Genomic DNA, 487,587 nt, shown 5'->3' with positions numbered 1-487,587 from the left:
GTCAGTGACTTTACCTGCGCTGCCTCAGTGCTGTAAGCAAACATTCATTCACTCATTATCTGTAACCTCTTATCCAGTTCAGGGTCGCGGTGGGTCCAGAGCCTACCTGGAATCATTGGGCGCAAGGCCGGAACACACCCTGGAGGGGGCGCCAGTCCTTCACAGGGCTGTAAGCAAACATATTGAGCATATATACAATTTAAAATATGCTATGACAATTCCCAACATAATAAATGACAGAAAAACTCAGTAACTGTGCATGAATATGTTCATTAAAATGAATTAAATCACTGCTTTTAGAGGAAAATCATATTAACCGCAGCATCTAGGACAGTGAAAGGGACAATCAATCAAAGCTAACATTCAGAAAATTGCAGCAGTCAAGTAGTAGAAGTACAAAGAAATGGCTGATTGGAAAAGATTTCATATCACTGCAAAATACAGTTATAAAAACTGTATAAAAAAAAAAAAAAACACCTGCAAAACAATGATTGACATTATTTTCAAAAGCAGGCATTGTTAGTGTAGTGATTCTCTGTTCTCACTGTTCTCTCTTTTCGGGAGAAAAACCAGATTTAAAATTGGACCATTGTTGAATTCCAATATTAGGCTAAAGCTAAAAAATTAGGGTATCACAGAGGAAGACATACAGGATGTTACACAGAATACGACCAAAACATGTAGACACCACTAGCCCAATGCTTGCTGCAGTTTAAGTCTAGATTGCGTAACATTTGCTGTGAGGATTTGTTTACATTCACAAAGTAGTGAGATATTGACGGTGGATGATTAGATCAGATATGAAATGATGCTGACTCACTCTAAAGAATGCAGTCTCATTGGCCATTGTACACACCCAGCACTGTAAATAGTGACTGAAGGCTCATATGCAGCTGCTCCAGAGCATTTCATCCTATTGTCAAAATATTTCTGTCAAGATTATACAAACTGTGTATAAATGGCTAACAACGAGGGCAGCTTAAAGTAGCGTAAGTCGCTCATTAGAAGATGTGTCCACAATCTCTATGTTTAATTAATTCATTGAATCTAAATCATTGAATTCCTAGGATATATTTTCTCAGAAATATTTTAGGGTCAGCTGACCCAATTTTGTATCACTGAATAGTGTCGTAGTTACACAGCTCAAGGGACCTGGAGGTTGTGGGTTCAAGTTCCGCTCTGGTTGACTGTCTGTGAGGTGTTCTCCCTGTGTCCGCACGGGTTTCCTCCGGGGTGTGTGTGTGTGTGTCTGTCACCCTGTGAAGGTCTGGCGCCCCCTCCAGGGTGTATTCTTGTGCCCAATGATTCCAGGTAGGCTCTGGACCCACCGTGACCCTGAACTGGATAAGCGCTTACAGATAATGAATGAATGAATGTACAACAAAGTAACTTCAACATTTTCATAAGATGTAAATGGATTAATTCAACACGGACAACAAAAGTTCTGACAGTATAGTTTTATTTCATGTTGTCCACATGGTCACAGTTATAGATTTTACATCAACAGGGTCTTGTAATCTACTTAGAAACAGAATGCATATTAAAATGAAAAATTCTCCTCTCCTGGCCCAGGAATTATAAAATAGGCTGCATTGTGTGTATGTAGGCATGTTTTTGTTTGTGTCTGTGTGCAGAGGGTAGAATGCAGATTGTTTCTGGACAAACATGAGAAATGTCTGAAAATCATATAACAGTCGGCTTGTAATAGCTACAGAAGAGGATGCAAAGTCAAATCAAATGCATTTGTAGCAGAAGCATGTTAATGATTCTCGTTAAAGGAGAGTACAGGAATGCACTTTGTAATAATGGATGAGAATAATTACTAATAAAGTACAGAATATTTACAAATGTTGTTTAACCCCGCCCCCATCTGATCCCTTTTTAAATCTACTTTTAAATTCCTTGAGATATGCTCTTAAGCTGTTTGTTTCAGTTCACACTGTTATTTGTCATATGTACAACTGTTCATAAGACACACATACACAGGTGTGATGAGGTTTTTTTTTTTGTACTTTTTACAATGGGTAAACAAGTAGAATACATGCTGAACTGCAGCAAAACGGCATAAAAACCTAAAAGCAAGCAGAAGTCCTAAAAAAGGAAAACAAACATAACACAAACAAAATAAAAAATAAACCATAAGTACATTTCTTACGTTTAATTCAGCTCACAGTTCAAACCAGAGGTGACAGGAATCAACTGCATGCAGCTCTTTATTGGTGGCAGACTGAAACACCCTGTAACTGTACAAAACTGGACTCAAAATTAAATTTCAGAAACAGAACTACCATAAAACGCTGAAGGGAAACAAACAAATCAAAATGTACAGAGACACTTGCTTTATGTATTTTGTTCTTCTCTTATTCTCCAGAATGAATGAATTTCTTAGCTTTGAATGTTGGAGGTATAATCTGTTGTATCATTATCCTCATGTTTACTGTGACATTGCTATTTTGACAAATCTGTACATAAACAAAAAAGTGTGCAAACTCTGAAACTAACCCACATCCGAGAAGGTCAGCTCCGGTAACAATATTAATAATAATATTAATAATAACAGAGTTGTTTGTGCTTTGCTTAAATCACTTCTGATGATCTCTATTGATCTTAATGTAGAATAGAACAAGAGAACTTCTGTACAGTAGTCGACAAGCATGGTCTGATTTCAAGCCAAAAAACACACAATTTGTACTTTGCTCTACATCTGATTTTCTATTCCTGTCGTCTAACTGAATATCTTCTGGAACAAAATGTGACAGACACATGCTCTGGATGTCCAGATCAACAGAGTCGCATGATGGGAATTCTACATTTTTAATGTGTATCTTCACTTAAATTTCAACAACAGTCAACTGTAACACTGATAATAATAATATTAATTCTGGGAATATACAATATTTAGAGAATATCCTTACAATATAATGTTACATGCAAGAGTACTTGTAGTTTGATACTCCTCACTGCAAGTCGCTGGAACAGAGAGACGGACAAAAGAAAATAAAATCTATGGGGAGATCCACAGTGACTGGAGGTGCCAGGAATTAAAGACAAGGGCAATAATAATAATAAAAAAAAAGACCAGCTACTAGTTTGCAACTGTTCATTTACAAAACTGAAATATATTGCACATGTAATTTGTACAAAAAGAAGAACAATAAACAAAACAAAGAAACAAACAACAACGAAAGAAAACATAATAGGACACAAAAAAAAGCAAAGCAAATTTCTTCACTGCTGATATTGGTCTCAGATAGATCAATAAATTCAAACCATAATTACTGTACATGAACAAATACTTACAAAATGACAAGTGCTATTCAAAACTTCAGTATCCAAGCTAAAAAGTCCAGTTAGTCCAATCAGACTAACCCTGAACGCTTCCATTTTACTATACACAGCACACACAGTAAAGAAAAGGTAGAAAAAGTCAACAAAGTGAAGATATGTTTGGAAAAAAAAATACAGTTAAAGACTCTCTGTTCTTTATTTATTTTTTTTCTCTACAGTGAAAAAGCACACATTTCCACCTCTGCCAAGTGTCACTCCAATCATTCGTTAGTTAACTGTGTTTGTGAGCAAGTGAAAGGCATTTGTAAGAAGAAAAAATAAACAAATAAAGAAAAACAAATCCACAATCTGTAGCAGATCTCTTTGAATCAGTGCTGCCTGCAGAAATGCTGAGAACAGCACATACACACACTAAACGGGACACACTCACTCAGCCCGCTGAGAAAAAGCAAAAAGCAAAACAAAAAGATTCTGAAGCAACTGTCGAAATGTGTGGAGGGGAAAAGAAGGAAAAGAAAAGAAAAAAAAATTCTATGACCTCTGTGTTATTTCCAAAATAGCCTTCTCCACCAAATCACCTCTACCATAAACATCTCTAAATGTACAGTTTATTTCATAATGTTTTTATTTGTCTCTAAAAAAATAGTTAAAAAAATAAAACCGTGGTGCGTTAGTGGCCAGGACTGACCAGTCAAAGCCTGAGGAGGATTTGATCGTTAGCTCAGAGATAAGCTAGTCACCCCTAAACTTTTGTTTTGTTCCTCCTGATTGATTTACGGTAAGCAGATTTCTAATCGGTGCAATAAACACAGTTCTGCCGGACTGGAAGATTCCGTATTGTGCATTCCTGAATCTTCCAGAGTTTCAAAAGGCAACCAGAGAAAATTCCAAGTCATTCACTTGCCCACCTACTCAAACGCACTGGAGTTTTATTAAGGAGTCTAGGTCATTCTACTTCAAGAGTATAATACTGAGATTTGTAGCTGACACCTCTGATGCATTTTGTTCTATAACAATAATATTAACTGTTGATGATATTATTATTAATATTATTAATATTATTATTATTATTTTACAAAATACTATATGCACGACATACACAAAGCATTTTTTGACTAACTCTGTTACTGCTTTTTTAACAATTGGCACATTAAAGACCGCTAACTATATCACAGAGAATCATGGTCTACAGCTACATTAAGTACTTGAACACTTCTGTGACCGACTTCATGACTAACCTGTTGTTAACCATGATGTTTCAACCACGTCATCTCAAGGCATCTACCAAGACTTTTCTTTTCTGAAAATTAGTGTAAAGCAGGATATTTCATAATGCTTCCTAAGCAATTAAGTATAATATAAAACAGTAGCCATGGTCTTTGTGCATGCTTTTTTCTTCTGTGTTGGGTTTCGCTGAGGGTTTGGACACATCCCAATGTTACATGTCCACAAATGTATGGATCAAATTGTGGGAAGAGGGAAAGAAAAAAAAAGCTGCTTTGCCTGAAGTGTACAGCTCGAGCAGTGACTGATCAATGGACAGTGTGGAGATAAGAGGTGGAGGTGGAAACCCAAAACCCACAGGGAGGGTCTAGCAGCCCTCTAAAATGCCTGGAAGAGAAGGACAGTGCTAGTGCTAATGCTACACAGTGTGCCTCTTTTCATCTCTCTTTTGGTTTATGTCCCAGAGGAGAGAGGCTCTGAATGAAAATGAAAACATTGCCTTTGTGTTTAGTTCTCATTCCCTGGTCGGTTCCATCCACACAGTCTATTGCAAAAAAAAAATTACAATCTTTTACATGCCAGCTAGACAAGAAGTCCACCAAAGTTGCCTTCATGCTGCTCTCAGTTCCATAGAGACCAAATATAATGTCCACGGGGTACTACAGAATCCCATAAAGACCCTTAGAGAATGATTAAAATCCCACATGGAATCTCTCATGGAATCCCACAGATACTCATAGATGCCCACAGAATCCCTTAGATTCCCAAAGAATTCTACAGAACCCCCATCTCATAGAATCCCATAGAAATCCATAGAATTTCAGACCCAGAAAATCTGGTAGATCCACAGAATCCCTAAGAGACTCATTGATTCCCACAACATCCCATGGAGACCCAAAGAATCCTATAAAGTCCCACAGAATCCCAGAGTGTCTACAGAATCAAACTGAGTCCAAGAAATGTTTGCCTCACACCACTGTGCTGATGCCGCTGTGTTTAGGCTTTGCGCTGCTTGAAGTAGGTGCAGGAGGCGGAGCTTGGGCATGGTGTAGCTGGGCATGCTGGGAGTGGGTGCCATGGGCATGTGGCCCGTGCGAGTGGCCTGATGGTGGGTGGTACTGCATGTGTGCCGGGGGGTGGTAGTGGTGATGGTGGTGGTATGGAGGCGGGTTCTGTTGCATGTGGCAGAACTGGGCATGGTGCGGGTGGATCTGAGCCTGAGTCTCTGTGATGTTCTCGCGAGCCGTGTGGTGCAGGTTGGAAGGGTGGGGTGTGTGGGAGATGAGGGTGGGGTGGGATGGGTGGGGGGGCTGTGGGGGCAGTGAGGGTGATTTGCCTCGTTTGGTACCAAAGAGTGACCCCAATAGAGAGGAGGATGAGCTGGGAATGGACTGCTGGCGGGACGGACAGTCTCGGCTGGATGCGGCCCGGCGCCTCATGTGGGGGCTGCTAATGATGGAGCCCTGTGTAGGAGGGAGAGACAGAGTTACATCACACCAGGGAATAACACTGACATAACTGGAATTCAATGTGTATCACTAGACCGGAGCTAAATACACAACTCAACCTGGAGGGGCAATGCACATTTACTCAAATTTTACTCATTAAACAAATAGTAAGGACAAATATTAAACCCATATTTTAAAATTAACAAAATCACACGCATACTACACGAGCTAGTCCATTTTCCAGATCACAACCCAGCTGAGAATAAGCTTCCATTCCATTACTTGTTTGCTACACTGTCAGAAAAACTGACACAGTGGTGGTACCTTCAATGCCCTGTAACTTTAACTGTACCTGTAATTGTAACATAACTGAATCTTATTCTATGACAAGTGTATAAGTGTGTTGATTTCATAAACTCCATTTCAGCTCCAGGACTTATATTATGTTTTTTATTTTACACAGTTCCATAATGAAAGATTACAAATATTCACCTCTCCTTCTGGAAAAGAGAATTTAATGTACTTTTAGGGAAAATTGCAAGACTATAAAACCACTATTATACTTTTAAAGGTACATTTACATTGTGTGGACCTTTAATGAAAATAATGTACCTCTACTGTGACATTTTTTCCCGAGTGTGTACATTACCCTTGCAGGTCTGAAACAAATGACTCTCAATATAATCTGACGCAGGTGTATATCGAATAAGGCATACATTTGCGCCAAGTTTATTTTCTACAAAGCCTCCATTACTTCTTAGCTGCATTGGCTTCACAGTTTAAATGTGAAAATGGTAGAATCTACATTTAGATAACAATTTGTTAAACCGTGCCTTTAAGAGCTTGAAAATGATCTGATGTGATGATTTAGGTAATGCACTAAATTGTTGAGTGCTTTGGCCCTCCAGGTCTTTGGACAACAAAACTGCAGCTCCAAGTCTTTGGAGTGTAGGTTATATATAAAAGTGACAAAGTTATAAACACATTCAGATTTTATTATGTTACTAGATATGGTCTTATATTCTGTGTCCAAAATAATGCAGACATCTTTTTTTTCTATCTTTCCGCTGTATTCAAGGTTGTAAACAGAGTTTGTTTGCCTTTGATGTAATAACAGCCTCTACTCATTCGGGAAGAGTACATTAGATATTAAATTCTGATCATCAGTGTTGGCTAGCATCTGGATTAAAAACGGCAGCCCTAAGATATCCCTAAGGTGCTTTATCATATTTGACATTAATGAAAAAATTTATAATTGTACTTAATAATTAGTTTACAAATAAATATGTCTTGTGTAAACAATGCTTGGGCAAGTCTGTTAGCTAGCCCTAGTTCTATGTTTCTGACACATACAGATTAGGCTGCAAAATATAGCAAAATATTAATTTCTAGATAGCAACCGCCAACATGTTGTGAATGGCAAGCATCAAACCATAGACTCATACGGCCATAGTGCAGCTGGTGTGAACAGATACACTAACTTTGGCCAGCATTTTTGCATAATATGGGCTTTAGGCTTAGATGCAGCTGCTCCATCTTATGTTATGGACAATGAAAGCCTTCTGTAACATTCAATTAAACCTATAAACAAATTAAGAGGCCTACGAAATTTTGGACACAGCTTATCACTACTGCATTTCTGAGAAAAATCTTTCCCCAGATAAAAGATTCATTACTCATTACACATTTAGGGCTCTATTTTTGTGGTCACAGTGCAATTGCAGAAATAAGGCATTGGACTGCAGCACAGACATGTGAGACAGAAATTTTGCTTGCTATTTTCATGACTGACGGCACAGAGCAACACAATTAAAATATCTGTTCGTTATGTGGAAACTTATCATTATCAAAATGGCAATGTAACCTTTACACTGAATTTAAATTTCCCACCCATTCTAATTCTATAATTTCATTTACACTTGCAATTTCGCAGACTTTTATTGACATTTTATTTACACAGAGATTTCAATGTTTTATTATTAACTTTATTTAAATGAAAATGTATTTCCCAATTTGAATGAACGTGTGTCATCCGATCATGCAACAACTGTGTCAAAATGATGAAATGTTATTCACCTAATATGCACTTGCTCTCAGTCACAATGCGTTTTTTAAACACTAGAAAGATGGCAAAATTCAGCTCCTCTTCACTTTTCAATAACATTATCAGGCCCTACTGCACTCAGTCTGTGTTAAAATGCTTGGGAAAATGCAAACCCAGCCAAATGCACTAAATGTGTCTATGCCCTAGATAAATAATCAAATGCGGCATTATGCAGATTTAAAGTCCAGCACAGCCACGAAATTAGAGCCCTTGTAGCAATTAAAGTAAAGCATAACAAAATAAAACAGCAATGAATTGCAAAGTAATTGCAATAAAACATTAATGTAACATTTTAATTGCTGCAGAGCATCACATTTCAATACATCATACTGAACAAAATTCATGCATCACCATATTAGCACATCTGGGTTATCTGTAAACCAGTTATCAGCATCATGGACTAGAACAGAGTGGATAATGGACAGCCATGCATACCATGCAAAAGCCCAAACAGGCAAAAAAAAAAAAAAAAAGGCATTTTTATACTTAAAGTATTTCAAATGAAAATAAGACACATTTTTAATGTTTGAGATATTACTAATAGTGCTTATTATAAAACTTTACCTCCAAGCTTCAGATTACTCAGTCCTAATTAATGACAGATGAACTACCCCTGTATTTAATAATGCTGTGCGCTTAGCATTTTGAATGAGAAGAGGAACTTTGGGCTGGAGAGGACAAGGTGGATAGAGTTAAGCTTGGAAAGAAAATGGAGGCATTATTTCCTTTTAAAATCGAAACAAATCAGTGTTCAATTGCACCACTGCTACAAGTGAACCATGTGAGTTAAACCTGTAACAAAGAAATACTCAAATAATAAATAAATTAGTAGTACACATTAGTAGTATCATGCCAGCTAAAGTAAATGCTTCAAGATAACAGGAGTAATGAATAACCAGAGGGAGAATCCCGATACCATAATCCAACACAAAATACATTGGGAAAGTAGCTCATGCAGTGAATCCAAGTCTATCACCACAAACACAGATCATTAAAAAAAAAAAAAAACAATTGGAGGCAATGGTTCAGCCAAAAAATATATATCTATTTGGTCTCATCCAAAGTAGGGTTGGTATCTAGTGTCTTGACACTAAAGCTGGAGTGCTAATGTAGCAAAAAACAAGCACAGGGAAAACACACTCAAAGCTGTTAAGTAAATTCAGAAAGACGAATTTATTAGTTGTTCATGACCATTTTTATAGAAAATATTATTCAGCGAAGATGGCACTGTATTTTAATAACTTTACAATGCTATACATTATAAGGGAGGACACTAGCACATGGTAGCTATATGCTATGTTTTCTTTAGCTATTAGCAACTGTATCTGTAGCCTTGAAGCTACACTGTAAAACAAACAAAAATGAAAAGCTTTAGATTCTTATCATTAAGTTAGATTTTTGACCAAACCATTGCTTCAAAAAAAAAAAAAATTACTACAAAAACCCAAGACAAAGAGAGGAAGGTATTTTGTACACATCAGGATTTTAACATTTACCCGGCCAATTTTAAGCCATAAAAAATGTGCAACAGGAACGTACTTCTACCGAACAACCACGAAACAAATGTTATCCAGCTAAATGAAAAATCCTTCTTTGTAAAATACCCTCCTTTTCACATTACAATGTGTGTGCTGCTAGGAAGAGCGGCGAGCGGCGGTCTGATTGACATGATGCACCCTACGGTACAGTACTTACGTCCATATTGCTGTCTAGTGATCCCGCACTGCTGCGGCGGCCACGCTTGCCTGAGCGGGACATGCGATAGATCAAAGCAATGCTCAAAAATGTTTAAAAAATACCAAAGTTTGATAAACACAGCAACATACTGCTTGCCTGCCTACAGAGGGCACTAATGAGGGGACTGAGGTATATTACAAGCTGCTAATACTCAGAATAACAGGTGTACAATATGTGGAAGATGGTTGTCGCTACCAGATTTGTATCGGTGCCCGATTTGGACTGCGCATGCGCAGAACATCATGCTTGCGTACGCTTTACTGATAGCTCTGATATTTTACTAATTTTTTCTTTGACTATAATTGTAAAGAGACACAGCCCGCTTTGGTTGAACGGCATGTGTGTCCCATATTGTTATTCATAAGGTTTTGTTTAAAAAGAAGACTACCTCAACACAGATAGTAAATAACTCATTTGTAAATAAACATGCTTTGCAAGTACTCCAGATGTTTAAAACTCCAAAAGACAGTGAGGAAATTCTAACTCATGTTTGTGTGTGTTAAAAGTTACTCACTCTTGAATATAAAGCTCTTCTTTGCGTTGGAAATCAGTCTCTTTGCTGCTATAAACTATATGGGTGAAGGTCAGTGCATGCGTCATCCAAATCGAGCAGGTTGCACAAATCGAGTAGCGACAAGGGTAATTGGGGAGGTGTAGATGGACAGAGGTTTAATGGGCTGTAGTAGAAAAAAGTATCCTATTAGTGCTTTCTAGTACTCTTCTAACGTAGCATAAATTAAGGGCAACTGCTACATTCTGCCACCTAATGGGAGCTTTTAGAATGATGTCAGACTTATCTTACCTAACAGTAATACAGTATATGTAGCTAAAAAGAAAAAAAGGGCAAATAAAGACACATAAAACGTTATTGTAACTGTTCTTCATATAAATGGACTAGAACATTTTGATCTAGACCTGTCAATACTCCACCCACAAACAGTGTTTTGTAGACAGTGTTGCAAGGATAAAATTTATTGAACATTCTTAAAACTCCTCTTTAAGCTAGAGAAGCTGTAGTTCACAATGCAGCACCTCAAGTCATATGTCACTGAAAATGAAATTTATGTGATAAATGTTAGATCAGATTTAGTTACCTTTATTATCGATAACAAAGTTTGTCTCTCTGAAATACACAAAGCAACTCTTAAACAACACAATCTTTCTTTTTTTTTAATACGTGACAACCCAAAAACACAAAAATTGTGTTTGTATCACAAAGTGTTTGTGAGAGGTTCATTATAATTGCATATAAATAACATCAAGTAAAGCAATCAAGCCCTACAAGAAAATTAGTCATGCTCCATGTTCCTACAATACCTCTAATTAGTTATTGTCTTAAGCAAGCTACTGTAATGCATGAGCTGGAAGCTGACATTAATAAGACATTAATAGGAACATAGTAGTCCTTAGTATGCAAAGGGGGCTTACTGTCCCTACCTTAATTAGTAAATCTTTACTTTGTGTTTTTTCATGTATGTTTGAAAAGCCAATTTCTCCCCTATTCTCAGTCTAGCACTCTGGCAGCATAGCTATATATTGTGTTCAGGCTGCGCAAATAGAAAAGCCTCTGCTAGTGCTAATTCACACTTTCCTGTTTCTCCTGAGCAGTGATTATCATTCCAGCATGCATCTACAAAGGTTAAGACTGGCTGCAGAGAAGGGAATCACTGAAATGGAGATCCATCTGGAGACCCAGACAACAGCAGTGTTACAGTCTGTAAGTTTACGGCATTATGTGGCTTTAAATTCGCATCTACTTGCATTACTGTTTTGTGATATATGTATAATATTATACATCTATAATGTGCAATAACATTTGTGGCATGTTTGATATGTTACCATTTGTAACATTCCATATGTTCATTTCATAGTTAATCAATGAAAGATTTTGCATCATTGTTCTACTTGAAATTTTTGAATCCACTGGATTGTAGCGAACAAGCAGGTAGAATTCCTAGTAATCCAGTCACCCTCACTTTAAGGTTTAGACAAGTTCCCACAACACCAACAAGTAGTAAGTTTTCACCATAACATGTTATATAAAAACATAATAACAGTTAATAATGAAGTTACCTACTCCGCCTGATTTGATAATGTTAGCTGTGTATAGTAGAGTGGGTCGTTTGAGCTTCATGACATCCTTTTGGATGCTCACCTGAAGTTTCAGTTAAAGCACTGAATTATAAAGCTTAGCAGTTTTTAAATAATAAGTATCAATATTTAACGATATTGGTTGTTTTGATAAGTGTACTGTAATCACAAAATGTAAGTAAAACCTTCATATCTCTACTCTACATGCTCATATTATAAACGGTAGATTTAGGATAGCTGCTTGCTCTGTGGGTCTACAGCTAGATGATACAGACTTAGATTGTGGCAGTGTCATGGAGTTAGCAAATGCTTCGGATGATACTATAAGCACTGCTACAGGTCCACATACTGGACAGGATTTTGGACACTAATCAGAGACAAGTACTGAGTTTAAAAATGCCCCTTGCCAGTGGCAATGGTCAAGATACTATTCAGATGAGGTGTGCAGTTGGGATTATCTTTAGCAAGACAAATAACAGTAGTACAGTAGTAATTATACAATAAATTACTACACAGAAACATTAAAAAAATGCATTCTTCAATATTATACTATTTAAATATCACTGAGAAACACCTTCCCTCTGTGTGTAATAGGCAGTTAATATTATACACTCTAGAGTGTCCTTGATAATATTTTTACACACCATACGTTGTCACTGATATATGGATGTTATAGACATATTCCCATCTCTCTATCAACACATTGTTACTGGAAACCTGACCTGTAAAAATGCAAGGAGAGTTAAATAAAGACAAAAAAGTAATGGAAACTGTTGATCTCACCTGCATCTGAAAGGTCTCTAAGTGAGCTGCTGAGGGCACTTCTCTTCAGGCCCTCTCCCACAGCGTAGCTGTCGTCCAGGCTTCCACGGCTCAGGTTTCCGTTTCCTGCGTCTTTCTTTAGCCCTGAACTCTGAGAGATGCTGGGGCGGACCACACCTTTCTGCTTCTCCAACTCCGCTGTACACAGAAACACACACACACATACATTTCAAAATGCAGTAGTGTTTATATGGTTTACCTTGGAATTCATTTGTCATATCAACACTTAATAACAATGTATTTAAATATAATTTTTAAAAATACATCTTTCACAAATTGCTGTACATTTCTGTAGCTTTTCTTTGAGGGATGCTCTTGTTTAATACCAAGTCTCGTTACTGATCTGATGCCAATGAACCTAATCATTTTTTTAAGCATTATAAACCTTACGAGTTTTCTGCAGCACTTGAGCCAACTTTGTTTTTAAATTTGTTGCTGATATTAAATTCAAAATAGTAGATAATTTTAAAAAATTCATAAAACACTTTTCAGTTAAAAAGAAGAGGAAAATTATTTGCACATCATTGCATTACGGGGACATTCAATAATCCAGTTGTTGCTCTACATACATTTCTAAACACAGTTTTTTTATACTTGTAGAGTATCCTTATGTCCATCTGACTAAAAAGCTAAAACAGTGTTCTTAGTACTGAATTAAGTAATTAATCACCATTTTATAATTAAATGTCACTATAAAAAAGGCACAAATCTTACTCTATTAGAACAATACATCTGGGCCTAATTTATAATTAGCTAACAGAAAAGCCTGTAAAAACATGCAGTGGACCAAGACACATGCTAAAGGCATTAAAACTGCACACAGCTGCTAAAAGAAGAAAAGTGTGGGGGGAAAACTTGAGTTCAGGAGTTCACATCGTTCAAGTGTGTCTGGAGAGGACTGAATAATGAGGTAATGAAAGAGGTGAAAAAAAAACCTGAAAAAGAGCCTTACATTCAATCCTGTACTTCTCCATCTCCTGCACCTCGGCAATGGATTCCCGCAGGTCATCTGTGAATTTCTTGCGGTCCTGTGGGTTTGGAGCGTTGAAGTTGATCAGAACTTTGATGTCGGCTCCTGGGATGGCTGAAGTGAGCCGCACACCATTGGGGTAATCTGGAAAAGTGTCGGGATAAGTTTAGACCTTGTGCACAATCCTCTGAGATCCAGACCATTTTTGAAATATGATTTTTGCAACACTTTATATCAAGGGCATTTTTGAATATCGCTGTCCATATGAGCATACAAAAGAAATGGGAAAACACTAGTATAACTGCCCTGTAGGTGGTAAAACAAAGAGAAAATAGGAATCAAGAACCTGAATACACTATGCTTTCAGAAATACAGTGCAATCTGCAGTAAAATGTATTTAATGAATATTTTAAGGCATTACAGGTTGCTATATAAGACCCACTGTTGTTGGCTTAAGTGCAGTTTAACAAGACACTGCAGTACAATTAACAAACAAATATACTATGAAATTATTCATGTTTAAAATAAAAAAAAACTCTTGTAATAAAAAAAGCATGTAACACAATCTTTAATGTGGTAAATTTATATTTGCCAAATTTCTGTTAGTCAAGTGATGTTCATATAATATCACCATAATATAAACTACATGAAAAACAGCAAGGAAGTGAGAAGCTGGCCAGCATGACTTACACTGATTCTCGAAGAGCAGCACCTGCATGCCGTAGAGTGAGAAGGACTGCCTGAAGCTGTACGTCACAGAGTTCTTCTTCTTTTGGAAAATCTTTGTGACCTGAATCAGAAACGTGAAAGACACTTCAGGAGACCATTTGATGCTGCATGTCCCTTTGGAAATGAATCTCCACATTACAGCATTACAGAGCTCAACTAACTCCATCCACATTCACTTCATACTGTATATAAGCTTTTGGAAATTCTGAGTAAGGGAGTGTGACAAGCACTGGAATATCATTAACATGAACCAAAATAAAACTCAATTGTTAAACAGAATGTACTATATATATATATATATATATATATATATATATATATATATATATATATATGTTGGCCTCTGTTTAAAATGTACATAATGATTACAGACACTATCATTTTAGACCTGTTAAATCTGTCTACAATATTTCTTAACATAGCATGTTTTTGTCACCACTGGCTGCTTTTGATACACTATTTTAATAGGCCAGTTTCACATTTCCTTGAATTCATCCCAATTGTTGTTGCTTATATCAGGCAGTGGGCACATTACAAATAACTTCATAACAGAGCAGAACATTCAGAACTGGTCATATCTACAGCCTGTCTATACTAATGAGGCAGCACAGATAAAAACAGCACAGATAGCCTCACTTACCACCAGGAGGTCATTGAAAAGGAATATTTCTCTCTGATGGAGGCCGAGTTTTTGAGGCTTGTTTGGGTCGGGAACCTCAAACAGCCTGCAGTAACACACCAGTCTTCGGTGGGGTAGAGAAAGAACCTGCAGGATAAAAGACAATGCTTATTAAATTTGGAAAAAAACATGCACACATTTTTAAGATTCCAGTTACACCGGAAGGTGTACTGATTCACTATGACTGTGTCTCTAGGTAGTGTCTCTACAGAGTGTCTATAAAATAATCCCACATATATATCTCTATATGTATATCTCTTTTAGCTTAGGTCTCTGTAGCTTTTAAAGTCTGTGCTTATTTATACACTTACTGTATCTACCTGTGTTTTACTATGTTACCGGCTCCTCCAGGAACAACAAAGCAACCATCCATCCATTCATCCATCTACTTAATGCAAGCAACAACAATTAAAAAGTGTAAACAGGAAAAACTAAAACAGATACATACACATCCAAGGCCATGGTGGAGTGAGCCAATCTGAAAAGTAAACAAAACACAGAGAGGTCAGAAAGCAATAATAGAAAGAGTTGTAGGAAAAGGTCAGAGAGGTGAAATAACTGATCTTTGCTATTTTCCTGTGTTGAGATGTTGTATTCTTATAATATTAAGAAAGTTCAGCATGAAGCTAAATATAAGTAAATAGCTGTTGTAAAATATAAGTAAATGCTATACATTATACTGACAACCTGTGGCCTGGATGCTATGCTAAACTCATTTTAAACATGCATAAAGTGGGGAGGAGCGACCCACCCCATGGAGTATAAACTGAAAATTATTTGATTTTTCATACCACGTTAGTTTTTCACGTTAGTTACAGAAAAAAGATGAAAAATCTTTTGGATTGATCCTTTAAATAAATGAATATGAAAGTTTTCACTAATCAAGAAAATACAAGAAGTGTCTTTAAACTTTGGACATCTCTCTCTCTCTCTTTTTCCAGAGTTGGGCTGTAATCTAATCTAATGAGGAGAAATGCTGTTGTGCTTTGCTCAGGCACCAGGAAGCCTAAGTTTGACTGAGTCTAATGACTGTAGTGATGGCCACTGAAGGCAGGTGGCCTCAGTGTGGTCCCTCCATCTTAGCTCAGCAGGAGATCTGCATTAGTGTCTCCTCAGAGGCCCCATGGTGTTAAAGGCAAAAGCCCATGAGGGACTGGGCTGCGTGTCAGTGCAAGTCATGTGTGCACTTTCCATTAAGGCTTAAATGGTAATTATTACTGTCCCCAAGCCCATGGTGGCTGAAGATGAACTGCATGGCAGATGCTGGCAGAGGTAATGGAATTAGTGTGACGTTAAAACCCTTTCCTGAGAGGACAGCAGATAGAGGGAGCAAGAGGCTAGTACCAATAAATAGGGATTTAATCTCAACTTTAAAGGCACTGTCTATATGAAAGCATGGATTGCACCACATTTATTATAAATGTATTTTTGTCCTGTCATAAATATAATATACATAAATATACAAATGTATATCAATGCTTTAATTTAATAAAATTTAAACACCAAAAAATTAAACAAAGCATCAGGAGTACAAAAGAATTCACTTGTCAAAGTAAGCACTTTTCAAATGATCAATTTCTAACTACTAAGATTGTGTTGTGTCTGGAAGGTCAATAAAGAAGATTAGAAAAAAAGTAATGTATCTGGCAATTGTCAATAAATAGACCACTGTAGTCATTTTAAAGCTAAGGCCAGCTTTTAAAAGCCTCTACATCTGAGAAGCCATGATTCAAACCTACATTTTTACACACCATGTAATGATCAATCTGGTACAATTCCACATATGTTTGATTTGGGGAAGATCAGTCACACTTTTTTCCCTCATGTCTGAATATTTTAGGCAGACTTACCCTAAAGACAATTAATTGAACAACTAATGTGCTCTTTTCATAGCTACTATTGTGAGAAACAGAATGAACAAAGCTCCTAACAAAACATTATCTAAGACTGAACACATTTCTAGGTGGACAAGTTAGTTAGGCTTAAAACATTCCTACATTTTTATTTTGTCTTGCTTCTCTCACATTTCTGCTTTGTCCCTTTTACTCCCTTGAATACCTTGGAGGCATCGTCTGGTCATAATTACTGCTGAATTCTATTTAATAACAAATTGAATTTATTAAAGGCATAAACTGAGCACATGTTCACATTATATATTAAATAATTATCTAACTGGATTGGGCACGAAAAGCTAACACCCCTCCATATGTTTGGTGTTCCTGAAACAGAACAGTAATTCAGTGCAAGTTAGCCTAGTTATTAGCAGCCTTAATCAACTGGGGATAACATATTCTAACAAGAGCAATGTAGCCTAGAAACACTACGTTCAAAAATGATCAATAATAACTGCTGGCAAATGCTCATGGCAGATGACTCTACAGTGGAAAAAAAATAAGGTACTGCTGGTTCTTGTGTATTTTATGAAATTTTTTAAAACCCTTTAACATTTAAACTTTAAACTTTTCTCTAAGTTTTCTTAGCAGCACAAAATTTCATATTAAAACAGTATCATGAATGCTGGATTCACTAAAATAGATTATACGAGGGAACATAACTCACCACTAACATTAGAAGGTGACTTGAGTGCAAAGTTTATTCCTGTATGTCTATTTTCTTGTTTAAAACACCACTTAGTGACTAAAAAAAAAAGTTAAAATCTAAGCACTAAAATATAGTCTACAACAATGCACTCGGACTGCTTCCCCCGCAACCCGGACCCGGATAAGCGGTGGAAAATGGATGGATGGATGCATACAACAATGTTTGAAAGCATTTCAAAAACTCTTAGCAAACATTACTACAAACTTGATGCGAATTACCTACCCTTAAAGACTTTAAAAAACAATATTAAAACATTAAACTACCTCTTGTCCAATAGACAAGTACAAGGCTAAGGTTGCACATTAGGAAAGATAGTGTGCAGGTGTTTTTTAGGCAAAAATGATCCCCACAAGCCATGACTGACAACTCAGTCCGGTTCCACAATGGCAAAGAAAAGGAAGAGCTTTCAGTAGATCAGGACTGATCTCAGTGGCTTTGCTGGCCCCTCTGGACAAGCTAATCCTATTTACTACTGCAGAGAGCATCAAGCAAAGTCATGTGGCCTGTCATTCCAAGGACCACACACACATTCACACACTGTCAAAGAGCATGAAGGTCTTATAATGGCAGGTTGTATATCTGTCCCACAGAGTCATTAGAAGAAGAGATAAAACTTCTTTGACAGCGCCATGGAGTAGTGGGATCAATCCCTGCCTCATATGACTATCTGTGTAGTGTGTTTTCTCTGGGTTTATGTGGGTTTCCTCCAGACACTCTGGTATTCTCCCACAAACCAAAACCGCTTGTGGATCATAGGTGTGTGTGGGAGTGAATGTGTGAGTATGTGTGTTTCCCCGTGATGGACGTGCACAGTCCAGGGTGTGTTCCTGCCTTCCACCCAATGCTTCTGGCTTCAGACCCACTGCCACACTTCAACAGGATGAATCGGTTACAGAATATGAAGGTATGAATGAAGAAAGCTTCTCTGACTTAGAGTCTTACAGACTCTTTGTATTTAAATAATGCTGCCCATCAGTCTATTAGGACTAACAGTAACGTATGAGACCTGTATGACTGTTTTGTATAGCAGAAATATATTTGTAATGTTTGAATAAAGATGTCAACAAAGAGATAGAGGGATTTTAAAAAACAATTGTAAACAAATGTTTATCACTACAAAACATTATTATTGGAATTGCCAGGTTAATGTAATGAACGGCTAATTGAGTCTTTTTCTTATTTACCTGAACCCATGATGAATTGTTAAATTCATAATTAAAACAACTGTTGAAATTTTATTGGTTATTGTAAGAAACTATGAAAATAACATATAATACCACTTATTAAGAATTTGGAGATCTATGCAAACTGAAAATAACACTTTCCTCTGGTTTTCAAACCCAGCCCTTACTGTAAATGGACTGAGCAAACTAAATGGAGCATAACCAAAGGAGGAAAAAATACAGCTGTGATAATAATAATAAAAGAAACTAATACAACTTTGAAGTTAGTTCCTCATTTTGCCAGATACCAAATTAAATGGTGCAGCTTTTAAATTGTAAAATCCTTTGTGTAATCCTCATTCACATTCAATTTTACATTAAATGGACTGGAATTTGTCTTCACGTTTGGTTCACAGTTACAGATAGCAGTATGCTGAAAACATATCAATTTCCATTACTTCTTAGCTTTATTACCCTCCTAGCTCCATCAACATAAAGAAGCAAATGTCCTGGCCAATTGAATACATCTGGGATGAGTAGGAAACTGTAAATTTGAGTTTAAATGATGGATCCAGATGGATGATCTCACTCACCGGCTTCTTCCCAACGATGAGTTTCTCCACTTTCTGTACTTGGGACACGTGGTCCTCATTAGTCCTGAGCTCCCGCTTCCTGATCCGCTCATAAATACCAACAAGCATCTCACGAGGGATGTCCTCTCCATCGTCGACACCTACAAACACATACAAGAACACACACAATGTATTCAGCAATCATTTTTCCAGAAAGGAAATAATGCCACACACAAAACTTATATAATGAAAATCTGAAGTAGACAGTGTGTTAATAGCTCCTTTGATAATTGATATTATAAAGTTTAAATAGCTTAACAATACCTGCTAAGCTCAAATGTGAAAATGTGGTAATTAGATTTGCCCACCCCATCCAAAAACCAAAAATGAAAACAAACAAACAAACAAACAAAAAAAAAAGCCCACAATCTTCCACTCTCATGAGAAATATCTGTAGCTGTACATTGTAGCTGTTGGGACAGACTTTTTACAGAGATTTTTTCAGGACATTTAAAAAAATTTTTTTTAAAAGGAAATACTTATTTCTGTTATATTCTTTATTCTGTAATATAACAATGAATTACAATACTAAAATAAATCTTTAGTGTATGTATGCATTAAAAACAAAGTTTTTGCATTAAAACCAAGTTGCACATCGCCACAGCAATGAATGTGGCTGTGTTTCTTTACTGTTCAGGTATAACTTGTAAAACCGCTTTCCAGGACTTATTCATTCCATTTGTAGCACCTTCATGAGATTCAGTTAGGGTTAATTAAATTTTCAGCTCTTTTGCAGCATCACAGTTATCTCTAAAGGAGAAATAATTGCTTTTATAGATTGTTTGATAACTGATTAAACCCGTACCTCTTAGATTCTTCACAAAGTCTTCCAGCTTCATCTTCCTCTCTGGTTTTACATTGGGGCTGTACATGTCTGTGTTTAGAAGGATGATTGCAAAGGCCAGGATGAAAATGGTGTCTGGGTTTCGAAACTGTCGGACCACTCCAGGGTTACAGATACAGTATCGCTGGCTGGAAAGACAGGCACAGATAGTTTGGCAATAGATCAAATTAATCAAATGTGCCTAGTAACAGCAGCTAAACATGCAAAACATGTTAAGTGTTTGAAGTTTGCTTCATTACATTTCAAATGGGTAGCTAATATGTAATAAAAATATATGTATAAACCCCATTTTTCCTACATATGGGATTTTTGTAAAATTCAGTGAAAACGAGACTCTGAAATGTTCGTCCTCTAAACTTTGACTGTGACATTCAAGTCCTCAGATGGAGCTGGATAAAAAGGCATAACGCTGCAATAAATATAGCCCCTAGTGCTCAGAAGTAATTCAGAATAATGCTGCTATCTAAGCAGTCAGCTGCTTTACCAAAAAACGCAACAAGGTATTCTATTGCTCCATATATCAATTCAATGAAAAAAAAAAAACTCTTCACCATCTCAAATGCTGTGATCATTTTTTAAAAATTATTATTATTTTTTTTTAAGTACAGGATGCATCAAGTACTAACAGATCTGGCATCTGTGTGAGGGTACCGTTGATGTGAATATGTGTACTGGGATTTTAGAGAAACATATGCTGCCAATCCAGGTGACTGATTTTGCTGCTAGGTCCATATGTATTTTGTAAAGAAAATTCCATACCTCATATTTTATGTGCTATAACAATGTAGCCTCATAGATACATTATGTGTGCTTGAGTTAAGTAGCTGATGTCTTGTGTCAAGCAAAAATGGGCAAATATTGCACTTGCACACATTCAAAAATGTATATACTTAGTTAGTAATTGATTAAAAAGTGCAGTTAGTGATAGTGATAGTGATAATATGCCCCTATCCTAGTTTTTTTTTTGCATGTTTCCATGTTTTTTGCGTTGCAGGTATCAATTTCTAATTTTTTTATGCTTAAAACATACTATTAAGTTAGTCCAAGCATGTCAAACTGGGTTCATTCCGTGCCAAAGTAATGCAGAGATTAAGGTTTACCCTCGTCTAACGCTCTGGATTCAGTCCATAAAGGCTATGAAGATGATGAGTTAAATCAGGTGTGTTAGTGAGGCACTGCACTGAAGTCTGCAGTGCATTGACCTGTGAGGACGGGAGCCTAACATGTGTGAGAAATATGTCTTTGTACTTCTGTCAAACATAGGTACAAGAAAATTCACAAATCATATGATCTTTTATTGCACCACATCTAAAACAAAAACTAATGTTTCTGGAAACAGGGTTATACATCAATTAACATGATGCAAAATGCATGAGTAAAACATACAACTCTTCATATCTTATGGAGTCATGTAGTAATCTCACAAACTATTATGTCTTTTCCAGCAATAACAATGTTAGGAACCAATACCAGGCTTTAAAATGGCTGCTACTCTTGTGAATAGCAATGTGAGATAATTGTGTGCATTCTAATAATATAATGAAATATGCCAAAAATGACACAAGAGGGTCTGAGGCAAATGTGTAATAGACCATGCATAATGCTAACTGCAAACTTTCTATTACTTGTTAGTTCCATTAGACTCCAGGGTGATTTTAGGAAATTCAGAAACCAAAATCACCATGGTCAAAATATGGGGAATAGGGCCGTGCCATATCATATTGATGCGATAATATCGTCGTAATTTTTAAAACAATAAAAGAAAATCTATATTGTGATAACGTAACGACATCATGCAGGTACCCATAATATGGCATAATTTACATGAATTATTTAGGCACATTCACAAGTACAGTGGAAGTGGCTCTGAGATGGAGAAATTTGCTCTAAAATATGGGGAATGTGGAGGTGGTTTGGTTACAAAATATCTGACGTACAATAAATGGTATTATGTAAAAAATAAATGTAAGTAAATATAATTAATATTAATATAACATTTATTTTATTTCAATACTGTGTTTTTGAAATTAATAAAAAGTATTTTTCAGTATTTTGTCATATCACCAAGAATACCGTTATTGCAAAAATACCCTGAAATATCGTGATATTATTTCAGGGCCACATCGCCCACCCCTAATGGGGAAACTAATGTGGGCTGTTTCTTAATTTGTTTTACAATGTGCATGGGGTTGAAATGTGGTAATTGTTGTTGCACTTAAGGCTTGTGTTCACTTAGCACTAAATTCCCATACTTAGAAAACTGAACAGACATACGCAGGAAGTATATGTGCTTAGCCTTTGGCTATAACAGTATTTATGGACATGTGCAATGCAGCAGGTACACAATCTTTCATTTGGTGCAATTCAAGGCTGCAAGGAATGCTGGGACACTCACTGAGGCGAAACATTCTACTATTAGAACAGATCGAAGCACATTCTGTGTGAGCCAGAAAAACGAGCCATGCTTTAGTGTGAGGGGAAATTTAATGAGTGCAAATCGACAAAAACAAGTCAGAAAAGCCCTTTGCCCCCAAATCTCCAAAATGGATGCTTGTCAGAAAACAGAGATTAGGAGCAAGCCTCTTTAAAATGTGCCACAACTTTTTTTTTTTTGCCTTTTACTTCTGCTAGCAGAAACTTGAACTGAATTGAATTGCTTTCTGAGATTGCAGGGATGGGAAATTTATTTATTTATTTTCTTACCTGTAAGCTTCGATCAGTCGCTCCACCTTCTGCGCTTCTCCCTGCACCCGAATATGAGCTTGGAACTTTCTCAAGGCTTCATCCAGCTCCATACTGGAAAAATCCATCTCATCTACCACACAGCTGTTCAGAGAAAAAAAATAAAAATAACACACACACACGTATATATAAATACCAGAAATTAAGGGCTTGTAACATATGCTCATCATAATGTTAAAAATGTTAAAATATAATTTATATTAAGAGATATTTAATTCATATTTAAAGTGAAAAAAGAAACATTTTACTACATTAAGGTAACAATAGTTGACAGTGATAAATCATACAAATAATGTTCAAATAATGATAAATCATTTCTAAATGATTTGTGGTGGTCTTCAGTGACTCAGCTTGTATATTTCTTTCTTTTGTGATGCATTTATTTTTAGAAGTAAGAGGCTATTATATACAACACTGTTATGTTAAATAATCCACGGAGAATGGGGGGGGGTATATTCATATGAAGGATTATTTAATCATTAAAGGGCACACTACAGAAGGTTAAGAAATCTGAGGATTTAATTGATTTAATTGGTCAGAAATCTAGAAAAGGTTTCCATACTTTCAAAATTTTCTTAAGATTGTCAAATATATTTTTGAGATATACTTGAGTCTGTAAATGTTTGACATATTTCCAACTTTAGAGAGCCACATTTTAAAAGTAGGTGGGCTATGTGACTCCATAACCATAAAATGATCTTGCCAGTTTGTAAATACTGGCAGACAGCTACAATCATCCAGAAGGCTGTAGGCTGTTTGCAGAACGCTCTACACCTCGAAAAATATATAATTCGGACCACTGGACTGAATCAATACTCACTTAAACCTCCCTCTGTCTTATTAAAAAGTGTGGGGCTTTCTGTCGGACTCCAAATCCCACCAGCTACACAGACAGCACTAATTCACAATTATCTGCTATAGAAGATACCATACATCACAAGTCAAGATGTACTAATTTGGTGCCTTTAAATACTGTTAAACAAGTTCAGATACTGCCTGTGCCCTGTTGGGCTGTAGAAAAACACCAGTGAAGGAGGAAGATGAGCTGAAAACTGTAGACTGTACTGAAATCTAATGCAGTAGCTGTCAACTTTCCTCCTTAACCCAGATGTGATAGAACACCCAAGACATTGCTTGCTGACTAAAGTTCCCTTAGTTTCAGATGTAACAGGTCTAACAAGCAATATAGAAAATTATACACTAGCAATGTGTGTCTCAAACTGTCTCCCTCTATCTTGTGATGAAGGTTTGCACCTGTTTCCTACAAACTACGGAAAGCACCACTGCATCTTTTCACACCCACGAATATAATGTCCCTGGACGGCTCAACACAGTGTGAGAAGAGTATTAACTGATAAATGTTACATCAGTTTACAGATGCTGGTGTTCAGGAGCATGACACCTATTCACACAAGAGAAGAATGGCCATTCTATCCATTCAGACAGTCATAAAAGTCAGTTATACTCTCCTGGGCTCCAGGTCACATTGTTGGTAATCTCCAAATAATAAGCCCATGTGTGGATTCCTGCATCACTCACTATGGTACAATTTTAGAATGAGACTACACCTATAAAGGATTATACATGGTTTAAAATATCTTTTTTAATGGTTATTCAACATTAAAACTGTCGACATTAAGCCAGTCAACTTCATCACATACTTCTTAATATGTTTAACCATTTTACCAACAAGTTTAATGAATTATCTATGAACAGCCCTTTTAGATATTAATGATAGCGTGGTGCACATCAACATATGAAATGAATAAATTCTCATTCTCAGATCACAGCATATTCTTTACTTTGACACTTTAATTTGGACATTGTGGTACTTTCTTTTGTGTTACAAATTTTAACAACGCTCTTTAAGGTGTTTATAACCTAATTAATAACCATTTCATAAACAGCTCTTAACCCATATATAAACCTTTATAAGTGAATTCTTATATTAAAGTGGTAACCTCACTTTAAATATCATCACCGTCTAATGAAAATATGTATCTTCAAAGTTAAAAAATGTTATTCTATTGGTCCATTCATTAGGACATTTTCACGAAATGAAGAGGGATAGCTCTTCAAATGATTTAGTAAACTAAACATCAATAAACATGGAGATATATGTTTTTCTTGGAACAGCAATGACATGTATTATCCACTTCAAATATGTATTGGCTAACTGACTACATTAGGGGTAATTGTAAAATTAGGAGAAAGCACTAAGAATATAACTTGGTTTGACTTGGTGTGATGCCCTGCCCTGTTTAAGTGTTCAATTCTAAACCTAATCCAAAAATGATAATGCTGCATCTCTAATGTTGCAGAGATTTTAAATCCACACGTACAGAGTTTGGATGTTGGCAGTCAGTCAGTCTCCCAAACATGGTGGAGACATTTCTTCTGCTTATTTCTAGTACTTCAAGTGAAAAACATAATTGCAATACAGCGTCCCAAAATGAAAGAGGATCATAATGAATTTTTCATGATATTCCATCTGGAACACTTGTTTATTTGGATAACCCTGAACACAGAGATGGAATTGTATTTATCTGGATTTTGATGTATGAATAAAACATGCCTGGCTGAAAATGCTCAGTGCCCATGGCAGCCACTGAGACTAGAGAAGAGATCTTTTGATTGCCACAATATTAGTTAAAATACTCTTTTATTTACTGATGCAGCAGTGTGATTTGCTGAGGAACTGTACACATAGTCTTTTAGTGCCTTTTACATGCATACTGTTTTGTCAGTAAGTTAATTAAATAATAACCAGATGTTTTTTTGGTAGTTAAACACACACAGGCCTGATGCTTATAATGTTAATATGTATCATTCACTGCATAACGGATGTATTTAAATTTGCATCCTCTAAGCATCATAGGAAATATCCTCTTCTTTTCCAACTTAAGACAAATATCTCACAATGTGATTACATGTAACTCAAATGTTGAAAATACAACATGTGAGGTTTCCTTTGAACAATATAGTGCTGATAATGAAGTGTAATGTATAATTTGTTTTTACATTATTCATATTACATCTCATTTGTTTGACACTGATTTTGATTATTGTGTATCTTTGTTTTCCTGTTAAAAAATACAAAAGGAAAACTTCTTAAACCACACTAAAATTCTGATAAGGCCCAACCAAATATTGGGTTTTATTCATAAGTTTTTATCCCTTTTTACAATTGCCATGTAGCAAAAAACTACAATGAATGATATAATGAGTAATTATTGTTTTCTTTCTTTAGTAGAACACAAGCGTATTAAGTCTGAGACTCATACAGTCTTATATTATATTTCATTTACAGTTTATTATTATATTTTATTACATCAAGATTTATTGTGCATATATGAAATATTCAACTATCTAAGTGGGGAACTGCTGTAACAGAACTACCCAGAGAGAGAAAGAACAACAGAGTTCTTGTGGACTCCGGCTTTAATGTGTCTGAGGCATCATTGGGTTTCAACCAACAATGTTCCTATGACAGGGCCAGTGTTTAGACCAGTATGACACTAGTGGGGCTCCCTAATGTTTCATATTTTTGAGTTTACATGTCAGGTTTAGCTGTGTTGGTCAGATCCAGGCTTGAGGTCTCATTTCATTCTGTCTTAATTTCCGTGTGTGTATGTTTTATGTTTTAAGAGCGGACTTACTCCAGGACATCCCTGTTGAACTGTTTCTGTCTGTTGCCCAGAAATTCACCAATCATCTGCCGGCTTAGCCCCTTCCTCTGCAGCAAGAAGTGAGCCACGCCCACTGGAGTGTCTGGGACAAATCCCCGCTCAATCAGGTACTGGATACCTTTCTCTGGCTTTCTGTGAAAACACAATCAAAACATAACCTTTGTTGCTATACTTCATTTAACTTAATTAATAAAAATAATTGAATTATTGCAAACAGACGTGTTTACAGTTTGTCACTGTGATGTCAAAATGACTTTTTCTCTTGAACAGCTGTGAAACAAATATATAAAAAAATATATTTGTGTAACAAATTTAATAAAAAATAAAAATGCCAAATTGTCAAAAAACCTTTTCATTTTGGTCAGTTCTGCCTCTGCAACTCTTCAACATTCTTATAGGGGCTTATGTATGATGTGTCTCTGTACTGAAATACAAGTACATATCACATAACGCAAATTAGCAAGCCGGTGTTCCCACCCCAGATGATACCCTCTTTGTGGCTCACTCATTCTGAAGGATAGGTACATGTTTACTTCTATTTTTTTTTCCCAAACTACATTGCTCTCCTTGGGTGGGCATTTCTGTGTCATTATGGAAATTAAACAAACCACACAACAGAGTCTACAGTGCCCCTTTGCAGTGGCCCCTCACTTCAGAGCATTTTTCAAAGTTCAACTAGAGGTGGAATTTGCTGAAGCTAGGCAGCGTTACCCTTTAAGAGGAAAAGGAATAATATTCTCATCTTTGACAGGTAATTAATTGTATTTCTGCTGAACACTGTGTATCCTAAAATCTTAACATATTGGAAAGGGCTGCAATTTGTTGGATCACAAAGTTCAATTGTGATCAATAACAGAAATATACAAATTGAACCATGCAGCCCTTGTTTACGGGGTATGCTAACAGTGCATCTTTGCATGCAGGCAAAGAAATGTGTGCCAGAGCTGCTCTTAGACTCATGAAAGTGACCCACGCTTCTGTCTGTGCTTAGCAAACATGATTAAAAGGAACTTAATGGCACAAGACAGAGAGCAATCAAATCCACAGTCTTCTAAGATTAAAGGCCTGCCGCTTTAAACAAAGCTTCAGAGTCCCAGACATCCAGACAAACACAACCACTTGCACCTTTTTCGTTTTTTTTGTTATTTCATGTATGTCAGATCATACAGAACTGTGGAAAAAATTAAGACCACCCTTCATTTATTTTATCTTCACTCAGAATGGCTATAAAGTATTTTCATTGTCAGGAAAAATACTAAAAATTGTAAAGTATTTAACATTATATATATATATATAATCTGAATGTGTCAGGATTTATGAATATAAATTTTTTGAACATGTAAAATATAATAATATATAACTAATCTGGTCCTGAAAATGGTCCTGAATATGTGCACACACACACACGTCACAAGCTCATAATCATTTCACACTAAGCAGTTATGCAAAGAGTAAGAAATGCAAATTCGTTTCAATCACTTCAGAATTAACATTAGCATTCTTACAAATGATCTTTTACCCGTTGCATGTGGTTAAAAGGCCAGCTTCTTTACACAATGTTTACTTGAATATTTTATTATAATTAATATTATTATTTATTTATTTAATATGATTTTTTTAACAACACTGAAGGAGATAGTCAGCTTGTGGATGGTTTCTGTTCATTGGTATTTGTTGTCATTTGGAAACTTAACCTGGTGTAATTTACACTAAATTAACTAAGTGTGTTTGTTTTATTTTCACAGCTGTCATTACAGGCCTAATTGATGTTAAATTTCTGTAGGATAGAAAAGCAATCACACATTGCACATACGCCCTTCACTGTGTACAGCAATAAATTAATTAAATCAAAATATAAACCAATTGTATATATAGCTATATAATACATATATCTATCATATGCACTTTTTGTCCCCAATAGTTTGGGGATCTTAGTGGTTCTCCACCAACCATACACAGTGCCAATAGAATGGGAAAGCATGTATTTGCTTCCTCCAAGACATGCAAAGCCAACCCATCTCTTTTGTTCTGTCATTAATGTAACACCATTTAGTGAATTAACACAGCAGATGAGAATGCAAACTGCCCAGATCTGTCACATCATCTGACAGACGCCTGTGCTAGCTAGCACCATAACCAGAGAGATGATTGGGGAGGAGGGTCCTCCTACGCTGCAGAGCCAGCTGTGCCTTCTAGGATTCCCAGCTTGAGTGATCTCCTGATGGCAGGGCTAAAACTCAGTTAAGAGAGCTCAAATGCACTGCTTCTGACAAGAAAAAGGTAATCTCTCTCCAGGCTCAACTCAAACCAAGAAAAAAAAACATCATAATTAATCAAAGCGTATTACTTCAGTTGTTTAATACATATGAAATCTCATGAATGAATTCAACCAAGTCTAATTCTAAGCATCTCTCTATTTAACCCCACCCTCTTCACCCCCTTCACCTACTTGTTGAACAGGTTTAGACCAATTCGGTAGTGCCTCTTGCGGATGATGTCGTTGCTGAAGGCTGGCGAGTCCCAGCTGTTCCTGGTCTCTTTGTGATAGGTCTGTTTGCTAAGTGTCTGCTCGCGAAGGCTGTCCCTGGAAGATGACTCTGAGCTGCAGTTAATGGTGTCATTTGAGTTGGAGGTGCTGTTGATGCTGTCGTTGTCTCCGTCTGAAAAATCAGACTCTGACTTGCTCTGCCTGTTGGCTGCTGTGCCGTTGATGGCCAGGTGGCTTTCTAGCTGCCTTGATCGATGACGGGGACCTTCTTCGTCTCTTGAAGGACCACGGATTGGAAGAGCATGAGAAGTGGCATGTTTTGGACTTCCTTGTTGACTACTTATGCCTCTTTCATAAGCATTTTGTCTTTTGAGGGAGCTACGATCAGAACGGTCGCTCAGTTCTACTGAGCTGTCACTAGGGGGCTCTATGGTCAACAATGGAAGGTGGTCCACCCTCAATCGTTGTTCTTGACACTCTAAAGAAGGTGTACTTCGACAGCTAGTGTCTGTGTCCCCCTTATCGTCCTTGTGGGCTTGGGCCCAATAGTCCTGGGATGAATTTAGGGATCGCAGTCTGAGGTCAGATTCAGTACTAGACGGCCTGTCCCCAGGCTGGGAAAGAGGAAGAGGAGGTGAAAGTTCTTCTTCATCAATGTAAAGTGTCACATCACTATAGGAGGCAGTCATTTCATCCAATTTGCGATGATCCCCGCTACTATGCGAAGGTTTGACCTGGTAGGAGGTCACGACCTCTCGTTCAAGATCACGATCACGCTGATTCTGTTCAGCTTGACTTTCGTCTCCATGCAAGCTGCGACAGTTCAAAGCATCATCTATTGACTCTGCCAAAGACTTAACCTGTCTGGAAAAGGCATCCTCCAGCTCTGTAATGGCGTCTGTAAAATCACTCTGGGATGTAGGTGACTTCATATTAGCTGGAACCATCTCGCCACATTCAGACTGGACCAAGGATCCGAGTTTAGAGCCATCGTCTGTTACTGAAACCTGCTTGCCTTCAAAGTAGGAGCTGTGGACTTTCTCAGGTCCTTCAAAGGAAAACTGCATTCTCATATTGGACAGGACGATACGCCTGGACATGCGGTTCTCCGACATAGAGCTCCGAAGGCGCTCAAAGTTTTTGTTCATTTGGTATTGGCGAAAAGCTGTCTGGATGGTGCGGGCAGCATGCCGGGTTATGAAACGCCCCCCATACTTACGCTCCAGCATCTCCACCTGTAAAACATACACAAAAAAAACAAAACAAAAAACAACACAACTACGGTTAGAACATTTCTGAGATTCAAAATGTAGTTAATATTGTGAAACGTGCCGAGAAAAGCATGCAGAGAAAGCTTCATAGAAATGGCTTAAAGACATGGTGAATTCCATTGATAAAATCAATAAAACAAAACAACAAGATGGAGAATACATTTTAAAGGCACTGTAAGCAAGGTTTTTTTTAAGAACATTCACCTTGATTATTTGAATTAAGGTGAGTTGATTGTTGATTGTTTTTGGTTGGTGTACCAGCACAACACACACTAACAAACCACTACCACATCAGTGTCACTGCAGCGCTGAGAATGATTCACCACCCAAATCATACCAGCTCTGTGGGGGTCCTGACCATTGGAGAAGAATGTGTAATGGGGCAAACTAAGCATGCAGAGCAACAGATGGCCTGTCTGTAATCGTTGAATTACAAAGTACTTTTGCATGGTCAGTGCAGTTGAGAGAATGTAGAAGTGTCCTTTAAAGGTACTCTGTCCTACACTGCTGATATTTTGGAGCACCTCCAGTTCCTAAGGCTGCAGAAAAGGCAGGACTAATCCCATTGCCCTGCTCTTTGTAACCTCACTCACACTTGTAACACTCTGAATGACTGTCTCAGCTGGTTCTGAATGAGTGTATACATACACTGTGTGTGTATATTTCCTCAGGCTCTCGGAGCTGAGGGACACTAGTCTGGGGCTCCACATTATGACAGGAAGCACACTGAATTTTGACTGAATTTTGTCTGTGAATCCCATTTCACCCCTTAGCCCTACCCCTCCCCTTTGATGTTGTTTAGAGGGGTAGGGCCAATGGGGAGGTCTATGTACCCCTTGAAACAGATTCTTCAATGGCACTCTTCAATCAAATGGCTATGAATGTGTTGTGAATCAGTGGCAAGATAGCGGCGCAAGCGACCAAAGAAAGCCACAAATGTCAGCATTTCTTCTTTAAAAAATTATGATAACAATTGTATGATCTTAGTTTAATTGATTTTCAGTAAATTACATCCATTTACTTCATGACAAGCATAAAATATCACTAGTATTTTGCTGATGTCCAGTTCCACATTTAAGGTGGAACTGGATGTTTCAAACAGAAAGCTGTTGAATTAGCAGCTGAATTCAGCTTCATATCACAGTGTGTTAGGATTGGGTGATAATATATGATTGTGGAATTCTTTTAAAGGCTTATGACGCCATAAATTTAATTACTTTATAGTCCAGAAGCACTCTTCTGATATCGCTGTAGATCAGCAGCAGAGAACCGCTGAAACACTTCTCTTCATGTTCTGATGATGTATCAGGCACTTGAAGTGTTGTTCCAGTTCGTAGGAGAAGATTTTAACCACTACACCTTGTAACTCTTTTCCAAGGGGCAAAATGGAACAGGGGTGAAATTAAGAAATGGGATTCACCCTGTGGTGAATAATGGAGGAAGACAAAAGAAATACTTGCTTGACAGCACAGCAGTGAACCCATAAGCTCAATTTACAACAATGAGCACATAAAAATCTGCTGTGCTTTATGAAATTGTTTAGCAAAATATCTAAGTAAAAAATGAATGAAAGCTAATCTGTAGAAGCCATTTAAAAAACATCATACAACAATCCATCACAGTAATCCTCAGCCAACACAGCAGCAAAAAACTGGCATCCATAGATCAAATCCTGCTGACCTGTTTGTCCTGGAGGTCAGTGGAGAGCTCATAGCTTTCAGAGAGCGATCGTGAGCGTTTGATGGCCTCCTCCTCGGCCTGTTTGCGGAGGATAGACTGTGAGTGCTGAAGTTTTGGCCGGCGCGGTCGAGGCCGGACCTCGTGTGTGTAGAGTGGCTCAAAACGCTCAGAGCCAAGGAGAGAGCTGCGGGTCACTGGCAATCGAGCGTATTCACTGCTGTCCAAAGACACTGCAGCTGCTTCAGCACCAGCAGCTTCACCCTCCACACTACAGAAACAGAAAGTGAGAAAAGAGAAAGAGAGTGAATACTCAGAGGCCAATATTTTACATTTTTTCATTATATTTGTAGCCTGAATTCCACTTTTAACATTCCTGTGGATGTATGTTGCCAAAAACATTTTATTCTTACCATCCATTACACTTCCCAGTCTCTTAAAATTAATGTGTCTGCTTTTAAGTCTGACATGTCTAATAATGTCTTTAGTCTAATAAAAAACAAAAAAGAATAAAGAAACCGGTAGAAATGAAGTAGCATCTCTGTCTCCATGTATGGACTGTGCTTATTTTATATGTAATTTATGCATTTTTAACATATAGCATATTAACATTGTACTTTTTAAAATTATGAAACATTCTATGTTTCTGTTATAGGGTACGTAAAACAGCATATCACATGTACATTTTTAGAGGTACTGTACAAAATTTGCAAACCCTCTGTTTCTCAGTTTCAAACAATAAAATTCAAAGCTCACTGAAACTCCTGCATTATTCATACATGCTAACAAAGCTGAACTTGGACCCCTGTGTAGAAGAATAAAGCCTTGTGGCCTTTAGAGTAACACACCCTGGCAGGAATGGAGGAAAAAGGAAGAAGTGAATGAATATAAAACGCCACTGAAATCCACTTCAAACCAAAGATCATTCATAGTGAAAGTGCCCAATGGCTGTTATGCATTTGATTAAAACCACTGCTGTTTACAATGCATGACCAAAAGCTGCTGAAATCACAGATAGCTTTCACATTACTCATGCCACTTGGCCCACGTGGAAAACTGGACATTAATTAGCTTTGATTCACACTTGTACACTCACACTGCAGTGATTCTGCAGCCAGACAGCTAAACAGCAATGACATACCACATAGTGCCCCACACATACAAGAGTAGACAAAACAAGTCCTACCTGCAGCATTACCAATCACATTCCATTGCTTAAGGGCAAAATATTTAAGTGCCACTATATTAAAATGTAAACACACACCCCCACCACCTACACATCCTCCACACCTTCTGCACTGCTTGGAGTGCAGAGGGTCAAAGTACAGTAGTGTGAAAAAGTTTTAAGGCAATGCTATTTAAAGCTATTCCTTCTCAGGTGTTAGCATTTGCAATAATTGCTGTTATATAATAACATATGGGTTGTGTTGATATCCACTCATTATATTACATTTGGAAACAACAAAGTGCATTTTGGGGCTTTGAAAATAACGTTCAGTTTAATATTTGTTTAAACCAGCTAGCATAAGCTAACAATGTCTGAAATCTACAGGTTAAAGTATACATTAGCATGTACTGGACACCATGTAAACAGTCTTAGATATAAAATTACATTTTATGGGGACGAATTTTACTTGTTTCTCCTGTTTTTGGAACTAATAACAACTACTGCCCAGAACTTTCCCAAGTGTAACAGGACCTCTGCACTGTACATATTAACATGTCACTACAGCAATGCCTCAGGGCTTTTAGGATCTTGGCAGCTTATTTATTACTTTATTTCTTATAAAGTGACAATATGACAGCCATACTGACATGCCTGTCAGGTTAGAAATACCACGATCTGTCACACTGCATCTGTTTAGATTTTTTGCAAACACTTGTAACATGCTGATCTCAAAACAGCACATTTTGCTTTTTGGACTGCTGTTTAAACTACAGAAAGGAAATAATTGTCATTACTACCGGTACACATATTTACACAAACAAACACACACAATGGTTCTCTAGTCATTCTTCTCTGAGGGAAAGCTTTTAGGGTCCTATTTAAACAAAACTAGCCTCAACCATATTTCAAATTTTTGTTTTAAGGCTCTCAAGCCGAACCCAGCAGACATTTTATAGCGTGCTGAATATCAGGCATATGTGTGTCAAGTAGCAGAATAGAAAAAAAGTAGAAAAATATCGTTATCACAATAAATTTAATCAGCTCTGCCTTTTGTCTGTTATCTTCAATTCACTAAAACCTGCTATTGTCAGTATTTCCAGATAACTGAAGAACTACTAGTTCTATTGAAAAGAAATTTAGAGGTCAATGTGTGGCCTAGCTCTTAGAAGTGTTATAGCATTGATGGATAATCATGCTGACAGTCTAAAAGAGAATACCTATGCCAATTTAATGCACTTAAGCTTAAATAAATGTTGTAAGTAATTTAAACATCATGAGTTATGAGACAATACTGGTTTGTGTGTATTCTAACTGATCAAACCTTGGAAAATGTGTATACAACCAAGCAGCTAAGTACGCAGACTTCTTCTACAAACATTTGTGAAAGAATGGGTCACTCTTGGGAGGTCAGTGAATTTCAGCGTGATGCTGTGATAGGATGCCACCTGTGCAATAAGTCCAGTCATGAAATTTCCTTGCTACTAAACATTCCACAGAGAACTGTCAGTAGTATTATAACAAAGTGGAAGCAATTGGGAATGACAGCAACTCGGCCATGAAGTGGTAGATAACGTAAAATGACAGAGCAGGGTCAGTGGATGCTGAGGTGAATACAGACCTCCAAACTTCATGTAGCTTTATCAAAGCTCAGAAAATAAAAATATTGTGATACAATATGTATCGTGTACTACAAAGACGCCTTTCAATGTTATTTATATTATTTATACTTTTGCTGTATCTTCCACCTCTAATATCAGTATTATTTTATAAAAGCTCTTTAAACTTCCATAATATTATACAATAATAGACTAGAAGTGCTGCTTGCTGTGTGTAATTGCGCATTACACAAACAGTGAGGACAAAAAGGAATGCAGAAAATTTCCATATCTCAGCTTGGAATGACTCAGCGCTTCACAGATGGATATTTGATGCCTTCATGGCAATGGTGAAATGAGGTTTTCATTTAGGTTTGCCATTTTCTCATTCATCAGGATGCTACTTTTATTCAAAGTGAGACAAACATGTTGTTCGGTGTCTGGCCTGTAGACCATGATGAATGATGCTGTCTGAAAATGTCCCAAATACTACAGCAGTGCCACTGATGTGTGTCACTGGGAAGCACAAGTTGAGGTTATCCCTCAGAAGATGCAGTTATATTTGCTGATTCACTGCTATACGTTAATACTATAATAATTATCATTATGTCTCATTCATAGCTCAACAAAAAAAAGAAAGAAAAAAAATACACACACATTTGTTAAAAAATGACAATAATGTGTATATTAAGCTAGTTAAATGAAAAGGCACTAAATACATAATTCTGGAAACAACTTAGTATTTCTGATATCCATTCAATATGTTTGGGTTAATCAATACTACCGTTAATGAGACTAGGTGTGTTGCTGGTGGAATTGGGCAAACCCATATAATGGCTAGAGCTGCAGTGAGGGGAGAATAAAAACAGCACTTCTAACTTGTACTGATAACACATTATAATTCCTTTATTTTATTTAAATGATTTATTTGTACTTTATTTGTATATATTCTAAGGTTTCACAAGAACATTCGTTCATTCATTTTCTGTAACTACTTATCCAGTTCAGAGTTGTGGTGGGTCCGGAGCCTACCCAGAATTACTGCATGCACGTCAGGAACACACCCTGGAGGGGGTGTCAGTCCTTCATTGGGTGGGGCACACTCACACCTCTGGACACTTTTAAGTTGCCAATCCACCTACCAATGTGTATTTTTGGACCGTGGGAGGAAACTGGATCACCTGGAGGAAACCCACGCGGACACAGGAAGAACACACCAAACTCTTTACAGACAATGGGACTCGACCCACCAACCCCAGGTACCTGAAGCTGTGTGACTGCGAGACTACCTGCTCCGCCACTGTGCCACCCCCTTCACAAGAACAATACCAGACAAATAATAATAATAATAATAATAATAATAATAACAATAATACTAATAATTCTTGGTTACAATTTTGTAAGCACTGCATTTTTTAAAAATTTATTTATATTTTTTATTTGATTAAAATAAAAATCATTGTTCCCTTTAACCCAGTGGTTATCAGCCCTGGTCCTGGTGGGCTTCTGCCCTGCATGCTGTAGTTTTTTCCTCACTCCCCCACACCCACTTCAACTTCAGAAGGTGGTGTTAATTAGCTCATTAATTGAAACAGGTGTATTCCAAGCAGAGGAATCTCCAAAATGCAAAGGGCAGCGGCCCACCAGGACCTGGATTAAGAACAACTGCTTTAATGACACCCATTCCAAAGTTTTATTGTGTTTTAACAAGCCAAAAGCACTCCCTGGCCATGTCCATGGCTACAGCTTTCATGGCTGTATGTTCTCTTTATTGCTTTTTTGTTTTCCTTTGTACATATTCTTATGTTTTATATAATTGAAAGTAAAAACACATACTGTAAACAGCTCCATAACACCATCTGAAAGGTGTACTGTTTCTTACTCTACAACGAAACACACTTCCTGCCCTGATAAACAGTTTTATACAATTGCTTTGGTTTGTGTAAAACATTTGTTCTGTAATACAAATATCCTTTTGTTCTGTGAAGTTACAGATGGAGTCTCAGTGATTTCTGAAACTTTGAGACTGGTTTGAGATGATCAGGAACGTCCAAACAGTTGGAATTATGTCCTGGAAATTATTATTATCATCATTCTTTCTTTCTTTCTTATATATATTTTTTTTACCACCTCTAGGTTTAAAATTTCTGTAATCTTTATCTTGGGTTTACGTCACATGGAGAGAAATAAGCTCACTATTTGACACCCTGGCTTTTATTTTAACTTCTTTGGACAATGTTATTTCATGGTATAATAAGTAGCAAATTGAATGTAATGACTCCAAAAAGGTACCTTTAATAGCGCTGAACAGTGCACTTTCAAATCTGAATGCTGCTGCTTAAAAGACTAATATGAATAAAATCTATCTAATAAAAGCACATAAGTGGAACCAATAAAAATCAATTAGAACCTGACACATCAGCACATTTTGCAGTAATATTCCCTTATGAGCTATACTATTTACAATTGTGTGGGTTTTTGCTCCAATTTTATAGGACTATAAATCAATCATTTCTAATATCCCTTTAAACAGTCTGTTTTTGTTATGGTCTCTTTAAAAGATATATGCAAGTGATCTCCGTTCTAAAGGGCAGCTCTGTGTAAAGCTCATTTAAAAAGCAGTTTGAGTTAAAATATACCTTATAATTTCAGAATGATTTGGGATGGAACTGGGCTAGGACGAACAGGATGAAATACTCAAAACAAGTAGACTGTGCAGTTTACTTTCCACACACAAACTGTGTGGACTGATCACACCATGCATTAACGTATGAAAGATATGACATATGAATTAAAAATGTTTGTATACAGACTGGAAAATTCCTTAAAACATTCATTGATTTGGAATATAAACTGCACATGCTGCTTTAACAGAAAGCTGTTTATGAAGGAGGTGACTTTTAGGACGGCTTTTTATGGGCTGATCTGAGAGGTTTAGTAAAGCCTGAGCTTAGCTCATAATTACCTGTCAAGCTGAGGTGCAGATGGTGAGTCTAATGAGGTGAAATAATGAGAGGTCATTTGCATTTTGCTCCCTAAATCATATCTCACATTAATATTGCTTACTTTTCAGTCTTCCTAATGTTTCCTAGAGCTGTAAAGCTTTTCCTATCAGTATCAGATAAAGCTCTGTTATGTTTCTGGTTTGTATTTATAAAAACAGGCATGTCTAACATTGTGTTTACATGGTAAAGAGATTCTTTCTAAGTATTAAGCTTTTTATAATAGACATCATCTGACAAAAATAGGCCATGTGAATGAAAATGGAGCAAAAACAAAATGTCAGGAAAACCTGTAAATTATCTAAAACTTGGAGACAATTAGCAAAATTCCATTAAATTATTCTCTTTGTTTAGAAGCTATGCTAAATTGTACCAGGAATGTAGTCTACGGCTAAGAAAGGGCAGGCAGACGCAACAAAAACAGAGCTAGCCATGCTATCAAACAATCCTCTAATAATGAGGTATTTACAAACGTATGAAAGCCAGAACAATAATTATATTCTGCATTAAAATGTTCACATATGACATGGTCATTCTGGTTGATTATGGTACCCTACTGGAATCATAGCAGACAACATGTCCTGTACTGTAATGTTTGGTTCCATCAAATAAACAAAGAAACAAACACTTAAACAATGCACTACAAAGAAACAATTTGAATTGTTGTGGCAGCAAAGAAAAAGACCCAATGAATTTCTAATAATTTCTTTAGTCGAATAGCAGGTTTTTTAAATACACACTGTCAGGAAAAAAGGTAGGCTAATGTGTTGGTACATTATCACTAAAGATACAAAAAAAATGTTTGGTATTTTTTTTTTGCCACCAGGTACCACAGTTGATTTAAAGCCCACTTGTGTTCTTAAAACTACATTACACTCACTTCTCCAGAAGGAGAGGTGAAAATATGTTTGGTTTATTACAGAACTGTGTAAAATATGATAATAAAACATGATAATAATAATTCATCGTCTTTCAGATTAAATGAAGTACAGTCTTAAAAATATAGGTGCTACAAAAGATTATTTGAGCAATGCCACAGAAGGACCACTTTTGGTTCCATAAAGGACCATTTTTGTTTAAGAAATGAATGTGTGAAAAACCTTTTAAAGGTTTAAAAATCCATCACTCTGTTTTAAGGTTCTGTACCCATTTAAACATATCAGCAAAAATGGTTCTTTGTGGAAGCAGTGGTTCTTCTGTGGCATTACTCAAAGAACCTTTTGTAGCATCTGTATTTTTAAGAGTGTATATGAAATCACCCACTGAAATTTACAATTAATATAGGATATGGTACAGTTATGTTCACTAACTAAAAGTACTGAATATGTTCCCTTCAGGGTACCACCACATTGACATCTAAGAGTGCTGTAGTAACAGGAGTAGTTGCAACCCTACATTCATATTTAGCATTAATCGCAAGTCAGGTGTATCACTAAAATATTTATCACAATTTGTTTTTGTGTGTCCCCCCTGTGTCCATGTGTGTTTCCTCCGGTTTCCACAGTCCAAAAACACATGTTGGTAGGTGAATTGGAGACTCAAAAGTGTGAGTGAATGTGTGTGTGTGCGCGTCACCCTGCGAAGGACTGGCGCCCCCTCCAGGGTGTGTTCCCACCTTGTGCCCAGTGATTCCGAGTAGGCTGTGGACCAACCGCAACCCTGAACTGGATAAGCGGTTACAGATAATGAATGAATGAATTATAGCACAGTGATGCAGTAGAAAAAAGGACATCTGCCAGCAGAAACGTCATCAGGTTTTCTGACATTTACTTTCGACAGGGTCAAATAGGGACACTTCATATTAGTCTGCCAGGAGAAAGCTGAAAGCTAGGAGTTGTCTCTGCTGTGTTCACAGCCGTCCTGACAATACCTACAATTCATCATCAGTTTACAGCTTGTGTCACTGCTTCAAAGAGAAATGACACTCAAGCTCCAGTGGGACTACAACTGGGCACTATAGCTGTCAAGAGGTTGAAAAACAAGTTTTCAAAATAATAAAAAATATAATAAGGTAAAATAATTATGCTGTTTAAATCTTAGCTTTTTCTTTGTATAAGCTATAAAATTAGCACCTGACAACATCTAAACATAGCTATACTACTAAAAAAAACATAGCAATATTTATTAATGCTAATAGTGGTTTGTTATCTGTGATATCAGCAATAAACATTGTCACTTTTAAAATCCTAGTTTTATATCTTGTCTAATAACAAAAGGTACTAATCATATCACTAACATCATCAGGCTAGCTTTTTTGCTAATGCATATAGTTTGCATTAAGTACGACCTACAGAAATTAAGCTCTCTTCCATTAGTTTTTAGGTAGAATTACAAGCTTCCTACTTCCAAGCTAAGTCACTTGCAGGATCTTCTCTTTGTCAGCACTCATCAGCACTCATGCCTTTCAGATGCTTAAACCAACTTTAGGTTGAAAGATGTTCAATATTATTGGTTTCCGGCTGTCTATTTGACCAGTCAACTTTAATGTTGTAACAGCTGCTGTTACTATTTGTTCTACTTTGATAGCTTTTCTGTACCACCAACTACATAAAAATATGGTGTAGGAAACCTATGATTTCTTTTATCTGCTTATAGCAGCTTTATGCTTAAAGAAGTCCTAAATTGGAGTATGCTGGCAGTATTAGTATATGAGCGGATTACAAATTTAGATCAGAACACTGAGCAGTTTGGGCTAATGGAGAAGAAGCAAAGAGTATTTGGCAAAAGAAAGTAAAACTGTCCAAGTAACAGATGGTCTAATTCATGTAGAACCTCATGTGTGTCCATATGAGAGTATACACACACACATATGTATAAATAGACGCTGCTCAAACACATTGATGTTCAGATATGTTCCATATGGCCTTTCATTTTAATGTGTCTACTTGTGCATATGGGATTCCAGCTCATTGCATACACTGTTCAAGAAAATCCTGGAATGACAATTACCAGTAGATCCTTTATACGCTGCTTTATGTGGTGAACCTTTCATCATCATCATCATTTTTTCTGCTTAATCCATTTCAGGGTTGTGGTTGGTGAACCTTTCGTTAACAATATGTGCTTCAGATATGTAACTTTAACATAAACATAGCAATAAAACTTGTACTGAAACTTTGTAAACAATTTTGATAATTAAATGCAACCAATAGACTTTCTACTGAAAGACCGAAAGTTTCAAGAACCAACAAACCTTCAAGACTCTACTAACATGCCATGTGATCAAATCTATCTCTACAATTACAAACAAACTGACAGTATAGTAAACAAAAGCGTAGATGTGAGGGTTATCTAATATTCTTTTTATCTGTGAACAGAGCACTGAAAATATACTTCAAAATATCAAGAAACGAAAGTTCATTCATTCTTTCATTGTCTGTAAATGCTTATCCAGGGTTGCAGTGGATCTGGAGCCTACTCGAAATCACTGGGCTCAAGGCAGGAACACACCCTGGAGAGTGCGTCAGTCCTTCAAAGGGCGAGAAATTAAAGTTGCTTATATACATAAGTTACATATCTTCACTGTCCAAAGAAAAATGCTTCTCTGTGTTTGTGGATGTTTAGTTTAGTACCTCATTTAAACACAGCGGCTCTCCTTCACATTGTGTGAACATTATGAATGAATGAACCAATAGAAATGCTCCAAAATGACTCTAAATAAATCTATAAAATATTTTACATGGACTTCCACTGAAAGTTAAGGGTTTTTCCTACTCCTGCAAAGTTACTATTTGTACAATAAACCATTGTATTGTGTAAGGAACTTTTTATAATATACTTTTTTGTATAATTTTTAGGTTTGTGGTGTATATGAACACACAAAATTTTGTGGTAGATTTTTTTTTTTTTTTTTTTACAAAATCAGAATCTTGGTAACTTACTCTTGTTTACAAAATAAATACATATTTGCAGATTTTTTTGGTCACTTCTGATCACATCTGTAGTAAAATAGAACGTTTTAATAAGTACAACCACTTAATATATAATTAAATATATTTAAATTAAGAAAATGAATATTAATAAAACATTTATTTTGTTGCAATACTGTGTTCTTGTTCTTTTACAGTGTTTTATCATATAACTAAGAATATGGTTATCACAAATTATTGTGATATTATCTTAGGGCCTTATCGCCCACCACTAGTAAATATTATTTTATCAGTTAAAGCCCATCATTGTACACTGTGTTACACTGAATAAATCCAAACTGCGGTGCTTATAGAGAAGACTTTGACACAGCCTCAAACTAAGTGGTCTTCACCCTGAAAACCAGAAACAGATAATAGACTGCATCTCCCTTACAGAGCTCAATGCTACTAATTAGCTTTAACACATTTGAAAAGTGGGTGGCTCTTAGCCACTAATGAACTGTACGGGATCCTAACGGAAGATGCACCTTCAGACTATTACGAGCACATATTCTATTTTTTCTCGTAAATTTTAGACACCAAATTATGGTATGATATTTGAATCTGTGGGACGCACTCTGAGAATCAGGATACACACTGAAAATCCAGTATATGGGTGAAAATGTATTTACAAATGCAAATGTGAATTTGATAACAGACGATTTCCTAATAAAGATACACAAGTTATGTTTAAAAATACAAAGGATGACAATTTGACAGCAGTAATGATAGTAACATTCTGCATGTTATGCTCATCCCTAAACAGTTAAATCACTTTCTCTTGAACCTGTCATAGAACAATACCTCAGGCACCAGTCAGCATATCAGCTTCTGTGTTATTGATTTTAGGAGCATTAAACTTATGAGATGTTCAGTTCCCCCTCACTGTGAACAATCCTGAATTCAGAACTTGACATACTGAACCTCTGAGGTTCATCTAGAATGGAAGATTTCACATCATACCAATTTTCACCATTTAATTGTTAAGAAACTGCTCTCGTGCTCTGTCTCTTTCTAACACACACACACCCCAAATGCTCCTCAGCCACTGTGAAGTTCATTGCCATTCACTGAAAACTTACCAGTTGTCCAGCTCCAGCTCCAGCAGAGACTGGGTCCTGTCTGATGTGCACTGCAGACACCACATGTTGCTCTTTTAGATTTGTTATAGTTTTTATCTTTATACACACCAGCATCGCTCTGGCAGGAGGAAGCTCCTCATTGGGCAATTAAAAGAAAAAAACAAAACAAAACAAAAGCCACTGTTTGTCCAGATACTGCTGCCTGTACGGCCGCTAAATCTGTCCTTTCCTTCTCCCTCTCTACCCGGCTCTGCAGATGGGGCGAGTGGGAGAGAAGGGGAGGGAATTCCTCCTTCCGGAAAACTAATTACTGAGAGAGATGGCGGGAATATAAACGAGTCTGGACCAAAGAAGGAGGATTTGGCCTGGAGTTAGGGAGGGAGAGAGAGAGAGAGAAAAGTAAAATGAAAAGACGAGAATGTGGGAAGACAAAAACAGAAAAAAGACAAAGAAACAAAAATGAACAGAATGACAAAGACAGAAAGGGAAAGAAAATACATCTAAGAGATAGAGGAAAGTGTTAGGGAAAGTAAAAGAGAAAGAGTGAAAGAAAAAAGAAAGAAAGTAGGAAGAGTGAAAAAAATAAACAAAAGAAAGAAAAAGAAAAAAGGAAAGAAAATAGATCTAAGAAGAATAGAGGAAAAAAGACAAAGGAAAGAAAGAAAGAATATACTTCTAAGAGAGGAATGAAATTGGTAAAATGAATGAGAGAGAAAAAGTGTGAAAGAAAAGAGGTATAGTGACAGAGAAATATGCTAAGGACTATGATTGAGTATCTGAAAGTCTACAGGCTGCTGTTGTCAATGTCCAAATATAACGGCAAATGGTGGGTAAAGAGCAGAGGGAAGCCCCTCAGCAAAGGAAGTGCGCTAATAATAGCAAGAGTGAGATGGATACAGTGTTGGAGGAATGGAGAGAGTTGAAGAAGACTTCCTCTCTCTAGTTTTCATTCTTCCTCTCTTCCTAACTCACTCATTCTGTCTCTTCCCCCCTCTCCTTTCTCTTCTCTGTCCCCCTTCCTTTCCCTCTCTGGGAGGCTTCAGCTGCTGTTCTTGGGGGCCAGGCTAAAGCCTTGGTTGTAACTTGAGCTCGGTGTATATATATACTCATGTGTGTGTGTGTGTATTCTTGTGTGTGTGTGTGTGTGTATGTTCTTCAGGCAGAAGCCAAATATGGACGTCACCTCCTCTCTCTTTTTACAGCTCTGCTTTATACCACTATCAAGCCCTTCAATACAAACTATTTGCTGTAGAAATGAATATAAAAATCAACTCTAAAAACGTCAACGCTTCAAAAGAAACAGCCAGCTGCTTAAAAAAAAAAGTTATAAAGACATCTTTTTCCCAACACTCAAGAAAATCTAAACTAAGAAAAAACTGCCATCTTTTTAAAGCAATGCTGCACTCGGTCATAAAAACGGCTAAAAACACACCCAGCTGTATTTATAACTAAGGCTCTGAATAACATCTCTATAATCAGTCCTGTTTCTGCCTCCCATTTCCTCACACAAGGCACCGCTTTACGCATTTCCCCTGCTGACATCATTACCCAAACAATGGGCGTGGCTTGAGAAGAGTGCAGATGATATCAGGCTGAACAGAGTGTACAGTTTTTCAGACTGAAATCATACAGTGATCTCAGAATTACAGCTAAGAAAAGCTGTCCAGAACACTCCATTTCGACGATGTGGGAAAGACTGCCTAGTTGTCTTAGTGATTTTCATCATTTCAGTTTACCAAGAACAGGCATTCCACTGAATTTTTAAATTTTTAGACTGATTTTCTGCATAGTCTGATGGCTAAAAGTTTAACAGTTTCATTAAGAGTGATATGATATGAAAAATATAGAGCCAGCATTGTTCACAGAGGAGGAGATAGGAAACAAAGGTTTACTGCCTCATAGAAAGCTGTTACACAAAAGATCAGGAATAAGTTTCCAATAGTTTTCTCACACACCATACATTAACATCACCTTCTTGTTTCTACACTCAGGGTCTATTCTCTCAGCTGCCACAGGAGCAGGAGTTTTAGGCTGTAGTTAATCTGTTGCACTGTATACATTGTTTGCCCCTTTTTACCATAGTCGGGCACACAGTAGATATGTTATATATATATATATATATATATATATATATATATATATATATATATATATATATATATATATATATATAAAATGTGTGTGTGTGTTCAATTTGTGTCGTCACTGTCCAATTAAAAACATGCTCCAAAATAACTTTCCATAATTTTATTTTTTTACACTGACTTCCATTGAGAGTTAAGAAGTTTTTTTCCTCCTCCTGTGAAGTTACTATTTTGGGAGATACATGGTTTTACATCTGACTGGTTTCCAAACTAACATAAAGGAAGATAAAATAAATGTTAGTTTCATGACGTGAAAAACAGACGGCTACATCTAAAGAGTGCTCAATTTAAAATGATAAGTTAAGGAAAACTGACAATGAAAACATCTAATACGCAACTCTGTTGTATTATAAAAACACATTTCAGTGAGCGGTGCAGCTCTTCTGTAATGGCGGCTGTGCCCTGTCCCGTCGCTGCATGCTTAACTTCATGTTAGACAGAGAGGTGATGGTGTTCTGTAATTAGAGAGAGAGCTTTAAGCTGCTCCCCAGAGAGCAGCCTCTCATTTCCTCCTTTCCTCTGGAGCTCATGCTCCCTGAAGACAGATGAGAATGGCTCAGGGAAATAAGAGACAGGACAAGTGACCCAACATCTGTCAGTTGGCAGTTGGGAGGCTGGTTACAGTGACACAAAATGGGTAAAGCACTCTAAGATTTTATAGCAATGTATTGAAATGACAAACTTGCACTCTACAGTTTACATTAAAGTTTGCTTCATAATTAGTAAATTCAGCTATATTGGTGCTCCCTATTATGGACACAGATGTGATGGAACAATGTGGGAAAATTTAAGGTTACCATGCTGAATGTTTAATGTAGACTAGAAGTGTATAAATCATACTCTAATATGAAGTAGTCACATTGGACTCTTTTCCCCTGCGGGGCTGACCAGTTCGGACCATGGAGAGTAACTGTTCCCATGGCTCCCACACAGACACGGTTTAGCACCAAAAGTTTGGCTAACCGTGCTCAGGGCCATCGAACTGTTCTGTGGGAGGATCCGCTGATTGGCTCTTTAAATAATGAAAAAGAAAAAATGTGCTATTATTTGTCAATATGTACAACGAAATGTGTCTTCCACATTTAACCCATCCCCCTGGTAAGCACCTTCATTTTGGCACCTTTAATCATGTTGTAAAACAAACAAAAAAACAAAGAAAAAAAACAAAACCTAGCATAATTATTACAAGACGCTATGCATTTCCTGCTCCTTAAAAAAAAACCCAAAAAAAACAAGCCAACGAGTTTGCAACAGCGCGTAATGGCCTCGAATTGCTCGGCCTCGCAGTGGAAAAGAGGCCATTGTGTTCTCTGGAGTGATGGAGCAGAATCCAGTACCATTGGGATGGGTTGAAGTGGCTTTTGTTATTCAGAACATGACCTAAGACATGTTCTGGTGACAGAATGCCATCCTCAGAACAGTGGAGATTATTACTGTACAGATAAACCTAAAGTCTTTATTTATTCAAACATCCACAGAATGTAGATGGTTGCTCACAGGACAAATGATGATTATTTGCATTTTGTAACCAATATATATCACAAATTGCATGTGTTCTTCCTCTGTGGGAACTGCCTTAAGTTATACTGCCACAAATAACATAACAAAACAACAATAAATGAACTTAGAGTCAATGAACTGAAATGACTCAGAGTCAAGGACATTTAAAAAAAAAAATTGAGTGAGAAATATGAGATCAGTATGGCTTTCCCATTTCCAAAGAACTGCCTTTAAAGCTATGAAAATCTCGCAGGTTAACCGTGGGTGTGTTAAAATCCCGTAAGTCGTAGGGTACTTCAAGTTCATACTTGACTGTGATTACAAAGGCAGCGTAAGTGTCTGTGTTACTGTGGTTTATGTAAATCATTACCAGTTTCATAAAACCGCTGAATCACCTTTCCTGTCACTAACCCGGAAACTGGAGTTAAGAAAGACAAATTGGATTTCTAGCAGTCCAAATACCCATTACACTTCACTGTGGCTTTCAAAAACAGAGGCACCGTGACTTATTGCTTTTTTTAATCTACCTGACAGAGTTCATTACCAAAGTCCTCAAATCTTCTAAAGTTAAAGGCTTGTGGTGCAATAAAGACTTTCCAGCATGTCAAAATGAGGTTTCTGACTGAGCTGCATGAACAATTTATATTATACACTCAGCTGAGGCCAGCTGATAAAGTTAGTTGATCACTGGGACCAAACTCTCAGATGGCCTGGAGTTCAGACACAAGGTTAGTTACTACTTTCTCTACTGGGACAGGGGGCAAAAATGAGTGAAACATTGATTCATTCCCTAAATCAATCAAACCTTCTAGGGTATTTTAAAGAACTGCCATATAGAAACACTACTTAGTATTTATACCTTAAAATTACAGCTTCAAAATCATTCTGATGTTGTGCTGTCCTGTAATAAGGAGAAATTAGCCTCTGTCATTGCTACTCTGGGCTCAGCACTGAAGAAATTGCACTATGTAATCTGTGGAGGAGGGCAGAAAACCAGACGCCAGGGGGAGGGGGGGGGGGCATGCCAGTACATTGCAGGGCGACACACACACACACACACTCTCACATCTGTCAACACTTTTGAGTCACCAATTCACCTACCAACGTGTGTTTTTGGACTGTGGGAGGAAACCGGAGCACCCAGAGGAAACCCACACAGACACAGGGAGAACACACCACACTCCTCACAAACTGTCACCCGGAGACTAATTTTAAGGACACGCTGAAGACATTTAAAGGCAACTTTCATGATTTGCATTGGAAACTTGTCTATGTGTTTATGAAGCCCCAGTCTCTAAAATGGGTTTAAAAAAAAAAAAAAAAACTAAGTGTATGTTAGGCTTTCTCTCTGTGCAAACCAAGAATAGGATATTGCTCTATTCCTCCTTCATAGATGGGTAATGTTGACTCATTTCTGCAAGTCATTATGTTTATGCAAATTTTTGTTTTAAACAAACTCATGCTTGCTGCAGCTGAACACACTGTAAATAAAACCAGATTGATTTCCATATAATTAAAAACAACCCTGTGTGTGACTGAATGACTCGCATTAAAAATTAAAATGCTAATGCATGCTTCTTAAACATATTTACCTTCTTTGAGAACAGCACCTGTTTTCGGGGCTCTAAAAGCCACCTCTCACTTTCAATCATGCTATCCCCAACAGCTGCTACTTATCAGGTCTCACAACACTTCTGTGACAGTGGCGTCTGGGCCGAGAGACTGCAGGCAGCCTTGTGTAGACCTCAGGGAGGCCTTGGTGCCAAAATGTCTGATGCTTCACTACTGTCCTAAGCACGCCTCATCCTGCCCTCTAAAACAGGACTGCAATGATTAATCAACAAATTAAACATGCACACTTTTATCCACCAGATGACTTAGAAATAAAAGCTATATATGGTATTTTATAATGTTCATAATGATGCATGCATTACTTCTGACAGACTGCAGTACACTACAGGAAGTGTAGGGGGCGATGTGGCTTTAATGTTTCTTGCTCTAAAGTTATTTGTTACAGTGATACATATCTTATGGCAGGGCAAAGTGAGAGGAACCTGCAACAGGCAAATGTTTTAATGCCAGATTATTTATAATAGTCAAGAGCTGACAAAGTTGATGTGCATGATGTTAATCAAAAAACACATTTTATAAAAATCTGAGGATGTTTCCTCACCATGTGCTGCTCTCCAGTCAGTTTGTGTACTCAAAACCGGTCTAATGTGTTTACAAAGCCACAGCGTCTGTAAATGGGGGAAAAAAAAACAAAGCGTCTCAGTCCGGTATGCTAGGCTTTGTCTCCCTCTGTCTGCTGACAGAACAAACGTCACCTGGAGAATTTAAGTTGAAAAAATAGACCTCCAAATGTTGAAAAGCATGAACCGAGATAAGCTCTATTCTCGCTCATTAATTGGGCAATATTTTTGCTGTTTCAGATTGCCTAATGTGGAAATGTTTCAAAATTCGGGAGACGGATAAATGCATTAAAACATTAATTCATTCATTCCTTATCTATAGCCGCTTATGCAGTTCAGGGTCGCGGTGGTTCCAGAGCCTACCTGGAATCATTGGCCGCAAAGCCGGAATACACCAATCGAGGGGGGCGCCAGTCCTTCACAGGGCAACACACACATATTCACTCACACTTTTTTTTTTTTCAATCCACCTACCAACTGTGTTTTATAGACCGTGGGAGGAAACCAGAGCACCTGGAAGAAACCCACCCAGACACAGGGAGAACACACCAAACTCCTTACAGACAGTCACCCGGAGTGGGACTCCCTGGAGCTGCGTGACTACAACACTACTGCTACCTTTTATAGCATTAAAACTATGCTATAACTAAACAGCTTGAGTTTCTGTGGGAATTTTGTGGGATTCTGTGGGAAAAACATTGAATAAAATGGTGCAGACAAGTCACACTTCAGCCATGTACAAAAATGTATATATTCATTCATTCATCCATTATCTGTAACCGCTTATCCAATTCAGGGTCGCGGTGGGTCCAGAGCCTACCTGGAATCATTGGGCGCAAGGCGGGAATACACCCTGGAGGGGGCGCCAGTCCTTCACAGGGCAACACACACACACACATTCACATTCACTCACACCTACGGACACATTTGAGTCACCAATCCACCTGCAACGTGTGTTTTCGGACTGTGGGAGGAAACCCGAGCACCCGGAGGAAACCCACGCGGACACGGGGAGAACACACCAACTCCTCACAGACAGTCACCTGGAGCGGGAATCGAACCCACAACCTCCAGGTCCCTGGAGCTGTGTGACTTTTTTTTTTTTTACCAAAACATACACTATAAGAACATAAACCACCAACAATGTTTCCGCACAATCATAGACGTCCCCTTTAATTATCACAGAAAATCATTAGCTGCAAGCCATTTGAACTCTACAAGCACTCTAATGCTCATAAGGCAGGTTCAGCACACCCCTTCACCTAGAAAAGTTTGGATCCAGACTCTTTTTACTCCCCACTGAGCTGGAAAAAAATGTAAATGTCTGAAGTGTCTGGGGTGAAATGTGAATGAAATCACGGAGTGAGGTCATCGGGACATCTTAATCTCTGATTTCTGCAGAGTCTGCTGGAAGCCCTTGCAAGAGCCTGCTGTTGAAATGGTCAGACAATTACATAGTTACAGTGTTCTGCAATAGCGCTTAGCCTTCAGACACTCTGAAAGCATCAATGTACACTGTGTGGCCAAAATTTGCAGACACCGCAAATTTAATTAATTACAAGGATTACATGATTACACATGTTAACACACGTAGGAATTTAAGGCAGTAATTTTTAATAATGGCAACTGTCCAACTATTTGTCATTGTACAATGTACAACAAAATGTGTCTTCTGTATTTAACCCACCTATGGCACTGAACACACACAGTAATGCATTAGGGGCAGTAAATACCAGAGCAGTGGGCAGCATGCCTACTCAAGCACGTGGATTTAGGAAGGAGGACAGTGCTGCTAGCCATGGGAAACAAACCAATGCCCTTCCAATTCTAAGCCCTCTCCTCTATCACTTTTTTCCATTAATTTTTATTATATTTTAACATTAACACTGGCCACAAATGTCCTCCATATTACACACTTTTTTTGCAGAGCCTTGTGGCATATTAGCAGTTAAACTTAGTGATGTATACGCAAAAGTATGTACTGTTGAGTTAAGAAGGTACAATATAATTAATCATGATTAAAGGCAGCATCTATAATTCTGGAGAACTGCTGCTCTCTCTGGTTTGTTTATTTTAAGGAGCTGTAAGACGTTTAAGGTGGAAGGGTATGTTTGCAGAAAAGATGTTTTTATGTAGCTGAAGTGTAATCTTTGATTTCCCACAGAAACTCATTTACAACTTAAGTTGTTTAATTTTATAGCACCTTTATTGTGTGTTTGCTTTCATGCTATTACTGGTCTCCTGAATTTGGAGACAGCTCCATAAGTCAATATTACCCATGTATAGAGCAATATCCTCATATCAATTCATGCTTTTCATGGTTTGGAGGTCTCTTCGTTGTCTAAACAACTACAGATGCAAAGAAAGCCTGGCATATTGGTCCAATACACTTGGTTTTGTTTAAATCATTTACTGACACTTGGGTTTTGTAAACACGTTAGACCCATTTACAGCATGCAAACAGACTGGAGAGCTAGCAAATGTAGAGGATATATTAATTAATTAATTAATTAATTAATTAATTAATTAATTAATCAATCATCTTTTCTGCTTGTCCATTTCAGGGTCGCGGTTGAGGACATATCCTCTGGATTTTATTAAATGTGTTTTTAGATTAAAATCATTGCCTTTAATCAAGAGTAAGAGGAGTTTAACAAAGTACTTGTACCAACAAACCTGATGTGAAAAGAACTCCACTCTCTTTAAACCTAAAAACTTACATCTGGAGATTCATAATTACATGGACTTTCATGAGCCGCACCAACCCATAGGTGGGTAAATGGGACACAGCCATACTGCTGTTTTTGCTTTAATTATATACCCTAAGAAGGGTGTAGTGAACAAGAAAAAGTTTTCAAACATGGGTTTGATATGTGAAAGGGGTTATTCATCATTACTTAAAACTTCCTAATGTTCTTTCCACACCAGCTGCCACACACTCGGCCTAAAACTCACACGCAACACAATAAACAAACCCAGCACAACATTAAACCCCAAAAGAGGCAATAAATGGTCAGTGGCGGAGCCACCAAGGACCTCTGTGGTAAACCCCAGCTCCTCCCGGACCATGCTTTCTCTAAAACCATTGGCTGATGCAAAAAATATAGACAGGTATTTCAGACATTTGATTGGCTGGTGCAAAAAATTATTGACAGCAGCTTCTCCTACTTACTGCCCGTGTGTCCTCCAGGCTGCAGTCATACATACCTGAAAACTTTTAATATGTGTCCACAAACATTTAGCCTTGATCAAGAGGGTAACTCCAACCCCCAGGTTCAACTCCTATGTTCCTTTGAAGTGAAACCAGCACGAGAGGGAGAGGCTGGCCGAAGACACTGGCGTCTGCAGCCATCACCCACACTGTAGTCTAAATGGCTGCAGAACAATAACAGCAATTACAAATAGCACAAAATGTTTGTAATTGCCACCCTAAAGAATTCTGAGTGGGTTTACAATACACCTCAGCCCTCTTGTGTGTGTCTGTGTAATTACACAGGCTTCTAATACACTGGTTAACCACCACTGCTACGCTACACACATTCAAAACATGTTGGCATATTTTTCTATGGAGCTGGCTGCATACAATTGACCTGCATTCAAAACAAAACTGTCTTTCTGATAAGTGTTAGCACTGCTCCCTGTGCTTCCCAGATTGATGCCCAAGATGCATTTAACAAGCTGGAGCTGGAGCAATAAAACCTCTTGTTAACTCTAGCACTGCTTCAGTTGTTATCAGCAAATACCTTTTGTTCCCTCGCTACAAAATGTCCATAAATAATGAGTAAAAGAGTGCACTGCTACTTTATTGAAGTCATAAATGCTTATACCCATCATCCAACATTCCTCACCAAAGACTGGTGGATAATATGCTGGCTATGCTAATTAGCACAAGTCTACACTCAGGCCTGTGCACTGGAGGCTCAGGATGTCCAAATTCTAGCATCAAAAAATGTAACACACTGTTTAACAACTGTGTAGTTGCAATTAATCTTTGAGCTGCACCTGTATTTAAGAGTGCCACAGATGTAGTTGTTTCCAGAAAACTGTTGTTCTTAAAGCAAAACAAGCTTCCACCTCGGGATTGTTTTCTTTCAAAAGCTCTGCAGCTTTTAAGGTGGAATGATGTGTTTGAGTAAGAAGCAGACTGCACCTCATTTGTGGCTGAAGTGTAACTTGTCTGTAAATTTTTATTCACTTTTAGAATTACCACAGAAACTCATTTGTAACTCGAGCTGTTTAATTTTGTAGCACTTTCCGTATGTGTTTACTTTCATGGTCAAATTAATTAAAGTCATACATCTCAAACAGCAAAAATTAGTCAATAATTGCTACTATGAAACTGGAATAGAACAACACCCTCCACCCTTTTCATACTTTTCTATATTCAGAGGTCTCTCCACAACCCAATTGCCTCCAGATATGGTTTTTCGAGGTGTGGCCCAGCCAGAGACACACAAAGAGACGTTTTGGACTGAGATGCCTAATCTCTTTCCCATTTACCCAGCCACTGTTACGTACAAAGAACAGAGCTTTTTCCAGCACATAAAAAGATGAGAGAGCTAGCTGAATCTTATAAAAAAGAAATTGGATTCAAATCAGGAGCATCACATTTATAGAATTTGTTTTTAATAATAAAACTATACTAATTGAGTACTTATCACTCCATATTGCCATTTGCTTAATTGTTGTTCATAATATCTGCATTGTGCAATGTGACACATCCCTAAAGAGATTACCAATGTTTAATTCCTGGGATTTCCAGGACTCATCTGTTATAAGTCAGATTTACAAATGGGATTTCTTCAGTCAGTAGATCCACTGTCATAAAAATTGCCATTCTGGTGGTACCCACAGATTCCATTCTGTACCTTTAATTAGGGAACTTATGTCCTATTATTTTACACAGTTCTATAAATATGCAACTCTCCTTCTGAAGAAGAGAATGTAATGTATCATTAGAGAAAATAACTGTATGTTAAAAGGTACATTTACACTGTTTGTACCTTCACAGACCAATAATGTATCTCTACCATGATTTCTTGTCCTGAGAGTGTGCTGCACCAAACAGGGGAGAGGGTGGGGGGCATTCAATTGCTTTAAAGCTTGTAAATGCTGAGTTAACACACTAGGTTCATTCCTGCAGTGAGGCTCAGCTAAGCCAAGTTGAATATGATCTTAAAGAAAGGCCAAATGATTACTATTATATGTGCTGACCCATAGGTCACATGAGAGGCTGCCTTTTTGCCCTTCCGACCATACAAGTCTCCTGGGGTCAATCTGGGCACAAGCCTGCCCAGAGCACAACAAAGCCATTTCAACACTGTCTTGATTCAAAGTCACATCATGTTTAAAGTGTCTGGAGAAGAATTTAATTTATTCTTGTGGACAGAGAGCTGACTCGTGGCCGTGTCCCCTGGCTTGGTTCCTGGCTTACCCCCAGCATTTATACTAGCTATGAGGATAAGTGAAGTGGCCGAGCTTAATGCTTGCATTTGGCTTCAAACCAACAGGCCTAATCCCCAAGCAGCAGGCTCCCGGCCACGTGTTCCAAGCAGTGCAGGGGATTAAAGCCCACAAACCACTGCAGTCCAGCACACACATATCAAACTATCAGTCCCATTTCAGATTCCAGAATTACCCAGAGTGCACATAAAGATCTGCATAGAAGAAAGAGGTTATTTTATTTATTATTATTTTTTTTTTAAGAGACAACCTCAGAACAAAAAGGAAACCACATGGCCTAAAGACAACATATAAGCCTTTATACACATAATAGCTTGTTTCCCATGCGCAGTCTTTAAGTAATCTTTTAGACCTTCAGTAGACAGTTTTTGACCGCTGGCTTGAGATTTCTGGGTGCTGAAATATTCAGTATTACTGGGGTGTATATTTCCTTCAGGATCAATAAGTATTATCTTAATTACAGCAATACGTTTGTATCAGCACATCGTCCACTTAGAAGCAACTACAATGCCCCAAACAAACTAACAAAAATTATTTCTGTCCACCACTTTTGAAAATGTGTCATTCTTGTGGCCATAAAAATAAAGTCTAAATATTGCAAAAGCAATTGGTTTTCTGCTGTAAATCTTTCAGAGTTAGAGTAGACTATTGCAGCACTTTGTAAACATGTCAAAAAAGCATCCAGCGATTTGTAGCTTATCTTGCCCAGGCTCAGGCCAACAGCTCTCCACAGCTCTATGAACTGTCAGAGTCTGTGCCATCTGACTGATGCTGGGTATTGACCATCAGCCTAAACACACTGCAGGAGCTCATCAGCCACCGATGGGCAAACACACCAGGCTGGAAACACTCAAAGCAGGAGGTTGGACCCAGTGTAAGTTGGCAATTACTGCAGTCCACATTGAAGCCGAGCAAACATCTCTTTTATCAACTACATTTTACTCATGTAAACTTAGGGTCTTGGTACTGCAGTATGTTTTCCCTTCTCAGACCCACTTTCTTCAACCAAGGGTGGATTACTGAGCAGGCCAGTGAGAGTTCCCTTTGACAAGTTGGCCTTTGGGGGCCTCAGATCAATGTGTATCCACTGAATATGTTCAAATGTCTAAATGTATGGAATGTTAACTGTTTTTAAAAATATATATTTATTAGAACTGTGAAGTTTTGTTATTGTTATGTAGCCCATAATAGTCCACAGTGACATGTGTCACAGACACCTTTATAAGGTTCCTGGAAAGATCCCTTCACAGATTATGTACAGACATGTACTGAACGTCCTGGACGATGTCACATGACAGGTTTGTGAGTTTGTGTAGGTGTGAGCTCACTTTCAGAATGATGCTGCGCTTGGTTAGTACATAAACACCATAGACATGCTTATTTTAAAAGCACATTTTAGTTTCTAAAAGGTGTGTTCCAACTTTAACAACTGAAATACATTAGTAACCTGTCTAATTTTACATATGACCCACTCTGAGCCCATTTCAAGATGTTGAAATACAAGTTCCAAAATGGTTATGGTTACATTTCATTGGGATTATAGAATGTGGCAAGAAATGTGCAAAAAAAATGTTCCCTATTGTTTCTTTGGTCTGTTGTATAGTTCTCATAATTTGGCTTCATGTTGAATTGGGTCTGGACTCTGATGGGTTAACTGGGATGGCATGAAAGAAAGAAAGAAAGAAAGACAACTTATTTGATTTTAAAAAAACTTCTTGAAATGAATTCTAATGATTTTTTAAGAAGTAAAAAAAATTTTTAAAAAATGTATTTTATTTGGCCAATAACAAATGACACAAAAATACGAAAGTCTGCTTTGGGCCCAAAATATGTAGAACTGGGTTGAAGTATGTCAAGTTTAGCTGTGTTCATAGCAGTAACCATCTCCCACTGGTCGTTTAACTATGCTTAATGGTTTGATATGTAATTAATATGTTCTGAATCTCCTTCAACCCAAGGAGCTGATAAGGCTAGGACTTGTGACTGACAGCTGATAAGAAAAATTCTAATCACTCGCTCCTGTTTGTTTTTGTTTGTTTGAGCTGCTGCTGCTGTAACTCATTACTGAAAAAGACAGGAAGTATGCAAACGTCTCGTGCAGGCCTAACACTCAGCATTTTAACTGACCATGACTCAGACTAGCCCCCTCTCTCGGACATATTTATTTCCCATGAAGATTTCAATGGCTACTGTGCAGATATCTGCCTTACATCTCTAGGGAATGTTTAAGAGGTTGTCAAATGCCTCCAATAACAGAAAACAAATGGCAATAGCAAGCAGAAAGTTAGCACTGTAGCTAAAGCACAGAGGCACTAGTGGTCTACAAACCCCTCTCATTCTCTGTTGTTTGTCAGGACCTGAGAGGAAATGAAGACTTTAATATATCTCCTTCATCTAGATGTCTCACAGGTTTGGCCTCAAGCAAATCAGACTATTTGACAGCTCCGGCACAAACACGCTAACACTAGTGAACGTGCTCAGACATAAGCAGGCTCCAGACGGCCAATGTGACCGTGGAGATCCAATCTAAATAAACACAGAGACGAGGACTTGCCTCAGTTATCTGCCCGTCTGCTTCCTCTCACAACGCAGGGACAGAAAGGCGCCATCTAGAGGCTCGTCTGAATGGAAGGCTCGAGAACTGGCAGGAATCGCTGCATGAGGCTGGGACAGCACCCAGCTGTCTGATATATGATCCACAGTCAGTCATTATTTTAGCAAGACACACAGAAAGAGAAGGAGGATGATATGTGTATGCTGAGTGCTGTTGGGAAGGGACCCATAGGCATGGGACTGATGGGAATTTGGTTCTGATATAAAACCTGATGTCATTGGCACTGATAATAAGTTATAAAAAGTTCTAATTAATTAATGTCAAGCGGCAAAATGTAACCTTTTTATGCTGATGTCATCTGTCTTTGTTCACAAATACCAGTATAGTTATTAATAATTTAAATCAAGGAAGTATACATAAACAGCCTTAGTTTATCAAAGCTGAACAGATATTGGCTAACATTTAAATAAGTCTTGCAATATACAAAAATACACTCCCTCTTTATGTTGTGAATGAGATTGATTGGACGTTTTTCATTCACTCGATGTCTGTAAGCTGGAGTCATTGTCCAGTTCAGGATCGCAGTGGGTCCAGAGTGTAACTGGAATCACTGGGTGCAAGGAAGGGGCGTCAGTCCTTCGCAGGGCGACAGACACTTGCACATTCCATCACACCTATGGACACTTTTGAGTAGCCAATCCACCAACCAACGTGTGTTTTTGAACTGTGGGAGGAAACCGAAGCACCCAGAGGAAACCCACACAGACACGGGGATTATACACCAAACTCCTTACAGACAGTCACCCGGAGCGGGGCTTGAACCCACAACCCCAGGACCCAGGAGCTGCATGCCACATGTATTTATTTTTATTTATTTATTTATTATTATTATTTTTTTAAACTTACACACTGTTCTCCTTCTTTTTTACTGTTTGTGAAGCACTAATGTGGCCTGTCATGATTTGTTAGCCTATAGTGATCACATGATACCACATATTCTTCCTGACAACAATATTGAATCTTTCAGTATCATTCCACACTAAGCCAATATTTCTACTACATTTTAAATGGAGCTTTTTTTTTTTAAATCATAATTTTTATCATCACTTACAGATACGCACCTTAATTCCAAATTCCCAGACCCTTTTCCAAATGTTACATAGAAAAGTTTCTGCAGTGCTGAGCTTAAAATAGCAATTACAGAGGCTTTTTTTCTTCCTATCACAGATCAGTGCAGCATCACAATGAGTTTGAAGCTGTAAGTTTAAAGTGTTCCTTTAAGATAAAATAGCTACAACATTAAAACACTCCATTATTCCATTGGAAGAATTACAGACATGGCATCTCACAGTGTAAGTGCTATGTTGGCTTTGATTTACTAAAAAATTAATCAAAACCATCCAACTCTCACCAGGAACTGGGATTCAGAACATGAGAGGAAAAACACTGATTAGAGAACTCATACATATCACTGTGATAATAACAAAAATAATATTGTGAATAACAACACCCTGGTTTGAACCTGCTGAGTTCTGTCTTTTCTCAGTGAGACTAGGTTGTGTGTGAGACGTAGAAGTGATATATATCTGATTCCCTCTTCTTAAGACTTCAAGGTCGTTTTATTAACCAATACCAAAAGTGATTGGAATCTTTCTCTTTTCATGCAGGAGGAAATACAACCTGAGTAATCTCAGGAATATCCTATTCACAGCAGGCAGACGGGTCACTTTCAGGGAACTATTTGCAACAAAATCAGGAAGAAAATCTCAGGCTTATGCTTAATAAACTCCGTCAGAAAGGCAAACAGCCAACCACAGAGTTCACAAAGCTATTTGGGCTCATCTGTCATGGTGCTCCAACTCAGGCTTAAATGGTACAATCTCATTAAAAAGAAGATGGACAAAAAGAGACAAGACTGTGATCTCAAATGTGCATTTGTCTTTTAAAGCAATGACCACATGCTTTTTACCAAACTGATATTTGGATCTTGATACCTCTTTCCCACCCCAACGAACAGAGTATTTTAATGAGCAATAAAGCACAGAATCGAAGAGCAATAATATAATCAATAGTTTATAAAAACAAGTTGAACCCACCTTTTTCAAGCTGTTAAAGCACTTCCAAAAGCCTCTCCTAAAACCTGCTTCATTTAGAACTCCATGAGAGAGGTATTAAAGTCACTGATCCTTGGCCTGTCTATATGATGCTCAGTCTGCTCCATAGCCACTGCTTCAGTCCTACTCCTCCTCTTTTCACACTTTTGCACCGTGGCATGAGTGGACACACTGCGACTATTATTCCACCTCAGCCAAGGGCACTGTTTGCCTTGGCAGGTGGCATAAAGGCTACCTTTCTGCTGCTGGCACTTCCGTGTAGTTTCCAGAGCACCTCAGAACACAGAGAGTGCAATGACAGGGAAGTCTACAGAGGTTTGTGTGTTTGTGTGTGTCAGATTATGTTCCAGGAAGGGAGTGGTGACTGTACCAGCTGACAGATTTCTGAACTTCAGGCTAATTGTAGAAGCCAGATGAACTCTAAACTTGGTTTCATAATGACTCTGTGCACCTCCCAGGTGCACCTCCTAATATTAGAAATATTAGGTAACCCAGATTTAGCAATATTACTTCTGATAACACAAAACAGCAAATCACACTGAAATTCCTGACAAATAATAAGAAAGCATGCACATTCCACCATAACATTATGGCCACCTCTTTGTTTCTACACCCACTGTCCATTCAGGAGCGCATTCAATGAGCACTGCACAGTTTATTTACCCGCTTTCACTCTGTTCTTCAATGGTCAGGAACCCCAGAGAACCACCACAGAGCAGGAATCATTTTGTGCTGCAGCTTACTCTTTTCCTCTGATAGCTCTCTGGTTCTTGAACTGGTTCCATTCCGCAATATGGCTCACATTTCCACCAGTTTTGATGGGAAACATCCAAATTATGTTCAATGTGCGGCGCAAAAAGGAACTGACCCGTGTGTCCTAGCTACATATCCCTCAGTGGAAGTACATTTTAACCAGGGTAACATTGTTCCAAGCATCAAAATGAGAACCTCACCATAGTGGTAAATCATCTTAATATTTAGTGCAGCTATGTGCTGTCATTTTTTTTTTTTTTTTTTGTTTCTTGTTATTTATATCAAGACTACAAGGGCAATGAGCATTATACACATACGGCAGAAGTCTGATTAGGGAAATATATGACTGTGTGCCCTCATACAGAGACACTTCATTAGTTCCAGGGAGACATAAAGAACTCTAGATAATGAAATATAAAACTTACGAGGCAGGGTTGTTGGATGTTGATGAGACACCAGTTATACATATCAGACATTATCTGAAGTTATCGGAACCTCCTTTGGCCTGAGGAATTGGAATCATTTTTATTAATCTTCATTCAAGGAGACAAGACAACAATTTTTCATAAAGGCATTCTTCATCTTGAAGTAAAGGAGACCTTTAAGGCCATCCATTCTGGAACAATTGAAAGCTTCATAATGAGCAGTGGATCAAAAGAAAATTTAACATGTGGCAGTTTTCAAACTGAGACCTTTGTCTTGGTCTCAAGGCACAAGCCAAAGCCATTTTCTTTCAGCACACAAGAATGCCATATGAAATATAAAGAGACTCTGAAATATTTTCAGCATGAACGCGCCAACATATCTCCTGAACAGAATGAGTTCAGATACAGATTCATTCAGAAGACCTTTTCACGAGTTACATTTTCATTACTGTGTAGGCAAACAACAGGTGCGAGACCTTGCGTGATCGAGCATGCAGGGAATTTTTATGTTGCATCATTTCATGTGTCAGGGCAGATGTCATCAGACAGGTGGAAAGGAAAAAACACTGAACAGTCAAAAAGGTTCAACACTAGGAAAGTGGAATGATGTCATTAATCACTAAGAAAAAATGGTGCTATTTAACTCTTTTTAAGACCCTCTTTGTCTTAGTTTGTTTGTCTCGGCACAGCTAAAACAATATGAAATGAAGAACTGAAATGGAACTGTGGACAAAGTTGTACGAGGAAATAAACTGAGCTGAACTGAAATGATTACTACTTCAACATTTTCAATGAAGCACTAATATACCAAAAATGTAATTAACAACAAGAAACTCAAAATCAAAGACCTCTTTTCCACTGCAGGGAGCATTGCAGCCTTCATTCGCATTTATTCACAAAGTGTAATGTTAGTCTGTGCTGATTTGCGCACACAAAAAAACTCACAGTTCTCTATTTATGTAGCATGCTAACTCACATAATAATTATGAGATGTCATGCAGTTCCTGCACCTGATTTAGCAATGGAAAAAGGAACCATAACCAGGCCAATAGGTCAGCAACTGCACGGAACGGCTTTAAGAACCACTCTGCCCTGGGATGTTAAAGAGGCCTGTGATATTAGCCCCTCCCCAGAATGGATTCTGAGTGCCAAGTCAACTATTTGAAAGGAGTTTGGAAATACCATTTGATGCACTTTTGAGTTTTAAGGCACCACACAATCCCTGACCATAAGGCCTTACACATTCAGCTCAGGCAGCTAAAGAATTGAAATTTCAAGGTCAGTGCAGTGCAAAGTAATAGAAATTTGTCTCCATTCAGTTCATGAATATCAAGAGAGTTTCATCTGGGCTTGCCATGCTCTTTCAGTGCTGCTTTACATGGTAAGAAATAAAAGCATTATTGGAATCCAGTGTTAAACACAACATTGACATCAAACTCTGAGGTCATCTATGAATTTAACTGATTATAAATGACACAAAATACATTCAGCTGTGAAAAGAGGCTTGACATTAATTCATTCATGAAAACCAGCTGAATCTTGGTGGAACAAATCAACTTATGCTTGCTTATCATCAGCAACACAATTTCCTCTCACGTTTCTGGTGATTAAACAATGTGCAAAGAGAGCGGCAGCATGCTCAAATCTTAAGCACTATACACTGTGTCCAACAGCTTGTAGACTTTCCTTATACATAAAAGTTTGTCTTCAGTTGCGCTGACAGAGATGGAGCATTTTCCTTTTTATATGTCCTAGAGTTTTTTTTTCTTACTGTGTCCAAATGTTTGTAGACTTTCCTTATACAGATGTCAAGTTGTGCATAGACAGCTTGGATATATTTTCTACTAGAGAAACATTAAATGAAACGGAACCTTTTGTCCTTAAGCCTGAGTTTTTTATAAAGGGGTTACAAAGCCTTCCAGCTTTTGGGCTCTGCTGCAATGATAACCTTTAGGGTGAGTTAGATTATGTTCCAACATTAAGTAAAAGTCACCCAAATCCAACTTGTGTCTTTATATATGGCATAGATATAACATTTGTGTGGCTGTGTGTACAGCAAACATCACACTGACTTTTTGTGGATGGATTTGTGCCACTTTCATATGTGGTATCAGATGTGGATAATAGAACTATAAGACTCATTTATTCTGCGCTCAACCCTTAATGTTCTTGTAGCTGTATAGTTATGGTTAGGCCATCAAATCGTCACAGAAAGTTCCAAAACTGTATTATAAACCTTCCTTGAATAGTAGGCTGTAAAGTTGAAACAGCTACTAATTACCCTATTAATACCCTGAGAGCACATTCATAAGAGGGTGTCTGCAAAATTGTGGCCATAAAATGTAAATTTTCTGGTCTTTTCTGGTAAATGAGGCAGCTCTGGCAGCATTGTCAGCTCTTATCTAACATACATCTGACTGCATCCTCATAAAATGTAATGGCTTGAAATAAACAGAATCCATCTGAAGCAGCGCTTAGCAACACACAATGAAATCTGTTAACAAGTGTCAATAAAGACAACATGTTTTTGCTGTAAACTGAAAAACAATTTGCTCATGTGAACTTGCCACAGTGATCTTGGGCTGAATTTTTAATTACACTCATTTCTGTAGCCCATATGGGAGATGTCAGTGCTAAACTTTACAAGGTGAGGTGTGTTTTGCACATACCAGCGCACACACACTTCACATTATGCTATTCAGCCAAAGCTGTTTTTTTTGTTCTTTCAAAATGTAAACCTAACTTTCCCTTCATAAATCCTGTACAAGCATAAAGTATGACAGAACCCAACTGACTACAGTTAATCCAATCAGGATCGATATTAGAAGAGATTCTGAATGACAGAGGGCTTACAAAGTGAACATTCAGAAGCATATTAACTCGTATAACAGTACGTAAGACTGCAGAAGACTTGTTGGCATGTTAGACATTTGTGGTTTTTTTTTTCTTTTCTACACAGGTTTTATTTAACAGTGAAGCAGCATGCAGGAAAACATGTTTCAGTGGTTACCAAGCTTAGTGCTAAAGCTAGATACAGTCAGCACCAGAGCAACATTACTTCAGAAGCCCCTGGACTCCCAGCATTGTAATTTTAATAAGAGAAGAAGATACAAATAAACTGAAGTGCAATGAATCATAGTATAATTTCAAAAAAAAAAAAAAAAAAAAAAAAAAAATAATACAAAAAAAATGACTGGCGCCTTGCTTGTGATTGCTAAGTGATTAGAAACAATGAATGAATGAAAAATAAATAATAAAAAAAAATAAATTTCCAACACCTTTGTTAGAAATGTATTTCCTTTTTTTTTTTTCTTTTTTTTTTTAAAGCTAACCTCTAGTGCAGCTAGAAGAGTTTGAGATGAATTCTGACCCACAGTCTTCACAGCAAAAACCTGTCAACATATTCTAAACCAAGCTTCTAGCTAAAAATATGCCCATGTGTTAAAGGCACTAACTCAACAGACGATGCTAGTTCACTTCCTTTTTCTAAGCCCACTGATGTGGGCTTTTTGTGGAAGCATTAATATTTTTGCTGCTTGGAGTCAAACTGTTAGTCTACCATTAGCCCAACCCCACAGGAGATTTAATCCTCAAACTTTAGCTTTGAACTTCACAGAAAGGGCCGAAGGTTACAGCTTGATCTTTTTCCCTGGATTTAAACAAGTGGAGTCCATGTTTTGAGGTTTGAAGTGTGGTGCTGAATACTTGATTACAGAAAAACTAATCAATTAATATGTACAGTCTTAATTAATACACTATGTTTGTGGACATATATTCTGGACATTTCTTGTCATTTCGTGTTCTACTTTTTGTGAGGAGACTTTAAACGAGATGCAGGGAAATACATCCAAATCCTCACACAAAATTAGCCATGAGAGCACTAATGAGTTTGAGAAATTATGTGGATTTTATTTAATTTTTTATTTTGGTAAGATGCTGTTTCCACAATGGGTGCAGGTCAAAGTAACTGATTTCACCAATACATTTTCAAATTTCAGCTTATTGTGAACTTATTCTTCTTAGTCAGGCTTAACCCTAAGAGAGTGAAAGTCTTGAAATAAATCAGTTTCAGCAAATCCTTCCAATTTTCCTGTTAAATACAAACCCGATTAAAGGTACTTAGTTTAAACATGTTACTCACACAAGCAGCGACCTGCCGTGCTTGAAAATAAAGGAATGGTTACCAAGGAAGTTTACATTTCCCCTCCAACGGGGTGTGACACACTGATGATAAAACGTGCTAAAACATTCTTCCCAGAAAAGGGTTTATGCAATGTTGCGTGCACAAAAATGCCTTGATCACTGAGAACACCCTGTGGTACAGTTAAGTGGGAAGTCAAGCAAAAAAGAATAAGTTAATTACACACTGTGCTGGGAGTGTGTTAATATTTTCATTAGCTGTGCTACTGTACTGAAGGCTGAGAGCAATATCTGTACATGGTATTTTGGTGGCTGTGAGAAATAAGACGTTACATGCTAATTTTGATATTTGTGGTTTCATAAGATTAAAAAAATTGGGCTGATGCCATACATAATTTCTCTTCTGCAAATGATCTGCCCTCCAGTCTGTTTCAAAAAAGAAAAGAAAATAGCCTAATCACTTAATGACCACAATGCTTTAGCAAAATTATGGCTCTGCACAACTGTATGCACAACAGTTATTACACATAACATTAACTTTGTGCATGTTATTTCATCCTGTATATTCACCCTGACTTACCATAGTGCGATAATTGGATAGGGAGGACTAGCACACACTCCCTCTGAGACAAGTCAACTGCCCAATTCTGTTTTGTTAGCTAACAGAAGTATGCCTTGACTAGCTTTGTGCTGAGAGTTACTGGAGAGAAGAATGCCCACCCTATTCATCCAGAAAGAGCAAGCCCCATTTATGCACTGTGATAAATGGACAGTGAACTCACAATTTCCTGAGGACAATTAGACCAATGCTGAGACATTGTGCCACTCAGGAACTCCAAAGTTGAAGAATAGTCTTAGTTTTTTTTTTTTTTAGTCTTAGTAATAAAAGTGTGCCTCCACATTTAACGTATCCATTCAATTCATTTCAATTTTCTTTATGGAATGATTTTTACAACTTATTTTCTCACAAAGCAGCTTTACAGTGAGTAAACAAGTGTAAAACTGGTGAAGAAAAACTCCAGATTATAAGGAATAAACTTTGAGAGCCACTAAGAAGCCCTTTGATCAACATCACAGCAAAACAGACGAAGAGTAGGGCCGTATATAAACAGAGAGCTGAATAAATGGAGAACTGTAGTTGTGTGTGTGTGTATATATATATATATATATATATATATATATATATTGGGGATAGTGAGAAGCAGAATAACAGCAAACAGTTCTAGTCTTATCAGTCTCAAAAACCCAGTCTCATCAGTAAGCTGCTGCTGTGAATCCAAGTACACGTAACAGAGAAAACACACACACACACACACCCACCCACACTTGGGTCAGTGAGCACACACACTTGGAGTGGCATGCAGTGCCCTGGGAACAATTTGGGGTTAGATGCCTTTCTCAAGGGTACCCCAGTCTTGAATGTTGAGGGAGGAGAAATTGCTGTTCCTAAACTCCCACAGCCCACTATTTTTCTGCCGGTTGAGAAGATCAAACTGGTGACCCCTCAGCCCCAAGCCCACGTCTCTACCTTTGGGGCACAGCTGCCCTACATTATGTTTTTACGTGACTCAGACTGGCAACAGATTTTTTTGTTTTTTGGTTTAAATTTGTAATACCTCTTTAAATGATACATGTAACAAACATTATTTGAGACAAATACCCAAATAATACAATATAAGAAATCGTATTAATCAACCAATACGACAAATAAGACACAATAAACGCAAAAAATACATTCAGGATTCAACTGCTGGCACTTTCCACCCTTCCATGTAATCTCCCAGTTCTGAAGGATTACAGCTGAACAGAAAGGAATGCACTGTTGGCCAAAACGTGCATGTAATGTCAACAGGCGCATGAGATTGGGAGAAAAGATCAGGCCTGGTTGCTGTTTGAAGACTGTGACATTTGAAGGGTGCCTGCTGAAGGTCATCCATCTCATTCTGTAACACTCTGCCGTGCTAAAGCGCTGGAGCGCTCTCAGTGCGTCACAACACATCAGTTTGACACAGTCTGAAAATTTCAGCAATTAGAGGCTGACCATTGTGATGGGTCATTACTGTGTTCATTTTTATACAGTGTATACAGAGCATTTTCTGTATAGAATTTGAGGAGTGATTACAGAGAGGAGTTTGGTGTGTTTTCCCTGGACACTTTTGAGTCGCCAATCCACCTACCAACGTGTTTTTCATGCGAGGAAACCGGAGCACCCATAGGAAACCCACGCGGACATGGGGAGAACACACCAAACTCCTCACAGACAGTCACCCGGAGCGGGACTTGAACCCATAACCTCCAGGTCCCTGGAGCTGTGTGACTGCGACAGTGATTGGAATTGCTTAGATTTTGAGAAGCATAAAATGCAACCAACTTTTAAGACTGGGATTCAGGATTGTTGCCTTGAAACAAACATTCACATACACGAGCGCGCACACACACACACCCACACATTTTTTTTCACTTCTGCTGAAAGGCAGCCGGATGGTGACTAGTCCTCTACTCATCAATCCCAAACAAGCCCTAATCATCCTCCTGCTTGTTTTCATGGCAAACACAAGGCTGGAATTTCTCCCTTAGGCATTAACTGTGGTAAAGCATAAGCGTTTAAATATTAAAAAAGCAACAAATAAACTGCAACAGCACTCAAAATTACCCATAAACACGTCTGAAGCAGCACTAAACAACAAAGTAATACAAGAAATTAAGTCTTATTTAAGGTCACAGCAAATACAGTGAAAATGCTGTGTATGTAGTCATTGTATGAAGAAGATAATCGGTACCACTTTAGATTAAGATTACACTTATAAACATTTATAGATATAATAGTTTTAAATTAGATTGTAAATACTAAATATTTCAGGGTAAAATATAAACACAGACCTAAGAAAGTCATTTCACATGTTAATTTCATAAAATTGTTAAACTTATTAACAAATATGAGCTGACAGGGTTCATATCGACTGATGAAGACATTCTCAGAAAAAAGGTACATTATTGGTCACTAAAAGTACAAACAGTGTTTAAAAGTCCAGCTGTGTTCCCTAAAGGTACATTACATTCTCTTTTCCAGAAGGAGAGGTGAATATTTAATGAATTTTTTATTATAGAGCTATGTCAAATATAATAATAATATAAGTCCTGGAGATGAAATGGAGTGTATGAAATCAGCACATCCTTAAAATCTTCAATTATTATAGAATAAGGTCCTATTATGTTCCCAAATTAATGGTCCAAATATTTACCCTTGAGAGTACCACCACAGAGACAGCAAATAGTACCACCACAGTGACAAATTAACAGTGTAAGGTCAGTATCCGGAGAGATCTGAGGTTTAACAGTGCAGCGTAGAAGGATGTGGGTTCACTATTTGGCAAACAACATGTCACCATTGGCCTTTCTATCTATGTGTATAACTGATTATAAATGACTACATATGCATTAACAACATTAATAAGAATAATATATTTTTATACATAATAATAAAAATATATTTTTAAGCATTTTTAAATGTGTAGTTTTATTGTAAAAAGCTATCATTCAATTTGTTTAATAAAAAAAATTTAGACATTTTTGTTTACAACCTGAGTTCTGCAACTGAACTTCTTGCCCATTCTTCCCGTAAAAATAGACTTAAGCTGCTCAACACTCTGTGCTTGTCGTCATCTGATTCTCCTCTTCACATTGTGCCATACATTTTCAATAGGCAACAGATCTGGATGCAGGCACATGCAATCAATGTTTACAAAGTCATGCTGTGGTAACTTGTGCAAAATGAAGCCTGGAATTGTCCTGCTGAATACGCCATTTGTCATTCCAAAATACCAATATAAGCCTCCACATCAAATGGAAACTTATGCAGATCATCCACGTGAGGGCAATGGTGCATCCTGGTGTAATCACAGATAGTGGTATCTGACTTTGGGCCCAGAGAACTCCCCAGCATTTCTGTGTAAAATTGATATGTCTTTCTCTTTGTATAATCCAGTTTCAGGTCGATTTTCTTGATTCAGCTGCAGACCGTGTTAACCATGTTTTTCAGAACATTCGGACATCAGATTTCTAAAAACTTTTTACTCTCATTTTGATTGAATTGCAAGCATCACATTCTATTTTTTAATTAACATATATTTTTTGTTGCCCCCTGCAGGGTGTATTCCTGCCTTGCGCCCAATGATTCTAGGTAGGCTCTGGACCCACTGCGACCCTGAATTGGATAAGCGGTTACATATACAGATAATGAATATTTTTGTTGTGGGGGACTGCAATTCTCTTTTTTTATAAAAAGAGTTTTTGATTGCAATCGTAAAGGTCGTCTTTAAATAAAGGTTCAAGAGAATTATCAACTTACAGATACAGGTTTTTAATGACATTTTACTATATGGACTTTTCTGGAACTGGATTTGTCTATACATTGAAGCAGAATAAGTATTCAGTTGACAATAAGACAATACGTTTAATACTAGCCACACCAAACAAGTTAAAGTGATAGCACACACATTTTCCTCTTATTAGAAGTGTACTCGATCAGACAAAACATGTTTTGTTTTTAGTTTTGCAATGATGCTAAGACACATATGTAGCTAATAAGTAAATGAAGCTTATAGTACGAGTCAAATGTTTTGACACGCCCACTCAGAGGGTTTCCTTTGTTTTGAGCCATTTTCCACATATTGTGAACGTACAGGACCAGTCAAAACTTTGGACATTTTCTCATTCAATGGTTTATCTTTGTTTTTTTATTTTCTACATTGTAAATTAATATGGTAGACATTAAAACTACAACGGAACACATATAGAATTATTTAGAAAACCAAAAAGTATTAAACAAACCTGAATATGTTTTATATTTAGATTCTTCAAAGTAGTCATGTTTTGCTTTGATGACAGCTTTGCACACTCTGCGTTCTCTCAATCAGCTTCATGAGGTCGTCACCTGGAATTGTATTCAGTGAACAGCTGTGGCCTCGTCAAGAATTAATCTGTAGAACTGCTCGCCTTCTTAATGTGTTTTGAGACCGTAAATTGGGTTGTGCAGAGGTGGAGCTGGTACACAGTTCTATACAGTGAAAAGCCCTATTCCACCAATGACTAATGAGAAGATGTCTCCAAACTTCTGATGGGTATTGTATATGCCTACTTTTAAAAAACTGACAAAACCATAGACAATGTTCAGGATTCATTACATGCTGCTAAATCATTTATTGAGTCTAACGTTACCATACTCATTGTCAAGAATTGGCTGGAGGAGTAAAAACCCCTCAGCACTGGGCTGTAGAGCAATTAACCTGTATTTTCTGGAGTGATGTTGTTTCATCCAAAAGCTTTGGGACAATGTAGAATAGCTTTGGGGAGCCAGAACTAATTATCCACCATCAGTACTATCTGTACCAGACCACACTAATGTTTATGTAATCAAATCATCACACCAATGCTGTAAAATGTAGTCTATAGACTTCCTAGAAGTGTAGATGCTTCTACTACAGCAAAGGAGTGACACACTGCACATTAATACCCTCATTTCAGCAGAAATGTTGAGCTATATTGTGTGCCTCTAAAAAATTATATGTAGGTGAATACCTCTGTACAATTACAGTTCGTCATATCAGTACACATGACTCGGCACATTTCAGAAGAGCTTCTAAGCTCCAGTCCTACGTTTCCAAAGCAGTGACTCACTAGAGCCTAGAATATTAACTAAAAAAGACAGTGCTGCAGTCTCTCTTCAGCTGAAAAAAGCAAAAGCTTATTCAAATGCACCACCATGAGTCACTCTGAACTCATCCCAACAATTAGAGGCATTAAAAAATGAAATGTTTGTTTTCTGCTGCAAGGAGACAAATGAACTGGCATGGGATCCATGCTACTTAGTGAATACAGCACATATTGGCTTGGTTATGTTTTAATTGCTTTTAAATCTAAAGCTAATGTGAATGGTGTCTCTTTCATAATAACAAGTGATGCATTATTTTTAATTCCATTTGAAAGCATCAACAAATTACAGAATGCTACAGCATGTCGTACGCACTGGATCACAAATCTACTTATTTTAATGCTGTAATGATATGCTTTGAGACGGATATTGCTTTGTATGTATATCAATATTAGCATCACAATAATTTAATAGGAAAAACACCGTTATGGCTCAGGTGAGGACTACCTAGACTAAACAGGAACAGAACATTAGAGAAATACAGTTTTTTTCTGATCATGGAAGATCCTATAACGGCATTACTCTTGGCTACACAGGTGACAAACCCAGACATTGATCCAAGTTCTATGCCGAGATTTTACAATGGTGAGCCAGTATTACACTATAACTAATCGGGTGCATTAGCAGTTGAAGCAATAGCAGCATACAAGCAAGCCATTTTAAAATCCAGGCCTGGAACCTGGATCAATTCTCAATGGTGTTTGGACTTGTTCTAGTAACATGTGGTCCTGGAGCTTCAAACCATTTACCGATCCTTATACTATTCTAAGTAGTCATCCAGGGTTAGAGGTGTGCAATATAATGATACATTATGATGTGTGCTTCGTCTAAATGTTTATACACTTTAGACCTATTTGACATTGATCGTGTTGATCTCTGTGTCAAGTGGTGCTGCTCCAGGGTACTCGTTTTATTTCATGCTTTTTTAATGGAGGTTACCCAAACTGGGTTCACAACTAAACATATGTCCACAATCACAGCACCATAAATATCTGAATTTACTAACAGCCCTTTTACACCAATGAGGAACCTCTGTTCCTTTTCACAAGCCTTAGAACAGTTTGGCATGTTTCTACCAATATAAATTGGCTTCTGAAGCAGAAAGATTACTTTCCATCTGGAACCAGAAAAGAGAAGGTCCTTCACAGTGAACCGTGTTGACATCTGTGGGCGTGTCGCGCTAATGAAGCTTCAGAAAGAGCACAGAGCCTCAAATGAAGTGTTACAGTGGGGCTGGGCAGTGGCAATTGCAGCATGTTTTTGATGTGTGCTAGGTAAATGATTAGAGAACTGGATGGGTCTGTGTAAGATTTTGATTTGAAATAGGAAAATGCAAAATGGGGAATAACCCATTATCTGCTTTCTGATCTGGAAACTCTTTAACCAGAAGTACTGCAATACTGGATCGATGCGTGGAGCGGATAGAGCAAGCCTCTCTTCCGCTTCTCTGCTCTAAGATTCAATTTAATATGTAGTCCTCATATAGGGGACATACCAGATATTCAACTGTTAAGAACAGATACTAAACATGATCTTAGCCAACAGGCAGAGAAGCATTTGAAGTGTTTGTGTCTGGGTGAAGTTAGACTGGGTCCTGAAATATCTGTGATGAGTCATGCTGGGTCAGATAACTTGGGGGATGCGTGCCTCAGACTGCAGCACTGAGGGAGTCTGGTATTTTAGGCCAGTTTGGGTTGGTAGGGGTGTGTTTCTGCACACAAACACCCAGGGCACACTCAGCGAGACCAAAGGGGAAATGACTCAGTGATGAATGATGCCAGTGTTCAGACTTTCCTCAGGTGTCCATTTTAGGTTTAGAACAAGAGTACAGTTTCATGACAACAGCAACAAAAATACTCAACAAATATTAGCTAATGAGGGGAATGAGGAGAATATTTTAAGCGCAATCGGCCCTACTTATTACGAAGTTATGCTGCAATGAATGAATAAAACATACTTAGATCTATTTTTCTTGGAACACATTTGTTAGAAAACTTCAGGTTTGTGGTTCTAATTTTCCATTAGGGTCAAAATGTTTTGGGAGATCATAAAAAATAAAAATATATATTTTTAGCCAAACACTATATATTTTGCGACACACTTTTAAAATGTTAATGTGGCTTTAAGTTATGGGTTTATCTCGCACCATTCAAAGAGATGAGAGTCTGGTCATGTGTAAATGGAAGTTACTGTCTGGTTGGCAATGGCAAGACAGCCATCTGTCAGGATCACACTGAGAGCATAAAATTTATAGGACATTTTTTAAATGTAAAAGACACTTGATGTCATGATCATCAACACTGTATTACTATGTAACAGTGCACATTGGAATTCTGTATATAGCGATAGACACTCGATGAATAAATAAATAATTAATAGGCTCCTGTAGGAACAATAGGAGGTTGAGGTAACAACGTGGAAGCACTAATTACATATTACATCCTACACATAGCAAACATTAATAATAAGACATTATCTTCATGCCCTATAGGACGCTTGTAATAAAACCTTGCCAGCACTTTGATAACAAAAGTAATCTTAAACCTCAAGAGTGGCTCTCCTGGTTCATAAGCACAGAGGATTTGATTATTGCTGCATTATCTGATAGCAAGCAGCTTAATGCTGCGTAATCTTCCCCTAAAAAACTGAAAATCCCTCCCCCCCAAGGACACAGCGGAGCCAAAACAGCAGAGCACATCACAGAAACAGAGAACCCAGCATGCAGGGAACCTGAGGCTAAAAAAACAGTGGCAGGCCAGGACGGGATATACTCAGATCAACATTGATATTAAATAGAATGATGCCATTTCAACGTTAACCCCTTAAATTCATGCTTAGTGTTCAATTATCAATCTTATGACTTATTCTGCTGCTACCATATTATTATTACAGAATCAAGCTCCACCCACATGTCCCTTCATAGCAACGGTTGCTAGGTTAGACAAACTTTACCCAATATTAATACAATCTATTCTTCCTAATGTCAAACTGTAGCTAACAAATCAGTTTCTTGTCACAAAAGCATCCTTTTAGAGTATGTTAGGTGTGTCCATGAAAGGTTTTACTTTTAATACATATCAGCTGTAGTTTTCATATTATAATCAATGTAACACTTGAATGTTGGTCAGCTCTCAGTTCTAAATTTAATCAGGGAAATTAATGAAAGAAACTCACTAAAAAGAATGGTATTTTTGCGAGAGTTCCATTAAGTTTGGGCCAACTTTGGGGAACATCTGCTATGAAGCAGTGCATGTGTGGGTACAACACGGGTAGGTCAGTTGATGAGGAGCTAAGAGTTTAAGAGGTTAATCTGTTTTATTTGAGTTGATCAAAGCCTTGTCCAATTTATGAACAAGTGAAATTGCACTGGCGTCTGGTTACATGGAATAACCAGAGCAAAAAGCCCACAGATCAATGTGCTGCTATATCAAGAGACGCAGAGTGCAATCTCAGCATTGTATGTAGAACACAAACATGGAAAGGAAGATGGTTTAGATTTGTGCGCAGGCCACTTCGGCTGCATTTACTGAAGTTCAGCATAACCTCTCTTCCGCTTAGTAACTGAACAGCATCAGCATGACATCAGTGAGAGCGAGAGAGAGCGAGAGAGCTCTCTAAACCCAGGTAAAGTAAGAAGAAAGAGAGGAATGAGGCAGAGAGAGAGAGAGAGAGAGAGAGAGAGAGACAGAATGACAGCCGTATGCCCTCACATCTGCTGCAGTGTCAGATACCTGCAGAGACTCTGAAACGCAAACACCACACACACACCCACACCCCTACCTCTCGTGCTATGTTCATGCCGGCCGGCATAGCGAACAGAAAGTTCCAGACTTCTCTTCCTCAGATAGACGGACAAACAGAATTCACAGTGTAACTCTCACATGCGGGAAACGAGGAAAACAGATTAAGCCAGAGTCAGTGCGTTCAGCAGCTGCAGTCTGGAGCTGTGTGCTTCACCCAGGATAGTGGCACTGCACTGGACTAAACACGCCCCTCCACTCATTCTCCATCTTTGCACTCCTCTCTCCCTCCCTCGCTCTCTGAAATCCTTTCTCGTCCGCTGATGAAGCTCATGCCTGACTGCACCCAGTGCTGCAAGGTCAGAGTGTGGATGAGAGAGACACATGCACACACACGCAGAGAGAGAGAGAGAGAGAGAGAGAGAGAGAGAGAGAGAAGAGAGACTAGAGGGAGGGAGAGAGAGGAGTGTAGGAAACAATAAATAAAAAACAGATTGATAAGAGGAAGAATGACAGAGAGAAACAACAAAAAGGAAAGCAAAAGAAGGAGAAAGACAGGTAGACAGCAAAAGAGAAAAAAATTTTCTAAAAGAACTAGACACCAGACAGAGAGAGAGAGAGGGTATAGACTAGAGGAAACAATGACAGTATCAGAGTTGAAATAGACAGAAGGACAGACCGAAACAGTAAGAAGGAAAGGACAAAAGACATAGGTTGAAACAAAAATAGACAATGTGAGTTATAGAGAGAGAGAGAGAATGCAAGTGTGAAATACAACAAGGAAAGAGAATTTAAAAAAATAAGACAATGAATTTAAAGAACAATGTGACCCCCTAGAAAGAATAATCAAGACAGAGAGTGACAGACGGGACAGAGGAGAGAAGAGTGAAAGTGGGAGAACAAAGGAGAGTGTGTGAGAACAGAGGGAAGCAGAGAGAAGAAAGAGAATGTAAGAGTGCATTAAATTCTCTGAGTGGAGCTCCTGCACAGTTGAATTAGTTCACAGCACAAAGCCTGGAATAACACAGGCAGGAAAAAACCCCGCACAACAAAGTTCCAACTAACTCTGCTCTCTGGAAATTGAAGACAGCAAGCAGGCTGCCATTTGAGGTTCAAGTTCATTTGTAATGAGTGGGTCTCATCTGCTAGTGGCCACTGACTACATAGGCAGCTGTCTAAGTTGTCAGCATTCCAACACTCCCCCCCAGCCTTAAAAGAGATGTTAATGAGATAAACTGGTGTGATGATGTTTTTACTCCCCTCCACTCTCACAGTCACCTCGGCAAGCAAAGTTCCCTCAGAGTTCAGCGCATGGATCCTGCTCCTGTGCTTTTAGCACATTTTAATACATTTCACTCTGAGGAAAGAGACAAAGTCAGTAGTCGGCAGTCAAATACAGGTAATGTCTGTGTCACAAAGCTCCAGGGTCCTGGGTTGTGGGTTCAAGCCCCGCTCTGGGTGTCTGTGTGGATTTTGGTGTGTTCTCCCTGTGTCTGCATGGGTTTCCTCCGGGTGGTCGGGTTTCCTTGCACGGTCCAAAAACACACGTAATTAGGTGGATTGGTGACTCAAAAGTGTCCCTAGGTGTGAGTGTGTGAGTGAATGAGTGAGCGTGTGTCGCACGGCAAAGGACTGCTGCACCCTCCAGAAAGTGTTCGCGCCCAGTGATTCCGGACCCATCGTGACGTTGAACTGAATAAGTGTCCTAATTGTGACCTACACACTAATACTGTAGAATCTGTACTAACCCTAAGAGTGTGTGTTCAGCAGGCTAATACACAAAATATTAACATACTACTTACTTACTAACAGAAAGTGAAGTAGCGCACAGTGTAGGTCATAATAAACGCTTTCTGCAATAACAAAAAAAGAGGATGATCCTTTCCCCTGCCTGCTGTAACTGGGCTTTCTTTGATAGCTCTCACTCTGTAGTGTGTGTGTGTGTGTGTGTGTATGTGTGTGGAATTAGCAGTAATAGGATTGGGGGCTGATTGTTGTTTCGGCAGGTGGTGTCCTCGATTAGCTCACGTTTACATTTACTTTCAAAAATATACACAGTGCTGAAGCTTTCAGAATCCAAAATGGCACCTAGGAGTGTGTGTATGTGTGTGTGTATCTATAGCAAACCCACATTTGTGTAATGTTGGAGATTTCCTTCACTACCATTATCCTTGATCTGAAAATTCAAATATACAATGAAGCATGAGATGTTTAATAACTTAAATTAGCTTCTTCGTGGAAATGTCATGGAAAATATACTTTAGAAATCAGCAAAGTTAAAATGGTGAAATAATGTTTTTTGAAAATGACACTGGCCAATGAAACTTGTGGCCCAAACTACAGATGTGTGGCCAGAAATTTGGAAACATATTTATCACTGCCATTCAATTATCACAACACGCTTTTTACCAAAACACATTCAAATGACGGTTTTTCAGCCAGACTGAAACTGATAATGTACAATCCCACAGACCAGCCTCCATCTTCATAAGGTTTGGATAAATTCTCTCTGTGACTGTAATCATAGATCTAAATATTTTGCTTCCTGAAGGAGCAAGTCCTGTTAATGAGTTTGGAATATCAGCCTGTAACATCAGAATCTTGTGACATGCTCGACAGAATGTCATGTATTTCTCAGAGTCATACTTCAGCCATTAATTCCTTCTTCTGCTGAGGTGACTGTGAGGAGTTTGGTGTGCTCTCCCCGTGTCTGTGTGGGTTTCCTCTGGGTGCTCTGGTATCCTCCCACGGTCCAAAAACACACATTGGTAGGTGGATTGGCAACTCAAAAAAATCCAATTACACACTGGCGCCGCTCCAGGGTGTGTTCCTGCCTTGTGCCCAGTGATTACAGGTAGGTTTTGGACCCACCGCGGTTACAGACAATGAATGAATGACTTCTGGAGGGCCTGGGCCAAACAAGACCCATGGAGGGTGCTCTATTTGAATTCACTCCATCCCCTGTAAAGTTGGGAACAGTACAAGTTTTTGTGGTATTTAATGCATATTTCGTGTGTGTGTGTTTTGTGTTAGGGCTGGATGGTGTTTATTGATATGTTTGATGAGTTTATTCATGCTCTTTAAAGGGTGTGAAGGGCTGGATGGTGCTCACATTGCTCTCTACTCTACAATGATACACCTACAGCACCAGGCCCATGGTTCAAGAACTGCAGTATCAGGACTACATTTGTAGGACAATGTGTTAAAATTAAACTTTATATTTCAGAATTTCACACACCAAATATGTCTTGAGTGATTGATTAAATTTCTGTAAACATGAATATTTGCTCATAATTCTGAATGAAGCACAATAATAAACAGACAAAAATAATTTGACGGCCAGTAATCCAGGCCTTAGAGTTGTGGTGTCCCAAAACGTCCTTTGCACTACAAATCTAGCACAATCTTTGCAGTAAGTGATGTCATTCAATAAACAAACAAACAAAAAATGACCCAATAAAATGAGGTAGGTACAATCCATTCAAGATCAGCCATCTGTTCCAGGGATGTTTCATTACGGAAGACCAAGCCATAAAGGGAATTCCACTGGTGAGTTCATGATTCTGATTTACTGCAGTCAGTCTAATAAAAAAAAACAATCAACGCAGCACAGAAAATGTGTGAAAAGCCCTAAATATATGGCCTCCTCATGGGACACACACACATACAAACAAGGTGCAGCTGGATTTGAATGGAGGAGCTCCTAAAAGACTCCTCAATCTGCGCACAGCTGTGCTCCCCACACTTGCTTTCTCATCCTCTGCTGAGAGTGCACTGACACAGTGTTTTTATGTCTCGCCAAGATGTGGGGTCATATATATACACCTGTGTATATACACATCTCTGTTGATCTCACATATCAACCATAATGAAAACCACCTTGTTGCTGCACTCACTCTCCCATCTCTCAGCTCCAGAAGCACTTTGTAGCTCTACAATTACACACTGATGTCCTTCTGCTGCTCTTGATACTTTATTGGGCCCAATTTCATCCTGTTCTTCAATGGTCAGGACGCTCAGAGGATTCCAAAAGAGCAGGTATGATGTGGGTGGTGGATCATTCTCAGTGCTGCAGTGACACTGACATGATGGCGGTGTGTTAGTGTGTGCTGGATCAGACACAGCAGTGCTGCTGGAGTTTAACCCCTCACAGTCACAGCTGGACTGAGAATAGACAACAAGCAACCAACACACACTGTACAGCGACAGACTTTACATCTCCAAGGTGGAGATATATACAGGAGAATGTAGACAGTGTGGACAAGGCATTCTATGTGGGCAGGTGAGGGATTAAGGTCATCGTTATCAGGGCTCAGGAAATCAGGCCTTAGATCAGTAGTTTGGGGCAGGGGGTTTGTGTTTGTGTGTGTTTGAGAGAGAGAGAGAGAGAGGAAACTAATGAGGATAAAGAAACTCTGGCTTTAATCTGCTGAGAACTGTACAGATTGTGACATGCCCAGTCCTGCCGACAGTGACCAATTCAAGGTTTCCTTATTTAGAAAATAGAAAGTGCACTGTAATGGAACAATCTGAAGGTGGCATTTCAAATGAATATACAACTTAATACTCAAAGTATGCAACAGTTTTTCAAATGTAAAACGAATCTGTCCTTTTTGTTTTTAATGTGTCTATTCAATAAAGCTGTGTAAAAAGCACCTGCATTCACTTTCAGGCTTTTAATCTCCATTTATAAATCAAATCAGGGTGAAAATCACAACCAAACTGAACTGTTGTGAGGTCAGAGACATACACTCCTGGCACAGTCAACAGTGTCTGCATTAAAACAGAGGACAGCTGTATAACAAATTACTGCAGCAAATGTTCAGGCAGAGCACTACATAGTGCAGAACATGCACATTCTAATCTGACAAATCCTCCTATAATATGTCCATATACCACTATCTATATACTGTGCATTTTTGTTAAATCTCATAAAAATGCCTATTTTTTTTATTATTCACTCAGATTAAATACATCCAGAGGGCCTTGACATCCTGTAAGAATTTCAAATAAATTGTAAAGATTCACACTGTAATTCAGAGTGGCTCAGTGAAATGTGCAGTTCTATTTAGGAAAAAGATACAGATAAGAACCAGACGTCTGAGCGTTTACTGCTTTTAAAATTTCCCTCAAGTAAATGCATTATATAAAAATGGGTATGAATGCATCCTGGTTTTATGATCGTGCTGACATTTTTTTTGAGAAATATACAGTACTGTGCAAAAGTTGTAGGCACCAGAGGCTATGAGATGTAAAAAGCTATTTTTCTGAGCAGTACGTGTTTATTTGCTAAAAACAAACAAACAACAAATAATGCCCAACATTAGAATAAAACCAAATTACATTATTCCAGTGAGTGTGATACTCTGTGTGTGAATGTGTTGGTTTAACTTTTTCCAAATCTCTCCTCGTGGAGTCTGTATTATTTGAGGTTATCATCCAATACCTAGTTTTAGCGGTTAATAAATAATGATTATAAATAATGCATGCTTTTGATTGAACAAATTCATGCAATCAAAAAATATTGTTCTTCAAACTCACTCACATCTTTTATGTTTTATTTGTTTTATATATATATATATTTTGTATTTACTGTGATTATATATAACTTTATACAAGCACCACGCTTACTGAGAAGGCATTAGTATAAATATATATATAAAATTATTTTAGGTGCCTAAGACTTCTGCAGAGTACTGTATTTTCATAAAAACATGCCGGACTTTTTAAGGCAAACTATTTCTAATAGTTTTCCTGTTTTAATACATAAGCACTATTTTTTTTTACATTTTTTTTACATTTCATGTCAAATCTTTGTCTTACTGGAATTCTGTGAAGCTGCTTTGTGACAACATCAGTTGTAAAAAGCACTATACAAATAAATTTGATTTGATTCATCATTGATATTACACAATAAGACGTAGGTTCAGTTGTGGTCAAGAATGAGTGTCACAGAATGGGCCTGTGGAGGCTCAGATTGCTCTGCTCTGGGCTTGTTTATGATTACGGAGTGGCTTCAGGCCTCAGAGGAGCATCCATATTATGGCTACACACAGGCCATATAAAACAAACTCCACTCATACATACTCCAACAGTGCTGCTGCCTCTTGGCTTACAGGTGACTTGTGGCTGATGTGTGTGTGTGTGTGTGTGTGTGTGCGTGTGTGTGTGTGTGTATGTGTGTGTTTGAGTCTCTCTTTGGGGCATCATACTGAGAAATTACAGTCCCATGCACTCCATCACACACACACACACACACACACACACACACACACACACACACACACACACACACACACTAAAGACAGAGGGAAGATTGAGGGGAGTATCTAGTCATAGGTGTTCCAACACTAAACCATCAGAAAGCAATTTCTGTAATACTGAGTATGTGTTGTGATTTAAAAAATAAAAAATAAAATAAAATAAAAAAAGGCTTAACAATAGATTGTGGAACACTTGTGTGGCTCTGACAGCCACAAGGACATTAGTAAGGACAGGTCGCGTTAGATGAGTAGTTCTGGATCAGTGGAAGTCATCCTAAAGGTGATCTCTCTCCAGAAAGTCTACACAGTCCTAGAAAATCTAGCCCCACTGCGTCACAGATCAGTGCTGGGGATATTTATACCCCTCTAGCCATTGGCATTGAGCATGGTGACCTTAGCCTCAAAGCAACCCCCTCAGCGCCCCTCTTCCTGCAATCCTGATCTATATCAACCAGACCCAGAGTCTCTATCTCTTGAAATCCTGTTACACAGCGCAATCCTGTCATGAAGTATTCACCAGCACTGTCAGAGTAAATCGAGTTTGTCCTAATGTCATGTTCTGTACGTTCGCTTTTCCAGCGTGATGCAGATTTATTTCCCAATCTGCTTATGACGATGGTCACACTTGGAAAAACAAAAGGGCTGGTTGGTGATTAAGAAAATCTCTCACCCTTAGTTTCTTTCATCCCATTAGAGTTCCTGCCCTGTGTCTAAGACCTCTGTCTCTGGACACTCTCTTGAGCAGAGGTCATCAAATCAGATTTTATAGCTATAGAAATGTTAGAACAGTGATTGTTTTATACCTTTTCAATTATTATTATTATTATTATTTTAGGGATTTATAGTACCAGTCAAATGTTTGGACACATCTTCTCATTAGTCATTGGTGGAATAGGGCTTTTCACTGTATAGAACTGTGTACCAGCCCCACCTCTGCACAACCCAAGTTACAGTCTCAAAACACATTAAGAAGGCGAGCAGTTCTACAGATTAATTCTTGACGAGGCCACAGCTGTTCACTGAAAACAATTCCAGGGGACGACCTCATGAAGCTGATTGAGAGAACACAGAGTGTGCAAAGCTGTCATCAAAGCAAAAGGGGGCTACTTTGAAGAATCTAAAGTATAAAATGTATTTCGGTTTGGTTAACAGTTTTTGGTTTAATACATAATTCCATATGTGTTTCTTCATAGTTTTAATGTCTTCCATATTCATTTACATTGTAGATAAAAAAACAAAAAACAAAGAAAAACCATTGAATGAGAAGATGTCTGGTACATCCACATGAGGATAATGGCACAAAACAAAGGAAAACCTTCCTGAGTGGGTGTGCCCAAACATTTGACTGGCACTGTATATGTATTTGAAGTCTTTGAAACATTCTGTGTGGTATGTTATACTCAACTCCAGTTTGAAATATTCTTTCAAATAATGAGCAGATTGTTTGTCACCCAATAAAACTGACAGACCAGAAGTCATAAAATCCGGACACTTGATCCAATATACAACACTGCAATTAAATTCTGATTTCCACTTGCTCTCGTCTGCTTCCACTGACCACTTGGAAGTGAGGAAGAGGCAAGGAGGAGCGAGTTTCAATCCGAACAAACTCACGAACACCAACATGCATCCCACTAGCTGATTTCAAATCAACAAAAAGGTTAAGATTTCAATGTGTGACCACAAGAGCTGAACATTAACTGAGTATTTGTTTCAATGTTTATGACCTAACCATAGTGTGGAATGTATGTAAAATATATCTTGTAACAATGTATTACATGTTTTTGATATTTTAAACATTGTGAAGCAATTTTTTTGTTTTTCCTTACAATTATAAACTGCTTTGTTCAACATTTTTTTGCTGTTGCTATGAAAATTGTGTCACATTGCAATGCATTCTGGGCAAGTTCTGATTCTGAAGTGGATATAAGTGTTGACTTGTTCCCTCGCCCCTCACAGGGCTCATGTAACACACTTCACTTCAGTTCATACAGTAATAGAACTGCCTTTAAGATGCCGTCAAGAATTACCCCAAGGGAAAGTGGTGAGGCAAAGTGTGCAAGGGCAAGTTTAAACCGGAACTGAAACAACACAGGTTATAACTGCAACTGCTAATGCACCAGCTGGCCATTGTAAAATCCCGGTCTGGAACATGGATCAAGTGTCCAGATTTAATGATCATTTTTATTGGGTGTCAAACAATCTGCTGATTATTTTGAAAATTACTTGAGGCAAAAACCAAACTGGAGTTAAGATTAACGAACCACAAAGATATGTTCAAAGACTTCAAATACATATAGATCCCTAAAAAAGTAATTTACAACACGTAGTGTCGCTTTCAAACAGCTTCAAGGTCCTGGGGTTGTGGGTTCTGCGAGGAGTTTGGTGTGTTCTCCCCGTGTCCATGTGGGTTTCCTCCCACGGTTTAATAACACGTTGGTAGCTGGACTGGTGACTCAAAAGTGCCCCTAGGTGTGAGTGTGTGTTAACCTGTGAAGGACTGGCACCCCCTCCAGGGGTGTGCCCAGTGGTTCCGGGTAGGCTCCGGACCCACCAGCAACCCTGAACTGTCGGTTACCGACAATGAATTAATGAATGAATAAAGTAATTATCGTTCTTCCAACCTTTGTTGTGAAATTAAAGGTTTTAATAGATTTTCATTAGTAGAAAGATATATTAACAGATTCTAAAAATGTGTTCCTCTACTCCTCTGTGCAGGCCATTTGATTATATTCAATAACTATAAACCATTGCAACCATAACACCACTGCAATTGATCTCAAAGGTATTAAATGGTTCTTTATCACTCCAGAGAACACTCTCAATGTTTCATATGTCAATGCTGGGGGGGATTTATACTCCTCTAGACTATGCTTGGTGTTGAGGATGGTGACCTTCTCCAGAATGCCCCCTTTGAATTTTTATTCAATTCTTTTCTATATTGTATAAATTTTGTGCCAGTGTCCACAATGAGTGCCTTTTAAAGTAGCCGAATTAAATCATTCCAAGGGAAATCTACAAAGTTGTTTACAAATTCTTTTTGTGTGTGTCCCTCAGAATCAACGAGTCTTAATAAGTAAACTGCTATGACCAAGCCAGCTTTCAACTAATCCCTATGCATTTAGTAAGAAGAGAATCTGATGAATGCTGAAGTAGTCATTCATTAGCTACATAATGAGAAAAAACACCAGATTCAAAGTGGAAGTTGAAAGTAATCGGATAACCCTGTCAGAAATAACTGACCATATCTGCCTGTTTATACAGCAGTGAGTTAGAACCTACAGTATTTATCCAGTAGGGGGAGCTCTCACACAATTTAGACACAGTAAAAAAAAAAAAACAACAACAAAGCATGAGAAAGCATATAGGACAGATTAAAGCAAGGCATCTGTACAGTGGGAGCCAGGACCTTTAAAAAATAAGTTAAAATTATAAAATTTCTAACAACAAATATGTTTCACAACATACATCCAAATCAAATCCACAAAGATTCACTAGTCCTCTTTTCCTGTCCCATGTTTGGCTTTTCTATCATCCAGGATATCTTTGCCACCTTTATCGCTGTTCTACAGCACGCTCCATGTAATTTGCTTTAATGTATGCTGCTGTTATAGCTGCAGTGGCAAAACCTTGCCTCAACCAATTAATGCAATGCAGGAGTCAGAGCGAGCATTCTGACTGGCTGAGGCCACTCAGGGGAACTCATTACAGAAAGCTATAGTGGAGAAAAAACCTTGCTGGCAAAACTTCTGACATGAGTTTGATCACTGCGCCAGAGCAGGTCCACAAAGCCAAGAGAGCCATTCCTACTCATCCTGGAATGCCTACAGTCCCATAATGATATTTTAACACAAACACACACACCCACACACAAAAGTGTATTGGAAGTTCGAAACCAATTAAGCTCCATTAAAATCTTAAAATCTGTTATTTATATCCATTACAAAATCCCTTTTTTCATTTGACTTACATATTATATACACAATATATAGACTATAGTATCATTTCATGATATACTTAGATCACTGAGGTCACCTGTGTTAGCAAAAGGTGATAAGATCTATAGTAGTAAGATCTGCAGTGTCTATACTAGGGCTGCACAATATAAACTATATGGACAAAAATATTGGGACACCTACAAATTACACCAGCAAGAGATTTGATGACATCCCATTTGAAATCCATAAGCATTAATATGGATTTGGTCTCTCCTTTGTAGATGCGTTCTTCCACTCTTATGGGAAGGCTTTCTATGGGATTTTGGGAGTGTGTCTGTGGGAATTTTTGATCCCTCCTCCAGAAGAGCATTCGTGAGGTCAGACACTGATGATAAATGGGAAGATCTGAAAAAAACAAATTCACCCATGGACCTTGCTTTGTGCACAGGAGCACAATCAGGCTGGAACAGAAAAGGGCATTTGCCAAACTGTTTTGTCTTAGTGTGCTGACATATTAAGAGTGAATTCCCTTCACTGGAAATAAGTGGCCAAAGCCAACCCCTGAAAAACTACAGCATAGCATTAGCCCTCCTCTACCAGACTTTACTGCTGGCACAATTCAGCCAGGCCGGTAACATTCTCCATCTGACACTTTGCTTTATTCTTGGTGACGTCAAGTTTATAAGCAGCAGCTTGGCAATTGAAATCCATCTGAAGAAGCTCCCAACACAGTTTTTGTACTGATATGAATGCCAGAGGAGTTTTGTAAGTCTGCAGTAACTGGGTCAACGAAGCATTGGTGACATTGTGTGCCTCAGCACTCGGCAAGCCAGCTCCATAGTTTTACATGGTCTGCCACATTGTGGCTGACTTGCTGTGGTTCCTAAATGCTTTTAAATTTTTAATAATACCACTCACAGTTGATTGTGGAATATCTAGGAGGAAAGAAACTTTTGTTGTGGCATCCTGTTACAGAACAATGCTCAGATTCAGTGAGCTCAAGGCAGACTGCATGGCTAGGTTCTTTAATTAACGAATCCATGGCAAGGAGGTGGATTGATCGTGATGATTCGGGCCTATAATACAGATAACACAGAAGGCTGTATGTTTTTGTTTTTTTTTTCTTACTTTTTCTGTGAATACTTTTGACCAGTCACTCCTCATAGCTTCAGATTTATCAAAACATTAACTAATAAAGGAAAAATGTTTTATGGTTAAAAAAAAACTCTTTTCTTTTGCCACCGGTGATCTATAGCAGAGTAACGAGGCTCTCACACAGCATTCACCTGCACCCCACAATGCATTTCAGCTTCACTAGCCGCTACCATATGCTGTGTGTATGGTGTTTGAGTGAGTGTGTTTACTCTGTGCCATGCAGCAAAGGCAGGATTTAATGACTGTTTACAAGCTGCTGTCTCCCCCCTCCCCACAAACACACCCCTGGTAACCCCTCTCCCTCTCTAGCTCTCTCTCACTCTTTCTCTCTCACACACACACACGCACACGCACACGCACACGCACACACACGCACGCACACGCACACGCACGCACGCACACGCACGCACACACAGACACACACACAGAGCTGTCAAAGCCTTGCCCCAGTGCTTGTGTGATATCTAGGGGATTCTCAGCTGGGAACAGACCCTCAGGGGAATGGAGTAGAAGCATTCAAGTCATCCTCAAATCAGAATATTTTGCATGATTATTCATGCCCCTGGTCATAATTCATCATACCATTTAAAAGAGAAAAAAATACATATTAATGTAATCATTAATCAAAATGAGTTTTGATGACTCGTAAACCGTAAACATTTTTTTTATATTACTTTTGGTTACATCAGCATAGATCTTTGGGCAGAGAAAAATAATATTAATCAATAACATTCTTTACCTCTCACTAAAACATACTCATCTGTTTCACTCAGATAAAAAGAACACAAAAGTCAAAATGTGGAAAATTTCAAGCTTCAACATGGTTCTGCAGAGTTGGGAACAATTCTAAATATAAAAAAATATATATATTTGCTAAATATGTAAATGTACATGAGGGTTAGGATTTGTGCTCTAAGGTAAACAAGACACATCCGATTTGATTTGGCAATATATATTATTTCAGTACTTTTCACAGATATTTAAGTTTTTAACCATGTTAAAATATCCATGTTGTGGTTTTAAACACTAGATAGTGGACATATGACAAGCGAAAACAGCAGTCGTAAAGGCCACAGCTGAACATTTCTGCTTTAATTCTGCAGACTTCGGCAAAAGACATTAATAATTAATCCTATATGAGCTATTACCCTGGTTGACATTCTGTTATTTTGTGTGTATTGTCTCTTATACTTGTGTTTTACCATCCATTCGGACACGGAATTCCATTGTTTTGAACAATGACAATAAAGGCATACACTGACTTCCAAAGACGATATGAAATGTATCAATTCAGACAGCCAGGGTTTCTTACATCATAAATAAAAGACCCAATCCCATTAACATGTTTTGTGTGAGCAATTAACATAACACCATTGAGAAAAAGAGAGAGGAAACAGATGTGTTCTGTTGTCGGTTGCAAAGTTAAAAAAGAAGAAGCGGTGAGTGTTTCCCTGAGTTATGGCACAAAGCAGAGCAGACCTCGAGGAGTTTCGGTGAATTGTGAAAACTGACAACTTGTCATAGAGTCCCTGTCTTCAGCTGTGTGATGTTGTAGTGTTGACATTTCCCTTAGAGGCTGGACAGTTCCTCATAAGTGTAAAACTTGCTCCTCTCTGCAGTGAAGGGCTACTTATCTGAGAGTGACCAAGTGCAGGAGAGAGCTACAGGGGCAGCAAGGCAAGAGCAAGAGCGGAGTACTGCATTCATGGTTGACGGTAAGACCCTGCAGTTTTTCAGCTTGGAGAAGCACCAGTGCCCTGAGCATCTTGCGCAGAGGCTCTGGTGGCATCACAGAACAGCGAAGAGGTAAGCAAGGGAAACATCAGTGGAAATATTCCCTGGACTGTGCTTGATGATCTGTGTGAATGACTCAGGAGTTTTTGGTTTAAATAATAGCTAGTAAACTCAAGCTGCAGCGTTAGGTGGTGAGAGAGGCGGAGTCCAATCTACATATTCATAGATTCATTTGTGATTACTTCACATCCTACACAGTAGGGCTGTGCCATACCGTATCATTCTCAATAATAGTGTCATAATTTTTAAAACGATTTTAAAAAATCAATATCGTGATATCATGATATTGTAACATGTTTACCTAACAACGTCATGCAATTAGCCATAATATGGCATATATTCTTTATATGAATCGTTTAGGCACGGTGAAGTACGTTGGAAAGTGTCTCTGAATGATTGAAATTTGTAATAAAATAAAACTTTTTAAATAAATAAAAACATTAATATAATTATATAATTATAAATAATTTTTGTTGTTGTTGCAATAATGTGTTCTTGAAATGAATAAAAGTATTTTTCATTGTTTCATCATATCGCCAAGGATTTCGTTATCTTGAAATTACAATTATACATTACACACAAACAAGCAGACAAAAGAAGGCTTTAAATGTGTACACCTAATAAAATCAGACTAAACGTCATATATCTTCACATCAAGTATGGACTTTTCCAAGTCAGGGCTTTACCAGTGAACTATATGGCTGTTTTTCATAAAGACTTTGACTTTTCCTGTAAACTGGTACAACATTTGGCAATACAACCCCTTCCAGACTAAGATCTAGTGGGTAGACACTAATGGGAGATTTAATCTTTCACATGTTCACTGTTATTAAAGCAAATTTACACCAGTTTTCCATTATCCCAAATGAAGATTAGTGTATTTTTCTCATTCATTTCACAAACAGTGACGGATGTTCTCTTTTATAAGTTCTCTGTTCGAGTTTACTGTTGGCACATTGCTAATTGGTGATGAAAACCTTACATTTTGAAGCTGTAACACTGGAGTGAAGACAGATGGATCAGGATGTATGCGGCTATTCCTCAAGTGGCCATAATCTCCAGAGGGTGACATTATGACAGCAGCTTTGTAGCTGTAGTATTAAAGCTAAAAAAGCAAACTATGAACACAGAAACTCAACGACAAGAGGGAGAGGGGAAAAACTGCATATTTGATATTTTTCTACTCTAAACTATGCAGAGTACAGCTTTGGCTGTATTCCATATGTTATGTACAAAGCTGAAGGCAGGCAGTGGACTTGAACAGCAGCCAAAGTGACTCAAAAAAAAAAAAAAAAAGTCTGTTGTGTTTGCCTCATGATGAGCATAACATCCTCACAGTAAGACATGCACGGTCAGCAAAGCAAAGACAAAGCACTTTATCAGGCTTTCTGTAAGGCTGCCTGCCAGCTGTTTGACGTGATGCATTTCAAGGCCTTTTTTATTACTTTATATTATTTATTTATATATTCCTCAAACCGCATGACATTCCGGAGCATATCAAATGTTTCCAGACTCCTGTGTTCTCAATTATGCTTACAATGACAGATGGAAAAAAACACAAAATCCCACTTAAAATGGGGAAAAACGTACTCACTGTACTTGCTTTCATTCTTGTGCTTTCGTTTTGGGGCTTTCTAAAAAAAAATGTAAGAGGGAATGAGATGGTTAAAAGAAGCTTCAAATGACAATTGTCTTCATTTGAACACTTCCCTTTGGCCCAAAAGCCTTTGTTCTCTGTTTTTTTCTGCAGCAGTTTGAGAAAGATCCGCTCAGGACGGGAGATTAGGAGTTGACTGATGGCGTGTGTGAGAGCAGTTGTGCACTTTTAAAACTCTTTAAAAAACGAGCACGTTTAGGCGAGAGAAAACAGCTCAGCGACGATGTTACGCCCACTACCACTTCCTGTCTATTTTATGCATTATCTCCTTGGCACCCATTATCGGCCCACATGAATGAATAATCCGCAATGAATATCTAATGCCTCCATTCTCTGCAAAGGCTTCGCTCCATTCATCATTCACTCCGAGTACAGAGTGTGTTGGAGGCTCAGTATGGAGATGCACTTTCATCAACACACTACATGCCCTCCTCACTGAGCAAATGGGTACACAGCGTGTACACCCAGAACACATTAGCTTTCACACGCACATGCTCAGAAATCTAACTCTGTGGCCTACTGCTATTGATGTGTGTCAATCAATTTGTATAATATAACAGCACTATTGTAGAATAATATTCCAGGTTTCCTCACATGACAGGTTACCCTCAGTTTGACTAGATATAAAACAACAATTTTGCTTCTATTGATTTTTTTGTTTTGGGAACAAAAATGTTTGTGTTGAAAGCACAGAGATGTAACAACTACATCAAATGTTTCTGATATCTTGTCATTATAGGAACAATTATATTAACATTATTTACATTTAATTCAAGTCATTTTAAGCCTCAAATCAAATTAATCAACCCATCGGACTCATTTTTATTTTACATATTTTTATTTTTGATATTAAAAAAAACAACAACCCAAAACCACCATATTTAAACAGTGTCAAAACTTCATTACAAATGGACTAACGGAAGAAATGCTAGGTAAAACAAAGAAAATAAGACCCCACTCCCCTCCCCCCCATGGGTCTCATTAACACAGAACACATTTTAAACCTGCTTTTCATCAAAGGGTAAGGCAGATGGGTGTTTGGGGATGCTGCTGGGTGTGAAAGCATCATATGATTTCACCCTCCAAAGCAGCAGAGGGGAGGGGGACCAGCACCAACACCACCTGGGCCTCATCCAAATGGTCTATAAATCCCCCACCCCCATTTACACCCCCCTCCTCCCATCCACTCCATAAGTAACCAACACTCAGAACTGCTGAGCACGGCAGGACAAAAGAATGCTGAGGCTGCAAATAATTATTTCTATTGATTAATCTATTGACTGCTGCTTAAATTATCGTCATAATCGAACTATTACCCCTTCTTCAGTCTTTCAGTAAAACATCAATAATCATTAACATAAAAAATATTTATTATATAAAAATACTATGCAATTAATATTATGGCAGCTATGGTTTCCTTTTATTTGATGCGATATTCTGTCTAATTTTCAATCATTTACAGGATGAAAATGACTTCACATCTTGCTGCAGAAAATTCACTAATTATTGTATAAAAATAAATTGTTTTCTGTTTCTGTGTTTGAGCAACTATTTGCAAAATCACAATTGTTCGACTCCTCCATTTCATTTAAATTAAATTATATGCTGTCTTATTATTCTTCAAAAACATTGTCTTGTGCTATTGTTTACTGTATTTGTCATTGTTAAATGTGGATTTATACTAAAATAATGAAACTGTTTTATGTTTAGAAGAATACATTCATTCATTCGTTGTCTGTACCTGCTTTTCCATTTCAGGGTCATGGTGGGTCCGAAGCCTGTGCAAGGCAGGAACACACCCTGGAGAGGGCACCAGTCCTTCACAGGGCAACACACACACACACACACACACACACACAATTTCACTCACACACATGGACACTTTTGAGTCACCAATCCACATACCAACATGTGTTTATGGACCACGGGAGGAAACAGAAGCACCTGGAGGAAACCCACTCAGACACAGGGAGAACACACCAAACTCCTCAAAAACAGTCACCCGGAGTGGGACTTGAACCCACAACCTCCAGGCGAGGAACTTAAAAAAAAATAATAATAATAATAATAATATGCAAGGTATATTTTGTAGAGATTAAGACTGCTAGACACATTACAATTTTAACAATTAAGGCATGGTGGCAAAGCACTTATGGAGACATTCCTTTTCATGTGATCAGTCTTTCTTTATAGCAACTCACAATCAAATAATAACAAAAAATTCCACATTTTATTATTTGAAGTTGACTTCTATAGTTCTGCATTGAAACTATTAAGCTAATGTCGACAGTTAAAGAAAGTTTACATAGTAAAGTAAAAACAATGCTTGGGCTTAATGATATTACGATTATTTATCCATACAATATAATTCTGTCTATCTTTTATAGATAACAGTATGTCATACAGTTTCAGAAAGAACTAACTTGTATAGGTCATCATGCCCTTTGCCTAGAGGGGTAATAATAATAATAATAATAAACTACCGGTATTGGCTTGTGGGACAATAGAAGCACATTCTGTAATGTTTGGTGAATTAAACATATTTCTGTGAGTAAGTGCCGTTCAAAACATCAGACACCAAACATTTCCAAGCTACATTTGGGATAGGAAAAGTGTAAATTAGACGGGCCAAACCTTGACTTTGACCACAGCTGGGAGAAGACTGAGAAAAAGAATGGAAGGGATCCGTCTTGGTACGAGTGCAACAATACGTCTACCCCTGCCACTGCTGGAATTTTCTACATTCTCCATTAAAATCTCCTCATCTCTCTTCCCTCTCTCCATTTCTCCAGGATAATTATGCTCATGGCTCTGAAGAACTGGCCCTTTTTAAAACAGGCAGGAATTGTAAATGAGTGTGGATTGATTGGGCTCTGTGCAGAGTAATTGATCTCTCTTTCTTCTGTTAGCCCTGTGTCTCTCTGTTCCACTCATGAATATTAAACACAGTGATAGGAGGATGAAAGCTGCTAAAGTTTGGCAGCTTATAGATAGAGACAGGGAGGGAGGGAGGGCAGCATGGAGGGTGTGGGGCAAGAGAGAGAGAGTGGGGCATAGAGTGACAGAATGAGATGTGGAAGAGGAAGAGCAAGAAAAAAAAGAAAATAGGCGAATATCTATTCATACCACAAATTAATTAAATCCAAAATGTTCAAGTCTTTATGAAAGTATCATTTAGGTATCCTGTGTATTAAAAGGTGGAATAGAATGGAAAATCAAATACCGTATTTAATTCAGCACTGCTGAAAAAGCAGAGTTTGAAACATGGTGCTGACATACACCTTGAACCTCAAGGGTTTTTTTTTTTTTATTCCTTGCATTTTGCTTCACTCTGTTCATCAAGTGGTATGTAGTGTTTTAAGGGGGTTTTGGGTGAAATGTGGTGTTTTTAAGGTGGAATAGATATGCTGTGTATGCTGTTTGTTATTATTTGCTACAGTCATATAACGGTGCTTGTTTCATATAGGTTCATTTGAGCCCGAGCCTTGCTAGAATTTGTATTCAACATAAATGTGTGTCCATTTCTTGCTTTCTGTGTCCTAAATCTGTCAGTGGATCTTTCTGAGAAGCTTTCAGAAAAATGCTCAGCACAACAAATTCAGTCCCGGCATCAAAGCCTTTGCTTGCCTAAATTAATCCAGTGAAGATAACAAAAAGAGATGGTTGATAAGACATAACACATGAAGACACATATATGATACAAGATCCCCAGAGAGTAATGATATTACTGGCACTACTGACAACACACAATCTCTGTGTCTGAAACTGTGCACTATTTTAGGCTTCTGCCACTTTGTAGTAGTGTCCGAAAACATAGTAAACCATATTCAGCATGCTCAAACAATCCCACAGTGCACTGAAACATCCTAAGTACATTAGTGGATAGCAGATACCCATAATCCATTTCGCTACTTGGTAAAAACCTGCACGAGATTGTGTCCGAAATCATTCACTATGCTCCTGAATTCTGTTCCCTATTAAAGTGCAATATATAGTGAGTAATGTAGGGAATAGTGAATAGGAAGCCAATTTCAACACTGCGTACACAAATATATGTCATCACCTCTTATAAGTGGTGATCTGTATACAGACGTTTAAATGGCACAAGGCTGAAGGGGACAGAGCACCTATTAATATCCATAATTTTAGAATTTATTTTGGATGATGTTTTCACAAATTTTTGGCCATAATTTATGCATAAACATTAACAGATAAAAAAAATTCAAGCTACAAGATGTCTACTGCGACTTTTTGTTTTTTGTTCTCCTTTGCAATGTACATTTGTCCAATTTATAATCAGCTGTATGCTATCTGGGCTTATGCAAGGACTCTCATAAGGACGGCGTGTTCTATCACTGTGGAGTTTTAAAGACAAACCCTGCCCCTCTCTTCAGGGAGTGTTCAAATTCTTCTAATGTATTTCATATGGAAATCAAAAATACCAAATTTCTGCTTTTCTGACACAGGTCTGCAGCATCCTGAAGCTTTAATGACCCCACACATGGTGAGCCGCCATTACTCCTGCACCAAGAACAGTAAAGAGCGACACAGTGAAAATAAACATCCTAGAAATGTATTTTCATGTCACTTTCCATTTACCTATAGGACATTAACAATTATAATTAGGGGTTTACCCTAATATTCGGCTATTCGATATTTGTTAGTTGGGTTTCGGATATTAATTTTTTGTTGCCCCCCCTTTTGCCTCAGTGTAAACTGGCCATAAAGGCAAAGCTCCACTCCACCAATTTTCAGGCTTTCCAGTGCTAAAAATATCCCTCAGTTCTGCTCCCAGAAACCACCCACATTTGGTCTTGTCATCATAGAACACTTGTACAAATTAACCTAAAAGACCAGCATAGTTCATTTAGTCAACTTTGCTACCTCAAATTTGACCATCTCCATGAAGCTCTGGAGCCCTCATAAAAGCTAGTGAATGAGGAAAGCAGCCTTGAAATTTGGATTTACTGAATGACCTTTTGAGAATGACAAATATTCCCGTCCTCAGGATATTCGAATATAACGCTCCAAAACCCTGAAAATGGTTTACATTACATACATGACATGTATATGTATTACTTTTCTCTTCTGCCGAATTTGAAAACTACCACCTGAAATAAACATGTTAAATGGACCAAGAGAAATTTTCCCAAAAATGAAATCTTGTTATATTAACTTCTGTCTACTTTAAAGTTGCATTTTTTGGTGATACTATGCTTTGTTGTACCAGTGAAAACATATTGGTACAATTTCTAACCTAAAACTTACTAAACTTTAAAAATTATTTATATTATTATTTATATGTACTAACAAACACACAAATATCTGCAGATGATCCTGTTGCAACACTACAGCCTTTCTGGTTGGAATGAACTGGGTTAAGTGACAACTCCTTCATTAACCACACTGTGGGCTTTTTGTGGTCATTCTGTTGATGCAGGACATCCAGATGGCCAACTGCCTGCTTAGACCCACAGCATGTCTCAGTCTTCCTCATGTTGGACACACGTGATGTTTCCTTGTCTTTTTCCAGGAAAGTTCACAGAAGTCTAAAGGTCTTAGGATTGTCTATAGGTGAGCGATATGACAATGTGTTATGACTTTTGGGATAAATTATATAACAATATGCTTTTCCAAGTCCCCCACTGCAGGCGCAACACTTTATAAGTCAAAAAATTAGGGACCAACATTTTGTCGTAAATTGTGGGCATTAATAATAGGTATGTTGCCTGGATTTACTCTTCTGGGAAAGTTTTACAAAGATCACCTTAAAACAGCTGAATTCACTAAAGTCATGCGATAGTGGAATCTACACCACAATAATCCAGAGCCATTAGAGATCCAGGTCTGTCCTCGTGAATAGAGGGTGTAACTGTTGAAAAATTCAGTGGAATTTTATTTTATTTGGACCAGCCAAAGAACAAATAAACTGCCAAATAGTTCCTGCTGAGTGTCATTAATTCCTCTCAGCACATTTTAATATGGGAAAATACTTGGCTGTATACTTTCTAAAAGCTTCCACTTGACTTGCCTCTCTGTTGCTCCTGGCTATTTTACAAGTTTAATGATGTTTATAATGCTTACATAATGGCATGTGACTGCATTGTTAGTGGAGTAAGTCTCTGTTGATAAAGCCTTTATTTGCTGGTAGTCCTTCACTGTTGCTGTCCACTGCAAGAGAAATGGCAGCTTGTAATCTCAATAAATTTCTTGTATGGCTATAAAATGGTTACGCTTGACATACATGCCATATAAAAGAGATGACACCCCCTTACCAGAAAATAGCACAGAGTAATTCGAGTCACTGGGACATCCCTTTTGGGAGAATAACAATCTTTTTAATAATAATTCACAGTCAGTGGTCCTCTGAAAAGAAATGGATAAGAATCAGATGGCTGGTGGCAATGTTGGAAAATAATTAGCGATGGGTCAATCCACATTTTTTTTTCAGACCAGATTCTGATGAAACAGCTCCTTTTACTTTAATATCATAAATATGGTTGTTGGGTTTGTGTTTAGGGTTACATCCTGAGGCTGAACTAGACCACAAACAGTTTTAATTGGAAGAGCAAAATATATACACAGCATGCATTGAATTTAAATGCATTCCAAAGGGCTTTCTTTATATTACACTTCTATAGCATTCTCTCCTGTAGCATTCTCCTGCACATCAACTATAACATACAAATGGCAAGTGTTAAAATCATAAAAAGTAATGTTAGTAACAATAAAACCATAAGGTTAACACCAAACACAATGATCCTGTTGTTGTAATATCAGTGCTGTGTATTTTCTGGATTACAGATTATACCAGGCCTTTTTGTCTGCATTTTCCACAAAAAAATATCAAACAAACAAACAAAAACAACAGCAGCATTTTAATAAATATCCACAATTATACGAGAACAAAAAACAGGTGAAATACATTTTCTTCTTTTTATTTAATTTAAAATTTTTTGAACAGTGCAAGATTCTGAATGTCGATTGCAGCTGAAGATGAAAATTTTTACTAATTTAAACAGTTTTCAAAGCAATGTATCCACGTTTACAGGGGCTCAAAGGCTAAAGTCGCCATGGGTTCATGGTAAGCTGTGGAATGGAATATGGATCAGTGATGTGTACGTTATTTTGTTATGGCTGCTTCATTAAGCAGTGCAAGCTGTTGACTGGAATTGGGCTGATTAATTGGGTTGGACCACTCCATCTGATATCTGAGCCTATGAATGACACCAATATCGGATCAGATACTGTTATAGGATCAGATCAGGCCCATCTCTAAAAATAAAAGCCATTGTGTTTAAAGGATCACTGGTTAAATCTACCACAGGTAAGCCACCTTAGGAAAGTCTTTAGGGACCACCGGCATCTTAAGCATTGCATGTAGAGATGGCCAGATCTAAAGGTAACTCTTACGGCACAAGGTTATGTAGCTGTGGCTGATGAATCTGGCGTCCCAACCAAAATGGCTGTTCCTCAAGGTCAAATAAGGAAAGATGTGCCCTAACATGAGGCAGTCAATGACCTGTGAGGTCACTGTGGCCATCAATTTTGGATGACCACTCCATAAATAATGGAGAACCAGGTGGTCAGGTATGGCCTGGGCCTTTATCTAGCCAAGAACAGAGAGGCCAAAAGAGGTCAGCACATTTAGCAATAAAGGTAATGACATAGTCTGAGACAAAGTTGGTGAAATCCAGACCTTAGATATACCTGTATACCTGGCCAGTCACAAGCTTTAGCAGTTGCATTTATGGTGTCATACGTGCTGGTTACTTATAATTCCTGGCCTGGAACCTGGATCCAAGGTCCGAATTTAAAGACTTCTGGATTAGCATAGCTTCCCTCACATTAAGCTGACAGTAAGCTGCATTTAATATATAGGCATACATTCATGTCAAAGACATTTTTGTCTCTTTTGCAGCACATTTCCAGAACATATATCTGACCTTAAATCAGAATGGTGTGAAACTGAAAGAAGGTCTAAAAGATGAGGGGGAATAAAAGTAACGAACAAGCTGGATGGAGAGTTGCATTCCCAAACTGTACATTGCTTTGGAAAGACTGGCTACACACATTAAACCACTTGGTCAGAACTACCAAAATTAAGTGAATAACAGTCCCAGGAACAGTGTCTGAAAAACAACAACAATTAAAAAGAAAGTAGAAAAAATATATAGAAATCCATTAATCCAGCCACAGAATGAGTTAAAGGGAACCTCTACGATTGTGGGGAACTGCAGTTCTCTCTGTTTTGTTTATGTTCAGAAGCTCCATATTTTGTAAGGTGGAAGATAAGTTTGAGGCGAAAAACGACTCTATGTGACTGAAGTTGAACTTAAGTTTTTATTCACAGTTTGAAGCACCAATGAAACTCTTCTGTAACTGGAACTATTTAGTTATATAGCACTCTGTGTTTACTTTAATGCAGTTTGTGCTCTCTTGAATTTAGAGTGCATTCCTACCTAAATAATCTGAAACAGAAAAAAATAAGTCACTACCCACCTATTGAGCAGGAATAAAGCAACATCCTAATCTCTTTTCATGATTTTCAATGTTTGGGGGTCTCAGTGGCATTTTTCTGCCATAAGCAGAAAGAGAGGAAACCTAGCGTGTCTGACTGAGCCACTTTGTTTTATTTTTTACTCATTTACAGACACCAGGGCTTCATAAACATATAAGAACAGTTTCCAGTATGTAAACATATTGGACAGCTGGCAAATGGTCAGGAAACATCTGACGAGTTTTATAAATAGTGTTTTTTGTTTTTTTTATTACAATCGTAAATGTTGCTGTAAGTCATAAAACAGATGCATCGTATGATTCAGGAATAACCACGGAAAACTGGCAAACAATTACCACCATCATCAAGACAGTTCCATTTTTCTGCTGTTCCTGTTGATGCGTCATACCTCCACAAAATGGAACATACAATGAAATGATATCCAATTATTTTGTGTAAACAGACACCATGTTCTGAAATATTCATAGTGGCTAATTACAATACGGGTCCCAGTGTCTGTGGGACAAGCAAAGGAAAGGCGATATCCGACCTGACATACAAAACTTTGATGAAGCTTGTGTTAGGGATAATACCATGGAAAAAACAATAACAGACAGAGAGAACTGCATAAATCCTTGTCTTTCAATTAAAAAAATAATAATTTAAAGACATATATCTCCAAAGTCTGTTGTCATTTACAAACAACATCAAGATCTAATCTTGTGATAAAAAGAACTGCCTGAAATAAGTGAAATAAGGAGGACGGTGGCATTTCAAGATTGTGGCAAAGCTCCATCTCAATCAGTTTCCTAGAGTTTCTCTGGAGAAATTCCACACAGCTGCTGGTAGCAATGATTGAAAGCCTGGTCTGAGCAAGCAAGCAATCTTTTCCACAGAGTCAAACAAACATTCATATAATTGGGTGCAAATGACCAGGATGTTCTAAAAATAACCTGTTCCCTTACATAACCTCTTCCGAAATTACACAGTGTCCCCCCATCCAGCTGAGAGACAGCAAATAAATACGAACGCCTTACTCACCACGGTGGAATCACTTGTCCATCTGGATGACTGCTCTATTCCCACATATGCTGCTCTTTGCACACTGCAATGTAATCAACCCAAGCCCATCAAAAAGCCTAATTTAAGACCAGTTTATTTTCTTAGAAATCATTAAAATAATCACAGCTGATATTCTTCAGAGATATCGAGAACATTGTCCACAACTGTTAAAGTTTCCAGCTGCTGTCTGCTATATGTCTGCTTCCAGATCCCAAGCTCAGGATAGCCAGTCCCTCTAGGATTTGATTGGATACTGCAACTTGTGCAAGTCAGGAAGATTCCACTGTAAAAATGCAGGCCAACCTCAGGAGTCCATTCAAAGGGTTTGGAAAACATCAGAACAGAAGCACCTCTAGTGACGCACAGGAGTCAGCCAGTCGGCCCGATGGAAATCACAGGATATCTGGGAGATACGTTAAGTCATCCAATGAGACCACGCTCAGAAAAGAATAGTTTCCTTTCCATACTGTGTGAGAAAGAGAGAAAGAAAGACAGCAAGCAGAGCAAGACAAGCAGGGCAGCTCCAGGCTGAAGCGAAATCTGCACACAGTAAATTAATCATACCTTGTGCTCCCACAGCCCTGCTCCTTTCAGTGGCTGGATCGGGTTGCTTGGCCTCTACTCTTACAAGGCAGCTCTTTTTAAAGAGCCTGGAGTATCCAGGGGCAAGAGCTCCTGAAAACCCATTTCTTTCAGCGACTATCAAAGGCCGCACGGCTCTTAACAAAAGACAAGTGGCCTTTAAAGGCTGAAATTTACTGCAGATAGCTTAGGAGAAGCAGGAGAGGCATTCCCACAAGCTGGCCTGGTTTTGAGCCTCGGAGGATCCAGCGGATCCCTCTTCCCTCGTGAAACGAGAGAGACGGAGAATGGGCAGTCAAAGGCCGGCAGCAGAAAAGCATGGGTGTGAAACAGGAGAAACTTGAGCAATGGCTGGAGCTGAGAATGACTCGTGCCCTCAGGAATGCCTCACACACACAGGATCTAGCGGCATGCGTCTGAGAGCAGAAACAGTGCTGTTGCTGCTGCTTCAGGGAATGCTATAATCAAAGGAGCAGTCAGTCGGCCTAAACAAACACTCAGTGAGCAGTTAACATGGACCTCACTGTCACAGGGCTGTACACGTACTTAACCACACACTGCTGGCTTCAGCTAAACTCTTACAGACTTGCAGAAAAGACACTTAGAGATGGCACAATAGTGCTGTTTGTTGCGAGTATCAGCGATGATGGTATGAGATTATTTAGATATTTATGATTTTATATGATTGCTGATACTGTAACATAACTTATGGCTAGGTTTTCTGCCAGTGCCAAATGAGGCTTTAGTGAGACTTTTCCAGTCATATTATAGAAGCAAATGTAGTTTTAATTGTCGTGCCCAGGGAAGTCTCATCACTGGTGTGCACAGCACTCTTTTTAGGTGGAAAGAACAGAGAACAGCTTTCAGCAGAGTAGGGCGAGGGTGGGAGGAATGGGAATTCACACTGGGAGGGGACACAGCGTACGCAGCCAGAATCACACCCCACTGCCGAGAAAAATATTATTCAATTAAAAAAAATAAAATAAATTGTTGTCACAAATTAATTTTCAAGAATGAAGCAGGAGGCACGGTGGCACAGCAGGTAGTGTTGTGTGAGCAGTTTGGTGTGTAATCCCCGTGTCCACGTGTGGGTTTCCTCCGGGTGCTCCGGTTTCCTCCCACGGTTCAAAAACTCACGTTGGTAGGTTGATTGGTGACTCAGAAGTGTCCGTAGGTGTGAGTGTGTGAGTGAAGGTGTGTTGCTATTAGATAGACTCGTGCCCCTTCCAGGGTGTATTCCTTCTTTGCGCCCAATGATTCCAGGTAGGCTCCGGACCCTGAACTGGATAAGTGGTTACAGACAACGAATGAATGAGTGTTTAAAAAAAAATGTCATCAAAAAATAAAAACATCAAGAAGCCTAGGGTCGCTTTTAATATTTGCCATTCAAAACGACTGCTATGCAATGAATTACATTTACATTTCTGTGAAGGAGAAATTACATTTCAGCCTACATTTCTTCAGTTTGTGTCAATGGCAAAAAATGTAAACAATGTTTCAGCACAAGGCATCACACTAAATATTTTATCAAATACAAAAGTATGGGTTTGAAATCACATTTCTTTTGTTAATCATGATTAAAATGAAAAGGTTTTTACAAATAATTTACAAGTTTCATTTGCTAATATTTAAAGCAAAAGGACTGTTTGTGCAGTTTAAAAAAGGTTAAAAATAGGTGGGTTAACATAAAAACCTTGTGATCTCCATGTTACAGCCCATGGTCTCACCTTTCTGCAAAGCCAAGCAAAAGCGTATGCCCATGCTAGATGAGTGCGTCTTAAAAAAATATGTGCAACTTTTGGGCTAAAAGAGACAAACCACCAAAAAATGCTTTAAAAAAAATTGGAATCCCTTTTAGGGATAGGCAGAATTCATATATTTTATATTGCCATACCGTCTCAAAACATTAACACGGCATACGATACTACTGTGGAGTTTGGAGAGGGGCGGCTGTATGAGCCTCATGAGTAAAGGGTTTTTGGCGCTGTGCAGTTCAGCTCAGCACAGGCCGACTGTGTACACAGACACACGGGTTGGCAATTTATTAAAAAAACAACAACAACAACAGTTTCTGAGAGAGAGCAAATTTCAGAGATAAAGCCTCACACCTGTGAGCACAAAGTTGAGTGAAGGGTCTTTGAGTATTTTGTCTTTTTTCAGCTTCATTCTTTCTCTTTGAACCCAAACTTATCGCTAAACTCACAACTACGGTGGGCTACTTGGCTTGTGTTTTTCCCGCACCCGTTTTCAGTGTGTAACGTCAGCAGTCAGTCTTAAATGCACAAGAATTAACCTTTGGCCTTGTACTTAAACACACAGAACAGAAATTTGAAACACCACACACGTCTTAAACACCGCCCTCACTTTAAGATACCATTCACCAAAGATACAATACCACCAAATGGTTCTAAAGTTAACATGTTCATACCTTCATATTTAGAACCCTTATAAGAATAATTCTTTTACATTATTGGTATGAAAGTAAAGTAGAGTGTCCCAGTAGAATTAAATACCATGTTAAAAATATGAATTGAAGGAACACTTGGTTGGATTTTGTATTTTTGCTCATGGGCTCACCCTATAGTTGCAGAGTCAAACTCATCTCAATAAAGCATCTCCCTGATTTTGAAGCTGTACATTTAAAGTTACAGACACTACCTAATGTTTATAATCATGATGACATCTGAGACTTAAACCAGAGTTTCAAATTTGTGCATTTAAGAGTTTTTGTGAGTATGTGTTTCCATTTGTATAAAGAGAAAAAATATGAAGAGGAAAAAATAATAATAAATATGTAACTGGCACAAGAACTTTGGCTGGCTGTGTGGGGATGGGACGTGGATGGAAAATGTCTGAAAGGGAGCAGTTATACAAGATACTTCACATGCAACTGATGCAGACAGGATGTCAGGAAAGTAAGCAGTACCAGAAAAGCTGGAAAAAAATCCTACTGAAACTCTGGGCAGTGAATTACAAGGCTTAGGATTTATGAGTGGAGAATAGCTACGCTGCTGAGTGTAGTGGCTTGACTCAGAGCCTTTAGCCACTAATTTCTACCCTCGCCTGGTGGAAGTGGCCAGGATAGCTGCACAATTAATGCCATGACTCCACTCTTACTCAAGCTCATGTGGGAACGTGTCCAGATTTTTGAAGAGCCCTTTAAACAAATAATTACTACAATTACTGACTGTCTGCAACTGCACATGTATCGTCAAAACACAGTCAAAACAAATGCATTTCTATGCATCTGAACAAATTTATTCACTCACTCTGCATTTTGTGACTTTTTTGTTTTGGTAATTAACTCGACAGTGAGGGGTTCATAATACATTTATAATAAGAAAGTGATTAAAAGTCCACAATACACATGAAAGAATGCAAACATTCTTCTCATCTTCTCCATGTCTTAAGCCAGTTTTGCAGCAATAGATTTAAACATTTGATATCAGAAATCTCTTCTCCTCAAACAAATCTTACCAATGTTAGAAAGCACAACAGATTGAGGACACCAAGTGAGACTTCAGAGAATAAGCTGAGAAAACGTGAAGCAATCAGGAATATTATTTCCAAATATTATAATATTATACAAAAGAAGCCCTGTCACGCCCCCCCCCCCCCACACACACACACACACACACACAAGTCCTACCTTATTGTACGAACAGAAAGGCAATACTTCCACATCAGGCTCAGCATGGCCAGGACACTTCTGACCTGGCTGCCCTGGATAAGTCTTCAACAAGTTGAAAATATCTCGATCCAAAAGCACAAGAAAAACATGAAGGCTGGAGGAGTCTATGAAGTGAGTGGATGAGTGTATGCTGTTTAGTCAAGCGTCTCCACCCCTAGCATCCAGACAAGCCTCTCCTTCCCTTCTTTCTTCACTTGACCACAAACTTTGTCCCACACTTGAGAACCCCCCCAAGGAGAATGAGGAAAAGAGAGAGAGAAATGACTAATACACCCCCCCGCCACCAACAACCCCAGTTCAAGTTACTGCAGTTGTTGCTGGTGATGAACATCGTGTTTGCTTTGCTCTAGATTTGCAGCCAAACCAAACTGTTCCCTTCTGGGAGGAGAATTTCTAGCAGGGCTCAGGGATTACCAATTAAGGCTAGCCGCCAAAAGGTCTACTACTGAACTTGCACAAGCCAAGCTTTACATCTAAATGGACAGAGATAGACTGCATTTATTTCGATACGGAGGCAGCTTTAATGCTTGATAAATTCAGACTAGTGTAACTAACTACAAAGCCTCTTCCATATGAATGTTGGGCATAGAGTATGGTCCACCTCCCACATATCTGGTAAGTGGGGATCATTTGGCAGTAAATTTGCAATGAAAAATAGGCGAGATGAATCTGTTCAGAGTTCACTGATCATCAGCAGGACAGGGCTAGAGTTTATTAGGCTCAGCTGCAAAGGTGGTGCTTTATTACTGTACTGTATTACTTTTTTACTTGTTTGTAGTTTACTTCTCTCACTTACTACGTCTTACTTTTACTCACTAAATTTTAAAAGAAAAACTGTAGATTTCCCACCTTACTTTTTCCAGTGAGAGTGGTTCCTTCACTTGTAATTCTCTATTTATGCATTTTTTTAATCAGTCATTTTAATTCATACACCTAATGAAGCGCAAAATGTAACATGTGATTGGTTACTTTTGTGTCTTACAGTCCCCAGCAGTGAGCACATGCCTAAAGGGTAAATATGTGTAAGTGTGTGTGTGAATATAAATGTGCATAAATGCATGTGAGTGTGTTTAAGGGTGTTTCTCATTCCCAAACTACATCACGTCAAAACAGGCAGCAGAAAAAGTTAATGAAAATGTTCACATCTGAAGAGAACACTAACACAGCTATCATTACAATCACTCATTTTATCAGCCTGTCTGATCTCCCTTTTCTCATTGATTTTATTTCTGTCCTTCATCTGATAACGCTCTCCCAGGTGAAGTCTGAAGAACTTTTAACACCTTCACCAAGTACAAGATTCAGTAACTTTTATGTTGTTGTATGGTTTTGCTGTTCAGAAAATATTTTCTGTGAGTATTGATGGAAATCTATAGTGCTCAGAGGCTAAACAAGGTCCGCAGCAGTGCTCAAACTCCTATTTTATCCAATACTAGGCAAGCTCTGCCTGTTAAATCAGAGAGATTTGCATCCAGACAGGATTTAAATTATAAGACGATTATCAGTTAAAAGCAGGGAGCGATTCAGCCAATAATTTTCCTGGAGGATGTTGGGGGAAAAACATAGACATTGGCGATTCAGATGTTAAAGAGAGAATTACCCCAGAACCCCACCAACAATTAATAAAATATAATATTTTTACTAGATTACCAGTACTCATACTTAAGTCAGTGTGTAATTGTTTACTTCCTCAGCCTCTGCTTAACTGTCAGTATAGTACAGTAAAAAGACTGAGAATAATATGTGGATAGTTTTTAGACAAAACTTTATCCTACCCATCAGATTCTGAGCCGGTTGTGTGTTTAGTTTCAGCTCTTTTGTTCTCTTCTGTCCATGTGCTTGTGTTTTTATTGTTTTTGGTGCTCGTCTTAGTTGTCATATCTCTGCTGCTCTGCTCTGCCTGTTCTCCACCCTCATACATTCCCACTGTGCCTGATATTCCCCAACTGTTTGTAATGTATTCTTCTTCATATGAAAGTCTGACGTTTGCTCTGTGTCTTACTCACCCCCTGGCATTTATCTAAACTTCTCATATTGACAAACATAACACAACACTATTGATTTAAAGGACTGATTTAAATCTTATTAGTTTCAAGTTTCTTGCAGTGTTGAAACCAAACCAGAAACAATAGAGGCTTTATTCTCCCTATTACAAGTCCAAATATTTTAACAATATTTGTAATAAAAATTTATAACATGTTTTTGTTTTGGAAACTGCTTTTTCCTTAAAAAAGATTAACAATGTACTAAGAATCAAGAGTGGTCTCAAACTTCCGAACAATATTGTTCTTTCCCTCAAACTTCCATGTCACAGAGGAACATTTCATAAGTGGAATGAGTAGTTTGTGCTAAACGGCTTCAGCCACATATTCCACTTAGAAAATCTTTCCCCTGAACTCTGGTCACTTTTTCCAGCGTTTTTTCATCTTTACAGTACAGCCGTTCTCATCTGCTTGGGCAGCTTAATTTCCTTTGTGTTTAGGGGTGGTTTGGCAGGCAACTGTGTCCAAAAACAAGGCCAAGAATGACACGTCTCCCTATGGAGCAAGAGGCTGAGAGTGTTCCGAGTTCACCACCTCAGATATAGCACATGCCTTCACTCAATCAGGTCTAATAATGAAATCAGTTCCATGATGGATCTGTAATGTGGAAATGTTGACTAGTGTGTTAGGGTGCGACACGGTCCACAATCAGTTTGGGGAATGTGTTTAAAAGACACTCCCTCTACAAGTCTGAGGTCATCTTCAAAAAACAGATCCACGAGTAGAAATTGGTTATCCTCAAACTGCAAATTAAAACCATACCGTACACACACAAGATAAAAAACAAAGGGAAACACAAAGAGAAGCCAAAGGAGCGGGAGAAAAGCAACGAACACCCACTTGAGTTTGAAGGGTGAAACACTGCATGTGAGAAATTAATGAACAGAAATGAAAGAAGAAAATTAAATGAAGGAGGTGTATGAGGAGGAAAATATTGGAAAGAACATGTGACCAAGGGAAAGCAATATTGGACAGTGCTGCAGGGGAACCTCTTTTTTTTCCCCCACTCACTTTCTATAAAGCGCTATTGAAGTTTTGGAGAAACTTCAAACAATGTTCCTATCCCCTGTGATGCCTTTAATGTTTCATCATGTTGCTTGTGAAGAGGAATTATAGCTGGAGGCAAAATTCGGAAACTGAACACCCTCCAAAAACAGGGATAGCGAAGAGTGTTTCATCACAAGGACACATTCCAGCATGTTAGAAAAAAGAAAGAAACATAAATAAATAAATAAATAAATAAGGTGGACATAAAACGTATTACAGATTTAACTAAACAACACGGCAATTTCCAGTAAGATGTTCAGTTTGAAGCATCTGTAAGACGTACAAAGACAAACAAATATCAGAGAACATCTCCCATTAAAATGTCAGGTCTTCACAAATATACACATCATTGCTAAGTACACACTTCATTCGTTCATTCATTCATTGTCTGTATCCGTTTATCCAGTGCACTCTGGAGGGGCGCCAGTCCTTTAGAGGGCGACACACTCACACATTCAATGCACACACTACATTCATTCACTCATTCATTGCCTTTAACTGCTTATCCAATTCAGGGTCACAGTGGGTCTGGAGCCTACCCGGAATCATTGAGTGCAAGGCAGGAATACACCCTGGAGGGGGCGCCAGTCCTTCACAGGGCAAAACACACGCACATTCACTCACAACTACTGACAATTTTGAGTTGCCAATCCACCTGCCAGCTTGTGTTTTTGGACTGTGGGAGGAAACCAGAGCACACGGAGGAAACCCATGTGGACACAAGGAGATCACAACAAACTCCTCACAGACAGTCATCCAGAACGGGACTCGAACCCACAACCTCCAGGTCCCTGGATCTGTGAGACTGCGTCACTACCTGCTGCACCACCGTGCTGCCTATCTTAGGACGTCCACACTTATTTGTGTTCAGAAATGTGTGTGTGTGTGTGTGTGTGTGTTTGTGTGTAGGGTGCACACTAAACCACAACAACAACTACGACTGGCTGGCGTAATTCACGACTGTCATCAAAAACACTTAAACACTTAACACTCCTAACCATTCGCTGCTCTCTAGTCTGTTTGTACTCGAAACAAGCTTAATGTATTTACAAAGCCTGTGCCTGTAAATGACCAGAAAAATAAACTCAGGATCGGTCCAGTATGCTAGTCTCTCTATCCCTCTCCCTCTCTCTCTGCATATGGCAGAAGCAACTAGAGCTTTAGACAGTGGAGAGAACTCCGAACTTTGAAAAGCACAAAATGAAATGAGGATACTGCTCTATTCCTTTTTCAAAGGTGGGTTATATAGAATTTTTGCTTTTTGGGATCACTTAAGGTGGAAGTCTCCAAACTAACTGCATTAGCGAAAGTGCTACAAAACTAAACAGTTTGAGTTACACTTCAGCCATGTACAAACAACACTTGTTTTTCTCCTCAAACACACCATTCCACCTTAAACAATTGCAGAGCGTTCCCTTTAGGCATGTTTTCTGGGCTACTCAACAACATTAAATAAAACAGTCAAGGTGTGCCAGTATTGTATTATTAACAAGGCTGCAATTGGCTAGGAGTCACTCTTTTTCACAAAACATCCGAGGGCCAAAATTAGTTGGAAGGGCAAAATTGGGGTTAAAAGCAGGCTAAAAATGGCAGAGTTGTGAACCAGGATTTAGTTGACTAAGGATGTTGTGTTTGAACATGCAAACATCCATGAAATATGTCATTTCAATATGTACATTTAACACATCTGTGGCAGTGAACACACACACACACACTAGTGCACTAGAGGTAGTGTGCATGCACACACACACTTACACACACACACACACAAACCTGGAGTAGCAGGTAGTCATCCCAACTGCTTAGTAGTTAGGGGTTTGGTGCCTTGCTCAAGGACACCCCCAGCTGTGAGTGTGGGACTGAAGGAGGACACAGGTTTGCTCCTTCACTACCCACCCGACCCCAATCTTCCAGCTGGTCATATTGAATATTCTATTAATGAAGTAATTCAATTATTTGAAATTATTATATTTTTACACTGAAGAGGCTCCCAACTGCATGTTTTTAGGGCATAAACAGCTAACCCTATTTCACTGGATTTACTGCAGCACAGTCAGAAATACCAAACCTAAATATAAACTACAGTACTTCATGGAAATACTGTTCAAAACAATATCAAACAGCTCAGTCATAAAACAGTCTGCAACAGTCCTGTTGCTAAAACTTTAAATAACAAGAAGCTTAAGAAAAGCATTTGACGACCTATTTTGCAGATTCTCATTTTTGTACCAGCTCCTGATGCAGGTCATATGCGACATGAAGGAAAGGTTGGGCCCATTCACGGACTACGAAAACCCCTATTCTTGTAGACAGTATTCACTGTCTCTGAAGCAAATAGACCATCTATATTTAACCTTTTTTGCTAACATTGTACAACAGATGTGACACTTTATAAGGGCTGTGCTGTGACATATTGTATCGTTTGCAATAATATCATCATAATTTGTAAAACAATTAAAAAAAGTCAGTAAAATATCGTGAAATTATTTTAGGGCCATATCGCCCCCACCCCTACACTTTATTCTGTGGAAAAATAGGCAGTGGAAAAAACTGGCAGAATCAACAGCTTTTTTTTTCCATTCACATTTGTCTGGAACACACTCCTCAGCACTGACACATCCAGCAAAAATACAAACACAGACACACAAACACACACAGAAATAGAGTCCTTGTTCCTCACACACATTAACATTCAACCCACTGACAGACAGATTCACACACACAGTTCTCTTTCATAAACTTCCAACTGTGAACAGTTTGACAATGTTCCAGTTTACGACCACAGCCTGTAAACCACACACACACACACACACACACACACAAACAGATTACACACACAAAATCACACATTTCAAAACCTCTTAGAAAAGACTGCAAGTGCTTAACCTCACTTAAAATTAGATGTAAAATTTGGACACCCAAGGACGCTTTATCAACTACACAGAACACCATTCCAAACAACACCAATCCACACACACACATACACTGTTGAGAAGCAGCAACCAAATGGGCACAGCGTACTCTCAACCAGGAACAACCGTCTGCATCGGGCACTAGGGATTCACCCAGGATAGAGCACCAATCCATATCTGGGCATACACACATTCCCTCATTGACTCTCACATGTACAGACATTCATTCACTCACACCAGGACATTTATTAGAGAAGCCAATTCACCTAATCTCAAGTTTTTGGACTGTGGGAGGAAACCCTGGAAGAAAACCACACAGACACAGGGAGAACACAGAAACTCCACCCAGATGGGACTAAAAGCCAAGATCCCAGCACTGGGAAGCAAATTTACAAACTTCAGCCCGATGAAAGTACACTTTTAAATAAACATTCTCCACTTGGAATAACGCTAGAGAGCAATGTTGCTATGTTGCTTATTTGTTCATATTAATAGAAGTGGCCTAGCCAAAGTATGAAAATTCCCTAGTGTTTGAACATAAAAGTATATTTGATGTTTTTTGTAACACATTCTATTAAAATAAATGTACTACAACAGGTGGGGGCTAAAAAGCTGTTAGATATAAGTGCATCATATGCCTCGTGATGCCAGAGGGTGCTTACTTCCCTTTACTTTTTTTTTGTCCCACACATACACATTACTGCGTGTGCTGCTTAAAATATGTGACCCAGGAATGCCACAATACTACAAAGAAACCTTAGACAAACAAACAAATCACATTCAGTTTCTACAGAAGTAAAACATTATTCCTTGAACTGTAAGTCCAAGCCAAGAACATTTTAGAAACCTTAACCTAACACTACAGTCAGGATATTTCTGATGTGGTTAATTCCAGACCAACAGTGTGCATGTGTGTAAGCATATGCATGACTAGTCAGCAATTGTATGCATCCCAGACAATTCTACGCTTGAAATCAAAGCAATTAACACATTCATGAATATTCAGATTTAAACAGATTTCTTACACTCATGTGCAGACATGTCCAGCAGTGGTGGAATATTCAAACACAAGAGTGTAAACTTCTAAACAATTCACTTCAATCATGATTCACACATATTCAATATTCAACGCAACATGATTTCTCAAACTTCAACTTCAATTCCTTACTTTGGTACTACAGTTGATTAAAAAAAACTGCCCAACAGTTTCAACTGATAATATAAGTGTGGTTTTATTAATAACATTCAAATATACAAATGTAATGCTCAATATTTAGGAATCAGAACATCAGAACATATAAAACCTTATATGTACATAACGGATTAAAAAAAAACATACAAACTGAGTATTTAGAAGTGAAAATCCACAAAAGATTTTTTGTTTATATGTTCGGGACTAGTCAGAGTATTTTATTTGGGCCATTGAATATTAAATATTCATTCATTCATTGTCTGTAACCACTTCTCCAATTCAGGGTTGCTGTGGGTGCGAAGCCTAGCTGGAATCAGTAGGTGCAAGGTGGGTACACACCCTTGACTGGAGCCCCCGGAGGAAACCCACGCAGACAAGGGGAGAACACAACAAACTCCTCACAGACTGTCACCCAGAGTGGGACTTGAACCCACAAACCCAGGACCTGGGAGCTGTGTGACTGCGATGCTACCTGCTGCGCCAACATGCCGCCATATTGAATATTGCTAGATAACTTGACAGACAGACAAACAAGGCAAAAACACAGCAAACAATCCATTTGTCCAACAGACGCTAAAATTAACTTTTAAATTCAGTTCCAGTTGCGGAGCCTGGCTTTCATTTTATTTTATTTATTTTCTTATTTTTGGGATCTGTTCTTGTTGGTAGAATCACTTTCAAATGATGGTATTTTACACCCCTAAAACACATTGACCTCAGAGCTCGCTCTCTTTCTCTCCCTCTCTGCAATCTGTCTTTTGGACTTCAAAAAGCTGAGAGATGCCTACTTAAGCAGCCAAGGGGAATATAAATGACCTGCTTGGCTCATTTACAGACGGAAGCGATTTTGTGTTTGTCCCCGTCTCTGTGTGCCGCTTACATTAAGTGTGAAATGGGCTCGAAGTGGTCCCCGCCCCTTTATAACAGAGCCTCTCAACAGCGTATTTAATAGCCGCTGGTATATGCACACTTATTATGCATGCGGAAGAGAAGGGGGGGGGGGGGGGGGAGAGGGACCACCCCAATCTCTATGCAATTATTCTTCAGGAAATACTATGTAGTTATTACTGTACTGCAACATCTGAGAGGAGACTTCTCATGTTGAAAATTGCAAGGGGATCGGTGTGGAACACAGCAGTCACTAGTGCTGAATAAGACCAATAAATTGTGTGAGAACTCGAGAGCTCTGAGAGCTTCTAAGAAGAGATTCAAACATTCACTAGTTTACCTCAAAGGTACATAGTCAAGATATCCAGCTTTAGCTCAGTATTTGTTAACCTTACTCTCAGGTATTTAAATGAGGAACAAACAAATATGTAAATGATGTATCATTTGTATCATGAGTGGCAGGGAAACAAGGTGTGAAACTTTGCCAAACCAAGCTGTTTTTGTATTTTTTTTTAAATGAAATTAAAATTTTTACATTTAATGTCATTTATTGAACATTTATTTAATGTATATTTATTGAATTCATGTACAGTCTAAAGAAATCTTAATTAGGGCTGTGGTGTGTCTAGGGGCTACCCGGAGAGAGGCACCACAGACACATACACCCACACCTAGGGGCAATTTCACACAGCCAACTGAGCTACCAGCACATTTTTCTGGATGGTGGGATTAAACTAGAGCACCCGGAGGAAATCCAGACAGTTACAGGGAGAACCCACTAAAATCCTCGCAGTCACATGGCAGCAACTGAACTCAGGGGACCTGGAGGTGTGTGGCATGCCACACCCAAAAGAAAATTCTATATGTATGTATGTATGAATGTATGAATGAATGAATGAAAATAAATTAATAGCCTTCTAATACTAGTTCACAAAAAAAATTTAAATAAATAAAATAATGAAAGAAAAATTAAATACAAATATTTGACTACAATATATTGAAAAAACTAATGTAGCAGTATGGGTTGTGTGTGTGGGTGTGTGTAAGGGTGGAGGGGAGGGGCGATGTAGGATGGTCACTCTTTGACCAAGACAACAGATTTTAATATAAATAAATAAATACACAAATTTCTTTCATATTTTCCATAAAATGTAAACAATTTATAAATAACTGTTTAACAAATTCATCCCTAGATTTCTGGCCCTTACCACAGCTACTCTAGCCTTGCAGACAGATAACGCCATGCAATGCTGTCAACCCAGCCAAAGCTGAAAGAGGGATTAAACTTTGAAAAACAGAGGTTAAAGAAATAATGAAAATGGGAGTGAACAAATAAGAAAATAGAAAAAATTTTGAAAATTAGAGTTTGTGCCTTGCTTCTCACTGGTGGCTAGAGTGAGCTGTGGGCTCATTATTATTCAATACGTGGTACTTGTTCCTTGTGATATTTTGACCAAAGCATATCACAGACATTTCATTAAGGCCCCAGGAAGTTTGTTTTAACTTGTGGAAAGACATTTTAAAATGACATATACAAAAATTAAAAGAATCCAAGAGCAGTGAGTATGCCGCACTGTTTTGACTGTCCTCGAACAAGGTGGGCTTTTCTTCAATCAAAGTGTATTTTTCTCCCAGGAAATGTTTTCTCGTTTGCAAAAGCATTGTTCGTTACCTGATGTGGTTTTTCCTCAAACTAAATTATTTTCTCTATTTGTGAATTTTGAATTGGATCCGACGCCATAGATCAGACTACTGCTCTTTAATAAACACTCCAAAGGGCAGAACTTCCCAGCCGTTATCGTGTAACGGAAACTGTCTTGACAAAGATGTACAACACTGCAAACGCATATCAAGAGCTTGCTGCATCTCATGTTTCTAATTTATAGATAGATACTTTATTTATCTAATTATTGGAAGTGTAACGTGGGGAAATGCTAAATAAAAGTTGTGAAGAACTAGCGCCCACTCCAGGGTGTATTCCTGCCTTGCACCCAATGATTCCAGGTAGGCTCTGGACCCACTACAACCCTGAACTGGATAAGCGGTTACATATAATGAATGAATGAATGAATGAAATACAGGGGTCAGACAATGAAACTGATACCTGGTTTTAGACCACAATAATTTATTAGTATGTTGTTGGGCCTCCTTTTGCAGCCAATACAGTGTCAATTCGTCTTGGGAATGACATATACAAGTCCTGCACAGTGGTCAGAGGGATTTTAAGCCATTCTTCTTGCAGGATAGTGGCCAGGTCTCTACGTGATGCTGGTGGAGGAAAACGTTTCCTTACTCACTCCTCCAAAACACCCCAAAGTGCCTCAATAATATTTAGATCTGGTGACTGTTCAGGCCATGGGAGATGTTCAACTTCACTTTCATGTTCATCAAACCAATCTTTCACCAGTCTTGCTGTGTGTATTGGTGCATTGTCATCCTGATACATGGCACCACCTTCAGGAAACAATGTTTGAACCATTGGATGCACATGGCCTTACTGGTGCAATATGATTCTTAATGAAGATTGGCCACCAGGCTGCTCCAATTTAACCATGAAACCTCCCACACTAAAATGACAGGTGTTTCAGTTTCATTGTCTAACCCCTGTATGTTTTAATTAATAACTATAAAATTACACAATGCTCCTGATTGCTTAATTCTAAGTAAGTATCGGTATCAGTAAGCACAAAAATACACATACTTGTACTCGTACTCGGTTGGAAAAAAATGGTATTTATGCCTCCCTAGTAAATATGTCTCCTTTAAAAATTTCTCCAAGAATCACTCAAGAACTTTCATATTTGACCCTGTTAAACCTGGGCATTAACTCAGTTGAGTCAGGAGCTTTACAGCAGGACAAAAAAATTGTGCCATACAAAGACCCATTTAAAAAAGCCAAGATCCAATGCCCTAAGCCAGTAGTTCTCAAACTTTTTAGACCATGTACCAAAACCTCCAAGTACCATCTATGGGTCTTATCACAGAAATACTTAGTTCAGGTCCGGGAGGCACAGCGCTTGTAGTGTTACACAGTGTTTTAGGACTCTAATGATGCGAATATTGGCTACGTTTTCCTTCAGCTGCTTTCTTCTATTGTGTTTTCACATGAACAGAATTCTCGCTTTCCCTCTGTATTTTTGCCTCTAGATTTTGCTCTTTTCGATTCAGAAGTATTTCAGAAGTGTGTTCTCATGTTTGGTCTCTGCTTTATCCCCCTCACTTCAGCTTTGCCCTATTTGCTATAAAGTCCAAAAGGCTCACATAGAGTCTCTAGCCTTTGCTTATGACCAGAAAGTAAGTAGCTGAAACTGTGGGCTTTCTTTACATGGATAATGCAAAATACTGGCTGATCTCGTTCCCTTGGAAAAAAAGTAGGGGAATGTTTTTTTAAATTTTATTATGAAAACTTTGAAATATCTTGTAATTATTATTAGATATTTAGTTATTAATTCCTCAACTATTAAGTACATTTTTGGAAATAATCTCGCATACCACCTCTTGCTGCTTCATGTATCACCAGTGGTATTCGAACCACAGTTTGAGAACCACTGCTCTAAGCAACAGAGATTCATATAATACACCAAGGGTAAAAGCATTTTAGTTCACCCTGAATTACTGGTTTACCACAGACTTCCTGAGCCTCTTTATTCCTTGAACTGAGCATTTTAGTGTTTGTTAGCATTCAACACACTTGACTAAAATGCCAGCTATTAACAAGACCCTTCAGATAGAAAGACAGACAAATACTTTATTGATCCTGAAGGAAATGTGCATGGTGGTGCAAGGTTAAACATGCAAATCTGCAGTGAAGTAGCTATGACCAATCCTTGAAAAAATCTGTTGAAGGTACAGATAAGTCTGCTGGACAAAACAGAATGACATTTCTGAATGTAGCTTTGTTAAATAACATTATAAAGAGACACACTATTTCTGATATTTCATGGCTGCACAGTAATTAATATCAGTCAGGTTTATTGCACAAGCAATGTATTGATCATGCCCTTCTAAATAGCATGTCATGGAAAAGCCCTATAAAAAACAGGCAGGTTCATATCCAAGCTTATATTAATATTACTATTCTTCTCAGAAATAAGTGAGTTTAATTTCGCACATTATAAAGGACCAGATCAATAAGTGAGACAGAGCACACGTGTGCACACACTCCGGCTGACCTCACAGCAAACCAAAGGACCTGACTGAAGCCCCTGAACACAATAGAGACGCGCCAAAAACAATGCTAACTCATGCTCAGCCACAGGAACATTACAGAACCTGACCTCAGAAAGCTCAAATACAGACCTCCAAATTTCACAGTCTGTCAGGTGATCTGGGATCAGTTTCTTGGGTCTGATTGCTTGGGCAGTGAAAAGTGTTTCAGATTATAGGCCCTTCAGCCTACTGTGTTTTGGTGTATTTAATGTTGATGATGGTAAAATAGCACTTTACATGAAAAGCGGTATAATGCTACTTTTCCATCTCTGTATTTAACCTTAGGTCAAGACTCAATTTTGCAATTACCATTTAAGCTTGTACTACACACTTTAAGTGTATTATGTTTCTTATGTTGGTAGTCCATCCCCACAAGCAGAAAACAACAAACTGATTCTTGTCAAAATGAAGACCCTTTTCTTACCTTTTGTAGAAGCCGCTGAGGGGTTGGAGGCACAGAAACTGCCAGTAATCCAAACAAAATGCCTTAAACTTCAACATCTTCAGCAAAGAGAAGGGACTGTAGTTTAGCAACTTAACCTAGCACACCATGGCATACTCTGCACATGTAAACATGCACCATCACCTCAAGCTGCTTCCTACACTAATGGTGTTCTGGTAGGTATAACAATAAATGAAGCATATTAAGATACAGCAGCCATACTCCAGAGTATACTCTGGAGTTAATAAAGAACATATCCTCTTCAAAAATATCTATTTAAAACATTCTTTCCTAAAACTCCAAGAATGAACAGAAGAAAAAAAGCCAAGATCTTCTTCATTCCTTTCTTCTCCAAGCTCCTGAAAGCTGAATTATGGCTCAATCCCATTGTCCCTTGGAGCCTGGATGACACAGTCCTGCTTCATTGTGCTTCTCCAAGGCCAAGAAAAGCCCCAAAGACCCCCACCCCAGTACTACCCCCGTATTAATTATTCTGCATCTGATGGTGCACACCCTTTTGTGGCCATGTGGACTCTGAGCGGAGCTAATCAGAAGAAGCACATGGTGCTCAGCAGGGACAGTCCAAAGGACCCCTCTCTGAAAACACTGATGCAGGTGCCCATGGCAACCAAATCCCTCCTCAGCCTAAAAACCTAAAAGGCCACCTCTGATTGGTTCAACAATAAGTGGGAGGGGCCAGGGAGAAATAAACATGGTTTTAATTATATACTACTTTATCAGTCTAGAAGTAAAACAAATTGAATATTTTGTGTATAATACAGATTCAAAAGCCATATTTATAAGTACAGGAAACATATTATTATTATCATTATTATTATTATTATTATTAGTAATAGTAGTAGTAGTAGTAATATTGTCATTATTATCTGAAAATGATGAGAACTTAGGGTCCTGTAAGTAAGAACCTGTAAGTAGGCAGTTACTCTTAAATAGCACAGGTTGAATACTGTACAGTAACATGAATAATTTAAAATGCAAATGAAATGAAAAAAATCCAAGCTTTTAAATTAAATTTAATACTAACTGAAATTAGAAATGTACTAAATGATATCACTTGAAATGATACGGCTTGATATCACTTGAAAACATCACATCCCACTACAGCAAAAAAAGCGGACGCAGAAAGCTATTAGATGCTAATGCAGATATATATATATATATATATATATATATATATATATATATATTCTCATTCATTATCTGTAACCGCTTATCCAATTCAGGGTCGCGGTGGGTCCAGAGCCTACCTGGAATCATTGGGCGCAAGGCAGGAATACATCCTGGAGAGGGTGCCAGTCCTTCACAGGGCAACACAGACACACTCACATCTACGGACACTTTTGAGTCGCCAATCCACCTACCAATGTGTGTTTTTGGACTGTGGGAGGAAACCGGATGATCATACATATACTGTCAGCAACTGACAAGATAAACTATTTTTTATATTTTGCTATTATTTGTTATTTTTGTTTAAGATGAAAGGAAATTAATATTATCTGTCCATAAAGGCATGTGTTTGTCTGTCCCAAGTGTCCTCCTTTTTGGAAACCAAAATATGGTCACCCTACCCAGTGTTTAAAGTAAAATTTACTTAGAAGGTATAACTCTATTAGATAAAATGTTGAAATAGCACTTGTCTACTAATTTTTGGCAATATAGTGTGTGTGTCTGCTAATTGCTATGCTAGACACTACAGTGTCTCTCTTCTCTCTGCTCCCTCTCACGCCCTCACACACATTCAAAGGCTTCTAACACAAGCCATACACAGTCAGTGTAACAGTGGCAGAGAGCTGGCTGTTGGTAAAAAAAAAAAAGCAAAGAATGCTTTGTGTGAATGGACACAGTGAGAATGTGCTGCACAAAAGATGCTGAGATTCCAAAAGATTCGACAAAGACATGGCGCACAAACTGAGCTGGAAAATAAAACCTTTTAAAAGTATTCATGAAAACTAAAATTAAAATATATGGTGGAAATTGCATATAAAAAAATTAATCAGTTTCTTTCCTCATTACTTTGCAAACTGCCAAACTAATCTGAGTGAGAGTTTTAATAATTTTTAGTGAGATACCTAGTGTTCTTTTCAATTTTTTCATTGCCTCTCCACCCACTAACTACATCTTCCCTAAAACATGATACTAACAAGCTGGGAGGGAGAAGGCTAGCATATGCTTCCTCCAAGACATGGGAAGTCAGCCCCCGTTTCATTTTGAAGTGATACAACGTCAAAGTTCAACATGCTAGGAGGAGAACATTAACTGTACTACACTAACAATGACCTTGTCTTCTAATATGTAATAAAACATTACAAAAGTTAAAGTAATAAGTGTGTACACTGTTGTGTTGGTCTCTGTGATACTGATCTAGCTACAATATGAACATTAGTTTAAAACAAATTACAATTTTTTAGAGTGCTGTGAACATTTGACCAATCATGGCTCCCTCAGTGAGGCTGTGGGTGAATTGATGAATCAAATCATTTAGGTAACCCAATAAAATAAAATTATTTGCTCAAACATAGCATTTTTATCATATTGCATGGCATATTTCAACTATAATATGCAGCGATAAGATCTCAGTGTTGATATTTTGCCCATATAGGCAAAACACTGACCTTTTGCAGTATAAGCAGTGAAATAACCAGCTCGAAATGAACTTAAATACCTTATTTCCTCTTATTAAGTCACTCTGCCTTTTTAAAACCTGGTTACTTACAGGATGTTTAGATTTCCTCATGATCTATATGTTTTGGGGTCCTTTAGCTACAACCTTGCTTTGTAACATGCACTTAACTCATCAGAGTAACAAAGCCTAATACATTCCCCAAACAGACGGAGGGCAGTAATTTCACTTTAAACCACCCACACTCAGTCGTTCTGCAATTTTATATATGAAGGGTTTCCATTTTATTGTCCGCTAACTAGTTTAGAGCCCATAAACATGCTAGCTTTAGCATGGCCACACATGTTCCTATTGGTTTGTTAATGATGCTCTGGAAATAAGTCTTTTGTGTTGAAGGAGTGAAAGCAGTTGGGAGAGGGGGGGGGTGTATTTAGGGGGTGACAGGGGGCAGGAAAATGAAAGACTGAACAGACGAACAGACACTGCTGCCAGAAGAGGCCACATCCATCCATCATCTGGCCACAGCATCCATCCTTTCCACTAGCCAAGATGAAGAGATGGCTCAGAATTTGAAATCACACTGCTTTACACTCGGGACACCCAAATGTTTCAGAAAAAAGAATTTATGAAGAAAGAAAATAAAGAAGAATTTAACATGTATGGGACAGAACATTAGTGTGTGTGTGTGTGTGTGGGGGGGGGGGGGGCACACGAGAAACAATACAAGAAAAAATAGAGACGAGAAAGAGAGGTAAAAATGTGTGTGAAAGTAGAGGAAAGAAATGAGAGATGGAGTAAAAGAGAGAACGATTAACAGAAACAGATAAAATATTGAGAGAAAACAAGAGCATGGAGTGAGGGGGAAAAGAAAGAGGCAAAAGGAGAAAGAGACAAAAAGCACTTCTAGGAAAAGACCTAGGCTCATCTGCAGTGTGCTAAATATAACAAGCTTATTCCAACAGAGGCTTAAAGGATATCTTTGAAGATTTAAAAAAAAAAAAAACAAACTCAGTGACCATTTTGAAGCAAATGGTTTCCTTTGTGTTCGGTGTGATTTTTTTTCTCCCTTTGTTTTGCTTGGGTTTTACCCAATTATTTATTTTGCTTTAAATAATAGCTTCTGTCTAAATCTTCCCAATTATATGACACACTGAAGAGTCTAGAAAAGATTAGTCAAACAAGAGAGGCTAGTCAAACTTTTTCACACTACTCATATGAAAACAGTGACAGATAAATGCAGGCTACACAATCAATGGCTGCTAGTGCTATGTTTAATAATGCTATGTCCTTCTACCCGTATTTATAGAAAAAAGTGTATCATACAGTGTCAGAAATCAAGGAACTGTAGTAAAGCTCTGTAACTCAACATTTGAGACACATATTTGTCATTTGTGTGATGCTAATTCAATTCAAATGCTTGATAGCTACATTAACCTTACATTAGCTACAGTGGAAAAACATTATTAAACAAAATAAAAATAATAATAAAAAAAGCTAAACACTAAACTGTTGGACAGACAGTCTGTATTCAGGGTAAATAGGAAGACTGGGCTATCCCTCTAGGTTTAAAATTACTTTTGTCTTCACTTTAACAAAGCCTCGCTGGTCTGCTACCAAGACTAGCATTTAGCCTTACAGCCACTTGAACACCAGGTGCTAATTCTTAAGATCCAGCTGGGCGTTGGGTCCCAGTGAAGGAGCTCCATGCCTAATAAGCGCTAACAGTAGCAGATAGAGATGGAAGTGGGGAAACACACACACACACACACACACACACACACACACACACACACACACACACACACACAAGCTCCTTCTCCACCCATATTACCTTCCAGGGACATCTAAATCAATGCCTTTGAGACACAAATGAAGCTTTCACCATACTCAAACAGCATGACCTGAAAGAGCCTCATGGGAAATGGAATAATATTTGAAATTCACAGAGAAGCATTAATTAAAGGCCACATATTAAATGTACGGGTTAATTTGAAAAGCAATGTCTGTTTGAAGATGTTATCATCAGACACTGTTAAAATGCCCTAGCCTCCTGCACATGGAATAAAGAAAATTAAAAATCATCCCTTCTAGCAAAGTAACTCTCAAATCTCCATCTTTGAGCACTTACGCAATCGAAATGAAGGATCAAATAAGCCACTCTGATAGAGATGGCACCGATGTTTCAAAATCCTATCTGGCATAAAGTGGACCAAATATTGAATGCATTTTTAGTCCAGTGTATCCTAGTATAGTATCTATATCAAATCTAACATCAAATATTACAGAATTGGTCCTGGTACAGGGCTTTCTGAGCAAATTGCTTAAAAATTTTCAGAAAGTAAAAAGGTAATATTCAACGTTCACGGTAAGGGCTTCGGCAATATGACGAGCTGTATGTCAAAATATATTTTCTGAGCATTATGAGAACTTTTGAGGTTTGCTGAGTGTTTTCTTAACACTGAAGGTAGCCTAAAAGTTAAAAGCATATAGTTAGACCCGAGAGCATTTAAAAACAAAAATAACCAGTGTATCACAGCTAAATTAAAAAAAAATAACTAAACAGATTACAGACAAATATCAGGTAATTTTATTTTATATAATTTAGATTTTTGCTCCTATTACTAAAATAGTTTTGCAAACAGTTGCTGCCTAATTCCTTAGCAAGTTCAGGATGACAACATGTTTTAAGGCCCAGACTAAGCTTTAAATCTGAGATTCAAAATCTGACAATTACAGGGTGTATCCTTGTCTTGAAATCAATTCAACAACTGCAGGCTAAATTGGCCTCTCTAGAGCTGTCATTACAATGAGAGCAGGTGTTCAGGTATAAAGGATATGGGCTTATGAATAACTATGAGACATAATGGCTGGTAAAAATATCTTAGTATGTATCATAAGGAAAAATGATGGTTTATTACAGTGAAAGAATATCATAAACATTAGAGGTTAGCACTAAAAGGGTCATTTATCCCGCTGACTGAGACACAAGCACTTATTATAATAGCTTTACTATTTGTGAATGTCAGGGCCTAAGATGATGGTGAAATATCATGTTATTGTAGATATATATTATATTATAATAACAAAACGCTTACCTTGGATATTTAAAGACATATAAGACATAAAAGGCATAAAATCCCATGCACAATGTCATACTGGCTTATTACACACTTTTATTGAATATATTAAAATACTCAGATTCAAATTAGATTCACAAGCAAGTAATTTTACAATTACTTTCATGGTTAATAAAATTTAAACAAGGTCAAACAATACAGATGCACTTAAGAATAATGCATAGCTTTCAAAAGAAGACCTTTCACTCGACTCACTGGTAGGAGGTTTTATCTCTAAATGTGTGATTTGACCCTCAGTTTGCTAGAAAATCATTTGCTGTGGTGGGCTAAACCACAGCCTGTTAGCTGGCCAACTGCTCTTTTAAACAGTGTAGAACCGTATTATTTCACTTATTATTATCTAACATTTCTGTATTTCCAGCACTAGTCTGCGAAATTTGCTCTCTCTCAGAAACAGGTTTTTATCATCAAAATGCGTGTCAGTGAACTGCACAGCACAAACACTCATAAAACCCTGTACTCGACACAGCCTGAGTGCTGTACACTACAACCCAGCCCAAAGCCACATGACTGTACATATAAATATAGAATAGTAAAGATAAAATATAAGGATGTAATTTTTTTTCTATAACATTTACCCAGTGACCTAGATAGCCATATAAAATTATTTCCCTATTTAAAAAAAAAAAAAAAAAAAAGAACTCAGCCATTAAAATATGATAGAGTGTAGAACAACGTAGAAAATATAAACCAAGCGAGCAAGTCATGACACGACCCAGGATTAAAAAAAAAATAAATAAAATAAATAAATAAATAAATAATAAATAAAAATCACACCATATTGCCATTAGAATAAAGCAGGTGGTCTGGTGACACTAATTCACTCATTCATTCATTGTCTGTAACTGATTATCCAGTTCAGGGTCGGGGTGTGTCCGGAGCCTACCCAGAATCACTGGGTGCAAGGCCCTGGAGGGGGCGCCAGTCCGTCACAGATACACACACACATTCACAAACTCAAAGACACTCAAAGAAAAAAAAAAAAAAAAAAGACATTAAGCCTTAGAAATTGTAGTAGCCTGAACAAAGGCATGTCATTTTTTAAATATTCATTATTTCACACTGAAACTAGCAGAAAATTCCTGTGGAACACAATTCCTTGTGTTTACAAACAGACATCTAGATTTCTTTTACAGGTGATATTAGTGATTTTAAGCCAATACATTTTGCATATATTTCAGAGTGTTTCCTGGCCGATTTCTACCTCCATGTTCAGACTGTGCACTGGAAAAAGCTCAGGTGTTTGTACATAGCCTTGACTCAGTATATGGGGAAAAAACAGTTAATCCGAAATGGCTCAGACTTTCCCTTGCAAACACAGCCGAGAAACGATGTTTGGATGATCGAGAGATGGCCCACCTTTGAAAAGCATTTAAGGGGTTGAGGATGATGCATTTCAGCTCCGTGTGTAATACTGACTTATTTTTGCTCTTTCAGGTGGAACAGACTTCGATCGCTAATCTTCCATGAAGGTAAATGCATAGCAAAATTGCTACAAATCTAAACAGCTCAATTTACAAATTAGTTTCTGTGGTAATTTAAATAGTAATTAAAAACTTCAGACAAGTTCAATTTCAATCATGAACAAGGCATAATCAGTTTCGTACTCAAACATACCATTCCATCTCAAAAGATGCAGAGCTTCTGAATGAACACAAAGACGAGTTTATATACCATTTTAACTGCTTGATATTATACTAATTATATATTAAATATGCGTTTAATCCACTGGAACAAGACTGTCAGTAGAAAAATGTACTAATATCTACACATGCACTACTCCAAGTTGCACATTGTCTGGACTCCAAATTTATTACCAGCCATTTCTCTGACTGCCACACTATGTTGGCTGCCAAAAATGGCTGTGTTAATATCCTATCAGGTTTTTTTCCTCCTAATACCTCCCAGCGAAGAGGCAGCAGGCCTGTGCAGATGCGGCCTGGTGATAAAACAATCCTGAGTGTTATCAGCACCTCTATGGCCAGGCTTTGGGGGGTTGGCAATAAGCGTTAAACAGAGCCAGGCGTCACTCTGAGCACGATGGGCCCATTTAAAAGCCCCCGTGAGGTGGCCGCCACCTCAGTTGGGGCAGATGGGCGTGTAATTGGAGTTACTGGCGGGGCACAGGGGGCCAGATGGGGTCACAGCTGGAATGATGAGCCAAAGTCGAGTGGCCTGGGGCCTCTCCATCAGCACTGAGTGATGGCTATAGGTTTGAAAAGCTCCATCTAGCCTGATATAGTTCAATAAATCTTCTTTTGCTTCCCAGCTGTCCACAGTCCAGCAGCCCTGGGCAGGTTAGACAGGAAGCCATGAAGTCTAATGGCTCTAAAAACGCTGATATGTTAAGTGAAGATGTTACAGATTATCACAATCACTCAGACCACAGGCCAGGGACTAAAGTGGAGGATTGAGAGTGCCCTATACAAGGCATGATCATTAAAACTTTATAAGGATGATATGTCAAGTCAGCTCAATGTCAATGTACATTGCTTTTTTCACCTTTCCATTAATGAATAATAGTTGGGTTTTCATCCAAAACATTTGCAAATGTTACGCGCCATAAAGAAATATAGGAAGAATTAAATGCAAAAATGAGTCATGATTCCATCCACTGATGTATAGTTCTAAATGGATTTATATCAAAAACACTGCATATAAAATAAAATTTGATTTTATATTTATTTGCTGGGGTGTCTATGTCTTTTCTGTAGTAGCTGGTTCTTAAAGTTTTGATGGAAAATAAAATGCCATGTGGAGTTTTGCACAGGGCTCTGCATGTACATTATTCTACACATGCACTAAAATGCATGGGTGGTATAAAAGCGCAGTGATCCTAAAGCCCAAAAAATAATTAATATTTCCCACCTATGGAGCAGGAACAGAGCAATATACATGTCTCAGTTCATGCTTTTCCACATTTGGAGGTCTCACAGTTGCCTAAAAACCTTAATGGCATTGCTTTACTGTGAGCAGAGAGAGAAAGCCTAGCATACCAGACCGAGACCCTTTTCTTTTTTTATCCATTTACAGAGAGTAGGGCTTTGTTTAAAAAAAACAAACAAAAAAAAAAAAAACACACACACACACACACAAACAGACTGGAGAGCAGCAAATGGTGAGGAAACATCCTTGGAAGTTTATAAAAAAAATGTAAATCCTTAATGTCACCTTTAAGCATTGACAACATTCACAATATGTCCCAAAAGTCATCATAATGCCTATCAAAAATTATTAGTCTAAATTCTATGGACAAAATAAATAAACAAATACAAATGTAGTAAATAATAAGCTTCTTCAGCACATGGATTTATATGCGGTTGTTCTGCTGTTTGCTCAAAGAGAAACCACCCTGCCTTTTTGAGAACGCTTTTCCAGGCTTTTCCCTGATGATCCTTATCAGAGCACTGTTCTTCATCCTCCTAGCAGTTTCTCATGTTTCCAAGTGGGTGAAAAAGACACATTGCCTTAGAGCTGTGCTCCCCCTAGTGGATATGAATCAATGCCCAATTCTCCCCTTCAAACCTCATTCACTTCATTTGCATCCTTCATCATCCCTATACAGCTCAAAGCCAAAACACTGATGCCTTATATGATAGCAGTATAAGCCTATAAACAGTACAGTGAGAGCATTAAAGCAGGCCTATGGCTGCACACTACAGATAACAGCAGGACTCAAAATTAGATTAAAAATATATATAATAAATTTGGAATTTATTAATAATTAACTAACTGCAGCATTCTTGCTCATGCTCATATAAATGTAAGTAAAAGTCAACTGTAAATAAATGGACAATAATATTTGAAAGCTAAAAATGTATGTGGTGTGATGCTGCTAAAATAACTTGTGGTAACCTGCATATCTGTTGAAATGAATGGTATTAATAAGTATTCAGTAAATAAAATGAAATAGCAAAAGTAGGTCAATATTAGCCATATATGGAGCATAAATAAAGCAATATCCTCATCACTTTTCATGATTTTCAATGTTTGGAGGGCTCTGAGCAGAGAGAGGGCAAGCTTAGCAAGTCTGGCATGTCTGAGAGAGCCACTTTGTTTTTTCAGTTGTTTACTGACACTAGGGCTTTGACAAATACATTACACCCATTTCCACAGCACAAAAGACTGAAGAGATAGAAAATGGTGAGGAATCTTCTGAATTGTATAAAAAGTTGTTGTTTTTTTTGACAGTATGATATTGTTATATGCGTTTTTATTTGTCCTTGTTGATATCAGTGCAAATCAATATCACAATTACTTGTACATATTACGATTAATTAACGATTTTTTTTTACCCTCCTATTTTAGTGAAGAGGCTTGTACTGTAAATACGCTCCAGTGTTATAGCTGGGATATTTATTCTAATGTTGCTGGGAGCTTGTTCCTCTCTTGTTTTTTGAGTACCGTTTATATTTATTTTCATTCAAATACAATGGTACTGACTAAGAATTGATAAAAGTATTATAACAAGTGAAATGGAACTCAAAAGCTAATAAAAACCTGTCAACTTCTTTATGATGGTTGACACCTTCTGGAATATGCATTCTTATTTACATGTCAGTTGTCATTAAGGGCTTATATAATCATATATGTCATGTAACCTTTAAAACAGACCCTACAGTAGAATGTTGTACAAAAATATCTCACTTTCAAATCCCTGCTGCTACTGTTTTTAGCAATATGCTATGTTAGCCTCGTAGCTCCAGTTACTTAATTAATAAACAAACAAACTTCGGACATCAAACATGTCTTTGTTGATCCTTTGTATTTAGGTGGGGCGAATGTGTGTAAATTAGACCCATCTTTTTTTCTTTTCTTTTTTTTATGTGTACAGTGTGCATTTACTTACATTTACTATTGAAGAGAATTCCTTTTGGTCTTTCTCAAGCTCAAAGCTCTTGTAGGATTTCAAAAAGGAAGGCTATAGCTTTGTTCTAATTCCATACTGAGGACCATTAACGATGTGCAGAACATAAGAATATGGCTGATTTTTTTTACCTTTGCATTATAATGAAGCAGAGGAGTATGGAGAAAGTCAGAGCTAATGGTGAGATGTAGCATTGGAGGCATACAGGACTAACTTTTAGATGAGCTTTCACTGCAGAGATGAAACAGAGGCTCAACCTTTGCTTTGAAAGGTCCCTGTGTTGCTGGTGAATGAAACGATTCCTGAAAAAGATGAAAAGGTGAATGAAATGTCAGCAGTCACCAGCTGCTTTCGCTGCTGATCTGTTTACCGCCGAGTTGAGTCGCAAGCAGGCAATCAGCGCCGTTCAAAACAAAGCTGCAGACTCATTTTAGACCTTTGTGAAGAAGAAAAAATCTGATTTCACCCCCATTACACGAGTGTGTGTTTTTCTTATATAAGCTTCTGATTAGAAGACTCACACTGAGGCTCGGGTCTACTAGGCCTGCATGATATGAACAGCAAACTATTTTTATAATATTACCCAACTGAGTGTGCAATAGACCTCACAACATATTTAAACCAACACTAGAAGGTCTATATTATGGCATGAGTGTTCAAATCCACACTACTACTAATCTAATACTAATTAGATTCTCCAGGCCAGACTCCTAACAGCATTTGCACATGTCTGTAACATATTTGGGTAGCATGATGGTGCAACAGGTAGTGTCGCATTCACACAGCTCCAGGGATCTGGGGTTGAGGTTTCGAGTCCCGTCCCAGGTGACTGTCTGAGGAGTTTGGTGCGTTCTCCCTGTGTCTGTGTGGGTTTCTCCAGGTGAAAACGTGTGTGTCTGGTTTCATCCCACAGTTCAAAAACACATGTTGGTAGGTTGATTGGTGACTCAAAAAGTGCCTATAGGTGTGAATGTGTGTCACCCTGTGAAGGCCTGGCCCCGCCTTGCGCCCAGTCGTTCCAGGTAGGCTCTGGACCCACCACGACTATGAATGAATGAATGAATGTAACATGATTAAATTGTAAGTCACTCTGGAAAAGCTCATCTGCCAAATGCATGTATTTAAATGCAATACCCTCTCTACAGAATGACTGTCTGTTTATATTCTATATATTTTATATGGGGAAAGGCCTTCCAACTTTATTAGTCAAGCATTGACTTAAAAACATTAAAACATTTAATTTCTTGTTAATTAATCGCTACTCTTGTTTTTTACCCTTATCTTTAAAATGTTATTGCTTCAGAAATTTTAATTAATTTTAACTTTTTTTCTACTACTTTCAGTAAATACTCAATCTTGGTGTATTTTGACAACAAATTATTCAAGCATTCTAATAGCAAAAGCATCACCAGTTAACACTACCTTTTTAATCCAGAAAAAACCCCAAAAAACATTCATTCATTCATTGTCTATAAGCTCTTATGAAGTTCAGGGTCATGGCAGGTCTGGAGCATACCTGGAATCACAGGGCACAAGCTGGAAACATACCCTGGAGAGGGCACAAGCTGGAAACATACCCTGGAGGGGGCACAAGTCCTTCACATGGCGACACACTCACACACACATACCTATGGACACTTTTAAGCCACCAATTCCATAACAACGTGTGTTTTTGGACCATGGAAGCAAAACCGAGCACCCAGAGGAAACCCACGCGGACACAGGGAGAACACACCAAACTCCTCACAGACAGTCACCAGGAGAAGGGCCCAAACCCACAACCCCAGCCCCAGGACACTAGAGCTGTGTGAGAGAGACACTACTTGCAGCACCTCTGTGCCGCCCAATCAACAAACAACCTTAATTATGTATAGTCTAGTCACACTGGAGACTGGAGATGAAAACACAGTGCAACACAGCTGGGAGAAAGCGACTAAAGGCACCACTGGGAAATTATTACTGGCCAATCTGGATTGCATGACACCCATTATAAATTCATTAGGCTGTTAGGAATATTTAAACGTGTTTTGCCAACCATATCTTGAAGATCATACAGATGTAGTGTAGAAAGGCATGAAGCATGGTCCAGCCAAAAGCCCTGTGCATTAAATATTAAAAACAGGTGCTTGAATATTTCATCGCCATCTATTTATAATTATTTAATAAGATCAAGGGCACCTTTTGACAGACGGGCTTCAGAAAGATTTGACATGGTGACTTCAGATCCAATCTGAATGCATGACTCCAGGTTATTACAATCCTATAATTTTATATATATTTTTTCTATTATACTTACACATTTAAAAGTCTGATTTGAATACAAATCACAGCACATGCTCCAATTCCAGTTTCATTCATTTATTCATACCATCATTATTTGAAAGTGCTTTATCCTATTCAGGATCGCTGTGCTTTTGGAGTCACTTGGCACAAGGCAGGAACACACACTGGGCATGACGCCAGTCTACTGCATGGCATCACACACTCACATGTGTGTGTATGTTTGGCCAGCAGGCTGGTGTATAACTCTCCTTATAGCAGAGCGCTGCACAATGCCACCTTATATTAGCATCACTGAGGGGAATATACAAAAAGCAGTCACACTAAAAATGCTCTATTTTTGATATGCCATAATAATATAAGAATCTCTTCACATAATACACTCCTCATCAAAATTTTAAGACCCGTTAAAAAATTGCATTTTGCACTACTGGATCTTAAGAAGGTTCTAAGCAGAGCTTCACAAAGCTAGAAGAAGAAATGGGAGCAAAAGACGAAAGATTTTGAACAGGCAGTATTTTTATAACCAACTATTTAACTGAAAAAGGCTGTTCATCAGCTGATCCAAAAATCTAAATAACCCTCAAATCAGAAATCAAAGTGTCAAGAAAAGGACTCATTAATGAGTAGCTCCACCATTCCTGTTGATGACCTGTTCTCAATCAGATTTAAATCAGAGGAACACACAGGATGGTCCAAAAGAGTGACGTTGAAAAAACCGAGTTATTACCACAGAGGCGAGGGCCTAGGGAGATGTTGCCTACTGCAACATCTCCACCTTTCAATGTCCCATGTTTTGTGCTCCCTTGCAAAGTCCAAACGGGCAATTTTGTGGCATTGAAGGAGATGTGGACATTTGGTGCTTTTCCACTGCATGGAACCTACATGACTCTACTCGACTCGGCACGGCTCTTTTTGCTTTTCCACTGGCCAGATCTGGTACCTGGTACTGGGTAAGTTTTCAATTCCAGCTCGGTCCGGGTTCCAACCTTGCTGAGTAGGTACTAAATGGTAACGTGTAAACCCTGCAGAGCGCTGACTGGCCAGAGAGACCTCTCTCACAACTGAATGTAGAGCTCATTCAAATCCAGCACAAACTCGCGACTTGAAAAATCTTGAAAAGTTAGAGCAGTTTCCAGTTTTTATTTTTTTATCGGACTCACAATGGCAGCTCGTAACTTTACCTCAAGGTGTTTTGAAGAGGTTAATATGCTCTTTGGGCCGATGGCCTGCGAAAATTTCCAGGGAAAGCCAAACGTGCAACAAGTAAAACTGATCTGTGAGAACTGGGGTGCGGCGCCATGCTTAGTCCAATAAACAAAAACAACACGCAAATACACAATGAGTAAACAGCACCTAACTTTACCGCCATTGTTGTCAGCGATTCCTGTTAGAGACTGGGTTTTGCGACGTCACTGGCTCCATTTCCCAGATGAGCAGTGCCAGTGGAAAAGAATGCGTGCTGAGCCGAGTTGTATGTCCAGACTCATGAGGTGGAAAAGCACCATTTGAAGACGTTTTTTGTTTCTGAAGCCCTTCCCTCGCATGATGGTTATTGAGCTGCAGTCAGCACCAGTAATGGCCTTAATTTGAGTTGGAGTGTATATATCTTGGCCTGTTTTACTGAAAAAAATTGCAGACACCAAACAAGCCTATATCAACTACGTTTGTGGAAATCCATGTAATTTTTTTCTTTTTTAACCGATACAGATATACCTTCTGCCTGATGGCTGACTCTTGAAAAAACAACAAAATACAGATGTATATTTATAAATAAGGAATTGTGCAAAATATTAATATGCATGAAAACACTAAAATAACCATTATGTGCATTTTTACTATATGTCCGCTGTCCAGTGAAAAACATGCATCCCTACTATATTAACTACAGGAGAAGAAAATAAAGCTTCTTAATTCATTCATTATCTGTAACCGCTAATCCAGGGTCGCGGTGGGTCCAGAGCCTACCTGGAATCATTGGGTGCAAGGCAGGAATACACCCTGGAGGGGGCGCCAGTCCTTCACAGGGCAACACACATATACACACACACCTACGGACACTTTTGAGTTGCCAGTCCACCTACCATCGTGTGTTTTTGGACTGTGGGAGGAAACCGGAGCATTTGGAGGAATCCCACGTGAACACGGGTAGAACACACCAACTCCTCACAGACAGTCACCCGGAGCGGGAATCGAACTCACAACCTCCAGGCCCCTGGAGATGTGTGACTGCAACACTACCTGCTGCTCCACCGTGCCCTCTTAAATTTCAATGAATATCAATGTAAAAATTTTTTATTCCAAACAATTTTGGAGCAGTGTGTGAATGTATGAGTGTGTGTTGCTCTGCGAAGGACTGGCTCTCCCTCCAGGGTGTGTTACCACCTCATGCCCTGTGATTCCGTGTAGGCTCCGGACCCACCGTGACCCTGAACTGGATAAGCAGTTACAGACGATGAATGAATGAATGAGTTTTGGAGCATTTCTATAGATCCCGTCATCATGCAACTTTCACACAACATGAAGGACACCTGCCATGTTCAAATGATGTAGTAAATAGAAATGAACCAAAATGGATATCCATGCTCTTCATTAGACAGTGACAATATGCAATATTTTTCATTTTACTAACCATTGTGTATAATTTTCACCATGTGCAATATTAAATAGTTTTATTGTTAAATATATTTTAGGCTCAATATACTTATTTCACTATTATTCTACACCTTCCTATTATTTAACCCCCTCCCCCCCGCTTAAACTGCTGTGTTTTTACATAAACCTATTACATGCAACAGAGCAGTCTTCTCTGGAGTGAAGGACCAACAATATTCAACACTGTTGAGGCGATCTGGATTCTCATCTGTGATTCAAAACGAATCATCCAGCATCTATAACTGCCTCATTGATGTTCTTGTGGTTGAAGGACATCCTTAATTGACATGATAAAGATACACATGTGTAATATCACTCTGCCCTAGTGGAGAGTGGAGGGAGAGGCTGGGAAGGGAGAGTGAGAGTGATTAGTCATGGGCTTCTCCTGAGGAATAAATAACGTGTGACCAGAGTGACCTTGGGAGGCTGTCACATGACTCGGCTGACTGTCTCAATCCCCTCGCCCTCCCTTCTCTCCTCCCCAAGCCGTAATGCAGCGGGAGACACATAGCTACCCAGTGGCTGAGGAACAGATGGGAGTGGAGGGCCAATCTTATGCAACCACACAGCTGCGGCTTAGGACACGACATACTGTTTTTTTGTTTGTTTGTTTGTTTATTTTTTTCATATCACAAACTGAAATTAAGGGAAATGCAAACAAAGTATGTTTTAGGATCTGAAATGTAAACCAGTCCCTGATGTTTCTTCTTGGGTCCAATATTCAAGTACCTGTGCTGGGATAAAGTTCTGCCATAAATTACCACAAGATATAGCATGCTTATTAACACTTACTTAGTCTAGGGTTATTGCTGTTGCTTCTTTTCACATAGAGAAATCAGACAACGCCTATGCATTATCCTATATATTTATTTGACTCACATACACAGCACAAGAGTTTTGGCACTTAAGCCTTCCTCAGCACACTCACAGTATGCCTTATATATATTTAATCAAAACTAGGGATGCACCGATACCACTTATTCCCTTCCGCTACCTATACTATATCTATTTATATCTTAACTAGAAGATAGGTGCTTAAAAATCCAGATATTGTATTGCTATACATACAGATATTATTTTGTTAAAGCAGTGTTCTGCAATAATATATAATAAGCTTGAATGAACAACATTTAATTCTTTATTAACAGCACATTAAAATATTTAAAATTTTAGGGCCATGAAAAAAGACATTTTTCCCCAATTCAGTAACAAGTACAAGTAGAAAGACATGGCCTAGCCTGACTGAACAGTTTTTTATTTTATTAGCGGATTTTTGTCACGACCGTGAAATGCACTTTCTAAGGACTGCTGCTGACCTGTGTTAGCGTGCTTCTCTGTGGTTGCTTGAACGAAGTAAGTGTTCTTTGGCATGCTTTAAAATGTGGTTGCACTACACCACCTAATATTATTTAAATATGTTGGCCTCAAAATCGCATTTCAGACCAGTCGCGGTATATCAAGCGTTTTTTCAACCAGACTTTGGACGTAGTTGCGTAATGTAATGTAAACTCTCCACCAACTCAAGGCTGAACGACTCCCCAAATAACTAGTATTACCTGTAGGAGAACATAGTGTGCTTCAAAACAAGCGGTTACAGCCTTTATTCCAACTGTATACTAATTTTTCACTCCACCTTAAATGACGCAACTCTGTGGTGAGCGCACGCTAAGGCTACCACTGTTTCTGAACCATTTAAGGTGGAACGGTGCCACAACTATGTGCTATTCTACTAATTTCCAACTCCCACTGCAGTGCGTAGAGACCACGCTGACTGAGTGTTCTCAACCATGACCCAAATACATTTTTATGTTTTTCTTCTTTGTGGATCTACACAAATAGAAGCACAAACAATAAGCGCAGCAAGTTGTAAGGCCGTGTTGACCTGTGTCTCCAAGGAAACGTAAGTTGCGTGTTTGGTGGAGAGATAGGGGCTGTGTAGTGTGTTATCCCCAATCATGTAGTGTGTGCGACATTTTTCCCGTCTCCTTAAAAATCGAATAACAGTTGTGTAGTGTGAAATAACCAGCCATTTTATAATCCTTCCCAACTTTAAATTCGAGCTGCATCTAGCGGTGCGCATGCGCGTCAGTATCTGCTTCATGGGGTGTGTCCCGAAAAATGCACTGTGTATTAGCTATATGTAGGGAATAGTGAGTAGTGGGCCATTTCCAACACACTTATGGTAACGGTGGTCTCTGTAGCTGATACGATACTGTGTTTAACTTCCAGTATCGGTACCGATACGGCACGTGTATCGGTGCAATACTAATTAAAACTCAAATGATATAAATTATTTTAATTTTAATTTAATTTTTTAATAATTTTTTTTAATAACAAAAATTATTTAATTTGTAGTTTAATTATTTCCTAAGTAGTTTAACAAGCTGTGATTATGTTATGTATTTTGTGATACATTTACATTTACTCTTTTGCATGGTAAGCACGTGGCATATTTTGAGTGGAAAGAAAAATGTAGATACAAACACGTCTACTCCACTAAGACAAATATACATTATGACCTTTTTAAAAATGTAATATTTTCTACAATAATTCTGGGTTCTAATGTTAGCCAATAGTAGGAGTGAATAACATGTGCAAGGTATGACATCACAATATTGTCACAATACACAAATTGTGTTGTCTGAAATTCGGGAAGTTGGTACAGCCCTAGTACTGCAACATTTACATAATACCATATAAACTATGCATACAATGATTTTTTAAGGATATTCTTTATAATCAACCATACAGATGGTCAGTATTCAGTACTGAAGGTAATCACGAAATACAAATAAAAGCTTGTGATGCTATATTTAATAATGTATCTTCATCCTTAACCAACAGTGCTCATTCCTACTGATGCTAAACCTTATAAAGAATGTTTTTCTTACTGTCAGTGCTATGGTGAGCAGACCTGATACATTGCTATTGAGTGTACATACAATTTAGTTGAACATGATGAAATTGTCAATGGCACACAATGCAAATGCATCACTGCTGTGGGACCGTATATAACGTGGCTGCACGATACGAAAGTAATTCTACATTGTTACTATATTTATATATATTAAGATTAAAAGTGAAAACTGCAATTTCCACAGGTTATACAACAACAACAAAGTCTGGAGCAAAGGGAGGATCACTGTGGAGCGAATGCATGGACAGAGACTAGCTACAAGACTTAATAAGCTTAGCAGTGGAGTGCTGGAGAATTTAGCTCTGTGTGTCAGAAGTAAGAAGAGCCGGAGCAGAATCACTGGTGCTGTCTCCAGTCTAACAGCAGCAGAGCTCTAAGGAAAAAGCTGTCTTATCCGGTTTCCAGAAATAGCAGGTGTGACATCATCAGCACTACGTAAGGAAAAAATAAATAAATAAAGACCACTCCAGTTTGAATGCATGAGGCATGCCTTTGCGTCTTATCCCCAGCTTAAAGAGAAGAGAAAACATTGGAGACATGCAGCACACGTCCAGCCTCTCACTGCAAGTGAATTAAACCATGCAGCAAGCCACAATGAGAAATTATCCCATAAATACATACACTCAGAAACAAACCACAACCGCCATGTGAATCCACTCAGCACAACAATGACAACTGCATTTGAAGCAACATAATTCCCATGGGATTCAATAATACAAAACAAACAGAAGGCTGTTACAAATGTACATGAGCCCAGTCAGTATTGAGTTTAAAACACAAAACAACTCATTCGCTCTTTGATCACTCAACATCCCTATGTTAAAATACCAAAGTGATATTGACTACAGACCTGAAAGGATCATGTTTCTAATGACTTCCTATTGATTTTAGCTGACATCCAAATCCTAAACACACACACACACAGTATAGAAGTATAACCGTTATATTACTCACTAGTGGTACAGTCTGTATGCCATTGCGGAGCTGTAGCGTTGTATGTGTTAAGCGCGGGAAAGCAGAGTGACGGAGTTTCAGTCTAGAGCATGCTGCTCGCTCACACACCAACACGCGCGCGCGCACACACGCACACACACACACACACACACACACACACCTTCACTCACAAGCTAACAGGCTCCGCTAGCTCATTCAAGCTTAACCTAAAAGGGTGGGGCTTCCTAAGTGTGACAGGGTCTGAATAAATCTCATCTCTCTTGCCACTTTAGACAGACAGTCAGGCATATACAGAGCTACATACAGAGCAGAAACAACAGAAGTGGACAATCCCTGCTAATATATTGCTAAATCATAATTTGAAACAATTGTGCAAAAATGCTATGATTATATAATATAATGCACTTATCTGGATGAACCACTTCAACTTTATAATTCAGGTTTAGTCTGAAAACAGCTTATAATTATTTCTTCTGAAATCAAGGGTCTTCATATGTAAACGGAGCCCTTTAATGCAGTAACAGTCATTAAGGTTTCAAGGAAGGAGGAGCACATTAAAACAGGTTAATTCACTATTTATAAGGCACATATACAAACTTGTGGGTAATTGGTGTAAAAAGGGGCTGCACGAAGGGATACTTGTGTAGACCCTTGTGCTTACGCAGACATCAGCTTCAAGAGTCCAGAGACCTGATTGGTGCGCTGGTAGCTATGGTAACAGGCGGTTTGAGAAACAGGTCCTGTCACTCTGAATATGACGTTGTGAAATGAAAACTGAAATATTCTGTTTGAATAAATATGCAACCCACTGTGCTCTATAAGAGCTGAGTCTCCTTCGGTGATAAAACATGGGGTGATAAAACTCATGGTTATCACAAATAAGGTTGATTTCATTATATTCCAATAAACAAAAGTATGCTATTGAGAGAATTCCTAGTTTGTAATTAACCTATATCTGTTAAAAGGACCACTGACGTGGGTGGATTTAACTCATCTACATTTTGTTTACCTGTATGAATTACCCCAGAAACTCATCTGTAACTCGAGTAGTTTCATTTGTAGCACTTTCTGTTTCTGTTTACTTTCATGTAGTTAGCGGACAGCCAATCCACCTTAAGTAATCCAAAACAGAAAAAAAATAGTCAGTATTACCTGCCTTTGGAGAGGAAAACAAAGCAATATCCTCATATTAATACTTTTCAATGCTTGGAGGTCTGTCCAAATGTTGGTTCTCTGCCATGAGCAGAGAGAGAAAGTCTAGCGTACCGGACTGTGACACTTGGTTTTTTTATTTGTTGTGACACTTGGGTTTTGTAAACGTATTAGACTGGTTTCCAGTGCACAAAAAGCCTGGGCAGCTAGCAAATGGCGAGGAAACAGCCTCCGAATATTTAAAGTGTTTTTTTTTTTTATTAAAATCAAGAGCATTGCCTTTAAGATGGTGGTGATGTCCATCTGTTAACATAGGTTAGTTAAGATAAGGCTAAAATGTCCATGTTAGCAATCTGAGCTAACACTAACGTATTTATTATAGAGATTCACACAATGTTGTTAAAATTCCAGCTAATTGGTTGCTCCACTTGGCAGACACTTTAGTAAAGACTTAGGGGGGGAAGACCTAAATCTAAGAGCCACCGCCACAATAACGCAAATATAAACAAGGCATTGCTAATACATACGCTATATTAAAGTATGTATATGAAAGTATGTGTAACTCCAATGGACCACAGACTGGAAATATATTGTGAGTGAAATTGGATGGTATATAACTCTGTTTTTGTTTATAGTTTATGGTTGAGCAGTTAGTATGCTAACTGCACCAAAATGGAGGGCTTTTTTGTTACCAAAACAGTCACGTTTATTTCACAAGACAACGCAAACTGCTATTTTCTGTTGTGACAGGGATGAAAAAAGACAGACTAACAATGTGCTGTCACTTCAGAGAATTCACTTTTTCCCCTCTGTTACCTACTAAAGAGCTAATGAACTATTGTGCAAACAGATAAAGCAGGTAAAGGGTTTAATTATATTTGGGAGGTTGGCAGATGGTGCTCGACTCAAGTGAGTGATTTTGGCAAATGCACAGTAATAAGGCTTTCCAGAACAGAGGCACAATTTATTATGGAGTTGATCAGTTGGGAATACAGATAAAAGATGAAATAATAACTGAGGTTAAAAGATTCAATAAGGAAAGGTACTTAATGGCCATACGTTAGTCATTTGAAATCATGAATGGAGGCATTTAAAGGCCATGCAATGAATATTTAAACTTGGAAAAGCAGGATCTTTGTCTACGAACAATATTATTCTAAGCTTAAAAGTGAACCTGGATGTAGATTTACGCATTATGCAGCTGGCTGAAAAACTGGATTCTCTTTCTGCTGAAGTATTTCCAGACTACCAAAGTATGATTAGCACACTGTGTAGTTTAGAGTGCTGCTTTCTTTGCTCTCCGCCAATATCGTTGCTACAGTTTTTACCCCTCTTTCCAACTAGTTGACAGCTTCCACAGCGGCCTAGTCGATTAGTCTATGCCACCCCTGCTGTCAACAAACAGGGTAACATAGTGGACCATGATAGCAAGTGATTTGGGCCCAAACAAAACATTGATTATTTTAGCATCAAGATAAAGAAACTAGAACACATCTGTATTTTAATATCAGTAAACAATTAAGCTTAGTGTGTACTCCTCGTGTCTGCGTGGGTTTCCTCCGGGTGCTCCGGTTTCCTCCCACAGTCCAAAAATACATGCTGGTAGGTGGATTCGCGACTCAATAGCGTCCATAGGTCTGAGTGTGTGAGTGAGTGTGTGTGTTGCACTGTGAAGGACTGGCGCCCCCACCAGGGTGTATTCCTGCCTTGCACCCAATTATTCCAGGTAGGCTCTGGACCCAACGTGACCCTGAAATGGATACGCGGTTACAGATAATGAATGAATAAATGAATTAACCACAGCAGAGGCTTAACTAACTACTAACTACACTTAATTAACTACACCGTAGAGGCTTTGTGGAGTTGTGCACTTTAGGACAGAAAACCATGCAGATACAAAACAGGCACCGGCACGTAACACAAGCATACAAATGAACATCCGTGAACGGAAAAACATCCCTGAGTCTGAGCACCATGAGTGGACATAACAGCTTTTGCCAATGGACAAGCACCCCTCGCTCTGCATACACTTATGCGGCCCAGTGAGTGCAGGGCTGTGAGGAGTACAAGCCCAACACTCCCCACTCCCCAATCGCTTAACATGCCCATCTGTCAAGTGGGCTTTTGAGATTTTAAGTTGGGGATTGATGCTGATTTCTGTGCTCCTTGATAAGCGAGCATGTTCAGCAACCACACACGCAGGGAGGACTGAGTCCCTCGGGGCCGCATCAGCACAGGAGAAGCCAAAATGCTCCCAGGCAAGGAAGCCTCCCACCGACAGCAGATAACTCTGTTTGCGCACCTGTAACATACATGCCCAAGCCTTGAGAAAAATCTAATGTTACATGGAAGTTTTATAAGGATTTTGTGAGGGTGGAGTGGTGGCACTGGAACCAGTACCTCATTGATACAGAGAGTGGATTATATATTTTTATGGCAATATTGCTCTTTGAAACACTGATATTATCTGCCATGTGCCAATATGCATCCATTTTTTTTTTAGTTAATGCTGTCATAGTCAGATCTGCCGGAGTCATTAGCCACACTCTGGAAATTTTCATATTTTCTACTTTACAAACACAAAACAGTTCAAAACTAATTCCATCCCTTTACATCTTTCCGAGTAAACGACTGCCCACCTGTCTGTCTGGACACTGATGGATGACTGTCGAGATCCTCCTCCACGCTTCAGACCAGCTGCCCACGCTCCAGCAACCACCAAGTGCCTTGAAGCTGTCCCTACACTGAAGTTCTCATGGACTACTAACTATCATCACCAGTAGATTGACCAGAGGAGGATGGGTCACCCCTTGTGAGCCTTGGTTCCTTCCAAGGTTTCTTCCTCAGCTGGGGGAGTTTTTCCTTGCCACTGTCGCCCCTGGCTTGCTCACTTGAGGGTTTTACATTTGTCTTTACATTTCATGTCAAATCTTGTCTTACTGGAATTCTGTGAAGCTGCTTTGTGACAACATCAGTTGTGAAAAGCGCTATATAAATAAATTTGATTTGATTTGATTTGATAATCAGTCTTAACCAAACTTATATTGTGTGAGCATCCTGACCAATAACAAGGGCAGAGGAATGTTTCTGTATGTTTTTTTTAATGAATCAAGGTCAAGTTGCTAATTTCATTTAATATGACTGAAGATCAATAAAAAAAAAGCATTACAGGATGCCCCAAGTTCACAGTTTAGCAAGAAATAACTGCAAGCCACAAATTCATACATTTCATATTGACAGACAGTAGACACAAACCAAAAAAACCCAGCCAATAGCATCCTGTGGGTAGCATCCAGTTACCACTGAGAACTAGAGGATAACAAACACAAAGAGGACAGCAATAATTTAATTGCTATGACTTTGCACCCACAAGACGGATCAAAATAGGTGTGTGGACAGAGTGAAAGCAGTGTTTAAAAACTCACAGCACTGCTGTGTCTGCTCCACATATACCAACGCAACGAAACAACACACTGCCACCACATCAATGTCACTGCAATGCTTAATGAACATATATATATATATATATATATATGAGTAGAAATTGAGAGGGGAAGGGAAAAAAAACCCAAAACAAAACAAATGCTCTTGTTAGTGAGTCTGGGTGGCCAAGCTACTGTCAGAGCCTCCTGAGCATTCTGAGTGTGAATGTGTACATAAAGACGAGAGAGAGGAGGGAGCCATCAGTCACTCAGCATAGCTCTAAAGAAGCTGTCAAAGAGACTGGCAGGGGTGAGTTGGATTTTAAATTCAACAGAACACACACGAGCCAAGAGAAACGCACACATGCACACTCACACAAACACAGGCCTGAATATTTGCTGTGCATCAGCAGTATAGCAGTGCTGAGTGCCCTTCTATTCCAAGTCTCAAAAGCAAAAGCCAGTGAAGCCTCACAGCTGGAGCCACAAAATAACAGCTTCTAAGATGTTGCACCAGTTTTGACAAACGGCTTTATATTATTTTTCCCCTCACAAGTACACATGCGCATACACACACACTATTTGGATTTGACATAAAATATCATATAAGACCAAATGATAATTGAATCATTACACAATTCATGATTATATTCACAACCCACATTTCTCCTAGATACAGGTAACAATTTCTTCTCCAGATAAACAGCCTCCCTATAACTGCAGAGATAGGGAAGTACTTCACTGACTGCTTAACCTTCCCCTTTCCCAATCCTACTATCTGTACTACACCCACCCTGTGCATGTGCTCTAGACCTCCACCAAAACAACCACTTTAACATGACTCGAATTTACAGTATCCATCAGAACCTGATACTTCAGGGTTTTAGAGGTGCACAGCTCCATATATTCATCATACAAATATCCAAGTTCCACAGTCATCTCTCTCCTCCTTCCTTCTTCAATCAAAAACATATGAGGAGTATTCTCCTTCAGGTTCTACATTAACCATTTCATGTACGTGAATTACCAATAGATGGAAACTTGTCTAAGAAAATAAATAGTTTTTCAAGGGCTAGGCAACCATTCATTATATGTGCTACAGATTCAGCCTCTTGATTACCATGCAATAAGCGATAGGGTTGATGATGAAATGGGCACGCAGACACTCTCATTCACAATGCTCAACAACCATACATCTATGTCCCACTGACAGAGTGAAACAGACAGGAATGGAATGGAGATAATTATTAAATGTACTACAAGTAGCACAAGGTCGTAATAGCCCTACAGACAATCAACAGATTCAAAATCAGCATTTAAAATACATACAATACATTTTTGCCAGAGAAAAGAAGGGGAAAAACCTTCATACCTTCAAAAATGTAACTTTACAGGTGAAGTGAAAATGCTTTATCTCTGAAAGTCCTGTAGAATTTTGTACCATTTCTATTGACGTATTTGTTGTGAAATTTAACCCAATGAAAAAAAGCAGCTGGGGATTTCAAATCATTCATTAATTGTCTGTAACCTCTTGTCCAGTTCAGTGTCGCGGTTAGTCTGGAGCCTACTCGGAACCATTGGGCGCAAGGCAGGAACTCACCCTGGAGGGGGCGCCAGTCCTGCATGGGGTGACACACACTAACACATTCACTCACACCTATGAACACTTCTGAGTCACCAATTCACCTACCAGTGTGTTTTTGGACTGTGGGAGGAAACTGCAGCACGCGGAGGAAACTCATGCGGACACTGGGAGAACACACCAAACTCCTCACAGACTATCACCTGGAGTGGCACTTGAACCCTCGACCTGCAGGTCCCTACCTGCTGCGCCACTGTGCTGTCCGATTTCAATTCACCAGCGTTAAATCAACACTATTAGTGTTCAGTTAACACAGTGTTGACGAGTGTTACTTTTTACGCTCACACTAATAGTTAACACTGGTGAATCTGCTGTGAAAACAAACAAACAAAACTTTTATAAGGTGTTCTCATCCTGAGTTACTTACACAACCAATTGATCAATGACAAAACGGTGATGTGTTCATTTACTTTTGTTGAACTACTTGAATACACTGAAGATCACATATCTGAATGTGTGAATGGTCAGGGTGATCACAGCACAAAGTAAAATGATTTTGATTTGTTAGGACACCTCAATATTTTCATCTATAATACTGCCAAACAGACTCACACACACACACACACACACACACACACACACACACACACACACACACACACTCATCTAGCTCACTAAAAGCTGCAGTTAGAGTCAGTTTCAGCCTCACCTCATCCTGAACCACACTAAACACATTAATAATACACAGCCTCTAAAATCCAGCTAGGGAGATGTGAAGTAGAATCAAGAAATGATAAAAAAAAATACAGTTAATTCAATTAATTAAATTCAATTTAATGTAAAATTGAATTAATTGTGTCAATCACTGCAGCGAAATCTGTCAGAATGAGAGAGAGAGTGTCAGAGAGTGAGAGCAAGTATGAGAGAGAGAGAAAGAGAGAGAGTCAGAGAGTGAGAGAAAGTATGAGAGAGAGAGAGTCAGAGTGTGTGCAAGAGAGAGAAGCACAGAGAGAGGTGAGAGTGAGAGAGAGAGTGTCAGAGAGTGTGTGTGAGAGAGAGAGAACGAGAGAGAGCCGAGTCTAAGCAGAAATGATATAGAATATGTGAGACAGCCTGAGGAATACTTGCTAAAGTGTACGTTGGTAATCAGTGTCTCCATGTACACTGTCTCCCTCCTCTGGATGTATGCCACTATGTGCTGCTGAAGCTTCACTCTCACTAACAGCATTAAAAACGTGATCAGATCAATTAAACAGAACAGAAATGATCATAAACGTGATATTCCAGGTAATAGACCTGGGTGATGCTACCAATAATATCATGATCACAAATGAAGGCATTTCTTACACATGTACATATCAAAATATTATTTTTAGATTATACCTCAATGTAAAGCAAATGCAGAGGGGTCCAGCAGAAAGTAGTTTATTGTTAAAGCTGATTTTCACCTTAATTTGGACTAACTGAAACTGAATGCACCCACTGCGAACACAATCACTGTAGAACAGACCGATAGAATAGGTTGACCTGGGGCAGGTGTACATAACCTATGACCACCAGGCTCGAAATGTATAAAAACACCCAGTCACTGGGAAGTGGAGCAGTGGAACTGTGTTCTCTGGAGTGACTGAGCAAAATCGAGTAAGTTTGAGATGAGTTGGAAAGGGTGTATCCTGAACTAATCATCAACCATCAGCATCTGACCTCACTAATGTGTGTATGGTTGAATCCTCACAGTAACGTTAAAACCTCCATTGTACAGCTTTTCCAGATAAGTGGAGGTGAGTGAGAGAGCACAAAATAAAACCACACTTTCATACTATTAAATGTCCACAAACTTTTGACCAGCGGCCCGGCCACACTGCTTTTATCATAGAATCGGAGTCCCTTCTCCGTGGTGAGAAGGGAGTTAAAGCTGGCCAGTAGGGGGCAGTGTATTTACACAACATGCTATTTAGCACCTTCAGAATCCTCCTGCTGGGAAGTTGATGAACAAATCAGCAAATGTGTCCAGATGATCAATTTAGACCATATTTCACATTTAGCAAAGAGGAAAGCAGAGAATGAAAAGATAAAAGGTTGAGAAAAAAAACTCAGTTTGGTGTTGGACCATTTTAGTCTCAGCAGGGAACTGCATTAATAGAAAAAACATGGGATTTGTACAAAGCCCAAAAATTCTTCTGTAATTTTTAGTTATGTTATAATAGAAAGTATTATACTTGAGTAGCACCCTGTAGTGAACTACAGTAACAGGGCCCAAATACAGTAGCATGCGAGGGTTTGTGCCCCAAAACCAATCAATGGTGGTTGATTTTCTTAGCAAATAATCCACAAAATGGATGACACAAAACTATGATTGTGAGATGCAGCTCTAAGCTTTGCATCTTTTAAGGTGGAATGCTGTGTCTGAAGGGAATAACGATTGTTGTTTGTACGTAGCTGAAGTGTAGCTTGTCTGTAAGGTTTTATTCACTGTTTGAATTACCACAGAGACTCATTTGTAAATCAAGTTGTTTAGTTTTTAGCATGTTCACTAATACAGTTAAATGCCTCCCAAATCTGGAGACATTTCCACCTTATGTGATCTGAAACAGCAGAAATATGTCAATATTACCCACCTATGGAGCAGGAATAGAGCAATATCCTCATTTTGGATCACGCTTTTCAACATTTGGAGTCTCTCCATTGTCTGAAAATACTCCAGATTCCTCTGCCATGAACAGAGAGAGAGAGGGAGAGAGTACCAGACCAATACACTTTTTATATATATATTTTTTTACCTGTTTACAGACACTGGGGCTAATGTGAACACATTATACTGATTTCCAGTGCAGACCAACTGGAGAGCAGCAAATGGTAAAGGAAACATCCTCAGAATTTTATAAAAAGTGTTTTTTGAGGCAGCTAGTGTCATACAGCTCCAGGAACCTGGAGGTTGTGGGTTCGAGTCCCGCTCCGAATGACCGCTCCTCCCACAGTCCATAAACACACGTTGGTAGGTGGACTGGATACTTAAAGTGTGCATAGGCGTGAATGTGTGAGTGAAAGGGTGTGTTCCCACCTTGCAAATGACTTTGAAATAAGTCAGAGTGGCATTTTAATCTTGAATTTATCAGTACCTGGCCTCGCTGGGAAATATTCCAACATTTATAAAGCCTTGAACAGAAATGGAACATAATATATATATATATACACACACACACACACACACGTTTACATTTAAATGATACGCTAAACCATTAACGTATACATCAATTTTATCATTTTATATTAACACACATTATAAGTGTGTTAATTTTAATACATATTTTATACGACACACTGTGTCAAAATCCAATAAGCACATGTGTATGGTTAATAACATGCCTGATTTCTGAGTGTCTAGCACCTGCTTCCCTTCCCTAGAGACTGAAAGAAATATGGCCTGAGAGTCATGAAAGAGTGAAGGGTAGAAAAACGGCTGCATTTTGCTGCATTTCATCTAGACGAGTCTGGCAGCGAGTTTCTGAAGCTGTCTGTCTGTGCCAGCTGGAACACTCTGGAGACTGAAAGCTGTGTACAGTAGGAGGAAACAGGAGAATCTTTTGGCAAAGAGAGAAACGTTTCTTATGTTTAAAGATGCTTTTGAAAGCTGTATGTCTGCAACATCTTCCTATTAAGGGAGCAGCTATATTTAAAACATAATAACAAGAATAATAGAATGTATACAATTGGTCTCAACACTGAGCTCTAAGCAACATAGCAATAAAATGAATGAAACCATAATTCAGTCTTTTTAGAGCCTAGTTTTATATTAGCGGTTATATCAAGCAAAGAAAACAGCGTCACTACTGCTGAGTTCAGAAGGTAGATTACATTTTATTTATGCTGAAATGTTTTTTTTTTTAATGTATTAAAGATCACAACTAACTCCCTCGCACACACACCCTACTCCTGTTTAGTCTCCTATTTTTGAGCCATGAGCTGCACTGTAGCTTTATTTCTCCATTAAAGCTTCTGTGTGGTTTCCTCTCGCCAGTTTGTCATACATATCACACTACACTTTTATTTCCCTCCCAAAAATACAAGTACTAGCATTTTAACTTCATTGTTCTGATTATGTTTTTTTAATATTTTATTTTAATAAAAATATATATTTTTTGTATCATGTTGATCTTACATTGATTCTTTATTTTATTTTTACATAAACATTATTAAAAGCTTCAGTCTTACGAAAGAAAAATATGGATTCTTAAAGGTATAACCTGAGGTTCCTTCCTGAATGAGACATTAAACCCTAGCCTACAGCCTGGAGGGCAGCAAGCTTAATTCCTTTAGCATTGTAGTTCCACTGCAAAACTACAGAACACACAAAAGTGTGTGTGTGTGTGTGTGTGTATATATACATCCCCAGACTAATTCTTTAAACAGAGTTGCTGGCCGAAAGTAGCAATGTGATGATCCCTAACTGAACATTATAATCAGTTAGGGACTGAAGAAAATCACCACCACATATGTCCTGACTACACCAGCAAAAATCCCAGTGCATGACTGATCTGTATTCCAGTGCAGCTCTGACTGCTGCTACCCATTTGATAAAAGAACCAATGGAATAAGGCATTATATTATAACAGTTTCATCCTGTACCTGCCAATGATATCATCCCACAACATGGATAAGTCAAGGATAAAAAATGTCTCCCTACACAAAAAAAGCTTATTGTTGCCACCTGTGGAACATACCCTCAAAAGATTTAAATAGGTCTTTCACTTTCCCAAAGACAAAGGTCATATCTGTAGATTTTCTTATCGTTTCTCTGTTCAGTGATGTGTGTTTGTGTGTGTCCATGTCTGTGTGTGTTATGTTTGCTGGTGATGGCCCTAACCTCTCAAATCACCATGGCTACACAAGGCCATGCCCAAGGTTCAGTCAAAAACACTGACACCAGAACCTGCTAAAAATATCCACAATTCATCTCTCTCTCTCTCACACACACACACCGCCACAATGGATGTATTAACACAAACACAGATGAAAGTTTTTTCTCAACATTGCACACCAGCATACGCTGGTTCGCTGAAACGAGAAGAGTTTTATGCAAAAGGTTAGTGAGATTCATATAGAGCCCAAAAAACAATGTATAATAAAAAAATCAACAACAACAAAACTAGACATTTCAATATAGGGCAGAGTATTAGAGAAGTCAAAATACTGATAAATATATTGGAATATGAGAGAGAGAGAGAGAGAGAGAGAGAGAGAGAGACTGTCCACACTGTATTGGTGTGCAGCTCTTTACTACAGCATCATCCAGCAGTGGCGTCTCCTTGGAAACAGAGGTTTGAGTGGTGTGTGCGTGTGTGTGCGTGCGCGCATGTGTGTGTGTGTTTATGATTGTTCCCGTAGCACTGGCTGGGGAGAGCATCCGCGGGAGCTGACAGAGCACATATGCCTGACACACATACACACACACTCTAACATGCTTGACTTGCTCTCTCACGCACTTGTTCATTCTTTTCTCTAGCAGAGACAGAGAAACATGTGAAGTCAGCTGGGGCACAGACTCTCACAGTGTACGTGCAGTGTGTGTGTGTGTGTGTGTGTGTGTGTGTGTGAGGGTTGAGGGTGTATCTGTCATTGCTCTGGACTGAACATACACTATGCACTGTTAGCTCACTTTCTGCAAGACTGGTTATGATGTTATGCCATTCTAACACCATCTTACTTCCACACCCGTCTCTCCCTGTTCTCAGATTCAAAATGTGTGTTGTAATAAAGAAACTCTGTTATGGCGATTAAAGAATGCCTAATTCTAATAGTCAGAATAGTGAAAAGCGACATTCTTAAGGCACCAAATATGTAGCAGGGCATCTCTACATTAGGGCCCCACAGTTATATCTGGCCCCACTGTGGGTGTTATCCTGTGTCCACTGATGAAGGACTTGAGGATAACCAACACGACCTGTGCACCGAACGATGAGCTACTGTCTCTGACTTTACATCCACGAGGTGGACCAATGACGCAGGAGTGTCTCACAGAGTGGACAGTATGTGGACACAGGGTTTAAAAGCTCCAGTAGCACTTCTGTGTCTGATCCACTTGTACAGTATCCACAGACTTTAGGACTGCCAACAAAATTAACCTTAAAAAACAGGAGAAAAAAAAGTTATTATTTACAGTGTTTTCATTTATGTCTTTTTCTCGTCTGTTAAAGCTCTAAGCACTAAGGTCTGTAAAAAGGTCTTTCAAGTGGTGTGCAATTCACTTTTCTGTTTGATGATAAAGGTCACCCAGAACTGCTCTTATTTTTCTTTCTTACATCTATCCTCACATTTCCCTACTTCCACATCCCTCCATGTTCCTTCAGCCTGACTTTTCTCTCGAGGAAAGGTCAGAAGAACAAGGTCAGTGGAATAAAAAAGAAAGAAAAACACCAGATTTCTAAGGCTGTGTAAATTAAATTTTATATCAAATATTTGACCGTACATTTTTTTACATACCAAAATCTATGTCCTTGTCAGAGAACATTGCTGACTGACAACAGAATCCTTTTAATGCCTGCTTTTCTCCTTCAAAACGTGAACTTCTGGTGACATAAACAAAAGGAAGAGCAGTTGCCATTACTGTATTCCATGCAGCCGTCACTGGTTTTACAGGAAAACGGTAATAAACAGAACGAGATTTATTGTGATTATGTGAAAAACTCATTACATATTTTAAAAAATAAAAACAAAGCATACACACATTCATGTTTTTACTTGCACCTGGAGACAAACTGCAAGCATTCCCTGTGTGCGCAAAAAAGCCACAAACAAATCACAAACATATACAAGGACCCTGAAAAGGCTGTAATAAATCACCTGGCTGTCACACGCACTGTTCACATAAGAGCATGAAGCTGGAAATATGTCCAGCAAACAAATACATCTGAATTTACAGTAAGAAGCTGTAAGGCTGTGTTTTTGTGCTCTTGCTGACCTTAGATTAAGTCCGGCGCACTCAGTCTTGACCTTGTGGCTGAATTCATTTCACACTGTACTGGATTACCCTATCACAAACCTTTTAGCCACAACCCATGACCAATGACTGACCTTTACACACACACACACACACAAAGGTAGAGGGTGCACAATTGCTGCTTTAGCAGCACAAAGATTTGGTGTCAAGGTTTGGTCTCATACTATATACAAAGCAATTCTAAGGAGAAGTAGATACATGTCCATGCAATGTCATAGCACTAAACTGACATGCCTTTTAAAGCTAAAAGCATGATTGGGCCAGATGCATCCACTAACACCTGTGGACTAATATATTCTTATGGATTTTATGGATTCTAGGATTATGTAAGCACTAAGCTTACTAACTGGAAATCACAAACTATCACTGTCCATTTATCTCAAAACAAGTAACTTTAAAGCAAAATAAAACTCTTAAATTATAATGTAAGTCAAAGTAAAAAGGTTTTATTCAGAATAATTCTGGGGCATTTCTATTGGTCCATTTATCATGAATTTTTCAGGACAGCTGCTGTGTTCAAATGATGTAGTAAACTAAACTTCCATAAACATGGAGATACTTGATTTTCTTTGGAAAATGACCATTATTTTTTCACTGAAGTGTCATTGTGATGCTTCACTGAACTGTAACAGGGAGAATTAACCCTCTGTCATTGTTCTACTGGGCCCCAACCACCCCAACATCACCCTCCTTGATTTCAGGATGGTGCTGCAAAAATTAATTACACTCTGCAACTGTAGGGGGAGCCTAGGAACAATACTCTAATATGCACAATAAAAAGTTTACAAAAGTTGTTGTTTTTAGCATGTATGCTTTCAATTTAGCCATTTTACTGTAACTCTTTCTGTAACAAGGCCTGCTACTGTTTCCAATTTGTAACAACTTACTGATGCACAGGTTAGGCTAGCACTTTTATGCACACTTTGTGACATAAATAAGTCTTGCAGAAGGCCTAGAGTGAGATTTTGCTCATAAAATCATTTTAGAGTGTTATAAATGGTTTAAATGTAAGGTCTGTGCCAAACCCCAGTGAGCAGCTTAAGTAGGCTGTGACTCCATAGGCAGCTGTTTATGTCGGCAGCCTTCTAATGGTCGTCTGTCTTCATGAGGCAGATTATTGAGACTGTAGAGAGCAATTGTGTCATGGAGTGTTCCCACCTACCGCACGCGACCTGTGTTTACTTCACCTCAGCAGCTAGCGTCGCCTCTATCTTTCAGTGCGATATATTCTGCTGTTCCTGTTTTTATCATGATTTTAGTTATATTTGCTGTGAGTGAAGAGCGTAATAGATGGGAGTTGTGCTTGCATTGCATCATGGGATTGCCTTCATGGCTAAGCAATGGTTCAAACGCTGCCTTAAAGTTCAGCTAGATTAAGGTACCTCAGTAGGCAGAATAATAAGGTATCTAAGAATTGGGACAGCCTAGGTGTCGGGTGCGCACAAACTATGGCGAAAAATACTAGCTCACAAAGTTTTGGGACAGATCCCATATAATTTCCAAATCAATAATACATTTCCAGAAACTACATTTCTTCTAGCCAGTTGTCAGAGATCAGAATAAGTGTTCTGACCTCAGGGTAAATGACTGCCCAATGTTTTGAAGCTGTTGATTTCATGTGTAACAGCACGTTCAAGGTGGATATTAAGAAAAATGGGGAAACAATGAAGGAAAAAGTTTTTAATCCCATCATTACTCTTTCAGTCTTTTCACTACATGACCTTCACCGAATGACTGACTAAATCTGAGTGTATGTGGCTTGCTCATCTATTAGTAACACTAATATATATAATAATCACAGCACGAGATTTCAAAACTATGAGCATGCTTTAGATTTCTAAATATACTGTAAATATTAGGGCTAAATATTGATAAAAGAAAATATTACAATCTTCTTCTCTGTCTATTTATACTGTACAATAACATCAATCAGATGCCACAGCAATCAGAAAAGGCAGAAGTCCAAAAAAAAAAGCATATTCCTTTATTTGCAAGGACATGGAGGACCATCCTTTCCACCTAAACACTCAGCATGATGCTGGCCAATGTAGACATTTGGTTAGCTAACACAATCCAGCAGTTAGACCCATAATATACTGTTCTCCGCCAAGCATGTTATGATCGAAGATTTTTTGAAGTTGTCTTGTGTGTTACAAATTTTAAACAGTCAGGCGTCAAAACTTTGCTTTTATGAGTATCATACACTGATCAACACCTGGAGTGCAGACTATGTACTGTATATGTATAATAGTTGTATATATATTTATATATATCAACACGCACTAGTAGAAGCAAAGGAAAATGCCATGATTACACACACATACACACATTTTACAGGCATCTGGAGGGGTGTTTTCATTGTACCACTGGGGGCTATTTCTAAGAGTATCTGAACAATCCCAGATGATGGAGGAATAGACAACATCCAAAGCTAGAAGGCCATAAATATTGAGGGGATTGCTCCAGCTGCTTAACACCAATTACTGAGAAATCAAGCCTGCAGCCACAACATACACACCCACACCATTGTTTGGGGGGGATGCACTGGGCTTCTATAAAATCAGTACAGAATTTGGGGAGGGGGCTTCCGTGAGTTCCTATTCAAGTCCATACAATTAAAGCCTTAATTATGATCTAATTGCTTTAGCTACGCTAAGAATGCTGGGCTTCTGCAGAATGAGATGCCGCTGGCTATGAGCCCTAATGAATTATGTTACAATTAAAGCTGAAGTTAACGATTATTTCCATAATCGAATACTCAATCAACATTTATTTGATTATGCCTAGTATGCCCTGTACAATTCCTCTGTCTTCCAAGAGATTTATATTATAGTTAAAAAAAAATAAAAAATAAATAAATAAATAAATAAAAAAACAGAAGCCATGTAGCTCCCTATACTTCTTTTTAGAGTTCACTGCAGTCTGTCAGAAATAACTCATTCATTTTCTGTAACCATTTCATCCTGTTCATCCATGGTCTCTCTCTCTCTCTCTCTCTCTCTCTCTCTCTCTATCTCTATCTCACACACACACACCCCAACAGACGCTCAATTGGCTAATCCATCCACCCTACCAGCCAGCAGGGGAAAGTTAGGAACATTCTAAGGGCCTGGCACTGACATGGGGCCCTTTGAAGCCTATTAATATTAATAGCCTATAAATAGTTGTGGGGTGGCATCTTTCATGGGTACCAAGATTTCTAGCGGCACCCCTGCTGCTGCTGCTGCTGCCAGCATGTATTTTTGGACTGTGGGAGAAAAATGGAGCACCTGAAGAAAACCCATGCAGACACAGGAAGAACACACCTCACCAAACTCCTCACAGACAGTGATGCAAGGTGCAGTTTGAACCCACAACCCCAGGGTCCTGGAGCGGTGTGTCAGACCCACTAACTGTTGTGTCACCACAGCGTGCCCTGTCAGTATTGTGGGTATTATATGAATATTATAGAGCATACTCTATGGTCAGAAACTTGTAAATAACTCATGAAAGAATATAGTTACATTAAAAGCACACCCTTGTTTTTCTTGTGAAATTCCCAATAAGTTTGATGTGTCACATGACCCTCTTCCCATTGAAAAAACAAAAGTTGGATCCAAAATGGCTGAATTCAAAATTCCCACCATGGTCACCACGTATCTTGAAAAGTTTTCCCCCTCCCATATACTAATGTGCCACAAACAGGAAGTTAATATCACCAACCATCCCCATTTTATTAAGGTGTATCCATATAAATGACCCATCCTGTATTTATTTTCGCATAAAAAAGTGATATATATATATATATATATATATATATATATATATGTATATATATATATAAGAAAACCAAAAACTTGGGATGTATTTGTTTGTGAATAGTGAAACATATGTGACTTGTGTTTAATTTGTGGATTAACATTTACGCATTTGTAAAGTATTTTGAGACTAATCTCTCTCCATACTGGAATTGCTAATTATATTATTTCTGAATCATTTATGAAATTTTGGACATGAGCTTCTTTTACTGCCACCAAAAAGGCAACCCCTGAGAGAAACCTGACCAATCAATAACGTTTCTGGTCATATCTAGTTTTTGTGATGACGTTTTGTTGTGAAAAGTGTTTTTTACATACATGTGACTGAGTACATTGTACAATGGCAAATAATTACACATTATTTATAGCGATTACTTTTACCTGAAAATGTCAGCTTCAAAATCACTATGCTACTTCGACACACAGTTGTTTACATTGCATTTAATTTGTTACTATAACAACCAACTGTATATTACAGTGGGAAAAATGGCAGTTAAAACAACACTACGTAGTAGTTTTACCTTAATATTACAGCTTCAAAGTTATTGTGACGTTTCACTGACGTGTTGTTAAACTGTGTTGTTATTGTTACAGAGCTGACCCTGAGAATAAGGTCATCTCTCCAAAACCCACAAAATCACTACATCATGATTAGTGGTCTGTGAGTGTTGTAAAGAAAGACCCTGAAGTACATGGCGCGCACACACACACACACAGAGAGAGAGAGAGAGAGAGAGAGAGAGAGAAACAACTCAGTAAGAGACTGAATGAGAGGAGAGAATGAAATAATGGAGAGAGTTCATCCTTCTGTTTTAGTTGCAGTGCTTCAGGCTTGCTGTGTTATGTAAGTGTGCAATAAACAGGCCAAGTTCTACAATGCCACAGTCACTCCCCAGTCAGTAACAGGCATCCTAATGAGTGACCAGTACTTACATGAGAAGGAATTAATCCTTCTATGAACTCACGAGGGGTCAGGCAGAAAACGGGAATCAGAAAAGTATGTTTCTAGGAGTTATTACTAGGAGTGTATAAATTCGTAAGCATATCATTCAGTTCAACTCAAATATCTGCTTCAAAGTTAATTCATAGATTTGACAAAAGCATAATTCTTTCATAAGAGAAACCCCCGATCCCGTGCCGTGAGACACTTGGTGTCCACTGTTACGCTAATGAGTAAAATAATTTCAGATTTGATATTGATAGATTCAGAGTTCTGTTGTTCATCACCATTTATAAAAATGAAGAGTGCAGATGCGGTTCCGGACTCTTCAAATTATATAAAACAACAAAATAAAACCTCAAATCCTTCTTTATATAATTTTTACTTTATTTAACTTTGCTTTCATATTATTATATGTGCCAAAAATCAAACCATAATGCCTCCACTCTCACCCCTAAATAATGCACTCACTCCCTCCGTTCGCAATGCCATTCTGAAACAGGTGGTGCAAGCCGATTCAATATTATACTCTACATCTGCATGCAGCTAAAATACACACAGTCCCAAACACTAAAAAATATCACATAAATAGACTTTCTAAACAGGTAAATGCGGCATGGGCCAATTTTACTCGGCAGCCAGAGAGCTGGCACAGACAGCCCGGGCCCATTCGTTATTTTACCTGGCAGCTGGGGCAAAGGCAAACGTTTCAAATTTTATTTGTTAATTTATTTTTAAATAATAGATCATAATTAGATTAATCTATCTCATATGAGTGATATAATATTGTTCACGATTAATACCGGTATGGTTTTTAATTCGATAAGACTTCTGCCATAGTGCGATATTATGACGTAAGCGCGAGCTTTTATTTGCTATATCGAGTATGCTGGGGAGAGTACATTTAAAACATTGCACAAATGTTTTTCTGTCGCGCGCACCACCAACGCATGCGCATGCACGCTCGCACACACACACACACACATACCACGCACTCCTGCCATTGTTTGTGTATGCCGCTGGAGCACTTCGCAGCACATTTATCATAACCCTGACTTGTTTGAGACACACTGCTCTCCCTCAAGGCTTCGGCATTCTTCCTGCTGGTTTGCCTGGCTTCTGCGAAAAATATGACGTAATTTAGGAGAAAACGAACAACTGCATACGTCGTGCGGAGGCTTTGTTTACCATGTCGTGCACACTAAAGCTGTTTACCATGTCGTGTCACAACACAAATACACGACTGAGGAGCAATTCTCAGAGCATCAACAGTAGAGGAGAGTACGCGACATGCAAAACGAAACCGCAGAAAGTATGCGACCTCACAAAAATCGCGAGGCCTTCAGCCGGAAGGAGGAGCAGATACTCAACAGCTCCTAAACAGAGAAAGCGCTTATTGTCATCACATTATTTACCCAATCAGCAACCAGAGTTACCTGTCCATCATTTACTGCTGCAGCCAGTGGAGTCAGAGTCCCGCCTACGGGGGGTTTGTTGTTTTTTTTGCGGCGCTGAGAGCAACAGGTCACTGCATAAAGAGAAATACTATTTTTGCACCGTGTCTTGAAGATACTACATTTAATTTCACCACATCTGTGAAGGTAATAAAACAGTTATATGATGCAGCATGTTCTTTTTGGTGTTAAAAATATAAACATATTTTGACATTATATTTTGTTATGCTTTCATAATATCATATCGTATATTGCTATTTCTTTTAGGCATATTGATATATGAGTTTTTGGTCATATCACCCAGTTTAAAAGAATTTAGTGACAAAGTATTAAAAGCCAATAACAGAGAAATGTAAGATTTTGTGATGTTCTGTTTCATCATCTGGAGGACAGTAATCAAGTTGTGAGGTCACAGATTAACACCCCTAGCTTTTACTGCATTGTCCAGCTGCCACATAAAAAGATTGGACACTGAGATGTATTATAGGAAATGGTCATATAACAGAGAAAAGATTAAACTAACAAAGAGGAAAGAGGACAGTGGTGAATGAACTGGGGTAAGAGTGAGTGAGAGAAAGAGAATAAACGAAAAGCAGGGCAGGAGGAGATGTGTAAGGGAGCAGAAAAAATGTGTTTATGCATATGTATGTAAAAGTAAAATAAGAGAACAAAGACACAGTAGAGAAAAAGAAATTGAGGGAGAGAGAAATAGAGATTGCAAGAGAGAGAGAGAGAGAGAGAGAGAGTCATTAGACAAAGTAGAGGGATAGGGTTATTATAGAAGGCTATAATGCTGCTATATCTAAGTAGCTGCAGACTGTTCATAGGAGCAGGAACATTCAAACACACTCCTTACAGGTCAAGGGTCACTCCTGCACTGGTCATTAGGCTAATGGAGAGAGGGCTGACCAAACTCCTGAAAGCTCTACTTCCTTTAATCCACCACGTGTGCAGGCATGGTAAATTGCGGCAGTGTCAGAAAATAACAGGCACTCACAATAAAGCCCAAGGCGGACTAATGGTGGACCACCAGGATGTGTGGTAGTGTTTGTGTGTTTGTTTGCATATATTTTCAAGAGAAAAATATCATACATTTGAGGAAAAACCTGAGAAAGACAACACTAAAACAGGTTTTTACAAAACTGAAATGGCAGAAACATAACCTTTAGTTTCCAACCTATAGATTAAGCTTTCTTTTAGTAAATAATTTTGCATACAAGTCCTTAAATTACATGTGAATTAGGAATTTGTATCTTTTTTTTTGTAATATTCAGAGTTGCTCTTACACTAGATACTGGAAAACTGCTGTGAGTATTTGATTTTAAATGACTGGTCCTCGATCACAAAAGCCACTTAAATGTATCCCTAAGGTAATTCTTTGAGCCCCTTCACTGCAGAAAATACAGGTCCCCATGTTGAGCTACCATTCATATGACAACCTTCCTTCCCAATCCTTATTTGAAACATTTCTGGTTTTACTGTACACAACACCGTCATTCAGAAAGTGTCCTAAAAGGGCTTTCATCTCCTCCTGTGGGATATTTTTATTAGCCTTAGGACAGCAGTGTCTGGAGCCCTGCCCTGTGTGTGTCATTCACTTGAGTCACAGCTTTCATCATAAAGCACAAATCTGGCCGAGTAGTGGCACGTGTGATATGTACAAAGGATGCGATTTGTCAGTGAGTTTCTTGGACCGCTAAAGCTGTACTGTAATGGCTAGACAAGTTACATAATTTACAATAAAAAACAAATAAACAGTTATTCCTTTATAGGCCCAGGTCTCGCTAGAACAGTGTCTGGGTCGAGACCTGGACCAGGGCCTGCCTATAAGTGACCCTTGTTCTAGACGATGCATGGCACTAGGCAATGTGACTTTAGGCATATGCCTATATGTGGGTGTAGGTGTCCAGTGGGTGTACCTCAAATTTGCTGATTCTTTTAGAAGTGGTGTCAAAAAAAAAAAAAAAAAAAAAAAGAACCTGTATATAAAAACCACACCCTTACTACACTGTTACTATATCCTGGCATTATATAAAAACATGTGTATGTGAGTATTTGGGGAGAGGAAGGTTATATGAGCCCCTCATGCTTTTACTGTAATGGCAAGCAATTTACTCTCAGCCATAGAACAGCACTGCTGTCACATTAGTCACAGAACGTAAGCCACAATAACAAGGCTCAAAGCTTCCTTAGCAGCGGGTGGTGTGGCCAAATTTTAAACACAATAAAGAAAAGCTGAAGGGTGAAAGAATACAGCGATAAGATAATAAGCTGCAGATGAGTACAGAAGCATGCAAGTCTTAAAACAGACTGACTTTGATGACAGTGCTTATATACATGATGCTTTCAAAAACGGAAAGCTAACGATTAACATTGTAACTCTAATCATATTTGATCATTTATTCTCTAATTTATTTGGAACAAAAACAAATTTTATTTCCAAGCGTAAAAAAAGAAAAAAAATCAAGATTTTGTAGAAGACAACTGTTTTCTTTGTCAGAATCTGCATCAACAGATCACAGCCCAGTGAGTTTGTGTTTATGATAATACAGGTTTACACAATTAAACTCAAAATACATCAACAATTATGATGAGTTTGTGGCAGAAATTAAAAGGCAAGGGTTAGGGTTACAGAAAAAATGTAAATCAGGCACAAAATAACATTGGTGCAACTGTATTAATCTCATGTTTTGCACTCAGTTAATAAATCAGAGTCTCCTAAACTGACCACATGTCAATAAAAAGGCAGAGGGTGACCTCAGTCAGGTATGTGGAATTCCATAAATAGTAACAAACTGCTGTGAAATAAATTGCTATAAAATGAGGCTGAAAAACAAGCTAGCTGCAATGTGAGAAAGTCCAGATATCTCACTGCTTTCTCATGACAGCTCCACCTATTTCCCATCAGCTGGCCATGGAGAGTAACAGGTGGCCAAGTGTGACCTACTGTTCCCCAACACACACAAGAAGAAACACATTTAGTATGAGCGATTCTCTTCATAATGAAGATTTCTTAGGTATCCCACCCAGCTGCCAGCTGTCCAGAAATTTCTAGTCTTACGGTGACAGGAACATTGATATAAATTCTTATATATGGTATATTACAGATGTTAATGCTGTGAAATACAGACAAAATAACATTATGTGACATATTAAAATTAGTGTACAAGGATTGTGTGTACAAGCAAAAGTTTGCAGGTACCCTTTATAATCAGTAAACTCCATTATGTGAAATGGGCACCCACAGACATTCATTTCCACACAGATTTTGCACTATGTAACTTCTGGAGTAGGGTCGGAGGCCACCCTGTAAACTCCCCCCTCTTTATTGATTTCAGTACAGTGCTGTAAACAAAAATTACACTAGGCAGGAGCCCCATGAGCAAAAATCCTAAATCTTACCTAGTGTTATTTGAACACCAGTATCTAAGACTACGCTCAAATTACCAAGTGATTTATGTCAGATTTTTTGCCCTAATGTGACTCAAATGTGATCTTCTTATGGCTGTGTGGATTTTGTTAAATCAAATTTGAGTCACTCTTATATGTGGTCCTAGATCGGATACATATCCAATTTGTGATCATGTGACCTGAATGCGTACAGGCCAGATCGGATTTCATGCTTTTTTTTTTTGCCTGTACACATGTGCCTAGAGCTTTCGCCTCAGCCTGCATCGGCAGTGCAGTAAAAAAAACAAAAAAAACAATGAAGGAGAGTCTAGAGCTGCATCCCAAATAGCGCAAAACTCCTTACATAGCGCAGAACATAAAGCAAACTGCTACACCCAGACAATGCACTAGTTTGACTGGAAGATGTGAAACTTATAGATGATTATAAACTGATTTGTTATTTGACATGCACTCTGTGAGTGTAGAAACAATCATTCTATGGATTTTTCCCCTCCTTCTTGTCCTGTATTACTGAATGTTTTTCCAGTTTTAAAATACTGAGTAGTTTTGTTGTTGGTGAAGGATTTCATGTGCATGTCTCACGTGATGTAAATGTATCAATGTGCACATGCATGCCATTTAGAGACAGAGGGATTTTGTTCACATTAAAAGCAAATACAGTTCACTTACATTTATGAATATGAACATTTAAGAGAGTCAAATCCAATCTGAGCAAAAAAATGGGAATGGATAAATGAGGTCTAACGTCTATGTGTGTAATGTCTAATGACAATGTAACCTAATGCTGTATTTTGCTGAATGCAATCAAATCCTCACAGCAACCATCATCCAGTGTAAAACCTTCTCAGAAGAGTTAAGCACTATTACAACTCCAATTTCAGAATAAATGAGGTGTCTTGCAGATAGAGTAGAATAGTTGTAAACAGGGAAGGAGAATGTCATCAGCCACTAAAATCTGCAGCTGGAAATTGGCTTACAGGGTCAAAGGCTCTTTTGAAGCTTATTTTTATATTAAATTAGGGTCATATTAATGTTATTTTGAATGCACCCTTGCCTTGGGGTACATTATTATAAAGGAGTTGATGAAGCCTTTGCTAGCGTCAGTGTCGACTGTCAATTATTTGTAGTAGTGTTGACTATATTGTGCATATTTTAAAAGCTCCATTCAAACAGCATATCAGTTTGAAAGGAGCATAAAATTTACTCAACATGAATAAATCAGCCTGGACCCAAACATTGAACCCACCTCAATGTGACGTTCTAGAAGCACGTATGGCAGTTATTAAAAATGCATTTTGGTAGAGACACTCAGCACTGTGCTAGCAGCTCCCGTTGGCAATGTAGAAAATTTGCGAATTAGCCCAGCGTTTTGATAAATTACTTTATGCTAAATTCAGAGCAGGGAAATTGCAGTAAAGAAATTACAGAAGAGCAACAACAGCAGCAGTAGCAAAGGGTGTGATCAGACACGGCTGCATCAATAAAGCATACTAGCTGACAGTTAGCATTTACACAGAAAAGACCAGAGCCTGAAGCTCATAACACCCTTGGCAAAATGGCCTCAAGCTGGAGGAAATGGCCACAGAGTGGACTGAAGATTGATATGGGCTTCATCATTCAGCGGCCTACCTTTACAAAGCGCTTTAGTAAACAGACTGCCTTCATCACTTCATATTCATACATAAAGAGGAAGGAAAAAACACCCAATCCTTTGAAAAGTCCATTAAGACAATCAATAGTCATTCCCCTCAAAGCATGAAAAGAAGCAGATGCCGAAAAAGCAGAGTAGAGAGACATTAATAAAAGGATCCGATCAATGATACTTCGCTATCACTTTTGGTCAGGTAGCATCTTGTGCTAATGATGGTGTGAAAGAAGGACCAAAAAAAAAAAAAAAACCATTTATCCAAAATAACATCTCATCTGACACTGTTGCTCCATTAATGAGTGAAAACTGAAAACGGATGGTATGGAACTGTGAGAGGAAAATTTCAGTGTCCACTATATAAAAACATAAAAAAATACCTATACAAACCCCATTTCCAGAAAAGTGGGTGTGCTGTTCAAGAAGTGAATTAAAACAGAATGTAATACGCATATAATTTAAACCCTTTATCTAACTGAAACTCTACAAAGACAGTATTTAAAATGTTGAAAATGATTATGATTATTTATATATTTATGAAAAAATGTTTGCCCATTTTTAATTAGATGTCAGCAACACATTCCAAAAAGTTGTAATGTGTAATGTTACAAAAATCAAGTCTTTCAGAAGAAAAGATGGAGAAAGTTCAGCACTCTGTGAAAGACTGTTGGCAAATATTGAAACAATTAAAGGATAATGTTTCTCAACTTAAAATAGAAACGATCCTGGGGATTTCATTCATTATATGTAACTGCTTATTCAGTTCAGGGTCATGGTGGGTCTGGAGCCTACCCGGAATCACTGTGCGCAAGGCAGTAACACACCCTGGAGGTGGCGCTAGTGAACCAGACACACACACCAGACACACCCGCTGCGCAACCGTGCAGTTTTGCTGCTTGTACCCAGTGATCATCTACACTACATAATATTATTAAAAGATTCAGAAAACCCAAAGAAGGTCATGTAACAAGTTCCAAAAGCAATAGTGAATGACTGTAATATCCAGGTGGTCATGTGGTGGTCATTAATACCATACACGATTATGTAGTGAAAAATACTGCACTGGCTCAGAAACACTTCCCAAAAGCCAGCATCTGTTATTACATGGGAGTTCGTTAGTGCAGTTAATACTGAATGAACATGAAGAAGATCATGAAGAAAATTCTGTGACACAGTCGAGTTTAAATACATTTTTATTTCACAAAAAAAAAAAAAAAAGCGTCTAACAAGCTCCTAATAAGCTTGGAGAGAGCTTAGCCAATTCTATTCTTCTCTCTCCCTCAGCCCTAAGATCTTTCGTTTATATAGGTTGGTTGTTTTTGTGAAACTAAGGTAAACATATAGCCCTTTTTACGTAATCGTATCTTTCTTAGACTGAGAGAGAGGCCCATCTTCCATCTTCTAGTGCAGGGGTGTCAAACTCATTTTCACAGAGGGCCACATCAGCATAATGGTTGCCCTCAAAGGGCCAGATGTAACTGTAAGACAGTATAAATGTAACTAAATGTAACCAAATGTAATGTAGAATAAATCTAAGTACTCCTTAATGTTAAATAACTCTGAATGTATTACTTATTCAACTTATAAATATTTGCATAGATGTAAAAATGTTTGCTTGTTGCTCTGTTAACATAAATCCTGTTAATTTGTCAGGTTAAGAAACTCATATTACTCCATTAATCAACAATCAAACTATTCAAGGGAATAAAGAAAAATATCAAACACAAGTTATGACGTTCAGTATACACTGCTTCAAAACAAACATAAAATAATGCACCCTCTGAAAAAGACTTAGACACACAAGGGATTTCTTCAGCTACAATAAAGCTAGCTTTCACAGCTGCATCGTTTTGGGCCGTAGCTCTTGTGAACATATTCTGTTGCGATTGCAGTTTGCCTTTTAATTTTTGTACAATTTGTTGCTTTCCTTGAAGGCTAACTTTGGCATACTTAGCTCCGTTTGGTATCAAAGTGCCGATGTAAATTGTACTCCTTGACAACTGCCACCATCTCATAACACAAAAGACATACCGGTTTCTTCCATCGGCATCAATTTTTATTTTCCTGTACATTTTGGGATCAATATTTGTAGCTATTTCTTAATTCCACTTGTTGAAAAAATCACATCGAATAGGATACACTGTAATCTAGTGGTGGAATGCTGTCACTTGGCGGGCAACATAATCGGCATGCATTGTGGGAAATGTAGTTTAAGGTCAGTGCATGCTTTAGAATTAATGGCGGAATAATTAATAATTAAGTCTAAAAGTGTGCTTTGACCATAAACTCCATTTCCCACAATTCATGTCAATTATGTTACCCGTGAAGCGACGGCATTAAGCCACGAGGTTGCAGTCAGTCAGATCTTTTAAGGACTTGCAGGCCACATCAAAATGACACGGCAGGCCTTGAGTTTGACACGTGTTCTAGTGAGTCCTGGACCTTTGGACTAGGGACCCCTAAAACAGAAACCATATGGAGTTTTACACACATGCAAACTTGGAGTCAGTGCTTCAAGAGCCACCACACACAGATGTTTCCCGGACATGGGCTACGACTGTCACATTCCTTGTGTCAAGCCACTCATGACCCAGAGACAACGCCAGAAGCATTTTACCCGGGCCAAGGAGAAAAAGGACTGGACTGTTGCTTAGTGTCCAAAGTATTGTTTTCAGATGAAAGTAAATTTTGCATTTCCTTTTGTAAATCAAGGTCCTAGTGTCTGGGGGAAGAGTGGAGAGGCACACAATCCAAGCTGCCTGAGTCGAGTGTGGAGTTTTCACAATCTGTGATGGTTTGGGGAGCCATGTCATCTGCTGGTGTTGGTCCACTGTGTTATATCAAGTACAAAGTCAGTCTACCAGGACATTTTAGAGCACTTCATGCTTCCCTCTGTTGACAAGCTTTATGGAGATGCCGCATTCATTTTCCAGCAGGACTTGGCACCAGTCCACACTACCAAAAGTACCAATACCTGGTTTAATAACCACAGTATCACTGTGCTTGATTGGCTAGCAACCTCGCCTGACCTAAACCCCATAGAGAATCTATGGGGTATTGTCAACAGGAAGAGGAGAAACACCAGACCCAACAATACAAAGGAGCTGAGGGCTGCTATCAAAACCACTGGGCTTCCACAACACCTCAGCAGTGCCACAGGCTGATCGCCTCCATGCCATGGAGCACTGATGCAGGAATTCATGCAAAAGGAGTCCAGACCAAGTACTGAGTGCATATACTGTACCTACTTTTCAGTAGGCCAAAAGTTTTGTATAAAAAAAAATTCATGGAAATTGGTCTTCCATAATATTCTAATTTTCTGAGATAATGATTTTTGGGCTTTCATTGGCTGTAAGCCACTGATTGAAACTGATCACTCAGTTTGTAATGAACCTATGAGTTTCACTCTTTGAATTGAATAACTCAAATTCAAAAATAAATCAAATTCTCGACTGCATATCATCACTGTCTAAATAAAAACATGTATCATGAAAATAATAACTTTACAGGGAAGGGAAAAACCTTTGAGATTTTCAATGGAAGTCAATGATTATATTCAGATTATTCAGATTTTGGAGCTATTCTATTGGTCCATTCATCATGAAATCTTTACACTGTGTGAAGGACAGCTGCTGTGTTCAAATGATGTACTAAACTAAACTAAAAAAATCAACAAAAATGGAGATACATTTTTTCCTTTGGACATAGATGAAAGCAATGTCACACAACATTGCTGTTATTCAGCATAACAGAACTTCCTATTGTGTGACTTTAATATACACTATATAAAGGTGCTACAAAGGGTTATTTGAGCGATACCATAGAACCACCACTTTTGATTCCATGAAGAACCATGTTGGTTTAATATGTATGAGTGTGAAGAACCTTTTAAAAAGGTTTAAAAATCCATTGGTTCATTTAAACGTATGGAACCAAAAGTGGTTCTTCTATGGAATCGCTCAAAGAACCCAATGTATCTCCTTTATTTTTAAGAGTGTACATTGTAGAATTTGACCACATACACTAGCAGATTAAAAAAGCTTTTTCAGTAGTGCAATCGCATGAATGAACTTGCACAGCCCATGAACTGTATAGCAGTTTGGTTGCTAAACATGCACACTGAGTACAAACAAAGCCATCAAATTTTAAACCTACAAAACTGTTGACATCACAGCAGTAAAAGCAAACTGCCCAAGCCTAAGGACCAGTCTCTTTCTAGCTTTGGGTTGACTGCCTATAAATACTTCAGCCTACATCTGAAGGACAGAAACTGTGTGAGTGTGGCAGACAAAAACAGGTGTCTGGCAGAGGCCAGTCCAGACTGAGACTCGGCCCATTCCTGTGAGTAGGGAAATGGCACCCAGAGCCGGGGGCAAAATCCAATAGAGTGCTGGACCACACTCAAAACTGCTATGAAGTAAATCACCATGACCAGGCCAGGCTACAAAATCGATCCTCCAGTGCTTTTTAAAGCTAACTATAACACCTCAAAACATCATAAGGAATACTAAGAGAGACACATAATGATTTTTACATGTATTTACACACAAAAGACACAAAAACCATGAACGGGTGTGGAAAAGTGTGAAAAAAATGCATAGAATGCTATGCTGATTGCTGCACAGAGTAACATCTTTTGGTGAAGGCAGTGTGATGGTGTGAGGCAACATCTCCCTCACTGGAAAAACGAGGCTTGTTATCACTGGAGGCAATCTCAATGCAGATAGATATCGAGATGAAATTCTGTAACCAGTGGCAATTCCATATCTCCAGAGTCTGGGACCAAACTCTATCCTCCAAGATGACAATGCTTGCCCCCACAGAGCAGGGTTTATCAGACACCACCTACAGAATTTGGGAGTGGAGAGGATGGATTGGCCTGCCAGCTCCTGACCTCATCCATTCCACCAAACGAGCCAATGGCAGAATAAGCTGTTTGGCATTGGCAGGGAGGATTTGGCTAATTTTTCATGGGCGCAACCCACATGCAGAACTCTACTGCTCATCCCACAAATGCATGTTCTTTGTAAATGTGGCACCATTTAAAAGGGACATTAAGAGGCTTTCCAACAGTTTCTAAGATTTATTTATTGTTACAACAAAGAAATAATCTACCAAACACAAATTTATTTCTTTTCTATCTTGTGTAGAAAATGAGTAGCATTATTTTAAATGCATCCTATATTACTACATTCATTTTACAATTAGCTTTTGTTCATTAACATTCTGTAAATACCACCAGATACCAAAATCACAGTTTATGTATCACAGTTAATGTATAATGCACATATGTCCTGCCAAATACATTTGAATAGAAACTCATATTTTCAAATGCACTTCATTATATGCTAACTGCTAAGGCTACAATGCTTCAAGCACTTTCTTTTGATAGACTATGCTTCAAGAACTCCACACACAATCAGCCAGGCCTGATAGTTCATCAATTTCCAACCAAGCACATGTCATATCAAGTATGAATGCAGGATATTTGAAAAGGAGAAGATGCTAATCCTACTGTAAATTTCTATGTTAATGCCTGGAGCTGGCACTCAAAGCTGTAATATAATCCGGATACATGACTGTTCTGTTATTTTTTCTATCTTTCAAATCTAAAACAAAAAGCTAAATCACCAAAAATAAACAGTGTGTCCAATCAAAAAACAGCAAACAAACATAAACACATAAGAAGTAATTATTGACTAAATATGAATGGATACAGTGTAAAGAAGTATTGCTTTTCATTAATATACTTAAATAAAAAAAAGGAAAGTAAGAGAAGTTCAAACACATCTATGCTTTTCCCAAGTACACCTACTTAAATTTGTGTAACTAAAATTAAAAAAAAAAATAAATAAAAAAGTGTAACTAGTTTTCCACCTCAGCACAAGACCAGAGACACATCCCTGCTTTAGTAGATAAATTACTTAAATCCTCTCACTGACACTGCACTGTAGGCCTTTGTTGCAAATGACAAAATGAAATGCCTAAAGAGTTGATTAAACTATAATTTTAAATAAATTATATAAACATTGATTCTCTCAGCGCAGCCATGAAACAAACCCCTGTAGATGGAACTGTGACTCCATTGGCAGCAGCACTAAATGATGGACAGTTAACTCTGGCTGCTGATTGGCTTAATAAAAGTGACAACCAGTGAGAAGCACATTCTCTGTTCAGAAGGCATGGAGTATCCTCCACTCCCTCCAGCTGAGGGAGAGCAGCGTGTGTCAAACATGGTCTTAAAAGTCTCACATTAAAAATAATGGGATAAAGCACGTCCCGTATGGGTCCAAAACACCACATGGCATTTAGGTTCAAAACATTGGATGGTTGGCGACTCTAATCACATGCCCTCACGCTCCAGCTCCGAATCTGGGTCAAAAAGAAGTGTGTCCGCTACGGTGAACAATCAGTAGCCAGCCAGTGTTGCCAAGTCATCAGTAAGGACAGTAACTTTGGGCTGTCTTAAAACTCGGTACAAGTAGGTAAATGATGTAATCCTCTAATTTGCATATTTGTCAATTTGTGATAAAAGAAAGGAATAACATCATGGCGGAGACAAAAAGTTAGTAAAAAAAAAACACCCTAAATAGGCTTAGAACTACAAATTAACTTTCTTATATTGATTCTTGTTTTTTTTGTCATTGATATAGGCCATCACTTCTCAAAATATCTTAATGATTTCAGTGCTTTATTTATTTATTTTAGTATTGTTATTTATTATCTGTTTTATTCTTTTATTTTTTTTAATTTAAGTTTTCTAAAATTTGGCTCCCAGAAAGAGTAGGTCATCTGATTGATCTTGTGTGAGTCAAATGCAGCGATAGTGTCACACTGAAGATACACTTACATCCCGCTCTGTAAGCCAGGGTGGGATTTTCGACAGCTTTGGTCATGCGCGATTCATTTTCAGCTTGGGCACGGAATGGAGAGGTTGTGTGTCTCCTCTCTGCTCTGACTGCAGCTACAGGGAGACTGACCGTCTGAGAGTGCTTTGGGATGGGGGAGGGGCTCATAGAAGCACAGGACAGTAAATGCAGAATGATATGTGCTTTCACGTCCGATTCTCAGAGTCTCCAATAACACCGGAAAAGTCTCTAGATTTGTTGCTAGTCAATTAAAAAAAAAAAAAAAAAAAAAGGGTCTCTCTCTCTCTCTCTCTCTATATATATATATATATATATATAGTCAGATCACAATAACATTATAGAGTCAGATCACAATAACATTTACAAAGCGTGCTGCAGGAAGAGGAAGGAGTGTGAGCTTACCACCTATCGGAAACGGAGGGTCGGACTTAAGTTCAAGCTCAATAAAGCGGATACAGATCAGTAAATTAATGCTGTGATCGGCTCTGATACAGATCTCTGAGATTGCATCATCCCTAAACCAGACTATATACAAAAACCTCATAACCATCTAGCTACATTCCACACACACTTCTGATTTTGCATCAGACCAATGGAATGGGATCACACATTGTTATTTCGAGCTCTATACTTTTGGGAAGGGAAATCCATCCAAGAGAGCAATGGCAAACAGCGTGAGAAGCAGTATTTGAAATGCTAATACAGGCATAATGCTAATTTATTCCATAAAGTGCTTACAGAAACACAGTGCAGCAAAATACTATGTTTAATGGAACCCCCAGATCGATGATGCATTTTTGCATTAAGTACTGAGAGCTGTATCTGCCCTCTCACACCTCAGGATTAGGTATATTTCTTTACTGACTACACTGTGTGGTGTAGCAAAGGGAAAAAATGCTGTTTCAGAAGAGGAAATGGCTTTTGGCAGGCTAATCATTCAGTCCACTCATCGATCTCTGCTATAAATAATCATCATTTACTGCTGAAATGTGAGCTGCCAGTTCCTGGTCAGCACTCTGGAATGAGCATTGTGTTTCCTTTCAGTTCAAGGGCCTGGAATACAGGCTTCATTATATAATGAACTGAAAATGCTAGAGACATTGATTAATCAGTGGCAGCGTTCTTGGACTTAGCCACGTAGAGTTGACTACTTGCTACAACGTTTGGGCCTAATTGTTAGTCTTATATTGGCCTTGGTAATATTGATAACACAAAAAGGTTGCAGTATAAAAGCGAGCATCTAACCAATCATATTGTGTGCTGTCAGTATGCTGACTAATCAAAATCTGAGGTGATGGTTCCTGTAGGTTTATTGATGACTCAATGTATTTTTTAAATCCAAAAAAATCAGTTTCTTGGGGCATTTTTATAACGGCAACTTTTAGTTAGAATACATTTAGAATAAAAATAGAATTTTCACCCTTGAGGCAGTTAATCTGGGCAGGTGATCTCACTCTGATGCAGACCAAAACAGATTTTAACAGGATAATGTAGCAGATAGTGCTGTGTCATTTTGTAGTTCAACCACTAGTGTGTAGACAAGACCTGGGTCTAAACTGATTTTGTCTAAAGGAAAAATGAATGACCGGGTTTCACATCCGATTACAAAACAATATGCATTAATAAGAAGTGGCCATTCTGTGAGATTGTGCGATCTGTGACCGAGATGATGTTACTCCTAGACTCTGGAACACCACAATAACAGCACTTACATTTGACAAGGGCAGGTCTGGCAGAAAAGACTTTCACAAATTAACTTGCAGCAGTGGTGCTATCTTTTGGTAATATCATGTTTGGAGCCACTGAGCCCTTCAGTAAGACCCATTTTACTGCCAGTGTTTGACTATTGGAGTTTGCCTGGCCATGTACATCATTTTATTCACCTATTAGCATTGAGCAAGGTTGGAACACCTTATGACATAGCAGCAAAAATTAAAATGTGGTATTTATGCTAAATACAGTGATAATATGAATGTGACTGTTTGTACATGTGATGTTTGAAATGATGGTAAAATGTAGCATGATTATTTTAAAAACTTCAGAAATGTTTAATTAAAAAAATAAGTAAAATAAATTAAAACAAATAAAACTAATATTACAAACTTAAATAACCTATTTTTTTTCTATAAAATCATGTACCAACTAGTACTTAAGTATGAGTATTTGCAAGGCGGAATCGGCAAGGCAGTCACACAGCTCCAGGAACCTGGAGGTTGTGGGTTCGAGTCCCGCTCCGGGCGACTGTCTGTGACGAGTTTGGTGAGTTCTCCCTGTGTTCACATGGGTTCCTCCCACCTCCAGGTGGTCTGGTTTCCTCCCACGTCCAAAAACATACGTTGGCAGGTGGATTGGCGACTCAAAATTGTCCGTAGGTGTGAATGTGTGTGTGTTGCCCTGTGAAGGACTGGCACCCCCTCCAGGGTGTATTCCCGCCTTGCGCCCAATGATTCCAGGTAGGCTCTGGACGCACCGCAACCCTGAACTGGATAACTGTTACAGATAATGAATGAACGAATGATTCGAACTGTCCAGCAAATTCAATCATACTCTTCAGGAGTGGGAATCAATTCTTTTAACCAGAAAGTTTAAAAGAATCGTCTCAGGAAGCTATGAATATTAACTTAAAGATTATTAGATATGGAGATGTATCAATTTATTCACAGGGAGTTGATCATGTTGGATGTCTTATCTGTTGTACAGCAGACTTGTCTCTTTTTTCCCCTCCTCCTGTAAGCACCATGCTGCTATTGCTACTTTCACATGTGCCATGTCCTCAGTGTGTGCAAGCACTGGGTTTTCAGCTCAAAGTCCTTATTGATGGAATGGGGTTTATTCCTCAACTTGGTTGTACTCACTTCATCTCACACGGATGATGTCTGTGATTGGCTGGTTTTCACTGTACGTGCAGCATGTGTGTGACCTAAGTTGCTGTAAATAGCTTTAAAGGAGAACTGTATTGCAGCCTTTTTTATGTATGATGTGTGGTCATACCACAGTACAGACCCTTAAAGAGCATACAATTCAGAATTAGTAAAAATATGTATACTGATAAATACATGTAAACATTCCTGAACATTTACATTATAGCCTCATTCATCAATTCTGATTTTTTTTTTTGCTCAGATCTTAGATTTCTTGACTGCTCACCTTCATAAATGCAAGTGGCCTGTATCTGTCTGTTATGTGAACAAATCTGTCCTGGAAACTGCACGCATGCACACACTGATAGGTGTATGCATGTCACCTCCTTCACCAACAACAGAAACATCATATTATGGAGAAAAATTATGGTTGTAAAATGGGAGAAAATGAATTTGTTTGTAGATCATGTGTGTATTGCAGGACAGAAAATAGCTTATTGACTGTATGTGAATCCAAAAAATTGATTTTACTGCTACACCAAGAGATAAGCTCAGTTTCAAATGTCTCCCTACACCCTATGTAAAGAACACTAAGTAAAATAACAATTTCTGCATTCACAAAGTGTGCTGTATTTCGAAATATAAAACTTCTAGTCAACGTAGTGCCCTGTCTGTGTTTAGATTTATAGTTGGAACTGCAATATGTAAGGTGTATAATGCTATGTGGGACACGAGTGCACTAGCAATTGTACTGTGGTAGTGTCGTTTTTCCCATAAAATGAAACAGTGTTCCTTATTTTGGTATGCTGGTGACTACCAAATTAGAACATGGTGTGAGAGGTCCATTTCAGAGCATCTGGTTTCCGGTTCCACATATGAAGAAAACTCTTGCCTTTTGAGGAAGGACAAAAAACATCTTTCAGCTTCCAGTTGAGCTGGAATCAAAATCAATTAGGTTCTTCCCTCTATAAGACTTTTCCTCTTTCTTTCCATTGCTGAGCTCAAAGTATAGATGCAGGGATTAACAGCGTCACAAAGAGATGCTCTATTTCATGGGAATTAACCACTAAAAATCAGGGGATGATTGGGTGAATAGCTTCTTCACTCTAAACATAAAAGAGTTTCATCATGACTTCTCTTCATTGGGACACCAAGGTATTTCAGCACAATCAACTTTTGAATATGTGACCTTATGTTACAGTGCCTGGAATTCCACCCTTTCCCTAATTGTATAAACATAATTCTAATGTAGAAAATCCAGAATATACAGTTGGAATAAACTGAATATGTCTCCTTTATATTATATCTAATATTGAGAAATCAAAGCGGTATGGATTAATACAATAAAAAAAAGGAAAAATCTGAAAAATTTAGTCAATACAAAAGAAGATACACTATTTTAATGTGATGTCAATAGAGAATAGAAATGTCCATAGTATCAAAAATTACAGAATGTTTGTGTTGAATTCAGCATGCAGTTTGGATTACGCTAACCGCTAGAATATTAGCCACAATTTGTTTTTAGGTATATTATTCATAATTCCAGTATGAAGCTGGTTAAGTCCAAGTGATTAACTACATAAGGTGGAATTGGAGGGGTGTTGTGTAAACTTTCCACTGAACTAATGTTGAGTTCCAGTGGAAGGCTAATCACGACATTGTTAAGTTTTTGTTCAACATCAGTGAGTAGACACATACCAAACTAAAATGGATGCCTAAGGCCAAAACCTGCCAACAAATTTTCAAATAACGCTTTGGCTTTGCTTAGGAAAGCAATGTAAATCTGCTGTAAATCATCTGCCTCCTTTACAGTTCAGTACAAAAATGACCAGCTGTGGGCTCTGTCTGAAATTTAAGCTAGTGTTAGTACATAAAAGAGAAATACATTTCTCTCTCTCTGTCTCTTTTTCTACATTCTCCTCCCAAACTTGTCTCCTTATTTAAGCATGTCAGAAGTGGTCTTTGAAATCTGGCCCAAAAATTACATTCCTGCTATGATGTCTCTGTGATTCGCAGGCTTTCTGAAAATTGCATGTTTCTGCAGAAAGCCTAAAATCATAGTCCACAGCTCTGTGGTCAACCCGGCCAAACAACAATATAGCCAAAATCTTTCTAAAAGTGATGCGAAAAAGCAGGAAAGTATATATCATGCAAATGTGTATACTTTCATATTCAGTCAGTTACATTAAACTGAGAAATTGGAGTGGCCATTAGGACAATTTACTGTTATCACTACTAAACTGTGATACGCCACCATAAATCTTTAGCCTTACACTGAAGTGTTGTCAGTCTTGCAGTCCATGTATATCCTCCCTCAGTAATGAGCTCAGCTAGTAAAAAAAATCATCATGTTCTTTAGATAAGGCCATTGTATGTTCATTTCTTAATAGTGATGCACGATTATATCAGAATTATATCAATATCAACAGAAAAATAGTTTTTTAAAAGATTATCAGCATTGGCTCCATTGTGTTTTTTTTTATTTTGCCGATATTTTACTGATTACCATAATTACTGGCACGTTTATTGGAGATTTAAGTTGGAAGACAACTGGGCAACATTTTTTTTATTTTGTTTTCTTTTAAGAACAGAAGACTGATAAATGGGAAAAAAATCTTTCTCTATTTTATAAATTATACATCTACATTTGTATTGACTTCGTCAGATATGCATACAGACCATGTATAATATTGGATGTCAACATCGGCCCAGAGTTCCCATATTGGTGCAAGCCTCTTTCTCAAGGTTACAGGAGAGCTTGTTTCTTCCAAAATGAAGGATATTAATAAGGAGTTAGTTCCCTTTTGCTGCAAACACGGAAAATGATCAGTTGGAGCTCAATCACACTAGAGAACTTTGTTCCAATGTTCCACACTACAATGTCTAAAGCCCCAGTCACACTGGCCTTTTGCAATTTACTTCTCTTCGCAAAATGAATATGGCTGCAAGCGAGGACATAAGTCAGTGCTGTAAACCGTCCTCCATTTTGTTTCACTGTTTCGTATCTGAAGAGCGCTGGTATTCTAGTAGCAGTGGTGAAAATAAGGCATGCTCAGAGAAGAGTTTTGCTAGCTCTCCTTTTACCATTACCCTAGCTTTGTGTTGTATGTTGTAATTTGCGTGCAAGTATTGTAAAATATCTCCAGTTTTGAAATGACAGCCGTCAGTGCCGCTCTGTATGGCCAACAGCCCAGACGAGACAGCCCAGACAGTACAGAGGTCACAGAGCCGGAGCAGCAGTTCTATAGGTCGGGATGTGAATTTGCATGTCAAAGCTCACATAAGTTGATTCTGATGTGAATCTTCACAGGCAAAACATATTCATTTAGAAAATTCACATGTGAATATGAACATGAATGGAATTTCTCATGCAAAAAATCCCAAACACAAACTCATGACCATTCTATTTTATTTGGGCAGTGTTCTTCTATGGAAATTACACAGGTTCTTTTGTGTTTTTGAACACCCGTGTCAGCAATAGGTGTGCTTTAAAATTACTTGAACTGACTACATTGAATGTTTTGAATACTTCTGGATATTCAGTATAGCATGCACAAGTCAAAATACATTTTTAAATAATAATAATCATGAGCCAAAATTACTTTATATGCCCTTAGCTCCCAATAATACAATATACTACTGAAAAAATCCAACAATCCAACCTTGCAGTATATACCTGGGCTGTACTTCAGTCCTCAACTACCAGTTGTTTTTGCCTGTCCATTCCTCCTCCCATCAGTACGTAGGGAGTTAATTACCTGCCGGTAGGACTGTAGTCCCTGCTGACAGGAGGAGTATGTGTATGTGTGTGTACGCTGTTCCACAGTCTATGTGCGTGCCGCCTCAGTGATGAATGAGAGCTACTTTCCCACTTAGCCGCTCATCATCAGGCCACCCGCCCCACACAGACACACATCAGGCTGCTCTAAAACGGACCAAACGGCACATACACATTCCTTCTTTAAAAACAAATATGATGTAAATCTTGTTAGGTTTTAATATGCACCCTCCCCAGTCCACATATATTTTCCTATTAGTATTTTATTGTGTTCTTCTTACTCTCTTCTAAGTAACTTCAATTTTCAAGTTTTATTTTGTTTTAGAATTCTACCAGTGGTGTTGTCTTGTGAATGCTTATCTTAACGTACAGCACCTTGGTCAACTAAAATTATTTTAAGAGTATTTTAAAAATAAAAATGTAAATACTTATAAACTGTTTAGTATTAAGAATGGCACCTTTATAGATTCATACTCAGTGGTATTTCCAAACAAGTGTTCAAATAATGAATGTTATGATGAAGGAGCTAACTAAATCAGTTAAAATATCCAAATGAGGTTCAAATGATGAGCTGCATATTAACAAACAATCTGATGACCTAAAAAGCTTACTGTAGTAACAAAAATCTTTATTCTTTCCTTATTTCAGAAACATGAACTATGCGATTGCACTTAAATACATGTAGAGGTGATCTGTGAGCTACACAGAATTCAGAGAGATCACTTCATTCCACACTGAAAGTGATGACACTTGATGATGCATACACACTTCTCTGACATAGTTCATTCTCATTGTCCAGTCCTTGACAGAGGAATGTGAAGGCCACTTGGAAGGGGGGAGTAGATGCCCTCCCCCTCCCAATCATTGTCACACTTATCACAGCCACGTATAGGTCACACTAACCAAGAGCTAACCATGAATTTAGAGACCTACAGGAGCTGCACTGATTTTACCTCAGGAGAGTTTACGTTTGTGGAGACAAGTCCTATGATTGTATTCATTCATTCATTGTGTCCGGAGCCTACCCGGAATCATTGAGCCCAAGGTAGGAACACACCCTGGAGGGGGTGCCAGTCCTTTACAGTGCAACACACACACACGCATGCACACTCACATTCACACCTATGGACACTTTTGAGCCGCCAATCCACCTACCAACATGTGTTTTTTTTTTTTTTTTTACTGTGGGAGGAAACCGGAACACCCGGAGGAAACCCACACGGACACAGGGAGAACACACACAGACAGTTACCCCGAGTGGGGCTCGAACCCACAACCTCCAGGTCCCTGGAGCTGTGTGACTACGATACTGTGCCACTGTATTATTGGCTGAAACCAGAGATTCACATTAACAGTATTCCCACTCCAAACCATTCCACACTACTAGAATAACACAAATCTGTTAATGCACTATAGTTACTGAGTGTGACTTGTGGAGTAACAAAAGTAATAAAATATAAAACATCAAAATTCCAAATAAGGAAACAAATACAAACAATAAATGATCATTGACTATTTAAATTATTACAATTATTAGGCCCTATTGAATAAATTATGGAACAACTTAAGACTGTTCGGATGGCCATGATGATCGTGATCTACCTTCTTCCAATCTAGAATCACTTATCTTCTTTAACTTTTATCTTCTATTTCTTGTGAAGATGTTGGTGCACAACGACCACCTCATTTCTACTTTGAGTCCTAAAACTGCCTCCATGAAGGAAGCAGATAATGCTCAGAACCCCAGCACAATTTCTCAAAGAGGGGTTTTTTTAATTTTTAAATTTTGTAATCCTGCTCTAGCTAGAATAGGTCCCACTCTCACTCGCTCCTGCCAAAAATCAGCAGATGTAGAAATCTCGGCACAGTCCCGCCTGTGGTCCCACATACTTCACAAATAAATCACTTTCTTTTAATAATTAGTGGATATGAGGCCACATTAATGCTATTGCTTTTATTGCATTTATTGTTAACCTACTGAAATAAATCCTGTTTATTTGACTTTTGTAATAAACAAATCAAAAATTTAAATATAGGAAATGTTTATTTCAGTGGGCTATGCTTTGCTGCATACAACATAGTAAAAAGTAAATAGTCTCTAAACATACAATTACATATAAAAAGTTTCAGCAGCCCAAATTAGCCAGATTACAAATACAGCCTTTCTCCATTTACTAGAATACTGTAAGTAAACATCCAGCACAATTCAACAAATACTTTTTCATAAATCAGTATACAAACTGGATTCCAAAAAAGTTGGGACACTAAACAAATTGTGAATAAAAACTGAATGCAATGATGTGGAGATGGCAAATGTCAATATTTTATTTGTAATAGAACATAGATGACAGATCAAAAGTTTAATCTGAGTAAATGTAACATTTTAAAGGGAAAATATGTTGATTCAAAATTTCACAGTGTCAACAAATCCCAAAAAAGTTGGGACAAGTAGCAATAAGTGGCTGTAAAAAGGAAATTGAGCATATAACGAACAGCTGGAAGACCAATTAACACTAATTAGGTCAATTGACAACATGATTGGGTATAAAAAGAGCTTCTCAGAGTGTCAGTAACTCTCTGAAGCCAAGATGGTAAGAGGATCACCAATTCCACCATTGTTGCGCAGAAAGATAGTGCAGAAATACCAGAATGGTGTTACCCAGCGTAAAATAGCAAAGACTTTGAAGTTATCATCATCAACCGTGCATAACATCATCAAAAGTTTCAGAGAATCTGGAACAATTGCTGTGCGTAAGGGTCAAGGCCGTAAAACTCTACTGGATGCTCGTGATCTCCGGGCCCTTAAACGTCACTGCACCTCAAACAGGAATGCCACTGTCAAGAAAATAACAGAATGGGCTCAGGAATACTTCCAGAAAGCATTGTCAGTGAACACAATCCACCGTGCCATCTGCCGTTGCCAGCTAAAACTCTACAGTGCAAAGAGGAAGCCATTTCTAAGCAAGCTCCACAAGCTCAGACATTTGCACTGGGCCAGGGGTCTTTTAAAATGGAGGGTGGCAAAATAGAAGACTGTTCTGTGGTCAGATGAGTCATGATTTGAAGTCCTTTATGGAACACTGGGACGCCATGTCATCCGGACCAGAGAAGACAAGGATAACCCAAGTTGCTATCAACGCTTCGTTCAGAAGCCGGCATCACTGATGGTATGGGGTTGCATGAGTGCTTGTGGCATGGGCAGCTTGCATGTCTGGAAAGGCACCATTAATGCAGAGAACTATGTTCAGGTTCTAGAACAACATATGCTCCCATCTAGACATCATCTCTTTCAGGGAAGACCCTGCATTTTTCAACAAGATAATGCCAGACCACATTCTGCAGCAATCACAACATCATGGCTACGTAGGAGAAGGATCCGGGTACTGAAATGGCCAGCCTGCAGTCCAGATCTTTCACCTGTAGAGAACATTTGGCGCATCATAAAGAGGAAGGTGCGACAAAGGCCCAAGACGATTGAACAGTTAGAGGCCTGTATTAGACATGAATGGGAGAGCATTCCTATTTCTAAACTTGAGAAACTGGTCTCCTTTGTCCCCAGACGTCTGTTGAGTGTTGTAAGAAGAAGAGGGGATGCCACACAGTGGTAAAAAAAGGCCTTGTCCCAACTTTTTTGGGATTTGTTGACGCCATGAAATTTTGAAACAACATATTTTTCCCTTAAAATGATACATTCTCTCAGTTTAAACTTTTGATCTGTGATTTGTGTTCTATTCTGAATAAAATATTAGATGTTGGCACCTCCACATCATTGCATTCAGCTTTTATTCACAATTTGTTTAGTGTCCCAACTTTTTTGGAATCCGGTTTGTATTTAATAAATATTTAACATGGCCTATAAAAGTTTGCCAAATGATTCCTGTTTGTTTTTTCCTGCATTTTTTTCTCTGCAAATTCAACAACAATATAACACCCAACTAGTTTGTTAATCAAGTGACAGCTTGCTTCATGAGTTTGGCACTTTTCTTACTGATTATTTAGTTGTTATGCATTATGTTAATTATGCATTAATTATTGAGTGATTATTATTTTTATATAGGCTACAGACTATTCTTCAATTTGTGGGATATTTTTACATGTATTTGTTGTCCTGCTCCCGTACTCACTAGATTGGTTAAACACAATTCACAAACATTGAAAGGTACCCCATGCTGCAATATGCAACTGTGACGGGACACATGCGTCACACAGTCACACAATCTCTTCTCATACTACAGCAAGCCCAAGAAATGGTCTGAATTCTCACATAAATCTAAACCAACTGCAGCAAAAACGACAATAATACCTGCAGACATCTAATGGGTAAAGAATAGTTCTCATTAAATATTATCTTATGGTCATTAATGTAGTGGATGTTGGTCATACACCCCGACACATATATATATAATTTTATAATTTGTTTTATAGCCTTGACCTTATTCAAACTCCTCCAACCTCTGATATTTGACTTAATGATATTAATTAAGATTTATAATTGGTTTAAGCAATTAAAACATTAATAATTAGTTTGAGAATGAATAATAATCATGCTAAATGAGTTCTTCAGGATTTTCAGAAATTCTAATGAATAAATTGCAAACACTGTGACTTCAAATAATGAGAGTTTTATTAATAAAAAGAAGATATTTAGTTAACATAGCACAACCTTGTAATCTCACGGTGTCCGGCAGGGGGAACTGATTTTGACCTTAAGGTGAGCTAGGCACTTCTAACTTGTGACTAAGGTTACTAACTAAGGTTTAATTAATACAGAATTTATCAAGAACTTAATTCGGTGTTCAGCTCTGGAAGTGCATAAGTTTAGCTTACTTTTCGTCGGGTTTTTACCACTCGTTTGGATGCAGAGGCTCTTTGGAATCCTGGGAATGGAGGCGTCTCACTTAGTCTCGCGGTTTTTACCGCAGAAGCGTCCAGGCTGGTTTAGCGTGGAGGTCTTTCTTGTTGATTGAGTTGTCTCGGGCGTACCCGGAGGGTGATGACGCAGGCGGCAGGATCCTCTCTTCGGCCTTCGGTCCGGAGTGGGAGAGTCCAAAATATGGACGTTTAGACGAAAGTTCGCTGGTTGCTGCAGCTCCAGAACTGAAAAACCGCTTCAATAAACTCACTTATTCTAAGACTCTATGGTACCTCGGCAGTGTTTCCTTATTCTGGCCACGAATAAGTTCCCCTGCTTCGATTAGTCGTGAGATTAAACTTAGGTAGGTAATAAACATAAACAAGATTAAAAGAAAAGAAAGATATTCAAATTATTCGACTTATTAGTTAAACTTCATACTCTTAGCTAATTTCGAGACGTCTCTCGTAAGCTTTTCTGAAGTCTCTGAGAGGGTTCCTTTGTTTCGTTGTCGGCGTGGAAGAGACAGCGTTTCTTTGTTGTTTAAGGTTTCTCGAATCTCCTCGTGGTCCTCTCCTTTTTTAGTGGTCCGTTACTTTGTAGAGTCCTCGCGACTCTTCAAACTTCGAACTCCTTGTCTGTCTTGCTGTTTGTCCTTTTCAAGGCTGGCGCGGTCGCGCCCTAATGGGAGGCGTCCTCTTTCTGATTGGACGCGAGTCCAGACTCACGTGACTCTCGTGAGGGAGAGAGAGAGAGAGAGAGTAGGAGGAGGGGGTTTTGACTCTGTGATTCATACATAAGGAATATGAGTTTCTCGTATCAAAATTCTTATACCTGTTATCAACCTATAACAATGAGTACATTGGACTATTAATATCAGACATTTACATAAGGTCCCATCTTGAGTACATTGTTCACGTCCAATTCGTGATGATACGCTGAAAAATAAAACATTAATCCATTTTCTCTCATTCAGAGACAAAACTGATCTTTGTAATAGAAACAATCGGCATTATACATCATTTCATTAGAAGGTAGGCATTCATCTGAGGGTACAGAAAGTGACATTCATACGTTCGTTTATACACAAATAACTCAGAGATCGACTATTTTCGCTATTGTCTTGCGGCGACTCCGAGCGAGGTGTAGTTCCGCCAGTGTCCATTTGGTGTCGTTGTTAATCCGTGTTTCAGCTGTTGGTTCACGGGAGTTCACTCGAGGTCACTTTGGTTTGAACATCTGTTGATCTCCGTGAAAGATAAGGATTAGACATTTAGGTGCCATTGTCATAAAAACGGGCCGTAAAAGCTCTCTTCTTTGTTTGAGGTTCCTGTCTCTTTAAGTTAGTTATCTCGACAGTTCCTGTTAGTTAAAAGAGAGAAGGGGGGTGTTGGGGCCATGTGTTACTTAAAAGGGTTCTTTTGATGTCTTTAGATTGGTTGTGTGTGTGGGGGCTGCTATGTTGCAGACGAAAAGTCTTCTGCAGACTGGAAAAGTTTTAATTCAAAACTTTTCATTTCTTGATTGTCCGATATTCATATTTGGCTCATACTCCACTACATTCCCCCCTTTCTTTTCAGTTTTATGGTTCGTCAGGGATCATGGAGCTGAAAAGAACTTTTGCTGTGGAGGAAGGTGAGGTCAGCAAGCATATTCAAACACATTTCCAGAGCTGATGTATTCCTATTAGTGTATGGGTGTATATGGAATGTGTATGTTTGCATGCTGAAGGGATCCTAATTATTTAGGGGTAGGTTTTGTTCGAACGCAACCTCGAGAGCTGATTCTTCGACATGGCCTTCGGCTTCATATCTAAAACTTGGGGGTTCACCTCTCTGGGCTCTTTTATGTCTAATGAATTTGACCATTTTATTAGACCAAGTTTCTAACCTGCTCTGGAGGGCTCGAGTGCGTTTGAAATAGAACCAAGCTATACCAAAGGTCAAAAGATATCCTAATCCTACCAGGGTAACTAGTAAGGTGTCCGGGGTGGACCATGCATAGGTGACAGGCTGAACTGGCCATAGGGGTTGAGACGATAGTTCTCTAAGAGTGTTATCTATGGGGGTGAGGTCAATGACTTGGGTTCCCTCATATTCTAGGCGAGTTAGTGTTTTAGTATCTAGCTCGATGGTGTGTTTGGAGAAGAACTCTGAGATTTCTACGTCGCTCTCATATTGGTCAGGGTTTAGGTGATACAGGGCCAGGTCTCCTACATGTAAGATTGCGTTTACGGGGACGTCTACCCAGAAGGTTTGGCTAGGAAGGAGTACCCTTTCTGAGGTGTCATGTTGATCATAGGTTAGTAGGGCCTCTCTAAAGGGGGTGTTAACCAACCAACGATTTCCAACAATTTCAGCTTGAGTACTGGTTACCAAACGTCGGGGCGTGACGACTACCGGGCATTGAGTATTACTCATCATAGGCTTAAGGCCACAGATCCCATTTGCGCTGTCACGAATGAAAGGTTTGCTAGGGCACAAGTAGTGAATGTCTTTAGTGAGTGTGCACATAAGCAAATTGGGTACCAGATATAGGTCAGGGTTATCGTCTTGGTATGCTACAAGAGATGTTGTTTTCACACGAACGTAGGCAGAATCTTGCCAGAAACCAACGTTGACAACATCTTTCAAACGGTATATGTTTTCAGGCGCCATTATGGGAAGGTTAATAATGAATGCTAATTCTCGGTCTTGAGGATTAACATAAATTGGGATGGCGCTACCTAAGGTATAGGCTAGGTGGGCCTGGAGATCAGTAACTACTTCTCGAGTTGCTGTGGATAAAATCTCCTGTACTAAGGATAGGGGCACCAGGTAAGGAGGGATTCTCCCCATGGCTAGGCTATCTACAGAGGAGCTGATTTCTTGTAGCATATCAGACAATAACATATTCACAAGCTGGATGTGGGCAAGGTCAAGTTGTACTACTGAAAGCATGGAGTTAACCGTCTGGAGCGTTTTGTTCAAAGCGACACTGTGAGCGTTGAGCACTACGACGGTGCCACGTAGGGTTTGCCCAATGGTTTGCAGGTGCTGCTGCTGTTTGTCTAATTGGGTTTTAATGTTCGGAATTTCAGCTTGTAATTCCCCTACTTGACGTTTGACAGTGGCTATATTGACGGCATTGACGGCGGACGTTCCGAGACTCAGTAGTGATCCCACAGTTGCAGCTGCCATTAACAATCCGCCTATGAAGCGTTTAGGTCGTTTATTAAAACCATTTAGTTCTGATTGCGTTACGGTAAACTTTTGTAACTGGCGGAGCATGTGAGTTACGTCGGCTTCAGCATGGCTGATAGCTTCCTCAGTCCATCTAACTCCATTCCGGCCAGTCTGCAGCGTGGTTATCGGTAGGTTTTTGCTACACGCTTCGGCGGGATTCAACCGTACAAATACTCTCTGGGTATGGAGGCGGCAATTAGTGATTAGCAGTCCCGGCTGGTCTTTCAGTATTATTCCTGAGTCAGGACCTGGTTCAATCACTTCAGGGAGCACAGCGGTTCCTAGGGAGCCGACGATCAGGAGAATGAGCAGCGGGGCCATCCTACCGGAAGAGATGCTCATGGTTAGATTTAGGGTATTTACGGCGAGTCGTTTAGATAAATTATAAGAAATTTTCACGATACCCCCCTTTTTGATAAAAATTTCCTAGGGTAAGCACTCTACAATAATTGACGATGAGGGACTAGGGTCTTGCACCCTGAGTGTCCTCAGTCTGGTTAGAAGCTCGTTGCCTGCTAAAGAGTGAGAGAAAAAGGGGAAAGGGATAGGAGAACTAAGGTGTGAGTAGAAGGTTATAGTTGTTTGTTAACTAACACCCTTCCTGCCTTTGGTTCTGTCGTTTATGATCTAACACAAGCGTTAGTATCCCCTACAAGTCCCATGGGGGTTGTGTGTGGTCGGATTTGGTTGCGGTGGACCCATTTGAATTCGGTACTGCCCCGAGCTTTGTTTATTTTGATCCTGTAAACAACGGGGGACAGTTTGTCCGTTATCTTATAGGGACCGGACCATCGGGGTAGGAATTTGCGGGCCAAATTCCCCCCTGTTTTTTGCGACCTTCCAACAGGTTGGACAAAGATGTAGTACCATACCTTGTCCCCTATTTGGAGTTCGTCGTGGGATGCTTTGTGATCATAGTACGCTTTGCGACCTTCTGCACTTCTTTCCAGTTTCTGCTGGGCAAAGGCGAAAGTAGCTTTGAGGTGTTTCTGCAGGTCCTCCATATACTGATGAGTGGTGTAGGCTACGGCTATGCTAGCTTCACCTGGCTGATATAACAGATGTAGAGGCAGAGTCATTTGTCTCCCTGTCATCAACTCAAAGGGTGAGACCCCGACCGCGTCGTGTGGGGTCGCCCGTATGGCCATCAGTACGAGGGGGAGTTTGACATCCCAGTCTCGTTGGTTTGCTGCTACGTACTTTTTCAGTATGCTAACAACAGTTCGGTTGGCTCGCTCTACCTGACCTGAGCTTTGAGGATGGTAGCTAATGTGAAGGCTGGCTTTTACTCCTAAGAGTTGCCAGAGCTGCTGCATGACCTCAGCTGTGAAATGTGTCCCTCTGTCAGAGTCGACACGGCTGGGTAGGCCAAACCGTGAGAAGACATGGTTCATCAGTAAGTATGCAGTGGTTAGTGCTGTGTCATTCGGTGCGGGGAGGCATTCTACCCATTTAGTGAATGCACACGTGACTGTGAGGAAGTACTTGTTACCTCTTACTGTTCGAGTGAGTGGTCCAACCCAGTCTATCTGGAGGTTTGACCAAGGGAAGGATACTCCTTTCTTTTGCAAGGGGGCTCTATGAAGAGGATTCGAGGGTTGAAATTGGCAACATACCAGACAGCCTTTAATGTAGTCAGCCACATCTTTTACCATGTGGGGCCAATATGCCACCTGCCTGAGCGCATGGTGTGTTGCTTTGACCCCTTTGTGTCCCGCAGATGGGGAGTCATGGGCGTGCATCAGCATCACCCCCCTGTGGCACTGAGGAACCACGAACGTAGGTGAAGTGTGCGAGTCAGTGGCATGAACTAGCAAGCCTTTGACGACTTGGAGGGACGCTTTGGCGCCGTATAGGTCTTTAAGGCCTGGTATGGTGTCAAGGTCTTGTGCTGCGATGGGATTAGTAGATGGGTCAGAGACATGGCTAAGCATTTTAGAAATGGATGGGTCTCGAGCTTGGAGAGTAACTAAGTCAGCGTCCGAAAAAGCAGGGTTAATAGAGACAATGGTAGTTTTGGCATTGTCGGGCGACGCCTTTGTTACAGTTCGAGACCGTGTGACAGCTAGGACTTCGATGTCGGGTGGGTTTGGAAAAAGGGAGGGATCGAATGTCCACGATGTGCCTTCGCGGGCCCCTTGCTTGGCTAAGCTATCTGCTTGATCATTGAATTCTTTGTCATCTCCCGGGACTCGGGAGTGACCCTTCACTTTCTTCCAGTAGATCTGCAGGTCATGTGTGTCTACCAAGTGTTCGCATGCCGCGAAAAGCTCTTTGTGTTTAACTGGCTTTTTGTTTGACGTGGTGTAGTTGTTGGTTTTCCACAGTCTCAAGTGGCATGTGAAGCTTAGGCGCGCGTAGTTGGAGTCTGTGCAGATCACCAACGTTTTTATGCTTTTCTGGACTGCAGACTGGATTGTGATAAGAATTCCTGCTATTTCAGCATATTGGGAGGACTGAGCACCCAATTTGAAACTTAGGGGTTCGTGAGGCCATCCGTTTATTCCGATAATACCCACCCCTGCCATCAGGGTGTGTTCTCGGCGGAACGAACAACCATCTACATACGCAGTGACAAGGTCTTTGCATGTGTTAGGATCGAAATAGTGGTGGTTAGCCACGGTGGGTAAGAGGGTTTCTGGAGTTTGTGGCACTTGGGAAGGAATGTTTCCTTCGCATCGCCTGCAGGAAGCAAGGCCTGTGCCTAGGGGGCTCTTGTAGTTTTGCGCGTAACGCACCTCTAAGTCAAAGCTTTGGAGAGCCATTAGCCATGATGCTACTCGAGCGTTAGTTACTACACCCTCTCGAATTCGTTGGCTGTTTAGGAAAGTGACTGGTTGATGATGAGTTTCAACAATCACCTTCTGACCACCTAGGTAGTTGGAGAAATGTTTGACTGCCCACACTGTTGCTAGTAGTGCTTTTTCGCAGTCACTGTATTTGTTTTCGGCAGCCAGCATAGTTTTACTAGCATAGGCTATGACACGTTTGTCTCTATCGTGTAATTGATACAGACCGGAGCTGAGACAGTGGTTCGAGAACCCTACTTCTAGGTATAATTATTTGCTACTGTCAGGATAGGCAAGGCATAGAGCCGTGCACAGTTTCGATTTTAGTGCCTGCATGGCGTGTTCCTGGGCTTCGCCCCAGGTGAACGGAGTGTCCTTTTTCAGGAGGTCATTAAGTGGACGAGCTAGGTCCGCATAGTTCTCTATGAATTGTCGTGAGTAGTTGCATACTCCTAAGAAACTGCGGAGTTCCTTAAGATTGGTGGGTGCTGCGAGGTTTGTTACCCCTTGCACTCGACTCACTTGTGGTTCAACACCATCAGTGCTTACGAGCAGACCGACGTAATTCACCTTTGTTCTGCACCACTGACATTTGGAGAGTGATATTTTCGCACCTGCTGTTGTAAGCTGGTCAAGAACATGATCAATCTCGTCAATGTGTGCCTGTAGGGAGTGGTTACGCATGAGTATGTCGTCCACATATATGAGGGTGCCTCGCTCGCGGGCATCAGGGCATGCTTTGTTTAAGAAAATATTAAACTCCGCGGGTGAGTTGGCATATCCAAAAGGGCACCTAGTGAATGTGTACTGTCGGTTTGCGAAAGTGAAAGCGAGCTTGTGTTGGTCTTCTGCTTGCACCGGGATGGTCCAGAAGCCAGAGGCTACATCGATGGTGGAAAAGTATTTAGCGTTTCGGACCGAGGGAAGCTCTTGCTCCAATTGTGTCATCGGCCATCGAGACAAGGGAACCTGTTTATTTAGTTTCCGATAGTCGATGGTTAAGCGCCATTTACCATTTGGTTTTATGACGGGCCATAATGGTGCCGAGTACGTGCTGTTACAGGGTCGAATTATGCCCTTTTCCAGCAAGTCATCAATGATTTCTTGTACCGGTTCATAGGATGCCAACGGAATTTTGTATTGGCGGACAAACGTGGGTGGTGCTCCCGGACGAGTGGGAATACGTACTGAATGAATGTCAGTGAGACCACAGTCCGTTGAATCTTTGGAAAAAGATTTTTGATATTTAAGGAGCACTTCACAGAGTTTCTCACATTCTTCTTTGCTTTGGAGGGCGTCGGCCTCCTTTAGAACTTGTTCGACTTGGATACGAAATTCGGAGTCAGATAGTTCTTTCGAAGTACGCGGATTTGAAGTGTTTTCTCCCGCTTCGGGAAGAAGAGATGGTTCCCGGGAGGATTCCGGGGATGAATCTATGGAAAGGACCGTGATCGTCATTTGACTGTCGTCAGCGAGATCTATCCTGCAAATGGCGTCGTTACTCATGTCCAGAGCTGAGAAGAGAGCAACAGCTCGTGTCGGATGAGTGTAGAACACCTTTGATTCTGCATGATCAAGAAGCAGGGATTCAGGCATTGGTCCTATGATCGGAATTCGCAACTCGAAGTCATGGAATTTCGTACTGACTAACCAACCCAGAGGAGATGAGTGAGGGATCGTCAAGGGTTGAGTGGTTTCGTTCCGTACGAATAGATAGGTGGATCTTGCTCGCGTCTCCACCAAAGGTGTGGCTTCGAGGGTGAGGCCTAGTTCGAAGAACTGAGGTGACGGTTGGAAAAGTGCATGCGCGTGGCTTAAGTGTTGGCCAGGTCGCATGACTAAGCGGATGGGTACATTTGCTGCGTTCGCAGGTACCACAAGTGAACCTTGGTTAGTGACCTGACATACCTCGGGAATAGTTTGTCCTGAGCCTAGGTTGCTGAGATCGGAGGACCAGGTTTCCGTTGAAACATCAGTCAAAGACCACAGTACACTATTGAGGGTGTCTACGTGGACGTCGAGGCGCACCAAGAAGTCACTACCAATGTAAACGTCGTGCGGCAAGTTAGGGACGACTAAGAAATAATGGGTGATTACCCTTTTGTTCCACTGGACGGTTAAAGCGCAAATTCCATCAGTGGGTGACATTGCTTTTGATGCCAGGTTAAGAGGAAAGCGACAAGGACTGCTCACCAAAGGAATATTTGGTTGAGTGAGGCGCAGAGTGTTAAAGAGGGTTTGGCTTATGGCGGACTGGTCGGCCCATAGAGCCAGAACTGCATTGTCTACACGATAGTCCTGCATTGTGAGACCATTCACGATGGGAAGGCCTGGAGCGTCTGTTGTGGACGGCTGTGTGAAAGTGCACAGGAATGTGTTCCGTTGTTCTAACATGGCACTAGGGGGCCAGGGAGAGACTGCTGTCTCTGGTGTGGCTGCCATGGGCTCAGTTTCCTCTTCCTCGAAGTGAGGGATCTGACTTGGTGGATCTCCTATTGATTCAGGCTGGATTTCGAGGCGGCAACACTGAGCTTCCCGGTGGTGTGGGGTGCAGATGGGTAAAGGCTCACGCACTTGTGCCCAGATCTTTGACCTTTTGAAGTCAATCAGTGGTTCGAAGCGATTAAGGAGATCTTTGCCGATGAGGAAGGGAATTGTTTCGAGAGGAGACACATGGACTGGATGCACTAAAGTCATTGGTCCAATGGCTAAGTGTATTAGTGCCATAGATTGGATAGTGAGGCCTGCATGTGAATACGGCTGAATTTTAAGAGAACAGTTTTGGAGCTGTATCTCGCGATTTTCACGCCGCGCAATGGCTCGAACCTGGTGGAACAAGGCGGAAGACATGAGCGTGACATCTGATGCAGTGTCCAATAGGGCCTCATGTACTAGCCTTCTTTCCACAATGGTGGACAAGTAGAATTTGCGTGCAACCCCTTTCTCAGTTAAGTGTCCCATGAATTGTCGGACGGGTGTGTCGCCTTCAATGACTGAAGGGTCATTTGGCGTTAAACCTTCTTTACCGTCTAACTGAACAACTAAAACAGCACTGGAGGGTGGTTGCGAGTCACCCCCCTGTATCATCGGGTTTTCAGTGTTTGTTTGGGTCACGAGGAGATTGCACGGTGCGCTGCAAGACGGAGCTTCGCTTGTCACTTCTCCTACATAACTTTCTAACATTTCTGGGGTGTTAGAGGATGGCTTTGGGTTAGACCGCGAAGAGGTGATAGAAAGAACGTCAGGTTTTTTCTTTTTCTCTTTGCCAATCATTGCAAGCATTCGGCGGATGTCCTCTAACTCCTTAGAGCTGAGTTCCGTGCCTTTAAGCTTGTCTCTAGCGTGATTTCCTTTATTTTGATACCAGTATTTCTCTTTCTTTTCTCTATAGGAATCAGAAAGCTGGTTAGGAGCTGTTCGCTCATATCCCTTATGGGGATGTGATGGTTTTCCACGGCCCGCACCGCGGTTTTCTACAGGGTAATAGTCACGACCATACCCAGCCCTGTCCCGAGGGTTCCAGAAATCTTTGTCGTGATTTCTGTCTGGCCTGCGAGGAGGGTAGCGCTTGTATTGGCGTGAGGGCGGATGAGGTTTCGGGCCCTCACTGGTCCACGGAGTGGAGGAAGGGTCCAGGGCGGATCTTTGTGGATCGGCCTGGGTGGCACCTTCTAACTCTAAATGTGGGGAACTGGAGTCGACATTGAAGACTTGGGGTGTTTCGGACCGCCTGTTGGGAATTTGTTGGGTTTTGAGGAAACCTCTGAGTGCTAAATCACGCAGCTGCCTGCTAGACAGGGTGCGAGGGCAAGCTGAGACTCCCAACTGGTGACTGGTGTGGGGATGGAGGTTTTGGATAAATAGTGATTTGAAATTTAACTCTTCCTCCATTCCGGAGTCATTTCTAGGTCCGAAGTACGCCTGTCTGAGTCGATTATAATATTGCTGAGGGGATTCCTGGCGTTGCTGTTTTATGTTCAAAGCAGCGGCCAGTCCGGTCTGTGACAGGTGATTGGAGAATTCTTCCTCCAATGCTTGGCACAGCACATCATATCGCGCTTTTACATAGTCTGGCTGACGTTCAATGAAGTTACTGACGTCTCGGTTGGAGGTCAGTTTAATCACATATAGTCTGTCATCTATGGTGATCCCGGGGAACCTTTGGAGGTAGAAGTCAATATCTTTTAGGTAGGAAAAGATATCATTAGAACCGTCAGGTTTGGGATCAAAGCGGGTTATATTACGCGCGATTTTATCTAGGTCCTTGTATGAGGGACCATGAGAGGGTAAAGGTTGAGGGGACCAGACACTGGGTTGCAGTGCTCTGGGTCTAGCAGGGCGTTGTAAGGGACGACTGACAGGAGACACAGGGGAAGGGGAAATACCCGTTGATACCAGAGGAGGTGCTGCAGCAGCTCTAAAGGTTACGGTCCCTGAGTCTGGTTCCTGATCCTCGCTATCTTCCTGCTGGCCTTGTCTTTCTGTAGCGGCACTAGGTGGCACATCGGGTGTGACCTGGGGCAGCGTGTTCCCTTCAGCTATTTCGCTTTGAAGTCGACTTAGCTCTGCCTCTACCTTTGCCTGCTGTCGCCTTGATACCTCAAGCTCACGTTCGCTGGCTCTGAGCTGTACTACAGCGAGGAGGGCTATCTGACCTAATGCCTCAGTTAGGGGCTTGCCCTTGAGGATGTCGGTTAAGTGGTTCTCTATCCACTTAGCCACCATGTGGTCACGATGCGCCTGTGAGGTTTTCTGCACAGTTTCTGCGAGTCCCGGCATCACATCACTGGTGATGCTGGTCAGAACAGAGAATGCCTCATCCCACAAACCTTCTATATATACTTCCGAGGAAGAAGTCCCTTCTGCCATGTTAGCTGTGTTTTAACCGCGAGGTGTAACTTACTTCTATTTAGTTAGGATTAATTCCGCTAATCCCTTTTCTTAACTAAATCTGAACTAAATTCACCTGTATCGAGTGCTCTAAGAGTAACTGCTAGTATGTATGGTGTTAGAGTTCACTTGTGAATCTCTAAGGGAAGTCTGTTAGTAGAAGAGGGTGGAGTGAAAGTTGCTATGCGCGAGTGAATAAAAGAAGAGAGAAAGAGAAAAAAAATTTTTTTTTTTTTTTTCAATAATTAAAATTATTAAAAATTTTGAATTAAAGAATTGTCGAAAAATTTGGATGAAGGAATTTTAATATTAAGTGAGTTTTATTATTAGATATAATTTCCAATTAAGGAATTATGAAAGTAAAAGAATTTCCCGAATTAAAGAATTATCAAGAATAGCGAGATTAAAAGACTCTCTCTTTTAACTGCGTTTGTGATCTGGTATCAAGTTAAAGTGTCAATCTCTAATTACTGCACACTGTCTGCTGTAGTTGTATCAACTTATTATGCTTCCAAGCCTTTACTTGTAATTATTCAGATGTGCAGAGTTTAGAGACAGCCACTAGAGCTGTGATACCAGGTCTTATCAGTGTGAACTGGTCGACAATTTCAATTGCGATAGCAAGTTTTCTCCACCAGAGGGTACTGAAGGTAAGTCTGAATGGCAACAGCGAGCTTCAGTATTTAAGTTGAACTTAAATTGTAATACCAGACTAGGACACCAGAGGGCGACAAGCAAGTTACAATGCAATAGCAGCAATGGACACCAGTCGGCGCTGGTGAGAGTCCCAATAGACACGGTACCAGCAGATACACTAACACAAATGGGAATTTCCACTGTAGCGGGAAGTTTCAACACTAGAGGGTGTTATCAGATTAAAATCTAAAATGGAATAAAGATTTTAAACGCTCAGATACTCTATAAAAAAATAAAAATTAAAATTTTAAAAGGGGAACAGAGATTTTACACTAAGGTATTTTAAAAGAATTTCATCTGTAATGACAACTTTTAAACACCAGAGGGCTGCTAAACACTTATGTTGTCTCGGCGGACAACCTCCCAACCACTAGAGGGTGTACGGGAATCAAACGTCAAGGGTAGCACCACTTGACCACAAGGAGGAGCAAGGGAGGACACGCTTCAATAGACGCTAGTTATGAAGTATTTTTCCCTGCAATTACGCACTTATACCACAAGAGGGAATTTGTCTTCCTCTGTTTTGGGGGCGTTTTGAATTTCCCTCCTTAGTTTCAGCTCCGCCCCTTAAAAGGGGTTCGTTCCTTTCTGAATACGCGTTCAGTTTAACTGGAACAGCTGACAAGAGCAGATAGCTCCTCACACAAGCCGTATTTTCGGCTGTCTAATAACCTCCCAATCGCCTAGCGCGCGATCTCGTTATTAACGCTGGTAGCGACCCAGTTTAAAACGAACGGGGGTATTCGGTTCGGTGGTCTCTCGCCGGGATTCGCGGCCAAGGGGTCGAACCGAAGGCAAAGTCTTAAAAGCGGAGTTTCGCGCTATTTAGACGTGCCTAAGGCCTCAATTTAATGCATGCAAAATGGCGCAGAGCCGCGCTCTTTCAAAAACAACCAAGCTTATTTTCTAACCGGTATATATCACAGAACAGTTTTTCAGCAGTAACAAACACAACACGAAATTACCCACATCAGGCTTTGAATCTCAATCGTTATTCATCAACACACACAGTGGAAAGTATTTCATAAACCCAAGCTGATATTCAGTGTTTTGCAGTTTGCTCATTAAAAAGCCTTTTTCCTGCCCCACGTTGGGCGCCAATAAAATATATATATTTTATATGTAGTGGATGTTGGTCATACACCCCGACACATATATATATAATTTTATAATTTGTTTTATAGCCTTGACCTTATTCAAACTCCTCCAACCTCTGATATTTGACTTAATGATATTAATTAAGATTTATAATTGGTTTAAGCAATTAAAACATTAATAATTAGTTTGAGAATGAATAATAATCATGCTAAATGAGTTCTTCAGGATTTTCAGAAATTCTAATGAATAAATTGCAAACACTGTGACTTCAAATAATGAGAGTTTTATTAATAAAAAGAAGATATTTAGTTAACATAGCACAACCTTGTAATCTCACGGTGTCCGGCAGGGGGAACTGATTTTGACCTTAAGGTGAGCTAGGCACTTCTAACTTGTGACTAAGGTTACTAACTAAGGTTTAATTAATACAGAATTTATCAAGAACTTAATTCGGTGTTCAGCTCTGGAAGTGCATAAGTTTAGCTTACTTTTCGTCGGGTTTTTACCACTCGTTTGGATGCAGAGGCTCTTTGGAATCCTGGGAATGGAGGCGTCTCACTTAGTCTCGCGGTTTTTACCGCAGAAGCGTCCAGGCTGGTTTAGCGTGGAGGTCTTTCTTGTTGATTGAGTTGTCTCGGGCGTACCCGGAGGGTGATGACGCAGGCGGCAGGATCCTCTCTTCGGCCTTCGGTCCGGAGTGGGAGAGTCCAAAATATGGACGTTTAGACGAAAGTTCGCTGGTTGCTGCAGCTCCAGAACTGAAAAACCGCTTCAATAAACTCACTTATTCTAAGACTCTATGGTACCTCGGCAGTGTTTCCTTATTCTGGCCACGAATAAGTTCCCCTGCTTCGATTAGTCGTGAGATTAAACTTAGGTAGGTAATAAACATAAACAAGATTAAAAGAAAAGAAAGATATTCAAATTATTCGACTTATTAGTTAAACTTCATACTCTTAGCTAATTTCGAGACGTCTCTCGTAAGCTTTTCTGAAGTCTCTGAGAGGGTTCCTTTGTTTCGTTGTCGGCGTGGAAGAGACAGCGTTTCTTTGTTGTTTAAGGTTTCTCAAATCTCCTCGTGGTCCTCTCCTTTTTTAGTGGTCCGTTACTTTGTAGAGTCCTCGCGACTCTTCAAACTTCGAACTCCTTGTCTGTCTTGCTGTTTGTCCTTTTCAAGGCTGGCGCGGTCGCGCCCTAATGGGAGGCGTCCTCTTTCTGATTGGACGCGAGTCCAGACTCACGTGACTCTCGTGAGGGAGAGAGAGAGAGAGAGAGTAGGAGGAGGGGGTTTTGACTCTGTGATTCATACATAAGGAATATGAGTTTCTCGTATCAAAATTCTTATACCTGTTATCAACCTATAACAATGAGTACATTGGACTATTAATATCAGACATTTACATAAGGTCCCATCTTGAGTACATTGTTCACGTCCAATTCGTGATGATACGCTGAAAAATAGAACATTAATCCATTTTCTCTCATTCAGAGACAAAACTGATCTTTGTAATAGAAACAATCGGCATTATACATCATTTCATTAGAAGGTAGGCATTCATCTGAGGGTACAGAAAGTGACATTCATACGTTCGTTTATACACAAATAACTCAGAGATCGACTATTTTCGCTATTGTCTTGCGGCGACTCCGAGCGAGGTGTAGTTCCGCCAGTGTCCATTTGGTGTCGTTGTTAATCCGTGTTTCAGCTGTTGGTTCACGGGAGTTCACTCGAGGTCACTTTGGTTTGAACATCTGTTGATCTCCGTGAAAGATAAGGATTAGACATTTAGGTGCCATTGTCATAAAAACGGGCCGTAAAAGCTCTCTTCTTTGTTTGAGGTTCCTGTCTCTTTAAGTTAGTTATCTCGACAGTTCCTGTTAGTTAAAAGAGAGAAGGGGGGTGTTGGGGCCATGTGTTACTTAAAAGGGTTCTTTTGATGTCTTTAGATTGGTTGTGTGTGTGGGGGCTGCTATGTTGCAGACGAAAAGTCTTCTGCAGACTGGAAAAGTTTTAATTCAAAACTTTTCATTTCTTGATTGTCCGATATTCATATTTGGCTCATACTCCACTACATTAAGATATAAATCTGTGCGGTGTGTTGTAACAAGTTTAAAGCTTTGGTAAGGGAGAGAGCAATGCAATTGTACAGCATTTGCAGCTATTAGCAGCATCCCACAGCACCTTTTACTAAAGAATGCCTCAAGAACGCCTCAATAAAGCCTCAATAATAAAAGAACAACAAAAACAACAGAACAACAAACAATAACTCCTCCGGTGCAGAGATGAAATCAGGTCCATCATAATGAGCATCGGCATATGGGAAAGAAAATAGGAGAAAAAGCGCACACAGACCCGAGGTAACCATGAGGCTTAATCGTGCAGCCCTAATACGATTTCCACAGAGGCAGCGCAGAAAAAAGGAACAGTGAGATTGAAAAGGGGATGGGGATGGTCAAAATACGTAAACATAAAAGAGTGAGCGCTAAAACATGAGGCAGTGACAGGTTGAATGATCACACTGAGCTGAGACTGGGGAAGAGTGGAGGCTTCAGAAACACAGTGTGTCAAAGCCATGTGTACGAGAGTGTGTGCCCAGAGGATTAAAACACCTTATGCTTCACATACACAAGCAAACACACACCTGGCAGCTACTGCAACCCAATGCACTGATGACAAAATAGACTGATTAAAAAAAATGATAGAGGTGAGAAGATTAATGTTCATTAATACTAAATGATTAATACCACACCTATTTTGTTTGATAGTATTAATCAAATTAATTAATTAATTAATTAATTAATTAATTAATTAATTTTTGGTTTTTTTATTGTTTTGAAGGGGTTCAACCTGAAGCCCAGCTGTTCTGAAATTTGGTCGGAATCTGGGAGTGGTTTCTAAACTTGTGATTGTGTCTAGGAAGAAAATAAAAGCTGAAGCTTCTGGAGAGAAAATTAGAAAGAGAACAGTAAAATAAACGACTTCTTCTGACTAACCCTAAGAACTAGTACTAGTAGTAATGGCAGTCGTAAAATAACACCATTATGTCTAGTCAGGAACACATTGTTAGCTTTTAAGTTTGTTTATTTGACAATAACAGAAAAAAGTAGTAAAACAACTGGAGCCCCAACAACAACAAAACCATTAAGCTGACAGTGTTATATCATCACAATTGCTTTCACTATTTATTCATTATTCATTTGTTTATTACTCTTACATGAATGCATTCCAGCAAACCAGGCAGTTAATATTCCATGCAGACTATAGAAAGAATGCATGTTTATAAACAAATAATTATATTCAGTTTTTAAATACAGCGCTACTGGTACAACCTCAGAGGATAATGTGTATCCAGATATAAGCTACATTGTCAATGACACCTGCTCATGCTTATTCAGAAATTAAGGATATTAAGGCTTGTCTCTCTGTTAATGTAAAATATAATAATAATTGGCAACATGGTAGCGTTGAAGGTAGTTTCTCTGTCACACAGCTTCAGGAACCTGGGCTTGTGTGTTCTCCCCTTGTCCACATGGGTTTCCTCCGGGTTGGTAGGTGGATTGATTGTGTGAGTGTGTGTGTGTGTGTGTGTGTCACCCTGCAAAAAACTGGCACCTCCTCAAGGGTGTGCTCCCGCCTTGCGCCCAGTGATTCGGGGTAGGCTCCGGACCCACCATGACCCTGAACTGGATAAGTGCTTACAGACAATGAATGAATGAATGAATGAATGAATAACAATAATAATTAGAGATGCATGAATATCGATACTGGCATTGGGTATCTGCCCGATACAGTGTTCATTTACTCATACCCGTAATCGCGAACGAGACTCCAATAGCAACATCCGATACCTTGTGGCTAGTGCACCATTGCTGTGCTAATGAGCAGACAACTCAAAATATCAGCGATCTGGAATTATTTCACAATTTGTGATGGCAACCCAAGCAAACTTGACTGCAAGGGGGAACCCGAGAGCAGTGAGTATGCCAACGCACTTTTTGACTGTCCTTGAACAAGGTGGGCTTTTCTTTACTCAAAGTGTATTTTCCTCCAAGAAATGTTATTCGTTTGCAAGAACACTGTTTCCAGACTTGATTTTTCCTCAAACAAAAGTACAAAAATACATACTTGTACTCGTACCTGTTTGGAAAAAAAGGCGTGTATGCATCCCTAATACTAATAATAATAACAACAATAATAGTAATAATAATAATAATAATAATAACAACAATAATAATAATAATAATAATAATGGGGTGGATATAGGCTGAAATCAGATTTTCTTGAATTAAAATACTACAATAATTTTTACTTAGATTTTTTGCTTTATTTGTCTAAAGTCATACATTGTAAAATCTACACTGTAATGTAATGTAAATGAGAGACCTCAGATATACCCCAAATTGAAATAAATGTGAATATAATTTAATCAATGCTTGTATCTGCAAGGTGGAGCAGGTGCAAATTAAATTTGATAAATTGCCTAATAAAAATATACAAGTGTATGAGAGCAAGAATACAGAATATAACATTCCCTACAACACATCTGTGCACGATCATAAAGCATGTGATAAACAGTTGTTAAAAAAAGAAAAAGAAAGAAAGAAACTCATTTTTTTGCAAGGGTTGACTTTGTAATTTATCTTAAGCTCTGCCCTCTAATACACTAACGCCTGATTCTACAGGGATTTTTTTCCCCCAAGCCCAAGCACTGCTATTGATCTAAAGGCCCCTGAGTAGAATCCTGATAAGCTAAAATGTGGTTGTAATTAAGAAATGCTCATTGAAGTCTGCAGGTTTCAACTCGCATGCTAATGGAAGACTTGGGGGATGTCTGTATTAACAGTGGTCTTAACTTCAACTTCATGCTGTGCTGCTTAACCCTACCAAGCCTCACGTCATTAGTGATACATTCAGAGACATTGTCTCCCATAACTCATTAAGACTTACCCTAGAGTAGCCTGTCTTTGTGCATGTCCACGTTTTCTCTGAGCGTTGTGCGTTCTCCAGTGTTTTCCAGCATTATGAAAAAGGCTCATTGTTGCTTTTATTGTTGTAGGCACTGTTGTGATTTCTTGCGTGCACATTCAGCGCCAAATATACATTGGAAAAATGACTGTCTTACATTTTCATGTCAAATTGTGTACTGATATTATGTGAAACTAAAGTAGTGTGGTGCATTTCTAAACATCATTTTTATTATTTAACATTTTCATTTGGATAACGGAATCTTTTGTGGGATAAATTGACAAGTATGAAGCTTCAGTAATGTAGCTAATAAGCTAGAAGTACAGCTAGCAGCTGGCTTTTAACCTAGTTACAGCCAAAATGCCTGTGCTACATCTCTGAAAACATGCATCTTTGAAAACATGATAGACCTTTGCATTTCCTATCAGCATAAAGCATAATATAATAAAGTTATTATTAAATCAACACTGAGAAATTGTCAGAAAAAAATAAAACGAATAAATGATATGATGCAGCTTTCTATTTCAGCTATTTTCATTAATGCTACGTTCAAATTATAAGTCTCAATCAATTTTTTTTTTGGGGTACCTATGCCCTGTGTAGTGTACACTACAGGTCCTTAGAAAAATGGCTTCTACACCCAAGTACTGCGCAGTATGTCTAAAAAAAAAGCTCCTTTTCTAACTTTCAGTGCATTATTCTGGATCAGAAGCCATAGTATCATCCCTCACACTGTGCTCTACATAGGAAGCACAGAGTTATCTGAGACACAGTGTGCAGGTCGTTGTTGCTGGATGATGACAACAGCATCAAGCTCATGCTTACAAGCAAAAAGGCATATGAAAAAAATCTGATTCTAGTCACTTCTGCCTGGTAACATGAACATAGCCTTTTGTCAAGTCTTGCTTCATTGAGAAACCTCTCTCACTTGAACATAGTGGGATTGCTCAAAATGGCAGCAGACAAGATGCACACAATTACTTTTATCGTTTTTAAACGTAACATTTTTTTCTTCATGAGCTGATCTCAAAGATCTAAGACATTTTCTATGTACACAGAAGGCCTTTTTGTCTCAAATATTGTTCATAAATTTGGTTAAATCTGTGTTAGTGAGCACTTCTCCTTTGCCGAGATAATCCAACCACCTCATATGTGTGGCATATCAAGATGCTGATTAGACAGCATGATTATGGCACAGGTGTGCCGCAGGCTGGCCACAATAAAAGGTAATTCCAAAATGTGCAGTTTTATCACACAGCACAATGCCACAGATGTCTCAGGTTAAGAGGGGGGGTGTAATTGACATGCTGACTGCAGGAATGTCCACCAGAGCTGTTGCCCATGAATTGAATATTCATTTCTCTACCATAAGCGTTTCAGAGAATTTGGAAGTACTGGCCTCACAACTGCAGACCACATTTAATCACACCAGCCCAGGACCTCCACATCTAGCATCTTCACCTCCAAGATTGTCTGAGACCAGCCACCCAGACAGCTGCATTTGCATAACCAAATCATTTCTGCACAAACTGTCAGCAACCATCTCAGGGAAGCTCATCTGCACGCTCGTTGTCTTCATTAGGGTCTCCACCCGAATTGAGTGGGCAAATGCTCACATTCAATGTTGTATGGTACGTTGGAAAGGTGTTCTCTTCACGGATGAATCCCTGTTTTCACTGTACAGGGCAGATGACAGACATGGCGTCATGTGGGTGAGCGATTTGCTGATGTCAACATTGTGAATCGAGTGGCCCATGGTGGAGGTGTGGTTATGGTGTGGGCAGGCGTATGTTATGGACAACGAACACAGGTGTATTATAGTGATGGCATGTTAAATGCACAGAGATACTCTGACAAGATCCTGAAGCCCATTATTATGCCATTCATCCACGGCCATCACCTCGTTTTGCAATATGATAATGCACGGCCCCATGTGGTAAGGATCTGTACATAACTCCTGGAAACAGAAAACACCCAGTTCTTGAATGGCCAACATACTTATACATACTCAGCTTACTCATACATTGAGAGCATGTTTGCAAAGTTCTGGATCGGCGTATAAACCAGCATGTTCCAGTTCCTGACAATATCCATCAAATTCTTACAGTCATTGAAGAGGAGAGGACCAACATTCCACAGGCCACAATCAACAATCTGATCAACTCTTATGCGAAGATATGTTGCACTGTGTGAAGCAAATGGTGGTCACACCAGATACTGACTGGTTTTCTGACCCCCCTGGACACTCCCAATACAGTAAAAGTAAACCGCCCATTTTAGAGTGGCCTTTTACTGTGGCCTGCCTAAGGCACACCTGTGCATCATATTGTCTATTAAGCATCTATATATGCCACACCTGTGAGGTGGATTGATTATCTTGGCAAAGGAGAAGTACTCATTAACAGATTTAGAGTAATTTGTGAACAATATTTGAGAGAAATATTAAGAGAAAAAAGCCTTTTGTGCACATAGAAAAAGACTTTGAAGACCTTTGAGGTCAGCTCATGAACAATGGGAGCAAAAACAAAAAGTGTCACATTTAACATATATATATTATTGTTTATTATAAAAACATCAAAATTATCCTTTAATATGCTAATTAAAGCCCAATATAACTGACAAAGAATATTACGTTCACACTTTGTGTGCGTGTGTTTCAATATTAGCCAGTGAATGAGGCTCAAAGAACAAGCCTCTAGTGTGTTCATCGCTCATCTAGGCTAGCTTTCCTTCATCTACTCGTTAGCTTCTCACTACAGCTTTTCCTGGTCCTTCATCCCTCGCTTTATCCCTTATGAGCCTCAACCAAAGCCTTTTCTCCGTGAACAAGGATTGCCATTTATAAAGCCTCATCTAGATGATTGAGTGGAATTCCTGTGGGTCCAGCAGTCCCATCTGTGCTTAAGTTCAAAGCCTTCTGTGCTGCCAGCTCCTGTGGTCAAAAATTATTAGCGTGCAGATAGAGAGCTAGCGTAGTCAGTAGCACTTAGCAAAATCCATGTTTTAACTGTGTCATCTCTTAAGCTAATTAAAATTAACAAACAAGGCTAACAACTGAGGTAATTAAGGAGATGCTACACTAGCATCCTAACATAGAAACAAAGCTTTAAAATTCCTAGTCTAAAGAAAGACCTGGTTCCCATTGCTCTGTTATAACTTGCTGTGCTTCATCTTAGCAATGCCATAATGCAACTCCTGCAAGACAAAAACAGGTAAAATGTTTCTGTATGTGCTAGCCTTCATTTCCCTTCTTGTTAGCATCTTGGGATTGCACATTTGAGGGAAATGGTGGCCCAGTTAGCTGGTGGAGTTAGCAATGACTAAAATTTGGAAAATATACTGGATAAAAAATAAATAATATAGATAAGCAACAAACTAATGACTCAAAAGCAAATTAATTCTTGACAGGTTATGAGAAGTTTACAGAATATATAGGTCGTCTATCAAGCAAAGACAACAAGTTGTCACCCAAAAAGTAATATTCAGGGAACTTGATTGTAAGTCCCTCCATCCCTCATTCCCAGTTAGGAACTGTACCATAAAGGGCACAATTTCCCACATATTAACTCACATATAGGGAGTGCTCCACAAGGGCAAGTAATTGTGCTTTGCATCAGTATCACTGTGGCCTTTGTTTTAACAAATTAAGATGTTGTTCGGGGTGGCACGGTGGCGCAGCAGGTAGTGTCGCAGTCACACAGCTCCAGGGGCCTGGAGGTTGTGGGTTCGATTCCCGCTCCGGGTGACTGTCTGTGAGGAGTTGGTGTGTTCTCCCTGTGTCCGCGTGGGTTTCCTCCCACAGTCCAAAAACACACGTTGGTAGGTGGATTGGCGACTCAAAAGTGTCCGAGTGAATGTGTGTGTCTGTGTTGCCCTGTGAAGGACTGGCGCCCCCTCCAGGGTGTATTCCCGCCTCACGCCCAATGATTCCAGGTAGGCTCTGGACCCACCGTGACCCTGAACAGGATAAGTGGTTACAGATAATGAATGAAATGAAAAAAGATGTTGTTTGGCTAAATAATGTCTTTCTTGTAAAATAGGCTAAGTGCAATAGTAGATTAATACCCAAATGGCTATGTGCGAGAACACTCTGCATTAAATATTCAGTAAAAATAAATAAATAAATAAATAAATAAATAGTTTCTAATGCAGCTATATAGGGATGAGGTTTGCTTGTCCAACCAGCCTTTGAGCTATTATGTGGCTCCATGGGGAAGAAAGTTTTGCCTCCCAGTCTCAGAGGAAAACGGAACCTCCTTTCCCTCTTCTTCACAGCTGGAAAGAGCCAGTGCTTTTCCTCATTTTCCATACCACTGCTTCTAGAAACTGAAGAAATTTCAGTGCAATCTCTACACTGCAGTGACACACAGATAAACATAAAGCAGATCCACAATTACTAAGTGTGTAACTGTTCATTTATAATTGGCAGTAGCAAATATGTCTGGGATGGTGTGTTCTCCCCGTGTTCATGTGGGTTTCCTTCAGGCACTCTGGTTTCCTCCCACGGTCCCAAAAAACACATTGGTAGGTGGATTGGTTACTCAAAAGTGTCCATGTGAGTGAATGTCACCCTGCATAAGACTGGCGCCCCCTTCAGGGTGTGATCCTGCCTTGCACCCAGTGGTTTTGGGTAGGCTCCAGACCCACCACAGCCCTGAACTTAGCAGCCTTGAAATAAGCAATTACAGAAAATAAACGAATGTTTCTATAAGCGGAGAAGCAGTTTTCTCATTAAATGTGATCCACTGAGCCCTTACAAAAAAACAAAACAAAAAACATATCAGCCATTTGCCCTTTTAATAGCACAGCTTGTGCAGTCTTGGCAGTGGAGATAAAATAATTCTCAGCATAATCACATTTTATTTTAATATATAGGGAACCAAACATCATTTCAGACTAAATAGGTATAAATGAATGAATGAATGAATTATTTAATTAAATAAAAATAAAATCATATATTGTTGTTCATTGCAAGGGCTCAACTTATCAAAGCAAGAGGATGGTGTCCGGCTAAAGACAGAGTATGAATTTAAACATACACTCCACACTGTCCTTTCAAACTATGAAAAAACTGAGCAAATTACCAACAATTACTACCACACTGTTTGGATTAAAGCCATCTAGCTACAAAAATATTTTCCCAAATTTTGCTAGATTTATAAGTGTTTTTAATAAGCACTATGGCATGTCTCATTCAACATGTTTTCTGCTTTCTCACAATTTTAGCCTTGAAGAAATTGCTTTTATTCAATATTAAGTGAATGTAGCCCCCCAGTCAATTATTATACAGCATCACTGAAAGCAAAAGTGCTATAACTGAACTGGACAAAAATGCTTCCACACAAGGCAGGACCTACTGAAGCTCTGACAAAGCTTAGGTCCAAACAGATAGTTTTGATAACAGAAGAGTTCACGCTTGCAGCAGCTTTGAGGTGCTAGCGTCTACAGTGAACAGAAGCGAACAGTAAACCATTCCATTTACCCAAAAGATGCTGACTTCCATTTGCGACAGGGGTAGCTTCTCCGACTGGGAGGTGTGATAAAGTCGCCTTGGTTATCTGTGACTTCAGGCGGCAAAGAAGCATGCCGTCTTAGAAAGAGGAAAGAAAGAGAGAGAGAGACATGTTCAGCTTACAAGACGTTCTTTCTTAGCATGGTTACGCTTCAAATAAAGAGGGTAACTAGATTTCAGTATATTAACATCACTTGAGAGAGACTGGATGGAGTTCAGCATTAGAAATAGGGTGGCGCTGGATTAGAATGATGGCAATATAGTTTAGGAGAGCGGTCTGTCGGTGATGTGAGGAAATGCAGAAGAATAGTGCAGGTGAAAAGAAAGAATAAAGAGCAGACAGAGCCTGTAGATCTTGTTTACCTCCTTTCACCCCCAAAAGGACCACCACTTGCATTATTCAGCTGCGCTGCAGTGACATTGATGTGGTGGTGGTATTGTAAGTTTGTGTTATACAGGTATGAGTGGATCAGTCAGAGCAGCCATCAGCGTCACTGCTAACCAAAATCATTTGAACATGGAAAATGTGATCCTTAATCAGTAGCATTTGACACAATTCATCAATTCATTATGATGCTATTGTATGGCAATTACTACTCTCCGGCATGACAAAGTGTGTATGACAATTCCTGCTCTTCTGCTTGACACAGACATTCAATTACGCACATGTTGTTTGTACGATCTCCACCGAAAAATATGAAACGGAGACATCCAATTTGGAGCAACTGAACAAGAGTCTAAAATTACCATGCTCAGTGCTGAAGACAAGTTAGGAGAGTACAGTCCAAAGGCACAGGGCTGTAGAGAAGCAGAAATGCATTCTCTGAAATCCCTCAAACTTTTCATTCTGCTGCTGTTCAAGAGCATTGCAAATGTATTAGCCTCAAGACAATATTTTACTGCAAGAACAGAAAGTACAACCAATATTATAGGAACAATTTTTATACGCAATACTTCATCTATCATTTTTAATCACAAAATATTGTAAGTACATGATTTTCTTCCAAATTATGTGTGTCATAACCATCACTGCTGACTGGGGTATCAGAAATCTAAGGATCACTCATTACACAGCCACTCATTATGTTCAACCTACTGAAAAATCACTGTTAATGGAAGCTGGACCTTCAGACTTTGCAGAATTACAATTGGTCTCATCTGTCTGTTCACTCACAAGAGGAAAAAGGGAGGGAGGGAGATGGAGAGAGAGGAAGAGATAAAGCAAACGGATGGCAGAGCAGACAGATGGGAGGTAGCAGTACATGCTCAGATAAGAGCCGCTTTTGATGAGCAAAACCTGTAGAAATGACAGACAGAAGCAGGTCAGGCAGTCAGAGAGAGAGTGGAAAGGTAATACCGGATAGATTTGACAACTCCTCTGTGGTACTGGATGGTTGGGGGAAAACAATTGGCGGCAAATTAACACCATCTCTGGTTCTATATAGCTTTTAGGTCCACCTTAATGATTCTCTCGCTGTGTGTGTACAAGCTACCAGGTTTACCAAAAAGATAGGGGTATCCATTAGTGCACAGTGAGTGCACACAGTGTTAAAAACTCTAGCAGCACTGCTGTGTCTGATCCAGTCATACAAGTGCAGCACACACCAACATAAAATGGACAATGACTGCTCAATGTAGGTGTTCGTGATCCATTGATCTTTCAATGTGTGTGTGTGTATGTGTGTTTGTGTGTGTCTGTATGTGTTTGTGTTTCCCCTTGACCCTGTTCATCAAATGGTCAGGACCCCTATAGACTATTGTGGTGTGATAATGTGTTTTGTGCTGGTACGGGTGAATCAGAAATAGCAGTGCTGCTAGAGTGTTCAATCACTAGAGAATAGTTCACCAACCAAAACCATCCAGCCAAGAGTGTTGGCTGTGTACTGTGACCATTGATGAAGGACTAGAAACTGTGCAGCTTGTTCTCTAAATTTCTTGGACGACTTAATGTACTAAAACAATGAGTTAGGGTGACCAAAGCATTCTCACTTACTACTGCTCATAGGTAACAGGAACTACACAAACTAAGGAATTGTGACTTCATTCTCTGCTCAAGATGCATTTACTCCACTATATATTTACACAGAAGTTAGCTGTTTGGTGCTAAATTAATGTTAAAAATATCACAAATATCATCACCATTAAGCATGAAAATGTAGAATAATAAGCTCTTATTGTAGTGTTAATCTGACTGTGTGTTGTGATATTAATTTGAATCTCTGATCTCAGGGAGATATGTTTGATAATTTGATACATTTTTATTTAATTCTGAAATGTTTTATCTATTTATGTGTCATGAATAAATCCAAGAAGACAGGTTTAATCAACAATTGGTCTAAATTATTGTAACAGTGAAGCTGTACTTGTAAATAAAAATCGTGCCTGCTCTTTGCTCAGTGTAGAGTTCATGCTGGGTCTGTTTTATGAATGATTCATTTTACATGCAGCACTGCTTTTATTTTTGACATTATAATTATCAGTCTAATCTGATTTGATATTACTTATGTTGAGTGAAGCAATTATTTATCCAATCCATATTTATGTCTCCCAAATTACATGTACAATTTAATTTATTGTTTATACAGTTGTTGGGCCCTCCTTGTTCTTGCAAGGATGTTGATTATGAACCCATATTGTCCATAATTTATTTGTATAGCTCCAATTCTGGAAACCCTATTTCCTTATTTTATATTCCTTACATAAGTACATCCAGTTATATCTTTTGAAAGATGAATAAACTGGAGCAGATGCCGTGGGCCGACTATTAACACCATTGCCTCACAGTTTTGATCACAGAAGAATCATGTTTGCATAAATGGTGTTTAATATTCAAACAGCAAATTAGAAGCAAAAACGACACCTAACAGTATTTCAGATCTTATACGTGAAGAGCTAATTATTTTTTTTAAATAAGATTTCATATTTAATTAAATAGCTGATAACTTAATTGCTGCCTGTCACATACTACTCATGTCAAAACACTGAATTTAAAAATGTACTGAGAGCAAAAATATACATGACCAAACTATATTCAGTTTTAGGGCCACATTTAATCTGTTTCCTTCCCTTAACTTAGTATACACCACATCTTCTACAACCAAAACTACACACAGGACTATACTGACAAAGGTTTGTAGACTCTCACTCCTCACAGAGCCATATTTTATGGATCAGTGCTTTTGTAAAAGGTTATGCAAGCTGTAGGATCTTACCACTAGTAAAATATTGCTGTAATGAATTCTCTCTGGTATAAAATTCCAGCCTCATGACAACAAAATGCCAACATGTAAAGGTTCTGGTGGACCACTGCTGTAGCATAATAGATATTAAATGTGAACTACAATTAATAATTGCCAGGTAAGTGTAACTTTGCATTCTAAACCCATTATGATTTTTACCTGACTGCTATTAAGGAAATTTAATGGAAGTGTCTAGTTGGGTTATTGTCTGCAGAGTTAGACCTCCTGCTTCATCAGTCTCTGGGAAAGATTCACAGAAGCAAGGACAATTTTAAAGAGAGCAGTAAAATGTTATAGTGCACCATTTCTGTTGCATCTGGACACTGAATTGCTTGCTGTAAAAGCACTGTTTGATGACAGAATAATAAAAGATTCCTAGCTTAAACGAACAGCTTTTGATTAACTTAAGCTTTGGATACTGGTTTCTGCAGAAAATTAATTTAACTATTTTTAATACATTTTAAAGCCAATGTGAAACGTGCAAATTCTTTTCTGAGCTCAATATAGTGTTGTTTATTAATAAATGCATTTTTACATTTTTGCTTGGGTTTCTTTAGTGTCAATGTTAGAAATGGAAATGATGTACAATCAGCTATTAAAATTGGCTCATGTCTACACTATTATATGTTAAAGCATCATCTTAGAATTCAATAACACAAATGTATTTTAGTCAGTTTATGACCTTATTTAAAATCAAATCATTCTGAACTAACAAAACGATGAAGAAATCATCAGGTGTTGGTAATTTAAAACTCACAGATTTTCTTCTGACTATTGAGTAGTTTCATTTTTAAAAAATTGGAAAAATTAAGCTTGTTATCAGTTTTAAGCTCTAAACAGCCTACTTACTGTAGCATGCAGTAAGTAATCAGAAATATGACTTTGGGATTGCAGAAAGAAATAAAGTCATATTAAACCCAAACAAACACACCACCAACATGGGAGAGAGAAATTAAATGCTTACATGAGAAAAATGTAAAGCTAGCGACTGCCTCTTTACTAACTGCAGCTAAAGTATTGTCAATGGACAGTTCAACATTCTGGACGTGGATGCCAACAGCCACCTACGCCGGCCAGAAAGAGCCAGGTCAAGTGTGCTCTCTTGGATTTCCGGTCTTGGATGGGTGAGGCATCACCAGAGATTGAACTGGCAATCTCCTTTTGATAGGGCCAACTGTTAGACTGTTGCACAACTCTAAAGCCAATCGCCTGAACTCTTTAACACATTTACATATTCCATATCTACTTCAGGATAATTCTGTTCACTTCAGAGTTGAATGTATGCAGAATCCAAATGAGCCGTTTCAGAGTTTTCCACTGTCTATCAAAGCCTCTCACTCTATTATCCACACAAAATTCCTTTAATTGAGAACACAGAACTCATATTTATTCCAAATCTCCCTTTAATTCAAGGATCATAGCGCGAGACCAATGGCAGAAGCTAATTGATAAAAATCCCAATGCACACTTCTCCTTATGCGTTTCCCAAGCTGAATTATTCATCGGCGAATGCTAATGTTTCCCTATTCAGTAACTCAGTGTCAAGCACTTTGTGATTTGAATTATTTAGATTTTAGAGGTTTGAATTTATATCAAGCTTTGAGACTGTCGTGACATATTTCATCATCTATTATGCTACTTGCTGATTAGCATCATGCTAACTTTCACCATAAACAGAGCTCCACAGAACGTGTAATGGGATATAAAGCACCATTTAGTTGACAAAGCCTAACCACTCTGAGCATAAACCGGCTGTTTTTAACCAACTCTGTTGTCCAATGATAACCCACAATGCAGTGGGGGTTAAGTACTACTGAGCAGCGCTATAAGCCTCATGTTATCGTCCCTGAGCACATTCTCGAGTTACATAACCACAATTGCCACACAGCTTCACTCTCAGAGTTCAAAAATATTTCAAAAGGATTGGCAAGCACTCCACAAACCTAAGATTAGCAGCTTCAAGGACTAATTGAGGCTAGAAATGGCTCTAGCAGCTTCCGAAAAGGGGAACTGTAAAGCAGACATTTATCAAGAGTTAGTCCTAGTGTCAACTCTTGCAATCAGCCACAATATACTACCCAATCTCATTTGGGGAGGGGGAGGGCTGATAAATAAATAAAAAATAAATAAATAAATAAGTTCACCTTCAGCCTTTAACAGCACCATCCTGGAAGGTGAAACACATGAAGTGGACAGAGAAACTGATTAAGTAAACAGTCACTGAAAAAAGCACTGCGAGCCTCACTAGCACACAGCCCTTAATCCAGCCGGACGATTGCTTTTGCCCCATTCCTTTAAATGCTCCTTCCTTTAAATCTGCCGCAGGTGATTTCTTTTGAAGTTGGCCCACCTTCCCCAGCCCCCAGACAACAGTTCAAGCCCTTGGTCAACAGGGGTGAATGACCCAGAATGCTGCTGGTAAATTCTCATTAGCTTTGGGTCCCTGCTTCCATCAGCCAGCATTGATTTATGGAACCTTTCCAGTAATGGTGCTCCATAGCTCAGGAAGAAAAAGTGCCCCCAAAATAATAACTATAATACTTTAAAGACAAAGAAAAAAAGAAAAACCCTGTCATTATTTTCTGCAGCTGTTGCTGGTCTTATTGATCACATGGCACTGGGTTGTGACTTAGAAATGGCTCACATCCATGCCATGAAATATCTTTTCTCCAGTAAAACCAGTGCATTATTCTAGCAGACATTCCATTAAATCCATTTTAATCTTCATAGATCTTCACTGGTTGAATTGGATTTTGAGTGCTGAACACTCATAACTGAAGTGTGGGCAAATCTTTTTAAAAGCAAGTTAAAGGCAAATTTAATGCTTTAAGACCTACACTGTTAGAAAAATTGTCACTGTGGTGGTACCCTCAAGAGTATATATTCTGTACCTTTAAATAGGGAACGTAATTGCACCTGATTCTATTATAATTGTAAATTTAAAAATGATTCATTATGTTCTTTTATTTTACACAGTTAAATAATGAAAGCTTACAACTATTCAACTCCTTCTGGAGAAGAGAATGTAGTGCACTTTTAGGGAACAAAACCTGACTTTAAAACTACTGTTGCACCCTTAAAGGTACATTTACACCAGGGGTAATTAATAAAAATCCATTAAGTTTCAGTTAGAGAAAATTCTCTCGAGCCAAGGTCTGGAACATAATGTATAACCTGCATTATGATCAGCGCCATATCCTGAATATTGAAGTACCCTTGTAGATATAGCAACATTTTGTGTAGTTAACGGAATTTCAAATCAAATTACATTTTCATTTCCATTTCAATATATTTTAAGAATTATAAAAAAAATATAAATAATAAATACTATAAGTAAAATGTCCTTTTTTCATTTCAAGTAAAATTTACAAATCAAACAACGGAAAAAAAAGCATATGTAAATAAAGTCCCTAATGACTTGTAGTTGCTGTTGACTGCTTTACATAACCAGCAATCATATTGCTGAATGGTGGGATTTTTCCGTTAACAGCAAGATGATTGGCTATTTATGCTGGTGGGCGGGACTTTATCCATTAACAGCAAGCTGATTGGCTCTTTTTGCTGAAGGAGGGGGAATCCATGATCAGTGTTATGAGAATTTCAACCCGTGATCGTTCCCTTATTTTTAAAGTTTCTGGTTTTACCTCACACAACGCTGTCGTCCTGAAAGTGTCCCAAAAGAGCTTTTACACGTAGTCACACGAGTTACAGGAGTCACAGCACTCATCATAATGCACAGATCTGATTAGCTGACGGCCTCACATGTGATATGTAGAAACGCATGGGATTCGTCTGGTAATTCCCTGGACCGTAATTAATAGAAGACTCACATCACTTGCATTTAAAACAAACACGGATAAAAATTAAACAGCACTCTAAAATCAATGTATTATCAGTTATAGGTCCAGGTCTGGATAGAACAGCGTCTGGGTCTGGACTCGGACCGTGGCCGCCATTTTGTGACAACAGATTTACAGAGTTTCTACCATTAATGTAATAATGCAGCTCTACCATACCTTTTTATCTACATTTCCACTGTGTCACTTAAGCTTGTTGGTCATTAACAAGAATGTTGAAGGTTGTAGTTGGATTTATTTGAGAAGAACAAAATATAACCTAGCTGAAGATTTGGATTATTTGTGACAAAACATAAAATTTGAACACATGAGCATCATTACCTTCATTACATGCATCAATAATCTTACCAATCTTGTCTTGAATGAGTTCAACTGTAAAAATATACTCCTCCTATAAATATAAAGAAATGAGTCTGAGGAATATTATCCATGATGTAATACACAGAAAGCAAAAGTCACAAACATTCTGGTTGCATAAATAAACTAACAGTTTTGTTTTTTGGCTGGCTTTGGCCACTACTGGGTTAGATGTATCCAAAGAAAACACACCTTTAGAAGAGTTACCAAAAGTCACAGCATATACTGCTATAAAATTTAGACAAAACCACAGCACATAGGTCTGAATGTCACTGCTGTTACACCAATGTCAACAGCACTGAAATATTTACATGACTGCATACCACTGCTGGTCACATACAGTTGCTGATTACACAGAATAAACCCGTGGATGAAGCTAAAGCATTGTGACGGAGCTGCTGGTTAAACATGCAGAGCTTTGGTTCTGATCACAGAGCCAAGCAGCTCTGCTTCACTGCACATCAGCTGTCCATCAGCTCACAGTGGTGCAGCTTCAGAGGGGGCTGCTGTGACAGACAGGAGCCAACCCACACACCACACACACAAAACCCCTGACACATGGTTGCAGAGCTGCTTCAGAAGTATTTGTACAGCAACAGAGGGTGAATAGGCGCATATATTCCCTCAAAGAAAAGAAGAAGCATGATAATTGGACACAGTGCTACAAGGCCATCTGAACTATTCACACACTGCCCTAAATGCAGTCTTTAAGCAGCAAGTTTGTTCAAGCTTTAGTAGACATAAAAAATGCACTGCTTTTGTGGTGAAACTGTCTAAAACCTGGCTTAATCATCAGGAGGTTGTCTCTAGGTGTGCAGAATGGCCCTCCTCCCCCACCATCACTTAGTTAGGGTTCTACTCAAACCATGTTCAGCTTCAAAAGACTTTTTTGTTTCAAGGAGTGGTGGTGTCTGGCTCCAGGTGTCTCTTCGGGAACAAGTACTATCTTCAACCTCTAAACCATTACAAAAAATTGGGGAGAAGAATATAAAAAAGATATTTTTAAGACTTATCAGAAACTGTAAAACTCAAATTTGGCTCTAAAATATGTCATGTTATGTATTTCAAAATACATTTAATAAATGTATATTTATCTATAGTGTACTGCAGTCTAATTCATGAATGCCTTATCTCCTAACTTTACAGAAAGTTTGCCAGAAACTAAAAGGTTTCTGTTTCTATTTGCTTTTCCATGTTGCTGTCTAGGCAGCATATTGCACTTTTGGTTGAATATCAGTACATAATAACAAGTATGACAGGGGAAATACGTTGCCTGAAATCTCTAGAGTATCTTGTTGCAGTAGCTATCGCAGTGTCAAAATAAAAAAAAGACATTGTCCAAGTAAATGGACAAACAATGTAAATGTTCCCTAAAAGGAACAGCAAAGTTCTGTTGTATACATTAAATGAGTTTTCAAGGTACACTGCATTCACTTTCCCAGGAAAGGTACATAGTTTTACCTTGACATAACATCTTTAACTTCTTTAACTTAGGAAAAACAAAGTATAAGAAAGTTTAAATAGCATATATTGCTTTTATATTTTATTACTAAATTTAAAATGCAAATTCTTGAAGGCCTCAGTGACCGTGCTTGTACACAAAGCGCAGTGGTGCTTTTGCAATGCATGGTAACAAAATGGCTCTACTCAGATTTTTGCTGTTACTTTAAGTAAATTTCATACCTGGTGCCTGGAACTGAGGACGTTTTAGCACCTGCTCACACATGGTTACAAGCGAGCAAAGTTGGGACCAAACGTGACCTGTAAATCTTGGAGTGCGCTGATTGGTGAGACAGATTTGTCAACCATGATGAAATGCAGACATCCAGGATAGACTGACCATTTGTAAAATCTCCAAGCTATAGTAGAGAATACATTTGGTTCTCCAGTGAGAGCTGGACAGTGCAACAATGGATGACAAAACTCTACTGACCTGTCTGAACTAATGCACTGAGCTGTGTTCAGTCCCAAACAACAACTAATGAATACAGAATTAGTAAACGTCGCAAAACATTACTGCTGCCGTTGTTGTAGTTTCCACAGCTTGCAGTTACCATTAGATATGGCGTTTTGTGATGTTACCAGCTACATTTCAGGGGAAACAGGCCTCTAGACAAAAAATTTGATTAAGGAGCCAATGGCTCCTAAATAAAATAATACAAAGCACCAATAGCTTGTTTTTTTAAGGAGCCAAATATAATATGATAGATGAGGGTGAGACTTGATTTCACAACAGTGCTGTAAGCATGAATTACATTCAGCAACAGGTAGGGGGAGCTTAGGAGACAAAAAAGCCCATACTTACATTGTATTCCTTTAATTGATTATTTTACTCACAAATTAATATTTGTGTTCCAAATTGCTACCATTTTAGTCACAGTCTAGGGCCCTGGGTTAGCTGTGGTAATGGAAAAGTTACCAGGGACCAGGTCCCAAAAAGTGTGTAGAACGAAGCCAAGCCAAGTAGGTAGCCAGTGGAAAGCATTATAAAAGTGGTATTGACTACAATGTTAGTCAGTCTAGCCAATTTACAAATGATACACTTTCTGCATCAGTCAGATATTCAACCCTAAAAACCTCAATTACATGACCTATAACCAGACCTGGTCTCCAGTCTGACATTTCACACACAAAGAATAAACTGGATTAAACATGCGCTAAAATAGGCTCCATTGGTGAATTATGACATTTGGAAGGTGTTCTTATCAAGAGAGGCTTGTTCCTGTCATGTTACATTGGGAGGCTGATGGCATGTTCAAAGACTGTACTGTAACATGAACTGTAATCAAACTCTTATATATGGAAGGCAGCAACATTACCCTCTGCATTATACAGAAAACATCTAAATGCAGTTATCTAAACAAAAGCTGAGCCTCCTACTATTTCCCACTAGATTGAAAGGGCTTTCTGTGTTTGGGCTTATTTAGTTGGGTAAAAGTGCATCAGGAGGAAGCTCACTATAAAGCTTTGCTTACTCCACTCTTGTTAATTATCTTGGAGGTCATTGAATAAGGACACTATCATTCCAGTGTTTATACTTAACCCAGTAATCTTAAACCAGTAATTGTGGTCCTGTAATGCATCTGCATAGGAAAAGCACCATTAAAGATATAAGGAAAAATAAACAAACTTAATTAAGCTAATGGCTGGAGAGTGCTCCATGTTATAAATGTATACAATCCATTTAATGAATTCTACTCTTTAAAATGTGTCACTCTTCATGCCTAGAGAGACCAGACTGGTCAGTTTTGGAGCTCACGGTGCATCAGTAGTTTTCCTGTATGTGTGTTCTGTCTATGATCAGCATAGCCTCAGGGGAAAGCTTATTTATAGAGACTGTTAGTAAGTTCAATGGTGCTCAATAATTAATGACGCTGGGGCCTGCCTCTGTAATAAGGCCAGCCTGAGACTATGGCAATTTACCGCATGTTACTGAAGCTTTACAATACGAAAGCTGCCAAGGCAAGTAGTTAAAAAGGAGACAAAAAAAATGAGAAAAGACACATGGGTGCACAGGCATACACACATTTGCTTTCAGATCTTGTCAGGACATAGGATCATTTATAGTCTCATGCAAACTCTGAATATCCTTTTAGTATGCATTTTATGCCAGAATACATTAATGTACAGGTAGAATATAATACATTATATATATATATATATACACACACACAAAAACAAGAAAAGTGAGAAATTTCTAGACATTTTATAATTTTATTTCCAGATTTCTCTTTAATTGCCTTTTGTAACATAATGGAAATTAATAAAACTAAATGTATTTAAAAGTGAATAAGGTTCTAACTAAGCCAAAACAAAAACACAGACTACAGTTCCACACAGAAACCCTTCTTCTCTGTGAAGTGAAAGAGGAGATTAAAATTAAATGAGGCTCGATCACATTTTACCACTGAGAGACTTTCATTTCTGCTTCTGGTTCAGCACAATCTGCAACTCAGCAAACTGATACTGCAGACTTCATATTGAATATACTCAGAACACCAAATAACCTGGTTAAGTCAAACATTCCCAAAATGCTCTTTCCAAACATACACACAGCAATAAATGCACACAGCCAGTGGTGTTCCCCACTTAACCTTAGTGCTTGGTGAATACAGAACACAGAGTCAGCAAACATTCGCACCACCATGAGCTGACAGGATTTAACAGAGCCAGATCAATATGTGTGTGTGAGAGAGAGAAATAAACATCAAGAAAGAATTAACAAGGGAAAAGAAGAGAGAAACAGAGTGGTAGAATAAATGAGATACAGGGGAAAGAGGATAAAAGAGAAAGGAGAAAAAAAGAGAAAATTCAGCCAAAAGGAAAACAGTAAGAGGTAAATGAGAAGGAGAAAGTCATGTGAGAGCAACACACACAACAACAACAACAAATTAATGTTTACTGTATAGTGTGTGTAATTGCAGATACATGCTGACACATGAACTCTAAGAAGGGCATTAGGGCAGAAAGTTTCAGCAGATTTATACTGAAATCACAATTTGAAAGAACCAATGTTTTAATTATAATCTACAATATTGGAGCTCCTGAGCCACATTCTTGATGTGTGTGCTTGTTTCTAAACCAAGAACTAGGCATAGGAATTCTGAGAGTTCTGGGAGTACAGTCAATCAGCTAACTTAAATGTTTATATGAGCAATAAAGGCCATGAATAAAGGGGAAAAAAGCCCAATAATAATATAATAAAGTGTTATATAGATTCATTTGACAAATCAGAGGCTGCTAGTCACAAAGGCAAAAATTAACTTTGTAATTGACACACCTCACAGCCATCTCTCAGAGCTCTGCCTAAAACTGAAAAAACTCAAATAAAAGACGTTAAAACAGACAGACGTGAGACCAGCCGACCACTTCACTCTGCGCTGCTACAAATGCAATGCCACTGAAGAGCTTAAAGAAAAAAAAAACCTTAATAATCATACCTTACAATTACAGCTTCAAAATCACTACTGACATCTATTATGGAGAACAGAGCCTCTGTCATTGCAACTCTGAGCTCAGCACTGCAGACACTGTACTGTGCAACTTTTAGAGAAGGGTACAAAACCACCCCATCCCTCTCCCTCCCCATTGATTTCAACACAGTTCTGTGAAATGGAATTCCACTAGGTAAGTCCCAGAAGCAAAGAAAAAAATCCAGATCTTACACAGTGTTCCTTTAAAGCAGCAAGGAATGCAAACTGTCCAGAACGGTCACATCAGCCAAGACACATTCTGTCTAGTTATCACCATGAGCAGGGACATGAGGGGAGAGGAGAGTCTGTAGGTTTTTTTTGCCTGTAGGTTATAATCTAGGGCAGCCTCTCAGGGCATTTTTTCTAAAGTGCACAACATGCATGGTTTCGGTTGAGGCTTAAATCAATTATAAATACGTATTAACGAAAACAGGTAATCATTTTATATATTGCACCAACATAATAAGTGACAACTCAGTAAAACCTGCCACCACCCCATATGAATGACTACAGAGCCCAGTGATCATCAAAGTAAAAAGAAACAATCAACAAACTGCATTAAAGGCGACATTCACAATTTTAATGAAATTGTTTTTTATAAAATTCTGAGGATCTTTCCTCAATATTTAATGCTCTCCAGTCTGTTTGCATGCTTAAAACTGTGTTTTCGAATCCCCAGGGTCTATAAATATATACACATTCCTATGCTCTATTCCTGCACCATATATTGACTTCAATGTTTAATAATTTAATGTGCAATTATTTGTCATTATACAACATCCGCATTTAATCCATCTGTGGCAGTGAACACTAGGGGCTGTGAAAACACACCCAGAGCAAGGGAGCAATCATGGGTTCACCTCAGCCATGGATTGAGGGAGGAGGACAGTGCTGTTAGATCACCCCCACAGACCCAATTTTCCTGCTGGTCGTGGGAATCGAACCAAAGACCTTTCAGTTACTGAAAGTGCTACAAAACCAAACTACTCATTACAATTGTGTTTCTGTGGTAATTCAAACTGTGGTTAAATTTTACAGACAAGTTAAACTTACAAATGTCTTGGTGTTTTTTTTAACCGATAATTAGCACCTTGGAGTAGCCGATACTGATAACCAATTATTTGATCTTTTTTAATTAAAGCAAATTCTCATTGGATTAAAGCAAATTATTGTTATCACAGGACAAGCATTTTCTTCAGTATTTGTACATTTCTGTACTTTTTAATTTTTTCCTTTATGTTTATTTGGTGTAGTTCATTTAAACTTTGATCAAAGATTTACTGCTGGTTCCGCATGAATGGTTTCTAGAGGGGCACTACTTAGTGCAGCACCAAGTTTGTTTTGGAGAGCAAGGGAGAGTGTGTGTTTGAGCAAGTGTTTGTAATGGTTTATCATAATATTTAAGTAATAAATTAAGATGCTGAATGACTATGTCCATTTCCAGGTGTTTAATATAAGGGCTCCTGCACTGTGGTGTTTGAGAGTTAAATGCCATTTTAAATGGCACATTTTCCTATACTGAATTGCATTCTGTAATGAACATATAAACAATATGAACATTGCAGAACATTAAAGATTGTGAATAAACGCCACACAAACGTGATTCATATTCAATTATAATCAGTACGGTCAATAACAAATCCACTTGGTTAGTCATTACAGAAAACTCTGAATCTGAGCTGTAATTTTTGAAAATGTCACCAGAGCAAAGAAATACTAAATCATAAGGAGTCACATACATCACTGTGGTCCAGGTGTGCTTCAAGTTGTAAAAACAGGCACATTTTGACGTGTTAAAATATTGAGAATGTCACCAAGGTTTAGATTTTATGTGACTGAGGAAATATGATTTGCACACTTTTTTAAGGTGTCAACAATGAGCTATGATTTTTCATCAAGCATTTGTTCTCTTTTACAGAGAGGTAAGTCTGGCCCACGCTACTTCCATTCGTTATTTTATAACACTCTAAAAAAACACAAACCCAAACTCAAGAGCTTGCAACTTGACAGCCCTGAAGAAAACAACCATTTTTTTTTATTGCATTTTACATTTACAAAACCCTGACAAACCAATTTTTCTTTTTTTCTATTCTGGAAAGCTTAATGATGCCTATAGTAGGAAGAACTAACGTTTTCAATTTGGTGTTATTGACGTTTTAAATTTGCATAAGCCTGACCCATTTAAAACAGAGTTTCAAAAATAAAATGTCCAAGGACTAAGTAATACCACCTTGAAAAGTAAAGCTGTGCACACAGATCTGTTGTTAGGACAGCATGTCCTCATGTTTCAGAAGCACAACACACACATACCCACACACACAATTTGGCCAACTAAGCATTTACAGCATAATGTCCTCCATAACAGTTCTTTTCTCAAAAGGTTTAACTTGTCCCTTAAAATCCTCATCAAATCCCAAACTACTGAAGATGAATTAAAACAGAGGTGGGAATAAAACTAATATGTGGCTTAAACAGCCAACTTTCATTTATCACATTTCACTTCAAAGCCTGAGTGAAGGGGGCTTAAAGTGGAGATAAAGATATGGGGAGATTTGCATCTATAAGCCTAGGCACACCACACGATAGTGATTTCATTTAAGGAAAAATGATCAAGTTCATGCTACATTCTGAAAAGACTTCAGAGAAATGTCTCTTTCTAAAAGCAAGAGAACAGTCAGCAGGGTTTCTGTACACTGATTTTCTCAGAGTTATAGGAGGAGAAAATCACAATACAGTCAGCCCTGCTTTGGAGAGACTGGGCCAGGCATTCAGTTGGCAGTAGCCTCTGCACCAGTGTTCTCCATGTATGCATGTAAAGGGGTTTTCATCTATGTAACACTGTCTCATTTTTGTTATTGTTGCTGTTGTTGTATGTTTGTTACAGTCATACCCTTGTGCTGCTTGTCAGAAATGTCAAAGTTGTAGCCTAGGAAGTTCAAAATATCTGATAGATGGTGACATGCAACGAAAGCATAATTCATCAAGGCCAGCCACAATTAAAGATTAATAAATAAATGTAGAATCCTTATTCTCAGCAGAATAATAAAGGATAATGAAGGACAGTTACACTTGCAAACACTTTTCTAGACACCTGAAGCTCTTCACATCTCTTGGGACATTAAAGGGTCACCTCAACCACCCCCAATCTACAGCATGCAACTGGATGATGTCAGCAGTCAACATGACCCAGTATTCTCACCACATAAGCTATGTGCTAGCGAGGAGACCATTTTTTGAAGATGGGGATAATTAGGAGGCCACAGTGGCAGACTTAGCTAAGACATCAAGATAACACCAAAGGGGATTTTATGACCTCTGACACCCAGGAAGTTTTATGACCTCACAGAGTCAGGGCCTCAGTTTTATGTCTCAACTGAAGGACAGCAAATGAAGATGTGATTTTGTATATATATATTTTTTCCCCCTTAACAAGAGACTAAATGAGTTTTAAAAATAGCAATTCTATCTAAGTGGACAGAAGCACTGTGCAGTGCCAAGAATTCACATTATTATTTATTAATAATTATTATTATCATTATTTACCATGGATCAGAACTGTATCCTCCACCTTTTCACCTCATGAACTTACTCCCTAGCCACTCTCACTAATCCAAATCTATCATTCTGCAGTCACATAATTACACTGGTACAATGCTGACAATTGTTGATTGTTTTTTAGCTTAAATGTTGCTACATGAGATTCATTTCAACTTAATGCAAAAGCTCCTTATTCACCTTCCTAATATGAAACTTTGGGCAACCCTCTGCTCTGTTACAGTTTCCCACTCCAAACACTATGTATTTCACAGGCTGATGAAATCTCAGTTCAACAAAAAAACCTTTTGTGTTCGAGAAGGGCAACCTTAGTACTCCCATTCCCCCACTAAGGGGAACGGTTTTCGTTGAACTGGATGCATGGAGAGCCTGAGGAATAACCCAGGATATGTGAAACAAAAGAGTAATCCATCAAAATCATAAAAAATGATTAAATAAAAATAATAATATGAAAAATAAATAAATAAATAAATCCATTATCAACATAAAATCATTCAGCGCCAAATTTAAACCACCAGATGGCTCTGCTATCAGACTTTTATTAACATCACCTTTATGTGAATGTTCCTGTCATTTGTGGGCGCCCACTCATACGAAATTTCCTCTCAGATATTAACAGGGACTTTGCCCCAAACAGTGGACATGGTTACTGCAGCAATTTGGGAAAGAGTGGAACTGTGATCTATGGAGTGATGAGATGTGTAGTGATGTGTTAAGTTGCAGTGATATTTGTGATCACAAGTTAATCATCCAATATCCAGTATCTGATATCGCTAATGGGCCCTTGGATGAATGCTATCAAATCCTCATAGACATGTTGCGAGTGTCTTCTGAATCCTTCTCCGAATATTAGTGGCTTTTACTGTAGTTAAGCAAGGAAAAACACCCTAAGTTTACTCTTCATTTTAGAACGGCAGATAAGCCACTGTTGAAATAGTTGGCAAATATCCTGGTGTTGTTTTCTTACACCACCGTTTCATTTTAACCTTCAGGATTTCAAGAGTCCATTCCAATTTAAATAGTTTTTTTTTTATTCTTTTTTCATCAAGTAGATGTATAAAAAAGTACTCATGTACAGTCTTACTCGACTAAATGTAGTAAAGTAACCAATAATGCAAATTAAATATTACTTAAGTAGCTAGTCAGTTCATAGAATTGTAAATTTGTAGAACTGAAAAATCACAACCTGGTATGGTACACAAAACAAAGGAAAAACGCTCTTTTTAACACTAAACAGAAAATACATTCATTCTGGGATTCATTATAACATGAACAGAAAATACAAAAACATCTATATAACAACCCTATTTCCCATTTTTTTTGGACTTTCTTGAACCTGTATCGGACCACTGTAGCTGTATTGTTTAAATATAAACTAATTTAAAATGTGATTCCTGTATCACTCCAAAAATAAAATAAAATAAAATAAAAAAAAAAAGGACGGGGCAAAATATGAATGAAAAGTTAATAAAATAGTCATGTTACATTGTTTTAAAAACATTCCAGTAAAAATGAAAGGTACAAAAAAGCATCTCAGGTCTCAGGATTTGCAAGCAAATACTGGTCATGGCTCAGCACTTTTTACAAAACTTGGTGAGAAAATAAGATTTTTCTCTATGCAAGACTGCAAGAAATGTACAGGGGTTGGACAATGAAACTGAAACACCTGTCATTTTAGTGTGGGAGGTTTCATGACTAAATTGGATCAATCTTCATTAATTGCACATTGCACCAGTAAGAGCAGAGTGTGAAGGTTCAATTAGAAGGGTAAGAGCACAGTTTTGCTCAAAATATTGCAATGCATAAAACATTGGTAGGTGAATTGGCTTCTCTAATAACTGTCCTGGTGTGTGAGTGAATGAGTGTGTAAGTGAATGAATGTCTGTCTGTATGTGTGAGTGAATGTGTGTGAGCCCAGATATGGATTGGCACTCTGTCCTGGGTGAAGCAGGAAGTGAAGCTGGGTGCCTGATGCAGTCCTCCAGGTGGACGGTCGTTCCTGGTCGAGAGTACGCCGTGCGCGTTTGGCTGCCGCTTCTCACAAGTGTGTGTGTGGATTGAGTGTTCTGAGTGTTCTGAGCAGTGTGGATTGTAAAGCATCCTTGGGTGTCTAGAAAGGCGCTATATAAATGTAAAGATACATACATACATACATTGTAGGTGACATACCGGATTTCAAAAGAGGACAAATTGTTGGTGCACGTTTTGGCACTCATGCCAATGCCAAACGTCGGTTTCAATGGTGCAAGGAGCGCAAATGGGCTGTGGAAAATGTGAAACATGTATTGTTCTCTGATGAGTCCAACTTTACTGTTTTCCCACATCCGGGAGAGTTACGGTGTGGAGAAGCCCCAAAGAAGCGTACTACCCAGACTGTCGCATGCCCAGAGTGAAGCATGGGGGTGGATCAGTGATGATTTGGGCTGCCATATCATGCCATTCCCTTGGCCCAATACTTGTGCTAGATGGACACGTCACTGCCAAGGACTACCGAACCATTCTGGAGGACCATGTGCATCCAATGGTTCAAATATTATATCATGAAGGCGGTGCCGTGTATCAGGACGACAATGCACAAATAGACACAGCAAGACTGGTGAAAGATTGGTTTGATGAACATGAAAGTGAAGTTGAACATCTCCCATGGCCTGAACAGTCACCAGATCTAAATATTATTGAACCACTTTGGAGTGTTTTGGAGGAGCGAGTCAGGAAAAGTTTTCCTCCACCAGCATCACGTAGTGACCTGGCCACTATCCTGCAAGAAGAATGGCTTAAAATCCCTCTGACCACTGTGCAGGACTTGTATACGTCATTCCCAAGATGAATCGATGCTGTATTGGTCGCAAAAGGAGGCCCTACACCATACTAATAAATTATTGTGGTCTAAAACCAGGTGTTTGTCCAACCCCTGTATCCCTTAACATCTAATGTACATAGTATTGTGAAAAGATTCAGGGAACCAGGAGAAATCTCAATCTCTGCTGTGCAAGGCTGGGCACTACTTTTAAATGTAAACGTCCTTTAATAACTGTTATGCTACAGTGATAAATATAGCCACATTGAGTCTGGAGTACTTCAGAAAAACATTGACTATTAACAATCTGCCACTTCATCACAAAAAGCAAACTCTATACATCAACCATATGCAGAGTAAATAGAATATATATTATATAAATATATAAAACTAATAATAAAGTTTAATGAAGTTAATGAAGTCAGGTTTTTCATGCCAGAATCGAATGGGACCATCCAAGGTGGTGAATGAGTGAGATGCATATGTGTGAACTTACCACTGATCTGGAGGTGTACATTGGGACGTTATAGAGACATATACTGGCATTTCTTCCAGGACATCCAAGGTCATTTCAGTAAGACAATGCTTGGCATTATTCTGAACATGCTACAATAGGTGGCTTCAAGGAGGAGGTTTTGGCCAAATTTGGCAAAATTATGTTTAAGTCCCGCTTGTGTTAACATGTTTTGAAAACACTAATAAAAATAAATAATTAAAATAGAAGAAAAATTATTCTATCCTAAATTCTTTGTTGTGTGATTCAGGAACCAAACTGTAGGCAATATTTTTTTTTTTTCCATGTTGCCCAGTGTAAATACTGTAAAGAATTTCTATAGGTTTTGTCAGTTAAATAAATGCTCAAGAGAATGATTTTTTTTATTGCAATTCAGATACTTATCTGGTGGTGGTAATCCTCTATATCCAATACCTGACCTTTATATTGATCTTATTTTATAATACAATTAAATCCTAATCTAATATTTTCTTACTTTCTTTAAGAGTAGAAGCTGTTACTGCTGCAAATGTGGAGCAAACAACATATTCATTTCCTTTGACTTAAGAAGACTTTATTGGATGAGGCACCCATAAAATTTTTTTGCACGTTTATTATAAACATCAAACAGACACTGACGTCCACAAAACCTCAGGCCTTCCTGTTGATGGACAAACAAATGTGATCTGAAGTACTTGGTACTAACTTGGGTCCTCTGAAGCTACAATAAAACATCTGCCCACAAGGGCACCAAGCGTTTCAAGCAATTGACCTGCTCTGGGCATACATCTATCACCATGATGAAGAGCCTCCTGGCTCAACCTTGATGGAAATAAGTGTCCACGATATCTAACCGAAGTGTCAGGAAGACTGATGGTACCAACATCTTCCCGTTCTGGCATCTGTTCAGCAAGCAAGCTGGCAACCATTTCTCCACGATGAAGAGATCTGTTGTTTGTGATTTGTTTCAGTGGAACAGGCTGCATCAGAGTAAAAAGTAAAATTACTTTTTCCATCCCATTTATTTTCCATACCAGGGAGAGGGGGAGAAGAAAAAAAAACAAAAAACAAAACGATAATCCAGATTATCCAAAAATCCAAAGATTTTCAACAACAAACAGACTATACAAACAGCAGCTTTAGTTTCCTCAGAGCACAGGTTTCTTTCAATCAATCATTGTGATGAGCAAGTTCTGGAAAGCTGTTTCAACACAGTGCAAACAAACACAAACAAACAGACTCTGATAACACACTCAGCTTTAAAGTTTGACCAAAGAGTTACCAGTGAGGGCCAGATATATTTAAGAAACCAAGCACAGTGCAACATATACTTTGATGTGACCAAAATTTGTGCCTAAAATACGCCTAATCTAAACTATCTGTTACTAATCTGAAGTTAATCACTCAAGCTCAGCACAAGACCAACACCTATGAACACAGAACCAACCAATTTTAGAGGTTCAAGAAACAGGGGTGCAATCAAAATACACGTGTGTTTAATCCAGCTCCAGAAGCTGGGGAAGCAATAACACAGACTGCAAGTATTTACCACCATGACTTTCTCATATTCATCCATTTTCATTGCAAATACCGCTTCACAGCATTTTTGACATCCACATCATTGTCCAACCACTATTACTCCTGCACATTATTGCAAAAATATTCTTGATTTTAAAAGACAGGGAAAAGACATGTTACACTAGTTGCCTATCCATGAGGGAGAGAAGCACATTTTGCATGTTCTATGCACATAGGGTAAGTACCTTATTTGTGGCTTAAACTGGCACAAAGTGCTTTGCAAATGTCTGTTAGAGGAAACTTATGGATAGAATAAATAATTTTCCATGACACTATGCTACATACGAAAACATTTAGAAAATAGACTATTGCATATAAAACTAGTGAATGTTTTATGGAGTATAATTATATACATGTATAACATCCAACATTCCCAATTGGTGGAAGGGATATGTTCACAGCCATAATATTACCACTTTCATTCCTATATATGAGATAATGGATTCTTATTTTCGTAGAGTGTCATACAAACTCAGACATAAGGTTGGTGTGACCTACTGCAAAGTTCTTGAAAATCACTAGAATTTTTTTTTCTCCCCCATTCACACTTGTCAGTTCTTTTACCCGACATTATAAAGCAGCTGCCAAGTCTAGAGTGCTGAGGTTTGTTGGGATTTGGACTGGAAGGGTCTAATCTGCACTAGAATCCAGCATGGCTCTGTAAAACTGTCACAAGCACATTGTTCTCCCCAAGGGCAATGCTCCAAGGAGGACAAGAGATACTCCAAATGGGCGAATAGCGATACACATGAGCTTGAGGTCATGAGAAAGGACATGCTTTTTGAAATGATATGCATCAGAGCTGGAAATGGCATGCTTTAAATACGACTGGAGCTGTAAGTATTAGGATGAGTGAGAGAAGTATAAGTCTTACATACCTGACATTTACAACACGTAAGGTTTCACCCTCTATCCTGAAAAGCAAATAGAAAGAAAAAGTAAGGAACATTAATGAGACAGCTTGATTATGTCTGTGTAACAAACCTTAAAGAAGAGATTATATTACAATGTACAATCCTAGACAATTTTACAGAGCTTTACAGATTTATTTATGTCAATGTATTTATTAGAAAATGGTCAAGAATGACTATTTGACACAGGAAATTTTCAACTTCCTAAATCATGTGCAATGACAAGTGCCGGCTAGAAGAATACAGCACTTGGCTTTGGAGCAGTAGAACTGCATTCTCTAGAGAAAGTGAACTCCATATAATAATTCTGGGATAAACTGGAATGGTTGAATCCTATGAAATTCTCACAGAAATCTTCCAACCTCTAGCACAGGTTACTTCTAGGGTGTATTTCTGCAGAAGGGGACAAACTGCCAATTAATGTCCCTAATTTTGGCCATATATATATATATATATATATATATATATATATATATATATATATATATATATATATATATATATCCATTCATTAACTTTCTGTAACCGCTTATCCAGTTAAGGGTTGCGGTGGGTGCAAGGCAGGAATTCACCCTGGAGGGGGCGCCAGTCCTTCACAGGGCAACACACACACACACACACACACATATACATACATATATACATATATATATATATATATACATATACATATATATATATATATATATATATATATATACCCTATGAAATAATGAAAGAACTTCATATATAGTTATAATAATAAAGAACTTCATTTTGAAGAGAGCCCACATGCTCCTCAACTGTTGTTCAGATATAAACAAGAAGCTAAAATGCAAAGCAGCCTCAGACATGTTTAACACCCACAGTAAGGATGTTTTTTTTTATTGCTGTTGTAGCTGCTGTGTAGTTGTTTTCTCTACAGGATTGATGGGGTGGCAGAGGCAAGTGGTTAGCAATGTTAAGCACTACAAGCAGTACAGTAAGCTATGCTAGTTGCAGAGGTGGAACAAGCAGAGCTTATACTTAGGCCTCCACACATGTGGGGTGTTCCTATGCAGAGCAGCTTCTGACATGCATTATGCCCCTTTAAAGAAAATAGTGTATGTAAAAAACAGCTGTGAATGGCTCTTTCTAGTAGAAAAGTATTCTGCCTAAAAGTAAGTCTTCACTACAATATTCCTGAGATTTTCAGTTTAAAATGTATTATTATACATATGAAGTAAAATATTTCTTACATTTACATCTTGCAAGCTTCAAAACACACTACTAAACCAAGTGCTGGTACACAACAATTAGCTAACATTAGACCAAAAAAAAAAAAAAAAATTAGATAGGCAAGTAAAACAAGAAAAAAGAAAACTAGGCTTGCCTAGTTTTGCCAAACCATCATTAGCCATATTGCCATTGTCACAGATGTGTTTCAAAAGCCAGAAAGCTCAAAAATACATTCCCTTGTCACTGGAAGGTCTGAAGAAGTTTGGTGCGCACAGGGTCACATCAAACACAGCCCAAGAAACACACAAACAGAGCGTGTTCCTATCTTATTTCCTATTATTTAGCCACAGTTCACGCTGAAGAACCTACTATTCTTTGGTTCCAGGTGGGAAAGATTTTTTTCTGGTTCATGAACCAGTTTATGTCGGAGGTAGCAGACTGAACAGTTCCAGACTTAGTTCATGAGCAGGAACCGTTCCAGTTCCTAATTGGTGGAAAAGTGCGAAATATGTGAAATATTGCTGATCTAACAAATGACAGTGTAGTAGCGACACCTTAAGATCTCTCTATGAAATATGGCTGAACTAACAGTTCTGACTTGCGCATGTGCGTTGCAAAATTAGGAGTTAATGAGTCAGTCAGTCAGTCAGTAAGGGAAAATGTCTCTTCTAGGCCGGTCCGGTCAGTGTTGCCAACTCTTTTCAGAGGAAAGTAGCTAAAGCTTGCTTGAAAATTCGCAAAATGTAGCTAGATGATGCAATGCACTCATTTGCATATTTATTATGCCATCATGCCATATTTACATATTCCACCTAGCAGGAGATCACATGATCACTTGTTTGGCTGAGACCATTGGCTGAAACCAATGACTGTAGATACCTTTCTCTGCAGTCATTAGCCAAAACCAATTGATTAAATGAGTGAAATCATGTGTGTTCTAGGTTAATTACTTAAAGAAACAGCACTTTACTTGTATGACAGGACACCCCATACAAACCATACAGACTAACTATGTGCATATTTACAAAGAACAACTTCTCTAAATATCTGAGAAACAGAAGCGAAGAGAGGAGCCTAAACACACCACATTTACATTTACCTGGACAGAAGAAGGAGCAAGTATATGTGTGAAGGGGAAAACAAGCGTGTTTAACACAATAGTGATGTCACATTTACCTTATTTAATAATACAATTGTTGTTGGAAATAATTTTGTGAAGGGGTTTATTTGCAATTATTGCAATTTATGTAAATTAAATTTGTTGTAAATTAAATTAAACTAAAGTAAATGAAATGTAATTAAATGTACTTAAAGAATAATTTGAATGTTGAATGTGTTATGTTTAAATGTACAGTGTACAGACTTGTGTTCATAAATCATCTGATCTCAGTTTAAAAATGGAAGTGAATTAATGTGAAAAAAAGGAGGTGGAGCAAACTGCAGATCAGTGATTGGTCGCTGGTAACACTGTCTGCACATGCGTTTTGCATTCTCATTTGTGTGAGCTGCTGTGTGCAAAAATTCGCTAGATCTGTCGATAGTCGCTTTTTAAAAGATAACTTGGTAAAGGGGTCTGAAAAGTCGCAAAATCTTGTGACAAAATTGCTAAGTTGGCAACACCGGGCCTGGTAGGCTGTCTGGAAAAAATTAAAGCAGGGTCCATAAACAGTTTACTAAAATTATTTAAATAAAAAGAATTCATATTCTGATATTTAACTTTTGCACTCCAAAATCAATTTTCATGATGAATTTAATAATTTGTTGAACATCTGTATATTTTTACTGTATTTTGTCTTTCACACTCCGCCAAAGACCTCTTAAAGGAAACAGCTAAAAGCATTATAAAATAGCTTGGCCTCTTGTGTTTATCAGGAAAGTATACCAAGGCTCATGTGGGTATACCAAGGCCCTATCCAAATAGAGGGTTAGCCTTTAAATTGCAGTGTTGTTTGTTTTGTACTTTTGTTTTTGAGCTCTTTTTGGATTATGTAAATGCTTGACATCAAGCAAATGCATTACAGATGACATAACTCTGATTAACTGACATCATGGAATATAAATAGATATAGGAAAAAAGGAAAAAGGATAAAAGGAAAAGTATATTATTTCTGAGTATTCCAAGCTTAATCCACTTTCTAATTTGAGTAGACACCCCTTCCTTCGTCTTTCAGTAAGACCTTAATCGCTGCCCTCACTGGCCTGGTTTCATCAAGCCAAACATAAATGTTTCAATATTAAATGTTTCACTCTTTTTTTCAACATAAAAAAATACCTACAAAATTAAAACAGACTGTGAGATGCTGCAAGATAGTTCTACTCAAAGAAGTTGAAAAATTGAACAGAACTTTAAGAAAAACTACCAAGAATTGTGTTCAGTGCCTGGGATGTTTTAAAAGTCAATCTTTCATGGCCCACAGAGTCTAAAGTACTGTCTCTGATTCAGTCTATATTTAGATGCATTAGCTCTATGGCACTTTTCAATTTTATGGCTTTGTTGGATCTTTTGCTTGTCAAAATCCAGACGTGCATTTTCATGTTAAAGGCGTGTTAATGTCAGTGTACATCATTTGTTTCCTGGGTTCCTACTGTTCAAAGAGTGCTCCATGAGTGAAATTAAGTTTCCTAAACTGACAGTGTCATACGTAATTGAAGGATGCATCACAACCTAACCCCTCACCCACCCCTACAAGGACAAACATGAAATTTCAATAATGCTAGCAACTAAAAATGGCAGTATTCCCAATAAATGTAGACATTACACCAGTAATAACATGCTATCATGAAATTTTAGGTATATATTGTATTTATTGTACTTCACAAGTTCCCTTTATTTTCTTCATAAAATAACATTAAAAGGATTTTTACTGCCAACATTCACCAGACAGAAAGCACAATTCACTTAGCACTTGCTATTTATTGAGTTTTAATGTACAGTGAAAAATCACCTCTATCTATAATTAATTCATTCATTCATTCATTCACTCTCTAGCCCACACACAGATAGAGACAATACAAATCAGCTGGCACTATGATATCATACCAAGCAGTGGTTTTCAGGCTGTGATTTGCCATTTAATATCACCCCATATCCCAGCCGGGTTTTGTGAGGGAGCTTTAGGTGTGTGATGGAGGGCTCTAATATTCAGGCCATTGGCAGCTCCTATACTTCAGGCTCCTCATGGCTCAGGCCCCATTCAATAATTCAAGAGATATACCTGTGGGATAGGGCTCTGTCAAGACTCTATAGTTTTCTGGATTTTCTGTGAGCACTGACCAAAGGTAGCCGAAAGGCTTGCTGTCTGAGAGCTGTTGTAGCTTTCAAACATTTGTCATTGGGAAAAAGACAGGAGGCTTCTCCAGCTCCCATACTAGAAGATGACTAGTCTGCGTGTTCAAAAAGTGACCTTTAGGCAGAGTGCTGTGAGGGAACATACATCAAAGTTTTACATCAGCATGCTGTATGTCAGCAAGCCACATACTCTGCAAAATAAAAGCTGCATTAAGGCAAGAAACTGCAGGTTTGACTGTCTGTGTGAAAAGTTGGCAAGGATGTATGTAAATATCTAGTGCATGTCCATATTTGAAACTTGCCAATTTGTTTCACACAGACAAATCCAATCTGCATGAAGCAAACTGTTCAGAATCATACAGTACATACACTATATAACCAAAAGTAGGTTAATTGCGAAGTGTTTGTTCCCCACTCACTGTAATATATTTATAAAATCAAGCACACTGCCAGGTAACATCCAGAGACACATGCTAACAGTAGGATGTATCATGCTGAAGTACTCAAAATCTCTGACTTTAAGGGTGCTTTCACAGGTAACTTTTTAGCTTTGGCCCTTCCATCTTTTCAGCTTGATCCAATCATAGTGTGTGTGAAAGGTGCCTCAGACCACAGTCTAGAACAAACCTGGATCAAACCGAACCAAAAAAAAAAATAGTTCAATCTAGGGCTGTCCTGTCAACAAAACCACAACTATGACGTAATATCACTGCAGGTGTCTAGTCGCTCGCTAATTGGAACAACCCCTAAAACCCTACTCAAAAATGCTCCCACAGTTACTAAGAGGGTTAACCACTTTACAGTTAGCTACTGAGATTCTGACAAAATGAATTAAAATGAACAACATTATAAAAACAGTTGCATTTCTTCAAGTGTTTAGGGCTAGGGGTTATTTAAAAGCAAAATCTATGCTAAATAGATGTTAAATTAGACTGCTTCAAGCCTCAAGTCCTGCGCCTCTTGCCCTACTGGTACTAAATGATTCAGTACAAATCGATCTTAGGCAAGAATTCAATGCCACCATGTTAAAGAACAGCTAGGGGCAGCCTGTTAGCGTATGACTAATTAGCAAAAAACACTCTTATTAACAAGCAACTAAGGGCCTGTTAGCACAGACTTAACTGCATTAAGCTAATTGAGTCGCATATTATTCACTATAACTCATAAGCTTTTTAGTTTGAGTTTTAAGACACATTTAATTGCATGTGGTGAATCTATGAATTTATTACTCTTTCAGAGATTACCAAAAACAGAAGGTTTGCTCAAAAGAATGTGAAAAATTGAGGTGTACTTGTGCTTTAAAAGTGCTATAAGTTGGGGTTGTGGGAGTCCTACCTACAAAGATGAGCACAAATCTAACATCACAGCTCAAATATTTCAAAGCTTTAGCAGTTCGTTTCCAGCGGTGTGGTCAGGGAATAGTTGACGGCTAGTCACATCATTTTGTAGCCCTCGAGTGACTCGTTTTCGGAGGGAAAAAAACCTATTGGACTAAAGATCAAGTGACACAGGCAATGACAGTTGGATGCAGAGGCAGCTTGCGGCTGTACATTTGAAACTAGACGTACTTCAGCATCACTAGCTCACACATTCTAAACACACATGACAAATGAAAAAAATACCCGAATAATGACGGGGAGGTGAGATGAATGCATGTGATTCCAGACAGTGCATAACATCTATGCCATTAAAATCCTACCATGCTCTGTGTTTTTTTTTTTTTTTAAATGCAGAGCTGGCCAAGTGCATCTTTGTTTTCGAAAAGAATAGCAGAAATAAAAAGATAAGGGGTTGGATTGTTCTTGAATAACTCCATAGTTAATATATAAGAAAACTAGTTAAAATAGTTATTCACAATAGTCTCTTTTTCCTAACTGTAGTCTTAAGACAACAACATGAACCACTAGCATCTTAAAAATTATATATATATATATATATATATATATATATATATATATATATATATATATATATATATATAAATGTGTAAATGTCACTTGCTAAAGAATTTATCACACTGCCCAAATGAAAAACACTGCCATTTAATACAACAGTGCACCAGGTTATAATGACCTTAATCATTTTTGCTCTAACAAGGTTCTTTCAGGGTCAATCATCATTTCAGGGCTTATTTTCCTGACATGCTTGTGTACACAATTAATTCATGTCTTCTGTTAGAACTATGGTTGCGTGACACAGAACTAAATATTCCTTTGCTGCATCTACATTGATGGCAGTGTTTCTCTGGCAGATAATATTTTCTAAACAGAAAGAATGCCATTCCACAGCTGTCAGAAGGACAATCCTACTTTGAAAATACACTTTCAAACTCTCGCATTTTACCTTATAATTTTTTTTTGACAGAAAATTCTTATATGGCAGAAACTGAAAAACTTTATAAAAGGGGGTTTCATTTATTCCAACCTTTTTAAAAAGGGTGGTTGTCTGAGAGGTGTTCAATGAGTGTCAGTATTGTACAATAATGGCACTCTGACCAATCTCCTTTAAGTATTACTCCGCAATATACATGTAACCTAGCAACAACACCGGTCTTTACAAACAGTGTGGGGTACCTGATAGCCCTTTTCCACCAATGCGGAACCGGTTCTGTTCCTGTTCATTCATCCCATTTTAAATGGTTCAGCACACTTCCACAAACATAAATATGTTCCAGAACTCGAAAGGTAAGTCCCCAGCTGGAACGAACCAATAGTAGTTAGTTTAACTTTTGTTTGCTCCTCTTGTTCACCATATCAGCCGGACCGCTCTAGAGCCATACTCCAAAAATACTCTCTCTGTATCAAAACATTTACAAATCTTTATCATATATCACTATTATCTGAACCCACTTCACATGGTGGATAAACACCTGAACGAATGTGTTGATTGGAACTATTGTACCATGTGGATTGCTGATAAGCCCTTTTTTTGTCCCTTTTATCTTAAAATCTAAAAACTTGCAAAAATGTACACTATGCACTTTGTGCTATAACATGAGGTATTGGCACTGCTGTATTGATTTTCTATGACTGCAGCACTCCAGTGCCAATATATCATGTTATAGCGCTTGTGTATTATTGCTTAACAGCGAATGAATGAGTGAATGTTACAAAAATGAGCTACAAGTCACATACTTGAATGACACTGATATGACACTAAAGATGTTTTGGCATGGGAAGAAGTTTCTTTCATAGCCAGTATCCACAGCCTCTCAGATCTAACATTATGGACTTATTTACAGGTTAAATATGTAAAAATGTGTCTTAAATATTGACTGAAAAGCTGTTTGTAAACCTAGCCTACAGACTAAGGGAGTCTCTCCATCTGTATTTTTTGGACATTTTTTCCGCACACCTGAAGCAGATGCACATTAGTATAAAGTCACCATACCCAAATCCGAAAATGGCTCTTCAGATAGATGGATTGCCCAAGATCCAATAATTCACCTAATTAATATCCTCATGGCTAAGTGCCATCACGTTCTTACAGACCATGTTCCATCATCTAGTCTAAAATCTTCCCAGAAGAATTGAAGCTATTACTGCAGATAAGGGGAACAAGCTACAAAGCTACTCTTCATTTCAGAATTCTGGTAGAACAGTTGTTTATGATAACAGACAGACAAGTAGATTAGGTCTCTCATACCCTCCTATGAAATATTCTGTGCACCTTATATTTTATTAGGCCTAATATGGAGCACCAAATATTAGGTGTACAATTATGTTTTAAAGCTTATTTGTTTAATGTATAACTGTAAATCACCTCATTCTCTTGCTCTTTTGTCATTTTATGGTATTTGTTGTGTCGTATTCAATTTAAATTAATATGCTACGGGGCGGCACAGTGATGCAACAGGTGGTGTCACTGTCAGCCCATGTGGGTTTCCTCCAGGTGCTTTGGTTTCCTCCCATGGTCCAAAAACACATGTTGGTATGTGGATTGGCGACCCAAATGTGTCCATAGGTGTGAGGTGTGGAGAAAGAAGAAGAAGGAAAAAAAACCCCACACTTTAAAACTTATTTGTACACATTAAGTTTTAACAATGAGCATATTAAAGCTGAGGGCTACGCATTTTCAATTAATTTCTTTTAGCTTGATAGCCATTGGAATATGGACCTATCTAATTTATTTGAAATCACAAAATCTAGATTACTTTGATTCCAAATGGTGAGACAGCTAGTCTCACCAAACAGGTAAAAAGTGTAACATTTCCTTTGTTTTTTGCTTCAGTTATCTCAGAATCAGAATGAGTACCAACCAGCCAGCCTCAGTCTGTATGCATTTGTTGCAGATCACGAACAGCAGAAAAAACAACCAATTAGAAATAACAATAGCTATAGCTGTGAAAATAGCATGGATTGCTGCAATAGTGGTATATAAGGATTTTAAACTTATTAGAAACGGGCCCATTTCAGAAAGAAAGATCTAATGGCAAAAAGCTCATAGTAACACCATCAAAGTGTGAAGCATGAGAAAATCATCAGCAGCCAAACCACTGGGGCCACACTGAAGTATGCCTCTATTAAAAGTGACCATAAGCAAAATTTTTCTTGTATTTTATTTTTCCTCTGAGATCCACTTACAATGTTTGGGTGGGTTAATTTCCCAAAAAGAGCCAAGATTCCTTAGTATGTTTTACCATTCATATCATTTCCCAACTTCTACTTATACCATAGTATTAAATCAAGCTGTTTTTGTTACTACACTACAGAGACTGTTCGGTGTAAAATAGCTCTATTCAGCCTGCTGCCTATATATATATATAAATAAGAGAATAAATGAAAACAAATTCAATATTATATGATACGGTCATTTTAAGAGCAGGCAGACATCATTATTCTGCTCTCAGTGCTCCACTGTATACCTAACCTTCACCTACAGTAATCTAATAGTGTTCACAAAAAAAAATGAATAACTTAATTTCCATCTAGCCCTTTAAACAGCAGACATTTTATTCAGTCATTAATCATCAGACTTGTTTTTCAGTAGAAAGACTATTTAACTATATTTAATTAATAACTCTACAATTAGTAGGCATTTTAAATATGATTTCTTATGTTATAATAGTCTCAGCTCAGCAAGGAATACTTTAAACTTGATGCTGGAACATACATGTGAGGATTTGACGGCATTCATCCATGTCAGTGTTATTACTGATCCTTGACACTTATCAGGGTGACCTGCATTAGCTTCAGATCATCTGGTTCTATTAGTTCTTTTCTTTTGTTTGGAGATAATACAAGCAGGGTCTGCAATTCAATGTTAGTTCCCACAACAGACAAAACTGGAAGTTATAGATAAAATTCATCAGGTGTGCATGTATAATAGATACAATGGCACATTACTTTGGAGTTGAACGGTAGGTTTACGGGCTGCAGTAAGATATGTTTGCTAGGTTCTGTTTATTCATGGGTCCTTGCTGGAACTGTAGCCAAATGTAAAGAATCAAACTAAACTCAGTAAAAGGAGCAGATAAGATAACAAAACTCAAGAAAGAAGACAAACAAATATAAAATCCCTGTGAAGACCATGCTAAATACGTGCTGTAAATATGGGTCTTAAACGATAAAATGTTACACATTAAATAGGAAAAGACTCGCTCATCGATGGAAAGAATTAAGCAACAATAGATGCAATTACAGCTCCCACCAGTAAAGCTGCATTTTCACCTTGCACACAGATGAATTAGGAGGATTAAACTAATTACTGTTTCCTCAACTGCCTGGGCTTTTCAGCTCACATAAATGGCTATTTACTCTGTATTGCTTTTCCTCGCCGGGAACATAGGCATTTATTTTGTCTGAAACAGCGTTTAGCTCCTTAATTGGAATAATACGTCCACTGCTTTGCTCAAACAGTTTGATATTCAGCTTTAGCTTCATTCCATTTCTGGCACGGCACGAGTAAAGCAGTCCCTCTAGAGGGAGACGTTAGTGGCTTGTGTGACAGCCAGTCTCTTCACATGTTTAAATTTTTAGGCCGCTGGAACCTCTGGGAGATCCAGTTCAGGCCTCAAGGATAAAACAAAAACACTTCCGAAAAGAAAAAGAAGAAAAAAAAAATCTGGATTCCAATTGCCATTAAAGATATGAGCAGAGCACACCATCAATTATTACTCAGCAAACACTCTTGTTACTCTATTGTTGGTGGAAGTTGGTGGCTATAAATAAAGCCCAGCTGTGACTCATCATTGTCATTTCAAGCCTGACTCTACACTTCCGACTCATCACTGTCACTTAATATTCACTATTGTAAAAAGAAGCTTTAATTGAGCTTCAGAAGTACAACATGAGTCAACAGTTTTGACGTATGATTAATGACGCAGTGAGCTGAGCTTTTCCACACTCTCATCAAATGACAGCAAGCGATCCATAAAACTGAGGCTGGAGATTTCGACCCAGAAGTAAGCACCAATGTTCAAACAAAATGCCACATCTACTGTATTGATACAGTCAGGTCAATGAGTTATATTCAGGGCATGAATCACAGAGATTGGAGGGTCTGACCTATATAATTAGGAAAGGAAATGTAAAAGGTTGCAAAACTTGTAAACATTAAATATGTTTCCCCAGCTGGGTCACATTTAGAACAGTTTCAAAAATGAATATATAGCTTAATACAATGGTTAAATAAAAAATAAAAAATAAAAACTTCCAAAGCTGGGAAAGGCTAGCACAAACCTGCTCCAAGACATCTGAATCTACTCTCCACATCTTTTCCTCATGCAACATGCCAGAGTCATACATTGGCTACTATTGTATTGAGTAAAATGGATGTGTATGGATACACAGACAGTATGTTTTTAATTGATATCCATTTCCATTTTTAAAAGTAGCACTGCCTGCCTATCGAGTCTTAACAGTGGAGACATGTTTTTCAGCAGGAGCATGTGTTTAAACATAAAAATATACAACCTCATAAACAGATGAAATGCGGTAGCGACTGCTTTATTTTAAATTCAGCTCAAATATGTTCACATATGGTTCTCCATCGCAAGGACTCAACTGAGTAACTATTGGCTTAAAAGCTTCACAGCTCCAGGGTTTAAATAAAAAAGTAAAGAAACTATTTGGACACAACCTTTCTTGAGTGATCAACTTCACGTATGGCATTTTTCCATTGCATGGTCCCTACTCTACACAACCCTACTCAGCATTATTTTGCTTTTCCCTTAGGCAAATCTCGTACTTGTCCATGCCTAGTTCCAAACAAGCCAAGCAGGTAGAGCATTGATTGGCCAGAGTGACTTTTCTACATATCTTAATGCAGACATCCAGCAAAAAGTAGTCATCTGTAAAATCACCAAGCTACATTGGAGATCACATTTGTTTTTATCCAACTCACAATAGCAACTTGTATAATCACGCCATGGTTTTGAAGAGGTTCAAACACATCTTGGATCGGTGGCTGAGGAAAGAATCCAGTTGAGTAGGTACAATGCAATGGAAAAATGTCTTTACTCTAAATGGAATTACAAAAAATAAATAAATAAATACAAATTTAAAACATATTATAACCATACATGCAACCATAAGGTAAAGTCCTTTGCAGTTTCCCACTCTCCCTGTGCTATTGTCAAGTTCATATCCATCATCAGTGGGGATGAGTGTGTTCCATACATACACAGTGTACAGCTACATCATACTACTGGAATCTGTATAATATTTCTTTAAATCTAGAAATTCCCAATGTCCAAAGATTTGTACAGACATGTTGTAACAACTTCAGCTCATTAAAGGCACACTCATACATTTAGCTGTGTGCACGCATCTTGTTTAATTTTTGTTGAAAATTATGAAACAAAATAGGGCCGTCTTGAACAGCTGCACATAAGCTTCGTCACCATGCTCAATAGCAAGCATCGACCAAAGTGGTATACAATACCCCATCACTAGCCCATGGAACAGTGGGACTGCAGCCTCTGGAACTCCTGATTTGATGAAGCACCATTCAGTACCTTTGGAATGAACTGGAATGGCGTTTGTGATCCAGAACTAATCATCCAGCATCAGTACCAGACCTCTTTATTGCTCTTGTGGCTAAATGCCAATAAATCCACACAGAAAAATGTTCCAACGTGTTGTGTAAAGTGTTCTCAAAAGTGTAAAAGCTATTATCGCAGGGAGACAAACTACCAGTTTATAAACCTTAATTGCAATAGAGTAGGTGTCTAGAGTGTAGGCCACAAAGTGCATCTTTAATCCTAAATAGATTGCACAGAAAAAAAAAATAACCACTTAGCATCTAATACATGTCCAAATAATAGCACTGTGGGAAAACCTGAGGCATCTATGTCTTTCATGTCCAAAGCAAACAAAAAAATCAGAAATTCACAATAAAATGGTGGGAACACAGAGGTCAGGGGTTTGTCTTGATCAGACCAAAGCCAAAGTAGCCAAAGAAGTAGCAGGCAAAAAAAGTAGTGCTTTCACATTTTCTTTGCTGAAAATGCTACATTACCAACAGTCTGAGAGGCTGTGGAATGACCTGCTATAAAATAGGCTATTTCTACTGAAAGCCCATACCCTAAGGGTAAGGAAACAAAAATTTCTACCCAGATGTGTATTCAACATTTCTATAAATCAAATAAAATCTAAAATGATACAGTTTTCAGAAAATATATATTTTAATGATCACTTTTATTTATTTAAAATAAGTGAGTATACTAAAAAAAAAGTTGCACCCGGAAGGTGTCAACCAACAGGAATTAAAATATTTGGGTAGGTATGACATCATGAGACATGTGAATGATTCCAAGTTTCACACTTGGCCACGTACCTGACTGACTCTATAAGGCCGTCTGGAAGTGCATGCTTTCTATTCTGACTAATGCTCTTGTGTTGATAGCATCCTTTGCAAGCTAAGTATGCCTCAGATGTGTTCAGAAACAATTTGAGCAGTTGGAAGGGTGATCATTTGGTGATAATGGCTCTCCCTGTTGATTGGTGGAGTTCAATAGCTTTATAAATGGCTTTGTAAACTTGTGCAAACAATTTTATTTAATCTTGCTCATCTCTTCTGGAATTCCATTTAATAATGTTACTGTGCGCTGCATGTTCAAACATTTCAATCTATTTCAGATATTTTTGTTTTCTCTAGAATAATTTAAATGACTTAAACATTTCTGTGGTCACGCAGATTGTCTTTGTTTAATATGGAATTTTGTTTGAAAAACTGCAGCGACTCAATGACCATTATGCAAAAGGAGTTAGCAAATGTCAGGTGGGCGGTAAATAGTTTTCATTGATAGTGTTATTAGTTCTGAGCAACTTGTTAATTCAGTCATCTTCTGTAACCATGTAGTTTACTGTAGATTCTTAGTCAACACTGAATTACTGGGTGCAAGGCAGGAACAAACCATGGATATGGTGCAGGTAAGTTGAAGTCCACCCAACACTCAACCAGTCACTCGCACACAAGGACAATTTCGCACAGCCAATCAGATGAGTTTCTATACATGCAAATTACTGTTATTGCTAAAATATTCACACAAAATCACATAAAAAATAAACTGCCCACAATAGAAGGGACCTGGAGGTTGTGGGTTCAAGTCCCGCTCTGGGTGACTGTCTGTGAGGAGTTTGGTGTTTCCTCCCCTGGTGGTAGGTGGATTGGTGACTCAAAGGTGTCCATAGGTGGGATTCTGGGTAGGCTCCGGACCCTGAACTGGATAAGTGGTTACAGATAATAAATGAATGAATGCTCACCATTGGGTTTATCTGTCATGGTGTTAGGATGAGTACCAATGAGTAGTCTCCAAATATAGAAAACATATTATTTTTCATTTATTCATTGTCTGTAACCTGTTAACCATTTTAGGGTCATGGTGGGTCTGGGGCCTACCTGGAAGGGACGCCAGTCCTTCCCAAGGTGACACACTCGCACCTATGGACACTTAAGTAGCCAAGCCACCTACCAATGTGTGTTTTTGAACTGTGGAAGGAAACTGGGAGCACTCAGAGGAAACCTATGCAGACATGGGGAGAACACTGCAGTAATACACTACCTTTAAAATTAATATAAATAGTGTTTGATGAATTGTTTGAAAATATTTTAGATCTATACTCTGTACTTTTTCCTCCTCTGCAGTCTAGGCAGAACTTCATTATTCAATAATGTTTAATCATTAATTTTTTAGCAGTATGGTGGCAGTCAATTTAGTCAATTCAAGCAATGAATTCAATCATGCTGAAATTAATTAATTATTATAAAATCCTGTTTAAAACGTATCAGGCTCAACTGGCTGAATTGAAAATAAATTGAATGAATTAAAAAGGACCTGATTCACAACCCCGCTGTGCTTCAAATTTAAACTAGATGCTAATATTGCTTCAGGATTCAACAGGGGTTTCAACTGTGGCCTTGATTGATTGAATCCTTTATTGCCCCTAAGGGAATTTGTCCAGAGAAGGCCTCAGTCCAGAGCAGACATCTGTTTTTTGTTTTTTTTAATAGCACACTGTACACTGAATGTGCGTTTTAAGATAAACATAAAAATAAAATTAAAACAGATTCACTTTTTAATCAGAACTAAAAATATGCCCTTTAACTTTCACCTCAAAGATGAAGATTTAGCACTAGCTAGCAAGCAGTTTTAGCCTAGTTAGTTAGTTAGCCTTAAATGATGCACAGTAGATGGTGGGATCAAAATATTCATATGTCTATATTCATTAGTGACTTACTAGTATTTTACCTGCTATTTTATGGTGCTTGCAGAAGGATACTCTCAGGGGCAGAGCCTTTGCTCACCATGTCCAATGCCCTGTGTGGAGCAGATGTATATAAATTCCCCCAGCACTACGCTGTGGAGTAGGGAGAGAGATTTGTCTGAAAATACTTGACAAATGTGTAAAGGTTAAAACACAAATTAAACACAAGTCACAAATATGCTTCACTATTCACAAATAAATATATCCCAATCTGTCTCTCACAGCCTGCAATATGTATACATACATGTGTTTGGTTTTCATAGATATATCATCATTTTATGTGAAAATAAATATATTTGTTTAAATTTACATTGCATATATTTGTAAAGTCACAGTCTTGAATTTACTGAATCTATAACCAGTAAATGACACTTTGTAATAGAGAAAACTGTGATTAATATTGAGATATAAAAACAAATTTGTAAGAAGAATATTTTTGTATATACCCGTATATTTTAGTTACATATTCTTGAAAAAAAATTTTTGTTTTTATTCCACTTTTTCTCAATTGTGCTTCTCTGACTCGCTTTCGCCTCTAGAAGCTTCTCACTTTTGACGGTGTCGGGATCTAGACAGTCATTGGCTGCCAAGTTAAGCCCTGCCCACCCAGCTGATTCTGCACACCCTAACCCTGATCGGAAAATAGTTCTAAGCTTCTATGACGAACTGTTTACTAAGACAATCGTTAAAAATATTTGATATGGCTTCGTGTGTAGAATGGGCTAAACTTCAGCAGCCGCCAATAACTGTCTAGATCCCGACCCCCGTCAAAAGTCAAAAGTGAGAAACTCCTTAGAGTGAGAGACTGAGAGAAGCGCAACTGATAAAAGGCGGAATGAAAGTGAAAAATTATTGAAATTTCATTATTTATTATTTCATAGTATGGTAAACACTGAACTGATCTGTTGGACTTATGAAGTACTTATTAAAGGTTCATATTATAAGCCGCTAAAATGTGGTTACTTTTCCTTTAAAATGATCTGCTTGCTTTCAGGTCTTCACATGCTTTGTGTATTACCGCTCGTCAGTAGTATCAGCGCATTCAATCTGACGTGCGTCTAGTTTAACTCTGTTTCTTAAATGGCGGCTGGCTTAATCGCAGTGAGGATAGCTCAAACCGGAACGCGCTTAAGTCAAAGAAGGAGAAAAGCAATGCATAGAGGTTCGTCCCTAGGGAACTTATTAGAGACGCGGTAAGCTTTCTGATATACGAACTTCTATCCACCGCTGCGGCGGCACGGTGGTGCAGCAGGTAGTGTCGCAGTCACACAGCTCCAGGGGCCTGGAGGTTGTGGGTTCGGTTCCCGCTCCGGGTGACTGTCTGTGAGGAGTTGGTGTGTTCTCCCCGTGTCCGCGTGGGTTTCCTCCGGGTGCTCCGGTTTCCTTGCAGGTGGATTGGCGACTCGAAATTGTCCGTAGGTGTGAGTGAATGTGTGTGTATCCGTGTTGCCCTGTGAAGGACTGGCGTCCCCTCCAGGGTGTATTCCCACCTTGCGCCCAATGATTCCAGGTAGGCTCTGGACCCCCGCGACCCTAAATTGGATAAGCAGTTACAAATAATGAATGGATGGATGGATATCCACCGCTTCTCTCCTTCTTTGACGTCACATTTCTTGCTTTCCTAAGGCTTTTGTTGCAATACATAATACAGTGCCCCTTGTGGCCGTGGCCATTTCCGGTGTGCTGTTGTTTTCTGGGATTTTGTTTGCTTTGTAAATGTTGTGATGTGACTCAGGGGGCCAACGTAAACCATGTATTTATGAATTTGAATGTTTATTCAAATTGCAGACCGTGAGACACGAATTGGGACATATTTATTTGTGAACAGTGAAACATTGCGGCCTGTGTTTAATTTGTGGATTAACATTAACACATTTGTCAATGTATTTGGAAACTAATCTCTCTCAATTGTGGAACAGTAAAACTATGTTTTCTATAGTGATAGGTAAATTAAATAGATAGTAAATATACACCTAATACTTCTGGGATTAGCTTGAGTGGAATTTTGGATCCAAATCTAATCACTTTACATCGTACCTGACCTCTCAAAAGCTTCATAATGGCTTAATACAATCAAAGTCTCACAGAAAGGTTCCAATATCTGGTGTAAACTGGCCAAAATATCTAACACTATATATTTCTTAATCCCTCAATCTATCAACATGAAATTGATGTGAAAACATAAATAACGAATGTTTGTACCTTTCAAACTTATAAAAAATGAATATACCAAGTCTTTGAATCATCCTTCTATAAAAGTATACAATTTACAATTACATCACAAAAAACTCTAAATAGTTTGAGAAAAAAAATGTTGCAATGTACAATTTGGATTTGTATGTATATATATTAACTCCATTTTCTGTTTTTTTTTAATACACATATTTATATAAATCTTACAGAAAAATCACAATCAAAAATCAAATAAAAAACATCTGTTCCTATGCAAATATACAACTTCAATTTACATTTCATACCTGAACACTTTCAAAAGTACAATGTTTAGAAAGGTCTTTTTGCTGAAACATTCCTGAGTGCTAGGACCTCTCGCTGCCAGGTCCAAGGAGGGTCACCAGAAGTCAAAGCCTCATTTGCTCCTTTTCTCCCCTTTCTCCCTATTAAATCTGCGATTGTTTAATCCTGCAGGGTGATGAAATTAACCTTTTCACCTGCCTGCCCATACCACAGCAGCAGCAAATCACATTCTCAAAAGTGGATGAAAGCCTCTAACTGCAGGCAGCATCTTTATGCAACCTCACGCTTCCAGTGAGGAGAAAAGGTCTGAGGAATAGAACTGTACAGTACTGTGAAAACTTGATCATCTGACACTGCATTGGAAAGAATAGGTGTTAGTGAAAGATTTGTCCACTCGTCAATGCCGTAAAACATTGTGCTCTTCTGATAATTTTTTACACTAAATGATGGAACATATTTGTGAGGATATAATGGCATTCCTCCACAAAGAACATTAGTGAAGTTAGATGATTAGTTTAGGATCACAAGAGTCCCTCTACTCCATCCAATTCCACACAACAAAATTCCAAAGCTCCACTGCCACACACACTGAGGGGCCTTACAACCCACTAGCCAATTGACACTTTATTCTATTGACTAAATATTAAATAAATAATAAGGATGTCTACTAATGTATGGCATACAATGTAACTTGACTGCTAATCATTTATCATAATATTGGACTTGGTAAAATTTATATCACAGAAGAATTCTGTATGCCAATGACTTGATAATGTGCCTTTTTTTTTTTTTACATGCATGACGACAGAAGAAATGAATCAGAAAAAATACTGAAGACTAAAGCAGTCATCATCATGGCAGCTGTTGGGCTGCAGCAACCCCAGAATTACTAAAACCGAAAACTGATATTTGTTTTAAAAGTATTTTCTTTCTAATTCAGTTATTGGCAATTCCACCACCCCAGCTAGGTCTCCAAGTTAAACTTTTTATTTGGAAACTAATGCCCTTGGAAAGCGCAACATGCTTGGAGGAGAACACCATTGTAAATGGTGAGTTAGTCCAGTTCTACACAAGAACATTATGACTGATGGTGGTGCAGCAGGTAGTGTCGCAGTCACACAGCTCCAGGGACCTGGAGGTTGTGGGTTCAAGACCCGCTCCGGGTGCGTTCTCCCCTTGTCCGCGTGGGTTTCCTTCGGGTGCTCCCACGGTGCAAAAACACATGTGGGGAGGTGGATTGGACTCAAAGATTGTCCGTAGGTGTGAGTGTGTGTCACCCTGTGAAGGACTGGCGCCCCCTCCAGGGTGTGTTCCTGCCTTGTGCCCAATGATTCCAGGTAGGCTCCGGACCCACGCAACCCTGAACTGGATAAGAGGTTACAGACAATAAATGAATGAATGAATGATTGATTGATGGTACTGACCACAGTAAAAAAAAAAAAAAAATTTAAATAATAGATAAATAAAGAAAAAAAAGAATTAGGTCAGATAATGTCCTCCATCTTCCTGCTTTGTGGAAAATCAAGTGGAATATCGGTGCTAAGACTTCTTTCCTCCTGAAATTATCATTGTAAAAAAATAGATTTTCACGCTAAAAATGTTCCAAATGTCTTCTACATAGAAAAGCATCAGTTGGAGCCTATATAGACAATGTCTTAAATGTTACTTGTATTCTGTTGCACAGACAACCATTTCCCCCAAAAAGAGTACCACAACAAGTTTCAAGACAAAATCCTAAAATTGAAAGGACTCTCTCAGTAACAGCAGAAAAAAAGTGAGCCGTTGAATAAAAATGAACTCTTCCAGGAAGACACCATCAGCTGCCCTGTGATTGGATTAGACTGTCCAGACCAGCAATGACACAGTGAGGCTCAGCTTCACTTACAGACCACACTGAACACAAGTGTCTGAAAGAATCAATACAAACATTTGATGCTTTTGCTGTTTTCATTAAAAGTGTGCTGGGAATTGATTTGGAACATTAGGTAACTAGACAATGTAGAGCTTCCAGTGGGCTCAAAAAGCAGGACATTGTTCAATTTTCCAAACCAACTTTAATGCAGATAGCAATCAGACTTTAATGAACAAAATGGATAGGCCTGTACTGTGTTACTGTAAAGGCCAAGTTGTTCTAAATTTATGGCAATACATATGATAAAACACTGATCGATCACTAAATTAGGAACACCTACCTTGTATCTAAACTCACCATTAATTTTATCAGTGCCACTGACCATACAGGAGCACTTTGTAGTTCTAGATTTACAGACTGTAGTACATGTTTCTCTGTGGGGTGTTTTTTTTTTCTTTTTTTTTAGTTTTATTTTTTTTTAAACAGCCCTCACTGTCACTGCAGCACTGAACAAATTCAACCAATCAAAAATCTCCAGCCAACAGTGTCCTGTGGGTTTTGCCCTGTGTCCACTCATTAAGGACTAGAGGACAACCAACACACACTGTGCAGTGACAGATGAGCTACTATCTCTGACTTTACATCTACAAGGTGGAACAACAAAGTAGTTGTGTCTGAATGGACAGTGAGTGGACACTGTTTGAAAACTTGTGTAGCACTGCCATGTCTGATACATTTGTACCAGCACAATACTCTAATCATACCACCATCACGTCAGTGCCACTGCAGCACTGAGAAGGATCCACCACACAAAAGTCCTGACCATTAAGAAGAGCAGGGTGAAACAATGATAAGAAAATATGCAGAGAAACAGGCAGACCACAGTCTAATTGTAGAACTTGGTCCTGTATGGTCATTGGAGTTGAAAATAAATGGACAATGAGTGTAGATTTAAGGTAATTGTTCCTAATGCAGTGATTGTTTAGTGTATTATATACATAATAATTTGACTGAAGGTATAAAAGATTGCAGGGGCACTCATAGGACGAATTTCCTGTCCCTTGTCTCTCCAGTTACTGAATGGAAAATATAAAGGTAAGGTACATGCATGTGTAATGTGCATCTGCCCCATGATAACTTAGAAAACACTTAGAGAAAGCTTTCTCTCTCTCTCCAATTTCCGTCCCTCCACATCCACTGGACACAATCCCTCTTGTGTGAAGGTGTTATATCTTAACACAGACAAAAAAAATGGTGTTTATGTCATGATATTGATTTCCTTATTGAAGTTAAATGCATAAACTGAATATGTGTAAACATTTCTAGAGGCCACTTCTAATGGATTATTTTAGTGCCTTCCAGTTCTTTAAATGTGCATCCACATGTCCCCTTCTTTAACAATCTCTGTAGAAAAACATTAACCCATATAATGGGAAGCCAAGAAAGAGCAATATTTCAGCAAAGGCCTGTCCCAATTTTTCTGATCAATATATTATCCTAGTTATAAATGTAATAAATCATATTGTCATTTTAAGACCATTTTGTTCCACTGATATAAAATAACAGAGCACTAAAATTTTTAGCCAAAACATATTTATTTATTATATTGAGACACTGGAAATGGAATATAACTAAATTTAAATAACCTACATAAATAAAATATGAATAAAAAAATACAATTATTGACCCATTTTGTTTCAAATGGTTTTATCCTTCATAGAAGCACACAGGGCTTGAGTCTTGATTATGCTAAACGTCAGTCTCAAAGGAACAATACACACGAGTTCCATTTAACTACAATAGGATTTTTATTGATTTTTCTGTGTAACCTCAGCATGTAGCAAAACATCATGTCAGATGAGTGCACTCAACTGCCAAACAGCCAAAACTATCCAATTCAAGCTGGAATGACAAAAGGGTAGCCAATTGGAAATGTTACTCATGTCAGAAAAAGGCAAGCCTTAACTGGTGTTCTCTACATTTTGACACCAAGAAAACCCCCACTTGAGTGAGATGGCCTTATGACCCAAGATACAGTATATATACAGTCGATACACAAGTACATGTCATCTACACACCAGGAAACCATTTGGATTTGAATCTTCCCACTTGTCATATATTTTCATTATATTTATAATATGAAATGGAGTTGCAGTTGCTAACACCTTATTTGAACTGTGACACAGAGGAAAATGCAAACCCTATTCTGACTATTTTGGATGCAACAATTTAAATGTCTTGGCTCTGCTTTTGTGTGCTGGCTAGGCTAGTTTTGCTTGCACTATGATTAACATGTAGCAGTCAGTGCTTAAATGGATATGCATACATGTGTGTCATCATTTGTGCTTTCCATTTGTCCATGGTCAGAGACACATATGACCATATTATAATTGCAGTGTGAACACCAAAGGGTCTTAATGTGTCACTTGCTTCATCCATGTTTCAAGACCTAAGTAGTGAGCAAGTGTGTGTGTGTTAATTGGTGGGCTATTATGGCTTGCACTTTGACACACACACTCTGAAATGTGCTTCTTGTTATTTATTGGTTTCTCTCACACTGATATAAAAATGTATTATTTCAACCTGTATATAATTTAAAAGTACACCTGTTGCTGGGGGTGAATTTAATTATAAACTCCTAGAGTTATAAAGGTTTTGGTGAAACCCCTGTTGTATCCCACATATGGAAGCACTGACTCTAAGGGTTAATGTGTGCCATGCCCCTCCTCCAGTGGTGGGAAATGTGAGGAATCCGGTCACAAGTGGTCACAGGAGACACATTTAAAATGCCAGGTGTGAACGTCTATGTGTTTTGGCAGTCATTTATGATCAGATCACTTGAGAGGCATATTAATGCCAGTCGTAAACGTGGCCTTAGTTGGCTGGGAAAGCCCACCATCACAGAAGAGGTATGGAAATGTATGTTGTGTGTGTGTTATTTGAGGCAAATGCAATAGTAACTTTTCTGTGGCTTTTAGATTTGACTTTAAAAGTAGCAGCCTACTGTATACAACAGGGCCAAGGTGGCCAAAATTGAAAGATCTCATATAAAAGACAATACCCTCAACTTCATACAACCACACATCTTAAGTGGTCAGTGTGTACAACACCAGCTGCAAATTTTGAGATTCAGACACATGACATTACTTTTCACCTAGTAGAGCTATCAAAACAACAACTCATACAGGTGTTAATGCAGCTAGCTAATGACCCTTGGAATTAGGTTTTGCCGCTGGCAAAAGCACAGCGAAATGGTGCAACATCAAGGAAAATGAAGTGGGGGAGGGGAAAAAAAAAAAAAAAAAAAAATCAATCACATATCTGGACCACAGCCTCAAATCCTCGTATCTGAACATCACCTGACAGATGTTTCATGCTTATTCCATTCCTGAGGTAATTAATTCCCCAAATGGGCCACTCTCTACAAATTAAAGACCTGGTCGTGGGCAGCTGTTCAAAGCACATTTTAATATCCCCTTAAAGAGCTAGCTGTAATGAAGGTGATGAGAATCGGACAGGCTGGAAAGCTGTAGCCACACTTTCAGAGTGTTCCCACTCAATGAAAGCTCAATTTTACATCATGTCATGCAGTAGTACTGGGTGGCAAGGTCACTCTCTAACATCCCTGGAAACTTCATTATTTCTTATTCTTTTCCCCTCCAGGCGGCTATAAGAAAGGCCTTCTGTGACTTCATTTCTCTTATTATCTGTACTCAGAAGTTATGATGAATAAGGGTATATTCACCACACAACATTATGTTAATGAATTCATGATGGCTTAGCCATACATCACAACAGAATAATTATTCACACAGCTTTGTTTATCTTGTTTAGTTTATTGCTGAACATAAAGCTGATAGCTAACTTTGGAGTGTCATGGCTAGTTAAATATTTATTTTAAGAGCCTTAAAGCTGATGTTTTAGGTCAAATCAAACATACAAATTCTTACAAAGACTTAACCTCAACTCAAATGGGGTGAACCTCAACTCAATTAAGGTGATTTTAGACCCTGTATGACATACTTCAATCTGTAAAAATGAACAAAAGTGAATTGCATACCTAAGACATTCTCCACAATTTTATTATTTGTTCTTTCAGACAGGAATAATGAAGCCATTTTCTGTTATTATATTCAGATAGTATGATAAATAAGGGTTAATATCAGCTGAGGAATGTTAGGAACATGAATCCATGATGCTTTAAAATGTGCATCATGAAGGATGGAACCCTTAAGTGTTTTCTACAATGCCTCATGTGAATGCTGCCTTAGGTAACAGCATTTGCTACAACATAATATAATGCAGTGTAATGTGGAAAGTAATAAAGAGATGTACATAGTATATATTCTGTGACTGATCTATAAAACATGACTCGGGGGGGAGTAATTCTCCCATTATACCTCGCTTGCCGACTATGGAGTTTAGAGGACAATTTAAACTGAAAATGTCAGTGTTAAAGCTGCCTGATGCCATGAAACAGGAACATTATAATACTTCTCCTAATATATTCACAATACAAATAGCTATTAAAAAAGTAATACTTGTGAATAAACATCTTTGTTTTCCTTTGCCAAAAGGTAAAAATGTCATCCTCCTGCCTTTGTCCACCTTTAACAAATAAAAGCAATTACTAAAGGCTTCCTTAGATTAATCACCAAGTTTTCACCATGGCAGTGTTTACATGGCTGCATGCCACCATTTTAATGTAGCATGCTGTTTTTAAATCAACAATGCTTTAAACCTTAGGAGAATGTTTTAAAATTTTCATTCAAGGATTACTCATTGAAGCGGTACTTCAATGCCCAGTTGTTTCTATCAGCTGGAGGAACTTCAGTGAGCTGTGCTATAGAGTAGTGGGTAACCAGTGTATCACTATACCTACTAGCAAACAAGATAGTTAAGCAGTAAAGTTGAAAATGAAATGACAAGTACATTGTCAGTTTAACCATTTGCTCTAGGAATGTCTTGACTTAAAGCAGCATTAAAAAAGATGGTTCTTCAATGGCTCTTTAGTAAAGTAAATGGTTCTCAATAGAGTTCTATACAGAACCGCATGCATGGTGAAATGGTTGATGGATGAAGAATGTGCTGCACATGGTTCTATACAGCAACTTTTTTGAGAATGGTTCTACCCTACACTAGAATATATAGTTTAATAGTTCTTCTATTGTTATGATTTCCAATATGATTTCCTATTTACAGTCATTTTCCAAAAGGCGCTATATAGAACTATATACAACACACTGTCAATGAATCTGAAGAACCATTTAATGTGGAAAGAACAATTTAACCACACAATTGCCTCTATAATGAACACAGTTCTATACAGAACTTTTGTCTTTACTGGAGATCCCTTGAAGAACCATCTTTAAGTGTGTAGGTAATATCTGGTATTTTGGCTCCCGTGCTCCCCGTACAGTTGCAGAGTGGGATTCACTTTTTACAGCACTGTCCTGAAATCAAGGGAGAGGACATGGTGTGATTTCCTATCCTTCTAAAATATTTAATATACATAGTGCAGTTTCTTCAGTGCTGAACCTGAAGTAGCAATGGCAAGGGCTCTATTATCCTTACTCCAGGTTAGTGAAGCATGTCAATGAAGCATCTCAATGACGAAGCTGCAGTTTGAAGGAAAAAAAAAAAAAAAAAAAAAAAAAAACACCTAGTGTTGCTTTAACTGGGAATTTCCACCGATATACTGTTAGTTGTTATAGTAACAAATAGTCATGTAACAATCCATCAATTTCTATCGATGCACCGATCCAAACAGCAAATGATCAGATGCATAGATGAGACATAAATATTCAGTCTTCGGCATGACTCCTTTCTGTAAGCTATACTCCTCCTGAGCTGTAGGTGGCAGCATGTTGCAATCCACCAAATAAATGTGAATAACAATGCAGGCACTGTCTATTTTCAGAGAAGTAGGTCCATAGTCGCAGTCAGTGAATATACATGATGTGCTCCCCCTGGCTGTCACCAGAAGCAGCGGTAGAAAACCATCCCACAGCTGAGCACTGGCACCTGGACGCATTCCTCTGCCAAATCAGCAGTAGCTAGCTCCAGTGTTAGCAAACCTCTATCAGCAAAGCAGTGGTAAAACAAACTCCCTCAGTTAACATCAGGCTCAGCCAACAACAGTTAAAGCAGAAAATAAACTGCAGAAAATGACAGCAGGTTTCTCCAATTTCCACATTCCACAGGTTTTCACATTCCCAGCCGCGAGAAACCGCAAACACAGGCAGGAAGTTGCAGAAGATTAGTGATGGACTTGGGCTCCTCTGGTCAGCAGGCCAGTCGTTAGGATCAGAGAGAGCAAACGGCTAACCCCTAGCCACCAATGGAGAAACCAGTCCACTCAGGTCCCCACACAGAAAGACATAAATTAAACACAACAACTGAACAAAAAAAAAAAAAAAAAAAAACATGGAGTGAGACACAGGCAGAAGCAGCAGCCACCAGACAGAGGGCAGCATACTCTGATTTGGCACTGATGTCACACAAAAACTTTTAGTGCAATTCCAAATATCCATCTCATGGATCTGCCTATTTTTCCAATACCGTATCCAGCTCATTTTGTTAATATCTGGACCAATATCCGATCTTAATATTGGATCATTACATCCCTACTCTCGACAACACTTCAGTGAAACCTGCATACCTAAGCTGTATAAAGAATTGCAGGAGGACATCAAATGCAAGCTCATGGGTGCAGGGCAAGTTGCAATTACAACAGATGGCTGGACATCATGTACAACTGAAGTGTATGTAACCATGATGTGTCATTCCATCAATGATGATTGGCAAATGAAGAATTATGTTCTTTAAACACGTATTGTGAATGACACACACAGGAGTAAATATTAGGGCAGTGTGGAGAGAAACATGTGAGGCGTGGAAAATAAGATAAATAAAATTCAATTTCAAGTTCAAATTATATTTGTTTCCATTTGTGAGTTCTTATGAATGTAAAAATGTCAAAAACAAAGCATCATCGAACAGAATCGTATTGTGGGAACTTTTGGGGAATCAAAAATAATCGTATCATTGTTTAAAAGAATCAAAGTGGTATCATATCATCATATATCTTGTGATTTCCACCCCCTAGTAACAAAGAAGTAAAATACAGTATCAACAACTGCATATTGGAGCAGAATAGTGGTTTGACTGATGCCATCATAGAAACTGGGGCGTTGTTATTGTCATAATCAAAAGGTCCTTTGAGCAGAAACTCTGCATTTACCTACCTCTGTCAACATTCCAAGTCACTCTGGATAGTAGTGTCAGCCAAGTGCAGGGAATATATATTTTTTTTTAACCCTGAAAAGTTTGGAAACTATGTCTAGTGAGCTGCCTAAGCAGGCACTGACTACATAGACAGCTGTATAAGTCGGCAGCATTCTCATGGTCGTCTGTCCTTATGAGGCAGATTACTGAGATGCTGTCGAGAGAAATTGCGTCACTCTTTTTTCCCCACCCAGTGCATGTGGCCGGGGTTTACTTCCCTTAGCAGCAAGCATCGCCTCAGTGTTTCTGCGCGATGGAGTCTACTCTTCCTATTTCAATTATTTTTTACTGTGGGAGAAGAGTGTAATAGACAGGACTTGTGCTTGCGTTGCATCATGGGATTTCCTTCACTGCTGAGGAACGGTTCAATGCTGCCTTAAAATTCGGCCAGATTAAGGTATCTCAGTAGGCAGCATATTTAATGTGTCGGTCCCAAAACCTAGTGAGCAGTCTAAGTCATAGTGTGCGTACTCCCAACATGTAGGCTGTCCCAATTCATAGGTACCTCATTATGCACTCCAAGACATCTTAATCTGGCCGAATTTTAATGCAGCATCGAAACATTCCTCAGCCGTGAAGACAATCCCATGATGCAACACAAGAACAACTCCCGTCTATTTTGCTCTTCTCCCAGAGCAAAAATAATGAAAATGGTGATAAAAACGGATGAGCAGAATTTATCATGCTGAAATGCTTAGGCGATTCTAGCTGCTGAGGTAAAAAAAAACACTGGTGTGAAGTTGGCGAGAAAAAGCCACAACATAATCATTCTCCAACATCTCAATAATAAAATTTTTGCTACACTGCTGCTTTCCAACACTGAACACAGCACTCTTGAATAAAAGCTTGAAAATGTGTTTCTCCCACATGTAGGACACACAAAAGCCATCAACTCTGTGGCACTTTGACTCATCTTCCAGCAAATGCCATTGATTTGGCCATCCTGGATTGATTCATTAAAGCACACCCAATGGGTGGTAATCACGTTAAAGGCGCTTAGTAAAGCTGGTTGACACTCTGCTCAAATGCACTTCCTCTAAAAAGCTTTTCTCTATAGGAGGGGGAGCAGGACCACTTCACACTAAGGAGTAATCAAGGAACTGAGTACTGTTTTAACTGGTTTTGAGAAGACAGATAACAAGTGAGGCATGGCATGCATAATCAAATCAATCATTTCATTTTCTGCCTTAGCAAACTGTTTTGGAAATCAAATGCAGAATGTATTTTTCATTCAAAAGTTAAAGTGGCTGAAATGGAAAGAAATTAAATGTGATACACAATCTGCAGTTTAAATCTAACATGCCTATCACAAATGAATAAATAAATCCACTCTCTAAAATTGATAATGAATATGCTTTAGTGCATATAACAAGTGACTTATCACTAGAAAGGATATATGCTGAACATTTCAAATCAGATAAACAGGACTATGATGAACCTAATAAAACCCTCAGAGAGCCTCAGGGAGATTCTGCTTTTTACTTCTTTACTTTGGCACTGGAGGCTAATGTACACATTCATAGTGAATTCAGCTACTTTAATGTACCTATTGCAAACACACATGTTCAGTTTATTGCCTCCACGGAAAGCATAAAATGAGATGGAACACTTTGGAGCAGCTGCTCATGAGCCTGTAATGTCATCAGGACTGTTGAGCCCCCCCCCCCCTTTTAAAAATATCCCCATCCTGACGAATATGAAAACAGCTGCATTATCATGCCAGTCCAATAGGGGGCCATAGTACCTCTTAAAGAGAGGCACCAAACAAGAAAGTTAATCGCAAATCATCCCATACTCCCTATGTAGTGCACTACGCAAGTCATGAAATTACTAAATCTACATTTTAACAGCTATATATTTCTAATACAGCATCATTCATGTTTATTCATATGTGGGAATCTGAAATCCATTGCTGTCTGTGTGTAAGCAGTGTAGTTTACATTTACATTTATGCATTTGGCAGATGCTTTTATCCAAAGCGACTTACAAAAGAGGAGCTAACATTCAAACTACAGCACAAATTATACAAAATACCTTACATTAAGTGCAATATGCCAGGAAGTAATAAGTGCATTAAAGAAAGACATTCAGTGCAAAAGATACTCTTGGAAGAGCTGGGTTTTCAATGATTTCTTGAATGCAGAGAGGGTTTCTGTTGCTCTGATAGTGCTTGGAAGCTCGTTCCACCAGCGTGGTACCAGAGATGAGAATAGCCTCAACTGACCTGTACGGGGGGTTGGTCGTGTTAGTAGGCGCTCCTTTGAGGAACGGAGAGGGCGGGCGCTAACGTATGGTTTTAAGAGTCTATTGAGGTAGATGGGAGCAGAACATCAGTTTATGACTGATGTAATTCACTATATAGGGAGTGAGGAGGTATTTAAATTTTAGCCAGAGACAGGAACACTGTGATGTCAGCTTTCCTTTCGTCCACACGAGAACAGTGACAACAGCGATTTCAAAAATCTCCAACTTTTAGCATTTTCGAAAAAAAAAAAGCTTAGTTTTCAGTGACCTACAACGGCATTTTGTTCTGTGGATTGGAGGGCAAAATGCAGACAATAAATGTATTCATGTGGATGGGGCCTTAAACTGCTTACTTACAGTGAAGTCCTGCCTGTTCATTTTATTGTTCATTTAGCTTCTTAGTACCGAAAACTAGACCACCTCCGTGAAACTCAGGTTAACTCATGCTCCCCCTCCAAATATTAGAATATTCACCAAATATTAGGGGCAAAGCTCAGAAGCCCTAAAAGTAGTATTTGGGGCAGCCCTACCTTCTATACGTTGCAATTACCTGAAAATTTTCACTGCAGGAAGCATTCTGTTTAGGCATGGATCAGCAATCCACATGGGCTCACTCGGACATTACCTAGAGTTTGTACTAGGGGCAGGCAAGATGAAATCCGGGTTAATGTCCAATACAAATGATTCTGACATTTGCGTTCACACATGCAGCTCCTGTGAGTAATGTTAAAAGTTCTGGGTTTCCATGCATCTCTGAAAGGAGCTATAGTCACAACACAAGACGCTGATCAATGCTGATTCTGGTTTTGTGGATTTGTGTTGTGCTGCAATTTCACGTTGCTGATTACTGCTTCGTAAAGCAGTGGTGGGTTTCAAACAGGGCAGATGAAAGGGCAAAGAGATTTTTACTCAGCGATCGTTTCCATCAGTTAGAGAGAGAGAGGGAGAGAGAGATATTGAATACACACCCGCTTCAGATTTACTGACTTACAGCAAAAATAAAGCGCTGACGAGCTGGAAGGCCCTGAGAGATGAGGCCAGGGAGCATTATTTTAAAAGATATGACAAGACAGGGGCAAGCTGAAACAACAGAGAAAGCACAAAGAGCCAGTAGAGGCTCAGGATGGATGGCAGAAAAGAAAAGTGATTGCGTGTATTAGTGATATGACTACATGACAGCGCAGTTTACACACTGTGTTTTAGCTGTTTGCTGCCAATGTTGCTGGGTGGCTTGTGAATATTAGGAAGTCGGCTAAAAGCAACAGAGGGAGCAAAGTGCATATAAATCCCAGTCCAGAAACAACACAGGGCAGACTAATAGGAGGCTGTTTACATATATGCGAAAATGCACACCACTTATAGCTGGTGAATTCAGCTACTATAAGTTGTACCCACCGTAGACATATGTTCATAGACCTACATTGTGTATGATCTGAAAATTGAATGACGAAATTGAAAAGGATGCACTGGAGGAGCTGCAAATAAGGGTATGCAGCATGTAAGCCCCACAACATGGAGCTGGGAAGTGATGAGCACTATTTAAGATTGGTGGAGTTGTGTTTAAAATCCAAAACTAAATATTCTAACATCAGTAAAGCTATGACTACTGTATTGGTTTTTTGATGAAAAATGTTGTAATAATTGATAAATAAAACAGGACAACCAATTATATGCAAATTAGCTTTCCTTCCTTAAATGTTTCATATATGTAACATCTCACGACTAAACTAAAACATGTGTAAAGTTCATTAATAAAATTTGAAACTATTCGGTGCGTTTCCACAGACATAAACTGTTCTGTGAACCAGAAAATTTAGTTCCCAGCTGGAACCAAAGAAAAGAGGGTTCTTCCATGTGAAACTTGGCTGAATAATAGGAATTAAGACAGGAACCCACTCCAATTGTGTGTGTTTCTGGGGCTGTGTTTGCTGTGTCACCATGTGCATTGGCCAGAGCTCGGCATTAGTTAAGTACTTTTCTCTGCTGTCCTCAAGCACAGCAGGATGGCTCGGAACTCTGCAACATTTACACACGTATTATATCTCAGAGAGAGGAGAACTGCTGAGTTTGTCTTATTTCACGTGAGTGTGGGCCTCAAATATTGTAAAGGGAAGTGATGGAGAGACATTTTGTGGTGTTAGTGTTTTTATAAAACTCCATATAGCTGCGCACAGCCACAAACGTCATGTGCTTCACACCTGTTACACTGAAAAAATAAGTAATTATAATACTTAAAATCAACAAAATGTTCTTTGTCTTTTGTTCTTTGGTGGTAGATCATCTAGTATTTATTTATAAATAAAATGGACAAGAAAAACACTGATGCTGGTGTTATGTTATGAACAAAGCTTTGTGCTCCTTTTTTCATTTCTGCATTTATTAGTTCTCCTCGCCATATTATCTATACAACACAGTCACATAAATACCACATGTTAACAAAGACATTGTTAATATGCTGTGCGTTATCAAGTAGTAAATTATAATAATAATAATAATAATATGATCTCAAAGAACAGTAATTTGGCTTTGACATGTCAAACAAGGTAACTCAATCAGTAAGACTGTTACTGCAAAAGGACTTGGACTAGTCTTGTTGGACTACAAGTAGGTGCTCCAGCCCAAAATGCATTTAATTTAAAATTTAAAAATTCCATCAAATCCTCACATCAGTGTTTCAATATCTAGTCTAAAGCATTTTCAAAGTAAAGCTGTAAAGGGTACAAACTCTGTTACTTCTCTTAAATGCCAGTAGTAGTTTTGGCTATGCAATAACACCCTGTTTATCCCTTAGAATTAAAATTGGTTTTGTATAACTGAATAATATAGTGGCAAAATAAGACCAAATGTTTTGAGAAACAAAAAGCAGAATCCATAACAAAGAAATTAAACTTCAAAAAAGGTGAGGACTGTTATTAATATTGGCAACTTTAAAAACAGAATATATTTCCATATTTAATTGTTTACTTTGTTTTTGTGTTTATAATTGGGCTTCAGCTATGCTTCTCTCAGTCTCACTTTCAGTTCCGAAACCTTCTAGCTTTTGAGTTACTATGGTTTCACTTTTAGTTTGAAAAGATTCTTGCTTCTAAGCTCTGGCCCTGCTTTGACTGGAGAGTAGGATCTAGTCAGCCATTGGCTGTTGGAGACAGCTGCCCTGCTCACCGAGTACATTCTATACACCCTGCTATGTCTGCAGAAACCTGTGAGTTCTACCTCCCCATACATTAACCCCCCTCCACACACACACACACCATTTTGACACCATAGAAACACAACTGCTTTTGGTGCATAAATGTTAGGAATAATTTGCAAAGGAAAAAAACAAAAAACAAAAAGGAAAAGGGAAAATATTGGCCATGAAATGAGTAGCATGACAAAATTGTCTTGAGTGGAAGAAAAGCAATCTCTTCTTTTACAAAATAAACAAAATACCAACAGAAAGCATTAAAATGCCTCCTGTTATACTATGGCAGTGCCAAAAGCTCTGCAGTCTCATTGGGAGATTCGTGTGGGAGCATACAATATAATATATGACTAACTACACACAAGTACAACTAAGACTAAACAACAACAAAATATTCTCTTGTCGCTAGGAGCATGGACAATGACAGGCATTGCTTTGCATTGCCTTGTGAAGACAGACTCATGTTGTATTGTTGTTATTGTAGTTTATTTGTATAGTGTTTAATTAGTTCTGTTACGTTATTTTCTGTGTGTAGAGACAGTGGCTTTAGTTATGTTGTATTAGCCCACCCCCTCTCACCCACCCTTGCATTTTTTTGGTTGTTTGGCTGCTGGTTGGCGCAAATCTTTTGTCTTTTTTAAAGATGGGTCCAGTGATTGCTAATAATAAAAAGCATTCTGAAATAGTGCATGTTTCCTATGCTTCTTTGTCGCAAATTCCACAGTATTATAACATCCACGACAATACGGTTGATTAGAATTGTGGAAGATTCCCAGAAACGTAATAATGCAATTTCCAGAGCTCATTATTAAAAGAAATGTGAATGAGACTGCTTTAAACCCATACAATTATAGGCACTAGACCATTTCAAGCTCGGAAACCTTTAATACAGCACAACTCAACTACAATATATTCACTCCTCAGTCCTTAAACGAAGGCATAAATTTCTATCCCAAAAGAAGGAAATCAGGCAAAAAAAAGTTAGAGTTAGTATATTGCATGAAATACAAATGCTATTTTCAGAAAAGATGGGATATTATGTAAATTGCATTGAAAACAATTTTGTAATTTGTTCATTGAATTGAACCTTGAACATATTAAATTGAATATTATTAAACTGACAAAAGCATAAAGGTTTATTGTATTTTGTTAATATAAAGACATTCAAAATTTAATTCCTGCAATACAGTTCAAAAGCTGGGACAGAGCCATTTTTACCACTCTGTTTTATCATACTTGCTTTGAATTATACTGTTTAATCATTCAGGAACTGGAGATGACACTTGCAAAACTTCAACAATTGGAATCATCAGTTCCTGAATGATTTAACAGCGTAACTACAAGGAAAGGCTTTGTAAACAGTGGGTGTGCTTGACTGACCTTCCTGCAGTCCAGTCAAGCACACACACTCTGTTTGCAAAGCCATGATGTTGTATCACATACAGAAAGAGGCCAATCTTTGTCTTGCTAAAATAACCATGGACTTCCCAGGAAAATAAGTTGTTTTGATGGCAGCATCAGGAGATGGTCTCTCCAAAAACCAAATTGTCGTCTCTCTCTTATGCTGCACTTGTCCCAACTTTTTTGGAGTGCGTTGCAGGCATCCAATAAAAATAAATAATAATTACAAAACGAAATCATGTGGGTCAATGAAAACATGACATTGATGATATTATCCGTGTAATTCTGTCACTAAATAAATGTTCTAAATGTTCTAAGAGATCTTAAAATAAATAAATAAAATATTCCAACCTTTCTGGAAAAATAATTTGTATATATTAACACAGAAGAAAAATATTAAAAGAAACAGGAGATAAAGAAAGAAAAATACATTAAAGCAAGAATGAGATAAAAGAAAAGTCTGTGAGAGAACATATAAAGGGAGTTTATGACAGTGAATGAGTTAACATGAGATAGAAGAAATAGTGCAATATAAAGAAAGAAAAAGATGGGGAAAGAGAGAGAAAGAAAACACCTTAGAGACAAACCTTAGAGACATATAAAAAGAATAGATTGAGGTGAGACAGAGATAGATGCAGAGTAAGAGATTTCCACTCTTTATCTCCTTTTCTACAGTGTTTCTCTGTTCCCAGATTTCAGCTCCTTCATAGTGGCTCATAGCAGCCACGACATCACTTCCTGTCTACATGGGCCACTGGAGGTGGTGGAGCATTAAAAGGTGTATTTCAAAATTGTAATCAAAAAACACTTTTTTTATAAAATTTACAAGATGTTTGTGTGCCCAAAACGGGCCTAATGTGTTTACGAAGCCCCAATGTCTGTAAATGAATGAAAAATCAAACTGTCTCGGTCCGGGATGCTAGTCTCTTTTTCTCCCACTTTCTCTGCTAATTGCAAAGGCATCTGGAATTTTTTAGACAAGGCACAGAACTCCAAATGTTGAAAAGCATGAACTGAAATGAGTATGTTGCTCTATTCCTACTCCATAGTTGAATAATATTGACTTATTTTTGCTGTTTCGGATCACTTAATATGGAAATGTCTTCAAACTCAGAAGACAGCTAACTGCATTACTGAAAATTCTACAAAACTAAACAACTCGTTTTACAAATTAATTTCTGTGGTAATTTAAACAGTGAATAAAAACTTACAGACAAGTTACACTTTGGCCACGTACAAAAAGGTGTTTTTTTCCTTCAAATGTACCATTCCACCTTAAAATACACTGGTCTTAGAACTGTTCCCCCACAATCATAGGTGTTCCCTTCAAGGAAAATCAGGGAAAAATATGAGACTCCCTATCAACAGCTCCACCCTGTGTGTATATGTTGCGTGTGTTTGTGAGAGAGATAACAGAAAAGAGAATAAGTGAGTGTGTGTAGTTTTATCTTCTGTGGTAAAGAGGATTAAAGTGTACACTTGATTATTCTGGAGTAAACGTACACTGAGTGGAGGTAGGGGAGTCATTAAAGAGTGTAAATCTCTCATCTCGGAGTAGGATTCTATTACTGTTACAATTCATTATTAAATCTTCTGAGGCGTCATGATGCGTATCACAATAGCATATTCATAACTGCATTCTTTAGTTGAGAGTGATTATTTGTTGTATTTTTTTTAATCCCCAGTGCATTATTATTACTGCAAAAACTGACATTGGCCCCATCCACATGGATCAGTTTATTATTTTTTCTGTGCTTTTTCCTCCAGTCCACACAAAAACAGCATTATAGTTTCATTGAAAACTGAGCTCCAACCATTTAAGGTCACTGAAAACAGACGTTTTTAAAAACACTCTCTAAGGTGGAGATTATTTAAAACAATTGCACTGTTCTTGTGTGGATGAAAGAAAACTGATATTTTCACAAACACTGACATCACAATGTGTTCTTGTCTCTGGCTGAAATGTAAATACCTCCTCACTCCCTTTATAGTGAATTACATAAATCATTAAACTACAGTGAATCTGCAGCTAGCACAACATTTCTGATTCCCACATATGAATAAATAATTTAATATAAATTATGCTGTACTAGAAATATATATTGCCCTATTAAGATCTAGATTCAGTCACTTCAGGACTTGTAGTGCACTACATAGATAGTAGGGAGTGAGCTGTGATTTACACCTAGGTTTCTCTCATGTATTGTGGTGTTTTGATGCCTCTCTTTAAGAGGTACTATGGCGTCAAAATAGGTTCTAAAGTTCTGAGAACCAAAACAGAATATATAACCAATAAATGCAATTTTATAATTGAGACAAATCTTATTAATATTGAGAGATATAAAAACAGGGTTTATAAACAGAATATTTCTGTATATAATCATCTATTCTAAGTTTAATTTTCCTGAAGAATGAATTTTCATTCCAACTTTTCTCAGTTGTGCTTCCCTCAGTCTCTCTTTCGCCTCCAGAAGTTTCTCACTTTTGACTTATGACGGGGGTCAGGAACTAGACATTCATTGGCTGCTGATGTTAGACCCTGCCCACCCAGCCCATTCTGCACACCCCGCTATGTCAGCGAGAGCACACCAATTTTACCGTTTGGAAATGACCGACCGGCAAACACAGGTTAGCCGAATCAACTATTATTAACGATCATTTTTCATAGAGGCTTAAAGTCATTTTCCAATTAGGGTTGGGGTGTGCAGAATGGACTGGGTGGGTGGGGCTTAACTTCAGCAGCCAATGACTGTCTATATCCCAACACCATCAAAAGTCAGAAGCAAGAAACTTCTGGAGGCGAAAGCGAGACTGAGATAAGCACAAGTGAGAAAATGTGGAATGAAAGCAAAAACGAATTCTTCAAGAATATTAAACGCAAAATAGATGATTATACACAGAAATATTCTCGTTACAAACCCGTTTTTATAACTTTCAATATTAAATGAGAGTTTTCTCAATTACAAAATGTAATTCATTGGTTTTGGATTCTCTTTTTTGATGTCCAGTTTGACACCATATATAGCCCCCTAATGGACTTGCAAGATAATGCAGCCTTTATCATGTCCATCTGGACCGAGATATTTTCAAAAGAGAGTAAAATCTGGTTTGTTTGTTTTTTTTTTTCCAAACAAACCAATCCGTGTGGATGGGCCTTAATCAGAACATATTCATCATTTTCATTAACTAAATAATGTTATTTTCATCGTCACATAAACCTCAATATGAGAATCCTGAGAATGAAGGGCAAACCTGATTTTTTTTATTTCAGTAAGAGCAACAGTGGCTGCGTTTTCCAGTGAATCTCCAGCTGTGGCTTACTCTCATACAACTTCTTTTGAAGAGAACTAGACCCACCATAACCCTGATCATGATGAAGAAGCTAGAGGAAGGAAGGATATTTCCTTACATTTAAAGGATGTCCCCTGAAAAGAACCAGATTCACAGGCAATGGAAAATTAATACCTTGTACTTAAATAAATGAAGGGTGGTTTCGGCTTTACAGTTTATAAGCACAAAAATACCAGACACTCGTACCCCTGTATTTAGAACCTGTGTTACCAACAACCAATTCCAAAACGGATGCAGTTGAATCACATCTTCAGACTGTCTCATTATGATCTATCTGCCCTCAAGAGTCCAAAACTCGAGTCCCTCTCTGGGTGCGAAGTATGTGTGTGTGTTATATGGCATCATTAGCTTGTGCTTGAAGCACACAAACAGTCCCTGCATGAGGTTTCCCCCATGAGCCAGAGAAAAGAGCAGAAAAAATGAGGAGTGTTATCAATCTCACACACAAAAGTGTGTAAGCGAGTGTGAGCGAAAGAGCTGGTGAGCAAGCAAGCAAACAGTAGAGGGAGAGAGAGGGATTAGAAAGAAAGGACTGAAGTGTAGAAAGAAAGAAAGAACGAAGGGAGAGCTAGTTAAACATCTAGATTACTAGCTAGACTAAGTTATGGACTTAGCTATGGACTAAGTTGAACAGACATAAATGAGAGAGGAAAAAAGGAAAGCAAGCGGAATTGAGGGTTTTGCCAAAGAAACAGTTCATGCAACAGACAAGTAAAAATTACCCTCCTGTTTTCTTCAGCCAAGTGCATATGCCCTTGAGTGAACTACAGCACAGATCACCAACTCAGAGCAAAGTACAAATCTCTACTGGCCCGTCAATCATGTTCTGTGGCCAGAGAAGATAGCAAAGAGCTGTAACCAACACTTACAAAAGTCCTTCCAGCATGTGAGGCAAGTCCGTGTACAATGCAGTAAACAAACAAACACAAGAAACACAATGTCAAGGACACTTAGGAATGTAACACAAACTTACAAATTTCTTTCTAAAACATAGTTGGAACTGATAAAAAGGACAACACAGGGTAGGTGTTCCTAATCCAGTGAATGTTCAGTGTATACGAGCCAGAAGTTGCCATGTGTGTAAATTTCTAGTCCACCTTAATATAATATGGCAGTCAACTGCTGTACCATTTAGAGTGGTATGATAAATTGGAATGAGAATCCAGCTTAAGTGGAGACTGTGAATATGTTAGCAGTGAACATCAGCTTGGATTCTGAATGTTATGTTGCTGTTCCACTGCATGGCACTGGCACGACTCGACATGGTTTGACACGCTTTCCCCTGGTCACTTTTCCACTAGCACAGCTTCCCTACAGGCTCCAATGGGAACTGCAAGCTTTGAAAACTACAACAACGGCAGCGGTAATGTTAGGTGTTTGCTTGCTGTGAATTCACTTTTTTTTTTCTAGACTCAGCGCCCCAGTTCTCACAGATCAGCAAAGTTTTCCTTGTTGCAGCATCAAGCTCTTGTGGGAGTTTATTATCCACCAATCCAAGGAGCGTCTGAACATCTTCAAAAGACCACAGCTTAATTCTACAAACTGTCGTCGTGAGACGGATAAAACCAAAAGTGACTGCTGCTTGCTGGCCAATCAGTGCTCAGCAATGTTTACATATCACATTTTGTACAAGGTTCGAACAGGAATTATTATTAAAAAAAAAAGTTCCCAGTTCCAGGGACAACAGAAACCATAAGGATGCTAAAGAAAATGAACATTAGAAATTGAATATGATGTATTTGAGCAAAATCATTGCATTGATTACAATATATGAAAGCAACTGGGTTTCACCTATTTTATATATGGCTATACTACATATTTATTTTTTAATATTATTTTATTTATTTATTTTATTTTATTTTATTTATTATTATTATTATTTTTTTTTAATGGGAGTCACTGTGGTGCAGCAAGTAGTGCCAAAGTCACACAGCTCCAGGGACCTGGGGGTTGTGGGTTCAAGTCCCATGATTGTCTGAGGAATTTGGTGTGTTCTCCCCGTGTTCATGTGGATGTCCTCCGGGTGCTCTGGTTTCCTCACACAATCAAAAACACCACACGTTGGTAGGTGGATTGGCAACTCAAAAGTGTCCATAGGTGTGAGTCCGTGAGTAAGTGTGTGTCGCCCTGTGAAGGACTGGCCCCCCCTCCAGGGTGTGTTCCTGCCTTGTGCCCAGGATTCTGGGAAGGCTCCGGAACCACCACGGCCCTGAACTTGATAAGCGCTTAGAGACAATGAATGAATGAATACATATTTTAAATAAAAGACGAAAAAAAAAATGTATAATTATCTACAAATCATTATTACAAATATTATTAAAGTTGATTTGGACACGGTCTAGTGACACCTATTGAACATGTGCATTGATGCTGCAACAGTGAGAATTAGGCAGCACCTAAAATTGGCCGTGACCCAACCGGATGCTCACAGTAACAGGTGCCTAAACACAGAGAGGAAACTACTTAAAAGTTCAGCACAGTACAGGCCCGGTTAAAGCAGGCTATCTGATGTGCTCTACGGAATCCGGGGGATTAGAGCATAAACACACACAAACACACACACACACACAAAGCCACATCTGTGACAGCATGCTCAGGAGTTTTAGCACACCTAAAATCCGGAAACTGGGACGAAAGGGAAATTATCCCAACCAAATACGCTTAGGATTATGCTTTAATATTTCAGCACTAGAATTAAATCACATTTTTCAAAAGGATGAATGACGTAACCACAGGAGTACATTGGAATTTGTGTTATTCTAAATCTGTAATCTATTTCAAAGTAAAACGTCAAATGTCAGTAAAATACTCAAAAAAATAGGCAGCATTATACATCCAAACCCTTGTGGACACGTATATTAAAATGTGTATGCACAGATTGTATAAACCTAATAGAAAAGAATGGAAATTAAATGCAACACTTGCCCACGAGACACTCTGGAACAGTTGCACATGAGCTTTAAACCATGATCACCATGCCCAGTGCCAAGCGGGGAGAGAGGTCTAGCCTCCCAGGAACTGGGCTGCAGTCTGCAGTGCTCCAAATGTAGACTGAAATGATGGAGCATTATCCACTACTTTTGGATGAGTTGGAGTTAGGAATGGGCATTTTAACAGTTGTACCATGTACGTAGCACTTAAAATGTGGACAGGAGCTCAAAACGAGGGCGGTATTTATAACATGTTTACTTAGAACAAGGCCAAAGAGTTCATGTCCATTTAAGAGAGCCACAGGTAGAGGGTGCTGTGGGAGGTCACTCACAACTGACGTCACACTCTGAAAACAGACAAAATACAAAGAAGACACTTCAGTCAACTTTGTGCTCACAGGTATGATGTTTTATCTCTAAATGTGTGTGATTTGAGCCTCAGTTCGCTGGAAAATCATCTGATGTGGTGTGCTAAACACCAAGTGCTGGTTAGCTGGCCAGATGTGCTTCTAAACAGAGTATAACCATCTAATTTCACTCATTTACAAAGTTTTCTGTTTCTCCAACACCAGTTACTGAAATTCGCTCTCTCAGAAGGGTTATCATCACCAACACGTGTCAGTGTGCACTCGCCCTGTTGGTGCACACCCACCCCATGGTAATACCATACGTTGTGTTAATATTTTGAGATGGTATGAAAAATGTGGATACCGCCCATCATAGTCTGAGACAATTTTGTGATAAAAAAAAAATAAATTATTCACACCCAAAAGAGAAGAAGCCGTCACTGTGGCAAAAGGGGACAAACTGCTTATAAATAACTTTCAATTCATTGTCAACATTAGCCTGGAAAAAAACGTAAAGTATCATATGTTCCATTTTAGAACATGCTGGCAAAATATACGAGTTAGGGTTCTTCCTTGCTGTGACTCTAGCAGGCCTATAATGCAGTCAGTCATGATCACTTTCTATTTATTAATGTTGGCTTTATGGCTTTTTTCTGCAGTATAACATCATTTTACTGGATGATTCATGTGACAAGTCAAAAACATTCCATGTTTTGTTCTTGAAAGAACCAAATTGTGCTTTAGCCTGTTTTGAGTCATTGTTCATTGTTGGATACATATGATGCAAACAGATATGAGCAGTCACGATGTCTCTCTCTTCACTACAGATTTCATCCTGATACTGCTTCTTAATATACCATAATGACCACTTAGATATACTTTGCTGGAATACAGAGCCAGACCATTAAAATAAATAAATAAATTGGTCACTATTCAATTACCAATGGACAGTTACAACTGTGCAGAACCTTTATGAATTGCACAAAGAGTTTCATGTTGTTTTTATTTACAGATAAAAAGCATATTCACAGCTTAATTACACTGGATGTACACAATCTGGCTCCAAATCCAATGCCTCTGGTCACTTTTTTTTATTATTGCTTTATATCATGGAGAAAATAGACAACACACACCACCCACAATAATACAGGTTTGCTCAAAGGCACTTTTGACCAAAATGTAATTAAACTAATGTTTTCTTACTACAAATTCTCATCATGGGGACCATTTGGTTGTTGGATGTAAATGGCTTTATTTTAATATTATTTATTATTCATTAATTTATTCATTGTCTGCAAGCGCTTATCCAGTTCACGGTCACGGTGAGTCTGGAGCCTAACCAGAATCATGGGCACAAGGCACAAAGACATTCATTCACACCTAGGGACACTTGAGTCACCAATCCACCTACCACTGTGTTTCTGGACTGTGGGAGGAAACTGAGGCACCCAGAGGAAACCCACACAACATATTTTATATTATTAGATATTAGGACACTTTTCTTCTTGATTGAATTTTCATATCCAGGTAATGGTGATTTATTTTCCTTTTTTTTTTTTTGTTTGTTTGTTGGTCAAAATCACTTTCTTTGAAAAATTCCAGAATCACTGGTGATATAGTATTCAGTTGAAGAATGTGTTATCAAATACTAAAAAAATGTAAAATGCCATTGTAGCAAAGGACAATTCCAAATTAGTCAGCACTAGTTGACTGTTAGCAGGAGATGTTTTTCATGCTTCAACACCCATATATTCACTGTAGAACAAGGGTGTATTGTTTCAGAATGTCATGTATGTGCTCTTTATTTTCTTACTCTGTAATGTGCTGCATTTGTGTCACACTATGTGCCAGGAGGAGGACTTTCCATATCATTATCTTTTCTGCTTAATCCATTTCAGGGTCATGGTGACTTTCCATATGAATGTATACAATTTATATTTACGAATGACAAAGAACACTTTAGGTCACTGGATCCACCAGTACACCCACTACACACAAGTCCAGGATGTGTGAACTTCCCATGTGTACTTGCATGCTGTGGATATCCTGTTAGGAGTTTCAGGGAAGTTAGTGTTATTGATGGCTTGGGTCCATGTGCAACATCAGCTTTTACACCTCCCTCACTGAAGTGGGCGAGAAGAGATTCCTGGTTGTTTATTAAAATGTGAAAAGACTAGTGTAAAAAGTCTAGTTCTAGATCACAAATTCAACTTTAGCACATCCCAAATGTATTAGACAATGCTCAATCATCTGGAGATTGCAGTTACACTGCTCAACAAGCCAATGCTAGAAGGGTTAATATTGTACACTTAATTGACAGAGCAAATCAGTTCACACTTTTCTGTGATTTTAAAGCATATACGTATGAGATAAATATTAAATGTTCATAACACAAGCCACATTTTACGTTTTATTTTTACCCAAAATTTTAAATAAAACAATAAGCATGAATTAAAATGTTCAGTGCAGAGGATGTGTTGACTTGTTTTCAACATCAAATGTTTGCATAGAATGAATTGAGCATACTTCTATGCACATTAGGAACAAATATCTTTATAAAGGCTTACATTATGTGGCTTCAGTTGGCCTTGAGGCCAGTAGGAATCTCTAAACAGATGTATATAAAAGGTTTCCTAAATTTTGTAGCACTTTTGTTGGGTTCATGTGAAGGACAGCTGCTGTGTTGAAATGACTCTGTGTGTGTGTGTGTGAGAAAATATCCTGTCAATTATTCACAGAAACGTATACAACATTATTGATGCACTAAGGAGGCTAAATTGTTTAATGCAAACCTTTCTTTTAAAGATGTAATATATAATACAAGTGTACAAAAAGTCAATTTACTTAGGTAAACATCTTAAAAATATTTATCACACACAGTTATATCTATTCAATTTGATTTCCATCTGCTTTTATTCGCAGAGCATTTTATCACAATAGATATTGTCAGGGAAGCTGAACACACATCCGTCCTAGAAGCCTCCAGTGGTTAAACATTCTCCAAAATAGAAAAAGGAAGAAAAACAGTGAAGTCTCAGAACACCAATCCGGTGGTCTAAAATCTCTCACACACGTCAAACTACATCAATAGCTCCGTTTTGACTGCAATGTCAAAAGCTATAGGCATTAAATCTGCTGTTAATTTGGTTGACAATGCATCTCCACACCCATCTATGAGCCAGATTTATGGAAAATTGAAAATAAGTGATAGGATACATATTGCGACACCCCTGCTGTTATGTAAGCATGTACATTCTGACTAATTTTGACATTTGCGTATCTGTAAGGGCTCAAGTTAGTAGATATTTAATCAGTAAAAACATTAAACCATTTCATTTAAAAAAAAAAAAAAAAAAGCAGCGCTTGGTACTGGGGGAACGCAAGTGAAATAAGACACAGCTGGCCAGGCTCTTGTGATTTCACACACCACAGCAGATGGTTTTCCAGCAAACTGAGGCTCACATCACACACACATTTAGAGATAAAGCCTCGCACCTGTGAGCAAAAAGTTGAATGAAGGGTCTTTTGTTTTTAGCTTCCTTCCTCTCTCTTTTAACGCAAACTCAGCGCTAAACTCACAACTGCAGTGGACTACTGGGCTTGTGTTTTACTGGTGTCTCCGCTGGTTTAGAAAGCACTTCACTTTGTGCCCTGACTGAGGTTCATTACAGGGAGCTGTCATTGGCACTCAATTTACAATTTTGTTTAAAAATATGAATACTGACAAAGCCAATAGGCTTCTGTTTGAGGGTGATGACATGTTTCTTTTTTTGTTCCAGGAAGTTTTTCAGTGGATATATTTTTTTAATTGTTCATACCGATATCAAGATAATATCGTATCAACCAAAATTATGATATAAATTTTGGCCATATCGTCCAACTAGAGCATGTCTCTACTCTAAAGTCTATTTTGTTGAAAATGCCACTGAAAGCACAGGTTATTAGTTGAAGAGCAATGTATTTAAACCAAATTTAAGAAAAAATAAATAAATAAATAAAAAAAATAGAAGGGGAGCAGTTGTTGAACATCTCCAGCAGAGATGTGATGTCCCACAGGCCGTGAAGCATCAATCTTCAACAGAGCTTCCAGCCATGGGCTGTGTCTCTCTGGGTCTTCACATCATACGGCATGTCTACTTAACCTGCTACAAAAACCAAAATGATCCTCATTAATCACGCACTAATTACCGGAGAGCTGTAGCTGAGTAAAAGTGGTCATGCTTAAACGGGTACAGGAGCTAAGAGTGCACGCTGAGGGCTTTCATATCCTGCCATAATTAAAACCCCTCAGGGGACGGTTCTTCATCTTTGCGACCTATGACCTTTGTAAAGCTGCATTTCTCACCTGTGGCCCTGCCCTATGCTCTGATGCCCAGCAGGAGTAACACGCAGTGCCTCTACATCACATGCTACAGCAATTAATGAAGGCCAAGGGACCTTCAGAGGCTTGTAAAGAGCATATTTATAGAAGCAGAGAAAATCAATAGGTTTAATTGTACCCCCTGCCAGTCAAAAGTTTAGGTACTCTGCAACAGACACTCTACACACATGTAGGCAGTATCTAATACCTATAGTACATTTATCTGGCTCCATTGTCAGGATTCTGCCAGCATTCAGATTCAGGATTATTTCCATCCAAACATCATGCCAAAATTGCAGGCTTGTGAATAGTCATTTTGCACGCAAGTCAAATTGCAATAGCAGATTTTTGGTCACATTACATGATGAAAGGCACAAGATTCTCCCTGGAGTCTCTGGCAATATGATCAGTATATCCTAGCTTTATGCTTCATAACTAATCAAAACATAAGTACAATTGCTATAAGGAAATGGTATTTTGAGAATGCTTCAATATAAATCTTTATAATTATAGTGCTTTTAATAAATAAATAAATACACCCACTTAAGATCAAATCAAAATGTATTTATATAGCTCATTTTACAACTGATGTCACAAAGCACCTTTACATAATTAGTATCAGAACAGATCATTTGAATAAGAGATACTCAGCATCCACACATTCTCAAGAGATGCATAACTGAATAATAATAATAAAAAAAATATTAAAAAGCCTTACTTTGGGAAGAGTGCCCGAGTCCATACATTTTACCCCACCGTTGTGATGAAAGCATTCATTCACACTCATATCTTACAAGTGCTTAAGCCTCCTTAAGCCTGAAACCCCTCAAATCATTACTTAAGTGAATTCAGTACCTCAGAGAAAACACCAATAGAAAAGGAGAACAGTAAAATGAAACTCAGTGTTTAAAAGGTGCTATATCCAACATTCTGCTACCAGATATTGCACTAAAGCACCAGCAGACTGCAACAGCAGCGACAGAAGCATGCAGCCAGCCAAGCAGCAGAGCCCATCAAGTTACTTGTGCATCAAGGAATAGAGGATGCTGGTTTACTTCTCTCTGGCATCTTGCAAATACAATGCTGTGTGTAGTCTGTCTTGTATCTTGGAGAGGGCAAAACATAACATTAGGAGGGCCAGCATTTCCACAGGGCAGGACTAAAATGCATGCAAGCTGAACATGGCTATGAAAACAAAGAGCAGAGAACAACACACAAACAGGGTGTGTGGCTTGATTCTCTGCTCAGGATGTCTTTACTTCTCTATATAAGATAGCAGTTGCTTCCTGCTATATTACATGTTTATAATGTGATACATATCACTTAAAATATAGTTAGAAGCCTATGACTTCCATACACTGTACTCAATACTCGTGTTTAAAAGAACACCACAGTGTCACAGATCAGAAACACCACTGCAGCAAAATACCATTTTCCTGAACGAGGACAATAGAATCAAATATATTCTGCATTTGTTTAATTACATACAACGTGATTTGAAAATTATACACCAAACACTCCCAAAACAAAACTAAAATTGATGGAAAACAAATGCACTGGAGATCCTACAACTGCCTGTCGTGTGCTGTGGTGGAACCTGATGGAGTGGAAGATAACGGAGCAGCAGGGGAGGTTCTTAATGCCTCTTCAATTAATTTGGCAGCTTCTCTTAAGAGTTCAGGGCAGCTTTTCAACATTTTGCCCTCTTAAAACCATCATTAGTAGATGGAAATATGAATCTAACATGATCATCTGTCTTGCCTTACTGTGGAATCGAGGCAATCAGTCTGACTGGATCAGATTTAGACCCGCCCACAGACGTATGAAGGATGATGTTGACAGATTTCATTATTTCATAGTGCAAGACTGCAAGGTGAATGAAATAAATATCTAAATAGTTAAATAATTAATTACTGATTAATAGTTCAAATTATTTAAATCCAACTAAAAAAAATATTTACATAATGATTAAATAAATCACAAAATGATTAAAGCTTTTATTTCAAAATGTAACTATTAAATGAAAAAAAGTTACCCTTTTACATAATTATTTATTTATTCATTTAATTATATAATACTGTCACAAAAACTTCTCTCTGGTTGTTTACATTCCAAGGCTAAGTGTTTTTTAAGGTGGCATGGCATGATTGAAGTGAAAAAAATGACTGGTGTTTGTACGTGCATGAAGTTTAACTTCTAAGTTTTTATTCAACATTTGAATTAATACAGAAAATAATTTGCAATTCAAGGTGTAGCATATTCGGTGCTGTCTCCAAAGTCTGGAGACATTTCCACTTTAAGTGATCTGAAACAGCAAAAATGAATCTTCATTACCCACCTGATGGCCTTCAGAGTATTCACTGGTTCTGCTCCCATCTACCTCAACAGACTCTTAAAACCATACATTAGCGCCCACCCTCTCCGTTCCTCAAAGGAGCGCCAACTAACATGACCAAGGTCAGTTGAGGCTATTACAATCTCTGGTACCACGCTGGTGGAACGAGCTTCCAAGCACTATCAGAGCAACAGAAACCCTCTCTGCATTCAAGAAATCATTGAAAACCCAGCTCTTCCGAGAGTATCTTTTGCACTGAATGTCTTTCTTTAATGCACTTATTACTTCCTGGCATATTGCACTTAATGTAAGGTATTTTGTATAATTTGTGCTGTAGTTCGAATGTTAGCTCCTCTTTTGTAATTCGCTTTGGATAAAAGCGTCTGCCAAATGCATAAATGTTACAAATGTCACCTATTGAGTAGTCATGAGTAATATCCTCAATTCAGTTCATGATTTTCAACATTTGGAGATCTCTCCATTGTATAAAAATCAGTGGTGAACCGTAATGAAGTAAATGTAATTCGTGACTGTACTCTACTGAATTATCTCCATTTTGGGAGACTTAATTTTAACTCCACTAAATTAACACAATGCTTGAAGCGAGGTCAAAATCAGATATATTAACAAACCTGAAAATCAGTCCAGCGAGATAAACAAGTCCAAAGGCAAAACCGAGTATCAGGCAAAAATTCTGAAAAACTAAAAATGTATTTAAGAAACAAATGGCTCAGAATTGCAGAAATAGCTCATACAATAGGCCTACTTTGAGAGAAAACAGAGAACTTAAAGGAACACTTATGTAATTTTTTAACCTTTGTTTTTATTCATTCTGTGGCATCCAAACTAATGTCTGAGGAAATCTCTGGCAGTGAATTTGCTGTAGTGTGAATTTAAATGTCTCTGTAGTGTGGAGGAGTTCATATTTTTGGACTTCCTCAGTTCAACTTCATCCATCTTCGTCTGACAGCGGACCAATCACAGTCATTGCAGTCGGTGTCAATGCAATTTGTATTTAGTTAGATTGCTGGAGAGGTGCAAGTCAGGCCCAATTTATGATTCTGCGTTGAACCTACGCCATGGGGTTCATGGGGTCGTAGGTTCATCACAAAATCATAAATTGAGCTTAATATTCAGGAGACCGCAACCTCTGTTGGTTTGGAAGGGAAACAGTTGATATAACATTCATTGTAATTAAACTTTGGCAGTTTCTGTTGTGTTCATCAGTGTCAGACTAATTAATGATATTCTATTAAAAGACCGGGGAACGAATAGTAACGTGTGTTTTTTCACCTAAAATGCGTTGATGGAGCATGAGTCTTGTTACAAAAATGATAATAGAACATTAGAACCATAGTAAATTATTGTAATTTTACTTTTGGTACTCAAGTAATTTTGAATGTAAATACTTTTGTACTTTTACTCTAGTGGAGATCTAAATCAAGGACTTTTACAGGAGTAATAATTTACATTAAGTATCTGTAATTTATTTCAAGTACAGGCTTGTGTACGTTATCCACCACTGAGAAAAATACTGCAGATGCCTCTGCCATGAGAGAGAGACTGTAGAGCAAGCACATTATGAGGAAACACCTGAATTTTAAATAAAGTGTTTTTTTTATTACAATTGTGGACTACGCCTTTAAAGTCCATAAGCACTTCTCTATTATCCCTGCAGACCGGCAGCAGAGCACTGTTCTTTTTGTGCTCTATTGATGGAGGATTGTCTCATTTCGCAGGAGATGATTTTAACCACTACACCATGTAGTTCTTCCAAGGAGTTAGATAACACTCAAAACAAAGAGAAGGGATAAAATTAAGAAATGGGACTCTCACCCACGGTATGCGTTTAAAAGAGGAATTGCCAGCTACTATTTTGCTTTTGTGCTGTACTGTAGGGTTTATTTGCTAGAAGATCCAAGAGTGAGTGTGTCTGAGCATGCACACCATGCTACAGCTGATCTTTAGGGCTTAGCATTTATTGCACATTATATAAACAGCTTCTCAGTTTACTCATCACTGCTGAGGGCAGGCTCGGGCTAAAGCCTGGATTAGTCGTGTAGGTTATTGTGGAGTTTGAAGCCATCATGTACCAAACGAAAATGTGTAGGCCTAATGCAGGACCATATAAAGTATCAATCAAACCAACAACCTCAGGGCCAGCAGATCCCTTAACAGTGCTCTTGGGGCCACTAAATCTGTGACAGCTCGGTTATTAAGTCCAAACAGAGCTTACATTAACAACATTCTCTCTGAGAATATATAAGAGCAAAATAATAAGGCCCAATTAGGCCAGAAGATGAAGATATTTTAGGGTTATTTTGGGATCACAGCTCCATGTAGCTTTTTTGTCCCAATCAGTCAAGACACATTTACTTCAGTGCTGGAGCTACAAGAATACCATAACTAACAACATACAAAAGTTGTGTAAGTCTGTTACAACTGTACAGACTTACATACCTAAAACTTCCAATATGTTCTTTACATTTCTTTGTTGTCACCTAATCTCCCAAAAAAGTGCAACTTTTAAATCTTAATGACAAAATTAAATATAGAAAATTCACCCTTTAACACTCATTGTTCAAGAAAAAACTACTACTAGTCTTCAAGGCACACTACTAGCTTTAATCCTTCATTACTAGTTTGTTAAAATAAACCTCATCTCATTGACTTGTCGACTGCATTTGGGGTAAGGGGCTAATTTGTGATTAGATTTTTGACTAACCTCTTCCTTAAACTGTAAAAGACATTATGAAAGGCAAAAGTGAAAGTGAGTCAGCTTTAAAGCACACTGAATGGGTCAAGTGCTTTAGAGCCATGATCCAGCTCACAGTAATGTCATCATATCCTATATTTGTCATTTTCTACAAGACTTCCCACTTGTCAAAAGATTTCACTCAAAAGAAGCGTCTTTGATAAGAAAAAAATAAAAAATAAAAATACTGCAGCTGGCTGCCAATAGCAAAGCTTTGGAAAATGAATAACTGAAAAGCAGTGTGCAGATGTTCTTCTGATAAGTAAACAGATTCCTCAAGCCGCTGCAGCTTGCCGAGTGACGACTGCGCTTTCCTTGTGAAAAAGGACAAACAGACGATATCAGTTTCAACATTTGCCCGAGTCCTCCATTTAATAGCATTTCAGAGCCCCAGTTTGGGAGGATGGCTGACTGAATCCCAGTAGAAACTCTGTGTCTCTGTGTGAAATTTGAGCTAATGAACAAACAACAGTAACTCTCGCTGATGCTCATTAGCTTTTCCACAATAAAAAGCTTCATGCAGCACTGAGTTGGCAAGACTAGCCAGAGAGAAACTGCCCTGTAAAACACATTCAGTTAAATACTGCACCCTTGAACCCTATTTCAGTGCAATTCTTTTCGTTTTTAGAACTGTGGAGAAATATGAACAATGTATCGTATGCAATTATATTGGTAAATAGTATAATTCCAGTACAAGCAATATGCACTACATATTTGTGTTTGTTTGTTATATTTCTCCTCTTTAGTAATAACGAGAGCCTCTACTCGTCTGGGAAGGCTTTACACTAGACACTGGAACATTGCTCTACAGCTCCACTGCTCCACAACCAAATGCAGGGGGCATTTAAACTGCTTTTACAAACACTTTGGGCAAGAGTGGTAGAGAACAATGAACATGGAGACATTAAGTTCTAGCATCTGCACGTATCCCCAAATTTCCAGTTTACCAAGCAGTTTTCCTGCTGTTTGGCTGCTATTTTTATTATAATGCAGAAGTTTTCCCATAAACAGACACCAGCCCGGGTAATGCTATATATTAAGTTTCAGACACTAGCGTTGGCCAAGTATTCTCATACAATTATTTCTCTCTCTCACCCACAGGCTAAATTTGTTCATGTTCCTTCTGACACTATGTGGTAGACCACACACCAAAATTAAGTCTCACCATTAACAGCATTAGAAGCATTCACTTGTTAATATAGTTTTATTATATGTCCAAATTTTGTTTTTTAATTCCACAGACTTAGAGCTTACCCAGCAGTTCAAATGTGTATCCAACACCAGTACCTGGCCTCAATAACACTCTCTGGTCTGAATGCAATAAATACCTCACAGCAATGTAGCAACAATCAGTAAAAATAATTGGATTAATACATATCTACAAACATTTTGACATATACTGCTGTATTGGTGCTTGGTGAATTTGAGCTCATTCATATGCCCTATCCATAGCACATACACTGACGTCTCCATGGAAATAACTTTTAATCATCAAAAAGTAATGAGATTTTTCCCCTTAAATCTCACTCCTGCTAATCAAAACACAATAGTGAATTAATAAGATCACCTTGGACAGACTGAAATGGAAACAATACACTTCATATTGAGACAAATCCCTGTAACACAGCACATTATTCATAATAAACTATTAAGTCTCTGACAAAGATATTTACCAAGCATGTAAGCAGAAAAAAAAGCTTCGTGGACAGATATACCTAGATCCATCTTTGAAGTCCTATATCTCGTTATTACATTCCATAGCCCTAAGACTCAGAACAGCAGGTTGTAAGACGCAGTTGAAAAGTACTAAGAAAATCACCAACAGCCTATTAAAATGAACAGAACGGATGCTTAAAAGGGCACCGCTCGTATGTGTATACACAAACAAGGAAGATCACTCCTTGCTGTCTGCATGAAGGCATAATCCTGCCTCTAATAAGGCCATTACCGAGGGGAAAAAAATGGATTATGTACAGATAGTGCTTTTTTTGTTTGTCATTTACAATGCTACTAAAATGTTCAGTCATTCACTGTTTAGAATCTGCATTCTTCACTGTTTTGTCTTGTAAATATATGTGAAAATATATTAGATTCGCTGCTTTACAACACTAAAGCTACACTGCCATTAACCACAGTCTACTTCAAGAGGTACAAGCAAGCTATTCATATTTTAACTGGAGGGTTTTTAACTACTCTGTTTTTGTATTATATAAGTTATCTCCCCCTGATGACCATTTATTCTTTTTAATGCACCAATTCATTTTATCATGACAATTTTCCAGCCTATCTTTTGCAAGGATTAAAAGAAAAAGTCCTTCCAGACTGATCACACTCTCTCTCTCTCTCTCTCGCAACTGTCATTTATAATGACAGAAAAATTATATAAAATCTTGTGTTTTATCAAAATAGTTCTGGACCTTCTCTACTGTGCCTCTGGCTGTGACATCTTTACACAATGTAAATTTGTGATATTTGTAATTTGTGGTGTGGAGCTTTGGGCCTGCGTTCTCTGGAGTGATGGCACACCATCTGATACCTCTGACTTCAGCTGGAGTGAGTCCACAAACCTACGCTCATCCATAGTATGTTTAAAGAAGCATGTGACAATAAAATATTTGATGACATTAATAAAAACAGTCATAGTGCCTCATCTTTATTATATTCAAAAAGTATTATGGGCAAAATATTGACTGATATCTTCAGAAACATCACAGCAGGACATTTGTTTTCCCCACATCTACCACTCCAACAACTGTGAACTGCTACAGGCTGAATGAGGAGTCACATTTACATTCTGGAATTTTAGTAATGGTTATGTTATATCTACAGGTCAGTACTATTCTCATGTTGTAGGAAGGGTCAGAATCAGTATCTCGTTATTAGACCAGCCACCTTTAAAAAGGAGCAATATGCAATATATTTATGTAACAAATCAGAAAATTACTAAAATATGGTATCAGAGATTAAGTAAACATGCTAAATTGAAGCACTGGCATATCTGAAAGCAGTGCTACAGGCAGTATGTCCTTCTTTGAGAAGTGCCCATACCTGAATGAAACTCTATTGGTGTTTCGGCTTGTGATCCCACCCACTGCCCAATCCCAGTAAAGTTTCTACACCTTGGGTTGCCAGGTATGACACAAGAGCAGACAGAGTGAGCTGCAGCCATGGAACAGAGTTAACATTAGCTTCTAATCGAAACTAAGAAGCCTCTACATCCTTCTCAAAACTCCATGACCAGAGATGGATTAAAATGAGAGCATACATGCATACACACACACATACACAGGTTGGACAATGAAACTAAAACACCTGGTTTTAGACCACAATATTTTATTATTGTGTAGGGCCTCCTCTTGGGAATGAGGTATACAAGTCCTGCACAGTGGTCAGAGGGATTTTAAGCCATTCTTCTTGCAGGATAGTGGCCAGGTCATTACGTGATGCTGGTGGAGGAAAATGTTTCCTGACTCGCTCCCCCAAAACACCCTAAAGTGGCTCAAAAATATTTAGATCTGGTGACTCTGCAAACCAATCTTTCACCAGTCGTGCTGTGTGTATTGGTGCATTGTCATCCTGATACATGTGCAACCATTGGTTAACCATGTGCTTCATTGGCTAACTCCTGTGTGTGTGTGTGTGTGTATATATATATATATATATATATATATATATATATGAATGAAAGCTGAAGACAGATTAGAGCCCAGCAAGACTACAAGACAGATGAAAAGGTGACTAATTTTCTGAACTGGTTTTCTAAAAAAAAAAAAAAGGTACAGATGCACATGCTTGGATTAAAGGTGTAAACAATGTGGTTTGTGTGTTTTAATTTTACTCTGAGAATACTCTGAGAAAGCTCTACTGAGGTTAGTGTTAGTGCCTTATCCAGGGCATTTGGACTGGAAGTTAACTGGTGTTGGGTGGGTGAAGACAGCTGAACACAAGTTCTAATTTTATATAGGGTCTCATCACCACCTGCGGCGCACTGTTATACCTACAACAGCAGGGAACTACAAGGTATGCATGCTTTTCTGGCACAACCATTGTTCTGAGTATAAAGGCAGTGGCTGTGAATTCTTACTAATGTTCATATTCAGGTATCCCTAAATGCACTATGGGATTAATGAGTTAGTAGATGTAGAACCTAAGCTCTGTTAAATAGTACCTTTCATAATTTCCATATTTGGAATATAAACTTCAAAACTGGAATGCTTGTATTTAATTGTTTTGTGGTGTCACAGCTCAACACTTCCCAGATAGCCATGAATGTTTGGCCCAAATGTGGCATATCTGCAGTCCTCTTACAGCCCAAATGCCACAATTCCATATTATGGGCCAGATGTCACGTGTTTTTGTGGAAGAAATCTGGCCCACACAGCACATGCTGTAGCCCAAGTCAAGCCCAGCTCATGAGATTTGGCACATGTCCAACCCACACAACACTTGCCAGTGCCTTGAACAAACCATAAGTGCCAAAAATGAGATGGATTTGGCCTAAACGTGTCTGATATCTGGGCTGTCAGCAAGGACTTTGTACAGTACAAGATAAACAGTGCATAATATACTGTAATAAATACTTCAATATAATACCTGTAACAAAAATTGATTAATATAACAAACACTGACTACTATAATGTAAAACATATATAAATAATGAAATATAATTTAATATCACAGGACTGGATCCTGAAATTGCTAACAGAGTAGTAATTTGTTTTTAAGTTTGTCAGTTGAATGTGAGAGAGAGAGAGAGAGAAAATGCAAGTGAGCAAGAGTAAGTGCATGGCACCTGAGAGAAGAGTGAGTGAAAGAGCAGCCGCAGTGTGTGTGTGTGTGCCCTGTGACGAGGGACTAATCTCTCACCCCTCAGGCTGTGATTTGGAGAATACTCGTGAGTGCTGGATTTAATCTCTGTGCCCCTCTCCCTCACAGGCTGCTCCTGACAGCCACTTTGAGGAGTAATGGGGCTAAATTGAAAGCAGAGATTGGGAGCCTGTGCTGTGTAGGATCCTGACCGGCCACAAGAGAGGAACTGCACTCCAATCAAATCGACACAGAGAACACTGACGGTGGCTACACATTTATCACACAACCTGAACTGCTCAGCAAACTCTCTGCTAACGTCACCAACCTGCCACGCTGAGAAAAATAATCAGCAACCAACAGAAGAGCCTTCACCTCACTGATACTCCACATAAAACCAATAAAAAAAGAAAGATTCTGATGAGAAATCACATTTACTTCCCCCTTTTTCCTGTGTTGGTCCATCATCCAAGGTATATTTTTTTATTTATTCAGATTAAATGTACAAGTCATTAGGCATAATTTTTTTATATACTCCAGTAAGTTTAATATAATGAGAGCTACAGGTAAAACATTAATTTAGGTAAAACCTATGTTTATGTTAGAGCACAAACAATAAATAAAAAAAATAATCTGTGTACTGATTAGATAATGAACAAAAGAACAGAAAGGGAGTGGAAAATAAAAACTATTGAAATGGCTAAAAAACAAAATGGCTCCCTAATCCCTCATTAGTATTGTGCTCTATAGTGAGGCAACATTTAGTTCATTTAAATATAAATGGGGAGCTGTGCTGTTTGATCCTTGTGTTATTTTGATGAAAGCGTGTCCAGACATTTTATTAAACCCCAGGGAACTATGTTAACTTGTGGAAAAGGTGGGAACAATATGTCCTTCTTAATACCTTAAAGTTATACTGGCTGTTTTTGTCCAATAGTGTCCAACTGCAAGTAAAGTCATTTCTGTAAATCAAGAACACCCATTTATCTTTCATTGGCAGATATGGCCGCAAAATGGTTTCTCATTGGTGGAGACAACTTAAAAGGTGAAACAGACCACACACATTACTCTTACATTCTAAACTAGTAGCGTTTCTATATTTAATGTTACCCAATTATCATTTCACGTTGATTGTAAATGCTGCATATGGTTACAAGTCCAGGTGTGTGTGTGTGTGTGTTCACCACCCGTGCTCAATTTGAGCTGGATCCTGCCGGAACAAGATCCAGCAGCTCTCCATTTACCTGGATCCGGCACCGTTCTCAATGGCAGATGTATAATTGTGTTCACTCACTATTTAAAGTAATCCACTCTCCCTGAACTGTGTGACCCGGAGAGTCAAACTACTCAGCAGAACCAATCATACGCTCTATTTCAGCTAGGGGCGGGACATCAGGGAGTCAAACTCAAAGGCAGAACCTATCAGAATCTTCTTTTTAGGTCGGGACGGGACTTCGGCAAACAGTGGTTCTTCTCCCAGTGTGAGTTCAGATTCAATGGGAACTAATGCAACTCATTAATCCGCTAAAAGCCCTAACACAGAGGAATGAATACACTTGTTCACAGGTGTTCCACATTGTGGACTTTACCAATTGTCAGTCAGTGTTTTTTTTTTTTTGGCTACCACACTAAGATCTGATATTACTTTAAAAAAAAAAAAAACATTGAATTTACTAATTTATAGTCTGTGGGTTCTGGATTCTTTTAAACTCCACATGCAATTGCTAGATCCGACCAGTCTCTGTGTCCTTACCTCATTTTTTACAAATTAAGCACTGCTCACCACCACTAGTACATTAATATGTGTTCACTGCCACAGTTGAGTTAAATGCAGAAGACAGATTTTGCACAATAATTCAAGTTGGTAATGAGTTAATGTTTCTTACAGGCATTGTTTGTTACAGGCATCAATATCTGTAACTAAAATGCTGAAAACCCCTCACCCTTACTTATTCAGCAATACTGTCCCTTTTACACCCAAGTCCACCCGTTCCCGCAGCCATGAACTTTAGCTACTAAGGGACAGATTTTTGTCAATCTTTAGTTCTCATTGCAAAAATATATAGTCTGTCCCTTTGAATATTTAAAATGAGTAATAAACCACATGCATTCCCATATGCCATCTCCTTCACAGAGTATAACAGACCTTTACTGTTGCCAACAGCGACCACATCCTTCTCTACCCGTTGCCACACCCCAGTCTTCATCAGGAGAAATGCCTTCATCATAGCCATCACAAGCACGACCAGCATAGAGGCCCTATTTCACCCAGGCACAAGCAACTTCCCTCCAGGCATGAGAACATCATACCTACACTGTAGCCAGTTATTCTGTCCTGGAAGGCAGAAAAAGACCTAGACACCAGACCCCTTGTCTCCAGGCTTCAACCCGACGCCAGCACCACAGCTCAGTTCCACCTCTACACATACACACCTTGACATGTACAGACTTTACTTCCCTGAACAAATACTGTCTCAAAATATAAACAAGCAGGCTGCTAAAATAATGTCACAGGGAAAGAAATAAATCTGGACAAACTTGGAGTTAAGGGGTTTTTATAATGACCTTTTACACAGTAAAATTACCATTTAGCTACTATTGGACAGACCATGTACTTTTACAGAGTAACATTTACTAATTGACAGACCATGAATATTTACGTAATAAACATTTACTAATGAACAGACAATTAACTTTTACACAGTAAATGTTATTAATGGTTCATTTAGTCAAAGTTGAACAAGTATTTTGTTAAGCAGACTGAGATGGCACTTTAAATAAATGATTTTACAAAATTTCATTTTAGAAACTTATTACACATTTATACAGTATTTAATTAATAAAATCCCCTATTTGTGATTCTAGAAGTCTGGAAAACATTTCAATCACCAGAACAATTCATCCACACGAGTAATGGGATGTCATACAAAAGGTATGAAGAATTTCTATTTCTAATTGGATTATCCCTTTATACAGTGCTCTAGGTCTTTTGTTAACTTTATTCAGTGCATTATTACACAGTTGTTTGCATGTCATTGTTACATACATGATACCTTAAGAACAGCATCCTACTGTAAAGTGTTTTTATATTGCAATATATATTTTATATATTGATACTGAATTACTGTACAGCCCTAGAATCATGTAAACTTTAATGGTGAGCTTTGAAATGAGAATAATACACATCTTAATAAACAAAAATTTCACAATATATGCTCTTTAATCCCAAATATATTATGAATATGTTTCCTTGTTGTGGTATACTGTAACCAGGCATTCAATTTGTCAGTGTGGCTACATAACACAGAACATGGGGAGATGTCATGGTGATTGATATGTTATAAATAACGTCTCTCCTGTGACACCCCCACCCGTCTTTCCCGCTCAGATATTGATTGCTGGTATTTACTAAATGTCTTGCCCATCATCACTGATGGATTGGTGACCGTAACTCACAAAACACTAAAGGAAAGGTCTATTTAGCATCAAAGCATTCAAAACCATGCCAAATTCCTTTTGAAAGGCAAGGGTTTCAAAATTAAAGCAACTTCTGTTCTATTATGAAGGCTTTACCCCAATTCTAAAATACTGCAGTGAGAATTTGATTGTATTCAGCCACAAAAGCATTAGTGAGGTCGGGTGCTAGAGTTGGATGAAAATATCTCAAACCTCAAACAAAGGGGGAAAAAAAAAAAAATACTGAAAATCTGTGACTAGCAGAAGGCAGTTGGTTAGCATTGTGGTGAACCACAGCTATTAAAGCACAACGTCAATTTCAGCAAGCCAGGCGTCACTAGGCTGTATTTAAAATGTAGAGTGCCTAGGGAGGCTAAATTTAAACATCTACTGGATATCACTACAATTGCAATGCCTCCCAACACATGGATCATTCACTTCATTTAAACAAAATGTAATTATAGTAACAGCCACAACTCAAAAAAAGTGTTTGTTTTGCAAGCAGCATTTGACTTTAGACATTAGAACACTGGGGAATGGATCATTGTCGCTTGAAAAAGCCACATCATGGTCTAATCTCTTGAAAACACAGACGCACCAACCCCAGCACTCTGTCCTTACTGAGAGCAGCAATAGCTAAACAACAACCACATGAAAGATAATGTCTGCACATCAAAATATGAAGTCATTTTGTTATTTGTTGAATTTGACTCAATGCTCTGACTGCAAGAGGTTGCAGTGAAAGAAGTTAGCTCTGAATAGCAGAGGGACATTAGCGAAAGATGACCCAAACTAATGACTCTGTACCAAAATAAAGGTAAGCCATTAAGAGGTGTGAAATGACAGTAAGAGCAGGTAAAATTCTGCTAAAATAAATAGTGCTCCTGGATTGTATTTAGCTTAAGAAGTTTAGTGTATTTTACTCATCATAACACACACATACATATGAAATGTAAACTTTTAAACATGTCCATGATAAATATTGGTTTAAATATCAGCTGTTCATAAAGCAATGCATTGTTACTATCTCATCTATATGACCAAACGAAAAGAGCCCCTATGCAAACATAACTACAAGTTATTCAAGACACTGGAAAAATGGAAGTCTCGCCATGAACTTGAACCAGTGTCACAGGCATGAGGTGTTACATCATACACTGTCTGCTATTGCTGATGACTTATATCCATCGTCTCCACCTTATCATAATCCTCCAGTCAGTAACTTCCAGTCGTTTCACCTCAAGACTTGTAGATTCACACACACACACAGACACTTTTTCTACAAGGAAAACGCATTGTTATTTTGAATTGATTTTGTGTGATATGTATAGTTTAGAAGGAATCAAGTTGTTTGCTGCTCTCTTGGGATTTATGACTTGATAATCATTTAAGTTCAAGGCCACATGACTTATACACTCTTAAAAATAAAGGTGCTATAAAAGGTTTATTGAGCAATACCATAAAATAACCACTTTTGGTTCCATAAAGAACCATTTTTGCTAAAACATTTAAATGGAAAAAGAACTTTAAGATTAAGAAATGACTGATGTTGAAACCTTTAAAAATTTTCTTCTCACTGATATCCCTTAAACAAACATGGTTAATTATGGAACCAAAAGCTGGTGTTCTTTGCCATCGCTCAAAGAAATCTTTGGATCACCTTAATTTTTAGCTGTGTATGGCTGGAAAGTGAGTAATTTCATATTAATTCCATATTTTATTCTGATTGTGTTATACTTTGTTTTAGATTACTGTGAACTCTTTTTTGAGGGGGGGAGGTGTCGTTTATGGAACAATTGAGGGTGATAACATTTTTTCTATAATATGTGTTTGCTCCCACTAACGGTCGGAGAAAATAACCAAGTCGCGACCAAGAAACATCTCTGTAAACTTTTCCATCTCTACTTTAAAATAAAACATCCTTACTCTCTTCAAACGCTCTGTCTAATTCATTCTCACCAACCTCAACCAACAACACAATCCAACAGTATGTATGAGCTGTATATTCATTTTGATGAAGAAAACATCTCAAACTGCATGTACGACACAGGAAACAAATAAAAATAGTTTGGAAAACTACATAAATGGAAAAGTATCGCTGACAAAATTAGAGCAAGCCGATGTGTGTCTGCAGCTCTCCCTCTGGCGAGAAACTCTGCAGAACAAAGTTTTATTGTCATTCCTAACACAATTGGTTTGGTGATTTGTCCTTATTGAAAATTTTTATCATCACACTCAAAAGCCAGTTCCGTGTTTATTACCATACAGTGCTATAAGCCAGAGGCTAACTACAATGCTGGATGCCTGGGCTTTTCAACTTGCAAACAAGCTCTGTTTTGGGAACTCATTCATATATAGAGGACTAAATATATTAAAAATATTTTAGTGGGTCCAATAAAAGTAACATTGGCATTTAATACATAGCCAAACCTATAACACAGATGCAGAGAAACATCAAATTCTTGGATAAAATCAGTGGTCTTTAACAATGCCAAAATAGCGAATATATAATATCATAGAAAAGTTTTTTTTTCTTTTTTTAAATCACCCAAGTCTATATAACCCATAACCTGTAACAGGGCCATGGTGTGAATCCATGTGTGTGTGTACACACACATTTGAGCAGCAGTACTCAAAAGTCATCCAAAGAGATCCCACAAATGTTTCCACAATATAGTCTACTAAATGGGATTTAGCATACTTTCATGATGTTCATGAACAATTACATATTTCAGAAGATCAAAACTGATCTCTATAATCTTTCATAAGCAGGTAACGAAGCACTTTTGAAATTAGACAAGGTTGTGAACTGCACATTTTTCCAGTTTCAGATTAAGCAGAGAGATAATACATTTGCTTTCAGCTGCCGGCATTTGGCAGCCTGAGATAAGGATTTGCAGGTGGCCTGCTATGATACAATATCACTGCCAAAGAGATCCATAATCCAAATAATTGAGTGACTTTATCAGCATTTTCTCCTTGTATTTAAGGCATGAACCTGTAGTGAAATTTTTAATGGAAAGGCATTTCACTGTAGTCTGGAAAAACCCTTTGTAGTGTTTTATGCCTTCTATAAATTCTTTTTCCACTCCAGATGACTGTTCCAGCAAAAGACTGGAAAGTACAACAGTACAACTCAATGATAAAATTTTAATCCTAACTTAACAATGAACAATGAAATCCCACTGAGCACTTTTCTCAGGAAACCTATGGATAATTCGTTAAGTTTAAAACAAACATAAGCAATAGTAAATGCACCATTTATATGAAAAACAAATTAAAATTACCAGGGATTTGTAACTGTATATTTGATCATTTGTATGTGAGAACTAATCTGATAATACACATGCAGCCACTGTTGCACTTAAGAAAATGAAGAAATTAAGTGTTCTAACAAAAACAACATTGTTGCAATTAAAAAAAAAAAGTTTTGTGGGTAAACAGAAAGTATTGTGGGTAATACAGCCTCCAAGTTGTTTAAGAGACCAAGAAGGAACTAGATAATGACTTCTGCTTTGGTTCTTCTTTATTTTATACAAGTTTTGAGTGTTTAAGTTGAATGATGATGAATAGGTTAAGTGATTATAGGGCGGCACAGTGGCACAGCAGGTAGTGTCGCTGTCACACAGCTCCAGGGACCTGGGGTTGTGGGTTTGAGTCCTGCATCCGGGTGTCTGAGGAGTTTGGTGTGTTGTCCCCGTGTCCGCATGGGTTTCTTCCAAGTGTTTCCGCCCATGGTCCAAAAACACAAATTGGTAGATGGATTGGTGACTCAAAAAGCGTCCAATGGTGTGAGTGAATGTGTGACTGTGTCGCCCTGTGAAGTACTGGCGTCCCCTCCAGGGTGTGTTCCCTGGATAAGCGGTTACAGACAAATGAATCAATGAATGAATAATTGATTATAGAAATCACTGTTGGCTGCAGCTTCACAAACAAATCTATATATGTACTGAGTCAACGGGCCATATCCTCCCCCCTACCCTCACCAGAACCAGCACTCTACAAATCCTGCTCCTCAACCTCCAAATCAGTATCCATCACCATGGCATGTGAGAAGCCTCCTGTTTTCTCACTGGGTTTCCAACAGACACAATCCAATAAGGGTGTCTCTCTCTGTCAGACAGGGTGCATGCTACTGGCCTTCAGAGATGGATAGCATAGAGCACTCGAGTTAGCCGCTGCATCTACTGGCCTATTAGGTTCTGTGTTTGGTGAACAAATGGAGCAGACTCTGAAGTTGTAGCTTAGCACTTCATACTAAAGACAGGAGTTTATATTCATGGTCATTGGCAGTCCATCCGTGCACACGTAGATAAGACAGAGACTGTCCAAACACCATTAATGGCTCTTTTCCCCTCCCAAACAGTTTAACTGCAACAGATTTGAAATTAGAGAAGACATAGCCTATTTAAATAGATCTTTTAAAAAAAACTTGTTTATTTTGCCTTTTTAAAGCTTCAGTCAGGAATTGCTGAATCAGCCCCATGACATATGCACTGCTATCTGTGAATCTCAATGTGCAGCATTAATATAAACTCACTTTTTTCATCAGTGTTGATGACAAAGTGTCTTGTTCTGTAGTTTACATGAATACAATACATACAAACAATACAATTTTGTTTCCTCACCCTTCTTTTTGAGTGATTAGTCTGTGTTTACAAATGTAATATTTGTTGTTTCGGATTACTTAAAGTGGAATATCTCCAAATTCTGGAAACGTATAGCTGCATTACCAAAAGTGCTACAAAACTAAACTTGAGTTACTAATTAGCTTCTGTGGTAATTCAAACCTTGAATAAAAACTTACAAACAAGTTAAACTTCAGCCACATACAAACGATTGTTTTTTCCTCAAAAACACTGTTCCACATTCAAAGTTGCGAAGCTTCTGAAAGTAAACAAACCAGCGAGATTATGTTTCCCCACAATCCCAGACGTCCCTTTTAAAGGAAAATTATCCATCTTAAATATTAGGACACTTCTTGAATTTTATAAAAATCTGTGTCTATACATAGCCCTTGCCTCAGTGTCTCAGTCTGAAAAGATTCAGAAGCTCACTCTCAGCCATAGTCGAGAAACGGCACCTAGAGGCATTTGGATTGCTCAGAATGTCAAAAAGCATGACAAGAAACAGGAATGTTGCTCCATTGGTGTAAAACATTGACTTATTTTAGCCGTTATTTAACCTTATTTTATTTTAGCCAAGTGTGTAGAACATAATGGGGTTTGGCATCCAACAAAAGTTCTAACTAGAACCATGTCCTGAAGTAAAAGAACCATAGAAGAACCCACTTTTTTGCCGGACCGCCTACCAGGCTGGCCTAGAAGAGGCCACTACTGACTGACTGACTCCTAATGTAGAAATGTGCATGCGTCAGTCATTTCACATAGCGAAATATCCACCAGTAAGGAAACGGAATGGTTCCATATCATGAAATATATCTGGAACCATTCAGTGCATTTCCACTGACAAACTGGTTTGCGAACCAGAAAAAATAAATTTGCTTCCAGTAGGTTCTTCGGTGCAACTTGTGGCTTCGTCCATGAACATGTCAAGGTTCAGTAATTCAAGAAAGAGCTCAGAGCACAGCTGGACCGGGTCATTTACAAAGTTTGCTATTAATAAATAATAGGAAATAAGTCAGGAACCCACTCATTTTGTGTGTGTTTCTGCAGCTGTGTTTGGCTCTGCTGTAGTGGAGTATGGACCGAATATGAATAACGGATGAAAAATTAAAATGAAAGATGAAGAAATGAAAAGTTTTGAATTAAAACTTTCAGTCTGAAGGGGACCTTTCGTCTGCGACCAAGACACGAACCGCAGGGGTGCAAGGACCCTGCACCCCCCACAAACACACCTAACATCAAAGACTGGAGAAGAACACTTTCAAGTGACACATGGCCCCAACACCCCCTTCTCTCTTATGAGAAACAGGAACAAAGAAGAGAGTTTTTACGGCCCGCTTTTATGACAATGGCACATAAATGTCTCGTCCTTATCTCGAGCCCACTAAACAGGACCAGCAAATGGTTAAACCAAAAGTGACCTCGGTTGAACCCCGTGACTCATCCATCCGCACTGGACCATCATGGCATGGACCAACAGCGACCCCAAATGAACACTGGCGAAACTACGCCTCGCACGGGGTCGTCTAAAACAAATGACTGGAATGAAGTCAAATTATGATTAAATGTGTATAAACAAATGTATTAATGTCACTTTCTGTGCCCTCAGATGAATGTCCACCTTCTAATGAAATGATGTATATTGCTGATTGTTTCCATCATGAAAAGAAGTTCTGTTTCTGACTAGAGAAAACGGTTTAATGTTTTTCTAATGTATTATTGTAAATGGGACGTAAACACAACGTACCCCAAGATGAAATCTTATGTAAATGTTTGATATTAATAATCCAATATACTCATTGTTATATGTTACTAAAATGTATAAGGAATTTCAATTCGCGAAAATTATGTTCAGTCTCTGTGAATCACTGATTCAAACCCCCTCCTACTCTTTCCCCCTTTCCTGTCTCATGAAGTCAGTCACGTGAGCCTGAACTCGCGTCCAATCAGAAAAGAACGCCTCCCATTAGGGCGTGACCGCGCTGGCTTTGAAAAACACAGAGCTCTCAACACAGAACAGACGAAGAGACGAACTGGACACAGAAAATTCGAGCAGAGCACACAGAAGAAGGAGAAGGAGAGGAGAGAACAACAACAACAATCCGAGGAAATCCGAAACAAAGAGATCAGCAGAGAACCTCGCTTCAACTCCGAAAAACCTCTCCAAAGCGAGACGCTCTCTTCTTCACGCCGACGAAACAAAGAAAAATCTTAGAGACTTCATCAAAAGCTCACAAGAGACGTCTTGAATTAGCTGAAAGTATGAAGCTTTAATAATGCGTCGAGCGATTTGAATATTTTCTTTTCTTTTAACCTTGTTTATGTTTTATCGCCCCATCTAAGTTTAATCTCACGACTGATCAAAGCCGGTGAACTTATTCGTGGCCAGAGTAAGAAAACACCGCCGAGATACCAGAAAGTCGTAGAATAAGTAAGCTTATTGAATCGATTTTCAGTTCTGGATCCGCAGTAACCAGCGAAACTTTCGTCCAAACGTCCATATGGTCGAACTCTCCTACTCACGACACTGAGCCAGAGGATCCTGCCGCCGGCGTCATCACACTCCAAGTACGCCGAGGCGACTCAACCGACGAAGAAAACCTCCACGCTGTCTCAGCCTGGAAACTTCCGAGACCGCGAAATCAAACAAGACGCCATCACTCCCAGGACCTCAGAGAGCCTTTGTACGCAACGAGTGGAGACAATCGACGAAAAGCAAGCTAAACTTACGCATGTCCAGAGCTGAAAATTGAATCAAGTTTCTTGATAAATTTTGTATTAATTAAACCTCAGTTAGCAACACATTAGTCACAAGCTAGAGTGCCTAGCGTATCGCCGCAGTCGAATCGGCTTCCCCTGCTTTGATGCTGTGAGATTTCAAGATCACGCTAAGTAAATATCCTTCTCTTTGTTAATAAAACTTTCATTATTTGAAATCACAGTGTGTGCAGTTTTGTCCATTAATTTTCCTGAAAATCCTGAAGTACTCACTTAGCATGATTATTATTCATTCTCAAACTAATTATTAACCTTTTAATTGCTTAAGCCAATTATAAACTTTAATTAATATCATTAAGTCAAATATCAGCGATTATAGGAGTTTGAATAAGGTCAACGCTATAAACACAAATTATAAATATATATATTAAATATATATTCACAGGAGGTATCGTGGCGTATGATTAAAAATCCAACATACGCTACACTGCATTAGTTATGTTACACCACTGTTCACAAGCTCAGCAGCACGGCTCAGAACTTGGCAACATTTACATTCGTATTATATTGCACAAAGAGGACTGCTGAATTTGTCTTATTTCACATGAGTGTTTTTTTTTTTTTTTGCATGAAAATGTGTAAAGGAAAGTGGTGGTGAGACATTTTATGGCATTAGTGTGTTTATAAATCTATAGCTGCGCGTAGTTACATTAAACTTCATGTGTTTTACTCTAACCAGGTACATTGAATAAATAAGTAATTGAAATTCTTAAAATCAACAAAATGTTCTTGGTCCTCTTTGTTCTTTGTAGGCAGATAATCTGCTATTTATTTTTAAATAAAATGAACAAGAAAAACACTGATGCCAGTGTTATATATTATGAAAAAAATTTGTGCCCCCCCCCCCCCCCCCCCCCATTTCTGCATTTATTAGTCCAGCCCTCCATATTGTCTGTACAACACAATAACATAATAAATATCACATGAACAAAGACATTGAGGTTTAGCATCAAAGCTTCACCAGACCTTCCAATGACAAGGGTATGTATTTTGGGCTTTCCTGTTTTTGAAATGCCAGAAACACCTTTGTGACAATGGCTATATGGCTAATGGCAGTCCAGCTAAGCTAAGCATGCCTAGTATCTCTTTGTTCTTGTTTTTAAGAGTGTACTTTGGTTCCTTTTTTGCATTACACTCTCCATTAGCTCCCATGCAAATGTAAACACCTTTGTGAAACTTATAAAAACTTCCATCACTGAAAATACTTTTATTTAATAGTTACATTTTTATAAGTTTGTGTACAAGTATGTGTATGCAAGCACTAAAGCTAGCCTCAGTAAGATGTACCATATATATCACCAGGGTCTTAGGGTATCTCAGGGTCAGAGAATCCATCTGCAGCATCTGCTGGATGACAAACGGCCTCCATTTAGCCAACAGATAAGATCCTGTGAGCAGCGATATCAGCATTTTACAAATGAAAGGTAATGTCTGTGATAGAGTCCATGCTATGATCCCATCCCACACACTCTAGAACTGTTTTCTGCAAAATAATGATGAGCTTTTAAAATCTGTGGGTGGTATACAGATGGATGAAGTTTCACAGAAATCGAAACTCAGCATAATTCTTTAGACATGGCTTTTATCTTTGCTGTTCACTCTTTTTTTTCCAGTAAATGTGAGAAGTAATCAAGTTTGAAATAGCTCCAGAAAGTGAAACAGATTTATGAATATAAGATGAAAACCTATCAAATGGTTTTTATACAGTTGTGCTGGGGTGTTCAAATTCATTTCTTGCTTCTCTTGGAGATTTTACAAGATGTTTATACATATTTGAATGACTTTGAGCGAGTGTACCTTAAGTAACTAAATCTGCTCGTTGTACATGGTGTTGGATATGTTTGGTCATATACCTTTGTCAGTTATCTACATTTGCTTCATAGCTAAAGTGCAAAATTAAAAAGGCAAACATCAGATACAACAAATGACATAACTGCTCTGCATTTGAGATGAAGGTGAATTATGGAAGTTTACTAAATAACTAGATTGTTACAGTACACTTGGGTTACGGTACATTTTGTGTGGTGCTACTTGCTGAGCTAGAGTTTGAAACAAGACTCAAATATGGCAGGGTGATTACTTCTTTCTGAGGAATAGCATTCACAATCACATCTCAAGAGTGATGTCATTTCCCAAACTGCATACTGCCTTTCAGCAAACTATATATATATAAAAATAAAAGGACAGAATTCAGTCTTTGGCTGATGAATTATATTATTATTAGAATTCTAATTATGTGCAGTACAGATAACACAATATTTGACAGAACCTGCATGAACAACTATTTTGTAACTGAATAACCTGGAGTTCAAACACCTGCAAGAAGCAAATCCTGTAAACCAAAATAGTATAACTCTACCCATTTCAACTGTAGTTGGAAATGTAATAATACTCTGGCTCCAAGTAACATGACAATTTCCGGAGCACATCACAGGTATCACTGTATCTAGATCATTTACCAACACCATGCAAGCTGAAGCCAAAAAAAAAAAAAAAAAAGTACATCGGTATTACAGACCCTGTAAACATACAATACCCTCCAAAATATTTTACAAATGAAAGGTAATGTCTGTGAGAGTCCATGCTATGATCCCATCCTACACACTCCAGAACTATTTTCTGCAAAATAATGATGAGCTTTTAAAATGAGACAAAATCGTTGCAAGAAGATATTGGTATTATTTAAATTGCATTGAAAATGTGTCTGTCAGTAGTTTAGTTATACAACCATTATACATTTCACATCCATCAATTTTAAGTTTTTCATCACTTTTCCCAGCACTACAGATTTCACTACAGAGACCAGCAGATAAGCATTGCCTTAGATGTGTCCCATAAGCTTGCATCTTAAGCTCTGTGACGAATTGTTTCAATTGGCCTTGCAATGCTGAGATGAGCGATCAATGAAATTTCATCAGTGAGATTTGATTAAATCTAATTATACATGACTGAACTCTTTATTATGGCTGATATTTGTAGGTTGAATCCTATTATTAAAATTGATATGGTGATATTAACCAATGTGAAAAAAATATATATTTTGCTGTCTAAGAACAGCACCGCTGGCCTTGACCTAAAAATCTAGCTAAAATAATCCTTTACTCATGGTGGATTTCCAGCTGTATATGAAACCCATCATCAGAATACGTTTACACCTAATGATAACAGCAGAGAACATACATGTCCACCACATTTTACTTTTCCTTATCACAGCAGCCTTTGCATCTTTGAAAACCATCTCGCTGCCCATCAATATCTTAGCATGTGGGAAAGGCTCATAATCATGTGTCCTTGCTTCATCTTACAATTTGTACCACAGCATGATGGGACCACTTGGGGTTTCTTCACCATCTCCAACATAGGATAGATGCCACTACTGCATGGAAGGTGTTATGGGCTGCAAAATCTATAAAACGACCACTAGACATTTTATAACTGGGGGTTTAACACACTGACCACCGGACAGGTTGTTTTCAGTCACGTGGTTCAAATGACACTCAAAATCCAAATGGAATAAAATCACAGTGGAGGAGACTGAGGCGAGGAGCTCGTATTGTGATAGTTTAGGTAATATTATAAGAGAAATGTAAAAAAGCAAAATCACATATGTTGGTGGTGATGCTCATGTTATGGAGAGTGATTTTTAAACTTTAAGATAAGCTGCTATGGAGGCTATATAAAAACTTAATAAGTCTTCTCCAGATCCTTTAACTCAAGACAGCTAATGAAAGCTCAGAAAATTACTGAGACATAAATTGCTTTTAGCAGTTGATTTGACCTTGATACCAAAAGGGCTCCACAATGACTGCCATGTTGTTATCTATTATTCTCCTGTGGATTTAAAGAGCAACAAAAATATTCTGCACCTTGTAATATTAGCATTACATTTCTTTATTTAAGATAGTGTTATGTTATAATTCCATTACCAGTGGACACCCACAGGACTCAGCAACTGCAGGACCATTTAAGGTGGAACATTGGCAAAATTTATATATTATATTAGCTGACCTCATGCAGTTGTGAGAAGTGAATATTGTGTTTTCCACGGTTGTGTTGGTGCTGTCTGGGGATTTAAAAAAAAACTACCAAAAAAATAAATAAATAAAAAGTAAATAGGAACAAGAAGTTCATAAGCAGTTTTTCAGTCATTCTTGCAATTGATTCCTTCATTAACAACTACTTTTAGGACTTATTTTTAGCGACTAAATGAAGCAAGATTTGTTAATGTTATACATTGTACAAGACCAGAAACATCCATTGTATATCCCATAGTAGACAACTTGCCTTACGCAGCTTTCTGCAACTTTAAGGTGCACCAGTTGCTGATGCAAGTGTTCAAACATGCACACAGCTCGTACAACCACCATAGGAAAGCAGTGCCAATAACATCCTGCTCAGTGCAAGGCGTCAGCTCGAAAGATGTAAAGCCAACCAGTGCTGAGCTATGAAGCAGCAGTACTGTGTTCATTAATAGAAATAGCATGAGTATGTGTCCCTGAAAGTGTGGTTCTGATCAGGCTGAGTCCTTTGAAGGTGTTAACAGGGAATAGAAACAAATGTTTATTGAGCACCAATGTCCAAAACTTCTTTATCAAGCAAAAAATTATGAAAACAAATCAAGATCATTTTATCAAACAGCACTGTTGTAAAAATTCATACTTATGATCTGAATGTCCACAGTAGTGCTTTCTGAGAAATATATGTATAAATTTAGGGTACTGAAAGTTCTCTGGCTAATGTTCAAAAGAAATAGATAAGCTCATGGCCCAGTCCACTGCATAGTCCACCTACTCCTCCATCTCTGCAGTCTCGTACTTTCACACACTTCATTATCCAACTACCCTACGAATAAGAAAATGCCTCCCCTAGCAGTACTGGTGGCATGCTGTTCAACCTGAAAGGCAAATCTAAAGCTGCAGTGCTGCTGATGAAAACAAGATGCTGCATTAAAAAACCTGTAGGATTGTTCCATTCGTTTTTGAAGGTCTATATAGTGTGCTGTAAATGCATATACTAGCTTCACTCTCAATAAATAAGATCCAGACCTTTAAACTTTCCACATCTGTGCAACCTAGTATAGTCAGAGACAAAAAATGACGACACATGAACTTCACAAACACTAACAAAAAAAACAGGCTGAGACCACAAACCAGTTTCAGATTCTGCCAAGCATGGTACTGCAGTTGGGAATGTAGTTTACAGCAAAGTGAAAAGATCAAATGAGATTATATGGGATTCCCCTGAGCTATGTTTCTAACCCTGATATGAGCCTGGCACCAGCACAACCAACCATCTTTTCAGAAGCTCTGCACAAAGGAAAATGGGGCTGTAAACTCTGCAGCTTGCATTTTTCCCCTCATTAGAATAAAGAGGACTTGGATTTGGAGTGAGAGCTATAACTGCTTAGCCTATGGGGTAAAAAAAAAGTGCCATTTCTGTTTGAGAGACATAAGAAAACAGCTGATGTTCAAGAAATACTCTGATTATGTGGTCAGCTAAGAAATATTTGAAATTTGATGGGTGCTTCTCTAGTTTTCTGTTGAGCCAAGAGGCTAATGCACCTAATACACAATAGAAACTTGTGTATATTTGCACTGAGCCTCAATCATTTCCCTCAGAGTCTTAAGACCAATTGAATGCCGTATTTTGCATTTAAGAAATAGATCCCAAGCAGTAGGCACCATAAAGTCAAGTACATTGGAATGTTAAATTGAAAGTGAAGTGGTCAAGTAGTGAAGTTATTTTCAGCTAGGAACAAAGAAGCAGAAACTAGTCCATCAAAAAAGCTAAGCAATTAGACTGAACTGTAATGTAAAACTACAGAAAAATAGTATTTTAAATGACAATGCTCAGGTTGTCAGGTATTTACAATTAAATCTATTCCAAAAAAGACATAACCGACAGATGTTAACTAGTTTATGAACTACAACACTTAGTAAACATTCTCAGATGGGAATATAGATGGGGGGGAATATATCGCAAACCAGTAGCAGCTAATTGTGGTTAACTATGTTCATTAGCAATATGTCATTGAAACAGACAAAATGAATAAATAATAATAGACTACAAATTGTCATGGTCCACCCTCTGTTAATTATTTCAAGTGCAAAATAATCAAGATGAAAAAGATCAAGTTGTTATCTATGCAAGAAGAACAATGACTGAATGCAGGTTTCATTACAAAATGAGCTCAGTTACCCCTGTTTCACTGATTTCTGCGCAAAATAAATAAATAAATAATAATAATAATTATAACTCAGTCAATAAAATCGCATCACTGACCATAAAAAACAGCTAAAATTACAGTAATATTAGAGAAACACTGACTATTCATTGACAATATTGTCTTGGTTTTTCTAAACATACGTTTATTATGTTTACTGTGGGCAATATGGCAAAGTATAACACTATTTACAGTCTGCATAACAACGTTCAGTTCATTTTGGGGCTTTGCCAAGAAAAAAAAAAAACATTAGTTCCACATTGAGTAAAGTGATACACTAGGGCTGGGCAATAAACCGAAAATTAATTGAAATCAACATAATCTGTCTATATCAGTTATTTTTATTCTGTTATGTCCCCACTGTGTGTTCATGTACTGTCCCTTTAAAACCACGCTACCAAGCTGTAGTCACATGATTCTGCCCCTATCCAAAGAGAACACTGCGTCTGTGGTTTGGACGTGCTGTGTTTTGACTATAATTAAGACGACACTGAAGAAAAAGAAATGTAAATGCTCAGCGACCACACACACACACACACACACACACACACACACACACACACACACACACACACACACACACACACACACACACACACACACACACACACACACACACACACACACACACACACACACACACACACACACACACACACACACACACACACACACACACACACACACACACACACACACACACACACACACACACACACACACACACACACACACACACACACACACACACACACACACACACACACACACACACACACACACACACGAATCTCAGTTTTAATACTGGAGCATATTTACAGTACAAGCCTCTTCACTGAACTTTGGTGGGGCAAAAATACAAGGGAAATAAAAAAGTTCGTAATAAAATGTACAATTAATCAATCGATATTGATTTGCGCTCATATAAAAGCCTTGCTCAAACAGTTTTCCTTTTCTAAGAATTGAGTACCAAAAATTAAAATAGCAACTTCAATATTGTTCTCCACAAAGAAAAGAATATTTGACAGTGTAAACCCCTCATATAAGGATGAAAAAATTTTAAAAGATTGAAAAATACGCATTCATTTGTCAGTCATTTGACCAAGTCATCAGCACTTTAATGTTTACACATCATGTTTTAGTACCTACTTGGCTTGTTCAGAGCAATAAGCAAGCAGGTATGAATAATGTACCTTGCTCCAAGTACCAGTCACCAATATTTCCTCAAATGGAAAAGCAAAAGACACCTAGAGTCAAGTCAAATTGAGCAGTGTAGCTTCATATTAGAGTACCACTAGCCAAGAGAGATTCTCCCATTGTGAACCAAAATTGGATTATTTCACAGAATTTAGGAAGCCTTCTTACTTTTACAGCTGGTGATAAAAGTCACAAATAATAACCTTGCATCCGGTCTTTAATTAAACCAGTGGGAGCTTATGAGTTAATCGCATGCGTGTGTTCCAGGGATGCAAGCGCTGCTCTAATGATTCTTTGGCTCTGGGTTTGATGTTTGCATGTAAACAGCACGTGAGGAGCTTCTCCACTGGCCCATCAGCAAATGGGATGGACGGGCAGCTTGCTGTGGTCAGCAACAAGGCCACAAGCTGACGTGGCAAGCGCGCTAGAGGATTGAGGGGCAGCTGTCGGCTTCAACACAAAAAAAGAGTCTCTCTCACTGCTGCGTAACACAGAAATCCAAATCGCAGCACAGCATTGTCATGACATTGAATACAAAGTCGTTTAGGCTAAGGCTGCACAAAATGGACATTTTGAAAGTACATTTGAAATACACTGGACATTGATAAACATTGTCCTGTTATTTTGCCCAAAACAGTTTACTTTTGCTGTGCTGCACTGAATATTTTGATCCATAGCCACATCCACAGCAAAAAAACATGATTAGACAGAGGACTCATTGTAGCCTTCTGAAGTATAAGCATGACACAGACAGATGGCCAATCAGTAATTTCTGAGCTGATCACAATCAACTTTTAGGAGAACTGTCCCACTTCTCATAGCTTTATGCCTAAACAAACCTTTTAATCATTTTTAATGCACCCTGACGATTCTTAGGAAATTTTGTTCCATGTGGAAGTTGGTGACTAATAAGGATCCAACTTCAGATTCATCACTACAAGATACTGAACTCCTAACCAATCTTAAACAATTAGAAGAGAATAATAAATAAGACGTCTGAAGGGAGCCCAAACAACACATAATATACAGATACACAAGATGTTTCGGCTGTGCAAATCTTGTCTAGACCTGTCTGTACTGTTTACGCACAGAGAAAAAGCAAAAATGCAAACTGGAGTTGTGTGTGTGAAAAAAGCTGTAAAACATTCACCACAAACTGGAGCTGATTCCCACACTATAAAACTTCTAGCTCTGATGGTGTTAGTAGCTTCTTATACGCAGTCTAGTCCAGTGAAATGGAGGTCCAGTGTATCAGGACAGCAGTGTTCATTTTACAAACTTAGTTTTGGTCCAAGTTAAATTTCAACTTTAATTTTTGGCCAAAAGACAGAAAACGTGGATCATGTATTCCACCTGAAAATGGTCAGATTTACTGTCAGATCCTAAATTTATTGGATGATGTACTTTGGAGTTGTATATCAGGTTAATGGTGTAAATTCCTTAGCTTTACAAACTGTGTCTTAGTGTCATTTAGATACTGTTTAAAAAAAAAAAAAAAAAAATTGTGCCAGAGTGACCATGTTTCAAACAGGTTAGCAAAATCTGACTCACAATCTGCAGCATTTGCTACTGGTTATCAGCCAAATAAAAGAAATATCTGACAATTCCAAAACAATTTAGATTTTTATCAATCTTCCTATTCCAAGTTATGATCAGCATATTGGTTAACAGATTTCATATTGTGCATAGGCTGATCTGACTTCAGATATGTCAGTGTGTGTTATAATATGGTGAATTTCAGATATACATTGCTTGTGCCTCTTTTCCTCCAAATTAGACCATTTTCCACCTCACCCCAAATGTAGTCATTCGACATACTTGGTTGTCAGCTCCAAGTAATGGAAGCTAATACAAAAATTAGCATTGTGCAAACTGCAGGTCTAATTAAATCACATTCCCCTGGAAAAGTTGTCAATCTCAAGCAGTCTTGTTAAGTCTCTTACACTGCTTGATATATACCTATAAAATTAAATATCTGAAAACATTAAACATACCATGTGATAGAGCAATAAACAAAAACACACACAAAAAAATTCCCAGTCTTATTCCAAGTATAATAATGTCAAAAAATATCTCCAGTCTGAATTAAAGTATGTCCAAAATATATGTAGTGTACACGGATATAGGAGCTAAAGCCCCACAGCAGATTGTGAAGCAGTCAAACTGCACTCAGTGGAGAGATGAAGCACATTTGAATGTGTTTGGGACGAGCTGGAGTTTGGTCTATGATCCTGAACAAAATAATTCAGCAAAATGTGTCCATTCATTTGTATTAATAAGATGAGCTAGTTTATGCAAAAATGCTGTTTAGTTGCATTGCCAAGTTACTTTATAACACTCACTGTCATACCCATTTTAAGAATCGCAGGACTAACCATGATCTACAATCGAAAATTAAAATGAAAATGTACAATTTCAAAAATGACCTTATGGTACACAAAATTCAATACATTTTGTCTTACTGAATTTTTTTTCACAGATCATCATCATCACAGTTGCACAGTTATATTATGATATATTATGAAAAACCAAATAAATTCTACATAACTTATACAAGAAAGCTACCCCTATAATCTAATCTACTGCGACCAGAGCAGCATACCTACCACTCTGGACAAAGCTTGCTAGTTAGCTCTTGGTATTTTGGTGAGGTTGTCGTGTTAGCCCGCATCTAGCAAAATTCAAAATTTAAGTCCTTGTCTACTTCGTAATTAGATGATCTAGAGGTAAAGGTCTAAAGTGTTTTGGTTTTGAACCAGTTTACGTAATACAAGGCACAACAGTGGAGATTTTTGGAAAATTAATTTCTACCAATTCGCATTTACCAAATTGCGCTTAAATGGAATTCTTAGAAGAAAAATGGTACAAATGCAGATAGACATAGTTCACAATTTTACAACATGTTTTATAAAGTTCAAAATATATGTGTTTCCTCACCATTTGCTAGCTCTCCAGTCTGTTTGTATGCTGGAAAACAGTCTGATGAGTTTACAAAGCCCCAGTGTCTGTAAATGAGTGAAAAGACAAACTTGTTCAGCCCTGGATGTATGCGTCTCCCTCTGTCAGAGGCATTTGGAATATATTTAGAAAATGGAGAGAACCCAAACTTTGAAAAGCATGAACCAAGATGAGGATGTTGCTCTATTCCTGCTCCATAGGTGGATAACACTGACTTATTTTTGCTGCTTAAGGTGAAAATGTAAGGTCTCCAAAAGAGTGCTTACTGCATTACCGAAAGTGCTACAAAACTAAACCTGAATTACCACTGGGTTTCTGTGGTAATTCAAACTGTGAATAAAAGCATGAGTGTTCCTGTTCCTACTGCTAAAAAAAAAAAATTCTAGATGAAACTCTGCAAACTGCACTGTTTCACCTTAATAGGCATGTAGCTTCAGAATGTACACAAGCACAGAACTGCCATTGCTCACAATCGTAGATGTTCTCTTTAAGTGGTCTATTCAATACATTGGGAATATACAAATTATACCTGCAGAAAAAAAGACAGGTGTTTAATCATTACCTGGCATTGGCTAATACCCCGTTATCAGAAGAAAAAAAAAAAAAAAAAAAAAAAAAAAAAAAAAGATACGTGTAAATGGAGATGTAAATTAAAACAGTCTGTCCAGCCAACAATGCCTTGTGGTATGAACATAGCTCAGAACTCATACAGAAGGCAGGCCAGTGCACAGGACAAAAGTGAACTCACAGGAAGGGCTTGAAGAGGAAAGCTTACAGGAAGGGCACTGAAAGGCCATTAGCAGGTCTGATGGCACTTTGTGTATCATCCGTGAGAAATCTGAGACAAGGGGAAGACACCATGACTCACTTGGAAGCATAGCATGAATTGCTAATACTATAGTTTAAGCAGTGGAGACAAATGGGAGGAAAGTAGAAAATAAATTATTTTCTACTTTCAAATGAAACACTCTTGGCAGGAGCAGTGTTTTTGCTGTACACTGCACATTGGCTGGAAATAAAAGAGCTACACTTCTGTTATCTTCAGACATGTTGGCTGATGGATTTAGAGGTGAATGACTAACTTTGGGCCAAAGCCATTAGTATGATATCTGTTCTGTTTCATATCACAGTACAAAGAAAGAAAGAACACACTGTGACAAAGCTAACATGATCTGCCAATCCATTTCAGCTCTTAGTTGGTGTGTGTATATGTGTGTATAAAAACATTATGTATATTTGCTTTAAAAAAAAAAAAAAAACACATGCTAGAAGATGCATCATGAAATAAGCAAGCAACACCATGGCTGAGCATTTCCACTTTCAAACAGCAGTGTCCTAAAGAGTCTCAAAGGGGCTGATTCAGACAGCCAGGGTTTCTTATGTCATAAACTAAAGTAATCAATCTCAAACTTGCAGGGTGGGTGGCTTTCAAGCTGCAGACTGACTGCAGAAGAGTATGTGGAGACAGAGGCTGGGATTCATATCCACAGATTCTCACATGAATGAAAGCAAAGATGTAGCATGAGTAATATCTATGTCACCTTTAAGGCACGAGGGAATTTTTCTCTCATAAATAATGTCTAAATATGAAATTGAGGAACAAATGTGTTTTTAAGAACAGATACTTTAATGAAAGTTGTGCAGAAACCATTTTGTCATTTTGACAACATATACTGAACAGATATTGAAAAAAGCAAAAAGGTCAATAGTGAGGATACATGTTGTTGTCAGTGACAAACTAGTTTTGCTTTTTGCCTTCCTTATGCAAAAGGAATATCTTAATCTCCTAAAAAGAAAACTGATCAATTTTAACATTGGGCTTTGACAGGAAATTAATTAAATTAGATAGTAAGTCTCTGATGTCTGCACAGTATTGTATATGAACCAGTGAGGATACATGGACACTTGCTTTGGGCGACCACATGTTATCATGGACAGAATTCATTACAGTTCATTACATATCAATACTGCTCCAAGTAAAAATCAATATGGCAGCTGGACACCAATAAATGTATATGGAATACAGACATGTATCAACCAGCCAGTGGAAAAGGTCAGCTAAGAAAATGGCAGCACAGTACTAACAGATGATCACTGAATACCCATGTCTGTAAGCGAAATGAGGGGAAAATCTAAATTTAAATTTATGAATGACTAAATGAACATTGCACTTTTCTATACACCTCAATGATCAAAAAACCTAAATATCCCTGACCCATCTATGGACATACTGCGACAAATAAACCAAACCCCAACTTACAAACGAATGTTCCTTACTCATCCCAAAGCTTACGCAACATTCCATAAATATCCCGGATTAATACTCTTCCCTGCAATAAATCCACTTAAAAGACTAGCACAGTACAGCGAGCCAGGGAAAGAACCCGTCAGCGGAGGATGCCATAGGGCAAGCATGAGCTGGGGGTATCATCATCAATATATAACATTAAAAAAAACACTTTAAATAAAATTTAAGTGACACTCTGAGGCTTCACAGTTTATCCGAATGAGAGTGTGTTCAGAAGCTGCACAAGAAAATAATGGTTAGCTATGTATTAACCCATAGACAAGACTAGTGTAGCTTTGAACGATTTACCACCCTAAATACTCTAATAGGCAAATTAACTACTAGTCAGTCTTAAAAGATATAGTATCCTATGCTAGGTTTGTATTAGTCAACAGCTTGTTTGTGGGTATAAATGCTACCTAGTAGTGTTTTACCTCCTGCACTGGAATTAATCGTTAGTCATTAATTTAGGATTGAATAGTAGTGAAGATGGACTAACAACATGTTTTAGTAAACAACGTGAATTTACATAAAAAGATTCAGCTGAATCAGGTTAAAAGTTAGATATTACATTTTAGATACTATGGCAAATAATTTGAGTGCACCAATGGTAAACGTGCACACATGAGCATATATGCTTTTTTTTTTGTTGTTGTTGTTAATATATATATATATATATATATATATTTTTTTTTTTTTTTTTAAAGTTAACACATTCCAAATAAAAATTGAGCTCTTGCATCAGCCTGTAAGTAGGGGTTTAAATAAAAAAACAAACTTAATAAAACAGAAGAAACGCTTAACCACTGTTTTATTTTAAGTAGAGGGCATAAAAGTGTCATTTTGCGAATAGGTGGTGTTTACAAAATTTCACACATTTGGATTTTTGTCTCAAAGGGTCAATTACCTTAAGCCTTTGCAGACCCTCCTCTGGTTCAAGTCTGCTATAGACATGCATGACGTAAACTGTACAGGAAAATAAGTTTACACTACCATTTGCAAGTCAGTGAACCAGTGTTCCATGCTTATAAATGGTAAGGCACACCGGGCACTGCACTAAAACTAAAATAATTCATGAATTTGTGCAGCAGCACAGTAAATGTACATTAACCAAGCTGTTAGCACACTTTTCTTGTGTTAGTTAACGTTAGTTGTGTGAGAAACAGTAAGTGCAATCAAAGTGTGTGAGCAAAAGGACCCACCACTGGATCAGCACCACTGCAATATGGACCCTATCCACATGTTTTATTATTATAAACAAGAAGCTTACACCTATAGAAACTCAAATTTCCCCATTCTCTCAGTAATATTTACCCTACTTTAAAAGGTTATCCAGTATGCTCAGATCAACAAATCTCAAAATAATTAAATCTGCTAATTCCACAGTCTTCCACTGAAATTCAGGAAGCCAAATGCTTCGCACAGGGTTTATCTTCAGGAACCTTATTCTCAGTCCCCAAAGATATGCCAGATATTGTTTTAAATCTACCTTTACAGTGGGTATACAAGAGGGGAAATCATAAAAAACTGCCACAAAAACGCATGACAAGGCCGATGTGTAAACACACCAAAGGGGAGTATCCGGCAATTCAAAGTCAGGTAATCCAACAGTTAACTAGATTTGACTGTTGTGACTGGCTAGCAGATAGACAACCAGAGAATAATATCTGGTGACCACTGGTGTCATGTACTCCATTGCTGGAACTGGCTGGCAGTTCCTTCCTTTTGATTAATTCACATAAATATAAACTACCAGCCAATCCCAGCACAAGAAAATGGATACTATTGACCAATCCCAGCCTTTTATGTGGAGCACTACTAACCAGTCCTTGGCTGGCAGGCGGGGCTGTCCTGAATAGGGGTGGGGAACAAATCAAAACGATCCATGTACAAGTTCACGATATTTAAGGCAATACAGAAAAAAAACCCAGTAGATACCAAATCCAACAAACACACCCATATCTACATCCAGGGAGTGAAATAATTTCAAATGAAGTGGAGGTGTAAATACAGGGTCCATGAACAGTCTTAATAGTCACTCTCTGGTTATAAACACACAAAAAGTGGGAAGTTACCGCTCACGTGCACCGTTTGTCCTCCCATCGCTTTGACACATTTCCGTACACCAGCGGGTGATGATTTTACAAACGCGCGCGCATAAATGAAACGTATTTACGCGGCACAGATGGTTGGTGTGAGAGAAGGCAAAGCAGGAACGGTCGTAAAAATAATAATAATAATAATAATGCAGCCTCCTGCTGTGCTTGTGGGAACGAACACGAACGTCTTGGGTGTTTTTGTACTTCGCACAGGGCTAAATGGAAATAAGGAGGCTGTTGAAACCGAGGTGGTTTGTGCGTGGCTTTGTAAGTCAGGTATATTTTAGACACGGTCTATTCTTGCACGGCGTGATGTTAATGAAGTGTTTTGCACATTGTGTTGTGCGCGAGCTGATTTGCTCTCTTCCAAACACTCCAAAAACCCCGCTGTCCCACACCCTGCATGTGCAGTCAGTTCTGTCAGATGCAGACAACACTGAAGGACGACCTACAATGTGCAGTCTGATGTGTGCATCCTCAACTCGGAAGTCACGCGCAAACTAGCCTCAAAAAATGAGCACTTTACCGACGAATCGTCATCATTAGAGCTACACCGTAGTCCAAATCCAAAGCTCAATGCATGCGTGAAAAACCAGCACACAGCGCGTGGAAAGTAAGTAGGGAGCAAACTTACTTTTCTTGGCCGGCGTTTTCCGAAATGGAGCCGAGCGCGTGTTGTCCGTCGCTTTGCTCCAGGTGCCTGACCGCGGTCAGGTGTCTGCACGCGGCCAGGTGCCGGCAAGCGGCCAGGTGCCTGCGCTGCTCCTCTTTAAGCCTGAGGTTCTCCTCGCTTAAGTCCTCCACGCGCTGCTCGAGCTCTCCTATTCGGCCCTTCTGGCGCTCGAGCAGCTCTTGCTGCGCCTCAATGATGTTATTCAGCTCCTTCAGGTACTCGGCCGCTCGGCTCGGGTTTTCCGTCGTGCCCTCCATGCCGAGGAGCCCGTGCTGGGGGTGTGTGAGCGCGTGCGAGTATGCGGGGTCTGTTTTCACGGTCAAGTGCCGTGTGCATGCGGTGCTTTACGCTCCTCCATCCCGCGGCTTGTGTTTTGGCGAAGCTGCAGCGCGCGCCGTTCCTCCGCTGGATGTGCAGCAGCAGCGCCGCGCAGCCTGAGCGCAGGAAACCCGCTTAACCCTTCAGTGGGAGGAGCTCACGCACACACAGCAAGCAAACGCGTCCATCCACACACAACAAACACGCGCTGGCACAGAGTAGTCAGTGAAACGCCATTCTGGTGTGATTAATTAGCAAAGGCCACTACAGGGCAAGCTACGCACCAAAGCCACGCCCACTTTCCCTCAATCACCCTGCTAATGTCACGTTCACCTCCACCTCTAAGCCACGCCCCTTTCCCTTACTCACTCTTCTAAACCCAATCACCTCAACCTTCAAGCCATGACAACTTTCTCACATCAACCTGGTTAACACCATTCATTTCAATCCACAAGCCACGCCCACGTTTCTCCATACGTACTGATGAACACACACTCAACTTCATGTAAAAGTCACGCCCACATTCCCCCACTTCAATTTACAAGTCTAACACTTCCCACATCAATAAACGTTTCCACCTCATACAGCAAAACCCACTCATCTTAACTTACAAAACCCCACCCACACCCTCAATCGCCCTGTTAAATCTTTCCATAATATATTCCCAATACTTACACTGTTAGACCCACTCACATTTGAGCCTTTTGAGTCCTTGCGCCATGCAAAACTCCAAACTACGCCATATCAATCCGCTAGATCTACTCACCTCAACCACAAGGCCACTTCCACATGCGCCTAAACAAAATGGTAAATCCAGGGTAAATCTACCCACATAACCTTCAAGCCACGGCCTCTTTATCAGACATTCTGCTAAACTTGCCTACTTAACTACCAACCATGCCCACTTTCGTCTCCCGCTCAATACCTGCAAGATCCTCACTCACCTCAACCTACAAACTATTAACCTTTTACCCTGCAAAAGTGACTCAGCTCCACCTCCACACCACGCCCACTTCCCCCTTTCTCACCCCACTACACTCATCTCAACAGCTCCATGCCAAGTCGAATTTATAGCGTAGGAAAGCCACTTCTGATGTAACTTGAGGGTGGAAGGTATATTAGAAAAAGCACAGCCGAACCAAGTGCAGTCGTTGCTATTAATTGCTACTGGACTTACAGACCAATCAGCACAACCAATTCACACCTACTCCAGGCATTCTCGTTCAACCTTTTAAAAGCACATGGTTGTCCAATGTAGCCATAAAGTACAAGCCATGCTAACTCCAGGTATATTCAAATCACACACTTAGCCTGCTCCAAACACGCCCACCTAATCAATCTAACTGTTTACACAACGTTTTTAATGTATAATGTAGTTTAATAATAAAATATGACTTTTAACATGTTTTTTTATTCAAGTATTAACTGTTACCTGAAGAAACAAAGATATAATACATGTAAAAAGCATAAATAAATAAACAAATACAATTTAAAGAGCTAAATGTTCATAATGGAACGCAACATATACCCAGTCCAGTTTGTTGGCAGATATTTTTGTAATTCCCCTCAATGGTGCAGATTGACTGATCTCCCCCTAGTGGTGGTGCTGTGTTAGTGAAGCTACAGATCACAGGTCGAACAGATGGTGCAGAACCAAATCCACTGAAGCTGTCATCTCCTCTTGCTTCCCTTGTGTCAATATTTTGGCTTCAGCTCACTTGAGCATAACTAGAGTTGATTATGATGATACTATAATAAATTTGTTGGGCCCACAGTGCTACCCATATAGCGTTCTGTGATAAACAAATGCACACCAACGCATTTGTGTTATAAACACTTCAGTGTGGTGTAAAACTATAAATGGAGGTTTAAATATAGAGATGATTATGATAATATTGTTATGAATTAGTCATGAGAACTTAACAAAGCAAAACAAACATCACGCAATCCGACTGCTATACCATGCTGTGAAATAAAAAAAAAATTCCCTCACATATTTTGCATATGGCAGAATAAATGCAAATAAATTCAAAAACATATATGAACATCATCATCATCATCAGCTAATTCTACTAATAAACGAAAACTATCATTATATAGATTTCTATAGATGTTTATCCAAGTGTCTGTGGACATGCCAGATTAGTGAATTTCATTACTTCAGTGTGCTGCCATTGCTGCCATAGGTGTTCAGTTTGTACAATCACAACAGAAAAACATTAAGCAATAGATTGGGACACTCTGGGTCATGTCACATGAGCCTTGGGTCCCCATGCCCAGCATCAAATGTTAGAGCTAGAGGGGTATACATATCCTTTTTCGGCTGCAAAATATTAGAAGCATGTTCTCTGAAATGATCCAACATTAGTTCATGACCTGAATAATCATCTTCTGAATGAATGCCTTTACAATTCTCAGGGAAATGTTGCATCTAGTTTAAATCAAAGAAGGGGTAAACTACGTATTATAATTTTTCTTTTCATTAGAAATGTTGAATTAACAGGTGCCTATGGAATTTTGAACATGAATTCTGGAATATTATAATGCCACCAAGGACTAAATACAGAAGTATGTGATTACACAGAGATCTAAATACTGAACAATATGATGACATAGAAGTATATATATTTAACATTATGATGAGATAGAGGGCTAAACACTAAATATCATAATGACACAGATGAGTACAGAACATTGTGATGACATTGGGGACTAAAACCGATTGCTATTATGACATAGAAGACAATAGTTTTTCTGATGCTGTTTTCCTGACCAATAAAAACATCCCAAGTTACTTAGTTCTAAGTAGGAAAATGTCATTGGACCATCCGCTATTTCAGATATGCCATTTGGAATACCATTTTTTTCTTCTCAAAGTTGCTATTCAGTAATGTCATATCGACAATTTATAACATGTAGTTTTAATTACTTTTCATTCTGTTTTGTTTGATCACATTGTCACTGTTTAATTTTACAGGGGAAAGAAAAACCTTCTTAAACTTTAATGGAAGTGAATGTAAAAAGATTTTATTCCAAGCAATTTTGGAGCGTTTCTATTGACCCATTCATCATGAAATTTTCACACAGTGTGAAGGACAGCTGCTGTGTTCAAATGATGTAGTAAACTAAAAATGGACAAAACCCGAGGTGCATGTTTTCTTTGAACAGCAACAGTCTGCAATTTGTGTGTATTCATATATATTACAGGATTATGATGTGCAACCACCTAGTTTGGTGTCAGATTTCAGGAATATAGTAACTGTAAACGTCAAAATCTCACATCCTACCCACTTTTATGTTTAAAAAGCAGGAAATATTAACAAAGTGATTTCATCCAAATGCAAACAGGTTTTAAGGGCTTTTTACACCCACATAGCAGCTGCACTAGTGCTACCTTTTTGTTGTTGTTGTTTTGCCAGCCTGTAGCACTGGGATGACTTGAGTGGGAGTGGGTTTTTTTTCCTTTTACCTAATCATCCATCCTACATAGAAGAGTAAAAATGAATGTGATAAACGGTGGAAGTCTTAATTAATACTGAATTCAGAAGACATTTTGGGTGAGCTGGTGCCCACAAACTTTTCACCATAAAGTGTACAGCAAGCTAATTATACAGTATCCAATAAAAAATAAGCACACTGCTTTTTAATATAAAAAATTATTGGAAATTCAAAAGCACAATTCAATACGTTTTTAATTAAAATACTATGCTTTATATTTAAATTAGATTTTTAAAGTAAATGAATTAAAAAAAAACAGCTGTTCAACAGCTAAACTGTAACAATGAATTCAACTGCATACACTAAATTTAGCTGCAGCAAATTCAGTACAATTTTAACTAGAAATACCTTGATTTTTATTTACTTATTTTTTCAATATTTTGTAAGTCTGTGAAGAGATTTTCAGTCTGTACATAGATGATTCTACTCTCTCTTATAGCTCTTCATTGCTAGAGGGGTTTCTGTACATTTTACAATTCCTCTGAAGTGTTCAATAGAATTCAGACCACATACTTGCCCAGAAGATGGTTTTGATTTTCTTTGTTGAAAAGTAATATACACTTTTCATATATAGGATGATTGTCATGTTAAAACGTTCCTGAAAATTGGAATCATTTAACATTTTTCAGGTACTGAATAGGGGTGTACACAATGTTGTTATGATAATGCAAAAGCCTAAATATAGAATACATCAGGGTTTCTCAACCGGTGGGCCACAGACTCATCCCCAGAGGGAGACAGTAATTAAACGTCATCAGTTTGAGGCACTGCGGCCATGGCACACCTTTTTTCCAGTTAGCTAGTGATAGCTAGCTAACGAGATGGAGAAGTTTTTGAAACGTGAATCTGTTTTTCAGAAAAAGCCAAAAAATCCGCAAGTACGACCCAGACTACATCAAATATGGATTTGCACAGATGGAAGGAGGTGATGTACCAAAAGCCCAGTGTTTGGAATGTGGTTTGACTCTTTCAATGAAGCACTAAAGCACCTTCAAAAGTAAAGCGACTTCTCAAGACCAAACACCCTACACTTGTGCCAAAGCCAGTGGCCTAATTTCAACGAAAACTAGGCGGATTTTAGCTCCAAAAGAAAACGTTGTGTTCTTCACTTTGCTGTCCAAATATTCCCTGAAAGCAGACGTTGCACGGAGAAAGCTTTTACGATCGCCAAAGAACTGGTGCTTCCTGCTGCCGTGGATATGTGCTGCAAGATGGTTGGGGAAGCTGCAGCAAAAAAAAAAAACTGTTAAAGATACCGCTCTCAAATGATAGTAGACGAATTGTTGACATGAGGCCTGACATACAGAACCAGCTTTTGGAAAGAATTAAAGAAAGTCCACATTATGCTGTGCAGCTAGATGAGTCAACTGATGTTAGCAACGCATTTACTGCTCGTTTTTGTGAGGTACATTTGAGGGACAGTAGCTCACATGAAGAGGTCTCAAGTTTTCAGTGTCAGCACTTGAGAAATAAAAGTTAAAAACAGTTTTACACAAAAGTTGAGTTTTGTTTTCTTGGGGGCCTTGATGCTTTCAAGGTGGGGCGTACGGTAGAAAAGGTTGAGAACCCCTGGAATACACCATCTCACAGTGACACGAAGTGGTATTTGAACCCACAACCCCAGGACCCTGGAGCCATGTAACAGCATTGGTACCTGTTGCGTCACTGTGCCACCCTGATTACCAGTTACACTGTAATGAATTTACCAATGTGTTCAAAGAAAAATAACAAGCCATTATTTCTCATTTACAGTAGACAGGGAAAATAAATGAATATAACCAATGTGCATCATCAGTGCAATGTCCCACATGCTGTAGTGATGCGTAAAAATACGCTTGGAGGACTAAATATAGATCATTAAAGTATCACATTGATTTTATAATGAGTATTGTCACTGGAACATAAACAAAACCAACGACTCAGGACTTTGTTACGTTGAAATAAATGAACAAAAATAAAAGTCCCCATCAGAGAAGTGCCAGAAATACTTCAGAACAAGAAATAAATAGAGAGCTAAATATAGACTGTACGTGCATATCCTGAGGTGATGATCACCAGTGAGAACACTGGGGCTGGTTTTTCTCTCAAGTGACTATGCTGAGGCTCCTCTGAAGCTTCTGTGGATTCAGAAATGCGTTGTGCGACTAATGAGGAAGAGGCAGCAGATAATGTGCATAATTCACACAGCAATGTCTGTGATCTAAAACACATCGGGCTCATCAAAGCCTGGGCTGGATGACAGCGACAAGGCTGAGGTGGATGGGAGGATAGCCCCCAAATCTATATTTAGAAATCTTTGTATTCCCTTGATTCATTTCCATTCCAACTTTTTAACATCAGAAATGCAGGGGCAAAAGAGCTGCTTTTTTTAAGCTGTCATTCATCATACTTTTAATATGAAAAAAGGATATAAGGCCTATCAAAGTATTGTTCCTCAAAGTGTTATAAATTCATATTATAAATATTATTTTAGCAGGATGTATATGACACCGCAACCCTTAAATGGACAAGCGAAAAAGAAGATGAGATGAGGATGTATATGATTATCTTCATACCAGCTTCAGTCAAACATTTATGATATTATATTTATACAACATAGAGGGAATAATGTTCCTTTGAATGTTGTTTTGGGTGAAAATTTGAAGGAAAATGAAATCATGAAACATTTATTCATTCATTCATTCATTATCTGTAACCGCTTATCCAGTTCAGGGTCGCGGTGGGTCCAGAGCCTACCTGGAATCATTGGGCGCAAGGTGGGAATGCACCCATCATTTATTTATTATATTTTTAATTTCATTTATATTTGAAAAAATAAAAACAGCTGTCCCCTCCCTGGATCATCACCTTAATGTGGTGGAGGGGTTTGTGTGCCTGCGTGAGCCTAGGAGTTATGTTGTCAGGGGCAATAGCCCCTGGTAAGGTCTCCCAAGACAAATTGGTCTTACGTGATGGGCCAGACAAAGCGTGATCCATAAAGACCAAGATGAAGAGATCAAAAACAGGTACACAGCTTCCCTCGCCCAGAGGAGGGTTACCGGGGCCTCACCCTGGAGCCAGGCCTGGGAGAGGGACTCCTTGGCGAGCTCCTGGTGGCTGGACTTTCACTCATGGGGCCCAGCAGGGCTCAGCCCGAAGGAGCAACATCGGTCCACTCTTCAGCCTCCTTTGTAAGGTCTACCACAGCTGGAGAAGAGAGTCCGACTAATAGTCGAACCTCGGATTCAGGAGGAAAAATGCGGATTCCTTCCCAGTCATGGAACACAGGACCAGCTCTTTACCCTCGCTAAGATCCTGGAGGGTGCGTGGGAGTTTGCTCAACCAGTCTACATGTGTTTTGTGGATCTGGAGAAGGCATTCGACTGTGTCCCTCGGGATATTCTGTGGGGGGTGCTCTGGGAGTATGGGGTACTGGGCTCTACGAGCCATCCAGTCACTGTATAAACAGAGCAGGAGTCTGGTTCGTATGGCTGGCAGTAAGTCTGACTGGAAACCAAAAATGGAGCAGTAGATTGGCAGGCGGATTGGTGCAACGTCAGCAGTAATGTGGGCTCTGTACCGGTCCATTGTGGTGAAGACAGAGCTGAGAAGAAAAGCAAAGCTCTCGATATACCGTTCAATCTACATCCCAACCCTCACCTATCATCACGAGCTGTAGATAGTGACCGAAAGAACGAGATCGTGGGTACAAGCGGCTGAAATGAGTTTTCTCCACAGGGTGTCTGGACTCTCCCTTAGAGACAGGGTTAGGAGCTCGGACATCCGGGAGAGACTCGGAGTGGAGCCGCTGCTCCTCCACGTTGAGAGGAGGCAGTTGAGGTGGTTTGGGCATCTGGTCCGAATGCCTCCTGGACGCCTTCCTGGTGAGATATTCCGGGCATGTCCAACAGGGAGGAGGCCCTGGGGCAGACTAAGAACACGCTGGAGAGACTACATGTCTCGACTGGCCTGGGAACGCCTCGATATACCCCAGAGGAGGAAGCGGTGGCTGGGGAGAGGGAGGTCTGAGTTTCTTTGCTCCGACTGCTTCCCCCCAACCCGGACCCGGATAAGTAGTGGAAAATGGATGAATGGATGGATGGATAAAAACAGCTGTTCAGGGAGTTTAAAATTAAAAACTGGGCATAGGTAACCACCAACAAGATATCCCAGATAGATTGTGCTACATAAGCTTAAAACAGTTTCCAGGGAATAGTTTGTTGGCACCAGATCTTCAAATATTTCTTCTGAAATTAAAGGTTTAACTGGTAGGTAAATAATTTTATCTAACAAACAAAGATTCTGGCTTTGTGAAACAAAATTATAATAAATACTTTCAATTAATGACATACACAATGAGGGACCTGTGCCCTGAAACATGTGGGTTCCTACCTTGCACCTTAAGATTCCGAGTCATCTCCAGACCCACTGTGACTCTGAAAAGCATAAAGCAGTCAGGTTGATAATACATCTTGCCACAGAACAAATAGTTTATTTATTTATTCATTCATTCATTCCTTATCTGTAACTGCTTATCCAGTTCAGGGTCGCGGTGGGTCCAGAGCCTACCTGGAATCATTGGGCACAAGGGGGGAATACACCCTGAAGGGGAGGACAGTCCTTCACAGGGCAACACACAAACTCACACATTCACTCACAGACACACTCACACCTACGGACACTTTTGAGTCGCCAATCCACCTACCAACATATTTTGTTTTTAGACTGTGGGAGGAAACCGGAGCACCCGGAGGAATCCCACACGGACACGGGGAGAACACACCAAACTCCTCACAGACCGGAGCGGGAATCGAACCCACAACCTCCAGGCCCCTGGAGCTGTGTGACTGCGACACTACCTGCTGCACCACCGTGCCACCTTATTTATTTATTTATTTATTTATTTATTTATTTTCGGGGAAGGAATATCAGCTCAAGGACATAGCAAGTAAACAGTTTGGACTAGAAATGTATGGTGGAAATTTAAAAAATATTGGTCGATGAAAAGGCTCCTTCATGCAAAACTGCTCCACAGCCCAATGCTAAGTAGCTTTAGAACCCTCTATTTAATATTTGGCACTGATCATCGTTACCTTAAACTCAAGGGGTCTTTCTGTAACCTTTCTGTAAGCATCTTTATATAAACTCTATAGATTTTTTTTACTAAGGAGCGATGCTGAGGTAATCCATGCTGAAAGGGGACTGGCACTACCATAATGAAATACACAAGGCCATTACTGAAGATGCAATTGTCTTAATGGCAGCATTATACTCTAAATCTTTATATATTGTTCAGCATTAAAAATGCGTTCATATTTGTACCATAAATGTCCTACTAAATGAGCACTAATGTACCCCCATACCATCAAGGATACTGGCTTTTGAACTGTGCACTCATAACAAACTGGATGGTAGCCCAGAGGATGTGGCATCCATGATTTCCCAAAAAAAATTCCCAAAAAGTTTGATTCATCAGACAAGGGGACACTTTTCCACTTTGCCTCAGTCCATTTAAATTGAGTTTGGACCCAAAGAAGATGGCAGCATTTCTGGATGTGGTTTTCATATGGTTTCACCTTTGCATAACAGTTTTAACTTGCATTTTGGTTTTGGGGAGTGGTGACAGTGGTTTTAGGAAATGCTTGAGCCCATGCAGTTATTTCTACCACAGAAACATGTCTGCTTTAATTGTCTACCTTGCAAGACAGCCAGTATAGGTTTTGGGTACTGTCCCAGGACTACCAGAATATCTTAATTATATCATGTACCATAAATTATTAAATCCCTAAGTTCTTTACTATTTCTCATCTAATAAATATTATTTTAAACACAAACTTACCTGTCTTCTATTACCGGCATCGGAGGCAACCTTGGGACCTAAGACTCATAAGGAACCGATTCTCCTCAGGTAGACACAGGAGAGCACATTCATTCATTCATTCATTCATTATCTGTAACCGCTTATCCAATTCAGGGTCGCGGTGGGTCCAGAGCCTACCTGGAATCATTGGGCACAAGGCAGGAATACACCCTGGAGGGGACACCAGTCCTTCACAGGGCAACACAGACACACACACACATTCACTCACACCTACGGACACTTTTGAGTCGCCAATCCACAAACCGTGGACCTTGGGAGGAAACCGGAGCACCCAGAGGAAAACTCAGCGGATACGGGGAGAACACACCAAACTTCTCACAGTCACCCAGAGCGGGATTGAACCCACAACCTCCAGGTCCCTGGGACTGTGTGACTGCGACACTACCTGCTACCTACCACCGTGCCACCCCTTAAGAGAGCACAAAAGATAACAAAACAGGTGTAAAAGTGAACTGATAGAGATAAATGAGTTAAAGTAATGTGAATGTAGGGCGGCACAGAGGAGAAGGAGGTAGCGTCGCAATTACACAGCTCCAGGCTCCTGAGTTCAAGTCCCACTCCGGGTGACTGTCTGTGAGGAGTTTGGTGGGTTCTCCCTGTGTGTGCATGAGTTTCCTGCGGGTGCTCCGGTTTCCTCCCACATTCCAAAACACATGTTGGTAGGTGGATTGGCTACTCAAGAGTGTCTGTAGGTGTGAGTGTGTGTGTGTGTTGCCCTGTGAAGGACTGGCACCCCCTTCCTGCCATGTGCCCAGACCAACCGCGACCCTGAACTGGACAAGTGGTTACGTTCAATGAATGAATGTGAAGGTAAAATATTAGTGATATGTGAGTAGGCATTCAAAGCAGGCTCTGAGAAGTGATCATGTAACTATTCTATTTCACAAAAGCAAGAAATAAAAGAGCGTTCTGTCATTCTGGCCCTTAATGAATGGATTTCAAAAGATCAATATGCTCTCCAGCCTAATGCAAGCATTTTTATTTATTTATATATTTATGCTCCATGATTACTGCAGTCAGATGAATAAACAAAAAGCAATGATAAAATGAGTGTGTTTTTGTTTTTTATCAATGGTACATCACTACAATAAACCTGTGGATCATTACAAAAAGGATAGAATCCGAGGAGATGAATAAACGGATGAATGAGACTATGATGATCTTCCTGGGAGGAGTGAAGGAGTGAATGCATGGAGAAATGAAAAGGCACTTTCTGCTGGGGTGAAATCACTGTGTACTGAACCGCTCTAAAGGGAGAGATGTCAAGTAATTGGACCTAAGAGAAGTCGTGCAAAAAAAGCTGCTCAAATCAAATCATTCACTGAACTGTTCCCACTACTGAGGCAGTGCACTGAGCTGTATATATTTCATCACCGCATACAGTATATTTCCATAGTGCAATGCATTTAAGCCACTGTTCCAGAACCCTTTATTATTTTTAAACAAATGCAGGTATTTCTTATAAGTTTTTTTTTTTGCTTAAACTTCTGAAAACTAGCTCATTACTTGCTGTTGACTTTTTGCCAGGGGGTGTCTCAGGACTCAAGGCTCTGGCTGTTTCTCAGCAAGTTGTTATTGTGTATTCTTATGTGCTTATGCTTTTGCTTGATGTCATCTTCCACAAACACAGAGGATGCTTAAAACCCAGATGCTGAGAATGATCTGAAAGTCCCATTATTCACTACAGTATCGCACATTTGCTCAAACAAAGCAACAGTTCACAAACAACATTTCAAGTATTTTTGTCTGTAGAACAAGTATATTTGTCATGCTCTTATTATTGAGAGACAGTCACCAATCACTTCACTTTTAAACTTAGCTACAGTTAGGATTTCTTGGTTAGTGAGGCTAATGAAGCCCGGAGCTACTGTATGGTTTAAAATAACAGTTTCAAAATGACTGATGCTTCATTGATCTGTATTAGTGAGAATAGACCTTCTGTTATTTTGTTAGTCCAGTCTCAACACTGTAGAAACTGTACTATGTATCATTTGGTGGAGGGTAGGTGCCTCCAATGTTATCAATCTATACAATCAGCTCTGCTCTCTACATGTGTCTATAAAATGTAGATATCCCTCATGCCTGCTCTGAGTTCTGATTGATGGTTCTGGATGTATATACAGGTGCATGTCATGAAAAAGTTGATTTTCGTACACAATTTTATCAGTTTTCATAAATAATGTATATATTTTATATTCTTTAAACAAAATGAAATATTTCAAGGGTGGCACAGTGGTGCAGCAGGTAGTGTTGCAGTCACAATGCTCCGGGGACCTGGAGGTTGTGGGTTCAAGTCCCACTCAGGGTGACTGTCTGTGAGGCGTTTGGTGTGTTCTCCCTTTGTCTGCGTGGGTTTCCTCTGGGTGCTTCATTGTCCTCCCACAGTCCAAAAACATGCGTTGTTAGGTGGGTTGGCAACTCAAAAGTGTGAGTCAATGTGTGTGTGTTGCCCTGTGAAGGACTGGCCTCCCCTCCAGGGTGTATTCCTGTATTCCGATGATTCCAGGTAGGCTCTGGACCCACCGCGACCCTGAACTGGATAAGCAGTTACAGATCCATCCATCCATCCATCCATTATCTGTAACCGCTTATCCAATTTAGGGTCGCGGGGGGTCCAGAGCCTACCTGGAATCATCGGAATACAGGAATACACCCTGGAGGGGAGGCCAGTCCTTCACAGGGCAACACACACACTCACACACATTCACATCTACGGACATTTTTGAGTTGCCAATCCATCTTCCAACTTGTGTTTTTGGACCGTGGGAGGAAACCGGAGCACCCAGAGGAAACCCACAAAGACATGGGGAGAACACACCAAACTACTTCCAGACAGTCACCCGAACCCACAACCTCCAGTACTGAGATGTTACCTAAGCCCAGGTTGCTTTGATAGTGGCCTCAGGATTGGGTGTTTTCCATCTTCCTCTTGACAATATGCCATAGATTCTCTACTGAGTTCAGTTACAGAATGTTGGCTGGCCTATCAATCACAGTAATGTTATAGTCAGCAGACACTTTCATAGTAAATTTGGCATTGTGGGAAGATGCTAAATCCTACTGGAAAAGGAAAATGGCATCTCCATAAAACTTGTCAGCAGTCTAAAATGCTCTAAAATCTCTTGGTACAGAGAGTCTGTGTTGACTTTGGACTTGATAAAACCTAGTGGACCAACGCAACCAAATGACACATTGCCCCAAACAGACTGTGGAAACCTCACACTGGCCTTCAGACTACATGGATTCAGTCAGTGCCTTTCCACTCCTGACCCTAGCACTGGGATTTCCAAATGAAATGCAAACACTACTTTCATTAGAGCAGAGGACTTGGGCATTGAGCATCGGTCTAGTTCTTTTTCTTGGCCCAGTTAAGACACTTTTGATGTTCTCTTTGGTTCAGGAGTGGCATTGTATTAGGAATGTGACTGTTGTTGTCCTTTCCTGGAGATGCTGGCTCTTGATGCATTGACACCCAGCCTCAGTCCAGTCCTTGTGAGGCTCTCCCAAGTTCTTGAATTGCATTTCTTGACAATCCTCTCAAGGCTGTGCTAAGCCCTGTTGCTCGCACACATTTTCTTACCACATTTGCCCCATTCAGTCAAGCTTCCATTAATATGCTTTAATACAGCCCTCTGTGAACCACCAGCCTTTTCAGCAAAGACCTTCTGTGGCTTACTGTCCTTGTGGAGGGTATTGATGATTGTCTTCTGGACAACTGTCTAGTCAGCAGTCTTCCCCATAATTGTGGTTGTGTGTTTCGAACAAGACTGAGAGAGACATGGTATAAATACAGTTTGAAGAATAATGTACTCAAATGGGAAATGGAACAATCAAATAAGTTGAGAAACTGGATTTCTGATTTTCATTACTTTTAAGCTATACTGGTCAAAAATTAAGACAACATAACAGATCCCTTTGCACTGTATGAAGATTTAATAAACCTGCTCAAGGTCTAGTACAATTCCTACAAAATTACCAGGAGGGCTCATGTATGAAAAGAACCTAATATACGGGTTACCACATTTTCAAAAAGCCAAAACCGAACACTCTTATGCCCCAGTCATATTCATTCATTCATACATTGCCTGTAACCAGTTCAGGGTCGTGGTCGGTCTGGAGACTACCCGGAGTCACTGGGTGCAAGGCAGGAACACACACTGAAGGGGGCACCAGTCCTTCACAGGTTGACACACACTCACACACTCAAATTTACGGACACTTTTAAGTCACTAATCCACCTAACAACATGTGTTTTTGGACTGTGGGAGGAAAGCGGAGAACCTGGAGGAAACCCATGCGGACACGCCTGGCCCTGTCCTGTCTGTTTTTCTCACTCTGTTATTGTTTTGTTTCTGTCTCCGCTTTAGTTCCGCCTCTGTCCAATTGTACCCAGGTGTTCCTTGTATGTGCTGTGTATTTTTAGTCCCTTTGTTTCAGTGTTCCCTTGTCGGTTCTTGTGTGTGTAGATGTGTGTTTCTGTGTCTACATTTATCTACCCCGGTTCATGGCTGTTTCCTGTCTGTCCTTGTTTAATCCTGTTTAGTTTAGTCTTGTCTTTATTCAGCCCGTCTGTAATACCTGTGTTTATTTTGATTCTGTCTTTGTTAATAAAATTCCTTGCGTGTACGTCCGCCTCCCTTGTCTGTCCTGCCCAGCCGTGACACAGTCACACAGAACAGTCACTCCAGGACCCTGGAGCTGTGTGACAGTGGCACTACCTGCAGCGCCCACACCAACTTTTTTGTTATGCCTCTGCAGGTAAAGTATAAAAAAGTAGATTCCTTTATTTACATAAAAGAAAGTAAAAGTGAAAAAGTACTAAAATTTCCAATATTCAAGTCCATCAGTTTTTTTAAGTCTGTTCTTCAAAGAACTGTACAAGTTAATTTTTTGATAATCTCCACTTAAGCCTGAAATTACATTGTTTGATGCCCATTATTTAAAATTAAACATTATGAAAGCTTTTATTAGACTATATATTTTTGATGTCAACTTATGCAGACACTGAAAAGCCTTTATAATTAGTGTTAAGACAGGACAAGCAAGCAGTGCTGCTGAAACTTGGAAATGGTAGGTATATCATTGCAAGGGCTCATTATATTTAAAGGGGACATATTATAGAAACTCACTTCTTCAGTGATGGTGCTCATTAATTTGGGATCTGGAGCTCTTACCAAAGCCATTAACTGTGAAATAAGACCACCCACTCAGCACTTTGAGTGTTCCCTAAGTCAGAGAACATGGGATAAATGAGCATTTATTATTTTACTTCCCTTCTGACATAAAGGAATAATAAGAATTGTTTCGGAGTGCAGAAGGCGGGCCTGACACTGCGATACTAAGACTGGAGAAGCTCAGAGGTTCAGATGTTCTTCTGTATTTTTGAAATCATGCTCTAGGAATGACCACCTTCTCCTGTGATGGTTTTAAGGGTCCTTCTTCTGGCCTTCAGTTGAACTATCTGCTGTCACAGGGTACCTCTGAATGGCTCGCCATCTTGCATAATGATTACTAATGTTGCCAGATACATAGCACTTGTGAAATATTTCAAGAATCAGCACGGAGGCCAGATTAGCACTAATAACTCAAGAATCCTGAAGTGTTTTATAATTACAATCACTGCATGATCTTGACATTATTTATTTATTTATTTATTTATTAATATTAAACATTTTAAAAAATGCTGCTTTTACATCTCATAGTAGAAGATTTGACATTTCTAAAAATGTAATTTTAAAAAATCTGATAGTTTTACTTCTCTTAAAACATAATGTAATTGTTTAAAGTAAACAAAACAATCCAATGTTGGCACAGATCCTGAATATTGTGTTTTGTAAACATAAGCACATTTTAAACTTGATTCCTGCAACACACTCCAAGTAGTTCGGACAAAATAAGAGTAAAAAATGTATATATATATATATATATATATATATATATATAATTTAAGTTTCACAGGAATTTGAGTACTCTATGCCAATGAGAAACTAGACCTCCTGTCATGGTACAGAGATGCATCAGTGCTAAATGCTAGTAAATTTGGCTTATAAAGGGATGTGCAGAAACAAAGTGACATTTCTTCCAGGGAAGTCTGTAGTTATTTCAACAATATAATGCCAAGCCTCATTCTGCATGTGTCACAACAGCATGGCTTCATAGACACAGATAGTGTGTGCTTGACTGACCTGCCTGCAGTCCAGATCTGTCTCCAGTCCAGGTGCATCACACAGAGGAGAATCAGATAATGGTGTATCAAGCAAGAACGGGCAAAAAACCGCCTGCTAAACTCTAACAATGTCCTCAGTTTCCGGGTGAGTAAAATTGTAATTAAAAGGAAAGGTGATGGGAATTATGGGAATAAGAAACATGTCTCTGTTCCAAAATGTTTGGGTGTGTTTCAGGTGTCTGGTCCACTCATACTTGCGCAACACACACTTACACATCACCAAAACGTCTGTGTCACTGCAGCGCTGAGGATGATCACCACCCAAATCATACCTGCTCTGTAGGGGTCCTGACTATTGAAGAACCAGGTGAAAGGGGGTAAACCAAGTTTGTCCTCTTGTACTTTCAGTGGACCTGAGAGAATGGACAATGATTGTAGACACATGGAGGTGGTCATTATGTTGTGATATGACTGTGTATTACTGAAATGGATAAATCAAACTTTGATGTTTCAATTCACACAGTGTTTTGTAAATATCTCATCAGCATAAATAATCATGTAAAGAATATTTTTATTACACTTTATAAGTTTATTTTCTGACATCGTGCCTTTAGATTCAATTATGTACATTTCTTTTCAGTTGTGATATTTTGATATATCATTACATTTCCTTTCTGCTGTTGTTCAGTAAGATGGGTTAAGTTTTCATTCGATTATATTCAGTTAAAATTACTTTAGACTTTTTGTCTGTTTCTTCTTTCCTTTATAACCAACTGAAGTTTCATATTGTGCTGGAGGTAATTGTAATTAAACCAAAATTATTTTCAGTCTTTTCTGGATCTCTGTGTAGTGTCAGGTTTAAGACAATTTGCTGAGGTAGAAAATAGTTGTACAGTAATATGCAAATAAACACTACACAAAGGCATATTTCGGTCCTTGTGTTCCACTGGAGTAGGGTAAAGACATGGATTTTTCAAAGCACATTTATAATTGAAAAGCTGACTGTGAAGCTGTTTCTCACTGTGATTTGGGATGGTCTGTAGTTATGGGATAATGCTGAGACAGAATACTGTTTGAAATTGTCTACATTTAGCTCAGTAGCACCTCTCAGATAATGCAGTGTCGCTTTGTATATTTATTACCCCCATCCCCCCGAAATTAAAATTGCTAATTGTACTCTGATGCTAGCCATGAGTGAGTGACATGAGGGTTGTGATTGTCCTGAAGCCTTCTGGGAATTCATGCGCTTAAAGCAGGAACACTCTGAGGACAGGACACCAGTCAATTGCATGGCATCACAAATTCACCCAGTTACTGACACACTCACACCTGTGGACATAATCACACAACCAATAAACCTAACAGTGTGTTTTTGGATTGTGGAAGGAACCTGGAGCACCTAGAGGATATACCCACACAGACACAGAGAGAACACACCAAACTCCTCAAAGACAGAGACTGAGGATCAAGCAGAGAACACTAATGGGGCTGTAAAGCAGCAACATTACGTGGTGTGCTAGAACTCCATACCTTACTTAAATATCTATGACATTTAATTACAGTCAGCAAATTGAATGCTGCTGCTAGGCATTTGCTTCATGGGCAGATACTGCAAGTAACAAGGACACATTTTCATGAAAATCACTGAATTGTGCTCCTTAAGGAGTATTTAGTTAAATGTGAGAGAGGGAGAGAGTTACAAACTGTCTTGGTCTGATATGCTAGGCGCTAGGTACAAATGAATTTCTGTGGTAATTCAGACAGTGAAAAAAAACTTACAGACAAGTTACACTTCAACTGCGTAAAACAACAGACGCAGAGCTTCTGAACGTAAACAAACCATAGAGAACAGCATTTTCCTGCCATCATAAATGTCCCCTTTAAGTCCTGGCTTTGCAAACTAATGACAAAAGTCAAAGAACTATTTTATGCCATCTAAGTTCTGCTCTACAAATATAAGAGAGCATATATTTAACATAAAGTACCAGTCAAATGTTTGGACACACCCAGTAAGGGAGGGTTTCCTTTGTTTTGGACAATTTTCCACATATTGTGAATGTACAGTAGCAGTCAAAGTTTGGACATTTGTCATTCAATGGTTTTCCTTTTTTTAATTATTATTGTTATTTTCTGCATTGTAAGTGAATATGGAAGACATATAGAAATATGTAGAAAACAAAAAAGTGTTAAACAAACCAGAATACGCTTTATACTTTAGATTCTTCAGCATAGCCACAGCTTTGCACACTCTCTGCGTTCTCTCAATCAGCTTCATGAGGTCGTCACCTGGAATTGTTTTCAGTGAACAGCTGTGGCCTCATCAAGAATTAATCTGTAGAACTGCTCGCCTTCTTAATGTGTTTTGAGACCGTAACTTGGGTTGTGCAGAGGTGGGGCTGGTACACAGTTCTATACAGTGAATAGCCCTATTCCACCAATGACTAATGAGAAGATGTGTCTAAACTTTTGACTGTTGTTGTAATTTATTAACAGGAAATAAGACAAAAGACTAATATTATCACATATTTCCATATTTATTATGTAGCCTTTATTACAATTTCATGTTTTCTCAGGAGACTAGCTTTCAGTTCTTCAGAGAAATCTGCAGAAATCTACCACAGCTCCAAGTTTCAGTCTTTGAAGGTAGTTGCATTAGCTGATACTGACAATCCAAGTTGTTCAAAACCCATCCAGTAATGTACCTTGGGATGTAGGCTGGCTAGTCATTTGTTCTGAGAACATCAGCTGATTATATATTTGATTGACAGAGGTACTTTTTGTGTCTGTTTCTCAGTAACAGTTTCTTGGCAGGTACACATCCTTCTAGATACATAGCACTGAGCTGTCTTCTCACCATGGAAGCACAACCAGAAACTCCTGTGCATTTCATTTCAGATCAGGAGAAAGTGTAGGGATTGGTTTTCTCCTCTGTGATTTTCACCTCTCTCTCCAAGAGGAATGTTTCATGTACTGTTTTTCTGACAGGGGTAGATTTGGTGGTCTGGTCTTGTATTGTTGTCGAGAGTCCCAAAGTCTGGGAACAAAACCCCAAAAAAGTAAAAACAAAATGACAAAGAAGTAACAGACACAAAACATGCATTGGTAGACCAACTTAAAAACAGCTCACGTGAGGTGAAGTATTAGTGAGCCCAAACTCGGGGGCCAGTCATGTTTTAAATAGGTTTACTACAGAATCACATCAAGACTTCTAGGTGCCAGTATGAAGGCTGTTTTATAACATGAAGGAGAGCCACTGGGGGAAATGTCTGCTTGCTTCTTTATTGTAACTGAGTTTTACCATTCCAGGCTTGGAGTTTGAGCTACTGAAATATTCAGCTGCTGTTGTGTGCCATTAATCCTGAATTAAACCCAGTGTTAGTTCACAAACCCAATATCAGTCAGGATGGATGAAGGAATAACTTAAAAAAAAAAAATTAAAAAGAATCTCTGCTACTGGAGCTCACATTACACACTAGAAACACAGTACTCTGTTAACTACAACTTAGTATGAAAAAAAAATATCTCCAGCAAATGAGATCATTCTTATTGTTTTAAATTACTTTTTTTTTCAACATGATTGAAAAGCTGTCTGATCATAATGGGATTCCCAATGAAAAAGACAAGGAGTTATGTTCATACAAACTGCTGCTGGAGAAATAGGCACAGAGAGAGAGAGAGAGAGAGAGAGAGAGAGAGAGAGAGAGAGTTTTTAAACAAACTTTAATCACTATTTGTTACAAAAAGAAAAAATCAGGAATTAAATTCAGTTCTTATTTTAAAAGGTCAGAGAAAAATAAATCATCACCCTCTGTGGTGCACAGAGCCCCATCGTAGTCCCATACATTTATAAAACTGTCCAAGTTCTTCATCATTTTATAAAACAAAAAATCCACTTTGATTCTGGATTTCACCAACCCTTTAAAAATCAGACAGACATCACTATTCAACCCAGAGTCCAGTTTTTTCTTTCTGCTAAAATAAATGGCATTTTTGGTTTGACCCACAATGAAGTTCAACAACTGACACTTTTTCCTTCTCTTCTGACAGTACTGAAAACCACAGATAAAAACATGAAGATTAAAACATTCACCAAAATTTTGAAAAAGTGAAGTTAAAACCTTAAATAATGCGTTCAGTCTAAAACACTGTGTAAAACAATGGAAAACTGCTTAAAGAGCAAAAAGGACACTCCGAAGACACAGTGGGGTTTAAAATGGACACAAACGCAGCGACAATACCATGTAAAATTCTCCACTGCAGATCCCCAGCTGACTTGGTCAATGGTGGTTTATAGAGTGCCCTCCAGGCAGGCTTCACGTCAATGGCAAGGCCAAAATGAGCTCGCCAGGGCGTATCCACCTGGCCGGTCAGTTCAGTCTGATTTAACATTTTTACACACCCTTTATACAACACACGTGCAGAAAGACCGTCAAAACGCAGTTCGGTCAAACCCCCAGAGTTCAGCAGGGGGCTCCCTGAGTCAGGAGCCAGGAGTCTGGGGCTGATCCACAGACAGGGGAAGGGCTCCTCTGTTTCCTGACCTGTTTGTTGACAGTCCCAGTTCTTTAGCAGTCTCTTTTCGTCTTCGGTGAGAGCCCGTTGAAACCTGCAGAGCATCTGCAGAGCGACCCTGCAGGACCTCATCCCCAGTCTCTGTGCCAGAGCATCAGGTTTGTCACAGTCCACTCCAGCAGATGTTATTAGGTCCTTCACTGTGATCAGACCTGCGCTCCTCATTCTCTCAGACTGTCCATGGTTACTCCCGTCTGTCAAGGAGAGTCGAGCCCCGTGGAGGACTGGTTGCTTCAGAAGCCAGTAGACAGAGTTTGCTGGTGTCTGTTTTCCACCTTGTATAAAGTCCATGTTTTAAAAACACTGCTGTAAAAGAGAGGGAGTCCATAAAAAGACAGTTGATCAGGGTGTACTAAAAAGACGCTCTCCTCCAGGCCCAGTCCACCAGCCTTGCGCAAAACGGCTTTCGCCACGTACCTCCACAGGGCCTGCGCAGGACCGTATAAAACTTTTTGTAAAAACTGAAGCCTAAAAGTTGCCCTTCTGCTCTCGAGATGTATGACACCCTGACCCCCCTCGTCTCTAGATAAATACAAGACACTTCTTTTGACCCAATGGAGTTTATCCCAAATAAAATCAACAATAAAAGCTTGAATCCCCTTTAAAAGGCCCTGTGGAGGTTCCAGGACGGCCAAACGATGCCAGAGGGACGACACTATTAAATTATTGACTATTAGTGTTCTACCCCTAAAAGACATGTTCGGTAAAATCCATTTCCATTTACTCAGTCTGTTCTGTACGTTTTGTAACAATCCTTCCCAATTTTTCTTTTCAGTATTTTGATTTCCTAAAAACACCCCCAAATATTTAAAACCACCCTTGGACCAAGTTAGTCCCTCTGGCAAAGCTGGCTCTCCACCGTCCCAGTCCCCCACCAGCAAACCCACACTTTTCCCCCAGTTCACTCTCGCAGAGGAGATCAGAGCAAAGTCTTTAAAAGTGTTGTTTAAAACAGAAATGTCTCTGGCTCCAGTGACTCCTACTACCACATCATCTGCATACGCAGCTAAATAAAACCGTGGGATGTTCTCAGCCATTACAACTCCACTGAGGTTTCTCCTCACATAGTGGAGCATTGGTTCAATGGCCAGAGCATACAGCATCCCCGACAATGAACAGCCCTGTCTGACTCCCCTCTGCACGGTGAAAGGGGCACACAAACCACCATTGACCTTCAGTACACTCTCAATGTCTTCATAAAGCACCTTTATCATGGAAGTAAACCCTGGTGAGAAACCAAAAGCATCAAAAGTATTCCACAAATACTGATGCTCCACTCTGTCAAAGGCTTTTTCCTGATCTAAGGAGAGGAGCCCAAAAGGGGGCCCCGACCCAGACACTTCCAAAATGTCTCTAATAAGCGAGATGTTATCATGGATCGATCTGCCAGGGACGCAGTAAGCCTGATCCGTGTGTGTGACCTGCCCCATCACCTCCTTTAGGCGATTCGCCAGGACTTTAGAGAGGACTTTATAATCAACGCACAGCAAACTCACAGGCCTCCAGTTTTTAACCTCGCTGAGGTCGCCTTTCTTGGGCAGCAGGGCGAGGACCGCTCTCCTGCAGCTCGACTGTCATTGAGCACAGCCAGCAAATCCCCCCCCACCACGTCCCAGAAAGATTTATAAAACTCAACCGGGAGGCCATCGATGCCCGGAGCCTTTCCTGTTGCCATGCTTTGCAACGCTCTCTGTAGTTCCTGCATGGTTATCACCCGCTCTAGCTCCTCGTTCTGTTCAGGTGATACCTACGGTAGTCCGTCATAGAACTGCTGTGAAATTAACCTGTCCTCTCTATACTCACTAGAGTACAGCTCCGAAAAAAAGCCCACAGCCCGCCTTCTGATCTCCGCTGGGTCCGTCAGCTCCCAGCCGTCAGCGGAGCGGAGGCAGTGAATGAACCTGCTCTGTCCGTTCTTTTTCTCCAAACTGAAGAAAAACTTTGATGGGGCATCCATCTCAGAAATGTGTTGGAAACAAGATCTGATCAATGCTCCCTGCGCTCTCAACCCCAGCAGATCTGCCAAAGATGTTCTTTTATTTTGAAGTGTCTGGATGTGACCCTGTTCCCCACTGGACTCCACCAAATTCTGAAGAAACACTATCTCCTTCTCAAGCTCAGTGACAGAGTGTTTGATGCTGTTGGTGACATTGAGAGTGTATTGTTTACAAAACAGCTGGATCTGCACTTTACTGATGTCCCACCACCGCTGCAGAGACTCAAACCTGTCCCTGTTCAACCTCCACGTGTCCCAAAAAAAACTAAAACAAGTTTTAAAATGAAAATCATCCACTATGGTCGTGTTAAAATGCCAGTACGCACTTTTAGACTTAACAGAGTTTATATAAACACTACCAATCACCAGAGAGTGATCAGTGAACCCCACAGGTAAAATACTGCAGTTTTTAAAAACCTGCGACTGGTGTTTAAAACTATAAAACCTATCCAATCTAGCCAGAGAAATAAACCCCTCCCGAGTGTGTGCCCATGTGTATTGTCGAACCGTGCCATGTTTATTTCTCCACACATCATTCAGATCATGTCTCTCAATTAAATCATTTAAAACGCGTCTGGAAGCAGGATCAGGTTCAATATGATTCCTGTTTAAAACCGAGGAAGTGCAGTTAAAATCACCTCCTACCACCAGGTAATGATCAGTGTCACACTTCTCTATTGTTTCTGAAAGCTTCGCCAGAAAAGCACACCTCTCCCTCGGCAGCACAGGCGCATAAACACACACTAAAACCAGGTGAACCTTCTCAAAACTAGCTGTAATTTTTAAAAGCCGTCCCTCCACCACTTCCTCGTAAACATAAGACTGCGGTAAAAAACCCTTTGAGAAGAGCACGGCTACTCCAGCAGTGGTGGAACTCCCGTGTCCCATCACCACCGTGCCCCCCCACTCCCTGTGCCAGTCCGCCTCATTCCACCTGTCGCTGTGTGTCTCCTGTATCATAGCAACGTCCACCCGTTTAACCCTTAGCAGCTCAAACAGCGCCGCTCTTTTCCTCACGTCCCTCGCCCCGTTCACATTCAGTGTCAAGATTTTAACGTCACACATTCCTAACAAAAAAGTGGCTAACAACCAACTCAGCGCGAGAGCCACGAGACAGAGCTCAGGTCTTCGCGTCATCATCGCGTTCTAGTTGCATGCGGACTTTCAACAGTAATTTTTTAAGCCGATGTATCTCGGGCTCCCCTACCCCACCCCTCCCCTTCATTTCTCATAAAACCCTTCACAGACTTAATAAACAGCTCTAGATTCGGAAAATAATCTTCCACTTTGACGTTCCTTTTACCTTTGGTGTCATCGAGAAACCTGCGCACCTGCTCCACGCTGTACACCCCCGCTTTACCCGCCTTCTTCTCGGTGAGAGAGGAGTCCGAGGAGTCGCACTCGTATTCCGAGGCCGAATTCTCGGACTCACTGCCTGTCGCCTGTGACTGTGACTGAGACTGTGACGGAGACGGAGACGCTGGGAGTTTAGTTGGTTTTGATTTTTTAGCGCGTCTGTTGGACTTAGCTTTGTTTGCCGGCCTCTTAAACACAGGCTCTTTCCCCTTCGTTTCCTCACTCAGCACCTGTTCTTCCACCTCCATTTCAGTCACCTGCTCTGCCCCTACATCCCCCTGTTCCTCAGTGCCCTCCTGACTGTCCGTCTGCACCTGATCCCCATTTCCTTCACCCTCACGACCACTGTGTCCTCCTCCATCATTCGCCCCGAGCCCGTCCGCGTCTCCCGCCTCTCCTTCAGCCGAGGCCTCCGGCTGATTCCCGCCGGCGGGAGCTGTTTCGGCGTGACTCGGTCCGGGCTGAGGCTCTGCGGCCTTATTCGGAAAAGATCTCACCAAATGTCCCTCTAAACCACATCCAAAACACTTCATAGTAGCAGTCGTGGCAAAAACTACATAGTCAAAGTTATCAATTCTAAATTTTATGGCCAAATTTAAATCCTCATCATTATTCTTTAAAACCATAAACACCCTCCTCCTGAACGAGATGACATGTTGCAGCAGAGGAGATTTACAGCCCAAAGGGATTTTATAAATCGTAGAAACAATCTGTCCGTGTCGGGAGAGCTCGCGCAGTAACATCTCGTCTTTAACAAACGGGGGGACGTTGCTGACATTAACGAGGGGAAACACCGCTGTGTGTGTGTCTTTCAAAACAATACCCTTTTCTACCAGTGCGTTCACCTTTTCTACCTCATCCAAAAACAGAACGATGGCCCCATTCATTCTAGAGGCCGTCTGAACAGCGCCATTTCCCACCACCGCCCCCACCGCTAAACTACACTCCTCCACCGAGCAATCCACTCCAACCGGCACTTTGACGCCACGCCGGCGAGAAAGTTCTTCTATGTCCAACCACCCCATACCCCCCCTATACCCGGCCGAGGCTTAGAGAAAAAACCCCGTTGCCCCTAAACCCCTCTGTGCCCAAACAACAAACAAACACACTAAAGACAAAAAACTAGTGAAAAAAGAGTTAGAAACCGTAAATAAACCGAAAAAGATCCGGTCGCTCTTACAAACCGCACTCCGCTCACTCGGACGCCCACGCATGCGCAGAGAGAGAGAGAGGCTGAACACAAGCCTTTTCTTTGCCTTAATGTGGCTCAGATCTGTTCTGTTCAGGGCTGTGTGAACATATATGAACGTATGTGGTCCGGATTTGATCATATTTCTAGGCATGCAACCTGAATGTGAATGGCCAAATCAGATTTCATGTGTCTTTTTGCCTGTATGCATGCACTTAGTGCTGTGGTACTCAGCCATCACTGTTTGCAAGGCAATATAGGAGAGGTTCAACAGGAAGATGTGAAGTTTATAGATTATAATCTCAATCACAAGCCATTATTATAAACCCTACTGATATTTTTGTTGTTGTTGACGTTTTTGTTCATTTCGTATCATCATGAGCATGTGTGCAGTTTCAGGGGCAGATATGTTCACATTACAAACCTGTCACGCCCTTGTCCTGTGTCTGTTTTCCCTGCCATGTGCTCACTTGGCACATGGCTCTGTTTGTTATTGTTCGTGTCTCCGCCCTGGTTCCGCCTTGTTCCTCCTCCTTGTCAGTGTCTCATTTGTAATCCGTCCCCCTCGTTATCTGTTCCTGGTGTCTCTTGTCTGTCTTGTGTATTTAAGTTCCCTTGTCTCACTTCCTCTTGGCGGTCATTCATTTCCTATGTCATGTTGCTCAGTCTAGTCTGTCTGTCTCCACAGTTTCACCGTTGTTGTTTCGCTCCCTAGTCTGTTTGTCTCGTCTGTCCCTCGCTTTGGTTTGCTCTCTTCACGTTTAGTGTCCTGTCATTATGTCACCTGGTCAGTTTGTCTCTGCTTATGCCCATTTAGGTTTGTTCTCTGTTTAGATCTCTCTGTCCAGTGTTAGTCTGTTTAGCTCTTTAGTCTGTCTGTCCCGTTTGCCCTAGTTCTTCGTGTTCTAGTTTAGTGTGTTTAGCTCCCTTTGTCTAAATCTCTGTTAGCTCCCTGTGTGTTGTCTTTTGTTTAAATAAAAGTTCAATGTGTTTTAGCAAGTGCGTCCGCCTCATTTACGAATGTGAACATGTCAAGACAGCCAAGTCCAATATAAACAAATAATTGGAACTGATGAATGTAATGCTTGTAATGTGAACGTAGCCTTAACGTCATGCCTTCTTTCATTCAGACTCAATTTCCCACAATCCCTCTGAACACCTCAAACTCCAGCTTTCAGAGAGTATTCTGACACGCTCATTAATCTGATTACTACCATTGGACACCTGTTATGGACTATTTATGTGTGTATCTTGGATGCCTTTTTAAATTAATTACTGCCAGGGATTTTCTTGCGTGTACCGAGAGTTCATCTCATCTTTGTGTTGTGACCTTGCGCTGTCTTATCCCTCTGTTTTGGATTTGATTCTTTTAACTTTTCTCTCACGTAACTGGTGTGTTTGATCTGGATTTATTTACCTTCCTAGGATTTTAGATTTTACTGGATTTGTGTTAGTTTCCTCTGATTTTAATCCACATTTGTCTGCTTTAGACCCCAAGTTTCACACTTAGCTGCAGAATGGCTCATGTTGAATTAATTGTGATTGGGATACCACACCTCTGAACACATTTATTGTTTGTGGACGTCTAGCCATCAAACATTTCTTCTGAAATGTACTGTTTTAATTAGTAGTATTGCAGTAGTAAGGAACTGGGAGGACTTTCCACTGTGCCTGTTTAATCTTAGAGGATAAAGAAAGTTTGGGAAAACAGTCATGATTGAATTATAAAGATTTCATTGTCATGACGGGTTTAATAGAAAGAAAACTTCAAAAACAAGAACAGTCTGGAGGAATGGCTTTTTAAAGCAGCACATTGGAGGAGCAGAAGCAATGCTCACTGGTAGGAAATAAAGGAATCGTATTTGCTGCTCTTCTGCGAGACTGACAAAGCGCTCTGCAGCAGCTTCACAGCCGCAGCAGGGGAAGTGTTAGTCTGTCACTCGTGTTTGGCTTGCTGTGCTGAAAGTGTGAAGTTTTCTGGCCGCTGACGGCAGGGAAGCGGGGAAATGGACTGTCTGCTTAAACAGGCTTCACCACTGACCGTTTACTTTCCTCCGGCAAGGCTGCTGCAGTGTGTTTAGGCCTGTCATGACTGCAAAATTGTAGCTGTCCTATCCTTTGTATTTAATGACTTGTTTTTCAATTTTTAGTCATAACCTGCCATTTAGTCGTAGTGCATTTGGCTGTCATCATTTTGTTGCAAACCTTACAAAACATACTAACATTTAAGGCATTTTAGAGTTATCCAGGGCAGCATATAATAGTGTTACAGAAGCATCCCCAGAAAAACATTATGGTAGAGATACATTATTGCCCACCCTTTCCAGTTATAACAGCTTCAACTCTTCTGGGAAGGCATTCCACAAGGCTTAGGAGTGTGTTTATGGGAATTTTTGACCTTTCTTCCAGACACAGATGTTGGATGAGGACTGATGTTTCAGTCTCTGCGCTAATTTATTCCAAAGGTGTTACATCAGGTTGAGGCCAGTCAAGTTCTTCCACACCAGACTCGCTCAGCCATGTCTTTATGGACCTTGCTTTGTGCACTGGTGCGCAGTCATGCTGGAAATTGTCCAAAATCTCTGAAGCATTAAGAGTTCCTTTCACTGGAACTAAGGGGCCGAGCTCAAGCCCTGAAAAACAACCCCAGACCATAATCCCCTCTTCACCAAGCTTTACACTTGGCACAATCCAGTCAAACAAGTCTCATTCTCCTGGCAACCACCAAACCCAGACTCGTCCATTGGATTGCCAGACGGGGAAGCATGATTCATCACTCCAGAGAACACATTTCAGTGAGTCCAGTGAGGCATACTTTACATCATTTCATCTGATGCTTTGCATTGGTGATGTAAGGCTTGGATGTAGATGCTTGGCCATGGAAACCCATTCCATGAAGCTCTCTACACATGGTTCTTGAGCTAATCTGAAGGCCACATGAAGTTTAGAGATCAGTAGAGTTGGCAACCTCTGCTCAATTTGCGCCTACCATTTTGTGGCTGAATTTCTGTTGTTCCCAATCAATTCCATTCATTCATTCATTCATTCATTCATTATCTGTAGCCGCTTATCCAATTCAGGGTCACGGTGTGTCCAGAGCCTACCTGGAATCATTGGGCGCAAGGCGGAAACACACCCTGGAGGGGGCGCCAATCCTTCACAGGGCAACACAGACACATACACATTCACTCACACACTCACACCTACGGACATGTTTAAGTCGCCAATCCACCTACCAACGTGTGTTTTTGGACTGTGGGAGGAAACCGGAGCACCTGGAGGAAACCCACGCGGACACCCGGAGCGGGTATCAAACCCACAACCTCCAGGCCCCTGGAGCTGTGTGACTGCGACACTACCTGCAGCGCCACCGTGCCGCCCCCAATCATTTCCACTTTGTTATAATACCACAGACAGTTGACTGTGGGATATTTAGTTGTGAGGAAATTTCACAACTGGACTTGTTGCACAGGTTGCATCCTATGACCTATCACGGTACCATGCTGGAATTCACTGAAATCCTAAAAGTGACCCATTCTTTCACAAATGTTGTAGAAGCAGTCTGCATGCGTAGATGCGTTTTATACACCTGTGGCCATGGAAGTGATTGAAACACTTGAATTAAATGATTTGGAGGTTTAGTGAACACTTTTGGCAAGGTACAAGGTACAACTGTGGTATTAAAGTCCAGTTGTGTTCCAGAAAGAGATGGTGAATATTTGTAAACCATTAATTCATTATAGAATTTTGTAAAATAAAATAATATATTACATTGGAGAAGATGCCCTGGAGATGAAATTGGGCATATTAAATCAACACAATTTTAAAATCTACAATTATAATAGAATAAGGTACAACCTTATTTAAAGGTACTGACAATCTTTCTGATAGTGTACGGTGCCTGGGCCCAGAATGGAGTCAACAAATACTAGTCAACAAACTGCATATTGTGGGTCAAACGTGATTGGGTACAGTATACATTGCATAATTAATTTTTTTTTAAATAACAGCAGTTTAATGGCATTAAACAATGTAATAATATAATAATAACATCAACTACAGTAAACAATAAATATCCTGGGAGGACAGGACTGTAGACAGCCAAGACTGTAGTTGTATTATTAATATTAATTTGCAAAATTATCAGATTCAAATTTTAGCAATGCCCTGTTATTGAATAATAGTAATCAGCAAAGCAGCTCATCAGTGAGATCATCAGAAATTGTCAGTCTCACAGACTCTAGGAAGAAGCTGTTCCTCAGACTGGAAGTTCTCTCCTTAATGAAGTGTAACCTTATACCTGAAGGGAGGGGTCATACAGTCACTGGTAGTAGGGTGGGTAGAGTCCCTCACGAAGCAGAAGACCTTATTGCTGCATTCACTGTTGTAAATGTCACTGATGGCCTATAGATTGTTGCCAGTGCTCCTCTGCGAAACATTTACCACACATATGTCTAAAATCAACACAGACCGGTAAATTCTGGTTTATTTCCAATGATATAATAATAATAATAATAATAATAATAATAATAATAATAATAATAATGTTATTTCATGTGCATTTCTCAGGCTCAAAACCTTTTTATAGATCATTTCAACAGTAGACAGTGTGGGTGGCATGGTGGCACTGCAGGTAGAGTCGCTGTCACACAGCTCCAGGGTGCTGGGTTTGTAGGTTCGAGCCCTGCGCCGGGTGACTGTCTGTGAGGAGTTTGGTGTGTTCTCCCTGTGTCCCCATGGGTTTCCTCTATGTGCTTCGGTTTCCTCCCATGGTCCAAAAACACACCTTGGTAGGTGGATTGGCGACTCAAAAGTGTCCATAAGTGTGAATGTGTGTGTGTCACTTGGCAAAGGACTGGCACCCCATCCAGGGTGTGTTCCCACTTTGCACCGAGTGATTCTGGGTAGGCTCCAGACACACTGCGACCATGAACTGGATAAGCACTTGGGTGCAGTATTATATATTGATATTGTTGGATGGAATAGAATGTACATTTTATGAACTTCATACACTAATTAAAGAGTTGATAGCAGTTAACTGTTGGTTTCAACAGCCTTTTAGTGTGTGTGTGTGTGTGTGTTCCCAAATGTTTTGGTAACTTTTTTCCAGATGCTCGTAAGGTGAACAGTGGGGGTGGGGTGGTGGGGTGATTGGGAGGGGGGGATCTTTGTTTGTAGATTCAGTGTGGTATAAATGTCAGTGATGGAGAGGAGAGAGGCAATGATGATCTGCTCAGCTGTCATCACTATCCACCACAGGGATAGTGCATTTCCCAAACAAGGCAGTGATGCAGCTCTTCAGAATGTCCTCAATGGTCCCTCTGTAGAATACGTTAAGTATGGGAGTTGGAAATGTGCTGCTGGGCTTTCTTGGTTATGGAGCTGGTGTTAAGGGACTAGGTGAGGTTCTCTGCGAAGTGATCCCCAAGGAATTTGGTGCTCTTCACTATTTTCACTGTGGCGCTGTCAATGTTCTGGGGAGATTGATAACCTTGTTCTTTTTCAGTCAAACACCATCTATTTTTTGGACATGTGTACAGACACATTGTTCATTCTACACCACTTTATTAGCTGTTGTGTCTCCTCACTGTACTGTCAAGCTGACGAGAGCCAGCATGGTTGCGTCATCTGTGAACTTGATGATCTAATTGGGCTGTCCATTGTGAGTCAGCAGAGAGAACAGCAGGTGACTGGGCACACAGCCTAGGGTTCCTCGGTGCTCAGTGTGGTGGTGCTGGAGATGTAACTTCTGATCTGGATTGACTGACGTTTCTCTGTCAAAACTCCAGGATCCCATTCCAAAGGGAAGTGTTCAGGTCCAGTAGGTTCAGCTTCCTGATCAGGCGCTGGTGGTGCAGCAGGGTCTTGATTTGCCGCTCTCAAAGCACTTCATGAAGATGGTGTAAGTTGAATAAGATGTGAGTCATTGAGGCAGGACATGAGAGAATGCTTTCATGGAGGTGATGATGTTTGCCTTGAAGCATGCTGGTATCATGATGCTGCTCATGGAGATGTTGCTGTTCCATGCATCCTCTGAGCAATCTGCTAACAATGTTGTCTGATCGGGCAGCTTTCCTTGAGTTAACCCTGCATAGAGTTTCAACTACAGCATAAAAACAGCAAGCAGGAGGAGGGACCTTCTTCATTCCCCACATGTGTAGAAGTCATTTAGCACATCTGAAAATAAGGTATCACTGTCACAGTTTGTGATTGCCTGGATGGCCTGCCACAAGCGATGTGTGTCGCTGCTGTTTTAGGAAGTGGCTGTTGATGCTCTGACCCTGCGCCCACTTCAGAAAAGGACATGTAAACATGCATATTAGGAATAAAGAAAGCAACAGATAATTGTTCAAAAACCCATTGTTAAGATGACTTTAATATTACAAAGCTTTCATGAAACTGGGCCTTGTTTCACGACATCTTTTCATTTAGGATATGATCAGAGCTGAAAGAGGAAAGCTGAAGGTATAAAAGATGACTGCAGGGTTTGAACGGTCAAAGAGGTATAAATCTGATTATAGATCAATATATAAGGTATGCTAAACAGATAAAGATACAGTGGAATTGTCAGACAGTTTAACACCTTAAACAGAAAATTACAGTTCTCCAGGCCTTCCTTTTTTCTATCGCGGGCTGGTGGCTGCAGGTCACTACATAACCACCTCAGCTGAGCGGCTGTCACTTTTATTGTCCACAGAATCTTGTGGAGCCCACGGCCTCACTTTGCCTTTTCCTCAGTGCTCCAGGCAATGCTAAGACGGAAGATGAGCCCAGGTCTAATGAGGCAGACGTGGAGCATGAAATAGCTGCCTCACAGCACAGCGGGTTCACCAGCACATCACTACACACATGATTTACACACTGCTTTCACCCAATAAGGAGCCCACGCTGCTCGCTCAGAGCTATCGTGCTAAATTTAGCCCAGTGTGTGCGCTAACAGGCCTGTTGTTGATCTCCAGCCATTAAACTGTTTGCACACAACAACAGATGGATCGGGCATAGGAGTTAGCCTGGAGCGATAAAGAGGGTTCCTTTCTGTTGTTGTGCTTGGGATTGAGGACTACTGTAAATCTGCTTAAATATTCATTCCTTCATCTATTCCTCTGCGGTATGGATGTGAAATAACTGCTAGCATAGCAACCCTGGCAGGTGTATGAAAGTTTCATGGCAGCAAGGTGGACACACGATCTTCAACCACTTTATCTGGAGCTCTTATCTTGTAGCACCACCTTGTACAATTGAAGCCCAGCTGTTGAAAGACCTTGTTACTTTTGTTAGCAATAATAATAATAATAATAATAATACATCAGTTTTATACAGCGCTTTTCATACAACTTAAAGATGCTTCACAGAAAATAAAACACACAACAAAACAAACAATAACAGAAAGGTGGGATGTTAGTGGAGGCTGAAAGCCATGCCTTTATTGTCTGTGTATATGCTTGTTATGGTTGTATAAGATTGTCAAAATTGTAATAATAATTTTTATTAATCTTTTACAGTTTAACACACATATATTTTACTGCTACAGCCCCTAATGTTCTAGGAAGATCTATACTAGATGCTAGAACATTGCTTTTTTTAGTTAATCTTTTTTTTTTTATATTTTCTTGTCTTGCCTCTTTTTGAAAAGCTTAAAAGATATACAGCAATATGCCAAGGCATTGGAGCTGCCTGCTTGATCTTGTGCAGGTCACTTAGTGCTGCCAGGGATGCTCTGGCCGATTGGGGTGTGAGCTCTGTGGGACCTCTCGGTGAGTCCTGTGGTGCCTGATAAATAAGCCCTCTTTGTACATCAGCAATGTATTGTACAGTATGTGCACCTTAAAGAAGCCTTAATCAGCGTATCACAAACCTTAATTTTACCCTAAGCTTAAAACATGTCTTTACCTTAAAGATGAATGATTTTCTTTATAGGGACCTCAAGTGGTCCTGGCAAGGAAGTCCCCACAATGTTAGTGTGTAGACTGATAGAAACACATCCACAAACACACGCACATACAAAGACAGGGAAGATAGAGAGCGCTCACAGTTATGCTAATGCAGGCACTGGACTGACAGGATCATTTCACTAGAGGAGTGTGACAGTTGTGACACACACACACACACACACACACACACACACACAGAGAGAGAGAGAGAGAGAGAGAGAGAGAGAGAGAATTTTCAATCAAGCCCAGACGGCATTCTGCAGCAGCTCCTCGGAGCCATGGCGTCCCACTGGCTTTGTGTCGAAACATACAAAACATATTGTCAGTGTGTGTGGTGTAATCTGTTAAAGGGGAACAGACTTGTGCTTCCATACATTACCCCCAGAACATCTGTCTGAGAATAATAGCTCACCCCCGTGTGCATGTGTCTGTGTGTTTGAGTGTTCAGCTCTTTGTTATGTGTATAAGTCATTAATGACTTCAGGCTACACCATATTTAAAAATTCATTTGCATTTGAGAACACATCTGTTGTTGAAGTGGCCTGTATCTTGTAAGTTCTGTACATTTTTATAGCACCTCACAACAGATGTACACTATATCTCCATCAGTTTGTAAACACCACCTACTCATCCATCATTTCTTCTGAAATCAAGGTTATTAATTAGTAATTTATCACCCACTGCTGAAGTAAATGTGTCTGCCCTTTCAGAAGACACTAGATGTTGGATCACTGCTGTGAGAATTTGATAGCAGTTTGCCATAAGAGCATTAGTGAGGTCAGGTACATAAAGTTGCTGTTCAAAGAAAAACATGTATCTAGTCAAGTTTTAGTTTACTGTATCATTTGAACACAACGGCTGTCTTCCAGATCACATGCAAATTTCATGATGAATTGACCTGTAGAAATCTGGCCTGTGTACCTTTCTTTAATTGGTTAACCATTTCTTATCCTGCAATAAAAAAACAGAGAATGATCCATTTCTCCATTTTAAATAATATGAATATCATTGATTTAAGGAAAACAGTCTGTTTTCTACAAAATAATTAAACTACATACAGCAAATTATGAAAAAGGAATATGAAAAAATATAAATTAAAATAACAAGATTTTTCATTCCTGCTAACAGCACCGTATATTTTAAAAAGGAGGAACATATTCTGCTGGTAGATTAAAGATGATCATTCTTGACCCATTTCACAATTTTATTAAAAATATGGTCAAGGATGGGGCAATATATGCTGAGATTTCTATGCACATTGAGGACATGGGTGTCCGGAGAAGTAAAGTAAGTTTGCGAAACCGCAGCAGAACGGTAACATTTATGTGACATGTAGCTATATCTGGGTGACTGTCTGTGAAGAGTTGGTGTGTTCTCCCCATGACCGCGTGGGTTTCCTCCGGGTGCTCTGGTTTCCTCCGGGTGCTCCGGTTTCCTCCCACAGTCCAAAAACACAGGTGACATTGGCGACTCAAAAGTGTCCATAGGTGTGTGTGTGTGTGTTGCCCTGAGTGACCCTCCAGGGTGTGTTCCTGCCTTGTGCCCAATAATTCTGGGTAGGCACTGGACCCACCGCGACCCTGAACTGTACAGTTCTGGTATTGAAACAGTATGGAGAGGGTCTGAGCTGTGTGCTTTTGTTTGATTATACTGGGGATGGTGGGAAGTGAAATATTTTTATTAATATAATTTTTTTTGACTAATAAAAAATCTGCTCCGGTTTCTTCCCACAGTCCAAAAACACATGCTGGTAGGTGGACTGGTGACTCAAAAGTGTCCGTAGGTGTGAATGTGTGTGTCTGTGTTGCCCTGTGAAGGACTGGCGCCCCCTCCAGGGTGTATTCCTGCCTTGCGCCCAATGACTCCAGGTAGGCTCTGGACCCACCGCGACCCTGAACTGGAAAAGCGGTTACAGATAATGAATGAATGAAAAATAAAAAATCTGAAAACATTGGCCCAGCCTTTAGTTGGTTAATACCAATCACAAAATACTAACACAAAGCCACTGGACAAATCATCATGCTTGGAGCAGAATACTATTCACCTGATCTGTTATGCAAGCTAAAAGATCCCCACCCTGGCTAGTATTTTACTTGTGACGCAGCTGTGAGAAGCCAGCTGCACTCTTTTGCACTCCTGGCTTCAAATGAATGAGGCCTCACCAGAGATCAAACCAGTGATTCCCCTCAATATGCCTCTATGCTCTATGCCTGCACTTAGACCACTGTACTAATCCAGGGCTCATCTTTACTTGTTTAACGTTGCAACATCAATATAATCTATTCTGACTGATTGGTATAGTATAGTGAATAACACCACTTGCTTGACTGGTTTCCATTATAGCTAGGAATACCATTCTCCAAGGGCAAGACTCCCAACTATATATTTACATACTATTTACCTATACGCTGTCAGAAAAACTGTCACTATGGTGGTACCCTCAAGATTATATATTCTCTACCTTTAATTAGGGAACATATGTGTATGATTTGGCCCCCTCCACGGTGTGTTCCTGCCTTGCGCCCAGTGATTCCAGGTGGGCTCCGGACCCACCATGACCCTGAACTGGAAAAGCTGTTACAGACAATGAATGAATGAATGAATATGTATGATTTGTGTTTGTTTCATAGGCCCAGGACTCCAGGACTTATGTTCTTTTCTTTTACACAACTGGATTTTGTATCTTTAAAGGTACAGTTACACTGTTTGTACCTTAATTACCATAATATACCTCTAGAGTACCTTGTTTTCTGAGAGCATACACTAGCTTGTGTTCATGCCTGCTTGGACTCAGTGGACTTGGGCACAAATCAGTTCTGGTATGGTACACTTCTAGTGTGACTGCATACCGTGCCCAAGCATGAAATGTGCCGTCAATGATGCAACACGCAGTATAAACACATAGCGGCAAAAAGTTCACTCTGGTCTACTGCTGACGTGCAGTGTTTGCTGGAAATCTGGCAGATAAGAGTATACAAACAAGAACAAAATATTGGGAAAAAATTCACAAGTATTTTCATTTGTAAGTATCTTCTTATATGTGCAGTACAATTAATGGAAAAATCACTGTGCTGCATAATTTATAAATCAGTAAGCGGGCTAAGACTCACTGGCTACAAAATAGATCAGAATAAGCCACAAAGCACATTCATACTCCAACGTGCTGTGCAAATGCGCCTTCGTAGAATACAAAAAGCCACAGCAAGATGACCTGAGTGTGCTGGGTCCCTGAAACACAGTGTGAGAGCAGGTCAGCAAGGGAATAAAAAAGGGGGACAATTGTGCTCAGGCTTGGTAAAAGGTAACCAGATCAAGTGTGAGTACACACTTAGACAGTGCAGTGGTGTTTTGAATTTCTATTGACATTTACCTGACAGTGATTTTGCCTTGGCACTGAAAGCCTGCTTTGGATTGTGTGTTGCATTTTAAAGCTTCCACCTTGCTCTGTCCCTATAATCTGCTTCTCAGAATAAAACATTACAAATTAAAACCATTGTGCTTTGGTTCGTCATGCTCTAACCCAGATATGGATCATTATATATGCTGAGAATATTGAACGTCGGGAGGCACGTTGAGCCACAAATTTGTTCATTAGCTTCAGGAACCAGTAAGGAAGTTATCGCTGTTTTGTTGTAATTTATGCGAAGGGGCAACCCTCTGTTCTATGTTTATTTCAGTACGTAATCGCACCATTTTCCAGCTTTCATACAGCACAGTATCGCAAAGAGTAAGATTTAATTCTACAACAGTGATTTATAAAGAGTAGGCCTGAGCAATAAAAAATATATCAATAGCAATATCTATGGTGACTGGCACCGCGACCCTGAAATGGAGAAGCGGAAAAGAAAATGTATGTATGTATGTATGTATGGCGACTGACATATCATCAACAGCGATAAGGAAACTGTTCAACAGAAAGCTCAGTAGTTTCCCTTAAAATGCAGTAAATGCAAACATCTGGGAAAGCACATGATGAATACAAAACATTTGGCTTTATGAACTAACCCCAAACGTGAATAAAGACAAGTTTGCTCGACATTACGTGTAAACTGTAAAGGATAACCATCCCAAATATGAGCAAGCACACAACAAACCTTGTTTATCACCTTAGCCATTTCCACACATTTAGCCATGTCTTACATCTGCTATTTTGTCTCAAGAAACAACCCATGGGCAATTCAGGGTGGAGAGGTACTCAGCATCTGTTTTACAAAACATACAAACAGTACAAGGACATAACCACACAGTAGAATTCTACATTTGTAAGGATATGCTACCACAATGCATGGTCAAAAAACCCTGACCACAAACACAGGTGTATATCAGTAAATTAGAATATAATCTAAAAGTATAGATTTATTTTAGTAATTCAATTCAAAAAGTGAAAGTCATATAGTTTTCTGAGATAATGACTTTTGGGATTTCATTGGCTGTAAGCCATAATCATCAAACAATCAAACATTAAGAGAAATAAACACTGGAAATAGTTTGTAATGAATCTATATAATATACAAGTTTCACTTTTTGAATAGAATTACTGAATATGATCAAACATTTTGATTATATACTAATTTATTGAGATGCACCTGTATATAGTCCCAGGATGCAAGCACTTTTGAAAGACAAAAAGATATTAGGAAAAAGAGATATTATAAGTTTAATACTTTGCCACTACCAACATTTGAGCCCTATATTTTCTTGACTGTTCATTTCATAGACAATGAATTGGGATGTTTTATTTTATTGTATTGAAATTATCACTTGCTCACACTGATATATAAGTTCATTAATTAATTCATTCATTCATTATCTGTAACCGCTTATCCAGTTCAGGGTCGCGGTGGGTCCAGAGCCTACCTGGAATCATTGGGCGCAAGGCGGGAATACACCCTGGAGGGGGCGCCAGTCATTCACAGGGCAACACAGACAAACACACACATTTACACCTACGGACACTTTTGAGTCGCCAATCCACCTACCAGTTTTTAGACTGTGGGAGAAAACCGGAGCACCCGGAGGAAACCCACGCGGACAACACACCCACTCCTCACAGACAGTCACCCGGAGCGGCAATCGGACCCACAACCTCCAGGCCCCTGGAGCTGTGTGACCGCGACACTACCTGCTGCGCCACCGTGCCGCCCGATATGATAAGTTGGTTATTCAAAATAAATTGATTAAACATGAAGTGTTTAAGGCCGGTAGAGTGGCGTAGCAGGTAGTGTCGCAGTCACACAGCTCCAGGGATCTGTGATTTTGCGTTCAAGTCCTGCTCCGGGTGACTGTCTGTAAGTAGTTTAGTGTGTTCTCCCTGTGTCTGCGTGGGTTTCCTTGTTTGGTAGGTGGATTGGCGAGTCAAAAGTGAGTGCATGTCGGCCTCCGAAGAACTGGTGCCCCCTTCAGATTGTGTTCCTGCCTTACGCTCAGTGATTCTGGGTCCTATTGCAACCCTGAATGGGATAAACGCTTACAAACAATGAATGAATTGTTTATATTTTCTTTTCTTTTTTTTTTTAACTAAAAATATGTAATTAATAAATTATCATTAATTTCCTATATCAAACTAAATTAAATATTATATCTTGATATATTTTTCAGCCTTATGGCCCAGACCTACTTGAACATATAATCTACAAAGAAAACTTGACTTACTGTAAGTTAATTCACCTCTCCTCACCTTGGGGTCTTGCTCATACAGAAAGGAACTGAAAACCCTTTTATTTTCAGTTCCACTTCATACTTCAAAAGCCAGGCTGAAAGAACACTCATTTGTAAGAAATACAACTGAGCCTATGAATGATATTATCTGAGAGTTTTGCGACAGGCAGCAGATAGATTTCTCCATTTCCCGCAGTCATCAGTCACAGCAGCACTGCTTTCCATGCCAATCTTATATGTTTTTATTTTCTATTTCACATCACTCATTCAATACAGCAACAAGTCTGTGGCCAAGATTCTTTAACTGAATGAAGGTGATGACACTTATAGTGATTTTGTCCTTGTCCTACAATATTGATTATTGATAATTATACACAGGGTCATTTCTAAACATGTGGGAGTTTAAAGAAGTAGTAAATTATTTTTAACAGCAAAAATAGCAAAAGTATCAATTAAATGGTTGTTTCGTGGTGTGAAGAAAAATCACTGGACAAATCGGACCATCCTTGGGTGTTACATATTTATTTCCCCACATTTATAGTTATTAATTTTTCATTCAATGATTACAGGTAGGCTCTGGACTCCCTGCGACCCTGAACTGGATAAGCGTTTACAGATAATGAATGAATGAATGAATGAATGAATGAATTTTTCATGTAATCTTTGGTTAGTCTTGAAATAAATGTCAAAATTAATGAGATTACGTGTTTTGTCTTTATTCAGTCAATGGGTGGGGACTAGCAGAAGTGCCTGATATTTATTTATTTATTTATTTATTTGTTTATTATTTGAAGGGTACTATAGGGTTACTAAAGTCTGAAGGGTCTGGAACATCTATGGCTGTTGCAGTGGCAATTTTTATAACCCCGCTATAAGATGTACAGGCTGTATGCAAATGAGCACAAGTAATAATGTTTTTTAATCAAGCCCTTTAGTTAATCTACAGGCTGAAATCTATGTTGAGAAGACTCAATATGAAGTTTCAAAATTAAAATGCATGTTGAGTGGCAGATAATTACAATGGGTAAAGTCTGAGAATAAGCATATTAATATTTGGCTGGAACTAATTATATTAGTTGAATTTTTAAGGAATATAATGTTGCATGCGCATTTAACAGATTAGAGATTTTCTCATTGTCCGCTGGAAAGTTAAACTTGCTACATATTCATTCCACTGGGGACAGATTGTGCTGAAGGATGTTATTTTGCTTTACAGTCAAACTTTGCTTTGTGATAGTTAGCTGGGTTACCATTAGCCCTATCAGAACGGGATCATAAACAGCAATGTTTAAGATGGATTTAGATCTTGGGGTAAATAACAGAGATGGAAGTGGCTATTTGATTTAGGCATGATAGTGGAATGTTTGTGTGAGGTTTTAGACTGTCACTATTGTTCTGAGAATAGACTAAAATATTCAACCCTAAAAGACATTATCCTGATTCATAACAAGGGCGGCACAATGGCACAGCAGGTAGTGTCGCAGTCACTCTGGGTAACTGTGAGGAGGTGTGTTCTCCCCGTGTCCGCGAGGGTTTTCTCCGGGTGCTCCGGTTTCCTCCCACAGTCCAAAATCACAGGTGACATTGGCGACTCAAAAGTGTACGTAGGGGTGAGTGTGTGAGTGAATGTGTGAGTGTGTTTGTTGCCCTGTGAATGACTGGCGCCCCCTCCAGGGTGTATTCCTGCCTAGCGCCCAATGATTCCAGGTAGGCTCTGGACTGGATAAGCAGTTACAGATAATGAATGAATGAATGCTTCATAACAGATATTGGGTGAGATGATGACAAAAATTTCATGCTACTTAAAACAGCTATTAACACTGTTTAATGGTTTTCATAGCATGCATATAGGCTGCTATTGTGCACAAAACTTACCTAAATTTGCCATATGTTTCACTCCTCTGAGTGATCCTTTAGGTTTTCTTTGAATGTTTATTTATTTATTTAACGTTACACTTATATAGCACCTTTGTAGAAACCCAAGGACACTTCACGATCAACACAACATTCAATCCACACACACTGGTGAGAAGCGGCAGCCAAACGTACTCTCAACCAGGAATGTGGTGTGTTTTCAACACTTGAGGTTAGCCATTTATTTGAATGGCTCATCAGATTTATGCTGTACATTGCATTGCTTAATTCCTCCTCCAGCACCTCCATTCTTGAGAAAACCCACAAAAATGATCTTTTACCACAAGATATGATGGAATATTCACCCACAGGTCAATTCACACTGGATTGATTTAACCTGTGGTTAAGTTTACCGATCATTTTATAGTAGGTAAATGGGTAAGTGGGAGACATCTAGGAGTGATTCTTATCAGGTGCCTGATCCACCTCAACTGGCTCCTTTCAATGCAGGAGCAGTGGATCTACTCAGAGATCCTCTCTAATTGCTGAACTCCTCGCCTGATCATGGAGAGTATTCCCATCAACCCAATGGATAAACCTAATTTCAGCCTCTTGTATCCACAATCTCATTCTTTCTGTCATAACCTAAAGCTCATGACCACAGGTCAGGGTGGGGAAGTAGATCAACAGGTAAAGTGAGAGCTTTGCTTTATGTCTACAGCCGATCTCACAATCCCTCTTCCCATGACATGTGGATAAAACTCAAAATACTTGAACTCCATCAGGGGCAGGTTGTGTCAAAGACTGTACTAAACTTAATTTAAACATGATTGCCTTCATTTGGGGACCCACTCCATGGAACAGATGATCTTTAAAGTTGAGGTTTATGATTGCATTAAAAAAAACTTTTTATAAAATTCAGAAGGGTATTTACTTACCATTTGCTGCTCTCCAGTCTGATTGCACGCTGGAAACTGGTGTAATGTATCTATGAAGCGCTGGTGCCAATAAATGAGTAAAAAAAAAACAAAGTGGATCAGTTAGACATGCTCTGCTTCCTCTCTCAAAGAGTCATCCAAATGCTGTAAAATTTAGACAGTGTAAATCATGAGGATATTGCTTTATTCCTGCTCCATACATGGGTAATATTGACTTATTTTTGCTGTTTCAGATTATTTAGGAAACCACTCTAAATTCGGGAGACTCCTAACTGCATGAAAGTAAACAAACCGAAAGCGCTACAAAAATAAACAGCTCGAGTTTCTGTGGTAATTCAAACTGTGAATAAAAACTTCCAAGTCAAACTTAAGCCATATACACACAACAGTTGTATGTCTACTCTAACTTACAGTTACACCTTAAAAGACGTGGAGCTTCTGTACATAAACAAACCAGAGAGAATCGTAGTTTACCACAATCATATGGCATGTACAAAATGGCTCCCTACTCCCTATTCCATACATTGCTCACTCTGCAGTACACTGTTATAGGGGACTGAATTCAGGAGTGTAGAGAGTGTTTTCGGACACTACATTATTTGAGCTTGCTCATTATTGTGCGATGGCAGATTTCTTCGCATAAACACTATCGGCGTGTCACTGCACACATGAGAAGAGATTCCACATTTCACAAATTACCTAATAAATACATTGCATCTAGGGATGGCTGAAAGTTGTGAATACCATTTACATGCACAAGCTCTAACGTGGTATCCACACCAAGTTTTGCCCTGTAAACTATCAACTTTATTAACAGTAAAGTACTGTAATTAATCCTAAATTCAGCATACATGCTTATAGTAAGGGCTTAAAAAAATTTTATCCCAAGTTTTTTATTCATTCATTCGTTTGTAATCTGTAACCACTTATCCAGTTCAGGGTCAAAGTGGGTCCAGAGCCTACCTGGAATCTGTCATAATTCATGGGGCGTACTGACGGAGGCGGACGCACTTGCTAGAACACAGATACTTTAATATAACAAAAAAAAGAAACAAAACAAACACGAAGTGAGGAAACAACAAGACTAGGAATTTAAACAAAACGACATGACTGGGAATGGAAACGGCACGACTTGGAATAGGAAGGAAATAACACGACATGACTAGGAAACAAACCATACAAAACAAAGAAACAACTTGACATGACTTGGAAAGACAATGAAACCACTTGACTGGGAAGTTAACAACACAAATGACCGATAACAGGAAGTAACACACGGGAACTTAAATACTGCATGCAAACGAGACACACCTGACAGATAAGGAGGACAGCGGACAAGGAGGCGGAACAAAGGCGGGACATGGGCGGAGACATGGACAACCGCAGACAGAGCCATGTGCAGAGAGAGCACATGGCAGGGAAAACAGGCATGACAGGATGAGGGCATGACAGAATCATTGGGCGCAAGGTGGGAATACACCCTGGAGGGGGCGCCAATCCTTCACAGGGCCCAAAGTTTTTTATTTCATATTTATTTAATTTATTCAATGAATCTGCTACTTACATTTGTAATAGGTATCTGGAGACGTGGCTATTGCTACTCTGTAGCTCTGCTCAGAAAAGCCCACAAATCTTCCAGCCAAACAATGCAGTGCATTATGGGCACGAGTACACTGAAAATTTTGCACTAGGTTTTCGGACACTCATACAAAATGGCGGAACCCAAGCATAGAACATTCTATAGTGAATAGGGTGGAGTTTTGGACACGCCAATAGATGTTCCATTTAAGACTTCTAAATATTCCAAAATGATACCGGATTTTATTTCATGTTTGTAAAGTGACTTCAGCTGCAGAATATTTGAGCTCAGGATGCTTAAGCCAGCTTGGGGATCAACTCATTGTTGATTCAGATCACACTGAGGGTTTGCTGACTTGCAAGAATCAGCTTCATCTTTGCACATCTGATTGAACTGTGGAGATAAAAAAAAAGGCCCCAGTCACTTCAGATAAACAGTACTGTTGAGAAGCTGTAGCTGTAATGAAGTAAGGTAAGAGGCAATAAACTTGTACAAAATGCAAAGTTTTTTTGCTAGGTTTTAAACAGAAATAACTGGGCAAACCTTTCTCATTCAAATAATGTTTATTCTGAGTAATGTAAAGTAAAATACTGTAGCAGATATTGGAGAATTGCTGTAAGGAATTGATTGCATTCAGCCAAAAAAATTAGGTGAGCCACTTCAGCTCATCCTAAAGGACTTTGATGGTGTGTCAAGACCATAGAAAACACACTTCTACTAGTCCATGGCCCATTGCTTGTGGGCTTCATGCACTTTTGCTAATTCTTGGCGCTGATAATAGTGATCACAACCTCAAATTCAGCTGCTCCACAGTACACCATTATATTGACAATGCTTTTCTACAGAGATTATAATATAATAGGATGTCTGGTGGTGCATTTTTATGTAGTGCTATTCCCTAATTAGAAGGGCTGTTAACAAACCTTCGGACATAAACTGCATTTGTAACAGATTTACAATATCATAAATCTCTTTCCTTCTCTAGGATGCGCCATATGATACAGGAAAACATATGAACAGCCGCCTTCAGTCAACTTATAGCAGGCGGTGGGATGTTTTTACTGCCTCATTACCCTCTGTAGCCAGTAAACAGGCAGCCGTTCCAGCAGTGGCCTTTCAGTTTGAGACAGGTTTGTGTGGAGCTGCCATATGGACAGTGTCTGGTTTAAACTATGATGAATTTGCACGGCGTATAACATCTGCCTGCGTTAGAGCTAAGGGTCGACACTGTTGCTTGAATATTTCAGCCTTTGTTGCTGTGCAGTAGGAGCCTGTGGTTTTAAAACAGTGGGTTTCAATCCCAGTCCTGTTGAGCCCATTAGAGGTTTTGTATTTTCCATCTGTTCCAAAACAACACCTAGCTCAGTTCTTGAAGGGCATCATAAATAAGTGATCAGTATCAGGCATGTTTGAGCAGAGAATAGATTGAATATGTTTGAGATATGGGCACTAGTCTTATGAGCACTAGGGGTTTCTGTAAAAGATGGGCAAACATAGTAAAGGATTTTATCAAATATGGCTAAATTGATTGAATTGAATAAAACAAGCAACAAGTAAAACACCACTACAGGCAAAAACAAAAGCTTAAAAGGCAATGCAAAACATAACCATCTTTAGATCTAAATACAAAGATGCCTAATCACCTCTGACAGTGTTGACATAATAATCCAGAGAGTGAGATTTTCCAGGGAAAGGAAGCTAGGAAACCCCACTTTAAATGATGTGTCTGATGTGAGAGCAGAATTTAAATGTTTTGGGTTTGATGCTTGAAGGTGAACTGCTGGCTAACTCTAAAGTGTGTTTTCTAGCTTTAAATAAACATTAGGTAATATTTTTACCTTAAACGTACAGGTACAAAATCACAGTGAAACTCCACTGATCTGTAAAAGGGAGAACAGAGACAATGTTGTTTATACTCCAGGCTCAGTATTGCAAAAACTGGACTTTGTAATTTTGGAGGAGGGTAGGAAACAATCCTACATCTCATCCCTTCCCTCTTGAATTCAGGATAGTGCTGTGAAAGTGAATGATATTCTGCAATTGTAGGGGGAGCCCAGGAGCAAAAATAACAAATTTTACCTAGTGTCCCTGTGTTTCGCCATAACATGCAAATTGCTTCTGTGTATGTTTGTTTTAGTTGAAGCACTGTTTGGAAAAATCTCCTGATTCTCTGTTTTTTATTGGTTTAGCTGTCTAATTATTTTCTTGTTGGTCTTTACAGTTTTATTTTTAAAAAATGCTAAGAGAAGAGAGCTAATGCTAGTGTGCTAATAGAGGCTATGATATGAGGAGCATTGCAGTTTCTGCTTCAGGTGTTCGGCCCACAGTATCCAGCTTCTGTGGTATAAACTGGACACTGCAATCAGCCCTACTCTCAGAAAATTTGAGCTAGTCAATGCAATACCAGCTTTGAGAAGCCTCATACCGAAGGTGTTGGGCACTTTTTTAATGGACCTGATCTGTAACACACACACACACTCTCTCTCATGTTTAGCAAAATGACATCTGTCCATTGGGGTGCACTATTGGCAGACAAATAAGTTTCTCGCATTAGTGATGCTGTGTCATGTTTTATTTAGTGGTGTTATCTGGCTTGTCGACCCATTCTTCCACTTTAGTTGAATAAAAATATTTTGAGTATGATTGTCACATAACACCCTTCCCATTGTTTAATGAACTACGTTTTTTAGACTGCCCTTTTGCAGTCCTGATATCTAGACTTCATCGTTTTGTTAATGGCGCTGTGTAATGAGGCATGTGATTAAATTAATTCAGCTGAAGTAAATTGGGTTGAATAGGAATGACTGAGCATCCATATTTATCTTTCTAACAGTATATTAACACACTCAACAAGACTAAGCAGTCTGATGGAGCTTGTGTGCTGATTGATTGTAGAATTTCTCTTAAAGGCTAATTGTTAGATTTAAATTAAACACATGGTATCATAGGGCTGATGGCAAGGCTACTACAGACTGAGGCTACTACAAAAGGATGAGTAGAGACCAGACCAGCTGCATGGCAGATATAAATATGTAAATAGATAGTTTTGGAGCAGGCAGCACAGTGGTGCAGCATGTAGTGTCACACAGCTCCAGGGATCTGGGGTTATGGGTTCGAGTACTGCTACAGTTGACTGTCTGTGAGGAGTTGAATGTGTTCTCCCCATGTCCATGTGGGTTTCCTCCGGGTGCTCCAGTTTCCTCCTATGGTCCAAAAACACACGTTGGTAGGTGGATTGTCGACTAAAACAAAAATGTGTCCCTAGGTGTGAATGTGTGTGTCGCCCTGTAAAGACTGGCACTGTTCCTGCATTGAACCCAGTGTTTCCGGGTAGGCTCCGGACCCACCGTGACCCTGAACTGGATAAGCAGTTACAGACAATGAATGAATTAATATTTTTAGAGACAAATTTTAGATATTTATATAAATATCGGATACTGTATGACACTATACGTCTGTGTTGATTATAAAAACACTGCAAAACTGTTGGAGAAGAATGCCAGAGATATTAAAGTAAAAGCATTAAGTGGGGAGCATGGTGGTGCAACAGATGTTGCTAAGGTAGGTCTAGGGTTTTGAGGTCCTAGATTAAATCTTGATTTTGGGCCACTGTCTGTAAGGACTTTAGTATGTTCTTCCCTTGATTGTGGTTTCCTTTGGTTGCTTTAATTTCAACCCACAGTCCAATAACACATTTCTTGGACCCAATGAATCCATGTCGGCTCCAGACCTAGTGTGACTCTGACCAAGATGAAGCACTTACAGAAAATAAGTGAATTAATTAAAAATATTTTTTTTACATATAATTAATTAACGTAATGGCAATACAAAGTGAAATTTTAGGATTAAACTTTAAACAGTGTTTGCAGCCAGACTGCTAGAGTGTTGCCGCAACTGATGGTTTCAGCTTTTGCATAAATTCTAGCATGACACTGACAATGCCCAAAGGAATGTAATGAGTTTGGAAAGTTTACAGCTTAATTAACTAAAAGCAAATGTTTGCATAAGAAGTCATCCAATTTAGTCACATCTGGAATTAACATATAAGAGCACTCTGGCTTATTCTTCTTTTCACATTCAAGTATGAAGGGCACTGAATAGAACTAAGCACTTAGTGACATGTTAACTGCAGAGTAACAGTTTTGTCTTACCAAACTATAATAGAAATCCATCCATAATGCTTTATAAATGTTGTGGTACATCAGGCTTTTTTTGTTGATTTGTGAACGTAAGGTGACATCTTCTGCAAAGAATATACCTCTACATATTTAAACGGACAATTACTCTTTATTTGCTGAACTTTAAATAATGAATAACTTTATAAAATACGCATTTTTAATTTAATTATTAATTTAATTTCTACCGCTCCTTGTCTCTGTCTTGTTTTGCATTATTTTTCTGTTGTATTTATTTCTATGCTTGTGTTCTCTCTGTTTCTCAAGCTGTTTCTGCACTGTTTGGTAAAATCCACATGAGGCAGTGTTTGAAAACGTTCTCCACCCTCCTGAATATATATATACTGCATAGTGAGTAATCTTGGGAATAGTGATAGGGAGCCATTTCGGACACATGGCTAGTCTTGTTTGCAATCATTCTTTGTAGCAATTCCAGTTTGTGCACCTCATCTCCTACTTATAATGTTATAATATTAATTTAATGGTTTGTCTCTTGATATTTCTGTGATGTTTTTGTTATCATTAATATTGTTGTTTATGGTCTGTATTTTTTCCTCTGGTGTCCGTCTTTGTTACTTTATTATTATTTTTTTTTGTTTTTGTTACATATCCCTGGTTGGTCTTACCTCTCCTTCCAAATTTACATTCCCTTTTGTCCTTATTTAGTGTTTGTGTCTATGTTCACTTTTTAGTTAAGTGCCCTTGAATATATGTTTATTGTTTTCTTCCTTGTGGTGTTTAATTCAATTATATTGTTAGGTATTTAGTCAATATTTCTTTAATAAAACCCAGTATCTTTGCACTAACATCTGCTTTTTAGATTCCATGCTTCGGTTGACACCCAGTCATGAAAGTGTGAAATTGTCCACAGATATGAGTGTGTAGGTTACGGAGAGATGCCCTGTCTTGAACAGGTTACTGAGCTTGACTTTGAGCTTAAATTCCAATTTTATAGATTTCATTTTCATGGAAACTCTGAGACCGATATGCTTCCATACTGACCAAAGGTGCTCACAATTTTGCAATGCAATTTGTGCTGGCAAATGTGAGAAACCAGGTAAGAGCAGAGAAGATCATACTGAAGGTTTAAAACTTTTCCGTGGCCAGAGCTTTATGAGCCTGGACTGTGTGAAGCTCCCATTACACAGATGTGTGTTTGACAGTGTGTGGCTGGCCCTGGGCCCGGAACAGGCCAATTAGAGTACATATTAGGAGGAGACATGGCTCAGGCTTATGATCCCCAGATTTTCTGGGTGTTTTCAGGATGGGTAGTGTGTCCTCATTAAACTGCAGGACCCTAGTATCTACTAAGGGCACCACAATTGACTCCAGTGTACTCCAAGCTGACAATTGCTCTGATTTAAGGCAATCTTGGGGGTTTTCTCCTCTGCTAAAGCCGCCACAGAGTAAAAAAAGGCCTCATGTGTGCTTTAACAAGCACTTTAACTGGTTTTATTCAATTCAAAAACTACTTTAAATAAACAATGCAAAACAAAATGTTTAGTTTAGAAGAACTATAGCAATATATTACCTCAATTCAAACAATCCAACAAACACTACTTTTTTTCTTTTCTTTTTAAATATACTGTATTACTGCACTGTTCTCCCTGTGTCTGCGTGGACTTCCTCTGTGTGCTCCAGTTGCCTCCCAGTGTCCAAAAACATACGTTGATAAGTGGATTGGCAACTCAAACGTCTCCATAGGTGTGAGTGTGTGTCGCCCTGCGAAGGACTGGCACCCCCTACAGGGAGTGTTCCTGTCTTGGGTCCAGTGATTCCAAGTAGGCTCCAGACCCACCGTGACCCTGAACTAGATAAGCGCTTACAGACAATGAATGAATGAATCCCTACAACTAATCAGTTTCTGCCATAAACATGTGGTAGATATGAAAGACTGAAGCACACAGTTTGTACCACATCCATAGAAAAGCCTTCCATAATAGAAAAGGATGATCAGCATTGGTTTGTGGAGCAATTAAAACATGAATTGGTTCGAGATGGAATGTACAACAACCAAAATCTTTAGGATTAAATAGAATGGTGTATCTGATCCTGACCTAATCATCCCTTTAACCCTCATCATCAATACTTTACCTCAGAAAAGTGGTTTAATGCAATCAAATCCACATGGAAGTGTTTCAAGACTTATTGTGCATCCTTCCAAAAAGTAAAGAAGTGGTAACTGGGGCAACGGAAAGTGAAACTCCCTATGGATTCCATTGATTTCACAGGAAACCTTGGGCAAGCAAGTGTCTACAAACTTTTAGCTTATGGCATCTGGGGTGTATATGTCCAAACGTATGACAGCCCTCTTTAGTCCAGCAGCTGACAGAAATTGCTGCAAATTGAAATCATCCTGCTCCCACTCTCACAGAAAGCAAAGCTAATTAATCTGGTTGTCAAGCTGTTTCTCTGCAGAACCTCGGGCTGCTCCTCAGGGAACTCGGGAAGATGAGCCGGAGATATGAGCGCTCACATGATCCGACCAAGAATTTTTGAGATTTTTTTTTTGGTGAGTCATCCGTGCTCTGCGTCTCTGGTCTGGTCCTGAAGATTGGATGTGAGAAGTCTTTAAGGTTTCAGCTTCTCTGTCTCTGAGGGCAGACAGAGTGGGCCAAGTTTGCTGAGGCTTCTGTGTCAGATTTTAGGTTTTTGCAGGACATATTAAGCCCCAAAAAACTTGTGAACAATGTCCAGCTTATGTACCATGTACACTACTCTGAACGATCACTGAATTAGGAACGATCACTGTAATTAAAATTTGGGTGCTGGATCATTCTCAGCACTGCAGTGACACTGACATTGTGTTGGTGGTGTGCTAGTGAGTTTTTTTGAGTTTGTGTTGGTCATCCTCTATTCACCAGAGGACAGCAGATGATGGCCACAGGACACTGTTGTCTGAATATATGGTTGGTAGATTATTTTCAGTCCAGCAGTGACACTGAGTGGTTTAAAAACTCTAGCAGCACTGCTGTGTCTGATCCACTAACACACCACCATGTCAGTGTCACTGCAGCCACCACACAAATCATACCTGCCCTGTCTGTACAGTCTGTAATTGTAGAACAACAAAGGCTCCTGTATGGTCAGTGGAGCTGATAAAATAGACAATGAATATAGATAGATGCAATGTAAGCATTCCTAATCCAATGATTGTTCAGTGTAGACACTTGTTAGTGAATACAGCTACTTTAACATGCACCCATTATGGACTCAGGTATTCCTTTGTGTCACGGCTTACATAACCTCCATAAGAAAGCATACACGTCACAAAATAGGACAGCCTGGAGCGGCTGGACATTAGCTTAAGGCCACTATGCCCAATGCCAAGCATTGAAAAGAGGGGCTGTGAAGCTGGGGAGTTAGTGGGTCAATGGAATTATGTCTAATACATCTGCAAATGCAGTGGCTTTTGTGATCCAGATGTAATCATCCTGACATGAATACCTGAATTAACTAATGCTGTTCTGGCTGAATGCAATTAAATTCTCACAGAATGTGAAACTGTGCATCGTCACTCTCCCAGTGGGATAGGCACCAATACCTCTGTGATTCAGAACTAATCATCCAGGATCAGTACCTTACAGCTAAACGCAATCAGATACTCTCAGCAATGTTCGAACATCTAGTATAAATCCTTCCCAGAATAGTAGAAGCTGTAGAAAAGTGGGACAAACTACCTATTAGTTCCCTTACTTTCAGACGAAAGTTTGCTGGGCAGTAGTCCACCAGCTATTCTACCTCAGTTAATGGGGCCCACATCTATTCCAGCTGATCTGATAGCTAATGAAAGCTTAAAGTTCACTGTAGATCTCAGGAACACAGGGATATTTCTCGAAATAGTACAAGTCAATATGGTACACTCACCTTTAGCTCTGAAGACTGTTGAGCTGATGCGTCACTGTAGCCTGACAAAAGGCAAGAGGAACAAGGTTTCCTTCCCATTTCAGGAACTTATTCCCAATGGAGCAGTGGTTCAGGAGTCTGATGATTCCGCTTTAATGGAACAAAGCTTTAGGTCCCAGATTGAAAGTGAATGTTGGTGCAAATTGTCATGGGAAATCACTGCTGACAAAGTGTCTACAGTAAGCACGCTCTACCTCTATTAGTGAGGCCACACTTATTTACACCCTGGAGTAATCCGCATTCAGACGTGTTGTCAGACCCAGCCCTCTATTCCCAGAGCTGTTCAGATTTATGAAGAGCGACTGCCATTAACAATTCATGAGCTGCTCATTGCCAAATCAGAAATGACAGAAACACTACACATGTTCATAAACAGGCTACAGGCTTCAAGTGTTCCGGCTACAAAAGCACAGACAGTGCCTCAAGGGAATACAGACCTGTGCTTTACATTGTGTCTTGCTGCATGATTCCCAACATCCCCCCAATGCATACTAAATATAAGCAGTAACATCTCCCATATGTAAGAGGGTTTGCTGGGGTTAAAGTGTTTCAAGAGCAGCCTGACTTTCTGTCACAGAGGCTGGGGTGTCAGTTATATGCTTTAGTGTCAGTTCCTCTAAGTGGTAACAAACAAAAGTAACAAACAAAAACAATAAAGTTCCATAAAGAATTCTACTTTACACTTAAGTCTAAAGAAACTGTATGTAAGATTTAATATTTGTGCCACATACATTTACAGAATTAAGGGGGAGTGGGAGGGGGAATGGTTTCCTACATTCCTCCCATAGGCACTTAGTGCATTTTCTGCAGCGCTGAGCCCAGATTAGCAAAGACAGAGGCTCTGCTCTCTCTATTACAGGTCAGTGGAGCATCACAATGACTTTGAAACTGTAATTTTAAGGTTACAATTCTACCTAGTGTTGCTTTAGTGCTACTACACTTTCTGGGTAACAAGGGTAACCACATATTTGAAAAGTGTTGTATTCCATTATATAAAGAATTCTGTATGGAAATACTTGTTAGAAGCTCAGAATTTTATATTCTATTGGTTTGATATATTAAAAAGTGTTCCCACTGAAGCCTGTCAGAAACTGGGCATTTGTTTTACAGATCTAATTTGATGCTACAGTATTGGACTTTATAGCCAATCCCGTCCAATAGAGTAGATTCAGTGAAACAGGCTTCCAGACACTAATGGTCTAATCACACGTTACACGTTTCATCACAGGAAGTGTCTGGTTTAGGGGCTTATTTAGTAAGAAAATTGAAGAAAACTAACATAAGCTCAGCTTCTTATTTTAACACATAACCAATGTGGAATCACTGGTTTTATCCTGATAGCAAAGTAAGAGTAGTGTCACTGTCACACAGCTCCAGGGACCTGGAGGTTGTGGGTTCGAGTCCCACTCCGAGTGAGTGTATGCGAGGAGTTTTCCTCCCACAGTCCCAAACCACGTTGGTAGGTGGATTGGCGAATCAAAAGTGTCCATACTGCTTAAAGTGCTCTTCATATCCTACCCCATTTTTGCTTTGGAGGGCAGCATTTCAGTGGTTTCTCAATGCAAATGGCAAGAAAATAAAGTCAGACCCCCTTCACACAGTTGGTTAGTAATGCAAAGAAGTATGTGAGCTTGAGGTTAAGGTCAGGGCCTCTCACAGGACGCTCTACTGGAACTTGCTGAAAATTCTATTTTGAGAATCATAAGAAATAATTGAGCCAATGGTACAAGATCAGCAAAGTTCAGCAACCAAACACGTGTTAGCTAATCATTAGGGTATAGGAGAAATTGGGGAAATAAGTTTTTATTATGACCTGTCCCTTAAAGACATGTGCATACATCTAAAAACCCAGACTAATCTTTCAAAGATGGAGAGTTGATTATAATGTCAAATGAAAGTCCTGTGTGAAACGTGTGCTGTTTCAGACACAAAACCATTGATTGGTTTAATACTTGCAATAATGTTCCTCTGGCATTTCATTAAGTAGAGTGTCTGGGTTTGAGATGTAATCTAATTAAAAGTGGTGGCCAGGAGAGAGGAGCCCTGAGAGGCCAAAAAGAAATGCACCATGAGCTTTGAGCTGATTGGATATTGCCTCCCAAGTCTAATAGACAGATAAAGACACAGTCTTGTTTAATTCCCTAAAAGAGACAGACTGCAAGAGCCTTAGCCAGAAGGAATGTGTCTGGTTTTAAGTGGGTACATCAAGGCACATCAGGGAATTCTTGCAGCTATGAAAAATTACAAGGTTAAAACATATTACACCGTATTTTCTCAATCAGTCACAACTGAAATTATGACTCGAGTCCCATCGGTAATTCTCATACAATGCAAACGCACACACAAGTCAAACAAGAGAAAAATTAGTTACAAGATTTAATAATGGTCTGTAATTACCAAAAAGAAAATAAAATAAAAATTAGTTAGCTGGTAATTCTGTTTTTGCTGTGACATGTTTCTTAATGGAGTCATTAAAAACACTCTCTCCTGGAGAAACACCCCCTCCTGGCTGGCTCCAGCACATTAGCCCAGAGACAAGCTGTAAAAACAAAACTAGATAAAATCAGTTTGGAACATGGATGCATCAGAATGTGGCTGCTTACAACACACAGCTTTGACACTGCTGCTCCTATAAAGTATTTTACCAATAACAATGTTTGATACCTAAAAATCTATGCTCTGAAAGATAACTGGATCACTAGACCTTGTATCTGCACTCACTCCCATTTCATCAGCTCCACTGACCATACAGGAGCACTTTGTAATTCTACAATTAAATTCTCTGCGTACTTTCATATTCCCATTTCACCCGGCTCTTCAATGATCAGACCTCCAATGGTCCACAAGAGAACAGGTATGATTTGGGTGGTGGGTCATTCTCAGTGCTGCAGTGACACTAACGTGGCGGAGTATTAGTGTGTCCACACTAAACACAAACCTTGTTGGTCCACCTTGTAGATCTAAAGTCAGAGACAGACATCTGTTGCTGCACAGTTGCTAACACATGATGCTGTCGGCTGGATATTTTTGGTTGGTGGACTATTCTCAGTCCGGCAGTGAGACTGAGGATTTTAAAAACTCTATGAGCACTGCTGTGTCTGATCCTAACACTAACACACTAACACCCACCCCCCCACCACATCATTGTCACTGCAGCGCTGAGAATGACCTTCCACACAAATCATACCTGTTCTGTAGGGGTCCGGTGGGGGTCCTCACCATTAAAGAATGTGGTGAATTGGGGATAGGAATGTATGCATAAAAACAGATGGACTACAGTCTGTAATTGTAGAACTATAAAGTGCTTCTGTATGGTCAGTTGCATATCTACAGTCTACCTATACCACCTAAGCCAAGCACTGCATCTACAAGGCCAAACGCATTTTGAAATATACATAGGTTCTTCTCCTTTTTGCTGCCTGGAAACAGATACTGGAGCGTCAGCCTCACCACCAGACAGTATCATCCCTGAGGCAGTCAGATTACCGTATGCACTGCCAACTCCTTGCATCCACCTGGACTAATTAGATAAAACGTTTCCCAACACCATAAACTGATTTCACATCCATTAACACTCTTTGCACACTCGCGCTTTACTTTCTTTGAATGGCCTAAATGCTGTTATAACTTTAGAACAGAGACACTAATACCTCAATGTATTTGTTATTGTTATGAATTATAGTTGCGGCACAGTGGCGCAGCAGGTAGTGTCGCAGTCACACAGGCCTGGAGGTTGTGGGTTCGATTCCAGCTCCGGGTGACTGTCTGTGAGGAGTTGGTGTGTTCTCCCCTGTGTCCGCGTGGGTTTCCTCCGGGTGCTCCGGTTTCCTCCCACAGTCCAAAATCACACATTGCAGGTGGATTGGCGACTCAAAAGTGTCCATCTGTGAAGGACTGGCGTCCCCTCCAGGGTGTATTCCCGCCTTGCGGGATCTTCTTATACACCTATCCTGTCTTATACCTTTACACAAGATGTGCATCCTTATTTTGTCATGGTATCTTGTCTAGTTTGTGTCATGTGAGTTTTTTTCATTATTTTTATTTTGTGCATTTACTGCATGTGTTTTTATTATCTGGTGAATTTCCTGAACTCATTTCACACTGTTGTGTAGCATGGCCTTTATGTTGTCTTGTGTAATAGGACGCTATTATTTTCCACCATAGAAGTTCCTGCCTGGTATTTCCCATGTGTTTGCCATGTCATGCTTCCACATGGAGCCACGAAGATGGATTTTCAGAGAGAGAATACCAACCCACTGTGCTAATTTATGCTAACTAAGTACCCCCTCCTGCTTGACTTGCTTTGTCCATGGCTGCATGCAGCACATTAGCCCAGAGATGAGCTTCCAGGTGTCTGAAAACAAAGTGATAGAATCAATTCGGAGTGTTGATGTGTCAGAAGGGGCCTGCGTCGAAGACTCTGTCAGTTTTACAGTGATGTTCTTGCTCCCGTTTCACACTGCAGCCCATTAATCTGACTCGGCCAAGTAGAGAACAGAGAGTAGAGAGCACTCTGTCAAGCTCCAAGGCCAAAGAGAGCCAGAGTTAAGCCTATATATGTGTGTTTTAGCACAGTGGATGGCATGTAGTAGATTAAGCAGTAACACTACTATCTCTTAAGTAATAAGTTAGCTAGGGATCTGGGAGTGAAGATGTTATTGGTCTATGAATGAGAGTAATATGAATAAATCTGTGTTTTACAAACCTTTTAAAAGTGATGAATATTTTTAAAGAATAAAATGATCACTCATAATGTCATTGTTATCTTGTTTATTTTCATGCAGTTAGTGGAGTCACTTTCTCCTACGATTGTGAGAACTGCATTTTTCACAGGTTTGTTTATATTCAGTTTCTCTGTATCTTTTAAAGTACATCTTTTTAAAATAAAAAAAACGATTTCTAGTGCGCAAGCAGACTGGAGAGTTAGCAAATGGTGAGGAAACATATTCCGGATTTTCTAAAAGTGTGTTTTGATTAAAATTTTAGACATTTCCTCCTCATCTCTTTTAATGCTTTGCAACTCTCCATTGTCCAAACACCTCTAGATGTTGTTCGTCAGCCATGGTTGAGAGAGAGCCGAACAGCGCAGTGCATTATGGGTATCCGTTATTCGCTAGCGTCAGCTAGTGTGCTCTGGTTGTACTTTTGTGGTGTACAACCAGTGTACCTTTTGTACACTATCTTTGTTCACTGTGTTTTTGGACAATACTACTAAACGGCAGAAACAAATAAATAGTGCACTATATAGTGAATAGGGGACCATTTCGGATACACTGTCTGTTTTGTTTTTTTCATTTACCAAGCCAGGGCTCTGAACATACAGACCAGAGAGCAGGAAACATGGTGAGGAAACATTCTCTGAATTTTGAAATTTGAAAAATGTATTGGATTAAAATCCTGAACATTACTTTAAATAACTTTTAACAATTTATGCTCTTTAAAAACTCGACACTTGAAAAGTCTCACTGGTCTACACCAGCTGCAAGGCACAATCAGTGATAGAGGAACTGCATGAGAAAATGAGTGTGTGTGTGTGTCTAAGTGTGTGTTTGAGGAGGCACATTTAGTCACAAAATCTCTTTTGTATAATTGTATGTTAACCACTGAATGTGTGGTGTCTTGTCTCAATCCTTGAACAAATCCATGAAGTCGGTTACGTCTCTGCACTGCGCTCTTTAGACAAAAGTTCCTCGCTCCGTCTCCCCAAGGCCAATAATGTAAATCCACTCATGCAAATACTACAGTGAACAATGAGAAAGAGTAAGAAAGAGTGATGAGCTGATGCAGTCAGCTGTCACTCCCTCCATTTCTCATCAAAACAAAAGCACCAATCTGCCTGCCTCATTATTTCATGCCCCCAAAAGCGATAAACAGCAGTTATGAATGAGATTGCATTCAACTGCTCTGCAAAAAGCAGTTAATTTCCGCATCACAAAAACTAGGACTGCTAAATGAGCAAGGATTTTACAAAATAAAGAAAGTAGGATGTCAGTATGTCACTTCACGAATTCTGTACTATATGCCAATGCAGTATATAGTCTGTTATAATAGGGTATACATGTTTAGATGATTAGTCTTTGCTTTGATTCAGTGCATACTGTAATTTATAATTGTAAAGTGTATTAGAATATTTTACAACACTTTTCTCCCTGATTCACACAGTGTTACCAAGCTGAAGGGGTGTAGGATCCTTACTGCCAACATTTTTGGGGCTCAACAAGTTTGTGGGTGAACACTTACTCTCCAAACCTCTTATGTGAGCTAAGAGATGCCGACATTGGCTAGTATACTGCTGAATGATGAAACCTCTGAATTACCAGCTCTAAAACATTCTGCTAATGATTGTAAGATACAGTGATTAAGTTAAGAGGATAAGTTGCTCAGTACCTCCAAAAAAGAAGAAAAAAAAAAACAGCTTCTTCTAAAATTGCATTGGAACAACTTCTATCAGAAACCGAAATGTATTAGTCTTTAAGAAATTTATAAAACTGAATAAATCTATATTTATACCCTGTGGGAAATTCAATGTTTAATGTAGTAACATGAGGTGAAATAAACAGAAAAATATAACAGAAAAATGAGTATGAATTAAGAATAAATTAAAGAAAAATCTAAACTCAATAAGAATGAATACAACTTTTATTTAAAAGCTTAAAAATTTCAGCTTGAATGTAGGTGAAATTATTAGTAGAATCATAACAGGAAATAACAGGAAGTTCTGAACATCTGCCCAATGGAAACCATTTTATACATCTGATAACACCTGTTCGTACTGGTTCTTTACCTGAGCAGAGACTCAAGCCATAGTCATCAGAACTTACATCAAGTCTTATTCATCTGTGCTCTACCCAAGCAGGGAATCAGTTCATATGGTTACAATTTCTTACTGATCTGTTCTTAGTCCCACATTGCCAGGTAGCTTTCTCCAATAAACGTGCCTAGAACTGCCTACTTCTGCAGAAAAATTAATTTGATTTACATGCAAAAGAACCCATTACAAGTCTGCTAATTTGGCATGACATATAAAAAGAGGCAGAAAGCCCATCAGAATGCAACTGGTAGAATCCTGACAGTGAGGCCAACTTAACGCACTGAGAGTATAAGACTCTCCTTCAACTTGTGGGCGGAGCTTCTGTGGCTGAGACTAATCTGTGCTTAACCTGTAAAGAGAATTTAAATCTTTTTTTGTTTATTTATTTATTTATTAATTTATTTATGCTTAACTCAAGCAGATATGAACCCTAGTAATTATTTCTTACTGATCTGGACAAACACCATATCATTTGGCACTATTGTAATGTATTTGCCCGCAATAATGGTTAATAATAGTTGTAGACATGAAAATACTGAAAATTAAATGCCTGGTAAATAATACTTAGAATTGACAATATCATATTATCCACTAATTGCTGATCTTTAAAATAAGGGATAATCAAATATTCTTGTAAGATTCACAGTTTTAAAGGTGCTGTAGGTTTGCTCGACCTTTTTGGTCTCCATTAGCTCAAGTGTGTACACTAAGAGCCAACAGCACAAGCTGCTTTTTAAACCAACTTAGCCTCAGGGTCAGACTTGGAAATTGAATTTGAGTAACAGTGGGACTATTAAGTGAACTTCCAAGCTGGCACAGGCCCAGAAGCTGGACAAAATCTGAGGAAGCCTGTAATATGTTCAAGAAGGGCATTTCTAAAGAGGCGGGTAGTATAAAGCTGCCCAAAACTTTTCACCAACATCAGAAAGATTTGGTTGTTATTTGCTTTGTGAGTATCCATCACCAAAAACATCTCCATCTGCAGACAACCATCCATTTTGAAGAAGTGAAAGGAGCATAGAGAGTTTAACATCTCCACACAGGAGCTAACACTTTTTAATTTTGAGCTTGAAACTTGACACAGGAGCAGTGAATTAAATCTCTTCCTGGACGAGGAGCAGACACTCTCTGTGCTTCTTTTGATCTTCCAGAAAGTAGCCTGCACAGTTTCAGAGTTTGCCTACTTTATGAAAAGGAAAGTAAATAGTCACTGTGAAAACAAAACATTCTATATTGGTTTTTGTCATATTTTTTCATAATTTTAGCAGCCCTTGATATCACATGAAATTTTTGACAAATGAACAATTAAAAACACTCTAACACACATTAACACATCACCACCACGTCAGTATCACTGCAGCACCGAGAATGATCCACCACCTACATCATACCTGCTCTGTGGTGGTCATGTAAGCGTCCTGACTATTAAAGAACAGGGTAAAAGGGAGATTAAAAAAATATGCAGAGAAACAGATGGACAACAGTCTGTAATTGTAGAACTGCAAAGTACTCCTGTAGGATTGTAGATTCAAGTTAGGTGTTCCTAATTCAGTGATCATTCAGTGTATATTTTCATTGTTGGAAAAAAGCTTTGTGTCACCAAAATGAAGGGAAATAACATTTGCAAAAGTAATTTTTAATTATTCATATTGGTTTGTTTGTCATAAAACTGTAACACAAAGCAAAGTCAAGGCAAATATCAAATATCAAGGCAACTTTGAAGAGTAACTTTTGATTGTTGGAAAAATGAAAAAAGAATTTACATACAGGGCTGTCCAACAGTGTTGATATGTTCTCTTATTTATGTGTGGGATCTATTTAAACACAGGGAGAACACATTGGAACTGGGAAAGGAATGTGAAGGCCATACATGCATGACTACAGGTAAAATGATTAACACTGGAACATGTAATTGAATGAATATGACTGCTTACTATCTGCCGCTGTATCCAAGGCTATGCTTAGCCATTGCACCGTAGGAATGTAAAGTCTTCTTAACAGTACTTTCTTTTAAACAGTACAAATACTGTGGCCTTGAAAGGTTTTCAACTGAGAGCTCACTGCTGCAGGCCTCTGACTATGAGAGAGAGTAGGTTTCTGGCAACAGTTTGCAAAGATTTGACACATTGTATTCAATGTGTTCTTTCTATCATTTGTTTATTCTTTCATTTGTTTATTCATTTATCCATCTTCTGTAACCACTTCATACTGATCAGGTTTGTGAGTCTGAAGCCAGCATGGAATCTCTTAGCACAATGACCACAGTCACGATGACGATCTCAGGGCAACATACACTCACCCAGTCACATCGTTGGGCACTTTCTCAAAGCCAATCCACCTACCAACATGTGCTTTTGGACTGTGGGAGGAAACGAGAGCACCTGGAGGATCCTACACAGGCACACTGAGAACATGGGAAATTTACCATGGGAATTAACTGGTAATTATGGAAATTCATGGGAATAAAATGGGAATATTCAAAGCTAAACGGGAGAAACTTGCATATGTTCATCTATCCATCCATTATCCACCGTTTATCCGGGTCCGGGTCACGGGTCAAGCAGTCAGAGTAAAGAAACCCAGACCTCCCTCTCCCCAGCCACTGCTTCCAGCTCCTCCGAAGGTATGCAGAGGCGTTCCGAGGCCAGTTGAGACATGTAGTCTCACCAGCGTATCCTTGGTCTTCCCTGGAACCTCCTCCCTGTTGTACATCCCCGAAACATATCACCAGGAAGGCGTCCAGGAGGCTTCTGGACCAGATGCCTGAACCACCTCAACTGGCTCCTCTCGACGTGGAGGAGCATCGGCCCCACTCTGAGTCTCTCCCGCATGTCCAAGCTCCTAACCCTGTCTCTAAGAGAGAGTCCAGACACTCTGCGGAGAAAGCTCGTGACCATAGGTGAGGGTTGGGATGTAGATTAAATGGTAAATCAAGAGCTTTGCTTTTCTGCTCAACTCTGTCTTCACCACAATGGACCGGCATTACTGCTGACGCTGCACCATTCCGCCTGTCAATCTGAACTGAACACCTTTTGCCACTTGGCTACACCTAGAAATTCTGTCCATAAAAATTATGAACAGAACCGCTGACAATGGGCAGCCCTGACGGAGTCCAACTCTGACTGGAAACAAGTCAGACTTACTGCCAGCCATACGATCTCGTTCTTTCGGTCACTAACTACAGCTCGTGATGATAGGTGAGGGTTGGGATGTAGATTGAACGGTATATCGAGAGCTTTGCTTTTCTTCTCAGCTGTATGTTCACCACAATGGACCGGTACAGAGCCCACATTACTGCTGATGTTGCAGCAATCCGCCTGTCAATCTACTGCTCCATTTTTGGTTTCCAGTCAGACTTACTGCCAGCCATACGAACCAGACTCCTGCTCTGTTTATACAGTGACTGGATGGCTCGTAGCAAAGAGCCCAGAACCCCATATTCCCAGAACAGGGAGAATTCCCTTCTCCAGATCCACAAAACACATGTAGACTGGTTGAGCAAACTCCCACGCACCCTTCAGGATCTTAGCGAGGGTAAAGAGCTGGTCCTGTGTTCCATGACTGGGAAGGAATCCGCATTTTTCGACTATCAGTCGGACTCTCTTCTCCAGTTCCCCCGCATAGACCTTACAGAGGAGGCTGAGGAGTGTGATCCCCCTATAGTTGGAACATACCCTCAGATCCTCCTTCTTAAACAGGCGAACCACCCCAGTCTGCCAGTCCAGAGGCACTGCCCCCGATGTCCACGCATTGTTGTAAAGATGTGTCAGCCAGGACAGCCCCACAACATCCAGAGCCTTGAGGAACCCAGGGTACACCTCATCCACCCCTGGGGCCCTACCACCAAGGTGTTTTCCTACTACCTCAGCCACCTCAGCCCCATGAGCCCTCCCCGGGATCCCCAAACTATACTTCCTCTGTGGAAGACGTGCTGGTGGGATTGAGAAGATCCTCGAAGTGTTCCTTCCACCGCCTAATGAGGTCTCCAGTCGAGGTCAACAACTCCCCACCCCCACCATATACATTGTTGGTGGAAAACTGCTTTCCCCTCCTGAGTCGCCTGATGGTTTGCAATCTTCTCAGAACTGACCGAAAGTCGTTTTCTGTGTCCTCACTGAACTCCTCCCACACCCGAGTTTTTGCCTCAGCGACAGCTGAAGCCGCAAGCAGCTTTGTCAACTGCCTCCGGAGACCCTTGAGCCAACCAGGCTCAATAGGACTCTTTCTTCTGCTTGACAGCCCAACTTACCCGGGGTGTTCGCCACCAAGTGCGGGGATTGGCACCGACAACCTTGCAGCCATAGCTCCGTTCAGCCTCCTCAACAATGGAGGTCTCCCCCGGGATGCAGTCGAAGCTCTGCTGGATCTGGCAGTTGAAGATCTTTCTGACAGGTTCCTCTGCCAAACATTCCCAGCAAACCCTCAACACACGCTTAGGCCTGCCAGGTCTGTCCGCCATCCTCCCCCGTCATCTGATCCAACTCACCACTAGGTGGTGATCAGTTGACAGCTCTGCACCTCTCTTCACCCGAGTGTCCAGAGCATATGGCCGCAGGTCCGATGATACGACTATAAAGTCGATCATCGAAATGCGGCCTAGGGTATCCTGATGCCAGGTGTACTTGTGGACACCCTTATGGTCGAACATGGTGTTTGTAATGGATAAACTGTGACAGGGACAGAAATCCAATAACTTAACACCACTTGGGTTCAGATCAGTGGGGCCGTTCCTCCCAATCATGTTCCTCCAGGCCTCACTGTCATTTCCCACGTGAGTGTTTCCCCAACCCAAAGGCGCAGGGAAATTACCCTCTCATGCACTGGGGGAAAACCCCAATGTACAGGCGCTAAGCTGGGGGACTATGAGTAAGCCCACTCCTGCCTTAAACCTCTCACCCTGGGCAACTCCAGAGTGAAAGAGCATCCAGCCCCTCTCAAGGAGATTGGTTTCAGAGCCCATACTGTGTGTTGTAGTGGAGTACGGACCAAATATGAATATTGGACAATGAAGGAATAATGAAATGAAAGGTTTTGAATTAAACCTTTCTCACTCTGACCAGGACTTTCGTCTGGTCCCGAAATCAACATTCCACAGGACTGTTTGAACAACGGAGACAAAGCCCCCACACACGCACACTCATAAGCTAAGAGCATCAAAGAACCCTTTAACGTAACATATGGCATCTGGATCCCCTAACCTCTTCAGGAACTCGAGATAACTTTTATGATGCTTTTAGAGAGACAGGAACTTCAAACAAAGAAGAGAGCTTTTACGGCCGCCTATGACAAAGTGGCGCCTCAATATCCCTTATCTTTCACGGGGATCAACAGATGTTCAAACCAAAGTGACCTCGAGTGAACTCCCGTGAATCACCAACCGAAACACGGATTAACAACGACACCAAATGGACACTGGCGGAACTACACCTCGCTCGGAGTCGCCGCAAGACAATAGCGAAAATAGTCGATCTTTGAGTTATTTGTGTATAAACGAACGTATGAATGTCACTTTCTGTACCCTCAGATGAATGCCTACCTTCTAATGAAATGATGTATAATGCCGATTGTTTCTATTACAAAGATCAGTTTTGTCTCTGAATGAGAGAAAATGGATTAATGTTTTATTTTTCAGCGTATCATCACGAATTGGACGTGAACAATGTACTCAAGATGGGACCTTATGTAAATGTCTGATATTAATAGTCCAATGTACTCATTGTTATAGGTTGATAACAGGTATAAGAATTTTGATACGAGAAACTCATATTCCTTATGTATGAATCACAGAGTCAAAACCCCCTCCTCCTACTCTCTCTCTCTCTCTCTCCCTCACGAGAGTCACGTGAGTCTGGACTCGCGTCCAATCAGAAAGAGGACGCCTCCCATTAGGGCGTGACCGCGCCAGCCTTGAAAAGGCCAAACAGCAAGACAGACAAGGAGTTCGAAGTTTGAAGAGTCGCGAGGACTCTACAAAGTAACGGACCACTGAAAAAAGAGAGGACCACGAGGAGATCCGAGAAACCTTAAACAACAAAAAAACGCTGTCTCTTCCACGCCGACAACGAAACAAAGGAACCCTCTCAGAGACTTCAGAAAAGCTTACGAGAGACGTCTCGAAATTAGCTAAGAGTATGAAGTTTAACTAATAAGTCGAATAATTTGAATATCTTTCTTTTCTTTTAATCTTGTTTATGTTAATTACCTACCTAAGAGTAATCTCACGACTAATCGAAGCAGGGGAACTTATTCGTGGCCAGAATAAGGAAACACTGCCGAGGTACCATAGAGTCTTAGAATAAGTGAGTTTATTGAAGCGGTTTTTCAGTTCTGGAGCTGCAGCAACCAGCGAACTTTCGTCTAAACGTCCATATTTTGGACTCTCCCACTCCGGACCGAAGGCCGAAGAGAGGATCCTGCCGCCTGCGTCATCACCCTCCGGGTACGCCCGAGACAACTCAATCAACAAGAAAGACCTCCACGCTAAACCAGCCTGGACGCTTCTGCGGTAAGAACCGCGAGACTAAGTGAGACGCCTCCATTCCCAGGATTCCAAAGAGCCTCTGCATCCAAACGAGTGGTAAAAACCCGACGAAAAGTAAGCTGAACTTATGCACTTCCAGAGCTGAACACCGAATTAAGTTCTTGATAAATTCTGTATTAATTAAACCTTAGTTAGTAACCTTAGTCACAAGTTAGAAGTGCCTAGCTCACCTTAAGGTCAAAATCAGTTCCCCCTGCCGGACACCGTGAGATTACAAGGTTGTGCTATGTTAACTAAATATCTTCTTTTTATTAATAAAACTCTCATTATTTGAAGTCACAGTGTTTGCAATTTATTCATTAGAATTTCTGAAAATCCTGAAGAACTCATTTAGCATGATTATTATTCATTCTCAAACTAATTATTAATGTTTTAATTGCTTAAACCAATTATAAATCTTAATTAATATCATTAAGTCAAATATCAGAGGTTGGAGGAGTTTGAATAAGGTCAAGGCTATAAAACAAATTATAAAATTATATATATATGTATCGGGGTGTATGACCAACATCCACTACAGTGTCGAGGTGAGCCCAACTATATCTAGCCAGTACCTCTCAACATTGTGCACCAGCTCAGGCTCTTTTCCCACTAGAGAGGTTACGTTCCATGTTCCAGGGCCCCCGCCCTCGGCTGCCACACAATCCACAATGTACCAGACCCAGATTACTACCTCTCCCACAGGTGGTGGGCCCATGGGAGAGTGGACCCATGTTGCTCTTTCGGGCTGAGCCCGGCAGGACCCCATGAGTGAAAGTCCGACCACCAGGCGCTCGCCAAGGAGCCCCTCCCCCAGGCCTGGCTCCAGGGTGGGGCCCCAGTAACCTTCCTCCGGGCGAGGGAAGCTGTGTCCCTGTTTTTGATCTCTTCATCTTGGTCTTTATGGATCACTCTTTGTCTGGCCCATCACCTAGGACCAATTTGCCTTGGGAGACACTACCAGGGGCTATTGCCCCCAACAACATAGCTCCTAGGCTCACGCAGGCATGCAAACTCCTCCACCACGTTAAGGTGGTGATCCAGGGAGGGGAACTTACATATGGTTGGTAAAAAATATACTGAAGCATAATCTTGGCTAAAATAATTAGATATGATACCAAACAGTTGCATAGCAAAGCTGCTCCTCAATTCCAGACACATGGCACATTACACACTGAAGGACTATTGAGACCACACCCCCTGCACTGTTCATTCCTCCATCACATGTACAGCATATGTCCAGATGATTTATAGAAACCTGACTCTCACCACTACTGAAAGCACATATTTGGATTCATAATTGTATTGACAGTAATAGCAGGAAACATTTAAGCAACTATTAAATCAAGGTGTAATCTCATAGTTGCTTAAGAGACTAGTTTACCAAGGCTTGCAGGCTATCAAGACATTAGCTTACCAAGGCTAGAATAGGCTAGCTACCTATATTTTTTGCCTCAACAGGTTTCTGTAAACACATTTTGAACTGCACTTTTTTGAAGTGGTGGGTGGGGCAGGAGTTGCTTTCTTTTGATTTTTCAATGAAAGAATTAAGCATTTAAAAAGTTTTGCTTGAAATTAACCATGTGTCCAAATTCTTAATTTTTTTTATTTTTTTTATTATTATTATTTTTTTATTTTTTTATTATTTGTATTGTTATGCCTTCATGTCTGCGGCTGACATTTATTCCCATAAATTCCCAAAGTTCACAAAATTTCCATGGAAATCTCACATTTCACGTTTTTCACATTTTGTAATATTTCCCAAGACAGGCACTGAACCCAGGACTACAAGATCCTTTAGTTGTGTGGCAGCGACACATTTTTAGCATATATGATCTAAAAGATGAACTGAAAAAATTTCACAACAAAGAAATTGGGTGGCGCAGCAGGTAGTTTCGCAGTCACACAGCTCCAGGGACCTGGAGGTTGTGGGTTCAAGCCCTGCTCTGGGTAACTGTCTGTGAGGCTTTTGGTGTGTTCTTTCCGTGTCCATGTGGGTTTCCTCTGGGTGCTCTGGTTTTCTCCCACTGTCCAAAAACACACGTTGGTAGGTGGATTGGCTACTCTGAAGTGTCCATGGGTGTGAGTGTTTGTGTCACCCTGCAAAAGACTGTTCCCACCTTGCGCCCAGTGATTCCGGGTGGGCTCCGGACCCGCCGCGAACCTTCAGACAATGAATGAATGAAAGCTTCTGGGTCATCAATTTCCCAAATAATGTGTTGGTGAATAAACAAGCAATTTAACATCAATATTTTCCAGTGAACCATGGCAAAGATTGTAAGTATTTTATTGTCTGTATTTCACAATGTCACAGAAATCAAGAAATCAAGACCAGTTTCTGTGCATAATAGGCAAAAATCAGAATGCCTGTGACTGTCACACGGTGAAACGAGGCATGACGAAAATTGAAGTAAGTGCATAGACGCATTACTAAAGTGAAGAATACAAAATATAACAAGACAGAATAAAATAAGCAGCGAAGAACAAAAAAAGCTGAAAGCACTGAAGTAAAGCCTGAGCAAAACTAAGAAACAAAAGATTAAACAGTGATCAGGATAAAACTAGAAACTAAACCAAAAGGAGATAAATAAAATGCAAGAAACACATAAAGACACAAGAGGGTAATGGGCACTAGCATCTTAAACAGACAAAGAGAAGTAAAACTCATGGGAAGATGAGACAAAGGAGTAATACATAAAAAAAAAAACGAATCCAACACAGATAACTAGGAACATTTACAGAAGTAAACGACAGAGAACAAGAACTAAACTACGACACAGACAAGATAATGTAAACATGAAGGTCACGGCAATATTGTGCGACAAGTAAGGAAGAATGGAAACAATGAGAAAGCTAGAAACACAGAGACCCTAAGCACAAAAAACTAAGAGATAAAAAGCCAGTAAAATATACTAGAAACCACCTCAGAGAACACCAAGGACATAGAAACAACACACCTCCAATGGTGGATACACACAGAGACAAAGAACTGGGGATTTAAATGTTAAGGGAACCCAAAGAATAAGCAAGTCATTTGACAGGGTGTGTGGCCAGAAGAGCACAAGAATGACAGGATGCAAACATAAAATCACATGAAGAACATGACCAGAAAAGGGGAACAGAACACAAGATGGGAATTACCTTCTCTTATCTCCAAGCGAAAGAACAAAACATCTTGATCGTCTTGATTTTGACTCTTTTCAGATTTGACTGGCCTACTAGGCACATTTGCCAGCAAGTTTACTTCCAGGACACTAGTCAGAGAAAATCTGTGGCACATTTTTTTGGCAGTAACAGTCTGTCTGACCAGGCTAGAAGCAGCCAGGCTTGGATAAGAATAACACTGTGAGATATGTAGAGGAAAATCCAGCATAAGCCAGCTGGGAAGAGAGCAGGCTTATATCTAAGCTTGCTGGAAGGGGAGCAGTGTTGCCTAACAGGCCGCAAGATTGAGGCTATTACCCATCAAAAGTTTGAGGGGTGATAGCTTTTCAAATGTTTGTAATAGATTTGAGCTTGTTTTCTATGTTGCACTGCAATAATTTAAGGTAACAAATATAAAGCTGCTGAGATTTGCATAAGATTCAATGCCAAAACTGCTAAACAGAAAGGAAAAATGTTATATTTGGAATAAGTCCAAAGCTTACACAGTTTGCTGGTGGGCAGATGGCCAGGTGAAGGACTTTACTTTCTTATTCACTGTGTTGTATTTTTTTTCCAGCCAAGCATTTTTCATTCAGTATTTTGGTGTAAATAGTCATTGATTTTCTAGAAGGTTTATATGTATATACATCTGCTGAGCTCAAAGCTTTATAAACCACACACTATCCCTAGTATATTTCACAGTTGGGACTGTGCAGTAGAGTCTGGGGTTCTCTGCTAGGTCCACATTAACAATGCAAAAGTGAACTGTGTGCTGCACCTTCAGTTAAAAGTAAAAGTAGCTCTTCCAGTAGTTCATAAAAATTGCTGCAGCTGTGTTTTGGCTTATGTTTGCTAATACTGTTCTATTACATAGCTGCATCTCCAAGGTGAAAATTCACTATCATTACTGGTAAACATTGTGATTTGTCTTGCTGTAAAAAAAAGACTGTAAAATATTTTTGCACGTCAGAACACAAGTAATTCCTTTTAAACCATTTTTAATTAAACATAACATTGCGTTTTTCTTCCACTACTTGTTTTTCTACTTCTTCTCTTTCTTCCCCTTAACTACTTCTATTTTTTGTTCCTCTTATAAAGGGAATGTCTATGATTGTGGGAAACTGCAGTTCTCCCTGGTTTGGTTACTTTCAGCAGTTCAGAGTTATTTCAATGTGGAAAGGTAATTTTGAAGAGAAAACGTAGCTGATGTTTAACACAGTTTGAATTACCACTCTCCAGAATTTAGTGTGGGTTCCTACCTAAATAATGTGAAAAAGCAAAAATAAGTACATTTTACCCACCTATGGAGCAGGATTAAAGTAATATTCCCAAATCTTTTCATGATTTTCAATGTTTGGGGAGTTCTTTGTTGTTTTTCTGCTGTGAGAACAGAGAAAGGAAGCCTAGAATGTCTGACCATTGCACTATAGAGCATCATTAGACCAGTTTCCAGAGCATAAACAGACTGGAGAGCTTGCAAATTGTCAGGAAACGCCTTCAGAGTTTTATAAAAGTGATTTTTTTTTAATTACAATAATGAATATCACCTGTAAAGCAATATTAAACATAAATCAAATCAAATCAAATCAAATTTATTTATATAGCGCTTTTCACAACTGATGTTGTCACAAAGCAGCTTCACAGAATTCCAGTAAGACAAGATTTGACATGAAATGTAAAGACAAATGTAAAACCCTCAAGTGAGCAAGCCAGGGGCGACAGTGGCAAGGAAAAACTCCCCCAGCTGAGGAAGAAACCTTGGGAGGAACCAAGGCTCACAAGGGGTGACCCATCCTCCTCTGGTCAATCTACTGGTGATGATAGTTAGTAGTCCATGAGAACTTCAGTGTAAATCACTCTTCATTTCACTGAAAACCCTTTGATGGACATGAAGTTGATTTCTGAAGACAAATATACCTAACACACTTCAAGACATTTTTATTTAATTAAAAAATAGTTACAGTAAAAATGTACTCTTCAGAAAGAAAGTGGTATGTCCTCAAACTCTCAAACTTCTGTTGGACAGTGTATTATTTCTATATGGGTGAACAGGTGATGCTGCTTATAGCAGAGCCAAAAAATCAATACAAACCTATTCAGTTTTTTTTTTCCGGAAAAGTGCCCTCAGGCTGCTACATGTGCTGGAGCCTGAAATGAGCAGCTGCTGTTTTGGTTCTGTCCGAATCCTTGAAAGGGTACCCCATACTCACACACTGCCTCACGGCTGGTCCAGCCTGGATGCAAATTGGTACTGATTTAATGCACCTTGTAAATATCAGGACACATTTCTGAGGTGATTAGATATAAGGAAAAAACAGGGGTTTTCAGAAGTGTCCAAAAATATTAAACAGAAAATATTGAGAAAATGGGACTAACAGATACGCAAGCTCTGGTGTACCACCAAAACAGCCCTATGATATATCTACAGCATTAATTTTTGCTTTTTGCTTAATTTTTACAAAACAAGGAGAAAACCAAACTTCACTCTTTACTCCCTGTTCTGAATAACACCACAGGTGTTTCTGTCTATTATTCCACTGTGAGGATAAGCTCAGCATTATGTGTCTAACAAGAGAAGCCATGAATGAATGAAAGATACTGCTGGCGTTTTCAGAAAAATGCACCTCAGAGCCCAAACCTCAACATCACCAAATGTGCTTTGGACTAGTAGAAGGATAAAATGTAACTAAATTCTAGGAATATGTCATAACTGTAAAAGACACAGATGTTTACACAATAAGTGTCTCGTCTGTGCACCATGTAAAAATATAAAATAACTAGTGATCAATCAGAACATTAGTAGAGACTATGTTATAAGAGTGTGTATCCTACATCTGCTGTTAATCACAGCAACAGAGTGGCATGAAATGGCAGAAACGGAAACCTGTTAAAATGGCACATCACACAGACACTCTGTGTAGACAACTGTATTAATTATAACGTGAGCGTTCTGTTTTTCACGCTGTTGCTTGCTCATATTGCTTGCAGTTTTGCAAAATTGCAGTAAAATGCAAAGGATAAATGTACTATTGAAAAATATTGGAATGACTGATGTTTAATTTCATTACTGAGATTTCATTTTTGTTAAAATAATATCTGCTTTTTTTCCCTCAAAAATAAATAACTTGTTTGACTTTGAAAGGAAATAAATGTTGGGTGGTCTTCACATACAGATTCCACAGTGCTAATTACTTAAATATAAGCATCCATTATATGGATGTGCATATTATTTATTACATTATTTTCTTAGCTCCAGTGCAATAGTGAAGAAGCAAAATTTGCATACTTTGTCTTGACTAATCAACTACACTAGGAAAATGTATATTCTTTTTAGTGTATTTTAAAGATTTAAAGAGGTTATAACTTTAAGACTATAACTTTAGTCGCCCTGCAACGGTGTATTCCCACCTTGTGTCCAGTGATTCAAGGTAGGCACCGGACCCACCGTGACCCTGAACTGGATAATCGGTTACAGATGTGATCAATCACAAAGGCAGAATTCTAAACACAGGTGGGGTAGAAATGCTGAATGCTGTGTGCAACCATTCACACAGAGCAGCCTGCAGGAGCACAGCAATAAAATGAGTGGGTTATTTCTATGAAATATGTTGTTATTGTAATGCAAGGATTTATTCAAGTAGCCTGAGCCCTATCTTCATCTGAAACAAGTCTCTCCTCTTCTGAAAAGAATTGAAGTGATATATTACACCTTACTGTGAGGAGTTAGTTGCAATCTACTACATAAATATTGTTATGGTTGAGTATCAGTTTTTGAATATTAGTTCAGGATCACAAACGCTACTCCACCATATCCCAAAAGGATGGAATGTTTCTATAACACTCCAGGGGACACAGCTCCACAGTTCAAACTTGGTGGTTGTGTTCCCCTCTAGCTAATGCTTGGCACTGAGCACTGTTACTGCCACTGCTCTTGTGTAGCTGAGCAGAGCCTCAGTCGCATCCCATTAAATTGTCAGTAAATTTCAATGGTGATTAAATAACTTGTGTAATATGCTTGCGGCACAATACAGGGTGTCTCAAATGTAAGGTATCAATAATATTACACCATATATATATATATATATATATATATATATATATATATATATATATATATATATATTTATTCATCGTCCCTACAGGAGGACATTCATCTACAATTACAGACTGAAGTCCATCTCTTTGCTCTGCATACTTTGCTTGCCCTCTTTCACCTTGCTCCTCGATGGTAAGGAACCCTACAAAACCCCCACAGAGCAGGTATGATTTGGGTGGTCGACCATTCTTTGCACTGCATACACTGATGTGGTGGTGGTGTGTGAAAGGGGCGCGGGGTGCGGACTGACGGAGGGCGGACGCAAACACTTAGAACACAGACTTTATTAACAAGAACAAACACAAACGAACTAGAGGGTATACACAAATTAACACGACAAGAAAACAGGGCAAGCTAAACAACACTACACGAATGGGGCATGAAAGGAGCAAGAGAAACGAGCGAGAGAAACAAAGAACACTACCATACGAAGAACAAAGAACAAATGAACGACCAGAGGAAGTGAGACGAGAGGGCTTAAATGCACAACACAGACGAGACGCACCTGAGACAAATAACGAGGGTGACGTAAAAGAGGCGGAGACGAAGGTAGAGACAAAGGCGTAGACATGGAAAACAACAAAACAAAGCCATGTGCTGAGAAAACGGACCAGACGGGACGCGAGTGTGACAGATGCCCCCTCCTGAATGCGCAACTCCCGGGGCGCGTAACCTAGACCCCCCAGAAGCTGGCGCAGGAGGGAGCACGGAAAACAAGACAGACTAGAAAAACAAGGAACTGTAGGAGACAGGACTCAGGACAGGACGGAAACAGACACGGGAAATGGAGCTGTGAACAAGGGGCTAGACAGTAACGGACGCTGGACAGAACTAGAAACAGGAGACGGGAATTGCGAGGAGACAGGAGACAAGGCAGGAGCAGACACACATGACTGGACAGGGTGCTGGACCGGTGACAGGACTGTGTGACGGGACTGGACTGGAGACCGGACAGAGGATTGAACATGAGACAGGACAGAAGGTTGAAACGGGGACTGATGCAGGACAGGAGCAGAGACAGGGGACTGAAACTTGGACTGGACAGGAGATGGGACTTGTGACAGGAAAGGACTAGACTGAAAGAGAGTAATCACATGAGACTGGACGGGAGTGAACAAATGTGACTGGACGGGGTGCTTAACATAGGAAGGGAACAAGGACTGGACATGAGACAGGGCAGAGGGTTGCAAAGGGGACTGGACAGGAGACGGGACAGGTAACTGGGACTGGACTATACTGGAAACGGGGAGAGACACTGGACTGGAACATAGACTGGACGGGTGCTGAGACGGAGGATCTATACTGGGAGTGAACAGGGGACTGGACATGAGTATGTGCTTGGACAGGACTTGGCAGGGGAACCGGGATCAGAACGTTTACGGGGACAGACACGAACACCGTGACAGGGACAGGAATCAAAACCAACGTAGACAAGGGTACAGGGACAAGGAGAGAGACAGGAACTAGGACAGGGACAGACAGAGGAATCACAATAACATGGGGGTGCCCAGGACTGGCAAATGTCTGTGGGGCAGTCCGAGGAACCAGCCTGGGCACAGTTCTGGGGATCGGCCCCGCTTTCACGAGCAGAGGAGCGGCTGGCTGCGCCGCTTTCCCGAGCAGAGGAGCGGCTGGCTGCGCCACTTTCACGAGCAGAGGAGCGGCTGGCTGCGCCGCTTTCACGAGCAGAGGAGCGGCTGGCTGCGCCGCTTTCACGAGGAGAGAAGCGGCTGGCTGCGCCGCTTTCACGAGGAGAGGAGCGGCTGGCTGCGCCGCTTCCGCGGAGACCTCCAGACTTGCCAAGATTTCAAGCATCACTTGGAGGTCAGGAGGGAGTGCAGAGAGGTGCTTAGGAGCTGGAACCCTTGCGACGCCGTCCACGGAGGCAGGAGGCCCTGCAGCGACGCCGTCCACGGAGGCAGGGGAACCTGCAGCGACGCCGTCCACGGAGGCAGGGGAACCTGCAGCGACGCCGTCCACGGAGGCAGGGGAACCTGCAGCGACGCCGTCCACGGAGGCAGGAGGCCCTGCAGCGACGCCGTCCACGGAGGCAGGGGAACCTGCAGCGACGACGTCCACGGAGGCAGGGGAACCTGCAGCGACGACGTCCACGGAGGCAGGGGAACCTGCAGCGATGACGTCCACGGAGGCAGGGGCTTGTGCTGCTTGCCGAGCTTGTGCTGGAGCTGTAGAGGGTTTAGGGGGTTTGACGGGCGCACTCATGAGATCCCCTCGAGGTGCGCCCCTGTTAGCCTCACCTCCGTAGCTCTGAGATTGGAGGCTAACAGCCCCTACCCTTAACGCCCCCCCAAAAATTTCCCCGGATCTGAGGGGGTAATCCACCGGCGAGGGGGAGACTCCAGTACGCTTTCTTCGCCGACTCCTTCGACTCGCACTGGCGCGGTTACTCGATTCACGAGTCGACTCCTCCCGTAGGGGGTAAGAAACTGCGCCAGGCATGAGCTGGAGCCGGCTATTCCACTCCACAGCCCTCTCAAACAAAGTCTTTGCTCTAGCTGCGTCCTTTAGTGGGTCGTTCATTCTGTTAGGGGCGCGGGGTGCGGACTGACGGAGGGCGGACGCAAGCGCTTAGAACACAGACTTTATTAACAAGAACAAACATAAACGAACTAGAGGGTATACACGAATTAACACGACAAGAAAACAGGGCAAGCTAAACAACACTACACGAATGGGGCATGAAAGGAGCAAGAGAAACAAGCAGGAGAAACGAGCGAGAGAAACAAAGAACACTACCATACGAAGAACAAAGAACAAATGAACGACCAGAGGAAGTGAGACGAGAGGGCTTAAATGCACAACACAGACGAGACGCACCTGAGACAAATAACGAGGGTGACATAAAAGAGGTGGAGACGAAGGTAGAGACAAAGGCGGAGACATGGAAAACAACAAAACAAAGCCATGTGCTGAGAAAACGGACCAGACGGGACGCGAGTGTGACAGTGTGTTGTTACGAGTGGATCAGACTCAGCAGTGCTGCTGGAGTTTTCAAGCACTGTGTCCACTCACTGCCCACTCTGTTAGACACTCCTAGCTCATTGTTCCACCTTGTAGATATAAAATCAGAGACAGTAGCTCATCTGCTGGTGCAGAGTTTGTGTTGGTCGTCCTCTTGTCCTTCATCAGTGGACATAAGACACGTTTGGCGGAATATTTTTGTTTGGTGGTGTAGCAGAAGGTGGTAATAATACTATGGTTGTTTTGGTGTGTGTATATTCATCCAATGGTCTACCAGGTTCACTACTTCCCTACATCTTGTGTCTAAAATGGGATCATCCTATCTTTGAGTGTTTCTGTTTCCTTGCTTTTGTTACACCATGTCAACATATTAAGGTTGTTGCTAAACGTTTGCCTACATATTTATTACTATTCATTACTGTTTGGTCATGTGTAGGTGCAGAAATTCTTCAGAAATCATATCAAGAGCAGGAGTTCTCTTGAACAGGAGAACTCTGAAATGCTGTTACTTCTACATTACACACACCATCACTAAAGTTCAAGCCAGAACCTCAAATCAATCAATCAGAGCTACAGACTGATGAAATAAGCAGCAAGCTGTGATTTGTCACACATTGCACACAGTAAATTATGCACAACACAAACCAAAAAAGGGTAAAAATGGTTTTGAGATGCCAGCCAACCACAAACAGATATTAAAATATCACTAAAAGCTTCAAAGAGGGTTGGCTGTTCTACAGAATGAGAAAAACACAGTGGATAGGATTCTCAGGTAAATGAGTTAACATTTGATGTAAAACTGACAACTGAACAGTGGAGAACTCAAAATCTATGGAGCTAAATAACTAAGTAATTAATAATAAGTACACCCCCAATTCCAATAAAGTGAACAGAATACGATGATTTGCAAATCCTTTTCAACATATATTCAATGGAATACACTACGAAGTCAAGATATTTAATGTTCAAACTGATAAACATTATTATTTTTTTGTAAATATTCACTCATTTTGAATTTGAGGCCTGCAACACGTTCCAAAAGATTTGAGACAGGGGGCATGTGTTACATCACCTTTCCTTTTAACAACACTCAATAATCCTTTGGAACTGAGGACACTAAATGTTGAAGCTTTGTAGGTGGAATTCTTCCCAATTCTTGCTTGATGTATAACTTCAGCTGCTCAACAGTCTGGGGTCTCCGTTGTCGTATTTTGCAGGTCTGTATTAGACCTGTATTAGACAGGTATGGACTGCAGGCAGGCACACTTTCACTATGAAGCCACACTGTTGTAACAGATTCTCTGAATCTTTTGATGATATTATGGTTGGATGGATGGTATGGTTTCTTCTTGTGTAATAGATTTTCGAGTTGCTTTTCTTTTGCAGTGACACACAGTTTTAAGTGACAACAGTTTTCTGAATATTTCCAAGCCGATGTGGATATAAGGATCACAGTAGGATGACAGTTTCTCCTGCAAGGCTGAGGGCTCAAAGGTCATTCACATTCTACAGCCATGTCTGACTTTGCCCTGCACAGACTGGGATTTCTCTGGATTTCTTGAATCTTTCACAATGTTATGTACGGTGCACAGTGAAAGACCTAAATTCTTTACTATTGTGTGCTGAGGAAAGTTCTTTTTGCACTCTTTGGTTATACACTCTTGAAGAAAAGCACATGAAGTGGCAAGCCATGACCCATCTTTGCTTGCAGAGACTAAGAGTTAGTATAATGCTCTTTTTATAAATGTTATATTCACCTTGTAGTGTCAGTTCAATAAAGCTTCAGATAATTAAAAAAAAATAAAAATTAGAGAATGAAACGATTTTTTATATATAATTTACACAGTGGGTCAGTCCCAAAACTTGGTGAGCTGTCTACAGCATTTGACGTCGTAGTGTGCACACTCCTGATATGTAGGCTGTCCCAATTTATATATACATAGAAGTGCCACCTCATGCCTAAATTACACTCACAGACCTCATTCTAAAAAAGGCATTTACCTCAATCTTAGACTCTATTGGTATTACTCAAAATGTAACAGGGCCTACACACTACTGCAGCCACATTTTAGACTTAGTTCTGACACTAGGTCTTAACATTGACAAAATTAATATCTTACCACAATCCTCAGCAATCTCCGATCATTACTTAATTTCATATGAGCTACGTTTTTAGCCATAATATATGTAGGAACCCTCGCTATTCTACAAGGCGTATAATAAAACCATCTACCTCCCTACAATTTATAGAAAACCTACCAGAACTATTGACCCCAGTTCCAACTCCATCAGACCCAATGGACCTAGATGTACTAACTGATTACCTAGAAAATACCTGTCGATCTACTTTAGAAAAGGTAGCACCACTTAAACATAAAAGTATAAGACAGAAAAAGCTCGCACCATGGTATAATGATAAGACCCGTACTTTAAAACATACATTACGAAAACTAGAACGGAAATGGCGATCAACCAAGCTTGAAGTGTTCCATTCTGCCTGGAAGGACAGCCTTATAGAGTATAGAAATGCCCTCACTAAAGCTCGCTCAGCATATCTGGCCTCGCTGATCTCCAATAATAAAAATAATCCGAGAGCACTGTTTAGTGTGTTTTCTAGAATTACAAAAAATCAAGCAGGTTCTGAACAACTAATTCCAGCAACTCTCACCAGTAAAGATTTTATGGACTTTTTTAATAATAAAATTGAGAATATTAGACAACAAACTCAAGCCACAGGATCAAATCCATCCTGGCTGCCACCCGATGTGAATGATATAAAACATAATATAACTGTAAAAGAAAGACTTGAAACCTTTTACCCACTCCCACAATCAGAACTAGAGAAGATTATCACCTCCGCAAACTGTACAACTTGCACACTTGATGCAATTCCCACAAAGTTGCTCAAAGAAGTACTACCAGCTATTATTGATCCTCTTTTAACTATAGTAAACTCATCCCTTAGTCTGGGCCATGTACCCAAAGCTTTTAAACTAGCAGTTATTAAACCTATGATCAAGAAACCAAATCTTGATGCTAGTACACTGTCTAATTACAGGCCTATTTCTAATTTGCCATTTCTGTCCAAGATCTTAGAAAGAGCTGTGGCCCAACAACTTAGTTCATATCTACATAAGAATCATATATATGAAAAATTCCAATCTGGATTCAGGCAACATCATAGTACAGAGACAGCACTAGTCAAGATAACAAATGATCTTCTTCTTGCCTCTGATCAAGGCCACGTATCCCTGATGGTGCTTCTTGACCTAAGCGCAGCCTTCGATACAATAGACCACAATATTCTCATAGAAAGGTTAGAAAACATGGTTGGAATCACAGGGACAGCCCTATTATGGTTCAAATCATACTTAACGGAAAGTTATCAATTTGTAAAAGTAAACAATCTAAATTCAAATTATTCTAAAGTAAGATTTGGAATTCCACAAGGCTCTATTTTAGGACCATTATTATTTACATTATACATGTTACCGCTAGGCACAGTTATAAGAAACCATGACATTAACTTTCACTGTTACGCAGACGACACACAATTGTATATTTCAGCCAAGCCCGATGACAAACACAGATTAAAGAAAATAGAAGACTGTGTAAAAGACATGAAAGGCTGGATGTTGCGTAACTTCCTCCTTCTAAACAGCAACAAAACAGAGGTCCTGCTTTTGGGTCCAAAAGTGGCAAGAAATAAATTATCAGATTTAATTTTAAATCTCGCTGACTCTCCAATTAAACCTGGTTCAGCAGCAAAAAATCTTGGTGTCATAATTGACCCGGATTATCATTTGATCAACACGTAGGTAGTATCACTAGGACAGCTTTTTTACATCTTCGCAATATTGCTAAGATTAGAAATGCCTTATCCCTTCAGGACGCAGAAACATTAGTACATGCCTTTATTACTTCAAGGCTTGACTACTGTAACGCACTACTGTTAGGATGCACCAGCAGCAATTTAAGAAAACTTCAACTAGTTCAAAATGCTGCAGCTAGGGTCCTCACTAAAACTAGAACATTTGAACATATCAGCCCAGTTTTATCATCACTTCATTGGCTGCCTGTTAAATTCCGCATTGACTACAAAATTTTGTTATTAACATATAAAGCTCTACATGGGCTTGCTCCTGAATATCTTCAAGATACAATTTCCTATTATGAGCCTCCACGTTCACTCAGATCACAGAAAACTGGATATTTAATTGTTCCCAGAATTCAGAAGGCCTCAGCTGGGGGAAGAGCCTTTTCTTATAAAGCCCCCAGACTCTGGAATGATCTTCCAGAAAATGTTCGGGACTCAGACACAGTCGAAATCTTCAAATCTAGGCTAAAAACACATTTGTTTAATTTATCTTTTGGTAGCTAATGCTCCCCCATAGATAAAGGCGGCAGATCCGGGGGGTCCATGGACACAGGGAATTATAGTAAACTGAGACGCTGGTGCTGTCGTCCCGCCGCTTCTCGCGATCACTCAGGTTTGTTGACGGTGGAGCGGAGGGATGCCAGTGTTTCAGGATGCTCCCGTGTCTGTGTGTCCTCCTGGTTCTCTCCTTTTAGTTAAAGCTGTCATAGTCAGATCTGCCGGAGTCATTAGCCACACTCTGGAAATTTTCATATTTTCTACTTTACAAACACAAAACAGTTCAAAACTAATTCCATCCCTTTACATTTTTCCGAGTAAACAACTGCGCACCTGTCTGTCTGGACACTGATGGATGACTGTCGAGACCCTCCTCCACGCTTCAGACCAGCTGCCCACGCTCCAGCAACCACCAAGTGCCTTGAAGCTGTCCCTACACTGAAGTTCTCATGGACTACTAACTATCATCACCAGTAGATTGACCAGAGGAGGATGGGTCACCCCTTGTGAGCCTTGGTTCCTCCCAAGGTTTCTTCCTCAGCTGGGGGAGTTTTTCCTTGCCACTGTCGCCCCTGGCTTGCTCACTTGAGGGTTTTACATTTGTTTTTACTTTTAATGTCAAATCTTTGTCTTACTGGAATTCTGTGAAGCTGCTTTGTTACAACATCAGTTGTGAAAAGCGCTATATAAATAAATTTGATTTGATTTGATTTGATTCTATGGATATTTTTCATAGACGTTTCAGCTGTTTAGGAATAATTAAGCAGTGCACATATTTTCGATTCTGCAGTGTACAGTGCCTATATAATCCACTGAAAATACTTGAATACAGCATCCATGGTGGCATGGTAGCTGCAGGGGGTGCCAATCCTTCACAGGGTGACACACACTCTCACATTCATTCAATCACTCACGCCTACAGTGTACCAACAAGTGTTTTTTTTTTTAGACTGTTGGAGGAAATCGCAGCACCCGGAGTAAACACATGTGGACACTGTGAGAGCACACCAAAGTTCTCACAAACAATCACTTGGAGCTGGAATTAAACCCACAAGCTCCAGTTCCCTGGAGCTGTGTGACTGTGACACTACCTGCGGTGCCACCATGCTGTATATACAGAAAGCAGATGAAGAATTTAAACACTGAATGAATGAATCAATGCAGAATTATACCACTGTACTAGACACACATAGCTTGATCTGTGGTGGACCTGTGGGAGTTCTGAACATTCTGAAATAGGCCTAACACACTATGCAGTGCAGCAGATGGACAAGCTGTAATTGTAGAACTAAAAAAATGCACTCACATAGTGAATGGAGCTGATGAAATGGACAGTGAGCGTAGAAACAAGGAGATCATTTTAGTATTTTGATTGATTGGTTTGATTTCATAGCAACATGCACTGCACATGTGTGTGGATTTCAGCCAGGATGATTATGAATGGCTCAAATAGTGAAACTAGGGAAAATTGTTTCAAAACGCTAATGATGTTAATAATTTGTAATTATCATAAATGTTAGCTTTGACTGCTCTAGTTTATATTCATTATGTACTGCTTTCACAGTTTAAAACCATTAGTGTGTAAGAAGTGGTACCTGTATCAGCCTGTGGCTTTTATCACAGTAATAAGGTTCGCATTCTGCTCTTTTACCTAAAGGGCTAGTTTAGTGTTTTGTTTTCTGTTAGTGACCCACTCTATGTCCATCACACCCACACAATTCAGCAGAATCAGATGTTCAGATACAACAATGTGGTACATTAACGCTACATTATGGAGCTGCAAATATTGACCTTTTGTGTAAAGCTCCTTTATTGCAGTAATAAATATGTTTTCAGTCAAAATATTTTACAAGATTACCTAACTGTGGTATTAAAGGTAGAATGGAAAATTACTACAAGAAGCTTCTAAATAAGAAGCCTCCTTCAACCATGTAAAATGGATCATTTAAGGTGCATCTCTTAAAGTGGAAAGGAAAATTAAAATCTGAATTCTGCAAAATAAGAAGCCAAATTGAAACTTCTATGCAACTTATATAATGTACATACAGTAAGCAACTGATGAGTATTTACAATGAATGTTGATATTCAGGCTTATTCCACAGTCATAAAAATACAAATGTAACATTTTAAAATATATTTAAGGATATTATTAACCATGGATTAATTTTTATGTTTTAAAATGACAGGTCCTGTGAAGGACTGGCGCCCCCTCCAGGGTGTGTTCCTGCCTTATGCCCAGTGATTCTGGGTAGGCTCCGGACCCACCACGACCCTGAACTGGATAAGTGGTTACAGATAATGAATGAATGAAAAATGACAGGTTTTAACAGGTTTATGGCATTATCATGTCATTATGTTTCAATGTAACAAGGGAAACTGGGATTTTTGGTTATTACAACTGGGTTTATTAAATTAATTAATTGACTGAATTGAAGCAAGTCAACATTAAACAATACAACCAGATAAACCAGGTAATTTGTTGTGGATATCTTGGACTGTGATCATGTCGTGCTGCTGACATGCTGGTTGCTTTTCCCCATTGTATGATGTGTATGCATCACGGAAGAGTAAGCCTTTCAAAGAAGAAAGCAGTTGCTATGGCAGACTGATCTTTTTCTTATGTTTTCATCTTTTGAATGTAATACAGACACTTTGAAGAGAGGAGAAAGACCCTGGTGATTGCACACTACTCTGCTACTGTACACTCAAGGTTACAAGCAAAGAATTAAAACAATCCATCACACTTCCATATATTTCAGCAATTTAAAGTGTGTGGTAGTAACCATATATTCTCTATATGTAAGCTTCCAGAAAAAAGATTAAGCTGAGTCTAGAGATTAATTTTTAAACCTAGAGATTGCCCATTATGTGGATAGTGTAGGCCTTAGTGTTGTCTGAGAAAGTGGACCTGTATGCCCAACAGGGCACTGCTTTTCTATCGGTATTATACAAGGGAATGTGTGTGAAATATTGTGTCCAGTATTATTAGTGTTACGATCATATGTTCCCAAATGTTTTGTTTGCCATGTGCTTCTGTGGGGCAGGTAGTATCACAGTCACACAGCTCCAGGGACCTAGAGATCGTGGGTTCAAGTCTCACTCCAGACGACTGGCTGTGAGGAGTTTGGTGTGTTCTCCCTGTGTCCACGTGGGTTTCCTCACATTTCATATTGACATGTGGGTTTCTCCCATATTGCATATATCTATTATTCTAGTATTAGTCTCTAATAAGTGTGCTGCTTGAATACAACTATGTACATATAATTAGAATATATACAAAGCACACAAATACAGAAATAAAGTAATATGTATATATAATCTAGTTTCAATTTTCATGTTTTATCTTTTTTCCATAGTCAAAGACATTACATATTATTCACCAAGGCAGTTGGAAATATATTTGACCAGGATAATGAGTCTCATGAATCAGACTGTGCTGAAAGGCAGTGTGTGATCCTGGACACCACAATTTCTCAGTGGCATGCGCTCAGCTCTGTGAAGATGACCACATCTCTCTGTGTGTGGATGCTTTGTTTGAACCAATTGTGGGTTGTGTGTAATGCGGCAGAGGCAGAAGGCAGCAGAGTTTGGGGGTTGGTACGGACAGCAGAGGGACAGCAGAAGGACAGAAGCTTTGTGTTTGCTCTGCAGGATCTATTTTGGTTAGGACATTGGTTAGGTCTATGGTCAACTTTCCCTCCTCACTGGGATCTAGTATCCTCCTGAAGGGCATCCTTGCTCTCAAAAATACATACCAATTCTATATGAAGTGCATAAAATCACTGATTTGATTGAAAATATAGACATCCAAACTAATCAAAACACCACATGGCATCACACAGTAACAGTCACTCACACAAAGACCTACATATAGCCAATCCACTAACCAACATGTGCATTTGGACTGTGGGAGGAAACCCACACAGACACAGTGAGAATGCATTAAACTCTTTATAGAAAGTGACCTGTGGCAGGGTTTGGACCCACAACCCTAGAACCCTGGAGTTTTGTGTAGGAGAAACTACCTGCAGCGCCAATGGTGACAGTTTAATCTGATAATGATAAAGAATCTATACATATATAATTCTGAAATGATGAGTGTTAACTGGTAGTTAGTTCCCCTTTGCTGCAGTTACAGCTTCTACACTTCTTTGGGCTTAATTCTGTGGCCTAAAAGTTAGAAAAGAGGGCTTAAGACAGGAAGGTCACTGGTTTGTTTCGCACAAACAGCAGGAAAATTGGGGCTAGCAACTAATGTAAAACAACTCCAGAGCATTTCATATAATGTTGACATATTTCTGTGCAGATTTTACAAGCTGTGACTGCCCAATAGAATGTCTGTATAAATATATACAAAATTAGCAACCCTAAAAATAAAATGTGTAATAGAAAAAAAAAAAATTTGTAATATAAAATAGATTTTTGAACTTATTGTAATATATATGTTAATTAAATTCAGTTAACATTTCACATAGAAACTCAGTTTTGATAAACATCAGACAGTGCTGCTACACCTGCAGAAAAAAAAAAGACAAAAACACAGGAAATTATTGCTGTTAAATTTATTTTTAATAGCACAGCTTTGTCCACAAGACATTAGGGGAACTGCCAGTGATACTTACATGAAGGCAGTGATTGATGTGAATTGACCATTTGAAATTATATTACTGAAAAAGCCATTAAAGTTTATCTTCTTTAGAACAGAGAGTTCAAGGAGCGGCCAAATCATAAACTCCTCATTAGTACAATAACAGTGAATCTGATCCAGTGTTACACGGGCGATAAATCAGTCATCTCTGGCTTTTCTTCTGTTTATTTAATCTTATTAGCACTGGTAAAGCTGATCTGTATTTAGTTGCAAAGCTTACCAAGCTTACTTTTCAGTCCCAGAAATAGAAAGTACACCATACTCCCTCTAAACAAGATGCAGTGAGTCTGATGACTGTTTTTGCCAAAATAAATGTATTTAGTATTGAAGTGAAGTGATGAGGCTAATGTTGCTAAAAAACTAGCAAAATTAGCATTATGCAAACTGCTCATCATGATATATAACAAACAGTTAAAATAATTTTGGTCCTAGATTATGATGTATTTATTCTTTCATTTATTACATACTAATATTTTAGAGTGATTGTTCTGATTAAACTTTTTAGATGTATTATTGTGTACACGTTCTCTCTTCCCTAGATTTTTGAATTGCGCTAGGCCTCAAGAGAAGTGTTTGCACCTAATCAAGAAGTCAGAACCTCTGAGCCTGCTGCTTCTGCTCCCAGTTCAGGGGAATAGACAAAAATATCCACCAATCTACATAACGCATACAGGCATTTTTCCCATAATGCATTCTGGTCAGCATTTTTTCTGCAAGGAATCCTGTGGGGTATTTTCACAAGAAATGGCTCACTCATGAACTCCTCATTAGCACAATAACATGGAAACAGATCCAGTGTTACCCTGGTATTACTGTTCCTCTCTGATTTTCTTATGTTTATTTAAGGTTCCTTTTAGCACTGGTAAACCCACTTTGGGTTTGGTTACAAATAGCTGAGCTTTCAGTTCTCAGTGTGTCACACTGGACATATTGAGATGACTATCATTTGATAATTTGGCCAATAAATGTACTCTATATCCCACTAACTCAGACATAGCGTGCCTGAAGTGTTCGGTGGCCAAAATCCATGCCTTTAGTTTTGTACTGCAGCGATTAGGCTAATGTTGCTAACAAGTAATGTAAGTTTATAGGCATCAATAAACATTTTGCAAACCACATGCATCTCTCTTACTCATGATGAAATATTACATGCTGTTAATGCAAATTTGGGTTTGACATCTTTGATTGTGTTGGTATGTACTCTGTGTGTAAGAAATTGTTAACTGTTTAACTGTTAAAGGAACACTATGTAATATTTTTACCATAAAATTACAGGCTTCAAAATCATTGTGATGATCCTTTGAGCACCAGCAGTGAGAAAATAGCCTTTGTCATTCCTACTCAGGGCTCAGCACTGCAGAAACTGCACTATGCAACTTTTGGAGGAGGGTAGGAAACCACCCCCTACCTTCCCCTCCCTATTGATTTCAGTAAAGTGATGTTTAAAATGAAGGAGCTGCAGGAGCAAGAAACCTAAACCTAGTGCTCCTTTAAATAAAATATCTAATTTTGTATGAATGGAAAAGTGTCAAAGTAAATAAAACTTATGCAAAATAGAAACGCTGGTGAATTTATATAGCTTGAAAGCTGTGAATGTAATTGTCAAGATCATTAGCAGAAGTGGTTCCCATGACTGGCATGAAAATTGGGGGCGCTGGGAGTGAAGGAAACAGCACCGTCCTTCCTCAATCCATGGCTGAACCCACAACTGCTCCCTGGACACCAGGGATGGCAGCTGCTCTGGGTTTGTGTTCACTGCCACACATTTCACTGTACGTTGTACAATGACAAATAATTTCACATTTCATTTTACATTCATTTTCATTTCATTTTCATTTCATTTCATTTCTTTAGAGGTTGACACCTTTTGCTTTTCTTAGCCTACGTATTTGAATTGGCTATATTTGTGTTTTGGAGGACAGTTGTTTAAACCTGCAACTTTTCTGCACACTGTTTCTTTAAGAAGGTCCCAGCATGAATGAAAAATGTTCTCTTGGCCTCGAGAGATGTGTTTGTGCTTAATCATGAGGTCAGGACCTCTGAGCCTGCTGTGTCTGCTTCCAGTTCAGAGGAACAGATAAAAATATCCACCAATCTACATAACGCATACAGGCATTTTGCCCATAATAGATTTGGGTCAGCACATTTTCTGCAAGGAATCCTGTGGGGTTTTACCATAAGAAATGCTTCACCTATCTTACATCCAGCGCCTTACAATATTAATATGCTACTCATGTTGGGTCACTAGTTGGCATTTATAGATTTTTTCAATGTATTTATTACCAGGAAAATGTGTTTATGAGTAAGTTTAACAAAAAGCAGGATTGGATGGCATTCAGCCAGAGTCAGATACTGATTTTGGGAAAATTAGTTATGAATCCAACTCATTCCAAAAATTATTTCACAATATATCACTCCAGAGAATGACACACAATGTAACACAAATCTGATTTTGTAACTTTAACAGATCCTGACCAGCCAAACAGAAATAACTTTGGCTACAATGGCCAAATGACTAGAAGAGGTATAAAGACAGGCACAGTGAAAGCAGTCTAATGAATGAGTCTGAAATAATGAACACTGGTGCAGGATACTGACGGCAGGTAATTAGTTTCCTTCCCCTCAAAGGCCCTCGTGCTATGACTGCTTGTGTAGATATTGATGTGAGTGCTGCCTGACTGCAGCGACTGTAAACAGGAAGTTAATTATTCTCCAGGGCTTTGTTAATGTCTAGGTGCTTCATAAAACTTTAAAACCCCAAAGCACACTGACCACTTCCTCGAAATATGTATATCGAGTCGGAGCAACAACTTTTTTATTTTTTATTGTATGTTTGTATTGCATATACACTGCCTAGCCAATATTCTGTTGTAGTTTCAGTTCCAGGTCCAATTACCATATAGTTACAACCTGTAATAATACACTTGACAATGAATTAACACTGACTGAGTGTTAATATTTTTTGGCCAGGCAGTGTAGTTTAAGGTTTAATAAGGGGGGAAATGGAGTTCATGATCAGGGACTGCACTAAAAGCTGTAGGAGCATTCAGATTTTGCATCTGGAGACGCAAACCCTCATGCACATGCCTCAGACCCTGATAAACAGTTAGTTTCAATGGCACAGTTTTCTTGTCTGAGAATGTTCTGTAATTTGTGAAAAAAACCATTTCAGCATATTTTCTGTCCCACAAGAAACCCTCATATAATTCCTTTTCCTTTCCTTAATTGTTTCAACACAGACGTCCCTTGTACTCTATGCAATTTTCATGAACAATGAGCCCATTGGAATTTTCCAGAATTAGTTGGGAAAAAAAATCACTTTATGGGCAGCACAGTGGCGCTGCAGGTAGTGTCGCAGTCACACAGCTCCAGGGACCCGGGGTTGTGGATTTGAGCCCCACTTCAGGTGACTGTCTGTGAGGAGTTTGGTGTGTTCTCCCTGTGCCTCTGTGGGTTTCCTCCGGGTGCTCCGGTTTCCTCCTACAGTACAAAAACACACATTGGTAGGTGGACTGGCGACTCAAAAGTGTCCGTACGTGTGAGAATTTGTCGCCACCTCCAGGGTGTGTTCCCACCTCCCAGTGGACCCTCTGTGACCCTGAAATGCTTATGGACAATGAATGAATGAATGAAAATCAATTTAGGGTAATGTAAAGTAAAAGTAAACCAGGTTTATGTCTTCTTCTGTAAAGTTGCCATTTTGAAGTGACTTGTTTTGCACAAGTCTTCTAGCCTATAAATAATACATGGGTATGTTAAAAAGATAAAAACGAACAAAAAAAAACTTTAATTTTCACTAGAGGGGGACTGTAATTAATTTATTAGTTAATCCCCTCTTTTAACGCTGTGTCTAAAACTCCTGGACAAACAGAGTATGTCACATAAAGTGGAGATCAACTAAAATTTCCAACCCATTGCAGTTAATAAAACCCACCGCCTCCCTCTAAGTCTTCACACTGTGTTCAGGAGGCTTTAATATGTATACGGCACAGTTTATGGAGCCCATATAATTTCACCACAGGCCAATATTGTATTCTTGCTTCCTTACGATCCTCATATTGTCTGTGAGACATTTAACCAGAATAATTCATCAAGCAATTAAAAACCAGTAAATGTAGCCTCATCCGATCGATCACATAAATCAACCGCCTTTCAGCAGGTTGTGGTTAATGCCTCATAGCTGTCTTCCTACAGATAAGCTGTACAATGCAAGATTTATAAGGTTAAACCCCCACAATCTTCTAAGATTTGGAATAGGACTTTTATTGGCCAAGAAAGGTATTGATCGTATGGTGTTTATAGCTCACATTTAGATAGAATACGAACAGGTGCAGTGATAAAACAGAAAATATTGACCAAAGACAACGTTGAAAAATATTGACATGTTTCTATAACATAATACTTTGATGTGCAATTTTGGCTTTAAACTCTATAAAAATATAACGTGTGTGTTGGGCAACATAGTGGCACAAAAAGTAGTGTCATTCCTATATGACTGTGTGTTTAAGCCCTGTCTGGGATGAATTTGGTGTGTTCTCCTTTGTCTGAGTAGGTTTCCTCCCATGGTCCAAAGACACAGGTTGGTAGGTGAATTGGTGTCTCAAATGTGAGATGACATTGCCACACACCACCAGGACCCTGGGGTTCAATCCCCATCTCCAGTGACAGTAAGACGTTTGGTGTGTTCTCCTCATGTCTCTTAGTGTGGGGTTTGTCCAGGTGCTCAGCTTTCCTTCCACAGTCCAATAAAACAAGCTTGTAGGTGGATTAGCTGTGAGTGTGTGAGAGAATGTGTGAGTTTGTGATGCCCTGTAATGGACTGGTGTCCTGCAAGGTGTTTTCTAAATTGGTTCTCTATGTAAAGTTCATCTGTGTTGCTTTTTGTTTAACCTCAACTTTACATTCATTCATTCATTATCTGTAACCGCTTATCCAGTTCAGGGTTGCGGTGGGTCCAGAGCCTACCTGGAATCATTGGGCGGAAGGCGGGAATACACCCTGGAGGGGGCACCAGTCCTTCACAGGACTCACACCTACGGACACTCTCGAGTCACCAATCCACCTACCAACGTGTGTTTTTGGACTGTGGGAGGAAACCGGAGCACCCGGAGGAATCCCACGCAGACACAGGGAGAACACACCAACTCCTCACAGACAGTCACCCGGAGCGGGAAACGAACCCACAACCTCCAGGTCCCTGGAGCTGTGTGACTGCAACACTACCTGCTGCGCCACTGTGCCGCCTCAACTTTACAGGAAATCTAAAAACAATTAAAGCCAGAACAAAAAATTAAAATGTAAACTTGTCAGTTCCTATCATGATCATGGGTTTTCTGATGTAAATGGATTGCTTGAATACCATTTCAACAGTGCTTCAGTTTTGTAGTTTGGTATGACCTTTCCATGGTAATAAACTGTCAGGAACTCAAAAGAGTTTTAAAAATTGTTTATTTGTTATTATTGATTAGGGCCAAAAGTTAAAAGGAAAGGAAATTGGTCACAAAGGCATTTGCTATTTGTCTTATTAAAGAGACAAATTTGACATGTTCTAAATTTTAACACGGACGTTGCAGGATTATGGATCCATTTGTCAGCTTTTTACAGAGCCCCAGCCCCTGACCCTCCCTGGACCAAGCTGCCAACCTGCCCCAAGTGTCCTCTTTTTTAAACAAAATATGGTAACCCTAAATCATCTGGTTTAAGGTGAGTGCATTCCTTAATCAACTGTTCAATTGAGAAACACAGATTGTGTAATTGTCATATTACAACATTTCTAATACAGTGGCACACTCACGCACATAGGCACCATACAGTGCTGAGGTCAGTTTGAGTGGCATTTGTTATCCATAACTAATCATACAAGATCATACTTACTTTTCTAATGCTGTTGAGATGGAATGCAATCAAATGTGCAAAGCTCCTAAATTTACTGTAAACAATTCTTTGAAGTAGAGACTGTTCCTGCAGCAAAATGTGATCAAACACCCCATGATACCCTTGATTTCAGAACAAATGCTAAAGGGATAGGTCTTCAAACACTTTGGCCTGAACGTCTACATTATGACTGTAGCTTTAGGGCACAAAAAAAAGCCTTTTTTATGTACAAATGCAATGTTTTACTGAACTATCTCTCAAAAGTGCAGAAATAACTCTGTAGTAGAGTGTAGCATTGGTATCTGAACTGACCTCACTCTGTACTGTCAGAACGCAAGTCCAGGTCACACAACATCTTCTCCTGATAACACACATCACTGCTGTCAACACCACTCGCCTGTCACCATGGAAACTGATCAAGCCCAGCATCAGAGAGCAGGTGTGAGCTCCTCTCCAGTGAGCAGCCATGTCTCTCTGAAACATGACAGAGCAGCAGCAGAAACAACAGCTGTTCCTCAAACGAAAAACACATCAATCTAACACTAACAGAGTCTCTGTGAGAGGAAAAACATGCTGTGTAATTATCAAGGTGAAGCTAAGAGATTTTATAAAAATGCAATTTAGAATTATTATTTTTATTTATTTATTTATTATTATTATTATTTATTTTTTGCACTGTGAGAGGCTGCAAATTAATACTATTATATAATACAGAACTTGTAGTTTTATGGAAAAATATCTCAGATTTCTTTATATAACTGAAAGCCCTGTAATAAGAATTAAATCTATAACAAAACCAAACAGTGGACACCGACTAAAAATAATATTAATAAATCATTAACCACTAATATTATACACTGATCAGCCATAAAATTAAAGTTACCTTGTTTCAATACTTATTGTCTGTTTAATCAGCTCCACTCCAATATAAATACACTTTGCATTTCTTTCATAAAAAAGGAAGGAAATTTGTATTTGGTAGATATTATTGTAACAATGCTTCTTGGCAATGAATCTTAGACTGTTAGAAATCCTGTTAATTTCCCTTTTAAATGGTGCCACATTTGTAAAGAAAATGCATTTGTGGGATGAGCAGTAGGGCTGAGTATGTGGGTTGCACCCGTGAAAAATTTGCCAAATCCTCTCTGCCAATGCCAAACAGCTTATTTTGTGTGATGGTGTGGGGCGGCATCTCCATTAATGGAAAAACTAGGCTTGTTATCACTGGAGGCAATCTCATTGTAGATAGATATCGAGGTGAAATTCTGCAACCAGTGGCAATTCCATATCTCCACATTCTGGGACCGAACTCTATCCTCCAAGATGACAACACTCATCCCAACAGAGTGGGGTTTGTTAGAGACTTCCTCCAGAATTTGGGAGTGGAGAGTATGGAATGGTCTGTCAGCGGTCCTGACCTCAACCCCATTGCATTGGATATGTTTTAATGTTTTCCACTCTTACAAGTTCAGAACAGATGTTATGCTAAGGACTTTAAATACTGGTTAAATTTCAGATTTTCAAGTGAATTTTTTCCAAAGATTTACATGAATTCCACTTGAGCTAATGGTTATATATTTGTTATGTACTTACTTGCAGTTACACTTTAAGATAATTTAATCAGTGTCAGGAACGAGGGGAGGACTGACGGAGCGGACGCACACGCTAAAGCACAGATAAACTTTATTTTACAATAATAACAAAACTAAGAGACTTTAACAAAAAGACAAGAAACGGGGAGCCAAGCAGGCTAAACGGGACACGGGGAGCTAAACAGAGCAAACAGGACAGACAGACTAAAGAACGAAACAACAGAGGAAATTAAACGACAACGTGGAAACCAATAACGGAGAAACTTACAGAGACAGACAGACTTGAGAACACGACTGACATGACAAAGTACAAATGACCAACAAACAGGAAGTGCAGGAAGGGGACTTAAATACAAAACACAGACGAGACGCACCTGAGACAGCTAACAAGGGGGCAGGGTAACAAATGACACAGACGAGGAGGCGGAACAAAGGGACAAGGACAATAACAGACAAAGCCATGTGCAGATAAAGCACATGGCGGGGACAACAGACCTGAGAGGACGAGGGTGTGACAATCAGAAACATCTTTAGAATTACTTTATTGGCCACTGTGCTTGCACACAGAGGAATTTGTTCACACAAACACACTAGTGAACAGTGAACACTGGGCGTAAGTTACCTTGCTCAAAGGCACTTGAGTCATGACCTGCTGGCTCTGGGGATTGAACCGGCAACCTTCTGCTTACAAGCTCAGTTCCCTAGAAATGGATGATTAGTCCTGAATTACAAACGCCACACCTCACAAGGATATCAAATGAAGTGTAAATAATGATTCCAGTTTTATACAGAGAAATGCTAGGGGGCTTTACATCTGTACAGCCAATGCCTGACATTGAGCTTGGTGAACTTAAGCTGATATGAAACTACATTAAACACGCAGAGCATGCAAAATTGAATTTCTGTGCCCACATGGGGTGTACAAATTCTAAGGGTTGTTTAGACATGTTTGGACATACACTGTACATACTGTACAATTATAAAATTATATTTTGATGCACATATTTATTTATTTATTGTCATGTTCCATGTCCATGTCTGTATGCATCACATTATTAGTTCCCTTGTCTCGGACTGCCCAAAATTTTGCAATCCATTTTTTGGTGCACTTTGGAAGGTCACCGTTACTGACTGGAGCACATCTGTTGCTGCACAATTTGTCTTTTGCCATTACACACCTTGATGCTATGCTGGCTTTAGGCCACATGCCTAAACTATCCATCCAGTAATGGTCCTATCATTAGAAGCTGACTTTTGATGAAAAGCTAGAGGCTGCTACTGACTGTGTATCTGCAGATGAGTTTCCAACTCTAAACTCTTAAATTTTAGCAAGTTTAGGAGTTATTTATTGACCATGAAACACAGACCCTTAATAGACCAGTACCATGTTAGAGTCACTGCTGTCCGCTACACATTCTATGGTTTTCTACAGAAGTTATAGACAAGGTGTGTGAAGTGAACATCTGTGTCCAGAAGTCACTAATTCTAAAGGGTGTATACAGATGTTTGGACATGCTGCACGGTGGCACATCAGGTAGGGTCACTGTTTCACAGCTCCAGGGCCTTGGAGGTTGTGGGTTCCAATCTCGTTCCAGGTGACTGTCTATGAGGAGTTTGGTGTGTTCTCCCCGTGTCACCGTTGGTTTCCTCCGGGTGCTCCGGTTTCCTCCCACGGTCCAAAAACACATGTTGGTAGGTGGATTGGTGACTCAAAAAAAGTGTCTGTGTGTGTATCACCCTGTGAAGAATTGGTGCCCCCAGGGTGTGTTCCTGCCTTGTGTCCAATGATTCTGGGTAGGCTCTGGATCCACCGCAACCCTGAACTGGATAATCAGTTACAGACAATAAATGAATGAATGTACCTCCTGGATAATTAATACCTTGTAATTTATTTACACAGTACTGCCCCCTTTTTTAACAGAGTAGACTTCTTTAATGGCCATAAGCACCTGCAACATGTGGAGTGGTAAGTTCAGGTGAAGTAAAGTGGAGGCTACAATGGTGAGAAATTTTTTTGAGGTGCTTTCACACTGATTGCAATGAGCGTTGCATTCAATTACATGCTGCATGGCCAAGCTGATTTCACATTGGACCGGTGATTGCAGCATTGTCCCTCAGTAATGAACCACTGTCTTTTTTCCATCGTCCCATTTTCCTTGTTTAACAAAATCGCACCTTTCTCTCTGTCTCTTGTTTAACTCTCTTATATTTATTTAGGCCTTTTTCATCACAGGTAGCCCAAAAATATGAAATCTCTATATTTGTTTTACCTGTCCACATAATCAGAAATATTTCCTTTCTAGTCCTGTCTCTGATGTGCAGTTACTGAGACAGCAGGCACACATTGGGACCACTTTTGGGCCCAACATTCATTGCTATCTGGGTAGAAACGGAGGTTTTTCAGAAACACTGATGCCATGCAACGTGTTTGTCTCTGGCTGAAATTCAGGTAGGTCCTCACTCCCTATATAGTGAATGACCTCAAGTCGTAAAACTACAACATACCGATGTCCCTAGATTTCAAATTCCCATGTATGAATAAATATATAATGATGTATTATAAATATATAATGCAGTATTATTAACCTAGATTCAGTAATTTCATGATTTACATAGTGCACTACATAGGGAGTATGAAGTGGTTTGGTATGAAACCTGTTTCTCCCACGCTTCATGGTGTTTTGATGTCGCTCTTAAAGAGGTATTATGGCCCCCTACTGGGCTGGTATGGTAATGTAGCTGTCTTCTTATTCCTCTGGACAGGTATATTTTCAAAAATGATAAGAGGACAGTAAACGGATCTGTGTACACGGGGCTTAAAACTCAATTAATATCTGGTCAAAAGCAGCCCTGGTGTTAGAAATTGACCGTTGATTATCAGATTGGGGTTGTGGGGAAATACAAGGGAAAGGGCTCAAAAAGTGACCTCTCAAGTAAAAGTTAGAGGATCATAATTTGGATGGGGAGTTCACAGTATTATTCAAATTTTGTAATCAGTGTTTAATTGGTGCTTAATTATTAGTTCTGGTTCAAAAATGTCACTCATACACATTCCACCCTAGAGAATGCAGTTCCACTGATCCACAGCCCAGTAGATTTTTGACACTGACTCTTGGCATTAAACATGGCGATCCTAAGCCTGTGTTCCAGAGCGTTTCATTTCATTTCATGCTTTTCTATGGAGATTACAAAAGCGTTGTGTGCAGAATGTCCAAATGTTTGCATGTGTCTGTGTTCTTAATTGAAGGCTAAAGGCCAGAAATAATGGGAATATTCTGGTGGTACTGCTGAGTCGTCCTGTGTGAAGGACTAAGGCTGCTCCTTAGTGAAAGTGTTGATGGAAGAGGAAAATATGGTAATAATTACATGACTCAACAAAATCCTTTTAAGCTGCAAGAAGGGCGGCAGAATGCTTTATTCCTTCAAATACTGGATTTTAGAGCTTAAGGTGTGCAATGAAAGTGTACCATAACAGTGTCAGCAAAGCAGAGGTACCTAATTTATACTCACTAAATATGTTCTGTAATTTTACAGCAAACTGTAATCTTTTTTTCAGTATGCCAATGTGTAATTATATTACAGTATGTTAGTATATTTTGCTGTGAGGTTTGGAGCTGAAATCCATTTCTAAAACCTTTTTATGGAATCTATACAAAAGTAAAGTTCCACAGCAATAACACAATGCAGGATTGCATCACAAGAAAATATAAATGCTTTAGAAATAACATAGATTTTAGAATGTAGACAATTGGTAGGTTGGTTTTTGTGGAGTTCTGCAGGGCTATACCAGGGGCGGTGTGTTCATTAGAGTGATGGGGGTGACACACCACCAAAAGAAAAAAGGAGGATGTTTTTTCTTTCATTCTACCACAGTAAAAGCCCATGGCTATGTATTAACCAAGCTCTACCAGATGGTTTGTCCCACCTCTAAATATCACACGCCAAGCAGCACTAGGTTTTGTTCCGTAGAGTCACCCCTCATTTTTGGGCAATTTCAAGATGGTGGAAAATTGCCCCAGGCTCCTCTCATAAACTCTCATGTTAAGGCTCTTTTTTATTTTGATCTGCAGAGCCTTCTCAGTGAGTTTGAATACAAGGTGAGGCCTGTTCCAAATGCCTCCCTACACTATTCTCATACACACTATTCTACATTGCTCATTGTGTAGTGCAGGCTATAGTGAATAGGGCACTCATTAATTTTGCACACAACCCTGTACGGATATCCAGAGCAGCTAGAGCCATGTAGAGAGCAGCTAGCAATCTGGTCAGTGCGACTTCCATAAATTTCACAATACTTTTTATTCTGGAAATCCTGCACCTAAAATAAAATATCTGGAGACTGAAGAGTGAAAAACATATAGAATTTTATATGAGCAGTGATAAAACTGGTTTCTCTTCAAAATATCTGGGAGGGTGATTCAATGGCAGTTTATTGGTTTATGACCACAGTTGAATATTGACTTTATTAAAGAAGACCTTTATAATGAACTTCTGGATAAAGCTCTCCACAAATACTGTACAGTAGGGAGATAAAGAGAAATGTGGTATTTCTACAGAGGTGGCCACAGAAATAGAACTCTTCATTGTAAGATGAAGCTGTCTGATTAATTTGTACAGTGCAATGTGCCAGTTGTCTAGATGGCTGGCTCTTAATGTGTCCAGTGAACAGGTCACCTTAGTAGTTATCGCAAACCTTGAGCGATTTGGCAGGAACTGCCACTGATATCTACATCTTCTACATCTACATCTTCTACAATATCTTCTACCAAGTGCATGAGTAAAACCAATTCTGTGAAGATTAAAGAAGCAAGGGAGCCTGAATGCCAAGACATTATTTAAGTTCACCCAGGGACAGGGTCAATTATTCCTGCGAAGAAAGAAAAAGACATGACTGTGTTTCTACAAATGAAAATCGGCAGCACTGTCCTCAATTTATGCAAATGTATTCCATTATACTGAGGAGCTACTCGGGCCATGCCATAGGCTGCTCTTGCTTCAAAGAAAAGGCCTGCAGAGAGAATGCGCTTTGTGGAGGCGCAAAGACGCATCACATTACATGGTGGCACTGAGTTCCTTCAACTTACTCCACAGCCTTTAAAAGCATTAGGGATATTGATAAAAAGAAAGACTGGATATATGAGCCAGTGAGCTCAGAGATAGGGAAGCTCTTCTTTGGAATTTAGCCATTTAGTAAGTCATAATATTGAGATTGTGTCTCATACTTCTGACTTATGATAATAATGACTAATTATCTCATAATATTGAGAAAGGATAGAATAATGAGATTAAAATTTAACACTCCCAGAGTGAATTTAACATTAACAGTGTTGACTTAAGACTGGTGAATTTGTTGTTTACATGGAACAGTTGAGTGATTGAGTGAATGAAAAAAACACATCCTTGCCAGTACGTCAATCCATCAACACACTCACATATATATATACAGTATATTCTGACTATATCAATCTGAATATTGATTTTGATTCATTTTTGATTAATTGCCTAGCCCTAGCACCAATGGTCTTCCCATAAATATGAGAGGTCATGTCATTATTATGTGATGAAATTATTATTGTGGGACAAGATCTCATTCTGAGAGAGTGAGACTCATTATTGTGAGAAAATAAGTCAAAGTTATAAGCTACAGGTCATCTTTATAGGAATCATAATCATTATTTATGCCTTAATAAAAAGTAAGCTTCTTCTTTCAAAAATACTGAAATGTATGATTGGACGGTGAGAGAAAGCCATTCGCTCTGGGGCTACTTACTGACCTGAATGCTGCCAGCCAATCAGAGAACAACTCCAGCCTTACTTCATCACTGGACCTCTGCGGCAACATCATCATTACGCAAGCACTACACACACTCTGCTATTTATAGCAAACACATGGCTGGGGGCAGCAAGGGTGGGATTGGATCACCCAGCTCAGTAAAAGCAAATAATAGGTCACACTTCTCCTGAGCTGCTGAGTAACATGCTGGAAGTCCTGCTACAATTGCAGTGATATGTAAAACATTATGGAGATTATATTCTGGGGTGACACACTGTGGTTTGATACTGAGTCACTGCTACAAAATGCAGGTTTTGCTAAAGGCTGGTATGACATACACCTTTATATCCTTAAAGGGGACTTCCACACTTGAAATTTCATCATAATACACTAAAATTATACTAAGAAAGTAATTCAGATTAGTTTGATATGGAATGGTGTGCTGGTAAAGAAACATTTCTTTAGGCTTACAGTCATTTTATGACATTCTGTAACCCTTATCCAGTTCAAGGTCGCGGTGGGTCCGGAGCCTACCTGGAATCACTGGGCGCAAGGCGGAAACACATCCTGAAGGAGGTGCCAGTCCTTTGAGGGCGACACACATTTATGTGTTCACTCACTATGGAAACATTGGAGTAACCAATCCACCTACCATCGTGTGGTTTTGGACCATGGGAGGAAAACGGAGCACCAGGAGGAAACCCATGCGGACACAGGGAGAACACAACAAACTGCTCACAGAGAGTAACTCAAAGTGGGGCTTAAACCCATAACCCCAGGACCCTGGAGCTGTGTGGCAGTGACACCCCCCGCACATCACCACTGATGTAACAAAATCACATCAGTAATGTGTCTAGGATCATACACAGGCCACTTGTAAACAAGTAAACCACTGAGCAGACACTGTGGTCACACAGCATGTGTCAGGTTATGTTGGTTTTAGTTCTAATGTTCAGTTTGTCTAGATATATACAACCTATTTCACCTGCAGCAGTGTAAATGGCTGTAATTTACAATAATCATGCAATTATTGTAATAATATTGATTATGATTGCAGCAATTTGGCAGATTGTCTGTGTTTCCCAAAATAATTTTCTCAGGGACTTCTCTAAACAGTATCAATCAATATAACAGGTACAGTGTGTACAAATATATTGTGGAAATAACATGTTGTGCTTAATAAAGCATACAGTAAAATCAATAAAATTTACAAGATACAAGACGCCTTTATTGTCATTGGATGTAGTACAACAGACAACAAGACATCAAATTCATTCATTATCTGTAAGCACTTATTCAGTTCAGGGTCGCGGTGGGTCCAGGAGGGGGACACTGGAGGGGGTGCCAGTCCTTCACAGGGCAACACAGACACACACACACACACACACGAACACTTTCGAGTCGCCAATCCACCTACCAACGTGTGTTTTTGGACTGTGGGAGGAAACCAAAGCACCCGGAGGAAACCCACGCGGACACGGGGAGAACACACCAACTCCTCACAAGCAGTCACCCGGAGCGGGAATCGAACCCACAACCTCCAGGTCCCTGAAGCTGTGTGACTGCAACACAACCTGCTGCGCCACCACGCCGTCCCAAGATATCCAATCTACTTTATAATTAAATAAAGATGAACACTAGTAGATTTATAGAATAAGATATGTATAAATAATGCAATAAGTATGATATAACGTGTAATATAAAGATATGATAAGTTAGTGTCGCAGTCACACAACTCCAGGGACCAGGAGGTTGTGGGTTCAAGTCCCGCTCCGGGTGACTGTCTGTGAGGTGTTTGGTGTGTTCTCCTCTTGTCTGTGTGGGTTTACTCCTCTGGTCCAAAAAACACATTGGTAGGTTGATTAGCGACTCAAAAAGCATCCATAGGTGTGAGTGAATGTGTGAGTGTGTGTCACCCTGTGAAGGACTGGCACCCCCTCCAGTGTGTATTCCTGCCTTGCACCCAGTGATTCCTGGCAGGCTCCGGACCCACCGCAACCTTGAATTGGAAAAAGTGGTTACAGACAATGAATGAATGAATGTACTGCATACTTTTTTCATTAAAAATATAAATGGCAAGACACAGCTATAATTTGTATTTCACTGTATGTGCAGTCAAGAGGGTCATTCATTTTTTTCGTTCATAGAACCGATGTAGACAGATCAGCCACAATATTAAAATCACTGACATGTGAAATGAATTACATCTAGTTACAATGGCACCGGTCAGTCTTGTAGTTGCTGGAAACAGGAAAAATGAGTGAGTGCAAGGATCTGAGCTGTGAATTGTACAAGGGCCAAATGGTGTTGGCTAGGAGACTGGGTCACATCATCTCCAGAACAGCAGGTCTTTGGGGGTACTCCTTGTATGCAGTGGTTAGTATGTGCCATAAGTGTTCCAGGGAAGGACAACCAGTGATCCGGTGCCAGGGTCATGGACAGCCAAGTCTCAATGATGTGCGTGGGAAGCAAAGTCTAGCCCATCTTGTCTGATCCCACAGAAGAGATACAGTAACACAGATAAGTGAAAAAAATGAATGCTAGCTGTTTATGGGGCTGCATAGTCGCAGGCCAGTCAGAGAGCCCATGTTGACCCGTCCACCTGTGAAAACACCTAGATTGGGCACATGAGCATCAGAGCTGAACCATAGAGCAATGGAAGAAGGTGGCCGGGTCTGATGAATCATGATTTCTAATACATCATATGGACAGAGGGGTGTGTGCATTGTTTACCTGGGAAAGCGATGGCACTAGGGTGCACTATATTAAGAAGGCAAGCTGGCAGTGGCAGTGTTCTGATGGGAAGCCTTAGGTCCTGGCACTAAAGTGGATGTTACTTTGACAGAGAAAAGGTACCTAAACATTTTTGCAGACCATCATTCATGTCTATGACTTTCCCTAATGACAATGGCCTCATTTAACTTGATAATGCACATTGCTACCCTGCAAACCATGTTCAGGAATGGCTTGAGGAACATTACAAAGTATTCAAGGTGTTGACGACTCTAAAGATCCCATTCTACTCAAGCATCTGTGGGATGAGGTGGTCCTTTTGGGCTCCACTTGAATGAAAGAATCTGCAGAGGTCTTAAGAAGTCCATGTCTTGATAGATCACAGCTGTTTATTTTCAGCACAAGAGGGCGCTACACAACATTAGTTCATTCATTTATTTATTTTAAAGTGCAATGATTTGTACAACGTGTCTACTGCATTTAACCCATCTGTGACAATGAGCACGCTCACGCACACACACAAACACAAACTAGGGGCTGTGAACACACACCCAGAACAGGGGGCAGCCATCACTGTCGCCAGGAGCAGTTGTTGGTTGTGTGCCTTCCTGCCGGTCTTGGGGTTTGAACCTGCAACCTTCTGGTACCAAGCCCAGTCCTCTAACCATTAAATGGGATATTATATATAATGCTAATACAAACAGGACTCAATGATTTGTAAATTTATAATCTTGATTAAATTGAAAAATATATATTTGTTTAAAAGGTATTTGTTCATTTATTTCAATTTATTTTTCTTCAATTAATATACGATCATTCTGGTTTGAACCCTCTAAATCTCTAAAATATGAAATTGCACTCCTTTCAACAACTTAATAATCATTTGGACACTGAAGGCATTAGTTGACTGATAATATTAAAAGTGAAATTTCTTCATATGATAAGCCTTTTGCTTCATACAGTACCTTTTCAGTGCTTTCTGATTTAACTTTTCAGCTGCTTAATCCATTTCAGGGTCATGCTTCAACTACTTTTGTTATTAAATAACTTTATATTCCTTATCCTTACATTACTGCTTTCTATATTAAATTTTATATAACTGCATTTCTATAAGAATTGATTTTTTTCTGTATTAATTGTCTTTAACATACTGGTAAAAGAGTAATTTTTTCACATAAAAATGTCCTTCTGGTCATTAATTGAACCCCAAAAAAGTATTACACATTTATAAATTATTAATTTATTCATTGCCTGTAAGCACTTATCCAGTTCAGGTTTGTGGTGTGTCCGGACCCTACCTGGAATCAGTGGGCGCAAGGCAAGACTACACCCTGGAGTGGGTGCCAGTCCTTCGCAGGGCAACACACGTTCACACAAACACGTATGGATACCAATCACCAGTCACCAATCCACCTACCAATGTGTGTTTTGCACCATGGGAGGAGACCGGAGCACCCGGAGGAAGCCCACTTGGACATGGGGAGAACACAACAAACTCCTCACAGACAGTCACCCAGAGTAGGGCTCAAACCCATAACCCCAGGACCCTGGAGCTGTGTGGCACCCCCGCACATCACCACTGTTGTAATGAAATCGCATTAGTAATGTGTCTAGGATCATACACTGGCCGCTTGTAAACAATTAAACCACTGAGCAGACACTGTGGTCACACAGCATGTGTCAGGTTATGTTGTTCAACATTCAAGTGTCGAAGAATATAAAACTAGTCCACTAACTCCTCTGCTGTGAGTCTGCAGCTCTAAAGCCCCATCCTGTAAATCGATGAGATTGCTTCCTCAGCTTATGACATAAGAAATTTTGGCTGTCTAAATTTGCCCATTTGAAACAATCTTTGGAACATTGCACTGCACTGAAATGTCAAGCCCTGAGACTGACAACTGGTTTCACACATGGTACTCCTTCTAGCATCTAGCAAAAAAAAAACAAAACCAAAACATATAGTTATGCACTTGATTTTCATTAGGGAGGGCGGTCTTTAAATTGAACTAAACGCGAAAGTTTAGATTTCGCTGTGAACTGTCAGCTGAGCGTGACGTCATCACGCGGAGAGCGGAAACAGGTCGGAGCACCAGGATTTCAGTCTGCAAACATTAGGATGTAAACACATACACAAAACGATATCATGTTGCCTTTGTGCAATAAACGCCTAAAACGACGGAAATTAAGCTCCCCGCCTTTATGAGAGATGGATACAATGGCTTGCAGGTGAGTCATGCACAACGACTTTCTCACAAAGTCCGCGTTAAATTCGTTATTTACTCTCCCAGCTTTAAAGGAACAGACACACAAAAGCGCTAAAAATGCGTTAAATCCGCTGAGAGAATCAGGAATAATATACCATGTAAACATTTGCACAAAAAACATTGTGGGCTGCGTCTCATGAATTGCTGTTGCGCATGCGCAGTGTGGCGAAGGTTTGTGGGAAGTGTAGTTTATTTTTATGTTACTCAGATAAACGCTGTCCTGTCAACAACTAAACTTTACGTCCAGATTCGTCTAAAAACGTGTTTAACCAAATAATAATAATAATTGTTTTGAATGTCATTTTGTAAATGTGCCTTACTTTTGACTACTCTGTTGCTGTTTAAGTTGAATATTGGGATGCAGTGGTCATCATGTCAAGCAAAGAAACTCTCGAAGGAAGCAAGTGGTGAGTATTTTATTCAAAGCATTATAGTACTGATTCATAAATTATAGTACTGATATTATTATTGTTCAGACAGCATGCCCTAGTGTGGCCCATGTAGGTTCGGTTGGCTAGCTGGAATCAAATGGGTGTAAACTTTGGGTGGGAATATTTGTTTGACCCTCAAATGAGCTGCCTATGTTGAATAATGTGGACAGCAAAGTAACACTCTATATATGGGGTCCCACGTGGGTCCATAGGTGCTTGTATTAATTTAGAGAGCTTTAAAGCCTCAAAAAAGCAATGAAGAAAATTTTGCTCTTTTTTTTACTGATCATTTAACAGAGATACAATTAAAGGCTCAATTTCTACTTTAAAACATCTTTAGAATGAATAACAAATCTAAAGCTGTGATGTATTTGCACAAACATACTGTTTGACACCATTATAACAAAACTGCAATAAATATGCAGATTTTTTTCCCCTGTTTTCTTGCTCCAGCACGCATCAGACAGAGCTGTATGTGCAGGTTCCTTCAGCATGTCTGCCAATCGTTTACTCCCCTGAGTATAACATCACCTTTATGGGTCTGGAGAAGCTTCACCCCTTTGACGCTGGCAAATGGGGCAAGGTCATCCGCTTTTTAAAAGGTAACACTGTCTAACACTAGAAGTTTAGAGCAAGTAAATAAAGCAAATTCCTCTAATTCGTTAATCTAGTAATTTTCAGTTGAAAGATTATTTGCGATTAAAATGAATCTAGTCTGTACTAAACAACGAATAGTTTTACCTGCTATAAATAATTTTACAAGTTTTACCTGAAAAAAAATTGTATCAAATGTCCTATTAAACAGCAATTATATGTTAAACAAATGACTTAATGTATGTATTAACATGTTTACTGCGTTACACTACGTTTCCATATGGTAAACACTCAGAATGAGCTGTTTCTTGACTTTGAAACCAATATCAGATTTGCTGACATTTGTCTGTTGATATATGAAATATAAATTTAACTGTACTTTAATTATGTCATTAAAAGAATACTTCTAATGTATAAATATACAATCCTAAAAATAATGATTCTACAAGGGTAGAGAAGTAAAGAGAATGGTTCTATATAAATCCCTGAATACTTAAAGAACCTTTTGCATGATTAAAGCATTCTTTGCGTTATGAAGGGGTTCTTCAGACTGATGGAGAATGTGCTATAGAGGGTTCGATACAGCACCTTTTAGAAAAGTTTTCTAATTTTATATATTCTTATTTAATGAAGATATTTGGTATTTTTCAGTGCAATACAACCACTGACAAGCAGCCTTGGCTACTTTATATCTAAATACCTCTTATTTGTTTAAATATGTGGTAAATTAATGAAGGTAAAATTTTCCACAACAACAACAACAAAAAAAAGGTGAAATATTGATAACATTAACAGAGTGTAGCTGGTTTAAATGACAATTAGCCTGTAGTTTTGAAGTTGTGTGAAAAATCTGTTAAATTAAAGATTATATATTTTCATATGATTCCTTCACTATCTTAGTGCCACCCTCTGAAAACTGATTATGACTGTTGGGCCATGCAAACCTATATTACATGTACTAATGTGGAACTGTTTTTTTATTTTGGTACAATGTACAGTTCTCATGACAGTGGAGTAGGGTACTCTTAACCACTCTACTGCAGAAATTCTTCTCGCAATCAATGTGATTAACACGTCATGCATTGGGGGGTGGGGGGTAAACAACGATATAATATTGAAAAATACTGTGATATAGAATTTTGGTAATACCGCCCCGCACTAGGTTCACTATAGGACCATCTATAGCACATTCTTCATTGATCTGAAGAACCTTCTTCATGCAAACCCTTTAATCACATTCAGGGTTCTATAAAGAACCATTTTCTTTAATAAAGAACTTTTGTAGAACCTTCACTTTTAAGTGTGTCGTATAGACAATTTTATTAATTATAGTATTGATAATGTAATTAGAATTACATTTTACTAAGTAATTATATTTATAGTATAGAAAATGTAAGTAAGTATCTATAGATTAAATTTAGTTGATAGATAATTAGGGGTGGGCGATATGGCCCTAAAATAATGTCATGATATTTCAGGGTATTTTAGCGATATGAAAAAACACTGAAAATAATTGTATACTTCCAAGAACACACTCATTCATTCTTTCATTATCTGCAACCGCTTATCCAGTTCAGGGTCGCGGTGGTTCTGGAGCCTATTCAAAACCACTGGGCACAAGGCAGGAACACACCTTGGAGGGGGTGCCAGTCCTTCACAGGGCGACACATACACTCACACCTATGGACACTTTTTAGTAGCCAATCCAACATGTTTTTGGACCATGGGAAGAAACTGGAGCACCCACAGGAAACCCACGTGGACACAGGGAGAACACACCAAACTCCTCACAGACAGTCTACCGGAGTGGGACATGAACCCACAACCTCCAGGTCTCTGGAGCTGTGTGACTGAGACACTACCTGCTGCACCACTGTGCCGCCCTTTCAAGAACACACTATTATAACAAAATAAATGTTATATTAGTATTCATTCATTCATTATCTGTAACCACTTATCCAGTTCAGGGTCGCTGTGGGTCCAGAGCCCACCTGGAATCACTGGGCGCTAGGCGCAATACACCCTGGAGGGGGCGCCAGTCCTTCACAGGGCAACACAGACACACACATTCACAGATACTTTTGAGTCGCCAATCCACCTACCAACGTGTGTTTTTGGACTGTGGGAGGAAACCGGAGCACCCGGAGGAAGCCCACGCGGACACGGGGAGAACACACCAAACTCCTCACAGACAGTCACCCGGAGCGGGAATCGAACCCACAACCTCCAGGCCCTTGGAGCTGTGTGACTGCGACACTACCTGCTGCGCCACCGTGCCGCCCTATATTAGTATTGATTACATTAAATTAATAATATATTTAATTTCTTATTTAAATTATATTACCTTTAAAATCACATATTTTAGTACAAATCTAATTTCAAACATTCAGAAGAAACGACAAATAAATGTGTTAACATTTGCTTATTTGTTAAACAACTATAACTTACCAAGATTCTGACATTGAATAAAAATATTTATTGATCATATTATATTATATTTATGCTGTATTACATGTAACCGCATGACATCATTAGATAAACAAGGTAGAATATCACAATATTGATTATTTTTTTTCTTTAAAAATATTTTTGATATTATTGCACACCATATGATATGGCACAGGCCTATAACTGATCAAATGTATTTAAAATATTGGAAGCCCTATTCTTTATATAATAACTCATGACAGCATTTTAGATTGAGCAGTTTGGAGCTGTGAGGCGGAGGGTTTCTAGAGGTGGAGGGATGGTGGGAGCGAGAGAAGGAAGGTAGAGATAATGAGGGAACCTGAACCCTGGCGGGAAAGGCAGAGGGTGCAGGTAAAATCCTCCGGCTTTAAGCACAAGGTCAGAGAAAGTGTGCAGCTCTAGCAGTGCTTCAGATAAACCCGTCAGCAATAAAACCTCTTCTCTTCATGGCCTTGTTTATCAGCATAACACCACACCAGCTCCTTTCTCTTCAGTGAGAGTAGAGATGGCTTCTTAAGCTCTCTATGGTACATCAATGCAGAAACTTTAGGGTAACAATTCCCATATTTAACAGTTAATAGTTCACGTCCATTTAACCCTTAGAGGTTGTATTTATGACCTACAGTATTTCTCACTCTTACACTTTATGGCGTAAATGCCTGCAGACATTTTCTCATCAAATATTTCTTCTGAAATGAATGGTATTAATAAGTAGTTTGTCCCTTATTTCGTCTCCAGTTTCTGCTCTTTTGGGAAGGCTTATATTGGAACTAGATATTGGAACATTGCTGTGAAGATTTAATCAGAGCACGAGTCAGGTCAGGTACTGATGGTAGATGATTATTTTGGGATCAGGAAAAGCCACTCAATGCTGGGTATGTTTATACCACTGTAGACAACACTTGACATTGAGCATGATGACCCTAAGCTCATGCACAGCTTCTCCAATATATCCCATTTTGTAACTCATACACTAGCTATGTAGTTTACCATTAATCATATGAATTATTGTATATTTCTCCGTATATTTCATTGTTTTAGTAGAAAGTTCTCTCCAATTTTTCCACAGAGGATCAGTTTATCACAGATGAAATGATAGTGCCAGCACGGGAGGCCAGTGAGGAGGATCTTCTGGTGGTTCACACCAGGCGTTACCTTAACAGACTCAAGGTACATTCAGTTATACTTATTTAATACTGTCCTGCTGTTTGACTGGCTGAAAAATATATTGCATTATCTATCCTCTGATCAAGACAACGAATCAAAGGGTACCCAGTCCCTGTGTTAAAACTTAGTACTGCCATTGGAAAAAAGAGGCTGCTCATCTCTGAGTGCAAGGATGTCCTTTTGTTTCTGTCGTATTATACATGCAGCAGGTAGAAATCAAGTTGAAAATGCTTGAATATTGCTTTAAAACCATTAGGACCTAACAAGTACTTTTAAGAACAGAATGAATAGCAAAATCATCCTGAAGCTCAATTGCAAACATTTAAATTGGGTACAATTTTAAATATAATTAAATTTTATTTAATTGAACAAATTGTTAAATCCTCAGTGGAACGTATGCCTTTACCTCAAAATGCCTGTCTGTCTGTGTGTGGCATTTTCTCCGACTTGAATGATGGAACAATGGCAGGCAGAAAACATGTGCAATTAAAATGCACTGGGTTACCCTGAGGAGGTGCTGATTTCCATCCAAATCAATCAGGTCACAGTCCCCCTGCAGACAGACCTGCGCCAAGTCCTTTCTGGTTCTTTTTTTTTTTTTCCCTTTTTTTTCCCTTCAAGCATGAGTCAACTGCCCTTCTGCTGTATCTTTGTAAGAAAGCTAAGTTAAGTGAGTTCCTAATGGCTCTGTTGCTAGCAATCGAAACTAAATGTTCTTGACCTAGGTCAGTGTGCATTCTGCCTTCATTCTGACTCATTGTTTCATTTTCTGTGCTGTGTGTTTGTGGTCTGTGTGAAGGCTGACAGAGGAACCCTGGGGAATGAATGCTGCTTTATGCTAACATCAGTTTCCAACACCTTAAAAGAAAAGAGGAATATTGTACGAAATCCAGGCAAGCCTAGATTTGCTAGACCGCCATCGGCTGCAAAATGTTTCCCATTCAGGTGTCACTGATATTTCCGTAATTGGGAGAAATATATTCATACGGATCCAAAATATACAGCCTATGACATGGCAAAATATTTAAATATATACGTGAAAATATATACGTCATGATATAATGCATTTTGTTTTAAATTGTTAAATTTTTTAACACTGATTCACATTTTATTTCAATTATTTAAAGCACCTCAAGGGAAAATCAAGTTTTTAAACTTGTTAATATATCACTGCCATGTTGTTTTAACCTAGAAGTCATATCATGTGCAAAATAAACAGTCAATGCCATGGCCGAATATTTTGGCTTTAAAACTGCCAAGTTAAGAGGTTAGATCAGCCAAAAACACTAGCTTTTCCCTCAACCCTTCCTCTCAAAAGAGAATATAAAAGCATATTGTTCATATTTGAGCATATTAGTGCTTCTAGGAAGTATCATTTCTAATATTAGGAGGTAGATCATTGGTTTTTAAACAACCTCTGTGTATTTATTCTCTTCCTGCATACAGAACGATATCTTGGAAGGCTCAAGAGAGGTATATCGGTTCCACTGTGGCCAAATTTATTTGCTTTACTTTTGTTTTTGTACTGTGGAATCTATGTTAGAAATGGTTTGTTGCCATGCTTTAACATTTTGCATTGACACCGAGTTGCATTGAACTCCCAATGGCAAACTGACCGTAAAAAGCTAAATATAGTTTTGGAACCTGATTTACTCGATTTACCTGAGTCACCTGACTGTGGGTAATCTCTGTAGAAGTACTGCAGTGTAGATACACTATATGGCCAAATGTTTGTGGACACCATCTCATCCAAGGTATTAATAGGACATTTATCACCCTTTGCTGCAGTAACAGCTATGGGAAGGGTTTTGGCTACATTGTGGGGCATTTCAGTGTGGATATAATGACACTCAGTGACAAGAACATTTTTGGGGGGTCAAGTATTGAGTTTAGTTGACTAGACTTGGTTCACAAACTTTATTCTGACTAATTCCTATAGCTATACCCCTCCAGTCAATGCTTGGCAGCAAGCATGCTGAACCTAGGCTCACGTGCACCTGCTCTACCTGCTCCACTTCATTTCATGCTTTGCTATTAAAGTCATACAGGCCATGTGTGCAAATCTGAACATCTGTGTTCACAGTGGGTGCCCACAAACTTTTGGACATACAATGTAGTATCATAAGCTGACAGAGTGAACTCTTTAAGTGAACCCTTAGAAGTCATGGTTATTTTATTTTTAATGTTTATTTGTTGTTTATATTAATATTTATTATTAATATTTTATTATGATTTCAGTTTAATTACAAGCATGTGGTGCTGCAGTCCCTTTCTATGGAAAGAAAAACAGCTACATACAGTTGCTAATAGTTGTGAAATGTAGATGTAAATGTGTAAATGCAGGATTTAAATCCAATGTATTGACCAACCAATAATAGCTCTAGACTTCTAAGGGTTAATGTGATGTCTACACTAGGATGCTTTTGTGATACCAGGCTGAGGAGGTTAACATTAAGCTTAAATGTTTGTGTTTTGCTTTGATTTATGTCTGACTGGTGCCTTTTTGTCCCTTGTATGTTGTTTTCTGTATTTTTTTAGGAATTTTATTATAAATATGGTTTTACAATGAAAACGTATGCTTGTGTGTGTGTGTGTGGGGGGGTTTTTTTCTGTCTGCAGTGGTCTTTGGTGGTTGCCACCATTACAGAAATACCTCCTCTTGTATTTCTGCCCAACTTCCTTGTGCAGAGGAAAGTGCTAAGGCCATTACGCATGCAGACAGGAGGAACTATCATGGTAAGTCCTTCACATTCTCACACAAACACACACATTTTTAGGTGCTCTAGATTAGCTGCACATCAGCTTAAGATCACCATACTCAATGCCAAGAGTGGCTGGATGAGTATAATGCCCTCCAGCCATGGAACTGCATTCAGTGGAGTGATGGCACTTGATATAATACATTTTAGAGGAATTGGGGTGTTTGTCATCCATCTAAAAACTACCAATGAGGCTCTAGTATTGATATAGAAAATATTTCAGTATGTCCATTAAGACAATGTGAGCTCCCACCTGATCAGTAGTTGAACTGCCTAAGGTTTGTTGTCCTCAAGTACTAGAGTAGTTCTACCAGAGCAACTGCTGTTTTTAAATGTACTACCTTGTTCAACTCTGTGTCTTGCTTCATGTTCCCTAAATAAGTTTCTTTTTTTTTTATCCTGAGGATACTGCTCCAGTTGTAGTCTTGTTGCTCATTCTAATGGAGTCTGCACATTTAATCTCCCCTTAGTTCCCCATCCAGAAGAAGGCCACGATTTTACTGCACTGTGATACTGTAGCTGCTAGTTTATTTAAGGGTCTTCATCATCGATCAGGTTTGCTTTTTTCTGCTTCAGTTATTACTTGGTGTAAAACATGTTTTTTTGGAGGAATAAGGTCCAATGGGATATTATTTAGTGTTTATTTGCGAGTGGGAATGTTTTAGCTTGTGGGAAACTGAAGTGCCGTTTTGGAACTCTCACTGGCAGAAGCAATAGTAACCTGGGGGAAAACAGACACTTTGAAACTTTCTGAACATCTGTCATAGTCAAGGCTCAGGTGGAATTCACCAGGTAATTTATCTCCATGAAATTTACAGTGAAAAATGTGGCCATGTTAGGAATGGTCGTATTAGGTTATTTCTATAAAGCTAACGACAGACCTTCTGCTTTTCTTCATTAGGGCAATAAATATAGGTAGGATGACCATTATGTCCACTTTTCCCCAAATATTTACCAGGGACCAAGTACTTGGATTTCTAAATCGCCAAAAGTGCCTGCAGTCTTTCGCTGTTCTAATTTTGTCATAAGCTCAAAGGCCTTCCTTGAAGTGTGCACTTTCATGACTTTTGTTTATTTTGTTGAATGCTAAGCAAAATGAGTGCAAAGCATGTTCAGGGTGTTGAAGATTTGAGAGCAGAATTGGAACACACTTTGCCTCGTGTACCTTCACCTGTGTCCATCTCTATGACTTCAATGTCACTCACTGTGGTTTGCATTAGCCAGCTATACTAAATGTACAAACTGTTTCAGCGTCTTTGAATTTAGCTTCTTTAAAATGCACTCATTGTAGATAAAGATGTAACTTATGCTCTAATGCTCGTGTGGCAGTATTGCATTGAATCCTCACAGAAATGTTTCAACATCTAATCTAAAGCCTTGCCAGAACATTAGAAGCTGGTACTGCAGCAATAATAAAAAACACTTTATTGACCTTCTAGATGAGCTTAATAACCCTACTTGAAGACTTGTTTTGTTTTCCTGCGTTCATTAGCTTGTACATGTGGTGTTTCTTTTGTTGCTAGAATAATTTTAATTCACACAAACAAAAAAAATATTCTATACATGGGAGATTCTAAGTCATTCTCAAATATGCGAACTCAGACAGCCAGTGTTTCTTATGCCATAGTCCCAAAACAACTACTCTGTCAACTCCTGGGGATGGAGCATTTGAGCTTTTAGGTGTTTACTCAATGACCAGATTGGGTCTAGTATAAATTCTACTCTATATACGCTGACTCTTAGATCTAACTAATGATTTGTTTCTTCTAAAAAAGCTAGCTGTTATGATTAGCTGCTAACTAAAAAAGCTAGCTGCTAATAGATAGAAGTCTGAAAAAATGCTAGCAGGTAAAATACAGGTAATCTTTTCTGTGTACTATCTTCAGTTTAACAAATTTTGAACAGATTTACCAAATCACAGATTCTTGTTCTAATTTCAGTTTACAAGTAATTGAAAAAAAAATCTGTTAATGGGGTTTGAATATACTGCACCCTTTACTGAAAGTTAGACAGCCATATTGTTTTCCAAGCTGTAGAACTGAAAATGCATTGAACTTTTGAAACTGCAGCAAGATTGTCCCCTGATCCATATGTGTCCTGTGAGGCATACTGGGCTGGTGTTAGAGACTGTGTAGTTACTCTTTGTGTGTGTGTGTGTGTGTGTGTGTGTGTGTGTGTGTGTGTGTGTGTAATTACTCCCCCGTCAGCACTAGTGCTAACCTCCTGTGCTGCTAATTGACTGCCAGCTTGGTCGTCCTGCAGAGAGCTGGTTGCCAGAACACTCTGATTACAGAGGCAGAGCTACAGCACTTTATCTAAGCTATAGAGCAAGGCTGTGTGTGTGAGAGACAGAGAGAGATAGAAGGAGAGAGAGATGGCTCTACATACTATGTCTACTCTGTGCTGATGGAGGAAGTCAGTGTGATCAGGGATAGGGTCAAAAAATACCAGGTGCCGCAATGCTTTGGATCATCTGCGTAAGTCACAATGCTCAATGCCAAGCGTCATTTCTCTAGAGAGAAAGAGCAGCATCCCATATTATTGGAGCAGCCTTGGCTTAATGGTTAGTGGATTGGGCTGTTCCCTCAAACGCGTCCACCGGGGGTGTGTGTGTGTGTTCGTGTTCACTGCCACAAATGGGTTAAATGCTGAAAACACATTTTATTGTTCTTAGTACAATGACAAATAGTTGCACATTATTAGCATTCATTGTTATTGTAATTAATTTGTGTAACATAATGATCTAAAATCAGTACATGACCTCACTAATGCTCTCATGGCTGGATGCCCTCAAACATCAGCATTTAATCTAAAGCCTTCCCAGAAGAGCAGAATCTAATATTACAGCAGATGGAGACAAACAATCTATTGATGTCTTTGCTTTCAGAAGCACATATGCTTGGCCATATATAGTGCATCTATAGTCTGTGTAGATGTGCGTCAGATCTCTCAGCTAAAGGAAGGCAGTAGCAGTGGTGAAATGTGTGTGTAATCCTGCTGTGCTTACAGTCCTGTCTGTGTTTACTCTGAGGGAATCACTTCATTATCTGACTGTTGGAGCGATTATGACTGGTGCTGGATTTGCACTCCAGGTGGAAAGTGCTTTTAGGGAGCTTTTAGGGAGCTGTGGGTCTTTTAGAGCTTTGCCATTTTTCTTAGTTTCTCCACAGGAAGAAGAAGAAAACCTCTCCTGCATCAGAAAGAAACAAGCTGCTCAGATCCACCCGAGATGTGAGAGATGTGTCGTGATGATGGAAGTACAAAGATTCTTCAGATTTATACCCAGCTTCATGTGTCTAGATCAGGTCTGAGGGCTTTACCAGACATTCCACTGGTAGATGGCTCTGTAAAAATGACAGCGCTCATGCTCCTCTCTTCATTCCCTTTTACAGCCGCAGCTTTATATCTTTCTAAAAAGCAATATGTGGCACGGTATATGCGCTCCATTCTACTTAGATTGATGTAGGATGATTGCAATTTCAAACATTGTGCGCTGCAGCAGATGCTTCCTTCATCAGAGAGAAGTAAATGAATTGGGGGTGGGAGGAGTACAAAGAGAGTGAATTTGAGACAAGAGGTGGTAGATAAGGATACAGAAGATAAAGAAGTAACGCAATGCTTTTGAAGTGTGAGATTTGAGAGAAAAGCAGAAAGAAGAGAGAAAACATGAAAAGGAGAGTAAGGAAGAAATGAAAGAAAATGAGAGGAGAGAGAGGGGTGAGAAACAAAGAAGAGAATGAGCTAGACATTAAGTAAGGAGTGTGTAAAGGACAAATAAAAATAAAACAGGAATAATATAGAGAGAACTTACATAGAACTAGAAAGAGGGATGAGAGAGAGCTGTACCTCCTAAGGGCCACTAGATAACCTGTTCTACATGCAGAGCCGTGCAGCCGAACTCTGGGGAGCTTGTTGGATGTGGCTGAATCCATGCATGTGTGTTTGGTTCGTGTATGAAGTGAGTGAGGGTTCCTTGCTCTCTGTTGCCATGGTGTTTAATGTGCTGTTTATGAATGAAATGAACCTGGACGCTGATCTTGGTGAACTGCTCTCAGACTCGCACGTCAGTCACAATAACATACAGTACTCCTCCGAAACTAGAACTCAGCTTCTCTCTCAGTGCACTGTGAGCCAAACATACAAGCAGACTGTGACTTTTGGGACATTCTTAACCAACAGTAAGATATAGTAGCTGGTATTTGCTGAGTAGTGCATCTGGTTTGTAAATAAGGGCGTATTTACACTATGCAATATGTACTGTACCTGTGTTTGACCCCCAAAATCCAGTTCAGTTTACTGGTGCGTGTACTCTGTACTGTGTCCATATGCTGTCCTGTGCCCAGACAAGATTGTGGAGATGGGCCATGGTTCTGTTAGACTCATGATACGCATCACCGACTGCTAACCTTACATGGCCACAAAACCTATACGTGATCTCAGTTCTCTAATACTCACTGTAAATACAGAGAGCAGCAAAGGGATTTCCCTGGTCTAATCATAGACATATATACAGGGTTTGTTGGAAGTGTTCGGCAAGATATTTGTTAAAGTTTGTGATTATTTGCCTCTGAAAAATATCTTCTTATATGTGCCATGCTATTAAAGGAAAATCCCTGAGCTGCAACATTGATAAGTAAGGCATGTTGGAGGGCCGAGAGTCATTGCCAACAAAGCCATAAAATACAGTCCTGAGTGTCTGATGTCCGATGATGTGAATTTGCTGGGGTTCAGAACATTAAAATGCATGTGAGTGTGGACGAAGGGGCTGTCTTACTCCCACAAAGTATGTTCCATCTGGGTCAAGTGTGAGTACACCCTACGACTCCAGGTTTGATTTATGGCCGGCGGCACCATGGTGCAGCAGGGAGTGTTGCTGTCACACAGCTTCAGGGTCCTGGGGTTGTGGGTTTGAGCCCTGTGTGACTCTGAAGAGTTTGATGTGTTCTCTACATTGACAGTGTACATAAACCGGACCCAGTGATCCCGCTGTTTTCAACTGGGAAACCTTTGATCATTTGTGTCACTTCCTCATCAGCTTCTCATGCAATGAGAAAGTGAGAGACGCGAATGACACCGCTCTCCGGCGTGCTGTTCAAACAACAATACTGTCTGTAGGTGCTGCGATGTTAAATTTCCCTCACAAAAAAAACTTGCCCAGAATGGAGATGTTATTGCTTTGATACACAGGCGTAAGATCACACTAAAGTCAGTGAGAGCCTGCCACGCTCAGTTTGACATTAGTTATCACCATTACTGGGGAATTTTTCTGTTCTAGTCATAAACGGTCTGTTTAATATGCATTCTGAGACTCTAGAATTATACGCAATAATGTAAGCTATAGTTTCTATAATTATAATTCTCCTTATATAACCCTGACTTTTACTATCAATGGCATTTTCTTAATTGTCACTGAATTTCGCAAATTTCTTTTGCCTGACATTGACTGAGATAAGCATTTAACGAAATATTCATTATAAAGTATTAACTTCAGTGAAGAACCAGATGGATTTGAATGTCACACAAGGTAGCATGATAACAAGTCAATAAAAGATTATGGGAAGTAGATCTTATATAAATTCCTAAAATAAACAACAGCAGACGGCTGTCACAAAGGACTTTTATTTCTTTATGAACAGATTTTTTACAGATGTGTAAATTAAATATACACTTTTCACCACCATTAACAAGAGACTTTACTTTTCATTACCATAAGCCTGTGTTTCAGGATTCTACTGAGCTGCTTCTTCAAACATTACAGCACAGTGTTTTGGATCACAGCTTTATCATTGCTGTGGAAAAGCATTAACTTCTATATTGTGAAGAGCTTAAGTTTGTGGATTAAATGACCATTAAAAGTCCATTCTCTGCAGAAGAGGACCAGGACTGTGTCGTGATGGGAAAAAGCTCCAAGATACCTTTTATTATTGGTTCAAACACACCCCAAAATAAATGGGAATGAATGGAGAGCTACTCTCAATTGGTCCTCAAATGCCAACCACTTCCTGTATCACACTTTGGAAGGCAAATCCTGGCGGCCTGGTTCTCCCCATGTCCGTGTTTCCTCCAGGAGATTTGGTTACCTCACACCATCTAAAAACACACGTTGGTAGGTGGATTGGTAACTCAAAAGTGTCCATAAGTGTGAGTGAATGTATGAGTGTGTGTCACCCTGCGAAGGACTGCCTGGCCCTTCAGGGTGTGTTCCCGCCTTGTGCCCAGTAATTCTGGGTAGAATTAGAAGGTTAGATTTTGTATGGATGGTCCAGGACTGAGGGCTTTAAACCCAACTAGCTGACATCTGACATGAATACAGTGACCTTAGGCTTTTTTCACGCTAAATAAATGTGCAGCGCTTGCCACTGACCCTTTTGCTTTTCCCATGAATGTATGGGTTACGCTTGCTGGTCAGATGTAAAAGTGAGCAGAGGGTCAGAATCCGTTAACACAGACCATTCATCCTTGTTGGAGGGAACTACAGAATATATTGCACCCTTATTGGCTGCATGTAGCTTTGCCTACAATGTGGCACACAAAAGTAGAAAGCATTTGAACTTCCTATAACCTTGCAAGTCTTCCCAGCAGACCTGTTTTCCACTGAGCTTGCTAATGAGGTCAGGCCAGTGACAATCCACGCTTGCGTTTCACATCCAATTTAAAATACTCTGTTTCGATGCGCAGCTGTAAATTTCCTGTCTTGTGTGTGAAAGCAGCTTTAGGCTAATTCTCATGACAGTGCCGTTCTGTTGAGATTATACAAGTTGTGTGTCTGCCAGTGATGAATGTACCTTTTAAAGTAGCAAAATGAACTGATTAGAACAGATGTCCACACACATTTGGATATATGCTGTGTGGGTGTACACAGATTTTGACTGACGCTGTATTTGCCAAGATGCATTCGGTTACAGTAACATATTCCCTGTTATATCATCCCTGCTGTAATTTCTTTTTGATCAGTGTTGTGTCAGGGATAGAGCTTTTATAAGACAGTTATTTATTGATTTTATAAACCACGCAGATTCCAGCGAAGGCAATTTCCTGTCAGTTTTTCCTGAATCGAAACTACAGGACAGTCATTTCACAGAGACTTGAAATACTCACCCAACCTTACAGTAGCTTTTTAGATTGAATTTTTATTGTAAGTCTTGCACATGTTGGATTGGATCCATAGGTGTGTGTCTGAGTATGAGTGTCTCATTAATAAATTAAACAATTAAGTATTGTGGCATAATTGCCTTTTTTTTTGTGGAAGGGGCACTCTGTGCCACATTCTCATGTAGCTTTTTCACCGTCTGTTTTCCTGTCAGTTCCACCATGTGCTTCTGTTTACATTATAAACCCAGCTTGGTTTGCATTTCTCATTATTTTGAGGGTGAATTAACCCTTGTGAGCTTACTGCTTTGATCGCAGTAACTGTAATAAAACACTGAGACACTGAGAAAACACCTCTATTTTCACACACACTGAGAAGTATGAGATATGAAGGGGGCAGGGTAGGCGGCCTCTCTCCCAGTCTATCAAAATGCACACTTCTAACTTTAAAGTGCTAAAATAATTAGTAAAAACTGGCAGGTGCTAAAGGGCGGGCTTGCCCAGGGCATCTCACAAGCTAGAGCTGCCACTGATGAGTCGGGTAGAGAAGCTGAATGAAATTGTTGTTTATTTTGGCTTCTCAAAAGTATACCATTTTGGGAAGACCCTACACTAGATAGTGGAACAGTGAAGTGAGCAATTGGTTGTTATTCAGCTACATTAATGCAGTCGGATACTGGTCACCTCTCCATCTCATCCTGTAGGTATGAGATACTGAGGGATTTTATAACTCTCTGTCCCACGCTTGGCATTGGGCATTATTTCATTTCATGTTTTCTGTGGTGATTATGTAAATTTAAACTTGTGTCAGCAATGAATGGACCTTGATATAGCTGAAGTCATTGTCCACAAATGCCACAAACACATTGTCCACAAACGTTTTGGACATATAGTACACACAAGCATGACTTATTGTTTCCACACTCACTGTCCATTCTCTCAGTTCTATTTCCTATACAGGAGCACTTTGTAGTTCTACAACTGCAGATTTGAGACCATCTGTTGATCTGAATACTTTGTTTGTCCCCTTTCACCTTGTTCTTTAATGCTCAGGACTTCCACAAGACCACCAGGCATGTTAATTTAGCACTTGTAGGAGTGGATACATTTTGAAACACTATCCAGATGTGAAACTCAGAGAAATTTTCAAATAAGAAATAAGTGCAGGCTATAGGTCATTTATTGTAAAATATGGAATATAACTTAATAGGTGTATGAACTGGATAGGCAGTTGCAGACAGAGGTGCATGTTACAGAGGGCCACAGTGATGGCAACAGTGCCAGGTTTTTGGAGACTAGGGAGTGTTTTGCTGTTTACTTTGCCACTGGAGCTTTTTAAACAACTTGGCTTGCAGAAAAGAAGGATGTAATAAATTTCTAAATATGAAACACGAAGCTAAGGTACTTGGGAACAGTTTAAAACTTTCAGGACTGTCAGAACTCTGGGCTCAGGTATAACTGCATAAGATGTTTCAAACCCTGTGGTAAGATTGCATCATACCGCAGTCAAAAACCCAGAAACATGGTTCTTTCAAAACATTTTAGGCTTGAGATGTTTTCTTTTAACACTTCATTTCTTGTTTCGCAGGCGGGAAAGCTTGCCATGGACAGAGGCTGGGCGATAAATGTGGGTGAGTTAATATTTACAGAAAAAAAAGAGAGAAAAAGTGACTGATCTAGATATTCATTACATTGTGAGAACTAAAATCTGTTTATACACTCACTTTGTGGGGACAACAAACATGTCCCCATGATATAAATTGTTACATTACATTAAGGTGAAGATGTGTTAATGTTAGGGCTAGGGATAAGGTTAGGGTTAGGGTCAAACTAGTCTAACTAATGTCTCTTTAAACCACGAAGACAAATCTGTGTGTGTGGGCATCGTATATACTTAGCCACTTGGAATTTGTGTTCACATGTAAACAATACATACACTGATAAATCATTATGAACACCCCTTTGTTTCTATAATCACTGTCCAGTCTCTGAGCTCCACTTACCACACAGGAGCACTACAAAGTAGTTCTAGTACAGACTGTCGTCCATTTGTTGCTCTGTATACGGTAGTGGAGTCGGAGGAGGTATTGAAACATAGTCATAGTGCTTTATGCAACCATTATTTGTGCCCTTAAAGGACGTAGAGGAAATGCAGCAAGTGAACAAGGCAGTATTTAAAAAAAATTTTTTTTGCCTTGATATGTGATAAGATCAGCAGAGACTTCACCCAAGCTGCCCTAAAACAGCCTCAGGGTAATCTCCACTGACCAACTAAATCCCATTACATATCAAGCCCAACCACACACAAAAAAACACAAAAACAGCGATAAGCAATACCCCCACCCCCACAACACAACATTACAAGAAAAAGACCCCAGAAACAACCCCAAAATGGCGAACAGAGGGAAGCCAAGGTGCATACTCACTTGTTAGTCTTCATCTCCGCCCTGCATCCGTTACAATACTTTGTTTACCCCCTTTTGCTCTGTTCCTCAATGTTCAGGTGGATGTGTTGCTGATAGGAGTGGATCTGACACAGCAGTGTTGCTGGAGTTTTTAAAGTCCTCAGTGTCCTTGCTGTACTGAAAATAGTCCCCCAGCCAAAATCGTCCTGCGTGCAGCGACCAAAAAGTGGAAGACTAGAGGATGACCAACGTAGACTGTTGAAAACAAGGTTGAACCTGTTTGGTTCTGTTTCAGTACCTAATTTGCAACTGTTCTCCATGTTCCACCAACATGAATTGGTTCCCAAACCAGGAAAGTTAGCTTCTAGCTGGAACCGAAGAATAGTAGGTCCTTTAGCGTGAAACGTTCCGTGTGTCCGCGGGAGTGTCCAGCAAAAGAAGTTCAAAGGTTTTTGAGTTTTCAGTGGAGCTGGTGTCATTTGCAGAGCGTTATATGAATAAAAAAGAAACAATAAACGGAAGGTGTGCCGTTTGTTTGTTTTCTGGGGCTGCGTTCAGCACTACATGAGGCATGCTGGTTACTCAAACATTCAGCAAATATCACTATGATTAACAGTGGATTAACAATGACCCTGTCCTGACTCTCTTTATCTAAAGCTGGAATTGAGCTGCACTGCAAGACCACCCTTGATTCCCATCAAATCTGGTGGAAACAGGCTGATTTGCAGGATAGCACCTGGGTTTCAAGAATCCTGAAAGGAATGTGTTCAGTGTTTAAGGGAGGAAACAATGTATGCAGAGCAATAGATGAACTTCAGTCTGTAATTGTAGCACTACAACGTGTCCCTCTATGGTCAGTGGAGCTGAGAGAATGGACAGTGAGTGTAGAAACAAGGCATTTGTAAGTGGAGGACTTGTGTTTAATGACAATTTGATTGGAATATTACATGCAGCATTAATAGAAAAATGATAATGCAGATTTGCTACTTGTGTTCTGCTGCTTTTGTCTTTCCTCGGCAGCTCTGTGTGTGTGAGAGTGTGTATGTTACCCATCACTAACCCATGCTCGTCCTCATTTCTGACTGCTGAGAGTGAAACGCTGTATCACAATAGCTCCTGCTAAGTCAGCCACTTCCTCACATTACAGATTGAGTCTGCATTGATAAACATTATTTTAAACAGTCAATGCACTATGGACGAGGACATTCATTTCCATGCTTGGGGTGTCCATAGATTTCCTTTCCTCTCCCCTCGCAGGATGTCGGGGGGTAATTGAAAGGCGTGAATGGCCGAGCTGGGGTTGAGCTGACAAGCAATAAATACTAATGAAAACTCTGCCCGTTTCCATAGAGGAGACGACCATATAATGAGGCTAAATATGGCAGGTCAGGACAGGTCGGACTGGATCCATTGCCTGAATGGATAAATATTCAGCCAATTATAAAAAGGGAGCCTCTCACTCACTTGGACTCTGAAGAATCTCTCCGAGGTTGTGGCTGTTGAGAACTCACTCAGGTTCTAAATAGGCCTAGGAAGACACAGTCTAGTTTTTTATTTTATTACACAGTTTGTACATTATTATTATTATTATTTATTTATTTATATGCTATATACACCTAGCTCGTTGATTCTTATTCCTTTACATTTAAAATGGCACTTGAAAATATTGAAAACATATGACAGTAATGCTGCAGTAACAGTTTCTAATCTTTTGAGAAGACTTTTGACATTTTTATGTGTAGATTTGGTGGCATTCAGCCTCAAGGTGAGTTAGATTTAGTTTACGAAATCTAGCTCCCATTCCAAACTAGAGACTCTTTAGCACCTCTAGCTGATGCATGGCCCTGGCCATTGGGAACTTTGACTCCTGTGTAGCTGCTCCCAATTCCATTTCATGCTTTTCTATGGAGATCATACTTGTCTATGTCCAGGAACGTTGCTCTTTAAAATAGCTTAAAGTAAATAGAATGATGCTCAATAAAGGGACATTAGATACAATTTGGTATTTTTGCTCCTGGGCTCCCCTAGGAGTTGCAGAGTACACAATACATTTGAAGATGTAACTGTAAGGTTAAAATGCTACCAAAAGTTCTTTTAAATTAGCACATTTAGGGAGTCCCAGTCAAATCTACCTGTTGCATTCTGCTTTCCAATGGGCAGAGCCAAATTTGTGACTAAAAACATCACCATAGGCTTGATAAAAATGTACCAATGTTATTTATCGTGAATCATAGTGGTAACCTAACAATATAACCTTTTAAAGAACATGAAAATAACAGCAGTTCATTTGTTTACTTTTAATTAATATCTTTGGCTAGATTTAGATAGAAATATACAATGATTATTACAAACTCCAGATACACTGTATTTAAAATAAAATAGTTTTTTTTTATTTGGGGGGTACCTCATTTTGTTGTTATATTACATCCACTTGGGTGTTATACTGTTTGCATTGTGATCTCCTCTGTATAAACAGCTATCAACTCTGATTATTTTTCAGGAGGTGGTTTCCACCACTGCTCTAGTGACAAGGGAGGGGGTTTCTGTGCATATGCCGACATCACTCTGGCTATAAAGGTACAACATTTTGAATTGCACACCCTCTGAAGAGACCACACATTATAATGTAATTGGAGTACATTATGTGATTTACATCATTATTGTATCAGTGGTGTCCAAACATTTCATTTAACTGATTAGAATGGGATAAATTACAGTATGCTATAATTAACATGACATCTTATTAGAGTTCATTTAAAACAAATTGTAGTAAACCTGTAAAGAACAACAACAAAATCTTATTTTACTGCTGCTTGAATTTCTTTGTTTTTGCCTTGAATGTTTGCAAGTTTTCACAGTCACAACAAAAACCAACCTTACAAGACATGAAACATTATTTATGTACAATGCAAGATAAGGTTTTGAAATTGAATTTGCATGGACCTTTCTGTTGCTGTATTGGTGAACGATTTTTTTGACGCAGTGTGAAGTGCAGCGGGTAAAAAACTGCCACAATATAAATAAATAAAAATAAACAAACAAACAAAAAAAAAACCATGAAGAAGTAATTGTGCTACAGGTTTTTACATTTTTATTAAGTGTAGCACATAACACAAATTTATATCAAATCTAACCCAGATATGGCTTTGAGAGTAACCAAATCTATATTAAATATAAATTAAAAAAATCTATATTAATTATAGAAATTCTCAATATCAATATAAAATATAAACTATTTTCCAATATTTATAAATTGTTATCTGAAACAGACAAAACTATCTCTGTACCAATGGAAAAATTTGATGGAAAAAGACGATTTCCTGGTTACGCCTTCTGCCGATCACTGGAATAAAATTCTCAAAAACACATTTAAAATGACTAACACTAATCTTCACTTTATACTATAACGTAATGGCATGCATTATAAATAGTGAATAGCGATAGAGTAATGCATACTTTGGGGGTACAAATCTATGTATATGTACAGTGGGGCAAAAAAGTATTTAGTCAGCCACTGATTGTGCAAGTTCTCCTACTTAGAAAGATGAGAGAGGTCTGTAATTTTCATCATAGCTTCAACTTTGAGAGACAAAATGCGAAAAAAAATCCAGGAAATCACATTTTAGGATTTTTAAAGAATTTATTTGTAAATTTTGGTGGTAAATAAGTATTTGGTTAATAACAAAAGTTTAACTCAAAACTTTGTAATATAACATTTGTTGGCAATGACAGAGGTTAAAGGTTTCCTGTAAGGCTTCACTAGATTTGCACATGCTGAAGTTGGTATTTTGGCCCATTCCTCCATGCAGATCTCCTCTAGAGCAGTGATGTTTTGGGGCTGGCTGATGGTAGCCTTTCTTACTTTGGTCCCAGGTGTCTGTAGGTTGTTCATGAGGTCCCTCCATGTTTTTCTGGGATTTTTGCTCACCTCATAATCATTTTGACCTCACGGGATGAGATGTTGCGTGGGGCCCCAGATCGAGAGAGATTATCAATGGTCTTGGTATGTCTTCCATTTTCTTACAATTGCTCCCACAGTTGATTTATTCACACCAACCTGCTTGCCTATGTAGATTCACTCTTCCCAGCCTGGTGCAGGTCTACAATTTTCTTCCTTTGACAGCTCTTTGGTCTTGGCCATGGTTGAGTTTGGAGTCTGACTATTTGAGGCTGTCGATAGGCATCTGTTATACAAAGTTTTTTTGTTGAAGTGTACCTATGATGAAAATTTCAGATCTCTCTCAGATACTCTCTCATCAAGTAGGAGAACTTGCACAATCAGTGGCTGACTAAATACTATTTGCCTCACTGTATGTATGTTTGGGCGGCACGGTGGCGCAGCAGGTAGTGTCACAGTCACACAGCTCCAGGGGCCTGGAGGTTGTGGGTTCGATTCCCGCTCCGGGTGACTGTCTGTGAGGAGTTGGTGTGTTCTCCCCGTGTCCGCGTGGGTTTCCTCCGGGTGCTCCGGTTTCCTCCCACAGTCCAAAAACACACGTTGCAGGTGGATTGGCGACTCAAAAGTGTCCGTAGGTGCGAGTGTGTGAGTGAATGTGTGTGTGTCTGTGTTGCCCTGTGAAGGACTGGCGTCCCCTCCAGGGTGTGTTCCCGCCTTGCGCCCGATGATTCCAGGTAGGTTCTGGACCCCCCGCGACCCTAAATTGGATAAGCGGTTACAGATAATGGATGGATGGATGGATGTATGTTTGTTTGTTTATATGTGCATATATGTTTAGAGGTGTATTTTTTTTCTCCCCCCTCTCTCTCCATTCTTTTCTCTTTGCACTTTATGCCTTTTACTTTATAACCTCCCCTTGAATAGCATATTTGGAAATTCTTTTACCACTAATAGAAACTTACTGGTCTTCTGAAGAGAGTGCTGGTGTTGGGGCAAAAAAAAGTATAGCACTTGTTTTTCTGTTGCATGTTTCTGCAATTTCAGTTAAAACCCCATATTATGAAGGATCTTAAATATTGAGTGCCATTTATTACAATTTTGTTATACAATTAAGCACTAATTGGTGTATGCTCATCCTTTAAAAACTGTGTACACAATGTTGAGTTAGTAAAAAAAAGTCTGTTTTAACACTCATAAATCTTTCCAAAGCATCCAGTATGTTGGGCATTGATTTTGTTCCCTGTCATCTTTGATTATTAGCATGTTACTGTACCCACACACTTCTGTTCTATTTGACGTCAAAGCACAGAATCCCAATCACCCCCTCGTGTGTTTCTCTCTGCAGTTCCTCTTTGAAAGAGTGGAGGGAGTCTCTAGGGCCACGATTATCGATCTGGACGCTCATCAGGTGAGTAGTGGTCATTTTCTAAAGCCACACTGTCAGTCAATGCCACTGCAGAGGAACCAGCACCATGGACAAGATAATGCCTCCCATTTAGCACTGTAATCAATCAGACCACTCACTGCACACACAGCGACTTCCACACTACACCCCATCCTCGCTGCTCCACACCTGCTCTTTGTACCCCATTTCAGCTTGTTATTATTTCTAATGGTGCTGTTTTAATCAAGTTTTCAGCATGTCATTATGGTAATTGCAGGTTAATCATTGTATAATGATGATGATGACTCTCAAAATTCATCGCTACATATAAGAACATATAAATAGATTTAAAAAAAAAAAAGAAAAAAGGTTGAGCATTAAATTCTCAGAAGAGTGGGTACTTGTCGGTTTAATTAAATTGGATAGGGTTGGATAAGTGGATAAACATAACAAGTGCAGGTGCTTCTAGCAAATAACATTCTTCCATTTGCTGTTGCATGTATAAAAATACATAGAACGTCCAGTTGACCTCAATCTTGCATTGCAAGGTAGCAAAAAAAATGGGTTTGTATATTTTCATCTACAGAATGTGTTAGTGACTTGGAAAGAGGGTTTACTCAGGGCACAGAGCGCAGGGGCTTAAAGCAACACTACATAGTATTTTTATCTTAAAATGACAGTTTCAAAGCCATTGGGATGCTCACTAACCTATAGTAGGGGAATTGACCTGTAGCACGGCACAGCTCGACTTGCATTTAACTGGTAGCTTATCCATTAGCACAGCTCCCCCACAAAATGGAGACTGTGATGCAGCAAAATCTCATCTATAATGGGAACTGCGGGCTTTGAAATATTCAATAATGGCGGTAAAGTCAGGCGCTGTTTTCTTGTTGTGTATTGTCATGTTGTTGCTGTTGTTGTTGTGTTTTGAACTGAACACGCCTCCACGCCCCAGTTCTCTCAGATCAGTTTTCCTCGTTGTACATTAAAATTTCATAGGAGATTTTCATTGGCCACCAAACCAAGGAGTGTTTGAACCTCTTCAAAATCCCTCAGGAGACCATTACCAGCTGCTATTGTGAGTCCGATAAAAACAAATGTGAAAGCTGCTGTAGCTTCAGAGACTTTACAAGCTGCGAGTTTGTGCTGGAGCTCTGCATTTCCTGTTGACAGGTCTCTGGCCAATCAGCGCTCTGTAGGGTTTATACATCACAATGTAGTACCTAATTGACCCGGTTGGTACCATAAGTGAGCAGGGACTGAAAAAGTACCCAGTTCCAGGGACCAGGACCAGATTTGGCCAGTGAAAAAGCAAAAGAGCCAAGCCGAGTTTAAGTTCCATGCAGTTCCATTAGTGTTTGTCTTAGAAGGCTTAAAGGAGGGTCCTCCTAGTTGTAACTGGTGTTACTGATGTTACTGGCATTTCTGCCTTCAAAACTGTGTTCTTCTTCTAAATTATATTTCTGAGTCAAAATATTTTGTTCATAAACAACTGGTTCTCTGAATGGTGAATACTCAAGTACTGAAATTGCCTTTTAAAAGCTGTATTTGAACAAGAGAACAGCACTCGCAGAGCTGTGGGCAGCTCAGATTTAAGCTGGAAATGGATATAGTACAAACATGTTCATACAAGGGAAGTGTATTAATTACTTAAAAAAAGTTGTTAAGGATTTAAACATCCTTGTGTTAACATTGTTTCCTCTAATATACAGTAATGTTCAAAATTCCTAGGGACCTAAGATGATGTTTATTATTATTATAATACATATTATTATATATTAAAAAACAAAGTTCTTCTCAACAAGAATGGTGTAAGTAAAGTAGATGTATTGTGAGCTAGTGTGAAGAACAAAGTGTGTTTTCCTTGTTCAAAGATGTTCTTCTTGATCATATTAATTTGCTAAATCACATGTATGTTAAAGCACACTTAATTTAACCTAAAATATTTATTAACCAATAAATCTGGTATTGGATGAAAACCTAAAATATTAATGAACTGCAATGAGGAGAGAATTGGACATAAACACAGAATATCACAACTTACTGTTATAATGGTATTTGTTTTAATTCCAATTTTATTCATTTATTTATTTATTTTTGAGCAAATAACCTCATACTGCTCAGATAGCTTTTTAAATCTCATTTTCGCAGTACTGAATGTACTCATTTATAAATTGGGGAAGAAGAAATTATATTTTACTGTGTTTTGATCTTTTATGTAGGTAATGACTAAATTCTTGGTGATCCCTCCTGTACATCTTGAATTTTCTCTTTTAGTGGAGCGATTTTGCAAAATGGGAGCATGTGTGCTTGTGAGCAGGCAATCTGCAGTTGAAGCTGACTCAGACAGAGTGGAGAAAGACAATCTGCGAGATACAATGTTGCAAATGTTTCTAGCAGAAATCCTAATGTATGAGTCATTGGCATTGGTTAGTAAAAGAACATGACGGCCTGTACCTATTCCTGCTGGGAGTTAATGTCATGCAGCTTGGACAAACTGGACAGGAACAGAACAGCAGATTGATTTCATTACATTATCCTTCAAAAACAGTTCCCACCTCACTGCCTCCAGCCTCCAGTCTTCATTTATAGTCCAGAGTCACCTGGAGTCAGCCAGCAGTGATTAAGCCTTTCTGATTCTCACCTGCAGGGCTTTAGAGCTTTACACTGGAGACCAGGACGAGCGAAGGAGAGAGAGAGAGAGAGAGAGAGATATGAAAGGGACAACTCTGTCTCGGTTCCAAAGTTCAGGACAAGTGAAGGTGAGAAAAAGGGGAGGGAGTGAGAGAGAGCGAGTGTGAGAAATGGAGAGAAACAAAATGGAAAGGAAAAGCGGTGGAGAGAGATAGAGAAAAGGGAGAGATATGGAGAGAGGTAGAAAGAGAAGATGGAGAGAGACAGAGAATAAAAGGAGAAAAAGAGGGATAGAGAGAATGAGGGAGGAAAAACAGCAGAGATTGAGACAGAGTTAAAAGACAGAAAACCACAAAAAAAAAGAAAACTAGGCAAGCAGAGTTTTGCCAGACCGCCATTAGCCATATAACCATTGTCACAGAGGTGTTTCTGGCATTTCCAAAACAGGAAAGCCCAAAATACATACCCTTGTCATTGGAAGGTCTGGAGAAGCTTTTGTGCTTCATATCATTTTCTTTGTTTACATGTGGTTTTTATTATTTGATTGTGTTGTACAAAAATGTGGAGGGCAGGACTAAATGCATAAATGAAAAAAGTAGCAGAAAATTTTGTTCATAATATATAATACATAACGGCATCAGTGTTTTTCTTGTTAATTTCATTTTAAAATAAATGCTAGATTATCTCCCACCAAAAAATAAAGTAGACCAAGAACATTTTGTTGATTTTAAGAATTAAAATTACTTATTTATTCACTGTAACAGGTTTCATTAAAGCACATGAAGTTTAAGCGGGGCGCAGCTATTTGGATAAAAATTCCACAAAATGTGTCCCCACGACTTTGCTTTAAAATATTTCAGGCAAAGACAAACACTCATGAGAAATAAGACAAATTCAGTAGTTGTCCTCTGTCTGTAAGATGTAATACGTGGGTAAATTTTGCTGAGTTCCAAGCCGTCCTGCTGAGCTTGTGAACTAAAGAACGCAAAGTCGGGGCTCTGGCCAAGGCACATGGTGTCGCACCAAACACATCCCCAGAAACGAACACAGTGGATACCTGTCTTTTTTCCTATTATTCAGCCATGGTTGATGTTGAAGAACCTACTCTTCTTTGGTTCCAGCTGGGAACAAATTTTTCTGGTTTACGAACAAGTTTATGTCAGTGGAAATGTGCCAAACGGTTCCAAATTTAGTTCACAAACTGGAACAGTTCCGGTGGAAAAGCGATATGTGAAATATGGTGAAGCATGAAGTAACCACCTTAAGTTGTCTTTTGGTGCTTTTCCACTAAAAGAACTCTGGTTCTTGAACCAGTTTTGTTTCTGATTCTTGGAACCTTAGTTCTTTCCAGTGAATTCCAGGAACCAGGAATATCTGGAACCATTCTGGGTCTTCATTGGTGGAAAAGCACTAAGTGTGAAATATAGCCTTCTTCGTGCATTTCAACATTAGGTGTCAGTCAGTCAGTAAGAGAAAATGCCACTTCTAGGCCAGTCCGGTAGGCAGTCCAGCAATAACTGAGGAGGGAAAGTGGGATGGTGAAGGACAGAGCAATAGCAAGAAGGTCATAGACGGATGGAGAGAAACAGAACGAAAAATATTTGAGGAGTGAAATCTCTCTTCCAAAGACAAGTGAAGGTGATTTGGAGAGAGAGAGAGAGAGAGAGAGAGAGAGAGAACAAACAAACAAACATAAACATACAAAGAGAGAGAAAGGGAGACAGGTAGTTCTGTTCCAAAGTCACTCTTTATGGCACCGAGGTGAGCAGACGGCTCTTAAACAGGCAATCAACACAGACCTTTCTCTCACACTCACACACACACACACAAAAACCCAGAGAGAAAACTTCCTCCGTTCTGAACCCTGCACACCCATCATTTCATAAGATTGGTGTCAAATGGACAGGTAACGTTCATGGCAAGGAATACATATTTTGAAATATGTAATTCTAGTTATGTTTCTGCATCACTACGAAGACAGATTTTCTCACACCAGTGGACCCAGGAAAAATAGCAATGACGGTTTATATGCAGTGATAAACCATTAATAATCCACATAATAAATCAATCAGAATGAAAAACCATCTTGTAAACAGGTTAATCAAAGCAGAGTAAGGCCATTCCAAATTAGATTTGAAATCAGAAAAATTAGGTGGATATTTCTTTAAGTAGCCTGTTAAGTAGAGGAATAACAGCCATGTAAATGCTAGTATCTGATTATATTCCCATTGGGGCAGTGTGAGTACATTCTGTATGTGTATTCATGTCAGCAATTTTAATATGGTGAGAAATGATCCTTCAGTAATTTAGAGTAGTAAACATATAAAAATCTTACAAATAATATAAAAGTGATATCTCAGGTGCCAACTGTTGAGCTGAATCTCTAATAAGTTCCCTTCTCCCTGTTTCGTGCAAATACAGGCTTCCATATCAAATTTAGGCATAATAAATCTTTTAGCGTCATCCATAAGCTTCACAACTCAGAGAAGAGTTGAACATTTAAAGCTGTAGTTTTAAGACTTGTGCAGTACACTATATAGAGGGTAGGGAATGATTTGATAATCAGTTTCCGAGTGTGATTCTTTTTGTTGCTGTAACATTGGCACTAAATGGGGCTCTACGTGTGGGCATAATTTGGATTAGTGTTAACTAATCAAACATGTAAATGGAGATTTTCATGCTGAGCCAAGTGCATGTAAGTGATTCACTTGCGAAGTACAATCAGGATGATTTGAAATCCTTGTGTATAAAAAGCTTTTTTATTTTTTTTTAATGAAAAATGAAAAATAGCCATTGATGTGAAGCACCAAATAGTGCCCCTTGTGGAGCATATGGTTAAGTGTGTATGTGTGTGTGTTAGAGAGAGCGAGAGAGCGCAAATGAGTGAGAAAACAAATGTCTGAGTAAGTGATGCATTTATCATTGTACAATTAGTGCATAGTAAGAAAGCAAGCAATGATTTTATTCACTCTTAGCCCTTGATTAGGGTCACTCCCTGGTTTTACAAATTAAACAAATTAAACTTGAGTTATTAAATTTGATGAATGTAGTTGACTAAAATTAGTCATCATACAGATTATGCGGTGATTTTTTTTGCCAGTTTTACCAGATTAAAATCTATATTGTGAAGTAGTGTTGTAGTAAAGCAGGGATAATTAATTTAAATTCATTAAGATCCAGTTAGACAGAGGTGTTTAGAGTAGCCAAAAATTGTACTCAAGTAAGTGTATTGTTGCTTTAGAATAATATGACTCAAGTAAAAGTAAAATGTAGTCACCCTTGAGTAAGAGTAAAAAGTACTAAGTGAAAAAACTACTCAAGTACTGAGTAACCTCTGTGTTTAAAAAGCAGGACGTCAAGTAATACATCTGAATGCACAAAAATATAAAACAGCAATTTACAAATTCAGAGCAGGAGAATCTCTCTTAAACAACTAAAACAATTACAAATACAATGTTTACAAAGTAATATAAGTTTAGTGCAGCCACAATAACTTAATAAAAAAACTCAATGGGTAGAAAAAGACAGTCTGTACGTAAGTGTACATGTGTAAACCATAAACTGTGTGTGTGTGTTCTGAGTATTTACATGTTCACTAACAAAACAATGTGCTCAATAGGTAGAGTTTACAAAGAGTAACAAGAAGAACAAGGCAGTCCGCGCATAAACCATGAACTCTGTGTGTTTTTGTGTGTGTTTACATGTTCACTCGGTGAAGTGACTATTCAGCTTTAACAGCAGCTCACTCTTTTCCACCTGAGTTCGCCACAGGGGTTTTGTGTGCGGTCATGTGACAGTTTGACTCTGTTTGATTGGTGAAACAATCAAGCATCAAGCGTTGCTAGTAGCTACATTTCATTGGTGAGACGCAGTCATGTGACAGAGCCTCTGTTGGAAGCCTTAATAAAACAAAACAAAGAGATTTTGCATTGGACGATAAAAATAAGTATAGATCAAAATAAGTAGCGAGTAGTGAGCAGAATGTAGCTCAATGTAATGGTGTAAAATTACTGCTCCTTCTTCACAAATATACTCAAGTAAAAGTAAAAATTATGCTGCATTAAAACTACTCTTATAAGTACAATTTATCCAAAAATGTACTCAAGTAAATGTAATGGAGTAAATGCAGTACATTAATACCCACCTCTGCAGTTAAAGATTTTCTCAGGCCAATAATGCACAGATATGACTGGCTGAGTAGCCTCACGTGTGATATGCAGAAACACATGACTAGTCTGTTAGTTTCCTGGAGAGCTTAACCTGAACCATAATGACTAGTAGAGTCACACCACTTAAAACAAACACTCTCTTCAAAATTGAACATCTCTTAATAATTTATCTGTTACAGGTTACAGTCTGCATCAGAAACCATCTGGGTCCGGATCCAGATCATGGTCAGCCCCTGTACTAGAGTCTGGTCTATAAAAATGAAACTCGAATGAGAATGAGTTTGTGATCTGGAGACGCTGATCTCTATAGTCTGTTGTTTAGCTGGCTCAGATGCCTTCTGGGAATTGTAGTCCTGGCATACGCATTTATTGTCAATGATGGCCTGATTGGATAGTTGTTGTGTATGAGGGCAAAGAAGAAAGTAAAAAGAAGTGTGTCTTCCCCATGTAAACCATTTGTGTCAGTGAATACACACACACTAGTGTGTACTAGGGGCAGTGAACAAACACTAGGAGCAGCAAGCCATGAGTTACAAGCCAGTTCCAAGAAAATGTTAGTGTGGAGAGGCAGAAAGCAAAATTCATGAACACAAAGGCTTTGATTTGTTTTCAGCCCTTGAGAACATCAGTGATGTTGGGCAATATTGTTGAATGATGAGTTCTAGAGATCACACATATCACTATAAAACATCCCAGACATATTGGATAGTACTTCATCACTACTTAGAGCAAAGTCCACTACTCCACAGTTCCACTGCTCAATGCTGAGAGTTGTATCGCCCTCTGTCCCTTATTTAACAGGGATAATGTTGACCTTTATCTCAAGTTCAGATTCCCCAAAACGTAGCATTGCATTCCAGATTAAACTGTATACTGTGAAGTGCATGCTGTTTGGATTCTGTGTATAATGAGGGCTCTTTAAAGGAGCTGAATTTATAAATTATAAGGGGTGTCTAGAAACATTTGAACAAATATTTATATGCATTAAGGCAATAATTTGTATAGAAGGTGAATACAGAAAAAGATCAAAACATGCAAGCTGGACTGAACCTTTAAGATGGGCCAATATGCTATTTCACAAACACTTAAGTTATTCAAGACATGGGCCGCTTTGTCCACTGGGGATGATTGTTTATGGAACATTTATACAAGGTATATTGCAGAACATGGCAATCAGTTATTATACATAATCTCTTTAATGGAGGGAGTAAATTGCTACACAGGCGCAACCTAAATACATGATAATAGCATGCTAATGGAATAGGGCTGTAATGTGTGTAATTACTCGCTAGAATAATATTTTCTAAATGTCTGAATCCAAGCTTATTTACTGAAAGTGAGTAATTTCTCGATTGTTTTAGCAAGTTTTGTATAAATATCAAACGCAGAGTGAATTCTTTTCATAATGTCTTCTAAGCAGCCTATTGGAATATGACGTAGTTTGTTGTTTTGCTGCCGTAATGAGCCACATCCAGCTTTAATGAATCTGGCCAATTAATTGAGCTTGGTGTGAACAGTGGGCAGAGTGTTTTGGCTTTTGCCCAATGACGTGTCATAAGCAGTAGGAGTCATAGCTTGATTATAATTACGCTCCTCTGTTTATCGACTAGGACAGTGGAGGGATCAGATCAATACAGATGCAGTGTGAATAATTCATGAACGGCTGCTTGGAAATCTGCATGTAGCCCATAAACAGGCCTGAAAGCGCTGCCTCAGCTCTGGCTTAGACACTGAGAGAGGCACTGAGCTGGAGTTAAAGCCCTAATTAAACACCCTGAATTATGACATGTCATAGCAGTCCATGCTCTCTGGTGGCAAAGTTCCTCTGCATATATGAATTCATAAGTGCTAATGAGCAGCATTATTTGCACCATGAGACAACAAATTGCTTGTGATGAATAAAGAGAATAAGTGCATTGTAAGGAATACAATGGAGCAATGATTTAGATTTATACTCAGTCCTTGGTTTGGGTCACTCTCTGGTTTTAAACACATTAAACCTGAGAGGAATTTGAGAAAATTTAAAAATTAAAAATGATAAACTAGAATGAAAATAAGTCTGTGATCTGAAGATCACCTGTTGAGCAGGCTCCGATGCATTCTGGGAATTGTAGTCCTGAATTGTAGACTAATTGGATAGTTTTTTTAATTAGGGCAGATATGTTTTTATTGTATGTTTTTATTATGTTTTCACGTTTGATAATAAAAATGGATATAATGGGAATTCATATTTAGTTTTAGAGAAGAATGAACAAACAATCTTTATAATACTTGCTTTGAAAATATTCATTGCCCCAGTTTGACTATGACTATAATAATAATTTATTAAGGCTATATATTATTTAATATATTCTTATTACATTAAATACTGTGTGCCATAAATTGTAATGAATATACAGTTATACAGTTAAAATAAACAGAATATACAGTTAAATACAAGCTAATTTAGTTATTTCATTTTCTTATTTTTATTTTTACAAGTCTCTGTCATTTCCAGTCTTGGTCTTGACTCAGACTCTGCCTTAGCAGCCTTCACTACAACACTATTGCAAAGTCTAGACATATTCTTTTATCTCCATTTTAATGCCTTCCTTTTTTTTTACTTTAATCATCACAGTAATTAACAGGGCTGAGAGTAAACAATTTGGAATTATTTTGCATGATTCAAGCAGCACGGTGGCTTAGTGGTTAGCACGTTCGCCTCTCAGCGCTGGGATCTTGGGTTCAAGTCCCATCTGGGTGGAGTTTCCATGTTCACCCTGTTTCTGCGTGGGTTTCCTCCGGGGTCTCTGGTTTCCTCCCACAGTCCAAAAACACAGAGGGTAGGTGAATTGGCTTCTATAATAAAATGTCCTGGTGTGTGAGTGAATGAGTGTGTATGTGAATGAATGTCTATTTGTGTGAGTGAATGTGTGTGAGCCCAGATATGGGTTGGCACTCTGTCCTGTGTGAAATCCTAGTGCCCGATGCAGTCCTCCAGGTGGATGGTTGTTTCTGGTTGAGAGTACGCTATGTGGGTTTGGCTGCCGCTTCTCACCAGTGTGTGTGTGGATTGAGTCTTCTGAGCGTTCTGAGCAGTGTGGGTCGTAAAGCGTCCTTGGGTGTCTAGAAAGGCGCTATATAAGTGTGCGATAGATAGATGATTCGTGATTGGTCTAACTTCTTAAACCATCAGTTTTATCATTGCAAATTCTTCCTTGTAGCTGGGTCTTCAGGATGCTACCAGACTAGGAGAATGATGCACTTTCTGTTCTTTGGCACATGTTAAACAAGCCTCAATTTTGTGCTGCCTACACAATATCATTGGAGAGTTCAACACACTCTGGGGAGCACTCCAACTGCACCTTTCTGTTAGATACCTAACAGACCCCCGAGTTGCTGAGTAATGGAGGGGTGAGGTAGGGTCATTCTACCTACCCAGAATGTGACACAATTTGTATTCTCTCAGACCCCTGGCTTCAGATGTCTGAGGTATCACAAAGGCTTGAACTCGGGCATCGGTGATAGGGCCAGTGCTTAGACAATTGCATAACTTTGGAGCTCTATAAATTCATTGTAAATGTGAACTGATAAACTAGAGACTCACATTTCTTTACAGTGTTGGTGAATGGAACCACGGCTCAAAGTGTCTTCACCACAAATATAGACATGCATTTTATAATTGGAATAAAGAATAAAGTGCTGAAAAAGAAAGAGAATTTGTATTAATATAAAGATTAAAACAAGGCTATTATGCAGAATTATTATAATAATACATAGAAGATAATCTCCTATTAGTAAGTGTAGGGCTCTAGTGTTTTAAATTTTTGTCTTTCTTGATTTCATTATAGTGTGACAGGACATGGCTTACAGTCACTAGCCTAAGACCACAGGGTTTCTTATGGAAACAGATTTTAAAGGTGTAATATATCAGTATTGTGATGGAGCGTTTGAGCTTGAAGTTTGAGGTGGTGTAATCCATAATCATACACATCAATCATGTGTATACATTTATGAAACCCACATAAAAACAAGATTAGCTTAAAAGCCATGCTTCAGGTTGCTGAGGCCTTCGTTTAATCCACTGCTAAACTGACACAGAAAGGCCCACAGTATAAAGGGTTCAGTCCCAGAGTCCAGAATGATTGATGGGAGCTCATAAACTATAGATTTAGTGACCAGGTTGCTGTAAAAAAATGACAGTGTCAGTTTAGAAGTGATTTTTTAAATCTTTGTCATTCTCTGAGGAAGTAGTTGTTTAAACACATTGCCCTTGTTTTCCAGAAGCTCTGTGGTCTCTTTACAGAGGACGTTTTATGGTTGTTCTGGCAGCATGTGTCATCACAGTCCTGACGTACAGACATACAGCTCCCCTGATGACCGCTGCTTAGCCTGGAGGGAAATTCAGGACAATGAAACAGAGCCAAGAACAGTCAGGGTGGGGAAAAAACAATAACGCAAGTCCATCTGACAGCTTGATCATGTCCTAAAAATAGTGCCAGCATTTGCTTCATGGAGTCCATATAGGTACATGGTCTGTTAGTATGGGGACACTTTGCTTTACTACATGATTTCAATACAAATGAGTAGAGACTTTTTTGTCTGTCTGAACTGATGTTCACTTGGGATTAGTTTTACAAGGGGAGGTAGGTAATGAATTTTACCATAATACATCTGTAATACTTATGGCTGTTTCATACAAGATGTACAAATGACAGAGATGGGAGTGGTGAAGTACCTCCTAGAGCTCCTTCATTATTCAGAATAAAAGCAAACACAAAATATGATTAAACATACTGCCTGGTCAAGAAAGTGTCACACACTAATATTTTGTTGGATAGCCTATGGCTTTGCATTTGCTGTGGCATGGATTCAACAATTTGTACTACTTCACAGTCCAGAATTGCATTCATTTTTGGCAAAACTCTTGTATTGATCAGAAGTGAGGTAAACCACTCATAAAATCTTCTCCAGTACTTCTCAAAGGCCCCGTTAACACCTGACGTTAATGTGTCTCAGGTGATTCGATTACGAATGACTGCCAAACTGCATAGCCATTCACACCTGGCATTTCAGTGTGTCTCCTGTGACCAATTTCTCACATAATTTACGCTGGAGAAGGGGCATGGCGGACTTGGCGTTCTCGTTGATGCAAAACCTCTTAAACTTTATGAGTTTTTGTCCTAGAAACCTTGAACAGGCTACTTATCAAATATATGCAGGTTGAAAAGAAATATGCTTTTACATTATTCTGAGAGAAACATAAGTACCAAGAAACACGCTTCAGTCAGAGTGCAAGCCATGTTGGGTATGTTTTTACATCAAACCACATGATGTTCCATTGCTTCAGAGTCCAGTCTTAATACCTTGTAATAATTTGAAGCCTTTTTTCTAAAGAGTCTTTTTTTTCTTGCGATCACAAGTTTAGTCAAATAACTGTGAATTCGCATCGCATTGAGCACTATTAAACATAGCCATAAGTTCCATGTCTGCTGTGATCATAGTTTTTGAGAAGGTTTTTCTGAAAACATTTGATCCCCAAAGTTGACAGGTCTCTCTAGGTGTTAAAAGTGTGTAAGTCAGTTCTTAACCTGTTTCCAGTCATTTCAGCAGACTCCTGAAATCATTGCTTGATGGGGCCAATAATTTGATCCTTTTACCATATAGTAACATCCTTTACACGGCCTTGGGGTACATATTTCTACATGCGAGTTTAAGAAATGTATCAGTTAGGGTTTAAAAATGGTTGGCAGCTTAATCATTTTAATCTCTGCAGTAATTAATAAGTGGCTCTCAAGTATTTACTTACTGAAATCATGACAACCTTTTGTTTTTGGCTAGGCAGTGTTCAGTCCTATATCTGTTGTCACAGTGGCTGCTTGTGTGCTTGGGCTGGTGATGGAATCTTGGAATTTCCAACTAAGGCGAACAGGGCAGCCTTGTCCTTTAGCAAATGAATGCCATGCACCAAGTGGAACCTCAATGGAGGAGCAGGGTTGCCTTGTCCATAAGTGAGGGAGTGTTTTGCACCATGTTGAATCAGAGCATGCACTTTTAAGAAGCAACAGGCATCTCATTATAGGCGCTATGTGAACTGGTTTGCACAGTTGGTAAAACATCATTTGGTAATGCTGTCCAGACAATGTTTACATACCATGTTTATGGATGTCTCTCTTCATTCGAGTTCCAGAGTGTTCATGGCATTCCCTTGCTTAAGGGCAAGGCTACCATGTTCCTCCAGATTGGAGTTTCCCTCACTTGGAGTTGCTCAGGTCTGAGATCTGTGGTAGCACAAGCACACCAGTGTATCCCCTGTGACATCTGTTCACACAAGATGAATATAAATTACAGTTATTTCTACAGCTTGTTGAAAAGCAGATTTAAAAAATTTGCTGACATAAGAGTGCACAGTCTGTAAAATTGACTGCCATGGTGCATTCAGGTAGAAATAAAATCACTGACAAACTCTGGTAACATTACTCCACCTGTAAACTAATCCAATTTAAATAGGGCTTACAAGGTTTATTTTATAGCCGTTTATGAGAAAGGGAGAGCTGATCCAATTCCTTGCTATCAATGAGGAATTCATACACCAGGAGGGAAATTGGGAAAAGGTTGTAGGGAAAATAAATGTTCTCTTTTTGCATATAATTGAACTGTGGATGAGACCTTTTATTCCCAGTGCATTTCCCAGATAATTAAATGTGAAACATTGCTACTGCTGAACAGTGCCCTCTGGCGACATTGTGCATATAAAACTTTTTTTTTTTAGAAATTTGAATTATCATTAGGTGTACAAGTAAGATTTAAATTGTTGTGTGTAACATATAATTGTAATTAAAGATTCAAACTTCATAACAGTTATATCAATAAAATGAAAATGTGTCATTTTATTAAAAAATTACATTGTTTAAAAATAACAAACGAGAAGAATTTGTGTCACGGCATTTAAGTTCCATCCACGAAAACTCACCTCAAAATTATGCGCAATATGTTCTGTTTTGAGCATGGTATTGTATCCAAGTTATGTGTGAGTTTTGGATTAGACGATTTAAAAGTAGTATTTTTGATGTTGTTTGTGAACATTGTGTACTAATACTTCATTTTTAGGTTATGACCTAATTTCATTAAGAATTAAGTGGGAGACGTTTACATTTTTTACATTAAAAGTACTTTTTTTTTTTTGTATGCCTATAACATTTCATATGGAAAATACTGAAATTCTTTTAAGGGTGTAAAAATTCACAATGCTCAATGCCAACAGTTGGCTGTAGAAGTATAAAGCCCACCAGCACCTAGTCCTTAAACATGAATTATGACTGCTCTTTGTACCATAGACCACTGGGAAAAGTGAACACTGTAAAATGTAAAATATGGGCCTTGTAGGGCTAGAATTGGAGCTGTAGTGAAAACAGAAGCAGCAGCAGTCCATTAGAGGTATGAGGACATATGAATCCTGCTGCTGATGGAAGGGTGGCAGTGTCCAGATGCTATGAAGTGAGCAAGGATAATGAAGAGTGATGGGGGGTTTGGGGGAATTTGGCACTCAGACTATGCCACTTAACGTCCCCAAATGGACAGGAAACGCTCATCTCCCATCTCGCTCTGTCACTCATACTTTATATCAAAAGCAAACTGCTGCTTTCTTCTATTCATCATGCATAGAAAGCTGGACAACATAGACTGGTTGTGCTATCATTACGCAGGAAAAATAGGGCACTGAATTTGATTCAAACAGCCCTGGAGTCCACCTATCGTACATATTTGACTGATTTTCCTGCTCTGACTTCAACTGAGGAAGTTGATTAATTGTATCTGATGTATTAGAATGCCAGAACCACAAAACTAGGCACAGCAAAGTATCCTCAGCTCTCTAGTTTGGGACAATATTGCTTAAATGCAGCAGTATATACACTGTATCTCCACACTACACCTACAGGAGCTTTTATTACATCCCATTCTAAATGCATAAGCGTTACTATGGACTTGGTTCCCCCTTTGCAGCTTTAACAGCTTCCACTATTATGCAAAGGCAGCATTTCACAATATTTTTAAATGCATCTGTGTGTATTTTTTCCCATTCATCTAGAAGAGTATCTGTGAGGTCAGACACTGATGTTGGGTGAGAGGGCCAGGCTCGCAATATCCATTCTACTTAATTTTGAAGGTGTTTATTTGGGTTGTGGTCAGGGCTCTGTGGGGCCAATCAATTCTTCCAAACCAAAGTGACTCAACCATGTTTACCTTGCTTTGTGCACTGAGGCACGGTCATGTTAGTACAGACAAGTCATGTCAGTACACAAAATGTCTTGGTACGCTGAAGCATTAAGATTTTCCTTCAGTGCATTATATGGGGATCAGTGGCCAGACTTTTCCACAGATCCACTTGAATGTCATTGCATGCAAAGGAATTACAGGTGCCCATTAAACCAGACGTGTTCTTTTCTAAAAGTCTTTACTTTTCTGTCCTGTCCAAAAAAAAACTCTGGACAGTTGTGGCATTGACCACTGAGGAAATCACAGATCCTGTGAGACACATTCTTTTCCTCAGCTGATTTAGACAACTTAGTGCTTGTTTTTAAAATGTGTTCCTGAAGTTTTAAAGTGTGTAATTCACTGGCTGTAGTATGTAATATGAGGAAACATGTTTGCAGATAGCTAGAGGAAATAAAGCAGAAATGATGTATGTGTTAGTGTGCATTTTACATGGGAAAGTAAAATTCCCCTAAGAGGCTTAGGCCAACTCCTGAAAACGAACCCCATAGCATTCCTCCACCCAACATTGCAACTAAGGCAGGTAATGTTTTCATCCATCAGACTGGCAGACAGAGGAACATGATTCGTTATTCAACAGAACACGTTTCTGCTGCTCCAGAGTCTAGTAGTAGCATGCTTTACATCACTCTATCCAACATTTAGCATTGTGCATAGTGTTGTAAGGTTTGCATGTACCTGCATGGCCATGGAAACCCTTGTCATGTATCACATGGCATTTGTTGTGCTGATGTTAAAGCCAGAGGAGGTCTGGAACTCTGCAGATATTGAGTGGGCAGAGTGCTTGTGACACTTATGCACTGTGTATTGTGCTGAGTTGCTGTGGTTCCTAAACACTTTCACTTTTCTGCTTCCTCAATAATGCCACTCATGGAACAGCTACGAGGAAGACATTTTACAAACTGACTTGTTGCTGTGGTGGCATCATATTGCATTATTTACACTCAAATTAAGTGAGCTCATTAGAATGACATTTTTTCCCCACAAATATTTGGAAAGCCAGACTGCCTGGCTAGGTGCTTGTTTTTATAAACCTGTGGCAATGGGACCATGTCCATTACTAAACTGTCAAAAAGAGATTTTTGTAATTTATAAATAATTTTATTAGCCATCAACTTACATATACGTATGGTGTGTCTTTATTTATGATTTTATTCCAGTTATCTTCCCAGTCATTAATCACCACCAGTTCCACATGACAACTAGCTAGGACTTTCCCAGTCACACACAGTGTATCAGGGAGGGTAAAGGCAATCGCATGCTTTCTTAAAAATGTGTGAAATTTGCCACCATCTTCTTTTTTCTTCTTCTTATTTTTGAGCTATCCCTAACACAGCATCATTTGAGAGCTGCCAATTCTTGGCAAGTTTATCAACTGTAAGTGTCTGCATTCGTCTGCATTATGCTTTTGTGATGGGGAGAGCAGCGAGCATCCCACCCACCCAGAGAGAGTGACCAATTCTGCCCTCTTGGACTCCTAGACTTTTATGGCTAGGAAGTGTGTGATGTGTATATCTATATTGTGTTAGTCCTTATTCTTCTTGACAAATTAAAATGATACTTATTCTTCAAGCTTGTAGTGTTGCAATGCTGAAGGCCAAACTGAAGTCATAGCCGGGTGTACTGTTATAATGAATGTGCTTACTCTGTGTTAGTGGCAGAGTTCATACAGTACAGCAAAGAGCACAAAGTAATTAAAATCCGTCTGAGCTGTACAAAGCTGCCGCAACAAAGTGGTGGTATGGCCGCTACCTCCACTCATATAGTCATTTATCATAGCTCCAGATTATACAGGCTTAGTTAGGCCAAGGTTCTCCAGCCAAGGCTTTATAATAAGTAAGAATAAATTGGATTTTATTTCATGTTGGTGATGCAAGATCATAGCTGTGCGGTGTGTGGTTTAGCAAGAAGAAGTTGGTGTCAAAACTGGGCAATGTACTGGTACTCAGTACATACCAATCTGAGACAGGTCACTATGACATTTTAATGTTTTAGCCAGCAGGAGACATTGAGGCAAGTTTTCTGTCAATCATATCTCAGTGTTAAGTCAATTATATATAAGTGTTGACAGTACCATAAATCATATCAATTTTGCAGTCATATTACAGTCTGTCATATCAGTGTTGAATGCTGTTGTCTGCTCTTATCTAGAGCTGTACAGTCCAGTTAGAGATCTGTAATATGTCCAAATGTTTGTGAACACATGCACATCCAACATTTATTCTGAAATGAAGGGTATTGATTGGTAGTTTGTCTCTCTCTGGCCTGCAGTAACATATGTTACTTCTCTGCGAAGGCTTTACAGTAGATATTAGAACATTTCTGTGAAGATTTAATGGCATTCAGCAAAAAAGAGCATTAGTGAGGAAGGGTGTTAATTGTGAATGTGTATATCTTGATCACAAATGCCACTCATACTCATCCTATCAGGGGGTCAAAAGTATAAAATGGAGCTCCATCACTCCAGAGAACACAGTTCCATTTCTCCACAGCCCAGTGCTGGGGGACTTTATACCCCTCAAGCCAATGCCTTGTGTTGCTGCTCCAGAGCATTCCATTTCATTTTGTGCATTACACCAGCTATGGGTGTACATTTTAAAGAGCTGTTTTAAGTTATAAGGATTGTTTAAAATGTATAGATGTAGGTTTATATAACACATGACATCCAGGGCTATTTAAGAAATTTCTGCTACATAAAATTCTGAAAATAAATTAAATTTAAAAACAAGGTTTACCAGTATGTAGTATTACCAAACACTGGTGTATTCTAGGGTGGCATGGTGGTGCAGCAGGTAGTGTCCCTGTCTGTGAGGAGTTTTTTGTGTTCTCCCTGTGTCTGCGTCAGTTTCCTCCGGGTGCTCCGGTTTCCTCCCACTGTCCCCCAAAAAAACCTCACGTTAGTAGGTGGATTAGTGACTCAAAAGTGTCCCTAGGTGTGAGTGAGTGTATGTGTCGCCCTGCGAAGGACTGGCGCCCCCTCCAGGATGTCTTCCTGCCTTGTGCCCAGTGATTCCAGGTAGGCTCCGGACTCACCACGACCCTGAACTGGATAAGATGTTACAGACAATGAATGAATGGTGTATTCTATGAAATTTCTATATTGCAGTGAGGAAATGTGTGTACAGTCTACTGTTGAAGAAAGTAGGAAAGGAGTTCTTTCTGATTGTGGATTATATTATACAATGAAGTAGTATAGTGAGTGTGGATATTGCCGTATGTGCTTCGTAGTGCATTTGTAATTCAAAGCAGAAAAAATATGTCCAATAGTGTTTTTTGGTGATTTTCCTACTCTAATATGAGCTGATTCCTCTCATCATTTCACTGGCAGGTTTAGTAGGTCACTAGATCAAGGAAATCACAGATGTGTGCTGGACCTTATACTGCAGTTGCTCACTTTTGGCTAATGGATTTTTATGTGTGTATCAGATGCTGGTGTTTCTGAGCTCATTTTATTCTGTCTGCTCTCTCCTGTTTTTTCTTCACAGGGAAATGGACACGAGAGGGATTTCCTGGACGACAGACGGGTTTACATAATGGATGTCTATAATCGTTACATCTATCCGGGGGATGGATATGCCAAGAGTAAGTCGCAGACCATTCAAAGCCTGAATCTCCAATCACATTACACAAAGTGATTATGTGAAGATGACTGTACTGCTGCGATATGAAAAAATACAGAAAAGACCCAACGCTGATTATTAAATCTCTGAGCAATTTCACATGGCTGTGATCTGTATTTGCATACAAATACAAGGACATAGAAAGAGAGAGTTTATTTCACAAAACATTTACTCCCCTATAGGGGGCAGCCTCAGCATAACCTCATGTTGCTGCTCATTGTCTTTACAGCTGCTTCTTCTCTTGCCTGTGTACCAGGCTTGGGGAAATTGCACAGTTAAGAAAAAAAAAGAAAGAACATTTTCAATGACATATATAACATTGCACAAACACAGTTCCGGAAGTTCCAAACACAAAATTGGACATACAGATTAATGTATGTTTTTATTATCTTACTGAGGCTGCTAAAATGGAGTCTGGATGAGCACAGTGCTTGTGCTTAAATTCTTTAAACAACTTTAAATGTTGAAGTAAATACTGATTTTCCACAGCCAGGATCTGTGTGCCTACACTATCATATTTACGCACCAGTTCTGATTAGAGACTTTAAATTAATTACGAGTCCGTTAAGACATCTGCATTCAGTTGTGCACATTTCATATATTTTTATTAGAAATGGCATGCTCTGGAGTAGCCACTTGTGCATAAAGGGAACTTCTACAATTCTGGGGAACTGCTGTTCTCTCTGGTCCCTCTCTTTTAAGATGGAACATTTATGTTTGGAGCAGGTGGAGGGTTATACTTGTCTGTAAGTTTTATTCACATTCACATTTCATATACTCTATATTGACAAAAATCTATGAACGCACACATTCTGAGACTAATGGTTTTTCCAGTGTTGTACTTAAGTTGGATGATTCGTTTTGGGTCATAAATGCCAGTCCATCCTCTTCCCAAATGGTGCATCACTCCAGAGAACATGGTAACACTCTTACGTGGCCTAATGCTTTGGAGTTTATCTAGCCCACATATGGCTTTGGGATTGGTGACCTTATGCTCTGTGTGACTGCTCTAGAGCATCTCTTAATGTTTTTCCTTTTTTTTTAATGGAGATCATACATGCTGTGCATGCACAGTTGAAAATTCTGTGTCTGCAATGTGTGCACCTTATATCATTAACAGATTATAAGACGTCTACAAGAGTTTTGGCTGTATAGTGAATACAGTGAATCCAATGCAGTGATGTGCTCTGTTCTAAAATGCAAAAAGAAATTAGTAAAGGAAAACCTTTCTATGAAGTGTGACCAGATTTTGAGTGGCCGTGTATGTAGTCTGTCTGTCATTAATGTGGCCTTGTGCTGCTACTTCAGCTTTTCCTCTCTGGGGTTTGCAGTGGCAGTATATAGTTTATCAATTATTCTCCCTGTTCTCCTTGACAAACAGAGTCAGGCTGTGAAAACATAGAAAAGGTGCGCTCTCCTTTTCAACCTATCCACTTTTTAGTTCCTAAACAAAAGCTCTATTGTATGAATTTGTATGTCAATCCTACATATTTATTTGAAGGTACAGCCTGGCTCCTCATGATAAGGTGCGCTCAGCCCTGTCTCTTTTTGTTTTTCTTTACTTTCTCTCCGAGACATTTTCCCTCAGTGACATTTCACTGTGTTCAAAGACACATTTCCTTGCTTTTCAGACACTTTTTTTTTCCTGGTGTCTTCATCTGCAGTAAAAAGCACAAGAGACTAATTAGGTCTTAAAAGTGTCTAAAAGAGCAAGCTATTCCTCATGGTTTCCATCCCTTTTTACCAGGCTTCGGGAAATAGAAGAGATTTTTCTCACAAAGGAAAAAAAATCTTTGGTGCTTACTTTTTATTTCTGTACCATGACAAATCAGATGTGCACAAATGGTTTGACCAATTCAGCTGAGCAGAATTCAGTAAATTTGTCTTAAATGTGCTTAATAAACAATATAAACCTGTTGATGAAAGATGAGTAGGCCTGTCACAAAAGCCATAATCCCAGAAATAATTGCTATAAAAGATGTATTGTAATTTTAAGACCATTTTTATGCCACTGATATAATGATAACAGAATAATAATGCTGTTACACCTCTTTAAAAAGTAAAAGATTAAGGATGGTAAGACATTGCAACTGGAATATAAAAATGCTTAAATATCCTAAACAAATCCTAAATATATAAAACGTTAATAAAATAAAGCCAGTGTTTTCAAAATAGTTTCAAATCACTATAATGACCCCAGAATAGAGAGAAAGATAAAACCAGAGAACAGAGCAGCACGACTGACTAAACGATTTATAAATGTACATTAAAATTGGGCAAGATTGAGGTCAGCAAATTTTATCGAGGAAATGTTCATATATTGAATGATAAGTTGAAAATATAATTATAGTTAAAGGCCTAAAGTTGATTTCTTTAATTTCTGCGCTTCAGATAGGAAGGTAATATACATAACAAACAGTGAATATGACTATAATATACATTACGCTGACACACGTCTAAATTAACAAACACATTAAATCGCATCAAGGTATAAAGTAATTGCAAATAGATTTGCTAGACTTTTGATTCTAAACCTAGATATAATTAAAACATTGAGATAGCAGGTAGATACAAATGAACATAACAATATGCTTTTTGGTATGCAAATTAGTTTCTGTCTAATGGTTGTCTCACTCATATTTTAGAACAATTAAAACTTTTATCCCCACCAAAAGAACACTGTAGAGTTGGCGTCTGATGGTGTTTTGGTCAGAGTTTATATATTTAAAGATATTTAATGTTTAAAGACCTATAGATGTTCTGCTGGAGCCACTTAAGGGCTACTGCACAGAGGATGAGAAGCAACTTGGTGCATCAATACGTCTGTAATTGACAGTTTTTTTTTTGTTGTTGTTGTTGTTTTGTCTATTTATAGGGGCTATTAAGAGGAAAGTGGAGCTGGACTGGGGTACAGAGGATACAGAGTATCTACAGAAAGTGGAGCTGCACTGTGAGGGAGCTCTGAATGAGATCAGACCTGATATAATCGTCTACAACGCAGGTACGGATGTGCTGGACGGAGATCCACTCGGCGGCCTGGCCATTTCCCCACAGGTATGGTCTCTCATCATGAAGTTACTTTCAGTAACTATTAAAACACTAGTATATTGTCACTGTCCAGTGTAGACATGTATCTCCAAAATAGCAACTTTATAGCAGATGGGAAAAAATGTATAAAAATGGAGATACAGGTTTTTCATTGGACAGCGACAATATGTTTTCATTAAAGTGAGCTAATTGAAGTAATCGCCCACATGCTGACAATAGGAGCAGCATGGTCCTACTTTGATTTAAGGAGTTAGGTGATGCTGAGCATGGCAAACTACAGTGCAGCAATGAGCCACTCTGAGCAGTTTTATGGTACGAGTTTATTTTTTGCTACTGGTTGGGAGTAACTTTTATGTTTTACAGAGTTCTCCTGTGCTGTTTTTCATCTAGGAATGGGATAATAGCAAAATATATATTTGTACATGACAATTTAACAGTAGCAGTAACTATATGCTTATTATAAGAAGAAAGCTAGGATGAATATAACTGTTATAAATGTTATATATAAATGTTATAAATGTATAATATAAATGTTCTGTTTTGAAACTGTGATGCTGCTTTGTGACAACGTCAGTTGTAAAAGGCGCTATACAAATAAATTTGTTTAAAAGTTAGAGTGATCTGACCTAATCTTTGTTATTTTGCTGTTGTCTGGTGGGCTTCAATAGCCCAGTCAGTAATATTATGCATCAAGTATTCAGGCCTGCTGTACAGAACACAGGGCCTAGTCATACATACAACTTTTATTTGGAGGATTTTGAGAAGCCTGAGAGAGTAAAATTAGTTTACAACAGCATGATATCAAGGTGAGTCTGCTGTGGTATGGATTGAGTGTTCACATGAGGACATGCTCCTCCATGCAAAACAGTTGAGGAAAGCAATTCTTTTTCCTGACCTGACACTGTTTGCCATAAAATTATTTTAAGTTCAAATTAAAATATTTTACAATGTACAGAGCTTCAAAAAAAAAAAAAAAAGAAAAGAAAAAGAAGATAAATTGGAACCCTGTTTGTAGAAAAGATGGGATATTTTGCAAAAATGCAATAGAAATAACAGTCTGTGATATGTTAATTCTCCTGAAACTTTATGTAACTAAAATTACAAAGAAAAGATTCCAGTGTTTACACTGACAAACTTGATTGTATTCTTAAATATATGCACATTTACAATCTGCAACACAGTGTAAACACAGAGTAGTGACAGAGAACTTTCCTTGAGGAACCAAGGATACTAATTTTTGCAAGTGAAATTTTTTCCCATTCCCCACACAACTTCAGCTGCACAACATTCAGTGGTTGACATGTTTTCCTACTATTTATGCTGCACCATAGCAGACATATGCAGACAGGCCAGTGAAGCACAAGCATTAGATCTCTGAAGCTATACTGTTGTTTCATGTGCGGAATGAGGCCTTGAATTATCTTGTTGAAATGACCATGCACTTCCAAGGAAAATATGTGGCTTTGATGTCAGCATAGGTCTCTGTTAAATTCCAGTATACCCCTCCACATGCTATGGATGCATCCCATAATATGACAAATGTTAGCTTTTACACCTTCCTCTTATAACAACCTGGATGGCTCCTTTTGTCTTTGTCACATAGAACTCAATGTCCCTTTTTCTCAAAAACAACTCAAATGTTGCTTAGTTAAAATAGTGGAAACCTCTTATTTGTTCTATTTCTAATTAAATATAGACTCTGTTAAATATATTGCTTTTTCTTTGTGAAAATTGCTGTAAAATGAATAACTTCAAGTTCTTTAAAATTAAATAAACAAATTGTGTCTGTTTTGTTTGAAAAGTAATTTACACAGGGCCTAAGTAGGTTCAGGTGGGACTAAGTAATCCTGCATGAAGTATGAATAAATAAAAGCACCTACCAATTGGTAAACAATTGGCAGAGTGGGATTCAGCAGGTCAGACTGCAATGTCAATGGAAAATGGAAAACTTGAAAACAAAAATAAGGACATCAAAGATGCAAACAGCAGCAGTGGGACAGGTCAAATCCCTTGTCCCTTTTTATAAGCAGCTGAACAGTATTCTGGGACATGAGCCAAGTACTGACTCTCATTGAAGCTTTAAAATCCTAAGCAGTGTTTAAATCTACTTTGTTATTTTTATTCATTTAACAATGACAGAAAACTAATACAGTGTACAAACACGCAGCTCAGTCACAGCTCCAGTTGCCCAGTTTATCATAACAGCAAGGACGGGTCAGTCCTAAAGGTCCGATTTAAAAACCAAATTATAGATGACCTCTATATACTATGCCCACAAATTCATTCTTTTTTAACTACTGTTGCAAGGTGGGAAAAGCCTTATAGAATGTTGTCAAATATCCCATTTAAATTCCTGCTCATCCAGCACTTCTTTTGAAACGAAGGGTTTTAAAGGGGTTCCTGGAACAGCTTCTACTCTTTTAGGAAAGCTAGGAAAGATGCTGGACTATTGCTGTCATATAAAAGTGAAGTCATGTACTGTTGTTGGATAATTTATTTCTCAAGTTGACTGTTTTGGATGTAGCTCCATCAGGCCAGAGAACACAGCTCCCTTGCTCCACAGTCCAGTGCTGTGTTGTTTATACACTTTTCTTTCCCAAAGTAAACATTGGCATTGTGCTCTTATGAGTTGGAATGGTATTTATGATCCAGAACTAATCATCCAATATTTGTACCTGACCTCGCTAATATTTATGTGACTTAATTGTAATCAGATCCTCATCACAATGTTCCTACGGTTAATCTGAATCTATCCCAGAAGGCTAGAGGCTGTTACGGTAGAAAATAGAAACAAACTCCCTATTATTAGTGCTCATTTCAGACGAAGTGTTGGATTTGGTCATAGAATATATCTGGGAACATCAACAGAGACTGAAATCAGTCAAGGTATGACTGTATAACGTCATTTGGATGGGGTTAGTTTAATGTGGGGAGTTGGGGTACTGTCATTTTACCAAAGAAGGTCAATAATATTTATGATGACTTTGCACTGGATAAAAACTTCTTGATGGAAATAATAATTATAATAATTCGATTCACACAGTGTGTATCATACACAACAGTGCTAGTAGAGTATTTAGACGTTCACTACTGTTCCGAGAACAGCCCTCCCACCAAAATATATATAGTCCTGAATGACCTAATCTTGTAGTACTTCATAACTGCTAATAAGATAATCTTTCATATGTTTATTATAACTGATATTAAAAACCATTTATGGATAACTGAATGAGTAGGGGGCGGCACGGTGGCGCAGCAGGTAGTGTTGCAGTCACACAGCTCCAGGGACCTGGACGTTGTGGGTTGGTTTCCCACTCCAGGTGACTGTCTGTGAGGAGTTTGGTGTGTTCTCCGTGTCCGTGTGGGTTTCCTCCGGGTGCTCCAGTTTCCTCCTACAGTCCAAAAACACACGTTGGTAGATGAACTGGATAAGCAAAATGAAAGAATGAATGAATGAATGAGTAGGACATATGTTCACAACATATATGTATACTGCAATTGTATACAAAGCTATACAATTTGTCTTGCGTTTTTCAACACCTGAGCTTATATTACACCAGGGAATATGATGGAATATTCCCTCACATGTCAGTTTGCATGGGATTAATATAACCTGGGCTTATTTTTACTGCTCATTATACAGTAGGTAAAAGGCTTTGGAATGTTTCCTGAAACAGGAGCGTGCCCCCTGGAAAAATGATTGAAACGATCTATTCGGTCAGGATTAAAACCTCTGAAATTCTCCATTAGCCCATGTCCCCTGGTAAAACTAATCCTGTCCAAATAGAATTTATGACAAACCTTCACCTGAGCTAAGTTAATCAAGTTTGACATGTCACATGCACAGACAGTAAATATCTATGAAACGCATAACTCATATTTTGAGGTTTTTAATCCATGGATTATTATTAAGATAAATGGGATTTTACCCATGTTTCTAAAGCTTCGACCTCTCAACAGAACACAATTGTGGGTAAAATATGGCTGGAACAATGATCTCATTTATTCTCAGGTTAATGAAAAAGAGGAGAATCAGCCTCATCTTCTTGAACTGACCATCAGCGAAGACAAACATAAAGGCAACCTTGAAGATGATTGCAGCTGAAATAATTGGAAGCATTCTCTATCTTTTTTCTCCAGCTTTTAATAAAAGCTACAGTGCAGAACAGAACTGAAAAACTAGGTGTTATTTAAAGGATCTGAATTGCCTTCTGCTTCTTATCTGTGTCAGTAATCATAAGTTATAATTAGGGCTGCACGATATATACATCAGTCATAACATTATGGCCACCTTCTTGTTACGGCACTTTGGTCATTCTCTCAGCCCCATTGACCATACAGGAGCGCTGTGTAGTTCTACAATTACAGACTCTAGTCCATTAGTTGCTCTGCATACATTGTTAGCCTCATTTCACCCTGTTCTTCAATGGTTAGGACCCCTATAGGACCAAAACAGAGCAGGTAAGATGTGGGTGGTGGATTATTCTCAGCGCTGCAATGACACTGATGTGGTGGTGATGTGTTAATGTATGTTGCACTGGTACGAGTGAATCAGACACAGCAATGCTGCTGGAGTTTTTAAACACTGTGTCCACTCACTGTCATCTCTGTAAGACACTCCTACTTTGTTGGTGCACCTTGTAGACGTAAGGTCAGAGACAGTAGCTCATCTGTGGTTGTAGAGTTTTTGTTGTTCGTCCTCTAGTCCTTCAGCTTAAACCAGTCATGGTCCAGTATCATACATGTAAATGAGAGAGCTACATAACAGCTGCACTATAGACCTGATATTTTTTTTATTCTGCGGGCTGTAAGGGGCCCTAGGCAGATGTGTGTGTGTGTTTTGATTTTATTATGATTTTTTTCTCTCTCTTTGTCCTTAAGGGGATTGTGAGAAGAGATGAAATTGTCTTCAAAGCGGCGAGGAGGAGGGGCATCCCTATCCTCATGGTGACATCAGGGGGTTATCAGAAGAAAACAGCTCGCATCATCGCTGACTCCATCCTCAACCTGCACAGGCAGCATCTGATTGGTGGAGAGGTGACAGAAGTGGCAGGGCCTTCCATGGTGCCCATCATGATGAGCAAATCTGTGTCTTCAGGGGCAACCCTCAACACCATTTGACACTTTGGGATGAGCTCTGTTTGGTTGGCTTGTTTAACAGTACTAGCACCGTAATTTTCATTCAGTAGAAACATTTAAGGCTGAGATTCAGTGGAGGAGAACTGCAGCAGTGAGAATAATGACCTGCTTAAACTCTTAAACCCCTTATGGCCTATGGTGTATTACTATACAGTAACTTAATTAATGGATCAAACCTTTTCAGATGGTTTTTATTTCTTTTTACTTTGGTACTTTATGCAATGCTTCTTTGCACATGAAACATTTTGAATATCCATTTTAAATAATAAGGAAAAAAGGTACATTTATTAAGGGACTCTGTTTCAAACTGCATTTAACAATTACACATTTATAGATAACAGTTGGCAGATTCAGGTCTAGGTCTAAATTGTACTGAATTCCTTTTACTTCTATTACTCTTGGTAATGAGACAAATTTAGTTTTTTTTGTGGGAATATAAGTAGGTAATAAATTAAAACTCTGTAGGTTAAGATAAAACTACTGTAAAGTTTAGAAGAAGGAGTGGGTGATATGAGTGTTATTTTATAAATTGCAATAATTGAAGGAATAAAAAATATCACAGTATTTAAATTTTTAACTTTGTCAAGATGTTGTAGAAGACACATTGTACCAAAATGCTGAAACCTATACTTTAAGCAAAATTAAAGTTATTTTCAAACACAGTTGAAAAAAGTAAATAAGGTTATAGCATTACGAGATAACTATGGACTATACTTTATTCTTAACTTTATTAATCACTGGTTGTTGTATACAAGCTTTCTGCAATTGGTGTAAAGCTCAGTTTAACATTTATTATGCGCTACAACAAAAATATTTACTGTAGGATTTACTTTATATTTTTGTCTCAATTGGCTGAGTTATAATAATAAAAATAATAATCATTGTGGTTTTCTAACCATTATCCCCTTTTGGAATGTAAATGATTTGATGCATACTGTTGGCCAATGTTTCAGGACTACGGACAGTGCCAGAAATATTTACTGTGATGTAACTTATCACAATAAAAATAACATATTGTCATTTCACCCTCTCCTACTTTAGATGTCAGGCCAGACTTTATTAGGAAATGGAGCTCCATTGAGTGGAACCTGACAGTTCCTAAATCCGGTCTGGTCTAGAGCAATTTTATAAATCGGCCCTGTCATGTAGAGATGATACTTCAGGAAAGAAAAGGAAAAAGAGAGTGTGAGAGAGAGAATGGCTTTAGAGGTTGGAAATGTTACTGCTGCATTGTTAGAGAGTGTTTTTGACCAGATAACCAAAAGAGATTAAAAATATTCAGAGTAAACCTCCATCTTCTAAAAACAGTAGCTGACTTCAGCAAGAGGATTCTAATCAGGGACTAAATAAGCACTTTGTTGGTTTGGCTTTTAGGGTCTGGCCCAGTGAAACCCTCAGAAAGGGAAATTAATTGCACTTAATATGTTGGAAATGCACAATAATGACCTGAGACATGAACACTAAGATCTCTGCTTGTCAGAATTCTCTTTACTACTCTCCCACAGCTGTGTGTTGACCTGGCTGAGGATTATGGTCTTTGTCTAAAAGGAGTCTTCCTTTATTTCGGGCCACAAAATAATATGGTTATCATATTAATCTGATGTGGATTTATTTACATATTTTTTAATGCACGGTGTTTAATAATGCTTTGAAATAAGCTGGCTATGATCGCTGCATACACATGCATTACATAGAACTTATATAGTTCTTATGGCTCGCAGTGCACATCAGTAAAACCTAGATAAACTTACCACACCTTCAGAGCTTTATCATAAGCGATCCACTACATTTACAACCTGTCAGGGTGCTTTATTAAAGGAAAGCTCTGTTATTTTTCAACCTAATCTCATTTTGGCACATCTGTTTCCTGTGGTTGATCACCACAGGCAATAGCCATTCATTTCCCTGTATATTAAAAGAACAAAAACTGTTGATTCGAAACACACTTATAATGGAAGTTAAAGGGCAGGTACTTCAAGACTATGTTAAGTGTTGTTCTCTTGAGTTCTATTTAGTGTTGCTTGTTTCCTTCACTGAATATGGAGAAATGATCTGTGGTAATTTACTCTAAGCTAGAATTGAAGCAGGTTAGATTCAAAATAGAAAGCAACTTTTCATTAAATATCTCACATCATGTAAAGCAATATTCCTCTTGCCTTTTTCAAATATATACACTACAGTGCAAAAGTCTTGGCACCTAAGATTTTTATCATTATTTTAATTAAATTATCGTCTCTGTAAACATGGAGCTTGAATAAAATTATATAGAATTACAATGAATACAAAAACATAAATACAGTAAAATAAAATATTTTTTTCCCTAAAAAAAGTAGTCGATGTGCTGTGAGCAACAGCACACTTGATTTAACAATACATTTATTAACCTGTATCACTAGGTATTGGATTATAATTTATAATAATGTTAAACTGCCATGAGACAAGATTTGGAAAGGGTTGAACTAATACAGAATATTAATATTTGCTGTAATAGTGTTTTTTTTTTTTTTTTTTGTTAATGCAACATTAGGTAGTATGTTTACCTTAACAGTTTCATTGTGATGTTTCACTGTCCCATAACAGGGAGAATAGTGCCTCTGTCGTTGCTACTCTGGGCTCAGCACTGCAGAAACTGCAGTATGAAACTTTTGGAAGAGGGTAGGAAACCATGCCTTCTCCCTCTCCCTCCTCCTTGATTTTAAAAATGTCAAATGAAAAATGTATGACACTCTGCAACTGTATGGCAAGGAACCCCAGGTGTTCATTTCAATGTCAGAATTTAGCATTCTGGTCCATAAATATGGAAACTCTTAATTCATTAATTAATTCATTTTTTTAATGCATTGTATTTGTGAGGTCACAAAGTAACTTATTTACATATATCAAGTTACTCAAACTGCAGCGGTTAAGCTCAATTCATTCAGCTTGAAATTAAAAAAAAAGTTTAAAGAAAGGATATGGGTTGTTTACATATATCAGTCTTAAAGGTACAGTCACAAAAATAGCCTGTTTATTTTAAATGGGTTGAATTATGGTTTTGGTACAGGTTTTAGTGTGTGGACACTGTTAAAATTGCACTATAACCAAGCCTGTGCTTATTTATTTTTATATTGGATATATAGATATAGATATAGAGATATATTAACATTCAGTGTTGTCCCACTGAAATCCAATTGCCTGGCTTACAAGTGAATATTGGCAAAGGGTCTTGGTTGTTCAAGCTCTAATCTCTTACCCCACTTTGTAACCTTAGCAAGCAATCTCCCCCACCCCCTTCACCTTGACGTAATACGCACTCCAACAGTGAGGGAACATGAATTACAGGTGTGCATTCCTCATAGGTCATTCTTTTATCCTCTTAAAGCTGCTTGGGACCTTTCCTGACCAGATGCAGCTGTGTACAGCTGGGAAGAGTTCATGTAAGTTTACCGCTCACTAACTTCTGTTAGCCTGAGGGAAACCAGCCACAAAATAATCCCATGACTTTTGAGTATAACAAGACTCGTCTGGGTCAGATGCTTCGTCTTTTGTTGACGTAAGACTTTCACGGGGGTTAATGGGTTTTTAAACTAGGTTCTTTTCTGTCTCCTGTCATTTCTGTTTAATGCTGGTTTGCTGCAGGGAGCATGGTAACAGCGACTAATGAGTGAGATAAGACTCATTGTGCTCAAAGGGATGTGTATGAAGCCAAGATGAAAGATGCAGAAGCCTTTAGGCTGGCCCTCAGCTTCATAGGTTTAAAATGGGTTTCTTTAGTGAGGGATTGCTAAGACTGTTTAGCCAGGGCTTTGATGAGTGTCTGAGAGCAAAGGTGCAGTATTCAGTACATTATACATGACATTTCAGGTGCCACTTGGATGGACAGGTCAATAATGGTGTCATTAGCGGTGTGTAATAGTGATAATCTAAGCTTTTTTTAGGGAAGCAGTAGGTGAGTAGGTGACAGAAAAGAAAATTCCACCCACTACATCTGGCCATCCATCTACAGTTACGTCCTTAAACATGAACACACATGGCTTGATAAGAGAGAGGTGTGCAGTGTCCACCTACCTCATGTCTCTTTCGTATGTAAGAATACATTCAACAGCTTCGTAGATGTTCACTCTCGATCAGAGTTGTAGAGTTAGGTCCTAGTGAAATGATTGGATGGGGTTTTTACTTTTTTTTTTAATGTATTTACCGTATTTTCCGCACTATAAGGCGCACCTAAAACACTCAAATTATCTCAAAAGCCGACAGTGCGCCTTATAATCCGGTGCGCCTTATATATGGACCAATATTGAGCCACAACAGGTCTCGCAACTACGGTAAGCAGCCGCCTACTTCATTTTCTTCCGCGCGCGGTGCATGCTGGATATATACCGGTATATACATTTCATTTCCATTTGTTTTTTATGTAAAGACCCCAAAATGGCTCCTATTAAGAGACACGCATATGACGCAGAGTTTAAACTCAAGGCGATCAGTCACGCAGAAGAACACGGGAATAGAGCAGCAGCAAGAGAATTTAACATTAACGAATCAATGGATGAGGACGTGGATGAGGAATAACTTAGTAAAGTGAGCTTTATGTGTTTATTTTGTGTGTTGTGCGATTTTAACGTTTGAGCAACGTTGAGTTATTGATATATTGTTATCGCTTTGCACTATTTCGAGTGTTACTACATTGTGATTATTATTATTATTGAATCGAGGAAAAGTCCCCCCCCCCACATATATATGTGGGGTATATTAACATTGCACTACATGTTTTACCTTAAACTACGCTGGGTTGTAATCTATTAATAAAGTTGAACTGACCTATCTGACTGTTTTGTTGACATTCCCTTTAGCGCAGCTCAAATCAAATCATCAAATCAAATTTATTTATATAGCGCTTTTCACAACTGATGTTGTCACAAAGCAGCTTCACAGAATTCCAGTAAGACAAGATTTGACATGAAATGTAAAGACAAATGTAAAACCCTCAAGTGAGCAAGCCAGGGGCGACAGTGGCAAGGAAAAACTCCCCCAGCTGAGGAAGAAACCTTGGGAGGAACCAAGGCTCACAAGGGGTGACCCATCCTCCTCTGGTCAATCTACTGGTGATGATAGTTAGTAGTCCATGAGAACTTCAGTGTAGGGACAGCTTCAAGGCACTTGGTGGTTGCTGGAGCGTGGGCAGCTGGTCTGAAGCGTGGAGGAGGGTCTCGACAGTCATCCATCAGTGTCCAGACAGACAGGTGCGCAGTTGTTTACTCGGAAAGATGTAAAGGGATGGAATTAGTTTTGAACTGTTTTGTGTTTGTAAAGTAGAAAATATGAAAATTTCCAGAGTGTGGCTAATGACTCCGGCAGATCTGACTATGACAGCTTTAACTAAAAGGAGAGAACCAGGAGGACACACAGACACGGGAGCATCCTGAAACACTGGCATCCCTCCGCTCCACCGTCAACAAACCTGAGTGATCGCGAGAAGCGGCGGGACGACAGCACCAGCGTCTCAGTTTACTATAATTCCCTGTGTCCATGGACCCCCCGGATCTGCCGCCTTTATCTATGGGGGAGCATTAGCTACCAAATGATAAACTAAACAAATGAGTTTTTAGCCTACATTTGAAGATTGCGACTGTGTCTGAGTCCCGAACATTTTCTGGAAGATCATTCCAGAGTTGGGGGGCTTTATAAGAAAAGGCTCTTCCCCCAGCTGAGGCCTTCTGAATTCTGGGAACATTTAAAAATCCAGTATTCTGTGATCTGAGTGAACGTGGAGGCTCATAATAGGAAATTGTATCTTGAAGATATTCAGGAGCAAGCCCATGTAGAGCTTTATATGTTAATAACAAAATTTTGTAGTCAATGCGGAATTTAACAGGCAGCCAATGAAGTGATGATAAAACTGGGCTGATATGTTCAAAATTTTCTAGTTTTAGTGAGGACCCTAGCTGCAGCATTTTGAACTAGTTGAAGTTTTCTTAAATTGCTGCTGGTGCATCCTAACAGTAGTGCGTTACAGTAGTCAAGCCTTGAAGTAATAAAGGCATGTACTAATGTTTCTGCGTCCTGGAGGGATAAGGCATTTCTAATCTTAGCAATATTGCGAGGATGTAAAAAAGCTGTCCTAGTGATACTACCTACGTGTTGATCAAATGATAAATCCGGGTCAATTATGACACCAAGATTTTTTGCTGCTGAACCAGGTTTAACTGGAGAGTCAGCGAGATTTAAAATTAAATCTGATAATTTATTTCTTGTCACTTTTGGACCCAAAAGCAGGACCTCTGTTTTGTTGCTGTTTAGCAGGAGGAAGTTACGCAACATCCAGCCTTTCACGTCTTTTACACAGTCCTCTATTTTCTTTAATCTGTGTTTGTCATCGGGCTTGGCTGAAATATACAATTGTGTGTCGTCTGCGTAACAGTGAAAGTTAATGTCATGGTTTCTTATAACTGTGCCTAGCGGTAACATGTATAATGTAAATAATAATGGTCCTAAAATAGAGCCTTGTGGAATTCCAAATCTTACTTTAGAATAATTTGAATTTAGATTGTTTACTTTTACGAATTGATAACGTTCCGTTAAGTAAGATTTGAACCATAATAGGGCTGTCCCTGTGATTCCAACCATGTTTTCTAACCTTTCTATGAGAATATTGTGGTCTATTGTATCGAAGGCTGCGCTTAGGTCAAGAAGCACCAACAGGGATACGTGGCCTTGATCAGAGGCAAGAAGAAGATCATTTGTTATCTTGACTAGAGCTGTCTCTGTACTATGATGTTGCTTGAATCCAGATTGGAATTTTTCATATATATGATTCTTATGTAGATATGAACTAAGTTGTTGGGCCACAGCTCTTTCTAAGATCTTAGACAGAAATGGCAAATTAGAAATAGGCCTGTAATTAGACAGTGTACTAGCATCAAGATTTGGTTTCTTGATCATAGGTTTAATAACTGCTAGTTTAAAAGCTTTGGGTACATGGCCCAGGCTAAGCGATGAGTTTACTATAGTTAAAAGAGGATCAATAATAGCTGGTAGTACTTCTTTGAGCAACTTTGTGGGAATTGCATCAAGTGTGCAAGTTGTACAGTTTGCGGAGGTGATAATCTTCTCTAGTTCTAATTGTGGGAGTGGGTAAAAGGTTTCAAGTCTTTCTTTTACAGTTATATTATGTTTTATTTCATTCACATCAGGTGGCAGCCAGGATGGATTTGATCCTGTGGCTAGAGTTTGTTGTCTAATATTCTCAATTTTATTATTAAAAAAGTCCATAAAATCTTTACTGGTGAGAGTTGCTGGAGTTAGTTGTTCAGAACCTGCTTGATTTTTTGTAATTCTAGAAAACACACTAAACAGTGCTCTCGGATTATTTTTATTATTGGAGATCAGCGAGGCCAGATATGCTGAGCGAGCTTTAGTGAGGGCATTTCTATACTCTATAAGGCTGTCCTTCCAGGCAGAATGGAACACTTCAAGCTTGGTTGATCGCCATTTCCGCTCTAGTTTTCGTAATGTTTGTTTTAAAGTACGGGTCTTATCATTATACCATGGTATAACTTTAGCGCAGCTCCATCTAATTGATGCATAACGTAACCCCCAGCCTCTACTGTAGCATCTATTGTATGCGCCTTATAATCCGGTGCGCCTTATATATGGACAAAGTTTTAAAATAGGTCATTCAATGAAGGTGTGCCTTATAGTGCGGAAAATACGGTATTATAATTTTTTTTTTTTTTGTTTTACAGATTTTTTATTTATGTTGTCAGAGTATTTTGACCTAATGATCAATCTCAGGATGTAAAAAGTATTTCAAGAAATATAACAAAATTTTTTTATGACATATCACCTACTCCAGCTCTAAGCAGACCATGGTTTACAACAGACGGAGACGATTGACTGAATTGAATTGAGCTAACTGGGATGAATTGAAGTGAATCATATAGATTTTAACCGAATATTCAGCCTGAATAGAAACAAATAGAATTCAAAGCCCAGTCTTATAGTAGATGTGTAAGATGGAGTTATTTTGGCTTGAATTTGACTATATTGAACTGAATCTGTTTGAATTGGGCCTCATTTGTCCTTAAAGTGCATTTGATAATTGCTCGCGTGAACGTTGGGTATGTGAACATAAATTGTCACTGATCAACTTTGGACTCATGCAAGTAGTTTTCTTTGGTACTCTTGCCTATCTCTTAATGTTTTGAATGTCACACTACATGTTTTGAAATTCGTCATTAATTTAAAAAGATACAACAATTACAAGCTAGCGGTACTACTGAAATATCCTCAGGATGGTTCTAAAATGTAATTATTGGTAAGCTAATAGCTTTAGGCATTTAATAAGGTCTTATTCATTGCAAAGTAAAGCCATAGTTATATATATATATATATATATATATATATATATATATATATATATATATATATATATATATAAAAAATAAAGATTTATTCACTATGTATTAAGGTTTATTCATGTGGCTCATAGATAATTGTGTTATGTATATGAGTTATAATGTACAAATGACACGCAGTTAAGAAATACATTTAATATATTCATACTTTAATTATGTAATATATTAATACATTCTTGTATTAATGTATAATTGGCTACATTTTATGAGATTTTTTAGCTTATGTCAATAATGATTCAAGCTTATTATTGGTTATTAGTTAAATTAATACTAATTAATTTAATAAGTAGTCTTACATACAGTATATACAGTTCATAACAAATAGTTAGTAAACTAAAAGTTAATAAATAGTGAATAATCATTTATTAGTGCCTAATTTATTGAACCAAGTCCAAAAACCTAATAAAGGATCTATATGTTTTTCCTAAGGTAAAATTATACCACGATCATTAATACAATTTTTCTTTGAAAATTCAATATATATATTTTTTGTGACACTTTTTTTTGTTTGCTTGTGCATTAATGTGGGTGGTGTGTTTTATATCAGTATGAGTATAACAGAAACTGATTCCTGCGTTTTCTTCTCCTATCAGGAGAGCTTAACCCAAGATGTTTTTGGGTGTGTTTAAGTCTGACGTGGTTAAATAGACATGTACATAATTTCTGTACTGGATCCATGATCTGCTGCACATTGTGGCGCCTTGTAAACAGGTAACAAAAAGTGTCAAATATGAACATGGATTTATTTATGAATTCATGGCTGTCTTTGTACCTGGCGTTGACATTAAAACCGCTTGTGTATGTGAGAATGGGGCAAAATAAATCAAATCTAATTCTACGATTATGGCTGACATTGTGTGAGCTTGCATTAGATGTTAGCAGTGATTTATATTATCTCTTTCTCTATTAGCATTCCACCTTCAAAACACATCCACCTTATTGTTTGAAAGCCTCTCCACTCCCGAAGAATGTGATTAATGACAAGAGCACAGGGCGCGAAAATGGACCGCACTATTTGTCATCATTTCTCCGCAGTCTCTTTGTTACCCTGTTTTGCGTCCCAGTGCAGAGGCACCCATCATACATTTAAACTGATGAGGATTAATTGATGGGATACAGCTGGAAGCTGTGTGCAGAAAGAAGTTGTAGATGCTCATATCAGCAGATATGGAAGTAGAACTAGTTGTTGTGTTGTGAGAAATAAAATACTATAGTGCGGCCTGCGGCTCTTGCCTGCAGCCAAATCACGACTGTGACTTTATTCACAATAACACATGACCTCAAATATTCTACTGCTTCTTATATAACAGTCGTGCAATGACAAGAGGAATAAGTTAAAGAAGCCCTGAACTCTTTTATAAGATATTAGGTGTGCAAATACATTTTAATGCACATCATTTTAATTCAAAATTCAAATATTTTCCTGCTTTTCTGTAGTTAAAAAAATGTCAATTCTTATTTTATTCAACAACAAATAACATAAAAAGTCTTACTGGGTGAGAGTTAGGGTTTACACTGCATAACGTTTGTCATTCAGGTCTATTCTGACATTTCCACAATGGGAATAAATTTGAGTATATTATTATATAATTATATGTCCTTGAGAAGCTTTGTTGATTCATATCAAGGACTTTGTTTTGACATTTTAATACAGAAATTTGTAGGGCAGAGCTAATAAATGTAGAAACAAAAAACTATCACAAAGTTATAATTATAAAACGTGTTATATAAAAGTGTAAGGCAAATTTGAAAGATTTCAGCAGGATTTGGAAGTGTAAATAACAAGCATCAGTTTGTTCTTTGTTTGTTTTCTGTAAAAATCATTTTAGATGTTTCTAAGATGTTTAATATTGATTTATTCGGTGTAAAAGCTTACTTAAAGATAAGACACAGTTTGACAAATGTATATCTTTGCAGTTCTGTTTTTGGGTCAGTCAGTAAGTGAAAATGTCTATGTAAAAATTTTGAAAGTGGCACGTGAGAAGAATTTACTCATTACTGAATTCGTTATGAGTTCCATCAGGAAAAAGTGCTGCAAAAGCATGTGCATTGATTTGTTCTGTTTCTGGGGATAATACAGTATACAAATCTGAGTTTCAGTTGCGGTTTGGATTATTTAAAGATGGTGATTTAAGTGTTCGTGATTGTGAACGTAGTGTCACGAGTCGCCAATCCACATGTCAACATATGTTTTTGGACCGTAGGAAGAAACAGGAGCACCCAGAGGAAACCCATGCAGACACAGGGAGAGCACACTAAAGTCCTCACAGACAGTCACCCGGAGTGAACCCACAACCTTCATGTCCCTGGAGCTGTGTGACTGCGCCACTACCTGCTGTGCCATATTTTACACAAAAACACATTGAAACTCATTTGCATGCCATTATGAACATAGGCATATTCTTCCACCAAAAAAGTAGTTCCAGCTGCAGCTATTGATTTTACATGGGCAACTATAATCAGTGGCATAAAAGCTCTTTTTCATCAGCCGACAGTGTCCACTGATGAAGAACCAGAGGACGACCAACATACAAGGCAGCAACAGATGTACTACTGTTTCTGACTTTACAAGGTGAACCAACAAGGTAGGATTGTCTAACAGAGTGAGCAGAGACTGGACACAGATTTTAAAATCTCCAGTTGCACTCCTGTGACTGGTCCACTTGTACCAGTGCAACACACGTCCAACACATCAGTATCACTGCAGCACAGAAAATGATCCACCAGCCGAATCATTGTTGCTCTGTTTGGGTCCTGACCACTGAACAGCAGGGTGAAATGGGCATAAAAAAGTATGCAGAGAAACAGGTGAACTACGCAGAACTACTGTGTGGTCAGTGGAGCTGAGAGAATAGACAAGGAATGTAGATACAAGGTAGGTTTTTCTAATGCAGATATTGTTCTGTATACATGAGGTATCAGGCTGGAAGTGTGTGTTTTTTTCCTATTTCAGTTTCTATAGTTTCCTCAAAATTTTTAACACAGCTCTATAAAACAGTCCATTTGTCAGACTGGGCGTGCTGGCAGTGGCCTCCATGAGAGCTCACCTTTGAATGATGTCATAGGTTATTTCAAGGTCTTTATGAGTTAGCAACTAAACATCTGAAGAAAAGCTCACCCACCCCCACCCCCCCCCCCCCCCCCACCCTGCTGACTGCCTTTATAGGCCCTCATTACTGCCTCTGAACCTGGCTGTGTTTATAGAGGCTGAGGCAATGACTGTGCTCACCAGCTTTTCACCTTCCACATACCTCCGCCTCAATAAAGCTTGACACTGGAGCTCCTTCAGCCAGGTGACAGTGCACCTTCAGTGCTTCACACTCAGCAAGGATGGGAGAATGAATAGCCTTTTCAGGATTTTTGAATAGGGCCAAGCTGAGAATGCAGTCTTAGGGATCTTTTACCACACGGTTTCATACAATTAGAGAAAGGTTTCAGTTAACGTCTGTGAAGAATCATGTTAAATTTGATTTTATTTATTGCAGTTCTGATTTTCTCAGCATCTCCACAATTTACTCATCAAAGGCAGTGCTGGTTCTAACTTGTGTGACACCCTGAGCAAACCAGCCTTTAGCAGCAATCACACACAATCTTTTGCCCTCCTTTATATGAGTTATGTACATTGTGATTTTATGATGCTATTTAGAAAAACTAAAAAAAATGATTGATTGTCCAGTGAAAAACCTCTCTCTCAAAATAGTAATTTTATGGGAGAAGGAAAAAACCTTCACAACTTTCAATAGAAGTCAATATAAAACGGTTTTGTTCCAAGTCATTTTAGAGCATTTCTATTGATCCATTTTCTTAGAGAAATTTTCATAGTGTGAAGGACAGCTGCTGATGTAGTAAACTAAAAATCCACAAAAATGGAGATACGTTGTTTTTAAGTGGACATCAACGATATGTAAGGCAAAAAAAAAGCATAAAAACTAGTATGTAAATAAAAATAATTTATTCTAGTATTATAATCACAAATACAAAACCATTTCTGTTCTTAAAAAACATCCCATATCTTATTACTGATGTACATTTCAACAGAATAGACTCATAAAGAAGTGTTTATTAACGGTAAATATAGGTATGAGATGATAACCTCAAATAATAGTGGACTACCTCAAGAAGAGATTTGGAAAGGGTTAAACCAACACATTCACATATATAGGAACAAAATAAACTCAGATAAACAGCATTTTAAATCTCATTTTCTCTGGTACTTAAAAGCTTTGCACAGTAGAGTCGAATTATAATAATATACTACAGAATCGATTATAGTCGATCTATAAAATGAATTGTCAGACCGGTGCATCAATCAACTAATGTGTTCTAAAACATTTATACGCTCCACTTTTCACCCTTCTCACAGTGAGTGCTCAGCTCATTAAGGCCTTGCTAATTAGCGTATGAACTGAATCAGGTGCATTTCATAAAATAAACCTCTGGATTAGAATGTGAATTGTGGGTAAAGTACTGAATAAACCCAGATAACCTCAACCATTGTAAATACAAAAGGGGGTTATGCAATTCCTTATATAATGCAGAACGTTTGAATTGTGCTTGATGTATATGCTGAATATTAAATCTGAGCACTGAGATTTGGTCTAAATGTGCTCACTGTGTTTATTCTTTTACTGAACTGTTTCATCTACTCCTGTATCTTTAGAGACTTGAAACTAGAACTAGAACTAACTACTGTTAATCAGCCATAAAACATTAAACAAATCCCTGTGAAGCTCCCACAAGACAGTCTGCCTCAGAATTTGAAGGATTTAACCTTGTAAATGTGAGCAATGTTGTTTTCCCTGAGACTGCAGCTAGAGGGGAAAGATGTTTGATCTCAGTATGTCTGTGGGTGTTCAAATCATATTTCAGGTGTTGGTAAATAACGCTTTGATACCTGACACCCACTATTTTACCCCTGGCTCCAAGGTTTTCATGATCTTATGTGTAACAGAGCACTTTCAGACGACAAACTATAAGGAACGGGTTTGGAACTGACCTTTTATACGGGCAGGAAACTCTTCACTGGGCATTTCTGTTTCCTGGACTCTCAAAGCGAGGTCTCTGACAGTTATATGGATAATATTATAATGATTTTGATTATGGAGCAGCTAAATATATAAGGAAACTGTTAGATTCTGTTTTGGAATTCTGTTGTTTTGGAATTCTTAGATTACTTACACTCTGGTTATACATAAATCTTGTCTATTGTAATTTTAAAGTCCTCATCAAACATTTGGTGCACAAGACACTTGAAAGCTTTTTGTTTATAGCCACTCAACCCTCACTGTATAAATCCACATCAAACTGTGTGTTAGAACTGTATAAACAGAGCACCCAGAGGAAACCCACACGTGGACACGGGGAGAACGCACCAAAGAACCACTGTCTGGGACTGGAATCCACAGTTAGTTTACTGGGACTGGAATCCACAACCCCAGGATCCTGGAGCTGTTTGGTTGTGACAATACCTGCTGCGCCACCGTGCCGCCCTAGGAGATAAACAATAACATTATTTCCTTTCAATAATGAAATAATAATTTTCAAAAATCAAATATATAAAAAGATATTTAAAAAACACTCCTATTTTGTAGCCCAAAACATAGAGATGGATTTGTACATCAGACTGTTTTCCTCTATATGGGAAGTTAGTAGGATGATTTGGAATATGCCGTATTTTAAGTCCATCCATCCATTATCTGTAACCGCTTATCCAATTTAGGGTCGCGGGGGGTCCAGAGCCTATCTGGAATAATCGGGCGCAAGGCGGGAATACACCCTGGAGGGGACGTATTGTAAGTCAAGCATGTTATTTCACATTAATTAAGAAGGTCCATTTTAATCAGTGTTGGAGTAACTGAAGTTGATTTTGACCTACTGTTGCCCCACATGGAGTCAAAAGGACCAATTCCTGAGGATTCCTAATTCTTAAAAGATTGCATTCACAGCACCAATGACCAGCTTAAAACCACCCACCATCCACCCATCCATACATTAGTAGACCATCATCCTCACAGCTTGAACTAGCATCAATGGAAATGCCACCCTTCTGCTCTGCTTAAGTGGGGACCACCCCTGGGGAGCGCTGTATATTGTAATGGCAATGCAATATAGATGGAAATGAGATTAGTCTGTTTTATTAGATCCACGTTCTCCAGTTCAGGCTAAGCCAGTGGGCAATCTGTTGCTTTTTATTACTCTGTTTTGGAGGATTTTTCTAGAAGGGAGCAGGTGCATAATTTATTGTTTGCATTCTATTTCTTGTTACAGGTAAACACATTCCTAGGGGAATATTTTTGAGACTGAATAAGTTTGTGATTGCTCTCATCCATTTTGAAATGGGCCCATCCATTAAAGCACTGTCACTCATTTGGGAAGACATTTTTCAGGACTTCTTTGATGCAACATTGTGATTCTAAATTGTTTTTGGTATTATGCCCATTAAGTACCGCCCTTTACTACTGTTTAAAAGCTATCTGCTTACCAACTCGTCACTGAATAGCTTTCAAGAATAATTTAAAAAAGCTTGCAGTTTAGAAATTCTCCAGTGATCTTCAACATAATTTTGGTTGAAGTTTTTAAGTATGACAATACATTTGAATAATTTTCTGTGTTTAAAACGGAACTGAAACTCTCACTTATACTAGACCTATACTAGAAATCTTTTTTTGCAGTCAGCCCCTCACATAAATGTCTCACGTGTAGTCTAAGGCCTTTCTTGTGGAGTGGAATTTGTTACTGCAGCTGATGGAATGCCAGATGAATTTTTTAGCCATCTTGTTGAATACGTGAATAGTAAGCCAGGGGTTAAAGAACACCTTGGTGCTATTTAGAAACGCTTAAATTTTTACAGGTGCCTGTGAATGGGTTTTGTCACAGGCTGGATGTAATTCTGATGTTTTAATCCGAGCTGTGATCCCATTCAGACATTTTCGGATTTGACTGGAGTAGTTGGGCTGTCTTTGAAATGGCTGGGAGCCAGATCCATCAGCTATTGGAAGATGGTGGATAGCCCACCATAAGTGGCACCTGTTCTGAGCAGGGTGCAGGACTGCAGGAGATGTTATTAAAATCCTGTCAGAGCGAATTTACAGCAGGAAGACAACAGCTCACAGCATGACACAGAGTTGGTGTTGGGGCGGATCTCAGCTCTGGCAGCAGCCTGAGCCAGAGGAGAACCATGGGGCATCTGCAGTTTCTCTACTCAGCACCGTGGAGGGTCTCCATTCTTTATCTGTTTTCACCCCTCAGGATGTACAAGAGCTACTGCTGCTCTCACGGACCCCCCACAGCTTTTTCTGATAGAATAAAAAAGGAAATAAAAATATGAAATGCTATATATCTAATATTTGACATGTAAATTCAAATTCAAAATTTAGGCTCAAATGATTTTTTGGGATTTTTTCCTTTTTTCTTTGGTTAGTGGGCTTTTGTTTTTTGCTTTTTTTTGGTTAGTGTTTTTTTTTACAGCATAGCATTTGCTTATCAGATTTGCACAGGGATTTTTTTTATTATTGAAGTAGAAAAATGGATGTTTTTGGACACACTGCAAAACTTTTTGGGGAGGATGGGCATTTATAACCCATTTAAATTATTATTATTAAATAAAATTATTGTTAATAATTAGTCAGTGAAGGGCAACAGAGTGACACAACAGTTAGTTTCACTGTCACACAGCTCCAGGTTCATGGGGTTGTGGGTTCAAGCTCCACTTCGGGTCACAGTCTGTGAGGTGTGTTCTACTTTTGTCTGCATGGGTTTCCTCTGGATGCTCTGGTTTACTCCCACTGTTCAAAAACACAGATCGATAGGATTGGCTATTGACTATTCATAAGTGTCCATGTGTATGACCCTGTGATTCCATACTGAGACCCCATCCAGGATGTGTTACTGCCCTGCCCCCAGTGATTCTTGGTAGGCTCTGGACCCCCACAACTCTGAACAATTGTAAAATAATAAAATTAATGAATGAATATCAGTCTGTGAGAAAAAATCTATAATGTGTAAAGTCTACTTGCACTATTTTTATTTTAAAAGTAACAACTGCAACTGAAAACAAATAAAATATAAAAAAATAACTGCAGAATGCGCAGAGCTTCTCAGGAATGTTTCTTCTAGGTCGTAGCTAACATGTAATGTTTGACTGTGTATTTCATCATAGTCATGCATGCAAATATTACATCATTTAAGAAGATCACTCATTTTGCAGTTAAAATTATCTGAACCCTTGTAACGGAGTTACTAGTTTTAGTGTTTAAACTCTTCCCCTACAATATCGAGTTTAACTACTTCAAATTACTGATACCTCACCAGAACACAAAAAGCAGCATTTTTGCAGCGCTCTGCAGTGATATCACAGTACACACAGGTGCAAGATAACAAGTGCAAAGAGAAACTAGGCAAGCCTAGATTTGCTGGACCACCATTAGCCATATAGTCATTGTCACAGAGGTGTTTCTGGCATTTCAAAAACAGCCCAAAATACATACCCTTGTCATTGAAAGGTCTGGAGAAGCTTTGGTGCTTCATATCAATGTCTTCATTAACATGTGGTTTTTATTATGTTATTGTGCTTTGCAGAAAATATGTAGGGCAATACTAATAAATGCAGAAATGAAAAAAGGAGCACAAAGTTTTGTTCATATTATATAACACCGGCAAAAAAATAAATATTAGATGATCTACCACCAAAGAACAAAGAAGACCAAGAACATTATGTTGATTTTAAGAATTACGGTTACTTACTCATTGAATGTAATAGAGTAAAGCATGTGATGCTTAAGGAGGTTTTGCGCAGAGATTTATAAACACGTTAATGCCACAAAATGTGTCCCCACCACTTCCCTTTCACAATATTTCAGGCAAAGACACACTCACATGAAATAAGAAAAATCCAGCAGTCCCTCTCTCTATGTGAGATATAATATGTTTGTAAATGTTCTGAGCCGTCCTGCTGAGCTAACCAACTCTGAGCTGAGGATCTGGCCAACACGCACAGCCCCAGAAATACACACAAACTGAGCATTTTCCTGTCTTATTTCCTGTTATTCAGCCACGGTTCGCACTGAAGAAGCTACTGAGCTTTGGTTTCAGCTGGGAACAAATTTTATGTTGGTGGGAACGTGCCGAACACTTCCAAATTTAGTTCACAAACCAGAATGTGAAATATAGCTGAACTAACAACAAATGGTATAGTAGTACCATCTTAAGTTGGTATTCATCTCCGTGAAATATGGCTCAACTAACAGTTCCTACTCGTGCATGTACCTTTCAGCATTAGGAGTCAGTCAGTCAGTCACACAGTCAGTAAGCGAAAATGCCTCTACTAGGCCAGCCTGGCAGGCAGTCCGGCAATAACTGCTTCGCCATTTAAAGTGGAACTGTACATTTTGGGACATTTACAAAACATTAGGGATGTTTAATGCTTGTTATGAAGTAATGGGACATAATGCATTGAAACTACATAAAACTAAGAAAATACAATGGTTATCATTGTTTCTTAAATGATAAAACACTAATATTTGTGGCTTTTTTTTTTTTTGGTTGCTTGCTCCACCATCATGCTGAAGGTTCACAAAACCTTCATAGCTCTACATTTGGAATGTGCCCCTGAAAAGGTAGACTGGAGGTACACTGCCAAAAATATACTCTCACTCATCTAAATAGCTGAATTCAGGTGTTTCAATCACTTCTGTGGCCACAGGTGTATAAAACCAAGCACCTAGTGATGGTTCTAAATCATTTGTGAAGAATAGGTTGCTCTTAGGAGCTCAGTGAATTCCAGTGTGCCAAGGGGATTATGGTGTATTGTTTTTGATCAGATAGGTTTGACCCCTTAGTTCCAGTGAAAGGAACTCTTAATGCTTCAGCATGCCAAGAGCTTTGAGACAATTTCATGCTTCCAACTTTGTGGGAACAGTTTGGGGATGGCCCCTTCCTGTTTCAACATGACTGTGCACCAGTGCACAAAGCAAGGTCCATAAAGACATGGATTTATATGAACTATTTCCGTGTTTGTTCATGTTCAGCTTGATTTAGACTAGCTGACTTTAAACAGCAATGGTGTGCAGGAGGAAAATGATTGGCTCTTGGACGCACTGGGAGAAATAACATTAACATTATAATTGATTTCACCCTGAAAATAACTACTGCCAGTAAGTGAGGTTTGCAGCAGAGTTATGTCTGAGTAAACATAGAGATGTTATTTTTGAAATGTTAGGGAGAATTTACCTTATTTTTTTAGTTGTGTCATAACAATTCAATATAAGTGCTTTTTACAAAAAAATACGGGGGCTGGGACGTACCTGAAAACAAATGATGTGCAAATTGTTGCCACATTTTATTGAGCAAATTCTATAACTTGATTTTACAATGCATAGAAGTTCCCAGTGAACAGGCCAAGTCTTGGATACAGATGTTCTTAACAAGACACAGGTGCATGCAGCAATGAGTAGGAGGAGCTAGGGAGAAAGCTAGAGCTAGAGCTAAAATATCTGGATGACATTATTGAGAAAATACCCTTTAATTACTTCTAGATGTAAAGGAATGCTCTCTGGTTTTCAGTCTCCACCAAAAAAAGCTTCACAAAGTGATGTACTGTATACAATGGTGTGTGTCTCTTTGACCTAACTGAATACAGTCATTGAGTGGGCAGCCACTGCAACTGAAACCGTGGATCCAAACAACACCTTTCCTGTTGTGTTCTGCATGAATGTGGATAAATGATATGATGTGAAATCAATGGAGTAAGCCATGTCTTCATCTGTGTACTCTGTTCAAGCTACTTTCAGCATAATGATGGCACTCATCATCTCACAAAGAAACTGGAGAGACATTTACTGAGCGATTTTTACACCTTTGTTTTTCCTCCTCTGGTTTAGAGGGTCTTTTTTCACTCTATATGCTTCTTATTGCTGTAATCAAACAGCCTGCGTTAACAGTCTCTTCTCGCCTTTTGGCCTAATTGAAAGGTGTGTGAGCTGATATCTGCGCTGTAGGACATCACACTTGCATCAAGCTCTTTCACATCATAGTGGGAATAAACACTGCTGATGGCTTTTGCTGGATGAGGTTACATGAGCATGTGGGTGTGTTTGTACCTAACCCCCTTGAGGTGGCCTCCAACATGTGAGAATCTGAGAGCTTTAATTTGCTTCTTGAATCCTGTTTGTACTCTAATGTAGAAACAGTTATATGGTTGTTGCAGGAAGACTCAATATTTTTATTTAAAAATCTACACATCAGAAGGCACCAGAGAACTCATCTCTCCACAACACTGTAAGCGATTTGTTTATCAGCCATGTTATCCTTTTGTCTGTGAGCTGGGGGAGATTTGAGCTGCACTGTCTGCCATGAAGTCAGTAATTATTTGTGTTGCGGATAGAGAAAAGTGCTATAACAACTGAACTATGGCTTATTTTTATCCTGCTTAACCTCATTTTTTATTTTTATTGGATAGTTCTCCCCATTTTTCTTCAAGTTAATTGTGGAGAAATGGCTAAATAGTGCTGGATATTTGCTCCTGTCCATCTGTCCTAAAATGGATGACACAGACAGAATAACTTTGGGATGACTGATAACAATACAGATGAAATATAAATATAGCAAAGGTATATTATATGGATCTTTAGGCTATACTCCCTTTACGTACATGAATACGTCTGTTTCAGACATTGTTACTTTCACTGCCATCGTACTATGTATCATTTACGTTGATGTGGATGTTAAGCAACACATCCACTAGAGGGCAGTTAAGAGTCTAACGTTTCTGATGACACCAACAAACATGGCGACAGAGAAGGAGGGTTGTGATAATGTAATGATACTATAAATAAACAACCCAGTGGTGTAAAATGGTGGTGGTCTGAGAGGCCTTTAAATACTTCACGATAGGTGGAGAATCATTTTCACTTAGGTTCACCAGAGGTTGTGTTTCAATTGAACTATCGGCTGCCCTGCCCCCCATGGTTTCCACTGGTACTGCTCTGTTCCAGCTGTATTCGTAAATTTTCAGAGAATCTGCACCAATACAGACAAATGCAGAGTATGGACAGAAGTCTTCATTAATATCCGAATTTAACACTGAACATAAAACAGCCTAATTTCCAATGTAACCCTACACTAATTGTCATGGTTCTGGGGTTTGATCTTTAAACAACATTAGTTTGCATTTTCCATGGTTATAATACGCTACTGTTACCCCCCTGTTCCACTGCAAATTACTCTCATCTCCATGGCTCAACCCATTACTAAGGTTATGCCACATCAAATTCATTAAGCTACATACATTTCCAGCGTAAAACTATAACTTTGTCAATACATTATCTCTGTTTCTGTGGTTATGTAGCTTCTATTTCCATGGGTATGCCAGAAAGAGGATGTGAGAATGTCATTATTTTCTGTATACTAGTATAGTACAGAGTGGAAAAAAGCACAATGTTTGAAAATACTGAACAGAAAAAGTAGATGTACCTGTTTTCTAGGTAGGCATAAATAGATCATAGCCTGTTTACACAAACACACACATTTCTCTGAAACCAAAGCTATATATTTGCTCATTATAGATGTGTAGGTGTTTGTGTGTGTGTGTGTGTGTGCGTGTGTGTGTGTGTGTGTGTGAGAGAGAGAGAGAGAGAGAGAGAGAGAGAAGTGGACGAAGCAGCTAAAGCAGAAGAGAAATGGCATAAAAAAAAGAGAAAGTGAACAAGAAAAAAAAATAACAGCATCTCAGCATTGAGAAGCCATGGCCCGTGATTCAAAGTCACATGATCACAAACTCAGTCATGGCTTTCGAATTGTCACCTACCCCATTAGTCACAAACTAGAGCGTCAGGATGTTCTTCCTATTCCTTCCAAAAGAAAGGCAAACTATCTCGAGTAATACAGATATCTATTTTTGTGCTTCCACAGAGATTAAAACTTAAAGAAGTATCCGGGCATCTAATTACCATGCGGTACACATTTGCAGTCTAATACAGCCTGGCTCTCATGCATTAGAGGCACTCATACTTTGTATTCCTGAGGTGTTCGCAGATTATTTTTGGAAAGGAATAGCAGTGAAATTTCAGTGTTGGAAATCATGAAGAGGTAAGCCTGGTTTACACTTTCTTTCTACTGATTTTATCAAAGGTAAAGCCGAAGCTTTTCTTAGAAAGGGAATATGCAGGATGCAAAATTGAACCTCATCTTCTGTTTATGGATTTTGAAAAGTTTACATCAATAAGAGAAGGAATAAACTCTTGATGTAAATGACAGTGCAGAGTTAATACTTTTCTTGTTTTGCTTGTTCCCTTATTACGGCCAATTATCTCCAGATGGTCATGCATTATTCATAAATGCTGCAATATGTGTAGTGGACCAGCAGGTGGCTGCAGGAGGAGGGTGGGTGTTTGGACCAGAACACACACTGGTGACACAGCAGAAGTTGGCCATATGTGCAGATATAGAGCCGGTTTAGCTCTGTAGTGTAAGCTCACTGGCCATGGAACAGCACTGTGTGACATTTTTAATATTTCTGCTGCCATTCATAATAGACCACATGGTACAATGACAAAAAGAAATCTAAAAAAATTGACCTGGTAACTGTCCAAACGTACAAAACTAATTCGCTCTAACTAATCTCATGTGCTCCATAGTGAATGGTTAACAGGCATGATAAAATGTTTATGTAGTCTGTTCTGAATTGCATCACCCATTTGCCAGAGAAACATTGTTCTGGACAATTAACACCTGACCCGCTTGCACCTTTCTCATTCATGCTCAGAACCAGGTGTAGGTATGAGCACTGGAGCAGCACAAAATGGGTCTTAATGTGGTCCAAATGTGTGCCCGAATTTAACGTTTGATTTATTAGAACCAGAGGTTATCATGCTAACCGCGTTTAGCCCCACCTACTTACTGCACATTTTAAAAGGGTTCTGAGAAGTGGTAGAGTCCTCAACAACTCTGAAACAAAACAGAAAAAGAAAGTGCAGTGATGAAAGAATAGCAATATTAATAACAGGAGCTCTTTCCCTCTAAAACATTACACTGAATCCCAAGAGCCAGTGATGTTGTGATGTCAAGCACTCTTTCAGCACAGAGGCTTGCATTTCCATCTAGCTGCTTTTCCACTGGTCTCTCAGTCTCTCTACCTGCTTAAAACATAGTGAATCAAGCAGAATACTAGTCACATGTTTAATATTTCCACCCAGATATTAAATAAAGTGCCCACCCACTAACCGATGTATTAGACACACATTGTAGATGCAGAGGCGGTAGCTCATCTGTTCCGGCACTGCTTGTGTTAGTCATGCTCTACGAAAACAAATACTTGGTAATGCTAAATGTTTGTAAACAACCTTTTTGCTTAGTTATTCTCACAAATATTCAGCTGTTAGGACATGTGAGTAAAAGCAGATTTCAGGAGGGCACACATTTTAAATGATACGTATCATGTACTGTAGCACATCAGAGTGGACTTGAATTTGGGCCCAGATCTCTTACTTTTAGGCCTGATTAGCAGGACAGAAACCTGGCTAGTGGAGCAGAGCTCTGATGAGTAAAAGATGCACGAGTTTGGGGTGGATTTTGTGTTGTCTTCTGTGGCAAGCTGTGGATGTAAACAGAAAGCAGATGGACTTTCAGATAGACTATTTTTTTAATAATAATAATTAACAACAACAACAAAAAAAAGAATGGCCATATATTCAATATGAAGAATGTACACCATCTGTACAAACGTTTGTAGAATTATTTCCATAATTCTAACTGTGTACACAATTGGAAGCAGGCAACACACAAGGACATAGAATTAGCATGGACGGAGGTGACGTGTCCCCACCATCATCTTTACTGATGTTTACTGATTACTGAATCGTCCCCACCAATTTGATCCCCTCCACAATAATAAAAAAAACAAAACAAAAAAAAACATATCTTTCAATGTCTCATTAATCTAGAGGTGTAGAAAGGGTTAAATCATGTTCCCTACTTGAGTCCTACCTCCCCGTAACACATATGGCCATTGTGATTGGCTGCGCCATTCCCTGCTGTCACATGAGTCTCTGTAGTTCGGTTGTTAGCATTGCCAAAATTGGAAGGAAAACTTTCCAGTCATAAGCGAGTATTACTGTGCAAGACTCAGGTGCATCGTGGGTGACACATGGGTGTCAAAAGCGAGTGAGGATGGCAGCAAAAAAGAAGAAGGAGTTATTTTTCAAAGAAACGTGTAAATGACTTAAAGTCAAGTTCGCTAATGAAATGAGTCCATCATAATAACAGCAGGCTAAAATCATCTTTAGCTATGAATAACATGGTTTGGAAATTATCTGCACAACTAACTGCCAATTTTCAGTTCTCTTACATTGTCATTGTATCACAGAGCAAAAAGGAAGGAGAGGCGGGTTTAGTAGATTCATAGGTCCCCACCAATGTCAAGAGCAAATCTACGTCATTGAGTCACACACATCTTGTGTAATCTCCACAGAAAACATAGAAAATCATATTTGACTCTCTAGAGCAGCTGTACATAAGCCTAACATCCTCATGCTCAATGCCAAGTGTAGGCTAGAAGAATATCAAGCCCCCAGTGTTCTGGGAGGAACACCATGCTGTGCCTTGGGGACGAGTTTAGAGAGGTGTTTGTGATCTCATACCAGAATGCAATCAACTGTCCACAACCTTTTGGCCATTAACTGTATTTGTATGCAGCACATAATTTCCAGGGTGTACAGAGATATTTGTGCTTCAACAGCTGCAACTTGGGCGGTGGCTGTTAATATTGACCTGTGTGATCACATTGTGGATTTCAGTCGAGAGAGAGAGAGAGAAAGAGAGAGAGACAGAGACAGAGAGAGTGTGAGAGAGAGCTGAAACACTGCATGATTCTTTGTTGTGATGGTTGGCTCGCATCAGTGCAGCGGGCCTTTTCCAAAGCTGCAAATTAGGCTGATAAAAACACAACATAAATAAATTTACCTCTCCAGCGATCACTACTAATGAGGTACAAGCTTTTCTAATGAACACAGTGGGTCTGTCTGGGTTTGTAGCCTGAGAGCAGCCATTTGTGCATGTTATGTTTTGGTTGTACCCTGCTCAGAAGGGCGGAGGCCATTCCTACAGCTCTGTGATAATGGAAAAATATACACAGAGATATTAAGGTATGGCTCAGTGGGAAAAAAACAGCAGTGGGAAACTCCAATGAGGGGACTTCAGCATCACAGGCCAGAGTCAAGCCTGGACCAAAATAACCCAACCCAAAATAAGAACACACAACTGACCAGCCAAGACCTATAGGGACCCATTTCCCCATCCAAATCAAGAAAAAATGGTATTCTCTTGAAAATCTCAAAATTATTCCACTCTCATCATTTGTTAAATAGATAATTAAGTGGTTTCAAATATTTACTGATTTACTTATTTATTTAAATAACCTTAATTTTCTAGTGCCAGTTTTTTTAAGCTGGAAACTGGTGCCTTCTACTAGTGGCTTCCTTTTCCTCTCACACTTCCTGTCACCTCTGAATAAGAAGTCAAAGTAACACACATATCCAGAAATGTACATACACATGCTCAAGAATGCAAACATCGTTTTTATCATCTCAAAAGAAAATGAAATGGGATGAGAATCCAATATATTTGGGATGAGTTGGAGTAGTGTTTGTGATTCAGTACTAATTATTTTACATCGGTCTAGACCTTACTATTAATATTCTTATAGCTGACTGTAATCAAAGGCTTACAGCAATGGTCCAAAGTCCAGTTTAAAGTTTTCCCATTAAAGTAGAGCATGTTGGAAATCTTAACTACCTATTGTATCCTTAATTTTAGAAGAAATGAAACTGCTTTTCTATAAAATTACAAAAAAATTAATAAATAGTATAGCTGAAAACTGTAATGGCAGCCATTGTGAAGTGTGATTTTTCCACACTTTTTGTCTATTTGTTTAATTTATCCTTGGATGTTTTCTTTAAATGAATATTTCTGCAAAAAAAGTTTATTTCATTCCTTATACCAGGGTTATTGAAAAGGTGAGAAACAACACAGGACTGTGAGCTAGTCCGAATGGATAATATTAAGAATTGGGGGTGGATTAGGGGGAGTCTGGAAGTCTAAAGAGAGGTCAGTTAGTTGACCCATTAAGAAAATCTTCTCTTGGGAACATTCAGCTGCCGTCGTCTAGACAAGACAGAGGCCATGTTTTAGGTTGAGTTGTGTTACAAAGCGAGCCAGAATGCATGAAAGTTTATTTATTCCACCCCAGAGCCAATCCCTAGCTTTCCAAACCGCTGAGTGAGAGCTAGACACCCTCGCTATGCCAGAGGAAGCTAAGCTTGTTGTCTAAACCGCAGCAACAAAGATTCCTTTCCTGATGAAATATGGACCTCAACATGAGCATGTTTAGACCTTGAAAAACTTATATTTTCTTGTTTTCATACATGATGTGCAGTAAGCCTGAGATATACTGAAGGCCAAAATATTTCCAAAGCCAAAGTGGGAAAAATGGTTCATGTTAAAAAAATAAGCAAATGAACAAAAGTGAAAAATGAACAGTAGGACCACAAATTATTGGTATGTCTTTAGAAAACTGCACACATGTCATCAGGGCAAATTATAGTTTGCCAATGCATTTTTTTGCAGTAATATAGAGTATAATTCGGTAAAATAAATCTAAGTAAAATAAAATCTGGCTTATGTTTTACAGATTTATAAATTTTTCCCCATAATATGTCCAGTTTATTGGATGGACTAACTGGTCAAATCAGATAGCGAGGGTTATTTTTTACCTTATTTTCACTCCATAAACATGCTTTCATTCAGACATCTTTTGCTGAGAAGGTCTTAATTATTTCAGCAACATAACAAAAAAACTCAACCCTATAACAGAAATATATAAATATTATAACAAGCAAGAATGGGAAAACATTTCACTTATCAAAACTACAGCAACTGGTCTCCTCAGTTCCCAAATGTCTACAGATTACTGTTAAAAAAGTTTTAATGGAATGAAGTAGTAAACATGCCCCTGTCCCAAAATGTTTTGGAATGTTTTGCTGGAATTCAAAATGGTAAAATATAATAAAAAAAATAATTTTCTCAGTTTCTGAGTCTTTGTATTATTATCAATTAAATATATGGTTTGTATTATTTGCACATAATTGAATTTTGTTTTTATTTACATTTTGCCCAGCATCCCACCCTTTTTAAATTGTGTTTTTTATTGTAATCACAGCTAGAATTGAAGTTGACAGCCTTGTTAGAGCCAGCTCTTGTTCTGCATCCCCTGGGGCCACCTGTTTCGTAGTGCTAACCACTGCATTTCTTCTGTCACATATTATGTCATATACAACTCTGCCTCTTGTACACAATGAGATAGGGATGTCATCATTGTTGAAACAAACGTCCTGGCAGAAAAGATAAAATATGAATAAGTTTCATGTCTATGAATCCACAAAGTCTGTAGAATGCAGGTCACATCTGGCAAAGATGAGGCACTGCTGACCTGCTTTTGATACTGGCAAACTGCATGGGATCCAGAAGTTGCCCAGATATTCAAAGTGTTATTTGACCCAAAAGTAAAACAAGAAAAATAAATGATCTGTCCCTCTTCTGGCTAAGATATAGCTGTGTTGGTCATGGCAAACTTAGCTAACGTCTGCCCCTAATTTGGAGATGATATGCCCTTCATGGGGTCGATCCAAGTGCTGTCAATCCATATGAAAGGTGGGCCAATTAAAATATGCAATGTTGGTAAGACCTGGGCCTGAATAGATTTTTGATTTGGGATATTTTTACTCAAGTTATGGCAGAATATAAATAGTAAAACAAATGCATCCAGATACCTTGGGCAGTATCCTTAAGTCGAATGTGAGTTAGGCCAAGGCTACCAGTCTGTCTGGAATTCTCCCTGTCTGTGAGAGAATTCTTGGCAAGACAAGACAAGAAATGGAAACCGCCAGCTAGATGAACTGCAGGTATGTCAAGAATTATAAATGGACTGAAGCGGGATTGAGTGCATAGATTGGTTTAAGGTTCTCCGTGATTACAAAAATACATGGAGGTGCCAACCATACTGTACATGCCTTTAGCCTAATAAAAATCCCTGCTGTTTGACAAAGGAGTTGTCTTTTTTTTTTTTTATTTATTTTTGTGTATAACGTGATTTCTAAAAGCGGTTTGAGGACTAATCAAAATGGCTAACAATGCCACTGACCATACTTTTTTTTTTTCGACACAAACTACAAATTTGAGCAAGAAACATTTAAGTAGCAATGTACACAGTAATGTAATTACTTAGATAATAATAATAATAATAATAATAATAATATTAATAATAACAGTTTCTTCTACATGGGATGTCACAGTGGTTCTGGCATTGTGGAATCAAACAACTCCACCTCGGCTTACTGTGTGTGAAGAGTACTGTGGCTCCTGAGACCCAGAGACCCTGAACAGGATGAAGCGGTTACCGAAAATTAATGAATGAAAGAAGATACTCAGAGACTACTGGTATGCATCCAACAATAATCTATCATGGTGTTTCTTTTATATTGTGGTTGAATACACAGTAATTCTCAGAAATCTCCATTGGCTGATCCATTTTATTATGGTCAGTGTGCAAAAGCATGCAAGCCCACAACTCTGGTGGCAAATACCAACAGGTCAAGAGGGAGATAGTGTCCGTACCTGTAATCAACAACACCTTATGTAAGAAAATGTTTACTTTATTGTGTGATGTCCAAGACCCTGCAGTTTCGTTTGAGATTTCAGACAATTTCTGAGCATTTTTAGACATTTACTATATGCTCTGTCCATGGAATTCATGGCTCATTTCTCAAAGATTTCTTTTGTTCACACCCCCCTATTTCAGAAGTGCATTGAATAAAATAGGCTTTGAAGCAGAAAAGTATGAAAATAAAATTGTCTGAAAATCGTTATAGCTAGAGCTACTTACTGATCATCAGTTCATTGCCGAATCCCTTGCATTCCTGTTTGAAATCATATGAAGGCACAAGAGATGTTTCTCACCGATGCTGCTAACATGAAAAGCCAAACACATGAAACCCTGCTGGGGCAATCACCATGTGCAAGACAAAGAGGTTTGTCTGGAGCTATTACCATATTTAAGCTTGTGTGTGTGTGTGTGTGTGTATGTGTGTGTGTGTGTGTGTGTGTGTGTGTGTAAGCATGTTAATCTGATAGCTGATTAGGTGGTAGTTCAAATGGAGAACCTGCAGAGAGAAAAGTTTCACTTATGTAGATGGCCTACATACACATGTAGGCCATCTACCTTCCATTTCCTGAGACCCACATACAAATTGTCAGAGCATGTGGTCACACATATGTATAGCATATACACTAGCTGGTCAAAAAAAAAAACACATCATACACTCATATTCTACACTTATTGTCAAAGTTCAATTCCACTTAGCATTAAGGTGCACTTTGAAGTTCTGGTGCTCTACATAAACTCCTGAACAATGTTCTTCAATGGACGGGACAAGATTGACACGGATGTGTTAGAGGCATGTTGGTGTGCATTGCTTGGTATGAGTGGATCAGACAGTTTGAAACCTCTGTCACTGCTGGACTGTGAACAGTCCTCCAAGAGACAATATTCATCCCAAAGCATCCTGCTGGCAGCATCCTTTGACCACAGATGAAGAATATAGATCTCAAACTGTGCAGCAAAAATGAGCTACTGCTGCTGATTTTGCACCTACATTGTTGTGTTTAATAGTGTTTAAAACTCTAGTTTAAAACTCCTGTGTCTGATCCACTAACACATCAACATCATGTCAGTGTCAGTGCAGTACAGAGAATGATCCACCAATTCAGTTATATTTATATAACCCTTTTCACAATTAAAGTAGCTTTAAAGAGATCCGTGTCCGAGCTTCCTTCAATTTAGTCAAGTGACACTGGCAAAGAGAAACTCCCTTGGAGCAAGAAGTAGACTTGTTTTGAAGATGTGAATGAGTGCAGGACGCATGCTCAGTGTTCCTGTGGGCAGGGATTAAACTGGTGTAAAATCCATTCAGGCTAAACAGTCTCATGCACAGCCATGCTGGATCATCCTGCTGTGAAGGAATCTAGAGAATGATGCATCAAGGCAGAGGATAAGCTGGGTTGGGGCAGCACAGGCATAGAACAGCTAGAACGCTGCATTCAATGCATGGGAGAAAGACATAAAGAAGAGAAACTGAGATCAAGGCAAAACACCCAGCAGGCAAACAGAGGCAAAATTACCTAGCAGGGAACCCAGTCCAGTGGCCAGGCTAGGAACAGCACCTAGGAAAATAGGCTGGCACCAGCACTGAGCGGCTCAGGACATGGACAGGAGGAAAGAAGAATAAAAGAAGAAGGGGTTAAAAAGTATATATACAGTCAGGATGATGGTGGAAAGTTACCAGCACAGTAGTTAAGCAGACACAGTAATTATCATGAAAAACTATAAATGGTTAATAGAGAAAAGCGATAATATTTATACCAGCTACAACGGCAATAAAGAAGCAGTAGTCTGTAATGGACCGTCAACAAAATGTTTGCATGAAGAGGAATAGGTTATAGGTTTTCAGTCTATAACTAACAGTGTAATGGAGCTTTATGGGGACACTCAGCAGCCTTCGAAGGACAGACCTGAATTGAGACGCAGCTACTATGGAGTATGGAGCTAAACCGAAATGGGACAGTCTACTCTATGGCGGATTTCCTGTTTGACTGTTGTTATCATCATTAAACGCTGCACGTGTTCGCTCCTTGTTCGTGTTTGGAGCCAGAAACTTTCATTTAATTGTTGTCTCATTTTTATTACAGTGGATTTAACTGAAAAGATATCATTAATAAATAATTCTTCATTTGAAACATACAGCCTTTTTAATTAAATATTCTCATGCTGCGCTTACTTTTTGTGGCTCTATATGCTTGCTTTTGTTATTTTTTATAGTGCTAATAATCCGTGCACGCTTCCATTTTATTTTTTCACAAAAATCCCAACGATGACAGTAGATATTGTAGTAGTTTATTGAACTTATTGAATTAAAAAATTAAAATATTTTTTCCCCCGGTGTGCTCTCCTCACAGTAGTTGTACCACAGAATACACAAAGGTACTCTTTAAAATAAACAGCGATCATTCACGTTAGTGATTGTGTAAAATGGAAAGCCTATATTAGTAGCCACAACGCTTTCTGAAGGGAAACATCTCAATTGCACAGAAATATTCACTGTGTGTTCTGCTTCAGCTTCAGTTGCTGTGGAGATAAACGAGATCATTTATAGATAAACACTACATTTTCCTATTGCTCCTTAAAACAGAGGAAACATTCGAGTACAAACTGGATTCCAAAAAAAAGTTGGGACACTAAACAAATTGTGAATAAAAACTGAATGCAATGATGTGGAGATGGCAAATGTCAATATTTTATTTGTTATATAACATAGATGACAGATCAAAAGTTTAATCTGAGTAAATGTAACATTTTAAAGGAAAAATGTTGATTCAAAATTTCACAGTGTCAATAAATCCCAAAAAAGTTGGGACAAGGCCATTTTTACCACTGTGTGGCATCCCCCCTTCTTACAACACTCAGACATCTGGGGACAGAGGAGACCAGTTTCTCAAGTTTAGAAATAGGAATGCTCTCCCATTCATGTCTAATACAGGCCTCTAACTGTTCAATCGTCTTGGGCCTTCTTTGTTGCACCTTCCTCTTTATGATGCGCCAAATGTTCTCTATAGGTGAAAGATCTGGACTGCAGGCTGGCCATTTCAGTACCCGGATCCTTCTCCTACGTAGCCATGATGTTGTGATTGCTGCAGAATGTGGTCTGGCATTATCTTGTTGAAAACTACAGGTTCTTCCCTGAAAGAGATGACGTCTAGATGAGAGCATATGTTGTTCTAGAACCTGAACATAGTTCTCTGCATTAATGGTGCCTTTCCAGACATGCAAGCTGCCCATGCCACAAGCACTCATGCAACCCCATACCATCAGTGATGCAGGCTTCTGAACAAAGCATTGATAACAACTTGGGTTATCCTTGTCCTCTCTGGTCCGGATGACAAGGCGTCCCATTATTCCATAAAGAACTTCAAATCGTAACTCATCTGACCACAGTCTTCCATTTTGCCACACTCCATTTTAAAAGACCCCTGGCCCAGTGCAAACGTCTGAGCATGTGGAGCTTGCTTAGAAATGGCTTCCTCTTTGCACTGTAGAGTTTCAGCTGGCAACGGCAGATGGCACGGTGGATTGTGTTCACTGACAATGCTTTCTGGGAGTATTCCTGAGCCCATTCTTTTATTTCCTTGACAGTGGCATTCCTGTTTGAGATGCAGTGACGTTTAAGGGCCGGGAGATCACAAGCATCCAGTAGAGTTTTACGGCCTTGACCCTTACGCACAGCAATTGTTCCAGATTCTCTGAATCTTTTGATGATGTTATGCAAGGTTGATGATGATAACTTAAAAGTCTTTGCTATTTTACGCTGGGTAACACCATTTTGGTATTTCTGCACTATCTTTCTGCGCAACAATGGTGGAATTGGTGATCCTCTTACCGTCTTGGCTTCAGAGAGACACCGACACTCTGAGAAGCTCTTTTTATACCCAATCATTCCAGCTGTTCGTTATATGCTCAATTTCCTTTTTCCAGCCACTTATTGCTACTTGTCCCAACTTTTTTGGGATTTATTGACACTGTGAAATTTTGAATCAACATATTTTTCCTTTAAAATGTTACATTTACTCAGATTAAACTTTTGATCTGTCATCTATGTTCTATTACGAATAAAATACTGACATTTGCCATCTCCACATCATTGCATTCAGTTTTTATTCACAATTTGTTTAGTGTTCCAATTTTTTTGGAATCCGGTTTGTACATTTCCTTATTAATATTTGTATCATTAATGACTTGATGTTAAGTACATTGCGTTTAAAACCCGTTCGCTCCTCTGCTGACGTTGCAATATTCTGAAATCCCCATGGCACGCAAGGCACCATGGGATATCTCGGCTGATGAAGTCCCGTTGCATCCTTCATTTCTTGGGAAAAGAAGGGCGCATTTTTGGCAGGAGTAATCGGTCTACAAATGCGTCCTTCGAAGGATGCAGCCCTGAATTAAGATGCAGCTTGTTTCTCCTAATGAAGGAACTGACATAAAGCCTGCTTCTTGTGTGCAAAGTGCATGTGATGTGTTGTAGGTTTTATGATGTTTGCTGAGACACTGTGTGGTCAACATTTTTAAAGGATTTATGCGTTAAAAGGAGTGTTTTGTAGGCAATGAACTTAACAGTTTATTTAATAGTTACATGACAATTTATATTAACCCCAAAAAAACACATAAGAACAATGGTGTCATTATTAGTCCTTTCTCCTTTGTGTCATGTGTCCCTAGCCGTGCCCTCTCATGTGACCCTGGTGTTCCTTTCCTAGCCGTTCCCACTTTCCCTCATGTGACTCTTACAGGTGTTATCATTTTGTCCATTGTAAGGCTTGTCTCTAGTGTTTATTGTTCATTTGTGGGTTTCGTTCATTGTTTCTGTTTCTTAGGGTCTTGGCCTGTGTCAGGTTGTTGTTTCTTGTTTCTAAGTTCTTGATTCCTGTGTTCTTATGTATGTTTGTTTATCTAGTTATTCCTAAAGTCCTTTGTCACCTTGTTTGTTTGTTTTCAGGTTTTGTTATTATTTATGCTACTGTCTTCTCAGTTAGAGCCTACGTCTGTTTTAGTCTTTGTTCCAGAGTTAGTTTCTAGGTCTTTGTCTGTAACTGTTCCTGCTTTGGTCTCTGTCTCTAGGTCTTTCTTGCTTTCAGTCCAGTGTTTCTTCTTTGTCCTTGAGTAATAAGTTTACTTGATTCCTTTCTGTTGTCTTGTTAAATAAATTGGAATCTGCACATATACAATTGCTTCATAGTTTCCCCACAATTGTTTGCCTTCAAGCAATGCATTTATCGTATCTCAAAACACAACAAACTAAAAAGTTATACATATTGTCTACCCTTTGACATGGATAGCATTTTTTTTCTTTTCAAAAATTTGCTTTAGATTTTCAAAAGAAACAGCATTTTTTTTCTCATTTTTCCAAAGTTCAGAGTAAAAGCTTTATTACTTTTTCCACTGTCCAATAATCACAAATAAAAATCTAGATTTACATGTCCGAAACAAAAAAAAAACCTTATTCCACATCTCAGATGTCCATTTTCAATGTTTAAATGCAAAATTCCATTCTATTATTCAATTCTAAAGCAAAAACAGTGCGTATAAAGAAGGCTAGGTGTATCTGCCTCCTGCAGCCTCTTCAGGTTGTGGATCTGTCCAGGA

General features: G+C 39.0%; 2 protein-coding genes and 1 non-coding gene across 8 annotated transcripts; 1 reads left to right on the top strand and 2 right to left on the bottom strand.

Moving 5' to 3' along the window:
• Positions 1-1,430: 1,430 nt before the first annotated feature.
• On the bottom strand, positions 1,431-303,987 carry iqsec1b (IQ motif and Sec7 domain ArfGEF 1b). Of its 5 annotated transcripts, XM_066672593.1 has the most exons (15): positions 302,989-303,987; positions 222,177-222,212; positions 32,203-32,470; positions 29,213-30,486; positions 26,734-26,895; positions 23,036-23,158; positions 20,294-20,460; positions 19,450-19,589; positions 15,541-15,570; positions 15,054-15,179; positions 14,375-14,474; positions 13,667-13,828; positions 12,676-12,852; positions 9,760-9,809; positions 1,431-5,975 (listed from the first exon to the last, which is right to left on the bottom strand). In XM_066672593.1, the coding sequence occupies exons 1-15, from the start codon at positions 303,282-303,284 to the stop codon at positions 5,481-5,483; spliced, it is 3,606 nt and encodes a 1,201-aa protein (XP_066528690.1). In that variant the 5' UTR covers positions 303,285-303,987; the 3' UTR covers positions 1,431-5,480. The 5 variants fall into 5 exon arrangements, with proteins under 5 accessions (XP_066528690.1, XP_066528691.1, XP_066528693.1 ...); XM_066672594.1 differs by lacking the exons at positions 222,177-222,212; positions 302,989-303,987 and adding an exon at positions 115,046-115,122; XM_066672596.1 differs by lacking the exons at positions 222,177-222,212; positions 302,989-303,987 and adding an exon at positions 102,290-102,359.
• On the bottom strand, positions 71,317-71,507 carry LOC136698548 (U2 spliceosomal RNA). The gene has a single exon (XR_010803124.1). It is a non-coding gene; the product is annotated as a U2 spliceosomal RNA (small nuclear RNA).
• A 100,644-nt stretch (positions 303,988-404,631) lies between the features above and the next one.
• Positions 404,632-459,096, top strand: hdac11 (histone deacetylase 11). 2 transcript variants are annotated; one of them, XM_066672785.1, is made up of 12 exons: positions 404,632-404,797; positions 405,182-405,242; positions 405,720-405,868; positions 409,399-409,499; positions 410,943-410,969; positions 412,116-412,232; positions 420,933-420,975; positions 424,250-424,326; positions 426,993-427,055; positions 445,573-445,669; positions 448,583-448,761; positions 453,637-459,096. In XM_066672785.1, exons 2-12 carry the CDS (start codon positions 405,208-405,210, stop codon positions 453,874-453,876), a joined length of 1,128 nt encoding a protein of 375 aa, XP_066528882.1. In that variant the 5' UTR covers positions 404,632-404,797; positions 405,182-405,207; the 3' UTR covers positions 453,877-459,096. The 2 variants fall into 2 exon arrangements, with proteins under 2 accessions (XP_066528882.1, XP_066528883.1); XM_066672786.1 differs by lacking the exon at positions 410,943-410,969.
• The last annotated feature ends 28,491 nt before the right edge of the window (positions 459,097-487,587 follow it).

Source organism: Hoplias malabaricus, chromosome 5 (assembly GCF_029633855.1).
Source record: "Hoplias malabaricus isolate fHopMal1 chromosome 5, fHopMal1.hap1, whole genome shotgun sequence".
Taxonomy (NCBI): domain Eukaryota; kingdom Metazoa; phylum Chordata; class Actinopteri; order Characiformes; family Erythrinidae; genus Hoplias; species Hoplias malabaricus.
This window is presented reverse-complemented; position numbering and strand designations above follow the sequence as displayed.

Bases quoted from the DNA above. Each gene is read 5' to 3' on its own strand.
- iqsec1b (XM_066672593.1), bottom strand. From the start codon at position 303,284: ATGGAGGGCACGACGGAAAACCCGAGCCGAGCGGCCGAGTACCTGAAG. The intron at 222,213-302,988 runs GTAAGTTTGCTC...TTTGCTTTTCAG, and splicing joins GAAAACGCCGGCCAAGAAAA to GATAGAGGGTGAAACCTTAC. The intron at 9,810-12,675 runs GTGAGATCAACA...TGTCCCGCTCAG, and splicing joins TAGAGACCTTTCAGATGCAG to GCAAGCGTGGCCGCCGCAGC.
- hdac11 (XM_066672785.1), top strand. From the start codon at position 405,208: ATGTCAAGCAAAGAAACTCTCGAAGGAAGCAAGTG. The intron at 410,970-412,115 runs GTATATCGGTTC...TTCTGTCTGCAG, and splicing joins TCTTGGAAGGCTCAAGAGAG to TGGTCTTTGGTGGTTGCCAC. The intron at 427,056-445,572 runs GTGAGTAGTGGT...TTTTCTTCACAG, and splicing joins TCGATCTGGACGCTCATCAG to GGAAATGGACACGAGAGGGA.